This window comes from Colletes latitarsis, chromosome 12 (genome assembly GCF_051014445.1).
Source record: "Colletes latitarsis isolate SP2378_abdomen chromosome 12, iyColLati1, whole genome shotgun sequence".
In the NCBI taxonomy this organism is placed as follows: domain Eukaryota; kingdom Metazoa; phylum Arthropoda; class Insecta; order Hymenoptera; family Colletidae; genus Colletes; species Colletes latitarsis.
In genome coordinates, this window is record NC_135145.1 from 20,764,171 (window position 1) to 21,340,886 (window position 576,716).

The 576,716-nt window shown below is 36.5% G+C and overlaps 19 protein-coding genes and 1 long non-coding RNA gene across 41 annotated transcripts; 14 read left to right on the plus strand and 6 right to left on the minus strand.

The window, feature by feature from the left end:
- The first annotated feature begins 4,780 nt into the window (after positions 1 to 4,780).
- On the plus strand, positions 4,781 to 63,322 carry Oct-tyrr (Octopamine-Tyramine receptor). Of its 3 annotated transcripts, XR_013080823.1 has the most exons (4): positions 4,781 to 4,940; positions 31,287 to 31,469; positions 55,506 to 56,790; positions 56,831 to 63,322. XR_013080823.1 is itself a non-coding variant. In XM_076779415.1 (3 exons), the coding sequence occupies exon 3, from the start codon at positions 55,517 to 55,519 to the stop codon at positions 56,714 to 56,716; it is 1,200 nt and encodes a 399-aa protein (XP_076635530.1). In that variant the 5' UTR covers positions 4,781 to 4,940; positions 31,287 to 31,469; positions 55,506 to 55,516; the 3' UTR covers positions 56,717 to 63,322. The 3 variants fall into 3 exon arrangements, 2 of the variants coding, with proteins under 2 accessions (XP_076635530.1, XP_076635531.1); XM_076779415.1 differs by having other exon boundaries at positions 55,506 to 63,322; XM_076779416.1 differs by lacking the exon at positions 4,781 to 4,940 and adding an exon at positions 16,612 to 17,012 and having other exon boundaries at positions 55,506 to 63,322.
- Positions 63,323 to 81,989: 18,667 nt separating this feature from the next.
- LOC143348762 (ionotropic receptor 25a-like) lies at positions 81,990 to 85,273 on the plus strand. The gene is made up of 5 exons (XM_076779358.1): positions 81,990 to 82,271; positions 83,101 to 83,639; positions 84,072 to 84,401; positions 84,546 to 84,818; positions 84,907 to 85,273. Exons 1-5 carry the CDS (start codon positions 81,990 to 81,992, stop codon positions 84,929 to 84,931), a joined length of 1,449 nt encoding a protein of 482 aa, XP_076635473.1. The 3' UTR covers positions 84,932 to 85,273.
- Positions 85,274 to 87,136: 1,863 nt separating this feature from the next.
- LOC143349209 (ionotropic receptor 25a-like) lies at positions 87,137 to 91,252 on the plus strand. The gene is made up of 4 exons (XM_076780284.1): positions 87,137 to 88,243; positions 88,808 to 89,646; positions 90,417 to 90,746; positions 90,815 to 91,252. Exons 1-4 carry the CDS (start codon positions 87,152 to 87,154, stop codon positions 91,155 to 91,157), a joined length of 2,604 nt encoding a protein of 867 aa, XP_076636399.1. The 5' UTR covers positions 87,137 to 87,151; the 3' UTR covers positions 91,158 to 91,252.
- Positions 91,253 to 91,357: 105 nt separating this feature from the next.
- Positions 91,358 to 97,787, minus strand: LOC143349210 (uncharacterized). Of its 2 annotated transcripts, none has more exons than XM_076780286.1 (7): positions 97,636 to 97,787; positions 95,898 to 96,191; positions 95,414 to 95,816; positions 94,995 to 95,333; positions 94,509 to 94,914; positions 93,608 to 94,250; positions 91,358 to 92,912 (listed from the first exon to the last, which is right to left on the minus strand). In XM_076780286.1, exons 3-7 carry the CDS (start codon positions 95,738 to 95,740, stop codon positions 92,852 to 92,854), a joined length of 1,776 nt encoding a protein of 591 aa, XP_076636401.1. In that variant the 5' UTR covers positions 95,741 to 95,816; positions 95,898 to 96,191; positions 97,636 to 97,787; the 3' UTR covers positions 91,358 to 92,851. The 2 variants fall into 2 exon arrangements, with proteins under 2 accessions (XP_076636401.1, XP_076636402.1); XM_076780287.1 differs by lacking the exon at positions 97,636 to 97,787 and adding an exon at positions 97,071 to 97,487.
- Positions 97,788 to 102,680: 4,893 nt separating this feature from the next.
- Positions 102,681 to 106,475, plus strand: LOC143348977 (uncharacterized). Its single transcript, XM_076779781.1, has 9 exons — positions 102,681 to 103,277; positions 103,428 to 104,223; positions 104,288 to 104,536; positions 104,598 to 105,152; positions 105,220 to 105,363; positions 105,432 to 105,675; positions 105,734 to 105,876; positions 105,931 to 106,066; positions 106,143 to 106,475. The coding sequence occupies exons 2-9, from the start codon at positions 103,450 to 103,452 to the stop codon at positions 106,319 to 106,321; spliced, it is 2,424 nt and encodes an 807-aa protein (XP_076635896.1). The 5' UTR covers positions 102,681 to 103,277; positions 103,428 to 103,449; the 3' UTR covers positions 106,322 to 106,475.
- Positions 106,476 to 107,061: 586 nt separating this feature from the next.
- Eif6 (eukaryotic translation initiation factor 6) lies at positions 107,062 to 108,553 on the minus strand. 2 transcript variants are annotated; one of them, XM_076779782.1, is made up of 6 exons: positions 108,271 to 108,551; positions 108,001 to 108,086; positions 107,765 to 107,940; positions 107,519 to 107,695; positions 107,276 to 107,457; positions 107,062 to 107,199 (listed from the first exon to the last, which is right to left on the minus strand). In XM_076779782.1, exons 1-6 carry the CDS (start codon positions 108,375 to 108,377, stop codon positions 107,190 to 107,192), a joined length of 738 nt encoding a protein of 245 aa, XP_076635897.1. In that variant the 5' UTR covers positions 108,378 to 108,551; the 3' UTR covers positions 107,062 to 107,189. The 2 variants fall into 2 exon arrangements, with proteins under 2 accessions (XP_076635897.1, XP_076635898.1); XM_076779783.1 differs by lacking the exon at positions 107,062 to 107,199 and having other exon boundaries at positions 107,266 to 107,457; positions 108,271 to 108,553.
- Positions 108,554 to 109,287: 734 nt separating this feature from the next.
- LOC143348884 (kin of IRRE-like protein 3) lies at positions 109,288 to 448,882 on the minus strand. 7 transcript variants are annotated; one of them, XM_076779587.1, is made up of 13 exons: positions 448,630 to 448,881; positions 193,159 to 193,286; positions 153,342 to 153,525; positions 152,008 to 152,143; positions 150,068 to 150,276; positions 129,469 to 129,738; positions 128,804 to 128,912; positions 125,927 to 126,113; positions 122,883 to 123,021; positions 121,626 to 121,813; positions 121,211 to 121,344; positions 119,546 to 119,780; positions 109,288 to 110,226 (listed from the first exon to the last, which is right to left on the minus strand). In XM_076779587.1, exons 1-13 carry the CDS (start codon positions 448,685 to 448,687, stop codon positions 110,119 to 110,121), a joined length of 2,085 nt encoding a protein of 694 aa, XP_076635702.1. In that variant the 5' UTR covers positions 448,688 to 448,881; the 3' UTR covers positions 109,288 to 110,118. The 7 variants fall into 7 exon arrangements, with proteins under 7 accessions (XP_076635702.1, XP_076635703.1, XP_076635704.1 ...); XM_076779588.1 differs by lacking the exon at positions 448,630 to 448,881 and adding an exon at positions 226,548 to 226,593; XM_076779589.1 differs by lacking the exon at positions 448,630 to 448,881 and adding an exon at positions 226,176 to 226,181.
- On the minus strand, positions 226,590 to 227,643 carry LOC143349090 (uncharacterized). The gene is made up of 6 exons (XR_013080863.1): positions 227,638 to 227,643; positions 227,261 to 227,356; positions 227,131 to 227,173; positions 226,976 to 227,038; positions 226,726 to 226,782; positions 226,590 to 226,643 (listed from the first exon to the last, which is right to left on the minus strand). It is a non-coding gene; the product is annotated as an uncharacterized LOC143349090 (long non-coding RNA).
- Positions 448,883 to 453,178: 4,296 nt separating the features above from the next.
- Rcc1 (Regulator of chromosome condensation 1) lies at positions 453,179 to 455,611 on the plus strand. The gene is made up of 6 exons (XM_076779435.1): positions 453,179 to 453,378; positions 453,486 to 453,569; positions 453,942 to 454,315; positions 454,404 to 454,770; positions 454,838 to 455,110; positions 455,194 to 455,611. Coding segments are annotated over exons 1-6 (1,290 nt in total). The 5' UTR covers positions 453,179 to 453,377; the 3' UTR covers positions 455,385 to 455,611.
- A 16-nt stretch (positions 455,612 to 455,627) lies between these two features.
- On the minus strand, positions 455,628 to 457,289 carry Tim10 (translocase of inner membrane 10). Of its 3 annotated transcripts, none has more exons than XM_076779439.1 (2): positions 456,814 to 457,289; positions 455,628 to 456,467 (listed from the first exon to the last, which is right to left on the minus strand). In XM_076779439.1, the coding sequence occupies exon 2, from the start codon at positions 456,291 to 456,293 to the stop codon at positions 456,012 to 456,014; it is 282 nt and encodes a 93-aa protein (XP_076635554.1). In that variant the 5' UTR covers positions 456,294 to 456,467; positions 456,814 to 457,289; the 3' UTR covers positions 455,628 to 456,011. The 3 variants fall into 3 exon arrangements, with proteins under 3 accessions (XP_076635554.1, XP_076635553.1, XP_076635555.1); XM_076779438.1 differs by having other exon boundaries at positions 456,810 to 457,289; XM_076779440.1 differs by lacking the exon at positions 456,814 to 457,289 and adding an exon at positions 456,560 to 456,746.
- A 141-nt stretch (positions 457,290 to 457,430) lies between these two features.
- On the plus strand, positions 457,431 to 459,927 carry LOC143348814 (uncharacterized). Of its 3 annotated transcripts, XM_076779437.1 has the most exons (3): positions 457,431 to 458,616; positions 458,964 to 459,192; positions 459,580 to 459,927. In XM_076779437.1, the coding sequence occupies exons 1-3, from the start codon at positions 457,633 to 457,635 to the stop codon at positions 459,747 to 459,749; spliced, it is 1,383 nt and encodes a 460-aa protein (XP_076635552.1). In that variant the 5' UTR covers positions 457,431 to 457,632; the 3' UTR covers positions 459,750 to 459,927. The 3 variants fall into 3 exon arrangements, 1 of the variants encoding a protein (XP_076635552.1); XR_013080825.1 differs by lacking the exon at positions 459,580 to 459,927 and having other exon boundaries at positions 457,431 to 458,851; positions 458,964 to 459,104; XR_013080826.1 differs by lacking the exon at positions 459,580 to 459,927 and having other exon boundaries at positions 457,431 to 458,851; positions 458,952 to 459,079.
- Positions 459,918 to 461,360, minus strand: LOC143348763 (decapping and exoribonuclease protein-like). Its single transcript, XM_076779359.1, has 4 exons — positions 460,967 to 461,360; positions 460,655 to 460,878; positions 460,204 to 460,568; positions 459,918 to 460,136 (listed from the first exon to the last, which is right to left on the minus strand). The coding sequence occupies exons 1-4, from the start codon at positions 461,140 to 461,142 to the stop codon at positions 459,918 to 459,920; spliced, it is 984 nt and encodes a 327-aa protein (XP_076635474.1). The 5' UTR covers positions 461,143 to 461,360.
- Positions 461,361 to 461,439: 79 nt separating this feature from the next.
- On the plus strand, positions 461,440 to 463,795 carry Mst (misato mitochondrial distribution and morphology regulator). Of its 2 annotated transcripts, XM_076779434.1 has the most exons (6): positions 461,440 to 461,624; positions 461,844 to 461,930; positions 462,004 to 462,084; positions 462,147 to 462,590; positions 462,651 to 463,452; positions 463,531 to 463,795. In XM_076779434.1, the coding sequence occupies exons 2-6, from the start codon at positions 461,853 to 461,855 to the stop codon at positions 463,740 to 463,742; spliced, it is 1,617 nt and encodes a 538-aa protein (XP_076635549.1). In that variant the 5' UTR covers positions 461,440 to 461,624; positions 461,844 to 461,852; the 3' UTR covers positions 463,743 to 463,795. The 2 variants fall into 2 exon arrangements, with proteins under 2 accessions (XP_076635549.1, XP_076635548.1); XM_076779433.1 differs by having other exon boundaries at positions 461,443 to 461,930.
- A 199-nt stretch (positions 463,796 to 463,994) lies between these two features.
- On the plus strand, positions 463,995 to 465,245 carry LOC143349008 (calcium and integrin-binding family member 2). The gene is made up of 4 exons (XM_076779836.1): positions 463,995 to 464,080; positions 464,530 to 464,650; positions 464,705 to 464,876; positions 465,028 to 465,245. The coding sequence occupies exons 1-4, from the start codon at positions 463,995 to 463,997 to the stop codon at positions 465,243 to 465,245; spliced, it is 597 nt and encodes a 198-aa protein (XP_076635951.1).
- Positions 465,246 to 503,626: 38,381 nt separating this feature from the next.
- On the plus strand, positions 503,627 to 506,557 carry LOC143348699 (heat shock protein 83). Its single transcript, XM_076779246.1, has 2 exons — positions 503,627 to 503,725; positions 504,198 to 506,557. The coding sequence occupies exon 2, from the start codon at positions 504,198 to 504,200 to the stop codon at positions 506,343 to 506,345; it is 2,148 nt and encodes a 715-aa protein (XP_076635361.1). The 5' UTR covers positions 503,627 to 503,725; the 3' UTR covers positions 506,346 to 506,557.
- Positions 506,558 to 506,829: 272 nt separating this feature from the next.
- LOC143348888 (uncharacterized) lies at positions 506,830 to 507,702 on the plus strand. Of its 2 annotated transcripts, none has more exons than XM_076779598.1 (4): positions 506,830 to 507,007; positions 507,105 to 507,159; positions 507,241 to 507,411; positions 507,572 to 507,702. In XM_076779598.1, exons 1-4 carry the CDS (start codon positions 506,984 to 506,986, stop codon positions 507,583 to 507,585), a joined length of 264 nt encoding a protein of 87 aa, XP_076635713.1. In that variant the 5' UTR covers positions 506,830 to 506,983; the 3' UTR covers positions 507,586 to 507,702. The 2 variants fall into 2 exon arrangements, with proteins under 2 accessions (XP_076635713.1, XP_076635711.1); XM_076779596.1 differs by having other exon boundaries at positions 506,841 to 507,007; positions 507,232 to 507,411.
- Positions 507,703 to 507,966: 264 nt separating this feature from the next.
- Ric-3 (RIC3 acetylcholine receptor chaperone) lies at positions 507,967 to 515,584 on the plus strand. Of its 4 annotated transcripts, none has more exons than XM_076779636.1 (8): positions 507,972 to 508,418; positions 508,674 to 509,027; positions 509,459 to 509,721; positions 509,793 to 509,985; positions 510,929 to 510,978; positions 513,213 to 513,370; positions 513,439 to 513,625; positions 514,211 to 515,584. In XM_076779636.1, the coding sequence occupies exons 1-8, from the start codon at positions 508,274 to 508,276 to the stop codon at positions 514,631 to 514,633; spliced, it is 1,773 nt and encodes a 590-aa protein (XP_076635751.1). In that variant the 5' UTR covers positions 507,972 to 508,273; the 3' UTR covers positions 514,634 to 515,584. The 4 variants fall into 4 exon arrangements, with proteins under 4 accessions (XP_076635752.1, XP_076635751.1, XP_076635748.1 ...); XM_076779633.1 differs by lacking the exon at positions 510,929 to 510,978 and adding an exon at positions 510,448 to 510,587 and having other exon boundaries at positions 507,973 to 508,418; XM_076779634.1 differs by having other exon boundaries at positions 507,975 to 508,418; positions 510,926 to 510,978.
- A 602-nt stretch (positions 515,585 to 516,186) lies between these two features.
- Positions 516,187 to 517,140, plus strand: LOC143349011 (mitochondrial inner membrane protease subunit 2). 3 transcript variants are annotated; one of them, XM_076779840.1, is made up of 3 exons: positions 516,187 to 516,221; positions 516,454 to 516,867; positions 516,940 to 517,140. In XM_076779840.1, the coding sequence occupies exons 2-3, from the start codon at positions 516,562 to 516,564 to the stop codon at positions 517,138 to 517,140; spliced, it is 507 nt and encodes a 168-aa protein (XP_076635955.1). In that variant the 5' UTR covers positions 516,187 to 516,221; positions 516,454 to 516,561. The 3 variants fall into 3 exon arrangements, with proteins under 3 accessions (XP_076635955.1, XP_076635954.1, XP_076635956.1); XM_076779839.1 differs by having other exon boundaries at positions 516,218 to 516,299; positions 516,448 to 516,867; XM_076779841.1 differs by lacking the exon at positions 516,187 to 516,221 and adding an exon at positions 516,269 to 516,346 and having other exon boundaries at positions 516,448 to 516,867.
- A 17-nt stretch (positions 517,141 to 517,157) lies between these two features.
- LOC143349010 (KICSTOR complex protein ITFG2) lies at positions 517,158 to 519,362 on the plus strand. Its single transcript, XM_076779838.1, has 6 exons — positions 517,158 to 517,304; positions 517,380 to 517,599; positions 517,667 to 517,983; positions 518,052 to 518,764; positions 518,830 to 519,064; positions 519,127 to 519,362. The coding sequence occupies exons 1-6, from the start codon at positions 517,158 to 517,160 to the stop codon at positions 519,304 to 519,306; spliced, it is 1,812 nt and encodes a 603-aa protein (XP_076635953.1). The 3' UTR covers positions 519,307 to 519,362.
- Positions 519,363 to 521,540: 2,178 nt separating this feature from the next.
- On the plus strand, positions 521,541 to 526,732 carry LOC143348859 (sodium-coupled monocarboxylate transporter 2). Its single transcript, XM_076779533.1, has 8 exons — positions 521,541 to 521,758; positions 521,826 to 522,171; positions 522,358 to 522,512; positions 522,581 to 522,721; positions 522,782 to 522,890; positions 522,961 to 523,182; positions 525,971 to 526,473; positions 526,606 to 526,732. Exons 1-8 carry the CDS (start codon positions 521,541 to 521,543, stop codon positions 526,679 to 526,681), a joined length of 1,770 nt encoding a protein of 589 aa, XP_076635648.1. The 3' UTR covers positions 526,682 to 526,732.
- The last annotated feature ends 49,984 nt before the right edge of the window (positions 526,733 to 576,716 follow it).

Sequence of the window (576,716 nt, forward strand, 5' to 3'; positions counted from 1 at the left end):
ATACAACTGTCTAAAGATTTATTAGAACGTGTGCGTGAATATTCACGAAACAACAAAGCGACTATCGACTCGTGTGGATGGCCAACAAACGTGGATGTCTCGGTAAGGGCTTTCTCACTCGAAACAGTCGACGGGTATTTTACGCGACCTATTCACCGTTTTCCATCTTTGGAAACGAGAAACAAAAGATAAAAAATGTGCAAATGTGTCGCCTAGCACCACTCGCTGTTTCGACTCCAAAGTTTTAACTGTGAAAGCCCCACGTATCTGCAACGCGAGTCACGAGAGAACGGTTATGCGTGGAATAATATGAAATACGTCGTTGTGTGCATAAAATTCCTATTTATTCAATTAATCGACTGTCCAGTTTTAAACTAGCGTTTCAAACTAAATGTACGGAATCTCTGAATGTCGAGTAGCGAATTTTGTAAAAGGGGTTGCAGCAACGAGGGTTAAAAAAAGCGAGCGTCGAGCAACATTTCGTTGGAATAAACAGTGGCTGCGTGTTTGCGACGCGGGGTTGATCCCCCGTCGCTTCTGGCAGCGCGGATTCCGGCGAAAATTTCATTCCGGATAAAAGTTTCTCGAACTGCTCGGACGGTTGCGTTACGAATTGATTTTTTGTTGTTTCGCCATCTTTTGAATATAAATTCGAAACGGTGGAATGGTTTATCGATATTCCTCGCGCGGATTTCCGCGTGAAAATAAGTCTAGCGACGGAGACGCGATCGCGAATTCTTCGTTCGTAGTCGGGGAATTCCTTCGTGAAAAGCGTGATCCTGAAGGGTTTCGAGCGGCGATGAAGTGGAGAACCAAAGAAAACGGGGGGGTGACGTGGATGGATAATCTTGACGGTTGATATTCGAATTTTTGTTGATATTTTCTAGTCTGGTTTCATCCCCCGTTTCGCTAGAATTCTTATTCCGACGATACTCGTAGAATTATTATGCTTATTAATTCCTGTATTATTCTGTGCAGATCACCATCTGGCCGCAAGAGTCACGAGGCTTCCTAAATCATATCGACGCGCTGCATCGTTCGATTCGTGGCAAGGATACGAGAGCTATTCATTATCCCCGCTGTCAAATCCATTGTTCCTAGCGGACTACTTATTCGTCATTGTGGACAACGATTCGACTCGATTGATTGCGCGTGCATTTCGTGCCAGCCACGTCGTTGCACAAAGATTTATTAGAGTTTCGCTCGTCGGGGCATGCATAAGTAAATTTAAGGCAGTCATTCGGCAATTTGTTTCGCGTTAGATGATGGATCAGGCTTTCTGAAATTATCGGCCGCACGGCCCGCTATCAATTAGAAAATATTTCCACGCGCGACGAGTTGTCTGGCCTCGACTAGGCCAGCGAACGCTATAGCTCCTCTTGAATACGGCGCTTCCTTGCGCCCTCGCTGTTTCCAACCTTCCCCAAAATGGGAAACCGATTCGACGCGAACGAGAATCCCCCGAGGGTTCGCGTCTCGGCGAAGAGCTTCCCCGGAAATAGCGCGCGCTCGAAATACCGCGTCGATCATTGTACACGATCACGTACGAAACGTGAACGCGAAAAGCCCGGGGAAGGCTTGGAAAAATGTGAAACGAAAGGCGTACCGGAGGGGGCTCCTTTGTTCGTCGTTTAAAACACAGTAATTCCTCCGGCAACGGTGAAAAGTTTTTGAAAGCTATTTAAACTTACCGGGGCAGCTCGTTATTCCGTTCGCCCTCCGTCGGCGGATTCACTTAAAATCAAGGAAATGTTGGGCGTTGATAGGCAACGTGCGCCGCGATGCGTTTATTCCAATTGCCGGCCGGGTCTCCGGACCAAAGCGAAAGTTCACGCGAGTCCGTCGAATCTCGCGGAGATAAAGCAAAGAATGGAGGGAGGACCGATTACCACCGAGAAATCTTCCAAGTACTTGCGAATGCGCGCGAATTCTATCTCCGTTTTTGTACAGAGAGGCACCGTATTCTTCCGACGGAGCAACGCCATTTTATTTTCCACACTGTTCTCTTACCTTTAATTACTTTTACCTTTAATTAACGCAACGATAACGACGAGACGCGATATTTATCGCGTCATTCCCCGAATGAATAATGCGAACGCGAGTCCAAGCAAGAAAATCGCAATCTGCTGCGAGAAAAACATGATCGATGTAATACTCGCGCCGTTGCAGTTGGCGAATTAAGCCTCGAACGGTTCCATTCTACGCGGAGTTTCTAACAAGAATTAAACATTTATTTTGATCGTTAGTTCTTGTATCCTTCCTGGCGACGGTAGCGGGAACTACAACTTTTTACTCTATTAATACTGTCGGTGGTTTTAAGCGTCGCTGGGTTTATTTTTAGCGCGTGGTTTGTTCGCGATAAGAGAAAGACGCGTGATAAATATAAAAATACGAGTTTGGACGTCGACCGATATTCGACCTCCTACAATTGATTCAGTCTCAATTGGTTGCTCAAAGCAGAGACTCTGTTTGAGGGAAGAGCTTGTTGTTACAGATAGAGCAGACATTGGATCATACAACTATAGCACAAGACTCTTCTACGATTTTGGGAAACATCAAACATTGGAGAGTTTGTCATTCCTTTCACGACTATTCTTTTCTCAAGTAGAGTCCATCATTTGCCAAGACACAGGATTATACAACCATAGCACAAGTTAGGACTCTTCACTCTATGATTTTGGGAAACATCAAACATTGGAGAGTTTGTCATTCCTTTTGCTGACTATTCCGTCCTCTTGTAGGGTCCATCATTTGCCAAGGAACAGGGCTACAGATAAAGCAGACATTGAACTATACTGTTGGGTGATCAACACGACCATACAAACACGACTCTGTCACATCACAAACATTAGTCATGCAAACATCCTAGCCACGATTTCTAAGCCTTAATCATCCTGAACCTCGTACCCTTCCTGAGTCACACTGTTCCTTGACCATCGTTTCTACCCTATCTCCAGCAATGATATATAAAAGCTTGCAATATTGAAGAATCAGCAGAAAGAGTCCAACAATACAACTATAGCACAAGTTAAGATTCTTCACTCTTTGTAATATGATTTTGGAAACCATCGAACATTGGAGAGTTTGTCATTGCTTTTACTGACTATTCCTTTCTCTTGCAGGGTCCATCATTTGCCAAGGGAGGTTTCAAATGGCGCAGCGTGCTTCCCGGCTGAACTCTGGACGCGATCATCCACCGAGAAAATCGTCCAGCTTTTAGGGGCATCCGGAGTGCACCGAATGGCCATAATAAAAGTTACATTTCATAACCAGCAGCGCGCGCATAATTGACGAAGAAAAAGAATAGGGGTTAGCGGAGAGCCGGGTGAAACAGAAGCAGTAAAACCGTGACGAATCGTCGCGTATTCTAATCTGCGACCGCCTGCAAGCAACAAAAGCCTCCGGAAATCCCTGCCGGAGACAGAAGCGCAAGCAAACAGAAGACTCATCGAATTAAACTTGGACGACGCCGGGGCTACGAGGTCGGAGGATTTAACCACGCGTTTCAGAGATGCGCTTCGACGTCGCGTGTCACCCGGGGGACGAGAAAAAGAGCCTCACGGCCGGACGTTGGAAGCAAAAATAATCTTGGATCAGGTTCCTAAGAAATTTGGCTTTTGCTCTTTCAGTAGCATCTCTATTCCTTTATCCATGTTGTTTGTTATTCTTGTCTAATACAATAACTATTGCATCCATAGGTGTCTGTCCAAATACTGACGTTGCAAACAAAGCATATGATTGCAGAGTATTCCTGTGCGCCACTAGTTCTCAAGGAATGTGGCTTTCTCGGTAGGATCTCTCTTCCTTTATCCGTGTTCTTTATTATTGACATCTAATGCAATAACTATTGCATCCGCAGGTGTCTGTCCAAATACTGACGTTGCAAACAAAGCATATGATTGCAGAGTATTCCTGTGCGCCACCAGTTTTCAAGGAATGTGGCTTTCTCGGTAGGATCTCTCTTCCTTTATCCGTGTTCTTTATTATTGACATCTAATGCAATAACTATTGCATCCGCAGGTGTCTGTCCAAATACTGACGTTGCAAACAAAGCATATGATTGCAGAGTATTCCTGTGCGCCACCAGTTCCCAAGGAATGTGGCTTTCCCGGTAGGATCTCTCTTCCTTTATCCATGTTTTGTTTACCACTGTCTGATACAATTATTTAAATAGTAACTTTCGTGCCCGTAGCCGTCTGTCCACTGCAAACGCCCCAGCGGAAACACATGAATTGCAAATTTCAACGATGGCAGACCTTCCCGCGGGCCTGTGCAACTTCTGAAATTTATTTGTACCTTGCCCTTAAGCGTATGACCGTAGAGAGCATAAGCGAGGAGACGAAGGATACAAATAGAAGGGAGGTAAAAAAGAGTAAAGTAACCTAGGTGGGGAAGAGGGGGGGACGAAAAATGGAAACAGAAAGAGGGAACATACGTTTTCAGAAAATACCGCCCTCCGGATGGTCCCCTCTCCCTCTGGGTAGCCTCTTCCTTGTTCCTCGGCCCGTTTTTCCCAATTCTGGCAGCTACGCGAGGAGAGAGTTTTGTCGGACAGGGGGGGGGATCCCGCGCATGTGCCACGGGGGTGGCAAGCCTCGAGGACGTAACGGCGCCGGAGACAGAGGGTGGAAGCAGGAAAGAGTGCAAGGGGGATGCGGTTTTCCCGTGGGAGGAAGAAGGAAGAGCACACCGGGAACAAGGGGAGGGGGAGGTAGAGGATGGTGAGATACGTGTGAGAGTACCCTGAAGAGCGGTGTCGGTAGTACGCGGGGTGGTGGAAGGCCAAGGGGATGACGAGGGGCGAGGGGCGACCGTTCACGTCTTTTCGACGTCGACGCAACCCTGTTGGCGCAGAATAGCTGCTCAGTGCTCGTCGAACGGCGCTGTGTTGCGACGGGACCATGCCGCCGCGCCCTGCACCACCGATCAACCGATCTCAGGTACGCGAGATTCATTATCATCCACCGAGAAATTGGCTCTCCATTTACCCCAGCGTGGCTGCCGGCTACTGTTCCTGTGCACCCTCGAGCGCTGTCACCCGCGCCTCCCGACGTCGAAACAAAACGTGTCTACGGGCGGATAGATCCGCGAGATGAATCTCCGTCTCGTGGGGGGACCCCCTTTGATCGTCTATGGTTTTTGTGCGTTCTCGTGTCACCGTTGGTCCGTCGTCCCAGCCAGTGACAAGTTAAAAAAAGAAAACACATTCTTTGTAATTTGTCTTCCCGTACCACGCTCTGTTTTCACGCGGTTTACTATCAATCATCCGCGAAGTGTTTCTATCAATTTTAGCTTGTAACTGGTCTCCAATGACTGGAGGATCGTCTATCCTAAATTTGCGATAGATCGATAACGTAAAAAAAAAAAAAACTGTGCATAGATATCGAATATTTAGATAATAGAAACTAAAAGCGAAATCGAACGAGGTTGCTCGCCCTCTCTTTGTTCCGAGATCTTTGCCACGGGATGACGTGCAATCGACGACCGGTTATCGATTAATTATAAAAAAAAAAAAACGAGAAAGGAAAGAAACCGGGACTCGAGGGAGGAAGTTATTATCGTAGGAGCCAGATGCATCTTCGGTGCGTCCTCCTTTCTGTCGAAGCGGAAGCGTCGTTTTATAGGAATTCTTCGATCGCGAGTCGCCGCCGTCGGGTCTCGATCGCGCGATAAATTGCGTTCGATCTTAACGACACGTGATTCGTTAATCCATCGAAACTTGAGATTTCCGCGGTACGGTTTCGAGATGGAAATAGTGCCCACGTAAGTGACCAGAGTTATCCCCACCAATTCTTAGAAATGGCTTCGAACATCGTTAAATTCTGAGAACTAACCATGCCCACATAAGTGACCAAGGCTGGTCTCCAGCTTGGTCATCTATGTGGGCACTGCTGTACATGCCAGTTGACTCTGATAGAGTGTTTAGGACGTGTGGAGAAAAGGGTCAGAAGGGAAATAGGGTGGACGAAGCGGGGTCTTTGGGCAGTTTGAGTTCTCCGTTTACCCTCGTCTCCCGTTAGGGTCGTTTTGTGTACACATCCCGAGACTACGTGTGAAATGATTAAGGCCGTTCTGTGTGTGTTCCCGGTCTCTGTGTCGAAGATCAAAGAAGCGCGAAAGGATTGCATGCCGGATTTCCAACGGATCCAGAAAGAGACGCTTTTGATGAACGGTGCCGCGCGCGCGAGAAACGTTTCGTCTCGTTTCCCCGACAGTGGGGACCGATCTTCTTGTTTGGAGATTCGGCGGTTGCTTGTTTAAATCTCGCTTCGACGTTCCTGCGTGGTTAACCGCTGAAACGGAACCGCGTTCCCTGAATCGAGCCCGGAGAAACGAGAGAAATCGAACGGATCGAGGAGGAACTTTTGCCGATATTTGTTTCGAGTCAGCGAGAATACGTTATTGGCAGGGCAGTATTCGATTCTCTCAGATTGAAGGAACTTTGTCGTTTTAACGACCGTCGGTGTTCGAAGTTCCCGATCCGCGGAGGTAGAAAAGTTAATAGAAAACGAAGAGAAGGAAACTCGTCGAAAAGTTGAAGTATTTATAATGGTCGATGGACGGGGACAGTATTGGTTTTATTCCACTTTGATTCATGCAACTTTCTTACGTAAACGTTTTAGAAGTTTTAAGCACGCTAAAAGTAGGCAGGGTTAACGTGATTGCAAATTCGAGGGTTTTAATCAATCGAGTTTACGGGCCGCTCGAAGCTCGTTAAAGAACGCGATCCATATTCACGACGTGTATCGATGCGGTAAAAGCGTTTCTCGTTCCTCGTTTCGACGGTATAAAGTAAACAGACCGTTTCGGTGGATCGTTACAATAAAAACCAAACGTAGTGAAACATAAAAGAGCGTTATCGTCCGGCAAAAACGACGGGGGAGAATAGATAGTCAAGTAGTCGAAAACTAACCCCTAATCTCGATCTTTTCCCCGTGGTATTTAGGTTAGGGACCCGCTGATATCGATCAGAGTTCAGAGATCAGAGGAAAATCGCGGGAGAGAATAATGGAGGAAAACTAAGACAACAAACGTTTAGAAAATAACGTCTTGCTGTTCTCCTTTTTCGGTTCGTTACGCTTCGGCGGATGCGCCACGCGAGCTCTGCGAGGGTATCTCGTGGCTCGAAGAATAGATATTTCATTGTTACGGCTGGGAATATTTTTCGCCGACAGGAAATAATGCTCGTCCCGTCTTGTCTCGTTAGGAGGATTCCTGTAGCTATTCTTGTATGTCGCTCGCCCGCGGGCTTTATGCCGCGCGACCGGATTAATGGCACAGAAAAAGAAGATACTTTTCGGTTGGCCGGTCGGGGGGGAGGGTCCCCGTATTCTCCTACGGCGGCGAAACAAAGTTCAGTCGCGCGGCTGTCGCTTCGTTAGGGGCTGCGGGGCTTTGAAACGACGCGCGTTTCGCTTTCAATTTCAATATTCGCACGCTCCAAGACCTCCGCGATCGTCCATTTTCCAGAAGACGCGAGCCCCGTATCAAACGTCGGGGAACTCGGATCGCGAAAAGCCCGAAAGAAATTGTATTGTACGGGACGCGTCGCGAAACTGGGACGAGCCCTATTTCCCTTTTTAAATTGCGGATAGAAAAGAAAGGGTGGATGCGCAAATTGAACGGTTTAAAGAGGCGTAACTTCCCTTTGATACCACTTTCCTCGGCAAGTGCTGCGAAATTTCAAGCGTTTTAACCGTGCAGGGTGCTTCCAGAAATTGAGTCAAGCTACCATTGCGATCGAGACTGGTAGAAAATTCTCGAGGGGACCCCCGTTATGTTCCTTTTGTAAATTATCTTCGTTTTACGACTCCTTCGACTGTTAAACCCATTGCATAAATTTATGTATTATGATATAGTACGCAACAAAATGGCGACGTAGTCAAAGAAAAATTTGCGGAATTTTAAGTACAAACAGTGATTGTTTAGATTAGGGGACTCATCACCGATTTGGATGATTTTTAAATAACTTTTAATAACTTCTTGTTATATATGTAACCCCCGCTGGGCCTTAGTTCCCGAGATATTTGCAAAATTCTGTAGCTCAAAATAATCCAAATCTGTGGGGATTACTGTTGCACTTGGAATGTAAAATTCTGCATATTCTTTTGTTTAACACGCAGATGTGGGGTGGAATTTTGCGATCCACGATGATAAACTTCCCGTATCGTTTCTGGTCCGCCATTCGGAAATCCACGACTGGAAATTTTCTGTTTTGCGCGTCGCCGTCTCTTTCTCTAGGCACTCTCGATAAAATATTCTTCGGCCCCTCGGGTTCAACCGTTCGAGAAAAGGTTTTGCAAGTGTTCGAGGTGTCGGTTGAATTTTCGCCGTGCAGGGGAGAGCGGCATAGGTTATTGATTATCGTGAACGGCTTTATAAATAACCGATCGTGTAGGTGCCAGTCGCCGGAGACGCGTAAATATCGCTAGCCGGGGCGATTCTTTAAAAAATCGCCCCAACGATGATCCTCCAGTCCCACGTATCGCCTCGCGACCGATGAAAAATCCGGTCGTGTTTGATCGATGCCTCCGTAATTCGCCTCGAATTCTCATTTTCGTTCTATTATTCGCGGACGGTCGCGCGCGGATAGACAAATCGGACAACCGGGGTCTGGTGTGCTCGAAAAGGCTCCTATATTGCCCGTTTGCGCAACACCCTATACCCCAGAAGATCTTTTACTGGATCGTTTCTCTCCTAACCTATAAACTTGCTCTTCTCGATCGTCCAGACTCATTTTTCTTCTATATCTTTCACTCTTAATTTGCTAAACTTTCCATACGATTTAGCTAGATTTTTACTGGGGTAAAAGCATGAACCTAACCTCTATCGATCCTGTAATTTGTTATTGTTGTTTCCTAACCTATAAACTTGGTCTTCTCGATCGTCCAGACTCATTTTTCTTCTATATCTTTTACTCTTAATTTGCTAAACTTTCCATACGATTTAGCTAGATTTTTACTGGGGTAAAAACATGAACCTAACCTCTATCGATCCTGTAATTTGTTATTTACGTTGTTTCCTAACCTATAAACTTGGTCTTCTCGATCGTCCAGACTCATTTTTCTTCTATATCTTTTACTCTTAATTTGCTAAACTTTCCATACGATTTAGCTAGATTTTTACTGGGGTAAAAACATGAACCTAATCTCTATCGATCCTGTAATTTGTTATTTACGTTGTTTCCTAACCTATTAACTTGGTCTTTTCGATCGTCCAGACTCATTTTTCTTCTATATCTTTTACTCTTAATTTGCTAAACTTTCCATACGATTTAGCCAGATTTTTACTGGGGTAAAAACATGAACCTAACCTCTATCGATCCTGTAATTTGTTATTTACGTTGTTTCCTAACCTATAAACTTGGTCTTCTCGATCGTCCAGACTCATTTTTCTTCTATATCTTTTACTCTTAATTTGCTAAACTTTCCATACGATTTAGCTAGATTTTTACTGGGGTAAAAACATGAACCTAACCTCTATCGATCCTGTAATTTGTTATTTACGTTGTTTCCTAACCTATAAACTTGGTCTTCTCGATCGTCCAGACTCATTTTTCTTCTATATCTTTTACTCTTAATTTGCTAAACTTTCCATACGATTTAGCCAGATTTTTACTGGGGTAAAAACATAAACCTAACCTCTATCGATCCTGTAATTTGTTATTTACGTTGTTTCCTAACCTATAAACTTGGTCTTCTCGATCGTCCAGACTCATTTTTCTTCTATATCTTTTACTCTTATTTTGCTAAACTTTCCATACGATTTAGCTAGATTTTTACTGGGGTAAAAACATGAACCTAACCTCTATCGATCCTGTAATTTGTTATTTACGTTGTTTCCTAACCTATTAACTTGGTCTTCTCGATCGTCCAGACTCATTTTTCTTCTATATCTTTTACTCTTAATTTGCTAAACTTTCCATACGATTTAGCTAGATTTTTACTGGGGTAAAAACATGAACCTAACCTCTATCGATCCTGTAATTTGTTATTTACGTTGTTTCCTAACCTATTAACTTGGTCTTTTCGATCGTCTACTCATTTTTCTTCTATATCTTTTACTCTTAATTTGCTAAACTTTCCATACGATTTAGCTAGATTTTTACTGGGGTAAAAACATGAACCTAACCTCTATCGATCCTGTAATTTGTTATTTACGTTGTTTCCTAACCTATAAACTTAGTCTTTTCGATCGTCTACTCATTTTTCTTCTATATTTTTTACTCTTAATTTGCTAAACTTTCCATACGATTTAGCTAGATTTTTACTGGGATAAAAACATGAACCTAATCTCTATCGATCCTGTAATTCGTAAACTTGAGGATCAAGTGCAAAGATTTTTGTCAATCGAGAAACTTTTGTATTTACGTTGTTTTCTAACCTATAAACTTAGTCTTTTCGATCGTCCAGACTCATTTTTCTTTTAATATTATACTCTTAATTTGTTAAACTTTTCATACGATTTAGCTATTGTACTCAGTTAAAATCATAATCTTTATCGATCCTGTAATTTGTTATTTACGTAATTTCCTAACCTATAAACTTAGTCTTTTCGATCATCTACTCATTTTTCTTCTATATCTTTTACTCTTAATTTGTTAAACTTTCCATACGATTTAGCTAGATTTGTACTCGAAACATGAACCCAATCTTTATCGATCCTGTAATTCGTAAACTCGAGGATCGAGTGCAAAGATTTTTGTCAATCGACAAACATTTGTTATTTACGTAACGAGACGCGAGGTCTGTTAAGCGTTCCGAGAACAAGGACGTAAATAGTGGCATGTTTTGCGTGAATTAAAATAGCTTTAATAAGGCGAGTGGTAACTCAAGTGTCTCATCGACCGTTGATAGATCGTCGATTGTACTCGGGGCACGACCACTTCCGTATCATTGATTTTCATTCAGGCCGCGCAAATAGCGCTAAATAAATACGTATTATGGATGCAATTGTTAGGAACCGTTGGTCACGGATACGAGCAGCGCCAAAAGGCGAATCAGAATTAATATTTTCCTCTTGTTACGTCGCTCGGGCGGAAAGACAGCGGACGTAACTCGGTTGTAAATATTTGCTCGCCCCCCCCTCCCAGAACGAAACGTGTCTTTATTCGTCCTCTCTCCGTTACCTTTGTCTTCTTTCTGGCGAGTTTGTCCTAGCACCTGAAGCAGAATCGTACTGTCGGACCAAACAAAGACTAATTTCGTTTACCGCGAATTACTTTCGAGATCGCTTTTTCATTCCATTCAAATCGAATCAGACGATCTCCAGATTCGAGCATCGACAATCTTAAAAATCGCACGATCGATATTGCCACACGTGCCTCGAAATAACACGCGACCATTCAGATGATCGATTACTCGAGTTACCCATTCGACCCGGAGGAACTACATTCTAACCTTTCAATCTGTCGCGGTCCAAACAAACGAAACTTTGTTTACTGCGAATTACTTTCGATATCGTTTCTAAATGCCACCGTTGACGATTTTAAATAAAAGATCGTTGTTGCAAAACGTGCCTCGAAATAACACGCATTCCCATTGAGATAATCGAACAGCTCGATTATCGATTGCTCTAGTCGTCCCCCGTTCGACCCGGATAAAGTACGGTTCTATCGATCTGTCCGCGGTACTTTGCGAGTAGATTTCAAAGAGAAGGTCAATTCGTCGTTGCTCGATAGCGACTTCATTCTTCTCGATTCGTTGCTGGTGTCGGATATGCAAATGGCGGCTGACGCAGCCTTCCCTAACTCAACAAGCGGTCGCATAAATTTCACGTAACGGCAGGCAATTACAGGTTAATAGTGCGTTCGCACCTACCATCGCTGTGATCTTCCCTGTGGACAAGCCATAAAACTGAAACGCGTGGTATAAAAAGAAATTTAGTTCCCGCGTTACCTAATATTTTCCCACGGCTATTAAACTTAAGGGGCACTCAATCTTCGTTTTAACGTGTTTTTCTTTAGAAACAGTATTTCATAAATATCAACAAACGTCTAGTTTTTTTTGTTGTAAAATCCGAAAGGCCGTTTCCATGATCGAACGACTGTTTTCTTTGGGCGATAACGCGAAGTTAATTTTCAGCGAGCCGGTAACACGGCGTCGCTAAATAGCCGTCCTCTCAAAGGTTGATTAAAAGTCGCTCGACGGTTCTCGTCTCTTTTTACCCCCGGTTTCTGTCTTTTGATCGCGAGTCGGTGCACACAAACGCGAGAATTCCCGCGGTTTGCTTCGAGACGATAATCCCCGCCGCTTCTCGACTCTCGATTAAGCGTGACGAAGGTGAACGCGAAATGATTAATCAGAGATTAATGCAAAGAACAACCGCCAGCCTCGATCCTAGGTTTCTTTAATTAAAAAAAAATTTAATTAAACCTTCGTCGAGATAAGAAGCTCACCGAATTAAAATTCTTTTGCGGAACGGGCCGGAAGTAAATTAATGCAAACACCGGAAGTGCGTTCTGAATACTAACGACGGTCGATTGGCGGGAAACCGTCGTTTTTCCCGCGCTAAAAGTCCCGTTGCACCGCCATTACCGGAATATGTGCTCTCTTCGAGATAATTGTTTAGCGAACATCGTTCAGTTGGTTAGTTTGTTAATTTCGCGAAGCCCCCGCAAGAAGCAACGCTTTTAGGTTAAGTAAGGATATTCTGGCGGGAAGTTCGAACGTGCTTCGTGCGCAGGAAGTTTCTAAAACTTTATCAGCGCGTATTTGCTCGCGTACAATGAATTTTCCGTTTGGTTCGCGAACATCCAAGCATTTTCGAAGCACAGTGGGTTTTCTTTATGATCGAAAACATAATGGAGAAAGCGTATAATGCAATTTCGGGGCGTTCGTTCCTTTGCGAGCGCGAAATATGCTTCGAAACGGGGGTTACTCGATTTCCCGGGGAACTTTTCGTCGAAACGGGGATGGCGGTTACGACAATACGACGGAAAATTACCCGCGCGAAAATCGATCCCGCCGCGAAGAGACGCGGCAAACCGAAAATGTTGCGGACCCATTCCGGTTCGCCATTATCTCCGTGGAAGGGAAAATGTCAGGTTCGCCGACTGGAGATCTCATTATCGTCGAAAAAGCCGGCTCTCGATCGCAAATTCAGCTTCCTGGAGAACCCGAGTATCGCGTTCCATTCTCCCCGGAGTGCTTAATCGGTCGAAAATGAATCGGGATGCTCAATCTGCATCGATACTTTGTATATTTCCAAAGTATACTTTCAAATCAACAATGGCGGAAACTCAGAGAGATAAAAGCAATTTTATTTATTTAGTTTTTTATTTGACAGGTAAACACATCCTTCGCGAAGAAGTGAAAGAATAAAAAGGAGCACAATTGCATACAAACTTACTGTTCTGCATCCATAAGTACACAAAAGAAGATTACTCCAAAGTACACATTTATTTAAATCAACACTGGCGAAAATGCAGACAGATAGAAGTGATTTCATTCGATAGGTAAACACCTTTTACGAAGTAAAAGAATAAAAAGGAGAACAGTTACGTGCAAACTTAGACGATACATTGTTCTGCATCATAAGTACACAAAAGATCACATAGAAGTGATTTTATTTATTTATTTATTTGATATACACCCTTCGTGAAGAAGTGAAAGAATAAAAGGGAGCACAATTGCATACAAACTTACTGTTCTGCATCCATAAGTACACAAAAGAAGATTACTCCAAAGTACACATTTATTTAAATCAACACTGGCGAAAATGCAGACAGATAGAAGTGATTTCATTCGATAGGTAAACACCTTTTACGAAGTAAAAGAATAAAAAGGAGAACAGTTACATGCAAACTTAGACGATACATTGTTCTGCATCATAAGTACACAAAAGAAGATCACATAGAAGTGATTTTATTTATTTATTTATTTGATATACACCCTTCGCGAAGAAGTGAAAGAATAAAAGGGAGCACAATTGCATACAAACTTACACAAGTTATATCGTTCTGCATCCATAAGTACACAAAAGAAGATCACTCCAAAGTACACATTTATTTAAATCAACACTGGCGAAAATGCAGACAGATAGAAGTGATTTCATTCGATAGGTAAACACCTTTTACGAAGTAAAAGAATAAAAAGGGGAACAGTTACGTGCAAACTTAGACGATACATTGTTCTGCATCATAAGTACACAAAAGAAGATCACATAGAAGTGATTTTATTTATTTATTTATTTGATATACACCCTTCACGAAGAAGTGAAAGAATAAAAAGGAGCACAATTGCATACAAACTTACACAAGTTATATCGTTCTGCATCCATAAGTACACAAAAGAAGACTACAAAGTTATTCAATTTACAAAAGTATCCAATATCATTTATAGACTCTTTTATAATATCTCCCATATTTTTGTGTTTTCGATCGTCCTTGGGAGGTGGGATGTTCGCTGTATAGAGCCAGTAGCGTCAAGCTGAGAAGAGCAGCTCTTTCTGGAATATCGCCCGTAGGAAGTCGCGATGAAAAGTTCATCCCGCCGGTCGTAGGAACGCTCGCGACGCTTATCTGCCAGCCAGCAGACGCGGTTTACTTTACATGTGTAAAGGAAACATTAATTTGCCCGCAAAAGTTTGCTTTGCGTGGGCACTTCCGCATTGTATCCGAGTTGTCGGGCACGGTTAACCGCTGGTACATCGTGTTTCCCTCTGATCCGGCTCGACGTCGCGTTCCTACGCGCGAAGAGATCCCAGGACGCGATCGATTCTTACGAAATCAACGCGTGGCGGAAATTTGCCGATACAATTAGACGCCGAACTCTCCGTTAACTTAAATACCAAACTTTCCTGATAATAACTCGCCGAATTAACTTGATCGGAGCACGTGACCATGTGTACACGCGCCTTGCAGTTTAACTTGTGGCTAGCCGGGGTACGTTTGTCCGCATACCTCAATTTCATTCATTAGTTACGAAGTCACACCTGTTTAGAGGCGGCTATCCAAGGCCTGGGTCACTATTCCATCGACGTGTGCAGAAAATTAGACACAGGCTTCATGCATTAACAGTAGTGCTACCAGATGTGGTCAGAATCATTCATTGCATCACATATTTACTGTTTTAATACGCTATACTTGTTGTACCGTTAACCATGGTATTTGTATATACAATATACGCTCGGAACAAATACCGTTTAATTACAATAATTTACATTGTATATTTTATGTCCGCGCAAACAAGCGAAATATCAACCGTCGATCATCGGTGGATTACGCGGTGTAACGCGTTCAAAATATTTAATCCATTTGAATAATGCCAGTAGTTGAATCGTCGATGGAATGTTGCGTTTGTGCCGCTAATTTTGGTCCTGCACAGACCCCGGGACGCGTCTCTTTTCTCTTCCGGCTGACGGGTCAAAGTTAAATCGCGACTACCCTTCCGGCGACGGGGTGTTGGTAAATCGACGCTTTGAACTTGAGCCTCGAGATGCTCCTCGTCTCTTCGTTCTTCCTTCAATAGCCAAAGGGCCTTTATGTAATTAGAGGCTTACGAAACGGTTTGGATAATCCGCCATTGGCGTTCTTTCAACCTCCGGGGTACTTTTTTTTAACGCGAAAACTAGCTTTTTATTAGCCCATCGGGCGTTACTTTCTCCCTTCGACCCCGTCGGGTATTTTTATGTTTCTTTTTTATCGTGATTTCGTTGCGATCTTTTTTTTTCGGCGGCCATCTTGGACGATTCGCGGCGCGTTTCGCTCCATTATGAAATACTTTCCGGGCGGAGAATTATGGAATACGAAATAGCTGGCGTGCGTGTGAGATTACGAGGATACTTTGTGAAATTAATGGCACGGAAATTAATTATTCTGCTCGTCACGGCGAAACGGTGATAAACGTCGAGTTCCGTCGAGTAGTCCGCGCGAACGCGAATTTCCAAACGCTGTCGAGCTTTCCCAGCTTTTTTTTCCCTCCCCTCCCCCTCGCGTTTCATTTTCAAAGAAGCTCCGTACCAGCTGCAACCCTTCCAGCGTATTAAATTGTCTTCGAGCAATTTCGTTTGGCCCTTCGAAAGGGGGTTGCTCGCGTTAAATTACGATTCTACTCGACAAACACGACTAAGTATTTTTCGATACGATTCGAATATAGGTTAGTTTGGCTCAATCAAGATTGGAGGGAATTTTAATTAATCGATTTACATCAGAGGCAAGGTTAGGAAACGTCTGTTAAGGTCTCTGTTTACGTAGCCATTACTCTTTTGGGTTTAAAAGACGTTCGAAGCATCTATTGCATATAAATGTGCATGCACAAAGGCGAGAATAGACTAGTGCATCCTGTCTGGTGTAAAAGTGCAGAGAGAAGAGTGCACGAACAGTTTCGAGCTCCACCGTAAAAGCAATGGAGCTGAAACGCTCGTGTAACTACATAGGACTGTATCGAAACGAGAATCTCCGACCGTTTCGTTCCGATTGTTCCCGTTTTCCGAAATGGGCCACCTTCGCAGACCTATTCCAGTCGTTTTAGCGCCATTTGCGTAACCTCTTTGTAGAATTAGTCGAACGTTCCGACAAGGGTCTTCGAGTCGCGAGATTCGTGAAAATATTAACTGTTATTCGCTTCGAGGGTAGTTCGAACGAATTGGAACGGATAAGACGCATTAACAGGGCCCCGAGTCATTACTGAAATTATGATTTTAATTACCGGAGTGCATTGCTTTTTAGCGGAGGGGACCTTTGATCGCGCTCCCTCCGTTTCTTTCGATCATTTTTTTTTTTTTTCCTTTGCCTTACGATACGTTCGGTTTTTCTTTTCCACCCTTTCGCGATCGCGTAATTGACGAGCGTTTTTCCTCCCTTCGCCGCTGCCGGGAAAGTCCTCTAACGACGTTATTGTTTGAGTTATGGCGAGCAAGTTTATGGAGAAGCGTGGGAGGGCTGAGGGAATCAAACGACGCCCGAAACTTTATAATGGAAAGCATACGTCAAGTTGACAAGTAGCGACGAAGGTTCCCTTCCCTCCAGCTGTCTCTAGTCCGGGGGAAATCGTGGGCTAGATTTACGAAAGGTAAATGCATTTTTATATGCACGTTGAAATGCTGGTTCACGATCCATTTTATTTAAACTGACGTGACGGGTTTCGGTCCACGGTTCGTTTATTTTAGAACCGAAAATTAGCTTTCGCGATCGCGACTGTCGGTGTTTCAAACTTCGTGACGCTTTTTATAGGTTAGGTTCTCTGTCGATCGAAGGAAAAGCGCGGGAAAAGGCATAAATCGATATTTTCCGGAATCGGGGCTCGCTATTCATTATCAGGTGTACACTCGACGCGTATCAATAGCAATTGCGGCCTATAGAGTCCGATAAGTAGCAATTGATAACGCGTGGACTGCGTTCCAGTGGAAATGGCGTCGGTACATATTTTCTCGGGGCTTCAGATCATTATTTGTGACCGATATCTTCGTCACACGTAATAAAACACACCGTGGGTTCGATTACGCGATGATACACTCTGTAACAAAATTTTTAACGTACGACAAATGAGCATTTTTATGGATTGTATTAACGTTCAGATGTGTTGTAGGTGGTCGAACCGAGTAATTACTCGTTAGCAAGGCATATGTCGGACATTAAGTAGTCACAGTGTGGAGCAGGGATTTGTCAGGCGCAAGTAGTAATGGATCGTCAATGTCGGCCATCCCGGAGGTCGCAGCGCTGGGATTTGTCAGATGACAAACGTTAACGAGGAACACATCGTTGTCGGTTATCAACGAACGACACCTTTACGGTCACAGTTGAACATTTTTATTCCCGTTAAACGCGAACCAGTAAATTCAACGCTGTCCCCGCAGCGGCTACGACAGAAAACTTTCAAGTAATTACGAAATTTAATTACGAACTCGGAAATATAATTTCCTTAACGAAATTAACCGCGATTTAACTCCTCCACAATAATAATTACATAACTTTCGTTGCAATAACTTTGACCAGTTAAGGCTCGTTAGAATGGTAACTTTTCGATTCTAATTCGTTTCGAGGCAAAGTCCTCGTTTTATAAGACTCTTCAGAGTTTGTTTCGATCGTTGAAAAAATAATAATTTTCCCGCGATATACAGGGTGCTCGGACATACCTGGGAAAAATTTTAATAGGGGATTTTGCAGGCCAAAATAAGACGAAAATTAAGAATACCAATTTGTTGATGGAGGCTTCGTTAAAAAGTTATTAACAATTAAGTTCAAAAATTTCAAATCGTTCTGGAAAAATTATTTTTGGTTGCGGGGGTCAATTACAATCATTTTTGGTGAATAGACATACCCCCGAAATCCTACTCAGTTTCGAGAAAAAAATTCCTTACCGAAAATATAATTTCTGGCCAGAAATGTCTGTCCGAATGTTCATGCAGATCTTTAAAATGTCATAACTTCTGAACGGATTGGACGATTTTAATGTTTAAAAAAGCAAACGACGCGTATTTTGCTAGAGAATATGTAGAAATTCCAAAAATATTTGAAAAGTTGATTCTTGAACTCAAAAAATGAGAAAAACCCCATAAGAATGGTCCAATTTTCAAGCAGCCATAACTCCTACAATAGTGAATATATTTCAGTGAAACTTTTTTCTGAAGTAGAGCCCATAGGTACCTACAAAAAAGTATTAAACAACTTTTCTGTAGGATGTCAAACAAAATTACTAAAAATTAAAAACGAATTTTTAAGAAAAATCGACAGTAGGTGCCTTTCGGCGAAATTGAAAAATTTCAAATCATTCTAAAAAAATTATTTTCGGTTGCGGGGGTCAATTACAATCATTTTTGGTGAATAGACATACCCCCGAAATCTTACCCACTTTCTAGAAAAAAATTCGAGAAGGTGTGAAATTTTTCGACGAAAAAAAGATTTTTCAAATCATTCTAAAAAAATTATTTTTGGATGTGGGGGTCGATTACGATCATTTTTGGTCATTAGACATACCCCCGAAATCCTGCCCATTTTCTAGAAAAAAATTCGAAAAAGTGTGAAATATTTCGACGAAATAAAAATATTTCAAATCGTTCTGAAAAAAATATTGTTAGCTGTGGGGATCAATTACAATCATTTTTGGTGAATAGACATACCCCCGAAATCCTGCCCATTTTCTAGAAAAAAATTCGAGAAGGTGTGAAATTTTTCGACGAAATTAAAATATTTCAAATCGTTCTGAAAAAAATATTTTTACCTGTGGGGGTCAATTATAATCATTTTTGGTGAATAGACATACCCCCGAAATCTTACCCACTTTCTAGAAAAAAATTCGAGAAGGTGTGAAATTTTTCGACGAAATTAAAATATTTCAAATCGTTCTGAAAAAAATATTGTTAGCTGTGGGGGTCAATTACAATCATCTTTGATGAATAAACATACCCCCGAAATCCTGCGCATTTTCGAGAAAAAAATTCAGTACGAACGGAACTTTAAATGTTAATAATTTTTTAACAAAGCCTCCCTCAATAAATTGATATTCTTTATTTTCGTCTTATTTTGGCCTCTAGAATCTCTCATTAAAATTTTTCCCAGGGGTAGCCGAATACCCTGTATTTACTTATTTTATTATTAGAAATTTCTATCGTATTTCTATGATTCTTCGTGAACTACTTCGCGAATAAAAGCATTTGTATAGCGAGAGTAATATCGTCCATAATACGGTCAGGAAATTTGTTAGGAAAACTCCCGGAGAATCTATAAACCCGTAATATCCAACCATGAAACGCTTGTCTGACTCTTGTATGGCCCCAAGAAATATGGCGGTCGTGTTTTCTTTGCTGCACGCTCGATCGGTCGAAAAATTGTGTACCGGTTAGGCGAGAAATTGTATCGACAGCTAGGAGGCATGTCTCCGCGTTTTCCTGGAGAAATTCGATGGGGGCAAACGGAATGGAAAGGGATTTGGCGAAGAGTCAACTTGTTTGTTCCCTCGGCCATTATGGTTGGATCAAGATCCCAACGACAAGCTTGGAATACTAGAGAATGGAGAGCAACGTGTATTTCAATATTCTGAACGTGTACCATAGCGTGTCCCACGGAACTGACCTCAGTTTAAAGCTTGAAACGATGTCGATAGTAATTCTTTCCATTGTTGTACGGGATAAAAATGTTTATAGAACTTTCGTGAATGGATGCTCCTTTTTTAAGGATAATATTTACCTGGAGGAATGTGAAGTTTGGAAAGAAAATGTCGAAGGTATTAGTTTTGCAAATTAGGTTAATCGAGGTTATGGATTTCCGTAAATGTAACTGCGAGAGGCAACGAGGCACGAGCGAAAGTTAAACGAAATTATCGCTAGGGTTTTTTTAGATAAGTCGAACAAACTGCGTCCTCCACAATATTTTCCGATGAAAATATTTGACGATACGCGACGTGTCGCCTGGCGCCGTTCGCGTCTCTAGATTTTGTCCCGAAGAATTTCGGTAAAGTGCATTGGTATCCCCCGATATCTGGCGTGTGTACATTTGCGAGTAAATATGCTTGAGGAACGAGCCCCGAGAGAGTTGCGAGCCGTGCCACGCAGGAGGCGATTGCGCGCTTCGGGGACGTTACTTGAATGGCAAACAGGGGCTGAATCCGGAGTAAGAAGGATGCCGCGAATATTTCCAAATGGAAATATCTATCTTGCACGATAACCCACTCTTCTTCATCCATCGAATTTCAAGAGTCGTCCATTAAAATCATAGAAAATATTTCTATTCCACTTCTTCGAACAAAACATTAAGGTTGTCGTTTGAATTTCGCGGTTTTATCGAAGAGAATCGATGTATCGGAAACATCTTCGAGACTTATCGAGACATCGAAGAGGATCGATATATCTGAAACATCTTCGAGACTTATCGAGATACCGAAGAGGATCGATATATCTGAAACATCTTCGAGACTTATCGAGATATCGAAGAGGATCGATATATCTGAAACATCTTCGAGACTTATCGAGACATCGAAGAGGATCGATATATCGGAAACATCTTCGAGACTTATCGAGACATCGAAGAGGATCGATATATCTGAAACATTTTCGAGACTTATCGAGATACCGAAGAGGATCGATATATCGGAAATATCTTCGAGACTTATCGATTCCTCGAGATATGGATATCGAAACCGAGTCGTTGTTCACCGCGGTAAAATCGTACGTCGAGCTTTCGTTGTTTATAGAGTTTTCGACGATGTTTCGCGACGCAAACTCTTTCAACGAAATCTTGCAACCGAACTCGACGGTTCAAAAGTTTCTACCCTCCGAAAAGAGGTTAGAGGGAGGGGGGAAAAAAGGAACTCGTATCGCGGGGGAATCGTAAATGAGAAGGTCTCACGACCACCGTTTCCTACGTCGTTCCGTTTTACGGGGCGTAAATAATAAATTGCGACGTTCGTCTTATTTCCGGAACCGCTCTGTCTCTTCCGGGCTCCTTTATACCGCGTTTTCATTCGCTCCGCGACTCTTTTTCACCACGCATTATAGAATTAAAGATTCTCAACGCTCGTCGCGTTCCCAGCATAATAAATTACACTCAATATGTGGCGGTTTTAATCCTCCGTTGACCTGGAAATGTTTCATTATCGAATAGTAGGTTCTCAAGAGGCGCTGCCATAAGTAACCGGATATGTCCGCGCGGGGGTGGTCCATTATTGGCGATACGATCCATGGAAAGGCGATTCTTTAAAGGAAGAGACAGTAGTTCCATTTTCAACGGATAAAAAATATTTTAACAATATTTGTCTTCGACACTAGAACTAGCAAAACAGTCAAAATGACCCCTTCGTTATTTCTATAATAATAAAAATTATAAAATACTCCACTGGAATTCTTGAAAATTTATTGTGGTTCTCTATAAGAGAATAAATAAACATTTCCATTGCATTTGTTTCATTTGTTAACATTAGAACCACAGAAAAAATTAAAATGACCCTTTCGTAATTTCTATAATAATAAAAATTATAAAATACTCGACTGGAATTCTTGAAAATTTATTGTGGTTCTCAATAAAAGAATAAATAAAAACTTTCATTACATTTGTTCTATTCATAGCTAACATTAGAATCACAGAAAAAATTAAAATGGCCCATTAGTCATTTCTATAATAATAAAAATGATAAAATACTCGATTGGAATTCTTGAAAATTTATTGTGGTTCTCTGTAAGAGACTAAATAAACATTTCCATTACATTTGTTCCATTTGTTAACATTAGAACTACAGAAAAGATTAAAATGGCCCATTAGTAATTTCTATAATAACAAAAATTATAAAATACTCGACTGGAATTTTAGAAAATTTATTGTGGTTCTCTATAAGAGACTAAATAAACATTTCCATTGCATTTGTTCCATTTGTTAACATTAGAACCACATAAAAAATTAAAATGACCCTTTCGTAATTTCTATAATAATAAAAATTATAAAATACTCGACTGGAATTCTTGCATATTTATTGTGGTTCTCAATAAAAGAATAAATGAAAACTTCCATTGCATTTGTTCCATTTGTTAACATTAGAACTACAGAAAAGATTAAAATGGCCCATTAGTAATTTCTATAATAACAAAAATTATAAAATACTCGACTGGAATTTTAGAAAATTTATTGTGGTTCTCTATAAGAGACTAAATAAACATTTCCATTGCATTTGTCCTATTCATAGAACCACATAAAAAATTAAAATGACCCTTTCGTAATTTCTATAATAACAAAAATTATAAAATACTCGATTGGAATTCTTGAAAATTTATTGTGGTTCTCAATAAAAGAATAAATAAACATTTCCATTACATTTGTTCTATTCATAGTTAACATTAGAATCACAGAAAAAATTAAAATGGCCCATTAGTCATTTCTATAATAATACAAATGATAAAATACTCGATTGGAATTCTTGAAAATTTATTGTGGTTCTCTACAAGAGACAAAATAAACATTTCCATTCAATTTGTTCCATTTGTTAACATTAGAACAACAGAAAAAATTAAAATGGCCCATTAGTCATTTCTATAATAATAAAAATTATAAAATACTCCACTGGAATTCTTGAAAATTTATTGTGGTTCTCTATAAAAGAATAAATAAACATTTCCATTGCATTTGTTCCATTTGTTAACATTAGAACCACACAAAAAATTAAAATGGCCCATTAGTAATTTCTATAATAACAAAAATTATAAAATACTCCACTGGAATTCTTGAAAATTTATTGTGGTTCTCTACAAGAGACAAATAAACATTTCCATTCAATTTGTTCCATTTGTTAACATTAGAACAACAGAAAAAATTAAAATGGCCCATTAGTCATTTCTATAATAATAAAAATTATAAAATACTCCACTGGAATTCTTGAAAATTTATTGTGGTTCTCTATAAGAGACTAAATAAACATTTCCATTACATTTGTTCCATTTGTTAACATTAGAACTACAGAAAAGATTAAAATGGCCCATTAGTAATTTCTATAATAATAAAAATGATAAAATACTCGACTGGAATTTTAGAAAATTTATTGTGGTTCTCTATAAGAGACTAAATAAACATTTCCATTGCATTTGTCCTATTCATAGAACCACATAAAAAATTAAAATGACCCTTTCGTAATTTCTATAATAATAAAAATGATAAAATACTCGACTGAAATTTTAGAAAATTTATTGTGGTTCTCTACAAGAGACTAAATAAAAACTTCCATTGCATTGTTCCATTTGTTAACATTAGAACCACACAAAAAATTAAAATGGCCCATTAGTAATTTCTATAATAACAAAAATTATGAAATACTCGACTGGAATTTTAGAAAATTTATTGTTGTTCTCTATAAGAGACTAAATAAACATTTCCATTGCATTTGTCCTATTCATAGAACCACAGAAAAAATTAAAATGACTCTTTCGTAATTTCTATAATAATAAAAATGATAAAATACTCGACTGGAATTCTTGAAAATTTATTGTGGTTCTCTATAAGAGACTAAATAAACATTTCCATTGCATTTGTCCTATTCATAGAACCACATAAAAAATTAAAATGACCCTTTCGTAATTTCTATAATAATAAAAATGATAAAATACTCGACTGGAATTTTTGAAATTGTGGTTCTCTACAAGAGAATAAACATTCGTTTCCATCAAAATATTTTTTCGAGTGTCTATCGTTTCAATTTCGTCACAAATAAATAAACTATAATTATAGTAACTGTGTAAGCAGTGTTAAAAATATGTTAACGTAGACATCGTCGTCGGTGCTCGACTTTCTATGGACTCGTCGGCTAGATGCGTAGTATGTCGCGTCGTAAACCACCTGTTTATCCCCCCAGTGTTCTTACAACAACAAATTGCAACCATCCGCGACGCGTGCAACCGTTAATAATCGCATGTACCGGGGGTATGCAAAGTTCGCGGCGGCTGCTTTGACGATTCGGGGTCGATATCGAGGCGCGTGTCGCGAAACGAGGGTCGAGAGCGTTCTTGATCGACGGTCTTTCAGAAAGATGACAAATAGCAGCTGCGGATACCGAAACGAGGGCCGCGATTCATTTTCCGGGCTCTGTAGTTTCCATTTAGAGACAGTTCGTTCGATATTGCCGAACGTCGAGAATTTCATTTTCCGGAGGAAGTTTGCCACTGACAGCCAACCCCCCTTCTCACCAGTAATATAATATGAGGGTTGAGTAGCCTTGAAAAATTTTTATTTCAGCATTTTCCCTTGAAAAATATCGGCTTAGAATTTTTAATTATATTACGAAATTTTAAAACAATCTTTTTTTATTTCGGTAATCTCACGTGAAAAATATTAACTAAGAATTTTTAATTATATTACGAAATTTTAAAAGAATCTTTTTGAATATATTTTTTTACTTAGGTAATTTCGTGTGAAAAACATTAGCTAAGAATTTTTAATTATATTACGAAATTTTAAAAGAATCTTTTTTTATTTAGGTAATTTCGCGTGAAAAACATTAACTAAGAACTTTTAATTATATTACGAAATTTTAAAAGAATCTTTTTGAATATCTTTTTTTATTTCGGTAATTTCGTGTGAAAAATATTAGCTAAGAATGTTTTAGAGTACAAGGGGTGAATATCTTTGGTAAATCTTTTTTTATTTCGGTAATTTCGCGTGAAAGATATTAGCTTAGAATTTTTTATTGGATTAGGGAGTTTTAAAAGGCTCTTTTTGAATATAATGGGTGTCTCGTAGCAAATTTATGAAATGCTGTTAACCCTTTCGCCTCGAAATATCTCGGTTTTACGATGTCGTAGGAATAATGCCACCAGAGATATCTCGTTATTGTGATCTCGTAGGTACCGACGTAATGGACGCGATATCTCGGCTTTATTATCGATAGAAAGTGTCTTATCCAAAAATTTCGCTGGCGTAATTTATGAGACATTTTATGAGGAATGTTTTATATTTCTGAGCTACCGATAAGCTGCAGATATTTGTGGATCAAAGTGTAAAGAATATATTAAATTTATGCTTCGTAAAAATATGAAGCAAGATACGAATTATTATATTAAGTATTGCAAATTAATTTTCAAAATATACTCCCCAATTTTCACTGCAATTTTATGAATTCACCATCAGAAATCTCAGACAGTACTGTTTAAAGACTGTTTAAAATTTTGCATGTAATAGATAGAAGCTTTTAGAAGCGACACAAGGCTCCGCCATTTGTAAATTAATTTTCAATGCACAAAAATATTCATATTATTGAAACGTGCAATTTTTACACCGCGAAAAAGTGCATCAAAAGGGAAGCTCGAGGAATTCTCTTTGGGAGTCGTGGCATTGCTCTGCTCTTATTTCGAAATTCCCTTTGATAATCCCCAAACGTCAGCGACCAACAACATGGCGGCGGTCCTGCGACGCGTTTCGCCATTGGACGCAAAAAGCTTCCCGTCGAGTTTCATAATTTTTCGCCGCGTCCGGCGCGAAATTCAAATTACCGATCGTCGAAAAAGCGCGGCCGGACGCGCGCGAGACGAAAAACGACGGCGAAAACATCAAATAAAATTAACTTCCTGGCAGTCGTTGACAACTGAAACCCTTCGTAACATTCGCGTGTAAATGTAACGCTTTCATCGCCGCTGGAAACCCAGCCAGCGACACGATAAAGCTATTAAGCGAAACGATGTCAGACCTTACGTACCCTCCGCGATACGTTTTAAACACGGCCATATTCGTCGCGAGTTCTACTCGTAAAATACTAAACCATTTTCGTGTGTTTAACGTTCCCCGGCTGAGGCACGTTTCACGACTTTCTCGATGGAGGGGGGCGGATTAGAAGACGCGAGGCACGGGTTTCCCCGTAATTGCAGTCGCCTTTTCCGCGTCTAATACGCGGATATTGAATTCCAACCGAGTCAACGACGAGTGAAATCCGTTTGACAATTTCGAGCCCACTGGTTTCGCGTATGATCGAACCGCGAACACCTACGCCGCGCGGATACGTGTCTAATTCGCCGTGAAGGGGAACAATAACGTCGGTGGGGCAAAACGACCGCAAAATATTCCTTTGCTGCCCTGAAAACCCTTTGCAATCCTTGAAAAATACAAGTTTCCATCGCTATTCTTCTGCTTTAACCCTTAAGTGGACTCTCAATCTTGAATTATTTTACTTAATATCGATTTTTAGTACGTTGATAAATGCAAATCAACTTTTCTTTGAAATCTACATTGGCATGCAGGGTGTTCGACTGGAGGCCAAAATAAGACGAAAATCAAGAATAGTAATTTGTTGATGGAGGCTTTGTTAAAAAGTTATTAACGTTTGAAGTTCGTGCTGCTACTGCACGCAGGTTTCTACAGACGCAACTGTTAATAACTTTTAAAGGAAGCCCCAATCAACAAATTAGTATTCTTGATTTTCGTCTTATTTTGGTCCCCAGAATCTGCCATTAAATTTTTGCCCCATGTTCTCGAACTGTGTATTAAACAATTATTAATTTAAACTTGCTGAGTGGCCTCCTCAATAATCCACTTAATGGTTAACGCATAGTTTTATTTTACTAGTCCCTAGAAACCCTTTACGATCATTTTATTGCTACTTTCCTTCTTCAGTAGTAATTTTTATTTTGTTTATACAAAATTTCTATGGTCTCCTCTCCGCGTATCTTGGCGCCGATTTTCCAGAAGAGCATCGTTAGCCGTTAATTACATTCACAGTACTTAACGCCGTGGAGAGACGGTGTTATGGAAGCATCGATCGTTTTCTAACCCATTTCACGGAGGATGCTCGCGATCGTGTCCTAGTCGGTGGGCGTAGCGTGTTTTTCGGGCAATTAGTGTCGCCATCCTTGTTGCATTATCTGCGCGTAATAACGTAAACGTCCCCCTTTTGTACCCGTTGGGGCCGAAACTGCCAACTCCTGGAGTTCCCCGACGCTCAAACTTTGCCAAGGGAAATTACAAACAACGACGACGATATATCCCTCCCCCCCCTTCCCCCTCCCCTCCTCCTCGTCGCCAGGAACCACGGGTCCCCGAGCATATTTACGTTCGCGTAAAGGCGGTGGGTCTGGGTTTGCAAAGGCGAATTCGACATCGCTGGACCAACGATAACTCCTTGGAATCGACGCTTCACGATCTCGTCATCTTCAGGGATTCCCCGTGGTACGATTTTACACGAGAAGGGACGGCCCGCAGAAACCACAAGCGACATCCCCTAAAATCGATCGAATAGCTTCGAAGCGTTTTAGATCTTATTAGAGATGGTTTCGGAGTCGATGGAATCACGATTCTGGAATTGGGGTTAGCTGTAGCTATTATATGATAGAGACAAAAGATAACCTAAGTTATATGTTGGGAGAAAAGAGAGTATTTCGCTTTTAAAAGCTCGTATAAAATGGTACTAATACATTTTTATCAAAAAACGGTATTTCAATTGCTCGTTCCCTATAAATAAAGCTTCTTTCATACCCGGTACCAAAATGGCCGCTCGAATTCCAAAGCTAGCATTAAAAAAAATTAATTTGAGTATCTATTTATATCAGAAGACCTTATATTTTTTGAGTAGATTCGAAAAACAATATTTCACTTTCAATAGCTCCCATAAAAACTTAATATAAGTTTCTATTTACATTTGGACACCAAATATTTTTTAAATAAATTCGAAAAATAATATTTCACCTTCGAAAGCTTGCATAAAACAGTCCTACTACAAATTTCTATCAAAAAACAGTATTTCAATTGCTCGTTCCCTATAAATAAAGCTTCTTTCATACTCGGTACCAAAATGGCGGCTCGAATTCCAAAGCTAGCATCAAAAAAAAATTAATTTGAGTATCTATCTATGTCAGAAGACTTTATATTCTTTGAGTAGATCCGAAAAACAATATTTCACTTTCAATAGCTCCCATAAAAACTTAATATAAGTTTCTATTTATATTTGGACACCAAATATTTTTTAAATAAATTCGAAAAATAATATTTCACCTTCGAAAGCTCGCATAAAACAGTCCAAATATAAATTTCTATCAAAAAACAGTATTTCAATTGCTCGTTCCCTTTAAATAAAGCTTCTTTCATTCCCGGTACCAAAATGGCAGCTCGAATTCCAAAGCTAGCATTAAAAAAAAATTAATTTGAGTATCTATCTATGTCAGAAGACCTTATATTTTTTGAGTAGATTCGAAAAACAATATTTCACTTTCAATAGCTCCCATAAAAACTTAATATAAGTTTCTATTTATATTAGGACACCAAATATTTTTTATTAAATTCGAAAAATAATATTTCACCTCCGAAAGCTTGCATGAAACAGTCCTACTACAAATTTCTATCAAAAAACAGTATTTCAATTGCTCGTTCCCTATAAATAAAGCTTCTTTCATACTCGGTACCAAAATGGCGGCTCGAATTCCAAAGCTAGCATCAAAAAAAAATTAATTTGAGTATCTATCTATATTAGAAGACTTTATATTTTTTGAGTACATTCGAAAAACAATATTTCACTTTCAATAGCTCCCATAAAAACTTAATATAAGTTTCTATTTATATTAGGACACCAAATATTTTTTATTAAATTCGAAAAATAATATTTCACCTCCGAAAGCTTGCATGAAACAGTCCAAATATAAATTTCTATCAAAAAACAGTATTTCAATTGCTCGTTTCCTATAAATAAAGCTTCTTTCATACCCGGTACCAAAATGGCGGCTCGAATTCCGAACTGGCGAACGTTCCCATCGGAATTTAGAAGAGTTTCTCGACAGTATCGGTGTTCGATTTGCAACGGTGCGACGCCAGGTGATTTGGTACGTTCAGCACGCGCGTCGAATTTGGAAACAACAATCGCGTGTTTGCGCTAGCCGGAAAAATGCCCGAAAAAGCGACACGCGTCCATCGAAGTCGATATTCCCGTAACAAATTTTATTTACGGTTTCCATTTCCTCGAATATTTTTCATGCTTTTCGCTTTGATTAATCGAATACGGGGGGCGGGGAGAGGGGGGGGTGGGAATTAATGGAAAATTCTGTTCATGAACCGCGTTTTCGACGTTGAAACGAGCAAACAATATTACACGAGGTTTTCGAAACACGCCGGATACTTGATAATTTATTTAATATACGTTACGCTATCAATTTTAGCGTTGTAAATAATGCACGGGCGCTCGATAACCGGGGATACGCATTCGTACGGAATATGTTAACCCCGTTTCGAATTATATTATTACCCGAATGCGGTTTGTCGATGTTGCGAGTTCGACGTACGTGTCGCGGTAATTAACAATGCAGCTTTCGAATAAATCTGATCGGGGGAAAACATTACGACGTCTTTACGGGTCGATTTATACACTCCATTCAACGAAATCCAAACGAAAAAGTTTCGAAATTCGGTAGATTTATCGCGGCGTATCGTTAAACATTCAAAACATTCTTGCAACTTTTATAACGTGGATAAATCAAAATTAAAAACCCTTTCAGTTTCAAGATCATAAAGCTACTCTCATCGTCAAGTTTTATAAATTAAAATCACAATTTTTATATAAAATCACAAGGTATTCGTAAAAAGAATCGTTTTTCCTGAATATTCTTAGAAATCAGGGTGGTTTGATTCACAAGCAACATTCTCGACGTGACATTTTTTTTAGTCCATGCAATACATATCGCACATTTTCTTTTGAGTCAGAGACTACATTATATATTTAAAAAAGCGAATATAAAATCTCAAACCCTTGGTCATTCCTCATCCAAACTCAAATTGAGAATATTATTACAAAATGTAAACAAAATTAAATAGTATACGGTTGGAAAATAATTTGCAAGTCTCGGTTAAGGGGTTAAGGTGTGTTGTAAGAATAAATTCTAGGAACAGAAACGTCCTTTCTCGCAGTTTCTTCCCCCTGTAGAGGATCGAGACAGTTGTATCCAAGTTCTCCGTATGTTTAGTTTGTTGATACGAGCCACTTCGACGCGTCCTCGAATGGGATGCAAACCGTATCGACGGTCGTTTCGGGATCCTTCTCGGTGCGCATTCTTCCGGAACTGGGTTAAGACCCGAATTAAATTTTCCCTCGCCCCGGCCGCGGCGAAATCCTATTCGTTTCCGTCGAGGGTTGAAGGTGAAACGAAATTTCCGAGCCGCTGGCGTAGAAACGGCTTTTCGGTCGTCAGATACGAAACTTGCGTGCACCTAAACCGATGGGGAACGATAAACTTGACCGTCTCGAACCTTAGAATATATTCTCTGTTGAGCTAGCCCCTCGTTTTACCATTCATTTTCAAGCAAACATACTTATTTACATATTTTAATTGGTCAACAACACAATTATTATAAAGTAAAATTCAATTTTTATTTCCAAAGTTGGTAAATTTACAATTAAAATGTAAATTGTTTTATTTTCTGATATATTTCTTTTGGTAAATATTTTAATTCCAAACATTGGAATTTGGTCAGAGTCCATACAATTATTATAAATGAAACCAACGTAGTTCAACTTTTATTCAATTTTACAATCTCATTCCCAAATTCAATAAACATTTAATTTTAAATATTGGTCCCAGCACTGTCCACGCAATTATCAGACTGTGAATGTTCATGCATTTATGGAGAATTTAAATTTTCACAAACCTACAGAGAGCAATTAATATACAAAAATTTTAGAAACACTCAAAGCAAGGAATTATTATATTTATAAATTAACGTAGTTCAATTTTTGTAATTTTGGCCGTTGTATGTTGTTAAATTTGAGTTTTAGGGTCGTCATTTTCCCCTGAAAGGGTTGAAACAGTAATTCGTGGCTTTGTCCCAAAACTGTCCCCCCACCCACGCCCTTCGACGAGAAAGTGTCCGGACATTGATTCACTTTTTCCCCATTTCTTCATTCACACAGGCAATATAATCTCCGAGGGGAATTGATGATCCACTCCGGCTCGACCAACCGTCGAAATTGACCGGTCGAAGGCCGATTACCGGAAACAGACGACCAAAAATGTGACGCGAGGCGAACGCTCGACGCTCGGGGCTCGAACAGAGAAGACTGGACGATTATTGGAAGCGTGACATTGGACTCGCAGTGAGTAGTCGCAAATATGATTTCCCTGAAATGCGCTACGGTCTCGGTTAGACGAACATTTTTTATTTTTTTACTGCTAGTTTCACCGTGTTTTACGGCATGTCAAGGCGCGTCGTGTTTCCGCGACGAATAAAAAACGTACGTGAGTTTTTTTCGACAGTTTATTCATCGTGTGACGTCCATTTTATTCCCTGTAAAAATGCTACGCAAGGAACGTCTGTCTAACCGAGTCCTGACTGCTCTATTATCACTATTCTGCACGTTTCGCGTGCACTTCCGGTGTCTGTTTCAAGTTAATGTAAAATGGGATTATCCACCAGAGAACAGAATTTTTAACATGCAAATCTTATGTACATACATCCATCGTTAATAGTTTTCAACGCGAGAATTAAATTTTTACTGAAAGTCACCATTCCTGATCAGATTGAAATGTGGCGAGAGTATTATCAATGTATTGGCGAGATTCTCCCGATTGAAACGAGTACAAACACGACACCATTCGGACAATTTTTAATCGCACAAAATTCTGAATTTTTAAAAAATATTTTTACTGAGAGTCAGTGGTGAGAGTATCCTCAATGTATTGGCGAGATTCTCCCGATTGAAACGAGTACAAACACGACACCATTTTGACAATTTTTATTCATACAAAATTTAGAATTTTTCAAAAATATTTTGAGTTAATCAAACTTAAAAATCATCCAAACCAGGTCGTGTTTGTACTCATATTAATCGGGAGAATCCCCCCAATACATTGATGATACTCTCACGAGGATACAAGCATACAAATTTCACGGACACTATTACCAATATATTGGGAAGATTCTCCCAATTAAAACGAGTCCAAACACGACACCATTCAGACTAGTTTTAATTTTAACTTGCTCAAAATATTTTTAAAAAATTTTAAATTTTCTATAATTAAAAATTGTCTAAATGATGTCGTGTTTGTACTCGTTTTAATCGGGAGAATCTGGCCAATACATTGACAATACTCTCGCCACATTTTGATTTAAATAAAATTAATTTAATATCAAACGATAGTGATATTCTCTCGTGCAAAGTTTTAATAGACTATCCACTGTTCTGACGCAGTTTCCAATGCAGGAAATACGAGCTGGAGATGTCCTGCGAAACAGTGGCGCGAAAGATTGCATAATTTATTACTATCTCGTATCTCGAGGCCATAAAACATTATGAAAGTCTCCATAACTCTCCATCGAAGCGACTGTAGGTATCCAGGAATCGACCATACTTCCATTTCTTTGTCCAAAAAAAAAAAAGATGGTTTCAATGTCCGTTCCGGGGGACTTTGGATCGCAGTTTGGAGAAACGTCGGCCACCGATTGCTCATAAATTATTCCGCGGCAGCACGTCTCACACGGTTAAAATATTCAAGATGTTCGACCCGGATTCGCGCCATGGGACAATCGAGAATACTTTCGAATTTGAGGGAAACTTTTTACGGTTTTAACGTTTAATCTTTCTGGATAATTAATCGGTCCGTTGTTTCGTTTGGAAGAAAAAAAGAAAAATGGTTTTGTCGAGGGAAAGTCTGACCGCAAGGACGGTCATTAATCGAAACCCGGAATTGGAGGTTTAATTCGTCAGTTTGAGCGTGGATAATGGAGCCCCGGTGCATATTCGATGATTTAAATCGTGGAACGCTCGTCGCGCTAACCGGTTTATCCGGTCCATTGGGCAGCCAGTCTATTTGTGCTTCGCGTAACGCTTTTCTCCTCCGTTCGTAGAAACCTGTTGTTTTTAAAGAATTTCGAAAGACTCTTTCGACTCCAAGCACGATGAATCTCGAGTTTATCGGTTTTTAGATTATTAGGCTCGGGGAAAGTTTACGCGCTTTCTCATTTGGGCAACCGGATATACGTTTTAAAGGGCTTGACGATACTCTGGGCCAAGTAAAAACAAGTGGCTTATTGCGCAAGTTCGGTCCAAGCACTTCCGTTTCTTTGGTTACAGTTCAGCGACGGTTATTAACGCCTGCTCCTCCCACGAACGTAGAATCACTATTGTTAAATACCCTAAAAATTCTATTAAAACGTAACGAAGATTTATACATTATCGTCTTGCATTTAAAAAATTAATTCTAACGTACATTTTTCATTTCGTTTAATTTAATGGCGTCCATATTATATATCTCATGGGCAAACGAGCTTTTTTCAAAATTATCTTCCTCAAATTTAGACGCAAATTGTAAGTTAAATAACATTTAATCACTGTCGTTAAGTGTTCTAGAAATTCTATTAAAACAGAGGTCTGTGTCATCTTTATAAAATTAATTTAAACGTTCGAGATTAAATCTTTCATTTCGTTAAGAATTTAAATGCCATGATGCTCGATGGCATTCATCTTTTGGCGGGAAACGAACTTTTATTCAAAACTATCTTCGTAAAATTCACACGTAAACTTGTAAATTGAATGATGTTTACATGTTTTTTACTACAACTTAAAGTCATTTTTTGAATATACAATGAAATTTCATGTAAAACAGTAAATTATATTATAAAACTAGTACATCGTTGATTTAAAACTTTAATTTTTTATTAAAATGTAGCTCAAATGTGTTTTGAATTGTTTACCCACTAATGAGCCTGAAGATTGTTACATACTATTTATTCATACAATCTTCAAGCTTTGTCACAATATCTGCTTGCTTAAAATTTCCATAAATTCTTGACGTTAGCATAAAATTTCAGAAATCCTCTGAACTGACAAATTTTCTTTGTCTGTTACAGTTGTTTTATTTTACTAAATTTTAGTTTACTCAGTGAGTTTTTGTAAAAATCCTGGCCGTGTAGATATTTAACAAACAATATAGAAACGAAGGATACAATTGGTCCTGGTGGGGGGAAGTTTCGTTCGATTAACGAATGGCGGGTTCCTCCCCGAAATTTTTTCAATCGCCAGAGGGGAAGTTGCGGAAACCGCGCGATCGAGTTTTCCGGCGAACCGTTTTCCCCGACCTGGTCCTCGAAAACTTGGAAACTGTCGAAGCCATGACCCGGTTCATCGTCGAAGTCGATGTAACGGCGAACGTACGAATGCTCCTCTCATGTTCGAGTCAATTAAGCTCTATCGATTGCCTCGGTGACAAAGACAAACCCCGGACTGCTCGAACGGGTACCGTTCCGTGGTTGAGAAGCGGCGCTCATTGCCGCTTTATTAACGGGTCGATCGTCGAATTAAGGTATCGGTTCGCGAAAATAGCTTCGGCGGATCCTCCGTCCCGGCCAGTGCTTTGCTGCGAAGTACCTTGGATAACTGACGCAAGAGCCGGCGGAGCAACGAACACCGGGTCCCCCCAACAACGGAAGTCCGAGCTTATCATCCGAGGAGCGGGCGTTATTAATAGCGCGACAGACGAAACAATGGCGATTTGAGAAATGCTTTATCGCGAGCTCGACAAATGGAAAGCGGATTAATTAGTCCCGGGGAGGAGAGAATTCGGGTCAGCGAGCGAACACGGAGGACCCCGGAGTCTCTGTTGCAATTTTCTCAAGCAACGCGAAACAAACAAACGTTCAACCAGCGATATTCCGTTGCTTGAAATTTCCTTCTTTCCCCGTTAGTCGCTTTCACGGAGAATTAATGGCCTCTCCAACGTTTAAGGATTCTCGCGTAACAGCGTTAAAATATAAAATTTAGTCGATTTCCACTGGCGCTGATCCTATTTTAAACAATAAGTTAACTCGCACGATCAAATTGGTTTTTAAGTCTAGCGTTAATAATTTCAAAACGTGATGAGAGTATCGTCGATGGATCGGCGTGATTCTCCCGATTAAAACGAGTACAAACACGACCTGGTTCGTAATACCTTTAATTTCAACATGGTCAAATTATTTTTGAATAATTCGGAATTTTGTATAATTAAAAATCGTCCGAATGGTGTCGTGTTTGTACTCATTTTAATTGGGAGGATCTCGTCAATACATTGATGATACTCCCACGAGGATACAGGTATACATATTTCAAATCTCATTATTGGACGATATTGGATATCACCGATGATACGTATTTCATCACTTTTCTCTCGAAAAATCTAATAAATAAACATAGCTGGGAAAGAAAGACTTGGCGCAACTTAACTTTTATCCTCACGACACTATTACCAGTGTATTAGTGAGATTCTCCCGATTAAAACGAGTCCAAACACGACACCATTCAGACTAGTTTTAATTTCAACTAACTAAAAATATTTTTGAAAAATTCTAAATTTTGTATAATTAAAAATCGCCCGAATGGTGTCGTGTTTGTACTCATTTTAATTGGGAGGATCTCGTCAATATATTGATGATACTCTCACGAGGATACAGGTATACATATTTCAAATCTCATTATTGGACGATATTGGATATCACCGATGATACGTATTTCATCACTTTTCTCTCGAAAAATCTAATAAATAAACATAGCTGGGAAAGAAAGACTTGGCGCAACTTGACTTTTATCCTCACGACACTATTACCAATGTATTAGTGAGATTCTCCCGATTAAAACGAGTCCAAACACGACACCATTCAGACTAGTTTTAATTTCAACTAATTACATATATTTTTGAAAAATTCTAAACTTTGTATAATTAAAAATCGCCCGAATAGTGTCGTGTTTCTACTCGTTTTACTCGGGAGAATCTCGTCAATACATTGATGATACTCTCACGAGGATACAGGTATACATATTTCAAATCTCATTATTGGACGATATTGGATATCACCGATGATACGTATTTCATCATTTTTGTCTCGAAAAATCTAGTAAATATACATAGCTGGGAAAGAAAGACTTGGCGCAACTTGACTTTTATCCTCACTACTACTATTACCAATATATTAGTGAGATTTTCCCGATTAAAACGAGTCCAAACACGACACCATTCAGACTAGTTTTAATTTCAACTTGGTCAAATTATTTTTGAAAAATTTTAAATTTTGTATAATTAAAAATCGCCCGAATGGTGTCGTGTTTGTACTCGTTTTACTCGGGAGAATCTCGCCAACACGTTTCTAACACTCTCACCCTAAAACGATGTCTCTAAAAAATAAAGAAGGAAACTTCACCCCTCTCGATGGAAGAATAGTCCAGGAAAACAAGTTGAAATGAAGTGAAATCTATTTATTCCTCCCATTTTTCTCGGGAACAACGACATCGAAGTATAATACGAGCGGGTTGTGAGTCTTCCAGCCCGTGAGAAGCACGCTCTATGAATTTCTCTACGAAGCGACTTTCGTAAAACATTCACGTCCGTAGGATTCTCTCGGACCATAATCTTTTCTTTCCTTATTCTTCGCTGGTCCAGCTTCGCTCCTTTAGAAATTACGCGAGGGTGGAGAGGTCGGGGGCCTCGTATTCCTAGTGCTCCGTCGGCCGTAAAAATATTCAGCGTCGTTGCTCGCGAATTGTGTTTTCCCGCGACGGGGGGAAGAGCTTCCGGTAACCGTCCAAGCGAACGCAACTAACGATTCTTTACGAGACGCGAGCGAGAAAAGTGGCCACGAGGCTGCGTATTTCGAAGGGAAATCCGCCGGAAACGATCGTCCGTAAGCCGGAAAACGCGTTACACGTTCGAGGAAAGTCCCATATTTCATAACATCATCATGGGGGGCCCTATTTCCGATAAATTGCCATCTAAATTCCTTTCATGGGATACGAGACACTCCAAACGCTTCTATGCAAAAGTTTTAATATTTTTCTTTTTAATGTTCACTAAATTTTTCGATGTTTAAAAAACGTCCGAAATTTTTGCGTATACTTAAATGTATTTACACGTATTTTTGGAACACACTGAATATCGATTTTATCGAGAAATGGCGGCGAGGGGGAGTCCATTGTAGAAAAATCTCGGCCTCGGAGAGATTCGTCGCGAGCTTCTTTCGGTCGAACGACTCGACCTTATCCTAAGTACATATTTTTTCTTCAAATTCGATTTACCCCTTGCCTCTCCCGGGTTCTATTTCCGGGGCTTAATATCGCGATAAGCGGCGTTCACGGGAAGATGAAAAGTCCACGAATCAAAAATGAAAGTACGGGTATCGCGAGAATTAGAAAGCGTCCGGGGACGAAAACGGGGACAAGGCTTTAAGGGTGCGCGTGCACTCCTCCGCGGGGGTGGTACACCACCGTGAGTCTCTCTCGTCCAACGAACAGAGACGTAAAGAAAATGGACAAAGGGGAAAGAGAAGAAAAGATAAATGCGTTGACCCGCTCGAGAGTTTTTTATTGCTTTCAGCGACGAATGCTCGCGTTCAACACCGATATTTTCTTAAAACGGCTCCTCCTGCGTCGCGACGCTTGTTAAACCGTTCACGTTCTCCGGGAGCAGTCACGTCGAACCATCATAGTCTCCGCTGCGCGCCGTCTGTCCATCCCTACAGATTTGAGCATTAGAATTCACTCACTGGTCTTCGTAAACAATATGTCTGCAATAAAACTTTTACTTCCAAACTTCCATTAAAACGTGGTGAGAGTACCGTCAATGTATTGGCGAGATTCAACCGAGTAAAACGAGTACAAACACGACACTATTCTGAGAATTTTTAATCATACAAAATTCAGCATTTTTCAAAAATATTTTGAGTAAGTCAAAATTAAAAATCATCCAAACCAGGTCGTGTTTGTACTCATATTAATCAGGAGAATCCCCCCAATACATTGATGATACTCTCACGAGGATACAAGCATACAAATTTCACGACACTATTACCAATCTACTGGGAAGATTCTCCCGACTAAAACGAGTCCAAACACGACACCATTCAGACTAGCTTCAATTTTAACTTGCTCAAAATATTTTTCAAAAATTCTAAATTTTCTATAATTAAAAATTGTCTGATTAGTGTCGTGTTTGTACTCGTTTTCATCGCGAGAATCTCACCGATACATTGACAATACTTTCACCACATTTCAATCTGACCATTAACATGACTTTCAGTAAAAATTTAATTTTCTTTTTAAAGTTATTAACGCCAGATTTAGAAGTCGATTTGATGTAGTTTTTTGTTTAAAATAGTTCCTCTTTTTCGAACAGTTTAATCTTTCAAGTAAAAACTGACGCGACAATCCGTTAATTATCGGGGGAACTGTAATTTGCAAGTTGGACTGCGCGTTTCCGATAACAAAATTGATGGCGGTTTAGTCTGTGGGAGGAGCCAAACGAAGACCAACTTTGGTCCATTCCTTCCCCGTGATTTCCCGAAAACTTTTCCCCCGAACAAACGGAAGGAACGAACCTCCGGGGCTTCCTGGAAACTTCCTTAGCACGACAAACACGGAATCGAATCGCAATAACGCGAGATTGTCCGTCGTTTTTTCGAAGGATACATTTTGTTCAACGGTGGCGAAAAATTGCAGTCGGATCGAAACGATCGTCCTTGATTCTTTTTTGCCCTCCCGCGGGGACTCATTAAGCAGCTTTTACTCCGCATGCGAGTCCCCCGGATGAGATTATGCGATAATTAGCGAACAGAGAGCGCGAGTCGAGCGTAGTTTTTTTTTTTTTTTTTTTAAACACGAGCCAACAACACACGTCGTGTACCCGTTAGACGAAATTACGCTAAACCGTTCTGTTCGTCGCGAATTTTTACGAGCTCGAGTCGCGAAAGACGTGCCCCAACAGTCGTTCGAGGGATCGATTAATTTCCTCGAGTAATTGCAAATGTTCCTGAGGGGGGGTTAGGGCGGTCCTCGTGGACGTCTTAATCCATTCTGGGTCGTGTTGCTTTCTAATCGAAGCGGACGAAGTGCAATCTAGTTATTAATGGAAGAAGAGAACCTTCGCGGGGCATTTATTTTAAGGATCTCTCGCCCCGGCGTCTTCCATTTGCAAACATTAAAATTATTACGGAAGATAACTGCGAGGGAGATCGACGGTCGAAACGAGGAGTTTCACCGGGAAACGTTCGCTTTATATCCGCGGGCAATGTTATGATTCATTAAGGGCCTCGACGAAGCGTAATTAGTTTTTAATATGACTTTTACCCCGGTTGGACGCGAAAACCGTCCGTGGATTCGTAAAGTTTTGAAGCAGTCCTTGAAAATTTTCCGGTGCTGGAAGTTTTGTGTGACCCTCGGGGGGCCCCGCGGGAATCACGTTCAAAAGTGCATGAATGCAGAAACATACTTGGCCGCGTCACGCTATGCTATGCCATATCACGCCAGCCCACGTGAAATGGAATGCATCGATTATGCAGACTTATCTCACGCTTCGCGGAGCTTTCGCGAGCCCTTGCGTACCCGTTGCAACATTGTACCGAATTATAGAATAATCGAGACAATTTCTACCGACCGTAACACCACGATATCCCAGAACGGGTTGTCGATTTCGATTACTCGAGAATCGACGTCTCCAACGACGAACGATACTCGATAGTATCGATAGTCTCGATTCTCGAAAATCGACATCTCAAATGGCGAACGATACTCGATAGTATCGATAGTATCGATTCTCGAGAATCGACATCTCGAACGACGAACGAGACTCGAGAATCTCGATAGTATCGGCGGTTGATATCGAACTTTTGCGTTTCGAGGAAACAAAAGGGCCCATCGTTCGCTTGCAATTGAATTCTTATTGCAAACTCGACTGTTTTAAATATTTCTTTCGTAAGTCTCCGCCGAATCCGCTGCATTTTAGGATTGGATGCACGTACGGGGACGCGGAAAAATATTTTTCCACGACTCCTTGGAACATCTGCGCCTCGAATCGCGGCTGTCATGCACAGTTTATAATGTCCGCATAACGAAACTTTCTCGCAGCTGCCAGGGACGTGATTCATCGCACTTTTAATAAATTCTACCTCGTCCAAACTTAGCCATCTTCGCCTCGACTGGTTAAAATGAAGACTCGAAAGCTCGGAAACATGATTTGTCCACGAATGTTTCGTCGAAGTTCCATCGACGGTAAAACAATGGTCGACGGTGTCTTCGTTCAAAATTCGATCCCGTAGTTCCCTCGTTAGCCAGGACACCCATTATTGGAGTCAATTGTACTACATACGCGCATAAAGCGCTCGGTATGGTAGTTCGTGATTCGAGCGCGTTACGGCGATGCAACTTGTTAGGAACAACGTTAACTAGCGGCCCAGCGTAAACCGTTTCTGTTCCCCAGGATGTACGCCTCGAATCGAGGAATTTATTCTGACGTGAGCTCTGATTGATTCATAACGTGGCACGGGGCCATAAATCAACGTTTACGACTCCAGAATTTGTTAAAAATTTCATTTGTGGACGATCGGTGATTTATGAAATCTGAAAAGTTCTTTTCTAATAGAATGTCTGAAGAATTTTAGAATGCTACGTTAATTGAAAGAAAATTTTTTGGTTAGTTGCATTGCATATTTTGTTTATTCCCTTTGGAACAGTTAAACTTTTAGAATTGAGGGAAGAGACAAGATTTGTCCTCGTTGCGTGACTCACTCAGCCCACTCGTAAATCCGAAACGAAAGGCCGATATGTCTGCGTAATAGTTGGCCAAGTACTTCGAAAGTTAGGCGCTTTAAGTTCGGTAGACATCTGGTCTGAAAGCTGCTCTCGAACGTCGTTACATTCTTACACGAAATAGCACGTGTTTCAAGAGGCAGTTTATATCTTTACTGCAAGCCACTGGTCAGATTAAAACGTGGTGAGGGTATTATCGATCTATTCGTGAGATACTCCCGATTAAAATGAGTATAAACACGACCTGGTATGGAGAATTTTTAATTTTAACGTTGGTAATAGTGTCGTGAAATTTGTATACTTGTATCTTCTTGAGAGTATCGTCATTGTATTGGCGAGATTCTCCCCATTAAAATGAGTACAAACACGACCTGGTTCGGACTACTTTTAATTTTAATATACTCAAAATAGTTTTGAAAAATTCTGAATTTTGTATGATTAAAAATTGTTCGATTGGTGTCGTGTTTGTACTCGTTGACAATACTCTCACCACTGACTCTCACGAAATTTAATTCTCAAATTTAAAATTATTACATCGCGAGTCCTATTAGTTTCGTCGTTGCTAGAGCTTACCTTTCTAAATGAATATTAATTCAAACATGCCAGTATAAAACATAATTTTTCAGCTTGTAAACTCGACCAGCTCGACCATTACGCGAAATTATCGTCACTCGTAACGCTAAATTATTTAAAAGCGTAAGAGGGTTGGTTAAATACAAAATGGCTTTTTTTCTCGTCGATTACGCGTAATATTAAGTTTCCTCGCGGGAGGTAGCTAAAGAAAGAAACCTCGCTTTTTAATAATTTCTTGGTTGCAAAAAGGTGGCGGTGCGGCGCGTTTTGAAAGTAGGTGAAAATGGCCCCTCAAAGCGTCCCTCTCGTTCCACTTCCGATATTACTTCGCCCGTCGATATCGAGAACAAAATTTCCGTTGGAATTAAAACGCTTCGGAAGAAAGTTCCTGATAATCGAATCGCTGGGAAACGTCCTCGATCTTGGAAGCGTCCGAACGGGTCGATCGGCCCCAGGAACGCGTCGCGCGCGTGCAGCCTCGAATTAAAGGACGCCTCGCGTGCACCGAGCGCGTTACCAATCCGGGTAAACGGGATTTCGAATATGGTAATCGAGGCGTTAATAGATATCAGATTATCGCGCGCGATATCGCCCGGAAACTTTCCACGCATGTGAATGCATTTAACTCGCGATTCCACGCGGATAATTAAGCCGTATCGATAAATCGAAGTTTCGCGATTGGCGAAAATCGTCCATTTTGATTATGCATCCTCGAAGTTAGACGAAGATTCGAACCGTTGATTAGAAAGAATTTAGGACGTGTAATACTCGCGACAGCACTTTGGTCTCGTCTCCACTATATTTCGAATGATCGATGCCCTTGTTTCGGCCACAGAAAACTAGCAGACGCAACAGACCGACAAATTACAACCTAAATTTTTCTGGACTTGTTTCCTACGAATCTTTCGACCAGTAAAAAATTCAATTATAGAAATCATTATTACCGTCTTTATTATGCTAGGTACAGTGTACACGTCGGAGTAATTTGCACGGAGATATCTGCCCGGAGATTGTGAACCTAACCTCGAATGCACGACGCAAACAAACAACGAATAATTAAAGTAAACAGGAGGAAACAGATCGAATAAAAGGGGAAAGTAATTGCTGGGACGTGTGTTTGATAGCAGAGAAGGATCTGTGTTCGTGGATTTAATTATTCTTGACTTGGCGCCAAAAAATCTGGCGCGAAATTTGAACGCGTTAAGCGTCGTTTCGAAGCTTGGAAGAAACGCAGTAATTAAATCGAGACTCCTGAAGGATGGGGGGTTTAAGGATGTTAGAAATGACCCATTCGTTGTTATTGGACGTACAAAATGGTCGTCGAGGAGACAATTATTCTTCTGGAATTCCGACGGGACCGCGACGGAAGCGGCCGACCTATGTCGGTTTACGTTCACGCTGCGCGGATTGTTAATTAAGTTAACAGAGGAGGAACATCACCATCTGAAACGCTCAGAACAAACGCGGCTTGATTTGGGAACCAGACCACCCACGGGAATAAATGGGCGTAGATGCGGAGGAACCGAGTGCGCGGAAACGTCAGACTCGCGTCAAGTTTCCGACCAATTACGCCATTTTTGTTTTTCCTCGTGAGAATTCTCCCCGTTGGAAATCAACGATTCCGTGGACCGTTCTTAATTCACTTTTATCGACGCCTGATTCCTTGCAACAACGACTTTGGTTGAAATTATTCCCGTTAAACAATTTTACAAGCTTTTTTTCTTGAAATATTAGAAAAGATTTGTAATATTTTATTATACTAGATTCTTAGGGGAACCAAGAGAGACCTTTAAACTATAAAATATTTTTTTAGTCCATTTTTGATTAACTTTTATTAAATCGTAGTTGCTGGTTGGATTGAAATGTGGCGAGAGTAGTGTCAGTGTATTGGCGTGAGTCTCCCGAGTAAAACGAGTACAAACACGACACCATTCAGGCTAGTTCTAATTTTAACTTGCTCAAAATATATTTGAAAAATTCTGAATTTTGTATAATTAAAAATTGTCCGAATGGCGTCGTGTTTGTACTCGTTTTAATCGGGAGAATCTCGCCAATACGTTGACACTGATTTCACTATATTTTAATCTGACCATAAACGTGATTTTCACTAAAAATATAACTTCCTCGAAACAACGATATTTGTTTTTGTACCCTTTGGCAGAAATTACTCCTGTCAAACAATTTTACGAGCTATTTTTGCATTGAAAAGAGTTAAAGTATTTTATTATATCGGTTGCAATAATTTTTATGGAATGGTAGCGGCCAGAGTAAGGGGGGAAATTTATGTTGTTGGTTCAGCTTTTCAAAAGCTTTCGCGATTTATGCTCGGACCAATTTTATTTCTGTATGATAAAGGATCGCTAAAGCTATTTGCTAATAAATAATAACGATTTCTATTTAGAATAAAACAGTGCAATTTCGATATCGTCCTCTGCAATGGTCGAAAGGTGCAATTAATTTCACTTTCGCGTCGTTTCCATCGAATTTGTTCAACCGGGGGACGAAGATCCTGTTTCTTTAGCAAGGATTCCCGGAGGATAAGCGAAGGTACGAGACTAAATCCGTTCGGGAGCAATTCTCCATCGAGTTTTCGGTCCTGCTTGCGTGGCTCACTTTTATTTCCCCGTCTCTGGGCGCAAAAATTCGGTCCAATTTGTCCGGGACTTTTGCAGCCTCCGGGTAAATCGCCATGGACGTAACGCATAAATAATGGAAAACGAGCAGCCCGAAAAGGCAACGAAGCAAATTTGTACTCGACGAGTAAATAGCCGTGATTCATGACAGAGATCATGATCAAGAATATGGTTGGAAAACAAACCGTAAACAGTAACGATCATTCGCGAAATATAGCGGCGATTATTTCGATTAATGCACGACGAATAAAAAAGAATTCGAATAATTCACGAACACTCGTCAGAATTATTTTCGTTCGCGAACCAAATGTTATTTGTTTGCAAGGTTACACAATAAATATTTGGCGCGTAATGCCTCGCGTTCGACGTAACTAAATTTGAAAATTGGTCGATCGAATACGATTTCACTCGCTTGTCTGACCATTACTCGATGTTTCTACTTGCGTCGATGTCCAACATGTGCTTCATTGTAATTTCCCAAATTCACTCTGTAAATCGGTGCATTCTACAAACAAATTTCACTGTATATTATTTATTTCTGCGTATACAGGGTGTTCGACCTGGGAAAAATTTTAATGGCAGATTTTAGAGGCCAAAATAAGACGAAAATCAGTATTGAATTTTTTTCTCGAAAGTGGGTAGGATTTCGAGGGTATGTCTATTGACCAAAAATGATTATAATTGACCCTTGCAACCGAAAATAATTTTTCCAGAATGATTTGAAATTTTTTTTTTTCAAGGCACCTACCCCCTGTCGATTTTCCTTAAAAATTAGTTTCTGATTTTTAGTAATTTCGTTTGACATTCTACAGAAAAGTTGTCTAATACTTTTTTGTAGGTACCCATGAGCTCTACTTTAGAAAAAAGTTTCATTCAAATACATTCACTATTGTAGGAGTTATGGCCGTTTGAAAATTGGACCATTTTTATGGGGTTTTTCTCATTTTGCGGGGTCAAGGACCAACTTTTCGAATATTTTTATAATTGCTACATATTCTACATTAAAATACGCGGCGTTTGGCTTTTTGAACATTAAAATCGACCAATCCGTTCAGAAGTTATGACGTTTCAAAGATTCGCAATGAAATTTCGAAGAACCATTTCTGGCCAGAAATTATATTTTCGGTAAGGAATTTTTTTCTCGAAAGTGAGTAGGATTTCGAGGATATGTCTAATGACCAAAACTTATTGTAATTGACCCCCGCAACCAAAAATAATTTTTCCAAAACGATTTGAAATATTTTAATTTTGTCGAAAAATTTTTCGACCTACTGGAATTTTTTTCTCGAAAATGGTTAGAAATTCGAGGGTATGTCTATCGACCAAAAATGATTATAATTGATCCCTGAAACTAAACATATTTTTTCAGAACGATTCGAAATTTTTCAATTTCGCCGAAAAATATAGGCACCTGTCGATTTTTCTTGAAAATTAATTTTTTATTTTTAATAAATTTGTTTGATGTTGTACGGAAATTTTGTCTAATACTTTTTTGTAGGTACCCATGAGCTCTACTTAAAAAAATAGTTTCATTGAAATATAGTCACTATTATAGAAGTTATGGTCGTTTGAAGATTGGACCAATATTATGGGGTTTTTCTTATTTTATGGGGTTAAGGAACAACTTTTCGAATATTTTTAGAATTTCTACTTATTCTACACTAAAATACGCGGCGTTTGGCTTTTTGAACATTAAAATCGTCCAATCCGTTCAGAAGTTATAGTGTTTTAAAGATTTGCATGAAATTTCAGGGGAACGAATCAATGGTATGGTCAGGCATTGTATTTTCGGTAAAGAATTTTTTTCTCGAAACTGGGTAGGATTTCGGAGTTATATCTATTCACCAAAAATGATTATAATCGACCCTTGCAATCGAAAATAATTTTTCCAGAACGATTTGAAATTTTTTAATTTAATTGTTACTAACTTTTCAACGAAGCCTCAATCAACAAATTGGTATTCTTGATTTTCGTCGTATTTGGGCCTCCAGAATCCCCCATTAAAATTGTTCCCAGGGGTGGCCGAACACCCTGTATAGTTACCTTTAGAAAAGTTAAACAATGTGTAACCGTGCTCGTAACACAAAAATTATCATTTCTTTCAACGCCTCGATTTTATAATAATATTTCGCGGACGTAGCAGGGAAATTGCTAAATAATTCGAAACACGAGAACGCCCCTGTTAGCCGCAGAAATTAATTTCCCTCGCGCCGAAATCTGTACGCGTCTTCGGTCCCTTACGAGGTCGGAATCTAATTTCTCGCTTCGAATCCAGTTTACAAGACCAGCCCGGTAGAAACAGCTTCCAACGCGGGTAATGGGTTAGCTTTTGGACCCGACAAACGCGTCATCGTCATCGTCGTTTGCGCGAGGCCGATCGAAATTGTCGATGCATCGATCCGTTGTTCTATCTGGTTACACCGGGAACTATTTACCCCCGGAAGTATACCAAAACGGTAGTAAATTAGCGGCAGATCTGAAATCGCGGTATTGGCTGACACGGCAAACGTGAGCGCACTGTTAATGGATACGTCTGACGAAACTTTGTTGGCGTCCGCCATCGTGAATTTACGATTAGTCCACGGAACTGATTCGTTCGGGTGGCTAAAATCGCACGAGAAATGTACAGATTTCCGTGCACTGATTCACTATCCTTCTACGAAATAGTGAGACTATTTTTTTTATTGTTCTAATCGAGATCTAACATTAAATTCTAATTTAGATCTATCTCAGACTTAACAGCTTAGAAGAAACACTGTTGTTTCCCAAATAGTGTGACAAGTTTTTTATTATTCTAATCCTGACTTAGCAGCTTAGAAGAAAAAGTATTCTAACCCAGACCTAACCCAGACCTAACAGATTAGAAAAAACGCTGTTGTTTTCTAAGTAGTGTGACAAGTTTTTTATTATTCTAATCTAGACCTAACCCAGACCTAACCCAGACCTAACAGATTAGAAGAAACACTGTTGTTTCCCAAATAGTGTGACAAGTTTTTTATTATTCTAATCCTGACTTAGCAGCTTAGAAGAAAAAGTATTCTAACCCAGACCTAACCCAGATTTAACAGATTAGAAAAAACGCTGTTGTTTTCTAAGTAGTGTGACAAGTTTTTTATTATTCTAATCCAGACCTAACCCAGACCTAACCCAGACCTAACCCAGACCTAACAGATTAGAAAAAATGCTGTTGTTTTCTAAATAGTGTGACAAGTTTTTTATTATTCTAACCCAGACCTAACCCAGATTTAACAGATTAGAAAAAACGCTGTTGTTTTCCAAATAGTGTAACAAGTTTTTTATTATTCTAATCTAGACCTAACATCTTAGAAGAAAAATTATTCTAACCCAGACCTAACCCAGACCTAACCCAGATCTAACTCAGACCTAACAGATTAGAAAAAACGCTGTTGTTTTCCAAATAGTGTGACAAGTTTCTTATTATTCTAATCCAGACCTAACCCAGATTTAACAGATTAGAAAAAACGCTGTTGTTTTCCAAATAGTGTGACAAGTTTTTTATTATTCTAATCCAGACCTAACATCTTAGAAGAAAAATTATTCTAACCCAGATCTAACCCAGAACTAATGCCTTAGAAAAAACACTATTGTTCTCGAAATAGTATGACCATTTTTTTATTATTCTAATCTAGACGTAACCCAGACATAACACCTTAGAAAAAACACAGTTGTTCTCCAAATAGTATGACAATTTTTGTATTGTTCTAATCCAGACTTAATACCTTAGAAAAAACACTATTGTTCTCCAAATAGTGTGACTTTTTTTTATTATTCTAATTCAGGCCTAACTCAGACTTAACAGCTTAGAAAAAATACAGTTGTTCTCCAAATAATATGACAATTTTTGTATCATTCTAACCCAAACCTAATACTTTAGAAAAAATGCTATTGTTCTCCAAATAGCGTGACTTTTTTTTATTATTCTAATTCAGATCTGACACCTTAGAAAAACATTGTTGTACTACAAACAGTGTGACAATTTTTGCATTGTTCTAATCCAGATCTAACATCTTTGAAGAAAAACTATCGTTCTAAAATAGTGTGTGAATTTTTGTATTATTCTAATCCACTCTTAACCCAGATCTGATAGCTTAGAAGCTTAGTCACTCTGCTCGTCATGCATCAACTTTCCCCCAACGTGTACCCCGTTGTTCGATCGTTTCTTCCGCTCGTTGCAATTTTAAGCGCTTCCTCGAACATCCATTAATACGTCCGACGTTGTTTGAAGGCGTGATGTGCGCGGAAGAATACCGTAAGAAGTTCTAACATTCAATTTTACTAACCTGAGAATCCTCGGACGCGAAACTTGGAAAACTTTCCGCTGATTGCATCGAATTCGATATCAAAATTCTGGGTTACCTCCGCTCGACGGAATTATTTTAAGACCCCGAAGAAAAAAAGTAATCGAATTACCCAATTTCCAGACATCTCCATTAGTCCGAAGAGATCTAGAACCGATATAAACTTAGTGAAATTGGGGTACAAACATTATTAGATTAAATGTTAAACTTGATAAAATCAGATGCATGAAAAACGGGAGGGATATTCGGTAGTTCGACTATCTTGGTGAATCTGATTAAGTTTCCACGTTGCAGAATCCCATTTCGCGACGGCAAACAAAAATATTCCTCTGGGAAAACAGTTTTCGAACGATTTACACGTTGCTACAAGTCGATTTCAACGCCAAAGTTTCGCTCGATGGAGTTTGAGCAATGTTACGTGCGTTGTATTTGCAAACTGTTCAAACAGGATTCGTTTCGAGTAACTGTGCTCCTGGTACCACCATTTTCGATTGAAATCCATTGTGTACATTCTTATTCCAAACTCTTTTCCGTCGAATTATCTGGTGTACCTTTTAAAATGTACGATATTTTCGTCGAAAATAGGGGGTATTAAAAATTACGAAGATAATGTCTCACTTGTGGGGCATTTGGACTCCCTGTGGAGTTCGTTTCCTGAGAAACCGGAAATGGAGGTTCCTGGTGGTCCCCGGAGGACTCGAATGATTTTTTGAAAATGGTGAACGTCGAAAAACCTCAGATACGAGTCCGTAGCTACGCTAATATTCACTGCAAATGCGCGTGGATCGATCCGCCATTTTGAATTGATTGACATTTACGGCGAAACAATGTGCAAACTTGCATCGCGTTGCTCGAGCGTGACTTTGTCTCGATAATGGTATCGTTTCGCTCCTCCTCCCTCGTTTTCGAGAATACAAACGGTTTTGGATAAAACCGGCTCGTTGAATTCGAAAGTCATGTATGTTCTGCCCGTAACGCGACGCTTTCTCGGATCGTTGCTTCCCCCACCCTCGAAAAACAGAAAGCGTGTTTCCATTTTATCCGGTTTATTCCGATCTGCTAGCGTTCGCCAATTCCCACGGCTTTCCTGCGCCGAGAGGAGCCGGAATTTCTTCCCTCTTAGGTGCAAATTATAGTACATAGTGTCAAAAAACCCCTAACAGAGATTTTTATTTAAAGTTTGGTCACGTATAATAACAGAATTACTTTTCAATTTACGGGGGAGGTTTTAGTCGAGTCGATAGAGCAATTGACTACGAGGCTTTTGGTCGTGGGTTCGAATCCCCGCCAAGTTACTTTTTTTTTTGCACTATTTTATATTTTATTTAACGCGCATACGTGACGTAAATATTAAAATAAAAATCATTGAATTTTTAATGCAAAAGACAGTTGTTAGTACAGTAGTAAAGTAGCATTAAATTCTCGTTAATAGATGAATAATAATAGCAATAATAGTAATGACCGACACGAATTATTAATATAGAAAAATATATGCATGTTTTCGCGTTTGAAAATAAGAAAATAAGAAAATGGAAGGAACTTTCTTGGACATTTTAAATTTAAGTGTTGTGCAATTAATTTCTGTGAGTCTGGGGGTCAGTGAATGGTCGAACTCTCGACAGTGAATCATCGTATTACGATATTTATTTATCGCGACAGCCGTATATAGGAAGATCGTCCATTCGTGACAACTTGTGCTCGCAAATGAATTTTTCGAACGGTCGGAGGATCGGCGTATTTCATTTTCGCGCGAATATTGGCGCGAAACGTGTAACGAACGACAGATGGAATTTATCCGGGCCCCCGTATAAATATCGTCGAAAATTCCGGCTATCCGCGACGCGTATATCGAACGCCCGATGAATAAAAGTTGATGAGCCCGCGTAAACGTCTGGGGCTCCTCGGTTTTCACGTGTGTATTTTTCTCCATTACGCCCAGGAACATCCACAGCGTTCGTACCAAAGTATCGATCGACAATTCCAACCATTAACGTCTCACACAATATCATATTCTCGATTTTAAAAATTCAGTTCCAAAAATTATCGCCCAAAGGGGAGGATTTCATAATTTTATTCAGCAAGATTTGATGTAAACTCCATTTTTAAAACTGCTGAGAGGACATGCAGTCACTTAAAATTCACTGCAGAATATTAATTTATATTTAATAATTATTTTCCACAAGGGAGGATTTCGAAATTGTATTGGGTGAGATTTAATGTAAACTGTGTTTTTAAAATGGCTGAGAGAAAGTACAATTACTTAAAATTCACTGGAGAACATTAATTTATATTTTCTAAAGAAATACTTAATAATTATTTCTCAAAAGAGAGGAAAAATTGCATTGGGTGAGACTTAATATAAACTCTGATTTTTAAATTTGAATATTAATTCGTATTTCCTAAAGACATATTTAATAATTATTCCTCAAAAGAGAGGAAAAATTGCATTGGGTGAGATTCAATATAAACTTAAAATGGCTGAAAGAAAATACAGTCACTTAAAATTTACTGTAGAATATTAATTCATATTTTCTAAAGAAATTCTTGATAATTATTTCCCAAGAGGGAGGATTTTAAAATTGCATTGAATGAGATTCAATATAAACTTAAAATGGCTGAAAGAAAATACAGTCACTTAAAATTTACTGTAGAATATTAATTCATATTTTCTAAAAAAATTCTTGATAATTATTTCCCAAGAGGGAGGATTTTAAAATTGCATAGGGTGAGATTCAATATAAACTGTGTTTTTAAAATGGCTGAGAGAAAGTACAGTCACTTAAAATTCACTGGAGAACATTAATTTATATTTTCTAAAGAAATACTTAATAATTATTTCTCAAAAGAGAGGATTTCAAAATTGCATTGGGTGAGACTTAATATAAACTCTAATTTTTAAATTTGAATATTAATTCGTATTTTCTAAAGACATATTTAATAATTATTCCTCAAAAGAGAGGAAAAATTGCATTAGGTGAGATTTAATATAAACTCTGTATTTAAAATTGCTGAGAGAAAATACGAGTCACTTGTAATTTACTCTAGAATATTAATTCATATTTCCTAACGAAATATTTAATAATTATTCCTCAAAAAAGAGGAAAAATTGCATTAGGTGAGATTTAATATAAACTCTGTATTTAAAATGGCTGAGAGAAAATACGAGTCACTTGTAATTTACTCTAGAATATTAATTCATATTTCCTAACGAAATATTTAATAATTATTCCTCGAAAGAGAGGAAAAATTGCATTAGGTGAGATTTAATATAAACTCTGTATTTGAAATTGCAGAGAAAAATACAGTCACTTAAAATTTACTGTAAAATATTAATTCGTATTTTCTAAAGAAATTCTTAATAATTATTTCCTAAGAGGGAGGATTATAAAATTGCATAGGGTGAGATTCAATATAAACTGTGTTTTCAAAATGGCTGAGAGAAAGTACGAGTCACTTGTAATTTACTCTAGAATATTAATTCATATTTCCTAACGAAATATTTAATAATTATTCCTCGAAAGGGAGGAAAAATTGCATTAGGTGAGATTTAATATAAACTCTGTATTTGAAATTGCAGAGAGAAAATAGTCACTTGTAATTTACTCTATATTAATTCATATTTTGAGTGCAAGTTTATTCAGAAATGTCTGTAATTCAGCGACGTTGATTTAAATTTCTAATGACCCGTGGTCGAATATCAAAGCGGGATTGCATAACTAAGTCGAGGGGGCGTGCACGTCGCGAGAAATAGTTCGAAATGGGTGTATTGTAACGAGGGTAACTTCCGCGCTACGAACGGAAAGCGACTCGATGAGGTATTCGCGAATTTCGTGGGTGGCCCCGTGTGTGTACGTTCAGCTGCGCAAACCGCGCGTTAAAACAACCCGATCGTCTAATCCGCCCTTAAACAGCACCCCTCGCTTTCGAATCTTTTGTTTATAAAGCTGATTAACCCCTTTGGACTACGCTATGCTCTGCTGGGACAATCCTTCACCATGAAATCTTCGTTTTTCTCGTTATTTTCTTTCGTGAACGCCATTTGTAATATCTTACTTAACACTAGACCTACCGGAAGTGGTGAAAATTTCTAATAAAAATTGCTACAAATTTGCTGGATTGGATTTTTGCAAAATCGTGGGTTTCTATGAGAGAATTAATTCTTATTATTTTAATTTCTTTGATACGATTAAATAGACTATAATTGTCGATAGTGTTGAGACAAATTAAAATGTTCCTTGATCGCGAAAAATCATTGCACATACGCTCTGTGGATGGTGGACGCATAAATCCTGCGGGTCACAGGTTTCGCGGGAAGTCATCGGCGAAATCTTGATGTCACCGATCGAGGATTACCCCGTGCTCGATGGCTTTGATCCACCGCGTGTAAAATCCCTGTACAACGCGTGGGCAAAAGACCAAGTGGATGCAGATGAGAGACTTCGTGAAAGCAAAATATACTGCTGGGATTTACCTACCTGGTGCTTTGCTGTCTTTCATTATTTTCCATGTCGTTTCGCAAACTGAATCACTTTGAAACCTGGCATCGAAAGGCAAACCATTCCAAGCGGTAAAATAATTTCTTAATAATCAAGATTATTAGTTTGTACATTTTCTTTTAGGTCTATTTTCATTTTTGATAAGGTTTTGACAATTATAATTGCGGGGTTCAAGTTGAGCACCCCTGGAGGATTATTACCTCCTGTTTACCTATCAAGTCAGCTGTCTGCTGTTTATTCTCCATTTTGTACTCTTTACTTTTTACTATTTTTTACTCTAAACTGTTTAATTGCAGACGAGGTGTACAAGTACACCTTTCACGTTATAGACTTTCATGGACGAAATTAAAAAATTTCAAATCATCCTGGAAAAATTATTTTTGATTGCAGGGGTCAATTGCAATCATTTTTGGTCAATAGACATACCCCCGAATTCCTACTCAGTTTCGAGAAAAAAATTCTTTACCGAAAATACAATGTCTGACCATACCATTGATTCGTTCCCCTGAAATTTCATGCAAATCTTTAAAACACTATAACTTCTGAACGGATTGGACGATTTTAATGTTCAAAAAGCCAAACGCCGCGTATTTTAGTGTAGAATAAGTAGAAATTGTAAAAATATTCGAAAAGTTGTTCCTTAGCCCCCATAAAATAAGAAAAACCCCATAATATTGGTCCAATCTTCAAACGACCATAACTTCTATAATAGTGACTATATTTCAATGAAACTTTTTTCTGAAGTAGATCTCATAGTTACCTATAAAAAAGTATTAGACAAAATTTCCGTACATTAAATAAATTTATTAAAAATAAAAAACTAATTTTCAAGAAAAATTGACAGGTGCCTATATTTTTCGGCGAAATTGAAAAATTTCGAATCGTTCTGAAAAAATTATTTTTAGTTCCTGGGGTCAATTACAAGCATTTTTGGTCAATAGACATACCCCCGAATTCCTACTCAGTTACGAGAAAAAAATTCTTTACCGAAAATACAATGTCTGACCATACCATTGATTCGTTCCCCTGAAATTTCATGCAAATCTTTAAAACACTATAACTTCTGAACGGATTGGACGATTTTAATGTTCAAAAAGCCAAACGCCGCATATTTTAGTGTAGAATAAGTAGAAATTCTAAAAATATTCGAAAAGTTGTTCCTTAACCCCATAAAATAAGAAAAACCCCATAATATTGGTCTCATCTTCAAACGACCATAACTTCTATAATAGTGACTATATTTCAATAAAACTTTTTTCTACAGTAGAGCTTATGGGTACCTACAAAAAAGTATTAGACAAAATTTCCATACAACATCAAACAAATTTATTAAAAATAAAAAATTAATTTTCAAGAAAAATTGACAGGTGCCTATATTTTTCGGCGAAATTGAAAAATTTCGAATCGTTCTGAAAAAATTATTTTTAGTTCCTGGGGTCAATTACAAGCATTTTTGGTGAATAAACATACCCCCGAAATCCTACTCAGTTTCGAGAAAAAAATTGTTTTCCTAAAATAAGGCCATATTTAATGATTTTATATTTCCAATGGAATTAATCGTTTGATCTCAATTCTGGATCGTGCAGCTTTCATTCCGTTAAAAAACAATAAAATTTCTGTAATTTCTGCAATTTTTCTAAAGGCCTACTCGTATACCTCGTCTGTGGTTTAATCGTTACCCTTCCTTCTATGTTTTTTTTTGGAGTTTGAGTTAGGCCACCCCCCTAGGGAACTATTATCTCCCGTTTAGCTATCCAGTCAACTGTTCACTGTTTTATCCTCTGCTTTCTACTCTTTACTCCTGTCTACTTTTCGACTCTCGACTGTTTAATACCTTCAACCCTTAATTTCTATTTTCTTTAGGTCTATTTTATATTTAAGAACTGTGGCAATTGTAATCGCAAGTTAAAGTTGAGCATCCCTGGACTATTATCTCCTGTTTACTGTCAGCTGTCTACTCTGTTTATCCTCTACTTTCTACTCTTTACTTCTGCCTACACTTTCGACTCTCGACTCTCTACTGTTTAATCTTCACCCTCCTCACCGTTTAGTTTTCCGCTCTCCGGGCCATCTTTAACCGACCCTTTCGAGCGACCAACCCCCTGCCGGGGATAACGAACCAGTCCTCCTCGACCACGTTGCATTCTTAAACCATCACACACGCACACCATTCCTTCTTACGGGCTAAAATTCCCACTTAACTTTTACAGAATCTCTCCAAGGCACACTTCACTCAAAACCTCAAAACCAAACAGCCACTCCACCCCCTTTTTCGCATCACCTCAAACGATGCAAAGCAAAGAGTCCTGTGGCTAGATGAACGAGTTATAAACGAGATAGTTAAACTAATAGGATTCATCAGTATATGTAGAAACAAAAGGGTCACTCGATCGCTTGCGAGAGAGTCAAGAGCGTGGCCCTCTAGCGGCGAGCGCAAGAAGTAACGCCTCAATCAGAGTCAGGGGCTCGTTACATCCTCATAAATTGTCGTTTGTCTAATTCTTTAAATCCCCTCGCCCCCCGAGGTGATCCAGGACCCACCTAACGAGCACCTATTGTTCCCAGGAATCGACACCATGAACTCCAGCGGCGAGTCAGGCGGCACAATGACCGAGGACTACGAGGTAACAGGCTGTGGTCCACCAGAGGAGGAAACTGGCTCGAACTTGCCAGTCTGGGAAGCTGCAGCCGCCTCCCTGACCCTGGGCTTCCTCGTTCTGGCGACGGTGCTGGGCAACGCGTTGGTGATCCTGAGCGTGTTCACCTACAGACCGCTGAGGATCGTTCAGAACTTCTTCATCGTCTCTCTGGCGGTGGCTGACCTCGCTGTGGCGATCCTGGTGATGCCTTTCAACGTGGCGTACCTCCTCCTGGGCAAGTGGATCTTCGGGATACACCTGTGCAAGCTGTGGCTGACCTGCGACGTGCTCTGCTGCACCGCCAGCATCTTGAATCTCTGCGCCATAGCTCTGGATCGCTACTGGGCCATCACCGATCCCATCAACTACGCGCAGAAACGCACCCTGAAGAGAGTGTTGGCGACGATAGCAGGCGTCTGGATCCTCTCAGGTGCCATCAGCTCGCCGCCGTTGGCAGGTTGGAACGACTGGCCTGAGGAACTGGAGCCGGGAACGCCCTGTCAGCTGACCAGAAGACAGGGCTACGTGATCTACTCGTCCCTCGGTTCGTTCTTCATACCTCTGTTGCTGATGAGCCTAGTTTACTTGGAGATTTTCCTCGCGACGAGGAGGAGGCTCCGCGAGAGGGCCAGGCAGAGCAGACTGGGGGCCGTGCAGTCCACCAGGCATCGCGAGGTCGACGACGCGGAGGAGTCAGTCAGCTCTGAGACGAACCATAACGAGAGATCGACGCCGCGCGTCCACGCGAAGCCATCGCTGATAGACGACGAGCCCACGGAGGTGACCATCGGGGGCAACGCCACCACCTCCTCCAGGAGGCTGGCCAGCGGACAAGCGCCCGCCACGACGACCACCGTCTATCAGTTCATTGAAGAACGCCAGAGAATCTCTCTGTCGAAGGAGAGAAGAGCCGCGAGGACGCTGGGCGTCATCATGGGTGTCTTCGTCGTCTGTTGGCTCCCATTCTTCCTCATGTACGTCATCGTGCCCTTCTGCCCGGCCTGCTGTCCCTCCGATCGAATGGTCTACTTCATCACGTGGCTCGGTTACGTGAACAGCGCCCTGAACCCGCTCATCTACACGATCTTCAACCTCGACTACAGGAGAGCCTTCAGAAGGCTGCTGCGCATCCGCTGAAACACGACCGGTGGCCGTTTTGTTTAGAAACGACGCTGAAACACGGCTACCGGGTCACCAAGATCGTTAATTTTCTCTGCTTTGCAACGACGAGCCGCTCCGGGTCGAGAGAACAGATGGTTTGGGGGCCCCTTAACGCGGTGGAACCATCGAAATCAACGAAACAATGGTCGAAATTACTCTTGTGCGTCTGACAGATGCATAGAAATTTAGAATATTAACTGAGAAAACCGTTAGTCTTGCTTGGAATCTTAAAATTCTAATTTAAACGGGCGGTCATTTTGTTTGTTCGTGAGACTCTTGACAATCTCTAAGAAATTAATAGATACGTGGTAATTGTTGAGGAAAAGGGAGCAGAAGCTGTTTAACACGCGTTTATTTATTGTATTATTGTTACAAAGCAACTGAAACTTGTCTTCCTAACTTAATTCTTTGCCCTGCATAAGGGCGCCAAATTCAAATAAACATTAGCTCTGAGAAATACTTAAAATTGTAATTGGAAACTGGCGGCCATTTTGTGAGACTCTTGACAATCTCTTTAACACTAGAATTAACGTCATATTTATTTCTGGCAAGGAAATTAATAGATACGTGGAGAAATGTATAATGCAAATAAGTGTTTGGTTAGTAATTGTTGAGAAAAAGGGAGCAGGAGTTGTTTAACACGCGTTTATTTATTGTATTATTGTTACAAAGCAACTGAAACTTGTCTTCCTAACTTAATTCTTTGCCCTGCATAAGGGCGCCAAATTCAAATAAACATTAGCTCTGAGAAATACTTAAAATTGTAATTGGAAACTGGCGGCCATTTTATGAGACTCTTGAAAATCTTTTAACACTAGAATTAACGTCATATTTATTTGTAGCAAGGAAATTAATAGATACGTGGAGAAATGTATAATGCAAATAAGTGTTAGTAATTGTTGAGAAAAAGGAAGCAGAAATTGTTTAACACTAGTCTTCCTAAGTTAACCTTAATTCTTTGTTCTATATGAGGTCGCCTCTGTAAAGGGCGCCAAATTCAAACGACACTCGCCACATTTAACATTTTTTTATTAGAAATTATCAACAGGTAATTTTTGATTGCTTTTGGCGTTGAAAATATGTTTCGTGTATCTGTCAGACGCATCTCTTTCGGTGGGTTAGTGTATTTTTATCGACGGAATTCGTGCTGCCACTCGCGCGGGTGTTGGATGAATTTAAATGGCGCGAGTTCTCGGCGCGATAACGAGAAAACTAGGTACGAATTCGCGACTTGTTAAAGATATACGCCCGTTTCGGTCGACGGACACAGCACCGGGAAGCTTCCCTCTGCGAGTAGACGGACGCGTTATTAAATTACCGCCTCCCCCCACCCCTCCTCGATCCCGACCTGTATAAATAAAACGCAATTCTGTCTGTACGTGTCGAGGGCGGGCGGCTGGGAGCGACGAAACACGGTGGGTTTTTATAGGATTTAAAATCTAAGCTGCTGAAACCCGTTACAAATTACATTTCGAAACTTGTTCCGTACAAATTTTTTATAGAGTAGATAGTAACGTATCGATGAAAACTGACACGAAGCGCTTAAATAATTTTTCAAATTGTCAAGGTAAAATAGCTAGCAATAAATGTAAGCTTCTGTACCGTCGACTTACAAGGGGACTTTACATATGCAAGTTGTAGTACACACGTAGTATCAAAATACCCTAATAGGGTTCTTCAGAATGGGCCTTCATTTTCGTTTTCGAGATATTTTTATTTAAAAGTTTGATATGTGGTAAAAGAAATATTTATATCTGTTTCACGGATCAATTTTTAGGTTAGTTGGTAAAGAGGTTAACTGTGAATCTTTCGGTAGTGCGTTCGAATCCCCGCCATGTTACTTTTTTTTTTTTATTATCTCGAAATGTAAAAATATTTTTTAGTTATTCTGTACAGATGATATAAATTGGTAACACAAAATAGCATTATACGTCGCATATATATTTCTATATTATTCATTCGTATTAAAAATTGAAGGATTTTTTGCTTTGATATTCGTATCATACACACATAATGAATAAACTATATTTTTCATTTCAAAATAACAAGAAAAAAAAAGCAATTTGGTGGGGATTCGAACCCACTACCGAAAGATTCGTAGCTAATCGCTCTACCGACTTACCCAAAAATTATCCCATAAATTAAGATAAATAATTCTTTTACTTTGCACGTAACAAGCTTTAAAAAATATCTCGAGAACGAAGGGAATTGTGAAGAACTCTGTTAGGGTCTCTCGATATTATATACTATAACTTGCAGCTATTATCGTCCAGGACTGTTCTTAGGTCCGTACGGTGCCCGTCGACCGCAAACGGTTGATCGTTTCATTAAAGTTGTTCCATTAATCCTCCGAAGTGACCCGAGGAAACAAGCAGATAGGGCAACCTCTAGGAAATGAAGGCTGTATCGTTCTGTTTTCTCGGCTAATCTTGCGTCGGTTTCCACCCGCGACAGCGCGTTGTTTCGTTTCGATCAAGGTGGTTCGATCAAACGTCATCGGGTGAAACGAGAGTACAGAAATTCGTGCATGGAATCGAGTCGATCGTTCCATTTTCCAATGCGCCTCGTAAAATGATAATCGATTGGAAATACGCTATCGAATTTATAGCTTCCCTTCTATTGGCCGTCGGTGTTTCATTATTTCCGGAGGGGGAGGGGAGGGGGACGGTAAAGTGGATACGTTCGAAAGTTGCTCGAAGGCTGGCCCATGGAACGATCGAGCGACGTTTCGCGTAGGAAAAACACCTCTCGATACAAGCAGAGCAATTCACGTTTACGGATAGGAATTTTCTACGAAATCGACCAAGACTCCAAAGTTAAGACGTTTAGAAGTTAGACTTACGTATCCTAGATATGTGCACGTATTGTATCGTACCTTAGTTCGTGCCATAGGTGGATACACACGTTCGACATTCTCTCTCGTCTTTTAATGGCAGAAAATGAGCGAGGATTTATTCGCGGAACAATGGGAATGGTTACCCTCCTCCCGATACCCGATGATCGTTCTCTCGAGCAGCCCTTCTGAAAGGACGTTTTATTTGAAGTCGACTACTTGCCTCCACGACGTTCAACCTTCGTTCCTTCAAAGAATCATCTGGTTAAAGTGCCGCTGAAACGTCCCCATCCATGGCCACAGCCAATTGCGAATCTTACTACCCAAACGAGTCGAAGGTTTCTCCTCGAAATGAATCCGAGCGTGTACTATTTCATTTTGTGTGAATTTGTTCGCGCAAGGAATGGCAAGAGTAATAGATTTGTGCAAAAATGTGTTGGAATGGGGGGGAAATTTAATGTCAGATTCTGGAGGCTAAAATAAAACGAAAGTGAAGAATAGTAATTTGTTGATTGAGGCTTCGTTTAAAAGTTATTAACGTTTACAGTTCTCTACTCTACTCACTGACGTACCGACAGAACCATTGTTACCGACCAGTCATGCGCACGCAGCTGTACGCAGGTTGCAGCCCCACAGGCGCATTTTTAAACGTTAATAACTTCCAAACGAAGGCTCAATCAACAAATTACTATTCTTGGTTTCCGTCATATTTTGGTCCCCGGAATCTCCCATTAAATTTTTTAATCTCAAGAACGTTAATTGTCATTGATCTCGAGTAGTCGGTTTCGAAGACGCGGAGAAAAGGTTGATTTTTTTGTTGGAGGAGGTGTGACGTTCCTTTTTTCTTAGCAACGATGACGAGCGAGGTCTCGCGTATCTTAAACCCGCGGTAGACGTATCTACCCAATTCATTATCAATCGCAAGTATTATGGTTGTGAATATTAATAACAAAAGAAATCCAAAGCGCTAAAGAAAACACCTGTAAAAAGAAAAAAAATTGTCGTTCGCCGCTGACGAGGACGTTGACGCATACACACACCCACACACACACATACACACGTACACACGTACACAGAAACAGTGATTCGCACGTGTCTGTACAAAATTCTATTCGAGACGCCTCCAGTCTTCTTTCCATTGACACGTTACAGCGCACACGGAACGGGGAATACGAAAGTCCGCTTCTTCGCGCTTCGAGGTTCGACGCATCGACGTTAACGCTTTCCCAGCGATTTTTCGCGCGTTGACCCAAAACTGCCAACGCGAGAGCAATTTACGAAAAAAAAAACTCCATAGCCGCGAGCCTTCGGTTTTAAAATGAAAATCAAACAGTTTGCGTTGCAATCGCTCGTGGCCATTTGTTCTGTTCGAAAGCGTGCGCGGAAAGCTTTTAAAATCTATCAAACACGCAGAACGATCGGCAAGTCTTTCACAATTTCTAAACATTACGCTGCACCGACGATCGACTATGGATTTGCAAATGTAAATACGCCTGGGAACGCGTCTTTTCAATTCGTACGAGCTCGAAATATTTTACGGCGGAATATCGCATCGAGACTCGCTTGTTAATCGATGCGCGGCGTCGAAGCGGTCTGGAGTCGAATTAAAGCGAAACCGTTGCCGATTTAAACGAGGGAACAGGTGATACGTTTGCCGTCCCCTCGAGTGCCGCGCCAAATCGAAGTGGTAACCGAAAAAAAGAGAAGAAAAAACGTAGAAAAAAGGAAAACGAGAGGGGCATTAACGGGAGGCGTGTTTGCGAAGGCTGGTATTAAAAGAAACTCGACCTCGTCACCAGGGCACTCTATAATAAGGTTGTGATAAGGTTGTGAGAACACGTTCGTAGCCGTGCTACGGGCAACACAAGATTTTTAATTATTAGGATAGACAAATGAGCATCACTTTATTCGTGACACTGTCCAAAACCTCGGCGCGAATTTCTATCCGAGAGGGAATTAAACGCGACGCTTGAATGGTTTCAATTGGACGTTGAAGCCGACCTCCGGGGAACCGTTTCTTTCAATCCCTTGCACGAAATTTCCCTCCCCCTCTCACCCGATTGTTCCGTCGTTTCATTACGATCCTGTCTTTAAAAAACTTTGTCTGCTCCTTTTACAACGGCAAACTGTGTTAACTCGACAGCGAATATCGGAGCCCCAGACTTTACGTTCCTTCGAAGTGCTCGTAAAACGGCGCGGGGGCGTCGCCATACTCTCAGACTCGCGATTCACCTTCGTTGCGCGTTCATTTTTATTGTTACGATTCGACGATAAATGGAAACGGAGCCTTAACTGTCGTTTAAAACGACACCCGTCGCGCGGTGCGTTGACAAATTAAATACAAAATAATTAATTTTTTGTCGAATAAACTGTACTTTTTCTGAGCTTCGCTATTGCAATTTATCGCCACGAAATTTCTGTCGAATAGAATACAAAATACAGTAAAAATTAGCGAGGTTATTTATGCAATTTCCTACTTTACCGACAGAGGGGACGATTTTTCAATTTTCGTGGCCGAAACAACGCACCGCGGCGTCGTTTGCCCCCCTCCCTCTTCCCCCCACCGAGTAATGTGCCAAAAAAGGAAAAACGCGTCGCAGAATTTCCGGGGTCGACGTTCGTTTCAGCGAACCGCAACGTTTCCCGGCGACCGGTCGGTCCGATGTGAACACAGTTCGAAACGGGTTTCATTTTCACGGAGGAACGCGTTCGCCACGGGTTTCGCGAAAAAATTTACGAACGACTCGAGAAATTAGAGTAACTAACGTTGCAATTAAGGAAATTTTTCGTATCGAAATTAATTGGTCGTTCGATAATTTCTGTTTTAGTTTCGCGGATCGCTTGGAACCGAAGATCAAGCACCAAGAAAGGAAGAAGTCGCGCTTTAACGTCCAAAAACGCGCGCGATGTTGCTCGTTTACTCTGGGATAGGAAGTTCGAAAGTGCGTAGATATATTATTGTACTACGTTATATATTAAACACTCACTTATACATTCGTATCAGCAGTATCGGGTTGATTTTGCAATCGTTTCGCGGATCGAGACGCGTAGTGTTTTTATCTTTATCGTTTTCAATCGTTGTCGAAAGATATTTTTGCGATTTCTTTTTCCCACCGCGAATCGATCCGCGAACGTCGCGTCGTCGATCTCATAAATTATCGGGCCTGGTCGCCCGATCGAGAGAAACACTACGCTAGATACATACGTATAACGTATAAAATAAATAAATATATATACACATCTAGTTATTAAACTAATACTCCATTGGTTGTGATTTACAAGTACAGCAATACGGGGGCTCGATCCCCTCTCCAATGAATTTATTAACGTTAAACGCTCTTCTCTGTATGAATTTCTCGGGAACATCTTGATAATCTGGAAGAAATTGATAACAAATTCGAAAAACATCGTTGAACAATATTTCTAAGCGCTTCCGTTTGTCCATAGTTGCCCGATTACGTAACGAATTCCACGAGAAGTTGTATCCGTGGCGTCACCTCCCGTACTCGCCGCCAGAGGGCCACGCTCTTGACTCTCTCGCAAGCTCTCCGTTCCTACATACACGCTCCTCGATCTATTCGATATCGTGGCGTTCGAAACGCTACTTTACCTTTCTCGTTTCCTCTATCCAGAAGCAGCGTCACATATCGTTATTGTTTATGGTAAATAAGGGGAGACATTGCGATAAATTCACGGTCGAACAAGTGTGGTGTACATTGAATCGCCGGAATAAACATATTTTCATTGGAGTTTCTCAGTTGTTAATTAAATCTGCGGCGAGCAGAGCAAAAATCGTAAACAAAGTTGACGCGCGCGAAACTGTCGACTTTTCCGAAAATGGCGGACGCGCTTCGACGGACTTCATTGTCGCCGGAACGCGCGTCGAGAGCGGTTGATAAATACTCCCCCCCCATGGGGGTGTGTTGTGTGTTCGTTCGTCGATGTTATTCATTAATACCGTGAGAGGGGAGGGGATAAAAAGAATTTCCTTTCCCCCATCGGCGCGCGTTCCAATTATAGAAATCAATCGGTCCTCGGCCGCTCGGACGCGCTCGAGTAATCGAGAATCAGCGCGCGTTACAGCGGGAGAACCGCGTGTTCGTTAATCCCGCGGAATTTTCATACGCAAACGAGAGCTTCGTCCACTGATTTTTTTCTCGCGAAACAAAATGTCGAGTCCATGGTTTACGGTTTAGGGAGTTTACGTTCGATCGCTGGGAGGAAACGCTCGCCGCCTCGAGCGTGTAAATATATCGTAATAAATTAACGAACCGGTGAATAAAAAACCGTCGCACGGAGTCTGCGGAGCACGAATGGACGATATGCGATTGTCGTATTGTAAATTATATGTCGCGAACGTCGACGCACGAAATTTCCTACTCGCTGTTGGGAAATTTAGTTTCGAATCTAGTTTAGTTATTTCCGTATTTTTTCTCCTTTTTTTTTTTTTTTTTAGCGCGATCGTTAGAATATAAAATATTTGTATTCTGACAAGAGACTGTTTTATTAATGATAATTAAACTTGCTGGAAATAAGAGAAAAGAAATGGGGGAGAATTTCTTTATCGTTGTTGGACTGTAGATTTATATGCAAAATTATTTCTTATATATCGAGTGCATTCTGCAGTTTTTTTGTGAATGAAAATGCATAAAGATCCACAGTCTGATAATAAGATTAGTTGTAACTCTATATAACTTGTCTGAATGACGTCACGTGGTCATTTTCGAGCGGCCATATTGGATCCCAATATGGATGACGTCACGTGGTCATTTTCGGGCGGCCATCTTGGATCACAATATTCTCAATCGAAATAATCATTATTTATTCGATTCAGGTGATGCAAAATAGCGGTTCTGTCTTCGTTAATTCGCAGATAATCCCAGAATACAAACAAAAACTCGTAGTTTCGATATCGCAAGAGTAAAGAATTTGAATTAATCCACAGTCCCTGGAAGTCTCTTTTTTTTTTTTAGTGCAATCGTTAGAATATAAAATATTTGTATTCTGACAAGAGACTGTTTTATTAATGATAATTAAACTTGCTGGAAATAAGAGAAAAGAAATGGGGGAGAATTTCTTTATCGTTGTTGGACTGTAGATTTATATGCAAAATTATTTCTTATATATTGAATGCATTCTGCAGTTTTTTGGAGAATCAAAATGCATAAAGATCCACAGTCTGATAATAAGATTAGTTGTAACTCTATATAATTTGTCTAAATGACGTCACGTGGTCATTTTCGAGCGGCCATCTTGGATCACAATATTCTCAATCGAAATAATCATTATTTATTCGATTCAGGTGATGCAAAATAGCGGTTCTGTCTTCGTTAATTCGCAGATAATCCCAGAATACAAACAAAAACTCGTAGTTTCGATATCGCAAGAGTAAAGAATTTGAATTAATCCACAGTCCCTGGAAGTCTCTTTTTTTTTTTTAGTGCAATCGTTAGAATATAAAATATTTGTATTCTGACAAGAGACTGTTTTATTAATGATAATTAAACTTGCTGGAAATAAGAGAAAAGAAATGGGGGAGAATTTCTTTATCGTTGTTGGACTGTAGATTTATATGCAAAATTATTTCTTATATATCGAGTGCATTCTGCAGTTTTTTTGAGAATCAAAATGCATAAAGATCCACAGTCTGATAATAAGATTAGTTGTAACTCTATATAACTTGTCTGAATGACGTCACGTGGTCATTTTCGGGCGGCCATCTTGGATCACAATATTCTCAATCGAAATAATCATTATTTATTCGATTCAGGTGATGCAAAATAGCGGTTCTGTCTTCGTTAATTCGCAGATAATCCCAGAATACAAACAAAAACTCGTAGTTTCGATATCGCAAGAGTAAAGAATTTGAATTAATCCACAGTCCCTGGAAGTCTCTTTTTTTTTTTTAGTGCAATCGTTAGAATATAAAATATTTGTATTCTGACAAGAGACTGTTTTATTAATGATAATTAAACTTGCTGGAAATAAGAGAAAAGAAATGGGGGAGAATTTCTTTATCGTTGTTGGACTGTAGATTTATATGCAAAATTATTTCTTATATATCGAGTGCATTCTGCAGTTTTTTTGTGAATCAAAATGCATAAAGATCCACAGTCTGATAATAAGATTAGTTGTAACTCTATATAATTTGTCTAAATGACGTCACGTGGTCATTTTCGAGCGGCCACCTTGGATCATAATATTCTCAATCGAAATAATCATTATTTATTCGATTCAGGTGATGCAAAATGGCAGTTCTGTCTTTAATGATAATTAAACTTGCTGGAAATAAGGGAAAAGAAATGGGGGAGAATTTCTTTATCGTTGTTGGACTGTAGATTTATATGCAAAATTATTTCTTATATATCAAGTGCATTTTGCAGTTTTTTCGAGAATCAAAATGCATAAAGATCCACAGTCTGATAATAAGATTAGTTGTAACTCTATATAATTTGTCTAAATGACGTCACGTGGTCATTTTCGGGCGGCCATCTTGGATCACAATATTCTCAATCGAAATAATCATTATTCATTCGATTCAGGTGATGCAAAATAGCGGTTCTGTCTTCGTTAATTCGTAGATAATCCCAGAATACAAACAAAAACTCGTAGTTTCGATATCGCAAGGGTAAAGCATTTTAATTACTCCAGGGTCCCCCGGAAGTCTCGCGATTTCCATATTTCCTGGCGGATTAACAGTCCACCTGCACGGTTCTCGTCCAGCTCCGTGACCTTCGACCCCTGATCTTTGTATCGTTCGCTCGAATGGCCCTCCGTGGAACAAAACGTTAATTTATATATTTTTGGATTTCATTTGGAATTCTTAAACCCCGTAAATAACAGAAATGAAATCGTTTCCTCTGGAGTAAATTTCGAGACCGGTGGTCTGTTACAGCGAACCGTATTAGACCTCGGTTTAATCCTCTTTCTCTGCCGCTTACGTTATCCCGGCCGGATAATAACAATACTGTCAGCTTTATTCCCCGACGATCGTATCGCTGGAATACGGGAAACGGGATCCGTATTATTGTCCACGTATCGTTAAGAAACGGCGAGATAACCGGGTCGCTCGAAAAGCAAAGCGTTCCAGAGAATAAACAACGACACGCGCGTCGAGGCTCGAGGCTCGCGGAAGATAACGATACTTTTAATTACTTCGTTCCGGCGACGAATTTTAATTACACAGAGCGTAGGAGTCCTTTGGACAAACGTGGGGGATGATTCAGGGGCGATGATCCACGAAAGGAGCGTTGTTTCCTCGAGAGTCCTGTTTGGAATTTCGTGCGTCTGTGAAATGTGGAAATGAAATAAAAAGCTATACATACGTGTGTACATATATATTGTATATAAATTTATATAGATGTATATGTATATGAGCGTATGTATCGGGAAAAATGTGGAAACACTTTTTGGGGCTGTGATTAATCTGCTGAAAGCACCTCCAACCACTTTTCCCGGGCGCGTAGCGCGTATATATAGGCGAATGGCTGTTCGAAAAATGAAATTAAAGTCGCGGATATTCCCGTTGTCGAGGATTCCAGCCACGGCGATGGTGCACGTAACCGTGGGCGTATTAAAATTCGCCGGGCGATTTACGCGATACGCGACGCCTGTGCACGGGTATTTCGGGGGATAAAGGTGGGCAAACAAATTCCAAATGCATTTTAGAAATAGGTAAAATTAGTGGTTTGGATAGAGTTTGGGATTCTGGGATTCGAAATCTGATAAAAATTGATAATAACAATTTTTGGTGGTCTTTTCCTCATTTCGAGTCGTTATTTGCAATATTAATATAGAATTCTCTAATTTTTAAATTCCAAATGCATTTTAGAAATTCCTAAAATTAGTGGTACGATTAGAGTTTGGGATTCTGGGATTTGAAATCTGATAACAATTGAAAATAACAATTTTTGGTGGTCTTTTCCTCATTTCGAGTCGTTATTTGCACTATTAATTGAGAATTCTCTAATTTATAAATTCCAAATGTATTTTAGAAATACTTAAAATTAATGGTACGGATAGAGTTTGGGATTCTGGGATTCGAAATATGATAAAAATTGAAAATAACAAGTTTTGACAAATTTTGGTGGTCTTCTTCTCATTTCGAGACATTATTTACACTATTAATTGAGAATTCTCTAATTTTTAAATTCCAAATGCATTTTAGAAATACCTAAAATTAGTGGTACGAATAGAGTTGGAGTTTCTGGGATTCGAAATATAATAAATATTGAAAATAACAATTTTTGACAAATTATGGGGGTCGTTTTCTCATTTCGAATCATTATTTACACTATTAATTGAGAATTCTTTGATTTATAAATTCCAAATGCATTTTAGAAATATCTAAAATTAGTGGTACGGATAGAGTTTGGGATTCTGAGATTCGAAATCTGATAAAAACTTAAAATAACAAATTTTAGTGGTCTTTTTCTTGTTTCGAGTCGTTATTTGCACTATTAATTGAAAATTCTCTAATTTTTAAATTCCAAATGCATTTTAGAAATTCCTAAAATTAGTAGTACGATTAGAGTTTGGGATTCTGAGATTCGAAATCTGATAAAAACTTAAAATAACAATTTTTGGTGGTCTTTTTCTCATTTCGAGTCGTTATTTGCACTATTAATATAGAATTTTTTAATTTTTAAATTCCAAATGCATTTTAGAAATACCTAAAATTAGTAGTTTAAATAGAGTTTGGGATTCTGGTATTCGAAATCTGATAAAAATTGAAAATAACAATTTTTGACAAATTTTCGTGGTCTTTTTCTCATTTCGAGTCATTATTTGCACTATTAATATAGAATTCTCTAATTTGTAAATTCCAAATGCATTTTATAAATACCTAAAATTAGTGGTTTGTATAGAGTTTGGAATTCTGGGATTCGAAATCTGATAAAAATTGGAAATAACAATTTTTGTTAAATTTTGGTGGTCTTCTTCTCATTTCGAGTCATTATTTACACTATTAATTGAGAATTCTCTAATTTATAAATTCCAAATGCATTTTATAAATACCTAAAATTAGTGGTTTGGATAAAGTTTGGGATTCTGGGATTCGAAATACGATAGAAATTGAAAATAACAATTTTTGACAAATTTTCGTGGTCTTTTTCTCATTTCGAGTCATTATTTGCACTATAAATTTACAATTCTCTAATTCATAAATTCTCACTACATTTAAAGAAATCAAAACTTAACATAGAGTCAAAGATTCTATGATTCTAAATAGATAATACAAAATATAAAATAACAAATTTTTGCAATCCTTGTCGACTCGATATTTCCACGATTAATGCACGAACGATTTGTTGTTGCTATTCATGGCTGGCCTATTGTTCGATCCCGGAAACGAGGGATTTGATTATGGTCCTGTTTTAAATATTCAACCACACATAATGTCGAATTAAACAATGCCGTGGAATCCGCGATTGTTGCGAAATCCGGCTGTGAATAATCGACCCGATAATCTTGTATACGAACGCGGGCGTTCTTTGCTCGATAACCGGTTACGTTCGAACGTCGTTGCACGTTTTGTACCGGAATGATCGATATAGCCAGGACACTCCTCTCTAATCCCCCTGTGGAGAGATTTCACGCTGCAACCGGCACTTTGCCGCAATTTTATTCAAGCCTGCGAACTCGAGAGCTTCTCGCGCATCGCACGCGACGGTGAATCGCCCGGCAAATCGTCCGTCAGAATCGCGAGATCCTTCGTTTTATCACGCGCATTTACGCGACTATCGCTTTGAAGCTGGGAATAAAAGAGACTGAAACCGTTACGCGTGTTTCGAGTTTATCGTTAACACAAACCGACGTGTTTTGTTCTGTAAACAACGATAATCGGTTCCACCGTTTTCTATACCAAATTTTCACTCGCACGAATCACTTTGCAAACTTGCAGAAGCTCACATGTGCTTTTGGCAGCGACAGAAGTAACAGAGATATTGCGTTCGAGATATAAAAATTCACCCTACATTGTGAGAATGATTAGGATTAAATTTTGACTGATGATCAGATTGAAATGTGGCGAGAGTATTGTCAATGCATTGGCTAGACTCTCCCGAGTAAAACGAGTACAAACACGACACTATTCGGACAATTTTTAATCATACAAAATTCAGAATTTTTCGAAAATATTTTGAGTAAGTTAAAATGAAAAGTAGTCCGAACCAGGTCGTGTTTGTACTCATTTTAATCGGTAGAATCTTGCCAATACGTTGGTAATAGTGTCGTGAAATTTTTATACTTGTATTCTCGCGGGAGTATCATTAATATATTGGCGAGATTCTCCCGATTAAAATGAGTACAAACACGACCTGGTTCGGACTACTTTTAATTTTAACATACTCGAAATATTTTTGGAAAACTCTGAATTTTGTATGATTAAAAATCACCCGAATGGTGTCGTGTTTGTACTCATTTTAATCGGGAGAATCTTGCCAATACGTTGGTAATAGTGTCGTGAAATTTTTATACTTGTATTCTCGTGAGAGTATCATTAATATATTGGCGAGATTCTCTCGATTAAAATGAGTACAAACACGACCTGGTTCGGACTACTTTTAATTTTAACATACTCAAAATATTTTTGGAAAACTCTGAATTTTGTATGATTAAAAATCACCCGAATGGTGTCGTGTTTGTACTCATTTTAATCAGGAGAATCTCGCCAATGCATCGATAATACTCTCACCTCATTTTAATCTCACCAGCAACGTTCTGTAAAAATTTCATTTTTACCACTTTCTGCAGTTCCATTGTTAATTTCCAACCGTATACCGCGATGAGTAATCGAGTTTTAGGAGCAATCAAGTTGTTAAGGAATGTTTGAGTAATTTGTACGGTACTCTTTCTGTTACTTTCGCGCTAATTCATCGATTCGACTCGGTTCCCTCTGTTCGGGATGGAAATTCAGCGAAATTTAATTCCACTAATTTCTCTTGGTCCCGTTTGCGTTCGCGGCGGTGGCTCTTTAACGAACAAGGCTACAGCCTCCGGGGGAAAAATTTTTAACGCGAGCGCCAATATTTGTAACGTTTAAATAAGTTCGACGCGGAGTTGATTCTCCTTGTTTATTCTCTTTTTACTTGGCGTTTTTCGACCGACGGGATACCGGCAGCCGGCCTCAGAGCCGCTGGCAGCCAGTTTTATTTTTATACGCGCGTGGACGCGCAAAAAAGTAACGTTGGAAACGACTGGTAAAAAGAAAGAAGCGAAAGCGCGGAAAGTACGGGGGTCCAGGCGGCACCGAATTCAATGAAAAATACATGAGTGTCCTCGAGGGAACTTCGTTATCGAGGTAAGTTTGAAAAATCTCTGGGAATCGGAGTGCTCTTTAATGTACCCGATTACGGTTTCGTGCATCCCGACGCGGTTTGTTTCGCGAATTTCTCGCTGTTAATATACCTCACACACAAGGAAAATCACACTTTTTGACCCTGGCAAAGTGGTTAAGTAACTTTCGATGTAGACAGTTTCGTCAAGAATAATAAAAGGAAAAAAGTAAATCACGATATTCGTAGAAAATTTCGCCGTATTAACGGTAATTGGAAAAGTTGGTCGATTTGAAATTCCTGGCGTTTGTGTTCGAGCCCCGAGGTCCGGGAAACTTTTTCCCGAAAATGGCCGCGGAATGCAAATTTCGAACTTTGCAATAATTTCGAGAAAATTATGCGCGACCCGGGCAAGTGAATTTTACAGTTTCTGTATTAATAACAGAGTGGTATAAAAATTCACGTGAAAAGATTTATGGCGATATTACTGGGGGGGGGGGGGGGGGGGGGAGATTTAAGTGATTAGGCTTGGACATTGGAGCGAGTAGAAATAGTCGATATTGGTCAGACACGAGTGATACGAATTATATAAATATCTGGAAGCATTAGAGAGCTTATTTAATGTTTATTTTTATTTCTGGGGAGCGTAAAATTTAAATAATAAAGCTTGGACATTTATACAAGTAGAAATAGTTGATATTGGTCAGGCACCAAGTAATCAAGTTTAAAAATTTTTTAGGAATATATTTTTCAAGATATGAATTATATAAACATCTGGAAGCATTATAGAGCTCATTTAATGTTTATTTTTATTTCTAGGGAGCGTAAAATTTAAATAATAAAGCTTGGACATCGATGCAAGTAGAAATAGTCGATATTGGTCAAACACTCCAAGTAGATAATCGAATTTAAAAATTCTCTAGCAATATATTTTTCAAGATACGTATTATATAAACATCTGAAAGCATTATAGAGCTCATTTAACAATTATTTTTACTTCTGTGGAGCGTAAGATTGAAGTATCAAGACTTGGACATCGATGCAAGTAGAAATAGTCGATATTGGTCAAACACTCCAAGTAGATAATCGAGTTTAAAAATTCTCTAGCAATATATTTTTCAAGATACGTATCATATAAACATCTGGAAGCATTATAGAGCTCATTTAACAATTACTTTTATTTTTGGAGAGCGTAAAATTGAAATGATAAAGCTTGGAAACCCATGCAAGTAGAAATAGTCGATATTAATCGGACACTCCAAGTAAATAATCGAATTTAAAAATTCTCTAGCAATATATTTTTCAAGATACGTATTATATAAACATCTGGAAGCATTAGAGAGCTCATTTAACAATTATTTTTATTTTTGGAGAGCGTAAAATTGAAATGATAAAGCTTGGAAACCCATGCAAGTAGAAATAGTCGATATTGGTCAAACACTCCAAGTAAATAATCAAATTTAAAAATTTTCTAGCAATATATTCTTCAAGATACGAATTATATAAACATCTGGAAGCATTATAGAGCTCATTTAACAATTACTTTTATTTTTGGAGAGCGTAAAATTGAAATGATAAAGCTTGGACACCCATGCAAGTAGAAATAGTCGATATTGGTCAAACACTCCAAGTAAATAATCGAGTTTAAAAATTTTCTAGGAATATATTTTTCAAGATACGAATTATATAAACATCAGGAAGCATTATAGAGCTCATTTAACAATTATTTTTATTTCTGGAGAGCGTAAAATTGAAATGATAAAGCTTGGAAACCCATGCAAGTAGAAATAGTCGATATTGGTCAAACACTCCAAGTAAATAATCAAATTTAAAAATTTTCTAGCAATATATTCTTCAAGATACGAATTATATAAACATCTGGAAGCATTATAGAGCTCATTTAACAATTATTTTTATTTCTGTGGAGCGTAAGATTGAAGTATCAAGACTTGGAACATCGATGCAAGTAGAAATAGTCGATATTGGTCAGACGTATCAAATAAGTATTTGAAATCTATAATTTTCTGATATCTTGCTCAAGATACGAATTATGCAAACATTTGCAAGCACTATACAGCTCTTTTTTAACAAGTATTTTTAAAATTATCCTGTAATTAAAGTAGAAAATTTATTAGAATTGAAATTAAATTCAAGTTTAATTGAGCTCTTGGCAAAAAGGGTTAGGAATGGCTGTTCCACCAAGTGTTGTGGCGTGATTTAGCATAATTACAAATACTTATAATAAACCATTGGAACAAACGGGGGATCGTAGAGCGTACGAAGGCCATCGCAGTGGATATAACAGTTCTCGACTGAAACAACTCGTAACACTTCGCGTACTTCACCGTTGCACAGAATTGCTGCTTACAATTCAGAACTAATGAAAACAGTCCAAGCATGCACGAGGTAGTTAAGCGTAGGGCAAAAAAGACTCTCTCCAGAAGGTTAATCGTTCCGGTTAAGAGCTACAGTCGGGTCAGAATCAAACGTACCACGACCAAAATTCCCCCACCTCGAAAACCTCAAATACTCCCAGTTTTACGCAATATTTCCATCTCAGAGACCTCGTAGAAATTGGTACAGCGAAAATAATTCCCTCGACAGCTTCGAGCTAGTTAATTTTGTTCCAATTCTATCAGAAATCTGAACAATAGATTCACTTTGGGGGGTGCTTCTAACCATCCCTGGGCATTAATTTTCCACCCTCTTCGCTAGGAAAGTCCATTGTACCCACTGAAATTACGGTCCTTAGTTAATAAGTTCGTTCTTCCTCCAGAAAAAGTTCTGAAGCTTCTCTGATTCCTCTGAGGTCCCCGTAATTCAAATCAAAATAGGGGGTTGCATAAATAATGAGAGAATTTCTAAATTAAATTGGTGTTCAATCGTGTAGGAACAATGGAGGAAATTGTTCGTGTTGATTAAATAAATTACAGACCGTGTAGTGGGTGTCGTATCTACAGGGTGTTCAAAAAGGACCAAACTTAAATTATTGAATGCATGAAAAAAAATTCATAGAAACTTGTGTCGAACACTTTGAAACATTCTATCTTTATCATAGATAATAGCAAATGCACTTTCATCTTTTTCAATGGCTTCTAACGCCTTTTCCGTGGCACCCTTAAAAAAAAATTACTAAAATCACAAGCTCTATACATCGAAGGTATCACTGCACAGAAATTGCTGGTCTCCATAAAAAAAACACAGTCCAACGAACTAAGATTGATTCCGTTCTAATAATAGTTCTCAAAGGGTCGAAGCAAAGTACACGAGGGAAGTTTCAAAGGGGGTGAATCGGCGAAATTCACAGGTAATCGTAGAATCGTGACTGTCGCATAATTAGGTGGAACGATGCAAGGCCCGGGATCGCGAATCATTAATTCCAAGCATTAGACATCGATTCTCCCTGGCGTCACGCGAACCGGACGAACGTGCAAATCGCGATAGGGCCGTGCACTTTTCTGTTCCCGGTTTCTCGCGCTGGAAGTTCCACGTAATGAAACTTTCGAGATCCCAGATAACCGCGTGACTGCTCTTTCATTTTCGTTCGCGGCGGACGCCTTTAATGCCCATTGAAAATACGTACGTCTGCACGACCACGTGCGATTTCGTTCGACTCCCCGCCCCCTTTTTCCTCGAACGATTCGTCTCAAACTACCGTTAAAAACTCGAATCCACGCCATTCGGCGTCGGGGGGAGGTAATTCCTCCGATCGCGAACAACCGTGCACGCGTAATTAACGAAGAACGAGAGCTCCGCAGGTCACACCATACGTGGTGAACGCAAACATGCTCGTAATTTGCACGCGGATCGAATTAAAATTATTTTTATTACTTGGTTAGTTGGAAAATATGATGTATTATGAGCTGGTGCCTTTAGAAAAGAAAAAGACTGGATTAATGGACTTTGCTGGAGTCATTTATGGCTCATACTGATATTTCACTGATAAAGATATACACGGGGTGTTCAGCCAACCCTGGGAACAATTTTAGTGGGGGATTCTAGAGGCCAAAATAAGACGAAAATCAAGAAAACCAATTTAAAGTTTCGCCTGTAATGAATTTTTTTCTCGAAAATGCGCAAGATTTCGGGGGTATGTCTATTCACCACAAATGATTGTAATTGACCCCTGCAACTGAAAATAATTTTTCTAAAACGATTGGAAATTTTTTTTTTTCCGTCGAAAAATTTCACATCTTCTCGAATTTTTTTCTAGAAAGTAGATAGGATTTCGGGGGTATATGTAATAACCAAAAATGATTGTAATTGACCCCCGCATCCGAAAATATTTTTTTTAGAATGATTTGAAAAATTTTTTTTTCGTCGAAAAATTTCAGCAACTACCCCCTGTCGATTTTCCTTAAAAATTCGTTTTTCTTTTTTAGTAATATTGTTTGACGCCCTATAGAAAAGTTGTCTAATACTTTTTTGTAGGTACCCATAGGCTCTACTTTAGAAAAAAGTTTCATTGAAATATATTCACTATTGCAGGAATTATGGCTGTTTGAAAATTGGACCATTTTTATTGGGTTTTCCTCATTTTTTGGTTCAAGAATCAACTTTTCGAATATTTTTGGAATTTCTACATATTCTCTAGCAAAATACGCGTTGTTTGCTTTTTTAAACATTAAAATCCGTCAATTCGTTTAGAAGTTATGACATTTTAAAGATCTGCATGAACATTCGGACAGACATTTCTGGCCAGAAATTATGTTTTCGGTAAGGAATTTTTTTCTCGAAATTGAGTAGGAATTCGAGGGTATGTGTATTGACCAAAAATGATTATAATTGATCCCTGAAACTAAAAATAATTTTTCCAAAATGATTTGAAAGTTTTTACTTTCACCGAAAAATTTGTCCACCTACTCCCTATCGATTTTTCTTAGAAATTCGTTTTTCATGTTTAATAAATTTGGTTAGTGCTGTACAGAAAAGTTGTCTAATACTTTTTTGTAGGTACCCATAAGCTCTACTTTAGAAAAAAGTTTCATTGAAATATATTCACTATTGTAAGAATTATGGCTGTTTGAAAATTGGATCATTTTTATTGGGTTTTTCTCATTTTTCGGGTTCAAGAATCAACTTTTCAAACATTTTTATAATTGCTACATATTCTACATTAAAATACGCGGCGTTTGGCTTTTTGAACATTAAAATCGTCCAATCCGTTCAGAAGTTATGGTGTTTTAAAGATTTTCATGAAATTTCAGGGGAATGAATCAATGGTATGGTCAGACATTGTATTTTCGGTAAAGAATTTTTTTCTCGAAAGTGTGCAGAATTTCGAGTATATGTCTAATGACCAAAAATGATCATAATCGACCCCTGCATCCGAAAATAATTTTTTTAGAATGATTTGAAAAATCTTTTTTTCGTCGAAAAATTTCACATATTTTCAAATTTTTTTCTAGAAAGTGGGTAGGATTTCGGAGATACGTCTAATGACCAAAAATGATCATAATCGACCCCCACATCCAAAAATAATTTTTTCAGAATGATTTGAAAAATCTTTTTTTCGTCGAAAAATTTCACATATTCTCGAATTTTTTTCTAGAAAGTGGGTAGGATTTCGGGTATATGTCTAATGACCAAAAATGATCGTAATCGACCCCCACATCCAAAAATAATTTTTTTAGAATGATTTGAAAAATTTTTTTTTCGTCGAAAAATTTCACAATTCTCGAATTTTTTTCTAGAAAGTGGGTAGGATTTCGGGTATATGTCTAATGACCAAAAATGATCGTAATCGACCCCTGCATCCAAAAATAATTTTTTTAGAATGATTTGAAATTTTATTTAATTGTTAATTACTTTTTAACGAAGCCTCAATCAACAAATTGGTATTCTCGATTTTCGTCTTATTTTGGCTTCTAGAATCCCCCATTAAAATTTTCCCCAGGAGTGGCCAAACTCTGTATTTTCTCTTGCTTGAGACTGGACACACGTTCCCCTTCGTTAACCACTTGCAATATAAACAAATAAAGAAGACAGTATGTTTTTCGTCTCTTTTGTGTCTGTCTTGCTCGCCTGTACATCTGTAAACCTGCTAAACCTGTAATAATCTCCGATTGCGATAGAAGAAAACGAGTCAAAAGTGACTCCAGCACAGTACTGAGAAAGTTAATAAAGCGGTAAATCGATTTTACACTGTTTAAATGGAATACTAGTCCCATTAAATTTGAAACTGTGTATTGTTGATATTTTTCATTAATTTTATAGTTTGGGGGAGCGTCACGTGGAAATAAGTCAGCGATATAATGTTAAATTACAGCGCGAAAAGTGGCGATAAACGTTTATCTGGCACCCGCATGGCTACGCCACTGGCTACCAAGTGTGTAAAAATTGATAACCAACGATACCATTTTATTAAATTCTTCGATGCACGTACGCGCGTATCGTAGATGGTATCGTTTGTAAATTGATAACAGGAATTTGTTATGCCTTCAATTACCCATTTAATACAGTTTTATCGTCGCCATTTAACAGTCGCAGATAACAGCGACTAGATTATATTAAATATATAAATATTCCTAGTTTCCCAGAAACCGAATTTCCTACGAAAATGAATTGTGAAACGATGGTTATCTCGAGGAACGAGAGTTTAGTTCAACGAGGTCACGACTCCCCTAAATTACGCCGATGGACTCGTAATCGCGCGATTCTGCAATTTTAATGTCCTTCTTTGGCTGTTAAAAATGTACAGGGTGTCGCGCTCGAAACGGCCCTAAGTGCAACGAGACAGTTTATTATCCATCAGCGGTCGTTGAACATTTAAAATTCGTCGCGAAATCGCTGTGATTTGCATTTCGAAATAGTCGTAGATCATTTTCTTTTTTCGAGATTTAGTATACACGCGACCCTTTATGGCGTAATTTCCTTCTCTCAGACATTCTTCGAGGCCGATAATCAGCAAGTGGTATCGCCCTGTAACGAGCCCGGCTGCTTTAATTTTTTATTACACGGGGAAATCTTTGTGGCGGATCTTTATGCGTCGTCGACGCCATTCGAAACGGATATGCAAACGTCCCGAAATAAATTGTCGATAATAATAGTCTTTATTTCCATAATTGTTACTGGGAATAAGCATGCCACTTGATATTCGTCGCGATATTTAGCGATTCCAGCGTAGAGAATCTTGCTTCATCCGTGCATCGTGACAGAAAATAAACTGTTTTTACGCGTGTCGCAGAATATTATCAGAGTTTCGCGGGCAAGCTCGGAGAATATTCAAACGGTATTTGAATTTATTAGAGCGGACGCGGCTGGGCCGCGATGTATTTTATTAAACAGTGGCTTCAAAGCATTCCCTAAATTTCTAAAACCGTGAAAATTTAACGAAAATGGACGCCGGGGAAATTTTCCAATTTCGTTGAAAATGTTTCCGTCCGAATAAGCGGTTCTCGAAATATTATTTTCACGCGGGAAGATCGATCGTTTTGGGTGGGGATCGAATGGTCGTGAGTCTAGAATAGCAGGATGGAATATTCCTGAGAAAATCGAAGCGAACAAACGCGTATCTATGCGCGCGTCAAGGTGGCCCCAATTTGAATACGTGGAAATGGTGATTCGATGTGCATTGTGTAAGTATAGTTGGGAAAGAGATACCTTTGGAAAAAGAGGGAACTAAAGGGGGGAAAGGAAAATGCGAGGAATAAGCTTTGACAGTGGCATCCCCGCGGCAACCAATGTAGAAACATAAACGAGCAGGAGGATAAACCCACTCCAAGATTTACAGTCGAACGACTTCCTTCGAGCTATTGAAACTTTACCGCAGACGCGACAGTTTTCGACGGGAGTCCGCGAAATTCGCCGCTCGGGCACGAATTAACTGGGAATTGGATTTATGAACGCAAGGTAATTCTATAATGGACCACCGGACCTTAAAAACACGACGAAAGATCGGGAAAGATCTTTCGAACTTTCAATCGAGAGAACTTTCTGTGAGAATCTCTGCGCACTGCTGGAAATGGTCGAAATCATTCCTATATTTCCAATAAAAATTGTACGAAATTTAGTCGACTGGATTCTTAAAAATTTACCGTAGTTTTTAATGTGAGAATTAATCGATGTTTATTTCCATTGCGTTATATAGTTTTTCGAGTATCTATCGTTTCAGTTTCTTTGCAAATAAATATACCACACACTAGAACTACTGGAAGTGGTCAAAATTATTGGTAATTTCTAATAAAAATTGTATTAAATTGGATTTTTAAAACTGACCGTAGTTTTCTATACGAAAATTAGTTCCAATATTTTGTTATCGTTTCAATTTCTTTGCAAATAAATACATCATACACTAGAACTACTGGAAGTGGTCAAAATTATTGGTAATTTCTAATAAAAATTGTATTAAATTGGATTTTTAAAACTGACCGTAGTTTTCTATACGAGAATTAGTTCCAATATGTTTTTATCGTTTCAATTTCTTTGCAAATAAATACATCATACACTAGAACTACTGGAAGTGGTCAAAATTATTGGTAATTTCTAATAAAAATTGTATTAAATTGGATTTTTAAAACTGACCGTAGTTTTCTATACGAGAATTAGTTCCAATATGTTTTTATCGTTTCAATTTCTTTGCAAATAAATACATGATACACTGGAACTACCGGAAGTGGCCCAAATGATCCTTAATTTCTAATAAAAATTGTATAAAATTGGATTTTTAAAAATTGACCGTAGTTCTCTATGAGAGAATTAATAACCATTTATTTCCATTGCATTATATATTTTGTCGAGTATCTACCACACTAGAACTACTGGAAGTGGTCAAAATTATTGGTAATTTCTAACAAAAATTGTATAAAATTGGATTTTTAAAACTGACCGTAGTTTTCTATACGAGAATTATTTCCACCATAATTGTTTGTAATTCTCTATGAAGAGTGTTCAGCCACCTCTGGGAAAAATTTTAATAAAAGATTCTAGAGGCAAAAATAAAGCGAAAATAAAAAATACTAATTTGTTGACGGAGGTTTCGTTAAAAAGTTATTAACGTTTAAAGTTCCGCCCATACTGAATTTTTTTCTAGAAAACGGGTAGGATTTCGGAGGTATGTCTATTCACCAAAAATGCTTCTAATTGACCCCTGTAACTAAATATAATTTTTTTAGTATGATTTGAAATTTTTTAATTTAATTTTTTAATAACTTTTTAACGAAGCCTCAGTCAAAAAATTGATACTCTTGATATTCGTCTTATTTTCTCCAGAATCTCCCATTAAAATTTTTTCCAGGAATGGCCGAACACTGACAGAGGATTACGAACAATTATGCTGGAAATAATTCTCATACAAAAAACTACGGTCAGTTTCCAAAAATCCAAATAAATACACACTTTAAAAACGATTGTTTACCGAATTTTGAAATCAACAACCCCCTTCGTGAAGCACTTTTAAATCATAACTCACACATTCCATCAACTATACATAAACATACAATTTTTAAAACGATTGTTTACCGAATTTTAGAGTCAACAGCCCCCCTCCCCAAGGATTCTTGAGTTTCCCCCATCGTATTTCCCCGTCGCCAATTAATCTTCTCGCGATAGAATTCATAATCCAATTTCCCCCGGAGGAAGGGGGGGCAATCGCGATGGTTTTTCGAGTTATTAATCGTCGGTATCTCGGTCTCTTGGACACAGAAATATTTACGGGGGGGGGTAAAGGGAGAAAAAAGTCACCGGGGGAGAGGCTCGAGGCGAGTCCAGTCGAACGATAAATTTACGTCGTTAATTCCCCTTCGTCCCCCCTTCTCTCTTCCCACCCCCGTGCCCGTTTGGCGGAGCTGAATTGGTCCACCTTTGTCGAGCACCGGGACTGCCAACGGCAATAAATTTACGATTCCGATATCGGACCCGCTAAAAGGTTACCGACGAATTAATAACTGGTCATTCCATAAAGGAATCGGGGTCTGGGTTAGGTCGAAGCCCGATAAGACTCGTAATTATATCGCGGGCGTAACGCGAGCCCCGATCTCTTATTTCGTTAAACATTCAAAGCCACTTGATTGTCCAATTACCGGAGATATCGCCGCGACTCGATTCCAAATTGGAAATAGAATTTCGCGATCAGCTATCGATCTCGTTCGTTCCACGTAGCAAAGGCTGGCTACGTTCGCGTGTTCCCCTTTCACGGAGAAAGAACAATCTCGATACGAAAAGGTCGCGGGACTTCGAGCCGTATTTTCTGGATTTACATCGAATTCTTTCGCAGATGTATTCGATGTTGGATTAATTATTGCAGCACGAGGGGGGGCTTTGACCGTCGAAATTTATGGCCCGTTAGCGATTGTGATCGGGAGTTACATATAATTCCGTAGTTGGGAAGATTAATAATGCCTTAGCAGAGAGATTCGTCGTCCAAAGTTGCCCCGAGGCAAGTTTCCACGCTCGTAGGAGTTTCTCGAGACCCTGTCGTTTCTAGTTCCATGTCGCGAGCAACACCGTGAAAATTAGATGTAACAATCCGAATCTCTACGGAATCGCGTGGAGTTTAATAGTTTACAACCACTGCAATCGAGTCAAAATTCGATTCGGCCTTGTAAATCGAATTCAAACTTTCACACGCTTCGAACAACGCTTTTTTTGCTACCATTTTGTTTCAAATAAATATTTAATAGATACATAATTATCAGCAATATTCTTGGAAATGTTATCGCCCGTTATCCGTCGGGCCAAACGCGTGCAATTTCCCTGAAAAATCCGTTGCAAGTAGTACGAGTCAACGCCTGGTCAGACGCTGCGATTAGAAAATTCGTGCTCTCGCATTTCATTTATTTTCCTACTGTATTTGCTACGAATCTCATATAAAGATTGTTGAAAATGTTACCACCCAAAAAAATTATCACAAATTATTGCAATCCGTCGGGCCAAACGAGTGCAATTTCACTGAAAAATACGTTGCAAGTAGTACGAGTCAACGACTGGTCAGACACTGACTTATTGTCAAAAAATTCGGTTTTTCACATTTCACTTATTTCCCTACGAATCTCAAATCAACATTTATTAATCGTGAATTATATTCAAAGTGCATAAAACAAAAAGTGTTGTAAAACGTTTGTAAATCATGTAAACTTTTTTGTCGACGTTTTATTGACCGTGCAAAGGTGTTTCAACAGAAACGAACGCGTAAAAATAAGAAATGAGCAATGAAAGGGCAGTATATCGAGCGGTAACTGGAATCGTTCCGCCATATGTCATGTTCAATACCACCTCCAACACTTTTTATGGATATTGCATCGATCTATTGGACGATATTGGATCCCTGGCGGGTTTCGATTATACCATTAGAGAATCGTTCGATCGCCATTACGGATACAGAGAAGCACATAATGGCAGCTGGAATGGAATGATCTATGAACTGATGGAGAACACATCGGACATCGCTGTGGGACCAATATGGATAACGTCTGACAGAGCACAGGCAAATATATCACAAAATTACATAATTTAAAACTCACATTTTATTATATAAATATAAATTTCATAAATTATAGCTAAGTATGCTTGTGTCTAATTTAGTTACAATTTGCCATTTCGTTACTCCCCCATTCTTACACAGTTTATATGATTTTAATACTTACATCTCATTATCTAAAACTTACATTTTCATAAATTATAACCAGGTATATTGTGTCTAATTTAGTTACAATTTGCCATTTCGTTACTCCCCCATTATTATACAGTTTATATGATTTTAATACTTACATCTCATTATCTAAAACTTACATTTTCATAAATTATAGCTAAGTATGCTTGTGTCTAATTTAGTTACAATTTGCCATTTCGTTATTCCCCCATTCTTACACAGTTTATATGATTTTAATACTTACATCCCATTATCTAAAACTTTCTAACATTTTCATAAATTATAACCAGGTATATTGTGTCTAATTCAGTTACAATTTGCCATTTCGTTACTCCCCCATTCTTACACAGTTTATATAATTTTAATACTTACATCTCATTATCTAAAACTTACATTTTCATAAATTATAACCAGGTATATTGTGTCTAATTTAGTTACAATTTGTCGTTTCGTTACTCCCCCATTTTTACACAGTTTATATGATTTTAATACTTACATCTCATTATCTAAAACTTACATTTTCATAAATTATAGCTAAGTATGCTTGTGTCTAATTTAGTTACAATTTGTCGTTTCGTTACTCCCTCATTCTTACACAGTTTATATGACTTTATACTTATGTCTCCCCATTTAATATAATTAAAATTGTGTTGAAATGTTCCAGGTGGTGGACTTCACGATACCCTATCAGAGATTAAGCGGTTTCTCCATAATGATGCTGAAGAAGCAGAGGCGGATTCCCTTTCTTCGTTTCTTAACGATCCTGGAGATCGAAGTCTGGCTGTGTTTCGCGTTAGCTTTCCTCTCGACGGTGCTTCTGTTATTTTTACTGGAGAGGTACTCGCCCTTTAGCTACCGTAACAATCGGGATAAACATCGAGACGATCCAGACGACCGATTCTGCTCCCTGAAGGAGTGCTTCTGGTTCGCGTTCGCGTCCTTCACTCCGCAAGGTGGCGGGGACCTTCCAAAAAATTTATCGGGGAAAATGGCGGCCGCTACTTGGTGGCTCTTTGGTTTCGTCGTTGTCGCAGCTTACACAGCCAATCTTGCAGCTTACGAAACGCTCGAGAGGCTGGAGAGGAGCGTCGAGTCCATGGATGATCTAACAAAACAGTATAGAATTCGTTATTCCACTTTGGCCAACTCCTCTGCGTTTAGATACTTCCAGGGGATGAAAAATGCAGAGGATATGCTTTATGAGTGAGCCTTATAACTTATAACTTTGCAAACTTGGCTACGCGGGTGGTGGAAACCTGGAACATTGGAATTATTTTCATAAGCAAATGTAGAATCAAAATACACGAAGCTTATAACTTGCTTTAACTTTGTAAACTTGGCTACGTGGGTGGCAGAGACCTGGAGCATTGGAATTATTTTCGTAAACAAATGTAGAATCAAAGTACACGAAGCTTACAACTTAGTTTAACTTTGTAAACTTGGAATTATTTAGAGTTATTTGGAGTTACTGAAATTCAAGCTTCATCAAGCTTCATTTGATGCTTCGTTCTTGTCGATTGATTTTGGCAATAAATCTTCCAATCGTTAACTTTCCACCCACCTCAAATCTTCTCTAATAAAATAGAAAAATCGTAAGTCGTTTAAGCTAACAGAGGAAGTAAAATGTCCTAGCAGAGCTTGGAGACGAATGACGCTAGATGAAAGTACACCGGAATGGAACAGATCCAAGTACGCGGTCTGGGATTATCCCCTGGAAGACAAGTTCACGAAGATGTATTACGCCATGGATGAAGTAGGATTTGTTCCAAACGTGGAACAAGCCGCGAAGATGGTACGGAATGTAAACCGTACTTACGAGTTCGCTTTTATAGCGGAAGCTGTGACCATAAAATATCTGACGATGACGAGCTGCGACTTCAGACAGGTCGGCCATGAATTCAACAAGAAACCGTTCGCGTTCGCCGTGAGAAAAGACTCCAAGTTGAAGAAGAGAATCGACGACGCGTGAGTTGTAATCGTCCCCTCCCAACGTGATTGAATTTTTACTTCAAACTATAAAAAACTTTACTCTGATAGCGACTCGACCAAACTCTCTACTTTCTGTGACAAGTGTTCCGACGTGATATTGAATACTTTAATTCGTTTAAGGATCACAGATATGGCGATTGGGGGGAGATTAAACGAGCTGGAGATAAAATGGTGGACACAGAATCCTCAGAGAGCCAACTGTCCATCGGATAAAGACTTCAACGCAGGTTTTGGATTGGATAACTTAGGAGCTGTCTTCTTGCTAATCCTCGTTGGTGCATTGCTCTCGATTTTGATATTGTGCTTGAAATACTTATGGTATCGACGGAGTAGAAGAGTGCACAGAACGCAAGCATCGATGCAGCGTTTGAGATCTAAAAGAAAATCAGAGAAGTTAGCTCTATTTGTGTTTAAATTTTCTATTATTTTAAAAATTGCAATATTGTTTGTTGAGTATTTACTAACATTTTCATCCTTTCAGACCTCCAACGAGCAGATTCTATTAGACTAACGTATTGCACCGACAAAGAGATCTTCATAGAAGCACCCGGATAACTGAAACACCGTATAGTTAATTCCCGACTAACGATCTCCCATCGATAGGATAAGAGAGTGCATAGAACACAAGCATCCAGGCATCTAAGATCTAAAAAAAAAGTCGAAGAAGTTATCTTTATTTATGTTTGCATTTCCTGTTATATTAAAAATTGCAATATTGTTCGTTGAATATTTACTAACATTTTCATCCTTTTAGACCTGCAACGATTCTAGCACGATTAGACTAACGAATCCCACCGACAAAGAGGCCCTCATAGAAGCACCCGGATAACTGAAACACCGTATATTTAATTCCCGACTAACGATCTCCCATCGATAGGATAAGAGAGTGCATAGAACACAAGCATCCAGGCATCTAAGATCTAAAAAAAAAGTCGAAGAAGCTATCTCTATTTGTATTTACATTTCCTGTTATTCTAAAAATTGCAATATTGTTCGTTGAATATTTACTAACATTTTCATCCTTTTAGACCTGCAACGATTCTAGCACGATTAGACTAACGAATCCCACCGACAAAGAGGCCCTCATAGAAGCACCCGGATAACTGAAACACCGTATATTTAATTCCCGACTAACGATCTCCCATCGATAGGATAAGAGAGTGCATAGAACATAAGCATCCAGGCATCTAAGATCTAAAAAAAAGTCGAAGAAGCTATCTCTATTTGTGTTTACATTTCCTGTTATAAAATTGCAATATTGTTTGTTGAGTATTTACTAACATTTTCATCCTTTTGGACCTCCATTCTAGCACGATTACATTAGACTAACGAATCCTACGGACAAAAAGACCCTCATAGAAGCACCCGGATAACTGAAACACCGTATATTTAATTCCCTACTAATGATCTCCCATCGATGGGATAAGAGAGTGCATAGAACACAAGCATCCAGGCATCTAAGATCTAAAAAAAATCGAAGAAGCTATCTCTATTTGTGTTTGCATTTCCTGTTATATTAAAAATTGCAATATTGTTCGTTGAATATTTATTAACATTTTCATCCTTTTAAACCTGCAACGATTCTAGCACGATTAGACTAACGAATCCCACCGACAAAGAGGCCCTCATAGAAGCACCCGGATAACTGAAACACCGTATAGTTAATTCCCGACTAACGATCTCCCATCGATAGGATAAGAGAGTGCATAGAACACAAGCATCCAGGCATCTAAGATCTAAAAAAAAGGTCGATGAAGTTATCTTTATTTGTGTTTACATTTCCTGTTATTCTAAAAATTGCAATATTGTTCGTTGAATATTTACTAACATTTTCATCCTTTTAGACCTCCATTCTAGCACGATTACATTAGACTAACGAATCCTACCGACAAAGAGACCCTCATAGAAGCACCCGGATAACTGAATGGATCGACTTTTATCTTTGAAGCCACGATATAAAATTATAGATTCATCGATTCTCTGTATTTTTCTTGACGTTTGCAACGTATTCTCCTTTCGTCCGACGATTCTCGAAGAGAAGGCGGTGCTCGAGTCACGAAGGGTATCGATGGCGCGTCGAAATGAAACTTTTATCAGATAACGGGATCTGCGGGCACGCGATGCGCGACATGCAAATACGGGGCGAAGCGTCGCGTCTTCGTTTCTCGACGCTGCGTACGCGTCGAGTCGCTTTCGTCGCGACGCCCGGCCTCCTCGATCGGGAATTTTTTACGGGACACGTAAAGGGTAAAATAGGAAGAGACAAACTGCGTTTGTGCGAGCGATTGATTAGGTCATCCCCGCGGCAACCGGCGGACAAACACGAATAAAACAGACCACCCTTGGATCCGCGTCTCGAGGACTGCCCTCTCAGTTGCTTGACCGATTTCCGGCACGCGATATATTCCGCCACGTCGATCGCTTATTATCAGAAAATTATCCTCGAAGCGGGAGATCGGTTTCGCGCGTTTCACTTGGACGATTTTCAAATGGAGCTCGCGTGCTTCGCTGTTCTCGCGTGCGTCCTCTTCGAGCTTTGGAGTCAGTTTCCGGTTTCTGGGCAGGGAATCGCGGCCATTGAGTCCACGGAAACCAGGCCCGTGAACCTCTGTGAGTATCTACGAAAAGAGTAGTGATCAAAGAATAAAGTAATGTAACGATTTTTAAATTACTGACAAGTCATCATCAACGATGAGACCAACAAGGTGGCTAACAAGAGCGTAACGATGGCTCTGAAGACGATCAAGGACAAGTACTCGAACCAACTGGGAAGAGTGTGGACGGTCCAGGTGAACGAGTCCGACGTGAACGACACTTTGGATCGGATCTGCAATTCTTGGGAATCTGCACTGGATGGAAGGGGAACGGAGGTTCCAGATTTGATCATAGACACTACGACAGCGGGCATGGGGGCCAAAATATCGAATTCCTTCGCGGTTGCCCTTGGAATCCCCACGTTGTCCGCTCAGTATGGCCAAGAAGGGGATCTTCTCTACTGGAGGAACCTAAACAGTGATCAGAGAGGATATTTAATACAAGTGATGCCTCCAGCAGATCTGATACCAGAAGCCATCAGACAGCTGGCGATCCAGCTGAACATCACAAACGCAGCTATTCTCTATGATCACAATTTCGTCATGGATCACAAATACAAGAGTCTATTGTTAAACGTTCCTACACGACACGTGATCAACGAAGCTTCTCAACAGGTGACAGAGATGAGGAGGCAACTACCCCGTCTACGAGACCTGGACATCGTCAACTACTTCATCCTGGGGGATGAGAACACCATAAACGTGGCCCTCGAGGCGGCGGAGTCGCTGAACTTTACAGGAAGAAAGTATGGCTGGTTCCTTCTGACCCCAGAGAGCAACGTCTGGCCTAGATGCGAATGTAGAAACATCACGGTCCTCTTCATGAGGCCAGAATACAAGGACCAGAAGAAGCCAACAGTGGACGCTACTCTGCCCAAACCGCTCGTCTCCTCTGCATTCTATTATGATCTGGTCCAGCTGGGCGTCAGGGCGATGAAGCTGGCCCTGGACAGTGGGGAATGGCCCTTGAGACCTAAACAAATCACGTGTGACGATTACAATAACACAAACACTCCTGAAAGAAAATTAGACTTCTTTGAAAAACTGAAAACCGCTTACAGCAACATGACTCCAACTTTTGCAGAAATTCATTGGGGGGCCAAGAATGGCGAACATCAGGCAAGATTCAAGATGTCGATTAATTTGGTGAACATTGAAGAAGGGGTTGCTGCATCCATGGTGGGCAGTGGATCCTGGAACGCGAGCATCACTGCACCCTTGAAGGCAAGTTTAGCGTAAAAGACTGTCTATTATCAATCAATAAAAAAGAAATGTTTTTAGTCACGCGAGGATGATCAAGTGTCATGCATAAATTGTTGTAGAGTTTCTGTTTCATAGAGAGTAAAATTAATTTATTTTAGCCCCATTTATTCAACGTTATCGCGAGAAATTCTGTATGCAAGAACTTTGTAGCGTTCGTTTATTTAATGAGCTTCTCTTATCGGCGATACTGTAGTTCTCAACGTGCTGTTAACAAAAATTACTTTCCACTCGATATAAGGAAAGTAAATTGCAGCAAAAGCAATTCTTTCAGCCCTGAACCTTGGCTAGCGTGGACGTATCCTTGACACGCGGCTGTTACATTTATTTACACGAATTGCTGATAACCAGGCGCACCGATGAAGATAGCGCATGCAACATTATTTTGTTTACCTAATACAATACACCCGACGACCATATAAACTCTAACATTCGTGAGCTTCTGCTTATTTTTAACCGCCCAGAGGCGGACTCGCGATTCTGCAATTTCTATTTAAGCGATTGTAAGCTTGTTTAATTTGATAAAAGGTGACGAACAAGGACATCATGAACACGACCGCGGTGAAGAGTTACAGAGTGGTCACTGTGCTCCATCCGCCATTCGTGATGTACAACGAGGAGAAGAACGAGTATTATGGCTTCTGTATAGACCTCCTCAACGAGATCAAGGAGACTGTGGAGTTCCAGTACGAGATCCGTGAAACGAACGACAAGCAGTACGGCAATTTAAGCCCAAACGGCACCTGGAACGGAATGATGAACGAGTTGATTGAAAAAAGGGCGGACATTGCGTTGAGCTCGCTGTGGGTGACGGCAGAAAGGGAAAGAGTCGTGGATTTCACCGTGCCCTATTACGATCTCGTAGGTCTGTCCATCATGATGCTGAAGACTAAGACGTCCACCTCCCTCTTCAAGTTCTTGACAGTCCTGGAGAACGAGGTCTGGTTCTGCATACTGGCTGCTTACTTGTTCACCAGCGTCCTGCTGTGGATCTTCGACCGCTGGTCGCCGTACAGCTACCAGAACAATAGAGAGAAGTACAAAGACGACGACGAGAAGAGGGAATTCAACTTAAGGGAGTGTTTCTGGTTCTGCATGACCTCGCTGACTCCTCAGGGCGGCGGTGAAGCTCCCAAGAATCTCTCCGGAAGACTCGTCGCGGCTACCTGGTGGCTGTTCGGGTTCATCATCATCGCCTCCTACACGGCGAACCTAGCTGCGTTCCTGACCGTCTCCAGGCTGGAAATACCCATAGAGACCTTGGACGATCTCAGCAAACAGTACAAGATCCAGTACGCTCCTGTGAAGAATTCACCTGCTTATATTTATTTCAAGAGGATGGCCGCCATTGAGTGGAGGTTTTATGAGTGAGTCTATTTACCTTGGAAGTTAACTTTGAGGCAAAGCAATTAGCTTAAAATGACCTTGATTAGATATAGAATAATATAGTTTTCTGATGGTGCATCAATCTTTGTTGCACTCTATACTTTTTGAGTGAGTCTTGGAAGTTAACTTTGAGGCAAAGCAATTAGCTTAAAATTACCCTGATTAGATATAGAATAATGTAATGTTCTGATGGTGCATCAATCTTTGTTGCACTCTATATTTTTTGAGTGAGTTTATTTACCTTGGAAGTTAACTTTGAGGCAAAGCAATTAGCTTAAAATGACCCTGATTAGATGTAGAATAATGTAGCTTTCTGATGGTGCATCAATCTTTGTTGCACTCTATACTTTTTGAGTGAGTCTTGGAAGTTAACTTTGAGGCAAAGCAATTAGCTTAAAATTACCCTGATTAGATACAGAGTAATGTAGTTTTCTGATGGTGCATCAATCTTTGTTGCACTCTATACTTTTTGAGTGAGTCTTGGAAGTTAACTTTGAGGCAAAGCAATTAGCTTAAAATGACCCTGATTAGATATAGAATAATGTAATGTTCTTATGGTGCATCAATCTTTGTTGCACTCTATACTTTTTGAGTGAGTTTATTTACCTTGGAAGTTAACTTTGAGGCAAAGCAATTAGCTTAAAATGACCCTGATTAGATATAGAATAATGTAGTTTTCTGATGGTGCATCAATCTTTGTTGCACTCCATAGTTTTTATAGCGTTTATGATACAAATATAACTTATCACAGTATTTGGAAGGAGATGAGCCTAAACGACAGCTTGTCAGAAGTGGAGAGGGCTCATCTAGCAGTATGGGACTACCCTGTGAGCGACAAGTACACAAAAATGATGCAAGCAATGGCTGAAGCTGGGTTCCCTGAGACCACAGAAGAAGCTTTGAGGCGAGTTAGGCGCCTAGACTCGAACAACGAGTTCGCCTACATCGAGGACTCGACGACCATCAAGTACCTCACAATGATAAACTGTGATTTGGTTCAAGTGGGGGAGGATTTCTCCAGGAAGCCCTACGCCATCGCTGTTCAACAAGGATCTCCTTTGAAGGATCAGTTCAACAACGCGTGCGTTTGTCGATACCAGCTCATTTGTTGATTGAATTCTTCCTTCATACAATTCTTTTTCGTTTCAGAATTTTGATACTGCTGAACAAGAGGAAACTGGAGAAGCTGAAGGACAAATGGTGGAAGAAGAACCCCAACAGAAAGGATTGCGACGCGGAGAACAGCCAAAGCGACGGAATCAGTATCCATAACATCGGTGGTGTCTTCGTGGTCATATTCCTTGGTATCATTTTCGCCTGCTTCACGCTGGCTTTCGAGTACTGGTACTATCGACACCGTGCAAAGGTCACCAAGATCACTCGAATTAGCCCGATCAAAAGCAAATTTACCAAAGTAAAACCTCTCAGATTCAACCTGCAACCAACCCCCACGCACGATTTCCAAGCCGCTCAGTTCAGGTCGAGATTCTAAGTCGCCAAATATTTCTAATCGTTCCTAAAAAAAAAGAAAACACCGCTAATTCGTCGAAGTATAACTTAAAAAAAATAATTTTCATACGATACTCCATAAAGGTCTATACAAAGATAAAATGAACTTAATTCTATCGCCAGCAATCGGAATAAATATTTGTTTAATAGGAATGGAATGGGTGCCATAAATAATACACAACGTCAGCGTTTGCAATGCCTTTATTTGATCACTCCCTTTGCGTACATTATTTCGCGCAGAGAATACAAGTTTAGATTTCTTTTTTTGTTTCATTCCATCGTATTTTTTCTTCGCGTCGGATACGTCACGAAACAATTTCGTTCGTTGTGTCGTGAATAACCCTCTTTTCGCGTCGTTTAAACGTGTCACCTCAACCTCGATTTCTTATATAATTATCCGTTTCCTTCGTTTAAAAGGCATCCATTTCTTTAATAACATTTCTTGTACGCCTTCGCTATACCTTCGAGCCGAGGGCAGGCGTTGCATCCTCCCCCGCCGTACACGTTATATTTCATATATTTTTTTTCTTTTTCGTTTTTACATGTACGTTCTCGGTCATCCAATATATTTCCTCTGAGGGAGCACAGGAAAAGCATTGGATACCGGGGGCTTCTTTGAAACATGGGATCTGGTCGATGAGTGGTGGAATTAGGGGGCATTAATCTTCTAGGAAGATAAATTATAATTAGGGGAGATACAATTAAGATAATCCATTAATAATTACGAAAAAGAAAACAACAAGAAAATAGAACAATAATTCGACGATGATTTTCTCGATTTAATTGTCATACGGCACTTTATGATCGGATTTTTCCACTTTATTTATATAAGTACTCCTCGACATAAAACGCTTCCATTCCCCTCTTTCAATGTTCAACATATAGTTCTATCTTTCTTTTTTTTTTTTTAAATAATTTTTTTTTTGTCTATTCTTACTTTTTTCCCCGTTCCATGTCTCGCTCTTTTCTATCTTTTTTTTTCTCTCGTTGTTCGAGGCGCGTCATCCAACGAAACGCGCCCGGAAATGCCTACCACATCGGATGAGAAACAGAAAAAAGGAAAACTGCTTGCTACGATCTCTATAGAAAATCAGCGGCACTAATTTTTTTTTCTTTTGCGTTTGTTTTTTTTCCCTCCTTCGAAAGTTCGCGTAAAATTATTTAACAAGCTACAAAACGAAATCTCGTAAACTACATTTCTCAATACAATTTTTTTTTTCTTTTTCTTTTTATTATTTATCTTCTTCCTTTTTGTCGCGCGCGCGTGCACGCAAGCACATCGTTGAACGCTGCGTAACATGTACCTTTTTGTTTCACTTTGTTCCATTTCTTTTTTGTTTTATTTGTCAAAGGGGTTAATTAATAATTATCTAAATGAACATTTAATATTCCTTTCGTCCTCACACCTCGCTTCGTATCGCTTTGCATTATTTTTGTTTTACTTCTTTGTTTAACGACAACGGGGAATATTTTTTTTTTTTATTATTATTACTATTAATTATTATTATTATTAACGGCACCGTCTTGGATACATGCATAACAAATTCCACATGCCAAGAGGCTCCCCTTCTGTCGTGTTCATTAACGGTTTGCGTCTTCGTCTTGGAAAAGAAACGTATAGCTAAACCTCGGATCTCCAGTCATTCGAGCATTTCTTTATGCTCGTATTTATCCAGTTCATAAGGTCAACGGACGTAGCGTCGTCAGAGGCTGGCATCCGAAGCTGCTACTGTGCCTTCTGTCGCAAACAAAAAAAACGCATTAAACATGTAACGTTAAATATTAATTGCAACGGTGCAAGTAGTCGTGCCGTACAAATTTAATATTTTCCACGATAACGTTTCAATGTTATAATATAACGTTATTATACAATTTACGTATCGCATAGTAAAAGCGTGAATTCGTAAATTTTGCAGAGCATCAATTGACCGCTTGAAATTATCGAATCCTCCATTTTTGCGTCATTTAAAGCCGTGGCCCTCTATTTTACAAATGGCGTACGCTTAGGAGGTTTGTACGAAGCGACGTCAGATGGGGCTGACGAAATCTAATTCTAAACATGACTAGCCATTCGGTGGCCTTGAGTGGTCAATTGATTCTAATCGAAGCAACCGAATACACGTGCCAATTTTCTCAGTAAAAGGGTACACAAACTACATTAATAATACATTTACTAATAAGTGCGTATATTTACTGCAGTTTTACGCTTTTACTACACGTACGTGCATACACATGTGTCGGGAATTACATAACATAAAAAAAAAAAAAAAAACATTGCTACGAAATTTGTAATGCGAGGATTTTGAATATTTTCTCGTTCAAATTATTCTAATATAACCTGAAAACAGTGTGCAACGAGCGTGTACAAAAAGGAAAAAAAAAAATTCAAAGCACTCGACGTGTATTAATTCGCTTTAGTGGCGTGTGTATTACCTCTTCCTATCATTGTGCAGAGGTACATTAGAACGTACCCAGCCCAGTTGACCCAATGCGTAGCAATCTTTCTCAATTTTCTCCTCTTCGCGAATAACTGTATCTTCCACTCCGATCGGAGTATAATGAAAGTGATCCTGCTCGGAGAGAATTCTGCGTTTGACCGGAGATCGAATGGGCTCGGTTTGTACGCACTTGTCACATTGACGCACCCTGAATTTCAACGTTAAATTCGAAGATACCGGAGGAATCGGTGAGTCATTCTCTCGATACTCCATGTACGGACTCTCCCCGCCAGGAAGGTATAACAAGTTTCCTGACTCGGATCTACGATACGCAACCCGCTCTAAAGTATTGTTCACAGGGAACGTGGTTCCATCGGCCCACTGACCGTCATCCTTTATGGGACGAAAGTGCGTGCGAGCGGAAGTAAGTAAATCCTCGTCCGGTTCTGGAAGGCTGTTCACCTTCAGATTTGAACGAGATTCCTTGCGCGTCCCAATGGGCGTCTTACGCGGTGCGACTGGAAAGAAGCAACTCCCTGTTTGAGGGCTGTGGCTCAAAGCAGTTAAATTACTGCCAAGCCCTTTCCAGCACCAAGATCCATCCATAACTGTGTCGGACCAGTTAACGTTGTTACTCTCTGCAACGGTAAATTATTCATATTTGTTTACACTCGGTCCGCACCGCGCCAGCAACTAACTTACACAGATGGTAATAGACAAAAATAATAATAAAATACACATTTTAGCACGACACAGATACCATAGCAATCTACATCTAACTTAATGCACATTCATTTACTTACATTTCAGAACGGTCTCCTATCCGTTAGATATACTTAAGTCAATATTACTATATCGTGATACTCATAAATAGAATGTAATGTTTTAATACTGACCTGATTTATTTTTGTTACTACATTCATCCGCGTAATCTTTAATGCTGATTAAATCGATATCCCATGGAATGAGCGGCGAGTCGTCAACGATAGATTCTTGGTATGGCGTATCAGTAGCATAACCATTGTCCGAGGTGGATAAAGTAAAGATTGTCTCTGTAGTGTCTGTCGGCCAAAGGGGTCCTGAAGGAATAGAGAGAGTAGGAGCTGCCCAGATAGAAGCTGTGTCCTGTGCATTGCCTGGTCCTGAATCCCAAAGTGCTTCCAAGCTCTCGTCGAACTTCGCTTGCAATTGTGCCAATCTAAGTTGATCTAATTCCAATTCCCGTTCTTTTTCTCTTTCGCGCTCCATCGATTTAGCAAACCCAAAGCTTTCTTTATCTTCCGTTCTTCGCGAGTCAATACTCTGAAAAACAAATTCATAAATGAAGATCTCGCGCGAACAATACGAACGCTCGAATCGATCAAATATCACGGGACCCTTACAATGGACATTTTAGTCTTCTTATTGCGTGATTTATTGTTGTTTTTGTTATTATTATAGTTGACTCCGTTGATTTTGTTATTGTTATTATTATTGTTGTTGTTGTTGTTTCCAAAGTTTCGATCCTTCCTTTGAGAAAACTTTTTGATAGTCGTAGGTTGCAAAGCCGGAAACGCTGCGTAGTATCTGAGAGCCCTGTCGCGAGGTGTAAGCAATTCTAAGTTCGTTTTGTCTTTACCATCAGACTCCGCGGATTCCTCCTCTTTCTCGTTTGAGCCACCCCCTTCCAAGTCCCGCAATTTCATACATAATTCATCAACTAGCGTTTCCACCCCACATTTCTGTACAATGAAAATTATATCTAATTAATAAAACGCTACAAGTGTTCGCGGAATACGATGGACACGCAGATGACACTTACGTTGTCAGCAGCACTTGTCAGACATTGCACAACAGCACGTCTCTGTTCTCTATCTCCTTGTGTCGGTAGCTTTGCTTTAGGTCGGGCACGAATGCGACGTCCTCCGTTTCTACCTGTACCTACTGCTTCTTCTGGAGGACTGAGGGCCGAGTCGGGGCGACGCAGTAGGCTAAGCACAAATCGCGAGTACGCAACTGGGTCGATTCCCAATGCGTCCAAGCGTGCTTCCAGCCACTGGCGTAACTCCTCCTCGGCCCTTGTGCCAAACACTTCACCTCCTCCAGGGGACGCCGCTATCCCAACCAGGTGTAATGCCGGGTTCCTCATGTCCTTTTAATAAAGCTCCTCCTAGACCCAAGAACTTTTACAGACTCCGCTACCTCCAGGGTGATCATCTTCTCTCCTTAAATGATACATAAATCCTGAAATCCTGCGTACAGTCTCGTCACAGACGAAGGAAGAAAGAAGTAATAGATCTAGTTACCTATTTACAATAGAGTTACGGTATTATATTATTGTCCTTTTAATGTTTCAATTTTACTGGATCCACCACCTTGACATTTATTAGCTTGATAAATGTTCTTTTGCTTCTCTTCGTTACTTATAATTTCTTGCTTTTAGTTACGTTGCCCGCAATCGGTGGTAGTACTTCTTGCAGTTGTAGTTACGTTGATTAAAAGTTACTTAGTTCTTGTGCACAGGTGGTGGATATTTTGTGAAAATGAGGCGGCAGGTCTTAGCGAAGGATAACAAGTATAGTTTCCTTCCCATTTTGACACTGAAATATCACAAATCATCGATTATTCTTAAAAATATTTGTAGCATCCAATGACATTAATCTTAAATAAATAAATAACTGCATACCAATTTCTTTTCAATACATTCATTTATTCGTACGATCAAAAATATAATTAAGCAAATTCTGTACTATACATTGACAATTTCAATTTTCTTGTACATGTTAACTTAAATCTATAAAAAATCGTTAATATATTTCTTATATAAGCAATATTAACCATTAGTCATTTAAAACTTTCACTTCCATATTATCTAATTCTAAATGAATATTAGTGCCAATGTGCTAACAGTCTAAATACTGGTCTAAATAAAAATATATAAAAAGAAAATGCTACGTATAAAACAAGGCTAGACCAATATCTATCATTTTCCTAATTGAGTTCAATTAGTTTCTAATTTGTTTGGGGATTGTAATTATTGCTAAGTACGTATATCGCATATAACGAGAAGTACAGAGAATAATGCGTCGTAAATATTTTTGCAGAACGTTTTCGAAGCCAATAACTATCGTCGTTTTCAGATCAATTATTAAATTGTGTCACGTGTAATATTTATTTTCGTTCAATGCAACACAATGCAGCGTAACAAAGTTCGTAACGTTAGTCGTATTAAACGGTACAGAAACGAGGCTTACGTCTATGCAGAAGCAACTGTTTATTTATCGAATAAAAAAAAAAAAAAAAAAATTATATAAATTTACATTAAGGTTTGCCTGCATTACCCGGACACGCTAAATTATCGGAATATTTGCGTCGTGCTGTTCGAGAGTTTGCAACGTCAATTACCGATGCGTGTCCGTTCAGACTTCAATCGGTCGCAAATTTTTTGCACAAAACGTAAGACGTAGTTAGAGACGTACGTTTACGTTAGAGGCTGTTCGGTCACGTTGCACGAACCGTGGATCTAAAAACGCTTATTCCACGTCGTGATTTCGAAGAACGGTTACTATGTCGCATTTAGTAAATTACAATCAGCCACGGGACCAGTGGGGACCGTTCAAGACAGTCGTTACTAAACGCTGCCAAAAACGCTTATCGCTAGATTACGCGGGTTGCGAGAGAGCAAACGTAAAAGCAACAAAATTTTTAGGGTTTTGCACGCATCGTCAACCAGCCTCGTCCACTTGGTAGGTGTATCTCGAACTGGTGCACGAAAACAAACTGCACTTTCGAGCGCATAACGCTGCAACACGAGTGTCTATATGGATTGTTGGCAGAGGCATTGCTCGTGCAATGCAAATAACCTTGCCGATTGCGCTATGCGTTTCGCCTGAGTCATAGTTCTCGCGACAAGAACGACGGACTGCATGACGTTACGAAACAAAAACAAATCATTTTTCTTACGCGTTGCACTGTCAACTCGCGTCGATCACGATAGCCACTTCAATTACGACGATAAATGAAAATGTTCGAATTCTGACGTACCTGCATGCCTCGAGAGATGATTTTCACCCCGGCCTCTTCTACACACCCCACTCAGAGAAAAACATGGCGGCTACTAAAGCCTCAGTGCCCCTCCCCCTTCCAGTTACTGGCAGACGGTCAGTTCTTGCACAATATTTGCAGTGCGTTCTGAAACCAATCTTTCTCCTGCCTCCGTGTTCTTGATGTTTCAACAGTTACCGCGGACGTTCGCAATCTGACCGCCAGCGACTCTTGGTAAGAACAATCGATTTATTCGGAAGTCGATAAATTGCTAGAGGTCATTTAGGAGTCAATGAACGAATTTGTTTAGACAGATAGAACGAATAATAATTGGTAGATCATTCCTTTCGAAGTCGTATATTCATAAATCTGTTGATCGCCGATTTGTAAAAAGATTCATATCCTGTCGTGCGTGATGTTTTACTGATATTGGAATCGAATTTATCAACTCGTAATCGCATGACCTGAAATGACCTTCGATACGGAAATGTACTTGATAGAACATAACTTATTGAACAGATAGTTTAAAAACTAGCTTTGAATTTTGATGAAACGAAATGTTTAAATAGAAACGATTGGTGCTTAAAAAGGTTGAGAAGCTAATTTGAGCTTACAGAGTAAACGCTTACACTTATCGTCTTAATACAAGTTTCTTTGCGTCGCCTGCATTATTGTGTATCATTTATCTTTTAAAAAATAACATTCAGTTCAGTAATCTGTAGAGATTTTCGTAAAAAGTACAGGGAAATGATATGTAATAAAGATTGATAGTTTACACGGTTTAAATTTCTATTGAAGCACATACTGCACTGCAAAGAAACTGCACCGCCATCTACGGCAGAACGTGTATGCAACCGTGAAATATTTGGCGGTCATTTTGAATAGCATTGCATCTAGGTAATATTATTTCATAGTATTTCAACATATAAAGACTGTTACTGTCTACTGCTGGCTTCTGCTGACCAGTGTTGGCCACTACAGATATTTCTGACAATATATAACGACTACTTCTGGTTCCAGCTGGCCCCTGTCAACTTTTACTGGCCTCTGCTGACCACTGCTCACCACTCCTAATACTTCTGACAACTTATAACAATTATTACATACTACTGCTTGCCCCTGCTGGTCTCTGCTTGCCTCTGCTGACCTCTGACAGTCTCTGCTATCCTCTACTGACCAACACTGACATTTGTGGTAGGTATTACGCTTGTTACTGATCACTGTTAATATTTCTGACAACTTATAAAGATTGTTACTAACTACTGTTGGCCTATGCTAGCCTCTGCTGGCCTCTCCTGGCCTCTGTCAATCTCTGCTGGCCTCTTTCAATCTCTTCTGGCCCCTGCAGACCACTGCTGATATTTCTGGCAACGTATAACTATTACTACTGACTGCAGTTAGCCCCTGTCAGCCAATGCATACCATTCCTAATACTTCTGACAACGCATAACGATTACTCCATGCTACTGCTTGCCCCTGCTGGTCTCTGCTCTCCTCCACTGACCTCCGCTAGCATCCACCGATATCTGCTGACCTCTGCTGACTTCTGCCAGTCTCTGCTGTCCTCTGCTGACCAACGCTGACATTTTTGGTAGGTATTACGATTCTCACTGACCACTGTTCATATTTCTGACAGCGTATAACGATTGTTACTAACTACTGTTGCCTTTTGTTAACCTTTGCATCTCCGCTGGCCTTTGCTGACCGCTGCTGACCTCCCCGGATACTTCTGACAACGTACAACGATTGCTACTTCCTACTGCTTGCCCCTGCTGGTCTCTGCTTCCCTCTGCTGACCTCCGAATGTCTCTACTGACCTCCATTGGCCTCTGCTGACCAACGCTGACCACTCCGGATACTTCTAACAACGTACAACGATTACTACTTCCTCCTGCTTGCCCCTGCTGGTCTCTGCTTCCCTTTGCTAACCTCCAAATGTCTCTACTGACCTCCATTGGCCTCTGCTGACCAACGCTGACCACTCCGGATACTTCTAACAACGTACAACGATTACTACTTCCTCCTGATTGCCCCTGCTGGTCTCTGCTTCCCTCTGCTAACCTCCAAATATCTCTACCGACCTCCGTTGGACTATACTGACCATCGCTGACCAACGCTGACCACTACTGACCGTTGCTGACAACTTCTAACATGATTTATATGTATTAATCTTTGTGTAATGTAAATCTACACCAATAAATGTTATAATTTAAACAAATTCTATCTGTTCTCATCATTTTTTACCTTCTTTTCCTCTCCGAATCATTTCCTTAATTATAAGACTCCCTCAGAAGTGCTCGACCGATTCTACGTATCTTTAAAAATTTTCTAAGTTCTCCGGGAAGATTTCAAATCTCCCGCCGCCAGAAATTTCTGGGAATTCCTGGAAATGACGTCATTTCCAAGAAATCCCACGAATTCCTAGAAATGACGTCATTTCTCGGAATCCCTGAAATTTCTCGGAATCCCTGAAACAAATCGGAAAACCCTGGAACTTTACGGGAGCCCTGAAATTTCTCGGAAACCCTGAAAATTCTTGGAATCCCTGAAATTTCTCGGAATCCCTGAAATTTCTTGGAAGTTTCAGGCAGCGGCTGCGGCCTGAATTTTTCGGCAAAAATTTTAAAGAGCCCCCCCCTGAAATCTTTCCCGGGCACTTTGACATTTCTCTGGAAGAACCCATCCGGCAGCCCGGCTTTCATCTCTCTCATGCCAGCCGTGGGACTTTGAAATTTTTCCGCCAAGTGTTTGTTGTCCTTCCTGCCAGCCGTGGAACTTAGAATTTTTCTGGAAGATCGTCGCTGGCCCCCTCTCTCCGCCCTCCTGGTAGTCGCCATCCGCCATTGTTGTTGTCTCCTGCCGGCTGTGGAACTTAGAAATTTTCGGGAAGGAACATCCCGAAAATTTTGCAGCGACCCCCCCCCCCCCTCCTGGGTGGGAGACCGCCAGCCAGACCTGGCCGGACTCTCACCCCCCTCCCCTCCAGGGGAGGACCAGCTCCTGCCGGCTCCGCTGCTGCTGGAGATGTTGCTGCTAGGAAGGCATGTCATGAAATGGCCCATTTAGAGTTGGGTTAACGAGTGTATATATAGAAACGAAGGCCCGAGCGAGCGCTTGTGAGAAAGCCTAGGCGGCGGCAGATTTGAAATCTTTCCGCGGGACATCTGGCAGCTAGTACGCGGAGCTGGCGTTTACCTATCGGCCGTAGCTATGGCGCAGACGGTTTCAGATCCATTTTAGACTTGGAAATTTTTATCTCTGGCAGCTACTACGGGAGCTGACGTTTACTGAATGAATGCATAAGTATCTCTAATCGACCATAGGTCAAGCCTGAGGTTTTTGGACAATTTCAGACATTGTTATCAGGAGGGGATGGTAGGAAAAGAGGTGGCACGTATCTTATAACTAAGGGAATGATTTTGAGAGGAAAGGAAAAGTAAAAATGATGAGAACACATGGAATTCTTTGAAATTATATCATTTATTGCCATAGATTTACATTATACAAAACTTTGATACATATAAACATATTATATTATATTATATCATATCACAAGTTGTCAGCAACGATCAGCTGTGGTCAGCGATGATTAACTGACGTCGGGAGATGTTGGCAGAGCAGTAACAAGTAGTAATCCTTACACGTTGTCAGAAATATCAGGAGTGGTCAGCAGCGGTTAGCAGAGGCCAGTGGAGGGTGGCAGATGTCAGTAGCAATCGTTATACGTCGTCAGAAATATAAACGGTGGTCAGCAGAGGAGAGCAGAAGTTGGGGAGGCTGGCAGTAGCAAGTAGTAATCGTCATACATTGTCAGAAGTATCAGGAGTGGTCAGCTGCGGTCAGTAGAATCCAGTGGAGGTGCCAGAAGTCAGTAGCAATCGTTATACGTTGTCACAAATATAATCGATGGTCAGCAGAAGCCTGGAGAGGGTGGCAGTAGGCAATCGTAATCGTTATACGTTGTCTGGAGTATCAGGAGTGGTCAGCAGCGGTCAGCAAAGGCCAGCGGAGATCTGTATGAAAATTGAAAAATACATGTAGTCATATCTTGTACTTTGTAAAAGGAGGTGTATCTTGGTAAAACAATTTTATGACATTACCTGTTAATTCAAGTTAGCAATCAGTAGGGGCATGCAGAGACCAGCAGTGGTCAGTAGAATCTAGTGGAGGTGACAGAAGGCAGTAGTAATCGTTATACGTTGTCAGAAGTATCGGGAGTGGTCATCAGTGGTCAGCAGCGGCCGGCAGAGGTCAGCAGCAGCTAGCATAGAACAGCAGTAGTTAGTAACAATCGTTATACGTTGTCAGAAATATGAACAGTGGTCAGTAAGAATCGTAATACCTACCAGAAATGTCAGCGTTGGTCAGCAGAGGACAGCAGAGACTGGCAGAAGTCGGCAGAGGTCAGCAGATGTCGGCGGATGCTAGCGGAGGCCAGCAGCGGCCATCAGAGCGACCAGACGTATTCTACTAAACTGCAAAGTAATAAAATGTCCAATAATTAAGTCCAATCTATAGTAAGTGACCTATCGTGGACAATTATGGAAATGTCCAAAGTTAAATGTTTAAAGTGCATAAGGATATTTAGTCGAGCTGCATTATGAGTCATGCTTATACCGATATCGTATGAAATTTAAGAAGATACCAATTGCTGTATATATTAGGGAAGTACTTGAATGCGTACATGTTAATGAATAAAAATTTACTAGAATTGAAACTAAGAATTTCAGTGGATTTTTAATGCTCCTTGTTCATCCTTAGTCTTATGTCGAAGTATTCATTCTATTTAATTTGTTGTATCTGAACAATTCCGGATTTTCAATACTGATTTTCAATGCTTAGGAATGTATTTTGATTTGCATAAAAAGGATCTATGAGTTCCGTCAGTCAAAAGATAAGATTGCTGTACGATAGCTAAACGCTTATTCGAAACAGAAGAGGGAAGTATATTTGGTGTGTCATATTCCCCTCGAACGGAACGAATTGAGCTTTCCACTGCGACTGTATTCCCCTCAAACGGCACGAATTAATGTCTCTGGTTGCATACACACGACTCCGCACGATTGGCTGATATTTTCCACGAGCCGTGGTCTCGGATCGTTTACGTTCTATATTACGATGTTTCCCGATTTTAAATCGACTTTCTAGATAGCATTTCCTTTCAGGCAAATCGTAAATGCATTCCGTATGCAACCTGTGCGACAATAGTTTGTAAATATCGAGGGAACCTGACCTGATCTCTCGCTCATGCGAAGCGAAGTCGACAGAATTTTCTGTTAAAGTCGCTCGTGTTCGTGTTAACAATAGCGACGTGCAACATTGCTTCCTGCCGCAATGAATGACTGAATGTATATTTATTGGGGGAAAAATACGCGAAACTAACAAAGCTTCGTGTTCTCTACACTTGTTTCTAACAATCAGCTGACTTCCGGAACTAACACGGAAGAAGATGTTAGTGAGGCCTTTCGTTCATTTCGTTTGACACAACAGCATTTTCGTAGGCGAATAAAGAGTTTCCTATTTCTCATTGAACCCGACAATCGAAGATTGACACTTTCGGTTTTTTCTACCTTAGTCTCGTATAAGCATAAACTAATGTTAAACTCCGCCTAATCGTGAAACTGTTGGGAAATAATTTGGAGGTAAGAAATTTACCAATACATTTTTACGATACACAAATTTAGTCAGATGATCGTACTTGTTTACTTTGTCAATATTCTGTACCGTTTCGATCGAAACGATAACACGGAACACGGTAAAATAAATGTACAACTAATTCGTATTTTTAACAGAGAAAACTCTCTTGAAGATAATATGAATTCTCAAGAAAGTGCAAGCAATAATCAGAATAAAGCAGACACAAGAGTGGACGAAAACTTGAAAAAGAATAGCAGCCAACCGATCGAACAGTCGTCTAAGCTGTCGAAAGTCGCGCAGCTCGAAAGTAAACTATGCGGAGATCAACTGAAGTTGAATAATAAGTTGGGAGAGAACAGTGCCAAGAACATTCTATCTTCTAAAACTTTGGTTCCGCTGGCCAATGGTATAAAAGCCACGCAAGTTGCCACGTCCAGTTTTCATAATTCTATAGACCAAGATACGAACCAAGAAAGGTTAAACGCGAGCGTATCTTCCATATTTTGCATAAGCACTTTAAATTTGCCTAAGCCTCAGATACATTTAAATGTATCATCCAGTCAAACGAGCACACATTTGAACCATGCTTGTACATCTGTCTCCTATAACGACGGCGCTACGTCGAATCCTATTTTACATTTAAATAATTCAGCATCGGTTTCCTCTAAGATACAACCAAGCTTATTGGTGCTCAGACCGAACGAGGATATCGATATGAAGAATAATGTAGATTATATATCTGGAATTGAGAAATGCCCGTCCAAGGTGTCGTGCAGTTCGGACTCTAGTCCTGAAGTGGATGGCGCCTGGGCATCGATATCCTACAGATCTACGTGTGTACTGAATAATATAGGAGGTAGTATCGGCTCTACGAGTCAGGGAACTTGTTGTTTCTTAAGACCTAATATTAATGGAAACAGGGAAGTAGCAGGACCAAGCGGATTGCAGAAGGTACGTTTAGTTAAAAAACGTTTTAAATGGATAAATGTATCGTGTTTGCTTACTTTTGCTGCAGAGTATACAAAGAGAGAGCGAGAGAAGAGATTCAAGTTCCGAAAACGAGGGTGACGTGTCGGATGGAGAAGATTATTGTATTTATACATACAAGGGAAACAACGACGCGATTCACTTAGCTCAAAAGAAAGAAGCACGTCAGGGGCAGGCGGAGGAACGCGAGGAAGAGGGACAATATCACAGCGGTAGATCGAGTCCAGAGATGGACTTTTTGGAAATGGACTTCGATCCCGGGCCTTCTTGTGAGCAGGTATTGAATTATTGTAATAAAAGTACAACGTCATTTTTTATAGTGATTTGTTTCTATACAGGATACGGGAGACAGCGACGTGGCCTCAATAAACGAAGACATACAAAATATAGCGTTAGATAATGTAGATCCAGATCCAGTATTAAACGACTTAAGTAGTGGTAAAGTTGTATCACGGCAAGGAATTACAACGATGTCGCAGCATCCGAAACAAAGCGTCCAAAATGTTAATCATGCGGCACTTCAGCCGTGTTCTAGTACCCGATCTATACCGGAGCCAAGTATAAAGCCGAGTTATCCGTCGTCTTGGTTGCCAAGTACTAGCGGTGGAACTGGTGGGAAGTGGGAAACCGCGAGATTATATCGTAGCGCAGGGTGTCCTTTGCGGGAATCATACGGATATCACAACACGAGCGGAGATCTAATATCGCCTGGCGACAATAGGGATTCGGATTCAGAGTTATGGTCCGAGTCGTCGACAGCTTCCGTCTCGGAGAATTCGAGTTTAAATTCCAGAAGAGTAAATCTCAGCTCGACTCTTTACCACCGAATGATGGCTAAAAAATTGATGCTCAACAAGCAAGCTGCGTTTAACCAGAGCGGCGACTCGAATCTAGTTAGTACATTTCATTGATATAAGAGCTTGAATATTTATGGTCTGGATAAAATTTTTCTGGTTACAGGAAAACGAATTATGCAATGAACGATTAGATGGCTTTTTACCGGTTGAAAAAGTTATGTTGTGGAGCGAGCAGGAAGCTACGGAGAAACAGGTAACGCAAATTGGAACCTCCGCGTGTGGTGCTACTTCCGCGATAAACGCTTTGGTACGTGTATTGGTAGAAGGCTCTTTCGAATGTAGGGATAGTTTTATCGAACGATGATTATTTTCTAGTTGGCTTTAAACGTGTCATTTTCATTGGAAACGTTAGTAAAGGGTGTAAATACCAGGTTAAGGGAGCCGGGTACACCGTTACCGCGATATTTATTGAGTCGATCTGTGGCTGGATCGACGCACAAAGATCTGGCTCGTGGTATAGATCTGTCCACGAATGGCTCGGTTATAACGAAATTCTTCGCATTTTACCCGGAAAGAAAAGTGTCCCTGTCTCATTGGTTACATTATTGGATATCGAAAGGTATGCGTCTAACGAAACACGGATATTTCCGGCAATTGTATCGTCGAATTTTGTTCAGGTGCCGCGCCTATCGCAACGTTAAATTTGCAACATTGTGGAGAGGGGTACGATATATCGGATGCATGGCACCATCAAATGATATTTGGCGTAGGACAAGCGGGAATATATTTAACCAATCCATTAGAATGTTTATCGGAACAGGTTAGTTCTGTTTTTTTATTGTTTGAACGATGTATTAATTTTTCTTGATTTTAGTACGTTTGGCATCAACTTGTAAGCCCTAGTATTTTGCTAGTACGAAGGGGAGATGTTTTAGCTCATTGGAACGCTAACACGGATCTAACACCTCTCGCTACTATGGATAAAACGTGGCAAAAGCTCAATGTTCTCGGTACGTTCGATCTTACTTCGGCGATTGTGTATAATTGATGTTATGTTATTCTCACCTGTCGTTATTTTGTTATCAGGGCAAGTTGTAAATATGATACGCGATGCCATGACTGAGGGACGACAGCTTAGTGCCAACGCTGGTAGAACTCACATTCGTATCCCTGCGTCTTACCAAGCAGGCATTACATTAGTTATGTGTGCAGATTCCGCTGCTGCTTCCGAATTGTTACATGCTGAACAATTACCATTACTCTAGTCTTGTTAATCAAAATTAATAAAATCCAGGCTGCCCCTCTTTATTTGTAATAAATTTAATTAGCAGGCTGGTCCGCACAATGTTGTTTAAAATGATTCATTTATTATATAAGGCAGTTAGCAATCAGAATTGAAATAATTTACATTTCTAACACAAAAAGTATGTTTATATTCAAAGAGAATATTACCAATTGAAATATATTTCAATAAAATATTTCCGTTTTATATGAAGTTATATTTATAAATTCGTATATCGAAACGAAATAAACTGCATATTCTCTTTTTTCAATGACAAGTTTAATGCTCGTAGCTTATAGAAAAATATTATTTTACGTACGATATGGAAATTTTATTACTCTTAGACGTAGTGAAAGGTAAGTGTTCAATTTTGATATTTAAGTACCATTCTTTCGCGAGAAAACAGCGTGTTTACACCTCAAACTTGCTGCAGTCCGCTGATTGGCTGTCGCCGATCTTCGTCATCGTTTTCGACCAATGCCTGTGTGTCAGGAAGATCGGTGACAGCCAATCAGCGAACAGCAGCAAGCTTGAGGTGTAAACACGCTGTCTTCCCGTGAAAGGAAGATAGGTTTCCATTTTCTAAGAGCATTTCAAGTTACAAAGTACAGCAAAGATCGTTTTAATGACTTTAAATAGAACTTAACGATGCATTTCATAAAAACTTTAGTACAGAATATTTTATTAGTTTCATGTTACTTTATATTGGAATTAATCAAACGTGTTTACCGCAGTTGTGCAAAGCACTGTAATGTGCAATAGTATCGACACAAATATTGAATTTATGTACATACATGTATAATCTACCATTCGTTAAACTTTCCATGCTCTCTCGGAGAGTTCATTCTCAATTAAGACATACTGAAACAAATAAACGAACATTGGTCAACTCACGAACGATATAACGTTTATACATTAACTTTAATGTTACGCTAACCTTTCTATAAGCGACGCACGCATAGTCGATGTAATGGCAGTCGAAGTAACTTCGTTAAGTTTAAAAACACTTTCGATAACCGAAAGTTCTATCGAGGTCGTATCCATGCCGCAAAAGGATACCCAATCGTTCACGACCATTCCTGCAGCCACAACATCGCTGCCTCTGTTCACTGTTCCAGCCTGTAAAATATTTCGATGCAATAATATTTCTTTGTTCGCTGTGCTAGTAAAATTCTCTTACAGCAAGCGGCACTTGTAGCAAAGAGGACAATTCATCCTGATCTTGTATAGATGTTTTCGGATGCACTAAACCGCCGTGATTCGACAGTACGGAATACGAGCCTACAAGAACGTTGCTCGCCACAGTTTGCCTGAAAACTTCTACGCTCAGAGTATCCGCTAAAATTTCTTCGGTCTCCTATGGGGCGGACAGCACAAGTATCGCGTTAACGAAAAATCTTAAACAACATTGGAGTCGAATACTTGCCCTGTCCAGATCAGGATGCACCAGAGCCACGTAGTCGTTGCACGCGATTACATTGCCCAGAGCTGAAAGTCTCTCTTCGACTCTTTGTATTTTTACATTGTCTGGCAACGAGTTCCTTATGTGCTGCAATTCTGTATCCGTCGTTGTGTTCGGGACCAACAGACCATTTTTGTTTCCTGTTTAAACGTTTTCTGTGTTAAATGTCTGACAGGTTAGAGTTCTACTGTAACACTTACCAACGCACAATCGACCAATAATACGGCATCCTGCAACCGATGCATGAATTACAGGAATGGTTTCAGCTAATTCCGCCTCGAATACACTGCAATTAACGACAATATCCACTACGTTAAAAAGAAGCGTCGCTATTCAATGTTATGTCAACGCGCGTTATAGGTTATGAAATTCCAAGCCGCTTGTGAAATCTATTGCGATATCAGACGTAACCTCAAACAGGTTATTATTAACGCGATTAAATATAGAAGGACAATCTCATCTGTTGTTACCTGTAAAAATTCTCGGATCCGCCTATTGCTACCAGGCAATAAGAATTCGTTAGCTTGGAGAACACACCAATTTCGTTGTTATTCTCGAACTGTACGCGTACCGCCATGATTGCGACGATATCAATTTACATTAGAGTACGAAAATTTAATAGGAATTTTGAAAATCGACGCCTCGAACGGTAGTCGGTAATTAAAATACACAAACTAACCTGCGCACTGTACACGTACTTCCCGTTTATTCCCAAACACGTGGTTAGATTGCGATATATTGCTTAATCAAAACATAGAGAGATAACTGTGTGTACCGCCATTTTGCGAGGCGTACTCTGGCGAGCCAATGATCCTAGGGGAAAACACAACGGACTAATGAAAACGTTTGTTTACGCTAGGTGCATCTTTTCTTTGCATGGACAATAACCTACGTCAGTGTAACATACATTAATTTGAGGTTATATACGCTGGTATATTAACTAGGATAATGACTAGGTCTATTAAATAGGATAAGTAAACATATTTCTCGATCGTAAATTTTTCACGCGCCATCTAGGGACGAGGAAGAGGTACCATTTCCTGGACAAGCTTGGACGTTCTGCCGTAGATGGCGACACAATCTTTCGTCCTATTTCTTAGTACAATTATTAACTCGCCATCTAGTAACGAAGAAAAGGTACTATTTCCCCGACAAGCTTGGACGTTCCGCCGTAGATGGCGACACAATCTTTCGTCCTATTTCTTAGTACAATTATTAACTCGCCATCTAGCCACGAAGAAAAGGTACTATTTCCCCGACAAGCTTGGACGTTCTATCCTAGATGGCACCACAATTTTATTATTAATTAAGTTTACTGTTAATTACGGGATCTATGAACCATAGATCTATGGGGAAACTATAGTATCTAGCCACCACACGTATAAACTAGGACTGTGGGATTATAAGGCGCATGGGATCAATGAAAAGTACATTGCTCGCGACAGCGTAGCCCAACAACAATCCGTATTAATTTTATAAATCTTTAATCTCGTTTATTTACAAAAAAAAGGATACAAAGTACTTTAAAACGGATAAAGGAATCGCCTGACGGTATGCACGACGAATAAGCGCAGCAGTTAGCATACGTTCCGGGTTCGTTCTAGTCGGTAGACGCTAGATACCCATCGAGTTTCACGTATGCACGTGAAACCGGACACCGGACACCGGAAGTCGAATTCCCAAGACGTTGAAACCGCCTGGTATCTCGAGAAAGCCTCGTGATCGCAAAACGACTAGCTTCGTATCGATATCAATAAAACCCAGCTGATGTTGAAAATCACCGCTTTATTAACATTACCGTAAAGCGTTATAAATACGATTCGTATAGTTCACGTTTTGATTGGTTCTGACGTCGTACAGATCGTTTATGTTTCTTTAATCGGAACATTACTGGCAGTATTATTTTGCGCGACAAAAATGAACTCCTCACTAATGGAATCTAGACGATTAACATTTTGGCGACCTGGTCGCGTCCCTCCGGGTCACGAAGGACCCATCGACCTTCCGCCGATTCTTGTGCGTTCGAGCGACAATCTTCGTCTGTCACGCGACGAAAAAAAGGGACAAGAAGGGGGCGGGGGGGAAATATTACAAAGAAACCGCCCTCGCGACGAATCGTAACGAAGGTGGAGCGAATTACGGGGGTGGGGGGTGTCTCCTTGTTTTTTTGATTGTGTGCCACTGGTTCAGTCTCGTCGATCCTAATCGATTTACTCCTTTTTTTTCTCCCTTCACCTCTTTATCGTACTCCTTTACTCCCCTACGTCGTGTGCGAGTGTGCGTGTGTACATCGATATAAAATAGAAACAGTAAAATCTTCAGTTGTTCGAGCTCGGCTTGAACGTCGTGTACTGTGGCGGCTTCTCGATCTTGCAGTGGGGCTTCAGTGTCGCTAAACGATCTGGTTTGAGGAACAGCTGCTCCCCCTGCACAATTTTCATCTCAAGAGGGTCACACGGTTCGATCGATGCACGTCGATCCGGCAATAAATCTCTACGGACACTACGGGGCGGGGGTAAATGCGGGGGACGCGCGAACCGAGGTCGAGGCAAGCTCGTTTGGCGACTCCGCCCCCCACCATTGGCGTCCACGGTGACCTTGAACGGCCAAAAGAGCGTGGCTCGACCGTAGGTTGCGCGCTTGCGCAGTTCCATACGTGGAACGACCGATAAACAGGACCGTTTTACTTGGGGACTTTATTCCCTAGAATACATGAACCACTGGAGGCACGAAATAATTCAATATGGCGGCGTTAAACGATTTGGAACGAGAGACAAACTGAATGTAATTTTATTTTTGTGTTTCGATGCAATGTATACTTTTTGTAACTGGAAAATTTACAATTTTAAGTGTATTATTTGATTTGCAAGTTTTTGAATTTAAAAATTCAAGAGTTACACTTTAAAGTTAACCAAACCAAATATTTCTTATTTCATACGTTTACTACCACGTTACTCTACGCCATTGGAAACGGGACTATTTAGTTTTTCTACAGCATATACATCCAATATTGGTATCCTCTTTGAAAATGGAAAGTATACAATTTTAATTGCACTGTTCGATGCAAGTTTTTGAATTTAAAAATACAAGACTTCCACTTTAAAGTTGACCAAACGAAATATTTCTCATTTCATACGTTTACTACCACGTTATTCTACGCCATTGGAAACGGGACCATTCAGCTTTTCTACAGCACATACATCCAATATTACTAAATTGACAGTAAAAATTGCAATCCACTTTTAAGCGGGGAACTCGATAATTTTGATTGGACTATTCGACGTATAAAAACGAATAAAATTACGCTCAGTTTGTTTTCCCCCATCGTTCGATGCCGTTTAATTTTGCCTCCTCCCACCGCCTCGGCCTGTAAATCGAAATCGCGGACAATTTGCAGAACTTCGATTCAGTATTTTCGAAACGAAATATCCCGTTGCATATTTACAAATACTCTGCAAACACGCTCGCGCGCATTAATATTGTCGATATCGAAAATAACGTTGCGGCGAACAGCGCAAACAAACGTTTAAGCCTGGGGCACGATCGAAGGGAAACGCAACGAAGGGAATTATAGTTCGATTCAAAATTCTTTTCTATTTTTTTTTTTTAGAGGAATAATAGTCCTTTCTGCAAAACGGTCCTGGATAAGTTCTAGAAAGCTGAGTGAAACGGGGATGGCTGGGATACTGAAGCAGACTTTTGTGCCAACTTAGTGCAAGTTTCACGAAGCAGTGGTTCTCAACTCCAGTCGCGAAATAATTTTTACTCCGTCGAATTCGTTTCAGGGATTCTGTTTTATCGAATACACGTTGGAAGGTGGAAATTGTTTATTAAAATTTAAGAAGGTTTGAGAACCCCTGCTTCGGGAACGTTTCAGGGTAAATCGTGTTCGGTCACGACATGCTCGCTAACGCGACAATTTCCAGTGCACAGAGGATGTTAACGGGGTTCTGATAACAAACGGGAACGCACACGCAATCAGTATGATCATTTTTTAATGACAACATCGTACACGGAAGAGTGCTCCAAGTTCGAATTGTTTCCATACATCGTACAGCGTCGTGTCGCGCTGGTTGCTCGATCACAGGCGCCCCGGAGCTCACCGACGTCGACGACGATGGTCTCGAGCAGGGTTACCAGATTTATCAAATTTATATGGAAGCACGCGACCAATCAGAGGCCATTGTCATCGACAGAAGAGACACAAAATTTCATCCACCCTTCGTTACAGCTACTATTGTCCAGAGGATCCAGACTCACCAAATTTTAACTCTATCTGGCTCAAAAAATTTCAGAAACTCACTCAAACATAGACTAATGAACTTTCTAAATTTGAATACAAACGGTGTTAAACTTTCTTTGTAAAAAATTCCCAAAGTTAAGAATGGATATCATACTATAATGGTACGTGAAAATTTTCAAGGATCCAGGGCCATCAATTTTGACTCTATCTAGCTCAAAAAATTCCAGAATCTTACTCAAACATGTACTAATAAATCTTAAAAATTTGAATACAAACGGTGTTATAGTTTCTTTGGAAAAAATTCCCAAAGTTAAGAATAGATATCATACTATAATGGTATGTAAAAATTTTCAAGGATCCAGGGCCATCAATTTTGACTCTATCTAGCTCAAAAAATTACAAAATCTCACTCAAACATAGACTAATGAACCTTGTAAATTTGAATACAAACGGTATTATAGTATCTTTGTAAAAAATTCCCAAAGTTCAGAATGGATATCATACTATAATGGTATGTAAAAATTTTCTAAGATCCAGGGCCATCAATTTTGACTCTATCTAGCTCAAAAAATTTCAGAATCTTACTCAAACATGTACTAATAAACCTTGAAAATTTGAATACAAATGGTGTTATAGTATCTTTGTAAAAAATTCCCAAAGTTAAGAATGAATATCATACTATAATGGTATGTAAAAATTTTCAAGGATCCAGAGCCATCAATTTCGATTCTATCTAGCTCAAAAAATTACAGAATCTCATTTAAACATAGACTAATAAACCTTGAAAATTTGAATAGAAATGGTGTTATAGTTTTTTTGGAAAAAATTTCCAAATTTAGAGTAGGTGATTGTATTAAAAAATAACTGAGTGTACATATCAAAGTTACAAGTAAAAGGAACTAGACAAAATGCATTTGTATAGTTATTTCAAAATGGACCCCCACAATTTCGTACGAAACTTATTCTATCAATTTTTGAAAATTTGTACCACGTGTCGCTAATTGTCAAACGCGATTTGACATTTTGGGAAGCGTCGATGCAACAAGATTTGTATTACGAAACGCGGGTAGGAATTTTAATTAATTTTAACCCGGAAGTTGGGAGAGTTTAGCGAGTTCTGGGACGTCTGGTAACCCTGAGCCCTGGTATCGAGATGGGTACGAGCGACTAATTAATCGTTACAATAATCCAGTTAGCGGTAACAATGCTGTGTCGCGATCGGATTCAGTGCAAAAGTGACGGAGAAAGAGAGAGACAGAGAGACAGAGTGAGCGAAAGAGGAAACTACACGTATATCTCGACGGAGGACATAACTTACGCGAGCGCAAAATGTAATTTCAGCATGCACGCGATTCGTATGCGTCCCGTGAAACGAATTCGTAACGATCGTCGACCAACGATCGCTGCCGTTAAACGCAACCAACGGAAATTCCCTTGAACGATTAAATCGTTTACGGTCCGCTAACGAGCGTGCACGTTATGCCTCTCGGTGTATCGATTTAAGTAAATAGATGCATGTATGCCTTTAGGTATCGAGGATTCGGCGTACGGGCGCGTGTATGTACAGCAGGCATACTTAAAGGGTTAGTCGAGCCTCAAAACATTCCAAAAAGTCAAAAAAAAACTGCTCTTTTCCCTCGTTTTCACGAGACCCGGTTTACTGAAATGTCTCGTATTTCACTTATCCGGGTGCAGCGAATAAATATACGCTCCCGTCGCTTTCACGAGACCCGGTTTACTGAAATGTCTCGTATTTCACTTATCCGGGTGCAACGAATAAATACGCTCCCCTCGCTTTCACGAGACCCGGTTTACTGAAATGTCTCGTATTTCACTTATCCGGGTGCAACGAATAAATACGCTCCCCTCGTTTTCACGAGACCCGGTTTACTGAAATGTCTCGTGTTTCACTTATCCGGGTGCAACTGGTTTTAAAAATACTTTTTAAATAAGGATTTTTTTTTAATTTTCCACGAGTGGATTTTGTTAATAGTTGTCGATAATATTTTGTGAAATTTATTTCCCGATGATAACGAATAAAATTTTGAGTCTCGACTGGCTTCTTAAATGTTTCTATCGAACCGTTCGAACATCTTAAACAATCGAGAGCGTAAATTTCGATTAATTAGCGTTACGTAACGCGGACATCGATCCAATGGTATTCACGCAATCGGCCAGTGTCTCGATTATTGATACCAGTAAATCGGTAATCGAATACACGGTGCTCTGTGCTCGCTAATTATACCGGCAGATGCCGTACGATTATTGTAACAACGAGATCCATTTTGACAATCAATTTATTTATAATTATACTCACAACCGTATGTACAGCCGGTCGAAAAAGTCTCCGTACGGCCTCGATTCATTTATTCAACGTTGCACAATTTTAACAGGGAACCTGGTAAACTCGTTTATAAAACGTCATACTTAAACAAATAAAAGGAATTTATAAAATATTCCATATATTTTCACAACTACGTTCAACGAATAAAAATACAAAAAAAAAAAAATATTGTGTACGCAAGAACTGTAACCGTATTAAGTGGAGGGGGGATTTGCAAGTTAATTAAACTGAATAAAACGTAAATGAGATCAAAAAAGTCTCCGAGTGTATATGAATTTTATTAACCATATTACTGTAATTAATTCACCTTTTGAAATTTATTTTATCAATTTTTAATGTTCCTTTTATTAAAGTTTTAGGTTATAAATTTTATGCGTGTGGAGTTGCCAATATTATTATGTCTGTAGAAATAATGTAACCTATAAAATGAAAAGTAATTCTACGACCGATCTACTTTACGAGAAACACTTTTAAATGTACTGCATCGTCTGTTTGCAGGCGACAAACTAACTCGAATATTGGAATATTTTCCCCGGGTCTTCGTCTGCAAACATTCTGCAGAATTCATGGACCGTGCACGGAGACTTTTTTGACCGTAGTTTTGCTAAGCTTTCGGTATTCGACGTTGAATTTGCTATAAACTTCGTAGCGTACATAACCTATACACGCTTTATCGACACTTACATTATTTAAACTATTATAATAATAAATTACACGAAGACTTTTCCGACTGACTGTATACGTGTATAAACTTTGAAAGCTTCTTGGGCACCTCGATACACGATATACACTTAACAAAAAAAAAAAATATATACTTAATGCAAGTCAGTCTTTAGTTTCAAATCCCCAGCGAAGGTGTAGCGGAAACGGTCCTGTTTGGATGCTATAACGGAACCGGAAGCTGTGATAAAGATGCAGGTCGTCCAAAACGAAAATCGTGACGCAATCAGCCACTCTTCCCATAACGCGAATGTATAATAATATAATAATGTTTTCAGATTATTATACAAGCACGAAATTATGTATACATAAATATAAAAATATACTAGACACATTAAAACAATCGATAACATTTTTCTCAAAATAAAAAAACAGAAATTAAAATTTGTTTTGTTGATTCCACCATGGGGAAAAATTTCAATTAACTTCTATCATTTTGGGGGAACAATATATTTATAAAAGATCTAGAACTCAGAATTTTTAATTAGCAATGTTAGAAGATTTTTAAGGTTATAATTCAGAGCTTTCAATGTGCAACAGTGTTCCAGAATTAAAATACATTTTTCTGAACAATATAATATTTAATATATATTGATAAAAGATGTCTCCAATTTTTAAGGTTATAATTCAGAGTTCTTAATGTGCAACAACGCTCTAGAAAAAGAGAGTAGTCGAAACAGTTTTTATTGGCGATCTCGCAGCCTCGTTTTCATTTAAATGAGTTTGTTAGCGAACAAACTTCGCGTTTCTGGGGGAACTGAAAATTCAAGACGTATCCATCAGCGTGAAATGCATCCTCTTCGCTGTGCAGTCTGGCGTGGAGTTACGGCTCGACGGATAATTGCCTCTTATTTCTTTGAGGATGCCAATGAAGCAACTGCGAGCGTTAATGCAGAACGATACGGATCAATGATCAAACAATTTTTGGGCGCTATAGATCCTCCAAGGACGCGGTTAGAGCAAAATGGAGTCACGCTGCTAATTAAATTAAAATCGAGAGACTCTTTCTTACGTTTAAAATGCAAGAGACCCAATCAATATTCTGAATTTCATCCCCTTTTAATTCGAGTTACTTCATTATTATTATACGTGTTTAAATAAACCATTGCACAATGGAAACCTGGTACAATTTTCTGTGTAAATAACTGTGTACAAATACAATAAATAAAATGGAAAATAAATCAATTGTTTCAACTATGCAATTTGTGACTTTGTTGGCCCTTTTAATCCGAGTTTCTTAATTATTATTACATGTATTTAAGTAAACTATTACACGATGGAAAATAAGTCGTTTCAACCCCTATGCAATTTATAACTTTGTCGACTCTTTTAATCTGAGTTTCTTATTATTATCTGACGAGTGTCTCAATTATTAGTATACGTATTTAAATAAACCATTGCACAATGGAAACCTGGTTCAATTTTCTGTGTAAATAACTGTGTACAAATACAATAAATAAAATCGAAAATAAATCAATTCTTTCAACTATGCAATTTGTGACTTTGTTGACCCTTTTAATCCGAGTTTCTTAATTATTATTACATGTATTTAAGTAAACCATTACACGATGGAAAATAAGTAGTTTCAACCCCTGTGCAATTTATAACTTTGTCGACTCTATAATCTGAGTTTCTTATTATTATCTGACGAGTGTCTCAATTATTAGTATACGTATTTAAATAAACCATTGCACAATGGAAACCTGGTACAATTTTCTGCCCAAACAATTGTCTATAAAATAAAGTTATCGATTGTTTCAATTTGTGGCTTTGTAGAGATAGTAAAAAATTTCTAAAAAATTTTTACGCTTCTCCCCGTAATTAAGCCGCATTAATTATTGCGTAATGAAGACTTTTGCGTCGCGGATTGGGTTCCACGGGACACCGTGCAGGGGAGAGCATACGTAGCCCAATATGTTCGATCGTTTGTCGTTAATTAATGCGGAACGGTGTACGGTTCGGTTGCCCCGGAAGATCGTAATCGCGTTATGGGAGAAGCGGCTGTATCCGCTACTTACGTACACGTACCTAAATTAAATTACCTACAAGGAGATTGCGGGTAATTGGGAAAGGGACACCGACGGGGGAGTAGATGCAACCAAATGCATGCGTAATGCACCCTACCCGACCGCATAAATCATTCAAATGACTATCTCGATCGGGGGGGGCGGTGGAGGCAGCAGGTTGTGGGAGGTCAGGGATTGGAGGTGGTCAATATTTGTGCTCTCTATTGTCGTGACGTTATTACACCTAATATTGCCATAATCCAGACTTTTAACTTGAGAATAAGTTCCATAGTATGGCTCTGCGACGCGACAACTTGGCCACCATTAGGGTGAACAATTTTAACACAGTCTTTCCACGTAATTAATTGAATATAATATAAATAAAAGGAACTGATATATGGACTATCTAATTTCAAAGCAAACTAGCTCTCAAAATTGACAAGATGATTCTTTTGACCACAATATAAATATCAACGTTTGACCCTTTCATTTGATCAAACTATTAGCTACGTCTGATTTAATAATTATATAAATATTGAGACGTTCAACCCTTTGATTTGATCAAACAATTAACAGATTGATTCAACAACTAAATAAATAGTGAGCATCTGGTGAGTTGTACCAATAATCACAAAGATGGCGGACCAAGAACGTCAGGGGATTTAGTACACCGTATCTGAAAAATATGTAGGTCGTTAACTATATTATTAAAAAACTGGATATTTAAATAAGAGTGTATTACCTTTTATCTATGTAAAGTTTCTCACAAAATAGATCTGATCTTCGCCAAGCTGTCGCGTCGCGGGCTATGCTAGTATTTACAAGAAATTCTTTCTTCGTTTCAAGTTCTTAACAATAGGAAGGGGTTTGGAAAGGCGACACGATCGGATCGAAAGCATGTAGAATTAAATCATGGGGTGTCCCGACTGCTCTTATTCAGGGGGATTATCTGCGTTCAAGTCGAGCACGTGCACTTGCACCGGCTCTCTCGAATGCGCATTGAATACATACCAGAGCGATGCTTTCGTTACGAGACCACTTCTCGATAAGTGTGAATGGAGAGTTAGGGGGTTGGGAAGGAAGAGGAAGGAAGAAAACGCGAGGGGTGGCAAGTATCGAAGATCTCCCGGACCAAGGCTGGAGAATATTTATTTTTTATCTTAATTATCCAAAATAAAATTTTATTCGCTCTTTCAGATCGATCAAATATTTAATATGGTTTCCAGATTTTCCAGAATAAATTTTCCAATGTTACTCACAGGGGGTGGCCCTAAAATTTTTTCTGCATATTTGCAACAATTATAAAACTGTACATCAAAGTTAAATAGCTCCTGTCTCCAATCTACCCCCTCTAAAATTCATAGAAAACATTCCAAACAAATTTGACTAACTTTTTGAGTGGTTCCCCCACCCCTGGTCCAGATTTTTAATTTTCCAGCGATCCATGCGACTCGAGAGAGTGTACTGGAGGGGGTAAAGCGTGCCGACAAGCACGCCACACACCGATAAAATTAAAAACGTTTTTGTACAAATGCAAAAACTATACTAGACCCACAGAACTAAGGGTTGTTTCATGCCAGAAGCTTTGATTCTCTCCAGTAAATATTTATAAGGTGTAACGGATGCTAGACTCTCGGAACTGTCCCGCTACAATCAACGATAAAACGCTAAAATTCTGTCTCCTTCGAGTAGTCGCAAAAAACTTCCCTCTAAAGGGGGCATTGGTTTCGAGGGGAGGGGGGGTAGAACATGCTCCGTAAATTCTATCGAACGAGATCACATCGCGACTGTGTGTGTGGGGGGAGAGAGAGAGGGGGTAAACCGAATCAACCGGAACGAAACGGAACGCTTGCTCCAATTCAACCCTTTTGCGCGTAGTTTTTCGTTTGAACGAGAGGGGTTGGTCGCTCTCGAATGCCGTTTCCCGTGCCTCCGCCTAAAAATGTTTGCCTTGACGCGTGCCTCCGCGCGCGCTACCGAATAAAAATACACCGCGAGGCGGAAAGGGTGGCCGTAAGAGAATTTTTAACTCGCTCTGGGGGGGGACGATCGACGCGAAAATGGTCGAGAATAATTCTCGACGCGCGGAGGGGCTAATGGAGAGCCTTCCGCGTCGCAAACGGAATATTCAAAACGCTAGCGCGAGTAGAAACTGGCCATTGGACGAAAACCCTCAAGTGGACCCTCAATCTCAACTGAATTATTTTACTTAACGTTGATTAATAAATAATTATTTTATACATCCCCAATAATCCACTTAAGGGTCAAGGAAGATCGTGGGTATGAGGGATGCCCTGGATAGGGTTGGGAATAAAATAATTCTGTGGGACGTCGCTCAGCGACATCGTTCTCTACTTTTTGCGAGAATAGTTCTTTTTCTTTTTTTTTTTTTTTGTTGCTTCTTGTTTCTTTTTTTTATCAACTTATCTGACCTGAAGGGTGTATTGTGGTCCGTGAGGTTGGCCGTGGTGGTGATGATGATGCCTCTGGTAATGTGGCTGCTGGTGAGGGGGTTCGTGCTGGTAACAGTCTTGTTGGTACTGCTGCGACGGGACGGGCTTCAGTACGTGATTCGGTCGCTTTTCTGAGGCGTACTGCTGGCTGGTGCGTTCCATAGTGTCCACGGCCAAACGTGGGTCCTCGATCATCGTGTTCGACGCTTTTGTGCTGCAACAGACCATATTCAACGTCTTCACTTCAACAGATTTTGTTATTTGTATCAGTTACTTATTGTATCTTGTTATTTGTAATGTTCAACCCCTTGATGTATGATGTAATTGTTATATTTTCTCACATGTGTACTATTTAATTCAAATATGAAGAGGTTAATTGGTTTTGGTACCAATATGGCAGCCAACGAAGAAGATGGACAAAGTTAACCTGACGCTTCCCTGATTTTAATATTTTGAAGGTTTATTATTTAATTCTATGAAGATATATTAGCCCTTAAAGAGGTTAATTGGTTTTGGTACCAATATGGCAGCCAACGAAGAAGATGGACAAAGTTAACCTCACGCTTCCCTGATTTTAATATTTAATTCTATAGAGATATATTAACCCTTTAATGTATGCTTCAATTACTTTCTCAAATGTGTACTATTTAATTCAAATGTAAAGAGGTTAATTGGTTTTGATACCCATATGACTGTCAACGAGGAAGATGGACAAAGTTAACCTCAAACATCCCTGATTTTAATAATATTTTGTAGGTTTATTATTTAATCCTATACAGATCCATCAATCCCTTAATGTATGCTTCAACTACTTTTTCAAATATATACTATTTAATTCAAATACAAAGAGTTTGATTTTGTTACTGTTGGATCTGGGTGATTAGGTTAAAAGATTCAATGTAAACGCAACGAAACACATACCTTGAGGAGAAATTCACCTTACTACAATTACACAAACTGCAAATAAACAATGCCACAGAGAATAGTAACTGAAACGTGGTTAATAATATCACAAGCAAAAACACACCAGCGCAACACGCGAGGCACATACGCCATCTTGAGAACCAACATGGCTGCCAATGTGGCTTACCAATATGGCTGCCCACTAAGAAGATGGACAAAGTTCTCAAACTTTCGTACAAAACGAAATTAAATAACGCACATCTAAGAAAATAGTTAAATGTTAACCCTTTGAAATATGATAACAGTACGAAACGAAATTAAATAATGCACATCTAAGAAAATAGTTAAACGTTCTATTAACCCTTTGACTATTTTCTGAAACGTACACTATTTAATTTCGTTTCCATTTGATCCTACATGCAATGCTTACAGCATAGACTTCTTTTACGAATATCTTATGAGCATATTAGAGTGTTTAAATAATATTCCTGTATCTTCCACCCCTCCCGACAGAAAGCCCTCCGTGAAACTGTACCAAAAAATCCGGAGCTTAACTGACTCAACGCCTGTGTCGAACCTAGTTCGTAAAAGGCGCCGACCGGAGAGAAAAGAGTGCGTAGAATAATTCATTATCGCTCGTTGGACGTCCTGCGTCTCAAACGAGTCCGTGGGTTTTCCATGTAAATTACATCGACGTCCGTTCGCGTGAAATCAGCGTCGTGCGCGATATGGCGTGCTTACCAATGCACTTGCTGCAGCGCAGGCACCGTGTTCCTGACTACGCAGCATCTATCCGAACGTAGGAAACAAACGAATCCCATTACCAGGACCGAGAGCACCGTAAACCCAGCGACAGCTCCGATAACGAGTGGAATCTGTAACAAATACGGGTCGACGGAAAAAAGCTTTTTCGTTGCACGAATCGAGGGGGTGGGGGTGGGAGGAACTTCCCCGTGTGCACGCGCCCGGAATATTTATGCCTCACGGCCGTTTTAATTAAATACCGGGCAGGGTCTGTCCTCGATTATTTAATTGGGACACTGTGTGTGTTCGCCAAGAGCACCACCCTCACCCACCCCAGAGAGAGAAAGAAGGTCGCTTGTAATATTGGGAACGAATGGTCTCTCTTATCGAGACGATTTATCGATATAATTACCTGGCCCGGCTCGTCGACTCTCAGCATCAACGCCCGTCGATCGCTGCCACGATCGTTCTCCACGATCACGTGGTACAGTCTCTGGTCCTCCTTCACGGTGTTAATCAGCTCCAAAATGGCCACGTAACAATCTTCCACCGGAAGTGGCTCCAGATCCAACGCCCGGTATCGCGACTCTAGCATCTCACCTGTAAATAGACGGTCATTTGAGGATGGGTTTTTGGGAGGATTTTTTTTGGGAGGATCGTCTGGGGCCAGAGACTTCCAAAATTGGGAGGCTATCATTCCCCCTTTTGTGTAGTATTTTAATTAACAGAATTATTAGAAATCCAAGTGAAGTTTGTGAATTATATTACTGTATTACTTCCCATTTATTAGTAGTTTTTTCTTTACTTCTATCTATTAAGTAATTGTTTTTTTTTAATATTAACAAGCTAATATAATTATTTAATTATAGAATCGAAGAAAAATCCCAAATAATTGTGTGTGTGGGTTTTTTTTCCTAGGAGCGGTCACCCATCCCAAAGGTGACCCGCGCCCAATGCAGCTGAACGTCGACGATCGGATGTGGAGCCACTGCATCCAACGTGCCACGACCACCCCAAAGTTCTATTTATAATTTATATATAAACCCTCACATATCTCAATGTATGAAGAGATGAAGTTTTTTAAATTTATAGTAAATTACAATTATATTAACCTGTATATATTGTGTTGTATTTAATAAAGAAGTTTAACACTGAAAGTACATTTTTCTCTGACTCCTGCATTTCCCAAGGTCGTGTGCCTCCCAAAAATGTCAGAAGCCTCTGTCCCAGAGCAACGTCCAAGGGGATGACAGAACTGGACAAAAAAATAGAATCGAAATTAAACGTGTTTCTCGCGATGCTGGGAGGAAATGGAGTATCGAAGCTTGTCATTTCCGGTTTCTCGTGCCACAAGCTGAACCGTGAGGTCCGCGACGAAGACGTTGTGCATCGAGAGTCCTCCTGGAGGGGGGGGGGGGGGGGGGATCGAACGCGTCCTCCTCGAGGATCGAAAGGTTCTGGAGATTCGTTTGGAGGACTATGCGGGAGAAAAGGGGCGGGTAATTAATGGGGGAACTCGCGTCCAAAGGGATGCTCGAATTAATTAATCGCGAGAGCGCACCACTTTTCAGTGATAAGGAGTGCCAATTAGTGGAGAAGAGACGTACGTAAAAAAAACTGAAAGGGCAAACCAAAGACTCGAATACTTTTGGCTAGGAAGCAGTCTAACCGGCGTGGAGTCTGGTGCTGCCCCATTCCCAAGCCACGAGTCTGGGCTTCGGGTCGGAACAGAGTCGGATCTCTAATTTCGCCGGACTCCCTTCTGTAGTTGCGACGACGAACTTCTCCGTGATGCCAGGCTTCACCACCTACGACACACGGTTCAAACCAACCCCTTTCAATCGGTCATCCGTCTTCAAACGTTTCAAGACCGCGCGTGTTTCCTGTCGCTTTGCTTCCCCCTCGATAACGGTGGAACGACGTATCAATTTTTTGCAAATAAAGTACAAGGTCTTCCGCAGTCAAATTTACAGGGTTTATTTGTAGATACTTCGCCGATATGTATGAATTTTTTTAGCGAAAAAGGGTTAAAAATGGCGGCACTGCGGGGCCTCGAACGTGGTCAAACATAGTCAAACGTTAGGAAAGGGGGTTCCACTCTCTTCACGATTCTGACCATTCTGTTTGTTCGAAATAAACAAACTCGAAGGATTCTTAATTAGTATGAGTTTAAAAAAAATGACACTTTTCTTTTAACTTTGGGGGCCCCAAAAAAATATAGAAAATAACAATCGGTCGAGTAGATTTTATTTTGGAAAATATAGTTTCGAGAATAACAATGACGTTGACTATTACACGCATACGCCTTTAAACAGCCATAATTTCGTCAATTTTAGTAATTCAGTTACGCACACACATTATTTAAACTATGTTCTTTAAGACCCCCTCGACGCATTTTGTTTAAAATTAAACAGAATAATTCGAGTAACCTTTTTAACCGGAATATGCTTAATCCAATAACAAACTGACAAATTTGCCGGCCGGTGACTTTTATTTCCATCGAAACGTTCCCGGGGATTAACATTTCTGTCGGTAGGTGAAATTTTTTTGCATCAATTCCGGCGGAAATAGCCGGGGACCGCAAGTGGTGCTCGGATCGCGGGATCGCGAAACGCAGAAGCGAATGAAAACACTGTCGCTGCGATCAATCGACGGCGAGGGTGTGTCGTGAAAATGACGTTTCGCCGGTGGTTGTGTGTTTTCCCTCGTCCCCCGTACGCGTACCGGTTAAATATGAATTTTTCATTTCATATTTAAATACGCCGCAGTGCACCAACAACGACGACGCGCGCGCGATTCGCGTGTCGACAGATCGATGGACACGGAGCAAACGATAATTTTATTAATCATTCACAAATGGCGATCCCCTGTCCCGCGATTACGTTCGTTCGCCGATAAAAACGGACGATACGATCGGGGGACCCGTAAAAACACCGGATCGCGATATTCGTACCGCCCGGAACGATTAAACTTTGATTCCGGGTGTCGATCGATTTGGAATTTTACTTCTTCGCGGTTATAATTTGCATTTTTACACGTTTTTCTTTTTAGGGCTCCCCGTGTGTTAAAAAATAGATATTTTTAGTAGAAAATTTGAGTCACGCTGTACGTTCAATCCTGGATTATATTTTTATATTAGCAGTAGTTATTTGGAAATTATTTATAAAAAATTCAGGACACTGGAGTGAAAAGTTTGCTTGGGCCTGAGCAGTCTTTTATTATTTATTAAGAATCAGATGTTTGACACGCTGGAATGAGAATTTCACATGGGTCAGAATTGACCCAGAGTCTATTGAACAAACAGTATTTTATTATTTATTAAAAATCGGAAGTTTTAGAAAATTTTGCATGGGTCAGAATGGACCCAGAGTCTATTAAGTGACTTTGGAAAATTTTATAAAGGCAAATTGTGGAGTATTTTTTATTTACAACCCCTAAACCCCGTTTATGGACAATGATTTAATAAATAGATTATCGTAGAAGTGAATAACAAAGTTCTGAGAGGGTTGAACTCTAAGGGATGACCATCGATTATATTTTTAAATTATTGTGGTTGTCTTTAAATTATTTATTAAAAATTGGAAATTCAGGACACTGGAATGAGAATTTTCCATGGGTCAAAATGGACCCAGAGTCTACTGGGTGACTTTGGAAAATTTTATAAAGGCAAATTGTGGAGTATTTTGTATTTACAACCCCTAAACCCCATTTATGGACGATAATTTAGTAAATAGATTATTGTAGAAGTAAATAACTATATCATCGTAGTTGTCTTTAAATTATTTATTAAAAATTAGAAATTCAGGACACTGGAATAAGAATTTTCCATGGGTCAAAATGGACCCAGAGTCTATTGAGCAAGCAGTATTTTATTATTGATTAAAAATCAGAAGTTTTGGAAAATTTTGCATGGGTCAGAATGGACCCAGAGCCCACTGGACGAGCAGTATTTTATTATTTATTAAAAATCAGAAGTTCAACACAGTGGAATGAGAATTTTACATGGGTCAGAATGGACCCAGACTCTACTGGGTGACTTTGGAAAATTTTATAAAGACAAATGGAGTATTTTTTATTTGTAACCCCCAAACATAATTTATGGACGATAATTTAGTAAATAGATTATTGTAGAAGTAAATAACTATATCATCGTAGTTGTCTTTAAATTATTTATTAAAAATTAGAAATTCAGGACACTGGAATGAGAATTTTGCATGGGTCAAAATGGACCCAGAGTCTATTGAGCAAGTAGTATTTTATTATTTATTAAAAATTAGAAGTTCTGGAAAATTTTGCATGGGTCAGAATGGACCCAGAGCCCACTGGACGTGTAGACTTTTATTATTTATTAAAAATCAGAAGTTCAACAGACTGGAATGAGAATTTTACATGGGTCAGAATGGACCCAGAGCCTACTGAACGAGCAGTCTTATTATTTATTAAAAATCAGAAGTTCAACAGACTGGAATGAGAATTTTACATGGGTCAGAATGGACCCAGACTCTACTGGGTGACTTTGGAAAATTTTATAAAGGCAAATTGTGGAGTATTTTTTATTTTCAACCCTTGAACCCCATATGTGGACGATGATTTAATAAATAGAAGCGAATAACGAAGCTCTGAGACGGGTTGAACACTAAGGGATGTTCGCGAGAGGAAACACGCAGTGATTTAGAACCGAAAGACCGATTTTGGAGTCTGGTGAATCCTTACCATGGGCGCGCCGACCACTTGGAGAGACACAGGGTCGCTTTTAACTTCCCTGACGTTTCCATTGATCTTGTTCGAGGCGAGACATATGTACTGACCCTGTTGCTCGTACGTCACGTTCGTCAGGATCAATCGCTGCCCTGTTCCGCACTCCAATGGCATCCGGCCATCGGTGAAGATCTGGGCCCACCTGATTCGGGTGAAAAATCGTCGCGTTTCAAGTCGACAACCCTTCCCCGGGGGTTCTCTAATTTCCTACCACGTGCAAACGTTCTTCGCGAAACGGCTCTAGATACAGAAACACACATGGAAAACAGAAGGAAGCTACTCGATGCAAACTTAATTCTCAATCATAAATAAATAAATTAATTAGCATATACAATTTTAAAATCATCCTGTAGAAGATTATTCGAACTATACAATGCAGAAAATTATATACACAATTTATGGGAAATATAATTGGAATTGTACAAATTTTCTTTTTTGAAATAAATATTAAAATGTAATATTAAAATATTCACATGTATGGTGAGGGTTGATATGTCCTCCAGTAAGTTATTTATCGATTAAATACAAATTTGGAATCATTCTCTACTAAAAAAAATTATATCCACAATTTACAAAGATAATATAAAAATCTTCATTTTTTAAATAAATATTAAAACAGCTCCTGACGAAAATAAAATATTTACGTGCATGATGAAGGTTGATAAACCCTCCAGTAAATTATTTATCGATTAACGAATCATTCTCTACTAAAAAAAAATTATATCTACAATTTACAAAAACAGTATAAAAATCTTCATTTTTTAAATAAATATTAAAACAGTTCCTGACGAAAATAAAATATTTACGTGCATGATGAGGGTTGATAAACCCTCCAGTAAATTATTTATCGATTAACGAATCATTCTCTACTAAAAAAAAATTATATCCACAATTTACAAAAACAGTATAAAAATCTTCATTTTTTAAATAAATATTAAAACAGCTCCTGGTGAAAATAAAATATTTACGTGCATGATGGGGGTTGATAAACCCTCCAGTAAATTATTTATCGATTAACGAATCATTCTCTATTAAAAAAAATTATATCCACACTTTACAAAAACAGTATAAAAATCTTCATTTTTTAAATAAATATTAAAACAGCTCCTGACGAAAATAAAATATTTACGTGCATGATGAGGGTTGACAAACCCTCCAGTAAATTATTTATCGATTAAATACAATTTTGGAATCATTCTCTACTAAAAAAAAATTATATCCACAATTTACAAAGATAATATAAAAATCTTCATTTTTTAAATAAATATTAAAACAGCTCCTGACGAAAATAAAATATTTACGTGCATGATGAGGGTTGATAAACCCTCCAGTAAATTATTTATCGATTAACGAATCATTCTCTACTAAAAAAAAATTATATCCACAATTTACAAAAACAGTATAAAAATCTTCATTTTTTAAATAAATATTAAAATAGCTTCTGACGAAAATAAAATATTTACGTGCATGATGGGGGTTGATAAACCCTCCAGTAAATTATTTATCGATTAACGAATCATTCTCTACTAAAAAAAAATTATATCCACAATTTACAAAAACAGTATAAAAATCTTCATTTTTTAAATAAATATTAAAACAGCTCCTGACGAAAATAAAATATTTACGTGCATGATGAAGGTTGATAAACCCTCCAGTAAATTATTTATCGATTAACGAATCATTCTCTATTAAAAAAAAATTATATCCATAATTTACAAAAACAGTATAAAAATCTTCATTTTTTAAATAAATATTAAAACAGCTCCTGACGAAAATAAAATATTTACGTGCATGATGGGGGTTGATAAACCCTCCAGTAAATTATTTATCGATTAACGAATCATTCTCTACTAAAAAAAAATTATATCCACAATTTACAAAAATAGTATAAAAATCTTCATTTTTTAAATAAATATTAAAACAGCTCCTGACGAAAATAAAATATTTACGTGCATGATGGGGGTTGATAAACCCTCCAGTAAATTATTTATCGATTAAATACAAGTTTGGAATCATTCTCTACTAAAAAAAAATTATATCCACAATTTACAAAAACAGTATAAAAATCTTCATTTTTTAAATAAATATTAAAACAGTTCCTGACGAAAATAAAATATTTACGTGCATGATGAAGGTTGATAAACCCACCAGTAAATTATTTATCGATTAAATACAATTTTGGAATCATTCTTTACTAAAAAAAATTATATCCCCAATTTACAAAAACAGTATAAAAATCTTCATTTTTTAAATAAATATTAAAACAGCTCCTGACGAAAATAAAATATTTACGTGCATGATGAGGGTTGATAAACCCTCCAGTAAATTATTTATCGATTAACGAATCATTCTCTACTAAAAAAAAATTATATCCACTATTTACAAAAACAGTATAAAAATCTTCATTTTTTAAATAAATATTAAAACAGCTCCTGACGAAAATAAAATATTTACGTGCATGATGGGGGTTGATAAACCCTCCAGTAAATTATTTATCGATTAACGAATCATTCTCTATTAAAAAAAATTATATCCACAATTTACAAAAACAGTATAAAAATCTTAATTTTTTAAATAAATATTAAAACAGCTCCTGATGAAAATGTAATATTCACGTACATGCAGACACACAGTGCGAGGAATGGGACCACGATGAGGGTTGGTAAACGCTACCCCACCGAGGTATTTATCGATTGTATCGTTTTTCGAGTCGATGGAAACGAAGGAACGTGATGGACATGGCGTAAATGAACAATCTGCGAGTCACGGGAGCAGAATTTGCCGGCATGCAAGATATTCGCGTGACGGACAGCTTCCGGGGGTTAGGGTTACCTGTATTCAGCCGGAGGCATGGCGTCGGCGTTGCACTCGAACGATGCGCCGGAATAGAGCAACGCCGTGGTCAAACGATCGGGCCCCACCGTTCTGATCGTCGGGGGATCTGCACGAAAATGCTATTTATCGATTACGGATCGCGAACACGCCAGGGACGGACACTTCTACCTGGTCGAATCGCGACAATATCGATTTTCCTTCGTCGAAACTACCCCCAAAAACATCTGCACACACTTATTTACAGGGAACTTTTTCATCTTTAAACAGTAAACGTGGCTATTGAATTAAAAAAAAAAATCTTTAATTACAAATATTAATCTCGTTACCTCTGCAAGCAATAATAAGCTTGTATGCAACCACCATAAACAATAAACGTGATACCGACACCCCGTATAAAAGTGACGATATCGTAGGCTCGTCCATGCCTAGGAAGCATCCTGCACAATGTCCATCGACCGCGAAGGGTTAATTACCCGGGGTCTCCAGGGCGCAAGTAACGTCGAGGAAGTGCTAAAATTACACTCACCCTGCTATTTTTACCCCCCAGAACCGTCTCCCTTCCGCGAATGTCGGTCGTTTAATAAGCTTGTTCGCGTCTCGGCCGTTAAAGGGTTATTTTCGTACGGGGGGGTTGGAAACTAGACCAGGCAGGAAACACTCACAGTTAACGGACACTTGAACGGACACGGGGCTGCTTTCACCCTCGGTGTTGGCCGCCTCGCAGATATAAACTGCCGCGTGATTTCTGTAGATCGGTGAGAATAGAAGCGTTTCCCCTATACTGGCCACCTCCGACTCCCCCGGGCTCTTCGTTTTCCTCCAGAGGATCGAGGCAGAGGGATTCGCGTCCGCCAGGCATCGGATCTCCAGCTGATCACGACCTTCTTCCAGCTGGCCGGTCGGTACGCCCACCAGTCTCGTTTCGGGCGCGTCTGAAACATTTCCACCCGTTAGAAATGGGGGAAATAATATCACAACCATCAGAAAGTCGCACAGAAATGTATTCGTAACGATTTGGAAATAAACAGGCTTTTAGAATACCGAATACGGCTCTAAACATTCATTTTTAATTAAACAAAACGATCCAGTTTCGTTGCACACCGGTTATATAATCGATAGGAATTGTTGAAATATTTTTGGGTGCATGGAGTCGAAGAAAATTTTAAAATAAACGTAGAAGATGGGATAAATCATTGTTGGCGATACGTTCATTGGATAGGGGGTGAAATTCCCTTTAAAATGAGCGTTTAAACGAGTCAATCGGTTGGTTACTTCCGGAGATACGAGGCTTCAAAGGGTTTGTTTACATTTCATTGCCGCGCGGTCAGTGACCTCGTAGTAAACAGTAAACATGGCGTCACTCGGTTAGTAGGTCACTCGGTCACGTGACAGAGCGAGAGGTCCAGCGCGTTAGACGGAGAAAGAGATAATCGAATTAGAAAAACTACGTTTTACATAAATTACGATATCTCGAAAACGGAAAGTCGGATCGTCAAAAACCATAAACCATTTTTAAAGAGGAAGCTTTGCCGCTGCTAATGGCGGTTCAAAAATGGATAAAGCTCTAATAGTTTCGAAACTACGAGTGTTTAAAGTTTTAGTATTTTTAATACACGTTGCTACAGGCTTTCGTTAGGCGGAGAGTGGAATTTCAAAAATTACATTTTATATAAACTGCGATATCTCGAAAACGGACGGTCGAATTGAGATAAACCATAAGTCATTTTTAAAGAGGAAGCTTTGCCGCTGCTAGTGGCGGTTCAAAAATGGATGAAGCTCTAATAGTTTCGAAACTACGAGTGTTTAAAGTTTTACTATTTTTAACACGCGTTGCTGCAGGTTTTCGTTAGGCGGAGAGTGGAATTTCAAAAATCACGTTTTATATAAACTGCGATATCTCAAAAACGGACGGTCGAATTGAGATAAACCATAAACCATTTTTAAAGAGGAAGCTTCGCCGCTGCTAATGGCGGTTCAAAAATGGATGAAGCTCTAATAGTTTCGAAACTACGAGTGTTTAAAGTTTTACTATTTTTAATACGCGTTCACAGACTGTTCCAAGAGCGATGGAATATTTCTTTTTATGTTTTCATTCCCCCACGACCAGCGTGCAGTCCCACTAATTACTATGAACGATGCTGCGATATTATCCGTTTAACATGGATCTATTTTCCGGATCAGGATGATACCGCAATGGCTAATGTTCGACGATGATAAAACAGCAAGTAGAACCGGTGATTAATGGTCAGACGTGGACGACAAGTCCGTATTCAATCGCCACAGACCGACTGGAAAAACGGGAAACGGGATCAGAGAACATTCGACACGGTCCACGAAACTTCTGATTAATTCTCCGTTTCTACCCCTGTTTGAAAAGGATATTTAAAATATGCGCCGTATTTAACGAAATTATATCAGTCGCGTAAATGACGGCGAGTTTCCTCGAGGATAATTAATTTGTGGGAGATCCGGGGTACCGGGAGCCTCCCTGGAATTGCCATAATTTCCACGGGAGGGGGGGGAGGGGGGGGGGGTTTATCCAGTTCCGTACAGTCCCTGTTGCGTTTCCATTTCCAAAACGATCGATGGCGAATAAGCGAGATTTTAATTATTCTCCGACGATCGCGATGGACACCGACGTCGAGGGAGGGCGGGGGGGAGGAGGGGGGGGGGTGGAAATTAATTTTCCATCTTAAAAAACTTTCAGCCCAGCGTCGGTCCTTCGACAAACGAGCGGCGAGATTTAATCGGAATCGCGAACAGGGGGGGGGGAGGGGGGGGGGGGGGAGGGAATTGCTATCGCGGGGCTTTAATCATACCGAAGCGGATCCGCGGAAAACTGCGAAAAATAAACACTCGCCGCGGCGAGAGCAAACGCAGCGCCACGGCTAGCAAAGTTTTCAGATTAAATCCTTCGTTAATGAGCGCGTAATTAAAAGCGGACCCCGCGAGGGAGCTAGGAGGGGGGGGGGCAGGGGGCAGGGGGGTCGTCTGTGAAACCTCGTCGATCGACGACTCCTCGATTTTCCGCTTCGATCGGGAACAAAGACCTTTTGCGATGGTAAAAAAAAGAAAAAAAAGAGAAAAAAAGAAACGATCGCTGGGAAACCGATGACGGAACGGAAAACAATGGGGCACGCGCGAGCACGTTCGAGGGGCTCGAAATGACGAATCCGGAGGTACTGTTTCGTTGTTCCTTGTCGGGAATAATTAGTTAGCACCGAAAAAATTCGATTGCACCTGTGGGTAGTTAATCCTGCGAGGGTCCTTGGTTATATTTTTCTTCCTTTTTTCCACGAGTAATTAATCGACGAATTCAAATCGATTGATTAACCGTTCCGTGGGGAGGGTGTGGGGGGGGGGGAGAAAAGAGTTAATTGGCCCTACGCGTTGAGAGATCGCGGAACCGTGGCCTGCAACGCTCCTGGAACAATACATCATCGGAGCCTCGATGGATTCGGCCTGAATCGCTCGATTTTTCAGACCGTGTCCGACAAACGTAGCGCGACAACCCGGAAACGCTGAGTTTGATTAATGTCGCGTCGACGAATGTACATTCGCGACGGCCTTTCCGCGGGATTCCTCTTTTTTTCGATGATGTTCTAATTTATCTGGCCGATATATCACGCGACTTTTTCGAAAGATCGCGCTCTAATTGGGTCGACAGAAATTATTGTCGAACTATATTATCGGTGTTTTAAATTTGGGTACTTTTCATTTAAAATTTTGGTCGAGATTTATTTTCCCTGGGACAAATAAATATTTCTGAAATAAGTTTTTAAATTTTGCAGGTTTTAATAGCCTTCAAAGAAATAACAAAAAAAGTCAATAAAAATTGTAGTTTAACTTTATAATCAGTGTTTTAAAATTGGGTACTTTTTATTTAAAATTTTGGAGGTTTCAACAACCCTCAAAGAAATATTTTAGAACTATAAATTTACTTTGTAGACTCTTTTGAAAAAAGAAAGAACAAAAAAGGCAACAAAAATTGTAGTTGAACTCTATAATCAGTGTTTTAAAATTGGATACTGCTTTTTATTTAAAATAAATAACTCTATAAAGAGTTTTTAAAAATTGTGTACTACTTTTTATTTATAATTTGAATCGAGATTTATTTTCCACGGACAAATAAATATTTCTAAAATAAGTTTCAAAATTTTCGAGGTTTTAATAGTCTTCAAACAAATATTTTTGCACCATAAATTTAATTTGCAATCTCTCTTAAAAAAAGAAACAATAAAAAAGTCAATAAAAATTACAGTCGAACTCTATAAATAAAAAGTAGTTTTCTATTTTAAAACATACTATATTATAATCAAAATTTAATTTCCAGGACAAATAAATATTTGAAAAACAAGTTTAACAAATTCTGAAGATTCCAAAATCCATCAAAATATTTTTACACTATAAATATACTTTGCAACCCCCTTTTGAAAAAAAGAAACCCTGCAGGATCTTTAATATTCACATTTTTGGGGTGAATTCGATTCGAGTGGAGCATGGATGAAAAACAATTTATTTATTAATTTTTTTCTCGAAAGTGAGCAGGAATTCGGGGGTTTGTGTATTCACCAAAAATGATTGTAATTAGTCTCTACAACCAAAAATAATTTTTCCAGATTGATTTGAAATTTTTTAATTTTGTCGAAAAATTTCCCCACATAAACGAATTTTTTTCTCGGAAGTGCGTAAGATTTCGGGGGTATGTTTATTGACCAAAAATGCTTGTAATTGACCCCAGGAACTAAAAATAATTTTTTCAGAACGATTGGAAATTATTCAATTTCGTCCAAAAATTTAGGCACCCCCTGTCGATTTTTCTTAAAAATTCGTTTTTCGTGTTTAATAAATTTGGTTGGCGCTGTACAGGAAAGTTGTTTAATACTTTTTTGTAGGTACTCATGAGCTCTACTACAGAAAAAAGTTTCATTGAAATATATTCGCAATTGTAGGAGTTATGGCTGTTTGAAAATTGGACCACTCTTATTGTGTTTTTCTCATTTTACGGGGTCAAGGACCAACTTTTCGAATATTTTTGCGATTTGTACATATTTTCCACCAAAATACGCGTAGTTTGCTTTTTTAAACATTAAAATCCTTCAATCCGTTCAGAAGTTATGACGTTTTAAAGATTCGCATGAAATTTCAGGAGAATAGATCAACGTCTGGTCAGACATTGTATTTTCGGTAAAGAATTTTTTTCTCGAAAGTGAGCAGGAATTCGAAAGTATGTGTATTCACCAAAAATGATTGTAATTGACCCCTCCAACTAAAAATAATTTTTCCAGAACGTTTTGAAATTTTTGAATTTAATTGTTAATAACTTTTTAACGAAGCCTCCCTCGAGAGATTGGTATTCTTGATTTTCGTCTTATTTTGGCCTCTAGAATCCTCTATTAAAATTTTTCCCAGACCGAACACCCTGTATAATTAAAATCACTCGTATAAGAAAATTTTAATAAAACCTCCCCGTCGTTAATATGTTAATTACCTTCGTAATCAGCACAGTTTGTCGTATAAATATATCCCAAATCGAACTTTTAAAAATTCAACTCCATTTACAAAACATTATTTTCGTTTCTCCAAGTATTCAATTCGAATTGTACCTAATCGAGGGCGTATTACGAACGAGATATCTTCATAATAAATTAACGTAAAGCCCCCCCGGAGCGTCGGGAGTGAGTTACTCTGGTAATAGAATGAGAAATCGGCTGTCTTATTGCGAAACTACGCCGAGATTGAAATCCAAGTTTCGAGACGGTTATTATAGGCGGTGGTTCGAACGTAACTAATGATGCCTTTCGTGTTTTCGCTGACGGAATATCGATCGTTGGACGTCCGAATAAAACGGGTCCCGAACCGTTTCGAACTCGTAAGTACACGCCAAACTCGATTCGCCCCGGATATCGTTCCATCTTCCGCGCGGTAGGACATTAAGGACGATTGTTTCCTTTTTTTCATCGATCAATCTACTAAAAAGCAGGTTGCAGGGGGGAAAACACGACCAAGGATCGGGCAAAGGGAACTGGTTCACCGTTAATCCGACGACAAAAGAAATAATTAATCGTACAACAGAGTTTCACCCCCCCCCCCCTCTCAAGTTGCGTCGAGGGAAAGACGGGGGTAGCTTCCAGACAGTTTCCAGTTTACTCGACTCTCTTTGCCAGTCGCGTAATCGCATTTCCAAGTCTGAATAGGAGCTTGTTATTTTTTGGCGTCCCCCGGGAAATAGGTCGCGGCTGGGAAACTATTAATTAATACAATTTGGATCTGTGCTCCAACATTAATTAACCGTCATTTGTGACGTTTCACGGCGGCCGGGGGACTGTTTCATTGGTTTAAATCAACCGGGAGGAGCTCGATGGATGCAATTGTCTATTAATGCGATAAATTGTTTTCCACCCACGCTCCACTCGAATCGAATTCACCCCAAAAATGTGAATATTAAAGATCCTGCAGGGTTTCTTTTTTCAAATGGGCGTTGCAAAGTATAATTATAGTGCAAAAATATTTTGAGGGATTTTGGAATCTTCAGAATTTGTTAAACTTGTTTTTCAAATATTTATTTATCTCGATGGAGGCAATTGTCTATTAAATCGTCATAACTTCTGAACGGATTGGACGATTTTAATGTTTCAAACGCCAAACAACGCGTATTTTGGTGAAGAATATGTAGAAATTGTAAAAATATTCGAAAACTTGTTCCTTGACCCCGTAAAATAAGAAAAACCCCATAAAAATGGTCCAATTTTCAAACGACCATAACTTTCACAACAGTGAATATATTTCAACGAAACTTTTTTCTGAAGTACAGCTCATGGGTACCTACAAAAAAGTATTAGACAACTTTCCTGTACAGCGCCAACCAAATTTATTAAACACGAAAAACGAATTTTTAAGAAAAATCGACAGGGGGTAGGTCGGCGAAAAAAAAAATTTCAAATCGTTCTAAAAAAAATATTTTTGGTTGTAGGGGTCAATTACAATCAATTTTGGTCAATAGACATACCCCCAAAATCCTACCCACTTTCTAGAAAAAAATTCGAGAAGGTGTGAAATTTTTCGACGGAAAAAAAAATTTCAAATCGTTTTGGAAAAATTATTTTTAGTTGGAGGGGTCAATTACAATCATTTTTGGTCAATAGACATACCCCCGAATTCCTGCTCACTTTCGAGAAAAAAATTCTTAACCGAAAATACAATGTCTGACCAGACGTTGATCTATTCCCCTGAAATTCCATGTGAATCTTTAAAATGTTATAACTTCTGAACGGATTGAAGGATTGTAATGTTTAAAAAAGCAAACGACGCGTATTTTAGTGTAGAATATGTAGAAATTCTAAAACTATTCGAAAACTTGTTCCTTGATCCCGTAAAATGAGGAAAACACCATAAGAGTGGTCCAATTTTCAAACAGCCATAACTTTCACAATAGTGAATATATTTCAATGAAACTTTTTTCTGAAGTAGAGCTCATGGGTGCCTACAAAAAAAGTATTAGAAAACTTTTCTGTAGGGCATCAAATAAAATTATCAAAAATGAAAAACTAGTTTTTAAGGAAAATCGACAGGGGGTAGATGCCTATATTTTTCGGCGAAATTGAAAAATTTCGAATCGTTCAGGAAAAATTATTTTTAGTTCCTGGGTTCAATTACAAGCATTTTTGGTCAATAAACATACCCTCGAAATCCTACGCACTTTCGAGAAAAAAATTCGAGTAGTCTGACAAAATTTTCGACGAAACTAAATAATTTCAGATCATTCTAGAAAAATTATATTTGGTTATGGGGATCAATTACAATTATTTTTGGTCAATAGACATACCCTTGAAATCCTATCCACTTTCGAGAAAAAAATTCCTTACTGAAAATATAATGTCTGACCTATCGTTGATTCGTTCCCCTGAAATTTTATGCACATGTCTAAAACACCATAACTCCCGACCGGATTGGAGGAGTTTAATGTTGCAAAATTCGAGTCACTCGAGACATTCCAAAAACATCCAAAATTTGTATTTCAATTTTTTAATAAATATAACCCGACTCGAGGTGCTTAAAATAGTCGAATAAGGCGTGCCAAAAGTAAAAATGTCGGTCGAACGTGACAAGGTTCGCCAAATCGTTCGTGGAATCTCATCGCGTGGGCGGGGGATTAATTTCTTTGGATTTACAGGCGCGAAAGCGGAAAGCAGAAATCGGTAGGGAATGATGAAAAAGTCGTAGGAGGGGGGATGGGGGTATGCTCTGGAATCGAATCGTCGATTCTATGGCCGTTGCAGAGGGGTAGCTTGCGCAGCTGTTCATTTCACGTAACAATGATTTCGAAATACGCGCGAACGAACACTCGCTGACCCATTCACAATTTCAGCTACATTCTCTGTCTCCCTCCCATCTGTTTCTCCCGTTCTCTTCCTCCTTTCCCCTTTATTACCCTTTTTACCTGTCGGCGTTTTATACGAAGTAACGCGGGGGCGTCGGCGAGCTCACCGGACCGGACCGGGGTCCTATTTGTGTGGTTGCACAGCGTGTTTCTACGGGAAAGCCTCCGCAGCTGTTCCGAACGGCGCATGTAGTCGCTTTTGTTTCCGTTTTACTTGTTTCCCGAACTCTATTCCCTCGCGTTTTCCACGCGTCGACGAACACGTTAGCCCCGTGCGATTGGCATCTTCGAAACCGCGGTCCAGTCACTGTCGTTTCCCCCCCTCTCGAACTGCCCGTGATGGATATCTGTTACAAACCTACCGTCGAACTGCGAGAATATAATACGGAATACAAATCCCCGAGAAATATTCTTATTTCAATACGCAACAATAATTTATTCCATTGACATTAACGCTTTATCGATGGACAGTCGATTAATTACCCTTTGAGTGCCCGGTAGTTATCGACTGTCACCCGATTTATTGGTCGGTAAGTCTCCAACAGTTATCGACCGTCAGCCGATTTGTCGGTCGGTAAGTGACCAGCAGTTATCGACCGTCAGCCGATTTGTCGGTCGGTAAGTGACCAGTAGTTATCGACCGTCAGCCGATTTGTCGGTCGGTAAGTGACCAGCAGTTATCGACTGTCAGCCGATTTAAGGTCGGTAAGGACCGTTCGTATCGACAGAATGAATACTAAATAATATTTTAATTACAGTATTTACAAATATTCGTCGATTTCACGTTCCGTGAAACGTTGCAGAGTAAAAAGAAAGGCTGGTGGATGCTGAATAGCGACGAAGGGGACGAATAAATTGCGAAACAACGTTAATAATAATCCTGTCTGTCGCGCAGAAATGTTTGCACGGGGAATCGGATGACCGCGAGCCCGATCGTCGAAAACGGTAATAACCGGCGGCCAGGCTGGATCAATTGCTCGTAGGATATTAAATTAATACAGCTGACACGGCATGTGGACGTGTTTTGTCGCGTTTCGCCGTGATTCCACGCGAATTTGATTATCGAATGGCCCGGCCAGGCGGAACGAAACAACGAGCCTATCGATCGTTGGAGGGGGAAAAAAATTTCGTATTCAGGGTTGGATGTTTCCCCGGTACCCCGGGGCTACAACGTTATTACCCGGACGTTTTTGAAGTTTACCGAAGACTGTGGCGAAACACGGTCGCTTGTACATTCGGAAACTACGTGTGCCCGGGTGCATAAATCGCGTCAGTCTCTCTTGGACTTTTCAATAAATTCAACCCGTGGAACGGCGTTCGTTTTCGGACAATGCTTCATGAATATTCGATCAGCATCGGTGCCAGTAAATTACAGCCAAACGAGCGCAACGTTGATCGAAACAAATTCATTATCGCGCCCCGGGACGAGCGGCGATAAATTTTCCAAAGAGCCCGCGAAAAATCTTTTCAGTACTCATGGTACCACCGTGTCGCTGCGAGATTGTCTTGGATAAATCTATTTCAACAGGGAAATTCTGTTTCGTTAATTTTTAGGTGGAACACTGGGACTTCGACGCGATTAATCGTGGGAATTTTCGATTTTCGAATTGCACGAGCGTACCACTTCGATCAATTCGAATTTTACTCCGAACGAATAAAAACTCGGTTTATTAGCCCGTTCATTAGATCGAACAATTATTCAGATCAGCATTCATCCGCTCGGCGTGGAACATAATTGATTGCATAATGCGGATCGCAATTATTGTTCGACAAACAACGCATTCGCTCGTTATTTAACATTTCGCGTCTAGGAAAATAGTTACGTGTTCCGACGAGAGAATTGTGTTTTTGTTAAAGGAAGGGATAGGTATGTTTAAATTTTACGAGGTGGAAAAACTGTTTGAATATCGAGAGCTCGCGGTTTTCGAAATATTTAATCGAACAGGTGGCCCACAATTTTCAGAGCGATGGTTGATATTTCCAAGTGCTACACATTTTTAAGTGTCGATCGAGTCTCGTAAAAAGCTCGAAGCTTTCCCTCGTTAATTAAAAATGTTTGACGCGATACGAGTATCGATCCCTTTTTCTCCGTACATTTCGAATCTTCGTTACAAACGTTAATTAAAGTTAAACAGATCAATACGCGTTCTCCTTTGTCGAAAGAAAAATCGAGCAAAAGCAAACGTTGTTTCATTTCTGAATGTGTGTAGCATAGGTGCATAGGGTGGGGGAGAGGAGGGGGCAGAAAGAATGTTGACCCAGATATTATTAATAGACTGGCAGGTAATTATTCGAAGAACTTTGTCAAACGCTGGGGAGAAAAATACATGCAAATCCGTGTCAGAAATAAAAGGAACTCGATCAAAATAGTGGGGAAAAACATACGTGGAAATTCGCGTGAAAAATTAAAGGTTGCATATTCTTTCACGAGATTTAATAATGGAAACTGGAATATTGCTATTTGTGTTATTTATTGGAAGAAACAATTTAATCAAACTCGAATTTGCGATTTACTAAAATGCAATTTAGAGGAGATTGTAAATATTTAATTTATTGGTATGTTTTGACTTTATTTTTTTTATCACAAATTTTCTTATAGGATTATTTCAACCCTTAAGTGGATTATCGAGGCCTCTAAAATTTCAAATTAACAATTATTTAATAAAACACCCCTGGGAAAAATTTTAATGGGAGATTCTAGAGGCCACAATAAGACGAAAATCAAGAATACCAATTTGTTGATGGAGGTTTGGTTAAAAAGTTATTAACAATTAAGTTTAAAAATTTCAAATCGTTCTGGAAAAATTATTTTTAGTTGGAGGGGTCAATTACAATCATTTTTGGTGAATACACATACCCCCGAATTCCTGCTCACTTTCGAGAAAAAAATTGTTTACCGAAAATACAATGTCTGACCAGACGTTGATCCATTCTCCTGAAATTTCATGCAAATCTTTAAAACATCATAACTTCTGAACGGATCGAAGGATTTTAATGTTTCAAAAAGCAAACTACGCGTATTTTAGTGTAGAATATATAGAAATTCTAAAAATATTCGAAAACTTGTTCCTTGACCCCGTAAAATGAGAAAAACACCATAAGAGTGGTCCAATTTTCAAACGACCATAACTTTCACAATAGTGAATGGATTTCATTGAAATTTTTTTCTGAAGTAGAGCTCATGGGTACCTACAAAAAAGTATTAAACAAAATTTCCGTACAACGTCGAACAAATTAATTAAAAATGAAAAACTAATTTTTAAGAAAAATCGATAGGGAGTAGATGCCTATATTTTTCGGCGAAATTGAAAAATTTCGAATCGTTCTGGAAAAATTATTTTTAGTTCCTGGGGTCAATTACAAGCATTTTTGGTCAATAAACATACCCTCGAAATCCTAACCATTTTCGAGAAAAAAATTCGGGAAGGCTGACAAAATTTTCGACAAAATTAAATAATTTCAAATCATTCTGGAAAAATTATTTTCGGTTGCATGCGTCAATTACAATCATTTTTGGTGAATACACATACCACCGAATTCCTGCTCACTTTCGAGAAAAAAATTGTTTACCGAAAATACAATGCCTGACTAGACGTTGATCCATTCTCCTGAAATTTCATGCAAATCTTTAAAACGTCATAACTTCTGAACGGATCGAAGGATTTTAATGTTTCAAAAAGCAAACTACGCGTATTTTAGTGTAGAATATGTAGAAATTCTAAAAATATTTGAAAACTTGTTCCTTGACCCCGTAAAATGAGAAAAACACCATAATAGTGGTCCAATTTTCAAACAGCCATAACTCCTACAATTGTGAATATATTTCAATGAAACTTTTTTCTGAAGTAGAGCTCATGCGTATCTATCAATAAGTATTAGACAACTTTTCTGTAGAATGTCAAAAATATTACTAAAAATGAAAAAGAAATTTTTAAGAAAAATCGATAAGGAGTAGGTGCCTATATTTTTCGGCGAAATTGAAAACTTTCGAATCGTTCTGAAAAAATTATTTCTAGATTCTGGGATCAAATATAACCATTTTTGGTGAATACGCATACCCCCAAAATCCTACGCAGTTTCGAAAAAAAAATTCAGGAAGGTGAACAAATTTTTCAACAAAATTAAAAAATATCAAATCGTTCTAAAAAAATTATTTTTAGTTGCAGGGGTCAATTACAATCATTTTTTATCAATAGACATACCCTCGAAATCCTAACCATTTTCGAGAAAAAAATTCGAGAAGGCTGACAAAATTTTCGACGAAATTAAATAATTTCAGATCATTCTAGAAAAATTATGTTTGCTTCTGGGGATCAATTACAATCATTTTTGGTCAATAGACATACCCTTGAAATCCTATCCACTTTCGAGAAAAAAATTCGATTTGATGGAGAAACTTTTCGTACGAAATCAAAAAATTTCAAATCGTTCTAAAAAAATTATTTTCGGTTGCAAGGGTCAATTACAATCATTTTTGGTCATTACACATACCCCCAAAATCCTACCCACTTTCGAGAAAAAAAATCGGGTATGTGTTAAAATGCAAATATTTGAAAAAAGTAATCCTCCATCTGTTTATTATTACAGAGATTCCGAGTCCACTTGAGGGTTAAAAAATATGTGATAATTTCATGTACTCTAGCACCCTTGTATCTCGTCCTGGGGATGGTTACACCACTCACACATTCACATAAAAAATATCACAAAAAATACTCCAGTCACGATACTTAATATTTAACAAACAGAGATGAGAAATCTGTCACAGAAACAGTTCAGCCCTGTTTATAATTTGAAAACAATTCTGGGGGGGTTGGGGGAATTTCGTGGTTGTCACGATCGCCCGCGACAAAGAGCGACATTGCATAATATTAGCGTTCTCGTCAATTCGTCAACGAGAATACAACCCTGTCGTCGCATTTGAATGTTTGTCAGTGTGTCACCCCCTTTCCTTTGTGTAAATTTTTTTTTTTTTTATTTTTCCTCCGTTCCAGGAAACGCGTTCGTTTCTGCACGGCAGTACGGATAAAAGTTAATTAACGAATTCGCGCGCGATGGCTTAATTAAAGAGAACGCGCGACGCGAGGAACGACGGAGGGGAGGAGGGGAAAAAATTCCACCCCCGGAAACGTTGAAACAGAAATTCCTCTAACGCGACACAAAAGACGCAAAATGTCCGTTGCAACGCCCCTCGAAACGTGTACTTCTTCCTTCCATTATTTTTTTTTCCCCTCTTTTTCACCCCCTTTTTTTCCCTCTTTTTGTTCGATCTCCCGTCACCGCCGCCTGTAAAAACAGAGGCTTTTGAAGTTTACCCAAAGAACGACTGCCCGGGAATACGGTTCAGCGAATATCCGTCGGACTCTCGCCGTCAGCTGCCGCGTTGGAAACTGCGTCCACCGCGAATAAATTCACCCTCCTTGTCGTCTCGCCCCCGCGACGACCAAGAAAGATGTAACTTTTCAAACAACTTCGTCGCGACTGCCTTTCTACGAGTGAGATTCCCAATTTGATGGAAGCTACACGGTAGAACCCCTCCCCTCATGTAAACGAGATACTTTTGCAGTGTGATTTAGACCTAACGAGCTTAAAGAATCGCATTATAACATGATCGAACAATTTAGGGAGAGTCTGATGGGATCGAATTTATAGATCGCGCAATTTTGAGTATTTTTGGGTGAAAAAAATACTGTGTACTCTGTAAACATTGGTGAATGTGTGTACTGAATTTCAATACAGAGCAATCTATGGTTATTTTGTGAAAATTATTAGAGAGACCTGGAAATTGTCTAGATGAAACTACCCTCTTAGAGGAGCTGTCTTTGATTACTTATAGATCGCGTAATTTTTATTATTTTTGGGTGAAAAAAATACTGTGTACTCTGTAAACATTGGTGAATGTGTGTACTGAATTTCAATACAGAGTAATCTATGGTTATTTTGTAAAAATTATTAGAGAGACCTGGAAATTGTCTAGATGAAACTACCCTCTTAGAGGAGCTGTCTTTGATTATTTATAGATCGCGCAATTTTGGGTATTTTTGGGTGAAAAAAATACTGTGTACTCTGTAAACATTGGTGAACGTGTGTACTGAATTTCAATCCAGAGCAATCTATGGTTATTTTGTAAAAATTATTAGAGAGACCTGGAAATTGTCTAGATGAAACTACCCTCTTAGAGGAGCTGTCTTTGATTATTTATAGCTCGCGCAATTTTGAGTATTTTTGGGTGAAAAAAATACTGTGTACTCTGCAAACATTGGTGAATGTGTGTACTGAATTTCGATCCAGAGCAATCTATGGTTATTTTGTGAAAATTATTAGAGAGACCTGGAAATTGTCTAGATGAAACTGCCCTCTTAGAGGAGCTGTCTTTGATTATTTATAGCTCGCGCAATTTTGGGTATTTTTGGGTGAAAAAAAATACTGTGTACTCTGTAAAGATTGGTGAATGTGTGTGCTGAATTTCAATACAGAGCAATCTATGGTTATTTTGTAAAAATTATTAGAGAGACCTAGAAATTGTCTAGATGAAACTGCACTCTTAGAGGGACTGTCTTTGATTATTTATAGCTTGTGTAATTTTGAGTATTTTTGGGTGAAAAAAATACTGTATACTCTATAAACCTTAGTGAATATATGTACTAAATTGCCCTTCAGAGCAATCTACGGTTTTCTTAAAAAAAAATCACAAAGTGATCTAACACTCCTTGTCCTAAAGCAACACTCTCAGTGAGGCTTTTGTTGATAATTTATAGCTCCCCCAATTTTCATTATTTTTACTTGAAAAAAATACTGTATACCCTATAAACCTCACTGATTATATACCCCAAAACACCCTTCAGAGCAATCTACAGTTTTATCAAAAAAAAAATCACAAAGTGATCTAAGACTCCTTGTCCTAAAGCAACAACCTTAGTGAGGCTTTTTTTGATAATTCATAGCTCCCCCAATTTTCATTATTTTTATTCGAAAAAAATACAGTGTATGCTCAAAATACCACTAAACATATGCGCCAAATCTCAATCCAAAGCAATCTATGGTTATCTTCAAAAAAATTCTTAAAGAGACCCATGAATTGCATGTCGAGACTAACTACCCCCTTAGTGAGGCTTTCTTTAATAATTCATAGCTCCCCCAATTTTCATTATTTTTACTTGAAAAAAATACTGTATACTCTATAAACCTCACTGATTATATACCCGAAAACACCCTCCAGAGAAATCTACGGTTTTATCAAAAAAAAATCACAAAGTGATATAAGACTTCTTGTCCTAAAGCAACACCCTCAGTGAGGCTTTTTTTGATAATTCATAGCTCCCCCAATTTTCATTATTTTTATTCCAAAAAAATACAGTGTATGCTCAAAATACCACTAAACATATGCGCCAAATCTCAATCCAAAGCAATCTATGGTTATCTTCAAAAAAATTCTTAAAGAGACCCATGAATTGCATGTCGAGACTAACTACCCCCTTAGTGAGGCTTTCTTTAATAATTCATAGCTCCCCCAATTTTCATTATTTTTACTTGAAAAAAATACTGTATACTCTATAAACCTCACTGATTATATACCCCAAAACACCCTTCAGAGAAATCTACGGTTTCCTTAAAAAAAAAAATCGCAAAGTGACCTAAAAATTGCAAGCCTGTACCGAAGCACCCCCGAATTTCCCGAGGCGGAACAGTTTTCGCTGAAACGTTTCCTGGGGGATGCAAGGCGCAACGCAGCCCTCTTATCCCCCGTTTCGGTCCGTAAGAACAGGTCGAAGTTCGACGAAAGACCGAGTGGCCGAAACACGAGCAGACGAACGACCGCCGATCCATTCGCATCAGCTGGGTCTCTCCTGTCGAAGAGTGCATCAACGGAGTGCAAGCAGTCGTTGCGGCAAAGTAAACGTCGGCTCCCGGGGGAGCAAGGGGCGGAAAGAGGGTGGAATCAAGGATGGAGGGGGTGGGCGAAGCGAAAGGGACGATTCGAAATTCCCGCGGGCGTTTCGATCGACGCTCCGAGGCGAACTTTTCAATTTCAGTCCAAGACTCCCACCCTGGCTAATGCACCTAATCAACACACGTACACGGTGTCCCAAAAAAATGGCCTACTTTAACATCTGCACCCTCTCAAACCAGTACAAAAAATTCTTTCATACAAAATTTCGTATCTCTTTAATTTGAGGGTTGAAAATAATTATTTTAGGTTAACAATTCTAGGTTATAAAAATAGAATATTCCAGACCACGTGCCTGTAGTCTCGAAAGAAATTTAGTAAATTTATTTTTGGTGTGTTTGGTTGGAAAGTGTGGGTGTGCAGGGGTTGGGAGATTTGATTTCTTTTTTAACGGGACACCCCGTGCACCAGCAGCTGTCTTCTTGTAAATCACACGGCCAGAATTCCCGTAGGAATCGCCCGGGTCTCGAGTTCGAACGGGAGATTTCGCGCGGAAAGAATTACGCCGCGGGGGGATTGGGGGGCGGTGGGGGGTAACGATTAATAGAAGAAAAAATTTCGGTTCGTTCGACGATCCCGCCGGCGGGGGTGCAACGACGCCCCGAGATCGATTCCGGAATCTGATTACGGGGGAAACTGTTCGTCGCGGTTAAATTACTGTCTTGGGTATTGAGACCGCGGGGGTGGAAAAGAGGGGACGTCCGACTATTTACATTTCCCCTTACTCGTCGATGTATCGATCGCTCGATAGACGGAACACGAGGCAAAAGTGGCCACCTCGATTACTAATATCGTCTCCAATGGGGCAACAGGGCTGTATTTTTTTAAAATTATTTATCCCCTGTTTGGGTGATGAATTTTTTTAAAAGATTCACGAGTCAAATAAAAGTACTTGTATTTAGTTTGTTTTGTTTGATATTACTTGTGGATTGGTTGACAATTAATTTGAATAAAATTGATTGTAGGAGAATCGTTAAACAATTTATTTTAGAGAAATAAAAATTATTTTATATCAACCCTTGGAAATTTATAATATAATTTATGGGGATTGATCGAGAACTGTTCCAAGTGAAATTCTGATCTACAAAAATTAATTTTCAAGTATTGTAGAGTGGAATAAAAAATTATATTAAGCGTTTCCCCCGTTGTGGGGTGACTTTTTGCCACCCCCGCTAAGGGGGTTGCAACATATACAGGGTGTTTGGCCATCGATGGGGAAAATTTTAATGGGGGATTCTGGAGGCCAAAATAAGACGAAAATCAAGAATACCAATTTGTTGATGGAGGCTTCGTTAAAAAGTTATTAACAATTAAATTCAAAAATTTCAAATCGTTCTGGAAAAATTATTTTTAGTTGGAGGGGTCAATTACAATCATTTTTGGTCATTACACATACCTTCGAAATCCTACCCACTTTTGAGAAAAAAATTCGAGAAGGTGTAAAATTTTACGACGAAAAAAAAAAATGTCAAACCTTTCTAAAAAAATTATTTTTAACTAGGGGAGCCAATTGTACTCATTTTTGGTCAACAGATATACCTCCAAAATCTTACTCAGTTTCGAGAAAAAAATTCGAATAGGTGGATCAAATTTTCGAGAAAATTAAAAAATTTCAAATTGTTCTAAAAAAATTATTTTCCGTTGCGGGGATCATTTGCAATCATTTTAGGTGAATAGACATACCCCCGAAATCCTACACACTTCCGAGAAAAAAATTCGTTTATGTGGGGAAATTTTTCGCCGAAATTAAAAAATTTCAAATCAATCTGGAAAAATTATTTTTGGTTGTAGAGACTAATTACAATCATTTTTGGTGAATACACAAACATCCGAATTCCTGCTCACTTTCGAGAAAAAAATTCTTTACCGAAAATACAATGTCTGACCATAGCGTCGATATGTTTCACTGAAATTTCATGCGAATCTTTAAAATGTCATAACTTCTGAACGGATGGGACGATTTTAATGTTTAAAAAAGCAAACGACGCGTATTTTAGTGTAGAATATGTAGAAATTGTAAAAATATTCGAAAAGTTGATTCTTGGCACCGTAAAATGAGAAAAACACCATAAGAGTGGTCCAATTTTCAAGCGACCATAAGTCTCACAATAGTGAATATATTTCAATGAAACTTTTTTCTGAAGTAGAGCTCATGAGTACCTACAAAAAAGTATTAAACAAAATTTCCGAACAACGTCAAACAAATTAATTAAAAATGAAAAACAAACTTTTAAGAAAAATCGACAGTGCCCAAATTTTTCCGCAACAAAAAAAATTTCGAATCGTTCTAAAAAAATTATTTCTAGATTCTGTGATCAAATATAACCATTTTTGGTGAATAGGCACACTCCCGAAATCCTACGCAGTTTCGAAAAAAAAATTCAGGAAGATGAACAAATTTCTCGACAAAATTAAAAAATTTCAAATCATTCTAAAAAAATTATTTCTAGATTCTGGGATCAAATACAACCATTTTTGGTGAATACGCATACCCCCGAAATCCTACGCAGTTTCGAAAAAAAAATTCAGGAAGGTGAATAAAGTCGACAAAATTAAAAAATTTCAAATCGTTCTAAAAAAATTATTTCTAGTTGCAGGGGTCAATTACAATCATTTTGTATCAATAGACATACCCTCGAAATCCTAACCATTTTCGAGAAAAAAATTCCGGAAGGCGAACAAATTTTTCAACAAAATTAAAAAATTTCAAATCGTTCTAAAAAAATTATTTCTAGTTGCAGGGGTCAATTACAATCATTTCTTATCATTAGACATACCCTCGAAATCCTAACCATTTTCGAGAAAAAAATTCAGGAAGGTGAACAAATTTTTCAACAAAATTAAAAAATTTCAAATCGTTCTAAAAAAATTATTTCTAGTTGCAGGGGTCAATTACAATCATTTTGTATCAATAGACATACCCTCGAAATCCTAACCATTTTCGAGAAAAAAATTCAGGAAGGTGAACAAATTTTTCAACAAAATTAAAAAATTTCAAATCGTTCTAAAAAAATTATTTCTAGTTGCAGGGGTCAATTACAATCATTTTTTACCAATAGACATACCCTCGAAATCCTAACCATTTTCGAGAAAAAAATTCTTCACCAAAAATATACCGTGTGGCCTGAAATGTTTCCATAACTCTTCAACGAATCCTCAATCGACAAATTGGTATTCTTGATTTTCGTCTCATTTTGGCCTCTAGAATCCCCCATTACAATTTTTCCCATAGGTAGTCGTACACCCTGTACGTTTCCATGCAAATAGAATGTTTGCATCGTCGTTGGAGCCCTAACCGTATCGCCAGGATATTTTTCTGGCCATTCGCGTGGGTGTAGGTAGTTCCGACCGGTCGAATCGATTCTTCGTCCATCAGTCACCCGGTCGGTGTTTCGCAAAAAGCGATTCAAAATCGCCGAGGGACGACGCAGCGGAGCTCGAATTGTCGATAAGGTCGAAAAGCAGGATGTCAGGACGCGGCGTTTTGAGGGAGATTGATGAGGGCTCGCGGTTTCCGGCGTGTGTACAGAGTTAAATTGCTGCAATGGCGGGGGGTAGTTTTCGGCTCGCGGGGAGGGTTCGAGGTCTGCCCGCCTGCACACGCAGCTTTCCTGTCCCGCTGTCGTTAACACCGATTTATTTGTTGCTCGATGTTCTTCCGCGGTCTTTCCAGCTACGTCGTAAACGAAAGGGTAAATAACATCACGCGATATCACTATCGTTCGTATCAATTTCATCCCCCGCGTTAACAGTTACCGCGAGCATTCTCTGCTTTTTACCTTCGTCCTCGGAATAATAACGGATTTTTTGTTTTTATCAACAGAAGCTCGATGTAATTGTTACGTTAAAAATTATTATCGAGGGTTGATAGAAAAATTGTTTGCTTTTTTTTATTGTATCTAGTGTTTGAAAATCGGACGGGCAAAAGAAAAGCACCTTTGGCGTAGGGTTGGATGCAGCTTGTTATTTCGGGTAACGTCAATTGCTAATTAAACGTAGTCCCTGATACGGTGAAACTCGATATTATTGTAATGTACTTGCGGCGTGATCGCGAGAATTCGGTAATGCATAACGTATAATACAGAGAGAGGCTGTTACGGTTGCAATTTAAACGCGGTTTAAATCGTAACAATTATCGTCGAGAATTCTGGCTCATCGACACGTTAATAATTGCACGGTCTAAAAGGGCAATTCAGCTTAACAATTACTGGAAATAAAATACAGATTTTACGTGTCTCGGTTCCCTGTTAAAATTCTCTTTAGCAGCAAAAGTAACGATTCTAGCCTTGCAAACACCGACGTGGATCGAACACTCGGGGATATCTCGAAATTGCTCGCCCCCAGCACCCGGGTAAAATTGTTTCCCAGCACGGGAATCTCGTTAAAAAAGTTCGAGGAACGCGCTTGGCGGCGGAAAAGTTGGGCCCGTGCATGATCCGTCGAACGGATACGCGGATATCGGTGATCGTTCTTAAGTATTAATCCCCCACGCTGATCCGTATTAGCATTAAGCGGAGGATCGTTATGGAACGTTATAATAAACCTCTGCTTCGCGGTGAACATCGACTAGTTCGCCAAAATTAATTTCGATCGCGTGGGCGCAGGCACGACGCTGTTCTTGTTGTCAAAATTTATCTAACAACATCGTTTGTTCCGAATTCCATCCGAGAAGTGGTCGATTTTTTCTATAAAATTCAACACTTTACCGACTGGGACCCTGGTAATCCACTTATCGACAGCTACCGGTTGTATCGATACCCTATGTTACCGACACTGGTCGGTAAAGTGTTACCGGTAGACCGTATGTTACCGACAATGGTCGGTAAAGTGTTACCGGCCGGCGTGCACTAGCGTCGGTAAGTGGACCACCGGGCTACCGGTCGGTAAAGTGTTCAGGGAACAAAATGGAGGGATACAGAGAAACGAAAGTACTTACATCGAACGTCGAATCTCACTTCCGTGCTGGAGGACATGGTCGGGTTGGCGTAGGCGGGATGAATGGCGACGCACCTAATCGGCTGTCCGTAGCGCGACCGTTCAGCCATGATCTCGCAGACGCTGTAGGTGGCCCAAGTGCGAGGATTATCTTTCTCCGTGGAGTTTACCTGAGGCCTCAGCGTCCTCACTTCGGTTTCGCCGACGTACCTGCGCGCATTTCCCCCGAATGTTTGCATTCCCAATGGCCGTTCTGTAACAACTCTACGCGGAGTGAAATCCCACGGGCACGGACCCCTCTCGTCCGCGATCTTCTTCTTCGATTACGCGTTCTACGTCCCTTTTGCGCTCTCTGGCTCACTTTCCGACCTTCCGTCTCTCTGACCCGCTACGAAATCGAAGATTGGAGCTGGTAATCACCCGGAGAGTTTGTCATATCGTTGCGAGGAAGTTCTAGAGCACCGAATAATTTCTTTCTACGGATCAAAAATTGCAATAAATAACGAATTTAATATAAGTTTAGTCTTGCACGGATTTCAAGATGTTTTACCAAAAATTGCAACTGTTTTGGTGCTTTTGAAGGCAGCCACGCGCTCGTAGCTCGGGTCTGGCAACAATCAAATCGCTTACGCGTATCCACGCGCACGGCGATGTCAATTAGGGTAATTCTCGGTGGCTTGGAGCGTGAGAGAGACGGAGTCAGGGTTGTCTGGAATTCGCAGACTGCTACGGCACGCGTCCCCCTCGCTCAAACTTTCCGCCCAACGTCGAAGTTTCCCACCCCGGCCGATTCGAGGGCTGCTCGCCCTCGATTCGCCTATAAATTAATTAACGTTTCTCGCGTAGCTTATCGTCTTTCCCTCAGCCGTTATCCCCCGTTTCGTTACGTCGCGCGGGGCTTTCTGTTATTTCTACGTCTCCGGGGCGCAAGCAAACCCCTGTAGCTCCTTAACTTCGTCTAGATACCTAGCAGAAATGGATCATGATTATTCATGGGGCCAGCCAGAGAGCCCGCGCTACCAAGATCCACAAGGTGCATTACGGGGGCCAGGATGTTCGCGCAGGGAAAACCAACCCCGACACTTCGAACAAACGGGACGCCTGTGCATGTATTGGCGACGCTGGGCGCGGTTCCGGGCGTCCAACGTGCCAATTTTGGAATAATGCAACGACAGACACCACCCCTTCCGTCCCTGCATCGTCGTTACTCGAATCCTGAAGCCGGAATCGAGTCTACCAATTTTTAATGTTATTTGCAATGGAAAATCGACGTTGAACTTTTCTCTCCCCACTTGCAGTGGATGTGAACGATTGAAGAAATATTCCCCCAATTTATGCCGCCCGTTCGACCCGCAGTAAAGCTTCGATGGAACCATTAACTCCCAAGTAATTTCGCGAGAACATCCAGGCACGGAATTAAAAGCTAACTCGACCGACTGTTCTGCTCGAAAAAGAGATATTAAAAATAACCTGGCTGCCCGGAGATACCGTCGAAAAAGCTCGATTCCCAGGTAGCTCGAAGTAATTACAGTGGTAATCGTTCGATTACCGGGCGGGGGGAGGAGGGGTGGCCACCCTCGCGCGAAAGACAGGGCCGGGATTAAGTTGTCCGAAGTCCGCGAAACGAAATCAACTCTGGAAAGCGGGTTAATCGAATCAATCTCGGAAAGGAGTTTCAAACGATCGAGACAGAGAGCGAGAGAGAGAGCTGAAACGCGTTCGAACGATCCTTAAAAACCCTTCGAGTCTGCCCTTCCTCGTGCAAAGTCCGCCAGGTTTTCGCAGGAGAATCGCCCGTGGACCCGATGGAATTAATCGACAGGCGTTCCGTTTCGTTTTAGGACGGTCCCGGATTGCACGAGGAGGGGAAAAGGTCCGCGAGAGGGGTCGTCGGGCGAACGGTAAGTAGTAGAGAGAATCTACGGTGCAACGATTACGAACCATTTAATTAGAGGCGAAGGATTCCCATACCGCGCTGTGCAAGTGAGCGTAGCGATCTCACCTGCTCGAGCTGTCACGTTGCTGCCGGGTAGAATTAGATGACCCGCGTACTCTATCTGCGGTCGCTGAGGGCTGACTGGAACCAGAAAATTAGCGCAGTGTTAATTTGTCCGATTTTGTGGCCGGATATCTGGGCGACACCACATTTTGGTCATTGTTCCGTCCCAAACGCTGTACATTTGTAGTAAAATAAATGAATTTGTCGTCTACGGAAAACCAAAAGTGTAGAATTATTCCGTTCCCTTTAAACTAGCAACATTTGTGCACTTGAGTTTTGTTTCCTCAACACTTTACCGACAGGTAGCCTGTTAACCTACTTATCGACGCTAGTGCTTGATCGATAACACTACGTTATCGACACTGGTCGGTAACTGGTGTTACCGGCAGACCCTAGGTTGCCTATATTACCGACTGACAGGCTACCAGTCGGTAAAGTGGTGCACAATAAATGTTACCATTTGAGAGTCATAATGCGCGTTGCATAAATACACTTGCAAACCTCACGAGTGATTTAAGCAGGACGTACGCCAATATCCCACGACGATTAAGGTTAATTCGCACACGATTGGCCTTTTGTATCATGAGAAAACACATAGGGCGTAACAATTTCGAGGCACAATGGGGTCGAAAAGTGCATCGAAAACGCGGAATAAAATATTCCCCCGCGCGAGTCCGTTGCCGTGGGAATTAATTTGTGAATTTTTGCGACACACGCGTGCCATTGTGCGCCAACACGGAACCGTGTCCGTCCATTAGTCGTCCGCGCGCGTGTCGGTGACTGTAAACATCGACGGTGGCGCGATATTTGTTTCAACTAGCGCTAGATGGGAAATAATAACATAGACGGAGTACGGATAATACACAAACGTGTTTACGACCGACGCAAGTAGAAATAACGAATAATGGACGGTGGGGGTCCACCCCGTTAATCGAGCCTCGTCGGATAGCTCGAAATCGATTTCCTCGAAAATTCGTTTATCCTAGGAAAAATTGCGTTTCCCCGTCGATTTGCGAAAAGCACCGGCTAGAGAATTGTTCACGCAGAATCTCGATTATTTCGCGAGAAAAACTGAAGCTTCGAGGACTCGATTGTTTTCATTTTAGCGTAATCTCCGTACAATAGGAATAATGGCGATGAAAAGCGACGGAGCTGCTTTGACGTGCACCTGCAATTTGCCCACCGAACTAAGACAGTCCAGAATAGATCGTTTCCCGTTCAAATGCATTATCCGTATTATTCGTACGTTGAATTGTAAAAATTACGGTCGCGTTACCTCTGACGACCAGCCTCGCCGGTTCGGATGCCAACGCGTCCTGCGTCGTGAAGTCACTGGCCGTGACCTGGCACTGCCAGAGACCGTCGTCGAACTCCAGGGTGGCCGATCTCACCCACAGGGAACAGTCCCCGATGTCGGGGGAGCCCACCCACTCGTACTTCTTCAGGTGCATGCCGATGGGCTGAAATAATTCACGAAAATCAAACAGAGACACCCTCGAACCGTCTTGGAGGACTTTGAAATTTATACTTTCGTACAAGGTGGTGTTTATATTTGGGTACACAATGCATTATCGACGGCCAATGCTGTTTTTGGTAGCGATCGTTGGTTCCAATTCGAAATATGGGGAGTTTGGTAAAGAGGGGGTGTGAAAATGGTCTCTTCGACCCATTTTATCACCGTCTCAAATGGAGCCTCCGGAAAAATGCAAAGCGGAGGGCTGTAAATCGGGGGTGGGCCCAACAGATCCCGAGCAGACGATGGCCGGGGGCGTATGTCAGCGTTTTGCGCGATCGTTTAATCGACGGAAGAGACGGTCGATCGTTCCTCGTTACCGGAATCCTCTCAACCTTTCCCCAACCCCCGTCGGCTGCAGGGCGCTCGCGTTTCCTACGAAATGAATCATCGGCCTGGTGCAGCTCTTCTTTCGGCGTAGATTAATTCGCTGGCAGGAAAGTGCCGGCCTTAGCAAGTTCCCCAGTCATAATGTAGCCCGTAATTCAAGGATCGATCCTCCACGGGTGCCCATATAATCTATTCTCTCGTTCCGCCCCCGCGACGCCATCCCCCTTCCGACATTTCAGAGGCCCGTTTTCGTCCCTCTTGGGTTATCGAGGTTATAATACTCCCTTGTACATTACCCTGGCGCGCAAAACTGGATCACGTTGCTCCAAGCTTCGACCCTTTACGGTTCAACCCCCTCTACCCGGAAAAATCTCGTTCGTCATTTAACGCTATTAGCCCGGTAACGAGTCCTCCGTAATCCCTGGCCAACTGGCACCCGCCATGGAAATCCTCCCTGAGTTAGGACTCTTTTCGTTACTTCTGGTCATTGTTACTCGCCATTCTTTGGCTTTTTCAATTAATTTTGCTTCCTGGAAGGGACAAAAATACATTCTCTATTTTATTATAGAAATTTTATGCAGTTTCGAAGGACACTTTGGAGTGTCTCAGAGAAATTTTATTACACGCAAAAATTTAACAGCGGATCTAGGAAACCCAGGGAAAATCGTGTTAATAATTTTTTAGACAAGGCAAAGAAGGAATTAATATTGTTTATTGGATTCTTTAAATTTTGGTAGACTGTGAAACGTTCATTTTTCATTTTCGATCCCCCCGCTAGCTTCCATTATCGAGAGGAGAGACGCACACTAGGTAAACGCGATTTTTCGTCTACATTCGAACACACAATATTAGTAATGAACGCGACACAGTTCCAGCGCGTGCAGTTTATCATTCAACGGAGGACACAATAATACAACGGGAGTCCTCGCGATGATTATTCGCGCAGAGCGCGGGCGAGGGGGTGGCAAGCGCCCCCAGGACAAGAAGAATAATGAGTTGCCAGCGCGTTGACGTCCGCCATCGCGAGACGAAGCGTACGCGTACGCAATTATTATACAAAGACATTAGCGTCTTAACCCCTTCTGACCTGTCTTTTGATTTTTCATACTCCATTGGAGATCCAAAAACTCCTATTCGTCCAATTCAATTTAGTTTTCTTTGGATTGTACTCCATTTTGGACATCAAACACCCCCCAAATGTATCGATTCTCACACCAAATTTCTTAAATTGTTTATAAAAAGAATACTTCGCTTTCAGACAATTTGGAAACTGGCACAATTTGTTATAGAAATTATTTTTTAGGCCTCTGTTAAAATTCGAGAGTAGTGGAGGTTTATTTCTTTCAATATTTAATTTTAAAAATTAATATTCAACTCAGATATGAGTGATTTGGTATATAGGGGGTTCGACCACCCCTGGGAAAAATTTAATGGGGGATTCTAGAGGCCTAAATAAGAGGGAAATAAAGAATACCAATTTGTTGATGGAGGCTTCGTTAAAAAGTTATTAATGTTTAAAGTTTCGCTCGTTCTGAATTTTTTTCTCGAAAATGCGCAAGATTTCGAAGATATGTCTATCCACCAAAAATTATTGTAATTGACCCCCACAACCGAACATAATTTTTCCAAAACGATTTGAAATTTTTTTTTTCCGTCGAAAAATTTCACATTTTCTCGAATTTTTTTCTAGAAAGTGCGTAGGATTTCGAGGGTATGTTTATTGACCAAAAATGCTTGTAATTGACTTCAGGAACTAAAAATAATTTTTCCAGAACGATTCGAAATTTTTCTATTTCGCCGAAAAATATAGGCACCTACCCCATGTCAATTTTTCTTAAAAATTTGTTTTTCATTTTTAATTAATTTGTTTGACGTCCTACGGAAATTTTGTCTAATACTTTTTCGTAGGTACCCATGAGCTCTACTTCAGAAAAAAATTTCAATGAAATCCATTCACTATTGTGAAAGTTATGGTCGTTTGAAAATTGGATCACTCTTATGGGGTTTTTCTCATTTTACGGGATCAAGGAACAAGTTTTCTAATATTTTTACGATTTCTACATATTCTTCACCAAAATACACGTTGTTTGGCGCGTGAAACATTAAAATCCCCCAATCCGTTCAGAAGTTATTGCGATTTAAACATACGCATGAAATTTCAGTGAAACATATCGACGCTATGGTCAGACATTGTATTTTCGGTAAAGAATTTTTTTCTCGAAAGTGGGTAGGAATTCGGGGATATGTCTATTCACCAAAAATGATTGTAATTGATCACCAAAACCGAAGATAATTTTTTTAGAATGATTTGAAATTTTTTTTTTCCGTCGAAAAATTTCACACTTTCTCGAATATTTTTCTAGAAAGTGGGCAAGAATTCGGGGGTATGTCTATTCACCAAAAATGATTATAATTGATCACCAAAACCGAAAATAATTTTTCCAGAACGATTCGAAATTTTTCAATTTCGCCGAAAAATATAGGCACCTACCCCCTGTCGATTTTTCTTAAAAATTTGTTTTCCATTTTTAATTAATTTGTTTGACGTTGTACAGAAATTTTGTTTAATGCTTTTTCGTAGGTACCCATGAGCTCTACTTCAGAAAAAAATTTCAATGAAATCCATTCACTATTGTGAAAGTTATGGTCGTTTGAAAATTGGATCACTCTTATGGGGATTTTCTCATTTTACGGGATCAAGGAACAAGTTTTCTAATATTTTTACGATTTCTACATATTCTTCACCAAAATACACGTTGTTTGGCGCGTGAAACATTAAAATCCCCCAATCCGTTCAGAAGTTATGACGTTTTAAATATTCGCATGAAATTTCAGGAGAATAGATCAACGTCTGGTCAGACATTGTATTTTCGGTAAAGAATTTTTTTCTCGAAAGTGGGTAGGAATTCGGGGGTATGTCTATTCACCAAAAATGATTATAATTGATCACCAAAACCGAAAATAATTTTTTTAGAATGATTTGAAATTTTTTAATTTCGTCTAAAATTTTCCGTACCTTCTCGAATTTTTTTCTAGAAAGTGGGCAAGAATTCGGGGGTATGTCTATTGACCAAAAATGATTATAATTGATCACCAAAACCGAAAATAATTTTTTTAGAATGATTTAAAATTTTTTAATTTCGTCTAAAAATTTCAGTACCTTCACGAATTTTTTTCTCGAAAGTACGTAGGATTTCGGGGGTACGTCTATTCACCAAAAATGATTCTAATTAACCCCCACACCCGAAAATAATTTTTCCAGAACGATTTGAAATTTTTGAATTTAATTGTTAATAACTTTTCAACGAAGCCTCCATCAACAAATTAATATTCTTGATTTTCGTCTTATTTCGGCCTCTAGAATCCCCCATTAAAATATTTCCCACGAGTGGCCTAACACCCTGTATATCAAGTTCTGAAGAAGTATAATACAAACAGAATTTCCCAAACGCCCCTCTAAATAGTAAAAACCAACCCCTCAAGTGCAACTTTCAACCCCAACACAATAAACCTAGCCCTCACAATATATTTGAGCCAAAGAAAGTACACGTTCTAAAAAAGCTACAACATAAAAGCAACTTTCCAACCATCCTCTAAAAACAACAAAAACCAACCCCTCAGTTGCAACTTCCATCCCCACCGAATCCAACCCACAAAATTTAACTGCACCAATCCCCAATAAAACACACCCGAAAGGCAGATGTGTACCCAGGCGTTACAATTGAAAAATACACTTTGTTCCTGGGTTGACCTCGGCTTGCTAGATACACATTGCAGGGGGATGAGGCTGCCGGAAGTCCCGTGGCAACAACAACCCCTGAACAACTCCAACTTGTACCTAGCACGAGCCACCCCGGAAAGGGCAACGCGACAAGAAAAACAGTGTTGGTAGCGAGTTAGTCTCCTTTGGAGGGTAGACGAGAAGAGGATCAGAGTGCAAGTCACCGTCGCGGGGGCGTCATTCATTTAAAGGATTAAAATCCAGGTCTGGCCCGGCTGGGAGCGTACGTTCACTTACTTAACGGTGGAGAACGGCCCTTATTCCCTTTTCCTCTTTCCTGTCGGTTCCGCAGCCGGCCTGGCTCCGTCTTCGTTCCACGTTTCCACCTTCTCGTTCTGTGTTCTCCGTGGAGGGCCGCGACCAGCAATCAGCGTAATGCACCCGCAGACCCACCCCCTCGAGCCCCTCACCGCTCTGTCTTCCCTCTCTGTCCACACACAATCGCGCGAGCCTACCACCCGACGCGGCAGCACGCAGACAGACAGACTCCGGCGGGGTTCCGCACGTACGGAGGAGCAAACGGCCAGGGTACACACCCCCCGGGCCAAAAGGCTCTGATAACACGAGCAATGCAGACGCAATCTCTTCGAGAGCAACGAAATAGATCGCGAATTTCAGGACGGATCGATCTCACGCGGAACCTCCCAGCAACCCTCCTAACCCCCGTATTCCTTGTTCTCGGACTTCAGCCCCTTCCAGCTCGAGGGGGGGTGGCGAGGTAGGAGCTCCTTTGGCCGCGGTGAAAAAGTTGTTAACTTCGAGATTCATTGCAGACTCTTTCGACGAGCCAGCGCGAGGGGGTTTGCGGCGTAAAAGGCGCAAGCAGAGGGTGAAAAAGGGAGAGGAGAAGCCGGATAAGAGGGTGCAGACCGAGGGGCGGGTTTCTGGTAATCCGACGAAGGCGATTCCCCGTACACCTATTTCGCTAAAGTGATTTCGTGCTTACCAAGGATTCGACGTCTCCTCGCGACTTCCTGTCCGGGGGAGGGGGGCAGTGCATTCTCGTAAAGATACGATTTTTTCTAATGCAAGCACCGTTACGTACCGCCCCCCCGCCCACGAGAAATCCTTTTTTTAAAGCGTTGTAAGCTTTCTAAGATTCGAGAGAATTTTATCTACTTTCGATCTGGTTCTTCGATCTATTCTGTGGATCAGAAGAGTCGAGTGTGATGGGAAATAAACGTGAAATACTATTTTTGAGAGCTTGAAATAGAGATTGTATTAGCTGGAAGGGTTGAATAATTCGAATGAGAATTTTATCTTTTTTCGATCTATGTTTTCGATCTATTCGTACGAATCTGTGCATGATAAAAGTCGACTATGATAGTAAATAAATGTCAAATGCTATTTTTACAGCCTTGAAATAGAGATTGTATTATGTAGAAGGGTTGAAAAGTTCGGAAAAGAATTTTATTTTTTTCGAACTATGTTTTCGATCTATTCGTACAAATTTTTGCATGATAAAAGTCGACTATGATAGTAAATAAATGTCAAATGCTATTTTTACAACCTTGAAATAGAGATTGTATTATGTAGAAGGGTTGAATAATTCGAAAAAGAATTTTATCTTCGATCTATTCCTTCGATGTATTCGATCTATTCTTGGATGAGAAAAATCGAGTCCTATGATAGTAAATCAACGTAAAATGGTATTTTTACTTGCTTGAAATAGAGATTCTATTACTTAGAAGAGTTGAATAATTCGAAAAAGAATTTTATTTTTTCGAACTATTCCTTCGATGTATTCGATCTATTCTTGGATGAAAAAAATCGAGTTCTATGCTAGTAAATTAACGTAAAATGCTATTTTTACTTGCTTGAAATAGAGATTCTATTATTTAGAAGGGTAGAATAATTCGAAAAAGAATTTTATCTTCGATCTATTTCTTCGATGTATTCGATCTATTCTTGGATAAAAAAAATCGAGTTCTATGATAGTAAATCAACATAAAATGGTATTTTTACTTGCTTGAAATAGAGATTCTATTATCTAGAAGAGTTGAATAATTCGAAAAAGAATTTTATTTTTTCGAACTATTTCTTCGATCTATTCCTACGAATCTTTGCATGTTAAAAGTCGACTATGATAGTAAATAAATGTCAAACACTATTTTTACAGCCTTGAAATAGAGATTGTATTAGCTAGAAGGGTTGAATAATTCGTAAAAGAATTTTATCTTCGATCTATATCTTCGATGTATTCGATCTATTCTTGGATGACAAAAATCGAGTTCTATGATACTAAATCAACGTAAGACATTATTTTTATATGCTTGAAATAGAGATTCTATTATCTAGAAGAGTTGAATAATTCGAAAAAAAATTTTATCTCTTCGATCTATTTCTTCGATGTATTCGATCTATTCTTGGATGAAAAAATCGAGTCCTACGATAGTAAAACAACGTAAAACATTATTTTTATACGCTTGAAATAGAGATTCTATTATCTGGAAGGGTTGAATAATTCGAAAAAGAATTTCATCCATTCGATCTATTCCTTCGATGTATTCGATCTATTCTTGAATGAAAAAAATCGAGTCCTATGATAGTAAATCAACGTAAAATTATTTTTACTTGCTTGAAATAGAAATTCTATTATCGAGTGGGGTTGAATAAGTCGAAAAAGAATTTTATCTCTTCGATCTATTCCTTCGATGTATTCGATCTATTCTTGGATGAAAAAAATCGAGTCCTATGATAGTAAATCAACGTAAAACATTATTTTTATACGCTTGAAATAGAAATTCTATTATCGAGAGGGGTTGAATAAGTCGAAAAAGAATTTTATCTTCGATCTATTTCTTCGATGTAGTCGATCTATTTTTGGATGAAAAAAATCGCGTCCTATGATAGTAAATTAACGTAAAATACTATTTTTACTTGCTTGAAATAGAGATTCTATTATTTAGAAGAGTTGAATAATTCGAAAAAGAATTTTATTTTTTCGAACTATTTCTTCGATCTATTCGAACGAATCCCTGAATGAGAAAAATCGAGTTCCATGATAATAAATCAACGTAAAATGGTATTTTTACTTGCTTGAAATAGAGATTGTATTAGCTAGAAGGGTTGAATAATTCGAAAAAGAATTTTATCTCTTCGATCTATTTCTTCGATGTATTCGATCTATTCTTGGATGAAAAAAGTCGAGTCCTATGATACTAAATCAACGTAAAACATTATTTTTATAGGCTTGAAATAGAAATTCTATTATCTAGAAGGGTTAAATTATTCGAAGAAGAATTTCATCCCTTCGATGTATTCGATCTATTCTTGGATGAAAAAAATCGAGTCCTACGATACTAAATCAACGTAAAACATTACTTATACTTGCTTGAAATACAGATTCTATTATCTAGAAGGGTAGAATAATTCGAAAAAGAATTTCATCCCTTCGATCTATTCGACTGAATCCCCGAATGAGAAAAGTCGAGTCCCACGATAGTAAATCAACGTAGAATGCTAATTTTACTTGCTTGAACTATAGATTCCATTATCTGGATGGGTTGAATAATTCCAAAAATATATATTTTCGAGTCCAGAACAATGGCGTCTGTTGCGTGGGATGCGAGTGAGGAACGAGGGCGAAGAGGTTAGCGTGGAAAGACGTCCGATTCGACGGTTTGGCCCGTAAACAAGAGTAGCTCGGATCTCTGGAGAAAATTATCCCCCCTCTACCGGTCGTTATTTACATCTTTCATAAATATTCACTCCCGGAGAAACGGAGAAAGGAGGATCCTAGGCGAGTCGACGGTTCAACAGGAAGTAACGAGAGACCGCGAGGGGGCATAAATCTCGTGGCTTTTGGTGGCGATCTCGTTTCGGGATCACTCACTGCGAAAAGGGTTGCCAGCTACCCCCCCCCCCCACGAACGATAATACGATACTACCACCTAAACGCGTTCACAGCTCGCCTGGTGGTCCCTCAAGGGTCGTGTTTTCGAATAACTTGTCCAATTTTTATGGCTACTTCTTCCCTCGTTTAACCCCTCAACCCTCTATTTTTTTTTATATATTTTTATAGTTCGTTAGATTTTTTATTGACCGACAAACATTGTACATTTATAGTAAAATAAATAAATTTGTTGTCTACAGAAAACCACAAGTGTAGAATTATTCCATTCCCTTTAAACTAGCAATTTGTTCACTCGAGTTCTGTTTTCTCAACGCTTTACCGACAGGTAGCCTGTTAACTCACTTATCGACGCTAGTACTTGCCAACCGGTAACATAGGGTCAATCGATGGCACTTTACCGACCGCTACCGATTGGATCGGTACCCTATGTTACCGACACTGGTCGGTAAAGTGTTACCGGTAGACCCTAGGTTACCTATGTTACCGATTGACAGGCTACCAGTCGGTAAAGTGTTACACTTCACAGTACATTTTAAAAATTTATATAAAATTAAGATTTGTGTCAATTTTCATACAGATTTCAAAGAATAGTATAAAAGATTGCAATATAGAAATTTGTTTTATAGAAATGAAGGTTTAATGGAAGGGAATTTTAATCTTTCGAACAAAAATACCTCTCGAAAAAGATTTGTAGCCGTGAGATGATTGTTTCAATTTTTACCAGGCTGCGGTTATTTATCGGACTGTGTAGGTATTAATTAAAGGGTCGCAGAAAATAGGAGGCAACGTCGGTGCATGGTTTCGCGGTTCGAGCTTCGGACAGCTTCTGCGAAACGCGCGATTATATTTATCTCGAGTGCACGAATACCTCCACCCCCTCCCCGGTTTCGCGGCAAGAAACGTCGAAAAAAGAACGCAGAGTCGACGGGGAAGAACGACTGGCGCCGGAAATTGAAATAATTTCAACCGTTTCTTCCTTGGAATTGCATTCGTACGCGGCACGACTTCCAATGTTTCGATTCCGCGATCTCGATCGTCGAGTTATGCGTCCTGATTATCGGCAAAGAAATATTCAACCGTTATCCAGACTCGGGGGAACACTTCTAGATTAAACGTAAAAAAAAACTGGGACACTAGAATTTTATTAAAGGCAAAATAAAATAAATTCCACGTCACCTCTTTCGAAACAATCGATTTTAAAATTTATTTTCTCCTGAAACGTACGTGAAGATTTTAGATTTCTCGATCAGATCATTTGTTTATTAAATTTTATTCCGGAAAATTGAGATTTGAATTTGGACCATAAAAATCGTGCGATATTATTTTTTATTTAAACGTACATGCGTGTATAAATATTTGAGATTTTTGTGTTTGATCAGGTCATTTGTTTATTAAATTTTATTCCGGAAAATTGAAACTCTTTGATCCTGCCAAAGCTTCCAATTCTGTTGGCTATTATTTCAACAAATCTGAACCATAAAAATCGTGCAATATTATTTTTTATTGGCTTCAAATAAATTTTTACACCAAACGTGCTGCTACGTTTCTAGCATAACAGATTCCCTCTGAAGGCGGTTAATTACTGTGTGAAAGCAATCTCGTGTGAGTTTTGGATTACACGACCAGACAGACGTTCGTTTCCCTCTATTTAACATTGACATTGACTCTCCTCGGTCCCGCGAACAATTTCGAACTAGCAAATTTTCCGTCGGACCTTTGGAGTCGTCGATGCAAATATTAGGTATGTGCATAAGTTCTAGTCGATTTACCTGACACCGTGCTCGAATCGGTGGCTTAGCTACAAGTTTCGTCCGCAAGGTACACCTGTGGGACAGACGAGTCCGTCGAAATGTAAATAACTTTTCCACCCCCCATTCCTTTCTGGAGTGCAAAGTTGCGATCTTCGATCATTTGCAAACATCGACTGGTCTGTATCTCAGAGGAGAATAAAGAAAATATAAATAAAATTATGTCATCATTTAACATTGCAATGTAATAGTTTGAACAATTCTTTTTCCTCGTGAGAAGGCTTTGATCTTAGTAATGGTTTCAATGGGTCGATTAATGGCTAGCTTATGGTCACTGGTGGTCAACAGTGAGGTTGACATCAAGGTCAGTGGTCCAGTGGAGATCCAGAAATGGTCAAGAGGTGGGACCAATGGAAATAGCATTGTTCTCTAGACCTAACGGTTCTTGACTCTTCACGTTGACACTGTCTCCCCACTCTTCGACTTCCCTACTTGAAGACTACCGCTGGACAAATTCTTCAGTACCCCTGGAGCATCCAGGGGACTCGGGTCTCGCGGGCCTTCGTCAGGCCATTCGTGGAGCGCTGACCACTGGGGGGACCAGGACTGACCACGAGTGACCAGGGCTGACCACTACTGACCAGAGCTGACCACTACTGACCAGTGCTGACCAGTGGAGATCCGACGACTGACCACTACTGACCACTACTGACCAGTGCCGGACCGTGATGACCACTGGTAAGAACTATTTAAAATTGCTCTCCCCACTTCTATTTTGTCGTCTGATACCAATTCAACGTCATGGAACTGTCTAACGCTTTTGCTAAATTACGAATCGTTTCTTATGTTACAGCTGGACCGTTGGTGCTGCTTCCTTGGTAATGGTAACTAATGCTCAACAAGTAGTAAGCCCACTTTACTTATTTCTATTATTATCACAAAACTGACCAGTTTATTTTATTTGTTTGGTCAGAATTTAATGTTGTTTTACTGTCTGGTTTTATTTGATTGTTACGTTTTCCTCCTCCATTTCTACTTCTGACTTATTTTCTGAATTGGCATAATTGTGTTGGACCATGTACCATTCTTGTTTCCATATTATTTCATGAATTTCGATGTCACTAATTAGAATAAGATTTTTATTCTTGTTCTATTTCACTAAAATACTTTGTTTAATTCCTGGGTATTTTCATTCTTTGATCTCATCGTTGGATTTTCAATTCTGCGTTGGATTTTCAATCTCTGTTTCTGTTCGTCTTTGAAGTTTGTATGGTTCTTCGAACAATTTTTGTCATCATTTGCTATCTTACTTCGACTTTACACTCTCGTTACACGAGTATAGGTAGAATACTTTGTTTCTAACATGTATAAATTTTGTACATTTCCTTAGGTAGGTCTAGCATCGAGAATCTTATAGATTCTCACTTTTAGGTACATCAATTTCGTCTAGTTTGCATGGTTACTAAATTTCCTTTCGTATGTCACTAATATGTGTATCAATTTTAGTTTCAGGTTATTCGCAGGGACATCGAGGGAGCACGCCACAACCGCCGAGGGACATTTAATTCTAAGTCGATTAGATTTAAGCTTCGTCGCGAATCTTAAAATTAACGTCGAAGATTTCTTTATTGTACATATTTCCGCGTCCTACCAAGCAATTATTAAACAAGTAGCTTCCTCTCTCGTTCCCTCGTTCCTAGCTTCGGTCACCGCTGTTTCATCGATTGAAACATGTGATCGGCCGTGTATCTGGTCCGAAAGATCTAATCGCCTTCCCTTGGTAAGCTTGATTGAGAGAAAACGGCACTTCGCTGGAAGGTGTGGAGTTTCCGTATTCTGCGGAAACGCATACCTTCCAGCGGAAGTCGACTCTGTCTCAGGTACTCTCTCTTTGTCAGACAGCCTAAGTCGGGTCCTTCGGGCTCCCGGCGGGGTGCGTTGGAGAAATGGAGACCTCGATTCGGAGTTGCAGTTCTCTGTTTTCTTGTTGAGATCGAGTTAGCAAGGGCAGTAGGTTCGATCCTCGGATCAGCTACACGGTTCAGCATCGCGTCGCGTCGCGTATCCCACGATTTAGCTTCATCCCTCTTTTTAACCACATAATTGCTTGGTACAACTAAGTCAAGGAACTTTGTTTCCTTCAATCGTCCGAATTTTAGCTTCAACTTGACTTGACTCGAGCTTCGACGTTAATTTTAAGTCCCTATTGTATGCGTCTCCCGATATTGCCAAGTAATTATTTAACAAGTAGCTTCTCTCGACTCGTTCTCCCGTTTCTTGCTTCGATCACCGCTGTTTCGTCGAACGAAACATGTGATCGGCCGTCCAGTTTGTCCGAAAGATCCAGTCGCCTGCCAATGACAGATCGATTTCTAGAAATAGAAATCAATCTACCAAGGGTAGTGTCGATTCGATCCGAAGATCTGCTGCACGGTTCAGCATCGCGTCGCGTCGCGTATCCCACAATTTAGCTTCACTCCTTTTTTTAATAAAATAATTACTTGGTACAACTAAACTAGAAGATCGAAGGAGCATTGCTTCCTTCTATCTCTCTAGTTTAGTAACCTAGCTTGTAAGAATGTAAAAGGGAGATCGATGGAACTTTGATTCCATCTATCTCCCTTCGGGTCTCCACTCGCAGCAACCTCCACGTGGTGAGACCTGGTAATCGGTGTCACCCACGATAGAAAAGTTACTCTTCGTGGGTGACACCGAGCTAATGGCTGCGAATTTAGAATTGTTTCTTGATATAATAAACGAATTTAGATTTATAGTTTGGCTGGCGTTTGGTTAGCCATTATGTTACGCAGGCTATTTTTATTTGAAGACAAATTCTTTCAACTCTCTTCGTTGCTTGTACTTTCGTTCGTTTCTTCTTTGACCAACGATCGTTGGTCACAGAAGAACTTTATTAATGAAAGGTGGTTGGGAATCGGTTATCTTGGGAACCTCTACGTTTAATTAATAATCGTATCACTCTCAGCTAGGTAATGCAATTATTACTCAAAAACTAAATAATATTAGCAAATTGCATGGGTCATCATAAATACAGGGTGTTCGACCACCCCTGGGAAAAATTTTAATAGGGGATTCTAGAGGCCAAAATAAGACGAAAATCGAGAATATCAATTTGTTGATGGAGGCTTCGTTAAAAACTTATTAAAGTTTAAAGTTCCTCTTTTACTGAATTTTTTTCTCGAAGATGCGCAAGATTTCGGGGATATGTCTATCCACCAAAAATGATTGTAATTGACCCCCGCAACCGAACAAAATTTTTCCAAAATGATTTGAAATTTTTTTTTTCCGTCGATAAATTTCACAATTTCTCGAATTTTTTTCTAGAAAGTGCGTAGGATTTCGAGGGTAAGTTTATTGACCAAAAATGCTTGTAATTGACCCCAGGAACTGAAAATAATTTTTCCAGAACGATTTGAAATTTTTTAATTTCGCCGAAAAATATAAGCACCTACCCCCTGTCGATTTTTCTTAAAAATTTGTTTTTCATTTTTAATTAATTTGTTTGACGTTGTACGGAAATTTTGTTTAATACTTTTTCGTAGGTACCCATAAGCTCTACTTCAGAAAAAAATTTCAATGAAATCCATTCACTATTGTGAAAGTTATGGTCGTTTGAAAATTGGATCACTCTTATGGGGATTTTTCTCATTTTGCGGGGTCAAGGACCAACTTTTCGAATATTTTTGCGATTTCTACATATTCTCCACCAAAATACGCGTAATTTGCTTTTTTAAACATTAAAATCGCCCAATCCGTTCAGAAGTTATGACGATTTAAACATACGCATGAAATTTCAGTGAAACATATCGACGCTATGGTCAGACATTGTATTTTCGGTAAAGAATTTTTTTCTCGAAAGTGGGTAGGAATTCGGGGGTATGTCTATTCACCAAAAATGATTGTAATTGATCACCAAAACCGAAAATAATTTTTCCAGAACGATTCGAAATTTTTCTATTTCGCCGAAAAATATAGGCACCTACCCCTTGTCGATTTTTCTTAAAAATTTGTTTTTCATTTTTAATTAATTTGTTTGACGATGTACGGAAATTTTGTTTAATACTTTTTTGTAGGTACCCATAAGCTCTACTTCAGAAAAAAGTTTCAATGAAATCCATTCACTATTGTGAAAGTTATGGTCGTTTGAAAATTGGATCACTCTTATGGGGATTTTTCTCATTTTGCGGGGTCAAGGACCAACTTTTCGAATATTTTTGCGATTTCTACATATTCTCCACCAAAATACGCGTAATTTGCTTTTTTAAACATTAAAATCGCCCAATCCGTTCAGAAGTTATGACGTTTTAAAGATTCGCATGAAAATTCGGGCAGATTTCTTGCCAGAAATTATATTTTCGGCGAGGAATTTTTTTCTCGAAACTGAGTAGGATTTCGGGGGTATGTCTGTTGACCAAAAATGCTTGCAATTAGCCCCCGCAACTGAAAATAATTTTTCCAAAGCGATTTGAATTTTCTTTTTTCGTCGTAAAATTTCAAACCTTCTCGAATTTTTTCTCGAAAGTGGATAGGATTTCGATGGTATGTGCATTCACCAAAAATGATTGTAATTGACCCCATTACCATATTCGTGTCATTTGCAACGTTACCAACAGATTCAGAAATGAATTTTAATCCCTTCTACAGTCAACTCACATGTATTTATGCAACACTACAGCTATTTGTTTATACTAATTCAGCGAATAGTTTCTCAACTGACCGCCATCCATGAGAAGAGGATGCTAAAATCACCTCCAAATCTTCAGGTCGGTATGGCAGTCAAATTGGGTCCCTAAGGTGAAAGGTCTTACATACGCGTCGATAAAACAGACGTTACCGACTGCCACCTGCATGGATCGGTCGATAATGTAATCCAACACTCTTGGTACACTTTCCACACTACTTGTTGAAAATACACATAATTAAAAAAACACATTGCCTAATGAAACCTCGACAAATTCGTTCCTCGAACAAGTACAAAAATAGCAAATAAAACACTCGTGTCCTTTCAGGATTTCTTAAATAAAATATCAATTTTCTCCGGGACATGTGCACATTTGCGCGCGAAATCGCCGTAGAAAGGGTTTGCAGCTCGGACGAATAAATCCACGAGCAAACACGCGGTGCAGGTGCTCGAAAGAAACAGCGTTACCACTCGAGGACGAGCCAATATGAAGTTGCGGTGGTCGTTCGCCCGTAGATTCGGGTCTCGATCGTTTTTGGCTAATTACCCGAATTAATTATACATTCGCCAGGCATGGAAGAGCCCCGTCAGACAAACGCGGGCCGGGCTTTGTATCCAAATAACGAGGCCGCGGTAGAAAGAAGAGCGGCCTGGTGCTCGACGGTGCCTCTGGGGGCAAACAAAAAGGGGTCGCGGGCAAAGTGGACGGATAAGTGGCGGTCGAGTGGCCGCCGGTTGCTTTGGAAATTTATCATTTAATCTTTCCGCGTCGTATTCGCGGCATTGTGGTCTCGGACGGTCGCGACGCCTGCGGTTAAACGCGTTTTCGAGAGAGACTCGTCGCTTCCTACGCGCTTTGTACGTGTTTGCGTTCGCGTAACGTTCGAAACACACCCCCAGCGCCTCTATTTATTCCCGGAGCCACGGTTTACCGCCCCCCACGCACGCACACGCGCGTATCTTGCCCATAGAAAACCCGGGTGCGTGCATTAATTTGCATATTAATTCGCCGAGGATAATCCGCTTTAATGACATCTGGATTAGGGGAAACGCCGACGGGAGATACGCAACCCCGGATGTTCCCGGGGTTGTTTCAAGAATATCTCTACCCAGCCCGGTGTATAAATACGTTTTCATAATCATTTTCCGCGTTAGAGCCGGCGATCCCCCGTTAAATCGATCGATACGACCGCCTCGACGAATTCCAAACGTTAATTTAAATATTAATTCCCGCCGGTAAGCCTGGTTAATGACATCGGGATTAGGGGAAATCTCCGGGTGTAACGTGCACGCGAATTTTACGTCAGGTTGGTTCTTTCGGCGAGCAGCGGGCCGGAAAAGCGGGAGCGAAAAACAATGGAGAACCGTGGATAACGAAACCTTTGATGAATCGTGTTTATCGATTGAGAACTGATGTTTTTGTGAACGAAATTTAGTAAAATGATAGATTCAGACGAGTGAAATTCTATTTGTGATTTTGCTCTGAGTGTTGTGCCACCCCGTTTGGAAATGCATTTATTATGGACGGAGTTATGGACGTTTTGGAAAAGAATTATTTTCTTGAAAGTGGGCAGGATTTCGGGGGTATGTGTATTCACCAAAAATGATTGCAATTGACCCCAGGAACTAAAAATAATTTTTTCAGAACGATTAGAAATTTTTCAATTTCGTTGAAAAATATAAGCACCTACCCCCTGTCGATTTTCCTTAAAACTAGTTTTTCATTTTTGATAATTTTATTTGATGCCCTACAGGAAAATTGTCTAATACTTTTTTGTAGGTATTCATGAGCTCTACTTCAGAAAAAAGTTTCATTGAAATGTATCCACAATTGTAGGAGTTATGGCTGTTTGAAAATTGGAGCATTTTTTATGGGGTTTTCCTCATTTTGCGGGGTCAAGGACCAACTTTTCGAATATTTTTGGAATTTCTACATATACTCCATCAAAATACGCGTAGTTTGCTTTTTTAAACATTAAAATCGTCCAATCCGTTCAGAAGTTATGACGTTTTAAAGATTCGTATGCAAATTCGAGCAGACATTTCTGGCCAGAAACTATATTTTCGGTGAGGAATTTTTTTCTCGAAACTGAGTAGGATTTCGGGGTTATGTCTGTTGACCAAAAATGCTTGCAATTGACCCCTGCAACTAGAAATATTTTTTCCAGAACACATTTGAAATTTTTTAATTTTGTCGAAAAATTTCACACCTTCTCGAATTTTTTTCTAGGAAATGAGTAAGATTTCGGGGATATGACTCTTTACCAAAAATGATTGTAATTGACCCCCATAGCCAAAAATATTTTTTTTATAATGATTTGAAATTTTTCTTTTTCGTCGAAAAATTTAAGTACCTATCCCCTGTCGATTCTTCTTAAAAATTTGTTTTTGATTTTTAGTAATTTTGTTTGACGCCCTACAGAAAAATTGTGTAATACTTTTTTTGTAGGTACTCATGAGCTCTACTTCAGAAAAAAGTTTCATTGAAATATATTCACAATTGTAGGAGTTATGGCTGTTTGAAAATTGGAGCATTCTTTATGGGGTTTTCTCATTTTGCGGGGTCAAGGACCAACTTTTTGAATATTTTTACGATTTCTAAATATTCTTCGCCAAAATACGCGTTGTTTGGCGCGTGAAACATTAAAATCCTTCAATTCGTTCAGAAGTTATGACGTTTTAAAGATTCGCATGAAATTTCGGGGTTGCATTTCTGGCTTCACATCAAATTATCGATCAGGAATTTTTTTCTCGAAACTGAGTGGGATTTCGGTAGTATGTGTAATGATAAAAAATGATTGTAATCGACCTTCGCAACCGAAAATAATTTTTTTGGAACGATTTGAAATTTTTTAGTTTCGTCGAAAAGTTTCTCCAACTATTCGAATTTTTTTCTCGAAAGTGGATAGGATTTCAAGGGTATGTCTATTGACCAAAAATAATTGTAATTGATCCCCATAGCCAAATATAATTTTTCTAGAATGATCTGAAATTATTTAATTTCGTCGAACATTTTGTCTACCTTCTCGAATTTTTTTCTCGAAAGTGCGTAGGATTTCGAGGGTATGTTTATTGACCAAAAATGATTGCAATTTACCCCAGGAACTAAAAATAATTTTTTCAGAACGATTAGAAATTTTTCAATTTCGTCGAAAAATATAAGCACCTACCCCCTGTCGATTTTCCTTAAAAACTAGTTTTTCTTTTTTAATAATTTTATTTGACGCCGTACAGAAAAGTTGTTTAATACTTTTTTGTAGGAACCCATGAGCTCTACTTCAGAAAAAAGTTTCATTGAAATATATTCACAATTGTAGGAGTTATGGCTGTTTGAAAATTGGACAACTTTTATGGGGGTTTTTTCACTTTACGGGGTTAAAGTACAACATTTTGAATATTTTTACAATTTCTACATATTCTTCACCAAAATACGCGTTGTTTGGCGTTTGAAACATTAAAATCCCCCAATCCGTTCAGAAGTTATGACATTTTAAAGATTCCTACAAAATTTCAGTGAAACATATCAACGTAAGATCAGACATCACATTTTCGGTAAGGATTTTTTTTCTCGAAACTGCGTAGGAATTCGGGGATATGTCTATTAACCAAAAATGACTATAATTGACCCCTGCAACTGAAAATAATTTTTCCAGGAAGATTCGAAAAAATTTTTCTCACCGAAGAATTTCAGTGAAACATGTCAACATGTGGTCAGACGTTACATTTTCGGTAATGAATTTTTTTCTCGAAACCTTGTAAGAATTCGGGGATATGTCTATCAACCAAAAATGATTATAATTGACCCTTGCAACTGAAAATAATTTTTCCAGAAAGATTTGAAATTTTTTTTTTCCCTCACATTATACTTTCGTAAAAGAATTTTTTTCTCGAAAGTACCTAGGATTTCGAGGGTAGTTTGATTCACCAAAAATGATCGAAATCGACCCGCGCGACCAAGAATAATTTTTCCAGAACGATTTAAAATTCACAAAGCATGGTTCCCAAGCAATACTTCTCTAAGACTCACGGTTCATTAAGCACCCCCTTTAATTACTGAAACTAAAAAATGAGAGTACACTTTGGACGCGTTTACCATCTGAAACGAACCTTTTCAAATCGTTGGAACGACGCGAGACTAGTTACAACGCACCCCCCGGGACGATTCTTCTATCATCCCCTTGGCATTCGACTTCGCACGAATTCCTCACGCGGTTGTTCTACTTAATTACGCGCGTTTTCAGCGTTCCAACGACCCCGTTAACGAGCGAATTCCGCGGCGCCGATTGTTTCTTAGACGACCAACGTCGTACGCGTGGCTCGTTCGTCGCGGAGGGGCGACGCCAAAAGAGGCTGGCGACGCTCAAAACACGCGAGACCGAAATTGCATTAAAGCTCCCCCCGGGGGGGGGGGGGGGGGTCGGTCAAAAGATTTCTTCGCGTCTGGGGAAGTCTGGTTTCTCGACTTTCCGCGACCGCTGTCTGTCGTTTTCACCCCTATCAACCCTCCCGACGTCCCTTGTCGTCGAGTTTCTCTCGCTGAGGCCTTAAACTGCTCGCTCGAACGCGGCCGACTTTTCACCCTTGGCGAGTTTTTTCATTCGAGGCGTTGTAACGACTTCAATTTAGTGGTACAGTCACCCGCGAAAGGCATTTATTCGGAATATTTAATATTTATTTACCTTAACATGTCCCATAAATTGATTAATAGTAAATATTTGGGTGGCTAGAAGTATGTGTGTTTTAGAATTCTTCAAATTTCATGTAGGATTTTTTTAAATTAAAATTTATTTTTCAAATTTAAATTGGGAATTTTGGGATGTGTTTTTGTATAAAAAGAGTCTTCTAAATTGTTTTGTACGAGTAAAGAAGCCTCATAAGTTTCATTTATATTGATTTTCTTCTCAATTGAACCCCCAGAATCATCCCTTAAGAGGGTAGCTATTAAACTTGCAGTAATTGCATTATTGCATTTTTCTCTATGTTTAGAATTTCATTTAGGGATTTTAGGAACTATTTGTATGGCTAAAAGTATGTGTATTTTAGAATTCTTCAAATTTTATGTAGGATTTTTTAAAATTAAAATTTATTTTTGAAATTGGGAATTTTGGGATGTGTTTTTGTATACAAAGAGTCTTTTAAATTGTTTTCTACAAGTAAAGAAGCCTCAAGTTTTATTTATATTGATTTTCCTCTCGATTTTGCTCCCCAGAATCATCCCTTAAGAGGGTAGTTATTAAACATGGACAGTGATTGTATTATTGCCTTTTTTTCTGTGTTTAGAATTTCATTTAGGGATTTTAGTAAATATTTATATGGATAGAAGTATGTGTATTTTAAAATTCTTCAAATTTTATGTAGGATTTTTTAAAATTAAAATTTATTTTTGAAATTGGGAATTTTGGGATGTGTTTTTGTATACAAAGAGTCTTTTAAATTATTTTGTACAAGTAAAGAAGCCTCAAGTTTTATTTATATTGATTTTCTTCTCGATTTTGCTCCCCAGAATCATCCCTTAAGAGGGTACTTATTAAACATGGACAGTGATTGTATTATTGCCTTTTTTCCGTGTTTAGAATTTCATTTAAGGATTTTAGTAAATATTTATATGGATAGAAGTATGTGTATTTTAAAATTCTTCAAATTTTATGTAGGATTTTTTAAAATTAGAATTTATTTTTTAAATTTAAATTGAGAATTTTTAAATGTGTTTTTCTATAAATAGAGTCTTCCAAATTGTTTTCTACAAGTAAAGAAGCCTCATAAGTTTTATTTATATCGATTTTTCTTTCGATTTTGCTCCCCAGAATCATCCCTTAAGAGGGTAGTTATTAAACTTGCAGTGATTGCATTATTGGCTTTATCTCTGTGTTTAGAATTTCATTTAGGGATTTTAGTAAATATTTATATGGATAGAAGTATGTGTATTTTAAAATTCTTCAAATTTTATGTAGGATTTCTAAAAAATAAAATTTATTTTCGAAATTTAAGTTGAGAATTTTTACATCTGTTTTTCTATAAATATAGTCTTCTAACTTGTTTTCTACAAGTAAAGAAGCCTCATAAGTTTTATTTATATTGATTTTCCTCTCGATTCTGCTCCCCAGAATCATCCCTTAAGAGGGTAGTTATTAAACATGGACAGTGATTGTATTATTGCCTTTATTTCCGTGTTTAGAATTTCATTTAAGGATTTTAGTAAATATTTGTATGGCTAAAAGTATGTGTATTTTAGAATTCTTTAAATTTTATGTAGGATTTTTTAAAATAAAAATTTATTTTTCAAATTTAAATAGAGAATTTTTAAATGTGTTTTTCTATAAATAGAGTCTTCCAAATTGTTTTCTACAAGTAAAGAAGCCTCATAAGTTTTATTTATATCGATTTTTCTTTCGATTTTGCTCCCCAGAATCATCCCTTAAGAGGGTAGTTATTAAACATGGACAGTGATTGGATTATTGCCTTTTTTTCCGTGTTTAGAATTTCATTTAGGGATTTTAGTAAATATTTGTATGGCTAGAAGTATGTGTATTTTAAAATTCTTCAAATTTTATGTAGGATTTTTTAAAATTAAAATTTATTTTTCAAATTTAAATTGAGAATTTTTAAATGTGTTTTTCTATAAATAGAGTCTTCCAAATTGTTTTGTACGAGTAAAGAAGCCTCATAAGTTTCATTTATATTGATTTTCTTCTCGATTTTGCTCCCCAGAATCATCCCTTAAGAGGGTAGTTATTAAACATGGACAGTGATTGCATTATTGCCTTTTTTTCTGTGTTTAGAATTTCATTTAACGGATTTTAGTGAATATTTGTATGGACTAGAAGTATGTGTATTTTAGAATTCTCCAAATTTTATGTAGGATTTTTTAAAATTAAAATTTATTTTTGAAATTTAAATTGAGAATTTTTAAATGTGTTTCTCTATAAAAAGAATCTTCTAAATTGTTTTGTACAAGTAAAGAAGCCTCATAAGTTTCGTTTATATTGATTTTCTTCTCAATTGAACCCCCAGAATCATCCCTTAAAAGGGTAGCTATTAAACATGAACAGTGATTGCATTATTAGCTTTATCTCTGTGTTTAGAATTTTATTTAGGGATTTTAGTAAATATTTGTATGGCTAGAAGTACGTGTATTTTAGAATTCTTCAAATTTTATGTAGGATTTCTAAAAAATAAAATTTATTTTCGAAATTTAAATGGAGAATTTTTACATGTGTTTTTCTATAAACAGAGTCTTCGAAATTGTTTTCTACAAGTAAATAAGCCTCATAAGTTTCATTTATATTGATTTTCTTCTCAATTTAACCCCCAGTATCATCCCTTAAGAGGGTAGTTATTAAACTTGCAGTGATTGCGTTATTTTTCTGTGTTTAGAATTTCATTTAGCGATTTTTGCGCGGCAGACTGTACCATTTAGCGTTCGCCAGGGCCAGCCAACCCTTATTCCGGTTCCCTCAGCCACGGTCCACGGCGGTTGGAGGCGACTTTTTCGCTTCTCGGGGCTCGCGACCAACTGCTGGACGATTTCACGGAGAAGCAGGCAGAAAGAAACGAAGTCGAAGACGCTCTGGACGCGACGAAGGGAGGAAAAGACGCAAGAAAACCGACGGAAACGAGCCCTGAACGGCGCGTTTAGCTTTGCAATTGCCGTAATAAAATCGTCCGGCTTTAAATCTTCCGCGAGACGCGCGGCGTCGTTCCCCTTTTTCTCGTCGGTTTTTACCGGCGTCCTGCGGGAACTGTTAACGCGTCTGTTTGTTCCGGAATATCGTCAACGATACAAGGCGTTAGAAAACTTCCCTCCGAGACCCTACGACGCCCAACCAGCGTTCACATTTAAGGGTTGTTCGAACCATTTTTCTCTCGACACCGACTAAATTACATAGAAAATTATTTTCTCTATTATTCTAGCTTTAATGAAACTTGTTGAAGAAGGCTGTGAAATTGTTTCTATTTATTCTACAAAATTGTCCACCCCTTCTGTAATTTTTTAAAAATTCGACCAAGAAAAATAACAATTACTTTGATTTTTAATAATGGAAAGAATCCAGAAAAATCTCTGGTTCATTTTGTGTTTTATTTATTTTTACTCTGAGGGGTGGAAATTAACCCTCACATAGTCCACCCCTTATATGATTTTTTAAAAATTCGACCAAGAAAAATAACAATTACTTTGATTTTTAATAATGAAAAGAATCTAGAAAAATCTCTATTTCATTTTATGTTTTATTTACTCTGACTTTGAGTAGAAATCAACCCTTAAATGTTTAAAATAGCTACCAAACACTCGGAGAAAATATTCTGAGGAGCAAATAAAAATTTCTCGATATAAATTTGCACGTTCCAAGAGTTTGCAAGTTTTAAAAACGTCGCCTTATTTGGGGGATGATTTCTGAGGGAGTCGTCGGCGAAGCCTGGTAAAATTAATTCTATTATTTCAGCGATGAAACGTGCTCGATTGTCCGATGTGCCCCTATTCGAGTAACGAAACGGATGGGAACGAAATAAAACACGGAAGGAAAGATTAGGGACAGTTAGGTCCGTCCGAAATTTGTGGAGAATGCTGCGACGTATTTGCCTCGTGACCCGGCTTCCTGGAAAGCGTAATTTGCTGGCGCAAACGGCAGAAAAATTGCGGCTCTTGACCCAGGCCCGACAATGCGGCGAGAAAAACTGGAACTGTAGCGGATTTGTATTTTAATTCGGCGTCCCTCGTCTCTTTCCTCGCGTTCAACGATTTTACAACCTTCTCAGACGGTCAAGAAAATTTTTTCAAACCCTCAGACAGGGTTCTAAACACTTTCTAAATATTTCAAGTCACTATACAAGTCTCTAAAATTTTCTACATTGAGAAAAATATTACTTACAAACAGGTAAGTCTCCTAAAAAATTTTTTCATCTCTTCCACTGGTCAGGAAAATTTTTTAATACCCCCAGATAGGGTTCTAAACACTTTCTAAATATTTCAAGTCACTATACAAGTCTCTAAAATTTTCTACATTGAGAAAAATATTAATTACAAACAGGTAAGTCTCTTAAAAAATTTTTTCATCTCTTCCACTGGTCAGGAAAATTTTTTAATACCCCCAGATAGGGTTCTAAACACTTTCTAAAAATTTCAAGTCACTATACAAGTCTCTAAAATGTTTTAGATTGAAAAAAATATTAATTACAAACAGTTAAGTCTCTTAAAAAATATTCCAAGCTCCTACACTGGCCAGGAAAATTTTTTAATACCCCCAGACAGGGTTCTAAACACTTTCTAAATATTTCAAGTCACTATACAAGTCTCTAAAATTTTCTACATTGAGAAAAATATTAATTACAGGTAGGTAAGTATTTTAAAAAATTTTCCAAGCTTCTCCACAAATAGGAAAATTTTTTTAATACCCCCAGATAGGGTTCTAAACATATTCTAAAAATTCCAAGTCACTATACAAGTCTCTAAAATGTTTTAGATTGCGAAAAATATTAATTACAATTATATTAGTCTTTTAAAAAATATTCCAAGCTTTTCCACTGGTCAGGAAAATTTTTTAATACCCCCAGGTAGGGTTCTAAACATTTTCTAAATATTTCAAGTCACTATACAAGTCTCTAAAATGTTTTAGATTGAGAAAAATATTAATTACAAACAGTTAAGTCTCTCAAAAAATATTCCAAGTTCCTACACTGGCCAGGAAAATTTTTTAATACCCCCAGACAGGGTTCTAAACACTTTCTAAAAATTTCAAGTCACCATACAAGTCTCTAAAATGTTTTAAATTGAGAAAAATAGTAATTACAAATATATTAGTCTTTTAAAAAATATTTCAAGCTCTTCCACTGGGCAGGAAAATTTTTTAATACCCCCAGACAGGGTTCTAAACACTTTCTACAAATTTCAAGTCACTATACAAGTCTCTAAAATGTTTTAGATTGAGCAAAATATTAATTACAAATAGATTTGTCTTTTAAAAAATTTTGCAAGCTTTTTCACTGGGCAGGAAAATTTTTTAATACCCTCAGACAGGGTTCTAAACACTTTCTAAATATTTCAAGTCACCATACAAGTCTCTAAAATGTTTTAGATTGAGAAAAATATTAATTACAAATAGATTAGTCTTTTAAAAAATTTTCCAAGCTCTTCCACTGGGCAGGAAAATTTTTTAATACCCCCACATAGGGTTCTAAACACTTTCTAAATATTTCAAGTCACTATACAAGTCTCTAAAATTTTCTACGTTGAGAAAAATATTAATTACAAATAGTTAAGTTACTTAAAAAATATTCCAAACTTCTCCACCAATAGAGAACATTCTTAACACCCTCAGACAGGATTCTAAACATTTTCTAAATATTTCAAGTATCTATACAAGTTTCTAAAATGTTTTAGATTGAGTAAAATATTAATTACAAATAGATTTGTCTTTTAAAAAATTTTCCAAGCTTTTCCACTGGTCAGGAAAATTTTTTAATACCCTCAGACAGGATTCTAAACACTTTCTAAATATTTCAAGTCACTATACAAGTCTCTAAAATTTTCTACGTTGAGAAAAATATTAATTACAAACAGTTAAGACTCTTAAAAAATATTCCAAGCTCCTACACTGGCCAGGAAAATTTTTTAATACCCCCAGACAGGGTTCTAAACACTTTCTAAATATTTCAAGTCACTATACAAGTCTCTAAAATTTTCTACATTGAGAAAAATATTAATTACAGGTAGGTAAGTATTTTAAAAAATTTTACAAGCTTCTCCACAAATAGGAAAATTTTTGTAATACCCCGAGATAGGGTTCTAAACATTTTCTAAAAATTCCAAGTCACTATACAAGTCTCTAAAATGTTTTAGATTGAGAAAAATATTAATTACAATTATATTAGTCTCTTAAAAAATATTCCAAGCTTCCCCACTGACCAGGAACATTTTTTAATATTTCCAAATAGAGTTCTAAACATTTTCTAAAAATTTCAAGTCACTATACAAGTTTCTAAAATGTTTTAGATTGACAAAAATATTAATTACAAATAAATTAGTGTGTTAAAAAATAAATTCTGCCAGACTGGACTTTGTGAAAACTTGTTTTTCTTCGTAATTAAATTCAGTGATTTTTTAATGTACAGAAGCTTTGATTTTTAGGTCGAGATCGATATAATTAGTGTCTTTAACCCTTTCGTGACCGCGAAACGCAAGCTCTATTGATGCGTCGAGATCGCAAAGAGCCCCAATTGTTGCTGGGTTCTTTCATCCGTCGAAGCAGCGGCGCGGAGGACCGTGAAGAACTTAATTACAAGGAAAAGACGATTACGCGAGTGGAAAGCTGAAGCAGAGGGAAAGTAGGATAGTCGTCGAGGGGGGACGGGGGGGTAGCGTCGCGGAATAAAAAGTTCCCTCGGTATTAACGATAACGACGATAATGAAGCCGAGTGTCAGCGACGGACGATTATTGTCCGGGCGTCCGGATATCCTTGAATCTCGAGAACCTTTTCTTCGCCACGAGTTCACGAGATGTTCCTTTTTACCCTTCGATCGCCAGACGATACTCTTCTGTCCCGAGAGCGGGGCTTTGAAAAGGAAGAAAAGGATTCCTTCGATCGAAATCGGCCCCTCAGTTTTTAAATATCTCCAGAGGAATTTCCATTCCCCAGTCAGCGATTCTTTCACCCTCCGACGCCCCAAATGTCGCGCGAGGGTGGTCCGAAAAGTCTGTCAACTCCTAAACTTTGTAAAATGGCGAATAAAAATATTTTTATATGGAATATTGGGGTGAGAAAATCGTGGAATATGTTTTATTTAATTTAAATGTAATTTTTAATTTTTTAGTTTAAAATCCCCTCCCTGGATGTTGTGTAAGGGTGGTTGAGAAGTCTAGCTATTTCTAAACTTTGTAAAATGGCGAATAAAGATATTTTTATATGGAATATTGGGGTGAGAAAATCGTGGAATATGTTTTATTTAATTGACATGTAATTTTTAATTTTATTGTTTAAAATTCCCTCTCTGGATGTTGTGTAAGGGTGGTTGAGAAGTCTAGCTATTTCTAAGCTTTGTAAAATGGCGAATAAAGATATTTTTATATGGAATATTGGGGTGAGAAAATCGTGGAATATGTTTTATTTAATTGACATGTAATTTTTAATTTTATTGTTAAAAACCCCCTTTCTGGATGTTGTATAAGGGTGGACGAGAAGTCTAGCTATTTCTAAACTTTGTAAAATGGCGAATAAAGATATTTTTATATGGAATATTGGGGTGAGAAAATTGTGGAATATGTTTCATTCAATTTATATGTAATTTTTAATTTCAAAGTTTAATTTTTTTATGAAAGTTGCTATTTTAATAGGTTTCTGATTCTACATTTCATTTTAGAGAACTCATGGATATTAATTACTAGCAATTTATATTGAATTTTAGTAATATAACAATATAAATACATGTCTTGATGAAAAAGAAAAATTGTATTTCAATGTACCCATCAAAGTGACGAATTTAAATAAAAATATGTACAATTAAAGTCTGTAAATTTACTGTTAGGTTCCATATTTAATTTTAAAGAACACATACATATTATTTACTAGCAATTTATATTGAATACTAACAATATTAGTACTAATATCTAACACACAATACTATTTTACACACAATATTATTTTAGCGCCATTTAACTTCACGACTTTTCTTATAGTATACGTACAATGAATTTTGCAATATTCACTTCTAATCTTATTGTTTATTTTCTGAGAAAAATATGTAGTCTGTCTTGCCTACCACGACCGGTCATCTGACCGGTTGAACGATTTATGTTTTTTTGTAAAAAAACTGGACATTTCGTACCAAATTTTGGTTAGCTTCCGATGTAAATAGGAAATATATGTATAGTAAAGACTAAAGGAGAGAATTTACAGTTCCCACTGTCTTAGAATAGTCTGACAACGCGTATTAAAAATAGTTAAACTTTAGACGCGTTTAGTTTCGAAACTATTAGTCTTTTATTAATTATTGTGACATTGTTAGAAGCGGCAAAGCCTCCCCTTTAAAATGGCTTTTGGTTTTTGTCGATCCGACTTTCCGTTTTCGAGATATCGTAATTTATTTAAAAGGTAATTTTAAAAATTCCGCTCTCGGCCTTAGAAAAGGCTATCAACGCGCATTAAAAATACTAGAAACTTTAGACGCGTGCAGTTCCGAAACTACTAGTGTTTTATTAATAATTGAACCACTTTTAGAAGCGGCAAAGCCTCCCCTTTAAAATGGCTTTCGGTTTTTCTCGATCCGACTTTCCGTTTCGGAGGTATCGTCGTGTAAAGACAATCGTAATTTTTAAAATTCCGCTACTTCTGACTCTCCGCCTTATGAAAGCCTATTAATGCGTATTAAAAATACTAAAAACTTTAGACGCGTGCAGTTCCGAAACTATTAGTCTTTTATTAATTATTGTGACATTGTTAGAAGCGGCAAAGCCTCCCCTTTAAAATGGCTTTTGGTTTTTGTCGATCTGACTTTCCGTTTTCGAGATATCGTAATTTATTTAAAAGGTAATTTTAAAAATTCCGCTCTCGGTCTTAGAAAAGGCTATCAACGCGCATTAAAAATACTAGAAACTTTAGACGCGTGCAGTTCCGAAACTACTAGTGTTTTATTAATAATTGAACCACTTTTAGAAGCGGCAAAGCCTCCCCTTTAAAATGGCTTTTTGTTTTTGTCGATCCGACTTTCCGTTTTCGAGATATCGTAATTTATGTAAATGGTAATTTTTTCAATTCGACTATCTCTGTCTTCGTCTGACGGAGTCGGACCTCTTTGTCGCACGTGCGTGGCGCTGACCTATCCCGCGTACGTGACTGTCGTGACCTAGTTTCGAGCGTAGTATTTCCAAGAATTTACTACGCACTGTTTACTATCTACGCGCGCGGGGGATGAATGAACTCGCGAGCGCACAACGAAACGTAAACAAACCCTATCTCCGAAACTAGCCAACGCATCGACTTGAAATTAAAATCGCTATATCTCCGGAACTAACGAAGCTACCAACTCGTACAAACGCTCATTTTAAAGGGCATTTCACCCTCTACCTAATGATCATATCACTTACTACAATTCTTGCTATCTTCTATGTTTATTTTGATATTTACTTCGATGCTACATACCCAAAGAAGTTTCAGCAATTTCTACTGACCGTACGACTAGTGTACGATAAAACTAGACCATAAATTGTTTATTTAATTGAAAATGAATTGTCAATACAGGACGTTCGCGTAATTACTAGGCAGCACTTTTTCTTAAATAGGTCTTTTCTCTAGAACTAACTACGGTATCGACCTGGAACAAAATTCGTTTTCAAGGGTGTTTTATCTTCTTTCCGATGAATATTGAAAAATTTTTTCACATAAAAGAAAAGAACATCTTACGAATGAACATCAAAACACAAGTTTCTATACATATAATGTAAAAATTAGAAGTATGTTGCCTCGTAAAAGAGAAAAAGAAAGATTGGTATACATGCAGTGCCGGTAGGTTTAGTGTTAAATAAAAATATGTGTAATAAAAGTCTGTAAATCCACTGTTAGGTTCCATATTTAATATTAAAAGACCCATGAATATTATTTGCTGGCAATTTCTATTAAATTTGACTAATATAACCACACGAATACATTTGTCTTGATTAAAAAGAACCTGTATTTTAATGTATCCATCACAATAACAAAACCAAAAATAAATACAATTAATATCCATAAATCTAGTGTTAAATTTCTTTTAATTATCCCTCAATCTAACATTCTTCTTTTTCCACGTACCCAAGCATCTGTCTAACATATTCCAACAATTTTAAAATCCCGTTGGTTGCTTTCAACCCCAACCATGAATTTTCCTGCCATTCTTATGGGGTTCCCTTATTTCTGAGACAGACCAGGTGCATTTTAAGCGGTTTGAAGTACGTGGGGGGGGCCAAGAAAATCTGCGTACGGGGTCAGAGAGTACCAGACCGTAGGAAAACGTGGCCTTTCCTGGAGGGCAAAGCCCCTCGAGCCACCGTCGCTCGAAAGAGTTGTCCTCTGTACGCGAGAGCCAACGAAGAACCCTGGTGACCCTTCGGGGACGGTGATCTAGGAGTTGAACCGCGATTCTCTCGACGCTGCTTTCCCATTCAGACTCGTTGGATTCGTTTCGAGGCAACCGGGGGTGAATACTTGCGGCAACAAAACTGCCCCTCGCGGGATTTAAGCAGGTAATTGTACGCAAACGAGGCGGTCTTGGCCTCCCCCCTCCCCTGCAGAGGGGGCGGAAAAATGTAGGCGACCTGAAAGGGGTGGCTCAGGATTTAATTAAAAAAATTTTTCAAACGGATGCCCGTTACGTCGTTGAATGCCCCCGGCGTGGGTGTAGTTTCTTTAACCGCGGACACGTCCAGCAATTTACGCTCTGCGAGATCCCGAGGAATTGAGAAACGGTTACGCGCTTCAACCCCTTCGATCCAGGCACGTTTTAAAATTCCGTGTTTAAAGTGAATATTACCTGGCAGGGTGGAAAATTTGTTTTATATTAAATGGGCTCTGGAAATGATTTTTTCTTGGCAGTGTAATGTAATATTTAATGATAATTTAAATATGTAAATTGCAACTGGAGGCTGTAGTATTTGAAGAATGTCTATTGATAAAATTAAAATTTTTTTTTATTGCAGACTTGGTACATTATATATTGGAATTTTGAAAATTGAATCCAGACACCCCCATTTTGAATTTGGTTTTGAAATCTTATGTACAGAGTCGGTGAATATTATTTGGTAAAGTAGAAAATTTATTTTATATTAAATGGGCACTGGAAATGATTTTTTCTTGGGAATGTGATGTAATATTTAATGATAATTTAAATATGTAAATTGCAACTGGAGGCAGTAGTATTTGAAGAATTGATAAAATTAAAATTTTTTTTTATTGCAGACTTGGTACATTATATATTGGAATTTTGAAAATTGAATCCAGACACCCCCGATTTGGATTTGGGTTTGAAATCTCGTGTACAGAGTCAGTGAATATTATTTGGTAGAGTAGAAAATTTATTTTATATTAAATGGGCTCTGGAAATGATTTTTTCTTGGGAGTGTAATGTAATATTTAATGATAATTTAAATATGTAAATTGCAACTGGAGGCAGTAGTATTTGAAGAATTGATAAAATTAAAATTTTTTTTTATTGCAGACTTGGTACATTATATATTGGAATTTTGAAAATTGAATCCAGACACCCCCGATTTGGATTTGGGTTTGAAATCTCGTGTACAGAGTCAGTGAATATTATTTGGTAGAGTAGAAAATTTATTTTATATTAAATGGGCTCTGGAAATGATTTTTTCTTGGGAGTGTAATGTAATATTTAATGATAATTTAAATATGTAAATTGCAACTGGAGGCAGTAGTATTTGAAGAATTGATAAAATTAAAATTTTCTTTAATTGCAGACCTGGTACATTATATATTGGAATTTTGAAAATTGACTACAGACACCCCCATTTTGAATTTGGTTTTGAAATCTTATGTACAGAGTCAGTGAATATTATTTGGTAGAGTAGAAAATTTGTTTTATATTAAATGGGCTCTGGAAATGATTTTTTCTTGGGAATGTGATGTAATATTTAATGATAATTTAAATATGTAAATTGCAACTGGAGGCAGTAGTATTTGAAGAATTGATAAAATTAAAATTTTTTTTTATTGCAGACTTGGTACATTATATATTGGAATTTTGAAAATTGAATCCAGACACCCCCGATTTGGATTTGGGTTTGAAATCTCGTGTACAGAGTCAGTGAATATTATTTGGTAGAGTAGAAAATTTATTTTATATTAAATGGGCTCTGGAAATGATTTTTTCTTGGGTGTGTAATGTAATATTTAATGATAATTTAAATATGTAAATTGCAACTGGAGGCAGTAGTATTTGAAGAATTGATAAGATTAAAATTTTTTTTTATTGCAGACTTGGTACGTTATATATTGGAATTTTGAAAATTGAATCCAGACACCCCCATTTTGAATTTGGTTTTGAAATCTTATGTACAGAGTTATTGAATATTATTTGGTAGAGTAGAAAATTTGTTTTATATTAAATGGGCTCTGGAAATGATTTTTTCTTGGTAGTGTAATGTAATATTTAATGATAATTTAAATATGTAAATTGCAACTGGAGGCAGTAGTATTTGAAGAATTGATAAGATTAAAATTTTTTTTTATTGCAGACTTGGTACATTATATATTGGAATTTTGAAAATTGAATTCAGACACCCCCATTTTGAATTTGGTTTTGAAATCTTATGTACAGAGTTATTGAATATTATTTGATAGAGTAGAAAATTTGTTTTATATTAAATGATCTCTGGAAATGATGTTTAGGAATTTTTTCTTGGGAATATGCTATTTAATAATACTTTAACTATGTAAATAAATTGCAGTATGTAAATGGTTTTACAATACAATATAATTGCAATTTATTCAGCAATTTTTCTTGGGAATATAATATACAATTTAACAATAATCTAACTATGTAAATAAATTGTACTATGTAAATGGTTTTACAATATAATTTGCAATTTATTTAGCAATTTTTCTCGAGAATATAACATACCATTTAATAATAAGTTAACTATGTAAATAAATTGCACTATGTAAATGGTTTTACAATATAATTTGCAATTTATTTAGCAATTTTTCTCGAGAATATGACATATCATTTAATAATAAGTTAACTATGTAAATAAATTGCACTATGTAAATGGTTCCACAATACAATTCAATTGCAATTTATTTAGCAATTTTTCTTGGGAATATAATATACAATTTAATAATAATCTAACTATGTGAATAAATTGCAACGTTAAAAAATGACTGGAGACATAAATAGATGCACTCGAAAAATGTCTAATAATGGAATTAAAATTTTAAAAAATTACAGACATGGTACCTTATAAATTAGAATTTTTAAAATAGGATTGAAACACCCCTAATTGGTATTTAGTTTTAAAATTCTATATTTAAAGTCACTGAATATTATTTACTAGACCAAACAATTTATTTTAAATTGAATAACCTCTTCCACGATATTTACTAATTTTTCTTGGGAATATAATATACAATTTAACAATAATCAAACTATATAAATAAATTACAAAGTTAAAAATGACTGTAAATAAAAATAAACTCACCAAAGAAACGTATAAAAATAAAATTAAAATTATAAAAAATTACAGACGCTACCCTATAAGCCAAGATTTTAAAAATAGACGTGAAACACCCCTAATTTGTATGTAGTTTTAAAATTCTATATTTAAAGTCACTGAATATCATTTACTATACTAAAAAATTTATTTTAAATTAAATAACCTCTGTTAGGACATTTACTAATTTTTCTTGAGAATATAATATACAATTTAACAATAATCAAATCACATAAGTAAATTGCAACGTTAAAAAATGATTGTAAACAAAAATAGACTCACTCAAGAACCGTATAAAACCAAAATCAAAATTATAAAAAATTACAGACGCTACCCTATAAGCTAAGATTTTAAAAACAGACGTGAAACACCCCTAATTTGTATGTAGTTTTAAAATTCTATATTTAAAGTCACTGAATATCATTTACTATACTAAAAAATTTATTTTAAATTAAATAACCTCTGTTAGGACATTTACTAATTTTTCTTGAGAATATAATATACAATTTAACAATAATCAAATCACATAAATAAATTACAAAGTTAAAAATGACTGTAAACAAAAATAGACTCACCCAAGAACCGTATAAAAATACAAATAAAATTATAATAAATTACAAACACTACCCTATAAGCCAAGATTTTAAAAACAGACGTGAAACACCCCTAATTTGTATGTAGTTTTAAAATTCCATATTTTAAGTCACTGAATATTATTTACTAGACCAAAAAATTAATTTTAAATTAAATAACCTCTGTTAGGACATTTACTAATTGTTCTTGAGAATATAATATACAATTTAACAATAATCAAATCACATAAATAAATTGCAACGTTAAAAAATGACTGTAAACAAAAATAGACTCACCCAAGAACCGTATAAAAATACAAATAAAATTATAATAAATTACAAACACTACCCTATAAGCCAAGATTTTAAAAACAGACGTGAAACACCCCTAATTTGTATGTAGTTTTAAAATTCCATATTTTAAGTCACTGAATATTATTTACTAGACCAAAAAATTAATTTTAAATTAAATAACCTCTGTTAGGACATTTACTAATTGTTCTTGAGAATATAATATACAATTTAACAATAATCAAATCACATAAATAAATTGCAACGTTAAAAAATGATTGTAAACAAAAATAGACTCACCCAAGAACCGTATAAAACCAAAATCAAAATTATAAAAAATTACAGACGCTACCCTGTAATCTGAGATTTTAAAAACAGACTTCAGACACCCCCAATTTGTATGTAGTTTTAAAATTCCAAGTCACTGAATATTATTTACTAGACTAGAAAATTAATTTTAAATTAAATAAACTCTCCCACGATATTTACTAATTTTTCTTGAGAATATAATATACAATTTATCAATAATCAAACTACATGAATAAATTACAAAGTTAAAAATGACTGTAAACATAACTAGACCAAGAAACGTATAAAAATAAAATTAAAATTATAAAAAATTACAGACGCTACCCTATAAGCTGAGATTTTAAAAACAGACGTGAAACACCCCCAGAATTGGTTTTAAATTCAATAAAAATTCCGCGGCGAAAGAATGGGCGTCCCCGTGCCGGATTGAAACGTCCCCCCCAAAAAAATAGGAACAGAATCGGTGCATCGGATCTGCCTCGAAGCAATATGTAACATCGATCCGCTTTGAAATCGAGCCGCGGATTTGCGGAACCTTAAATATTAAAGTATCCAACGTATCGTATCCGTTCCCGTGTACGTGTATATACAGGGTGGCGATGCAAATTCACCGGCCTCGCCCTCGAGCCGGCAGAATTTCTGCCGACGTCGACGGGCGCTGGGAACACGGCATAATGAAAATAACATTTTCGTTTTGACTTTCAATTTTCCGTCGGGAGCTTTGGCCGCGCTGAGCCCTCGTTCAAAATGGATTTACACGACCGCCAATATGGCCGTGGCAGCGGTTTATCGAGCCCCGCTGTTCCTATCTGGCGGATTTGTTAATTTAAAAGGTAATATCCGCGCGCGCGCCGCCATGAAATACTACCCCTCCGATAATCTACGATGTATCAGCCCGCAAACCCGTTCTTCCGCCCCCACATTCTCGCTTTTTGTCAATCGTGTTTCGATAAATCCCTTTTCTGCGTTAATTAAATAAGACGTGTCAAGTTTTATGATTACAATTTCAGGGGTGTACACCCTCCTCTTTTTTGAGAATATTTACCTTTATATTAAGGGGGTGTACAAACTAGAAATTTGAGTTTTTTTTGTTTGTTAAAATTATCATTTCTTCGAGGGAGTATTTTCGTCCCCAAATTGTTTTCTTTGAATTTTGTAATTTTTGTAAAGGGGTGTTTTCACCCCCAAATTGTTTCCTTTGTCAATCGTGTTTCGATAAATCCCTTTTCTGCGTTAATTAAATAAGACGTGTCAAGTTTTACGATTACAATTTCAGGGGTGGACACCCTCCTCTTTTTTGAGAATATTTACCTTTATATTAAGGGGGTGTACAAACTAGAAATTTGAGTTTCTTTGTTTGTTAAAATTATCATTTCTTCGAGGGAGTATTTTCATCCCCAAATTGTTTTCTTTGTATTTTGTAATTTTTGTAAAGGGGTGTTTTCACCCCCAAATTGTTTTCTTTGTATTTTGTATTTCCTCTAAAAGAGTATTTTCATCCCCAAATTGTTTTCCTTGTATTTTGTAATTTTTATAAAGGGGTGTTTTCACCCCCAAATTGTTTTCTTTGTATTTTGTGATTTCTTTAAGGGAGTGTTTTCATCCCCAAATTCTTTAAAGTGTTTTTACCCCGAAATTGTTTTCTTTGTATTTTGTAATTTCCTTAAGGCAATGTTTTCATCCCCAAATTGTTTAAAGCTGTATTTTCACCCCCAAATTGTTTCCTTTGTAATTTGTAATTCCTATAAAAGAGTATTTTCATCCCCAAAATTGTTTTCTTTATTTAGAAATTTCTTTAAGGAACTATTTTCACCCTCAAATTGTTTTCTCTGTATTTTGTAATTTTTTTAAGGGAGTATTTTCACCCCCAAATTCTGTAAAGCACTGTTTTCACCCTCAAATCGTTTCCTTTGTATTTTGTAATTTCTTTAGGGAGTGTTTTCACTCCCAAATTGTTTAAAGAAGTGTTTTCACCCCCAAATTTTTTTCTTTGTAATTTGTAATTCCTATAAAAGAGTATTTTCATCCCCAAAATTGTTTTCTTTATTTAGAAATTTCTTTGAGGAACTATTTTCACCCTCAAATCGTTTTCTCTGTATTTTGTAATTTCTTTAGGGAGTGTTTTCACCCCCAAATTGTTTAAAGAAGTGTTTTCACCCCCAAATTTTTTTCTTTGTAATTTGTAATTCCTATAAAAGAGTATTTTCATCCCCAAAATTGTTTTCTTTATGTAGAAATTTCTTTGAGGAACTATTTTCACCCTCAAATCGTTTCCTCTGTATTTTGTAACTTTTTAAGGGAGTATTTTCGCTCTCAAAATCTTTAAAGCAGTGTTGTCACCCTCAAATCGTTTTCTTTGTATTTTGTATTTTCTTTAAGGGAGTATTTACACCCCCAAATTCTTTAAAGCAGTGTTTTCACCCCCAAATTGTTTCCTATGTATTTTGTAATTCCTATAAAAGAGTATTTTCATCCCCAAAATTGTTTTCTTTATGTAGAAATTTCTTTGAGGAACTATTTTCACCCTCAAATCGTTTCCTCTGTATTTTGTAACTTTTTGGGGGAGTATTTTCACCCCCAAATTCTATAAAGCACTGTTTTCACCCTCAAATCGTTTCCTTTGTATTTTGTAATTTCTTTAGGGAGTGTTTTCACCCCCAAATTGTTTAAAGAAGTGTTTCCACCCCCAAATTGTTTCCTTTGTAATTTGTAATTCCTATAAAAGAGTATTTTCATCCCCAAAATTGTTTTCTTTATTTAGAAATTTCTTTGAGGAACTATTTTCACCCTCAAATCGTTTCCTCTGTATTTTGTAACTTTTTACGGGAGTATTTTCGCCCCCAAATTCTATAAAGCAGTGTTTTCACCCTCAAATCGTTTCCTTTGTATTTTGTAATTTCCTTAAGGGAGTCTTTTCACCCCCAAATTGTTTAAAGAAGTGTTTTCACCCCCAAATCGTTTCCTTTGTAATTAGTAATTCCTATAAAAGAGTATTTTCATCCCCAAAATTGTTTTCTTTATGTAAAAATTTCTTTAAGGAACTATTATCCCCCTCAAATAATTTCTCAGTATTTTTTAATTTCGTAAGAGTTGTTTTCACCCCCTCAAAAATAATTTTAGCTAAATTTTAGTAAAATTTCCAACATTTTCGATCAAAGGACGTCCAATAGATATAATATAAAATTGCAGATGGACAATTGGAAGGCCCTTCTAGTTATCGTCGACGTCTCCTTTTGTTTAAAGTAATGGCCGCCCCGGAGGCGTGCACACGCGACACGGAACGTCGTATTTTACTTAAGTTCGAGCATTCGACGACGAACGAGTATTTATTGTCGGCGGACACGTAACGTCCACTTTCGGCCGGAGAAACTTATCTCGAGGCGAAGTTTACTGGCACCAGGCGAACGGAGAAAAGTTGCCAGGAGGTTACACACAGCCCCGGTGCAACAATGAACTGGTATCGCGATAGACGAGCCAGGAAGTCGCACGGTAGGCCCTTTTCCCTTCCACAGATAACGGGTTTCAGGGAATTTTCCAAATTTCCCTCGCGAATTTTGCCCCCAGAACACCCTCACGCAAATTCTTTCGTCCATTTTTCTGGAGGGGGAGCTCCAAATTTGATATTGTTCATTTTTCGAATACAGATTTCGTTATTTCGTGGTGCAACAGGGGGTGCAATAGGGGGTGAGGAAACTCGTCAATTTTATTGAAAAATTTGCATTAAAACAGTTACTTCTTTGTTGTACAAATGTGTTTGCTGTAATTGGTATTTGTTTTTAAATGACTGATTCGATGGACACTTTTTCAGGGTGGAAACTGCGAGAGGGTAGTTCGAGGGGTGATTTATTAATACATTGTGACCACATATGGGTGATATTTTCAGTAGGGGGCTATAGGAAAATTAATTCTCAATATTAGAAAATAAATGGGACACTTCAATTTTAATGAGGCTCTGAAAATAATTTCTGGTCATATTGGGGTAGTTTCTAAATTAAGGGGTTTTTAGTTTGGCTGAGATAATTAATTCTCAATATTAGATATTAAAGAAAATTCTAGATGAGACTTTTAAATTTTAATATGGAAATAATTTCTATGTCCTAATTGGGGTAGTTTCCAAATTATTTAAAAAACTATTCTTTTCCTGGACAGTTTAAGGGGGTTTTGTCTGGCTAAGAAAATTAATTCTCAATATTAGAAAATAAATGGGACTCTTCAATTTTAATGAGGCTTTGAAAATAATTTCTGTGCTAAATTGGGGTAGTTTCCAAATTAAGGGGTTTTTAGTTTGGCTAAGATAATTTATTCTCAATATTAAATATTAAAGAAAATTTCAGATGAGACTTTTAAATTTTAATATGGAAATAATTTCTATGTCAAATTGGGGTAGTTTCCAAATTATCTAAAAACAAACTATCCATTTTGTGAACAATTTAAGGGGTTTCTAGTTTGGCTAAGAAAATTAATTCTGAATATTAGAAAATAAATGGGATTCTTCAATTTTAATGAGGCTTTGAAAATAATTTCTCTGCCAAATTAGGGTAGTTTTCAAATTAAGGGGTTTTTAGTTTGACTAAGATAATTTATTCTCAATATTAAATATTAAAGAAAATTTCAGATGAGACTTTTAAATTTTAATATGGAAATAATTTCTATGTCAAATTGGGGTAGTTTCCAGATTATCTAAGTACAAACTACCCTTTTCGTGGCCAATTCTGAAGGTTTTTTAATCTGGCTAAGAAAATCATTTCTTAATAATAGAAAATAAATCCAGATGGGACTCTTCAATTTTAATAAGGCTCTGAATGTAATTTCCAATGCAAATTGGGGTAGTTTCCAAATTATCTAAACACAAACTACCCTTTTCGTGGCCAATTTTGAGAGGTTTTTTGATCTGGCTAGGAAAATCATTTCTTAATAATAGAAAATAAATCCAAATGGGACTCTTCAATTTTAATGAGTCTCTGAAAGTAATTTCCAATGCAAATTGGGGTAGTTTCCAAATTATCTAAAAACAAACTACCCTTTTCGTGGCCAATTTAATGAGTTTCTAGTTTGGCTAAGAAAATTAATTCTCAATATCAGAAGATAAATCCAGATGGGCCTTCAAATCTCAACAGAGGCTCCAAAAATAATTTCCAATGCAAATTGGGGTAGTTTCCAGATTATCTAAAAACAAACTACCCTTTTCGTGGCCAATTCTGAAGGTTTTTTGATCTGGCTAGGACAATCATTTCTTAATAATAGAAAATAAATCCAAATGGGACTCTTCAATTTTAATGAGACTCTGAAAGTAATTTCCAATGCAAATTGGGGTAGTTTCCAAATTATCTAAAAACAAACTACCCTTTTCGTGGCCAATTTAATGAGTTTCTAGTTTGGCTAAGAAAATTAATTCTCAATATCAGAAGATAAATCCAGATGGGTCTTCAAGTCTCAACAGAGGCTCCAAAAATAATTTCCAATGCAAATTTGGGGTAGTTTTCAAATTATCTAAAAACAAACTACCCTTTTCGTGGCCAATTTAAGGAGTTTCTAGTTTGTCTATGAAAATTAATTCTCAATATCAGAAGACAAATCCAGATGTGCCTTCAAATCTCAACAGAGGCTCCAAAAATAATTTCCAATGCAAATTGGGGTAGTTTCCAAATTATCTAAATAGAAACTACCCTTTTACTGGAGAATTCCAAGGGTTTTACGGTACTAAAATCTCATTTGAATTTGCTCGAGAGACGTGTATCGAATATAAACACACCAAGAGGGGGTTGCAAAGTACCAAAACAAGGGGAGGAAAAGATCTACTTGCTTTTTGATCCTTCTGCCAGATGCATTGACCCCTCTTTCCGAGCACGCGACAGATCAGCTTCGCGTCCTGTCCGGGATTCACCTCGGTGTACTGTGGCGTCTCTTCGAACTGCTGAATGGCACGGCACACTGAAAGCAAGGAAACTCATTAACACCGAGGGGTTGGTCGCGTATGACAGTGCTGCAGGGGGCGGCGGAAGCATCCCCCAAGCGTGGTTTATTACCCGATAAAACAGAAAATTCTCGCGTCGCGGCCACGCGAACTGGAAAGTTTTGTTTTCAAACGGGAAAGATAACAGGGGTCGGCCACGGCCATTAAAGCAGCCCGTTCCCGGTTAAAGTTGTTATTTAATTCGCAACTTCGGGGGTAAATTCGTTCAACTCGCTCTTTCGATCCGGATTCACGGCGATTCGTCTCCCAGGGCTCGTCGATAAATTCTATCAACGAGATAATCGCGTCGAAAACGACGCACCCTTAACCTCGACGCCCCCCATCGATCAGAGCAACCCCCGATTTCTTTCTCCAACCCCCGTTTAGACGCTATTCATTCTCACAACGGGGATTTATTTTTTGGTAAAATTAGGGGTTGCCAATAAAATATTGACACTCTTGGTTCGAGACAAGATTTGGGGGATGAAAAAATACACTCGAATTTTATTAAGCAAAATTATAGGGATGAGTGTATTTTAAATAATTCACAAATAAAGGTGGGCACTCCTAACTAGTTAAATAAACAAATTTAATTTTTAACAAAGTATATTAGTAAATTTCTAAACTAAAATGGCTGCATTTAATTTTAATTTAATTACTGTTTTTATATCTTTGACAACGGGGATTTATTTTTTGGCAAAATTAGGGGTTGCCAATAAAATATTGACACTCTTGGTTCAAGATTTGGGGGATGAAAAAATACACTCGAATTTTATTAAGCAAAATTATAGGGATGAGTGTATTTTAAATAATTCACAAATAAAGGTGGGTACTTCTAACTAGTTAAATAAACAAATTTAATTTTTAACAAAGTATATTAGTAAATTTCTAAATTAAAATGGCTCCATTTAATTTTGATTTAATTACTGTTTTTATATCTTTGACAACGGGGATTTATTTTTTGGCAAAATTAGCGGTTGCCAATAAAATATTGACACTCTTGGTTCAAGATTTGGGGGATGAAAAAATACACTCGAATTTTATTAAGCAAAATTATAGGGATGAGTGTATTTTAAATAATTCACAAATAAAGGTGGGCACTCCTAACTACTAAAATAAATTTAATTTCTAACAAAATATGTAAGTATATTAAATTTCTAAATTAAAATGGCTCCATTTAATTTTGATTTAATTCCTATTTTTATTTCTTTGTATACTAGAGGAGTTTTCCTGTTAATAAATAAATAAATAAATTTATGAGCTGTTCTGCTAGGCATGAGAAACCCACCCCTTTGGTACAGTTATTTTTCAGGGGAAAATTAATATAGATATTACTCTGTTTCGAAGGGATTGTAGGATACTATTGCGAGTTTGAGATAATATAAGTTTTAATTTATCGCGTATTTTAGTCAGTGGAATATTTCATCACTTAAATCCGGGCCAGACGGGTGTCCCGGAAAAAAGTACCGTGCGTCAAAAAATATCGTGCGAAACGTGTCACGGTAAACAACCGTGCGTCAGTTTTTTCACGACTGCGACGTGGGGGTGGAAGCGTTTCCAACGTGTCGCGAAAATAAAAACGAATTTCTGTTTCTACGTCTCCTTATCCTGCAGGACTTCCAAATTATTCCCTTCAAAATAGCGAGCCCTAATTAAAAAATTTACCGAAATATTAGGAACGAAACTATGAATTTGTGTTTTCCTAAAAGAAACTTTTTTTGATAAATTATAGCATGCACAATTTTCATTATTTTTGGTTGAAAAAAATACTGTATACTCTCTAAACATTAGTGAATATATGTTGCAAATCCCAATCCAAAAGAATTTACGGTTCTCTTTAAAAAAATTCCTAAAGAGACCCATGGAATTGCATGCCTAGATTAAACCACCCCCTTAGTGGGGCTTTCTTTGGTAATTTATAGCTCCCACAATTTTCATTGTTTTTACTTGAAAAAAATACTGTATACGCTGTAAACATTAGTGAATATATGTTGTAAATCTCAATCCAAAAGAGTTTACGGTTCTCTTTGAAAAAATTCCTAAAGAGACCCATAAATTGTATGGTTAGAGTAAACCAGTCCCTCAGAGGGACTATCTTTGATCATTTGTAGCGCCCCCAATTTTCATTATTTTTATTCGAAAAAAATCCTGTGTATGCTCAGAATACCACCAAACATATGTGCCACATTTGAATCAAAAGCAATCTACGGTTCTCTTTAAAAAAATTCCTAAAGAAGGCCTGCAATCTGCACATCTAGATCTCAAGCACATTTTAGTACACCGAGGGGTTGAAAATGGATTTGTGTCCACCAGGCTCGATTTAATTTTATTTCGAGGGTTGTAAAGCACACGTGGGAGGGTTGCAGGGGTTTGGGGGGTGGCGCGAACGTTCTTCACGCCGTGGCGAATTTCCCTTCGCAGCAATCCCGAAATTGAAACTTTCGTCGAACACGTTCGATGGCCAGAATCGATATCGAAAATGCTTATGGACCTGTCCATCGCAGTATGGGCCGCGCATCCCCGCGGTGCATCGTAACGGGGGTTCGATAGGTATCGCGTTGCATTTAATTCGCGAAAATGCCCCCGTCGGATCGACGAAGGAAACAAGGGTGGTTTCGCGGAAATACGAAAGTCGCGGGCGTGTCGCGTTCGAGGGGTGACAAAAAAAAAAAAAAAAAAAATACGCGTTGCAGGGGGAAGGGTCGAAGAGAATACGATATACCGGGGAGTCACCAATAACGTACTTGTGCGATTAAAAACTGTCACGGGTACCCGACGATATATTGAAACCAGTCGTTTCCCCGTTTTTTCCCTCCTTCTCCCTCTTTTCTTTCTTTTTTTTTTCTGTAATCCCACCCCCGTCGTTTCCCTCGAACGTCGCTGTTTCATTTAGCCGGAAAGAAATGTGCACTAACGTTCATTATTCAAGAGATCCCGTCCGTGCAGTTTCGGCCCCGGACCGAAAATAAATTAAACCGAAACGCCGGACCCCGGCTGTGTTTTTTAAAAACGTTCCTTGAACGAGACCGTTTGTACGCTCGAGGAAAATGTATCCGCGGCCATTGCCTCGTTCCGCGCGAATCTAATTAAACGGAAAATTAGGGATCCGCGTTGGCGTTCCCTTTCTTTGGACATCTTCTTTTTTCAACATTTTGTCGTTCTTAGGTCACTTTGTGATTTTTTTTTTAAGAAAACCGTAGATTGCTCTGAAGGGTTTTTTGGGGGCATATAATCAGTAAGGTTTAGAGAGTATACAGTATTTTTTTCAAGCAAAAATAATGAAAATTGGGGAAGCTATGAATTATCAAAGAATGCCTCAATAAGGGGGTAGTTAGTCTCGACATGCAATTCATGGGTCTCTTTAAGAATTTTTTTGAAGGTAACCATCGATTGCTTTGGATTGAGATATGGCACATATGTTTAGTGGTATTTTGAGCATACACTGTATTTTTTTCGAATAAAAATAATGAAAATTGGAGGAACTACAAATTATCAAAGATAGTCCCTCTGAGGGACTGGTTTACGCTAACCATACAATTTATGGGTCTCTTTGGTAATTTTTTTAAAGAGAACCGTAGATTGTTTTGGATTGAGATTTACAACATATATTCACTAATGTTTATAGCGTATACAGTATTTTTTTCAAGTAAAAATAATGAAAATTGGGGGAGCTATGAATTATCAAAGAAAGCCTCACTAATGGGGTAGTTAGACTCGACATGCAATTCATGGGTCTCTTTAAGAATTTTTTTAACGATAACCATAGATTGCTTTTGATTCAAATATGGCACATGCGTTTAGTGGTATTTTGAGCATACACTGTATTTTTTTCGAATAAAAATAATGAAAATTGAAGGATCTACAAATTATCAAAGTGGTCCCTCTAAGGGGGTGGTTAAACATTCTAGACGTTCCTCTAGCGTTAAAAATCAACGATTGGGGGGGTGGAAGTGTTTGGAAAAACGTTGTCATTTGGAATTATTGTCGATCGATGTAAATGTTAGCTCTGTTTATCGAAAAATTGTTGGGAAGAATGCGTGGGCGTTCATCGACGACCATACTCGCTTGAAACTCGCGTTAATAAACCCTGTCACGGTTCAGTAATTATCAGAATTCGTCCATAATCACGAAGAATCGTTCGATAAGCCGTCGAGATATTTTCTATTCTCGAAAGAAATAAATGTAAAGCACCGAACCGCTGAAATCTTCGATTCCTCTTCTTTAATTCCGTTCCTCTCGGGGAAAATTGAAAATAAATATATTCCGTATTATAACCGGAGGCGCGTCTGTAGCTGCAGCCACCCGACTTCCGGTTTCCAGGGCTCTGGGAATCAATTATTTGCGTGGGAAAATGTGTGTCGCGCGAACGTTGCTTTTCGATAAAATTGTCGGAGCTAATCACGATTTTTCAACGCGTTTGTTCGACCTGAAATATTCAAGAGAATTTGAGTAAATCTTAATGATACTGTTAAAAAAATTCGCGAGTATCAACGTCCATTTTCAGCGTTTTAAAGCCCCGTTAAATTCAGCATGTTTTTATTTCAGTGTTGCAAAACGATTCGAGGAGTTGTTTGTTTTTTCTGGGGTGGAACGCAACGAAATTTCGTCCATCGATATAAATTTATTATTCTCTACAGATCGAAGTTGTTATTCCGTTTATGCGCCATGCTGGTTTGGGGAAAGTAATTGCATTATAATTGTAAGATCGCAGGTACATACGTTGGATGCAATGACTCTCGCGTGAGGAAGATCGTTTTTTCTCAGGTGCAATTAGGGGAGTGATCTCTTTTTCTAACGCCTAACGAAACTTAGGGAATCACGAATGTTACCTAAGAATGCCCACCAAGGGACACTCGTGAAATATTCAAAGATATTTGTAAGGAGTCGTCTGAGAAGCGACGTCGTTACCGCGACAAATGCCAATAATTAATAACCACGAACAACGCCAGCGATTTTCCGAAAGTAATTTGTGGCTTGTTACCTGAGACGAGATCCGGAATATTTCAAACGTCGTCTAAATCATGTGAAAGGATTCTGGAGACGGAGCATAACGGCGTGCAATATTTATTACACTGATTTAAAATTTTATTTCGTAAACAAAGCGCGATTCCTTTTAAAATTTTTCTCGTTCATCTTTCGAGCTATTCGATGGTCTCGTTCATTTTAAATTGCTATTCAGACCATCGATAAATTTAATTTATTACAATGATTTTTAATTTTGTAAACAATACAAGCAAATTTCTTTTTGGAATATTTTTATTCGAATTTTCGAGCTATTTGTTGGTCTTGTTAATTTTAAATTGCTATTCAGACATCGATAAATTTAATTTATTAGCATGCAATATTTATTACAGTGATTTTTAATTTTGTAAACAATACAAGGAAGTTTCTTTTTGGAATATTTTTATTTGAATTTTCGAGCTATTTAGTGGTCTTGTTAATTTTAAATTGCTATTCAGACATCGATAAATTTAATTTATTACAATGATTTTTAATTTTGTAAACAATTCAAGGAAATTTCTTTTTGGAATATTTTTATTTGAATTTTCGAGCTATTTGTTGGTCTTGTTAATTTTAAATTGCTATTCAGACATCGATAAATTTAATTTATTAGCATGCAATATTTATTACAGTGATTTTTAATTTTGTAAACAATACAAGGAAGTTTCTTTTTGGAATATTTTTATTTGAATTTTCGAATTATTTGTTGATCTTGTTAATTTTAAATTGCTATTCAGACATCGATCAATTTAATTTATTTATTACAGTGAGCTTAAATTTTGTAAACAATACAAGGAAATTTCTTTTTGGAATTTTTTTATTCGAATTTTCGAGCTATTTGTTGGTCTTGTTAATTTTAAATTGCTATTCAGACATCGATAAATTTAATTTATTACAATGATTTTTAATTTTGTAAACAATACAAGCAAATTTCTTTTTGGAATTTTTTTATTTGAATTTTCGAATTATTTGTTGGGCTTGTTAATTTTAAATTGCTATTCAGACATCGATAAATTTAATTTATTACAGTGATTTTTAATTGTGTAAAAAATACAAGCAAATTTCCTTTTGGAATATTTTTATTTGAATTTTCGAGCTATTTGTTGGTCTTGTTAATTTTAAATTGCTATTCAGACATCGATAAATTTAATTTATTACAGTGATTTTTAATTGTGTAAAAAATACAAGCAAATTTCCTTTTGGAATATTTTTATTTAAATATTCGAGCTATTTGTTGGTCTTGTTAATTTTAAATTGCTATTCAGACATCGATAAATTTAATTTATTTATTACAGTGTTCAAATTTAGTAAACAATACACAAGCATACTTTGTAGAATTTTTTTAATTCGTCTTTCGAGCTGTTTGTTGGTTTCATTAATTTTAAATTGTTATCCAGAGATGGATAAATTGCAGAATTAAAATATCTGATCGGATCTATGGATTAAATTCGAGATCCGTGGATAATTACAAGAGAATCTTGTCTTTTTTAATTGAATTAGTACTTGCAATTTCCAAGGAAATTTTCTCTTTTAATCCCTTTAATCCTAAGCCGCGGTTATACGTTTCTAACTTATCTCGAAATGGAATAATTCTAGGCTAGGGTGGGTTAAAAATCCCTAGGGGTACTTTGTATAATTAACACGTTTTTATTCGTTCGACGAAGCCAAATTGTGAATCGTATTCTCGGATAATTAATTAAGCAAATACTCAAGGAACAGATATTTTTAATCCAAAATAATCCAAATAACGTTTGCTAAAAATAAATCTGAGGATTATTCAAATCTAAGAAAGTCCACTGTGATAAATAATAAAAATTTCTACTTAAATTCCAAGACTATAATTTATGAATAGACTGTGGATATTTATGCATTTATGGGTGAGATTTAAATTTGGAAAAACTACACAGGTAACTTAATTATTTAGGGGTTGAAACAACCCTCTGTAAAGCTTGTGCATTTATGGGGAATTTATATTCTCAAAAAACTATACAATATACTCTATATCTATACAAAAATATAAGTACTTCAAGTGAGATATGAAGTATTGTATTTAGGGGTTGAAACAACCCTCTACAAAGATTGTGCATTTATGGAGACTATGGAGACTCAAAAAACTGCAGAATACACTTAATATACAAAAATATTAAAAATAAGCAAGATGCGAATTATTTAGGGGTTGAAACAACCCCCCATAATGCTCCCACTTCATAAACTCTATTAACAAAAACAAAAAATACGCATCCAGAAGTCTATTTACAAATTCCACTCAAAAATTGATTTTGTTTAAGTAACCCAAAAGAATATAATAAATAATAGAGACTTGGGGGAGGTTTGATACTTAAAATATCCCAATTATTTGGGTCTTCGAGCCCCTCAAAAATTCTGATAAAAATCGTCGAATGATTCCAAAGGGGTTGGGGATGTAATAAGTAAAGATTGATCTTGTTTAAGTCACCCAAAAAATATAATAAATAATAGGGACTTGGGGGAGGTTTGATACTTAAAATATCCCAATTTTTTGGGTCTTCTAGCCTCAAAAAAAATTCTGATAAAAATCGTTCCATGTTTCCAAGGGGTTGGGGATGTAATAAGTAAAAATTAATCTTGTTTAAGTAATCCAAATAAACATAATAAATAATAGAAAGTGGGGGGAGGTTTCAAACATAAAATATTCCAATTTTTTGGGTCCTCGAACCCCCAAAAAATTCTGATAAAAATCGCTCGATGTTTCCAAGGGGTTGGGGATGTAATAAGTAAAACCACATCTTGTTTAAGTCACCCAAAAAAATTTAATAAATAATAGAAAGTGGGGGGAGGTTTCAAACATAAAATATTCCAATTTTTTGGTTCTTCGAGCCCCCAAAAAATTCTGATAAAAATCGTTCGATGTTTCCAAAGGGGTTGGAGATGTAATAAGTAAAAATAGATCTTGTTTAAGTCACTCAAAAAAATATAATAAATAATAGAGATTCGGGGGAGGTTTGATACTTAAAATATCCCTATTTTTTGGGTCTTCGAGCCCCTCAAAAATTCTGATAAAAATCGTTCGATGTTTCCAAGGGGTTGGGGATGTAATAACTAAAGATTGATCTTGTTTAAGTAACCCAAAAAAATATAATAAATAATAGAAAGTGGGGGGAGGTTTCAAACATAAAATATTCCAATTTTTTGAGTCCTCGAGCCCCCAAAAAATTCTGATAAAAATCGTTCGATGTTTCCAAAGGGTTTGGGGATGTAATAAGTGCCCGGTGATCCGTAATTTCTGGGTGACCGGTGGTCGGAAACAAATTACGAATCGTCGACGATGTCGAAAAGGTCAGCTCTTTAGCCGATCGGACACGAGAAGCGGCTGTAATTGCTTCGTAATCCGCGGGCACAATCGAAACCGAATCGTGCCATGGGAGTCGCTTGGCGTGAAATTGCTCGCATTGGCAGCGTTACGTGGTTCATTCCTAGACAGGGTTCCGGCTTTTTGCGCCCGTGGATCGATACAGTTACCCGGGGCATCGATAAGATTAACTCCGGGGGGGAAACTTTTTCCTTCGCGCCTCCAAACGCGTTGGAACAACCCCGGTAACACGATCCTTTCGCTCAATCGTCGACGGGAGCATTTATTCGACTCGATTCCCCCGTAATCCCTCGAAACCGAGCTCGAAGCACTTCCAAGGGTTGGCTATTCGAAGGCACCGCGCACCGATTAACCGTGTCGAGTGCACTACCCTCTATAAGTCACTCAAGACGCTTGTTCCGATTGAAACTAACCACCAGCACGTGTCCCGGGGCCCCCATTACCCCCTCGACGAACTAAAAAGACAGTAACTTTGCAATTCGTTGTCTCTGATATTTTTTAAATTTAATCAACCCTCGTTGAAAAGGTTGCAAACAAATTTAGAACCTGGAGAATTTATATGTGTCGCTGATAGGACGATTTAGTTGGTAAGATTTTAAAAATTTTAAGAATTAACCCTCTTGGAAGGGTTGAAAAAAATTTAGAACCTGATTTTTGATGGGAAAGATATTTTCGTGACGAAAGAATTTATATGTGATGTTGATAGGACGATTAAATTATTGAGATTTTTAAAATTAAAGAAATCAACCCTCTTGGAAGGGTTGAAAAAAATTTCGAGGCTGATTTTTGTTGGAAAAGACACTTTCATGATAAAAGAATTTATATATGATGTTGATAGGACGATTAAATTATTGAGATTTTAAAAATTAAAGAAATCAACCCTCTTGGAAGGGTTGAAGAAAATTTCGAGGTTGATTTTTATTCGAAAAGACACTTTCATAATGAAAGAATTTATATATGATATTGATAAGACGATTAAATTATTGAGATTTTTAAAATTAAAAAAATCAACCCTCTTAGAAGGGATGAGGAAAATTTCGAGGCTGATTTTTGTTGGAAAAGACACTTTCATGATGAAAGAATTTATATATGATGTTGATAAGACGATTAAATTATTGAGATTTTTAAAATTAAAAAAATCAACCCTCTTGGAAGGGTTGAAAAAAATTTCAAGGCTGATTTATGTTGAAAAAGACACTTTCATGATGAAAGAATTTATATATGATGTTAATAAGACGATTAAATTATTGAGATTTTTTAAATTAAAGAAATCAACCCTCTTGGAAGGGTTGAAAAAAATTTCGAGGCTGATTTTTGTTGGAAAAGACACTTTCATGATGAAAGAATTTATATATGATGTTGATAGGACGATTAAATTATTAATATTTAAAAAATTTTTAAAATCAACCCTCTTGGAAGGGTTGCGGAAAATTTCGAGGCTGATTTTTGTTGGAAAAGACACTTTCATGATGAAAGAATTTATATATGATGTTGATAGGACGATTAAATTATTAATATTTAAAAAATTTTTAAAATCAACCCTCTTGGAAGGGTTGCGGAAAATTTCGAGGCTGATTTTTGTTGGAAAAGACACTTTCATAATGAAAGAATTTATATATGATATTGATAAGACGATTAAATTATTGAGATTTTGAAAATTGAAAAAATCAACCCTCTTGGAAGGGTTGAGGAAAATTTCGAGGCTGATTTTTATTGGAAAAGACACTTTCATGATAAAAGAATTTATATATGATATTGATAACACGATTAAATTATTGAGATTTTTTAAATTAAAGAAATCAACCCTCTTGGAAGGGTTGAAAAAAATTTCGAGGCTGATTTTTGTTGGAAAAGACACTTTCATGATGAAAGAATTTATATATGATGTTGATAGGACGATTAAATTATTAATATTTAAAAAATTTTTAAAATCAACCCTCTTGGAAGGGTTGCGGAAAATTTCGAGGCTGATTTTTGTTGGAAAAGACACTTTCATAATGAAAGAATTTATATATGATATTGATAAGACGATTAAATTATTGAGATTTTGAAAATTGAAAAAATCAACCCTCTTGGAAGGGTTGAAAACAATTTCTAACCTGAGTTTTGTTCCATAAGATATTTTTGTAAGAAAAGAATTTATTTATATTGTTGATAGGACGATTAAATTGTTAATATTTTAAAAATTAAAGAAATTAACCCTCTTGGAAGGGATGAGGAAAATTTCGAGGCTGATTTTTGTTGAAAAGGAGACTTTCATGATAAAAGAATTTATATATGATGTTGATAGGACGATTAAATTGTTAATATTTTAAAAATTGAAAGAATCAACCCTCTTGGAAGGGTTGAAAACATATTTCAAACCCAAGTTTTGTTCCAAAAGATACTTTCGTGAGGAAAGAATTAATATGCATCGCTGAGTGGACGATTAAATTCTTAATATTTTCAAAAGTGATAGAATCAACCCTCTTGGAAGGGTTGCAAAAAAATTTCTAATCTAATTTTTAATGCAAGAGATATTTTGTAATTTATACATGTCGTTGTCAGAACGATTAAATTATTAAGATTTTACAGTTCCAAGAGAAAAGATCGTTGAATTTAATTTCGACTAATAATTAATCTACGACGCCAGAGAGACTCGAGCTTTTTAATTTCAAAAACTCGTTTTCAGCTCGTTTCTTTCAACGCTGAGCTCTTTTCTGCCGCGTTACAGTCGTCGAGCACAATTATGTTTCCTTTGTCGCGGCCATGTCAGTGACGTTATTTGCAAGATTGAATCAAAATTTCCGTTGAAGATGCAAAAAGGTCGCGATTCAAACCATATTAGAAGCGGAAAGAGCGTATTCCACCACCCGTAACGTCAGATCATCGCGTATTAAACTCCCCCATTGTTGTTTCGAGAGTCCTCCGAGGTATCTTTCGTGTAAATCGTCTGCAGTGGGATTTTCCTAAATGGAATTAATAACTTTGTACACAGTTTTCGGTCCAGCGGGGGGATTATGTTCGAAATTTCGAGAAGTTGCAACAGTCCCCGTGATATTTGCACACGTGTGCATTTACGTGTCGGGCAAACGCGATTGGACGGTCCGGAAAATTATTAATTTCACGAATTTTGGTATCAAATTTCATGCATTCATTCGCAATCAAGATTCTCTGGTTCTTTTTCGCATACAGTAATTTTTAGTATCATTTTTTGGTCAGGAAAAACATTATGTACATACATGAAACGGTAACGAATGTGTGTGTTTTAAAAATTACATGGAAAAGTCTTACTGATTTTGTGAGAAAAATTCCCGAAGTGGGCTTGAAAATGGGCCTCATGTGGGATACTTTAAGTGACTGAAATTCATTTTATTTCTTGTGAAGACTGTATTCTGTTTAAAAAATAATCCACACAAATAAAATTGTAGGAAATGTGTGCTTTAAAACTCCCAAAGTGGGCCTGAAAATGGGCCTTCTGTGGGATACTTTAAAAGTGACTGAAATTCATTTTATTTCTTATGAAGATTGTACTGTGTTTAAAAAATAATCTACACAAATAAAATTGTAGGAAATGTGTGCTTTAAAAATTCTCAAAGTGGGCCTGAAAATGGGCCTTCTGTGGGATACTTTGAAACTGACTGAAATTCATTTTATTTATACTGAAGAATTTACTCTTCCCAACAAATAATATACAGAGATAAAATTGTAACAAATCGGTGTTTTAAAAACTCCCAGAGTGGGCCTGAAAATGGGCCTTCTGTGGGATATTTTGAAAATGACTGAAATTTATTTTACTTCTAATGAATATTATACTCTGCCAACAAATAATGTGCACAGATAAAATTGAAAGAAATGTATGTTTCAAAAATTCCCAAAGAGGACTTAAAAAGGGGCCTTCTGTGGGATAGTTCCACGATCTCAATAATTAAAATCTGTTTTATTCGTAATAATATTGTGCTCTGACTAACAAATAATGCACGTTGGATAAAATTTTAACCAATTTGTGCTTCAAAAATTCCCACAGAAGACTTAGAAACGGCCCCTTTGTGGGATACTTTGTAAATGACTGAAATTCATTTTATTTCTTCCGAATATTATAGTTTGCTTAACAAATAATATACATATACAAAATTCTAACATATCTGTAATTTAAAAAATACCCACAGAGGACTTCGAAATGGGCCTTCTGTGGGATACTTTGAAATTGACAGAAATTCATTTTATTTATCAGGAATATTGCATTCTGCCTAACAAATAATATACACAGACGAAATTGTCACAAATATGAGCTTTAAAAAATCCCACAGGGGACTTAGAAATGGGCCTTCTGTGGGATACTTTGAAACTGACAGAAATTCATTTTATTTCTCATGAATATTGTACTCTGCCTAACAAATAATATACACAGACGAAATTGTCACAAATATGAGCTTCAAAAAATCCCACAGGGAACTTAGAAATGGGCCTCCTTTGGGATATTTTGAAATTAACAGAAACCCATTCTATTTCCAATCAATATTGTACTCTACCTAACAAATAATATTCATACACAAAATTCTAACATATCTGTGCTTCAAAAATTCCCACAGTGGGCTCAGAAATGGGCCTTTTGTGGAACACTTTGAAACTGACTGAAGTTCATTGTATTTATACTGAATATTCTACTCTTCCCAACAAATAATCCACACAAATAAAACTGTAACCAATCTGTACTTTAAAAATTCCCACAGTGGGCCCAGAAATGGGCCTCTTGTGGGATACTTTGAAACTGACTGAAGTTCATTGCATTTATACTGAATATTCTACTCTTTCCAACAATTAATCCACACAAATAAAAGTGTAACCAATCTGTACTTCAAAAATTCCCACAGCGGGCTCAAAAAAGGGCCCTTTGTGGGATACTTTGAAACTGACTGAAGTTCATTGTATTTATACTGAATATTCTACTCTTTCCAACAAATAATCCACACAAATAAAACTGTAACCAATCCGTGCTTCAAAAATTCCCACAGTGGGCCCAGAAATGGGCCTCTTGTGGGATACTTTGAAACTGACTGAAGTTCATTGTATTTATACTGAATATTCTACTCTTCCCAACAAATAATCCACATAAATATAGCTGTAACCAATCTGTACTTCAAAAATTCCCACAGTGTGCCCAGAAATGGGCCTTTTGTGGGATACTTTGAAACTGACTGAAGTTCATTGTATTTATACTGAATATTCTACTCTTTCCAACAAATAATCCACACAAATAAAACTGTAACCAATCTGTACTTTAAAAATTCCCACAGTGTGCCCAGAAATGGGCCTTTTGTGGGATACTTTGAAACTGACTGAAGTTCATTGTATTTATACTGAATATTCTACTCTTCCCAACAAATAATCCACACAAATATAGCTGTAACCAATCCGTGCTTCAAAAATTCCCACAGCGGGCTCAGAAATGGGCCTTTTGTGGGATACTTTGAAACTGACTGAAGTTCATTGTATTTATACTGAATATTCTACTCTTCCCAACAAATAATCCACACAAATATAGCTGTAACCAATCCGTGCTTCAAAAATTCCCACAGCGGGCTCAGAAATGGGCCTTTTGTGGGATACTTTGAAACTGACTGAAGTTCATTGTATTTATACTGAATATTCTACTCTTTCCAACAAATAATCCACACAAATAAAACTGTAACCAATCCGTGCTTCAAAAATTCCCACAATGGGCTTGTAAATGGGCCTTTTGTGGGCCATTTCGACACTTCCAATGACCGAGCTCTATTTCACTCGCCAATCAATACATTCCAGAGGTTACGTTTCGTCTTTATTTCACTTGTGGGACGCCTACGAAGTCTCGTACAAGGTGTTACAAATTGATAAGCCCCGGGTATCGCGCGCGGCCCTCAAAACTTGATTAATACGCTCGGTTCAACGATCCCTGGGACCGACGAATCGCGCCTGATCGGTTTAGTTCCCGCGGAAAATCGGATGGGAGATTAATAATTGGACGATTCAGAAGCCAATCAGCGGTGAGCAGCGAGACGGAAAACCGTAATGCGGGCACCGTGCACCGAAAGCGCGGAGATCAATGAAGAGGAGGGGGCAGGGGGGAGTTTCAAAGGGTAGAAATCGTCGGGAACGAGAAAGAAACATCGACCAGGATACTAATAACGGTATAAAGCATTTTTATTCCGCGACGGAAACGCATCGATTTACTCGTCGAGTAAGAAACCACCCCCGTAAATATTTCGAGCGTCCACGGGCAGACGTTTTCGACCATTTCACGGCTACCACTACGTTTAATTCGCTGCTTGAAACCGTTTACCATAGGCGGGAAAGAAACCGACCTTTTTCTCGTTTTATCGTTAAAAAGCGCCTTTCGAGCCACGGGACTCGCCCGAAGAACTCGAGATTATTTTCATACGCGACCCTATTTAGCGCATTGGCTGCTTCTCCGAATCTTCTCGGACGTTGGGAATGATTTTTTTTTTACCAAACGCTAATTAGACTCGATTTTCGGTGGAATTTACGAGTCGTTGGTGATTCGTGTGCTTCGATTTAATAAATAAATATCGACGTAATAAAATATTCCAAGTTCGGTGTTATTATTCGGAGGTATTTTTCAGTTTGAATTTTTCGGGGAAAAAGTGGCGGAGAGCTAGAATATGCGGCAATTTGTCTATCGTATTCTGTTACCGGGATGCAATCGACGCAAGGGGGCGCAATAGGAATTTAGTTTCAGTATTGAAGAGCCCAGTCCCGTGGATTCTAATATTCCCTTTTATTACGAAACGCGATCCGGGAAGGTTATTTTATTGTTAGCGCCTCGTTTTCTGGCTTTAATCTCTGTTCTTCTGCCTGCGAGTCGCGTTGTTTATCGGCGCTCCGGTTTCAGGGAAATTAATAATTCTACGTTCCACGAGAACTTGTTCGTCTTGTGTCTAAAATTTAACGCAAAATGATTTCAAATCATTGGCCAGGAAAATAATTTACGCTAGTCTGTAAGTGCTTTCTTTCATTTCTATTTTTTACCTGCTTAAGGGTAACAAAATTTCATTGAATATTTTTATATTCAGGAAATAATTATGATCAGATATTTCGAGAAACTCCAAGAGACGAATAATTATTAGTTATCATATTCTATATATTATAAACATTTAAATAAATTTTCTTATAAATTTCTTAATAATTTTATGCAGGGTATTTGGATGGGAAAAATTTTAATGGGAGACTCTAGAGGCCAAAATAAGACGAAAATCGAGGATACTAAATTGTTGATTGAGGCTTCGTTGAAAAGTTATGGAAACATTTCAGGCCACACAGTATATTTTTGGTATAGAATTTTTTTCTCGAAAATGGTTAGGATTTCGAGGGTATGTCTATTGATAAAAAATGATTGTAATTGACCCCTGCAAGTAAAAATAATTTTTTTAGGACGATTTGAAATTTTTTAATTTTGTCGAAAAATTTGTTCGCCTTCCGGAATTTTTTTCTAAAAAGTGGGTACGATTTCGGGGGTATGTCTATTGACCAAAAATGATTATAATTGACCCCAGAACCTAGAAATAATTTTTTTAGAACGATTCGAAATTTTTTTTTTTCACCGAAAATTTAAGTACCTATCCCCTGTCGATTTTTCTTAAAAATTCGTTTTTGATTTTTAGTAATTTTGTTTGATGCCCTACGGAAATTTTGTTTAATACTTTCTTGTAGATATCCATGAGCACTACTTCAGAAAAAAATTTCAATGAAATCCATTCACTATTGTGAAAGTTGTGGTCGTTTGAAAATTGGACCATTTTTATGGGGGTTTTTTCACTTTACGGGGTTAAAGAACGGCATTTTGAATATTTTTACAATTTCTACATATTCTTCACCAAAATACGCGTTATTTGGCGTTTGAAACATTAAAATCGTCCAATCCGTTCAGAAGTTATGACGTTTTAAAGATTCGCATGAAAATTCGGGCAGACATTTCTGGTCAGAAATTATATTTTCGGTTAGGTATTTTTTTCTCGAAACTGAGTAGGATTTCGGGGGTATGTCTGTTGGCCAAAAATGATTGTAATCGACCTCTGCAACCAAAAATAATTTTTTTAGAACGATTCGAAATTTTTTTTTTTCACCGAAAAATTTAAGTACCTATCCCCTGTCGATTCTTCTTAAAAATTTGTTTTTGATTTTTAGTAATTTTGTTTGACGCCCTACAGAAAAATTGTGTAATACTTTTTTGTAGGTACCTATGAGCTCTACTTCAGAAAAAAGTTTCATTGAAATATATTCACTATCGTAGGAGTTATGGTCATTTGAAAATTGGACCATTTTTATGGGGGTTTTTTCACTTTACGGGGTTAAAGAACAACATTTTGAATATTTTTACAATTTCTACATATTCTTCACCAAAATACGCGTTATTTGGCGTTTCAAACATTAAAATCGCCCAATCCGTTCAGAAGTTATGACATTTTAAAGATTCGCATGAAATTTCAGTGAAACATATCAACGTAAGATCAGACATCACATTTTCGGTAATGAATTTTTTTCTCGAAACCTCGTAGGAATTCGGGGATATGTCTATCGACCAAAAATGATTACAATTATCCCCTGCAACAAAAAATAATTTTCTCAGCACGATTTGAAATTTTTTAATTCAATTTTTTAATAACTTCTATTCTTAATTTTCTTCTTATTTTGGCCCCTAGAATCTCCCATTAAAATTTTTCCCAGGAATGGCCAAACACCCTGTATGACTATAACGAAATTCCTCTGAATATTTTTATACCCAGGAACTAATTAAAATTTAATATTTCAAGAAACCCCAAGGGACAAGCAATTATCAATTCTCATTATTCTACACATAATAGAATTGCAAATATTCCCAAATATATTCAACAATAATACTACCAATCGGCAAATTTGATTAATAATAACCGTTGCATCTGATTGCTGTTCGTCAATAACATTCCTTTTAACGATACAAACACGAGGTGGACCCTCGAGGGCGATCAAATTTCGCCCACTCGTCTGTCAAGTTGCAGCGGAATAACAACCGAAAGGACACCATCCGCGCGTTTTGCAAACGCAATTAATGGAATCGAGTGTTTCCTGTTCTGTACAGGACCTGTTGCCAAAGTCCTCGATCCCCGATCCGTCCAATACGTCCCACCCTCCCGTCTTCAACCCCCGTTGAACTAAGCATCTCGAAGGCCAAGGTCGGAGTTCATTTTATTCGAAATCACGTCGCGCAATTTCGCCCTAAATAATCCCCGAAGCATTCTCGATGGACAGATATTAATTCCAGGTGGTTATCGAGGACAACCAACCCCCCTGGAGCCCAGGAGATTCCTTTATCCGCGAGAGGGTCGGCGAAAATAAGTCCTCCGGAGCTCTAAGGGATGCATAATTCAGGAAGTTACATCGTAACTTCGAGCAAGGTCTTTGTCTCGGCCGTGAATCACGCCAGATAAATTATTTTCCACGAGTACGTAACCTTATCGAGCATCCCCCTCCCCCACGAAAACTTATGCTCCTTTCGCGACGAAATCGATCACTATTCGAAATGCAATTTCCACGCAAGGCTCCTCGAGGCTCGAAACTTTATAAATTTCCTTACGTTTTATTTATCATCGTGCATTCCGATCGCAGCAATATTCGGTTAGATTTATATTGGCCATTGTAGTAAATTTTGTTCGATGTCCATTGGGGTTGTAAACCAACTAACACTGTTTTCAGTTTGAAAAGATAAACGAGTTCGAATGTGTTTTGTAATTTGTATTTGGGGTGCTCTAGGTTTTGGAATGGGTGGAAATTTGTTGCAGAACAGAGGTTTGGTCATGTTTGACGAGGTTTGTTCACGTTTGACCAAGTTTCAACAATGATTTGAAAAGATAAACGAGCTTGAATATGTTTTATAATTTGTATTTGGTTAGGTCTGGGTTAAGTTTGACGAGGTTTGTTCATGTTTGACCAAATTTCCAACACTGTTTTCAATTTGAAAAGATGAACGTCTTTGAATGTGTTTTGTAATATGTATTTGGGTTGATCTAGGTTTTGGAAAGGGTGGAAATTTGTTGAAGAACAGAGGTTTGGTCATGTTTGACGAGGTTTGTTCACGTTTGACCAAGTTTCAACAATGATTTGAAAAGATAAACGAGCTTGAATATGTTTTATAATTTGTATTTGGTTAGGTCTGGGTTAAGTTTGACGAGGTTTGTTCATGTTTGACCAAATTTCCAACACTGTTTTCAATTTGAAAAGATGAACGTCTTTGAATGTGTTTTGTAATTTGTATTTGGGGTGCTCTAGGTTTTAAAAAGGGTGGAAATTTGTTGAAGAAAAGAGGTTCGTTCATATTTGACGAGGTTTCTTCATATTTGACGAGGTTTGTCCATGTTTGACTAGATTTATACACGTTTCCCCAAATTTCCAACACTGTTTTGAATTTGAAAAAATAAATTAATTTAAATATGTTTTGTAATTTGTATTGGGTTAAGTCTGGGTTAGGTTTGACGAGGTTTGTTCACGTTTGACCAAGTTTCAACAATGATAAACGAGTTTTAATATGTTTTATAATTTGTATTGAGTGATCTAGGTTTCAAAAAGGGTGGAAATTAGTTAAAGAACAGAGGTTTCTTCATATTTGACGAGGTTTGTCCATGTTTGACTAGATTTATACACGTTTCCCCAAATTTCCAACACTGTTTTGAATTTGAAAAAATAAATGAATCTAAATATGTTTTATAATTTGTATTGGGTTAAGTCTGGGTTAGGTTTGACGAGGTTTGTTCACGTTTGACCAAGTTTCAACAATGATAAACGAGTTTTAATATGTTTTATAATTTGTATTGAGTGATCTAGGTTTCAAAAAGGGTGGAAATTAGTTAAAGAACAGAGGTTTCTTCATATTTGACGAGGTTTGTCCATGTTTGACTAGATTTATACATGTTTCCCCAAATTTCCAACACTGTTTTGAATTTGAAAAAATAAATTAATTTAAATATGTTTCATAATTTGTATTGGGTTAAGTCTCGGTTAAGTTTGACGAGGTTTGTTCGCGTTTGACCAAGTTTCAACAATGATAAACGAGTTCGAGTATGTTTTATAATCTATATTGAGTGATCTAGGTTTCAAAAAGGGTGGGAATTAGTTAAAGAACAGAGGTTTGTTCACGTTTGACCAAATTTCAACATTGTTTTGAATTTGAAAAGATAAACGAGTACGAATACGTCTTATAATTCGTACTGGGTTATGTTTAACGATGTTTGCCCACGTTTGACGAAGTTTACTCGATCAAAAGTCGAGTGATCAGAGCCGAAATTTCCCCCAGTACATTTTCAATCAACTTCCCATGCCTGTCAGCTACGTTAACTCCATAAACATATAAATATTCACCGTTTTTCCAGCTTGGTACCTTTCAAAAACATCCGTGGCGCAAAAGCTGTCGAATTTCTGCCTTTCGGAAGGTGCATTTTCTAAACATCGCGCGCAACGGGACGCACTCTAACCGAACGAAAAACGAAACTGAATTGAAAAGCTTCGAAAATGGAAAGTCCTGGACCCGATCGAGTAATAGTTGCGTTTCGAAGTAACGAAACTAAATTTATAAATCGATTTCTGGTTTTTATTCCAGGCACAGAGTCCGGGGAAAAAGTTGTTTAACTGTGAAATAAGAATTCCGCTGGTATCGCGTCCGTTTCACGTTGAAACGAACGACGCGGACGGAACGAATACGGTACCGTCGGTTTGTTAATTCCGCCAAGTTATTTCCCGCGGCCCGGCGGAAAAAGCTCGCTTTATTAATCATTCCCCATCTCGGTGAAAAATTGAATTTTTAACAGCGCAATCCGACCGACGCGGACGAGGCTCGGGCGCGTAAAATTTTCAGGTCGTCAACGCTGCGAACGGAACGCGTCGAACGTATGAAAATGCATCCGGTTCCCGCGAGCGTGATCCGCTGTTTTAAATTAACAACATTCCGTCGAATTTTCTTCGTTGATTATTAAACGCGAAATCGGAACTCTACTGGCGAGAATTGATAAAATTAATAAGAAATTGGGCCATGGATCGTACTCTCAGTTGATAGAATAAGCGGGGTTTGACCATTCGAGTTTGACGTTTCTTTTTTGGATTTTATTGACCAATGATGTTTGTTAATTTTCGTTTGTGAATTATTCAATACGAAATCAGAACATAACCAAATGTGAATGTCTCATTTGTGTTCAACAATTTTGAACAAATCTTGTTTGTAAATATGTGAGAGCACCTTTTGGAAGAAATAGAACCACTATTTTAACACTGTTGATCTATGTTTAATTTATCTAATTTTTATCAACCTGTCCACAAACATCAACAAACATGAAAGTACTATTTGTATCCACGAATTCCAAATAAATCCTATTTATAAATGTTTGAGAGCATCTTTAGGAAAAAGTAAAACCACTATTGACCACTAATAACACTGTTGACTAATGTTCAATCAATCCATTTATATCAACTCGTCCACAAACACCATCAAACATGAATGTATCATTTGTATTCAAGTATTCGAAATAAATCCTCTTTGTAAATGTTTGAGAGCATCTTTAGGAAGAAATAAAACCACTACTGACCACTAATAACACTGTTGACTAATGTTCAATCAAACTATTTATATCAACCCTTCCACAATCATCATCAAACATGAATGTATCATTTGTATTCAAGAATTCGAAATAAATCCTCTTTGTAAATGTTTGAGAGCATCTTTAGGAATAACTAAAACCACTACTGACCACTAATAACACTGTTGACTAATGTTCAATCAATACATTTATATCAACCCTTCCACAAACACCATCAAACATGAATGTATCATTTGTATCCAAGAATTCGAAATAAATCTTGGTTGTAACTATTTGGGAGCACCTTTAGAAGAAATAAAATCACTATTTTAACATTGTTGATCAATGTTTAATCAATCCAATTTTTATCAACCTGTCCACAAAGATCATCAAACATGAAAGTATCATTTGTATCCAAGAATTTCGAATAAATCCTGTTTGTAAATGTTTGAGAGCATCATTAGCAAAAAATAAAACCACTATTGACCACTAATAACACTGTTGACTAATGTTTAATCAATCCATTTATATCAACCCTACCACAATCATCATCAAACATGAAAGTACTATTTGTCTGCAAAAATTTCGAACAAATGTTATTTGTAAATATTTGAATATATCTTTAGGAAGAAATAAAACCACTATTGACCACTATTAACACTGTTGACTAATGTTCAATCAACCCATTTATATCAACCCCTCCACAAACAAGAAAGTACTATTTGTATCCAAGAATTCCAAATAAATCCAGTTTGCAAATCTTTGGAAGCATCTTTAGGAGGGACTAGAACCATTATTTCAACACTGTTGATGAATCAACCTATCCACTACCATAACCACCCTCTCTGAAAGCACAATTTGTGCCCAATAATTCGCAACAAATCCACTTTGGAAACGTTTCGACCCATTTCTTAGGATCGAGTCTCGATAATAACGCGCCCCTGCAACATTCATAAACAAATGCACCATAATCGAAGCGTTTGAACTAGAACCATCATTTCAACACTGTTGATGAATCCACCTATCCACTACCATAACCACCCTCTCTGAAAGTACAATTTGTGCCCAATAATTCGCAACAAATCCACTTTGGAAACGTTTCGAACCATTTTTAAGGATCGAGTCTCGATAATAACGCGCCCCTGCAACGTTCATAAACAAATGCACCATAATCAAAGCGTTTGAACTAAAACCATCATTTCAACATTGTTGATGAATCAACCTATCCACTACCATAATCACCCTCTCTGAAAGCACAATTTGTGCCCAATAATTCGCATCAAATCCACTTTGGAAACGTTTCGACCCATTTTTTAGGATCTAGTCTCGATAATAACGCGCCCCTGCAACATTCATAAACAAATGCACCATAATCAAAGCGTTTGAACTAGAACCATCATTTCAACACTGTTGATGAATCAACCTATCCACCACCATAACCAGCCTCTCTGAAAGCACAATTTGTGCCCAATAATTCGCAACAAATCCACTTTGGAAACGTTTCGACCCATTTTTTAAGATCGAGTCTCGATAATAACGCGCCCCTGCGTTCGTAAACAGTTGCACCATAATCAAGGCGTTTGTTCTCGCGCGGAGGACTAGAGGGGACGTTTTTCCGTTTCCCCTAGCGTAGAAACTGGGGGAAAATGACGGTTCTATGCAGCGAGCGGGAATTAACGTCGCGCAACAATTTAATTACCAATACACTCGACCGTCGCGCGGATTTAAAAGAGGTCGAACGCTCTTTGCGAGCGAACGGGTAGTGTCGTTGACCCGGACCAGGTGAATTCGAAATGCTACGGCGCGGATTGTTCGAACGCCAGGGTTGGGGGTGGCTCGATACACCGGCGATTACGTTCGCGAACTATTAAATTCGCTCGCCTTTGACTTAGCCGTGAATTAATCGGGTAACGATATTAAAAACGAACAGATAAAACAATTTTCGTGTCGCGTTTTCCGAAGAGGGGGGGTGGACGGAGTGGCTGTTTCGACGATACGGTAAAAATACACGTATCGTTGGCCGTGGCGCCCGATGACCCGGGACCTGGGTCGAGCTACCGGCAGTTTCGCAATTGGGACAAATTTTAGATAACTCGATATCGCCCCAACGATCGTGTTGACATTTAATCACGATAAAGCGCCACGCGCTGCGCTACGTTTATTATAGACGCGGTCAGCTCGATATTACGACCGCTAAAATTCATCTACGAGTCTGACGAGACCCTCAGAAGAAGTTGGGAAGATCCATGCCTCTGATTTATTATTTATTATTAGAAAAAACAAAACAATCCAAGAAGCATCAAACCTCATTGAAGAGTTGCTCTATCCATGAGAATTTCCACTCGTAGGAGATAACAAACTGGGAAATGCAATGTGTTTTATTCTAATATAGTTATGCTTTAATCTACTGTAATCTGAGAGTAATTTTTAGAGTTTTGTGTTTTATGTTCGACAACCCCAAACGTAGAATTTTCCAGCTTTAAGAGAATTTATTAAGATATGAATATCTGTATATTGAAAGGAGAATTCTACTTAATAAATTAGGAAATGAATTGATTGCAATAAACACAAAATGAAGAATTACTAGACATGAAATCGTTCGCTTTCCAACTGAAAAGGCCGATTATCCGTGATGTTTATTAATATTTTCCACGTCCCCGTTGCACATAATACGACACAGAAAGGGTAAAGCAAAGGTAAAAGAGTATACAAAAGTGGATTAAACAGCAGAGAACGCGAGTGTAAATAAATTTGTGAGCGTAATGGGGGTGAAATGAATGCAGTGCCCTTTCGATGCTGCGCAATAATCGATTAATAAACATGCCACGTTTCTTTACATATCAAAGTCGAGCGAAAACGACGCTACCGGAAGCCACGGTCTCGATGGCGGTTGGGGAGGAAGTACCACGGTGGCCGTAGGTCGACTTCGGCTCGCTTTTACCGCAAATACACTCGAGAGGATCGTGGAGGCCACTCCACCGAAAAATTACCAGTTTCAAGGAGGCCTCGCGACAGGGAAAATCGTTGTTTTACCTCGCCCCGTTCTCGAGTTGGACGCGCGGAAAGCAAATTTGCAAACACTCTATCCTCCAGTCGCATGTCGCGAGCTCAGAACTGCGTAATTGCTCCGCGAAATTAACGTATCGACCCCCCCCAAAAAACGCATCCAAAAACGGTCGATTTTTCTGCAAAAATATCTGGTATCGTTGCTGGTATAATTCTTTATTTTCTCGGGTTACGAATTATTATTTTAGTTTCGTTGCAACTATTGATGGGGGATATCAAATATTTGTAATGGATTCAAAAATTAAAAATTTATCAGAATTTTGAATTGAATTAGAAGTCTATTTATGAGCCAACAATTATAATTATTTGTGAATGAAATTTGCTTTGTCAAATGTTTAAAATAAATTTAAAAATTATAATTTTATCAGAATTTAGAATTAAATTAGAAGTCTCTATTTATGAGCCAACAATTATAATTATTTGTGAATGAAATTTGCTTTATCAAATGTTTAAAATAAATTGAAAAATTAAAATTTTATCAGAATTTAGAATTAAATTAGAAGTCTCTATTTATGAGCCAACAATTATAATTCTTTTTGAACGAAATTTATTTTGTCAAATATTTACAATGAATTGAAAAATTACAATTTTATCAGAATTTAGAATTAAATTAGAAGTCTCTATTTATGAGCCAACAATTATAATTCTTTTTGAACGTAATTTGCTTTGTCAAATATTTACGATAAATTGAAAAATTACAATTTTATCAGAATTTAGAATTAAATTAGAAGTCTCTATTTATGAGCCAACAATTATAATTCTTTTTGAACGTAATTTTCTTTGTCAAATATTTACGATAAATTGAAAAATTACAATTTTATCAGAATTTAGAATTAAATTAGAACTCTCTATTTATGAGCCAACAATTATAATTATTTGTGAACGAAATTTGCTTTGTCAAATATTTACGATAAATTGAAAAATTACAATTTTATCAGAATTTAGAATTAAATTAGAAGTCTCTATTTATGAGTCAACAATTATAATTATTTGTGAATGAAATTTGCTTTGTCAAATGTTTATACTAAATTGAAAAATTAAAATTTTAATGGGGGATTCTAGAGGTCAAAACAAGACGAAAATCAAGAATACTAATTTTTTGATTGAGGCTTCGTTAAAAAGTTATTAACAATTAAATTAAATAATTTTAAATCATACTAAAAAAAATATATTTCGTTACAGTGGGTAATTACAATCATTTTTGGTGAATACACATACCCATGAAATCCTACCCACTTTCGAGAAAAAAATTCGTGTAGGTACTGAAATTTTTGGACAAAATTAAGAAATTTTAAATCATACTAAAAAAATTATATTTCGTTACAGTGGGTGATTACAATCATTTTTGGTGAATACACATACCCATGAAATCCTATCCATTTTCGAGAAAAAAATTCGAGAAGGTACTGAAATTTTTGGACAAAATTAAGAAATTTTAAATCATACTAAAAAAATTATATTTATTTACAGTGGGTGATTACAATCATTTTTGGTGAATACACATACCCCTGAAATCCTACCCACTTTCGAGAAAAAAATTCGAGAAGGTACTGAAATTTTTGGACAAAATTAAAAAATTTTAAATCATACTAAAAAAATTATATTTAGTTACAGTGGGTGATTGCAATCATTTTTGGTGAATACACATACCCCCGAATTCCTGCTCACTTTCGAGAAAAAAATTCTTTACCGAAAATACAATGTCTGACCATAACGTCGATATGTTTCACTGAAATTTCATAGGAATCTTTAAAATGTCATAACTTCTGAACGGATTGGACGATTTTAATGTTTAAAAAAGCAAACGACGCGTATTTTAGTGTAGAATATGTAGAAATTCTAAAAATATTCGAAAAGTTGTTCCTTGACCCCCTAAAATGAGAAAACCCCCATAAAAATGGTTCAATTTTCAAACAGCCATAACTCCTACGATAGTGAATATATTTCAATGAAACATTTTTCTGAAGTAGAGCTCATGAGTACCTACAAAAAAGTATTAAACAAAATTTCCGTGCAACGTCAAACAAATTAATTAAAAATGAAAAACAAACTTTTAAGAAAGATCGACAGGGGATAGGTGCCTAAATTTTTCGACAAAAAAAAAATTTCGAATCGTTCTAAAAAAATTATTTCTAGATTCTGGGATCAAATATAACCATTTTTTGTCAATAGACATACCCTCGAAATCCTAACCATTTTCGAGAAAAAAATTCTATACCAAAAATATACTGTGTGGTCTGAAATGTTTCCATAACTTTTTAACCAAGCCTCCATCAACAAATTAGTATTCTTGATTTTCGTCTTATTTTTACCTCTAAAATCTCCCATTACAATTTTTCCCAGCGAAGACCAAACACCCTGTATAAAAACTACATAATTTAAAGCTCCTAAAATTTTGTTTCAAACTTTCCCCAAATTCTATTTCCTGCAAACAACAAATCAAATAGTTTTTCTCGTGGATCCATGGCAGCTAACACTATTTTCCCCCATTTACCATAACTCCACCAAGAACCATCCATCTTGATATTTGGTCTGCCACGAGTTTGCACACCGAAAACGAACGCGTTTCGCCTCCACCTTTCCCTCGAATTATGTTTATACAGTTCTTCTCAGCTTTTTCCATTTTTCACGCACGGACTCTACAAACAACCCCCTCTCAACCCCGCTGGTCCGTCTGTAATTGAGATTTTTCTAGCGTGCTCCGATCCGTATTTATTTTTCCGCCAAGCAGGCTGGGCGTTTTTTTTCTCCCCTCCTACATTCGAGACCCCGACAAACAAATTCCGTTTTGGATGACTCTTCTGGGACAGGAGGGGGAAAAAAACACTGAAAAATATTCTCCCAGTATCGCTTTCGATGGTCTCAGTCGACCTGGAATTAATTCCCATCGAATATTTGGAAAGGAACAATTTTTCTCCCCACCCAACGACTGTGATTAATATTTAAATCACGTCGGAAAAATATTCGTCCCCTTTCGCGGGATTTTGGTCCTCCAAAATTGATCAGCTTTTTCAAATCGTATTGACGGATCGCGATGTATGAAACGATAAAAGTCGAGTTTGGTAGATTCCATGGATTATATTAAACTTCTTCGAAAAGTTTCCACCCTGTCACGAGGTGTCGCGAACTTTGATTTCAATTCGGATTACATCTATGGAAACTATCGAACGTGAGGAAACTCTGGGCAATAGATGTTGAAACGATTTTCCAAGCTAGTTGGATCAATGGTCAGTCTGGCAATAGTTTATTGCAATTTCGGAGCAAAATGTATCAATTTTTCAGTGAATAAAAAATGCAAATCTCTATCTATTTCTCTGAGTGTTTCGATCTGAAGTTTCCACCCCCTTCGAGAGAAAATCAACTTAAATAAAAAGTATGTACTTTAAAATACAAGTTTCAGGTCATGGTGGTCACCAGTGACCGTCAATTCAATGCTGGCCATCGTGGTGGTCAATAGTGACCATCAATTCAGTGTTCCTCGTCATGGTGGTCACCGGTGACCGTCACTTCAATGTTCACCGTCGTGGTGGTCAACAGTAACCATCATGGTGGTCAACAGTGACCATCACTTTAGTGTTCCTCGTCATGGTGGTCACCGGTGACCGTCACTTCAATATTCACCGTTGTGGTGGTCACCGGTGACCGTCAATTCAATGCTGGCCATCGTAGTGGTCAACAGAGACCATCATGGTGGCCAACAGTGACCATCACTTTAGTGTTCCTCGTCATGGTGGTCACCGGTGACCGTCACCATTTCATTGTTGACTGCCATGGTGGTCACCGGTGACCGTCACTTTAGACGTACAACACAAGATTCAAACATAACAAAATTAAACGTGTAAGTAAACAAACTAAGCAGTATGTGGGGAAGGAACGAAAAAATGCAATTTCGAAACATATCAATATTCCAGAGAATAAAAAATGCAGAGGATCTTTATTTATTTGTCTCAGTGTTTCGATCTGAAAATTCCACCCCCTTCGAGGGAAAATCAACTTAAAAAGTACGAATCGCTTTTTAAAGAGCAAGTTTCGGAATAGAGCCCTTAACTCTGTAATTCCCAAAGAGACCCAGAGCTTAATCGATTAAATTAATTAAACGAGTAAGTAAACGGACTAAGCATTACGCGGGGGAGGATCGAGTTACACCCGGAGAGAGGTATTTCGAAATTTTTTCCACGGAGAGAAACGTTTTAACGTTTTTTCGAGTAGCGTTCGCGAATATCCAATTAACGGATCTCCGTTTTCAGTTTTTAGATTTTTTCAACGGACGTCGAGGGGAGAAGAGGGGGGCCGGACAAAAAAAATATTTTTCGACGCAAACACACGGGGGAGTAAAAAATAAAAATAAAAATAGCGAAGTTCCCGATTCTCGACGATTCTCTAACCCTCCCCCCCGCGCGATGAAACCCGCAGTTTCGATCGATTTAATCTTGTGCATTTCCGGCCTGCGAGCGAAACGTCATCGGGACCCGACTAGTCGGTCGAATTTTTTTTTTTTTTTTTTTTTTTTACCCCTCCAAATTTTCGCCACGGCAATTTCCGTTCGACGATTTAATCCGCGCGTCCATCCCTCCCCTCTGCTTCGAGTGTTCTGTGCTCATCTTCACTGTGGAGGGGAACAGAACGCGTCAAAAAAGCGGGTCGAAGTTGAATCGCGAAGATAACCCCTGTTTTCGACGAATAAAAAAAAAATGATGCACTGTCTTCGATGATTAGGGGAGATCTATGTTTTGGGGTTAGAATTAGTATAGAAAAGGGGGATGTCTATTTGGAATTAATTGCAATTGCAATATGAGGTCAATATTTTTAAGTTAACAAGAAATTTTTGTACACATGTTGATTAAACATGGTGGTCACCGGTGACCGTCACACAATTAAATAATAAACCCTCTAGTATATAAACATATGAAGATAGTAATTGAATAAAAACAAATTAAATTACCTTCGAAAGTTTCAGAACAAAAGAAGAATGAAAGGGGTGGAGATTATTTACAATAGAGCCCTAAAATAATACTAATAAAATAATAAACAATTTTGACAAGAACAGCTTGAAAATAATACAATACAATTTTCCAAGCCTTCCATATCTACTGTCCATACAATAACACACGGTACCCGATGTATAGCCTGAACCAAAAAACATTTGCCTCCCTCGGTTTCGCAAAATTTTCAAATCAAACTCGCGGCATTATCGGGGGTGGTTTTACGTCCACAATAGGAACATAAAAAGATTGAAAGGGATGTAAAGTATTAACAATGGAACCCTAAAACAATACTAATAAAATAAAAAACTTTGACAAGAGCATCTGTAAAATCACTACCAGTAAAAGCCTTCCATATCTATTATCCATACAATAACACCTAGCACCCGATGTATAGCCTGAACCAAAAAACATTTGCCTCCCTCGGTTTCGCAAAATTTTCGAATTAAACTCGCGGCATTATCGGGGGTAGTTTTACGTCCACAATAGGAACATAAAAAGATTGAAAGGGATGTAAATTATTAACAATGGAACTCCAAAATAATACTAATAAAATAAAAAACTTTGACAAGAACATCTGTAAAATCACCACCAGTAAAAACCGTCCATATCTATTATCCATACAATAACACACGGTACCCGATGTATAGCCTGAACCAAAAAACATTTGCCTCCCTAGTTTTGGAAAATTTTCAAATCAAAGTCGTGGTGATTTCGAGGGTGGTTGTACGTCAGCAATTATAACATAAAAAGATTGAAAGAGATGGACATTATTAACAATGGAACCCTAAAATAATACTAATAAAATAAAAAACATTGACAAGAACATCTGCAAAATCACCACCAGTCTTCCACATCTATTGTCCATACAATAACACCTAGTAACCAATGTATAGCCTGAACCAAAAAACATTTGCCTCCCTAGTTTCGGAAAATTTTCAAATCAAAGTCGTGGTGTTTTCGAGGGTGGTTGTACGTCAGCAATTATAACAGAAAAAGATTGAAAAGGTTGTAAATTATTAACAATGGAACCCCAAAATAATACTAATAAAATAAAAAACTTTGACAAGAACATCTATAAAATCACCACCAGTAAAAGCCTCCCATATCTATTATCCATACAATAACACCTAGTACTCGATGTATAGCCTGAACCAAAAAACATTTGCCTCCCTAGTTTCGGAAAATTTTCAAATCAAACTCGCGGCGTTTCCGTGAGTGGTTTCACGTCCGCGAAAATTCCGGCGTCGCGATTGCTCAGACCCTGCATTACAATACGCCCCCGTCGTCGAACTTTCCGCCCCCCGAACTTTTGCGCCCCGTAATCCCGCGACGCGTGCACCGGCGCGCCCGAGAACAACGGGCCGAGCTTAATCGAAAAAGTGGCGCGCGCGCGGGCCAGATTCGAAGTTTAATCATGAATCTTGAATGAGAGCGTCGAGCCACGTCGATCTCCCGGGGGTTATTTCGATATTTCCTGCAGATGGTCGCGGCTCACGCGGGCCCGTTCTCGCGCCGGAGGTAAACGCGAGTCGAAGCACGAACGACGACCTCCCCCCCCCACCCCCCCCCCCACCCCCTCGAATGCAACGCTGTACTTTTCTTCTATTTCTTTCTGTTTTTTTCTTTCTCGCGCTACCCCACCCCCCGGCCCCCGCAACCAGGGAAATTCCATTTCGACGTGTGTGTCTGTGTGTTTGTGACCCCGATTCACGATCACCACCCCCGCCTACACGCGTCATTTAGCCTCGCGACAACCTCGACTTCGAGAGTGTTGCTCGATATTGCGAACAGACTATGAGGATCCAAACAATGTAAATGTATTCGTCATCAACCGGATTCCGAATCGATGACGTGTACGATTCTTTATTAAAAATAGCTTCTTTTTACCTTAAACTGTTTACACGAATTTTACGTTGCGTGTTCGTGGGGATTTAGTTTAAACACTTTATGGTATATTAGATGGCTGAAACACGCGATTCTTAATTTCCATTCGACGGTGTGTATTTCTTTATCGGAACAATTACTGCCAAACTATTTCATTTGAAGTACTCATTACAGACTTGATAAAGTTGCACGCGATTGTAACATACAATTACAGAACTAGGACTAAAAAAGACTATCGATTAAGTGAAGAATTATTAAAACATTCTGGCATTTAAAAAGCGGTGGTATATTGAATTTAGTGGAAATTTTATTGGCTATTTAAATAGTAAATTTGATTAAAAAGACACGGAATGAGAGAAATTTTATTTGGGGGTGGCTATTCTTTGACTGTTTTTTCATAGAAATAACAGGGGATTTTTTGAATATAGAATTTATAATATAATGTAGCTACGTATTTTTGAGAATTATTAAAACATAGAGTACAAATTTAAAAAGGGATATGTTCAGCTTAATGGAAATTTTATTGGTGGTTTAAATAGCAAATTTCATCAGAAAGACAATCAAGTGACACTAGAAATTTTACCAAGTTGTAAAAAATTTATCAATCAAATTCTTTGATATTAGAAATTTTACAAAGTTGCAAACAATTTATAAATCAAGTGACTAAAAAATTTACAAAGTTGTAAAATATTTATCAATCAAGTGACACTAAACATTTTACAAAGTTATAAAAAATTTACAAAGTTGCAAACAATTTATCAATCAAGTGACACTAAACATTTTACAAAGTTATACAAAATTTATCAATCAAATGTTTTGATATTAGAAATTTTACAAAGTTACAAACAATTTATCAATCAAGTGACACTGAAAAATTTACAAAGTTGTAAAATATATTTCAATCAAGTGCTCTGACACTAGAAATTTTAAAAAGGTGTAAAATATCTTTCAATCAAGTGCTCTGACACTAGAAATTTTACAAAATTGTAAAATATCATTCAATTAAGTGCTTCGACACTAGAAACTTTATAAAGTTGTAAAATGTTTTTTAACTGTGTTAAACTCCCTTCCAAACCCCTTTTATTCGACCATACACAGCATCGATCCGTAAACTCGCGAGCGATGTGGTGTTTTCCCCTATATTTTTCTGTTTGTCGAACGTTGATTGGGTAACGGTCGATATTTCAAATTTCATCCGTGCGCGTAAATATGCCATATTTACGTACAAATTAATCTAGTCGAATGCATCAATGGTATCACGGACGAAAAGACCTTATTTAAACAATCAAGAAAATTTAATGATTAACACCCATCCCAGAGTCTCCTTCGTGAACAATTAAATAACAAATTCATACTCCAAGTTGCTCAAATAATAACTCTGAAATGAATTAGAGAACATCTAGATTTTCCATTCTAGAATTTCCGTTGGAACAATTTTTTAATCTACGATCGACAGTTTAAATAATAAACTTTTATTCAAAGTTGTTCGAATGATATTTAACTCTAAGTTGGATTAGGGAGAATCTGAATTTTCCATTTGTATCGTTGGGACACGAGGAACACGACGCAGGAACGATTGTTATTTCGCAAATCTAGCGTCCTTCGACTAACGAGATACCTACTGGGGGAGGGGGGTGGGAGTTTCTGAGCGTTTTTAATTGCATTCCTTCGCAGGGGAATCCTGATGGCGTAAAACTGTGCGTTACAAAAGCCTCGAATTCAGAGGCGAACGGGTGGCAAGAAAATATCGCGACGCATCCGACGCGACGTCCGGATGGCACCCGGGGACGCTGTAACGACGTTTCCGCGTTTCGAATGCCGGGGCACGGAAAAAGGGATCCAGAGGGGGAGGGGGAAGGAAAAACTGTCGCGGATCTCCTCGTTAACGAGGATCGCGGGACCTTTGTACCGGTCCGGAGGAAAAAGGTGGAGAACGTAGGTGGTAAAAACGCTCGATGTGGATATAGGCGACGCCCCCCCTTTCTCCTGTCTCCGGAAGCTGCTTACTCTGAATTCTTCCCCTCCAATCCATCCATCGGTGATCCAAATGTTCAGCCAGAAATTAAAACGTGACTTTAATGTACGTTTCTATCTATCTGTGTGCTTGAAATTATTTTCTAGGTGAGTGGGTCGCTGAACTATTTGTTAGAGTTTCTATCAGTTCTGTGTCATTAGTATCGTTTCTATCTATCGGTGTACTTGAAACTATTTTCTAGGTGAGTGGGTCGCTGAACTATTTATTAGAGTTTCTATCAGTTCTGTGTCTTTAGTATCGCTTGTATCTATCGGTGTACTTGAAATTATTTTCTAGAGGAATGGGTCGCTGAATTGATTGCAATGATAATGATGGTTAAATTAAGTTTTATGGAGTCCTATTACCTTTGTATTCCATGTTGCACGTACTTTGTTACTCTTACACATCGGTTAATGCAATAATTGTATTAATTTGTTCTTCGCAAGCAAAGGTGCTTCCCCCTACGGTTAATAAATGGAACTATATAACACTGAGAAGAATAGTAATATTCAAAGTATAACATGGTCAGCGAAGAAGACTTACTGGGGGTTAATGCAATAATTGTATTAATTTGTTCTTCGCAAGCAAAGGTGCTTCCCCCTATGGTTAATAAATGAAACTATATAACACTGAGAAGAATAGTAATATTTAAAGTATACTTCAGCAAAGAAGACTTTCTTCACAAGCAAAGGTATTGTGTCGCCCTCTACGGTTAATAAATGGAACTATACAACACTGAGAAGAATAGTAATATTCGAAATAATTTCACAAATTATAATATAACACTGTTTACACTTTCACCACGAAAATCGTCGATATTCTTCGCGAAGTTGCTTCGTAGCCCACTGCAGCACGTCTAAAATGTTAATAAATAAAAATAAATAACACTGAGGTAAACAGTAATATTCGAAATAATTTCATAAAGTATAATATGCAACAAATGTTTACGCTTTTGTTCACTACCAGAGTCGCTATTTGCAAAGTTGTACCCCTAAAATGTTAATAAACAAAAATAGTAACATTCGAAGTATTTTCACAAATATCTGATCGAATAACTTGGACAGCGAAGAATACTTACTGCGTAGTAACAGGAGTATCCTTGAGGAACACTATTCACACTTTCAAAGTCATCGTTATTCTTCGCGAAGAAGTTAATAAATAAGAATAAATAACACTAAGACTACTAGTAATATTCAAAGTATGCTCACAATGTAATATCTGGTCGAATAATGCGAACAGCGAGGAAGAATTACTGCGTAGCAACAGGGGCACATAACCTTAAACAACATTATATTTACACCGACACGAACATCTTGAGAGTTACTCGAGGACTGAGGCCGCTGAGTGGAGGGGATAACCCAGACCCCTCGAGCTCCCCACTCCTACGAACTGGGCCTCGTCCCACTCTTCCCCCCACCACGAAAGCCTCGTGGCTCGCGGTGTGAGTCACGGTACCTCCATGGCGGGTAATTTCAAACGGAAAATTAACTGGGGTCGATTTTTAACATCGATACGCTGATTATTACTTGCTTTCTCGTGATGAAAAATTCAATTGGGGATACAAAATGGACCTTTAAGATGACCACAAGGAAATTGCTATAGGATTTGTTTCATAAAGTTAGTTTAAACATCGTTCTATGTAACACTAGGTTAAGGGTGTTATAGTTTAGGCCACCATTAACTACGTATTTGATGTAGCTATTATTACTTTAATAATGCTTCAATTACTGCTTAAAATAAAAAAAGGAGCATGATGTCTCACCATGAGTACTACGAACATTCTAGGCGTCTAGTAGATGGCGACACTGCATTCCTCAACAAAGGGAACTCGAGTTTCAGATTCCATGTTTGAAATTACAGTTAATTCAACGATGTAAATACCTGTATGTACATTCTAATTAAAAGAAAGACTGCATTTTAACGAACCTAGCGTTGAAAAGTAACAAGAAAGGCTTGAGGATTGACTGGAATCCCCTTAACCCTTTGACTAGTAAAAGCTCCTATATTCAGTCGACTGCGTGCGTTAAACGCCCCACGGGCGTTCAATCCGCGTGTTATTCAGGGCGCGGAAACGTTTTCCGCACAGAGCGTGCGCGGTTGCTTCGAAATCGACCGTGGTCAAAGGGTTAAGGAAACGTTAGCTTCCGATTCTAATTTAGCCAGGAATTGGAGCTATCGCTGAGCGTCGACCAAGGTTGTTTCGAGTATCCTGGGAGACTTTGGTCCTTGTTTGAAGTCCAGGACACGACCGGGGGGGGCGTCTGGGAGTCGCTTATCGTCCGTTTTCCCCGTTTAATGTTCTCAGTTCGGTCCCGATTGTCCCGGACAATGGAGTCCCGGCATTCCATCACGATACACCGAATCCGCGTAATGAAAACGGCCAGTGCAGAGGGTGCGGAGGGCGCACGGATTCCTCGCGGTACACGGAAACTAGCACGCTGGCAAAAAAGGGAGCCTTGCCAGAGAGGGGACGGGGGGTGGACGAGAGGGGGTGGATAGGAGGACTCTGGCCGGGTTTGTAGTACGCGATAATTCACTCTCGGTCGCAGAGGCGGCAGCCTCTGGAAATGGAGTCACCACCCCCTCGGAGTCACCGGTCCCCGTGGGCTGGCGAAGGGGTGGCCGGCTTAAACGGGTTTGTATCCTCGATGAGGACGAAATTAGGTTAGCGCGAAAACAGCCTATACACCGTGCTCGCCTCTCTTTCGTGACTGGTGCAACCTACACCCCCCCTCGGATGTACGTGTGCAACGCCACCCCCTTGGATCTTCTCGAGGAACCCTCTCTATACAGTTTTCCCTCGCGAGGATAGCTTCATTAAGTTTAGACGTATTAGATAGCTCCGTGATAGTCTGGCTCTATGTGCTTCCACAACCCCTCGATAAAGAGAAATTGTTTACTCACCCCCTGGAGCGGGGAATCTAATTATCACCCCCTATGGAATGTTTTTTTTTAAATTTCTTTGCGTCTATTATTTCACGTTTGTTAATTTCTCGACTCCTCAGACACAGGATGATCAAATTAGAATCGCGTGAATCCCTCTTTTCTCGCCCTTAATTATTACAAACAATCGCTGGATCGAGCCTCCGGGTGAAATTTCCAGGACGTGTATTCGAAATGGCTGCAGTTCACCCTTGCCACCGCCGATATTGGATGTCGGCCATATACTCGGTGATACGGTAGATAGTATTGAGAGGGGGTCGAAAAAAAAAAATAAAACACGCGTGCGAGAGCTCGTCGAGAGTTTTTCGCCTCGGAAACGGGGACCCGGGAAACACACATTTCGTTACGAACGAGCTTGTTTCGCGTTGAACGGGCGATGACGAGTTTTGGAAACGCCCGGGACAGCCTTCGTCGACAGAGGGAAAAGCGTCGGCCCCCCCCCCCCCCGCGTGCCGAGAATATTCCGCGTTTTGTGTTTTGATAAACGACCTCCGGAGAATTAAATTCCCTCCCACCCAGAGAGAGTCGCGGAGGGGGGCGCCCTTTCCCATTTTTACCCTTTTTCTCGTTTTCGACCGGACCCCCCCTCTCCTCCCCCCGTGCAGTCTCTTTTTCTCGGCGTTGCCCTGTAACCCAGCCACGGGGCCACGTCCAGAACGTAACACAGATTAATCTGTTTGTTGATCCTATTCCCCTGGCGCTTTTTCTCCGCCTCCAACCCCGTTTTTCCTCCCTTTCCACGTCCCCCCACCCACCCACCCCCTCGCGTCCGCGAGATTTTCTCTTTCGCCGTCGTCCAGCTGCGGCCTGGCGTTTCATCATCCCCCCAACGCGTGTGTTATTTCTCTCCACGTCCTTTCTTCGTTCCCCTCTTTTTTATTTTTTCCCCCCCGCGCCGCTGCACGGTGTCTCCGAACGCTCCACTGACACCCATTACAAACGCGGTGCCAGCGTGCTTATGTAGTAACCGAGGGGTCAGTCGATCGCTTGCGAGAGAGTCGAGAGCGTGGCCATCTGGCGGCGAGCGCGGGAACCGACGCGGTGAGAATTATATTAGCGACAGATTGTATTCGATATATCTGACACTAGTCATTTTTATTATGATCGTAAATATCCCGCGGGAACATTCGAACTGGAAGTCATAAACTTTCCATCCCCCTCCCCCCACCCCCACGCTCGTTGCACCAATAACAACACGGGCCACAAATCAAATCCACCGAATAAATTGTAACCGTCTAACGAGGGTGTCTGAATTTTCCTTCGAAATAAAACGTAGCAGACGATGAATCGAGATTTTGAAATATCAGTGGTCGATTGTTTCGAGGGTTATCTCGAAGGGGCGCGTTTTTAATCTAGGATCGATTGTTTGCTGGAAAATATTGAATTTGTCGCTATAACTCGACTGCTTAACTGCGCTAGGATCGACACGAGTTCCAATAGCGATAGCCGTGGATCAACTTGACGGATTGTGATCCGGGGAGGGAAATCCCACGTTCGAATCCCCGGCGGATTTACATTTTATTTTTATTTATTCCCATAACAAATCTCTTCGCGCTACGTATCAAATTCTATTTGGTATTATTAAAGCGTTCTGGTACCGGGGGAAGTCGACCGTGGAAATTAAAGAGTTTGGTAAATTAATTTTACCAATAGGGCTGCAAGATTATTTTGCAAATTTCGAAAATTGTATTTACAGTTTCCAAAAGAATTGAAAATTGACAGTAAATTGTCTTGAAATTACTTTATTCTTACATTATAATTATTCTATGTATTATTTTGAGTGTATAAAAACACTTGAAATTTTGTTTTTATTGCATTTAACTGTGCTTGCAAATAAGAATTTTTAATAAGCAACAAACCACATAAAACCTTGTGTTTTTAATGTTCATTAGATTTAAATATATTGGAAATGTTTATTTTATTTTTCTAGTCTAAAAAACCCCCAATAAAATAATCATTCTATTTTACTATTTATTTTGTATATATAAATTCTCACATTTCTGAAAGTAATTATAATTATTTTGTGTATATAAATACACTTGTTGAAATTTTCTTTCGATTGTACTTGCAAATAAGAATTTTCTACAAGCAAACAAGCCACATCATCCCTTGTATTTTTAATGAGTATCAAATTGAAAAATATTGGAAACGAAGCAAACTAAATCTCGATAATTTAATTTTATTTTCGCGATCTAAGAAACCCGATGAAACAAAAAGGAAGATATTCCGTAAGGGATGCATGCACCCCTTTGCCTGACGCCGTTTCTTTGTCGGAGAAACGGGGCGAAAGACGAAAAAGAGAACGGAAAGGGGTAGTAGGCGAAATTTTCGGCTCCATCGACAGAAACGCTTAATGGAGCGGCCCGTAATGAAACGCGGGGGTGGAGGGGGGTGGTTAGAGTTCGGAAGGTCCGTTTTATTTTTATTTTTTTCCTCCGAATGCCGATGACCCGTGGAACAAAGGGTGGCGAATGCACGTTTCTGAACGGGCCACGAGAAAAATTGATCGTTTTCCACCCCCTCGCGAGAGAAAGCGACGACGAGGCGCAATTAAGATCAAAAGTTCGTCTATCGACTCTACTTAATGAGCAGGCCTTCGCGAGAGACGCTTTCCAAGGATGTTTCTCAGAAGCTGCATAAAATTAGCGATGCTCCTTTCTCGGCCCGGAGCAACGGAATAATACGTTTAATCGCCCCTGGAAAAAAGTCGTTTCCATGCGGAGCAACGCCCGTTCCAAGACAACGTGCCGGAGAAACAACCTCCCTTATTCGTTTGTTTCGTTGCTCTTTTTTTACGGGACAAATTCCTCCGCGTACTTTTAGAATTATTAAAATATCCTTGCGAATTCAAAAAGGGGTGGTATATTGAATTCTAGTGACATTTTATTGCTGATTTAAATTGTAACTTTGATTAAAAAGACACCCAATAGATGAGAAAAATTTTATTCGGGGATGAATATCCTTAGATTTTAATAGAAATAACGAGGGATTTTTTAAGATCGAATTTTTAGTATTTTTGAGAATTATTTAAATATTCTGGCTAATTTAAAAAGGGGTGGTATATTGAATTCAATTGAAATTTTATTGCTGATTTAAATTGTAAATTTGGTTAAAAAGACACCCAATAAATGAGAAAAATTTTATTTGGGGATGAATATCCTTAGATTTTAATAGAAATAACGAGGGATTTTTTAAGATCGAATTTTTAGTATAATATGGCTATGTATTTTTGAGAATTATTTAAATATTCTGGCTAATTTAAAAAGGGGTGGTATATTGAATTCTAGTGACATTTTATTGCTGATTTAAATTGTAACTTTGATTAAAAAGACACCCAATAGATAAGAAATATTTTTATTTGGGGATGACTATCCTTTTCCATTTTTAGATTGATACATTAATAGTACAATTTCATGGATTTTAATTTACTCCACAATAAATAACCTCAAAGTTTTGAATTTAATAGAATTAAAAATTCAAGGAACACCCAAAAAACAGAAGAAATATTATTTAGAAATTTTCTTCCACATTTCTAGGTAGATTTTTATTTTTTATTTTCGGGGATGAATATCCTTAGATTTGAATAGAAATAACAAGGGATTTTTTAAGATCGAATTTTTAGTAAAATATGGCTATGTATTTTTGAGAATTATTTAAATATTCTGGCTAATTTAAAAAGGGGTGGTATATGGAATTCAATTGAAATTTTATTGGCGATTAAAAATAACAAATTTGATCAGAAAGACACCCAATAGATGAGAAATATTTTTATTTGGGGATGACTATCCTTCTCCATTTTTAGATTGATACATTAATAGTACAGTTTCATGGATTTTAATTTACTCTACAATAAATAACCTCAAAGTTTTGAATTTAATAGAATTAAAAATTCAAAGAACACCCAAAAAACAGAAGAAATATTATTCAGAAATTTTCTTCCACATTTCTAGATAGATTTTTATTTTTTTCCCCCCAGTTTGTACACAATACTCAACTGCACCCTGTGCATTAAATGCACCCTATCGATGCACCAAAATATCAACTTCTAATTACCCAAATACTCGATTTTTCACCCTTTTGAACTCGATTAAAAAATCCAATTAGAAAATACAATTTTCACCTAAATATGATAATATTTCCCATATTATTAAATAAAAAAAATAATTAAATAATCCCAAAAACACAAAAATACTTTGCTCGAGGCACAATGCTCCCCTAGTCGATCTTTCACCCCTCTGAACTCGATTAAAAAACACAAATTGAAAATACAATTTAGAAAAATACAATTTTCACCTAAATACGATAATATTCCCCATATTATTAAATCAAAAAAATGCTTAAATAATCCAAAAAACACAAAAATACTTTACTCAAGGCCCAATGCTCCCATAGTCGATTTTTCACCTCTCTGAACTCGATTAAAAAACACGAATCGAAAATACAATTTAAAAAATACAATTTCCACCTAAATACGACAGCACCTTATGTATTATTAAGTAAAAAAAATGATTAAATAATCCCAAAAACACAAAAATACTTTGCTCGAGGCCCAATGCTCCCCTAGTCGATCTTTCACCCCTCTGAACTCGATTAAAAAACACAAACTGAAAATACAATTAAAAAAAATACTATTTTCACCAAAATACGATAATATTCCCTATATTATTAAATAAAAAAAATGCTTAAATAATCCAAAAAACACAGAAATGCTTCACTCGAGGCCCAATGCTCCCCTAGTCGATCTTTCACCCCTCTGAACTCAATTAAAAAACACAAATTGAACATACTATTTCCACCTAAATACGACAATACTCCCCATATTATTAAACAAAAAAAATGATTAAATAGTCCCAAAAATACAAAAATACTTTACTCAAGGCCCAATGCTCCCCTAGTCGATCTTTCACCCCTCTGAACTCGATTAAAAAACACAAATTGAAAATACAATTTAGAAAAATACAATTTTCACCTAAATACGATAATATTCCCCATATTACTAAATAAAAAAAAATAATTAAACAATCCAAAAAACACAAAAATACTTTACTCGAGGCCCAATGCTCCCATAGTCGATTTTTCACCCCTCTGAACTCGATTAAAAAACACAAATTGAACATACTATTTCCACCTAAATACGACAATACTCCCCATATTATTAAACAAAAAAAATGATTAAATAGTCCCAAAAATACAAAAATACTTTACTCAAGGCCCAATGCTCCCATAGTCGATTTTTCACCCCTCTGAACTCGATTAAAAAACACAAATTGAACATACTATTTCCACCTAAATACGACAATACTCCCCATATTATTAAACAAAAAAAATGATTAAATAGTCCCAAAAATACAAAAATACTTTACTCAAGGCCCAATGCTCCCCTAGTCGATCTTTCACCCCTCTGAACTCGATTAAAAAACACAAATTGAAAATACAATTTAGAAAAATACAATTTCCACCTAAATACGACAATACTCCCCATATTATTAAACAAAAAAAATGATTAAATAGTCCCAAAAATACAAAAATACTATGCTCGAGGCACAATGCATAAGGATTACCATGGCTCAGAGGCCCCCAGAAGATGGCATTTACGATTTCCGAGAGGTATGAAAAACCTGAACCGGAAGCCGCCGCCGGAAATTCGACGCGCTGGAATGTCGCGGCGGTTTCTAACGAAGCACGAGAATCACAGAGGCGGGGAAGACCCGTGGAATTCTTTGGCGTTTTCCTGCCTCCGGAACCAGAGCCCGTACAAATGTATATCGCGCGTGGGATCAAACGGACCGCGGAGGGGGCGGTAGACGGCCATTGCACTTTGTGGTAAAGACTCGTCGATAAGTCACGCCGTCTCCTTTGACGTCTACGGGGGTCTTTGCTTTCTTCCATTCCGTCTTGAATAATTTTTTTCTCTCTTGAAAAGGAAGCTCCAACATGGGGGCGGAGGGTGGGCGACTAATGCGAGCTTTATTACCCTCGATGGAGCGACAAAAGGTTCCACTCGTCTGCAATTAATTCCACTCTCGAGAAGGACTCGTATTATGGAAATAAATATCGGAAATAATTTATACGGCGGTCTCCAGCCTACCCGTAACGATCGAAAGATCATCTTTGAGGCGATTTTTTTCTTTTCCGCCTCGGTCAACGTCGGCTCTATCGCCGATAATCTCGTCCGGTTCCTTTTTTCCACCCTTCCTTTATCGCCCAAGTTTTTTCCCCAGCCTCGATAACGACTCGATTCGCGTGAACTGTCACTATGGTCATTCATCGTCATCATCCGCGCCATCGACCCCTCGTCGACACGTTTCCACCCCTATTCCCGCGTTCGCGTCCTCGATCGATTTCCTCGTTGAAGATCCTCGCGGGAGCAACTGGTACGAAGACGTGGGCGCGATTTTCTACGACAGGGTCGACGCACTCGTTTTATGCGAGTGTAATTGATACTCGAACATACGTTTGCATAATGGATTTACAAGGTAATATTAAGTCGAATAAATAAGTAACGAGCTTGCAGTTGTCGATACGAGCACGGATTAAGGTACGATTTTCTACTGATTGGATTCAGAAGAATCTATTTTTATGTTTATAAATTTATTTATGAAAGATTTTTTTTTTGAAGTAGGTATGTTTAGAATTTTCGTAATTTTGTTTTGAAGCTGGGTTGAGCACAATTTTCTATTGATTGGATTCAGAAGAATCTAGTTTTATGTTTATACATTTATTTATGAAAGATTTTTTAATTTTTTTTTTAAGCAGGTATGTTTAGAATTTTTGTAATTTTGTTTTGAGGCTGGGTTTCTATTGATTAGATTCAGAAGAATCTATTTTTATGTTTATAAATTCATTTATGAAAGATTTTTTAATTCTTTTTTGAAGTAGGTATGTTTAGAATATTTGTAATTTTGTTTTGAGGCTGGGTTGAGAACAATTTTCTATTGATTGGATTCAGAAGAATCTGTTTTTATGTTTATAAATTTATTTATGAAAGATTTCTTAATTTTTCTTTTTGAAGAGAATATGTTTAGAATTTTTGTAATTTTTTCTTGAGAATGGGATGAGATACAATTTCTGAAGAATCTATTTCTATGTAAATAAATTTATTTATGAAAGAATTATTTAAAAATTTTTTTTTGAAGTAGGTATATTTAGAATTTTTGTAATTTTGTTTTGAGACTGGGTTGAGGTACAATTTTCTATTGATTGGATTCAGAAGAATCTGTTTTTATGTTTATAAATTTATTTATGAAAGATTTTTTAATTTTTTTTTTAAGTAGGTATGTTTATAATTTCTGTAATTTTTTCTCGAGAATGGGATGAGGTACAATTTCTGAAAAATCTATTTTTATGTATATAAATTTATTTACGAAAGAATTTTTATTTTTCAATTTTCTTTTAGTGTACCAATATTTATAATTTCTTACAATTTTTTCTTGAAGCTACTTTCATCATTCCAGAATTACAGTAAACAGTTAAAGAGTCTCAAATTTAATTAAAAATACTCAGATGTATTGAAAATACAGTCGTAGAAATTTTTATTCAGTCCACCATCATCCAAGAATTATATCCAACAATTAAAGAGTCTCGAGTGTAATTAAAAATTCTCAGATTATTGAAAATGCAGTCTCAGAAATTTTTATTTAACCTTCAATCATCCAAGAATTATATCCAAGAATTGAAAAGTCTCAAATACAATTAAAAATACTCTGATCATCGAAAATATAGTCCCAAGAATATTTATCTAATCCTCAACCATTCAAAAATCATAATCAACACTAAAAAAATCTCAATTGCAATTAAAAATACTCAGATCATTAAAAATATAATCTCAGAATTACACCCAGAATTATAGCCAAGAATTGAAAAGTCTCAAATACAATTAAAAATACTCTGATTATCGAAAATGTAGTCCCAGAATTATATCCAAGAATTGAAAAGTCTCAAATACAATTAAAAATACTCTGATCATCGAAAATATAGTCCCAAGAATATTTATCTAATCCTCAACCATTCAAGAATCATAATCAACACTAAAAAAATCTCAATTGCAATTAAAAATACTCAGATTATTAAAAATATAATCTCAGAATTACACACAGAATTATAACCAAGAATTGAAAAGTCTCAAATACAATTAAAAATACTCTGATCATCGAAAATGTAATCTCAGAATTATATCCAAGAATTGAAAAGTCTCAAATACAATTAAAAATACTCAGATTACTGAAAATTTAGTCCCAAGAATATTTATTTAATCCTCAACCATTCAAAATCATAATCAACACTAAAAAAATCTCAATTGCAATTAAAAACACTCAGATCATTAAAAATGTAGTCTCAGAATTACACACAGAATTATATCCAAGAATTGAAAAGTCTCAAGTGCAATTAAAAATACTCTAATTATCGAAAATGTAGTCCCAGAATTATATCCAAGAATTGAAAAGTCTCAAATACAATTAAAAATACTCAGATTACTGAAAATTTAGTCCCAAGAATATTCATCTAATCCTCAACCATTCAAGAATCATAACCAACACTAAAAAAATCTCAATTGCAATTAAAAATACTCAGATCATTAGAAATTTGGTCTCAGAATTACACCCAGAATTATATCCAAGAATTGAAAAGTCTCAAATACAATTAAAAATACTCTAATTATCGAAAATGTAGTCCCAGAATTATATCCAAGAATTGAAAAGTCTCAAATACAATTAAAAATACTCTGATCATCGAAAATATAGTCCCAAGAATATTTATCTAATCCTCAACCATTCAAAATCATAATCAACACTAAAAAAATCTCAATTGCAATTAAAAACACTCAGATCATTAAAAATTTAGTCTCAGAATTACACACAGAATTATAACCAAGAATTGAAAAGTCTCAAATACAATTAAAAATACTCAGATTACTGAGAATTTAGTCCCAAGAATATTTATCTAATCCTCAACCATTCAAAATCATAATCAACACTAAAAAAAAATCTCAATTACAATTAAAAATACTCAGATCATTAAAAATTTAGTCTCAGAATTACACCCAGAATTATAACCAAGAATTGAAAAGTCTCAAATACAATTAAAAATACTCTGATTATCGAAAATGTAGTCCCAGAATTATATCCAAGAATTGAAAAGTCTCAAATACAATTAAAAATACTCAGATTACTGAAAATTTAGTCCCAAGAATATTTATTTAATCCTCAACCATCCAAGAATCATAATCAACACTAAAAAAAATCTCAATTGCAATTAAAAATACTCAGATCATTAAAAATATAATCTCAGAATTACATCCACCAATTAAACACTCCCAAAGCATAATGAAAAGCACTAAAATAATTGAAAGTATACTCCCACAACAAATTTGCATCCAATCCCCCCAGCATTCAAGAATTATATCCGACAATTCTCAAAAAGATATTTAAAGATGAACAGATTCCCAGTTTGGCGATTATTTATACTCGTTTGTTTGTTTATCGCGTATCTTGTACAGGCTGCGGACAGCCTGGGATTATCTGGCCGCGACATTCAACGTTTTGTAATATTTATTCCCCGGCTCTCTCCGCGCATTCGTTCGCCACAATTTATACCCCGTTTACTCACGTTCTCCTTTTTTTTTTGTTATTCATTTTCCACCACCAAGTGGGGGCTGTGTATCGCTTTTTCATTTGCCACCCCCCACCCCTCGCGCGTGCATTTTCTAATTTATATTCCGTGACGTTTTTGGCGCATTTCGGACACGCGTTTGTTTCGAGGCGAGAGCCACGTCACGATCCGCCGATACAATATTTATCGCGACGCGTCCGTCATCAAATAATTGCGACCGTCCGACGCCTTTGTGCGGCTTGACATTGCGGAAAGCGGTTCCATTGTTGCCCGCAAATATATTCCGGACCCGATCCAACCGCCGCCATTCGAGAATCGTCGATTAAAAATCAACGATCGAACGGAATAGAAAAAAAAAATATACAGGGTGTTCGGGCAACCCCGGGAGAAATTTTAATAGGGGATTCTGGGGGCCAAAATATGACGAAAATCAAGAATATCAATTTGTCGATGGAGGCTTCGTTGAAAAGTTATTAACGTTTAAAGTTCCGACCGTATTGAATTTTTTTCTCGAAAATGCGCAGGATTTTGGGGGTACGTCTATTCACCGAAAATTATTGCAATTGATCCCCGCAATCGAAAATAATTTTTCCAAAATGATTTGAAATTTTTTCTTTTTTCCGTCGAAAATTTCACACCTTCTCGAATTTTTTTCTAGAAAGTGGGTAGGATTTCGGGGGTATGTCTATTGACATAAAATTATTGTAATTGACTTCTGCAATTGAGGATAATTTTTTTAGAACGATTTGGAATTTTTCAATTTCGCTAAAAAATTTGTCAACCTTTCTGAATTTTTTTCTAGAAAGTGGGTAGGATTTCAGGGGTATGTCTATTGACCGAAAATTATTGTAATTGACTCCTGCAATTGAGGATAATTTTTTTAGAACGATTTGGAATGTTTCAATTTCGCTGAAAAGTTTGTCCACTTAGCCCCTGTCGATTTTTCTTATGAATTCGTTTTCGATTTTTAATAAATTTGCCTGACCCTTTACAGAAAGTTTGTTTAATACTTTTTTGAAGATATCCATGAGCTCTACTTCAGAAAAAAATTTCAATGAAATTCATTCACTATTGTGAAAGTTATGGTCGTTTGAAAAATGGACCACTCTTATGGGGTTTTCCTAATTTTACGGGGTCAAGGAACAATTTTTGGAATATTTTTGAGATTTCTACATATTCTTCACTAAAATACGCGTTGTTTGGCGTTTCAAACATTAAAATCCCCCAATCCGTTCAGAAGTTATGACATTTTAAAGATTCCTATGAAATTTCAGTGAAACATATCGACGCTATGGTCAGACATCACAATTTCGGTAATGAATTTTTTTCTCGAAACTGCGTAGGATTTCGGGGGTATGCGTATTCACCAAAATTGGTTGTATTTGACCTTAGAATCTAGAAATAATTTTTTTAGAACGATTCGAAATTTTTTTTTTTTTATCGAAAAATTTCACACCTTCTCGAATTTTTTTCTAGAAAGTGGGTAGGATTTCGGGGGTACGTCTATTCACCAAAAATGGTTATATTTGATCCCAGAATCTAGAAATAATTTTTTCAGAACGATTCGAAATTTTTCAATTTCGGCGAAAAATATAGGCACCTACCCCCTGTCGATTTTTCTTAAAAATTAGTTTTTCATTTTTGATAATTTTATTTGATGCCCTACAGAAAAGTTGTCTAATACTTTTTTGTAGGTACCCATGAGCTCTACTTCAAAAAAAAGTTTCATTGAAATATATTCACTATCATAGGAGTTATGGTCGTTTGAAAATTGGATCACTTTTATGGGGTTTTTCTCATATTAGGGGGTCAAGGAACAACTTTTCGAATATTTTTAGAATTTCTACATATTCTCCACCAAAATACGCGTCGTTTGCTTTTTTAAACATTAAAATCGTCCAATCCGTTCAGAAGTTATGACGTTTTAAAGATTCGCATGCAAATTCGAGCAGACATTTCTGGCCAGAAACTATATTTTCGGTGAGGAATTTTTTTCTCGAAACTGAGTAGGATTTCGGGATTATGTCTGTTGACCAAAAATGCTTGCAATTGACCCCTGCAACTAAAAATATTTTTTCCAGAACGATTTGAAATTTTTTTTTTTTTGCCGAAAATTTCTGCTACTTGAATTTTTTTCTCGAAAATGCGTAGGATTTCGAAGAAATGTGTATCGATAAAAAATGATTCTAATTAACCCCTGCAACCAAAAATAATTTTTTCAGAACGATTTAAAATTTTCTTTCTCGCCGAAAAAGTTCGACGTCTACTCGAATTTTTTTCTCGAAATTTTCGTCTTATTTTGGCCCCCAGAATCTCCCATTAAAATTTTTTCCAAGGTTAGTCGAACACCCTGTATAATATAAACACAGATTCCAAAATTTTCAACAATTTTTTTAAAACGTGTGCTATTCAATTTTGTTTAAATTTAAAAAAAGAATAGATTCGTTATCATATGAGTCCCTTATGGGGTTGATTGCACCATATCAACCCCCAACATCTGCCAGTCTACTTACAATATTAATAAATTTATTTACACGTACACATAATCAAATATATATTTTATAATAATTTTAATACCCATAAATTAATACAATTAAAATTAAAAATATTGTTTTAAGTTGCATATAAATATAGAACGACCTAATACATTAAATTGCAACGCTATTTCGTAAAATTTAATTAAAAAAAACAGACCCAATTGCATCTGTAAAAAAATTTCAATCAAAAAATCCCCAAATAATATTTTCACAATACCAGAAAGTAGCAACAATTTGTTGACGAACAAATCATCGCATTTTCGTCCCCTGGTGGCACGGTTAAACGCAATTTTGACGTCCCGGGGCAAGTTTCCCGCGTTCAGACGCGAGATAATCCCCCTCCCGGGGGGGAAACATTTGAAATTCCGTCTATAATTTGGAATATTTTCTCAGGTCGTACATTTCAGGGTGAATGGACATTCTGGGCAGGCCAATATTTTCAGCGGCTGTCCAGCGTTGGAAAACGGAGCCACGACGCGATGAAAAATTAGACGCCGGACGTCCCGACCCCCCCTCCACCCCCCCACGCGTCAGGAAATCTCTCGGTTCCGAATGCATTCGCGTTTCGAGCCACCGATTCGTTCGTCGGGTCATTAGTAACCCTCTTTGTTTCTTTCCAGCGTACGCGTATCAGACCCCGTCACTGTCGGAAGAAGACATCAACCCCCCCCGGCGCCCCCTTGTTTTCGACTCTGCTGCATTCGCCGAATGAAATACGTTCACGCTGCCCCGAATCATCGATTTTTCCCCACCCTTTCAACCCTTTCTCTCGACTCCAAAAAATTCCAGGATATTCCTAAAAATCTGCTGAATTTTTTATACAAAATGGAAGATTTTTTTATTGTTACTCTAATCGAAATATAAATTTGAGATGTTTCGAACCTGTGCACCGAAACGATCATCGATTTTTCCCCCCTTTCAACCCTTTCTCTCCAAAAAATTCTAGGATATTCGTAAACAATCTGCTGAATTTTTTATACAAAATGGAAGATTTTTTTATTGTTACTCGAATCGAAATATAAATTTGAGATGTTTCGAACCTGTGCACCGAAACGATCATCGATTTTTTCCCCTTTCAATTCTTTCTTTCGACTCCAAAAAATTCTAGGATATTCGTAAAAAATCTGCTGAATTTTTTATACAAAATGGAAGATTTTTTTATTGTTACTCTAATCGAAATATAAATTTGAGATGTTTCGAACCTTTTCCCCCAAAACGATCATTGATTTTTCCCCTTTCAACCCTTACTTTCGACTCCAAAAAATTCTAGGATATTCGTAAACAATCTGCTGAATTTTTTATACAAAATGGAAGATTTTTTTATTGTTACTCGAATCGAAATATAAATTTGAGATGTTTCGAACCTGTGCCCCGAAACGATCATCGATTTTTTCCCTTTTCAACCCTTTCTTTCGACGATTTTTAGACTCCAAAAAATTCCAGGATATTCGTAAAAATCTGCTGAATTTTTTAAACGAAATGGAAGTTTTTTTTAAACGTGTCATTGTTACTCGAATCGAAATATTAATTTGCGACGTTTCGAACCTGTGCACCGAAACGATCATCGATTTTTTCCCCTTTCAACCCTTTCTTTTGACGATTTTTAGACTCCAAAAAATTCCAGGATATTCGTAAAAATCTGCTGAATTTTTTAAACGAAATAAAAGATTTTTTTAAACGTGATATTGTTACTCGAATTTAAATATTTTGCGAGGTTTCGAACTTGTGAAATTTGCGAAAGTTTGTGTTCGGTTTTGGTATTATGAAAAATAAATTTTGAGAATTTGTAATGCAGTTGTTAAAGTTGGAGAGAAAATATTGTAATATTAAAAATTGAAACCTCCTTGAAATATGTACACGCAGGGTTCCGTATGATGGAATTATTGAAATTGGAGGGAAATTCGGTATTGAATGTTGAAAAATATGAAACCTCGAAACATGCACATATGAGGGAAATAATAGCAGTGGCTAAACGAAAGTGGTACTCGTACCAGCGGACAATGTTTTCGATTCCAGTCCAGTGTTGTATTTTTATTGTATCGGAATTTGGAGTTGTGTATTTTTATATTGTCCATTGTTGCACGTCACGGACAACTGCGAATAAATACAGATCTGTCAATGCAAATTCCGAATCTGGTGGAATGTCTGCGCAGAGATTTTTTGATCGCTAATGGACCCAGAAACTGAATAAACTGGAGTTTGAAAAATCTTACACAAAAATAAAAATACCAGTTTCGAAATAAAAATTACGATTCCAGAGAGTGGGGGGATCAAAACATTGATAATTTTTATTTTGGATGTTTCAAGAGAAGAGAGAATCGAAAAATTCCAAGAATTCAAAAATAATGGGTCAAAATTACTTTCAAAAATTCGAATTAAATCCGCAAAGAATAAACATCTAATTATTGAGAATTTTCATTTTGGACGTTTCGAAAGAAATAAAGGGCAAATTCCAAGAAATTTGTTTACAAAAAATTGACGATACTTCGACAAAAAATAATAGTTCCCGTGCATTTATACTGTGATTCTACTTTTAAAATTAAAATTAAATCCTCGAAAAATACACATCAAATTATTGACAATTTTCATTTTGGACGTTTGAAAGGAGGCAATGGGCAAATTCCAAGAGATTTATTATAAAAAATAAATGATAATCCACTTAAAAATAGTAGCTCCTATCAAACATAAAACATACATCCATATTCTGATCATACTTTCAAAATAAAAATTAAAACCCCAAAAAATAGACATCAAAACATTGAGAATTTTCATTCTGAACGTTTACAAATAAACCATTGGCTAATTTCAAGAGATTTATGATACAAAATAAACGATAATCCACTTAAAAATAGTAGCTCCTATCAACCATAAAATATCCATTTATATCCAGTTCCTGCTTCGAAAAATAAAATTATAATTCCAAAGAATAGAAGATCAAAACATTGAGAATATTCATTTTGGACGTTTACAAATAAACCATTGGTAAATTTCAGAATATTTATTATAAAAAATAAACGATAATCCACTTAAAAATAGTAGCTCCTATCAAACATAAAACATACATCCATATTCTGATTATACTTTCAAAATTAAAATTAAAACCCCAAAAAATACACATCAAAACATTGAGAAGATTCATTTTGAACGTTTACAAAGAATCCAAGGTCAAATTTCAACACATTTATTATAAAAAAAATAAACAATACTCCACCTAAAAGAAGTAACTCAAAAAAATTAGCGTAAAAATGAAGACCTCAAAAAAAACACACATCAAAACATAGAGAATTTTCATTTTGGTCGTTTCCAAAGATTCCAAGGTCAAGTTCCAGGACATTTATTATAAAAAAAATAAACAATACTCCACCTAAAAGAAGTAACTCAAAAAAATTAGCGTAAAAATTAAGACCTCGAAAAAAACACACATCAAAAACATTGAGAATTATCATTTTGAACGTTTACAAATAAACCATTGGCAAATTTCAGAATATTTATTATAAAAAATAAACGATAATCCACCTAAAAATAGTAGCTCCTATCAACCATAAAATATACATTTATATCCAGTTTCTACTTTGAAAAATAACATTATAATTCCAAAGAATAGAAGATCAAAACATAGACAATTTTCATTTTGGACGTTTGCAAAGAATCCAAGGTCAAATTCCAACACATTTATTATAAAAAATAAACAATACTCCACCTAAAAATAATAACTCCTATCAAACATGAAACATACATTCATATTCTGATCATACTTTCAAAATTAAAATTAAAACCCCAAAAAATACACATCAAAACATTGAGAATATTCATTTTGGACGTTTGCAAATAAACCATTGGTAAATTTCAGAATATTTATTATAAAAAATAAACGATAATCCACTTAAAAATAGTAGCTCCTATCAAACATAAAACATACATCTATATTCTGATCATACTTTCAAAATTAAAATTAAAACCCCAAAAAATAGACATCAAAACATTCAGAATTTTCATTTTGAACGTCTGCAAAGAATCCAAGGTCAAATTCCAGGACATTTATTATAAAAAAAATAAACAATAATCCACTTAAAAATAGTAGCTCAAAAAAATTAGCGTAAAAATTAAGACCTCAAAAAAAACACACATCAAAACATTCAGAATTTTCATTTTGGACGTCTGCAAAGAATCCAAGGTCAAATTCCAACACATTTATTATAAAAAAAATAAACGATACTCCACCTAAAAGAAGTAACTCAAAAAAATTAGCGTAAAAATTAAGACCTCAAAAAAAACACACATCAAAACATTGAGAATTCTCATTTTGGACGTCTGCAAAGAATCCAAGGTCAAATTCCAACACATTTATTATAAAAAAAATAAACAATAATCCACTTAAAAATAGTAGCTCAAAAGAATTAGGGTAAAAATTAAGACCTCAAGAAAAACACACATCAAAACATTGAGAATTTTCATTTTGGACGTCTGCAAAGAATCCAAGGTCAAATTCCAACACATTTATTATAAAAAAAATAAACAATACTCCACCTAAAAGAAGTAACTCAAAAAAATTAGCGTAAAAATTAAGACCTCAAAAAAAACACACATCAAAACATTCAGAATTTTCATTTTGAACGTTTACAAAGAATCCAAGGGCAAATTTCAGAATATTTATTATAAAAAATAAACGATAATCCACCTAAAAATCGTAGCTCCTATCAACCATAAAATATCCATTTATATCCAGTTCCTGCTTCGAAAAATAAAATTATAATTTCAAAGAATAGAAGATCAAAACAGAGACAATTTTTATTTTGGATGTTTCAAAAGAGACAATGGGCAAATTTCAGAATATTTATTGTAAAAAATAAACGATAATCCACTTAAAAATAGTAGCTCCTATCAAACATAAAACATACATCTATATTCTGATCATACTTTCAAAATTAAAATTAAAACCCCAAAAAATAGACATCAAAACATTGAGAATTTTCATTTTGGACGTTTACAAATAAACCATTGGCAAATTTCAGAATATTTATTATAAAAAATAAACGATAATCCACTTAAAAATAGTAGCTACTATCAAACATAAAACATACATCCATATTCTGATCCTACTTTCAAAATTAAAATTAAAACCCCAAAAAATAGACATCAAAACATTGAGAATTTTCATTTTGGACGTTTACAAAGAATCCAAGGGCAAATTTCAGAATATTTATTATAAAAAAAAAACGATAATCCACTTAAAAATAGTAGCTCCTATCAACCATAAAATATACATTTATATCCAGTTTCTACTTCGAAAAATAAAATTATAATTCCAAAGAATAGAAGATCAAAACATTGAGAATATTCATTTTGGACGTTTACAAATAAACCATTGGTAAATTTCAGAATATTTATTATAAAAAATAAACGATACTCCATCTAAAAATAGTAGCTCAAAAAAATTAGCGTAAAAATTAAGACCTCAAAAAAAAACACACATCAAAACATTGAGAATTTTCATTTTGGACGTCTGCAAAGAATCCAAGGTCAAATTCCAACACATTTATTATAAAAAAAATAAACAATAATCCACTTAAAAATAGTAGCTCAAAAAAATTAGCGTAAAAATGAAGTCCTCAAAAAAAACACACATCAAAACATTGAGAATTTTCATTTTGGACGTCTGCAAAGAATCCAAGGTCAAATTCGGGAAAATTAATTACACAAAATAAACATAAATCTACATCATCGAAGCAGCCAATGATCCATGCTCTCAGTATTTCACCCCTGGCGATCGATTCCCCCCAAGTTAACTCGACCCAGGGAACAGTCCGCGAAATTCGCAGGGGGTGGGGATCGAACCCCCGCATTTAAATTCCGCGATTCCGGTCGCGTCGACTTGACCGGGGAGGCAATATCCGTTCTCAAAGAACGCGACAACGCCGTTCCGCGAGGCAAATCGAGCAACGGTTGATTCACCGTGGAGAAACGGGAGGGAATAAAGTCGGGGGCGAATCAAGGCGCCGTCGAAACGAAGGCGACACGCGCGCCATGGGGGGGAGGGTGGAGAAGTCGTCGTCGTCGACGTGGAAAAACGGCGGCAGGGGTAAAGGACGCGAACTGCCCCGGTATATATCGATTATTTCGCTCTCGGGAAGATTTTCTATTACTTCGTCCGGGGGATCTTCGCGGGGGAAAATTAAATTTTACTTGGACACGCCGTGAATTCTCCCGGGGCGATTGATTCGACACGGCAGGGGGGTGGGGCCCCGGGATACCTTTGGACGTATTTGTTTTAGCGATGATATATAATTACGCTACGTGACCGCCATGGCTACGGGGGATTTTAAATTTCGCGCCACGCGAGGCTTCCGTCGTAAGATGGGAATCGCTGCTTTTTTTGTGTAAATAAATTATATTATGGCTTTGAGAATTATTATTATTAGTGATATAATATATTTTAATGGGTGATGATCTTTTTAGAAACTTATGCTAAAAGAATTCTTGAAAATATAGTTGATGAGGGTTGCTTTGAGAATTATTATTATTAGTGAAATAATACATTTTAATGGGCAATGCTCTTTTTATAAACTTATAGAAATTTATGGAAAAAGAAATCTTGCAATTATAAGTTGATAAGGGTTGCTTTGAGAATTATTATTGTTATTAGTGAAATAATACTTTTTAATGGGCAATGTTCTTCTTATAAAGTTATAGAAATTTATGGAAAAAGAATTCTTGCAATTATAAGTTGATAAGGGCTGTTTTGAGAATTATTATTATTAGTGAAATAATATATTTTAATGGATGATGAGATTTTTAGAAACTTATGCTAAAAGAATTCTTGAAAATATAGTTGATGAGGGTTGCTTTGAGAATTATTATTATTAGTGAAATAATACTTTTTAATGGGCAATGCTCTTTTTATAAACTTATAGAAATTTATGGAAAAGGAAATCTTGCAATTATAAGTTGATAAGGGCTGTTTTGAGAATTATTATTATTATTGAAATAATACATTTTAATGGGCAATGTTCTTCTTATAAAGTTATAGAAATTTATGGAAAAGGAAATCTTGCAATTATAAGTTGATAAGGGCTGTTTTGAGAATTATTATTATTATTGAAATAATACATTTTAATGGGCTCTTTTTACAAAGTTATATAAATTCAACAAACTTATGTAAAAAGAAATCTTGCAAATATAGTTGATGAGGGATATTTTTAATTTAAAAATTATATTATGGAAACTACAGATGCCTCGAATTTGAAAATCTTGATTTTTGAGAGATTGTTTTGAAAATTTTTGCAAATATAAAAGGGATATTTTGGGATCTTGATTTTTAAGAGATTGTTTAGAGAATTTATGAAAATATAGACGACTTTTAATCTAGAAAATATTGTTGTGAGTGTATAGTCTCCGGTTGCAAAGTTGATTAGAATTAAAATATAAAGCCATCAGTGTTTTGCAAAACATAGTTTGGTAAACGCTGCTCTAGACAGCATGAATGCACGGTACTCGACTATAGACGAATTTCAATATTGAAATTTTAGAGTGGTTTCGATGAAAAGCAGCGCCTACAATAAGCACCCCCGTCGTCGTTTATAATAAACGAGATTAGAAGACGGGATCCTCGCGTTTCGAAAGGAAAAAATACGAATTTTATTTAAAAAACGAAAAATATGGGGATAAGTTCTAGTAAATGGATTTATCAATTACTCGAACTGATGGACTAAGATTAAAGATTTTTAATTAACGCAGAAATTAATCTCCGATGGAGGCCATTTTGCTTTTTCTGAATTCATCAAATTTTGTTCTTTATTAATTCATGGTCGAAAATATTATACAAACTGATATTAATAAAGGATCGAACTATAATCGTGTTATTAAAAGGGGTGTAATTTTGGGGGTGAGTATCCATTGTCTCTACTAAATTAATTATTATTATACTTGTCAGAAATTAAATTTACACTCAAATATATGTTTCTAAAAAATTTAAATTGTGATGCAAGAAGACTGGAAAATTATTATCATTAATATTAATAATAAATCGAGTTATAATTGTGTTATTTACAATCTTGAGAACCACCAAAGAAAAGTGGTGAAATTTGGGGGTGAAAAAATTAAATTTACACCCAAATATACATTGAAAAAAAATTTAAACAACGACAGAAGAAGGATGAAAAATATTGTACAAATTAATAATAATAAAGGTTCAAATCGTGAATTTAAATCGTAGAAGAAAAGGGGTGAAACTTGAGGGTGAATATCCATTGTCTCTTTTTATATTATCACTAATTATTGTCACTCAGTGCTAAAATTAAATTTACATCCAAATACAAATTTTTAAAAAATTTAAAGAACTACATAAGAGGGCTTAAAAATATAAAACAAAATTCATAAAAAAATCGAACTAGAATTAGAGAAAAGTATTAAATATCCATCGTAATTATTTCTATACTACTTCTAATTTTTCACCAGTCCAAAAATGAAATTTACCCCAAAATACACACTTCAAAAAATTCTAAACAACTGAAGAAGACTCAAAAATATAATACAACCAATATTAATAAAAAAATCGAGCTAGAACAAAGAAAGGTATTAAATAGTCATGGTCTCATCCTTCCATATTATCCCTAGTTTGTTAAAAATTAAGTTTACCCTCAAATACACACTTCAAAAAAATCTAAACAACAGAAGAAGACTCAAAAATATAATACAATTAATATTAATAAAAAAATCGAGCTAGAACAAAGAAAGGTATTAAATATTCATGGTCTCATCTTTCTATATTACCCCTAATTTTTAAAAAATGAATTTTACCCCCAAATACACCCTTCAAAAAATTCTAAACAACAGAAAAAGACTCAAAAATAGAATACAACTAATATTAATCAAAAAATCGAGCTAGACTCAAAGAAATTTATTAAATACCCATCCTCTCCTTCCATATCACCTCTAATTTTTCAAAAATGAAATTTACCCCCAAATACACACTTCAAAAAAAATCTAAACAACAGAAAAAGACTCAAAAATAGAATACAACTAATATTAATCAAAAAATCGAGCTAGACTCAAAGAAATTTATTAAATACCCAGCCTCTCCTTCCATATTACCCCTAATTCTTCAAAAATGAAATTTACCCCCAAATACACACTTCAAAAAATTCTAAACAACAGAAAAAGACTCAAAAATATAATATAACTAATATTAACAAAAAAATCGAGCCAGACCCAAAGAAACATATTAAATACCCATTCTCTCATCCTTCCATATTACCCCTAGTTTGTTAAAAATTAAGTTTACCCCCAAATACACACTTCAAAAAATTCTAAACAACAGAAAAAGACTCAAAAATAGAATACAACTAATATTAATCAAAAAATCGAACTAGACCCAAAGAAAGGTATTAAATATTCATGGTCTCATCTTTCTATGTTACCCCTAATTCTTCAAAAATGAATTTTACCCCCAAATACACACTTCAAAAAATTCTAAACAACAGAAAAAGACTCAAAAATATAATATAACTAATATTAATAAAAAAATCGAGCTTGACCCAAAGAAACATTAAATATCCACCCTCTCATCCTTCCATATTACCCCTAATTCTTCAAAAATGAAATTTACCCCCAAATACACCCTTCAAAAAATTCTAAACAACAGAAAAAGACTCAAAAATAGAATACAACTAATATTAATCAAAAAATCGAACTAGACCCAAAGAAAGGTATTAAATATTCATGGTCTCATCTTTCTATGTTACCCCTAATTCTTCAAAAATAAATTTTACCCCCAAATACACCCTTCAAAAAATTCTAAACAACTGAAGAAGACTCAAAAATATAATACAACTAATATTAATAAAAAAATCGAGCCAGACCCAAAGAAACATATTAAATACCCATCCTCTCCTTCCATATTACCCCTAATTCTTCAAAAATGAATTGTACCCCCAAATTCACCCTCCAAAAAAATCTAAACAACAGAAGAAGACTCTCAAACATTACAGAACCAATATTAACAAAAAAATCGAGCTACAACCCAAAGAACCATATTAAATACCCATTCTCTCCTTCCATATCACCCCTAATTCTTCAAAAATGAATTGTACCCCCAAATACACCCTCCAAACAAATCTAAACAACAGAAGAAGGCTTTCAAATATTGCACAACCAATATTAACAAAAAAAAATCTAGCTAGATCCAAAGAAACATATTAAATACCCATCCTCTCCTTCCATATCACCCCTAATTCTTCAAAAATGAAATTTACCCCCAAATACACCCTCCAAACAAATCTAAACAACAGAAGAAGGCTCTCAAACATTACACAACCAATATTAACAAAAAAATCGTGCTACAATCCAAAGAAACATATTAAATACCCATCCTCTCCTTCCATATCACCCCTAATTCTTCAAAAATGAATTGTACCCCTAAATGAACGTTTCAAAAGAATCCAACCATGTACGAAACAAGGTGACACGAGACGCAGCATCGACTGTGAAAGTTCGTTCGCCCAGGAGGCGGGTGGCATGGATTTCCATCAAGTAAATTACTTACGACATCGACCAACAAATTACTCGCGTCGCAGCGTAGGTAAACGTTGAACGATCACCTGCTCCTCCATTTTATTATCGTGTCGCCCGAGGTGCAGCTATTATTCTAACCGCGGAGGACGTATTCTTCTACGCAGCGGCGCGGACAGGTGCATCGAATCTTTTCAAACTCTGCCCCCCCCCCCACTCTCCACCCCCGCCCAACTCCAACCCGGTTGGTATCCGGCGTCATTTGCATTTCGCAGAAAACACACACGACAAACTAACGCGCATACGTTCCCCCGGTTGCTGCGTCGCGGAAAAAAAAATCGCGGCAATATCTGGGGCCCCTGTGTAGCTCCAGGCTCGGGGACAATGGCGAGCCGTTGGCGAATTTTCGTTGAAATAACAGTTGAAAGCACACGGGCTCTGTGAAAAATGTCGTTCCCTCGCCCTACCACTTTTTCCCGTCCCTCCTCGCCCTCTTTCCGCCCCTCGCGACTGCAAAGCAAATAAAGTAGAAAAGGGGGAGGGGGGCAGGCAGAAGCAGCCGCCTGCAGTCGCCTCCGACGTCCACCCCCCCTCACCCCACTGTGGGAACGCGTACTGGATACAATCGAACCTCCTTAAAAACGTTGGACACCCTCCGCGGAGACAACATTTTTCCTTTGGGGGTGTTTTATTAGTTCGAATTGATTTGTTTTGGTGGTGAGTTTGGAAGGGTTTTGAAGAAAATTGTAGATGGTAGTTGCAATATTAATTAGTAAAAATAAAATTGAAATCTGAAATAATAGGATTGTTTATGTTTCTAGTTGCATGAAGATTTTGTAAATTTTTGTTTGGGGGTGTTTTATTAGTTCGAATTGATTTGTTTTGGTGGTGAGTTTGGAAGGGTTTTGAAGACAATTTTAGGTGGCAGTTGCGGTATTTATTTGTGGGAATGGAATTGGAAACTGAAATAACAGGATTGTTTATGTTTTTAGTTGCATGAAAATTTTGTAAATTTTTCCATGGGGGTGTTTTATTAGTTTGAATTGATTTGTTTTGGTGGTGAGTTTGGAAGAGTGTTTTGAAGGCAATTTAGGTGGTAGTTGCGATATTTATTTGTGGGAATAGAATTGGAAACTGAAATAAAAGGATTGTTTATGTTTTTAGTTGCATGAAAATTTTTGTTTGGGGTGTTTTATTAGTTTGAATTGATTTGTTTTTGTGATGTGTTTGGAAGAGTGTTTTGAAGACAATTTTAAGTGGTAGTTGCAATATTAATTAGTGAAAATAAAATTGAAGCCTAAAATAATAGGATTGTTTATGTTTTTAGTTGCATGAAGATTTTGTAAATTTTTGTTTTGGGGGTGTTTTATTAGTTCGAATTGATTTGTTTTGGTGGTGAGTTTGGAAGGGTTTTGAAGACAATTTTAGGTGGTAGTTGCGGTATTTATTTGTGGGAATGGAATTGGAAACTGAAATAATAGGATTGTTTATGTTTTTCGTTGCATGAAAATTTTGTAAATTTTTCCATGGGGGTGTTTTATTAGTTCGAATTGATTTGTTTTGGCGGTGAGTTTGGAAGGGTTCTGAAGGCAATTTTAGGTGGTAGTTGCGGTATTTATTTGTGAGAATGAATTTGGAAACTGAAATAATAGAATTGTTTATGTTTTTAGTTGCATGAAAATTTTGTTAATTTTTTTGGGGGTGAATTATTCGTTTAGAGAGGTTTGTTTTGGTGATATTGTGTTTGGAAGGGTTTTGAAGACAATTTTAGGTGATAATTGCGATATTTATTTGTGGGAATGAATTTGGAAACTGAAATAATAGAATTGTTTATTTTTTTAGTTGCATGAAAATTTTTTTTTGGGGTGTTTTATTAGTTTGAATTGATTTGTTTTTGTGATGTGTTTGGAAGAGTGTTTTGAAGACAATTTTAAGTGGTAGTTGCAATATTGATTAATAAAAATAAAATTGGAACCTGAAATAATAGGATTGTCTATATTTTTAATTCAATGAAGATTTTAGAAATTTTTCTTTGGGTGTTTTATGCATTTAAATAATTTTGTTTTGACGACATTTCATTTGGACATATGTTAAAAGAAAATATTAAACGATAGTTCCAAAATTGATTAATAAAAATAAATTTGAAGCCTGAAATAATAGGATTGTCTATATTTGTAATTCCATGAAGATTTTACAAATTTTTCTTTGGGTGTTTTATGCGTTTAAATAATTTTGTTTTGACGACATTTCATTTGGATATATATTAAAAGAAAATATTAAACGATAGTACCAATATTGATTAATAAAAGTAAAATTGAAGCCTGAAATAATAGGATTGTCTATATTTTTAATTCAATGAAGATTTTAGAAATTTTTCTTTGGGTGTTTTATGCATTTAAATAATTTTGTTTTGACGACATTTCATTTGGATATATGTTAAAAGAAAATATTAAACGATAGTACCAATATTGCTCAATAAAAATAAAATTGAAGCCTGAAATAATAGGATTGTCTATATTTTTAATTCCATGAAGATTTTACAAATTTTTCTTTGAGTGTTTTATGCATTTAAATAATTTTATCTTGACGACATTGCATTTGGATATATGTTAAAAGAAAATATTAAACGATAGTACCAATATTGCTCAATAAAAATAAAATTGAAGCCTGAAATAATAGGATTGTTTATGTTTTTAGTTCCATGAAAATTTTGTAAATTTTTTGGGGGGTGAATTATTCGTTTAGAAAGATTTGTTTTGGTGATATTGTGTTTGGAAGGGTTTTGAAGAAAATTGTAGATGGTAGTTGCAATATTAATTAGTAAAAATAAAATTGAAACCTGAAATAATTGAATTATTCATATTTTTAGTTCCATGAAGATTTTACAAATTTTTCTTTTGATGAATCATTGATTTAAAGAAATTTATTTTAATGACATTGCATTTGGATATATGTTAAAAGAAAATATTAAACAACAGTACCAATATTAATTAATAAAAATAAATTTGAAGCTTGAAATAATAGGATTGTCTATATTTTTAATTCCATGAAGATTTTACAAATTTTTCTTTTGATGAATCATTGATTTAAAGAAATTTATTTTAATGACATTGTGTTTGCAAGTATGTTAAAAGAAGATATTAGACGATAGTTGAAATATTACTTTGTAAAAATAAAATGGAGGCTTGAAACACTAGAAGATTGTCTGTATTTGTATTCCTATTGTTTCCAATAATTTATAATTCACCATAGTCACAATAATGCTTGAGAATACGTATGAAATAACAATAAAATAATATAATATACATCCTCTTGTATAAATTTCTATACAACAATAATGCTCCACTTTCACCTTTTCATAAATGGTGTTTACCCCGTCGAATAAACAAATAAAAATTGAAATGGAAAAATCAAACATAATAAAACTGAAATGATAAAATCTAAATGACAATCGAAAATTTTGTCTGAAAGTTGCAAACTTTATTTCGATAGGTGGCGTATTGAAAAGTGATTAATTTGTAGCAAGAGTTTTAGAAGGAAATAAAAATTTGCAAATCTGGAAGCTTCCGCCGGGAACTTTCGTCCGATTGTATTTAAGCCAGCCGTCCCTTTTCCCTTTTCTCTGTTCGGCGTCGATCGTAAATAAAGCGTGGGCGTAAATCGGTAATCGTAAATCTCGATCCGGCGCGATTTAACGGGCCGCGAGTTTCCAACGGACGTCGTTCGCGGAAAAAGACGAATCGAACGTTTGGCCAGCCCCGTCGATGAGAAACGAGAGCCAGAGGAAAGAAAGAACGCGTGGAATGAAATTTACCACCCAAGACCCCCCTTTTGTCCGAAAGGAATACGGTCCCCGTTTCCATTTCACGACCCCTTTCACGCTGGAAGAAAATCCAAACGTTTCTTCTTTCAGTTTCGTATTTTAAAGAAACCTCCACAACTCGAAATAATTATTTTGCTAATCAGGATCTCAGATTACAAACGTTATAACTCAGAAATATTGTTTCTTGCATTTTATCGATGCAATATATTTTCTGATTTAAATAAGAATATTTGCAATGAATTATTCGTGGATCTATTGTTAATAAAATTGAATTATACACTCCAGGACACTTGTATTAATTATATAAAAATATTTTACGACCCCTTTTGTGGTGCAGAAAAATCGAGAATTTTCTATTTTCAATTTTGAATTTTAGAAAAAGCTTCACAACTCAGAATAATTATTCTATTAATCAGGATTCTAAATTCCAATGATTAGAGAAGTCTTAAATATTATTTCTCGACTTGTATTAATTGTATAAAAATTTTTGACGACCCCCTTTCTGGTGTAGAAAAATCTATTTTCAATTTTGAATTTTAGAAAAAGCTCCACAACTCAAAATAATTATTCTATTAATCAGGATCTCAGATTCCAATCATTAGAGAAGTCTTAAATATTATTTCTCGACAATTTATGTTGAATTTTATCGATGCAATATATTTTCTGATTAAAATAAAAATTCTAATGCAACTGACAACATAGTAGATTTCAATAAAAATATTTGCAATGAATATTCGTGGATCTACTGTTGATAAAATCGAATTATACACTCCAGGACACTTGTATTAATTGTAGAAAAATTTTTTACGACCCCTTTTGTGGTGCAGAAAAATCGAGACTTTTCTATTTTCAATTTTCAATTTGAAAAAAACTTTCACAACTCAGAATAATTATTCTATTAATCAGGATTCCAAATTCCAATGATTAGAGAAGTCTTAAATATTATTTCTCGACTAGTATTAATCGTAGAAAAATTTTTTACGACCCCTTTTGTGGTGTAGAAAAATCGAGAATTTTCTATTTTCAATTTTGAATTTTAGAAAAACTTCCACAACTCAAAATAATTATTCTATTAATCAGGATTCTAAATTCCAATGATTAGAGAAGTCTTAAATATTATTTCTCGACTTCTATTAATTGTATAAAAATTTTTGACGACCACTTTTGTGGTGTAGAAAAATCGAGAATTTTCTATTTTCAATTTTGAATTTTAGAAAAACTTCCACAACTCAAAATAATTATTTTATTAATCAGGATTCTAAATTCCAAATGTTAGAAATCATAAATATTATTTCTTGGTAATTTATATTGAATTTTATCGATGCAATATATTTTCTGATTAAAATAAAAATTCTAATGCAACTGACAAGGTAGTAGATTTAAATAAAAATATTTGCAATGAATATTCGTGGATCTATTGTTGATAAAATTGAATTATACACTCCAGGACACTTGTATTAATTGTAGAAAAATATTTTACGACCCCTTTTGTGGTGTAGAAAAATCGAGAATTTTCTATTTTCAATTTTCAATTTTAGAAAAACTTCCACAACTCAAAATAATTATTCTATTAATCAGGATCTCAGATTTCAATTATTAGAGAAGTCTCAAATATTATTTCTTGGTAATTTGTATTGAATTTTATCGATGCAATATATTTTCTGATTAAAATAAAAATTCTAATGCAACTGACAACATAGTAGATTTAAATAAAAATATTTGCAATGAATATTCATGGATCTATTGTTGATAAAATTGAATTATATACTCCAGGACACTTGTATTAATTCTATACAAATTGTTTGCAACCCCTTTTCTGGTGTAGAAAAATCGAGAATTGTCTATTTTCAATTTTGAATTTTAGAAAAAGCTTCAAAACCCAAAATAATTATTCTATTAATCAGGATCTCAGATTCCAATCATTGGAGAAGTCTTAAATATTATTTCTCGACAATTTATGTTGAATTTTATCGATGCAATATATTTTCAGATTAAAATAAAAATTCTAATGCACCTGACAACATAGTAGATTTAAATAAAAATATTTGCAATGAATATTCATGCATCTATTGTTAATAAAACTGAATTATACACTCCAGGACACTTGTATTAATTGTAAAAAAATTTTTTACGACCCCTTTCACGGTTTAATTTATACTAAATTTGATCTATGCAATATCCTGCTTAAAAGTTGAACGTGAAAAATTAAAACAAAAATACTTGCAAAGAATGTTCGCAAAAGTGTCGCCAAAAATATAATCAACCACTCCGGGACACCCACATTGACTCTACAAAAATCACCGTCGAAGGAGACGAAGAATTCGTGAATATTCATATTCCCAACATCGAATAATAAATTCTTGAAAATCTCGAAAAAAGAAGAAGGTGCACGGACTCGACGATTGTCCAATAGAGCCACTAAATTTAATATAACAATTTAAAAGGGTGAATTCCGTGTTTCCATCGCGTCCCGTCTCGAATGGCCTGTCGAGTGACCCAAAATCTCCGTCAGTAGTTGCAATTTATTCTTCCACCCTCCGTGTAAAAATAAAAAAAAAAAAGATACTACAGAACCGAACGTACCGAAAATCGGGGGCAGGCGTTACGAAGAAAAGGATACACGGGAGAGACGCTAAAAGCCGATATGGCAACGGAGGGGTGCGTTAACGTCGTACGTTTTTATTTTGCATTCCGACTGCGACCCCGCGCACGTACGCGGTGGTCGTATGCACTTCCATCTATTTCCCAGCCTGCGGAGGCCGTGGAACGCGGTTTGAATAAATATTCAACGACTCCCGCGGACCGTGCTTGAGATTTTTACCCCGTCCCTGAGAGAACAGAAATCGAGGGGAACAAAGAGACGAGGGACCGACCGAACGATCGGAGAGAACTGTCGGTTTAATGGTTTTCTAAAAGCATCCGTCGATGCTGATGATCTTTCTTCCATCGAGCCCCCCCCCCCCCCACGCCCCCTGTACGGCCCTGGGACACGTGTTCCCGAAGAGAACTCTTCTCCTCCGAGGCTGTCCCTTAATTTTTATTTCGTTAGTTAACTGGTACGAGTGGAATTTTTAGGTCAGAGAGACCTTGCAACGATGCAAAATATATCACAAGTTTGTGTGAATAAAACTTCCGAAGATAGTGTTTTATGAATAATAAAAGTATAAGGTTCGTGAAACGTGCAAATAGAATAAAAAAATCGAATAAATCTCTCCACTTTACCGACCAGTACGAGTTACCGACCGGTGAGGGTCTCTTCCGTGAGTTACCGATCGGTGAACGTTACCGACAAGGAACCGACGTCAGTCGGTAAGTGTCGATCGGTCGGTAAAGTGGTAATATCGACGAATTTAGGACAGGATTTAGAAAATTAATCGTAGATTCTGCCGTCCATTAACGATTTCTCCGATAAAAACGTTTCTGCCCGGGGCGTCGATTTATTTTTCCGCGGGGGTGTTTCTCGATAACGAAGCCAATCGAGCGGGTAAGGACGCTAGGATAAATTCCCCCGGCCCGTTCGCGGTCGAAATATCGGTCGAACGACCGCGAAACACATCGGCCCCGTTTTTCATTTCCCACGTTTTTTCCCTCCCCGGTTCGTCGTCGCCGGCTTATCCGTGCGATTTAACGGAATTAATATCCGCGCGCGTGACCAGGCCGTTAAGCCTGCCGCGTGTGTACCGACCTGTGTACACGAATAATCTATAGATCGCCCCTGGTCCGTGCACGGTCATCGGTATGACCCGTTTCGATTCGACGTTGGAACCGCAGCAAACCAATCGTATCTCTTCAAACTCCGTTCCGACCTTGTTTGCGCGTACCCGGGATTATGAACGGTACGAAGAGCATCGCGAGGAACGTCTAAATCGAACAGCGGGGGCGGTAGGAACCTTTAGGAATCCACGCCAATGGGATCGCGACGACCAATCCTGGCTCGTTGCAAATACCACGCGATTACGGGCGAGAAATTGTTTTGGAAACGACAGAGACTGCAGAAAGTAGCGATCCGAAATAATAATCTTCATTTTGGGGGGCCACAAATTTCACTTTGAGGGTTATTGAGCTGTCTGGAATTTTCATTTGGTTACTTGATACTTTTTTTAAATTATAATTGAACTGAACTTCGAATTAGCTGAAATAAAAATCGTCGAAGGTGAATGTCTCTTGGTAGGAGCTGCAGAAATATTTTGGAGTACCAAAACACTCAAGGATTGAATTTGATTCGAGCCACTTTCACTTTGAGGGTTATTGAGCTGTCTGGAATTTTCATTTGGTTACTTGATACTTTTTTTAAATTATAATTGAACTGAACTTCGAGTTAGCTGAAATAAAAATCGTCGAAGGTGAATGTCTCTTGGTAGGAGCTACAGAAATATTTTGGAGTACCAAAACACTCAAGGATTGAATTTGATTCGAGCCACTTTCACTTTGAGGGTTATTGAGCTGTATGGAATTTTCATTTGGTTACTTGATGCTTTTTTTAAATTATAATTGAACTGAACTTCGAGTTAGCTAAAATAAAAATCGTCGAAGGTGAATGTCTCTTGGTAGGAGCTACAGAAATATTTTGGAGTACCAAAACACTCAAGGATTGAATTTGATTCGAGCCACTTTCACTTTGAGGATTATTGAGTCGTCTGCGATTTTTATTTGGTTACTTGATACTTTTTTTAAATTATAATTGAACTGAATTTCGAGTTAGCTGAAATAAAAATCGTCGAAGGTGAATGTCTCTTGGTAGGAGCTACAGAAATATTTTGGAGCACCAAATACTCAAGGATTGGATTTGATTCGAGCCATTCGTCACGTCGATCGACACTGGTGCGTGGATCTGTTTTGGGATAGGAGATCCAGCAGGATACTTGGATACTTAATATTAATTACCTCTGGGATCGGGTCCGGGACGGTTCGTTCGCACCTCCCATATGGAATACGCGAACGTTCGTGATCGTACCATGCCCACGGTGACTGTATATCGCTATTAAAGCTGGTCCAGCACCGCTCTGGGACGACCGACACGCCCGAGAGTATATATGCGTGCTGTTAGGCGCGTTCTTGCGATAAATTTCACCGTACAATGATCCGACGAATACAATAATGGACTGATTAACATCCTAAAAGGGACGTGCTATCGCTTAAGTTTACTTTCTGGTATCATACGTTCGTTTATAGAGCTCGAAACAACACTAGAACTGTAGACAATGTTTATTTGTATCATAGAAATTAATAAATAATGCAATGGGAAATTTTCATTAATCAAGACTACAGAATAACTCTGGAACTATCGACAATTGTGGTTGTTTACTTGTACCATAGAAATTAGAAATTAAAACTGGGAAATGTTCAGTAATTCTCAAATAGAAACTACGGTCAATTTTCTAATATTCCTGTCGAATAAATTTCGTGCAATTTTTATTGTAAATTACGGTTCATTTTGAATAGTTTAATACCTACAGCGTTAAAGAATGTTATGTATAGAATAATAATTTATTTTTTATTAATGTATTTTATTATTTTATTTTAATTTTGTTTTAGAGAACTATGGTGAATTTTCTGACATCCCAGTCGAGTTAATATTCTATTTATTTTAAAGAATATTAAATCTTAGAAGGCCAATTTATTTTTGAGAAATGAATTTTACTAATTTATTTTGATTTTCAAATAGAAAACTAGGGGCAATTGTGAAAAATTCCAGTAGAGTAAATTTCGTACAATTTTTATTACAAATTACGACTATAAATGAATATTCCATTTACATTAAACAATATTAAATCTAGAAGGCCAATTTATTTTTGAGAAATGAATTTCACTAATTTATTTTAATTCTCACATAGAAAACTACGGTCAACTGTGAAAAATTTCGTACAATTTTTATTACAAATTACGACTCATTTTGACTAGTTTAATAGTTCTACTGGTAAACAATATTACATCTAAAAGACCAATTTATTTTTGAGAAATGAATTTCACTAATTTATTTTAATTCTCATTTAGAAAACTACGGTCAACTGTGAAAAATTCCAGGCGAGTAAATTTCGTACAATTTTTATTACAAATTACGACTCATTTTGACTACCTCGATAATTCTAGTCTTAATATTCCATTTACATTAAACAATATTAAATCTAGAACGCCAATTTATTTTTGAGAAATGAATTTCACTAATTTATTTTAATTCTCATATAGAAAACTACGGTCAACTGTGAAAAATCTCAGTCGACTAAATTTCGTACAATTTTTATTACAAATTACGACTCATTTCGACTAATTTAATAGTTCTATTCCATTTACATTAAACAGTATTAAATCTAGAACGCCAATTTATTTTCGAGAAATGAATTTCACTAATCTATTTTAATTCTCATATACAAAACTACGGTCAACTGTGAAAAATTCCAGTCGAGTTTTCGTACAATTTTTATCACAAATTACGACTCATTTTGACTAGTTTAATAGTTCTAATGATAAACAATATTGCATCTAGAAGACCAATTGATTTTAATCCCCTCATAGAAAACTACGGTCAATTGTATTAGTTTCTAAGATTCGTGTGACGAGTACGAGAGGGGTGAAAAACAGAGGTAGAAATGTTCCCTCGTCCTGATCTCGATCCCTACTCGCGTGACCGTATAAAACAGAGGCGAAACTCTTCTCAGCGAGTGAAAAATCTCGCGACATCGCGATACATTATGTACCGGAATCGTGTCGCGAGACGATGATCCTTGTTATACATATAGTCCAGGCGTTTTTTCATGCCCCGCCGTTGTCGAAGTTCCCAGATTCTCCGGGAGGATATAAACTCCCGGAGCATTACCATTCCCGTGAAACTCTGTTACGGGACAAGCATCATCCGTGACACCGTTCTTTACGCGACGAAACTTTCTTGCGCCTGTCGCTTCGGAAACTCTCGCGATATTAAAAAAGAACCATAGAACGCTACGCGAGAATTCGACGAAAAAACTTTCGACTCTCAGGTCACTTCTCATTTAAAAAAAAAATTAACGCCATCCATATTCGAAATTAATTTTCGACGAGCTAAACAAGTCAACTCTGATGCAATCTAATATCTTTTATTTTATTTTAATTCAGTTTCAATCTCCCATATTATATTATAAAAGGGGATAATATTTTTTATTTTTATTTTAATTCAGTTTCGATCTCCTATATTGTATTATACAAAGGTGAAATAAATTTTCGACAAAATTGTAAATTCAAATCTAATAGAATCTAATATTATTTAAATTTATTTCAATGTAGTTTCAATCTCCTATATTCTATCATAGAAACTACATTTGATACTACTAATATGTGAAATTAATTTTTGACAAAATTATAAACTCAACTCTGATGCAATCTAATTTTATTTTAACACAGTTTCAACCCCCTATAAACGTTTACATACAAAAGAATCGTTCAAGTGGTGGGTTCACTATGAATCAATTCATTAAATACATCTTGTATTCTACACTAAATATAACGTAGCAGCAGTATTCGAGAGATTAAAGAACAATTTCAGAGATGGACTCGTACACGTGAATAAATGACGAATGAATGGAGAGTTCCAACAATTTTCGATCCACTTGGCAGAGGCGTGGGAGGAATTTTGTATTCGCGGTACGCGAGGCAATCGTAGCAACATTCCGTTAAAATACGACTTGGGGGTCCATGAGACGTGGGAAATGGGGAATATTCGATCTTTGTCCGAGTCACAAAGGAATCCCCGCGGCCCCCGGAAGCTGGGAAGGGCCAGATACGAAACGAGGACGAGAAGAGTAGCGCCCACACGCCACCCCCGCAGGTTCGTGGTCGCGACCCCGTGATCCGAGGCCGCTGCAACGCGCCCGTACGTGACGAAGCTCGACAATGGTGGCTGTGATTCTGGCCCGCGCGTGTCCTACGGTTTGTCTCCTAAATCAGCTCTGATATACGGAAGGGGCCGTCCAGAATCCTGTACGCTGCGCGCATTTTTAGCAAAACCACCCACATACGCAGGGTTTTTATTTTACAACGTCTCGTAAACGCCTCGCGGATACCACATTTTACTTTTAATCGAACAATAATGCTCGTGATTAAAGAATAATGTCCACAAAAAGTGGATCAAATTTGGTAAAGCCTAGTAAACCGTCCAATAACGCGTACTAAAAATAGTAAAACTTTAAACACTCATAGTTTCGAAACTATTAGAGCTTCATGCAAAATCAAAGAACCATAAGCAGCGTCAAAGCTTCCTCTTCAAAAATGGTTAATGGTTTTTGACGATCGGACTTTCCGTTTTTGAGATATCGTAATTTATATGAAACGTAATTTTTGAAATTCCGCGCTCCGCCTTACGAGAGCCCATTAACGCGCATTAAAAATAGTAAAACTTTAAACACTTGTAGTTTCGAAACTATTAGAGCTTCATGCAAAATCAAAGAACCATAAGCAGCGTCAAAGCTTCCTCTTCAAAAATGGTTAATGGTTTTTGACGATCGGACTTTCCGTTCTCGAGATATCGTAATTTATATGAAACGTAATTTTTGAAATTCCGCTCTCCGTCTTACGAGAGCCCATTAACGCGTATTAAAAATAGTAAAACTTTAAACACTCATAGTTTCGAAACTATTGGAGCTTCATGCAAAATCAAAGAACCATAAGCAGCGTCAAAGCTTCCTCTTCAAAAATGGTTAATGGTTTTTGACGATCGGACTTTCCGTTTTCGAGATATCGTAATTTATATAAAACGTGATTTTTCAATTTCGCAGTGTCTCTCGCGCCCCGCTTAACGGAAGCCCAATAACGCGCATTAAAAATAGTAAAACTTTAAACACTCATAGTTTCGAAACAATTAGAGCTTCATGCAAAATTAAACGACCATAAGCAGCGTCAAAGCTTCCTCTTCAGAAATGGTTAATGGTTTTTGACGATCGGACTTTCCGTTTTCGAGATATCGCAATTTATGTGAAAGGTAATTTTTTTAATTCGATTATCGCTTTCTCCGTCTAACGCGTGGGGCCTCTCTCTCTGTCACGTGACCAGCGACCGACTGACCGAGTGACCCACTAACCGAGTGACGCCATCTTTACTATTCACTGGGAGGTCATTGACCGCGCGGCGTAGAGAGAATGAAACGTAAACAAAACCTTTGAAGCCTCGTATCTCCGGAACTAACCAACCGATTGACTCGTTTAAACGCCCATTTTAAAGGGGATTTCACCCCCTATCCAACGAGCGTATCACCAATTACTATTTATCCCATCTTCTACGTTTATTTTCCAATTTACTTCGACGCCGTGAACCAAAAAATTTTTCTGCAGTTCCTATCGACTAACAATTTGACCGAAAGTGAATAATCGTTTAATTGAAAATGAATTTTAAACTCAGCGCTAGAATCTTCCCCCTTAATAATGAAATACGATTACAATAGGAACGGATCGTGTCAGGGGGAGGTAGAATCGCTGCGATTTTTCGGTTCCATCGATTCGAATGGAAGTACAATATCGACGAGGGAAATGTTTTTTCCCCCCCCCCCGGTCCCTTTTGTTTGAAAATTCCACGGGTCTGTTATTCCCCCGTTTCCGCGGGATTCGATCGAATCAATTGTTGCCCGCTTCCAGTTCGCTGCACGAGCGACGTTTTCGATCAAGAAACTATCCGTTCAACGGGTTAATCTCGCAAAAAGCGCAGCTTGGAATTTCTCGCGAGCCCCGTCGGAATTATCCCTCCCCCCTCGACCTCGATTCGAACGAATACCGGCGGAATTTCATATCTACGCCCCGTCTCTAATTTTAGCAACCTTCCACGTCGTTAACGAGTTCGTGTTTTCGTTGGACTTTCGGTTTCGAGAAACCCGTACAATAGAATTTCGGTCCTCTTTCGAGGGAGACAAATTATAACGTCCAGGAGGGTAGGGAGCAAATTATGCCACGCAACAAGTGTACAAAACTTCTCTGTAACGCAGTCTGTGCTCGATGGAGACGTAAGAAGTTTATATCAAATCATTGAGACTGGATATTTCAAATTCTCCAGTAAGATCGCTCTTCGAATCCTGTAACAACTCTCTCGCGGGTAAGAGATTCGCGATTCTCGATCATGCTATATCTTTGGACCTTCCACACATGCACAAGACTTTTCCCATGCATTCTCAGAATTTATTCGCTCTATTCTCGCGCCATAAACACTCACTCGATCATTTCCCGGTGCACTCGTCGTTCCCACTCGTCCAATCGATCGTACGGACGCTTCTGGAGCCTACACTATGAATGCACGAAGAAACATTTCGCCGCAAATAAATTTTGTATCGAGGACGTGCACCGCGAGACATTACTATCATACAAATTCGCTTCCACGTTGGTAATTAACGCGTATAACAAACGATAAATAATTCTTTAAATTCGAAATAGCGGATTACGAAGTGGAGCAGCTGCATATTAATTTCTCGACTGCAAAGCAACGCTGGATCATACGATTATACGCGATTTCGAGCCCCGTAGTCGCTGAAATACTCGTCTGAGCTTTTCGCCGGAGGGGGGGCGAGCAGGATCGCGTCGGGACGTTCGAAATCATCGAACCGCGCGGTGAAATTTATACGTTTCTGAAGCGCCCTTCAACTATTCGACCCTTCAGGTACATTCGCGAACGTTTTCTCGACGAGTCGGGCCGAAATGGAGCGGAACGAGTACTCCCAATAAGCCGCTTTCCCATGCGCCGCGATTTTATTATCGGCTCTCCAACCCCCCCAACGAGTGCATCGCGGGGAACGATTGCCAAACGGACTAGATTTCTATCCAATTTCATTCGTAAACGCGCGTAAATGCAGCCAGGTGTTGCGGGGCCAAACAATCGCCAAATTGCACCCTCCAGTCGTATTTAACACTTGATTTCGAAAATACCTGGAGTAAAATATCTGGAACGTTAGGCTCTGCCTGGAGATTCACTTACCTGGAACATAAAAATAAAAATCGAATTAATGACAAGAAACGATACAATTAAGTCCTAAAGATACGTTTAACAGATTTGACCTGGTTCCTTCGAGAAAAGTAAATAAAATCGTCGGTTCTTTGGAAAATATTCCAGCTGGGTGAAGATATTCGAGGCTTTCGATGCAGATGGAGGCTACGATGAAACATCCAATAAATAGCGGGGGCCGCTTGCATATGCATATCGCGGGCGGTCTGACGACTGTGCAACTCGATGGGGAAAGCTCGTCGCTCGCATCCCCAGGTACGATGGATGCCCGATGGGCTCAACTCGATACACACGCGTGCAGATACCCGCGCATTAAGCTTTGAATTACGTGACTCATCACGCAGAGTGGAGCTTAATGCCTGAGCTTGTTAATTACATGCGGCCCCACGCCGATCCCTCTTCGTATCGCCGCTCTTCCGGAGACCGCCGCGTCAGCTGTCCGTTCCTCGCGCGGTCGAAAACCGACTGGACGAACCGCGACCGACGCGAAACCGGCCGAGCGTACGCGAGAAACCGTCGACGGTGCACGAGCACGCACGACGACGCACGATCCTGACGTTCGTCGGCCGAACAGGCGCGACGAAAGTGCCCGAGCGTTCACGAGAAATCGACGACGATGCACGATTCTGGGTTTACGATATTCGTCGATTTTTTAAAGAGATTTACGTTTTGAGATTAATGTTTTGTACCTAATTTGTATATAAAGTTGTTAAAAGGGGAGCTAGAGTTATTTAAAAAGGGGTAAATTGCGTTTAGAATTGTAATTAAAAGTGTGGAAGAGTGGAATTATCTGTTTAATGGTATTTTGATTTTTATTTTTAAAATGTGCATACAGGGTGTTCCACCCCTGGGAAAAATTTTAATGGAAGATTCTAGAGGCCTAAATAGGACGGAAATTAAGAATATTAATTTGTTGATGGAGGCTTTGGTAAAAAGTTATTAACGTTTAATGTTCCGCGTGTTATGAATTTTTTTCTCGAAAGTGAGTAGGATTTCGAGGGTATGTTTATTCACCGAAAATTATTGTAATTGACCCCTTTAACTAATAATAATTTTTTTAGGACGATTTGAAGATTTTCAATTTTGTTGAAAAATTTGTCTACCTTTTCGAATTTTTTTCTCGAAAATGGTTAGGATTTCAGGGGTATGTCTATTCACCGAAAATTATTGTAATTGACCCCTTTAATTAATAATAATTTTTTTAGGACGATTTGAAATTTTCAATTTTGTTGAAAAATTTGTCTACCTTTTCGAATTTTTTTCTCGAAAATGGTTAGGATTTCGAGGGTATGTCTATTCACCAAAAATGATTGTAATTGACCCCTTTAACTAATAATAATTTTTTTAAGACGATTTGAAGCTTTTCAATTTTGTTGAAAAATTTGTCTACCTTTTCGAATTTTTTTCTCGAAAATGCGTAGGATTTCGGGGGTATGTCTATTCACCGAAAATTATTGAAATTGACCCCTTTAACTAAAAATAATTTTTTTACGACGATTTGGAACTTTTCAATTTTGTTGAAAAATTTGTCTACCTTTTCGAATTTTTTTCTCGAAAATGCGTAGGATTTCGGGGGTATGTCTATTCACCGAAAATGATTGTAATTGACCCCTTTAACTAAAAATAATTTTTCCAAAAAGATTTGAAGTTTTTTTTTTTCTGTCGAAAAATTTCACACCTTTCTGAATTTTTTTCTCGAAAATGCGTAGGATTTCAGGGGTATGTCTATTGACCAAAAATTATTGTAATTAACTCCCTTAGCTAAAAATAATTTTTTTAGTACGATTTGAAATTTTTTAATTTTGTCGAGAAATTTCCCACCTACCCCCTGTCGATTTTTCCTTAAAATTCGGTTTTCATTTTTCATATATTTGGTTCGCGTCCTACGGAAATATTGTTTAATACTTTTTTGTAGGTACCAATGAGCTCTACATCAGAAAAAAAATTTCAATGTAATCCATTCACTATTGTGAAAGTTATGATCGTTTGAAAAATGGACCACTCTTATGGGGTTTTTCTCATTTTACGAAGTCAAGGACCAACTTTTCGAATATTTTTCCGATTTGTACATATTCTCCATCAAAATATGCGTAGTTTGCTTTTTTAAACATTAAAATCCCCCAATCCGTTCAGAAGTTATGACGTTTTAAAGATTCGTATGAAATTTCAGTGAAACATATCGACGCTATGGTCAGACATGAAATTTTTGGTAATGAATTTTTTTCTCGAAACTGAGTAGGATTTCGGGGGTATGCCTATTCACCGAAAATTATTGTAATTGACCACTTCAACTAAAAATAATTTTTTTAGGACGATTTGAAGCTTTTCAATTTTATTGAAAAATTTGTCTACCTTTTCGAATTTTTTTCTCGAAAATGGTTAGGATTTCGGGGGTATGTCTCTTCACCGAAAATTATTGTAATTCACCCTTTCAACTAAAACTAATTTTTTTAGAACGATTTGAAGCTTTTCAAATTTGTTGAAAAATTTATCTACCTTTTCGAATTTTTTTCTCGAAAATGGTTAGGATTTCGGGAGTATGTCTCTTCACCGAAAATTATTGAAATTGACCCCTTTAAATAAAAATAATTTTTTTAGGACGATTTGAAGCTTTTGAATTTTGTTGAAAAATTTGTCTACCTTTTCGAATTTTTTTCTCGAAAATGCGTAGGATTTCGGGGGTATGTCTATTCACCAAAAATGATTGTAATTGACCCCTTTAACTAATGATAATTTTTTTAGGACGATTTGAAATTTTCAATTTTGTTGAAAAATTTGTCTACCTTTTCGAATTTTTTTCTCGAAAATGGTTAGGATTTCGGGGGTATGTCTATTAACCAAAAATGATTGTAATTGACCCCCATAGCTAACAATATTTTTTTCAGAACGATTTGAAATATTTTAATTTTGTCGAAATATTTCACACTTTTTCGAATTTTTTTCTAGAAAGTGAGTAGGATTTCGGGGGTATGTGTATTAACCAAAAATGATTGTAATTGACCCCCATAGCTAACAATATTTTTTTCAGAACGATTTGAAATATTTTAATTTTGTCGAAATATTTCACACTTTTTCGAATTTTTTTCTAGAAAGTGAGTAGGATTTCGGGGGTATGTCTATTAACCAAAAATGATTGTAGTTAACCCCAGAACCTAGAAATAATATTTTTAAAACGATTCAAAATTTTTTTTCGCCGAAAAATTGCAATCATTTTTAGTTATTAGACATACCCTCGAAATCCTACCCACTTTCTAGAAAAAAATTCAGTAAGGGCAGAACTTTAAACGTCAATAACTTTTGAACATAGCCTCAGTCAAGAAATTGATATTCTTGTGTTTCATCTTATTTTGGCCTCTAGAATCTCCCATTAAAATTCTTCCCAAGGGTGACAAAGGGTAATAAAGTCGATAACTACACGTGTCAAAGGTTTAGTAAAACCTAAAATTCACTACAATCACGATTAATAACATCCACAGACTCAGTAGAAAAACTCAAAACATTAGGTGAAACACTTGCAATCACAATTACATCAAACACGTATATACGAGGGTTTGGAAGAGGTTTTCGTTTTCCATGGAATGTTTTTCCCCCCAGGTTCGAAGAGATCCTTTTATCAAAAACAGAAGATGCAGTGTTCGTTTCTGTCGCGAAGCTATTAAAAGATGACAAGTAATTTTAATCCACCCTTACAGGGGTCGTCAGGGTGTCTTTCCCCTCAGAAATTCTTTCCAGTTGAGTGGAGGAAAATTTCGCCTCGAGTGTTTCGTCAATCTGTGATCTAGATCCTGGGTAAAGTCGAAAAGTATTGGGAATTCCCACCATTTATTAACTGACCACAGTTAGCGAACGATATATCGATTTAGCGTACACCTCACTCGTTAAATCACTTAATAAGCCATGTAAACCACAATAAAAACCATCCTTCGGGACCATAACTGTCCTTGGGACCGCTGACACCTACCCCTGCACCACCCTCGGTGGGTGGAATTTTGAATATCCGAGGACTAGCCCCGTTTGATTGTCGATCCCAAATCTCCACCTATTTTGACATGAATTTTTAGAGGAACTGTACCGTTAGAATTAAACCAACATTGAAATTAAACTGTCAGCGCCAATGTAAACATTGTAAATAAATTCAAGCGTGTAAATAGTACCGAACTCTCTATTTACTAAATGAAACGGCTTCACGAACTTAGTGGGAGCCTACGGTATGGCTGGACGATGAAAGGTCGAAAACGCGTAGCGTAAAAATGTCCTCGACTCCGGAAAATCGAAACCAGCGCCGACGGGGGGCACCTTTTCCGCGCCATTCCCACCCTCCGCGCCCTTTCTCTCGTCCTCCGGCGAAACGTTCGGCCGATTCGGCTGGAAAAACTGGGTCGAGCCGCGATTGGCTTTTCCCCTGATTTTATTGTGCGTATTGCATCGCGCGGCGGTTTTATGAAAACGGTTTGGTCAGCAGAAAGGACTTTATTGAAAAAAAATCATCCATACGGTAGTCTCAGCGACTTTCGTAAATAAAAAAAATAATTACCGTTCGCCAAACGTCGTAATAATCGACCCACGTGGCTGGAAATAATTTTTTCAGAGTGACTTGAAATTTTTTATATTTTTAAGTCTTCGAGTTCAAGTTACGATTCTACTTTTCGTTTCGGTGGTTCGGGAGATAATATTTTACAGTTCACGCGATTTAAATAAATTCTTTGCACTGTTGTGGTGGTCCCAGAGAATCTGTATCAAATTTGGGAAATAATATTTTACAGCTCACGCGATATAAATAAATTCTTTGCACTGTTGTGGTGGTCCCAGAGAATCTGTATCAAATTTGGGAAATAGTATTTTACAGCTCACGCTCACGCAAAAATTAAAATTGCAAAATTAAATTTCCCCTAAAACTTAGATCTGTTCCCCAGGAATATTACAGAGGAAGAATCTTGTAAATAGATCTCTAGATCCTTTAAAAAATTCCTTCATAACATAAATATTTCTAACATCTACCTGTGGATTTTCCTTAAAATTTCGTTTTTGATTTTTAATAAATTTAGATGTCGCTGTACGGGAATGTTGTTTAATACTTTTTTGTAGGTATCTAAGAGCTCTACTTCAGAAAAAAGTTTCATTGAAATATATTCACTATCGTAGGAGTTATGGCTGTTTGAAAATTGGACCATTTTTATGGGTTTTTTTCTCATTTTGCGGGATCAAGGACCAACTTTTCGAATATTTTTAGAATTTCTATATATTCTACACTAAAATACGCGTCGTTTGCTTTTTTAAACATTAAAATCGTCCAATCCGTTCAGAAGTTATGACATTTTAAAGATTCGCATGAAAATTCAGTGAAACATATCGACGCAATGGTCAGACATGAAATTTTCAGTAATGAATTTTTTTCTCGAAACTGAGTAGGATTTCGGGGATATGTCTAATGACCAAAAATGATTGTAATTGACCCCTGTAGCTGAAAATAATTTTTCCAAGACGATTCGAAAATCTTTTTTTTTCACCCATAATTTTACACCTTCAAGAACTTTTTCTAGTAAGTATGTAGGATTTCAAGGGTATGTGTATTCACCAAAAATGGTTATATTTGACCCGAGAACCTAGAAATAATTTTTCTAGAGCGATTTGAAATTTTTTTTTTCATCGAAAAATTTAGGCACCTACCCCCTGTCGATTTTTCTTAAAAATTAGTTTTCCATTTTTGAGAATTTTATTTGATGCCCTACAGAAAAGTTGTTTAATACTTTTTTGAAGGTACAAATAGGCTCTACTTCAGAAAAAAGTTTCATTGAAATATAAACACTATCGTAGGAGTTATGGCTGTTTGAAAATTGGACCATTTTTATGGGGTTTTTTCTCATTTTGCGGGGTCAAGGACCAACTTTTCGAATATTTTTAGAATTTCTACATATTCTACACTAAAATACGCGTCGTTTGCTTTTTTAAACATTAAAATCGTCCAATCCGTTCAGAAGTTATGACATTTTAAAGATTCCTAAGAAATTTCAGTGAAACATATCGACGCAATAGTCAGACATTAAATTTTCAGTAATGAATTTTTTTCTCGAAACTGAGTAAGATTTCGGGGGTATGTCTGTTGACCAAAAATGCTTGCAATTGACCCCTGTAGCTGAAAATAATTTTTCCAAGACGATTCGAAAGTCTGTTTTTTCACCCAAAATTTTCACTCCTTCTAGAATTTTTTTCTAGAAACTGGGTAGGATTTCGAGGGTATGTCTAATGACCAAAAATGATTGTAATTGACCCCCGCAACTGAAAATAATTTTTCCAAAACGATTTGAAAATTTCTTTTTCCCCCGTCGAAAAATTTCACACCTTCTCGAATTTTTTTCTCGAAACTGCGTAAGAATTCGGGGATATATCTATTCACCAAAAATGATTGTAATTGCCCCCCGCAACCGAAAATAATTTTTCCAGAACGATTTGAAATTTTTGAATTCAATTGTTAATAACTTTTTGAGGAAGCCTCCATCATCAAATTAGTATTCTTGACTTTCGTCTTATTTTGGCCTCTAGAATCCCTCATTAAAATGTTTCCCAGGGTTTGTCGAACACCCTGTATATAGCAACCTAAGAATCGAGCGCTTGTGAGAATGCAATCCCTCTGGCGGCGAGCATAAGAGTTCTCGCCACGCTTGAATACTCTTTGAAAGAAACTCGATGATCCCGAATATATATCATCCCTAAAAGATTGCACCCCATATAATTATTTACCGTGAAATTCAGTCATAAGATCAATTACAACATTAATATATTTCTCCCTAACAAATATAGCAAATGAACCCTCTGGTGGCGCTCATAGGAGACTACAGACTACAATACGAAACAAAACCACATCATCTATACATATTTCTACATTAAATTCTAGGTGGCGCTTCTAAAGAAGATAAGGTAGTTATCTTCCACACCTATCACGATTACATCCCCTCAACAACGAACCAAAATTACTCAAAAATGCATTTATATCGCTCGACCATGTATTTTAACCACTCACTTATCCCACGAACCTACAACAATCTTCACAATCATAAATTGTTAGAGTGAACTTAATTCGCGCGGCCATATTTCGTTGATGCCGCTCGGGACGACATCATCTTGTGTTTCTTTAAGCTTTGATCAATGCACACGTGCTTGTTATATTGTGCTAAGAATTAATAAACATACACTACAACATAAATCCTCTGGTATAGCTTTAACATAAATAACAAACTATCCGTTGGAAATGTTATGATTTCCACGTTGGCAACGCAGGCGTTTCAGGAATATTTCTTCAACAAAAGAGACATCGTCCATCGTCGTGAGTGAAATAAAACCTTGAAATATCCTTATTTTCTCACTCTGTACGAGTGGCTGGACGCGATCTATCGCGGACGCTCGGTGTCCCCTGGTCGTGGCGTCGATCTTGGGCGAACAAAATGGAGGTCGGCCGGCAGGCTGTCGGTTTATCGCGGTACACGCCGCGGCGACCTTCTCCTTCGCAACGGCCGCGCATATTTCACGGTAACGGTAACGATAAATCGCGAAACGTGACCATCGACGAGCGTCGGCGACCGTAGCATCCACGGGACCATCGATCCGCCGCGGTGCACGCGGAATTCGCCGGATACCGGATTGGAATCCCGACTATGCGACGGAGGATGAAGTCTTTCGGCCGCCGGGGCCGCCTTCGTTCGAGTTAATGGACCGAACTGGGCAAGATCGCGCGTAAAGTCGAACCCCGGTATCGTTGCAGGCTGAGAATCTTTCAGGGATATTAAAAGGAACGAAGTCCCGGAGAAATCGAAACTGGAAACCGGGGTAGAAGTTTGCTTAAAACTTCGGAGTTCGAGAGGGGGGATACATTTGCGATATGAAACGTTCTCGTGTGTCCCCCCCCACTTTCAATGGTGGAAAATGTTTGCTCCATTTCGGCGTCAGGCCTTGGCGACCCGAATAACTCGATCGGTTTGAGCAGCCGTCCGGCAAACGAAAGGTCCGCGTTCGTATTCCGGACCAGTAAACCGCGCCATTCTGCCCTGGAAATACTTCAAGGCTCCTTGACGCAATGAAAAATATTACCAACCGCGTCCCGGGGGCATAACCAGAAGGTCGAGGGGGGTTTTTGGACGATCAACTCCGCGGTTAGGTTGTGGGAAGTAAATATTTTATATCGTTATGAATGTTATGTTTGATGTTTGGTGGATTCGGAAATTTTCTCAATTCACGGGGCAGGGGAGCAATTTTTTGAGCAATTTTTGAATTTGTGTATATTCTTCGTTAAAGTACGCGTTGTTTGCGTTTTTGAACATTGAAATCCTTCAATCCGTTCAGAAGTTATGACGTTTTGAAGATACGCATGAAATTTCAGGAGATTGAATCAATGGATGGTCAGACATTGTACTTTAAGAATTTTTTTCTCGAAAATGTGTAGGATTCAGGGATTAAATTTTAATACTTTTTTGAAGGTATCTGTGAGCTCTACTTTAGAAAAAAATTTCAATGAAATCCATTCACTACTGTAGGAGTTATGGTCGTTTGAAAATTGGACCAATATCATGGGGGTTTTCGAAATTTTAAGGGGTTAAGGACGAACTTTCTGAATATTTTTACAATTTGTGCATATTCTCCGGCAAAAGACGCGTTGTTTGCATTTTTAAACATTAAAATCCTTCAATCCGTTCAGAAGTTATGACATTTTAAAGATTCCTAAGAAATTTCAGTGAAACATATCAATGCAAGATCGGACATCACATTTTCGGTAAGGATTTATTTTCTCAAAACTGCGTAGGATTCCGGGGGTATATCTAATCACCAAAAATGCTTGTAATTAACCCCTCTAACTAAATATAATTTTTTTAGAATGATTCGAAACTGTTTAATTTCGATAAAAAATTTATCCACCTACTCGAATTTTTTTCTGGGAAATGTGTGGGATTTCGAGGGAATGTGTAATGACCAAAAATAACTGCAATTGACTCCTGTAACGGAAAATAATTTTTCCAGAATGTTTTGAAATTTTTTTTCCCCCCCGAAAAAATTGGCCACCTAGCCCCTGTCGATTTTTCGTATGAATTCGTTTTTGATTTTTAATGAATTTGTCTGACCCTCTACGGAAATTTTGTTTAATACTTTTTTGAAGGTATCTGTGAGCTCTACTTTAGAAAAAAATTTCAATGAAATCCATTCACTACTGTAGGAGTTATGGTCGTTTGAAAATTGGACCAATATCATGGGGGTTTACGAAATTTTAAGGGGTTAAGGACCAACTTTTCGAATATTTTTGCGATTTGTACATATTGCCCATCAAAATACGCGTAGTTTGTTTTTTTAAACATTAAAATCGTCCAATCCGTTCAGAAGTTATGATGTTTTAAAGATACGCATGAAATTTCAGTGAAACATATCGACGCTATGGTCAGACATGAAATTTTCAGTAATGATTTTTTTTCTCGAAACTGAGTAGGATTTCGGGGGTATGTGTATTCACCAAAAATGATTATAATTTACCCCTGCAACGGAAAATAATTTTTTCAGGAAAATTTGAAAAAATTTCCATGAAATTTCAGGGAAATGAATCAACGCCTGATCAGACAATGCATTCTCGGTAAAGAATTTTTTCCTCTAAAATGCGTACAATTTCAGGGGTTTTTGTATTCACAAAAAATAATTGCAATTTACTCCCTCAACCAAAAATAATTTTTTTCAGAATGATTTGAAACTTTTTAATTACACGTACTTAACTACGAAGATTTCTTTTCAACAGTGTATGTACACCCCCTCAAACAATCAAAAATTAACAAAGCAACGAATGATATTTTCTCGAAAGTGTGATTTCGGAGGGTTGCAGATTCCGTGACGGGTTCTCGGGGTAACCAGCGCAAAAATAAACGATAAAATATTGCGGCTCAGCGAAGGTCCCGCCGGCTCATTAACCCTCGTTTAGAGAGCAAGGGTAGTTTCCCCGATGGTGGTCTTTCTCCCGTGGAAAGGAGCTGCCTGGTGAGTGCAAGGACCCCTTCGTCCCCATTACTCGCCGCGGAGATTGGAATAAATTGATACGATTTACTTGTCGGGGGGTTGCGGCCCCCTCAGAAATTGGTTAGGTCCGCGCGTAAAATCGACGACGGGAATTCATATCGCGGGATGAACGTCAATTTCGCGGACGCTTTGATTCACCGTGGCTGGCCCGCCATTTTCACCCCGCGAACTTTGTCTTCATAGCCGCCATCAGGCGACGGGGAAACACGGATAAATCATGGCGCCAGTCCCCAGTTGCCTCCGGAATATATCTCATCGCGAGCTCCGACTGAGGATTACAGAGTTGCAATCGTAAATCCGGGAACGGTCTAATGGTCCAAGTCCCCGCGAAACAAAGCCAATAAATATGTTTGTCGATGGCGTGGCACTGGGTCCGCGATCTCTGGACCGGGGAAAGTCCGGGGACGACGATGCGAGGAATTGCAATCGATCGCGTTCTTCCACGGTATTTCGCGAGAACTGTTCCGCACGAAGTGGAGCCGTTACTGTCGAGGATTTACGGATATCCGAATCTTGAGCATCCCCGTACGCCCGTGTGCCGCGCGCTCGCAGAACTTGCCAGCCGGGGACGGAGCAAAATGGCGCAAAAGAAATTCCATATCCGCTTTCGGAGGCTCCGTTCGATCCCCATCGCCGAGCAGAATTATTCTATTCCGAGATTACGGTAAAGCCTGCTAGAGTACTCTGATGTAAAGGAATTTTTTAATGGACTACGATTTCAATTAGGTAAACGAATATTGAATATTCTAGTCAGGAATTTCGAAATTGACGATATTTAAACCGTGGGTAGAATTATTCTATTCTGATTCGAAAATAAAACTTGCTTCGGGTACTCAGATTCTGGTGTAGAGGAATTTTTTAATGGGCTACGATTTTAATTAGATAAATAAATATTGAATATTCAAATCAACTGTCTTGGAATTGACAATATTTAAACCGTGAGTAGAATTATTCTATTCTGACTTTAAAATGAAATCTGATTCAGGTACTCACTTTCTGATATAAAGGAATTTTTAAATGGCTTGTAATTTTAATTAGGTAAATAAATATGGAATATTGAAGTCAAAGATTTTGAAATTGACGATATTTAAACCATGAGTAGAATTATTAGCAAATAAAACTGGTTTCAGGTACTCACATTTTGATATAGATGAATTTTTAAGTGTCCTACAATTTTAACTAGATAAATAAATATTGAATATTCAAATCAACTGTCTTGGAATTGACAATATTTAAACCGTGAGTAGAATTATTCTATTCTGACTTTAAAATGAAATCTGATTCAGGTACTCACTTTCTGATATAAAGGAATTTTTAAATGGCTTGCAATTTCAATTAGGTAAATAAATATGGAATATTGAAGTGAAGGATTTTGAAATTAACCATATTTAAACCATGAGTAGAATTATTAGCAAATAAAACTAGTTTCAGATACTCACATTTTGATATAGATGAATTTTTAAGTGTCCTACAATTTTAACTAGATAAATAAATATTGAATGTTTAAATCAACTGTCTTGGAATTGACAATATTTAAACTATGAGTAGAATTATTTTGAAATAAAACCAGCTTCAGGTATTCACAGTAAACGAATATAAAAGTGAAGGAATTTTACATTTAAAGGAATTTATAAATGATCTAGAATTTTAACTACATAAATGAATATTAAATATTTAAACCCTAGCTGAGTAGAATTATTCTATTCTGGCTTTAAAATGAAACCTGATTCAGGTACTTACTTTCTGATATAAAGGAATTTTTAAATGGTTTGCAATTTTAATTAGGTAAATAAATATGGAATATTGAAGTCAAAGATTTTGAAATTGACGATATTTAAACCATGAGTAGAATTATTAGCAAATAAAACTAGTTTCAGTTACTCACATTTTGATATAGATAAATTTTTAAGTGGCCCACAATTTTAACTAGATAAATAAATATTGAATGTTTAAATCAACTGTCTTGGAATTGACAATATTTAAACTATGAGTAGAATTATTTTGAAATAAAACCAGCTTCAGGTATTCACAGTAAACGAATATAAAAGTGAAGGAATTTTACATTTAAAGGAATTTATAAATGATCTAGAATTTTAACTACATAAATGAATATTAAATATTGAAACCGTAGCTGAGTAGAATTATTCTATTCTGGCTTTAAAATGAAATCTGATTCAGGTACTCACTTTCTGATATAAAGGAATTTTTAAATGGTTTGCAATTTTAATTAGGTAAATAAATATGGAATATTGAAGTCAAAGATTTTGAAATTAACTATATTTAAACCATGAGTAGAATTATTAGCAAATAAAACTAGTTTCAGTTACTCACATTTTGATATAGATGAATTTTTAAGTGGCCCACAATTTTAACTAGATAAATAAATATTGAATATTCAAATCAACTGTCTTGAAATTGACAATATTTAAACCGTGAGTAGAATTATTTTGAAATAAAACCAGCTTCAGGTATTCACAGTAAACGAATATAAAAGTGAAGGAATTTTACATTTAAAGGAATTTATAAATGATCTAGAATTTTAACTACATAAATGAATATTAAATATTTAAACCCTAGCTGAGTAGAATTATTCTATTCTGACTTTAAAATGAAACCTGATTCAGGTACTTACTTTCTGATATAAAGGAATTTTTAAATGGTCTACGATTTTAATTAGATAAATAAATATTAAATATTGAAGTGAAGGATTTTGAAATTAACCATATTTAAACCATGAGTAGAATTATTAGCAAATAAAACTGGTTTCAGGTACTCACATTCTGATATAGGGGAATTTTGAAATGGCCTACAATTTTAAATAGATAAATAAATGATTATCCAAATCTAGAATCCTGAAATTAAAAATATTGAAACTATAACTGAGTAGAATTATTCTATTCTGACTTGAAAATACAACCAGCTTCAGGTACTAAGATTCTGATACAAAGGAATTTTTTAATGGCATACGATTTTAACTATATAAATAAGTAATGAATATACAAATCAACGATCCTGAAATTAAAAATATTGAAACTATAACTGAGTAGAATTATTCTATTCTGGCTTTAAAATGAAACCTCATTCAGGTACTCACTTTCTGTTATAAAGGAATTTTTGAATGGCCTACGATTTTAATTAGGTAAATAAATATTAAATATTGAAGTGGAGGATTTTGAAATTAACTATATTTAAACCATGAGCAGACTTATTAGCAAATAAAACTAGTTTCAGGTACTCAAATTTTGATATAGATGAATTTTTAATGGGCATACGATTTTAAATAGATAAATATGTAATGAATATTCAAATCAACGATCCTGAAATTAAAAATATTGAAACTATAACTGAGTAGAATTATTCTATTCTGACTTTAAAATAAAACCAGCTTCAGGTACTCAGATTCTGATACAAAGGAATTTTTAAATGGTCTACAATTTTAACTACATAAATAAATATTGAATATTCAAATCAACGATCCTGAAATTAAAAAAATTGAAACTATAACTGAGTAGAATTATTCTATTCTGACTTTAAAATAAAACCAGCTTCAGGTACTCAGATTTTGATGTAAAGGAATTTTTAAATGGCTTACAATTTTAACTAGGTAAATAAATAAAGGATTTTGAAATTAACAATATTTAAACTATGAGTAGAAGTATTTTAAAATAAAACCAGCTTCAGGTACTCACAGTCTGATACAAAGAAATTTTTAAATAGTCTACAATTTTAACTATATAAATAAATATTGAATATTCAAATCAACTGTCTTGGAATTAACAATATTTAAACCATGTGTAGAATTATTTTAAAATAAAATCAGCTTCAGGTACTCACATTCTCATACAAAGGGATTTTCGAACGACCTACAATTTTAACTAGATAAATAAATATTGAATACTCAAATCAACTATCTCCATAATAGTATATCTATTCTATTTTAAATATAAAAAGGATTGTAACCACATAAATAAATATTAAATATTAACACCAACGATTCAGATAGAATATCCAGACCTACTGTTTTGACCTACTGATTTAAGAATGTAGTCTCTGAAAAATATAGTTTATTTAACAAGATTACCCAAAGTTTCAGTATCACTTCTTGCAGTATGAGGGTTTGGGAAAATTTCAACGTTTCCTCGTGCTATAGTGAATTCTTTTCCGAGAGACAATGGTAGGGAACGAAGACGTATGGTGTATTAATCGATGGAAACGTCGTCGGTTCGCGTTTAACGAAATCCCCGTTTCGTCTGTCGCGCGATAAAAAACTAATTGCTCGTGCGTTGTTAATTGCCCGTTGGACGTCAGCGTGGAATAAGTATGATAATTGCCCGTCGCGGAGAATTATACGCGGGAAGCTAGAATAAATCACAGCTGCATTTGCATGGCCGCGTTTCGATGCACCCGTGCGCGGTACCTGAACGGACGTATCTGATCTTGAGCGAGTTGGACGCGCCGTCAGTTTACGGGAGTGGATTTACGGCAACGCGCGATCGCGTATCGTTTCCGGTCCTGTTAATTACGCGTCGATCGATCGCCCACGAAATCGATCCATCGAAGATCGAGAAACTGACGCTTGGGGGGGCCAACGTTTCAATTTAATAATTTTTTCAAGGATCTAGAGATCTATTTTCTAGGTTCCCCTCCACTTTGACAATCATTTTTGGTGATATATCTTCGAAATTCTACGCATTTTCGAGAAAAAAATTCGAGTAGGTGGACAAATTTTTCGTCGAAATTAAAAAGTTTCGAATAATTCTGAAAAAATTATTTTTGGTTACTGGGGACTATTATAATCATTTTTGGTGATTAGGTATATCTTTGAAATTCTACGCATTTTCGAGAAAAAAATTCGAGTAGGTGGACAAATTTTTCGTCGAAATTAAAAAGTTTCGAATCATTCTGAAAAAATTATTTTTGGTTACTGGGGACTATTATAATCATTTTTGGTGATTAGGTATACCTTCGAAATCTTACACATTTTCGAGAAAAAAATTCGAGTACGACAAATTTTTCGTCGAAATTAAAAAGTTTCGAATAATTCTGAAAAAATTATTTTTGGTTACTGGGGACTATTATAATCATTTTTGGTGATTAGGTATACCTTCGAAATTCTACGCATTTTCGAGAAAAAAATTCGAGTAGGTGGACAAATTTTTCGTCGAAATTAAAAAGTTTCGAATCATTCTGAAAAAATTATATTTGGTTACTGGGGACTATTATAATCATTTTTGGTGATTAGGTATATCTTTGAAATTCTACGCATTTTCGAGAAAAAAATTCGAGTAGGTGGACAAATTTTTCGTCGAAATTAAAAAGTTTCGAATAATTCTGAAAAAATTATTTTTGGTTACTGGGGACTATTATAATCATTTTTGGTGATCAGGTATACCTTCGAAATTTTACGTATTTTCGAGAAAAAAATTCGAGTAGGTGGACAAATTTTTCGTTGAAATTAAAAAGTTTCGAATAATTCTGAAAAAATTATTTTTGGTTACTGGAGACTATTATAATCATTTTTGGTGATTAGGTATAACTTTGTAATTCTACGCATTTTCGAGAAAAAAATTCGAGTAGGTGGACAAATTTTTCGTCGAAATTAAATAATTTCGAATCATCCTGGAAAAATTATTTTTGATTGCAGGGATCAATTACAATCATTTTTGGTGATTAGGTATATCTTCGAAATTCTACGCATTTTCGAGAAAAAAATTCTTTACCGAAAATACAATGTCTGACCATACCATTGATTCATTCCCCTGAAATTTCATGCCTATCTTTAAAACGTCATAACTTCTGAACGGATTGAGGGATTTTAATGTTTCAAACGGCAAATGACGCGTCGTTTGACGGAGAATATGCACAAATTTTAAAAATATTCCAAAAGTTCGTCCTTAACCCCCGGTTTAAATAACAAAGTTCGAAACCCCCCATAATATTGGTCCAGTCTTCAAACGACCATAATTCCTACAATAGTGAATGGATTTCATTGAAACTTTTTTCTGAAGTAGGGTTCATGGGTACCTACAATAAAGTATGAACCAACATTCCCGTACAGCGACATCTAAATTTATTAAAAATCAAAAACGAAATTTTAAGGAAAATCGACAGGATGTTAGAAATATTTATGTTACGAAGGAATTTTTTAAAGGATCTAGAGATCTATTTACAAGATTCTTCCTCTTTAATATTCTTGGGGAACAGATCTAAGTTTTAGGGAAAATTTAATTGGGGGGTAATTTCTACCCTTCCAATGGAGATTTTGAGATTTTGATGAAAATAGAGTCCGAGAGAGATGTTACAAATATTTGATTATCTTATAGACGTCAGGAACTTGATTGGTGAATGCACAGGTGCAAAGATAATAATCGCCCTTATCAACCCCTAACGACGTACGTAATGGACACCCCAACTATGATGCAATTTACGGTCTGAATGACTGACTAGCACATCACTAATTTGAGAATTATTTACTCCATATCAGATATTATTGATATATAATTAATAAATTAATTTCTGACATGGAAATTAATTTTGAGGCACAGTAAAATATTTGAGGAGATAAACTCAGGAATTATAATACCATTTAGGATCCAAATGACTGATTGGTTCACCACTAATTGTGCATCATTTTCTGTATGTCGGATAATACTGCTATACAATTATTAAATTAATTTCTGTGATGGAAATTAATTTTGAAGCAAAGTGAAAGAATTTAAAGAGTTAATTTAATCTGGAATTTGATATATACAATTACTAAATCAACTATCTACATTCTAACAATATCTATATTCTAACAAATCGAAGAAGTTAAATAAATTAAGAATTTAATATATACTATTACAACATAATTTTAAACGATTCTCAATTTTTGTTAGGACCACCAACGAATCAGAATTCGACCCTCATCGAATACTAATTTCGAATATTGAATTGCTTACCTTCCCTCCATTTTATAATTCACATGTAAACGAAGCTGACTATTGTTCGTAACAATTATGTTTGATTAATAAATATCGACCATTACCTCCACGAATTTAATCCAATATGTCTAGATATCATAAATTATTCTCGACCACACATATTATTTTCCACATACCAGTAACACTACTACAATTGCACACAAAATTAATTATGTTCACTCCAAAATTATTTAATACAAAATATTTCTCAAAATTTAATCGCAAAGTCGAGAGATTCTCAAGCAAACTATTTTGACCGTAGCCAATTGCTCATAGAATTAATTATGTTGACTCCAAAATTATTTAATACAAAATATTTCTCAAAATTTAATTGCAAGGTCGAGAGATTCTCAAGCAAACTATTTTGACCGTAGCCAATTGCACTCAGAATTAATTCTATCGAGTCAAAAATTATTTAATACAAAATATTACTCAAAATTTAATCGCAAGGTCGAGAGATTCTCAAGCAAACTATTTTGACCGTAGCCAATTGCACACAGAATTAATTCTATCAACTCTAAAATTATTTAATAGAAAATATTTCTCAAAAGTTAATCACAAGGTCGAGAGATTTTCAAGCAAACTATTTTGACCGTAGCCAACTGCTCATAGAATTAATTTTATCGACTTCAAAATTATTTAATATAAAATATTCCTCAAAATTTCGTCTCACAATCGACAGATTCTCAAGCAGACTACTCTGACCGTAGCCAATTGCACGCAGAATTAATTCTATCATCTCTAAAATTATTAAAATAAAATATTTCTCAAAATTTCGTCTCACAATCAAAAGATTCTCAAGCAAACTACTCTGACCATAGATAATTGCACGTAGAATTAATTCCATCGACTCCAAAATTATTTAATGCAAAATATTTCTCAAAAGTTCGTCTCACAATTGAAAGATTCTCAAGCAAACTATTCTAACCGTAGCCAATTGCTCACAGAATTAATTCTATCGACTCCAAAATCATTAAAATAAAATATTTCTCAAAATTTAATCGCAAGGTCGAAAGATTCTCAAGCAAACTACTCTGACCGTAGCCAATTGCACGTAGAATTAATTCTATCGACTCCAAAATTATTAAAATAAAATATTTCTCAAAATTTCGTCTCACAATCGAAAGATTCTCAAAGCAAACTATTTTTACCGTAGCTAATTGCACACAGAATTAATTCTATCGACTCCAAAATTATTTCATACAAAATATTTCTCAAAATTTCGTCTCACAATCGAGAGATTCTCAAGCAAACTACCCTGACCGTAGCCAAGTGCACACAGAATTAATTCTATCGACTCCAAAATTATTTAATACAAAATATTTCTCAAAATTTCGTCTCACAATCGAAAGATTCTCAAGCAAACTACTCTGACCATAGATAATTGCACGTAGAATTAATTCCATCGACTCCAAAATTATTTAATGCAAAATATTTCTCAAAATTTCGTCTCACAATCGAGAGATTCTCAAGCAGACTACTCTGACCATAGATAATTGCACGTAGAATTAATTCCATCGACTCCAAAATTATTTAACATAAAATATTCCTTAAAATTTCGTCTCACAATTGAAAGATTCTCAAGCAAACTATTCTAACCGTAGTCAATTGCTCACAGAATTAATTCTATCGATTCCAAAATTATTAAAATAAAATATTTTTCAAAATTTCGTCACTCAGTCGAGAGATTCTCAAGTGTGCCTTTCCGACCGTAGCGGAATAAAATCGTATTCGATCCCATTTTATTTAACGCAGACGGAAACTGTAACTGCATCATTTTTTTTCTCGTTTCGAGAGTTTCCCTTTGCAGATAACGCGTTTATCGAGACGTCGTTCGTACCTCGTCCCTGTCAAAGTCGTTCCGTAGATCATCCGATAGCCGACGAAACTTATTCTATCTTCTCGGACGCGACAAACTTCTTCGTCGGTCCGACGAACACGCTTACTCGGTTAAACTTCCGTCGATCCGCCCGGAAACCGTCGCGAAATTATTCGATCACGGTAAATCACGGGCATCTCGAATAATCTCGGACGCGAGATTACGTTTTCGTAAATCCCCGTCGCTGGAATAATTCCTCGACGTTCGGAGACCAACGTTACAAACATGGCCGTCAGATGGTCGCTTGGGAATCCATTTTCTCTCATTTATTCGTTCATTATTTTTCCTCTATTGTAATTCATTTTTCGAGCGAAAAAAAAAAATTAATTCAGGAACGCTGAGAGGACGACATGGCGTTGTGTGTGTGCAACTGCAATATGAAGTTTTTAAATAAATGCATCCTCTTTACCATAAATCGATCCTTACTCTGCATATAGGAATATTGATCGTCTATACTTTGATATTAAAAATTTAGATTTAGGAATATTGGGATATTTTTATGTTTCGTTGTTTTCGAAATTTTTTTTTAGTACTTGGTTTGTTAATAAGATATTTCTAAGGTTCTTGTGTGTACTTTGATATTGAAATTGTTATAAAAATTTAGGAATATTGATATATATTTTTAAGTTTCACTATTTTAAAAATTCTTTTTCGAGCACAGATATTTTTATCACGTTTTTGGGTTGTATTACAAATATTGGTTTTGTTAATAAGATATTTTTAAGGTTCTTTTGTGTACTTTGATATTTAAATTGTTATAAAAATTTAGGAATATTGGTATATTTTTATGTTTCACTATTTTAAAAATTCTTTTTCGAGCACAGATTTTTTTACCACGTTTTTGGGTTGTATTGCAAATATTGGTTTTGTTAATAAGATATTTTTAAGATTCTTGTGTGTACTTTGATATTGAAATTGTTATAAAAATTTAGGAATATTGGTATATTATTATGTTTCACTATTTTCGAAATTCTTTTTCAGTACAGATATTTTTTATGACGTTTTTGCTTTATTATAAAATATAAATGTTTCTAAATATTCATCACAGAATAGTTTCGTCATCGAATATTAAATAGATATCTTGCAATTTCCTGGTCACTGAATTCTGAATATATTGGGCCAGTGAATGCCTATTCAGTTAATTTTAATCTAGATCACGAATCAATGAATAAATTTCTATATCAACAAGCAAATCCCTCGTCGATTTGTACAACATTAAAGCAATAAATTCATTAATTTCTTTATTTACGAGAGGCTCATCCATATTTGTAGATTTATTAAAAAGTCATTAAAAAAATTCGTGCAGTCTACCAATAATTAAATTCTTGAGTTTTAAAAATTTTTATAAAACATAAATCATTCTAAATTCTGTTTCCAACGAAATGTTTTGAATAATTGTAAAATTCAGAGGGTTAATATGCCTCATGAAAATCATCCCCTAAAAAATTCCTACAATCTACGAATAAATTCTTGAATTTTAAAAATTTCCATAAAATATAAATCATTCTACATATTTTGAATAATAAATGAAAATAATCCCCCAAAAAATTCATGCAACCTACAAATAATTAAATTCTAGAATTTTTAAAATTTCCATAAAATATAAATCATCCTAAATTCTATTTCCAACGAATTGTTTTGAATAATTGTAAAATTCAGAGGGTTAATGTGCCCCATGAAAATCATCCCCCAAAAAATTCAACGAATAACTAAATTCTCGAATTTAAAAAATGTCCATAAAATATAAATCATCCTAAATTTCATTTCCAACGAATTGTTTTAAATAGTAAACTACAGAGGGTTAATATGCCCCATGAAAATCATCCCCCAAAAAATGCTACGAATAATTAAATTCTTGAAGTTAAAAAATTTCCATAAAATATAAATCATTGTAAATATTTTGAATAATACAGAGGGTTAATATGCCCCATGAAAATCATCCCCCCAAAAACTTCTACGAATAACTAAATTCTCGAATTTAAAAAATGTCCATAAAATATAAATCATCCTAAATTCTATTTCCAACGAATTGTTTTGAATAGTAAACTGGAGAGGGTTAATATGCCCCATGAAAATCATCCCCCAAAAAATGCTACGAATAATTAAATTCTTGAATTTTAAAAATTTACATAAAATATAAATCATACTAAATATTTTGAATAATACAGAGGGTTAATATGTCCCATGAAAATCATCCCCCAAAAACTTCTACGAATAATTAAATTCTCGAATTTAAAAAATGTCCATAAAATATAAATCATCCTAAATTCCATTTCCAACGAATTGTTTTGAATAGTAAACTACAGAGGGTTAATATGCCCCATGAAAATCATCCCCCAAAAAATTCTACGAATAACTAAATTATCGAATTTTTAAAATTTCCATAAAATATAAATCATTCTAAATATTTTGAGTAATTCTAAAATATAGGGGTTTAATATGCCCCATGAAAATCATCCCCCAAAAACTTCTACGAATAATTAAATTCTCGAATTTAAAAAATGTCCATAAAATATAAATCATCCTAAATTCCATTTCCAACGAATTGTTTTGAATAGTAAACTACAGAGGGTTAATATGCCCCATGAAAATCATCCCCCAAAAAATTCAACGAATAATTAAATTCTTGAATTTAAAAAATTTCCATAAAATATAAATCATTATAAATATTTTGAATAATACAGAGGGTAAATATGCCCCATGAAAATCATCCCCCAAAAACTTCTACGAATAACTAAATTCTCGAATTTAAAAAATTTCCATAAAATATAAATCATTCTAAATATTTTGAATAATACAGAGGGTAAATATGCCCCATGAAAATCATCCCCCAAAAACTTCTACGAATAACTAAATTCTCGAATTTAAAAAATGTCCATAAAATATAAATCATCCTAAATTTCATTTCCAACGAATTGTTTTAAATAGTAAACTACAGAGGGTTAATATGTCCCATGAATATCATCCCCAAAATAGCTCCAAGCGAAAATCTCGAAGAGGGTGCAGAGAACGTGCTCCATGGAAGATCCATTAAATTCTATGGTGGTGTTTCTTTTGCCTGGAGTGTTGGGGGGTTGGAATCGCCTGTGGCTTGGTAATCGATACCCCGTAACGGATTGTTTTCGTGGCGATGCTGACGCGCGGAGATCAAAGGGCAACCGTGTCGCGGGGTAAGTCTTTCATTTGAAGACACGCGAGGGTGCAACCCCCACCATCGAGATTATAAAATTACTCCTGCTCGTTCGGGTTCACCGAATTCCCCGGGAAAAAGCGGACACGCGAGAGTGTAAAGTTTCACAGGGGGTGGGGGGTGGGAAAAACTACGAGTTGTTCCCCCCCTCCCCCGGGTGTAAAAAGCGTTCAATTTGTCGAGCATTAGAGGAACGACGATTTAGTTTCAACCCCTCCCGCTGGCCGGCTAATGCGAAATAAATGAAAGACAGCGAACCACCCCCTCCGCGACGCCGAGGAAATGAAATTAGAAAGCAACTCTCGAACTGCTTGGAAATATTTTATCAACCGGGTATTAAAAAGTTCTCGAAACTGAAACTGGGCGATTGCAATTTCTTACGGGGAGGGAAAGAAAGATGTGCATTTTCAGGGGATGTTGTATTTCTTTTTATTTAAAATAAAATGCTGAATTCTGGATTTTGCTGAAGAAATGTCAAAATTTAAAGGGTGTTTGTGGATTTTAGAAATTGAGGAAGAATAATTTTATTTGGGTTACGAGAGAAGGGTAGGTTTTTGTTTATATTGGTGCATTTTCAGGGTATGTTGTACTTATTTTTATTTAAAATTGTCTGCTGAAGAAATGTCGAAATTTAAAGGGTGTTTGTGGATTTCAGAAATTGAGGAAGAGTAATTTTATTTGGGTTACGAGAGAAGGGTAGATTTTTGTTTTGATTGGTGCATTTTCAGGGGATGTGGTATTTCTTTTTATTTAAAATTATCTGCTGAAGAAATGTCAAAATTTAAAGGGTGTTTGTGGATTTCAGAAATTGAGGGAGAATAATTTTATTTGGGTTACGAGAGAAGGGTAGATTTTTGTTTAAATTGGTACATTTTCAGGGGATGTTGTATTTATTTTTATTTAAAATTGTCTGCTGAAGAAATGTCGAAATTTAAAGGGAGTTTGTGGATTTTAGAAATTGAGGGAGAGTAATTTTATTTGGGTTACGAGAGAAGGGTAGGTTTTTGTTTATATTGGTGCATTTTCAGGGGATGTTGTACTTATTTTTATTTAAAATTGTCTGCTGAAGAAATGTCGAAATTTAAAGGGTGTTTGTGGATTTTAGAAATTGAGGGAAAATAATTTTATTTGGGTTACGAGAGAAGGGTAAGTTTTAATTTAGAGTTGCAAAATTGTTTAAGTGAAATAAAAATTATAAAAATTGAAAACTGAACCACATGTTTTCCCTAAATGACTTTAGACTCACAAGGGATGGTAAAAAAATTATAGGACATTTCTTAGTGTGGTAATATCTTCTGGAGTACCTCTAGGGGTGGCAAAATAGGTGTTTCGATGGAAAATAGCAATGATACAATATAAAACACACAGGGGATGAACCAAAGTACAATTTAAAACATTTCAAATGAATTAATTTGGTCAAACAAAAATTACAAAAATTCAAAACCGAACTAAGTGACTTCAGAGTCACAGAGGGTGGTAAAAAAAATTCCAAGTCACGAAAAATAGCAATGATACAATATAAAACACACAGGGGATGAACCAAAGTACAATTTGAAACATTTCAAATGAATTAATTAAGTCAAATAAAAATTTAAAAAATTCAAAACTGACCCAAGTGACTTCAGAGTCACAGAGGGTGGTAAAAAAAATTCCAAGTCTCGAAAAATAGCAATGATACAATATAAAACACACAGGGGATGAACCAATGTACAATTTAAAACATTTCAAATGAATTAATTAAGTCAAATAAAAATTACAAAAATCCAAAAATGACCCAAATGACTTCAGACTCACAGAGGGTGGTAAAAAAAATTCCAAGTCTCGAAAAATAGCAATGATACAATATAAAACACACAGGGGATGAACCAAAGTACAATTTAAAACATTTCAAATGAATTAATTAAGTCAAATAAAAATTATAAAAATTCAAAACTGTACCAAGTGATTTCAGACTTATAAGGGGTGGTAAAAAAAATTGCAAGTCACGAAAAATAGCAATGATACAATATAAAACACACAGGGGATGAACCAAAGTACAATTTAAAATATTTCAAATGAATTAATTAAGTCAAACAAAAATTACAAAAATTCAAAACTCTACCAAATGATTTCAGACTCACAAGGGGTGGTAAAAAGAAATTGCAACAAATTTTTTAGCGTGGAGATATCATCTGGAGTACCTCTAGGGGTAGCAAAATAGTGGTTTCGATGGAAAATAGCAATGGTACAATATAAAATACTCAAAGCATGAACCAAAGTATATTTTAAAATATTTCAAATGAATTAATTAAGTCAAATAAAAATTACAAAAATCCAAAACTGACCCAAATGACTTCAGACTCACAAGGGGCGGTAAAAAAAAAATTACAGGACATTTCTTGGTGTGGTGATATCTTCTGGAACACCTCTAGGGGTGGCAAAATAGGTGTTTCGATGGAAAATAGCAATGGTACAGTAAAAAACACACAGAGGATGAACCAAAGTAAATTTTAATATATTCCAAATGAATTAATTAAGTCAATTAAAAATTAAAAACTGACCCAAATGACTTCAGACTCACAAGTGGTGGTAAAAAAAATAGCAACAAATTTCTCAGCGTGGAGATATCTTCTGGAGTACCTCTAGGGGTGGCAAAATAGGTATTTCGATGGAAAATAGCAATGGTACAATAAAAAACACACAGAGGATGAACCAAAGTAAATTTTAATATATTCCAAATGAATTAATTAAGTCAATTAAACATTCAAAACTGACCCAAATGACTTCACAGTCACAGAGGGTGGTAAAAAAAATAGCAACAAATTTCTCAGCGTGGAGATATCTTCTGGAGTACCTCTAGGGGTAGCAAAATAGGTATTTCGATGGAAAATAGCAATGGTACAATAAAAAAACACACAGAGGATGAACCAAAGTACATTGTAATATATTCCAAATGAATTAATTAAGTCAATTAAAAATTACAAAAATCCAAAACTGACCCAAATGACTTCAGACTCACAGAGGGTGGTAAAAAAAATAGCAACAAATTTCTCAGCGTGGAGATATCTTCTGTAGTAGTATTGGGGTTGGCGAAATAGGGGGTTTCGACGAAAAATGATTTGTAAACGGGGGGTGGAAACGAAGAGGCCGTCGAAACGATCGACCTATTAGGGAATTATTGTTAACGTATTCCGGCCGCGTCTATGTCGTTTGGTAAAGTTCCAATCTTCGCGTTCTATTGTCGCCGTGGCGCAGACAGTGGCAATTACCGGCCAATTAAGCCACCTCCGACCTATGGAGTCTGCATCCACCCCCACCGTTGGCCCTCTATGGCCCGGGCGCCCGCCAAACCTCCTCATCCCCCTGCTATTTCCGGCATCCGACGCCCGTCACCCCGAACACGGCAGAAACAGAGGGAAACAGAGCGAGAACAAGGGTAGACCGCCCCGAGGTGCCGCCGCGGGACGACGCTTCTGTTCTGCCGAGGGTAGCAAGGGGTGGGAAACGTTAGTCCCGGCTCTTCCTTTGGGACGCCCGATGGGTATTGTGTTTCTCCTCGATGGGAACCTGCCAGCGATTTAGCCCTGTACTGGATGTATCCCTCTCGAAACGATACCAACCCCCCACCCTCTGGGAAATGGTCAACGAATTTGTAAACAATGTTATTCATGTATTTCTCAGGATAATTACGAATAGAACGGAGGGATTTATTTGGCTTTGGTCGAGGTAAAGATGGGGGAAATTTTAATGGAAGATTCTAGAGGCCAAAATAAGACGGAAATTAAGAATAGCAATTTGTTGATGGAGGCTTCGTTTAAAAGTTATTAACGTTTAAAGTTTCACCGGTTCTGAATTTTTTTCTGGAAAGGGAGTACGATTTTGGGGGTGTGTCTATTGACCAAAAATGATTGTAATTGACCCCTTCAAATAGAAATAATTTTTTTAGGATGATTTGAAACTTTTCAAATTTGTTGGAAAATTTGTCTAGATACGAGAATTTTTTTCTCGAAAATGCGTAGGATTTCGGGGGTATGTCTGTTCACCGAAAATTATTGTAATTGACCCCCGCAACCGAAAATAATTTTTCCAAAAAGATTTGAAATTTTTTTTTCCCCCGTCGAAAAATTTCACACCTTTTCGAATTTTTTTCTCGAAAATGCGTAGGATTTCAGGGGTATGTCTATTGACCAAAAATGATTGCAATTAACTCCCTTAGCTAAAAATAATTTTTTTAGAACGATTCGAAATTTTTTAATTTTGTCGAGAAATTTCCCACCTACCCCCTGTCGATTTTTCCTTAAAATTCGTTTTTCATTTTTAATATATTTGGTTCACGTCCTACGGAAATATTATTTAATACTTTTTTGTAGGTACCCATGAGCTCTACTTCAGAAAAAAATTTCATTGTAATCCATTCACTATTGTGAAAGTTATGGTCGTTTGAAAAATGGGCCCACTCTTATGGGGTTTTTCTCATTTTACGAGGTCAAGGACCAACTTTTCGAATATTTTTGCGATTTATACATATTCTCCATCAAAATACGTGTAGTTCGCTTTTTTAAACATTAAAATCCCCCAATCCGTTCAGAAGTTATGACATTTTAAAGATTCCTATGAAATTTCAGTGAAACATATCAACGCTATGGTCAGACATGAAATTTTCGGTAATGAATTTTTTTCTCGAAGATGCGTAGGATTTCGGGGTTATGTGTAATGACCAAAAACGATTGTAATTAGCCCCCGCAACTGAAAATAATTTTTTTAGAACGATTTGAAAAATTTTTTTTTCGTCGAAAAATTTCAGCACCTACTCGATTTTTTTTCTCGAAAGTGGGTAGGATTTCGGAGGTATGTCTCTTCATCAAAAATGATTGTAACTGTCCCCTCCAAATAAAAATAATTTTTTCAGAACGATTTGAAATTTTTGAATTTAATTGTTAATAACTTTTTAATGAGGCCTCAGTCAAGAAATTGATATTCTTGATTTTCGTCTTATTTTGGCCTCTAGAATTTCCCATTAAAATTTTTCCCTGGGGTGGTCGAACACCCTGTATAAGGGTAGTTTTAAATAAAACACACCTCTTCCATGATATTAGAATTAATGAGATTATGAGGGTGAGATCATCTTCTAGAAACTGGACAACAAATTAGTAAACAATATATTTATTCTTGTATTTCTCAGGCTTAAGAATTAGGGGTAGGAAATAACAGGAATTTATTTGACTCTGGTCGAGGAAAATGTAAGGGTAGTTTTAAATAAAACACACCTCTTCCATGACATTAGTATTAATGAGATTATAGGGTGAAACCACCCCACCACAGATCATAGAAACTAATCAAGAAATTAGTAAACAATACCTTGCATTTTTCACCACTAACTCTTAGGGGTAGAAAATAACAGAAAATTAATTCTGGCTAAGAAAAATATAAGAGTTGAAAAATAAAATTCTTCCTATAACATCAGTATAATATTAATGAGAGTTTCGTAGAAATATTTTAAAATATACTTCGACTCCGCCTCTGTATATTTTATATCGTATCATTTGTTATTCCTCGCGATTTTAAATTGGGAATTTGAGCCCCTGAGCAAACAAAAGACAAACTACCCCATTTGGAGACTGCATTCGAAGTCTCTGTGCTTAATTTTAGTTTCCCACAGAGGAAGAAACTCTCTCTGAATATGCATTCATAATTATTTTCATCCCCTGTGAATCTGAAATTTTTGTAATTTTTATTCTCACCAATTATTTCTCATAAAAATATTCTAAAATACCCTTCGATTCCTCCTCGATATATTTCATATTATCAAGATTAAAAATTAAAAAAAAATTAAAATAGTAATACAAATAGAAATATTTTGTAACGAATTAGGAGTTTCGCTATTTTCTTGGCCTCCGGAGCTTCGAGGAAGCAAAATACTGCACGAGTGTAAATTAAATTCGAAAACTACCCCTCTCGTATACCTGAGACTACGCGAGGAATAACAAAAGGTCTCTGTGCTTAATTTTGGTTTGCAGTCGGACTGCAGAGGAAGAGTCTTTACTGACGGTGCACCGGAGGCCACCCTTCATCAGCTCAACAGTCTCTTCAAACACTGTCGACATTCTTTACAGGGGTAACTAGCTCCTCTTTATGAACTCACCCCGCGGATCAGAGTATCAGCGTTCTTTTCCAACGGGTTCTACGAGGAAAACTCGAACCAAATTGAATACTTCACCCCTAATTCCCTGCTTAATGTTCCTTCACGTCGCGTTCTTCGATTCCCGCGGAATTTATTGCGCTGGAAAAATCCGCGTCGCGCGTCCAAACCCGTAAATTCTCAACTTTCCACCCCGTCCGGCAAATCTACTAATAATTTTAGAATTTATCGCCATCCTAGATCTGATACTATTGGAATTTTTAATCAAATGTAGGAGTATAGTTGGAATTTTTAAACAACGGAAGCCTTTTTATTTGAATTTCAGTATTCGAAGCTTTGGAATTAATTTTCATGGGGGATGCGGGATTTTTGTTTTTAGGGGATACTAAATTGTAAATTTCGAAGATTGTTAGTTAGCTTTATTTTGTGTGTAGTGAATGTTCGAGGGTCTCATTTGGGACCAAAATAAAAATTGAAAAGTAAAAAGCTTCTATTTGGGACCTCCAAAAGAGTTTATTTTGGATGAAAAAAATAAAAAGCTTCCATTATCGTCTCAATAACAAAAATAAAAGACCACAGATGGTAGAAGATCAATAACAAAAGTTTGTAAAATTGTGAAATTGTCAAGGGTCTCATTTGGGACCAAAATAAAAATTGAAAAATAAAAAGCTTCTATTTAACACCTCTGAAACAGTCTTAATTGTTAACCAAAATATAAACAGCTTCCATTATCAGCTCAATAACAAAAATAAAAGACCACAGATGGTAGAAGATCAATAACAAAATGTTTGTAAAACTGTAAAATTCAGAAATTGTGATTTTTGTATATTTTGTGTGTAGTGAATATTCAAGGGTCTCATTTGGGACCAAAATAAAAATTAAAAAATAAAAAGCTTCTATTTAACACCTCTGAAACAGTCTTAATTGTTAACCAAAATATAAAAAGCTTCCATTATCAGCTCAATAACAAAAATAAAAGACCACAGATGGTAGAAGATCAATAACAAAATGTTTGTAAAACTGTAAAATTCAGAAATTGTGATTTTTGTATTTTTTGTGTGCAGAGAATACTCAAGGGTCTCATTTTGGACCAAAATAAAAATTGAAAAATAAAAAGCTTCTATTTAACACCTCTGAAACAGTCTCAATTGTGAACCAAAAAATAAAAAGCTTCCATTATCAGCTCAATAACAAAATTAGAAGACCACAGATGGTAGAAGATTAATAACAAAAGTTTGTAAAATTATGAAATTCAAAATATTGTTATTTTTGTATATTTTGTGTGCAGTGAATACTCAAGGGTCTCATTTGGGACCAAAATTCTAATTGAAAAATAAAAAGCTTCTACTTAACACCTCTGAAACAGTCTCAATTGTTAACCAAAATATAAAAAGCTTCCATTATTGTCTAAATAACAAAAATAAAATACCATAGATGGTAGAAAATAAAGAACAAAAGTTTGTAAAATTGTGAAATTGTCAAGGGTCTCATTTGGGACCAAAATAAAAATTGAAAAAATAAAAAGCTTCTACTTGACACCTCTGAAACAGTCCCAATTGTGAACCAAAAAATAAAAAGCTTCCATTATCGTCTCAATAACAAAAATAAAAGACCCTAAATGGTAGAAGATCAATAACAAAAGATTGTGAAATTGTGAAATTCAGAAATTGTTATTTTTGTATATTTTGTGTTTAGTGAATATTCAGAGATCTCATTTGGGATCAAAATAAAAATTGAAAAATAAAAAGCTTCTATTTAACACCTCTGAAACAGTTTCAATTGTTAACCAAAAAGTAAAAAGCTTCCATTATCACCTCAATAACAAAATTAGAAGACCATAGATAGTAGAAAACTAAAAATAAGAATTTTTAAATGGGGATTATTTGGGACTCATTTGGGACCAAAATAAAAAGCTTCTACCTCTGAAACAGTCTCGATTGTGCACCAAAAAGTAAAAAGCTTCCATTATCAGCTCAACAACAAAATTAGAAGACCATAGATAGTAGAAGACTAAAAATAACAATTTTTAAATGGGGATTATTTGGGACTCATTTGGGACCAAAATAAAAAGCTTCTACCTCTGAAACAGTCTCGATTGTGCACCAAAAAGTAAAAAGCTTCCATTATCACCTCAATAACAAAAATAAAAGACCATAGATAGTAGAAGACTAAAAATAACAATTTTTAAATGGGGATTATTTGGGACTCATTTGGGACCAAAATAAAAAGCTTCTACCTCTGAAACAGTCTCGATTGTGAACCAAAAAATAAAAAGCTTCCATTATCAGCTCAACAACAAAATTAGAAGACCATAGATAGTAGAAGACTAAAAATAAGAATTTTCAAATGGGGATTATTTTCACTGGGGAATATTTAAATTGGTAAAAATAGTGTCCACGTTTGGTGGGTTAAAAGATACCGAAAGGATCGATTCTCGAGTCAGAAACTTGCCAGAAACACGACGACAGGAGCCTTCTGGCCACGAGTACGGAAATTGCCACCGAAGCTATTACAGGAGAGTTAAGGGGCGAGCATGGTGTTTATAAACGGTTTTCGAATATAAGATGGGGGGGGTGGCGATAGCAATCGACCGTATCTCTCGAACGAGTATGTAAGTAGAAACTTGCCTCGTAACGTGTATATATCTCCCCCAAAATGGAGGAAAAGTGTTCTGGACACTGTGAATAAATTTATAGCGAGTAAATTAATCTTGTCCCCCCAGCTCGAGGGATGAAACAGAGAAATGGACCAGGGAGGAGACACCCTGCTGTTGTATTTCATATTCTGTCGCAAACGAAGACGGAATACCTAACGACTACGGATTTTAAAGGAAACAGTCGCAACGTGGCGAAGTTGCGCCAACGAAATTCATGAAACGCAGAAATTTCACTTGGGGGGTCCGTAAAAGTCGCGTAACTTTGGTTGTATCGAGGTGCAAGGGTTCTTTGAATAATGTAAACCCCCAACCAGAGTCCCCAGACATCGTCAAAAAATTTTTAAAGTAAGTCTTCCAAGCTTCAAATAAATATTATAATTTTACGTTTGGAAAAATTAATCCTGCGAGTAATAAGTATCAACTTATGGTCAGACGTGTCTGACTCTTCAACAACGATTTAAAAATCGTTAAATAAAACATTCCTTGGTATAGTATTTCGAAGAAATTGAATTAAAATCGTATTTTGTATATTTTAGTTCCCGAGAGTTGACCGTACTTTTTACACTTGAGAATCTTTCCCCTCCCTAAGAAAATAAAGCACACCATTGAATAATCGAATCGTTGAATAAATTTTTATGCAAGTGCTTGACACACCATTTCCTTTCTGTTACTATGGAATAATTAAATATGTATTATTTTCGTAACAATACAGATGTAAAGTTTGAAAATCTCTGCAAAGTCTCGCAACCCTCGAATAAATATTAAATAAACTCCAAACTATAATAAATGATATTAACTTGCAACTAGAGTCCCTAGACATCGTCAAAATATTTTTAAAGTAAGTCTTGCAACCCTTAAATAAATATTATTATAATGCAACGTTTGAAAGTGCTAAAATAATCGAGGTAAATTGAGGATTGGTGACTTTCTGGTGTCACGGGAACCAGGAAGTTCCCGCGTAGATCCGCGACTCTCCCTTCTGTTCGGGGGTGCGATATCATCAACCCCCGACCTCTCTCGTTTTCGCGCTCGATTGATTTCGGCATGTAGGTCGTACGTGATACTCCATCTGCACCGGCCATTATCGCGCCGCCCCCCCGCCTCCCTCGTTCTTCCTCGTTTTCTCCATTCTTCCTAACTGGCTTCCTTCCACCCCCTCGCGGAATTACCAGCCGTCGAACCGTGCCCGTGGATTAAAACATCACGGCCAGAAAAATCGGGAAAGTCAGGACAAGTGGAGGGTTGGGGCAGTGATTAACGACTTCGTCAGCGACAGAAATCGTTATAATTTCAAATTAAAATATCAACTGGGCCCCTGAAGGGGGATGTTTCTATAGAAACGGTCCAAGTGTACTACTAAACGATTTTAGAAATTATATAGAAAATTTGGGTAACATCTTTTCTGGCTCCACCGATTTTTGTAAAATTTTGTTTGAAGGTGTTCGAAGATGTTTGGGGGGTGTTTGAGGGTGTTTGAGAATAGTACAATGATACAAACTCCCCATAGAGAGGCTTTCTACTCTCTAAAATGACTTCCCTATTGAATTTGAAACAGTTTACTTGGTTAAATTCGGGGGTATTCAATTTTTATCGTGTTTGAAGGTGTTCGAGGATGTTTGAAGGTGTTTCAAGATGTTTGGGGGTGTTTAAGGGTGTTTGAGAATAGTACAATGATACAAACTCCCCATAGAGAGGCTTTCTACTCTCTAAAATGACTTCCCTATTGAATTTGGAACAATTTACTTGGTTAAATTCGGGGGTATTCAATTTTTATTGTGTTTGAAGGTGTTCGAGGATGTTTGAAGGTGTTCGAGAGTGTTTGGGGGTGTTTCAGGAGAATAAAATGATACAAAATCCCCATGGAGAGACTTTCTACTCCCATAAGTGACTTCTCTATTGAATTTCAAATGACTCTACTTGGTTAAATTCAAGGGTATACAATTTCTATCATGTTTGAAGGTGTTCGAAGGTGTTTGAGGGTGTTCGAGAACAGTAAAATGATACAAAATCCCTATGGAGAGACTTTCTACTCTCAAAAATGACTTCCCTATTGAATTTCATAACAGTTTACTGGGTTAAATTCAAGAGTATCCAATTTCTATCATGTTTGAATGTGTTCGAGGGTGTTCCAGGGTGTTTGAGGGTGTTCGAGAACAGTAAAATGATACAAAATCCCTATGGAGAAACTTTCTACACTCAAAAGTGGTTTCCCTATTGAATTTCAAAGCAGTTTACTGGGTTAAATTCAAGAGTATCCAATTTCTATCATGTTTGAATGTGTTCGAGGGTGTTCCAGGGTGTTTGAGGGTGTTTGAGGGTGTTTGAGGACAGTAAAATGATACAAACTCCCCTTGAAGAGACTTTCTACTCTCTAAAATGACTTCCCTATTGAATTTCAAAACAGTTTACTTGGTTAAATTCAAGAGTATCCAATTTCTATCATGTTTGAATGTGTTCGAAGGTGTTTGAGGGTGTTCCAGAACAGTAAAATGATACAAAATCCCTATGGAGAGACTTTCTACACTCAAAAGTGGTTTCCCTATTGAATTTCAAAGCAGTTTACTGGGTTAAATTCAAGAGTATCCAATTTTTATCATGTTTGAATGTGTTCGAGGGTGTTCCAGGGTGTTTGAGGGTGTTTGAGGACAGTAAAATGATATAAAATCCCTATGGAAAGACTTTTTACTCTCAAAAATGGCATCCCTATTGAATTTCAAAAGACTATACTTGGTTAAATTCAACAGTATCCAACTTTTATCATGTTTGAACGTGTTTGAAGGTGTCTGAGACTGTCTGAGTGTGTTTGAGAACAGTAAAATGATACAAACTCCCCTCGAAGAGACTTTCTACTCTTTAAAATGACTTCCCTATTGAATTTCATAACAGTTTACTTGATTAAATTCAAGAGTATCCAATTTCTATCATGTTTGAATGTGTTCGAGAGTGTTCCAGGGTGTTTGAGGGTGTTTGAGGACAGTAAAATGATATAAAATCCCTATGGAGAGACTTTCTACTCTCTAAAATAACTTCCGAATCGAATTTCATAACAGTTTACTTGGTTAAATTCAAGAGTATCCAATTTTTATCATGTTTGAACGTGTTTGAAGGTATTTGAGAGTGTCTGAGGGTGTTTGAGGTCAGTAAAATGATACAAACTCGCCATGGAGAGAGTTTCTACTCTCTAAAATGACTTCCCAATCGAATTTCATAACAGTTTACTTGGTTAAATTCAAGAGTATCCAATTTTTATCATATTTGAACGTGTTTGAAGGTGTTTGAGAGTGTCTGAGAGTGTTTGAAGTCGGTAAAATGATACAAAATCTCTATGAAGAGACTTTCTACTCTCAAAAATGACTTCCCTATTGAATTTCAAAAGACTCTACTTGATTAAATTCAACAGTATCCAATTTTTATCATATTTGAACGTGTTTGAAGGTGTTTGAGAGTGTCTGAGGGTGTTTGAAGTCGGTAAAATGATACAAAATCTCTATGAAGAGACTTTCTACTCTCAAAAATGACTTCCCTATTGAATTTTAAAAGACTCTACTTGATTAAATTCAACAGTATCCAACTTTTATCATGTTTGAACGTGTTTGAAGGTGTTTGAGGGTGTCTGAGTGTGTTTAAGAACAGTAAAATGATACAAACTCCCGTCGAAAAAACTTTCTACTCTCTAAAATGGCTTCCCTATTGAATTTCATAACAGTTTACTTGGTTAAATTCAAGAGTATCCAACTTTTATCATGTTTGAACGTGTTTGAAGGTGTTTGAGAGTGTCTGAGGGTGTTTGAAGTCGGTAAAATGATACAAACTCGCCATGGAGAGTCTTTCTACATCCAAAAACGACTTCCCTCCTGAATTTCAAAGGCAGTTTGCCTCATTAAATTCAAGAATACCCAATTTTTATCGCCAAATCCATCATTTCAATCCACCAACTTAAATCCTCTGGATTTCACCGAGACACTAGCCCACTCGATAAATAACAGAATTCAATACGAACGTGGAGACGCAAATCTGTTTTAAAAATCCATTTGAGGGGCCAACGTTGTCAACGTTTTGCCCCCCTCCCCCCACCCCAGGAGTAAATGTACGCTCTTGTAGCTCTGTTTTTTGCCCCGATCGGGCGGAATTACGCGGAAGTCGAGAATGTAAGCCGGATTAAGGGACAAGTAACGGAAAGGTAGAAAGTCGTCGTGCCTGAAAGGCGGGGGGTTGTAACGAAATAAGCCATGGCCGATCGCTGCAGTCGCGTCTCGAGCCTTAAAGCAATTAGTTGCCGCGTCGAACGGTCGCAGCTACGGGCGGAGAACGTTATAGAGGTGAACGCCGGGCGAAAGGAGAAATCAGGAACGAGACATTCCTGGGATTTATTAGCGCCGTAAGGGACGCCGCGCCCGGATAGGTCTAGAAAAATTTCCCTCCTACCCCTCTGCCGCCCGACAAAGCGCGATCGACCGCGCCGCGTCGTAGAAAGGAAGCTGTTTCGATGGAACGATAACGAAATAAGCTTTTTCCCTGTCGCAACAGCTGCCTGGCCGGGCAATTAACCTTTGAACCTGGCGAAAATTTATTATCCGGAACGGTCGATAATGTCGAAACGCCGCGGAACCGCCGGGATCCGAGGATCTATCGGGGAGAGATCCATCCTCTCTGGGAAGACGAAGCACCGAATTTCCATGAATCCCATTTTTCGTCACGGTTCCAAACTGATTGCCTGTGCTTCGAGTAACTGAGAATTTGTGCACTGGTGTTTGGACTTAGTTTTTTCAATGCGTGATATTGAGAATTAATTTTTGATGATTTCTGACGAATTTTGTCTGTTGTGTTATTGTGTTTTTTTTTGTTGCATCACTGAGACGCTGATTGGTGATATTGAACAATAAAAGTGGGAGATATTGAACTGGGAATTTTTCCATTAGTGAATTCATCGAACCATTCGTCCTGAATTTTGAATAATGAATGTAATTAATGTTACAGCTGCAATGTTTCTATTAAAGAATGTCCATTTAAAGGGAGGTTTAATTCTACCATTTATATGTATGTTATATTATTTTCGTGCATTTAATAACAGTGTTATCTGTAGGAAGCTATAGCAATTCACCAAAAAATTGATTCTCAATCTAGAATACTAAAAATAATTAATATTGCACTTGCAATGTTTCCATCGACAAATATCCATTTTGAAGATTTAATTCCCCCTCTCTGAGGATTTTCTTGCATTCTTCGAACTATAGCAGTGGAATATATCCCACAAATTCCAAGTGTTTCCAGTTTCGAATTAACCAGACATTGTTTTTTTTAAAATAAATATTAAATTATAATAAATATTATAATTTGACGTTCTGGAGATTTTGAATTAATGAAACAGGAAGGGTCTGACAAATTTTCGCTACTTCTTGCAAGAGAGTTACAGAAAAAACAGAATAAAAGTCATTTGGGGGGAAAAGAATATCCATTTTGAAGATTTAATTCCCCCTCTCTGAGGACTTTCTTGCATTCTTCGAACTATAGCAGTGGAATATATCATACAAATTCCAAGTGTTTCCAGTTTCGAATTAACCAGATTTTGTTTCTTTTTAAATAAATATTAAATTATAATAAATATTAGAATTTGACGTTCTGGAGATTTTGAATTAATGAAACAGGAAGGGTCTGACAAATTTTCGCTACTTCTTGCAAGAGAGTTACAGAAAAAACAGAATAAAAGTCATTTGGGGGGAAAAGAATATCCATTTTGAAGATTTAATTCCCCCTCTCTGAGGACTTTCTTGCATTCTTCGAACTATAGCAGTGGAATATATCATACAAATTCCAAGTGTTTCCAGTTTCGAATTAACCAGATATTTTTTTTTTAAATAAATATTAAATTATAATAAATATTATAATTTGTCGTTCTGGAGATTTTGAATTAATGAAACAGGAAGAGTCTAACAAATTTTCGCTACTTCTTGCAAGAGAGTTACAGAAAAAACAGAATAAAAGTCATTTGGGGGGAAAAGAATATCCATTTTGAAGATTTAATTCCCCCTCTCTGAGGATTTTCTTGCATTCTTCGAACTATAGCAGTGGAATATATCCCACAAATTCCAAGTGTTTCCAGTTTCGAATTAACCAGATATTGTTTTTTTAAATAAATATTAAATTATAATAAATATTATAATTTGACGTTCTGGAGATTTTGAATTAATGAAACAGGAAGGGTCTGACAAATTTTCGCTACTTCTTGCAAGAGAGTTACAGAAAAAACAGAATAAAAGTCATTTGGGGGGAAAAGAATATCCATTTTGAAGATTTAATTCTCCATCTCTGAGGATTTTCTTGCATTCTTCGAACTATAGCAATGGAATATATCCCACAAATTCCAAGTGTTTCCAGTTTCGAATTAACCAGATATTGTTTTTTTTTAAATAAATATTAAATTATAATTAATATTATAATTTGACGTTCTGGAGATTTTGAATTAATGAAACAGGAAGGGTCTGACAAATTTTCGCTACTTCTTGCAAGAGAGTTACAGAAAAAACAGAATAAAAGCCATTTGGGGGGAAAAGAATATCCATTTTGAAGATTTAATTCCCCCTCTCTGAGGATTTTCTTGCATTCTTCGAACTATAGCAGTGGAATATATCCCACAAATTCCAAGTGTTTCCAGTTTCGAATTAACCAGATATTGTTTTTTTAAATAAATATTAAATTATAATAAATATTATAATTTGACGTTCTGGAGATTTTGAATTAATGAAACAGGAAGGGTCTGACAAATTTTCGCTACTTCTTGCAAGAGAGTTACAGAAAAAACAGAATAAAAGTCATTTGGGGGGAAAAGAATATCCATTTTGAAGATTTAATTCTCCATCTCTGAGGATTTTCTTGCATTCTTCGAACTATAGCAATGGAATATATCCCACAAATTCCAAGTGTTTCCAGTTTCGAATTAACCAGATATTGTTTTTTTTTAAATAAATATTAAATTATAATTAATATTATAATTTGACGTTCTGGAGATTTTGAATTAATGAAACAGGAAGGGTCTGACAAATTTTCGCTACTTCTTGCAAGAGAGTTACAGAAAAAACAGAATAAAAGCCATTTGGGGGGAAAAGAATATCCATTTTGAAGATTTAATTCCCCCTCTCTGAGGATTTTCTTGCATTCTTCGAACTATAGCAGTGGAATATATCCCACAAATTCCAAGTGTTTCCAGTTTCGAATTAACCAGATATTTTTTTTTTAAATAAATATTAAATTATAATAAATATTATAATTTGACGTTCTGGAGATTTTGAATTAATGAAACAGGAAGGGTCTGACAAATTTTCGCTACTTCTTGCAAGAGAGTTACAGAAAAAACAGAATAAAAGTCATTTGGGGGGAAAAGAATATCCATTTTGAAGATTTAATTCCCCCTCTCTGAGGATTTTCTTGCATTCCTCGAACTATAGCAGTGGAATATATCACACAAATTCCAAGTGTTTCCAGTCTCGAATTAACCAGATATTTTTTTTTTTTAAATAAATATTATAATTTGACGTTCTGGAGATTTTGAATTAATGAAACAGGAAGGGTCTGACAAATTTTCGTTACTTCTTGCAAGAGAGTTACAGAAAAAACAGGATAAAAGTCATTTGGGGGGAAAAGAATAATCATTTAAAGATTTAATTCCCCTTTCTGAGGATTTTCTTGCATTCTTCGAACTATAGCAGTGGAATATATCCCACAAATTCCAAGTGTTTCCAGTTTCGAATTAACCAGATATTTTTTTTTTTAAATAAATAATATAATTTGACGTTCTGGAGATTTTGAATTAATGAAACAGGAAGGGTCTAACAAATTTTCGCTACTTCTTGCAAGAGAGTTACAGAAAAAACAGAATAAAAGTCATTTGGGGGGAAAAGAATATCCATTTTGAAGATTTAATTCCCCCTCTCTGAGGATTTTCTTGCATTCCTCGAACTATAGCAGTGGAATATATCGCACAAATTCCAAGTGTTTCCAGTTTCGAATTAACCAATGTTTTTTTTTAAAAATACTCCAACGACGAATGGAGCAAATATTTTTTTTGAAAAATGATCCATTAAAAGGGACCGTGTACCAGGCTGATAAGTAGCAATAACGAAGAATTAGTCGAGCCAAAAGGGAAACGGAAGTGGCCACGGCGGTTCGCGACGCCGTGGAACGAGATCGCCGCCATTTCGAGCGAGTTAATTCCCATCGGCGTCTGGCGTCGATCCCTCCCCCTCCCCCGTCGATCCGCGGGGCGCGAGAAAATTTTCATTTCTCCGTCTTGCACGCGTGTCGAACCGTAATACGGCTCGCTGAGCCGATAAAAATAATTAGATTGTGCGCGCGGAGGTTTAAATTAATTTTATCGCTTTAATGAGCTCGCTTTTCCAAGCTCGAACTACTCGCAGCTGTTCACCGGGCGTCGGCGCCCGCCCCGGGGAAACGGCTCGACTTTTTTCCAATTAATAACGGGGCAGGAAACGTCGGCCAGGTAACTAGTTTTCCGGCCCGCTCGTAATACTCTCGCCCGCAGATTCGGGCTACGTTCACACACGAGTTTTCGGGCAACGAATAATCGTCAAAATAACGCGGAATTCCACCATGAAATGGGGAAATGTTCGATTATCGAATGGGGTATTTTATTTACTTAGGAGGGGAAAGATGGTCGAATTCCACCATGAAATGGGGAAATGTTCGATTATCGAATGGGGTATTTTATTTACCTAGGAGGGGAAAGATGGTCGAATTCCACCATGAAATGGGGAAATGTTCGATTATCGAATGGGGTATTTTATTTACTTAGGAGGGGAAAGATGGTCGAATTCCACCATGAAATGGGGAAATGTTCGATTATCGAATGGGGTATTTTATTTACCTAGGAGGGGAAAGATGGTCGAATTCCACCATGAATTGGGGAAATGTTCGATTATCGAATGGGGTATTTTATTTACTTAGGAGGGGAAAGATGGTCGAATTCCACCATGAAATGGGGAAATGTTCGATTATCGAATGGGGTATTTTATTTACCTAGGAGGGGAAAGATGGTCGAATTCCACCATGAAATGGGGAAATGTTCGATTATCGAATGGGATATTTTATTTACTTAGGGGGGGAAAGATGGTCGAATTCCACCATGAAATGGGGAAATGTTCGATTATCGAATGGGGTATTTCATTTACTTAGGAGGGGAAAGATGGTCGAATTCCACCATGAAATGGGGAAATTTTCGATTATCGAATGGGGTATTTTATTTACCTAGGAGGGGAAAGATGGTCGAATTCCACCATGAAATGGGGAAATGCTCGATTATCGAATGGGGTATTTTATTTACCTAGGAGGGGAAAGATGGTCGAATTCCACCATGAAATGGGGAAATTTTCGATTATCGAATGGGGTATTTCATTTACTAAGGAGGGGAAAGATGGTCGAATTCCACCATGAATTGGGGAAATGTTCGATTATCGAATGGGGTATTTTATTTACCTAGGAGGGGAAAGATGGTCGAATTCCACCATGAAATGGGGAAATGCTCGATTATCGAATGGGGTATTTTATTTACCTAGGAGGGGAAAGATGGTCGAATTCCACCATGAAATGGGGAAATGTTCGATTATCGAATGGGGTATTTTATTTACTTAGGAGGGGGGAAAGATTCTCGAGTGTACGAAGTACGGTCAACTCTTATACAACGAGTATATGAAATATTTTTAATTCTCAAGTATAGTAAATACTATCAATTCTTGAAGATTCTCAAGTGTATAAAATACCCTTAGTTTTGAAGTATACAAAATACTCTAGAATCTCGACAATTGTCAAGTAGGCTAAATACTCTCAAATCTCAACAGCTCCAAAGTGTACAAAATATTCTTAATACTCAAAGATTCTCAAGTGAACGAAATACTTTCAACTTTCAAGTATATAAAATACTCTCAAATCTCGAGTATATTAAATACTCTCAAATTTCAACATCTCTCAAGTATACAAAATACTCTCAATTGTCAAAGACTCTCAAGTGTACGAAATACCCTCAACTCTCAAGTATATTAAATACTCTCAAATCTCAAGTATACTAAATACTCTCAAATCTCAACATCTCCCAAGTATACTAAATACTCTCAATTGTCAAAGATTCTCAAGTGTACGAACTACCGTTAAATTTCAAGTATACTAAATACTCTCAAATCTCAACAACTCCCCAGCATAGAAAATACTCTTAATTCTTATAGAGTCTCAAGTATAAAAAGTATCCTCAACTCTCAAGTATACTAAATACTCTCAAATCTCAACAACTCCCAAGTATACAAAATACACTCGAATCTCAGCAACTCCCAAGTATACAAAATACTTTCAATTCTCAAAGATTCTCAAGTGTACGAAATACTGTCAACTCTCAAGTATACTAAATACTCTCAAATTTCAACATCTCCCAAGTATACAAAATACTCTGAATTGTCAAAGACTCTCAACTGTTCAAAATACTTTCAACTTTCAAGTATACTAAATACTCTCGAATCTCAACAACTCCCAAGTATACAAATTACTCTCAAATCTCAACATCTCCCAAGTATACAAAATACTGTCAATTCTCAAGTATATAAAGTATCCTCAACTCTCAAGTATACTAAATATTCTGAAATTTCAACATCTTCCAAGTATACAAATTACTCTCAAATCTCAACATCTCCCAAGTATACAAAATACTCTCAATTCTCAAGTATATAAAGTATCCTCAACTCTCAAGTATACTAAATATTCTGAAATTTCAACATCTTCCAAGTATACAAAATACTCTCAATTCTCAAAGACTCTCAAGTGTACGAAATACTCTCAACTTTCAAGTATACTAAATACTCTCAAATATACAAAGTACTCTCAAATCTCAACATCTCCCAAGTATACTAAATACTCTCAATTCTCAAAGATTCTCAAGTATATAAAATACCCTAACTCTCAAGTGTACTAAATGCTCCAAAATCTCACCAACACCCAAGTATACAAAATACTATAAATTTTCAAAGATTCTCAAATCTACAAAATACTCTCATCTCTCAAAAACTTTTAAGTATAAAGTCAGTAATTTAAAATAAGTTAATATCACGCTCCAAATATTCAAAAGAACAAAATAAATATTTGTGACACTTTAAACAACCATAAGATCTACAATTTTTTCCCTGAAGAAATCCAACATAATTCGAAGCGCCATTCAAATCCAAATAATCTCGTCAGAAGAATTTACAACATAAGTAAATACAATAATAACAAAAATCCAAATTCAGTTTAAAAATTAAGCGTTACATTTGAAATTATTCCAAAAGAAAACAGAAAAGATTTAAGAAAATTTAAACAACCACAAAGCCCATGATTTTCACCACGAATAAAACAAGCACTCAAACAACTCCAAGGGTGAATACAACCCCCAATTGAGAACATCAAAAATAATCAGAATATAAATAAATAATTGACAACATAAGTAAATACAAGAATAACAAAAATCCAAATTCAGTAATCGAATTAAAATTAAGCGTTACATTTGAAATTATTCCAAAAGAAAACAGAAAAGATTTAAGAAAATTTAAACAACCACAAAGCCCATGATTTTCACCACGAATAAAACAAGCACTCAAACAACCCCAAGGGTGAATACAACCCCCAATTGAGAACGTCAAAAATAATCACAATATAAATAAATATGAAATTCCCCCAATATTTCTATCAAGATTATCGTCTACAATTTCAGGTTAACGTTATCTAGTATTTTACGTCGAATAACGAGTTTAAATCGCCGGTCACCGGTGACCGCGCGTGCCACCGTGAGCAGAGGGTGGCTGGGGTTGGAAAAAGAATCTTCCGCGGGCAGTTTAATGGCGCCCACGACTCGTTACGCGCCACGTCCTAAGTATATTACCAGCTTTTCCGGTAATTAAGTTGCCCGTCGTTGGCTCGGAGCATTAATTTTCGCGCGAGTTAATGCCGCTCCCACGGTCACCGGTTACGGAGGCGCCCGCGTCGCGGAAACCGCGACAGCCTCGTTCCTCCTCCGCGTGCCTCGCGTTCGAACGACCCCTGGGGATTGCTTCCGGCTCGTCGAGCACCGAACCGAACCCAGAATTGCACTCCCGGAGAGAAACGACCACCGAATTAATTAGCGTCCCTTAATGAAATTGAAATATGCGTTCCTCGATCGCCCCTAAACGATCCAATCCCGAACATCCTCCTTCGGAACTGCCCCAACCCCCTCTTCGAACATCTTACCATCGTTTCAGGGTACAAATATTACACTGGGAGCAATATTTTCGCTCTCCAAGAAGGGATAAAATTCTTGGAACCTTCTTGTGAGCCTATGATGGTTTAAATTCATCCCTTATCGCGACAAAAGTTGTCTCTTTTTTATTAGATTTGCTCGTGGACTCCATGATGTATTTTTGGGGGGTAATAAAATGGAATATAAGATTAGAAAATTTGGAGGAAGATGATTATTTTCAACCCTTGGGAGAAAAGTTTAATTGAACTTGGTAATGGAAAAATGGTATGTTTTTTTTATTAGAATTATTTGTAGATTCTATGATACATTTCCTTGAAACAATAAAAAATGGAAGCCAGAAGACTCTGGCAGAAGACAATTCTTTTCACCCCTTTGGTTGCATCAAAGCCAAGATTCAGTGTTTACAGAAATTAAAATTGACCCCTATCTACCCAAAAATAATATGTTTTTCTAAAATACCAAAATCGTAAAATTAGAAAATTCTGAAGGAAGACATCATTTTTTGTTTACTTTAGATTACTTCTAAACTCTATGACACGTTTCCTTGAAACAATAAAATGGAAGCCAGAAGACTCTGATGGAAGACAATTGTTTTCAACCCTTAAACAATCACCCCCTTTCCCAGAATAAAAATACATAAATGATTTTTATTAGAATTATTTCTAGATTCTATGATACATTTCCTTGAAACAATAAAATGAAAGCCAGAAGACTCTGATGGAAGACAATTGTTTTCAACCCCTTAAACAATCAGCCCCTTTCCCAGAATAAAAATACACAAATGATTTTTATTAGAATTATTTCTAGATTCTATGATACATTTCCTTGAAACAATAAAATGGAAGCCAGAAGACTCTGGCAGAAGACAATTCTTTTCACCCCTTTGGTTGCATCAAAGCCAAGATTCAGTGTTTACAGAAATTAAAATTGACCCCTATCTACCCAAAAATGATATGTTTTTTTAAAATACCAAAATCGTAAAATTAGAAAATTCTAAAGGAAGACATGATCATTCTTTTTTTACTTTAGATTACTTCTAAACTCTATGACACGTTTCCTTGAAACAACAAAATGGAAACCAGAAGACTCTGGTGAAAGACAATTGTTTTCAACCCTTAAACAATCACCCCCTTTCCCAGAATAAAAATACATAAATGATTTTTATTAGAATTATTTCTAGATTCTATGATACATTTCCTTGAAACAACAAAATGGAAGCCAGAAGACTCTGGCAGAAGACAATTGTTTTCACCCCTTTGATTGCATCAAAGCCAAGATTCAGTGTTTACAGAAATTAAAATTGACCCCTATCTACCCAAAAATGGTATGTTTTTCTAAAATACCAAAATCGTAAAATTAGAAAATTCTGAAGGAAGACATCATCATTTTTTTTACTTTAGATTACTTCTAAACTCTATGACACGTGTCCTTGAAACAATAAAATGGAAGCCAGAAGACTCTGATGGAAGACAATTGTTTTCAACCCCTTAAACAATCACCCCCTTTCCCAGAATAAAAATACATAAGTGATTTTTATTAGAATTATTTCCAGATTCTATGATACATTTCTTTGAAACAATAAAATGGAAGCCAGAAGACTCTGATGGAAGACAATTCTTTTCAACCCCTTAAACAATCAGCCCCTTTCCCAGAATAAAAATACACAAATGATTTTTATTAGAATTATTTCTAGATTCTATGATACATTTCTTTGAAACAATAAAATGGAAGCCAGAAGACTTTGGCAGAAGACAATTCTTTTCACCCCTTTGATTGCATCAAAGCCAAGATTCAGTGTTCACAGAAATTAAAATTGACCCCTATCTACCCAAAAATGATATGTTTTTCTAAAATACCAAAATCGTAAAATTAGAAAATTCTAAAGGAAGACATGATCATTCTTTTTTTACTTTAGATTACTTCTAAACTCTATGACACGTTTCCTTGAAACAACAAAATGGAAGCCAGAAGACTCTGATGGAAGACAATTGTTTTCAACCCCTTAAACAATCACCCCCTTTCCCAGAATAAAAATACACAAATGATTTTTATTAGAATTATTTCTAGATTCTATGATACATTTCCTTGAAACAACAAAATGGAAGCCAGAAGACTCTGATGGAAGACAATTGTTTTCAACCCTTAAACAATCACCCCCTTTCCCAGAATAAAAATACATACATAATAATGAAATACATACATAAATTATTTCTAGATTCTATGATACATTTCTTTGAAACAACAAAATGGAAGCCAGAAGACTCTGGCAGAAGACAATTGTTTTCACCCCTTAAACGATCAGCCCCTTTCCCATGTATGTAATAATTCCCAGAATAAAAATACATAAATGAGAATAAAAGTAGGTATAAAATATATCTAATTTCTGGCGTGTTTGAATGGGGTACGGCGTCGCGGCGCTTTTCTGCTGTCAGAGGGTGGGACGTCCGCCCACGCGCCCGTATCAGTAGTCTCCGATCGTCACTGAACGGACACTGATGGACCGTAATCGGACAGCGGAGAAGGATGTGTTCGAATCAGTTGGCGCTGCATCAAACTGTTGCTCCAAACGATCGCGATTGGACCTGATGCCTGTTTAGGGAGCGCGACGACGACGCTCGTTGTCGATCCATCGTAGCCCAGAGGCGCCTCCGAGTCCATCCATTCAAGCAACGACTCGTTCCACCGATAAGCGATCAACTTCCAATTAAGGACAGAAACCGAGCCCAACGCGGCGTTTCGAGCCACAATTTCACCCGGCGCGGAACGCAATCGGGGCAAAATTAATCCTCCCACCCCCCCCTCCGGTAGAAACCATCGACTTTGGAACTCCGTTTCCCGGAACGGACGAATGAAACACGAAGGGTCGGAGTTTTCGTTGCTTCTCGCGAGAGAATCACGGAAAAACGTCGGGGGCAGCGGGGGAGGAAATTGATCTTGCAAGTAGTAAGTATCGGTTTTTGGTCGGACGTGTCTGACCTCTCAACGAATCGACTACTTGATTCTTTTTTTGAGGGCATTGAAAGCATTAAGAGGAAGTGTTTGATTTCTGTTATTATAGGGAAATTGAATATTTTTTGGTTTCGTGAAAGTGATGTTTGAGAGGGTGAGAATCTGGTGTGTAGAATTTGACTTGTAACAAAATATAACCATTAAATAAATGCTGAATGAATTGGTGACTTTAATGAGTAATATAAATCTTCTAAGTCAAGTGCAAGTAGTATCAATATTCTAGGACTCGACTACTTGACGTTCTCCATTTTGTTTTTTTATAGCTATAGAAATCGTTGAATAAAACTTTCCTTGGTATAGTATTTCGTGGAAATTGGATTAAAATCGTATTTTGTATAGTTTAGAGTTTCTAAAAGTTGACCGTACTTTTTACACTTGAGAATCTTTCCACTCCCTGAGTAAATAAAATACACCATTGGATAATCGAATAATCGAATCGTTAAATAAAATTTTATGCAAGTGCTTGATACACTATTTCAAAATGGCTGCACCTTTCCTGAAGACAAAAGTGTTTACTGATTGGAAAAACAATTTTCTATTTGAATTGGAGGGCCCATAATAATTTCTAGAATTTTTCTAAATGAAAATAACTACAAAAGAGGTATTTGTATGGCCATTTCAAAATGGCTGTCCCTTTTCTGAAGAGTAAAATCTTCACTGATTAGAAAAACAATTTTTTATTTGAATTGAAGAGCCCACAATAATTTCTAGAATTTTTCTAAATGAAAATAACTACAAAAGAGGTATTTGTATGGCCATTTCAAAATGGCTGTCCCTTTTCTGAAGACTAAAACGTTCACTGATTTCAAAAACAATTTTCTATTTGAATTGCAGGACCCATAATAATTTCTAGAATTTTTCTAAATGAAAATAATTAAAAATAAGATATTTGTATGACCATTTCAAAATGGCTACCCTTTTCCTGAAGACTAAAATGTTTACTGATTGGAAAAACAATTTTCTATTTGATTTGATGGACCCACAATAATTTCTAGAATTTTTCTAAATGAAAATAACTACAAAAGAGGTATTTGTATGACCATTTCAAAATGGCTGCTCCTTTCTTGGAGACTAATATGTTCACTGATTTCAAAAACAATTTTCTATTTGAATTGAAAGGCCCACAATAATTTCTAGAATTTTTCTAAATGAAAATAACTAAAAATGAGGTATTTGTATGACCATTTCAAAATGGCTGCCCCTTTCCTTTCCAAGTAACTACTGTAACTGAAGATTAAATTCTGCTCTGACTGGGGGAAATGATTTTCCATATCCATTGGAGGACATTTCTTAATTTCTAGAATTTTCCTAAACTGTATTTGTGTATCACTTTCACAGATTTATTTACCATTTTTATGAGTGTAAAAGAAATTACGTTGCGTTTAGATTCGTCCTTCATCGGCTTATAAAATTTTAAGTAGTCGAGTCGTTGAAAAATCAGACATGTCTGACCATATATGATCACTTACTACTTATGAAATTTATTTTATTAACAAAAATCATAGAAACTATTATAATAGAAGTTCTAACACTTTACCAAACCCAGTAGCTTTGGAAAATAAAAATTTCCATTAAATAAAAATTATTTGTCTTTAATAATAGAATGTAAACAACAACCTAATCACTTTTACACTTTTATTTACCATTTTCATAGACATAAAAAAAATTGCATAGTCTCTAGGAATCATCCTCTATCAGTTTATAAAATTTTAAGTAGTCGAGTCGTTGTAAAGTCCGACATGTCCGATCCTAGATGATCACACACTACTTATAAAATTTCTTTTATTAACAAAAATCATAGAAACTATTATAATAGAAGTTTCAACATAGCAATCAACGTATTATCACTTCATCAAACCTAGTAGCCATCGAAAATAAAAAGTTTCATCAAATAAAAATTGTTTGCCTACAATAATAGAATGTAAACAATATTCCCAGCACTTTTACACTTTTATTTACTATTTCTATACATATAAAAAAAATTGCATAGCCTCTAGGGTCATTCCAAACCAGTTTATCAAATTTTAAGTAGTAAAGTCGTTGTTAAGTCTGACATGTCTACCCCTATATGATTACCTACTACTTATAAAATTTATTTCACTCACAAAAATCATAGAAATTATTATAATAGAAGTTTCAACATAGCAATCAACATATTAACACTTCACCAAACCCCAGTAGCCACGGAAAATAAAAAGTTTCATCGAATAAAAATTCTGCACTGAACATTTCATAATTTCTAGAATTTTCCTAAATTGTATTAGTACAATTACCTCAAAATGGCTGCCCCTGTCCTGCAACAGTGGAACAGAGTTCCTAAAATCGTTCAGTTATAATGCAACGAGATACTATCGCGCGATGTCATCGCGGGGGGGGTGGGTTCAGTGGGGTGGGGGGGGTCGAAAGAATTTTCCCAGCCGTTTTCAGCGTGCCTAATGAGCCTCGAACGAGCGTGGATCGCTGATAACTGGCCACGGTAGCGATCGTTTCGCCCGACGGTCTCTTTAACAACCGTCCGAGCGGAAAGCGCCATTACGAGGTATCGGTTGGCCTCGCGGCGAAAATAATTCCCCGCGCCGCTCGATTCCCGCGATCGAAAGGGACGGAATTATTCCCTCCCCCCGCGGGAACAGTCGAACCTGGGAATTTTCTTTACGTGGCAAACGCGATTGCACGACCGCGAAAACGTTTTCCGCGTTTCCTGGGCTTCCTCCCCGTCTCCTCCTCCTTTTTATCGGCTCCTTTCGTCCCCCCCCCCGCGACGAATAACGCCCCGCGAGCGGGTACGCGCGTCGTCGACAGACCTTTCCACGCGGCACTTACGATCGCCGGCTGCAAACAACGACCGCCGTTAATGGATGTGCCCAATAATTGAAACGTTCCATCGATCGGTTCCTCCTTTCGCCCTTTTATCGACGCCCTTCGCCCCAAGACGCTCCGGGGACCCGGAAATGCAACGCTGAGAGCGCGAATGAACTTCTAAATCGTCGCAAAAAGGGATGGAAATTGAATCGAAGTCGTGGAGCTTTCGAAAACAGGGAAATTGATCTGACGAAAGTAGTGAGTATCAGTTTTTGGACGGGCATGTCCGACTTTTCAACGACTCGACTACTTGACATTCTCCATTTTGTTTTTTTTGTAGGTATAGAAGCTTTCCTTGTTATAGTATTTCGGGAAAATTGGATTAAAATCGTATTTTGTATATTTTAGAGTATCCGAGAGTTGACCGTACTTTCTACACTTGAGAATCTTTCCCCTCCTTAAGTAAATAAATTTGAATTATTGAATTTGAAAGCATTGAATAATCGAATAATCGAATCGTTAAATAAAATGTTATGCAAGTGCCTGATACACTATTTCCTTTCTGTTATTATAGTTTTATTTTCATAACAATAAAGTTGAAAAGTTTAAAAATCTCTGTAAAGTCTCACAACCCTCAAATAAATATTAAATAAATTTCCGACTAAAATGAATGATATTAACCTGCAACAAACACCCTCAAAATATTTTTAAAGGAACTCTTGCAATCTTTAAAATAAATATTATTGTAATTTGTTGTTTCGAAGATATTAAATGAACGAAATACAAAGGATCAGAGAAGCTTTCATTGATTTTTGTACGAGAATTACAGAAAAAAAGCAGAGTAAAAGTTAGTGAGGGGGAAACAATTAATCTTGCAAGTAGTAAGTACCAGTTTTTGGTCGGACATGTCCGACTTTTCAACGATTCGACTACTTGATATTCTCCATTTTGTTTTTTTTGTAGGTATAGAAGCTTTCCTTGCTATAGTATTTCGAGAAAATTGGATTAAAATCGTATTTTGTATATTTTAAAGTTTCCGAGAGTTGATCGTACTTTTTACACTTGAGAATCTTTCCCCTCCTCAAGTAAATAAAACACACCATTGAATAATCGAATCGTTAAATAAAATTTTATGCAAGTGCGTGATCTGTTATTATAGAGTAATATGATTTATTTTCATAACAATAAAGTTGAAAAGTTTAAAATCTCTGTAAAGTCTCACGACCCTCAAATAAATATTAAATAAATTCCCGACTATAATGAATGATAGTAACCTGCAACCAACACCCTCAAAATATTTTTAAAGTAAGTCTTGCAATCTTTAAAATAAATATTATTGTAATTTGTTGTTTCGAAGATATTAAATGAACGAAATACAAAGGATCAGACGAGTTTTCGTTGCTTTTTGTACGAGAATTACAGAAAAAAAGCAGAGTAAAAGTTAGTGAGGGGGAAACAATTAATCTTGCAAGTAGTAAGTACCAGTTTTTGGTCAGACAGGCCTGACTCTTCAACGACTCGACTACTTGATATTCTCCACTCTTTCTCTAGCTATAAAAATTGTTGAATAGAAATAAAACTTTGTGAAAGTGCTTAGTACTGTGTTTCGAGAAAATTGGATCAAAATCCTGAAGCTTTAGAGAGGTGGTAAATTTTTAAAAATCGAATTTGAAAATAATAAGAAATTTACAAAATGTTTCCCTATTTAAAAAATGTGAGCTTCCGATTTTAAAGAATTTTGGGTGCTTCTACATCTGAACAAAAATCTGATGGACCCCTCCAGTTTAAATGTTTGTTTTTTGACTATAAATAGAAAATGGAAGTTGCAAATCCCTCATAGAACTGGAAGTGGCTTTTGTATGTATTATTTCCAGCGAAAAATAGTTACTGATCGTCGATATCGTCGAAAATTGTTTAACCCATTAACCCTCTCGCTGGCATAAGGCACGATTATAAGAAAATGCGATGGCGACGCTAACGACTCGACGCCTGGCGTGCTCGCGTGGCGTTGCGTTTCCTGTTCTAAAAACTTTGCATTCGAGTTCTGTAATTGGAACCGTGTTTTTAAATTAACGCAATTTGGTTTAATCCCCCTCCGCTGGAGCTGAGTCGATAAAATAGTTATTCGGTGCGAAACGCAGAAAATGGCCGTCGATTATTTCAAATAGTGTAGCAAACTTTCAGTAAAAATTAATTTTAACATATTTATAAATATATTATAAATGATTCAGTTATTTAAAGTTGTATGATTTTATACCACTAAAAGACCCATACTAATTCGTTTTCTTTTATTTGTAGAATCCTTATTATAAGCATAAAAATAAATTCAGTACTAGAGAGAGTTAAGGGTGAATCAGAATTTAATAATAAATTTTTCACGTCAAAGAACCTGGTGTATTTTGTTTTAAATAAATTTTGTTACAACCACGAAAAATAAATTCAGCTCAAAGAGAGTTACGGTTGAGCCAGAATTTAATAATTAATTTCTCTCGTCAAAGAAGCTGGTATATTTCAAATATCCGTTGATTCTGCATAAATTTTGTTACACCCATAGAAATAAATTCAGTATCTAGAGGATAGAGGGTGAATCAGTATTTAATAATTTATTTTTCTCGTCGAAGGACCTGGTGTATTTTGTTTTAAATAAATTCTGTAATAACCATGAGAGATGAATTCAGCTCAAAAAGGGGTAAAGGGTGGACCAGAATTAAGTAATTCCTCTCGTCAGGGAAGCTGAAATATTTTACATATCTGTTGACTCTAGGCAAATATTATTACAGCCATAAAAATAAATTCAGCTCGAAGTGGGGTCCACGATGACCCGTAATTTAATATTTGTAGTGGAATATATTTCAAATAATTGATACACGTGGGTTCGTAGGGATGATTCTTGGAATCTGGTGTTTCCAATGAGATAAGTTCCCGCCCGCGGAGACTCTGGGGTGTTTAATTTATACCGGAACAGCCCGACGATGGAACAGCAGCCAAGTTAACCGACGGTTCATGCCCGTGTACACGCGTATGTATACAAAGCAACTCGATCCGTGTTTATAGCGGTGGTTTCCGCCCGCCCGGTGGATTATCTTACGATTAGTTTGCCGTTACGAACCAGAAGTTCAAACCCGACCGAATCAATTTCGCTCCCCCCCGGTGAATACGTTCGTCACTCACGGGCTGTGGCTTGAGCTGTACGTGCCTGATTCGCGATAATGGAATAGATAATTTGATTCCTGCTGTTTTCCTGGCCCCCGGCAGACTCCGATCGCGGCCGCCGTTGATCCTGCAAATGGCGAACGTTTATCGAGCACGGGATCCCTAATAAAACATTACACAGCCCCCCCCCCCGGGAGACCAGCGACACTTTCACACGATTTTTTAGTGGAGATTTACGTAGACATTATAATAATCACTTTCAGAGATTTATTTACTATGTTTGTGAGTTTAAAAGAGAGTACGTTGCGTCTAGATTGGTCCTTTATCGGGTTTTTAAATTTTAAGTAGTCGAGTCGATGAATAATCGGGCATGTCTGACCATGTATGACCACTTACTACTTGTGAAATTTATTTTATTTGCAGGTATCATAGAAATTGTTATAATGGATGTTCTAACACTTTACCAAACTTAGTAGCTATGGAATATGAAAATTTCTGTTAAATAAAAATTGTTTGTATATAATAATAGAATGTAAACAATATTATGAGCATTTTTACACTTTTCTTTACCATTTCCATAGACATAAAAAAAATTGCATAGTTTCTGGGATCATCCTCTATCAGTTTATACAATTTTAAGTAGTCGAGTCGTTGAATAATCGGACATGTCTGACCATGTATGATCACTTACTACTTGTGAAATTTATTTTATTTGTAGGTATCAGAGAAATTGTTATAATGGATGTTCTAACACTTTACCAAACTTAGTAGCTATGGAATATGAAAATTTCTGTTAAATAAAAATTGTTTGTATATAATAATAGAATGTAAACAATATTATGAGCACTATTACACTATTATTTACCATTTCTATAGACATAAAAAAAATTGCATAGTTTCTAGGATCATCCTCTATCAGTTTATAAAATTTTACGTAGTCGAGTCGTTGTTAAGTCTGACATGTCTGACCTTATATGATCACTTACTACTTGTGAAATTTATTTCATTTGTAGAAATCATAGAAATTGTTATCATGGAAGTTTTAACACTTTATCACACCCAGTAGCTATGGAAAATAAAAATTTCTATTAAATAAAAATTGTTTGTCTATAATAAAAGAATGCAAATAATATTCTAAGCACTTTCACAGATTTATTTACCATTTCTATACATATAAAAAAAATTGCATAACCTCTAAATGCATCCACTATCAATTTATGAAATTTTAAGTAGTCGAGTCGTTGAATAGTCCGACATGTCTGACCTTATATGATCACTTACTACTTGTGAAATTTATTTTATTTGCAGGTATCAGAGAAATTGTTATAATGGATGTTCTAACACTTTACCAAACTTAGTAGCTATGGAATATGAAAATTTCTGTTAAATAAAAATTGTTTGTATATAATAATAGAATGTAAACAATATTCTGAGCACTTTTACACTATTATTTACCATTTCTATAGGCATAAAAAAAATTGCATAGTTTCTAGGATCATCCTATATCAGTTTACGAAATTTTAAGTAGTCGAGTCGTTATAAGTCTGACATGTCTGACCCTACATCATCACCTACTACTTATAAAATTTATTTTATTCATGAAAATCATAGAAACTATTATAACAGAAGTTTCAACGCAGCCAACAATATATTAACACTTTTCCCAACTCAATAGCCATGGAAAGTAAAATGTTTCATTAAATAAAAATTGTTTATCTATAATAATAGAATGCAAATAATATTCTGAGCACTTTTAGACTGTTATTTACCAATTCCACAAATATAACAAAAATTACATAAATTCTCAATGCATCCTCTATCAGTTTATAAAATTTTGAGTTGTCGAGTCGTTGAATAATCGGACATGTCTGACCATGATGATCACTTACTACTTAGAAAATTTATTTTATTTGTAGAAATCATAGAAATTGTTATCATGGAAGTTCTAACACTTTACCAAACCCAATAGCTATGGAAAATAAAAATTTCTATTAAATAAAAATTGTTTACCTACAATAAAAGAATGCAAATAATATTCTAAGCACTTTCACAGTTTCATTTACCATTTCCATAGACATAAAAAAAAATTCCATAGTCTCTAGGATCATCCTCTATCAGTTTATAAAATTTTAAGTAGTCGAGTCGTTGTTAAATCTGACATGTCTGACCCTACATGATCACATACTACTTATAAAATTTATTTTATTCACGAAAATCATAGAAACTATTATAATAGAAGTTTCAATATAGCAATCAACGTATTAACACTTCACTAAACCTAGTAGCCATGGAAAATAAAAAGTTTCATTAAATAAAAATTGTTTGTCTATAATAATAAAATGTAAACAACATCCTAAACACTTTTACACTTTTATTTACCATTTTCATAGACACAAAAAAAAATTACATAGCCTCTAGGAGTATTCCCAACCAGTTTATACAATTTTAAGTAGTAAAGTCGTTGAAAAGTCCGACATGACTGACCCTAGACAATCATTCACTACTTACAAAATATATTTTATTCATAAAAATCATAGAAACTATTATAATAGAAGTTTCAATATAGCAATCAATGTATTATCACTTCACCAAATCCAGTAGCCATGGAAAATAAAAACTTTCATTAAATAAAAATTGTTTGCCTTTAATAATAGAATGTAAACAACATTCTCAACACTTTTACACTATTATTTACGATTTCTATAGATATAAAAAAAAGAGAATGAACCTAGAGTCCTTAGATGTAGCTTCTAGAATCATCCTCCATCAGTTCATAAAATTGTAAGTAGTCTAGTCATTGAAAAGCCCGACATGTCTGACCCTACATGATCACCTACTACTTAAAAAATTCATTTCACTCTCAAAAATCATAGAAACCATTATAATAGAAGTTTCAACATAGCAATCAATGTATTATCACTTCACCAAACCTAGTAGTCATGGAAAATAAAAAGTTTCATCAAATAAAAATTGTTTGCCTACAATAATAGAATGTAAACAATATTCTAAGCACTTTCTGCACTTTCATTTACCATTTCCATAGACATAAAAAAAATTGCATAGCTTCTAGAATCATCCACAATCATTTTATAAAATTATAAGTAGTCTAGTCATTGAAAAGTCCGACATGTCTGACCCTACATGATCAATCACTACTTAAAAAATTCATTTCACTCTCAAAAATCATAGAAACATTATAATAGAAGTTTCAACATAGCAATCAATATATTAACACTTTTCCCAACTCAATAGCCACGAAAAGTAAAAAGTTTCACCAAATAAAAATTATTTGCCCACAATAATAGAATGTAAACAACATTCTAAGCACTTTAACACTTTTATTTACTATTTCCATAAATATAAAAAAACTTTCATAGCCTCTAGGGTCATTCCCAACCAGTTTATAAAATTTTAAGTAGTAAAGTCTTTGCATAGTCCGACATGTCCGACCCTATACGATCACTCACTACTTAAAAAATTCATTTCACTCTCAAAAATCATAGAAATTATTATAATAGAAGCTGAATACCTCCAGTTGACACCGAATAAATTTCTCCGTTTCTCTAACGCCCGTTTATTTTCTTCTAACATACCGTGTCGCGGGTGGAATTTGTAACCGGCGTTGTTTCAAGGTCGATTCTCTAATTGCTCGTTATCGGCGCGGATTCCGGGCGTCGCGATCGAGCGTCGAAAACCGCGGCGGTTTCAATCCGCGTCCGGAGCGGATCGGGAAAAGTCACGAACCGGAAGCCGGAGGGAAAAACGTAATTGGTATGATAGCAGGGGTTCGGTGGACCGTGGTGGGGGAGGGGGGCAGGTTGGGTAATTCGTGCGACACGCGATAGCGCGATCAATCACGACGATAATGGGAACAACGCGAGGGGGGCGGGAAATCGGTCGCGAAACGTCGAGTGTTTCGAGTCTGTCGGGGTTGTACGCAAAAGTGGCCCGGTAATTGCGTCGAAATCCACCGGATTTTACGCGTCGATCGCGCGTTTAATTAATTAAGACGCGCTCGAGAGTATCCTGCATCGAGATTCCTTTTCTAACCGTTCCCATACGCTCGAAAAATTGATCAAGCCCCGCCTCTGACGCGTCGACGATGCGTAAATTAATTTATTCCGCGACACTTTCCACTGTTCATTAATTGCATTAGTTTTTAATAACGTTGGTGTTGATTGTTCAAATATTTTTTAATTTATCCTTTGTACGCTCGATCGAGATACTCGCTTCGTAGACGCTTTGGAATGTTTGATTATTTTTTTGGAATATTAGTCGAGTTTTGGACTTGTGGACTGGGGGCTACCAAAATGGAACATGTGATTTCGAATATAGTTATGTTTACAATCGTAAAATAGATCAAACGAATGTGAAAATTTTATGTACTTATTGGTACCAAAATGGTGGAAGTATAGAGTCAGGTTTAGTTATCGTGAAATATATGAAATGAACGTGAAAATTTGATGTACTAGTTGGTACCAAAATGGCCGACGTAATTCTATATACACTTCTATTTACAATCATGAAATATATAAAATGAATCTGTTCCATTTGAAATTGAGAGATATATCAAATGAACGTGGGTCTATTCCATTTACAATCGTAGAATATATAAAATGAACATAAATATTTGATCTATTAATCGTTACCAAAATGGCTGACACAATTCAATAAACAGTTACATTTATAATTGTAAATTATATTAAATGAACGTGAGTCTGTATACAGCTTCAATTATAATCGTAAAATACATGAAATAAAAATAACAATTTCATGTACAAATCGGTACCAAAATGGCCGATGTAATTCTATATACATTTCTATTTAAAATCGTAAAATATATAAAATGAATCTGTTCCATTTGAAATTGAGGAATATATAAAATGAACGTAGGTCTATTCCATTTACAATCGTAAAATATATAAAATAAAAATGAAAATTTGATGTACAAATCGGTACCAAAATGGCTGACACAATTCTATAAACAGTTAAATTTATAATTGTAAATTATATTAAATAAACGTGAGTCTGTATACAGCTTCAATTATAATCGTAAAATATATAAAGTGAACGTGGATATTTGATGTACTAAACGGTACCAAAATGGCCGACGTAATTCTATATATACTTCTATTTAAAGTCATAAAATATATAAAATGAATCTGTTTCATTTAAAATTGAAAAATATATAAAATGAACGTAGGTCTATTCCATTTACAATCGTAAAATATATAAAATGAACGTAAATATTTGATCTATTAATGGGTACCAAAATGGCCGACACAATTCCGTATAAACAGTTACATTTATAATTGTAAATTATATTTAATGAACGTGAGTATGTATACACTTCCATTTAAAATCGTAAAATATATCGAATAAAAATGAAAATTTGATGTACAAATCGGTACCAAAATGGCCGACACAATTCCGTATAAACAGTTACATTTATAATTGTAAATTATATTAAATGAACGTGAGTATGTATACACTTCCATTTAAAATCGTAAAATATATCGAATAAAAATGAAAATTTGATGTACAAATCGGTACCAAAATGGCCGACACAATTCCGTAAAGAGAGTTACATTTAACATCGTAAAATATATTAAATGAAGTTGAGTCTGTATAAAGCTTCAATTATAATCGTAAAATATATCAAATAAAAATAAAAATTTGACGTACAAATGGGTACCAAAATGGCTGACACAATTCCCTATACACAGTTACATTTAACATCGCAAAATATATTAAATGAACGTGAGACTGTATAAAGCTTCAATTATAATCGTAAAATATATCAAATAAAAATGAAAATTTGATGTACAAATCGGTACCAAAATGGCTGACACAATTCCATATATACAGTTCTATTTAACATCGTAAAATATATTAAATGAAATTGAGTCTGTATACACTTCCATTTAAAACCATAAAATACACCAAATAAAAATAAAAATTTGATATACAAATGGGTACCAAAATGGCTGACGCAATTCTGTATAGAGAGTCACATTTAACATCGTAAAATGTATTAAATGAAGTTGAGTCTGCATAAACTTCCATTTAAAACCATAAAATATATCAAATAAAAATAAAAATTTGATGTACAAATGGGTACCAAAATGGCTGACATAATTCCATATACACAGTTACATTTAACATCGTAAAATATATTAAATGAAGTGAAGTCTGTATAAACTTCCATTTAAAACCATAAAACACACCAAATAAAAATAAAACTTTGACGTACAAATGGGTACCAAAATGGCTGACGCAATTCCCTGTACACAGTTGCATTTAACATCGTGAAATATACAAAATGGACAGTCGTACATTTAATGCACTACAGAAATTCTATTACGATGGGAATATTAAGTTTGACAATTTTCTACGACACTGATTAATCAAGGGCACATTATTCTTGTAATTTTCTTTTCCCCCTCGATCTCCAGGCAGAATTCGAGGCTCCCGGGTGCGCTCGTAAAGAGGAGCCACACTGTTGGATTGAAAGCTCCTATTATATTGTTCGCGATTTCTTAGAATTTCCATTCGGTAAATGAGAAGGCATTTTCAATTACCCCGGTTACGACCTTCTTCGATTCTTCCGCCGTCCGTCTACTTTTCTACTGAATATACGATATCTATATTCCTGTAAGAGGATCCGGCCTCCCTCGCTAATTTCTTATAAATGGTTTCCACTCGGACGGTTCGTGGCAATTAAGACGTCCTTTGTCTTACGGGGGAACCCACTCAGGGCCGTCCAGGAAGACGGAAACGTCCAACATACCTGTACAAGGTGGCCCAAAAATTCTCCAACCAGAATCAACGAACCCTCCATAAATACTCATTTTTTCAAAACTCGATCTAGCTTCGAACTCGAGAAAATTTCGTAGAAAAAGAATAGATAAAAACCGGAGGGAATGTTGCAGATGAAGCTGCTTGAAATGGGATTTTAATTGCACAGTCTTCGGCTACTCGAGTCGAAGAAATGTGAAAATTGGCGTTCCGCGAGACAAAGACGCGAAATTCACTTAGAAACGAGGCGGAGAACGATTGGACAGCGTGTTCTAAGGACTTTTCGTGTCGCCTCGAGAGACTTGCCGCGCACAGTTTTCTCGATGTACCCTGTAGAAACGTGAAAGATTCAAGTACAACAGATTATACTCGCGGGTATACCGGTGGAACATACTTCAAAGTGCGTGTCCTGTATAATTCACTCCGCTCGGGCTCGAATTACGCTTGCCGAGGCACTCCTGGAGAACAATGAGCCAGACCACCCCCACGGACAACCCGTATTACCCGATTCTACCGAAACACTTAATGGATCCCAATTTCCAAGTAGGCTCGAGCACGAGAAAGCGATCGAACACGCGCCAAAATACCCTAAACATTACTGTAATGATAATAGAAAAATCCTACACGCGTATCACACAATGAAAAGTATTAAAATCGAATTTTTTTAAAACATGGACGCCTTTCAACATTCTCGGGAAAAAGAGATACATTTCTTTTGTTAAAAATCGCCCCTCTATCACGAGCAAAATAAAATAATTTTCTAAGGGGAGATTCTAGAGACCAAAATAAGTCGAAAATCAAGGATATTAATTTGTTGATTGAGGCTTCGTTAAAAAATTATAGATACATTTCCGGTCACAGAGTATATTTTCAGTAATGAATTTTTTTCTCGAAAGTGCGTAGGATTTTGAGGGTATGTGTATTGACCAAAAATGATTGTGATCGACCCCTCCAATTGAGAATAATTTTTTTAGAACGATTCGAAATTTTTTAATTTGGGCGAAAAATTTTTACACCTATTTGATTTTTTTTCTTGAAACTGAGTAAAAATTCAGGGGTATGTCTATTGACCAAAAATGATTGTAATTAACTCCCTTAGCTAAAAATAATTTTTTTAGAACGATATGAAATTTTTTAATTTTGTCGAGAAATTTGTCCATCTACCCCCTGTCGATTTTTCTTTAAAATTCGTTTTTCATTTTTAATATATTTGGTTCACGTCCTACGGAAATATTGTTTAATACTTTTTTGTAGGTACCCATGAGCTGTAGTTTAGAAAAAAGTTTCATTGAAATATATTTACTATTGTAGAAGTTATGGCTGTTTGAAAATTGGACCATTATTATGGGGGTTTTTCTTATTTTGCGGGGTCAAGAAACCACTTTTCGAATATTTTTAGAATTTCTACATATTCTACACTAAAATACGCGTCGTTTGCTTTTTTAAACATTAAAATCGTCCAATCCGTTCAGAAGTTATGATATTTTAAAGATTCACATGAAATTTTGGGGAACCATTTTAGGCCTCAGATTATATTTTCAGTAATGTATTTTTTTCTCGAAATTGAGTAAAAATTCAGGGGTATGTCTATTGACCAAAAATGATTGTAAATGCCCCCTGCAACCAAAAATATTTTTTTTAGAACGATTCGAAATTTTTCAATTTTGCTGAAAAATTTGTCCACCTTTCTGAATTTTTTCCTCGAAAATGCGTAGGATTTCGAAGGTGTGTCTGTTCACCAAAAATAATTGCAATTAACCCCTGCAACCGAAAATAATTTTTCCAGACCAATTTGAGAATTTCTTTCTTCAGGGTAACCAGACTTATAGTCAGACATCATATTTTCAGTAATGAATTTTTTTCTCGAAAGTGAGTAGAATTTCGAAGATATGCATATTGACCAAAAATGATTGTACCCAACCCCTGCAACCAAAAATATTTTTTTTTGGAACGATTCGAAATTTTTTAGTTTCTGTGGAAAAATTTGTCCACCTTCCTGAATTTTTTTCTCGAAAATGCGTAGGATTTTGAAAGTATATGTATTGATCAAAAATGATTGTAATTAACCTCTGCAACCGAAAATAATTTTTCCAGAGCGATTTGAGAATTTCTTTCTTCAGGGTAACCAGACTGTTATAGTCAGACATCATATTTTCAGTAATGAATTTTTTTCTGGAAAGTGAGTAGAATTTCGAAGATATGCATATTGACCAAAAATGATTGTACCCAACCCCTGCAACCAAAAATATTTTTTTTAGAACGATTCGAAATTTTTTAGTTTCTGTGGAAAAATTTGTCCACCCTCCTGAATTTTCATCTCGAAAATGCGTAGAATTGTGGGGGATTCACACCACAACAATTTAACAAAGCACCCATTAGCAGTATACGAAAATTTAGTATCATTTATCGTACGAATTTCGAGGATTCTCAAAGTTGGAGTCGTCGGTCACCGGTGACCGCCACTCTTAGATTCAATTCCACGGACGCTGCGAGCGGGCAAATTGAATTTTTCCTTGCCCGTCCCTTTAATAAGGGGTTCCTCCAGGATCCCTGATCGTCGCGTGGTCGAATTACAGAACGTTGGAATTCCTCGTCGCTGAATAACAATCGCGACCATTCCCGGCCGGTAAGATTCTGCTTCGTTTAATTTGCCGGCAAAGCGTTTCGAATTTAACCAATTTCCGCGGTCCGGGGACGATCGAACGCGCTCGGGGACCGACGAGACCGCATAAATTTTCCATTCCGCGGAATTAAAATTTACAGAGCGCCCCGTAGCCGCGGCTTTTCCCCGGCTCGCGTTTCCCAGACGGATCATCTCGAAACTTGCGAACGAAGTTTCGAGATTTCGCCCCCGTGCTCGAGCAAAGTTGCTCTTTTAACCCCTTTCCGCGATACCGATCCATAAAATATGGTTTCGAGCTGCGTGCGTTTCATTATTCCGTGTGTAGAGCCGCTGGGACGGGGAAATTCAATCGCAGTTTTTATCGTTCGTTGTCGGAAAGGGATGATAGAGTTCCATTTTGTAAATTTGGAATTTATAAATTAATTCAGGATGAATTTCATTTTGGAATGTAAAAATTGCATTCTTTCAATGGTGGATCAGATTTGGATGTTATGAAAGTGGATGTGAAGCGTTGAATGTATCATATGAATTAATATTTTCTACTTAGAAAAAATCATAGAAATTATTATGGGTTCTAATAACACTGAAACACTTACACAGAGTCTTATTTAATATTTTGGGCATAAGAATAAATTGCGTGGGCCTCTAGAGTCACCAGATAACAGCTATAAAATTTTCAGTAGTAGATTCGTTGAAAAATTCGACATGTCTGACCTTATATGACCACTTACTACTTAAAAAATTTATTTTATTCACGATAATCATAGAAATCATTATAATAGAAGTTCTGGCATAGCAAACAACATATTAACACTTTAGCAAACTCACTAGCCATGGAAAATGAAAATTTCCATTACATAAAAATTATTTTATTACAATTACAGACTGCAAATAATATTCTCAACACTTTTAAAGTTTTATTTACCATTTCTATAGATACAAAAAAAATTCCATAGCCTCTAGGATCATCATCTACTAGTGTATAAAATTTTAAGTAGTAGAATCGTTGAAAAATCTGACATGTCTGACCCTACATGATCACTTACTACTTAAAAAATTTAAGTTACTCACGAATATCATAGAAACTATTACAATAGAAATTCTGACATAGTAAACAACATATTAACACTTTACCAAACCCAATACCCATTGAAAATATAAATTTCTATTAAATAAAAATTATTTTCTTACAATTACAGACTGCAAATAATATTCTAAGTACTTTTATAGTTCCATTTATCATTTCAATAGATACAAAAAAAATTGCATAGCCTCTAGGATCATCATCTACCAGTGTATAAAATTTTAAGTAGTAGAATCGTTGAATAATCTGACATGTCTGACCCTACATGATCGCTTACTACTTAAAAAATTTATTTTATTCACGAATATCATAGAAACTATTACAATAGAAGTTCTGACATAGTAAACAACATATTAACACTTCACCAAATCCAGTATCCATGGAAAATAAAAATTTCCATTAAATAAAAATTATTTTATTACAATTACAGAATGCAAATAATATTCTAAGCACTTTTACAGTTCCATTTATCATTTCTATAGATACAAAAAAAATTCCATAGCCTCTAGGATCATCATCTACTAGTGTATAAAATTTTAAGTAGTAGAATCGTTGAAAAGTCCGACATGTCTGCCCTTATATGACCACTTACTACTTAAAAAATTTATTTTATTCACGAATATCATAGAAACTATTACAATAGAAATTCTGACATAGGAAACAACATATTAACACTTTACCAAACTCACTAGCCATGGAAAATAACAATTTCCATTAATTAAAAATTTAATTTATTATAATTACAGACTGCAAATAATATTCTAAGCACTTTTATAGTTCCATTTATCATTTCTATAGATACAAAAAAAATTTCATAGCTTCTAGGATCATCATCTACCAGTCTATAAAATTTTAAGTAGTAGAATCATTGAAAAGTCCGACATGTCTGACCTTATATGATCACTTACTACTTAAAAAATTTATTTCACTCTCAAAAATCATAGAAACCATTATAATAGAAGTTTCAACATAGCAATCAAGGTATTATCACTACACCAAACCCAGTATCCATGGAAAATATAAATTTCCATTAATTAAAAATTTAATTTATTACAATTACAGACTGCAAATAATATTCTAAGCACTTTTACAGCTCCATTTACCATTTCTATACATATAAAAAAATTGCATAGCCTCTAGGATCATCATCTAGCAGTCTACACAAAGTTAAGTAATAAAATCATTGAAAAGTCCGACATGTCTGACCGTACATGATCACTTACTACTTAAAAAATTTATTTCACTCTCAAAAATCATAGAAACCATTATAATAGAAGTTTCAACATAGCAATCAAGGTATTATCATTTCACCAAACCCAGTATCCATGGAAAATAAGAACTTTCGTTGAACAAAAGTCCATAATGGCGGAATGTGGGGCTAGTAAACCTGCCAAAAATTGTCCTGACGTGAGAAAATCGAGATGCAAGTTAGGGAATGTCATAACTCTCTCTCGCGTAATGTAGGGATGATAGGAATTCGCAAAAAGTCGAGGAAAATCGGCGAAGTATCCAGAGTCGGAGGGGTGGGGGAGTCGCTGCCAGACGGAGAAGTTCCTTTCTCGCGAAAACTTTATTCTCCATGAATACATCTGGTTGTTTGGCCCCGGCGGTGAAGCACGCGAGCACCGTTCTCCATTAAAATTCAAGGAAAACCCGTTTCGCACGGTTGGACGTCTCTAATTCATAGCGTCGCGGGTCCAGAAACGAACCTAAAGGCTGGACGATTCCCTTTGAACCTGACCCCGGCTCTCCTCGGGCGATTCTGTCGGAGTCCAATTGTATCCAGTCCTGTTAGCTGCGGACAGGAATCTCGCTGCCCTTTTGGCGTTAATTACGCTCCACGCGAGACTAGACATTTCTTAGACGACGTATCGCAACATTACGATAGTCTACGACCGTGAAAAATGGTTGACACTGGCAGAAAAAATTGAGTTTTGAAGTAGTAAGTGATGGTATTGGGTCAGACGTGTCGGGCTTTGCCACTACTTGATTAATACAAGTAGAAAAATCGACGTATGAGCAGACGTGACAAATCTTCGAAATATCAAATGTCGAGTATAATTTGCGGAAGGTTTGGAAACATTACTTGACATTTCCACTAGCTTTTTGAATATCTACGAGCAGTGAATAATACACCAATATTTGAGAACACTAAATGCAAGTAGAAACATCGACGACTAGTCAGACGTGACAAATTTTCAAAGCAAATATGGAATACAATTTGCACAAAATCTTCAATCATTACTCGACATTTTCACTAGCTTTTTGAATATCTACGAGCAGTGAATAATACACCAATATTTGAGAACATCAAATGCAAGTAGAAACATCGACGACTGGTCAGACGTGGCAAATTTTCGAAACAAATATGGAATACAATTTGCACAAAATCTTCAATCATTATTCGACATTTCCACTAGCCTTTTAAATATCTGAAAGCATCGATAAAAGCAGTGAATAATACACCAATATTAGAGAACACTAAATGCAAGTAGAAACATCGACGACTGGTCAGACGTGGCAAATTTTCGAAACAAATATGGAATACAATTTATACAAAATCTTTAATCATTACTCGACATTTTCACTAGCTTTTTGAATATCTACAAGCAGTGAATAATACACCAATATTTGAGAACATCAAATGCAAGTAGAAACATCGACGACTGGTCAGACGTGACAAATTTTCGAAACAAATATCGAGTATAATTTGCACAATGTCTCCAATCATTACTCGACATTTCCACTAGCCTTTTAAATATCTGTAAGCATCGATAAAAGCAGTGAATAATACACCAATATTCGAGAACACCAAATGCAAGTAGAAACATCGACGACTGGTCAGACGTGGCAAATTTTCGAAACAAATATCGAGTATAATTTGCACAAGGTCTTCAATCATTACTGGACATTTCCATTAGCTTTTTGAATATCTACAAACAGTGAATAATACACCAATATTTGAGAACATTAAATGCAAGTAGAAACGTCGACGACTGGTCAGACGTGACAAATTTTCGAAACAAATATCGAGTATAATTTGTCCAAGGTCTCCAATCATAACTCGACATTTCCACTAGCTTTTAGAATATCTACAAGCAGTGAATAATACACCAATATTCGAGAACACCAAATGCAAGTAGAAACATCGACGACTGGTCAGACGTCACAAATTTTCGAAACAAATATGGAATACAATTTGCACAAAATCTTTAATCATTACTCGACATTTTCACTAGCTTTTTGAATATCTCCAAGCAGTGAATAATACACCAATATTTGAGAACACCAAATGCAAGTAGAAACATCGACGACTGGTCAGACGTGGCAAATTTTCGAAACAAATATCGAGTATAATTTGCACAAGGTCTTCAATCATTACTGGACATTTCCATTAGCTTTTTGAATATCTACAAACAGTGAATAATACACCAATATTTGAGAACATTAAATGCAAGTAGAAACGTCGACGACTGGTCAGACGTGGCAAATTTTCGAAACAAATATCGAGTATAATTTGCACAAGGTCTCCAATCATTACTCGACATTTCCACTAGCCTTTTAAATATCTGTAAGCATCGATAAAAGCAGTGAATAATCCACCAATATTCTAGAACACCAAATGCAAGTAGAAAAATCGACGACTAGTCAGACACATCGAATATCGTCGAACCAAATTGCATCCAACCCCTCCCACTGGACCCCCAAAAACGATCCCCCAGGATAAACGTTAAAGATACAAGCTTCAACAATTACCAATAATTATAAACAAGTAGAAAAATCGACGCCTAGTCAGACGCATCGAATATCGTCGAACCAAATTGCATCCAACCCCTCCCACTGGACCCCCAAAAACGATCCCCCAGGATAAACATTAAAAATACAAGCTTCAACAATTACCAACAATCATAAACAAGTAGAAAAATCGACGCCTAGTCAGACGCATCGAATATCGTCGAACCAAATAGCATCCAACCCCTCTCACTGGGCCCCCCAATATATCCAATAACGATCCCCCAGGATAAACGTTAAAAATATAAGCTTCAACAATTACCAATAATTATAAACAAGTAGAAAAATCGACGACTAGTCAGACCAAAGGAGGAAAATCGCGACTGGACGATAAACGGGGAACAATGATGGCGCGTTTACCGTCGTTCCGCGAGAACCGATTAACCGATATCGCCGTTCGACGAAGATACAAATCGACGCGCGGCGCCGCTAATTACGGATAAATATTGCCCGCGGCGCATGGAATAATAAGCCGTGAAATCCGCCGGACGGTTTTGCCGTGGGACGCGGCTGTTTAATAACCGAGAATCTCCGCGATTCAATATCCAATGCACGGTTCGTTTCACCCCTCTGCACAAAGGGTTCGTTAATTATACTAATTAACTTTTATTGAAACGGAGTCAAACAATTCCTGGAAAGCAAAAATCGCGTCACGAGCGTTTCGAACGGTCCGAAAAATGTGAGATTTTTAATGATAGACGAAGATTTAATTTTTAGGGGCCTGCTGTGAAAGTAGGGGGACCACTGAGTCCCCAACGGGGGGCACCACGAGGGCTCTATTTGTCAATTTTATTATCTGAATTTTTCCCAATTTTATTTCACAGTTAAAATTTTATTTGAAAATTAAAATCGAGGAATTTTGATTGATAAATGATGGAATTTTGTAAATTGCTGTCAAGGGGCCCCATTTATCGATTTTTTAATTCGACTACCACTCAGAAAAACATTCATTTTATCCTCCAAATTTTTCCTAATTTAATGTCAAATTTAAAATTCCTAATTTCGTTCCACAATTAAAATCGACAAATTTCGAATTGATAAATGATGGAATCTTGTAAATTGCTGTCAAGGGGCCCCATTTATCGATTTTTTAATTCGACTACCACTCAGAGAAGCATTCTTTTTATTCTCTGAATTTTTCCTAATTTTATTTCAGAGTTAAAATTTTATTTGAAAATTAAAATCGAGGAATTTTGATTGATAAATGATGGAATTTTGGAAATTGCTGTCAAGGGGCCCCATTTATCGATTTTTTAATTCAACTACCACTCAGAAAAGCATTCTTTTTATCCCGTAAATTTTTCCTAATTTAATTTCAAATTTAAAATTCCTAATTTCGTTCCAAAATTAAAATCGACAAATTTCGAATTGATAAATAATGAAATCTTGTAAATTGCTGTGCAGGGGCCCTATTTATCGATTTTTTAATTCGACTACCACTCAGAGATGCATTCTTTTTATTCTCTGAATTTTCCCTAATTTTATTTCAGAGTTAAAATTTTATTTGAAAATTAAAATCGAGGAATTTTGATTGATAAATGATGGAATCTTGTAAATTGCTGTGAAGGGGCCCCATTTATCGATTTTTTAATTCAACTACCACTCAGAGAAACATTCTTTTTATCCCGTAAATTTTTCCTAATTTAATTTCAAATTTAAAATTCCTAATTTCGTTCCACAATTAAAATCGACAAATTTCGGATTGATAAATGATGAAATCTTGTAAATTGCTGTCAAGGGGCCCCATTTATCGATTTTTTAATTCGACTACCACTCAGAGAAGCATTCTTTTTATTCTCTGAATTTTTCCTAATTTCATTTCAGAGTTAAAATTTTATTTGAAAATTAAAATCGAGGAATTTTGATTGATAAATGATGGAATTTTGTAAATTGCTGTCAAGGGGCCCCATTTATCGATTTTTTAATTTAACTCCCACTCAGAAAAACATTCTTTTTATCCTGTAAATTTTTCCTAATTTAATTTCAAATTTAAAATTCCTAATTTCGTTCCACAATTAAAATCGACAAATTTCGAATTGATAAATGATGGAATCTTGTAAATTGCTGTGCAGGGGCCCCATTTGTTGATTTTTTAATTCGTCTACCACTCAGAAAAGCATTCTTTTTATTCTCTGAATTTTTCCTAATTTTATTTCAGAGTTAAAATTTTATTTGAAAATTGAAATCGAGGAATTTTGATTGATAAATGATGGAATTTTGTAAATTGCTGTCAAGGGGCCCCATTTGTCGATATTTTAATTAGATTATCAGTCAGAGAAGCATTCTTTTTGTTCTCTGAATTTTTCCTAATTTAATTTCAAATTTAAAATTCCTAATTTCGTTCCACAATTAAAATCGACAAATTTCAAATTGATAAATGATGGAATCTTGTAAATTGCTGTGCAGGGGCCCTATTTATCGATTTTTTAATTCAACTACCACTCAGAGAAGCATTCTTTTTATTCTCTGAATTTTTCCTAATTTTATTTCAGAGTTAAAATTTTATTTGAAAATTAAAATCGAGGAATTTTGATTGATAAATGATGGAATCTTGTAAATTGCTGTGCAGGGGCCCCATTTGTCGATATTTTAATTAGATTATCAGTCAGAGAAGCATTCTTTTTGTTCTCTGAATTTTTCCTAATTTAATTTCAAATTTAAAATTCCTAATTTCGTTCCACAATTAAAATCGACGAAATTCTGATTGATAAATGATGAAATCTTGTAAATTGCTGTCAAGGGGCCCCATTTATCGATTTTTTAATTCGTCTACCACTCAGAGAAGCATTCTTTTTATTCTCTGAATTTTTCCTAATTTTATTTCAGAGTTAAAATTTTATTTGAAAATTAAAATCGAGGAATTTTGATTGATAAATGATGGAATCTTGTAAATTGCTGTGCAGGGGCCCCATTTGTCGATATTTTAATTAGATTATCAGTCGGAGAAGCATTCTTTTTGTTCTCTGAATTTTTCCTAATTTAATTTCAAATTTAATATTCCTAATTTCGTTCCACAATTAAAATCGACGAATTTCGGATTGATAAACGACGAAATCGTGTAAATTCCTGCGAAGGAGGATCGTATACATAATACATCGCACCGGAATATGCAGAAATTTGCAAATGGGGTCCCCCAAATTAATTCGCAAAAACTGATCGAAAATTGACCGGGAAATTTTGCAGTCATTTTGGCGGGAAATTCAATTGTCTGGGTATTCGAAAGCTTGAATTAGGTGTCTCGGGCGACCGGGGGGGTGGTCAAAATTGGTGAAAAGGACCGTGATCGTGCGGGGAGAATTATGTTATGGGAGTCGAGACGGTTCGTTTGTCGGATTACATCGTTGCACAAACGTTCGCGTGCCCGAGACGCGGCATAGTTAATAATTATTGGCACTGCGGAACGAACGCACCGGGTCGCCGGTTATCGATCAAACGGTCAGGTCGTTAATTGCGCACCAGAGCCGTCCCGTAATCCCCGGACACGTAACGGACAATTTTATCCTGGCCCGGAACTTCGATAAACAAATATTACGTAACGAGATGTAAACTCGCGGGCAAAGATCAAAAATTAACCCGTCGATACGACCAGTCAAAAAAACATACGAGCTCGTCAATTATTTCCAACATGGTCCCCAATATCCACTGCTCAAAATTATCCCAACAAATCTCAAATTTTGTTTACAATTTTACGAAATCAAAATCCCATTTTTATCGAACAAAATTAAACTTCATAAAATTACAGTTCCACTATAGAAACTTTAATTTTTATCGAATAAAATTAAATTTTACAATTTTTAAATTTAGTTTGCAATCTTATAAAATTAAATTTTAGATTCAGTTAACGATATTATAAAATCGAAATTTTAGTATAGAAAATTTAATTTCTATCGAATTAAAATAAATCATAGATTTAATTTACAATTTTATAAAATCAAAATTTAATTTCCATCAAATAAAACCGAAGTACTTTAGTTATAAAATCGAATCTCCAATGTGATTCCTATCGAATTAAATATTAAATTTAATTTGCAATTTTCTATAGTCAAAGTTCCAAGTCCAGGAAATTTAACAAATATCAGATCCACTTGGAAAGTTATTCGAAAAAAATGAAACATATTCGACAGTGAAATAACAGTCAGTTAATCGAAATAAATTACGATATTTTTTTCCAGTGGAAACTAACGCGAAAGAAAGCTGAATTCCGGGGTAAAAATGCGTTTCATTGTTGGGGGGGCGGTGGAAATATCGAGAATCGATAGATAACCGCGATTGACCGATATCGGTGATCGATACGCGCCGATTCGCCGCTAATTACCAATAAATATTTAACGTCTAGTCCACCCCCGATGCAACCCCTACAGCGAGACTTTACATTTCCCCGTGGAAAGGGGGTAGGAAAATTCCGGTTGTTTTTCGGAGTTCGTTAGGCACGCGCGACGACTCCGCTCCCCAGGTGCGCCAAACGATCGAAATTTCACCCCGTAAACGGGGGTGTATTAGGAACCGTGCGACAGTTTGCCAACCGCCGAGAAGCTTCGCGGCTCGTGCTGGGTAATTGCAGCCGTTTTCCACTTTGCGCGCGAGAATTATGCGGGCTGGGACTCGACTGTACGGATTTTTAAATCGACTCCACCGGTACGGGGGGGTGGAACGAGTAAATTATCGAACACATCTCGAGGATAAACCGTTTCGTTTAGAAAATAATTTAAGGTGCGTTTGCTATTTTTATTTGCACGAGAAAAATGATTATTGGAACTTTGGGGGACTTAAATATAGATCAGTTGGGGGATGTTGGATGAAAGGGTCTGAAATAAATTTGAACTGAAGACGAAAGGGTAAATTAAATGATAAATTGGAAGAATAAGTTAAGATAATTCTTCAAAGTTATTTTTTAAAGTTATTGATAGAATTTGTATTTTAAATGGAGCCAGTACGCCATCTTGGAAGTGGGACTCGAACTACAGAAGCGGGAGATTTGAATTGTGAGAATTACTGAGATGTAATAATATTATCAGTTGCAATTGAGAACAGTCGAAAATAGAAAGTCAAGTAATATCAATAGAATTTATATTTATTTTAAATGGAACCAGTACGACATCTGGAAAGTGGGACTCGAACTACAGAGGCGGGAGATTTGAATTGTGAGAATGATTACGACCTAATAATATTATCAGTTACAATTAAGAACAGTCGAAAATAGAAATAATCAAGTAATATCAACAGAATTTATATTTATTTCAAATGGAACCAGTACGCCATCTTGAAAGTAGGACTCCAACTGCAATGGCGGGGTGTTTGAATAGCAAAAAAGTAGAAGTTAATAGTACTATTATTTACAGTTGAGACCAGTCAAAAATAGAAACAATTCATCAATCTAGAATGAGTAAAAACATTCCTCAAGCAACACTGATAAAATGTACATTTATCTCAAATAGAACAACGCCATCTTGAAAGTAGTCGAGCCTCACAGGCGGGAGATTCGAATAGCAAAACAGGGTAACGACTTAATAATATTATCAGTTGCAATTAAGACCAGTTAATTGTATATTCATTTCAAATACAACGACATCTCTAAAGTACGATTCGAACTTCAAAGGCGGGAAATTTAAACAGTAAAAAAAGGCCATCAATTACAATTAAAACCAGTAAAAAATAGAAACAATTCACCCATCTAGAACAAGTCAAAACATTCCTTAAATAACACTGACAAAATATAAATTTATCTCAAATGGAACAACGCCATCTGGAAAGTAGGGCTCGAACCACAAAGGCGGGAAATTTAAACAGCAAAAAAAGGCAAGAACCTAATAGTGCCATCAATAACAATTAAAACCAGTAAAAAATAGAAACAATTTACCCATCTAGAACAAGGCGAAACATTCCTCAACTGACACTGACAAAATATATATTTATCTCAAATAGAACAACGCCATCTTGAAAGTAGTCGAGCCTCACAGGCGGGAAATTCGAATAGCAAAAAAGGGTAACGGCTTAATAATATTATCAGTTGCAATTAAGACCAGTTAATTGTATATTCATTTCAAATACAACGACATCTCTAAAGTAGGACTCGAACCACAGAGGCGGGAAATTTAAACAGTAAAAAAAGGCCATCAATTACAATTAAAACCAGTAAAAAATAGAAACAATTCATCCATCTGGAACAAGTCGAAACATTCCTCAACTGACACTGATAAAATATATATTCATTTCAAATACAACGACGCCATCTCTAAAGTACGATTCGAACTTCAAAGGCGGGAAATTTAAACAGCAAAAAAAGGCAAGAACCTAATAGTGTCACCAATAACAATTAAAACCAGTAAAAAATAGAAACAATTCACCCATCTAGAACAAGTCAAAACATTCCTTAAATAACACTGATAAAATATATATTCATCTCAAATAGAACGACGCCATCTGGAAAGTAGGACTCGAACCACAAAGGCGGGAAATTTAAACAGCAAAAGAAGACAAGAACCTAATAGTACCATCAATAACAATTAAAACCAGTAAAAAATAGAAACAATTCACCCATCTAGAACAAGTCGAAACACTCTTCAACTGACACTGATAAAATATATATTCATCTCAAATAGAACGACGCCATCTGGAAAGTAGGACTCGAACCACAAAGGCGGGAAATTTAAACAGCAAAAGAAGACAAGAACCTAATAGTACCATCAATAACAATTAAAACCAGTAAAAAATAGAAACAATTCATCAATCTAGAACAAGTCAAAACATTCCTTAAATAACACTGATAAAATATATATTCATCTCAAATGGAACGACGCCATCTGGAAAGTAGGGCTCGAACCACAAAGGCGGGAAATTTAAACAACAAAAGAAGACAAGAACCTAATAGTGTCATCAATAACAATTAAAACCAGTAAAAAATAGAAACAATTCACCCATCTAGAACAAGTCAAAACATTCCTCAACTGACACTGATAAAATATACATTTATTTCAAATAGAACGACGCCATCTGGAAAGTAGGACTCGAACCACAAAGGCGGGTAATTTAAACAGCAAAAGAAGACAAGAACCTAATAGTGTCATCAATAACAATTAAAACCAGTAAAAACTAGAAACAATTCATCAATCTAGAACAAGTCAAAACATTCCTTAAATAACACTGACAAAATATACATTTATCTCAAATAGAACGACGCCATCTGGAAAGTAGGACTCGAACCACAAAGGCGGGAAATTTGAATAGGGAAAAAGTCCACCGCCCCATTGGCATTACTATTGCACACAGAGGGTGCAGTTTTCCGGTCGATTCTTATCTGCGGGCGCAGTTTCGAAGGAATTCGAAATTAAGGCGGGGGGGTCGTAAAAATAATCCTGGAATCTTGGACGAGCAATTTGCCTGCGCCCCGGCCATTCCCTCGGGCGGAATATATGCACGGGGGCTCAGGTGGCGTCGAGACGTTACCCCGGCCCGTGTATCGCCACCTCTAAATTTATAATCTAATTTCTTGGCGGATCCCGGAGTCGCCTGGTCGCGTCACGTCGACCGGAAACGTTGCTCCGCGGCTCGCCTGTTTGCCGTGTGCGCGCCGATCGTCGAAATTATGTTCCGGCCGGCCAATAATCCCCGCTGTTGTTCCCTGTTTCCCTGGGAAACACCGGAGGCCAGTGCATTTTCGACCTCCGCCCGCGCGACTCGTTCCCCGCCCCTCTGGCCGTAATGTGCGGTCGCTTTATTGACAGAGACATTCCGATTATTACCGTCAGTACGTACGCGTAGGCCCGGCTGCTCGTATTCTTGCATCAACCAGCCCTGTAAATCACCCCATCCGTGCTCGATCCTCCCTTTTGTCGCGATCTAATCGATCTATTTCACCCTATCTTACGCGTCACGCGTTACGCAAAGAACCAAACATGACGGCCAGAGGTACTGTGAACGACTTTCGAGGCGAGAAATTTGCACCCCAGAATGGGTGAATGTTAGTATTTTGGGGGGAAATTTATTTTTTGGGGGATGTTTATGCAGAGTGTTTGGCTACACTTCGAAAGGATTTTGATGGGAGATTCTGGAGGCCAATATAAGACGAAAATGAAGAATACTAATTTGTTGATTGAGGCTTCGTTAAAAAGTTGTAGAAACATTTCTGGCCACGCGGTATATTCTCGGTAAAGAATTTTTTTTCTTGAAAATGCGTGGGATTTCGAGGGTATGTGTATTAATAAAAAATTATTGTAATTGACCCCTGGAACCGAAAATAATTTTTCCAAAACGATTTGAAATTTTTTTTTTCTGTCGAAAATTTCACACCTTCTCGAATTTTTTTCTCGAAAGTATATAGAATTTTAGAGGTATGTGTATTCACCAAAAATGGTTATACTTGACCCGAGAACCTAGAAATAATTTTTTCAGAACGATTCGATATTTTTTTTTTTTGTCGAAAAATTTAGGCACCTACCCCCTGTCGATTTTTCTTAATTCCTTTTTCATTTTTAGTAATTTGGTTTGACGTTCTACAGAAAAGTTGTCTAATACTTTTTTGTAGGTACCCATTAGCTCTACTCCAGGAAAAAGTTTCATTGAAATATATTCACTATTGTACAAGTTATGGCTGTTTGAAAATTGGACCATTTTTATCAGGTTTTTCTCATTTTAGGGGGTCAAGGAACAACTTTTCGAATATTTTTAGAATTTCTACATATTCTAGACTAAAATACGCGTCGTTTGCTTTTTTAAACATTAAAATTGTCCAATCCGTTCAGAAGTTATGACAATTTAAACATACGCATGAAATTTCAGTGAAACATATCGACGCTATGGTCAGACATTGTATTTTCGGTAAAGAATTTTTTTCTCGAAAGTGCGTAGGATTTCGAGGGTACGTGTATTGACCAAAAACGATTGTAATTGATCCCTGCAACTGAAAATAATTTTTTTAGAACGATTTGAAATTTTTTACTTTTGTGGAAAAATTTCACACATTCTCGAATTTTTTTCTCGAAAATGTGTAGGATTTGGAGGGTATGTCTATTCACCAAAAATGATTGTAATTGACCCCCGCAAAGGAAAATAATTTTTTTAGTACGATTTGAAAATTTTTTTTTCCGCTGAAAAATTTAGGCACCTACCCCCTGTCGATTTTTCTTAAAAATTCATTTTTATTTTTAGTAATTTTATTTCACGTCCTACAGAAAAGTTGTCTAATACCTTTTTGTAGGTACCCATGAGCTCTAGTTCAGAAAAAAGTTTCATTGAAATACACCCACTATTATAGAAGTTATGGTCATTTGAAAACTGGACCATTTTTATGGGGTTTTTCTTATTTTGTGGGGTCAAGGGACAAGTTTTCGAATATTTTTACAATTTCTATATATACTACACTAAAATACGCGTCGTTTGCTTTTTTAAACATTAAAATCGTCCAATCCGTTCAGAAGTTATGACATTTTAAAGATTCACATGAAATTTTGGGAAACCATTTTAGACCTCAGATTATATTTTCGGTAAGGAATTTTTTTCTCGAAAACACGTAGGATTTTGAAGGTATATCTCTTCACCAAAAATGATTGTAATTGATCCCTGCAACTGAAAATAATTTTTCCAGAACGATTTGAAATTTTTTAATTTTGTGGAAAAATTGACCCCCTACTCGAATTTTTTTCTCGAATATGGGTAGGATTTCGAGGGTATATATATTGACCAAAAATGATTGTAATTGACCCATGCAACCGAAAACAATTTTCTCAGAACGATTAGAAATTTTTTAATTTAATTTTTCATCGACCTCAATCTCATTGCAAACGAAAAACAAAAATCACTGAAATAGAATGAAACACAGAGAAATCCAGAGAGATTTCTCCAACTTTTCTCGTTGTTCATCAGCTGATACCGCCCCGTAACGTCGACGAGACTCAATTTGGGGAACGTAAAACGCTCGAAACAAAGAGTGGGGAAGGTTTCGACGAATCGCGAATTATCCAGGCAGATAAATCCGGTCGGAAGACAAGCATACCGCATCGGGGGAGTGTATTCCAAGTATCGGCATCGCGAGCCTCCGCGCATTCTCCGATCTCGCTTGGATTCGCGCGAATTCCCCCGGAAATTCCGCAACTCGGAAAATTAACGACGCGGTTGCATACGGCCGTTCCACTCGCCGCCTGGACAGCGTTTCGAGGGGTGAATTTTATCCACGGGGAACTTGAAAATCTCCGAATCGCGAACAAACTTCCGTGCATGTTTACAAATCGCGATCTATTAACAAACTCGACGTGACCAAATATGGCAGTAAACTGGGCCATAAATATAATTAAACTTTGCCTAAATTTATTCTCTCGCGTGATTAAATACTCATTAGCAAAGAAAGAGATGCAACTATACAGGGTGTTCGGCCACACCTGGGAAAAATTTCAATGGGGGATTCTAGAGGTCAAAATAAGACGAAAATCAAGAATACCAATTTGTTGATGGAGGCTTCGTTAAAAAGTTATTAACGTTCAAAGTTGTGGATGTAGAACTGCAATTTGCCCATCTGTTTGAATTTTTTTCTCGAAAATGGGGAGGATTTCGGGGGTATGTCTATTCACCAAAAATGATTGTACTTGACCCCTGCATCCGAAAAGAATTTTTTCAGAATGATTTGAAATTTTTGAATTTTGTTGGAAAATTTCATACCTTTTTGAATTTTTTTCTCGAAAGTGCGTAGGATTTCGGGGGTATGTGTAATGACCAAAAATGTTCGTAATAGACCCCCGCAACAGAATATAATTTTTTTTTAAGGATTTAAAATTGTTCAATTTCGCAGAAAAATTTAGCCACCTTAACCCCTGTCGATTTTCCTTAAAAATTAGTTTTTCATTTTTAATAAATTTGTTTGCCGCGCTACGGAAAAGTTGTTTAGTACTTTTTTGTAGGTACCCATGAACTCTACTTGGCCTCAAAATTTCATTGAAATATATTTACTATTGTAGGAGTTATGGTCGTTTGAAAATGAGATGACTTTTATGGGGTTTTTTTTCAGTTTACGGGGTTAAGGAACAACTTTCCGGATATTTTTAGAATTTCTACATATTCTCCACCAAAATACGCGTAGTTTGCTTTTTCAAACATTAAAATCGTCCAGTCCGTTCAGGAGTTATGACATTTTAAAGATTTGCATGAAATTTCGGGCAAACATTTCTGGCCAAAAATTATATTTTAGGTAAGGAATTTTTTTCTCGAAAATGCGTAGGATTTCGGGGGTATGTGTAATGACCAAAAATGATCGTAATAGACCCCCGCAACAGAATATAATTTTTTTTTAAGGATTCAAAATTTTTCAATTTCGCAGAAAAATTTCAGCACCTACCCGATTTTTTTTCTCGAAACTGAGTAAAAATTCAGGGGTATATCTATTCACCAAAAATGATTGCAATTAACTCCTTTAGCTAAAAATAATTTTTTTAGGACGATTTGAAATTTTTTAATTTTGTCGAGAAATTTCTCACCTACCCCCTGTCGATTTTTCCTTAAAATTCGTTTTTCATTTTTAATATATTTGGTTCACGTTCTACGGAAATATTGTTTAATACTTTTTTGTAGGTACCCATGAGCTGTAGTTTAGAAAAAAGTTTCATTGAAATATATTTACTATTGTAGAAGTTATGGCTGTTTGAAAATTGAACCATTATTATAGGGGTTTTTCTTATTTTGTGGGGTCAAGGGACAACTTTTCGAATATTTTTAGAATTTCTACATATTCTAGACTAAAATACGCGTCGTTTGCTTTTTTAAACATTAAAATCGTCCAATCCGTTCAGAAGTTATGACATTTTAAAGATTCACATGAAATTTTGGGGAACCATTTTAGACTTCAGATTGTATGTTCGATAAGGAATTTTTTTCTCGAAAATGCGTAGGATTTCGGGGGTATGTCTATTGACCAAAAATGATTGTAATTGATCCCTGCAACTGAAAATAATTTTTTCAGAACGATTTGAAATTTTTCAATTTTGCTGAAAAATTTGTCCACCTTCCCGAATTTTTTTCTCAAAAATGCGTAGGATTTCGGGGGTATGTCTACTAACCAAAAACGATTGTAATTGACTCCTGCAATCGACACTAATTTTTTCAGAACGATTAGAAATTTTTGAATTTAATTGTTAATAACTTTTTAACGAAGCCTCCATCAACAAATTCTATTCTTTATTTCCGTCTTATTTTGGCTTCTAGAATCTCTCGTTAAAATTGTTCCCAGGTGTGGCCGAAAACCCTGTAGAAGATAATTACATAACAAAAGCAGAAAAAATTAAATATTACGAAATATGAGACAAAGTATAAATAAAAATTAAAAGTTACTCATCTGGCCTCAAAAAAATACTCGACTCAAATTTTTTGCCATAGCTGGAAATCTAAGGGGATGAAAAGCTTTGCAACTTCGGAAAAAAAGATTAATCTACTCCTATTTAAGCTCACATTGGAATTAAAGATTCTAAACATGGGTAAATAAAAACTAAATAAGAGTTGCAATATTTCTCAATTCACCCATCAACTAAAAATATTCAAATATCCAAACTCTAAGGAATTCCAAAAATTTAAATCTAAACCACCCCCTTTGGGGACAATACTCGAGCACCCAAACCGCCATTTTCTATCTCCGACTCTTTCACTCGATTTCTCAGATTTCACCCACCCCTTCCAACGAGAAAGTTCTCCAGAGGGGTGGTTGCGTGGGAGTCCCTGGGAGGATCGTAGGGCTCGGAATTTCGTTCGAACGCGATGAAAGAAGGAAATCCGCGTTTCCACCCCCCCTCCCGTCGCATCAGAGCGCATTGTCCGCGCGTCGATTATTATGCAGCTAATCCCGATTGATTGTTGTCGTCGGTGTTTGCGTCGCGCTTACGTATTTGCGGAGGTAGCCTCGTGGATCATTAGGGCCGGGCTCGATTGTCAGCCGCGCCTGGGCGTTCGCTGGATTAATATTTAATAGACGTTACGTACAAAATAGCCGCCCATCGCGGCGGCGGTCCCCTGCCAAACCGCGGGCATCCCCGAGAATAATCAGCGCCGTTACGTCGATTCCGACTGACTCAATATTGACCCGCATTTAAAACCGGCCCGGCAAATTATCGCACTGCGACGCCGGGGCCCCCACAAACCCCCCATTTGCAACTTTCATCGTCCAGTGACCCGGTCTGTACGAGGGTTGCTGGATCACAGCGACTAGAAGGGTTGTAAATCTTAGTGTTCTCCAAAGTAGTGGTTCTCCGGATGGGATCGAAGATTTATTGTTATTTTAAATTTTGTTGTATTTGGAATGATTGTTGAGTAGCTTTAGGGTTCAGTCGGGTGTTAGGAATTTTTTAATTTATTTATTTTTGTATTTTCTGTTGATGTAAACAGGGGGTGCAAGTTTTACTGTTCTCCAAAGTACGGGTTCTCCGGATAGTTGGGATCGAAGATTTATTGTTATTTTAAATTTTGTTGTATTTTAAATGATTGTTAAAAAACTTTATGGTTCAGTCAGATGTCAGGCATTTTTTAATTTACTTATTTCTGTATTTTCTGTTGAAATAAATAGGTGGTGCAAGTCTTACTGTTCTCCAAAGTAGTGGTTCTCCAGATGGGATCGAAGATTTAGTGTTATTTTAAATTTTGTTGTATTTGGAATGATTGTTGAGTAGCTTTAGGGTTCAGTCGGGTGTTAGGAATTTTTTAATTTATTTATTTTTGTATTTTCTGTTGATGTAAACAGGGGGTGCAAGTTTTACTGTTCTCCAAAGTAGGGGTTCTCCGGATAGTTGGGATCGAAGATTTATTGTTATTTTAAATTTTGTTGTATTTGGAAGGATTGTTGAGTAGCTTTAGGGTTCAGTCGGGTGTTAGGAATTTTTTAATTTATTTATTTTTGTATTTTCTGTTGATGTAAACAGGGGGTGCAAGATTTACTGTTCTCCAAAGTAGTGGTTCTCCGGATGGGATCAAAGATTTATTGTTATTTTAAATTTTGTTGTATTTTAAATGATTGTTAAAAAACTTTATGGTTCAGTCAGATGTCAGGCATTTTTTAATTTACTTATTTCTGTATTTTCTGTTGAAATAAATAGGTGGTGCAAGTCTTACTGTTCTCCAAAGTAGTGGTTCTCCAGATGGGATCGAAGATTTATTGTTATTTTAAATTTTGTTGTATTTGGAATGATTGTTGAGTAGCTTTAGGGTTCAGTCGGGTGTTGGGAATTTTTTAATTTATTTAGATTTTTAGTTTCTGTTAAAATAAACAGGGGGTGCAAGTTTTACTGTTCTCCAAAGTAGTGGTTCTCCAGATGGGATCGAAGATTTATTGTTATTTTAAATTTTGTTGTATTTGGAATAATTGTTGAGTACCTTTAAGGTTCAGTCAGGTGTCAGGCATTTTTTCATTTATTTAGATTTTTAGTTTCTGTTAAAATAAACAGGGGGTGCAAGTTTTACTGTTCTCCAAAGTAGGGGTTCTCCGGATAGTTAGGATCGAAGATTTATTGTTATTTTAAATTTTGTTGTATTTGGAATGATTGTTGAGTAGCTTTAGGGTTCAGTCAGGTGTTAGCAATTTTTTAATTTATTTATTTTTGTATTTTCTGTTAATGTAAACGGGGGATGCAAGTGATACTGTTCTCCAAACTAGTAGTTTTTCAGATAGACAAGATCAAAGATTTATTGTTATTTTAAATAATTGTTGAGAAACTTTATGGTTCAGTCAGATGTCAGGCATTTTTTAATTTATTTATTTTTGTATTTTCTGTTGATGTAAACAGGGGGTGCAAGTTTTACTGTTCTCCAAAGTAGGGGTTCTCCGGATAGTTGGGATCGAAGATTTATTGTTATTTTAAATTTTGTTGTATTTTAAATGATTGTTGAGTAGCTTTAGGGTTCAGTCAGGTGTTAGCAATTTTTTAATTTATTTATTTTTGTATTTTCTGTTAATGTAAACGGGGGATGCAAGTGATACTGTTCTCCAAACTAGTAGTTTTTCAGATAGTCAAGATCAAAGATTTATTGTTATTTTAAATAATTGTTGAGAAACTTTATGGTTCAGTCAGATGTCAGGCATTTTTTAATTTATTTATTTTTGTATTTTCTGTTAATGTAAACGGGGGATGCAAGTGATACTGTTCTCCAAACTAGTAGTTTTTCAGATAGTCAAGATCAAAGATTTATTGTTATTTTAAATAATTGTTGAGAAACTTTATGGTTCAGTCAGATGTCAGGCATTTTTTAATTTATTTATATTTTTAGTTTCTGCTAAAATAAACAGGGGGTGCAAGTTTTACTGTTCCCCAAACTAGTGGTTCTCCAAATAGGTAGGATCAAAGATTTATTGTTATTTTAAATTTTGTTGCATTTCAAATGATTGTTGAGTAGCTTTATGGTTCAGTCAGGTGTCAGGCATTTTTTAATTTATTTATATTTTTAGTTTCTTTTAAAATAAACAGGGGGTGCAAGTCTTACTGTTCTCCAAACAGTAGTTCTCCAGATACTCAAGATCAAAATTGTACTATTATTTAAAATTCTGTTGTATTTTAAATAATTGTTAGGTAGCACTATGTCTCAGTCAAGTATCAGGCATTTTTTAATTAATTTATTTCAGTATTTTCTGTTGAAATAAACAGGGGGTGTAATTCCTCCTGTTCTCCAAACAGTAGTTCCCCAGATACTCAAGATCAAAATTGTATTATTATTTTAAATATTGTTGTATTTTAAATGATTATTAAGTAGCTTCATTGTTCAGTCAGGTGTTAGAAATTTTTTAATTAATTTATTTCTGTATTTTCTGTCGAAATAAACAGGGGGTGCAAGTCCTCCTGTTCTCCAAACAGTACCCCATATCAAAGCTTTATTATTATTTTCAATTTTGTCCTATTTTAAATAATTGTTAAGTAGCACTATGTCTCAGTCAGGTATCAGACATTTTTTAATTAATTTATTTCTATATTTTCTGTTGAAATAAACACGGATTGCAAGTCCTCCTGTTCTCCATAAATTCTCCGAACCACTACAGAGGCCAACAGTTACGACACTCCTGATCAAAACTTTATTTTACATATAATTCCATTTCAAACAATTGTCAATTATTTTTTACTGTATTTATATCTCTACTTTTCAGTGAAATAACTTTCTTAATTCTACGTATCCACGTTTACATTTAGAGTCTTTAACTTCGACTATCAAGATCCCTTTCACTGAAAATACTTTGCAAATTGCATCCCCTGTCGATTCCTCGATTTTTTCACCGCGAATCGACGCGGAGTAACCGATTTGAAATTTTGGCGCGAAAGGGGTGAGAATCACAGCTCGATTCCCAGGCTCCACGCGGCACGTGTGCAGATTTTACGGGCACGTAACGACAAATTTCAGTCGCTTACAGACAGAAATACGTGAGAAAGGGCGGGGAACGTAGGGGTGGAGGCGGGAAAAACGACGCGCAGCCGGCGTGCCGCAGCCGTCGACTGATTTATCGACTAACCTCAGCAAACCGACTACGCTGCCACGTAGGCTGCCGCCGCTTCGAGTGAATTCAGGGGGAGGGGGGCTAGAAAAAAAAAAAAAAGAAGAAAATCCTGCCTGTGGCCGAACCACCCCCGATTCGTTGGCCGACTTTTGACGGCGCGAGCCCGCAAAACTTCCTGCGAGCCGATTACACGGTGCGTCGATTCGATTCGGGAACAACAGATGTTACGATCTCGCACTGTTTTGGGGAAAACAAGGCCCCTTTCACGGTAAAAAAATATTTCCAACCCTTTTACAAAGGATTACGAATAATTCGTATCTTACTTCATGTGTTTTTTTATGTTCAAATGAATATTGGCCTTTGCACTGTTGGAAGCCATTTTTAGAAGCTCCGGTTTTATATTGGGTGTATAATTTGGTATTTTATGGGAGTCAAAATATTATTTTGTATGTTTTAATATGGTCAATGATTTTTATTGATGGAATTAACGAAATGGGAGCTTTGTAGAGGGTTGTTTCAACCCCCAAATAATTCGTACTTTACTTCAAGTGTGTTTTGTATTTAAATTTCGAGGATATTGACCTTTGCACTGTTGGAAGCCATTTTTAGAAGCTTCTGTTTTATATTTGGTGTATAATTATGAATTTTATGGGAGTCAAAATATTATTTTGTATGTTTTAATATAGACAATGATTTTTATTGATGGAATTAACGAAATGGGAGCTTTGTAGAGGGTTGTTTCAACCCCCAAAATAATTCCTATTTTACTTGAAGTATTTTTTGTATTTAAATTTCAAGAATATTGACCTTTGCACTGTTGGAAGCCATTTTTAGAAACTTCTGTCTTATATTTGTTGTATAATTAGAAATTTTATGGGGTTCAAAATATTATTTTGTACGTTTTAATATGGTTAATGATTTTAATTGATGGAATTAACGAAATGGGAGCTTTGTAGAGGGTAGTTTCAACCCCCAAATAATTGGTACCTTACTTCAAGTGTGTTTTGTATTTAAATTTCAAGAATAGTGACCTTTGCACTGTTGGAAGCCATTTTTAGAAACTTCTGTTTTATATTTGCTGCATAATTAGGAATTTTATGGGAGTCAAAATATTATTTTGTATGTTTTAATATGGTCAACGGTTTTTATTAATGGAATTAACGAAATGGGAGCTTTGTAGAGGGTTGTTTCAACCCCCAAATAATTGGTACCTTACTTCAAGTGTGTTTTGTATTTAAATTTCAAGAATATTGGCCTTTGCACTGTTGGAAGCCATTTTTAGAAGCTTCTGTTTTATATTTGCTGTATAATTTGGAATTTTATGCGAGTCAAAATATTATTTTGAATGTTTTAATATGGACAATGATTTTTATTGATGGAATTAACGAAATGGGAGCTCTGTGGAGGGTTGTTTCAACCCCCAAATAATTGGTACCTTACTTCAAGTATTTTTTGTATTTAAATTTGAAGAGTATTGACTTTTGCACTGTTGGAAGCCATTTTTAGAAGCTTCTGTTTTATATTTGTTGTATAATTAGAAATTTTATGGGGGTCAAAATATTATTTTGTACATTTTAATATGGACAATGATTTTTATTGATGGAATTAACGAAATGGGAGCTTTGTAGAGGGTTGTTTCAACCCCCAAATAATTCGTACCTTACTTCAAGTGTGTTTCGTATTTAAATTTCAAGAATAGTGACCTTTGCACTGTTGGAAGCCATTTTTAGAAGCTTCTGTTTTATATTTGTTGCATAATTTGGAATTTTATGGGAGTCAAAATATTATTTTGTACTTTTTAATATGGTCCACGATTTTTATTGATGGAATTAACGAAATGGGAGCTTTGTAGAGGGTTGTTTCACCCCCCAAATAATTCCTATCTCACTTCAAGAATTCCTTCCATTTTTGCACGTTGAGTGCCTTCTGTAACTTATTGAAAATTTTAATTCAAAGGGTTGTTTCAACCCCCAAATAATTTGTATCTTACCTCGAGTATTTTTTGTATTTAAATTTGAAGAATATTGACCATTGCACTGTTGGAAGCCATTTTTAGAAGCTTCTGTTTTATATTTCCTGCATAATTAGAAATTTTATCGAAGTCAAAATATTATTTTGAATGTTTTAATATGGTCAATGATTTTAATTGATGGAATTAACGAAATGGGAGCTTTGTAGAGGGTTGTTTCAACCCCCAAAATAATTCGTATCTTACTTCAAGTGTGTTTTGTATTTAAATTTCAAGAATATTGGCCTTTGCACTGTTGGAAGCCATTTTTAGAAGCTTCTGTTTTATATTTGCTGTATAATTTGGAATTTTATGCGAGTCAAAATATTATTTTGAATGTTTTAATATGGACAATGATTTTTATTGATGGAATTAACGAAATGGGAGCTCTGTGGAGGGTTGTTTCAACCCCCAAATAATTGGTACCTTACTTCAAGTATTTTTTGTATTTAAATTTGAAGAGTATTGACTTTTGCACTGTTGGAAGCCATTTTTAGAAGCTTCTGTTTTATATTTGTTGTATAATTAGAAATTTTATGGGGGTCAAAATATTATTTTGTACATTTTAATATGGACAATGATTTTTATTGATGGAATTAACGAAATGGGAGCTTTGTAGAGGGTTGTTTCAACCCCCAAAATAATTCGTACCTTACTTCAAGTGTGTTTTGTATTTAAATTTGAAGAATAGTGACCTTTGCACTGTTGGAAGCCATTTTTAGAAGCTTCTGTTTTATATTTGCTGCATAATTAAAAATTTTATCGATGTCAAAATATTATTTTGTATGTTTTAATATGGTCAATGATTTTAATTGATGGAATTAACGAAATGGGAGCTTTGTAGAGGGTTGTTTCAACCCTCAAATAATTCTAATCTTACTTCAAGTATTTTTTGTATTTAAATTTCTAGAATATTGACCTTTGCACTGTTGGAAACCATTTTTAGAAGCTTCTGTTTTACATTTCCTGCATAATTAAAAATTTTATCGAAGTCAAAATACTATTTTGTACGTTTTAATATGGCCAACGATTTTTATTAATAGAATCAATTAAATGGAAGCTCCGTAAAGGGCTGTTTCAACCCCCAAATAATTCCCATCTCACTTCAAAAATTCCTTCCATTTTTGCACATTGAGTGCCTTCCGTAGCCCGTTACAAAAATTCAAAGTGTTGTTTCAACCCCTAAATAATTCATATCCTATTTCAAGTATTTCTTATAAGCATTCTATAGTTTTTCAAGGACAAAAATGTTTCACAATCCTCACCAATCAATTTTCCACCCCCCCCCCCCCAAACCAAAATGAAGGGTGAATTTGAATTTCCCCTCCCGAAATCCGGATCCATACGATTATTAATAGTCGACAAACGAGCGGAAGAAAGTTTTCCTCTCGAAATTGGGTCGCGTCGTGGAAAAAACGAGACTATGGTTTTCTTCCCTGCAACACGCGGCGGGGTTCGGAAAGTTCGACGCGGGGTCATGAATGATTCAAACGGCCGCGCGATCGAATAAACGTAAAATACGTACAGCGTCTGCTTTTTCGCCCGTGTCTTTCAGCCCCTGTTCCCGTCTCGAGGCACGCGATTTACGATTCGACGAAACGTTACTTTACCAAAGGAAAATACCAGGCTGGCTCGTCAACCGCGGCGCGCACGTGCTCCTCCTACACACGCTTAAGTTTTCCACGGGATTTCCTTAGCCCCCGCGGATTATCGTCGGAAACGTTCTTGATTTTCGACGGAAATCACCGACAGACTCGATAAAGCGATCGAACGGTGATTTACTCCGCAAATAACACGATTTTCGGTACGAACGTCTGACTAAGCGCCGGGAAAAACTACTGAATATCGAACCCCACTGTCTCCGGGGTCCGTAAAACACGATGTGCTTCGGTCTATACGAGCGTAAAGTTATACTTACTAGCACTCCGTGGATATTTTACGATCGAGTTGACTTGGAGCAATTTCGCAGTTTCAATTTTCACGGAAATTTAGGGCCCTTCGTGCTTCGTTATCTCTGGTTTTATGGAATCCAGATCATTTTTAGTGTTCGTTTATCTGTGGATCTCGTTTGATTTTGGGAATTAGAGCCCTTTCTATTTCGTGATAATTCATAGGAAGAGTGGTAGTTAGGTATGTTGGGCAAATTGTACTGGATATTTGGTTTGAACGGTGGTTTGGTGTCTGACCAAGCGTTGATTTTTCTACTTTGGGGTTCTCAGACAGTGGTACAGTGTGTATTTATTTGATTTTAATATTTTCTAATTAGGGACAGAAGAAGGAAATTGTATTGTATTGGTATCCATGCTTGTAAATATTTAGAAAGCAAGTGGAAATATCGAGTAATAGTCAGACATATTAGATAAATTGTTTTCAATATTCTTCGAAGATTTACACATTATGTGTCTGACCAATGGTCGATATTTCTACTTGAATTTGAAGTTTCCAAACATTGCTACAGTATTTACTAACTTTACTGGATTTTCACATTTTTTAATTACAACTAGGGGAAGCAAATTATATTATATTGATATCGATGCTAGTAAATATTTAAAAAAACAAGAAATATCATACTCGATACTCATTTCAAAGATTCACACATGTGTCTGACCAATGGTCGATATTTCTACTTGAGTTTGGTATTCTCAAACAACACTGTATTATTTACTGCTTCTATTTAAAAATTTACAGTTTCTATTTGGAACTAAAGTAAATAAATTATACTCTATTGGTATCAATGCTTGTAAATATTTAGAAAGCAAGTGGAAATATCGAGTAATAGTCAGACATATTAAATAAATTGTTCTCAATATTCTTCGAAGATTTACACATTATGTGTCTGACCAATGGTCGATATTTCTACTTGAATTTGAAGTTTCCAAACATTACTACAGTATTTACTAACTTTACTGGATTTTAACATTTTTCAATTACAACTAGGGAAAGCAAATTATACTATATTGATATCGATGCTAGTAAATACTTAAAAAAACAAGAAATATCATACTCGATACTCATTTCAAAGATTCACACATGTGTCTGACCAATGGTCGACATTTCTACTTGAGTTTGGTATTCTCAAGCAACACTGTATTATTTACTACTTCTATTTAAAAATTAACATTTTCTATTTAGAACTAAAATAAATAAATTATACTCTATAAGTATCAATGCTAATAAATATTTAAACAGCAAGTAAAAGTATCGAGTAATAGTCAGACATATTAGATAAATTGTTTTCAATATTCTTCGAAGATTTACACAATACGTCTGACCAATGATCGACATTTCTACTTGAATTTGAAGTTTCCAAACATTGCTACAGTATTTACTTCCTTTACTGGATTTTAACATTTTTCAATTACAACTAGGGGAAGCAAATTATACTATATTTATATCGATGCTAGTAAATATTTAAAAAAACAAGAAATATCATACTCGATACTCATTTCAAAGATTCACACCTATATCAGACCAGTGGTCGACATTTCTACTTCGTTAATTATACAGCAAACCTAAAATGGAAGCTTTTAAAAATCTCAACAGTGCAAAGGTCAATGATTCCTGAAATTTAATTTTTCTGAGCACTCTTAAAAATAAAATAGCCCAATTTGACCACTAATCCACCCCCAAATGGAAATATAATTGATTCCCGCAAATTATCCAACACAATTGCAAACGGAAGCACGCTGTTGGGGGGTTGAAATTTTTACGAAACAATGACCCGGTCGCGTTCCCCAATATAACGAATAAATATTCCGTTAATTGCGTTAATTTTTAATCAAAATGATTGCAGCTTATTTCGCTGATTTGCCCAGGGGAGAAAATTTAATTAAGCGCGTTTGGAGTGGGGGTATTAATTTCGATAATGATTCGCCGGCGCTTAACAGTCAACATTCGGCTTAATCTACGCGATCGAAACGGGGGTACGGTTTCCCTCGACACTGGAAGCCATTAAAAGTGTCACGAATGCGAGACGTTCCGCGTGCTCGTCCAAGTTGAAATTCAGACGCGCCTGGACGGGGCCAATTCCGAGTTCGATTACCCTCTCTTTTTAATTTAAATGTTGAGGCGAGAGGGCTTATGGCCACTTAATCGTCGGAAACAAAAGGCGGCCAGGGGGCACCGGGCAACAGGAAATCGACGGAAGGTAACCCCCCCCCCCCCCCCGACCGCCTCTGGGCGCGATGGCCGGCTGGAATCGATTCTTTTTAATTACAAACTAATTTCAATCCGGACGATAGAAAGAGGCGAGACCGCCGCGTGGAATAATTCGAGCCTCCGTCTGAGGAATCCACCCTCCTTTAAAAGATACCCTTGGACGGGGGGGAAAAAATGTCCCTTGAAGACGTCGACTTCGAGGAATTATAAAATTATCAGTGGTACACGATTTTTAGGGATTTTTAGAAATATTAAGTGGGGTATGCAGATTTTATTGTAGATCTTGATTATTGTAGATTTTGGTTTGAATTAAAATTTATGTGAAATTAAATACTATTTTTATTAAAATTTCTGGGAAAAATGCGATTTTTTCAATTAAATTGTAATCTCATTTCGAGTTTTGAAAGTTACTGGATTTAGTTGTTTGTTAAATATTAACTCTGAGTAGTGTCGATTTTAAAAATTAAATTGACCCCTCATTTCGATCTTCAAAAAATAAATCCACCCTCCTTCAATAATTATAAAATTGTTGTCACACGATTATTAATACTTTGTTAAATATTAACCCTTCATAGTGTCGATTTTTAAAATTAAATTGACCCCTTATTTCGATCTTCAAAAAAATAAATCCACCCCCTTTGTACAATTATAAAATTATTGATATACGATTATTAATACTTTGTCAAATATTAACCCTTCATAGTGTCGATTTTAAAAATTAAATTGACCCCTCATTTCGATCTTCAAAAAATAAATCCACCCTCCTTGAATAATTATAAAATTGTTGTCACACGATTATTAATACTTTGTTAAATATTAACCCTTCATAGTGTCGATTTTTAAAATTAAATTGACCCCTCATTTCGATCTTCAAAAAATAAATCCACCCCCCTTGAACAATTATAAAATTGTTGCCATACAATTATCAATATGTTAAATATTAATATGTTAAATATTAATAATAGTTAAATATTAACCCTTCATAGTATCGATTTTAAAAATTAAATTGACCCCTCATTTCGATCTTCGAAAAATAAATCCACCCCTCTTGAACAATTATAAAATTGTTGCCACACGATTATTAATACTTTATTAAATATTAACCCTTCATAATGTCGATTTTAAAAATTAAATTGACCCCTCATGTCGATCCTCAAAAAATAAATCCACCCCTCTTGAACAATTATAAAATTGTTGCCACACGATTATTAATACTTTGTCAAATATTAACCCTTCATAGTGTCGATTTTAAAAATTAAATTGACCCCTCATTTCGATCTTCCAAAAATAAATCCACCCCCCTTGAACAATTATAAAATTGTTGCCATACAATTATCAATATGTTAAATATTAATATGTTAAATATTAATAATAGTTAAATATTAACCCTTCATAGTATCGATTTTAAAAATTAAATTGACCCCTCATTCTGATCTTCAAAAAAATAAATCCACCCCCTTTGAACAATTATAAAATTATTGATATACGATTATTAATACTTTGTTAAATATTAACCCTTCATAGTGTCGATTTTTAAAATTAAATTGACCCCTCATTTCGATCTTCAAAAAATAAATCCACCCTTCTTGAACAATTACAAAATTGTTGCCACACGATTATTAATACTTTGTCAAATATTAACCCTTCATAGTGTCGATTTTAAAAATTAAATTGACCCCTCATGTCGATCCTCAAAAAATAAATCCACCCCTCTTGAACAATTATAAAATTGTTGCCACACGATTATTAATACTTTGTCAAATATTAACCCTTCATAGTGTCGATTTTAAAAATTAAATTGACCCCTCATTTCGATCCTCAAAAAATAAATCCACCCTCCTTGAACAATTACAAAATTATTGCCACACAATTATCAATATGTTAAATATTAATATGTTAAATATTAATAATCGTTAAATATTAACCCTTCATGTGTCGATTTTAAAAATTAAATTGACCCCTCATTTCGATCTTCGAAAAAATAAATCCACCCTCCTTGAACAATTACAAAATTATTGATATACGATTATTAATACTTTGTTAAATATTAACCCTTCATAATGTCGATTTTAAAAATTAAATTGACCCCTCATGTCGATCCTCAAAAAATAAATCCACCTCTCTTGAACAATTATAAAATTGTTGCCACACGATTATCAATACTTTATTAAATATTAACCCTTCATAGTGTCGATTTTAAAAATTAAATTGACCTCTCATTTCGATCTTCAAAAAATAAATCCTCCCTCCTTGAAAAATTATACAATTGTTGCCACACAATTATCAATATGTTAAATATTAATATGTTAAATATTAATAATCGTTAAATATTAACCCTTCATGTGTCGATTTTAAAAATTAAATTGACCCCTCATTCTGATCTTCAAAAAAGTAAATCCACCCCCTTTGAACAATTATAAAATTATTGATATACGATTATTAATACTTTGTTAAATATTAACCCTTCATAGTGTCGATTTTTAAAATTAAATTGACCCCTCATTTCGATCTTCGAAAAAATAAATCCACCCTCCTTGAACAATTATAAAATTGTTGCCACACAATTATCAATATGTTAAATATTAATATATTAAATATTAATAATCGTTAAATATTAACCCTTCATGTGTCGATTTTAAAAATTAAATTGACCCCTCATTTCGATCTTCAAAAAATAAATCCACCCCTCTTGAACAATTATAAAATTGTTGCCACACGATTATTAATACTTTATTAAATATTAACCCTTCATAGTGTCGATATTAAAAATTAAATTGACCCCTCATTTCGATCCTCAAAAAATAAATCCACCCCCCTCTGAACAATTACAAAATTATTGCCACACGATTATTAATACTTCGTTAAATATTAACCCTTCCCAAAGTAGATATAAAAATTGAATTGTCCCCTCAGATAAAGCTGTTTATTTGCGTTTATTAGCTAGTCTTTCCTCACAGTAAATCCCCACCCGGAGACGGATTTTTCTCGGATCGTTGGGAGGGGTGGGGCTTAATGAAACGAAGGGTTGATAAATCCCCCGGTGCGTTTCCCGCAAATGTACAATTATTTGGCGGAACGTGGAACACTGTAGGTCTATATACGCGCGTCGGGACGCCAGTTCAGTCGATATCGGAGCAAAAATGTCGTTTCGTCGATACAGTGGCGCAATGTGTACCGCGTTTACGGCTTACTGGATCGTGACTTCGCCAGTCCGGAGACCCGCAGTCGCCTCCTTTCGCGAGAATTTTATCCCAGGAGCCACCCGCGGGCAATCCCGCGGGCCGAATTTATTCCACCCGGGGCGCTATTGCTCGTATCGTTTAACGATAGTTGTTTCGACGCGTATTTTTCGCGATATCAGATTTCCAACCGCTACCGAATTGATCAATTAACCCCGACCGCTGGTACGAGGCGATATTAAATCCTCCCGTTTCATTATTTTATCGATTTATCGGCCATACGAATTGTAAACATCAGTGGGCTGTAGGAATTACGAGATCGATTAGAAATATTCTTCTACCAACCCCTGGCGATCATATATTGAGTAAAGAAACTGGTTCTAGATTCGAATTATTAGTTTGCTATATCTGCGTTTATAAATTGTTATAATAATGTTACTAATATTGTATACCTTTGGTTTGTAATTTGAGTTACTTTATTTTTCGGGGGTGATTAAAATACGATAATATCAATACCAAAATTCTATTTTTTAATGATAGGAGTCGAATTTTGTTTGGGGGGAGAGGGTGATTAATATACGAGGTGGTCAAATTAGTGGAAAAATTCTAACTTTTAATAATAGGAGGGGATCGAATTCTTGGGGGTGATTAAAATGGGAGGCAGTCAAATGTTCACAGAAATTCCACTTTTTAATAGTTGGAGGGGATCGAATTTTTGGGGGTGATTAAAATACGAAGTGGTCAAATCTATACCAAAATTCTAATTCTTTATAACAGAAGAGGATCGAATTTTTGGGGGTGATAAAAATACGTGGTTGTAAAATCTACACCAAAATTCCAATTTTTAATAACATAAGAGGGTTGAATTTTTGAGGGTGATAAAAATACGAAGTAATCAAATCTATACCAAAATTTCACTTTTTGCTAACAGAAGTGGATCGAATTTTTTGGGGGTGATAAAAATACATGGTGGTCAAATGGATACAAAAATTCTAATTTTTAATAACATAAGAGGGTTGAATTTTTTGGGGTGATAAAAATACGAAGTAATCAAATCAATACCAAAATTCCAATTTTTGATCGAATATATAAAATTCCAACTTTCAATAATAGATGTGGATCGAATTTTTGGGGGTGATAAAAATACGTGATGGTAAAATCTACACCAAAATTTCAATTTTTAATATCAGAAGAGGATCGAATTTTTGGGGGGTGATAAAAATACGTGGTGGTCAAATCTACACCAAAATTTCAATTCTTAATAACACAAGAGGGTTGAATTTTTGAGGGTGATAAAAATACGAAGTAATCAAATCTATACCAAAATTCCAATTTTTGATCGAATATATAAAATTCCAACTTTCAATAATAGATGTGGATCGAATTTTTGGGGGTGATAAAAATACATGGTGGTCAAATGGATACAAAAATTCTAATTTTTAATAACATAAGAGGGTTGAATTTTTGGGGTGATAAAAATACAAAGTAATCAAATCAATAACAAAATTCCAATTTTTGATCGAATATATAAAATTCCAACTTTCAATAATAGAAGTGGATCGAATTTTTGGGGGTGATAAAAATACATGGTGGTCAAATGGATACAAAAATTCCAATTTTGAATAACAGAAGAGGATCGAATTTTTGGGGGGTGGTAAAAATATGTGGTGGTCAAATCTACACCAAAATTACAATTCTTTATAACAGAAGAGGATTGAATTTTTGGGGTTGATAAAAATACGTGGTGGTCAAATCTACACCAAAATTTCAATTTTTAATAACAGAAGAGGATCGAATTTTTGGGGGTGATAAAAATACGCGATGGTCAAATGGATACCAAAACTTCAATTCTTAATAACATAAGAGGGTTGAATTTTTGGGGGTGATAAAAATACAAAGTAATCAAATCAATACCAAAATTCCAATTTTTGATCGAATATATAAAATATCAACTTTCAATAATAGAAGTGGATCGAATTTTTGGGGGTGATAAAAATACATGGTGGTCAAATGGATACAAAAATTCCAATTTCGAATATCAGAAGATGATCGAATTTTTGAGGGTGCTTAAAATACGACGAGATAATTTCTATACCAAAATTCCAATTTTGAATAACAGAAGAGGATCGAATTTTTGGGGGTGCTTAAAATACGACGAGGTAAAATCCATACCAAAATTTCACTTTTTGCAAATAGAATGGGATCTAAAATTCCAATACTGAGAAAGCTACGCGTCCCATCAGCGCTCAGCAAACCCATTTGCAATTCCCCCCTCTCATTTCAGTCGATTCCGAACCTTTCTACATCCCCGGTAAAGAGTACCGATGATCTGATTGCTCCCGCGTATTCTTTGTTTCGGCCCCTGTCGGCTCGTTCTTCGTGGGAGACGAGCCCTCTTAAGTGGTAAATCTTGTCGCGGGGCGACGCGACGGAGATGGGCCCCGGTCGACTAAAGTTGACGGCGGTTTGCGAGAGAGCACAGCAGGGACAGAGTTTCCCAAAGTTCCAAAGGGGGGGTGAGGGAGGGGTGTCTCGATCGAATCCGAAGCCCGCCCCCGCAGCTCCGTCGGGCACATGCACGCGCGCGAACGAGCAACGTCGTCGAAGCCAGTGGGTGTCGGAGGCAAACCCGGGGATCGTCTTGGGTACCGCCAACCGGAAGTCGGTTCGCGCGGCGCGTTCGTATAGAAAACAGGAGTCTCGAGGAGCGTCCGCGCGGGGGGCGGTAGGGGGACTAGCGTGTTACGTGCAGCATGTGGCACATAAGAGCAGGACCGCGGATACATAATGCAAACAGTTTGGGCCAAGCCTCGGTCACAAGTTTAACTTAGTTTGCTACATATAGGTACGAGGGTAATTGCATTTACTCTGACGTCTGTAGGTTTCTCGCCGCGCGATTTCGCTTGCTCTTCTCCCTGTCTGTGTGTGTGTGTGTGTCTGTGTGATAGGGAGCTCTTCTCGACTTCCGGTGTCTCGTTCCTTCGTGAACTGCGTGCGGGACAATCTTGATCGCTTGAGCTTCCGGTGATTTGGTTTCCAATCTCTTTTTTTAATTTCCCCCCATTGGTATTTCATTTGAATATTATTTTTATTTATCAATTTTGGGGTTTTTTCCTTCTTTTTTTTCATATTTATGGAGTAAATAATGCCTAGTTACCGGGACCCCACGGAGAAATGCAGTTAGAAACCGTATACAAAGAATATTGCATGTTTTTTTTCGCGAGCGGTCACCCATCCCAAAGGTGACCGCGCCCTATGCAGCTGAACGTCGACGATCGGGATGGGAGCCAGCGTGTCCAACGTGCCACGACCACCCACAAGTTCTACTTTTAATTTATTCGTATACAAACCCCCACATATCTCGATGCATACAAAAATGAACATATACAGGGTGTCCCATTCGATCATTCATACTATACAAACACGAGTGAGAATAATTATAATTGTTATCCCAAATATGCCTGACCTTTCGACTGGGAATAATCTTTTCCCCCATATACGGGGTGTCTCATTTACCTGTACTGTACAATTACACAATACTTTCGGGAGTTCTGTGATACAGGTCTTCTCCAAGTATCGGTATCTAACATCAGACCTAATCTGATACCAGCCCTGATGGAACGAACTGGTCCTCGACAGGTGTTCCCGAAGGCTTTTTTCGGGGACCAATAACGCGAGCGGAGGAATGAGCTAACCAAGTACACGTCGAGCGTTGTTGCGAGCTCTCGTCCGGCGACATCGAAAGCAGAGGCCAACGACAGGGCCGCGTCCGTAATCCGGTGATATTAGAGGACGCGTGGCACGTACACGGCCGTCCGTTCTGCGGTGCCGTGTAAACTGTCCGGCCGATGACACACTGCCCCTGTCAAATTCAGAGGCACGAGAGCCAGGGGGTGGATGGGTGGGGGGGAAAAAAAAATCCTGGGAACCGTAGAAACGATGCTCGCCAATTAAAAGCCGAGAGAGATGGACGCGCCTACTGTTCGTTCGTCGCCCCCCCTCCGGAATAAGAGACTCGTTCTTTGGTTCAGCGATGGCTCGTTAGCCCGATACGCGTCATCGAGTCAAAGACGAAAGGACGCGTGCTAATTGGCCCTTGGATTTTTCATCCCTACCGCATTCAATCCGAAAAATTGTGTTCCTCGAATGATTAGTTTCCTAGCCTTTTTAACTCGAAAACGAATCCCCTTGTAATAATATACAAATATTGTAAATAATTTAATGAGAGAGTGGTAAGAGAATGCACAGAAAAGGCAGGAAGAGCAATGACGCCGATTTTTCTAATATGTCTGACCATATATTGGTGTTTCTACTTGGGTTGGTTTCTCAATTTTGTTGGGTTAATAAATTGTTAAGAAGTTTTGTGTGTTATTGTGAAAGGCTTAGTTTTTCATGTGTGAAATAAAAATTGATGGAATAGGTGGCTGAGATACTTGTAATATGATTTTTCTAACATGTCTGACCATATATTGTTATTTCTACTTGGGTTAGTTTCTGAAATTCTTGGGTTAATAAATTGTTAAGAAGTTTTGTGTGTTATTGTAAAAGGCTTAGTTTTTCGTATGTCAAATAAAAATTAATAGAATAGGTGGCTGAGTTACTTGTAGTATGATTTTTCCAACGTGTCTGACCATATATTGGTATTTCTCCACTTCTTGGGTTCATAAATTGTTAAGAAGTTTTTTGTGTTATTGTAAGAGGCTTAGTTTTTCATTTGTTAAATAAAAATTGATGGAATAGGTGGCTGAGTTACTTGTAATATGATTTTTCTAACGTGTCTGACCATATATTGGTATTTCTACTTGGGTTGGGTGATTTCTCACCTTCTTCCCTTATTAAATTGTTAAGAATTTTTGTGTCTTATTGTAAAAGGCTTAGTTTTACATGTGTCAAATAAAAATTAATGGAACAGATGGCTGAGTTACTTGTAGTATGATTTTTCTAACGTGTCTGACCATATATTGGTATTTCTCCACTTCTTGGGTTAATAAATTGTTAAGAATTTTTGTGTGTTATTGTAAAAGGCTTAGTTTTTCATGTGTCAAATAAAAATTGATGGAACAGTTAGTAGATTTACTTATAATATGATTTTTCTAACATGTCTGACCATATATTGTTATTTCTACTTGTGATGGATGATTTCTCACCTTCTTCCCTTATTAAATTGTTAAGAATTTTTGTGTATCATAACACGAGGCTTAGTTTCCCATACATCAAATAAAAATTGATAGAAAAGGTGGTTCATTTACTTCTAGTATGATTTTTCTAACACGTCTGACCATATATTGGTATTTCTCCACTTCTTGGGTTAATAAATTGTTAAGAATTTTTGTGTGTTATTGTAAAAGGCTTAGTTTCTCGTATGTCAAATAAAAATTGATGGAACAGTTAGTAGATTTACTTATAATATGATTTTTCTAACATGTCTGACCATATATCGTTATTTCTACTTGTGGTGGGTGATTTCTCACCTTCTTCCCTTATTAAATTGTTAAGAATTTTTGTGTATCATAACACGAGGCTTAGTTTCCCATACATCAAATAAAAATTGATGGAACAGGTGGCTGAGTTACTTGTAATATGATTTTTCCAACGTGTCTGACCATATATTGGTATTTCTCCACTTCCTGGTTTAATAAATTGTTAAGAATGTTTGTGTGTTATTGTAAAAGTCTCAGTTTTTCGTATGTCAAATAAAAATTGATGGAACAGTTAGCAGATTTACTTATAATATGATTTTTCTGACGTGTCTGACCATATATTGGTATTTCTACTTGGGCTGGTTTCTCCACTTTTTGGGTTAATAAATTGTTAAGAATTTTTGTGTGTTATTATAAAAGACTTAGTTTTTCATGTGTCAAATAAAAATTGATGGAACAGTTAGTAGATTTACTTATAATATGATTTTTCTAACATGTCTGACAATATATAGTTATTTCTACTTGTGATGGATGATTTCTCACCTTCTTCCCTTATTAAATTGTTAAGAATTTTTGTGTATCATAACACGAGGCTTAGTTTCCCATACGTCAAATAAAAATTGATGGAACAGGTGGCTGAGTTACTTGTAATATGATTTTTCTAACGTGTCTGACCATATATTGGTATTTCTCCACTTCTTGGGTTAATAAATTGTTAAGAATTTTTGTGTGTTATTGTAAAAGGCTTAGTTTTTCATGTGTCAAATAAAAATTGATGGAACAGGTGGCTGAGTTACTTGTAGTATGATTTTTCTAACACGTCTGACCATATATCATCATTTCTACTTCTATTGGGTATATTCTCACCTTCTGCTCTTATTTAGTTGTTAACAATGTTTCTGTATTATTATACAAGGCTTAGTTTCTCACACATCAAATAAAAATTGATGTGACAGGTGGTTCATTTACTTCAAATATGATTTTTGTAACACGTCTGACCATATACCACTACTTCTACTTGCATTAGGATATCTGAGCATCAATATTGATGCACAATAACATTTTCCAGCTGATTCTATCCACTTAAAATACTGCAGGATCACCGAAAAATAGACAGAATTATACTACAAATTAAAAACCCCCAACTTAAGTAGAAATATCAACAACAAGTCAGACACCCTGACTTTTAGAAATTAATTTTCTCGAGAAGGAAGCTCCCTATGAAAAAATGTTATTGCACACTTTTGATATACTTTCCCCACTACAGTGACCACGTGCAAAATAAACAGCCCTAATAAACCACCCCCCTCTAATAAATTTTGTTAATATATCGAATTCAACGTAAAGTTATATGTTCTTCAATGACTATTTTTTTAGCGATGTTTGCGGAAAATCAAGTCGATTTCCGGACCGGAAGGAGACCCAGGATAGTCGTTTACCCTGGATTCCTCGTGCACGAGCACCTTTCGAATAAACAAACTCCAATGCGTCTGGCAAAATGTCAGCGAAATATGGAACGGGAGTCGCGAAATTTCTAAAATTTTCTGATATTTTCTGCCGAACCGGGAAAACTCGGGCGTGAAACTGAACTGTGTGAACCCCCCACCCAGATCGGAACAGAAAAAACTGGCAGCGTTGTTGCGAAACTTTTATTAGGTTCGAAAGTATCAAATTTTATCGCTTTTAATCGGAAACGAATTTAAAAGAATTTTATTTGGGGCACTGGTGGGGTATTTTATTTTTAGGGAACACCTTTCATTGTTTTAGTAAAATTAGAACAATTTTTACAATTGTGAAACAAGAAATTGTATTTAAAAAAAGAAAGGAATCAATAAGTGCAGTGAGTACGGTGAATTTTATGCAAGTGTTGCATTGGGTTGATCAGAATGCTACTGTTATTGAAGATTTACTTGTTGATGACAGTATTTGTAGAACAAAAGATTGTATAGAAAAAAATAATCAACAGTAAAAGTTGAGTACTTGTGAAACAAAAGAGTGTATACACAAAAATAATCAACAGTAAATGTTGAGTATTTATGGAACAAAAAAATGTATACAAAAAAATAATCAACAGTAAATGTTGAGTACAGTGAATCTTCTGTAAGTACTGTTCAGTCCAAATTAGGCCACAACACTTACAGAAGATTCACCGTATACCTCAATAGGAATACTTGTAAAACAAAAGATTCTATACAAAAAAGTAATCAACAGTAAATGTTGAGTACAGTGAATCTTCTGTAAATGTTGATCAGAATGCAACAGTTATTGAAGATTCACTTGTTGATGACAGTACTTACAAAACAAAAGATTCTACACAAAAAAATAATCAACAGTAAATGTTGAGTACAGTGAATCTTCTGTAAGTACTGTTCAGTCCAAACTAAACCACAACACTTAGAGAAGATTCACTGTATACCTCAATAAGAATACTTGTAAAACAAAAGATTGTATACAAAATAGTAATCAACAGTAAATGTTGAGTACAGTGAATCTTCTTTTTAAGTGTTGATCAGAATGCAACAGTTATTGAAGATTCACTTGTTGATGACAGTACTTATGAAACAAAAGAGTGTATACAAAAAAATAATCAACAGTAAATGTTGAATACAATGAATCTTATGTAAGTGTTCCACAGTGTTCATCAGAATGCAACAGTTATTGGAGATTCACTGTATACCTCAATAGAAATACTTGTAAAACAAAAGATTGTATACAAAAAAGTAATCAACAGTAAATGTTGAGTACAGTGAATCTTCTGTAAGCGTTGATCAGAATGCAACAGTTATTGAAGATTCACTTGTTGATGACAGTACTTACAAAACAAAAGATTGTACACAAAAAAATAATCAACAGTAAATGTTGAATACAGTGAATCTTATGTAAGTGTTCCACAGTGTTCATCAGAATGCAACAGTTATTGGAGATTCACTTGTTGATGACAGTACTTACAAAACAAAAGATTGTACACAAAAAAATAATCAACAGTAAAAGTTGAGTACAGTGAATCCTCTGTAAATATTCCACAATGTTGATCAGAATTTAACAGTTGTTGAAGATTCACTTGTTGATGACAGTACTTATGAAACAAAAGAGTGTATACAAAAAAATAATGAACAGTAAATGTTGAATACAGTGAATCTTATGTAAATATTGTTCAGTCCAAACTAGGCCACAACACTTACAGAAGATTCACCGTATACCTCAATAGAAACACTTGTAAAACAAAAGATTGAATACAAAAAAGTAATCAACAGTAAAAGTTGAATACAGTGAATCCTCTGTAAGTATTCCACAGTGTTGATCAGAATGCAACAGTTGTTGATGATTCACTTGTTGATGACAGTACTTACAAAACAAAAGATTGTACACAAAAAAATAATCAACAGTAAAAGTTGAGTACAGTGAATCTTCCGTAAGTGTTGCACAGTCCAAACTAGACCACGACACTTAGAAGGGAGAGGAGGAGAAATTCGAGCGAGACTCCCTGGAGTTTATATTACAGGAAAAAGTTTCGAACCGAGAAGGAGAAGAGGAAACAAACGACACAAAACTTTCGCCTTTTGTCGCCTGTTTTAACGCCAGCTGGTCCAAGTAGTACAGACTATGCTACAGATATGGAACCAGATGTCCACGACACTTATGCACGATTCACTAAACATACTCTCAACTATACATACTTTATTTACAAATTCGCATACTCTCCTAACCCTCTTTATCCCCAGTTTCTTCCAGAGTGCCCCAATTCCACTTAAGGGGGTGAGACATGTAAAATGGTAAAAAGAGAAGGTACATTCGACAATTTTTCTACAGCGTAATGCTTTCATGAAACTTTTCCACCACTTTTCACGTTTATTCTTCAACATTTTGAGATAGAAATACTTTTTTTCTGGTACGTTTTATCGACTTTGGATGTGAAATAATAAATGTTATTCCCTATGTACAGTCTAGCACTTTTCTCCTTCGATCTGGAATATAAAATGGAATGAAATAACATCCTCCATAATAACAATAATTTAAACTATGTTTACTGCATAATTAAACTAGAAATTCATTGCAGGAATCATCTTTTTATCTTCGACAATTCAGCTCGTACGATATTATTATAAACCTCGATTCTTTTATTCTAAATCAAAGGAACAAATGCTAGACTGCGATCGACATAAAGAATAACATTTATTATTTCATATTCAAAGTCAAAGAGAAAGATATTTTGAAAAGTCACAAAGAATATCTCATTTCACACGAGTCTCACCCCCTCAGATATTTAAAACCAGCCCCCCGAAATGCGTGACACATCGAAAATATCGAGTTCAAAGGGAAATAAAAATTTTTAAGGAAACTCGGTTATTTTCTCGCGGTTTCCGTCGGTCGTTCCAGACGACGTGGCAACCAACAACAGAACAGAGGGTTAAAGTTCACGGAATTCTATTCCAACGACAGTTCCCCGGTAGACTACGAGTAGCTAAATGGTCGTTACTCCAAGACCGTGTCCGCGATTCGGAAAGTCGCGCGACGTCGTTTTCCACGGTACGTCGAACTGCAAAGTGCTCTCGAGAAGTTAAAAACGCGCGAAGTTAAAGGCATCCCCTATCTACTCGCGACCCATCCGCGGGTGCTTTTCGACGCGATACACCCCCACTTTCATCGAACGCCCCGCGTCTAAAGGGAACTTGGCGAGTTACGGTCGCCACCGCCAATAAAAACGGTTCCCGTTTTCCACAGGGGGTGAGATTTTCAACCCCCTACGGGTCCATTGTAATTATCACGTCCACGTTAAGATTTCTCCACGCCATCGAGAGACGAGGGGAAGTTTATATTCCTGAGATACGACTTGGCGAGGGAAGTTGTAATTGATTCGGGAATCCGGAATTCCGGGTATCGATAAAATTGATTCGAGGGAAAGTTTTTAACATCCTCCGGGTGAAATTTAAAACAAAGTAATCTGCTTTTCGGTACCGTGTGTTTGTGTTTAATTAAATCGTGTTTGGCGAGCTTAAACCGGCTGGCGATCGTTGAATAATGTCGAGGAAAATAATGTTGCAAAATGAAAATTTGTATGGAGAGTTTGACGAATTTTTTTAATTTGATTCTATTATACGGGGGTGTTCGACCCTTGGAAAAATTTTAATGGGAGATTCTAGAGGCCAAAATGGGACGAAAGTATAATAATTTGTTGGTGGAGGCTTCGTTAACAAGTTATTGATGTTTAAAGTTCCGCTTGCATTGAATTTTTTTCTCGAAAGTGGGTAGGATTTCGGGGGTAGGTCTAATGACCAAAAGTGATTGTAATTGACCCCTGCAACCAGAAATAATTTTTTTAGAATCATTTGAAATTTTTTGATTTTGGCGAAAAATTTTTACACCTATTCGATTTTTTTTCTCGAAACTGAGTAAAAATTCAGGGGTATGTCTATTCACCAAAAGTGATTGTAATTAACTCCCTTAGTTAAAAATAATTTTTTTAGAACGATTTGAAATTTTTCAATTTTGGCAAAAAATTTTTCCACCTTCCTGAATTTTTTTCTCGAAACTGAGTAAAAATTCAGGGGTACGTCTATTCACCAAAAATGATTGTAATTAACTCCCTTAGTTAAAAATAATTTTTTTAGAACGATTTGAAATTTTGTAATTTTGTCGAATTTCCCCCTGTCGATTTTTCCTTAAAACTCGTTTTTGTTTTTTAATAATTTTATTTGACATCCTACAGAAAAATTATCTAATACTTCTTCGTAGGTACCCATGAGCTCTCCTCTAGAAAAAAGTTTCATTGAAATATATTTACTATTGTAAGAGTTATGGCTGTTTGAAAATTGGACCATTTTTATGGTGTTTTTCTCATTTTACGGGGTCAAGGAACAACTTTTCGAATATTTTTGGAATTTCTACATATTCTACACTAAAATACGCGTCGTTTGCTTTTTTAAACATTAAAATCGTCCAATCCGTTCGGAAGTTATGACATTTTAAAGATTCCTATGAAATTTCAGTGAAACATATCGACGCTATGGTCAGACATTAAATTTTCGGTAATGAATTTTTTTCTCGAAAATGCGTAGGATTTCGGGGGTATGTCTATCGACCAAAAATGATTGTAATTAACTCCCTTAGTTAAAAGTAATTTTTTTAGAACGATTTGAAATTTTTTAATTTCGCCGAAAAATTTTGACACCTATTCGATTTTTTTTCTCGAAACTGAGTAAAAATTCAGGGGTATGTCTATTCACCAAGAATGATTGTAATTAACTCCCTCAGTTAAAAATAATTTTTTTAGAACGATTTTAAATTTTTTAATATTGTCAAGAAATTTCCCACTTACCCCCAGTTGATATTTCCTTAAAATTCGTTTTTCATTTTTAATATATTTGGTTCACGTTCTACGGAAATATTGTTTAATACTTTTTTGTAGGTACCCATGAGCTCTAGTTTACAAAAAAGTTTCATTCAAATATATTTACTATTGTAGGAGTTATGACTATTTGAAAATTGGACCACTTTTTGGAGGTTTTTCTAATTTTACAGGGTCAAGATCTAACTTTTTCAATATTTTTAGAATTTCTACATATTTTCCATCAAAATACGCGTAATTTGCTTTTTTAAACATTAAAATCGTCCAATCCGTTCAGAAGTTATGACATTTTAAAGATTCACATGAAATTTTGGGGTACCATTTTTAGGCCTCAGATTATATTTTCGATAAAGGAATTTTTTTCTCGAAAATGCGTAGAATTTCGGGGGTATACCTATTCACCAAAAATGATTATAATTGGCCCCTGCAATCGAAAATAATTTTTTTAGAACGATTGGGAATTTTTCAATTTCGTTGAAAAATTTGTCCATCTTCCTGAATTTTTTTCTCAAAAATGCGTAGGATTTCAGGGGTATGTCTATTGACCAAAAATGATTGTAATTAACTCCTGCAGTCGAGAATAATTTTTTCAGAACGATTTGAAATTTTCCTTTTTCGATGAAAAATTTAGCCACCTATCCCCTATCGATTTTTCTTAAAAATTCATTTTTATTTTTAGTTACTTTGTTTGACGTCCTACAGAAAAGTTGTCTAATACTATTTCGTAGGTACCCATGAGCTCTCCTCTAGAAAAAAGTTTCATTGAAATATATTCACTATTACCGAAGTTATGTCAGTTTGAAAATTGCACCCTTTTCATAATCCTTTTCTTACTTTTCAGGTCCAAGAAACAACTTTCCGAATATTTTTAGAATTTCTACATATTCTACATTAAAATACGCGTCGTTTGCTTTTTTAAACATTAAAATCGTCCAATCCGTTCAGAAGTTATGACATTTTAAAGATTCACATGAAATTTTGGGGTACCATTTTTAGGCCTCAGATTATATTTTCGATAAAGGAATTTTTTTCTCGAAAATGCGTAGGATTTCGGGGGTATACCTATTCATCAAAAATGATTGTAATTGGCCCCTGCAATCGAAAATAATTTTTTTAGAACAATTTGAAATTTTCCTTTTTCGATAAAAAATTTAACCACCTATCCCCTATCGATTTTCCTTAAAAATTCATTTTTGATTTTTAATAATTTTACTTGAAATCCTACAGAAAAATTATCTAATACTTTCTCATAGCTACCCATGAGCTCCACTCCAGAAAAAAGTTTCACTCAAATATATTCACTATTACCAAAGTTATGTCAGTTTGAAAATCTCACCCTTTTCATAATCCCTTTCTCACTTTTCAGGCCCAAGGAACAATTTCTCAAACGTTTAAAAAATTTCTAAACATACACAACGAAAGGGAGAAGAATAATTCCACTCCAAAAAACTTCTGCACGCTCCTAATTGTTTATGAGACCAGTTTGTCGAGTGACGATGTTTATGTCGAAGATTTAGGGGTAGGTAGGAGAACCCAATTAGGTGGGAATCGCGTGAAATCGAGGCTGAATGGAGCCGGGAAGAACAACGCCTCGACATCGCGACGCTCCAGGGGCGGACAAAGGCGGGAGGAGGGCCCCGGGAAAAGAACGAGGCCTTAATCGGGCCACTCCTTTCAATTACTGGCGGCTCCACGGTTCCGTGGTTCCCCGTATTCTCCCGGTTTTCGAGGACGCTGCACGCGACGAGCAACGGAGACGCCAGGGGGGCCGGGGGGGGACACAGAGAAAGCTTATTCCGCGGACGTTAACTCGATGCGTCGCATTTGTACGTGTATTGAACGCGCCGCGCTCGGAAGACTGCGAACTAAAGCGAATTCCGCGTTTATTAACGACAATGCGACTCCGCGGACGACAACCAGCGAAGATCGCGAGAGCGAATTAGCTTCTCGAGGCTACCCCGACCGCGACGGGGGAAAATAAAACGCGGCCACAATCGACCGACCGTCGATGCGCGAATTAAGCGACGAGACCCCGGCGAGTGAACTATATTCCGTGAAACGCCACTTTCGAACGAGATTTTTGCTCGAACGATGGGGTTAAATTATTTGTAATCTTTTATCTTGTGAGGGTCTCGTTGTATTAGTAATATTTTCTATTCTGGTTTGGGGATATAAGTCTGCAGAAAAAGGGAATTGATAACAAATGATAGTGATAATAATGAATAATGGTTCCTTGCTTTGGAGTGAAATAATTCGAGTGGTTGATATTTTTCTGATTTTTAATAGGGAAAATAAAACGCGGCCACCATCGACCGACCGTCGATGCGCGAATTAAGCGACGAGACTCCGCGAGCGAACTATATTCCGTGAAACGCCACTTTCGAACGAGATTTTTGCTCGAACGATGGGGTTAAATTATTTGTAATCTTTTATCTTGTGAGGGTCTCGTTGTATTAGTAATATTTTCTATTCTGGTTTGGGGATATAAGTCTGCAGAAAAAGGGAATTGATAATAAATGATAGTGATAATAATGAATAATGGTTCCTTGCTTTGGAGTGAAATAATTCGAGTGGTTGATATTTTTCTGATTTTCAATAGGGAAAATAAAACGCGGCCACAATCGACCGACCGTCGATGCGCGAATTAAGCGACGAGACCCCGGCGAGTGAACTATATTCCGTGAAACGCCACTTTCGAACGAGATTTTTGCTCGAACGACGGGGTTAAATTATTTGTAATCTTTTATCTTGTGAGGGTCTCGTTGTATTAGTAATATTTTCTATTCTGGTTTGGGGATATAAGTCTGCAAAAAAAGGGAATTGATAATAAATGATAGTGATAATAATAATGAATAATGGTTCCTTGCTTTGGAGTGAAATAATTCGAGTGGTTGATATTTTTCTGATTTTTAATGGGGGTTATTGAATGTGCTGTAGCAGAGTTGGTTTAGTGGTAACTTTTGGGGTTGATTTTGGAATATATTCTGGGAACTTTTTATTGTGTATGTTCAATTTTGTTTGGATGTATGAATCTGGAGATTCGATGAAATAGAGTAGCTTTGCTTATTATATTTCTGAAGATACTGTATGAAACGGAAGTTTGGAAATAGTTTTTCTGAGGTGGCTGACCATACATCACTCATTCTACTTGTATTGAGTGTTTTCTGAATTCTTTGCCTTGATAAATTGTTAAGAATTTTTGTGGGTTATTATATGAAGCTCAGGTTACTAAATATTAAATAAAAATCGATGGAACAGGTGGCTGAGTTGTTTGGAATATCATTTTTCTAAGGTGGCTGACCATATATCACTGATTCTACTTGAATTGAGTGTTTTCTGAATTCTTTGCCTTGATAAATTCTTAAGAATTTTTGTGTGTTATTGTAAAGGCCTCAGATTTATAAATATCAAATACAAATTGATGGAATAGGTGGCTGAGTTGTTTAGAATATCATTTTTCTAAGATGGTTGACCATATATCACTGATTCTCTACTTGTATTGAGTGTTTTCTCGATTATTTGCCTTAATAAATTGTTAAGAATTTTTGTGTGTTATTGTACGAGGCTTAGTTTTTCAAATATCAAATAAAAATTGATGGAACAAGTGGCTGAGTTGTTTAGAATATGATTTCTCTAAAGTGGCTGACCATACATCACTAATTCTACTTGTCTTGAGTGTTTTCTGAAGTTCTCACCTTGTTAAATTGATACTAATTAAGTCTGTTATTATACAAAAGGCTCTGATTTTCAAATGTGAAATAAAAATTGATGGAACAAATGGCTGAGTTACTTAAAATATTGTTTTTTCAAAGGTGACTGACCATACATCACTAATTCTACTTGTATTGAGTGTTTTTTGCAGTTCTCACCTTATTAAATTGTTAAAAATTTTTGTGTATTACTATACGAGGCTTAGTTTTCCAAATATCAAATAAAAATTGATGAAACAAGTGGCTGAGTTACTTATAATATGATTTTTCTAAGGTACCTGACCATAGATCACTAGTTCTACTTGTCTTGAGTGTTTTCTGAAGTTCTCACCTTATTAAATTGATATTAATTGTGTCTGTTAGTATACAAAAGGCTCAGATTTTCAAGTGTGAAATAAAAATTGATGGAACAAGTGGCTGAGTTACTTAAAATATTGTTTTTTCTAAGTTGGCTGACCATACATCACTAATTCTACTTGTATTGAGTGTTTTTTGCAGTTCTCACCTTATTAAATTGTTAAAAATTTTTGTGTATTACTATACGAGGCTTAATTTTCCACATACCAAATAAAAATTGATGGAACAAGTGGCTGAGTTACTTAAAATATAGTTTTTTCTAAGGTGGCTGACCATACATCACTAATTCTACTTGTATTGAGTGTTTTCTGAAGTTCTCACCTTATTAAATTGATATTAATTGTGTCTGTTATTATACAAAAGACTCAGATTTTCAAATATCAAATAAAAATCGATGAGACAAGTGGCTGAGTTACTTATAACATGATTTCTTTAAGGTGGCTGACCATACATCACTAGTTCTACTTCTAAGGTCTTATAAAACATGCTGTAACATCGTCGTTTCGACCTTAAAATTTAAGATTGATTTAGGAATATATTCTAGAAATATTCTACTGCATATACTCAATTTTGTCTATTTTTTATGAACATGGAGACTCAATAAAACAAAGCAGCTTTACTCATTACATTTTCAAAAACACCACATAAAAAATCCATGCTAAAATACTCTTCGTAAATATATTTTCGGCAAAAAAAGAATCTTCCGAGCCATTACACACTCTTACTATCTCTAAATTATCCCGGATCGACCCACATTTCCCCCGAAAGACGCCACGAACAGCCTCCCCCATTCCACAAGCTAATTATTCAGCCCTCTAAGGAACGAATAAACATCAAATTAACCCTTAAATGGATTACAGAAACCACTGCAGCCCCCCACAAGTTCAATACACGTAATCCTCCATTAGGTCATTATTATCTAAACACATTAAAGGAAAGGTTTCAAAATTAAGCGAAACAATTCAGTCGAGATCGAGAGTCCCCACTGAAGGGTGAAAGATCTCTACGTAAGACGATCGATCGATGGAATTACGGAGCTAGGGGGCATCCGGTGTGGATCCCGTTCGTTGCGTGGGCGGCTTTGCCCCGGGAACAAACGTTCTTAATTAACTATCAATTCTCTTGGATTCGACTGCGACCCAGATCCGCGGCTGAATGCGGCGTAACGAACGCGAACGGTCCAGAAAAAAAATACATATTGAGCCCCGTGGGGAATTGGACGCGAAAAAGTTATTTCGCGTCGAATGGAGATTACTCTATCGCATTAGGGGCCGCGGTACCGATTGTTTGCGAGCCTCGAACCACGGCCGCGACACGCTCGGCGTACGAAAATATTCCGGCGGGGCGCGATCGTTGGGAATCTGGGTCGAATCGAGACGTAGATTCGAGGATATCTCGGGGAATTGGCGCGTGTGAGCGTTGTACCAACCGGCGACTGACCTCCTTAGATCGACTGGTGCCCGGATAGATGGATACGATTTTACCATTAAGCCATTAGACCATCCACCGAAACGTGCACGAGAGATCGACGTTATAAACCATCCGCTACGCGTCCATTATCCCCGGCAATATCCACCACCCCCTCGAGAAACTTTCCACGTGAAATTGTGCGCGGCTTTATCGGTTCCCGGGTAACGAAACTTGTTAAGAGCATCGGGGACACCTTTTCGAAACGATCGAGTGTAAACAGAAGGTCTTTGGGAGATCGTTCCGTTTTGTTTTTCTAAATAGTGGGATTATTGAATTGGTGGGAATTTATGTGTGTCGTTATGGGAGGAGTTTTTAGGATAGCAGATGAGAATTGGTGGATATTGTGTCTCTTAAGGGGACTTTTCTGACATGTCTGACCATAGATCACTGTTTCTACTTGTGTTGGTTGTTTTCGTAACTTCTCGACTGAATAAATAATTGTGAATTGTTGTGTGTTATTGCACGGGGTTTAGTATAGTGAATATCAAATAAAAATTCATGGAACACATGACTGATTACTTGGTAGTATGATTTTTCTAAGGGTGGCTGACCATGTATCACTGATTCTACTTGTGTTTGGGTGTTACCTCAATTTTTTGATTTGTTAAATTATTAGGAATTTTTGAGTGTTGATATAGAGGGCTCAGGTTTCTAAATATCAACTAAAACTTCATGGAACACATGACTGATTTACTGGTAGTATGATTTTTCCAAGGTGGCTGACCATATATCACTGATTCTACTTGTGTTTGGGTGTTACCTCAATTTTTTGCTTTATTAAATTGTTAGGATTTTTTGTGTGTTGATATAGAAGGCTCAGGTTTCTAAATATCAACTAACTACTTCATGGAACACATGACTGATTTACTGGTAGTATGATTTTTCTAACATGTCTGACCATAGATCACTGTTTCTACTTGTGTTGGTTGTTTTCGTAACTTCTCGACTGAATAAATAATTGTGAATTGTTGTGTGTTATTGCACGGGGTTTAGTATACTGAATACCAAATAAAAATTCATGGAACACATGACTGATTTACTGGTAGTATGATTTTTCCAAGGTGGCTGACCATATATCACTGATTCTACTTGTGTTTGGGTGTTACCTCAATTTTTTGATTTGTTAAATTATTAGGAATTTTTGTGTGTTGATATAGAGGACTCAGGTTTCTAAATATCAACTAAAACTTTATGGAACACACGACTGATTTACTGGTAATATGATTTTTCTAACATGTCTGACCATAGATCACTGTTTCTACTTGTGTTGGTTGTTTTCGTAACTTCTCGACTGAATAAATAATTGTGAATTGTTGTGTGTTATTGCACGGGGTTTAGTATAGTGAATATCAAATAAAAATTCATGGAACACATGATTGATTACTTGGTAGTATGATTTTTCTAAGGGTGGCTCACCATGTATCACTGATTCTACTTGTGTTTGGGTGTTACCTCAATTTTTTGCTTTATTAAATTATTAGGAATTTTTGTGTGTTGCTATACGGAGCTCAGGTTTCTAAATATCAACTAAAACTTCATGGAACACATGACTGATTTACTGGTAGTATGATTTTTCTAAGGTGGCTGATCATGTATCACTGATTCTACTTGTGTTTGGGTGTTACCTCAATTTTTTGATTTGTTAAATTATTAGGAATTTTTGTGTGTTGATATAGAGGGCTCAGGTTTCTAAATATCAACTAAAACTTCATGGAACACATGATTGGTTTACTGGTAGTATGAGTTTTCCAAAGTGGCTGACCATATATCACTGATTTTACTTGTGTTTGGGTGTTTTCTCAATTTGTTGCTTTATTAAATTGTTAGGATTTTTTGTGTGTTATTATATGAGGCTCAAGTATTTAAATATCAAATAAAAATTCATGGAACACATGACTGATTTACTGGTAGTATGATTTTTCCAAGATGACTGATCATGTATCACTGATTCTACTTGTGTTGGGTGTTTTCTTAACTTCTAGCCTTAACCCTGAAGTAAACTGTCAATCTCAACTGAATTATTTTACATAACGTTGATTTTTACCAAATTACATAAGTAGAAATCAACTAATATAAGATTGCCATAAATTTTCAAATAATTACATTAAGATATGTTCAACAATCGTTACTTTAAGGGTTAATAAATAATTGAGAATTCTTATATGATATTACAGGAGGCTTAGTTTATTAAATATCAAATAAAAATTGATGGAATATGTAGCTAACTTATTTGTAGTAAGACTTTTCTAACATGTCTGACCATATATCAAGTAGTTCTACTTGCACTGAGATTTCAGACCCTCAATACTGATGCATTATAATTTTTTCCAGCTGAGTCTACCTATTTAAAAGCCTGTAGGATCAACGAAAAACAGATAAAACAGATTCCACCGTACTACAAATTCAAAAACCACAACTCAAGTAGAAATATCAACTACTAGTCAGCCCCCAAAACTTGAAAATCAATTTTCTCTAAAATAGAGCACCCAATCAAAAAACACTATCCCACACTTTTAATTAAATCCACTTTCCTCCATACAATAACCACATACAAAATAAACATTCCTACAAACCTACCCCCTTGAATAAATCCCCAAATAAAATCTCTTCCCCCTGCAAAAATTAATAAAATCTCCCAAAGAAATACTTTGGCCCAATAAGGCCTCTTTTAAGGCTCTGGTTGCTAAAATCAAGAATCCAAAATGCTTCATTCGCAGACGTAACCTAACTTAAGTAGAAACATCAACTACTAGTCAGACTCCAAGACTTAAAAATCAATTTTCTCCAAAACAGAGCTTCCTATCAAAAAACACTATCCCACACTTTGAATTAAATCCACTTTCCCCCATACAATAATCACATACAAAATAAACATTCCTACAAACCTACCCCCTTGAATAAATCCCCAAATAAAATCTCTCCCCCCTGCAAAAATTAATAAAATCTCCCAAAGAAATACTTTGGCCCAATAAGGCCTCTTTTAAGGCTCTGGTTGCTATGATCAAGGGTCCAAAATGCTTCATCCCCAGACGTAACCCAACTTAAGTAGAAATATCAACTACTAGTCAGACACTCAGACTTTTACAAATCAATTTGCTCCAAAACAGAGCTTCCTATCAAAAAACACTATCCCACACTTTTAATTAAATCCACTTTCCTCCATACAATAACCACATACAAAATAAACATTCCTACAAACCTACCCCCTTGAATAAATCCCCAAATAAAATCTCTCCCCCCCTGTAAAAATGAATAAAATCTCCCAAAAAAATACTGTGGCCCAATAAGGCCTCTTCCAGGACTCTGATTGCTAAAATCAAGAATCTAAAATGCTTCATCCCTAGACGTAACCCAACTTAAGTAGAAACATCAATTATTAGTCAGCCCTCAAAACTTAAAAATCAATTTTCTCTAAAACAGAGGTTCCTATCAAAAAACACTATCCCACACTTTTGATTCACTTTCCCCTATACAATAACCAGAAACAAAATAAACATCCCTACAAACTCACCCCTTCGAATAAATCCCCAAATAAAATCTCTACCCCCTGCAAAAATTAATAAAATCTCCCAAAGAAATACTTTGGTCCAATAAGTCTTCTTCCAGGGCTCTGGTTGCTACAATTAAGAGTCAAAAATACTTCATCCCCAGACGTAACCCAATTTAAGTAGAAACATCAACTACTAGTCAGACACTCAGACTTTTACAAATCAATTTGCTCCAAAACAGAGCATTCTATCAAAAAACACTATCCAACTCATTTAGTTAAATCCACTTTCCTCCATACAATAACCACATACAAAACAAACATCCCCACAAACTCACCCCCTTGAATAAACCCCAAATAAAATCTCTCCCCCCCTGTAAAAATGAATAAAATCTCCCAAATACTTCGGCCCAATAAGGCCTCTTTCAGGGCTCTGGTTACTAAAATCAAGGGTCCAAAATGCTTAATTTCCAGACGTAATCCAACTTAAGTAGAAATATCAACTACTAGTCAGACCCCAAGACTTAAAAATCAATTATCTCCAAAACAGAGCATCCTATCAAAAAACACTATCCCACACTTTCGATTCACTTTCCCCCATACAATAACCACATACAAAACAAACATCCCTACAAACTCACCCCTTCGAATAAACCCCAAATAAAATCTCTGCCCCCCTGTAAAAATGAATAAAATCACCCAAATACTTTGGCCCAATAAGGCCTCTTCCAGAGCTCCGGTTACTAAAATTGGGAATCCAAAATGCTTCATTCCCAGATGTAACCCAACTTAAGTAGAAAAATCAATTATTAGTCAGCCCTCAAAACTTAAAAATCAATTTTCTTTAAAACAGAGCTTCCTATCAAAAAACACTATCCCACACTTTTGATTCACTTTCCCCCATACAATAATCACATACAAAACAAACATCCCTAAAAACTCACCCCATCAAATAAATCCCCAATTAAAGTCTCTACCCCCCCTGTAAAAATGAATAAAATCACCCAAATACTTTGGTCCAATAAGGCCTCTTCCAGAGCTCCGGTTACTAAAATTGGGAATCCAAAAACGCTTCGTCCCCCGTTTCGTGGGGGTGGATACGGACGCATTACTCGTCGAAACGTCGGATAACGAGTGGGAGTCGACTGACTGATATGTTTCTGTTGTCCGTCAAATGAGCAACAAATAACAGCGTATTGTCGGGCGGCGTGGCGGGGGTGGGCGCAAACGAGAGCTTGTGCTCGACAATGGGTCGGTGGTCCGGGACAGAACTTTTCAGGGCCGGGTAACAATGCCAAGAGACGGGCGACAGCCGGTTTAATTAAACGCATCGTCAGCTCTGTATGGCCGACACACGAGTGTACCGCGCGCGGGACCAACGCGTGTCTACGGCCACAGGGACAAACGAGCCGTGCGTGGGCGCACACCAGCCAGATTTCATGCAAGGGGACCGCGGACGCGTACGGGGAATTGAAAGGGTGCGGGGAGGACGCGAGATAAGTCGAAACGAACGAAACCAGACCGACGACGCGTCGTTTCGCGACAGGGGACCGCTCTGAAAGAGCGCGGGGATAAATGGAGGACGGTGCCTTTGGCGAACGACAATCGAGACTTGGCCGTTTCCGGTGCCGTTCGATATTGATATTCCGAACGGACACGGTCTGCCTTGGAACAATTCGGTGAACGTCCGAGCGATACGGTGCATTAAACTCGATATCGTCCGCGGCTGTGATTTCGAGGCGTTTTCCTTCAAATTGTGCGAATCCGGTCGCACCGACGACGCCTTCGTCCATGGAAACGGAGCGTAGAAAGTACGAGGTATAGGGGATGCTATCGTCGATGGTGATAAGAATGCTGGGAGTGAGGATTTTTGTTTTTTTGGGGGGTGCTCGAAATGGTATTTATTTTGATAATGAATTGAATTAAAGACACCTAGTATAGTATGGTTCTTGGTATTGAATGACTAAATTAGTAATCGAAATAAATATTCTCAAAATAAATAATACTCTGAGAAATTTTTTGGGGCTTCAAAACTTTCTTATTTCGATACTAAATTGCATAAAAAACACTGCTAAAATGCAGTTCTTAGTCACCAATGATGAAATTAATAATCGAAATAAATATCGGTTTTATAAATATTCTCAAAATAAATAATACTGTGAGAAATTTTTTGGAGCTTCAAAACTTATTTATTTCGATACTAAATTCCATAAAAATCACTGCTAAAATGTAGTTCTTAGTCACGAATGATGAAATTAATAATCGAAATAAATATCGTTTTTATGAATTTTCTCAAAATAAATAATATTCTGAGAAATTTTTTGAGGCTCCAGAATTTAATTATTTCGATCTTAAATTTGATAAAAGACACCTAGTATAGTATGGTTATTGGTATTGAATGGCTTAATTAGCAATAGAAATAAATATTGATTTTATAAATATTCTCAAAATAAATAATATTTCTGAGAAATATTTTGAGGCTCCAGAATTTAATTATTTCGATCTTAAATTTGATAAAAGACACCTAGTATAGTATGGTTATTGGTATTGAATGACTAAATTAGCAATAGAAATAAATATTGATTTTATAAATATTCTCAAAATAAATAATACTCTGAGAAATTTTTTGGAGCTTCAAAACTTACTTATTTCGATACTAAATTGCATAAAAAACACTACTAAAATGCAGTTCTTAATCACGAATGATGAAATTAATAATCGAAATAAATATCGTTTTTATGAATTTTCTCAAAATAAATAATATTCTGAGAAATTTTTTGAGGCTCTAGAATATACTATTTCGATATTAAATTAAATAAAAGTCAATAGCTCAGTACAAAAATTTTTAATAGCTCTGTGTTAAGTTCTAAAATTTCTAACTTAGAAATCCCTCTCAATTTTTCTTCTAATCACTGCAAAAATATTAGAAAAAATTAAACTAAAATTTTCTTTTCGTTCTACCCAAGCTATACGTCCTCGTCTAATAGGGAAACTCTAAAATTTCCAACTTAGAAATCCCTCTCAATTTTCCCTCTAATCACTGCAAAAATATTAGAAAAAATTAAACTAAAATTTCCTCTTTATTCTACCCAAGCTACATGTCCCCGTCTAATAGAGAATCTCTGAAATTTCCACTAAGAAATCCCCCTCAATTTTTCTTCTAATCACTCCAAAAATATTAGAAAAAATTAAACTAAAGTTTCCTTTATATTCTACCCAAGCTACATGTCCTCGTCTAATAACAAATCTCTGAAATTTCCACTAAGAAATCCCCCTCAATTTTTCTTCTAATCATTGCAAAAATATTAGAAAAAATTAAAATAAAATTTCCTTTATATTCCACCCAAGCTACATGTCCTCGTCTAATAACAAATCTCTGAAATTTCCACTAAGAAATCCCCCTCAATTTTTCTTCTAATCATTGCAAAAATATTAGAAAAAATTAAAATAAAATTTCCTTTATATTCTACCCAAGCTACATGTCCTCGTCTAATAGGGAATCTCTAAAATTTCTAACTTAGAATTCCCTCTCAATTTTTCTTCTAATTACTCCCAAAATATTAGAAAAAATTAAACTAAGATTTACAACTCAGAACCCCCACTCAATTTTTCTCTAAATAACTCCAAAAATATTAGAAAAAATTAAACTAAAATTTCCTTTTTATTCTACCCAAGCTACCCAATCTTCTAATAACGAATCTCTAAAATTTCCAATTAAGAAATCCCTCTCAGTTTTCCCTCTAATCGCTGCAAAAATATTAGAAAAAATTAAACTAAAATTTCCTTTTTATTCTACCCAAGCTACCCAATCTTCTAATAACGAATCTCTAAAATTTCCAATTAAGAAATCCCTCTCAATTTTTCTTCTAATCACTCCAAAAATATTAGAAAAAATTGAACTAAAATTTCCTTTTTATTCTACCCAAGCTACATGTCCTCGTCTAATAACGAATCTCTGAAATTTCCACTAAGAAATCCCCCTCAATTTTTCTTCTAATCACTGCAAAAATATTAGAAAAAATTAAACAAAAATTTCCTCTTTATTCCATCCAAGTTACCCAACCATCTAATAACGAATCTCTAAAATTTCCAACTCAGAACCCCCTCCCAATTTTTCTCCAAACCATTCCAAAAATACTAGAAAAAATTAAACTAAAATTTCCAACTCAGAACCCCCTCCCAATGTTTCTCCAAATAACTCCAAGAATATTAAAAAAAATTAAACAAAAATTTCCTCTCTATTCCACCCCAAGCTCTCGTGTAAGTAGAATGGGTCCACGTATGGTCAGACTTGGCGCTACCTTTTCACGGGCGCTCTTCGGGGGTGGGGGGGAAGATTTACGCGCGAATTGGTATATTCGCGTAACGAGGGGTAACGCACGAATGCTCGTCGCGTACAGGTGAAATTGAACGGCTTAATCCGCGCGATCCCAAATTATTGGCCACGCGGCCTGGATTTGGTCACCGGTCGAAATTGACGCTGACGAGTTCCCCTGGCCTTCGACGAATTTACAGTCTCCCATCCCGGGACGCGAAATCGATGTTTGATCCTCCATCGCTGCGTGCCCGTTGCTTTTACGATGGCGGATCGACGTCGTAGAAACTGATCTATCTACGGTACGCCGGATCCTTTCGATCAATTTCTTTTACTGCGCCTTCCGTCTGGGTCAGCGATTTCACCGCTATAGCAAATACCAATTCATTTGTACGATGCTTGAAAATTATTGGTGCACAGGCCATTTTTTAAACGTTTGATCTTTCTTGGTAGATATCGTAAATTCTAGTAGAATTTATTTTCATTTTAAATGTAATCTCTGTAAGTCTAATTGAAAAATTCTATGGGGGATCTGGATCACTTTTTCGACAGCTTTTCATTTCTATTTTATTTTTATTTCACGCTGACGGGAAACTAAAATAGAAAAATGGGCACCTGAGATCACTGATTTTCAACAGCTTTTTATTTCTCTTGTATTTTTATTTTATTGGCTGTGTGAAATAAAAATGGAAAAGAAGGGGTTGAAAATCAGTGATTTAGGTATCATTTTTGGAATATTTTTTATGTATTACTGGGGGAGATAGGGAAATTACTATTTTTACAAATTGAACTAACGTTGATATTGTCTAGTAAATAACTAGGAATTTAATTGCCATATGATATGTTGTGTAATACGTAATCCATCGTTAATTGAAACTACGTTATACTAATATAATACATTAACGTGTTTCATGCTATGTGCCTCATTATTGCGGATTGCACAATAATAGCAGATGAAAACAATTGCAGTGGTACGAGTAAAACGCAAAAAAACGCGAAACTATGCGAAAAGAAGGGACTAATTTAGACTGCTGAAGTATCTAATTACTCATACGAACGCATCTCGAAAACGAAGTGGAATATTAAAAATACAAGGTGGATTTCCCAGTGTAAAATATCACGAAACCAAGTTGGAAATTTTAGAACTTAAAACAGAGGAGTTAAAAAAATTCTCATACTGTAATATTGAGGAAACTAAATTTATCTAATTTCTAATTACACGAGAAAATTTTTCATGACGTCTGTGAATAAATATATATATATAATAATGATAATAATAATGCAATAAAATAATAAATACTTCGTAGATAGAAAGAATATCGAATTTTGATTTTTCTTTGGGGATTCCAGAGTGACTTTTCTTTTATAAATAATCTCCATAGAAGGCTGTCGGTCTGCGCGATAAAAAATGCTAATGAAATTCTCGACCCTCGAGTTGGAAATTTTCTTTTAATTTTTTCAGTGATTTGGAGAAACATCAGGAAGGGATTTCTAAGTTGGAAATTTTCTTTTAATTTTGTTTAATACTTTTACCATGATTTGGAACAAAATTGAGGGGGATTCTAAGTTGAAAGTTTGATTTTTATTTTTTCTAATATTTTTGCAGTGATTAGGAGAAAATTTGGGGGAGATACTAAGTTGAAAATTTTATTTTTATCTTTTCTAATGTTTTTACAGTGATTTGGAGAAAAATTGGGGGGAATTCTAAGTCAGAAATTTTCTTTTAATTGTTTCGTATACTTTTTGAAGTGATTTAGAACAAAATTGAGGGAAATTCTAAGTCAGAAATTTTCTTTTAATTTTTTCTAATATTTTTGAAGTGATTTGGAACAAAATTGAGGGGGATTCTAAGTCAGAAATTTTCTTTTAATTGTTTCTAATATTTTTGCAGTGATTTAAAACAAAATTGAAGGGGATTCTAAGTCAGAAATTTTCTTTTAATTTTTTCTAATACTTTTGCAGTGATTTGGAACAAAATTGAGGGGGATTCTAAGTTGAAAACTTGATTTTTATTTTTTCTAATATCTTTGCAGTGATTTAGAACAAAATTGAGGGAAATTCTAAGTCAGAAATTTTCTTTTAATTTTTATTAATATTTTTGCAGTGATTTGGAGAAAATTTGGGGGAGATACTAAGTTGACAATTTTATTTTTATCTTTTCTAATGTTTTTGCAGTGATTTGGAATAAAATTGAGGGGGATTCTAAGTCAGAAATTTTCTTTTAATTTTTTCTAATATTTTTGTAGTGATTTGGAGAAAAATTGGGGGGAATTTTAAGTCAGAAATTTTCTTTTAATTGTTTCGAATACTTTTGAAGTGATTTAGAACAAAATTGGGGGGGATTCTAAGTTGGAAATTTTCTTTTAATTGCTTCGAATACTTTTGAAGTGATTTGGAACAAAATTGAGGGGGATTCTAAGTCAGAAATTTTCTTTTAATTGTTTCTAATATTTTTGCAGTGATTTAAAACAAAATTGAAGGGGATTCTAAGTCAGAAATTTTCTTTTAATTTTTTCTAATACTGTTGCAATGATTTAGAACGAAATTGAGGAGGCTTGTAAGTCAGAAATTTTCTTCTAATTGTTTCGAATACTGTTGCAATGATTTAGAACGAAATTGAGGAGGCTTCTAAGTCAGAAATTTTCTTCTAATTGTTTCGAATACTTTTGCAATGATTTAGAACAAAATTGCGTGGGATTCTAAGTCAGAAAGTTTCTTTTAATTTTGTCTAATACTTTTGCAATGATTTGGAGTAAAATTGAGGGGTATTCTAAGTCAGAAACTTTCTTTCAATTTTTTCTAATATATTTGCAATGATTTGAAGAAAACTGTTGGTTGTTTCCAACTTGAAAACTGTAAAACTTATCACAGAGGAGTTAAAAAAATTCTCATACTGTAACATTGAAGAACCCTAATTTATCTAATTTCTAATTACACAAATAAATTTTGCATCACGTCTGTGAATGACGTTCAGTCCAATAGACCAATATAAACAGTTATTCGAGCCCAATACTGAATTACCACCGAGAATATAATAATGCAATAAAATAATAAATACTCCATAGTTAAAGAGAATTTCGAAACACTAATTTTGATTTTTCTTTGGAGATTCCAGAGTGACTTTTCTTTTATAAATATTCTCGATAGAAGGCTGTCGGTCAGCGCGATACAAAATGTTGAAATCCTCGGCCCTCGAGCCGACCCGGCGAGAATTACGAGGCGAGTTAATTGCAAGCATCGCGTTCCGTTGTGCCCGCGGAGTTAACCCAGTTCGTTTTTGCCCGAACGGGTAAAGAAAAATTCGCGAGAAAGGGAACCGCGGCGTGTATAGAGCCGTCGATTCGAGATCGCGAACCGCAGGGAAAGGGCGAGCAAAAAAAAGGCGGGAATACGCCGCCGGGCAACAGGGAAACCGTAGAAAAGTGAACTTTCTCTGACGAAACTCCGATGCCTGTTTTCTGGCAGTCGGATTTAAGTCGACGCGGCCGGCCGAGCGTGGAAAAATACAACTTCTCCGCGGCCATAAAAGCCATTGGCCGAAGATAAGCAGACGAAAAGTTCGACCTGGGGAGAAAGGTTCGAAAAAGCTTCCGAAAAGGGTCCGTGAAAATTACTGTTTCGATACAAATTATTGTTTTAATTGTGTTGGTTGTTTCCTCAACTTCTTTCCTTTGTAAATTGTTAAGAATTTTTGTGTGTTATTGTAGAGGCCTCAGGTTTATAAATGTCAAATAAAAATCGATGGAACAGGTGGCTGAGTTGTTTGGAATATCATTTTTCTAGGGTCGCTGACCATATATCACTGATTCTACTTGTGGTGGGTGTTTTATCAAGTTTTTGCCTTAATAAATTGTTAAGAATTTTTGTATGTTATTGCTCGAGGTTTTGTTCATTAAATATCGAATAAAAATTCATGAAATAGGTGACTGAGTTGTTTAGAATATTATTCTTCTAAGGTGGCTGACCATATATCACTGAGACTACTTGAATTGAGTTTTTTCTGAATTCTTTGCCTTGATAAATTGTTAAGAATTTTTGTGTGTTATTGTAAAGGCCTCAGGTTTATAAATATCAAATAAAAATTAATGGAATAGGTGGCTGAGTTGTTTGGAATATCATTTTTCTAAGGTGGCTGACCATATATCACTGATTCTACTTGTATTGAATGTTTTCCCAATTATTTGCCTTAATAAATTGTTAAGAATTTTTGTACACTATTATACAAGGTTTAGTTTATTAAATATCAAATAAAAATCGATGGAACAGGTGGCTGAGTTGTTTGGAATATCATTTTTCTAAGGTGGCTGACCATATATCACTGAGACTACTTGTATTGAGTGTTTTCACAATTATTTGCCTTTGTAAATTGTTAAGAATTTTTGTGTGTTATTATATGAAGCTCAGGTTACTAAATATTAAATAAAAATCGATGGAACAGGTGGCTGAGTTGTTTAGAATATCATTTTTCTAAGGTGGCTGACAATATATCACTGAAACTACTTGTATTGAGTGTTTTTTCAATTATTTGCCTTAATAAATTGTTAAGAATTTTTGTACACTATTATACAAGGTTTAGTTTATTGAATATCAAATAAAAATCGATGGAACAGGTGGCTGAGTTGTTTGGAATATCATTTTTCTAAGGTGGCTGACAATATATCACTGAAACTACTTGTATTGAGTGTTTTCTCAATTATTTGCCTTAATAAATTGTTAAGAATTTTTGTACATTATTATACAACGCTTAGTTTATTAAATATCAAATAAAAATCGATGGAACAGGTGGCTGAGTTGTTTGGAATATCATTTTTCTAAGGTGGCTGACCATATATCACTGATACTCTACTTGTACTGAGTGTTTTCACAATTATTTGCCTTAATATATTGTTAAGAATTTTTGTGTGTTATTATACAAGGCTTAATTTATTAAATATCAAATAAAAATTCATGGAATACATGGCTGATTTAATTGTAGTATGATTTTTCTAACATGTCTGGCCATATACCACTAGTTCTACTTATGTTTGGGTGTTTTCTCAACTTATTGCTTTATAAAATTGTTAAGAATTGTTGTGCATTATTATACAGACCTCAGATTTGTAAATATCAAATAAAAATCGATGAAATAGGTGGCTAAGTTGATTAGAATATCATTTTTCTAAGGTGGCTGACCATATATATCACTAAGACTACTTCTATTGAATGTTTTCTCAATTATTTGCCTTGATAAATTGTTAAGAGTTTTTGCATATTACTATAGGAGGCTTAGTTTTCCAAATATCAAATAAAAATTCATGGAATACATGGCTGATTTACTTATAGTATGATTTTTCCAACATGTCTGACCATATATCACTAGTTCTACTTGCATTACGGTTTCTGAGCATCAATACTGACACACTATAATTATTTTCAGTTAATCCAACCTAGCTAAAATACTATAAAATCGACGAGAAACAGATTGCACCATACTACAAATTAAAAAATAGCAACTTAAGTAGAAATATCAACTAATAATCAGTCTGAATTTTAGAAATTAAATTACTCGAGGACAGAGCATCCTATCAAAAAATGTTACCCTACACTTTTGATTTACTTTTCCATGTAGATTCACCATACTGCCTCTTGGTATCATCAATCTACCAGTCTCTACTTCGGAAAAGTCTCAATTTCCATCCACTTGATAATATTCCAAAAACAATGCCTTCTATAATAACACACAAAAATTCCAAACAACTTAACAACACAAAGAGTTCCAAAAACACCCCAGAACAATGAAAAAGAGCAATGACACAAATCTTTCTAAAATGTCTGACCATACATCACTATTTCCACTTGTATTTCATATTTCCTCAACTTGCCTCATGAAACACAAAATTAAAACCTTCAATATTTTCATTTCCAATCATGTGTCGTGGCACTATACATTCTCGACAAAAGAAACCCTCCTAATTTATTTTTCTGCACCCCCTTTAACACGTTCCAACGATTACTCTTCAATCGAAACAAAAACGAAATTTCTACAACCATCTTTGTCCAAAATCGAAAAATTTCGATGCAAGAGATTCTTTCGATAAAAAAATCCACGCACAGGACGTAGGTACGTATTTTTCCGCGACATCGTGCGCACGCGCGCGCTTTGGGACTCGGCGGAAATTTATTCGTCTGCACAGCCCCTTAAATCACACCCCCTCGCGTGGCCCCCGTGCTCCTAACACTTCCGACCGCTCTGTGCAGCCACCCCCCGGCGCATCCACGTGCTCCGGAGCCGCCACGTCCGCGAACCAACCCCCTCGGAACTACCCCCGGAGTCTCGGGGCCGTCCTGCGGGTAACAGCGGCGCATATTTTATTTTCCTAGCCGGCTGCATTGACAATTTGCAGCGGCGTTATGTAAATGCAGCGTCACGTACGCGCTACCCCCGGTTTCTACCAGAGCAGAAGGGTGGCAGAGATACTGGGGGGGTGGGCACGTCCAAAGATTCGGTCCGATAATAACGCGTTTCGCTCCACTCGAGCGATCGCTGTATCCCTAATTCTCGTGAACAACTGTTTTCTTCGAATTTTTTAACTTCACCCTTCCTCCCTCGGTTAACACGATTCAGATGTAATAATTAATTCGTGTTGCCCTCAATTCTTGGGGCTAATCAATTACCGTGTTCTACTACTTCGTATACTAGGGCTTCCTGTCTATTGAATAAATAATTGAACTTTCAGAAATGCAAAACTACTGAGTTGGTAAAATATTACCAATTATTCCGTCGACGAGGTAGGGTGAACTGTCGATAAAGTATTACCAATGTCGGTGAGGTAGAGTAAACTGTCGGTAAAGTATTACCAACGTCGGTGAGGTAGAGTAAACTGTCGGTAAAGAATTACTGACGTCGGTGAGGTAGAGTAAACTGTCGGTAAAGTATTACTGACGTCGGTGAAGTAGGGTAAACTGTCGGTAAAGTATTACCAACGTCGGTGAGGTAGAGTAAACTGTCGGTAAAGTATTACTGACGTCGGTGAGGTAGAGTAAACTGTCGGTAAAGAATTACTGACGTCGGTGAGGTAGAGTAAACTGTCGATAAAGTATTACTGACGTCGGTGAAGTAGGGTAAACTGTCGGTAAAGTATTACTGACGTCGGTGAGGTAGAGTAAACTGTCGGTAAAGTATTACTGACGTCGGTGAGGTAGAGTAAACTGTCGGTAAAGTATGACTAACGTCGGTGAGGTAGAGTAAACTGTCGATAAAGTATTACCAACGTCGGTAAGATAGAGTAAACTGTCGGCAAGGCAGTACAAATTACTCTGCTGTTAAAGTAAGGAGCTGGGCCGGTAAAACAGACGTACTTCAAGATGTTAACGACTGAAATTGAAAGAGGTTTTCCCATAAAGTTCCATGATAGTTTCGAGATGTTGCTACAGCTCGAACACGTGGGACGACCAGGAGTCTGAGGCGACAGAAGTGGCCAGGGAAAAGAGCGTGAAAAATCGCGATAATTCCTGGGATCTTCGATGGCTGATCTCGAGCATCGACGAAAGGAGAAGCCTCGTCTTTTTTTCTCGCGCGACGGGCGAATCTTTCGAGAGGATCGTCGCGCGCGGAGAGGGTCGCCCGACTTCGATTACATCTCGTTATTTGCAGACTGTCGAGCGGCACACTTTGTTGGTTCCACTTTGTCGGCCGTATCGACGACGACGGATCGGACGAGCCGGGAAGTCACGTACGCGGGGGCGTAAATCACGCGACAAAGGGACGCGTTCGGTAGCGTCGTTTAGCATCCCGGTCCCGGAGAATTACGTACGCGACCGGCTCGTGCATATTTATGGCCACGTATCTGGCGCATGCAGCCTCCTTTCTGCTTTTTCAACGGTACCGTAATAAGTTCGAAACTATCCGGAAGACTCCGTTGTTTCCGGGATTCAAACGGCAAAGCTATGAATATATATCTGTCCGCGTAAGCTTTGACGAATTCATGCAAATCTTCCCCCGTCCGTGAAAATTCGCGAGAACCTTCGAGACTCTTACTTTAAAAACGACTTTGCAAAGATTATTCTGCCTCTTTTCCCTTGCGATGAAATATCCTCGAAAAAAATCAGTTTTTCGGGGCACCTACCGCCGGCAACTTTTAACGAAAAACTACCCCGTCGACCGGGCGAATTTAATTAAACGGTGAGAGTTTCCCCTCGGATGGATTTCGATCTATTTGTCCGGGATTATCGAGGAGAAACAGTGGAACGATTTCATTTTAATTTCGAGGACGGAAACGTCTCCGGGGCGGGGGGTGGCTCGTGTAACCGTGGCTGGATGAGGGGGGGGACAGCGAAGAAGTCAAATGAAAGGGAATTAAAAAACCCCAGGAGCCCAAAGGGGAGGGAAGTTTTAATGGGCACCGAAAAAAGGAGGAAACCACCTCTGGGAAGAAGTTCTCGAGAGCGAAAACAAAATTTAATTAAAGCCTGCGCTCCGTCGGCTTAAAGAGCAACGTCGGACAGTGGCTGGTGTATAATTCGGCGGGAATCGCGGACGAGCATTCGAAAACGTTATCGGGAGAGGACACACCGTACGGGCGATGTCGATGCTTTCACGGAACCCTCGATCCACTCTCGATTCCAAACACCCCCGCGGTGAAACATTGTTTCGAACTTCCCGTACTTGCGACGTAGCTGGTCAGAGAGGGTGGCGCGACGAAAGTGATGACGAAGAGGAGGAACGGTACAAAAGGGGGATGAAAACGCCGTCGGTGAGCTAGGCACGGAGGGGGTTAGGGGCACTCCGAGCAGAAAAAAGAAAAAACAAAGGGATGATATTTTCCAACGCGCCAGGACGTCGATACTTTCAGCGATCCTTGAGGGACTCCTGCGTGCGTGATCACGCACAGGCTTGAAAAGGACGTAGAAACTTGGAGGGGAGTTTCAATTTTTTTGTTTTAATACGTTGATAAGTGGGTGGTCGGTTACAAAATTGATGGGGGTGATATAAATGTTTGCGAAGCCATCGACTTTTTTGATTTTTATATTTTTATGGTTTGGAGTGTAAATGAATAATTTGTGAAACGTCCAACAGGTGATGCTCGAGTATGAAACTGATGGGGGTAATGTAAATATTGGTTTCTAGGTGGGGAAAACTGATGGTCCGCCATTTTGTGGGGCCCATCGACTTCTTCGTGGTCTCTGTTCCCATTTTTTATCTCGTAAATAAATAATTAGAGCCAAAGTAGAAGCAATAAAATCCAAACAAAGTAATATTAATATACTGGGTGTTTGGAACTGATGGTCAGCCATTTTGTGAGTCCATCGACTTCTTCGATGTCTCTTATCGCATTTTTAACCTCATAAATAAATATTTAGAGCCAAAATAGAACAAAAATAGAAACAATAAAATCCAAACAAAGTAATATCAATATACTGGGTGTTTGGAACTAATGGTCAGCCATTTTGTAGGGCCCATCGACTTCTTCGTGGTCTCTGTTCCCATTTTTTATCTCGTAAATAAATAATTAGAGCCAAAATAGAAGCAATAAAATCCAAACAAAGTAATATTAATATACTGGGTGTTTGGAACTAATGGTCAGCCATTTTGTAAGTCCCATTGACTTCTTCGTCGTCTCTGTTTCCATTTTTAACCTCATAAATAAATATTTAGAGCCAAAATAGGACCAAAATAGAAGCAATAACATCCAAACAAAGAAATATCAATATACTGGGTGTTTAGAACTGATGGTCAGCCATTTTGTGAGGCCCATTTACTTCTTCGTCGTCTCTGTTCCCATTTTTTATCTCGTAAATAAATAATTAGAGCCAAAATAGAAGCAATAAAATCCAAACAAAGTAATATCAATATACTGGGTGTTTGGAACTAATGGTCAGCCATTTTGTAAGGCCCATCGACTTCTTCGATGTCTCTGTTCCCATTCTTTATCTCGTAAATAAATACTTAGAGCCAAAATAGAAACAATAAAATCCAAACAAAGTAATATGAATATACTGGGTGTTTGGAACTAATGGTCAGCCATTTTGTGAGTCCATCGACTTCCTCTACGTCTCTCTCCCGATTACTAACCCCCTAAATAAATAATTCACAAACTGTCCAACAGGTAATGCTCCATTACAAAACAAATAATGATAATATAAATATTATACTGATTTCAAAATGGAAAAAAACTAGTGATCCGCCATTTTGGAAAGCCACCAACTTCTTCGATGTCTCTTATCCCATATTTAACTCCATAAATAAATAAATAGAACCAAAGTAGAACAAAAATAGAAGCAATAAAATCCAAACAAAGAAATATCAATATACTGGGTGTTTAGAACTAATGGTCAGCCATTTTGTAAGTCCATCAACTTCTTCGTCGTCTCTCTCCCGATTACTAACCCCCTAAATAAATAATTCACAAACTGTCCAACAGGTAATGCTCCATTACAAAACAAATAATGATAATATAAATATTATACTGATTTCGAAATGGAAAAAAACTAGTGATCCGCCATTTTGGAAAGCCATCAACTTCTTCGATGTCTCTTATCCCATATTTAACTCCATAAATAAATAATTAGAACCAAAGTAGAACAAAAATAGAAACAATAAAATCCAAACAAAGAAATATCAATATACTGGGTGTTCAGAACAAATGGTCAGCCATTTTGTGAGTCCATCGACTTCTTCCACATCTCTTTTCCCATATTTAACCCCCTAAATAAATAATTAGAACCAAAATAGGACTAACAAAATCCAAATAAAGAAATATGAATACACCGGGTGTCCAAATCGAAAGCAAGTTGGGAGAACGTAACGGGAGGCCCCCATAAAAATATTTTAAAATCGAGTTGAGGTCCCTCGATTATCTCCGCGCGATAATTAAACGGATCCCCCGATCGATACGTCAAATTAGTAATTACTGGAATGTCGCTAATTATTCGTCGTTATCGTTCGCGGATAGGCGGATCCGGGTCGGTCGTTTCGCGTAAATTCGACGCGGTAGCCGGCGGCCAGGGTCTCGAAACCGGGGAGGAGGAAAAATTCCGCGCAAGAAGCGTTCCCAGGCAGCCCTTTTTCCAACGGAAATCTGCTGAAAGAAAATGTCGGGCGACGCAATGCGCGCTGACTCCGCGCTAGTCATTTCCATATGTATAGCGCCCCGGTCTCGAGATTAACATATTCTCCCGCTCGTTACAAGTTCCTCCCTCCCCCCTCCCCCCTCCCCCCAACCTGCTTCTTTTTTACCAACGTTTATTTCGCTCTTTCGCGTTGGGTCCCTTCCTGGCTTCCCCCCACCGTCCATTTTATTTTACATATTTATTCATAATGCATGCCAGCGATCCACCCGACGCTACGTACCATCGAAATTACGTTACGATTCCCCGACAAATTTACCAGCCGAAAATTTAGGGTGCAAGTGTTTCGACCCTTGGTACAGCTTCTGGACGATCGAATAGGCAATTTTTAGGGGATGATATCTTTAATTCCTGGGCTGTTTTAAGTGTTAAATAAGTATTGATGGAACAGGTGGCTGAGCTACTCGTAATGTGAATTTTTCAAGGTGGCTGACCATATATCGATGATTCTACTTGAGGTGGGTGTTTTATCAAGTTTTTGGCTTAATAAATTGTTAAGAATTTTTGTATGTTATTGTGAGAGGCTTTGTTTTTCATGTGTCAAATAAAAATTCACGAAATAAGTGGCTGAGTTACTTATAATATGACTTTTCTAACAGGTCTGACCATATATCAATGATTCTACTTGTGGTGGGTGTTTTATCAAGTTTTTGGCTTAATAAATTGTTAAGAATTTTTGTATGTTATTGTAAGAGGCTTAATTTTTCATGTGTTAAATGAAAATTGATGGAACAGGTCGCTGAGCTACTCGTAATATGAATTTTTCAAGGTGGCTGACCATATATCGATGATTCTACTTGTGGTGGGTGTTTTATCAAGTTTTTGGCTTAATAAATTGTTAAGAATTTTTGTATGTTATTGTGAAAGGCTTTGTTTTTCATGTGTCAAATAAAAATTCACGAAATAAGTGGCTGAGTTACTTATAATATGACTTTTCTAACAGGTCTGACTATATATCAATGATTCTACTTGTGGTGGGTGTTTTATCAAGTTTTTGGCTTAATAAATTGTTAAGAATTTTTGTATGTTATTGTAAGAGCCGTAGTTTTTCATGTGTTAAATGAAAATTGATGGAACAGGTCGCTGAGCTACTCGTAATATGAATTTTTCAAGGTGGCTGACCATATATCAATGATTCTACTTGTGGTGGGTGTTTTATCAAGTTTTTGCCTTAATAAATTGTTGAGAATTTTTGTATGTTATTGTGAGAGGCTTTGTTTTTCATGTGTCAAATAAAAATTCACGAAATAAGTGGCTGAGTTACTTATAATATGACTTTTCTAACAGGTCTGACCATATATCAATGATTCTACTTGTGGTGGGTGTTTTATCAAGTTTTTGCCTTAATAAATTGCTAAGAATTTTTGTATGTTATTGTAAGAGCCGTAGTTTTTCATGTGTTAAATGAAAATTGATGGAACAGGTCGCTGAGCTACTCGTAATATGAATTTTTCAAGGTGGCTGACCATATATCAATGATTCTACTTGTGGTGGGTGTTTTATCAAGTTTTTGCCTTAATAAATTGTTGAGAATTTTTGTATGTTATTGTGAGAGGCTTTGTTTTTCATGTGTCAAATAAAAATTCACGAAATAAGTGGCTGAGTTACTTATAATATGACTTTTCTAACAGGTCTGACCATATATCAATGATTCTACTTGTGGTGGGTGTTTTATCAAGTTTTTGCCTTAATAAATTGTTAAGAATTTTTGTATGTTATTGTAAGAGGCGTAGTTTTTCATGTGTTAAATGAAAATTGATGGAACGGGTGGCTGAGCAACTCGTAATATGAATTTTTCAAGGTGGCTGACCATATATCACTGATTCTACTTGTGGTGGGTGTTTTATCAAGTTTTTGGCTTAATTAATTGTTAAGAATTTTTGTGTGTTATTGTAAGAGGCTTTGTTTTTCATGTGTCAAATAAAAATTCACGAAATAAGTGGCTGAGTTACTTATAATATCACTTTTCTAACAGGACTGACCATATATCGATGATTCTACTTGTGGTGGGTGTTTTATCAAGTTTTTGCCTTAATAAATTGTTAAGAATTTTTGTATGTTATTGTAAGAGGCTCAGTTTTTCATGTGTTAAATGAAAATTGATGGAACAGGTCGCTGAGCTACTCGTAATATGAATTTTTCAAGGTGGCTGACTATATATCACTGATTCTACTTGTGGTGGGTGTTTTCTCAACTTCTTGCCTTAATAAATTGTTAAGAATTTTTGTATGTTATTGTAAGAGACTTAGTTTTTCATGTGTTAAATGAAAATTGATGGAACAGGTGGCTGAGCTACTCGTAATATGAATTTTTTAAGGTGGCTGACCATATATTACTAGTTCTACTTGTGTTGACTGTTTTCTTAACTTCTTGCCTTTGTAAATTGTTAAGAATTTTTGTGTGTTATTATAGAGACCTCAAATTTATAAATATCAAATAAAAATCGATGGAACAGGTGGCTGAGTTGTTTAGAATATCATTTTTCTAAGATGGCTGACCATATATCACTAAGACTACTTTTATTGAGTGTTTTTTCAATTATTTGCCTTAATAAATTGTTAAGAATTTTTGTGCCTCATTATACAAGGCTTAGTTTATTAAATATCAAATAAAAATTGAAGGAACAGGTGGCTGATTTACTTCTAATATGATTTTTCTAACATGTCTGACCATATACCACTATTTCTACTTATATTGGTCGTTTTCGTAACTTTTTGACTTAATAAATAATTGTGAATTCTTGTACGTTATTACACTAGGTTTACTTTATTAAATATCAAATAAAAATTGATGGAACTATGGATTTCTAATATGTCTGACCATAGACCACTATTTCTACTTATGTTAGTCGTTTTCTCAACTTGTTGCCTTGATAAATTGTTAAGGTTTTTAAATATCAAATATTTCCAACATCGCAGTCACGGATGGGGGAGTTTAAAGCACGTTGTTGTAAGCAAAGAATGATTGCGTACGATGCTTGCGAGTAATCCCATTTTCGACTAAGTGGATTATTCACCCTTAACTGGCCGGAGATATTTTAAGTCCACTAGCTTTCTCGTACTGAATATTTTTGTACGGAGTATGGAATAAAAGAAATTTATTTTTTAGTGAAATTTCATTCGTGTATTGAGAATAATAATTTATAATAATTCGATCTAATAAAAGTAAAATTGTAATGCTACGTATACGGAGCATTGGACAGTTAAGGGTTGGAAATTATATATGTTTTCTTCGTCCCCACACTCTTCCATTTTGTTTTTAAAATTATATACGTGGTATTTAAAATTTAAACGTGGAGTCGGTGAAATTATTCCGATGTAAAAGAATTTAAACGCGACTTCATTTGCACAATTTTTAATCTCACGTAGTCGAGGTCTTTGTAAAAAATAATTCAGTGGAAATATCTTTTAAGATATTCTTCTTTTTCAGTGAAAATTCATCGATATATATTGAGAGTAATAATTCATAATAATTCGATCTAATAAAAGTAAATGTAATAAATGTCTTTTTGGTCCCCACAATCTTCCAGTTTATTTTTCAAAATTCCACATCCTATTACAGACTCCAATCATAAAATCTACTATTTAATCCAACTTCGAGCATTTTTAAAAAAATAATTCAGTGGAAATATTCATTGATATATTCTCAGAAAAATGAGACAATAAATTTACAGCAATGGACACTCGATCTAATAAAAATAAAATTGCAATGCCACGTATACGGAGCATTGGACAGTTAAGGGTTGGAAACCATAAATGTCTTTTTGGTCCCCACAATCTTCCAATTTATTTTTCAAAATTCTACATCCTATTACAGACTCCAATCATAAAATCTACCTTTTGATCTAACTTTGAGCATTTTTAAAAAAATAATTCAGTGGAAATATTCATTAACATATTCTCAGAAAAATGAGACAATAAATTTACTGCAATGGACACTCGATCTAATAAAAATAAAATTGTAATGCCACGTATACGAAGCATTAGACAGTTAAGGGTTGGAAATTATAAATGTTGTTTTGATCCCCACAATCTTCCAGTTTATTTTTCAAAATTCCACATCCTATTACAGACTCCAATCATAAAAATCTACTATTTAATCCAACTTTGAGCATTTTTAAAAAAATAATTCAGTGGAAATATTCATTGACATATTCTCAGAAAAATGAGACAATAAATTTACAGCAATGGACACTCGATCTAATAAAAATAAAATTGTAATGCCACGTATACGGAGCTTTGAACAGTTAAGGGTTGGAAACCATAAAGTTTTCTTGGTTCCCACACTTCTCCAGTTTATTTTTCAAAATTCCACATCCTATTACAAACTCCAATCATAAAAATCTACTATTTAATCCAACTTTGAGCATTTTTAAAAAAATAATTCAGTGGAAATATTCATTGATATATTCTCAGAAAAATGAGACAATAAATTTACAGCAATGGACACTCGATCTAATAAAAATAAAATTGTAATGCCACGTATACGGAGCATTGGACAGTTAAGGGTTGGAAACCATAAATGTCTTTTTGGTCCCCACAATCTTCCAATTTATTTTTCAAAATTCCACATCCTATTACAGACTCCAATTATAAAATCTACCTTTTGATCTAACTTTGAGCATTTTTAAAAAAATAATTCAGTGGAAATATTCATTGATATATTCTCAGAAAAATGAGACAATAAATTTACAGCAATGGACACTCGATCTAATAAAAATAAAATTGTAATGCCACGTATACGAAGCATTAGACAGTTAAGGGTTGGAAACCATAAAGTTTTCTTGGTTCCCACACTCCCCCAATTTATTTTCCAAAATTCTATATCCTATTACAAATTCCAATCATAAAATCTACTATTTAATCCAACTTTTAGCATATTTAAAAAAAAATTCCCTACAAATACTCACTATTGGAAAGCTCTACGTCCAAACATCCCAGAAAAAGAGGACGTGGCCATCGAACGCGTACGCAAAGGTAGCTTAATCCGCCATAGTGGCGTCAGGAATCCTGGACACCGTGTATATATCCGTGTACCGGTTCCCTGGACGTTGCACCATAAATTTGTTGCCCCCCCAGCCCCGTTGAACGTAGCACCGTGAATCACAACAGTGTTTTCGCGAGCTTCCATCGCAAGATTGCTCAAGTTCGTTGCCCTCTCGAGGCACCGCGTTTTTTCGTTATTCGACCCGGCCAGCGCCCGGTCAGGGGTTGAAAGTCGACCGTGGGGCCGGGAAAAAGAGGGTGGAAAAAGACTCGAGTGGGGGGTGGGGGGCGGTCTCTCAAAGGCTCGAACCACAGTCGGTTCTCCACTTTGTCTTGCATCGCGGCCCCCGGGATTCGAGCGAACGAGAGACGCAATTATAACGAATAAGGTGAAGACAAAAGGTTCGCATTCCGATGGCCTCGAAACGGCGACGGTGCCGGGTAGATAAGACGCCAATTATAAATTGGCTACGAAACTGGACCGTTCATCCAGCGAGACGGGTAATTAGCCGCGATGAGAAAACGTAAATCCACGTCTGGTAGCCGTGTCTTCATTCCCCTCATCTAATTAAGCGAATTTCGCGCGGCTTTCGGATCGTTTCCTAAGCGGAACCGGAAGCTAATTCGACCAATTAGCGGCGCGCCGAAATTGAATTCCACCGGCTGAGAATCGACGGGACGATATTCACGATCGATTCATTGAAATTTAAATCAATTTTGCTTTCGATCGAATTTGATTTTCGATAGAGAAAAGAGGGAGATTTGGTTCGCCAAAATGGCGAGTTTTTGGGGCAAAACGAGACCTAGAATAATATTAGCAATTTTAAAATGTATGAATTTTAATTGGTAATTATTGTCGAATATTATTTTAGTTTTATTGTATTATTTCGTTTTTATATTATATTATTATACATTTGGTTCTCCAAAATGGCGAGTTTTTGGGGCAAAACGAGACCTACGAAAATATTAGCAATTTTAAAATGTATGAATTTTAATTGGTAATAATTGTCGATTATTTTAGTTTTATTGTATTATTTCGTTTTTATATTATATTATTATACATTTGGTTCTCCAAAATGGCGAGTTTTTGGGGCAAAACAAGACCTACGAAAATATTAGCAATTTTAAAATGTATGAATTTTAATTGGTAATAATTCTCGATTATTTTAGTTTTATTGTATTATTTCGTTTTTATATTATATTATTATACATTTGGTTCACCAAAATGGCGAGTCTTTGGGACAAAACAAGACCTACGAAAATATTAGCAATTTTAAAATGTATGAATTTTAATTGGTAATAATTGTCGATTATTTTAGTTTTATTGTATTATTTCGTTTTTATATTATATTATTATACATTTGGTTCTCCAAAATGGCGAGTTTTTAGGACAAAACAAGACCTACGAAAATATTAGCAATTTTAAAATGTATGAATTTTAATTGGTAATAATTCTCGATTATTTTAGTTTTATTGTATTATTTCGTTTTTATATTATATTATTATACATTTGGTTCACCAAAATGGCGAGTTTTTGGGGCAAAACAAGACCTACGAAAATATTAGCAATTTTAAAATGTATGAATTTTAATTGGTAATAATTCTCGATTATTTTAGTTTTATTGTATTATTTCGTTTTTATATTATATTATTATACATTTGGTTCACCAAAATGGCGAGTTTTTGGGGCAAAACAGGACCTAGAAATATATTAGCAATTTTAAAATGTATAAATTTTAATTGGTAATAATTCTCGATTATTTTAGTTTTATTGTATTATTTCGTTTTTATATTATATTATTATACATTTGGTTCGCCAAAATGGCGGATCTGCAAACCTGGGACCAAAGCAGGCCTTCTACAAATCTATAATTAGTGAATTTTAATTATTAAACATTGTAAATATTAGTGATGAACCTTATATTTTATAGGAAATTATTTCTTCGATATTGGGTGTAATTTTATTTAATAAATTGTTAGTTTAAGATAGTGTCTAATGTATGTGTGAATTTGGTTCACCAAAATGGCGAATCTTTCGAGCAAAACAAGACCTAGAAATATATTAGCAATTTTAAAATGTATGAATTTTAATTGGTAATAACTGTCGAATATTATTTTAGTTTTATTATATTATTATACATTTGGTTCACCAAAATGGCGGATCTGCAAACCTGGAACCAAAGAAGGCCTTCTACAAATCTATAATTAGTGAATTTTAATTATTAAACATTGTAAATATTAGTGATGAACCTTATATTTTATAGGAAATTATTTCTTCGATATTGGGTGTAATTTTATTTAATAAATTTTTAGTTTAAGGTAGTGTCTAATGTGTGTGTGAATTTGGTTCACCAAAATGGCGGATCTACAGACCTGGGACTGAAGAATACCTATAAAAACCTTAGCGATTCTAAACTATCTCAGCTTTAATTACCAATAATTATGAATATTAGTATAGAACTTTGCTTTTTAACGACCCTTTGCTGTTTATGGTTTAATGACCTTCCATTTAAGAGTTTAGCCACTTACTTAATACCGAAGTTTTGTAGAACTCTGTATTCCCAATTTAAATACCAGCTCCCAGAGAGCCTCTGTCCTGTCCATTCCCTCGAATAAAAAATTCTCAACAAAGAATTTTCTGTTAAAGTGCAAATTGCACTTAGCAGGGGAATATAAATTGTCTGTTCTACCGAATCTGCAAGCGAAATGTTTCTTCGGACCCCCGTCTGTGTTTATTAGTAGCAAAGTAATTCTGCACTCGGAGTTTCCTGCGTCTAACTTGCACTGGAACAGATGTTAACCCCTAACCTGATTATCCCAATAAATTTGGAGGCCAAAATATATCCATAATATTCAATAACATAAATTTATCTCCATTTTAAATGACTCTAAGAATTCAAATAATAGTGTTAATATTTCCAATAATTGCAACATTGAATTTTAACCCTTGAAAAAATATATTTTCTTTTTTTCACACTAATCTGATTATAGCAATAAATTTGGAGGAACAAAACTCTCAATAATATTTAATAACATCGCTTTATTTCCATTTTAAATGACTCTAATAATTCTCATAATTAATATCAATATTTCCAAATCTTGCAAAATTGAATTTTAACCCTCAAAAAAATATATTTTCTATTTTTCGTCATAACCTGATTATTCCAATAAATTTGGAGGCCAAAAACACTGAATAATATTTAATAACATAGCTTTATCTTCATTTGAAATGACTCTAATAATTCCCATAATTAATATCAATATCTCCAAAAATGCAAAATTGAATTTTAACCCTCAAAAAAATATATTTTCTATTTTATGATTATCCCAATAAATTTGGAGGCCAAAAACACTGAATAATATTTAATAACATCGCTCTATCTCCATTTTAAATGACTCTAATAATTCCCATAATTAATATCAATATCTCCAAAACTTGCAAAATTGAATTTTACCCCTCAAAAAAATATGTTTTCTATTTTTCGTCATAACCTGATTATTCCAATAAATTTGGAGGCCAAAAACACTGAATAATATTTAATAACATCGCTCGATCTCCATTTTAAATGACTCTAATAATTCCCATAATTAATATCAATATCTCCAAAAATGCAAAATTGAATTTTAACCCTCAAAAAAATATATTTTCTATTTTATGATTATCCCAATAAATTTGGAGGCCAAAAACACTGAATAATATTTAATAACATCGCTCTATCTCCATTTTAAATGACTCTAATAATTCCCATAATTAATATCAATATCTCCAAAAATGCAAAATTGAATTTTAACCCTCAAAAAAATATATTTTCTATTTTATGATTATCCCAATAAATTTGGAGGCCAAAAACACTGAATAATATTTAATAACATCGCTCTATCTCCATTTTAAATGACTCTAATAATTCCCATAATTAATATCAATATTTCCAAATCTTGCAAAATTGAATTTTAACCCTCAAAAAAATATATTTTCTATTTTTCGCCCTAACCTGATTATCCCAGTAAATTTGGAGGCCAAAAACACTGAATAATATTTAATAACATCTCTTTATTTTCAATTTAAATGGCTCCAATAATTCTCATAATTAATATCAATATTTCCAAAACTTGCAAAATTGAATTTTAACCCTCAAAAAAATATATTTTCTATTTTATGATTATCCCAATAAATTTGGAGGCCAAAAACACTAAATAATATTTAATAACATCGCTCTATCTCCATTTTAAATGACTCTAATAATTCCCATAATTAATATCAATATCTCCAAAAATGCAAAATTGAATTTTAACCCTCAAAAAAATATATTTTCTATTTTATGATTATCCCAATAAATTTGGAAGCCAAAAACACTGAATAATATTTAATAACATAGCTTTATCTTCATTTGAAATAACTCTAATAATTCCCATAATTAATATCAATATCTCCAAAAATGCAAAATTGAATTTTAACCCTCAAAAAAATATATTTTCTATTTTATGATTATCCCAATAAATTTGGAGGCCAAAAACACTGAATAATATTTAATAACATCGCTCTATCTCCATTTGAAATAACTCTAATAATTCCCATAATTAATATCAATATTTCCAAAAATTGCAACATCGAAATTTGACCCTTGAAAAGCTACGTTTTCTATTTTTCCTGCTGTATTAATTACGTTGTACCGAAGGTAACCCCTCGGAGTTAATAAAGCGTTATTATTATAATAAAAAGAATAGTAACAGAACGAACGCGAAACGCAACGGCGGAGAAAAACAACGTGAAATTTTCCCAACCGCCCCGACGATACCGAAACGCTGAAACAGCCGTGCAAATACCGGCGTGGTCGAGTAATCTGAACAATTTACGAGTGGCGAAAAAACCGCGGAAGTACGGAGTATAACGGATCCGGTTTGTCGTGGCTCCCCACCCCCGCCCTCGGTCTCGATGGAATAAATACGAACCGTCTGGAACGGTCCTCGTCTCTGGATTGCCTCTTTATACAGAGCACGATCTTGTTTTCCAAAGAGGATGCGGCGAATACAACCGCCGGAGTGCCAACAGTTTTCATTTTTCGTATATTATTCATTAAGGTACGCTCTTCAAGTCGAACGACACAATCCATCCGCGAGAAACTGCGAACACGTCGTAAACTTCACGAACGAAGCTCAAACGGTTCTATAGATTTCCTCTACGTGTGAACATAAGTCCACCATTCCTTTGTTTTGGGTGATTCTTTACGAAACGAGACTCCATTAAAATGACAGAGAAATTTACTTAATTTGCGATAGAAATTTGGGTGTTTTTTTTTCTATTGTAAACTGTTAATAATAATGTTCTATTTTATTATAAATTCTTGGTTTAATTGATCGGTATCTTAAATTGATTTATCGTTATTTGATGTATGCTTTTTTTGTTAATATTTGGAGTAATATTTCAATGACGAGATATTAATATGACTCCATAAAAATATTAGGAAAATTTACTAAATTTGCAATTCGAATTTGGATGCTTTTAAATTGTAAACTGTTAATCAGGGGGCGAAAATAATGTTCTATTTTATTGTAAATTTTACCTCCCCAATATGGGAACTTTGTTAGGTTTAATAAACTAACTGGAATGTTAAATCGTAATATTTCAATGACGATTATTATTCCGGGGAATAATTTCTTGTAAAAGATAGTGTTCACCAGTAATATTTTCAATGTTTAATAATTAAAATTCACTAATTATAGAATTGTAGAAGGCCTTCCTTGGTCCCAGGTCTGTAGACCCGCCATTTTGGTGAATCATATACACATAGACGTTTAAAATTTGCTACAGGAGAACCCACAATACTAATATTCAAAATTATTGTTAATTAAAATTGAGATATTTTAAAATTTCTAATGTTTTCGTGGATCTTGTTTGGTCCCAGCTTTGCAGATCCGCCATTTTGGTGAACCAAATGTATAATAATATAATAAAACTAAAATAATATTCAAAATTATTGCCAATTAAAATTTATATATTTTAAAATTGCTAATATTTTTGTAAATCTTCTTTGGCTCCAAAGATCCGCCATTTTGGTGAACCAAGTGTACACATGCACTCAATCTCAATAAAATAATTTCCCATATAACATATTATTCAACTCTAATATTCACAATCATTAATAATTAAAATCGACTAATTTTAAAATTGTTAAGATTACCACAATTGTCTTTATCAGGTCCCAAGACTGTAGATCCGCCATTTTGGTGAACCAAATTCCCATATTCATTTGATTACACCCAAATTGCAAACACAACAAATTATAATAGTGCATTCTGATTATACAGAAGCCACTTCTGAATGTTAAGAGTCTATTGTTTACCCCTGTCAAGGGCTCATCGAATTTAAAGCACCCTTAAACACCTTAACACCCTTAAACACCCTTAAACATCTCCCCAACATTGGATCCTCAACAAATAAAAATTCTGCTAAACATTATCCAAAATAAAATTTCAATCAGCAAGTTTCAACCCCTGTCCAAGAAACCAGTTCTACCCCATAAACATCCCTGGTTTAAATTCTATTTGGTAAATTCTTGAGGGACTTTGGAACTATCGCGGTGTCGTCAGGGGGGAGACAACGGGTTTTCTCGACAGACAGCTCGGGGAATCCGCGAAACACACCGTTAGAGAAGAACAATCGAAACTTGGCCGCGAAGTAATCTCCGCGACTCCGGTCTCCTCCCTTAAACGGTTCATTTCCCGCGGGGGAGTAAATCAGCATTGTTGGGGGGGCATCCCCCCAGTCGGGAAGTTTGACGATTACGAGTAGAATACATCTACGGATATTAATTAACCATGGGAGTTTAAAAAATATTTTTACTCATCTTCACCCCTCGTGGCCCCCCTAGAGTTTCTTCTTCCAAATATTCTAAACATTTTGTCGAATTAGATGGCTTTTGTATTCCTTACTATTATTAATATTGAGCCCTTTAGTACAAAAGATGTAATAGGAATTATAAATATCGATTTTACATAGTTAATTATTATAAAATTTTAACGAAATAAATTAATATACGTTGATAATTTTTAGATGAAATTTTACACTATCACTGGAACTAGTTTTATCTAAATTTCCATGGACGAAGGTGTACATTCAATCTGTTCGATTTTTATTCTCCACCCCCAAAAAGACGAAGTTTGGGGATTATATATAAACCCCGACTTGTCCCCTTAATTTCTAGACGTCGATGCCTCGAGATTAACGACAGTATCGTTTAGTGATAAGCGGATCCCGTGGCTTCCCCAGCCAGCGTCGAAAAACTGGGGTGATCCTAGGGGAACAGAAACCACCGTGGGGGGAATCAATCGCGGCGAGCCCCGGGCTTCCCCGTGGCCCGGTTTTTTACTCTCGATTCCGCTGACGGGAAAATTGCTTCCGCGATGCTGCGCTCGAGTTACAGGAGAAGCAATACGAAAGGAATCCGCGTCCCTCCCCCCAGGGGGATGCAAAACGCGATAGCGCGACCTCGCGAGCAAGAAGAAATCTCGACTCGTTTTCAATTGAATTAAAAAGATTAACCCCCGGAAAACTCCCATCGATCGGTGCAATAAATTCCAATCATCCTAACAATATTTACAACACCTACAACCACCATTTAACTGGAAACTAACACATTTACTTCATCTTTTCAACGCCCCCAAATATAATCTGCAAACTTAATGGAACCACTGCTATATTACATTTTTTAGCCTTGAAATCTTTGTTCAAAAGATACATACAATAAATTCTAATAATCCTAATAATATTTAGGACATATAAAACCATTATTTAACTAGAAACTAACTCATTTACTTCATCTTTTCAACGCCCCCAAATATAACTCTGCAAACTTAATGGAACCACTGCTTTATTACATTTTTTAGCCTTGAAATCTTTGTTCAAAAGATACATACAATAAATTCCAATAATCCTAACAATACTTACAACATATGAAACCATTATTTAATTAGAAACTAACTCATTTACTTCATCTTTTCAACGCCCCCAAAAATGAGTCTGCGAACTCAATGGAACCATTGCTGTATTACATTTTTTAGCCTTGAAATCTTTGTTCAGAAGATACATACAATAAATTCTAATAATCCTAATAATATTTAGGACATATAAAACCATCATTTAACTAGAAACTAACTCATTTACTTCATCTTTTCAACGCCCCCAAAAATGAGTCTGCAAATCCAGTTCAATCATTGCTCTATTAAAATTTTTAGCCTTGAAATCTTTGTTTAAAAGATACATACAATAAATTTCAATAATCCTAACAATACTTACAACATATAAAACTATTATTTAACTAGAAACTAACACATTTACTTCATCTTTTCAACGCCCCCAAATATAACTCTGCAAACTTAATGAAACCACTGCTATATTACATTTTTTAGCCTTGAAATCTTTGTTCAAAAGATACATACAATAAATTCTAATAATCCTGATAATATTTACAACATATAAAACCATCATTTAACTAGAAACTAACACATTTACTTCATCTTTTCAACGCCCCCAAAAATGAGTCTGCAAATCCAGTTCAATCATTGCTCTATTAAAATTTTTAGCCTTGAAATCTTTGTTTAAAAGATACATACAATAAATTTCAATAATCCTAACAATACTTACAACATATAAAACCATTATTTAACTAGAAACTAACACATTTACTTCTTCTTTTCAACGCCCCCAAATATAACTCTGCAAACTTAATGGAACCACTGCTTTATTACATTTTTTAGCCTTGAAATCTTTGTTCAAAAGATACATACAATAAATTTCAATAATGCTAACAATACTTACAACATATGAAACCATTATTTAATTAGAAACTAACTCATTTACTTCATCTTTTCAACGCCCCCAAAAATGAGTCTGCAAACTCAATGGAACCACTGCTATATTACATTTTTTACTCTTGAAATCTTTGTTCAAAAGATACATACAATAAATTCTAATAATCCTGATAATATTTACAACATATAAAACCATTATTTAACTGGAAACTAACACATTTACTTCTTCTTTTCAACGCCCCCAAATATAACTCTGCAAACTTAATGGAACCACTGCTTTATTTCATTTTTTAGCCTTGAAATCTTTGTTCAAAAGATACATACAATAAATTTCAATAATGCTAACAATACTTACAACATATGAAACCATTATTTAATTAGAAACTAACTCATTTACTTCATCTTTTCAACGCCCCCAAAAATGAGTGCAAACTCAATGGAACCACTGCTATATTACATTTTTTAGCCTTGAAATCTTTGTTCAAAAGATACATACAATAAATTCTAATAATCCTGATAATATTTACAACATATAAAACCATTATTTAACTAGAAACTAACTCATTTACTTCATCTTTTCAACGCCCCCAAAAATGAGTCTGCAAATCCAGTTCAATCATTGCTCTATTAAAACTTTTAGCCTTGAAATCTTTGTTTAAAAGATACATACAATAAATTTCAATAATCCTAACAATACTTACAACATATAAAACTATTATTTAACTAGAAACTAACACATTTACTTCATCTTTTCAACGCCCCCAAAAATGAGTCTGCAAATCCAGTTCAATCATTGCTCTATTAAAACTTTTAGCCTTGAAATCTTTGTTTAAAAGATACATACAATAAATTTCAATAATCCTAACAATACTTACAACATATAAAACTATTATTTAACTAGAAACTAACACATTTACTTCATCTTTTCAACGCCCCCAAAAATGAGTCTGCAAATCCAGTTGAATCATTGCTCTATTAAACTTTTTAGCCTTGAAATCTTTGTTCAAAAAATACATACAATAAATTCTAATAATCCTAATAATATTTACAACATATACAACCATCAATTAATCATAAACTAACACATTTACTTTATCTTTTCAACGCCCCCAAATAGAAGTCTGCAAACCCAATGGAACCACTGCTATATTAAACTTTTTAGCTTTGAAATCTTTTCTCAAAAATTACATACACTAAATTCTAATAATCCTGCCAATATTTGCAACATATAAAACCATCATTTAACTAGAAACTAACACATTTACTTCTTCTTTTCAACGCCCCCAAATTTTAAACAATTTTCCAGACTCCCTAAATCTGCTCTTTAATCTCGATGCCATAAAAAAATATTTATGCGGCCATCAGATTTTATGGGAACAGCGTTTTGTCAGTAAAACATTTTATCAAGTCACGTGCTAACACTGGGGCTTCTGAAAATTTGAATATAGAGAGTTTGAAATGTTCTGACTCTTTTGGAATATCAATTTTATTTTTTCTCAAATGTTATCTCCTCTGTTAAGACGATGTCTATAAAACTGCATTTTTTATTTTAAATTTTGTTTAAATTTTACAATCTCATTCCCAAATATAGTATTTAAACATTGGAGAACTGCATTTTTGGAATTTTTTCCTCACGAAAATACAGAATAATTTCAAAGATACAATCTGACAAATTGAAGAACTAAAAAATAGACAAAATGGCCAATTCGAGCCTTAAAAAATAACACGATTTTATCATAGGCTTTCTATAAATTCCATAATAGTTTGCACATCGCAGAATTAAGAGAGAAAAGTGCTTTAGAAGGTATCTAAAATTCCAAAAACGTCCCGTTTCGAGCTGAGGAACGGAAATAAAACGAAAGAGGGTAGTTTGAGGAGGACTTTGCGACGAAGGTCGATCGTTTGCAAGGTAAAGACCGTCTCCCGTCGAAACTAAGCCTCGATTTCGTCGTTGGTCGATCCGGTAACGGTTGCGAGCTCACGTACGCGGGGAACACGAGTCCCACAGAGTGGATCAAGACCCGTGGCAAGCAAGTTTATGCAGTGGCGTAGCCGCGGGATTTAAAGTTCTCCGGCTGGAGGTTGCGGAACATTCTGTCATAGTTTATGTCCCTATATGCGCCCTGTTCCCGTTCCGGGAGCTGCAACAGCTGCAACGACCCGCGGCCTGTCGCTGGGAATTACGACGATTTTGAAAAACTGTATTTGCATGTTTACGCGACCACCCCCCTGAGAGTTTCAGATCTGCGCCATATTCGATGCAAATCGCGAACTGAGTCCTCCTACCATGGGATTTTCAATTTGCAACTCTTTTGTGCAAGTAACAATCTTCAATTGTATGGTGGATATTTTAAAAAAAATTATTTTCTTTATGGAATATATTAATAACGATATGAGAGAATTTATGGAGTTTGTATCGTGGCTAGGATATTCTTGGAAAGTTTGGAATATTTTTCTCTGAGTATCAAGACTGGGAAAATGTAAGTAGTTTTCTTTGGGTGTCAAGTCTAAGAAAATCTAAGAAAATTTGCAATATTTTCCTTTGAGTATCAAGTCTAGGAAAATCTAAGAAAATCTAGAATATTTTTCTTTCTGTTTCAAGTAGGAAAATCTAAGACAATCTACAATATTTCTCTTTTTGTCGAAAATCTAAGAAAATTTGCAATATTTTCCTTTGCGTATCAAATCTAGGAAAATCTAAGAAAATCTAAAATACTTTCCTTTGAGTATCAAGTCTAGGAAAATCTAAGAAAATCTAGAATATTTTTCTTTCTGTTTCAAGTAGGAAAATCTAAGACAATCTACAATATTTTTCTTTTTGTCAGACGTCTAAAAAAATCTACGAAAATCCACGATATTTTCCTTTGCGTATCAAATCTAGGAAAATCTAAGAAAATCTAAAATACTTTCCTTTGAGTATCAAGTCTAAGAAAATCTAAGAAAATCTAGAATATTTTTCTTTCTGTTTCAAGTAGGAAAATCTAAGACAACCTACAATATTTTTCTTGTTGTCAGAAGTCAAAGAAAATCTACGAAAATCCACGATATTTTTCGTTGTGTTTCAAGTCTATGAAAATCTAAGAAAGTTAACAACATTTTCCTTTGAGTATCAAGTCTAAGAAAATCTAAGAAAATTTGCAATATTTTCCTTTGAGTATCAAATCTTGGAAAATTTAAGAAAATCTAAAATACCTTCCTTTGAGTATCAAGTCTAGGAAAATCTAAGAAAATTTACAATCTTTTCCTTTGAGTATCAAGTCTAGGAAAATCTAAGAAAATCTAAAATAATTTTCTTTGGGTATCACGTCTTTGAAAATCTAAACAAATCTAGAATTTCTTTCTTTGATTATCAAGTCTAGGAAAATCTGAGAAAGTTTAGAATATTTTCCTTTGACTATCAAGTCAAGAAAAATCTAAGAAAATCTAAAATAGCTTCCTTTGGGTATCAAGTCTAAGACAATCTAAACAAATCTAGAATTGTTTTCTTTGAGTATCAAATCTGGGAAAATCTGAGAAAGATTAGAATATTTTCCTTTGACTATCAAGTCTAGGAACATCTGAGAAAGTTTACAATATTTTCCCCACGACTATCAAGTCAAGAAAAATCTAAGAAAATCTAAAGTAGCTTCCTTTGGGTATCAAGTCTAGGAAAATCTAAGAAAATTTGCAATATTTTCCTTTGAGTATCAATTCTTGGAAAATCTAAGAAAATCTAGAATATTTTTCCTTGAGTATCAAGTTCAGGAAAACCTAAGAAAGTTTACAACATTTTTCTTTGAGTAGCAAGTCTAGGAAAGTCTAAACAAATCTAGAATATTTTTCTTTGAGTATCAAGTCTAGAAAAACCTAAGAAAATTTACATTTTCCTTTGAGTATCAAGTCTAGGAAAATCTAAAAAAATCTAAAACACTTTCCTTTGAGTATCAAGTCAAGGAAAATCTAAGAAAATCTAAAACACTTTCCTTTAGCCATCAAATCTAAGAAAATCTAAACAAATCTAAACTATTTTCCTTTGATTATCAAGTCTAAGAAAATCTAAACAAATCTAGAATATTTTCCTTTGAGTATCAAGTGAATTCCTCCAGTATTCCCGAGTTTTCATCGTAGTTTTGGGGTCTTCATCCACCCGGAGATCCGAAAAGTTTATTATTACTGTTAGCGGACGTCTATTTCGCTGACTGTACGCGAGAAAACTTTGTTGGAACGGACGCGTGGGAGGGGTTGGACGCCAGGGCGTCGCGACGTCGGTGAACTTCGGTTATTTCGGCGAGAACTCGCGTGAGCACGTGTTCCTTACAGTCCCGATGAAAGCGAGCGCGAGAAAAGGGAAGCAGGATATTCGGGCGTGGGTGTGTTATTCCCGCACGTTCCTCGACCGACTCGGAGGAGGACGCGAGCGAGACTCGATTCCCGCGTCGAACTTTTCGCATTAATAATTCCATCGCGCGTTCGGAATTATAAATCACCGTGCTCCCCTATTGGAAATGTTTGAAATTCCGAAGGGTTTCGTGAGGATGGACAGGGGGGGTGGTACGATTGCACAGAAGCTCGTTCGATTCTTTATTCCCGCGCGTTTCCAACCACGCGTCCAGGATTCGCCACTTCCGGCTTCTAGACTTTCGATCAGCGGACTCATCGTCCTATTCCGAATGCACAGATTGAATCATTTTTAGCTTCTTTTATTTTGTTTTTTATTTAAGTAGATTGGGAATATAGGAAATGGGTGAGTGTATGCAGAGATTGGAACATTTTTAATGGAGCTAGTGTTGTTTTGTTTTTTATTTAAGTAAATTGGGAATATAAGACAGAAATTTTATTTTTCTTTGAAGTATTTTAGTAAAATTTAGTTGGAAAGTGGGGAAATATTTTTTTAATTTGATAGACAGTCGATTCAATAGAGATCCACAAGAATAATCTATTTTTTTATTTATTGTACTGAAGCTTGTAAGACGAATACAACGATCATGGTTGATAGTCAAAGTAAAATATTTCAATAGAATGCATTTAAAAATTGCAAACAAATTTTATAATTTTACATAAATAGTAAAGTACTATTTTTTTATTTATTGTATTGTCTATTAGAGGCAAAATATTTAAGTAGAATCCATTCCAAACATACTTTTTAATTTCGTGTAATTTTTAAAAAGTATTCCTTTTCAAATTTGATTCAGTTCGTGAGGTGAGTGCTGTGAGTATGGTTGAAGGTCATCGAAGGTCCCCAGAGGGTAGTTATAGTCGAGGAGTGTTTCAGTTGCATTTCGAGGGGGTTTGAGAGTACCGAGTCCAGGAAAATCTAAAATATTTTGTTAGGAAAAGTATCAAGTCTAGGAAAGTCTAAACTATTTCTCTTTGCGTGTCAAATCTAGGAAAATCTAAACTATTTTTCTTTGAGTGGAAAGTCTAGGAAAATCTAAGGAAATCTAACATGTTTTTCTTTTAGTATCAAGGCTTGGAAAATCTAAGAAAGTGTAGAATATTTTCCTTTGAGTATAAAGTACTTTGCATTGAGTAACAAGCCTAGGAAAATCTAAACTAGGTTTCTTTGAATACCGAGTCAAGGAAAATCTGAAATATTTCTTTAAGAAAATTTAGAATATTTTTGTTTGTGTATCAAGTTTAGGAAAATCTAGACTATTTCTCTTTGAGTGTGAAGTCTAGGAAAATCTAAGAAAATCTAAAATATATTCCTCTGTGCATCAAGTCTAGGAAAATCTAAGAAAATCTAAAAAATAGCTTCCTTTGGGTATCAAGTCTAAGAAAATTTGCAATATTTTCCTTTGAATATCAAGTGTCGGAAAATCTACGAAAATCAAGAATATTTTTCCTTGAGTATCAAGTCTAGGAAAATCTAAGAAAGTTTGCAATATTTTCCTTTAAGTATCAAGACCAAGAAAATCTAAACTGTTTTTCATTGAGTAACAATCATAGGAAAATCTAAACTAGGTTTCTTTGAATACCCAGTCCAGGAAAATCTAAGATATTTTTTTAGGAAAATTGAGAATATTCTTGTTTGAGTATCAAGTCGAGGAAAATCTAAACTATTTTCCTTTGTGCATCAATCTAGGAAAATCTAAAATAGATTCCTTTGGGTAACAAGTCTAGGAAAATCTAAACTATTTTCCTTTGAGTATCGAGTCTAGAAAAATCTAAAATATGTACCATTTGCGTATCAAGTCTAAGAATATCTAAACTATTTTTCTTCGAGCATCAAGTCTAGGAAAATCTAAACTATTTTCCTTTGAGTATCAAGTCAAAGAAAATCTAAACTCTATTTCTTTTGCTATCATCGTCCTATTCGGAATGCACAGATTGAATCATTTTTAGCTTCTTTTATTTTGTTTTTTATTTAAGTAGATTGGGAATATAGGAAATGGGTGAGTGTATGCACAGATTGGAACATTTTTAATGGAGCTAGTGTTGTTTTGATTTTTATTTAAGTAAATTGGGAATATAAGAAATGAGTGAGTGTATTAGAAGACGACAGAAATTTTATTTTTCTTTGAAGTATTTTAGTAAAATTTAGTTGGAAAGTGGGGAAATATTTTTCTAATTTGATACACAGTCGATTCAATAGAGATCCACAAGAATAATCTATTTTTTTATTTATTGTACTGAAGCTTGTAAGTCGAATACAATGATCACGGTTGATGATGGTCAAAGTAAAATATTTCAATAGAATGCATTTAAAAATTGCAAACAAAGTTTTTAATTTTACATAAATAGTAAAGTACTATTTTTTTACTTATTGTATTGTCTATTAGAGGCAAAATATTTAAGTAGAATCCATTCCAAACATACTTTTTAATTTCGTGTAATTTGCAAAAAGTATTCCTTTTCAAATTTGATCCAGTTCGTGAGGTGAATGCTGTGAGTATGGTTGAAGGTCATCGAAGGTCCCCAGAGGGTAGTTATAGCTGAGGAGTGTTTCAGTTGCATTTCGAGGGGGTTTGAGAGAGAAAAAGAAGTTTGTAAGGACATGGAGGACCCATATTGTGTATCGCTGAAATATTCTTCTCTGTCTTTGGAGACAAACGAGCTATCCGGGTGACCTGTTTTAAACGCCCCCACCCTGTGTATTCTCACGGTTGGGTGGCGCGCGTGCCAACTCCACATACGCAAATTTACGTAACGAGACCCAATTTCATCCCAGCCCGTATGGCCGGCGTTAATTGGCGTTAGCTGATCAAAAAAATGAAGTGCGGTCCTCGGTCGACACCTAAGCAACGTATGCTTTCATACAGGTATCGCACTTTTTTTTTATTTAATACCAACAGCCATCCATAGTGCATATTTACTACCCCAATATTAAATCATAGATAAAAGGACTTATCCTAACAAAGTTTAGCTAATAATAAATATTGGCCTCAAAAATAAAATTTTATTTTTCAGGTTATTGGGGAGCACAAATTTATTTTTACTATCTTGTTAAAATTTAAGAATTCTAGATTTATTTTTATTGACATCTTGAGAATTTTTTTTTTATAATAATATAATAAGACGAAAACCAGGAATGTAAATTTCTTGACTGAGGCTACGTTAAAAAGTTATTAACAATTGAATTGAAAAATTTCGAATCGTTCTGGAGAAATTATTTTCAGTTGCGGGGGTCAATTACAATCATTTTTGATCATTGGACATATTTTCTTAGGTTATTTCTTGACCCCGTAAAGTTAGGAAAACCCCATAAAAATGACCCAATTTTCGAACGACCATAACTCCTACAATAGTGAATATATTTCATTGAAATTTTGGGGGGAAATAGAGTTCATGGATACCTACAAAAAAGTATTACACAATTTTTCTATAGAGCGTCAAACTAAATTATTAAAAATGAAAAACTAATTTTTAAGAAAAATCGACAGGGGGTAGGTGCCTAAATTTTTCAGCGAAAAAAAAAATTTTAAATCTTTGTAAAAAAATTATTTTTAGCTAGGGGAGTCAATTACACTCATCTTTGGTCAGCAGACATACCCTCAAAATCCTACTCAGTTTCGAGAAAAAAATTCGAGAAGCTGTGAAATTTTTCAAAAAAATTAAAAAATTTCAAATCGTTCTAAAAAAATTATTTTCAGTTGCAGGGGTCAATTACACTCATCTTTGGTCAACAGACATACCCTCAAAATCCTACTCAGTTTCGAGAAAAAAATTCGAGAAGGGGACAAATTTTTCGAAAAAATCAAAAAATTTCAAATGATTCTAAAAAAATTATTTTTGGTTGCAGGGGTCAATTATAATCACTTTTGGTCATTACACATAACCCCGAAATGCTAATCATTTTCGAGAAAAAAATTTGAGGCCAAAAATGGTTCCCCGAAATTTCATGCAAATCTTTAAAAAGTCATAACTCATGAACGGATTGAACGATTTTAATGTTTAAAAAAGCAAATTACGCGTATTTTGGTGGAGAATATGTACAAATTGCAAAAATATCCGGAAAGTTGATTCTTGACCACGCAAAATGAGAAAAACCCCATAAAAATGGTCCAATTTCCAAACGACCATAACTCCTACAATAGTGAATATATTTCAATGAAACTTTTTTCTAAAGTAAAGCTAATGGGTACCTACAAAAAAATATTAGACAACTATTCTGTAGGATGTCAAACAAAGTTACTAAAAATAAAAATGAATTTCCAAGGAAAATCGACAGGGGGTAGGTGCCTAAATTTTTCAGCGAAAAAAAAAATTTTAAATCTCTGTAAAAAAATTATTTTTAGCTAGGGGAGTCAATTACACTCATCTTTGGTCAACAGACATACCCTCAAAATCCTACTCAGTTTCGAGAAAAAAATTCGAGAAGCTGTGAAATTTTTCAAAAAAATAAAAAAATTTTAAATGATTCTAAAAAAATTATATTTAGTTCAGGGGCCAATTACAATCATTTTTCGTGAATAGACGTACCCTCGAAATCCTAACCATTTTCGAGAAAAAAATTCGAGAAGGGGACAAATTTTTCGAAAAAATCAAAAAATTTCAAATGATTCTAAAAAAATTATATTTAGTTCAGGGGCCAATTACAATCATTTTTCGTGAATAGACGTACCCTCGAAATCTTAACCATTTTCGAGAAAAAAATTCGAGAAGGTGTGAAATTTTTCGAAAAAATCAAAAAATTTCAAATGATTCCAAAAAAATTATTTTCGGTTGCAGGGGTGAATTAGAATCATTTCTTGTCAATAGATATAACTCCGAAATCCTACCCACATTCGAGAAAAAAATTAAAAGGACTAACTTTAACAAAGTTTGCTTAATAATAAATATTACTTTGTATAATATTTATTAATACCAGAGCCCACAAATTGTCCACAAAAACGACTCTATTTTTAGATAATTGGGGCCTAGAATTTATTTTTACAGTCTCATTAAAATTCAAGAATTCTTTTACAGGTTTTAAATTTACAGAATAGAATTTAGATTTATTTTCACTGCTATCTCGAAAATTAATTTCTTTTTATCTCCCCACTATTAAAATAAAATTTTATGAAAGTAAACAGAGCCATTTAAATCCTCCTTTCACCATTTTCTCATACAACTAATACTATATTCCAAAAATCATTCTTTTAAAATACACAATACACAATTGAAGTTAGTTGAATTATTATTAAATTTCACAATCAATTCCCAAATATGGTGTTTAAATAAACTCCAAACATTAATTACAGCACTGTCCCCAATAATCATTACAAACGAAACCAGCACAGTAAAATTTCAATTAAATTTCCCAAATATTTGTAATATTTTCACCAGCGTACCCTTTTGTCAGTGGTCCTTTTCACTCGAAAAATAAAATCAGACGAAGGAATGGAAATTTTCAAGTGTCCATAAAAAGTTTCCAAGTATATTGACATCAATGACCAAGTAAACAAAGTTCGAGCACAAAAGGAACGACGTGGAACGTAATGAAAGAAGACGATGCGTTTTATTATCTGGATCGACGAGGGAAACGCGAGATCGCGAAGAGAATTCCGAGGGGGGGCGCGTTAATTAACGCGGTAATAAAGTTTTTCGCTATTCGGAGGCCCCGGCGATCCGTGGCTAGCCGAGAGTTGCTTCTAAGCAAACCTTCAGCCTCCGGGGCCTCCGGGAGCGGAAAGTTCCGCGACGTCTCGGAAATTCCATTCCAGACGTAATTTTTCCAGACAATACGGTGATTAATTTCCTTCTAATTGGGTCGTAGCCTTGCGCGAAAACGGCCGACGGGCGACAGTCGCGGTGCACCGGGTAGGAACTTTTTATCTTAACGTCCGTGAACCGTAACGTTCGCACAAAAGGGGCAAAATTGCGATCGGAGGGTCTTTTTCCTCTGCCCTACGCTCGTTCGACCCCCACTCCCCCACCCGGTTCCCCCTCCGCGAGGACGAACGTCACATAATGATTATTCATGCAGAAATAAATATTTAACGATCCTTCCAAAGAGTGAAATTATACACCAGGTATATTATTTTTTGAGGGACGATTTACTCTCAATGAAGTTTTATTTTATTTTATTTTTTTTTGGATATCGAGTCTTGGAAAATCTAGAATTGTTTTCTTTGGGTATCAAGTTTGGGAAAATCTAAGCTGTTTTTCTTTGAGTGGAACGTCTAGGAAAATCTGAGAAAATCTAAACTATTTTCCTTTGAATATCGAGTCCAGGAAAATCTAAAATATTTTTTTAGGAAAATTTAGAATATTCTTGTTTGGGTATCAAGTCTAGGGAAATCTAAACTATTTCTCTTTGAGTGTCATGTCTAGCAAAATCTATGAAAATCTAAACTATTTTCCTTTGGGTAACAAGTCTAAGAAAATCTAAAATATTTTGCTTTGGGTAACAAGTCTAGGAAAATCTAAACTATTTTTCTTTGAGTATCGAGTCTAGGAAAATCTAAAATATTTACCTTTTGCGTATCAAGTCTAAGAATATTTAAATTATTTTTCTTTGAGTGTCAAGTCTAAGAAAATCTAAGGAAATCTAACGTATTTTTCTTTTAGTATCAAGTCTTGGAAAATCTAAGAAAGTGTAGAATATTTTCCTTTGAGTATCAAGGCCAAGGAAATCTAAAGTACTTTGCATTGAGTAACAAGCCTAGGAAAATCTAAACTAGGTTTCTTTGAATACCGAGTCCAGGAAAATCTAAAATATTTTTTAAGACAATTTAGAATATTCTTCTTTGAGTATCAAGTCTAGGAAAATCTAAGAAAATCTAAAATGTATTCCTCTGTGCATCAAGTCAAGGAAAATCTAAGAAAATTTGCAATATTTTCCTTTGAGTATCAAGTCTAAGAAAATCCACGAAAATCTAGAATGTTTTCCTGTGAGTATCAAATCTAGGAAAATCTGAGAAAGTTTAGAATATTTTCCATTGAGTATCAAGTCAAGGAAAATCTAAGAAAATCTAAAATATATTCTTCTGTGCATCAAGTCTAGAAAAATCTAAGACAATTTGCAATATTTTCCTTTGAGTATCAAGTCTAAGAATATCCACGAAAATCTAGAATGTTTTCCTTTGAGTATCAAATCTAGGAAAATCTGTGAAAGTTTAGAATATTTTCCATTGAGTATCAAGTCAAGGAAAATCGAAGAAAATTTAAAAAATAGCTTCCTTTGAGTATCAAGTCTAAGGAAATCTAAACAAATCTAGAATGTTTTTCTTTGAGTATCAAATCTAGGAAAATCTGAGAAAGTTTGCAACATTTTCCTTTGAGTATCAAGTCTAGGAAAATCTAAGAAAATCTAAAAAATGGCTTCCTTTGGGTATCAAGTCTAAGAAAATCTAAGAAAATTTGCAATATTTTCCTTTGAATATCAAGTGTCGGAAAATCTACGAAAATCAAGAATATTTTTCCTTGAGTATCAAGTCTAGGAAAATCTAAGAAAGTTTGCAATATTTTCCTTTAAGTATGAAGACCAAGAAAATCTAAACTGTTTTTCATTGAGTAACAATCATAGGAAAATCTAAACTAGGTTTCTTTGAATACCCAGTCCAGGAAAATCTAAGATATTTTTTTAGGAAAATTGAGAATATTCTTGTTTGAGTATCAAGTCTAGGAAAATCTAAGAAAACTTAAACTGTTTTTCATTGAGTAACAAGCCTAGGAAAATCTAAACTAGGTTTCTTTGAATACCGAGTCCAGGAAAATCTAAGATATTTTTTTAGGAAAATTGAGAATATTTTTGTTTGGGTATCAAGTCTAGGAAAATCTAAACTATTTCTCTTTGAGTGTCATGCCTAGGAAAATCTAAGAAAATCTAAACTATTTTCCTTTGTGCATCAATCTAGGAAAATCTAAAATAGATTCCATTGAGTAACAAGCCTAGGAAAATCTAAACTATTTTTCTTTGAATACCGAGTCCAGGAAAATCTAAGAAAATCTAAACTATTTTCCTTTGAGTATCAAGTCAAAGAAAATCTAAACTCTATTTCTTTGGCTATCAAGTCCAAGAAAATCTATTTTCCCCCTACTTTCCAAACACCTCGAGTTACCACTTTTGCAATACTTATTACATCTCTTACATAATATTTACGTACATAAAATTGTATACTTCTAACCGGTGGAATCTTCCCACTCAAATGAAACCAAGTAAGCAAACAAACAAACCTAAACAAACGTGTTAGATTCATCAACTTTGAGTCATTTCAGCCCTCACAAATGCTTCACCCAACTTCCACTAAATTTTCCAAAGAAATAAAACCGACATTTAAATCGAATCCGCGACCCTGGAGTGTACAAGAACACTCTCGACTAAATTCTGAAGCTCTTCTCGCGAAACTTGATTCATCCAGGACCGAGTTTTAATGTCCGCCATTGCGTGGCCTTTCCTCCAGTTGGCGTTTCGCTTCGCCGGTTCTCTTGGGAAGTCGATAACCCGACGGACCGTGAAATCGTCGCAAATTTTCGATCGTCCCTCCTCCTCGGCGATTTCTAGATTCCGATGGAAGACGAGCGAACCGACGCGGAAGAACGAGACTCGTCCTTTTCTCGGCGAACCGGAAATCAATCGCACGCGTAACGAAGTTACCGTCGTCGCAACGGGACGCGAGAAAATCGGCCAGAGACGCGAAATCGCTCGTAGGAGTTCGTTTAATTGAATCCTTTCTGGCCGCCGTGGGCGATGGAAATTCGTGTGGGTCTCGACGTGTTTGCCCAGCTCTGTAAATCGACCGACTGCTACGACGACGAACGGAACGTTTTATCGCCGGTGACGATCGCGCCTTGGACGTCCTCGCGGGACCGTCGTTTGTTTGCCGTGCCGTTTACCGCGGCCCCGATCTTTGTATTCCCAGCAATTTCATTTTACTCGAACCAACTCGATCGCCACGGACGATCGAATAAAATAATCCCACCAGGTTCCCATCGTACTCGAGAATTTTCTGCTTTCCTTGGAACAAAGGATTTTAATCGTATTCCATTCAGACAATTTCAATTCCTTTCTTTATTTCACAATTATTTTTTATTTACTGGGAAAACTCTGTCAAAGATCACGAAGATCGCTAGTCGATTTATCGACCCTCGAGAATCCAACTATTATCGACCGCGCGATTTATCGACCCTCCAGAGTCCAACTATTATCGACCGCGCGATTTATCGACCTTTGAGTGTCCAACAATTACCGATCGTTCGATTTATCGACCTTTGAGTGTCCTACAATTATCGACCGCGCGATTTATCGACCTATGAGTGTCCAACAATTACCGATCGTTCGATTTATCGACCTATGAGTGTCCAACAATTATCAACCGTGCGATTTATCGACCCTCGAGAGTCCAACTATTATCGACGGCGCGATTTATCGACCTATGAGTGTACAACGATTACCGATCGTTCGATTTATCGATCCTCAAGAGTCCAACTATTATCGACCGCGCGATTTATCGACCCTCAAGAGTCCAACTATTACCGACCGTGCGATTTATCGACCCTCAAGAGTCCAACGATTATCGACCGCGCGATTTATCGACCTATGAGTGTCCAACAATTATCGACCGCGCGATTTATCGACCTATGAGTGTCCAAGAATTACCGATCGTTCGATTTATCGACCTTTGAGTGTCCAACAATTATCGACCGCGCGATTTATCGACCCTCGAGAATCCAACTATTATCGACCGCGCGATTTATCGACCTATAAGTGTCCAACTATTATCGACCGCGCGATTTATCGACCTATGAGTGTCCAACGATTACCGATCGTTCGATTTATCGACCTATGAGTGTCCAACTATTATCGATCATTCGATTTATCGATCCTCAAGAGTCCAACTATTACCGACTGCGCGATTTATCGACCCTCAAGAGTCCAACGATTATCGTCCGCGCGATTTATCGACCTATGAGTGTCCAACAATTATCGACCGCGCGATTTATGGACCTATGAATGTCCAACTATTATCGATCGTTCGATTTATCGACCCTCAAGAGTCCAACTATTACCGATCGCGCGATTTATCGACCTATGAGTGTCCAACTATTATCAACCGCGCGATTTATCGACCTATGAGTGTCCAATGATTATCGACCGCGCGATTTATCGACCTATGAGTGTCCAACAATTATCGACCGCGCGATTTATCGACCCTCGAGAGTCCAACAATTATCGATCGTTCGATTTATCGAACCTCAAGAGTCCAAATATTACCGACCGTGCGATTTATCGACCCTCAAGAGTCCAAGGATTATCGACCGCGCGATTTATCGACCTATGAGTGTCCAACTATTATCGACCGCGCGATTTATCAACCTATGAGTGTCCAACAATTATCGACCGCGCGATTTATCTATCTTTGAGTGTCCAACCATGAAGCATCGAACGATTATCGTCAAGCTGGTCGAACCAAACAAAATGGCGCCTCTATACGAGACTCCAGACGACCGTACATCGCAAAACGAACCGTGGAACTAGTTTTATCATTCGCGATCTGTTCATTCCCGTCTGCTGAGGAAAGTTTCCAACTCGATTTACAGTTTGCAGCAATTTCGAAGCGACAGTAGAAAAAACTGATGAGAAATAGGTATATTTAATTGGTCGAGAGACGAAGGGTGGGCGTTCATTGACCGACCGCGATCAATCCACCGACAATATCGCCGCCCGATAGCGCGAGAACGCGAGCCATCGTGTTCCCTCGATTATCGGAACGTCTGTTTTCCGAGCGAACGATTATCCGAGGCAAACGACGCGTTCGGAACACGTGTCCGCGATCGCGCCTACCACGCGTGCATGCACAGGAACAGGGCCATTGTGCGCCATTCACTGCCTCCCACGACCGGGATAAACTGACTGGCTAATGATCGCCGCCCGAGCCAGATTCAATTCGACCGACTTTCTCGCGCGATATGGGTCGGGACGCGTATCTCGCGCCACGGCTATAAATTCTACGGGTAACTTCCGTGCTCGAAGCCACTCGATTCCACGGAAGGAAAATATGTGTCCTCCACTCTGGTCAGCTAATTTTTTACCGGGCAGAATCTGCTCGCGAAAGCTCCTAAGTGGAGGGTCGATAAATTCTATATTTTGGGCCCGATTTTAGCTTCGAAAATCTACTAATATTGCAGTAATATTCCTCTGAAGCTAGTATTTTAACTAATCTTGATTTTAGGATTCCAATATTGGGGGGTGATTCACCCTCATACATGGGGTACACCTAACATTTGCACCTCAAATATCTGAAATGTCTCGAGGACAAATTGAACGCTACAATGGGGCTCACACGATCCCAAAAATATTTTTATTTCTATGTTTTTTTAAATAGAACGATAGTCCCTTTCATTGGAAATTCAGTGACTATAATTATTCAAAATCAAAAATAATAGAGTTTCTCAGAAGCTTCAATTAATCTTGGTTTTAAGATTCTAATATTTGGGGCCTGATTTCTCTTTGTACACACATATTGGGACCCAATCAATTTAAAAAATAACCACGTTTTTACAACCATTGCAATCGAATTTTCTCATTAATTTCTAGATTCGATTTCAAATTAATCTAGATTTGGAGCTTTTATTATTCCGTGGGGGAAATAAAAATCCTAGGAATTTCAAGTTGCTTTTCAGGGTCACGACTTCGTACGATCGAAGGAAGCGTCCCGAAACGACGCCAGTTTATCTCGCGGACTTAAACTCGCATCAGGGATGACGCGGGGCGCCGAGTAACTTCTCGGTTATATTCGCGCCATTAGCGACACACGGAAAACACGTTCCCAGAATACGGATACGTCGGCCGGGTATTTGCTCGACCGTCCAGGCCCGAAAACACGTGGCGCGAGTTCAGAACTGCAGTTACAGTTTCCGCGGACACCGTAAACTCGCGTACCCGGATCCAGGATCCGGGATTCCTTGCGAGGGACGCGTCTTCTCGCCGAGGATTACACTGCAACGACGAGGAACGGGGATTCATCTTGTCTATATTTACAATGGAACTTTAAAACGAAATTTCTCGGCAACAAACACTTTGACGAACAGTATGGGGAACTTATCGAACTATGCATGCAGTAAACATACTACCAAGTTTAGGAAAATCTAAGAAAATCTAGAATATTTTCCTTTGCGTTTCAAGTCTAGGAAAATCTAAGATAATCTACAATATTTTTCTTTGGGTTTCAAGTTTAGGAAAATCTAAGAAAATCCTCGATATTTTTCTTTATGTTTCAAGTCTTAGAAAATCTAAGAAAATCTAGAATATTTTTCTTTGAGTATCAAGTCTAAGAAAATCTAAATTATTTTTCTTTGGGTATCAAGTCTAGGAAAATCTAGAATATTTTCCTTCGAGTACCAAGTCTAGGAAAGTCTAAGAAAATCCACAATATTTTTCCTTTTGTTACAAATCTAAGAAAATCTAAGAAAATCCACAATATTTTTCTTTTTGTTACAAGTCTAGGAAAATCTAAGAAAATCCACGATATTTTTCTTTGTGTTTCAAGTCTAGGAAAATCTAAGATAATCTACAATATTCTTCTTTGGGTTTCAAGTCTAGGAAAATCTAAGAAAATCTAAGAAAATCTAGAATATTTTTCTTTGAGTATCAAGTCTAAGAAAATCTAAATTATTTTTCTTTGGGTATCAAATCGACGAAAATCTAGAATATTTTCCTTCGAGTACTAAGTCTAGAAAAATCTAAGAAAATCCACAATATTTTTCTTTTTGTTACAAATCTAAGAAAATCTAAGAAAATCCACAATATTTTTCTTTTTGTTACAAGTCTAGGAAAATCTAAGAAAATTCACAATATTTTTCTTTGCATTTCATGTATAGGAAAATCTATGAAAATCCACGATATTTTTCTTTGTGTTTCAAGTCTAGGAAAATCTAAGAAAATCTAGAATATTTTTCTTTGGGTATCAAGTCTAAAAAAATCTAGAATATATTCCTTCGAGTACCAAGTTTAGGAAAATCTAAGAAAATCCACAATATTTTTCTTTTTATTACAAATCTAAGAAAATCTAAGAAAATCCACAATATTTTTCTTTTTGTTACAAGTCTAAGAAAATCTAAGAAAATCCACGATATTTTTTATTGTGTTTCAAGTCTAAGAAAATCTAAGAAAATCTAGAATATTTTTCTTTGGGTATCAAGTCTAAGAAAGTCTAAACTATTTTTCTTCGAGTACCAAGTTTAGGAAAATCTAAGAATATCTAAACTAGTTTTCGAACTTTTATAGAATGTCTATGTATTGTTCGCTAAAATACGCGTCGTTAACATTTTAAAATATTAAAATCATCCAATCCGTTCAGGAGTTATGATTTCGTAAATGTAAACAAAAAATTTCAGGAGAATAAATCAACGTGTTGTCAGACATTGTATTTTTGGTAAAGAATTTATTTCTCAAAAGTGAGTAGGATTACGGGGGTATGTCTATTCACGAAAAATGATCGTAACCGATCCCTGTAACCAAAAATAATTTTTTCAAAATGATTTGAAAATTTTTAATTTCGCCAAAAAAATTGTCCACCTATTCGAATTTTTTTCTCAAAACTGAAGAAGATTTCGAGGGTACATCTATCGACCAAAAACGATTATAATTAACCCCCTTAGCTAACTATAATTTTTTTAGAACGATTGGAAATTTTTTAATTTTGTCGAAAAATTTTACACCTATTCGAATTTTTTTCTCGAAACTGAGTAAGATTTCGAGGGTACATCTATTGACCAAAACTGATTGTAATTAACCCCCTTAGCTAACTATAATTTTTTTAGAACGATTCGAAATTTTTTAATTTTGTTGAAAAATTCAACCCCTATTCTAATTTTTTTCTCGAAACTGAGTAGGATTTCGAGGGTATACCTATTGACCAAAAATAATTGTAATTAACCCCCTTAGCTAACTATAATTTTTTTAGAACGATTGGAAATTTTTTAATTTTGTCGAAAAATTTCACACCTTCTCGAATTTTTTTCTAGGAAATGAGTAGGTTTTCGGGGATATGGCTCTTCACCAAAAATGATTATAATTGACCCCTGCAGCCAAAAATATTTTTTTTAGAACGATTTGTAAAAATTTCCGAAAAATTTCAGGGAAACATATCAATGGTATGGTCAGACATGACATTTTCAGTAAGGAATTTTTTTCTCGAAACTGAGTAGGATTTCGGGGGTATGTGTATTCACCAAAAATGCTTGTAATTAACCCCCTAACCTAAAAATAATTTTTCCAGAACGATTTGAAATTTTATAATTTCGCACCTACCCCCTTTTGATTTTTCTTAAAAATTCGTTTTTGATGTTTGATAAATTTTCAATAAATCTAGTATATAATACTATGTAAATAAATCGTAGGATTAAGCTTCGAATGTATCGAAAACACACAAATTTTCTCTTCTTAGCGAAGAAAATGGAAAACCAAGCACGCGATCGAAACGTTTGGTCCGCGAGGAGGCGTCGGGACGCAACCGGAACAGGAAACCAGAAGTTACGATTCACGTCGTATTCTGATTCGCCCGCGCGTCGTTACGAGTCGCTCAGCGTCGAGAGCCGCGTCGTTTTTCGCCATAAAACCCGACCGTAAAAAAAAAGAAGAGAAAGAGCAGGACGGAAAACTATTTTACGAGGCATCCATTTGAATTTATTCACTGTAAAGACATTCATCGTTGGTGTATCGCACCCCCACGAGTTACCTGGAAACTATTTTCACACTACCCTCAATTTACAGATTATTAGCTCCATTCGCCTACGTTCAAACGAATTTAAATAAGTTAGTTTGCAAAATTTCTTCGAGAATCAATCGAAACTTTTGCATTATTTTTTGGGGGGTGGTTCACAACAGATCACAAAATAGGAAATGCACAGATTATTAAATATGTCCTTTATGTGCAAATTTAATTTTTAATGAAAAGTTACTTAGGAATTCATCTTAAGAAAATCTAAAGTCTTCGTGAGAAAATCTAAAATAGTTTTCTTTGAGTATCTAGTGTAAGAAAATCTAAGAAAATTTGGAATATTTTCCTTTGGGTATCCAAGTTTGAGAAAATCTAAATTAGTTTTCATTGAGTATCAAGCCTAGGAAAATCTGAGAAAATCTAAACTATTTTTCTTTGCGTGTCAAGTCTTGGAAAATCTAAGAAAATCTAAACTACTTTTCTTTGAGCATCAAGACAAGGAAAGTCTAAGAAAATCTGAACTATTACTCTTTGTGTACCAAAACTAAGAAAATCTAAACTATTTTTCTTTGAGTAACAAGCGTAGGAAAATCTGAACTGTTTTTCTTTGAGTCTCAAACCTAGGAAAATCTAAGAAAATCTAAACTATTTTTTTTTGTGTATCAAGCTTAGGAAAATCTAGACAATTTTCTTTCAGTAACAAGCCTAGGAAAATCTGAACTGTTTTTCTTTGAGTCTCAAGCCTAGGAAAATCTAAGAAAATCTACACTAATTTTCTTTCAGCATCAAGACTAGGAAAATTAAGAAAATCTAAACTATTTCTCTTTGTGTACCAAAACTAAGAAAATCTAAACTATTTCTCTTTGTGTACCAAAACTAAGAAAATCTAAACTATTTTTCTTTGAGTAACAAGCCTAGAAAAATCTGAACTGTTTTTCTTTGAGTCTCAAGCCTAGGAAAATCTAAGAAAATCTAAACTAATTTTCTTTGAGCATCAAGACTAGGAAAATCTAAACAATTTTCTTTGAGTAACAAGCCTAGGAAAATCTGAACTATTTTCCTTTGAGTCTCAAGCCTAGGAAAACCTAAGAAAATCTACACTAATATTCTTTGAGCATCAAGACAAGAAAAATCTAAACTATTTCTCTTTGTGTTGTCAAAACTAGGAAAATCTAAACAATTTTCTTTGAGTAACAAGCTTAGGAAAATCTAACCCATTTTCCTTTGAGTCTCAGGCCTAGGAAAATCTAAGAAAATCTAAACTAATTTTCTTTGAGCATCAAGACAGGGAAAGTCTAAGAAAATCTAAACTATTTCTCTTTGTGTACCAAAACTAAGAAAATCTAAACTATTTTTCTTTGAGTAACAAGCCTAGGAAAATCTGAACTGTTTTTCTTTGAGTCTCAAGCCTAGGAAAATCTAAGAAAATCTAAACTAATTTTCTTTGAGCATCAAGCTTAGGAAAATCTAAACAATTTTCTTTGAGTAACAAGCTTAGGAAAATCAAAACGCTTTTCCTTCGAGTCTCAAGCCTAGAAAAATCATACAAATTCTTAGATCCCCGTCTAACGAGGAAAGAAATTAATTTATAATGAAAAATACTTGTGAATGCATCGAAACTTTTTCACAGAGTGTTTCGTATTCGAAACAAGGGGGAGTGGTGACTGGTAATTATTGATTCGACGTCGTTGGAACAACACTGTTCCCGTTTAGATGGAACAGTCGAGGAAAACTATCCTGTTCGACTAGAAATACGAGCTCGCGGAAATCGATGCACCAGGCTCGATGGAAGCCGCGAGAATAATGCTCGCTGCGCGTAAGCCGAGCAAGCCGTTTAAAGCCGCGACTCGATTAACACGGAAGCCCGCGGATTCGTCAGTATTTTCTGGCATCCGAACGCTCGCCGCGAGCGTGATTCCATCCCCCCCGAGAACTAAATCGCGGATTACAGCGAGCCTCGTTAAAGGGGGATGCGTATTTTGCTATTACACCGACGCTCGGTCCACCTGAATTTCTATATTGACCAACCGATTATTACTAATTCCATTCCAGGAAATTTCTATCAATCGGTACATTTAAATTGCCCCTCAAACAAATCCGAGCATCGTCAAGGAAAAATTGTGTAATTCTATTCGACAAAATTTCAGTAATTAATATTTAAATTATGCTCTGAACAAATTTGAGCATCGTTAAAGAAAAATTGTGGTGGATGATAATATCTAAATAATTAAAAACTAAATAAATCTAATTCTATTCGACAAAATTTCTATTATTATTCGTCGATATATCAATATACAGGGTGTTTGGCCTGGGGAAAATTTTAATGGGAGATTCTAGAGGCCAAAATAAGACGAAAATCAGGAATATCAATTTCTTGACTGAGGCTTCGTTAAAAAGTTATTAAAAAATTTCGAATTCTTCTGGAAAAATTACTATCGGATGCAGGGGTCGATTACAATCACTTTTGGTCATTACACATAACCCCAAAATCCTACGCAGTTTCGAGAAAAAAATTCCTTACCGAAAATCTCATGTCTGACCATAGTGTTGATATGTTTCACTGGAATTTCATGCATATGTTTAAATCGTCATAACTTCTGAACGGATTGGACGATTTTAATGTTTAAAAAAGCAAACTACGCATATTTTGGTGGAGAATATGTACAAATTGCAAAAATATCCGAAAAGTTGATTCTTGACCCCGCAAAACGAGAAAAACCTCATAAAAATGGTCCAAATTTTCAAACAGCCATAACTTCTACAATAGTGAATATATTTCAATGAAACTTTTTTCTGAAGTAGAGCTCATGGGTACCTACAAAAAAGTATTAGACAACTTTTCTGTAGGATGTCAAACAAAGTTACTAATAATAAAAATGTATTTTTAAGAAAAATCGACAGGAGGTAGGTGCCGAAAAAAAAAAATTTTGAATCGTTGTAAAAAAATTATTTCCAGGTTTTGGGGTTAATTACAATCATTTTTGGTTAATAGACATACCCTCGAAATCCTAACCATTTTCGAGAAAAAAATTCAGTACGAGCGGAACTTTAAAAGTTAATAACTTTTTAACGAAGCCTCCATCAACAAATTGGTATTCTTGATTTACGTCGTATTTTGGCCTCTAGAATCTCCCATTACAATTTTCCCCAGGGGTGGCCGAGCATCCTGTATATAATTATATTGACGATATATTAATCGTCTAATTCAATTAGAAAAATTGTCGTGGATTATAATATATAATTACATCGACGATATATTAATCGTCTATTTCAATTAGAAGAATTGTAATGAATAATATCTAATTCTATTCGATGAAATTACCATTATTAATCATCGAAATATCAATATATAATTATATCGACGATATATTAATCGTCTAATTAAATTAGAAGAATTGTGATGAATAATATCTAATTCTATTCGACGAATTTCTATTATTAATCGTCTATATATCAATATATATAGTTATATCAACGATATATATATTAATCGTCTAATTCAATTAAAAAAATTGTCGTGGATTATAATATATAATTACATCGACGATATATTAATCGTCTATTTCAATTAGAAGAATTGTAATGAATAATATCTAACTCTATTCGATGAAGTTACCATTATTAATCATCGAAATATCAATATATAATTATAACAACGATATATTAATCATCTAATTCAATTAGAAAAATTGTAATAAATAATATCTAATTCTATTCGATGAAGTTACCATTATTAATCATCGAAATATCAATATATATAATTAAATCAACGATATATTAATCGTCTAATTAAATTAGAAGAATTGTGATGAATAATATCTAATTCTAATCAACAAACTTCTATTATTAATCCTCAATACATCAATATATATAATTATATCAACAATATATTAATCATCTAATTCAGTTAGAAAAATTGTGATGAATAATATCTAATTCTAATCAACAAACTCCAAAAATTACCCAACGACGAGGTCTCGTTATATTTAAATTATTCTCCAAACGAATATATTCTCTCTCATCGCCACCATAAACAAAAACTCGACGAGTGGTGAATATAAAAAATGTTACATGATTTTTCCTGCTTGTCCCCCTTTCTCATTCGTCGATTTCACCCTCATTTGTCCCCTTTGAGGTTCGATTCGAACGCCGGAAGCTCGGCGGAGATCAAATATGTTCGTCCTATTTACGCTGGCGATGCATTAGATAATTCATCCTGACCGTAGTCGGTGAACCAGCGATAAGTTTTGAATAATTAACACGCGGTTCTCGACTCGTTTACTAAATATTGACCGAATCGCTCCCGGTGGAAAAAAAATCCATTTAAACCGTAGTATCGAGTATCTCTGGGAACGCTGTTTGAGAGGGAACCGTCAGAAAAGATCGAATTAACTGGAAGGCTGATTCGCGGGGCGCGTTTCTAGAATTTCGCGTAATCGAATACGGGATCCCGCGTTCTAGGAACTCGAACGAGTAGGCGAGAACAACGAGCCAAGGAGACGAACGTAGCAATTACTTAAAAGCTTCCAATTGTTTACGAGCAGAAAGGCTGCCCGGGAGTTTATGGGATTCGCGACCCAACAGGTGGCGGTGCAAAACACACGCCAGGCCGCGACCCCTTTCAGAAAAATCATTCTAGTTCGCATTAGACTTTCAAATGGCCGGACACGCCGGATAACGCCCGTACTCCCGTATAATTCACGCGTTACGAGCGTTCGAGGCCATGTAATTGTTTCGAGTGCTCTCTCTCTCTGGGTCGGTGAAATATTTCCATTGCTTCCCGGGGACTCGAGATATTCGTCTTTGACCTAAGAAACGCCTTTTTATTGCTCTCACTGGATGGTCTAAACTCGTAGAATTGATCAGCTCCGTTTTTATCGGGGTCCACAAGTTTTATTATGTTGGTAGTGGTTAGGTTCGAGGAGCTTGTCTGCTTTGAATTATTATGGGAAGGGGCTAATTATATTCTAAATTCTATTTTATTGTATTCTGGTTCTAATTCAATTTAGAATATAAAGAATTATATTTAGGTTCATTCGAAATTATTCTGAATGATAATTATTATTATTGTATTCTAAATTCTGTTCTGTTCTGTGCTATTCCATTCTATTCTATTATATTATATTTTAATTATTATGGAAAGGTGCTAATTATATTCTAAATTCTATTTCATTCCATTTTATTATATTCTATTATATTATATTCTAGTTCTAATTCAATTTAGAATATAAAGAATTATATTTAATTTAATTCGAAATAATTCTGAATAATAATTATTATTATATCATACATTCTGTTCTGTTCTGTTCTATTCCATTCTATTCTATTCTATTGTATTATATTATATTATATTATATTATATTATATTATATTATGTTATATTATATTTTAATTATTATGGAAAGGAGCTAATTATATTCTAAATTCTATTTCATGCTATTTTATTATATTCTATTATATTATATTCTAGTTCTAATTCAATTTAGAATATAAAGAATTATATTTGGTTTAATTCGAAATGATTCTGAATAATAATTATTATTATTATATTATAAAATCTATTCTGTCCTGTTTTATTCCATTCTATTCTATTCTATTATATTATATTATATTTTAATTATTATGGGAAGGAGCTAATTATATTCTAAATTCTATTTCATTCTATTTTATTATATTCTGTTATATTATATTCTAGTTCTAATTCAATTTAGAATATAAAGAATTATATTTAGTTTAATTCGAAATGATTCTGAATAATAATTATTATTATTATATTATAAAATCTATTCTGTTCTGTTTTATTCCATTCTATTCTATTATATTATATTATATTATATTTTAATTATTATGGGAAGGTGCTAATTATATTCTAAATTCTATTTCATTCTATTTTATTATATTCTATTATATTATATTCTCATTATAATTGGATTTAGAATATAAAGAATTATATTTAGAATACAATTCTAAATTTTGGATGATTCTAAATAATAATTATTGTTATATTCTAAATTTCTATTCTATCATTCTATTATATTATATTCTATGTTCTCTTCTATTGTATTATATTATATTATATTCTCATTACAATTGGATTTAGAATATTATTTAGAACTATTTACAATATAATTCTAAATTTGAAATGACTCTAAACAGTTATTATTATTATATTTTAAATTCTATTCTGTTTTATTTATTTTATATCACTCTATTATATTATATTCTACATTCTCTTCTATCGTATTATAATATATTATAACTCTAACTGTATTTAGAATATAAATAATTATATTTGGAATATAATTCTATTTTTGAAATGACTCTAAATTATTATTATCATTATATTCTAAATTCTATTCCATTCTATTATATCATATTCCCATTCTAATTGGATTTAGAACATAAATAATTATATTTGGAATATAATTCTAAATTTTAAATGATTCTAAACAGTTATTATTATTATATTCTGAATTCTATTCTGTTTTATTTATTTTATATCATTCTATTATATTATATTATAACTCTAACTGTATTTAGAATATGAATAATTATATTGAGAGTATAATTCTAACTTTAAAATGACTCTAAATTATTATTATCATTATATTCCAAATTCTATTCTGTTCCATTATATTATATTCTAATTCTAATTGAATTTAGAATATAAATAATTGAATTCTAAATGAATACTATAGAAAACACTGAACATGGGTAGTTTCCTTTGAGTCTTCTTCTTCCCTCAGTCGAGTCTATGATTTAAAACACTCAAGAAAAACGACATTCCCACAAAAATTGCCATTTCTACTTTAAAATTCCCCTTTTTTAATGCTTTCATAAATTCTGAAGCAACTCTAAACTACTACCTCGATCCACCAATATAATAATAAATAAAAAAATCATTTTTAAAACTCAAACTCGTGCTCCACATCATAAACACTAAAAATCCAAGAAAACTATACCGGGTGAAAAATAAATAATAAAAAACCTCACCATCATTGTGTAAAGAGAAGAAATAAAATTTAGAAGAATTGCTAATCTATTAAACGCGACAGTTTTCGGTGCAGCGAATGGTATACAAATTCGATCGTACTCAAAACTATACCGGGTGAAAAATAAATAATAAAAAACCTCACTATCATTGTCTAAAGAGAAGAAATAAAATTTAGAAGAATTGCTGATCTATTAAACGCGACAGTTTTCGGTGCAGCGAATGGTAAACAAATTCGATCGTACTCAAAACTATACCGGGTGAAAAATAAATAATAAAAAATCTCACCATCATTGTGTAAAGAAAAGAAATAAAATTTAGAAGAATTGCTGATCTATTAAACGCGACAGTTTTCGGTGCAGCGAATGGTACACAAATTTGATCGTACTCAAAACTATACCGGGTGAAAAATAAATAATAAAAAATCTCACCATCATCGTGTAAAGAGAAGAAATGAAATTTAGAAGAATTGCTGATCTATTAAACGCGACAGTTTTCGGTGCAGCGAATGGTATACAAATTTGATCGTATTCAAAACTATACCGGGTGAAAAATAAATAATAAAACTCACTATCATTGTCTAAAGAGAAGAAATAAAATTTAGAAGAATTGCTGATCTATTAAACGCGACAGTTTTCGGTGCAGCGAATGGTACACAAATTCGATCGTACTCAAAACTATACCGGGTGAAAAATAAATAATAAAAAATCTCACCATCATTGTCTAAAGAGAAGAAATAAAATTTAGAAGAATTGCTGATCTATTAAACGCGACAGTTTTCGGTGCAGCGAATGGTATACAAATTTGATCGTACTCAAAACTATACCGGGTGAAAAATAAATAATAAAAAAACTCACCCTCATTGTGTAAAGAGAAGAAATAAAATTTAGAAGAATTGCTGATCTATTAAACGCGACAGTTTTCGGTGCAGCGAATGGTACACAAATTTGATCGTACTCAAAACTATACCGGGTGAAAAATAAATAATAAAAAACCTCACTATCATTGTCTAAAGAGAAGAAATAAAATTTAGAAGAATTGCTGATCTATTAAACGCGACAGTTTTCGGTGCAGCGAATGGTATACAAATTTGATCGTATTCAGGGCTTGGGAAATAGCATATTTTTCCGATTTTCCTGACGGGTGATCCCCCGGAAAGCCTCGTTCTTAGTCTTTCCCAGGGTTATCGCGAAATCTCCGACGCGAAACGGTGAACGTCTGGAATACGGAGCGAATGCAGTCGGAGAAACGATTTCCCAGAGGTGAGAACGGGGCAGCGGCGTTTAGAGAGGGTGAAACGCAGCGGTGAGAATGTCTCGGAAAAATCTAGAAAATTGGTTTCACGGACCGTTGTCCGGGCGAGTGGGAGAAAAAAAGAAAAAATTGAAACCAAGTCGACCGGGGAATTTCCCGGTACAAACGCGGATGCTCTAACGAGCCACGTGCGCGTGGGAACGTTTAATCGGGATAATCGCTTTCCCGCGTGTTTCCCCCAGGGCCGGCACTAGGGTCACCAAACCCCCGACCATTTCGACAATTCATTTAAATCGAAACTTTTGGCAAAATTAAAACGTGGGACTGTTTTGCGTTCTTTTTTTGCTTTTCAATTTTATAATTTTGTAAATAATATGATAATGGGGATATAATATGGTGGAAATTAGTTGCAACTTGATCATTTTATTATATTCTAATTCTAATTGAATTTAGAATAGAAGTAATTATATTTAGAATATCATTTAGAACTATTTACAATATAATTTTAAATAGTAATTGGAATTATTATATTCTAAATTCTATTTGAGTCTATTGCATTCTATTATATTACATTGTCATTATAATTGGATTTAGAATACAAATAATTATATTTAGAATATCATTTAGAACTATTTGCAATGTAATTTTAAATAATAATTGTTATTATTATATTCTAAATTCTATTCGAGTCTATTGCATTCTATTATATTATACTCTCATTATAATTGGATTTAGAATAGAAATAATTATATTTAGAATATCATTTAGAACTATTTACATTATATAATTCTAAATAATAATTGGAATTATTATATTCTAAATTCTATTCGAGTCTACTGCATTCTATTATATTATATTCTCATTATAATTGGATTTAGAATAGAAATAATTATATTTAGAATATCATTTAGAACTATTTACATTATATAATTCTAAATAATAATTGGAATTATTATATTCTAAATTCTATTCGAGTCTACTGCATTCTATTATATTATATTCTCATTATAATTGGATTTAGAATAGAAATAATTATATTTAGAATATCATTTAGAACTATTTACCATGTAATTTTAAATAATAATTGTTATTATTATATTCCAAATTCTATTCGAGTCTATTGCATTCTATTATATTATATTCTCATTATAATTGAATTTAGAATATAAATAATTATATTTAGAATACAATTCTAAATTTTAAATGATTCTAAATAATTATTGTTATTATATTCTAAATTTCTATTCTATCATTCTATTATATTAAATTCTATATTCTCTTCTATTGTATTATATTATATTATATTCTCATTATAATTGGATTTAGAATATTATTTAGAAGTATTTACAATATAATTTCAAATTTTAAATGATTCTAAATAATAATTATCATTATATTCTAAATTCTATTCGAGTCTATTGCATTCTATTATATTATATTCTCATTATAATTGGATTTAGAATACAAATAATTATATTTAGAATACAATTCTAAATTTTAAATGATTCTAAATAATTATTGTTATTATATTCTAAATTCTATTCGAGTCTATTGCATTCTATTATATTATATTCTCATTATAATTGGATTTAGAATACAAATAATTATATTCAGAATACAATTCTAAATTTTAAATGATTCTAAATAATTATTGTTATTATATTCTAAATTTCTATTCTATTCTATTTATTTTATACCATTCTATTATATTAAATTCTATATTCTCTTCTATTGTATTATATTAGATTATATTCTCGTTATAATTGGATTTAGAATATTATTTAGAACTATTTGCAATATAATTCTAAATTTTAAATGATTCTAAATAATAATTATCATTATATTCTAAATTCTATTCGACTTGATCAACCCCTGACTCTTAGAAATATAATTAAAATATAGTTTTTAAATTCTTTGTTATTTTTGTGAGTTTCAATTATTTTATGGGAAGAATAATGAGGAAATATGATAGAAGCTAGTTGCAACTTGATATTTCCTCCTCTGTTATTTTATTTTAACCTAATCCTCGACTCTTTGGTCGAATTATTTAAATAGAAACTCCTAGAAAAATAATGAAAATATACTTTTTAAATTCTTTGTTATTTTCGTGAGATTCAATTTAAAATTGGTTGCAAGCGGATGTTTCCTCTTCGATTATTTAGTTTTAAGCTTTAGAATGAGTAACCAGCACCTGAAACAAGTGAAAGAGTAAAACGAAGGGACGCTGGGAGTAATAATAATCACTGCTTGGATTCAAAGACACGAAGTTATATGGAAACTGGACTTGGGGCGGATTAAAGCTAGTTCAAAACCGAGCCTAACTCCGCTTTGCGGTTCCTCCCCCCTGGCCCGTGCCGTTTCACCACTTTGTGGCTAACTTCTGACCCACATTTCGTCCTGCGAGAGTTAATGCTCGTTAATAGCAGGATTCGCGCACAAAGGTGACTTTGACTTTCCACGCACGCTCGGATGGTCCCACCCTTACGACCATCTGTCCCGCGGATTCTCACGAATTTACCCGCGATTTCCACGGAACAACTCCGTTCGATAAACCTGGACCGTGTATCGTCGAAAACTGAAAACACGAACGACAAATTTTTGGATTTTTTGGAGAATCTATACAGGGTGTTCGGTTACCCTTGGGAAAAATTATAACGTGGGATTCTAGAGGTCAAAATAAGACGAAAATCAAGAATATCAATTTGTTGATGGAGGCTTCGTTAAAAAGTTATTAACTTTTAAAGTTCCGCTCGTACTGAATTTTTTTCTCGAAAATGGTTAGGATTTCGGGGGTATGTGTAATGACCAAAAATGATTGTAATTAACCCCCACACCCGAAAATAATTTTTCCAGAACGATTTGAAATTTTTTAATTTTGTCGAAAGATATAGGTACCTACCCCTTGTCAATTTTTCTTGAAAATTTGTTTTCGATTTTTAATTAATTTGTTTGACGTTGTACGGAAATTTTGTTTAATACTTTTTCGTAGGTGCCTATGAGCTCTACTTCAGAAAAAAATATCAATGAAATCCATTCGCTATTGTTGGAGTTATGGTCGTTTGAAAATTGGACCTCTCTTATGGGGTTTTTCTCATTTTACGGGATCAAGGAACAAGTTTTCGAATATTTTTAGAATTCCTACATATTCTACACTAAAATACGCGTCGTTTGCTTTTTGAAATTTTAAAATCTTTCAATCCGTTCAGAAGTTATGACATTTTAAAGATTTGCATCAAATTTCAGGAGAATGGTCAGACATTTTCGATAAAGAATTTTTTTCTCGAAAGTGGGTAGGATTTCGGGGGTATGTCTATTGACCAGAAATGCTTGTAATTGACCCCCACACCCGAAAATAATTTTTCCAGAAAAATTTGAAATTTTTTAATTTTGTCGAAAGATATAGGCACCTACCCCTTATCAATTTTTCTTGAAAATTTGTTTTTGATTTTTAATTAATTTGTTTGACGTTGTACGGAAATTTTGTTTAATACTTTTTCGTAGGAACCCATGAGCTCTACTTCATAAAAAAGTTTCAATGAAATCCATTCGCTATTGTGAAAGTTATGGTCGTTTGAAAATTGAACCACTCTTATGGGGGTTTTCTCATTTTACGGGATCAAGGAACGAGTTTTCGAATATTTTTAGAATTCCTACATATTCTACACTAAAATACGCGTCGTTTGCTTTTTGAAATTTTAAAATCTTTCAATCCGTTCAGAAGTTATGACATTTTAAAGATTCGCATAAAATTTCAGGAGAATGGATCAACGCTTGGTCAGACATTTTCGGTAAAGAATTTTTTTCTCGAGAATGCTCAGCATTTTCAGCAATTTTTTTCTCGAAAACGTGTAAGATTTCGGGGGTATGTGTTATGACCAAAAATGATTGTAATTAACCCCCATGACCGAAAATAATTTTTCCAGAAGAATTTGAAATTTTTTAATTTAATTTTTTAATAACTTTTTAACGAAGCCTTCATCAAAAAATTGATATTCTTGACTTTCGTCTTATTTTGATCTCTAGTATATAACATTAAAATTTTTCCCAGGAGTGGCTGAACATCCTGTATAATTTTTAATTTCACGCCACGAAACGATCGATAAAATTTTCCGAGGATATATTTCAAAGTTCATTTACAGGATCGAGGTTGGAAAAACGGGTGAATCGTGTCGGGGAAAGGTATGTTTACAAAGTGCTCGAATTCGAGGGAACTCGCGTTCCAGAAACAGCTAGAACGACGAAAACAATTCCTAGTATTTGCTTCGTACCAATGTGCACAGCGAAAGAAGTATTTGCTCAATTTTCTTGCGATAACATTCCCTTTTTTAACAAACTACGCATTAAGATAAATTGTTTATCAAAAGGACCACAGTTTTTGGGTCACTTACCAATTTATATTGGATTTTATTAATCGTCGTTATCGAGCTTTGTATATTAAAATCAACACATTTTTAGATTCACGAAATATTCATAAAACAAATCTTTTTTCTTGATCATTTCTTCCATGGGCAAATTTGGACAAAAATAGAAAAATTATTTGAAATTAAATCAATGATACCAGTGTACAGGGTGTTCGTCCACCCCTGGGAAAAATTTTAATGAGAGATTCTGGAAGCTTCGTTAAGAAGTTATTAACAAAATTATTCTTAAAAGTTATTAAAAAAATTTGTCCAGCTACACGAATTTTTTTCTCGAAAATGGTTAGGATTTCGAGGGTATGTCTATTAACCAAAAATGATTGTAATTAACCCCAAAACCTAGAAATAATTTTTTTACAACGATTCAAAATTTTTTTTTTTCGACACCTACCCCCAGTCGATTTTTCTTAAAAATTCATTTTTATTCTTAGTAATTTTGTTTGACATCCTACAGAAAAGTTGTCTAATACTTTTTTGTAGGTACCCATTAGCTCTACTTCAGAAAAAAGTTTCATTTAAATATATTCACTATTGTTGGAGTTATGGTCGTTTGAAAATTGAACCATGTTTTGGGGGTTTTTCTTATTTTGCGGGGTCAAGAATCAACTTTTCGAATATTTTTGCGATTTCTACATATCCTCCACTAAAATACGCGTTGTTTGCCTTTTTGAAAATTAAAATCGTCCAATCCGTTCGGAAGTTATGACATTTTAAAGATACACATGAAATTTCAGTGAAACATATCAACGCTATGGTCAGACATGAGATTTTCGGTAAGGAATTTTTTTTCTCGAAAATGCGTAGGATTTCGGGGGTATGACTCTTCACAAAAAATTATTGTAATTGACCCCCGCAATGAAAAATAATTTTTTCAGAACGATTTGAAATTTTTTAATTTTGTCGAAAAATTTCTGCACTTACTGAATTTTTTTCTCGAAAACGTGTAAGATTTCGAAGATATGTGTATTCACAAAAAATGATTGTAATTGACCCCTGTAATCAAAAATAATTTTTTCAGAATTTTTTGAAACTTCTAAATTTTCTGGTCTGTTTGGAACTTTAAACGTTAATAACTTTATAACGAAGCCTCAATCAACAAATTGGTATCCTTTATTTTCGTCTTATTTTGGCTTCTAGAATTGCCCAATACAATTTTTGTTTTATTATTACTTACAAATATAGTTATAATTTATTAAGTGTTAACTATCACCATGGGGCGTGGTGGTAAAGTAAGGGACTCCTACCCATTTGGCTCGAGTTCGATTCCCCGAATAACTACACAGGTTTTTTCTCTTAATAAAGACAAAAAATAACGAAATTCATACATAAAAATGCCAATTAACTTTGAAATAAAGTCTCTTTGTACTTATTAAAATGTATAACGTATAATATAAAAATTTGCTATTAATAATCGCTCCCCAGGATGGTAAATTCACGCCAAATAAATTAGAATTATATTCACAGATAATAATTGAAACTTTCAATGATAAATATCTCAAAAATGATCAAGTATTTCCCCCTACGTTGAATATTTCACATTTTAATTTAAAAAAAAATGCATTTCAATCCAACCACGGATGCATACATAAAAATATAAAAATCTGCTATTAATAATCGCTCCCCAGGATGGTAAATTCACGCCAAATAAATTAGAATTATATTCACAGATAATAATTGAAACTTCCAATCAGAAATGATCAAGTATCTCCCCCTATGTTGAATATTTCACATTTTAATTTAAAAAAACATGCAATCCAACCAGGGATACACATATAAAAATATAAAAATTTGCTATTAATAATCGCTCCCCATGACGGTAAATTCACACTAAATAAATTAGAATTATATTCACAGATAATAATTGAAACTTCCAATCATAAATATCTCAGAAATGATCAAGTATCTTCCCCTACGATGAATATTTCACATTTTAATTTAAAAAAACAAATGCATTTCAATCCAACCAGGGATACACATATAAAAATATAAAAATTTGCTGTTGATAATCGCTCCTAAAGTTGGTAAATTCACACTAAATAAATTAGAATTATATTCACAGATAATAATTGAAATTTCCAATCATAAATATCTCAGAAATGATCAAGTATCTCCCCCCACGTTGAATATTTCACATTTTAATTTAAAAAGAAAATGCATTTCAATCCAACCACGAACACATTCATAAAAATATAAAAATTTGCTATTAATAATCGCTCCCCATGACGGTAAATTCACACTAAATAAATTAGAATTATATTCACAGATAATAATTGAAACTTCCAATCATAAATATCTCAAAAATGATCAAATCTCCCCCTACGTTGAATATTTCACATTTTAATTTAAAAAAAAAATGCATTTCAATCCAACCACGAATACATACAAAAAAATATAAAAATTTGCTTTTAATAATCGCTCCCCATGATGGTAAATTCACACTAAATAAATTAGAATTATATTCACAGATAATAATTGAAACTTCCAATCAGAAATGAGTATCTCCCCCTACGTTGAATATTCCACATTTTAATTTAAAAAAAAAAAATGCATTTCAATCCAACCACGAATACATACATAAAAATATAAAAATCTGCTATTAATAATCGCTCCCAAAGTTGGTAAATTCACACTAAATAAATTAGAATTATATTCACAGATAATAATTGAAACTTCCAATCATAAATATCTCAGAAATGATCAAGTATCTCCCCCTACGATGAATATTTCACATTTTAATTTAAAAAAAAAATGCATTTCAATCCAACCACGAATGCATTCATAAAAATATAAAAATTTGCTGTTGATAATCGCTCCCCATGACGGTAAATTCACACTAAATAAATTAGAATTATATTCACAGATAATAATTGAAACTTCCAATCAGAAATGATCAAGTATCTCCCCCTATGTTGAATATTTCACATTTTAATTTAAAAAAACATGCAATCCAACCAGGGATACACATATAAAAATATAAAAATTTGCTATTAATAATCGCTCCTCATGACAATAAATTCACACTAAATAAATTAGAATTATATTCACAGATAATTGAAACTTCCAATCAGAAATGAGTATCTCCCCCTACGTTGCACATCCACATTTTAATTAAAAAAAAAAACAGATTCCAATACAAATAAAACTACAAACAATGCCCCGTAAATCTCCGTGAAAGCTTCAGATTCCAAATTACCAATTACAAACTTCAGGGACCCCTGCACAGATTTGCCAAAGTTCCACCAAACAATAACCGCGGGAAAATCGAGAAATATTCCTTTTCCAGTTTCTCGAATCGTCGAAGATCCTCGGTCGAGTTATGGACCGTTCGTTAAGAGCCCGGCGCGTAAAAACAACTCGGTTTCGATCGAACGTTCGACACGTAGACACACACACACACGCCGGATGGATGTTTTCTGAGACCACATCGCGGAGTCACGGAGTGCTCTTTTCGTCGTGGCGCTTTCTCGACAAAAAGAACCCGGGGATCCCCTCCCCCGTGAAAATACGAGGAGAGGTATCGATGGAAGAACGCGAAGAAAATGTTTGTCGAGCCAACGGAACGTGTTTTCGCGGCGCGAGCGGTTTCTGCCCGTCGATGAAAGACATTAAAACTCCCCCGAGGAAGCTTCCTGGTTAATGTTTAAACGAGGACTCCCCGTTGTTGCCTTTGAATCACGGACGTGCAATTTTTCGCGACAATCAACCGTCGATGGAAATAACGAAACGAGGAACAGTGGCTGTCGACCGTTTCCTGTCGATGGCGGAAGGGACACGCGAGTTTATCGACTCGAGACGGAATTTGCATGGCGAACGCGCTCTGATTAGAGCCAAGTTCTCCGCGAGGTGAAAGAAGGGAGAAAAGGGAAAGATTTGCCTCGGCTAATTGCATAAGATATGCGATTGTTTCATGCATATTCAGCCGGTCCTCGAGGTGGGAATGGCTGATCGCTGTTCCTTCGCGTTTCCTTCTTTCCGTGTCTCCCGACGCCGCGAAAGATCCCAAAGCCGCCAAGTACGTCCTCGATATTAATCGGGACCCGCGTTCCGCGCACCTGCGACTCGAGCTCCTCGACGTTACGTGTTTCGCAGAGCAAATACCCGTCGAAAGGTAAACGTAAATATTATCTATGGATCGCAGGGAAACGATAACGAGACGTTTTAACGTGATTGGACGACGTTGAAACTGATTTATCGTTAACTGGGGATTTTTCGAACGAGTGGATCGTGACAAGACTGAGCACTGTACGATCGAAATTAGAATTCTTGCGTAACGAAAATTATTGTTGGGATTTATTTAATTGGAAATAATTGTCACTGTGGGGAGTGATTATCAATAGATTTTTAGGTGTTCAAAAACAGTGGGGGAAATTTCAACGGGGGATTTTGGAGACAAAAATATGACGAAAATCGAGAATACCAATTTGTTGATGGAGGCTTCGTTAAAAAATTAACAATTAAATTTGGAAATTTCAAATCGTTCTGGAAAAATTATTTTCGGTTCCAGGGATAAATTACAATCATTTTTGGTCATTACACATACCCTCGAAATTCTAACCACTTTCTAGAAAAAAATTCGAAAAGTGTGAAATTTTTCGACGGGGAAAAAATATTTCGAATCGTTCTAGAAAAATTATTTTCGATTCCGGGGGTCAATTACATTCATTTTTGGTGAATACACATACCCTTGAAATTTTATCCATTTTCTAGAAAAAAATTTGAGAAGTGTGAAATTTTTCGATGGAAAAAAATTATTTCAAATCGTTCTGGAAAAATTATTTTCGGTTCCAGGGATAAATTACAACCATTTTTGGTCATTACACATACCCCCGAAATTCTACCCATTTTCTAGAAAAAAATTCGAGAAGTGTGAAATTTTTCGACGAAAAAAAAATATTTCGAATCGTTCTGGAAAAATTATTTTCGGTTGCAGGGGTCAATTGCAATCATTTTTGGTGATTACACATACCCTCGAAATTCTACCCATTTTCTAGAAAAAAATTCGAGAAGTGTGAAATTTTTCGGCGAAATTAAAAAATTTCGAATCATTCTGAAAAAATTATTTTTGATTACGGGAGTCTATTCCAATCATTTTTGGTGAAGAGGCATACCCCCGAAATCCTACGCATTTTCGAGAAAAAAATTCCTTACTGAAAATGTCATGTCTGACCATAGCGTTGATATGTTTCACTGAAATTTCATGTGTATCTTTAAAATGTCATAACTTTTGAACGGATTGGACGATTTTAATTTTCAAAAAGGCAAACAACGCGTATTTTAGTGGAGGATATGTAGAAATCGCAAAAATATTCGAAAAGTTGATTCTTGACCCCGGAAAATAAGAAAAACCCCCAAAACATGGTTCAATTTTCAAACGACCATAACTCCAACAATAGTGAATATATTTCAATGAAACTTTTTTCTGAAGTAGAGCTCATGGGTACCTACAAAAAAGTATTAGACAACTTTGCTGTAGGATGTCAAACAAAGTTACTAAGAATAAAAATGTATTTTTAAAAAAAATCGACAGGGGGTAGGTGGACAAATTTTTCGGTGAAATCGAAGAATTTTAAATCGTTCTAAAAAAATTATATTTAGCTAAGGGAGTTAATTACAATCATTTTTGGTCAATAGACATACCCCCGAAATCCTACGCATTTTCGAGAAAAAAATTCAGGAAAGTGAACAAATTTTTCGACAAAATTGAAAAATTCCAAATCGTTCTAAAAAAATTATTTTTGATTACGGGGGTCTATTCCAATCATTTTTTGTCAAAACATGAATCCCCGAAATCCTACCCACTTTCGAGAAAAAAATTCAGTACGGGCGGAACTTCAAACATTAATAACTTTTTAACGAAGCCTCCATCAACAAATTGATATTCTTCATTTTCGTCTTATTTTAGCCTCTAGAATCCCCCATTAAAATTTTTCCCATGGTTGGCCTAACACCCTGTATAAAGTGTTTTATATTTTTGTCCACTATAGTTTCTGCAATCCATAAATAAACACTACCAAATAGAATATACAAAACTATATTTTTTTCGTCCTCAAATATAAAAAATATAGCAACATACAAAGTATTCTATATTTTCATCCAGTACGGTTTCTACAATTCATAAATTAATTCCATAAACACTGTGCAATATACAAAATGATATTTTCCTTTTCCCCTCAAATATAGAAAATACACCAACCTATTTCGCAAATTATTTCACATTTTCGTCCCAGTACAGTTTCTGCAATCTACGAATTAATTCCATAAACAACCCTGTGAAATATACAAAACTGTATCCTCTTTTTTCTCAAATTCAACAAATACGACATACAAAGTACAATTTCTACAATTCATAAATTAATCCCATAAACACTGTGTAATATACAAAATTACATTTTCCTTTTCCCCCAAATACAATAAAGTGTTTTCACAAATAAACACTACCAAATAGAATATACAAAACTATAGTTTTTTCCTCCCCAAATATAGAAAATATAGCAACATACAAAGTATTCTATATTTTCATCCAGTACAGTTTCTACAATTCATAAATTAATTCCATAAACACTGTGCAATATACAAAATGATATTTTCCTTTTCCCCTCAAATATAGAAAATACACCAACCTATTTCGCAAATTATTTCACATTTTCGTCCCAGTACAGTTTCTGCAATCTACGAATTAATTCCATAAACACTACCATGTAGAATGTACAAAACTATATTTTTTTCCTCCTCAAATATAGAAAATATAGCAACATACAAAGTATTCTATATTTTCATCCAGTACAGTTTCTACAAATCATAAATTAATTCCATAAACACTGTGTAATATACAAAATTACATTTTCCTTTTCCCCCAAATACAATAAAGTGTTTTATTTTTGTCCACTATAGCTTCTGCAATCCACAAATAAACACTACCAAATAGAATATACAAAACTATATTTTTTTCCTCCCCAAATATAGAAAATATAGCAACATACAAAGTATTCTATATTTTCATCCAGTACAGTTTCTACAATTCATAAATTAATTCCATAAACACTGTGCAATATAAAAAATGATATTTTCCTTTTCCCCTCAAATATAGAAAATACATCAACCTATTTCGCAAATTATTTCACATTTTCGTCCCAGTACAGTTTCTGCAATCTACGAATTAATTCCATAAACAACCCTGTGAAATATACAAAACTGTTTCTTTTTCCCCCAGATATAGAGAATGCACCGACGCACATTTCACATATTCGTCCAGTTTCCACGGTAGATCAGCGTTGCGGGGACAAATTGCAAAGAACTCTGCCTGTTCGACCATCCCCGGGAGCATCGAATCACCGGAAGAGCCGCGTCGCGGCAAAGAGGATCGAGCCCCCAGCATCGATTCGCGTGTTCAAAGACTTTTCGTCGGTATGCAAACGCATATGCGCGGCCATCGCGGCTAATTGATAAACAGAGACCGGTGTTTCCGGGGCCTGCGCCTACCAGCCCGAAATTCAGCCGCTTTGTCGAAAATCAGAGCGACGGACACCGACTAATTAAACACTGTTTCCGAATCGCGCGACGAGAAAACCTCGCCGTCCATTTCCACGTCGAAACAAATAAAAAAAAACAATAATCTCGCGAGTTTTCTATCGTCGAAACGCAATTCCGCGGAGCTTCCGCGATTATCGGTTTCCAGGACTGCGGATTTTCCTTCGAAATATCGGCAGGATGATTGATCACGAGAAAACTGGGTTGCCGGATTTATTTATCGTTTTTTCCCCCCTTTGTTTCCCCCCTCCTATGCCCGAGTTCGTCGTATATTTTCCAGATTCCGCGATTTCTCAACTTATTTCGATTCTCGAGCTTTTCGCTACAACGCGTTAAAAAAAAAAAGGGATTTTTGTAACTAATTCCACGGAATTCTATCAGCACGAATGGATCCCCTCGAAACACCCGATGATCGATAGCAAACGGTTTTGTCTCTTCGTTTTTCAAAGGGAAACACAGCCACGCGTATTTACGCTGAACGAAACGCTCGAATGAAAGAAAGGAAAACATTTCAAGAACGCTGGTCTCGGGTTTCGACGATAGTATCGTGTTCCTCGGGAGCACGTGCAAGGTCCGCCGCTCGGCGAGAGGCCTCGAATTCAACAAGTCTCGAGAAAACTGTCGATTTACCAAACGAATAGATTTGTTAACAGATCTTTTGACACTCACCGTCCAGCAGGATGTACACGAGGAGCGGGAGGAATCGGTATCGGCGCGCTCTCGTCATGATTCCTGGGTTCTACATGAACTGCTGTTCCGTGGGATTTTCCTGGGTCCCCAGAGTCCTCTCCTCTCGTGGGTCCTTAAAGTAAGAAACACAAACCCGCGTGTAACGAAAGTGTCTTTTGTTTCGAGCGTACGAAATTGCACGAGGAACGAACGCGATAGATCGACGCGGATCCAACGCGTACGGCGGGACAGAGGCGAGCGGAAACGTTGCGCGGACGAAGTCTCGGCTTCGACTGGCGCGCACGGACGCGGCGCGTCTCTGTTAACCGTCCAGACCCCTCTGGCTCGACCACCCCCCCATCTCGCGGACTCTCTCGCGTGCGTATAGTCGTCCAACCCGACGAGGGACCGCTGCAGCCACCCACGGCGATCCTTACGCGTGCTAATTTCCGATTTAGCGTGAATCGCGGCCACGCGCCGCCTCGACAAAAGGCCAATGAATTTATGGCGGCGAACAGACGACTGAACACGTGTCCTTTGCCCGAACTGCCACCGAAAGTTGTTTACGAGTCGTTGGGATTCTCTGAGATCACACTCGATTCGCGAGAAGAAGATGGATATAGTACAACTGCCAAAGTTATTAACATTTAAAGTTCAGACAGTTCTGAATTTTTTTCTAGAAAGTGGGTAGGATTTCGAGGGTATGTGTGATGACCAAAAATGATTGTAATTGACCCCTGTAATTAAATATAATTTTTTTAGAATGATTTGAAAATTTTTTTTTCCGTCGAAAAATTTCACACATTCTCGAATTTTTTTCTAGAAAATGGGTAGGATTTTGGGGGTACGTGTGATGACCAAAAATGATTGTAATTGACCCCTGTAATTAAATATAATTTTTTTAGAATGATTTGAAAATTTTTTTTTTCCGTCGAAAAATTTCACGTCTCGAATTTTTTTCTAGAAAGTGGGTAGGATTTCGGGGGTACGTGTGAGGACCAAAAATGATTGTAATTGACCCCTGTAATTAAATATAATTTTTTTAGAATGATTTGAAAATTTTTTTTTTCCGTCGAAAAATTTCACGTCTTGAATTTTTTTCTAGAAAGTGGGTAGGATTTCGGGGGTACGTGTAATGACCAAAAATGATTGTAATTGACCCCTGCAACCGAAAATAATTTTTCCAGAATGATTCGAAATTTTTCAATTTCGTCGAATTTAGGCGCTTCCTGAATTTTTTTTTCTCGAAAACGTGTAAGATTTCGGATATATGTGTAATGACCAAAAATGATTGTAATTGACCCCTGCAACCGAAAATAATTTTTCCAGAATGATTCGAAATTTTTCAATTTCGTCGAATTTAGGCACTTCCGGAATTTTTTTCTCGAAAACGTGTAAGATTTCGGATATATGTGTATTCACAGAAAATGATTGTAATTGACCCCCGGAACCGAAAATAATTTTTCCAGAATGATTCGAAATTTTTCAATTTCGTCGAATTTAGGCACTTCCTGAATTTTTTTCTCGAAAACGTGTAAGATTTCGGATATATGTGTGATGACCAAAAATGATTGTAATTACCCCTGCAACCGAAAATAATTTTTCCAGAATGATTCGAAATTTTTCAATTTCGTCGAATTTAGGCACTTCCGGAATTTTTTTCTCGAAAACGTGTAAGATTTCGGATATATGTGTGATGACCAAAAATGATTGTAATTACCCCTGCAACCGAAAATAATTTTTCCAGAATGATTCGAAATTTTTCAATTTCGTCGAATTTAGGCACTTCCGGAATTTTTTTCTCGAAAACGTGTAAGATTTCGGATATATGTGTATTCACAGAAAATGATTGTAATTGACCCCCGGAACCGAAAATAATTTTTCCAGAACGGTTTGAAATTTTTGAATTTAATTGTTAATTACTTTTTAACGAAGCCTCCATGAACAAATTGATATTCTTGATTTTCGTCTTATTTTGGCCTCTAGAATCTCCCATTTAAATTTTTCCCAGGGGTGGTTGATTATCTTGTAGGTTGTAAGACGTAGATTTTTTTTTTTTGGTTTCCAGGTACGGACGTGCTGTGGGGCGATAAGGGGGACTTTGGTCGAGTTCGAGGGGCACAGAGTTTAACACTAGATTTACGGAAGCCGTCAATATAAATTGCAGAACGTGTAAATATTATTTTTTAACAGCTTGAATTTGTTTGATGCAATGGTATGAATACATATTTTAATTAAAAGAAAAATCGTATTTTAATATAATCGTCGACATGAAAGGTATCAATAAATATACATACGTGTGATCAATGCCCGTAAATCTGGTGTAAACATTGCACGAATTGTAGTTTAATTTGAAAATACTTTGGAAGTGGGTTAATATTCTTGAGGGAAATAACATTTATTTATGAGAGTATAATATTTTTGATATATTGTACGAGTGGGTTCTGAGAACGACTAAATATTGTATCCTATCTAGGAGATAATTTGCAAAATATTTATTGTTCTAAAATTCTTAAAATAGATCCACAGCAAATGTCTAAATATTCTAAGAATAACTAAAAATTGCACCCTATCTATGAAATCCAAAATCAATTCCTCGAAAAGAAACTATTAATTTACAAAATACATATTGCCCTAAAATTCTTAAAATAGATCCACAGCAAACGTCTAAATATTCTACGAATAACTAAAAATTGCACCCCATCTATGAAATCCAAAATCAATTCCTCGAAAAGAAACTATTAATTTACAAAATATATATTGCCCTAAAATTCTTAAAATAGATCCTTAGCAAATGTCTAAATATTCTAAGAATAACGAAAAATTGCACCCTATCTATGAGATCAGAAATCAATTCCTAAAAGAAAAACTATTGATTTACATCCTAATGAAAAACAATAGCACACAATAGCTGTGATTAGGCTATCTGGGACACTGAAGACAATTTTCCCCGATTCGAAAAATTGTGAATTATTATCCCCCGATAGTGGATCTCGCGCAATAAATGATTTACTCGTCGAAACGCGCGGATATTAAACCGCAACGTCTGAAGTTTCTCAGCAACATCCCATCGTTTCTCTCTTATTCATGTATTATGCGGAACAAAGTGTACTTCGCGTTATTAAAATTTATCAAACTAATCGCGAACTTCGATTCGGCGCAGTTCGAAAGAAAAAGTTTCTTATTAACCACCTCGGTTACGATCGACGGTCGAAAATGTATTATTATACGATTATTATTACGATGTATTATTATTGTACGATTAAAAAAAAGTCATATCTGAAGTATGCGAATTAGAGACAGTAATCACGTGTGTGTAACTTTAAGTTACATTCAGAGATATAAGAGTACAAATTATACACAAAGCACCTGATCTAAATAATTACAAAATTATTTGTTTTCCAACGTCGAAGGATCAGGTAAATTAAATTACAGATACAAGGTGTTCAATCACCCATGGGAAAAATTTTAATGGGAGATTCTAGAGCCCAAAATAAGAAGAAAATCAAGAATATCAATTTGTTGATGGAGGCTTCGTTAAAAAGTTATTAACTTTTAAAGTTCCGCTCGTACTGAATTTTTTTCTCGTAAATGGTTAGGATTTCGGGGGTATATCTAATGACCAAAAATGATTGTAATTGACCCCTGCAACCGATTATAATTTTTCCGAAACGATTTGAAATTTTTTTTTCCCGTCGAAAAATTTCACACCTCGAATTTTTTTCTCGAAAATGGTTAGGATTTCGAGGGTACATCTAATGACCAAAAATGATTGTAATTGACCCCAGAATCTAGAAATAATTTTTTTACAACGATTCAAAATTTTTTTTTCCCGTCGAAAAATTTCACACCTTCTCGAATTTTTTTCTCGAAAATGGTTAGAATTTCGAGGGTACATCTAATGACCAAAAATGATTGTAATTGACCCCAGAACCTAGAAATAATTTTTCCAGAACGATTCGAAATCTGTACGCAGATTGCCTATCTACAGGCGCAACTGTTAATAACTTTTTAACGAAGCCTCAATCAAGAAATCGATACTCTTGATTTTCGTCTTATTTTGGCCTCTAGAATCTCCCATTAAAATTTTTCCCACGATTAGTTGTACACCCTGTATAATATTACAAATACACATTATTGATCGTTGAAAACAAGATATTACTAAAACTAAAAGGGAATTATACCGAATGTGAACCTCTATAAAACTCGTTAAGGCATTTAAACGATATTAAAGAGTATTACAGATATCTGAATGTTTGGATGAACCACCTGTAGCGTAGCTTTCGTCCAAGGCAACGATCTATACTGCGCCTACTTCTCGAAACTCGATTCTCATTTTTATCGTCGATTCAAGGTCAGTACGTAATAACGGTTGCAATAAAAATTTCTTGAAACTACGTCGATGCAACAGTATTTTAAACACTCTGACTCGCCCATGTACGTATCGTTCGTTGTACCTTGGCGTTTAATTGCATTTGGAAGCACGCGAAGTACGAAGAGGAAGTGAATCGGATTTCCGTTACAAGGATCGCGTTTCGTACGTCGAAAACGCGGGTCTATATAATTGAGAACAAGCCAAAGATATTAACGTGACGAGGATCCTCCGTGTAAACCGGACGTTAGCGCCTCTGGCGAGTTGCGCAACAGTCGCGAGGGCTTTAGCAGCGTTGCAACTTTTTGGCGCCAACTGACATTCTGTGTACAAGACGTTTTCTAATCCGGTTCTGTGACAATTACGTTGAGAAATCAGTACGTAGGCGAACGACGATATCAAAAACGATCGTTCGTTCGTACGTTACAGTCATAAAAACGGTTTAACACGGGCATTTCTAAACATAACCTCGGTATGGTTTCAGTGCCGCCAAGGAAAGCAACAAAACGGTCTGCTGAAAGTTCTACGAAAGGCCCAAAGGAGCCGAAGCAGATTAAGAGAAAGCAAAGTGAGTAATTATATTCAGTACGTTAAACGGATCGTTCGTTGAATTTTTTAATACATTTTGGCGCGTAAACGTTACCGAAACTCGCTATTGCAGGTAAGTTTTATCGAAAGCGCAACCCACCACGATGCCTGGGACGCATCCATATGCCTTACGGGCTCCACGATCGATACGATTATTGTTTCCCTTTGACCGATAACTGAAACTGTATCGTCCGTAGATTTTCCTGTAACTCTAAGAAACCGACGGGACGAATTTTCTATCGTATCGTTGGAAATATTACGTGTGCCACGACCTTTCACGAGTCGCACGACACCGTGAACCAACCACGGTAATGGCTAGACGTTTTCATGCAATTTTTCGTTTCACCTTTAGTTATAAAACCAAGTTTACGGCGGTCCTCGACTGGTGGAGTGTTATTGGTGTTTGGACAAGGCGATGTGGGACAGCTTGGTTTGGGAGACGAGGTGGTAGAAAAAATACGACCAGCAGCTATTCCTGGATACCAGGATATCGTGGCCATAGCAGCCGGTGGCATGCATAACGTGTGCCTGAGGGAAACAGGAGAGATATTAACGTTTGGCTGCAACGACGAAGGAGCATTAGGACGCGATACATCTGTAGATGGTTCGGAAACTAAACCAGATACCGTCAATCTGCCTGGTAAAGTCGTTCAGGTAACGGCTGGAGACTCTCATAGTGCCGCTCTGTTAGAGGATGGAAGAGTTTTTGCATGGGGCTCCTTCAGGGTATCGCATTTACTGATCTAATATCTCATCGATTCTACATTTTCATCTAAAAAAGAAAATTCATATAAAGTTTAAACGTGTTTTTAAGGATTCCCACGGTACTATGGGTTTAACGTTGAAGGGAAACGAACGGTTCCCGATAGAAATACTGCCTAATGTAAAGATAATTAAAATAGCGTCCGGTGCCGATCACTTAGTTTTACTTAACGAAAATGGACACGTGTACACGTGTGGATGCGGGGAACAAGGTCAATTAGGACGTGTAGCGGCCAGAGCCGCTAATAGAAATACCCGTCACGGTATGGGTCCGTTATTATCCCCGGGTCTAGTTGAATTCAAAATTACAAAGAAATTAGAATTTGGTGATATCTGGGCTGGAACCTATTGTACATTTGCTAAAGAATATCACACAGGGGATATATATGTATTCGGTTTAAATAATTATTATCAAATTGGTTAGTATCTGGAGAATATTAAGAGAGTACTGATAATAGCGAAATATTCTATACGAGGTAATTTCAGGTTTAAAGGACCCCGTGACTCATTTTCATCCGCGAATATCAAAAACCTTTAGCGGAAAAATTTGGAGACACATCAGTAGCGGACAGCATCATACTATCGCCTTGGACGATTCTGGCAAAGTATTTGTTATGGGTCGTAAAGAATACGGCCGTCTCGGGCTTGGATCTAATTGCTTGGATGCAAAAGAATTAACAGCAGTTCCGGCCTTGAGTTCCTTTAAATGCGTTGACGTTGCGGCCGGAAGTGCTCAATCTTTCGCTGTTACCGAATCGGGTATCTTTCTTATACTGTTACTGTTACTGTTACTGTTACGCGGTTTATTTCGCGAAAAATCTAAATTATTTTCCATTGCACAGGAAGTCTATATTCGTGGGGCATGGGATCGAGTGGGCAGCTAGGTACAGGAGAAGAAGAAGACGTCGAAGAACCTGTGTTAGTCAAAGGAAAACAACTGGAAGGAAAGACAATAATACGGGTGGCGGGTGGAGGACAACATACGTTAGCACTAGCGACAACCCATCCATCGAAAGAAGAAACTGCTGGTTAATGAAACGATTCGCTAAAATTAAAGTGTCTCTATGTGATAGAAATTTGGACAACGAAAGAAATCAATTCGACCTTAATTCTCCTTGCACAAAACTCACATCAAAGGAGAGAGTGTAATTAAAGATATTTTTCATGATGTACTGTAATTTTGAGATTCATACAAGATAATTAAATCTGTACATAATTTGTTGTGCAACCAAAAACGACACCATTGTGCTTGTAATGATTAATATATTAATAAACATTTTTCTACATGTGAATTATATTTTCTACAAAAATCTTTTAGTTACTTTCTAACGTTCTAACGTTCTACAATTTATAATTTTTGCTTAAATTTTGAATACCAACCGAAAACTCTCCTTACGAATATCAGTTTTAAATAAATCATTAATAATACTTAATAACGTTTTATTTGCAGCTTTATAGCTAAATACAGAACAATTTTTATTATGGTTTGGTCTACTTGGTACAAACTACAGAAATAATTTATGACTTTGAAAATATGACATTATCGTTTAATCGTCGATATTTTCTATCATAATTACGAATCGCCTAGAGAAAAAAAAATTATTAAATGCACCAAAATAAAATTTATACTAACTTTTTTTTATGAAAACGATACTTTATTTTATTTTTGTTCTGCAACTTTATCTTTCATAAAGTTATCTGATTGCATAGAAATCTGAGTGAACTTCTTCCCGATACGTTCATGAACATCCAGATATTTAGCAATACAACGATCAAGACATATCGACTCCCCCTTGGTTAATTCCGATTCGAGATACTTTGGTGGTATACATTTTCTATGACACGCAGACGTCATACGAGTATACATATCAGACATCATCTCTATTTCTAGTTCTTGTACCACTTTTAATTGATCTTCGTTGAGCTGAGGTAATGCAGCCATTTTTAATCAAATCGCTTAATATTTTACAATATTTAAATCCTTAAACAAATCCTTTAATCCACGATATTTGCATTACGAATACGCTCTCTTGCTTTCATATTGTCATATCTTTTCGCAATTACGTTTCTCTTGGAAAGTACAAAACAATATACGCCTGCAATAGCAGTTATAGTCCTGCGAAAAGAATTGTTATTCATGAGTAATAACTAATATTGTTCATGAATAACAAATACAAATGATAAATTCACTCGCTGATTAGCTTTTACCCGTGACCTCGCTTGTCTGAATATCGATGGAAAAAATCCGTCCATGGATTTTAATTTACGAATGAATTTAATACTTGTATTCATTAAACACGAATAGAGTTTGCCGAAATCCAATGACGAATAAAGAAACTTAGATACTGTTTACTATTATACAAAAATTACTTGTACAAATATCCCTATACGAAAAGTTAACCTTAAAGAAAAACGTAACGTGAAACATTGTAACCATAAATGGTTTATTACTACATACCTACCATCCAATTCCTATCTTTGTCACAGTTTGAAAACTCATTCTTTTTTAACTTTAATTAAAAGCTATTTTGTACAATATACTAAAATATTTCTATCTTATAAACTAAAAAATGTTGTGTATCGGATAAACTATGCGACCGTACGACCATGTGATCTCAAGAGCTCGTAACATAACCTCTCTACCCTACAATCGAGTCACCATACCGATGAAAAGAGATCGAAAATCAGAGTGGGGAAGAGACAGCGAAAAAACGATCGACCAGAGCGACGCTCAAGTTGGAGAAGCGAACTAAAATTTAAAGTAGTACTAACTTGATCAAAATTAAAACTAGATCAAAACAATCTTCTAAACCATTTTTGTAAGAAATAACAATATTAACGGAACTGCGGAATTCTAAAACAATGCACTACAGTCATATAATATATACAACGCACATTTGAATCACACTTGTACATACATTACGTATTTGTTTTATTTAAAAAAATCTAGCGAGTTTTGTTTTATACGTTTTACGATCAGTCGCATTCAACGTGAATCACGTTACCGTGATACGTATTTTGGTCGTAACACGAATAAGACTGGCACGATAAAACAGCAATTGTCGCAAAGGTAATTGTTGTATTGCGTTAAAAGACAGTAATACTTTGTTTAATAATATATTAATGTACTATATAAAAGCTTAAGATGATAAGGGGAGAAAACATTAAAATCTTAAAACAAATGGTCCTCCTAGTTAGTTGACGGTCCGTAAATGCGTATACACTACATAAAGTATAATTTCATATAAGTAAAAATTTGTACGTAAAATAGAAGCGAGAACATGTTAAAACAAAGCAATTTTTTCACGCGCAATATCGATATGACATGGAAAACGTTCGTTCGAGAATCTTGCGACGTTCCAGACATATCATCGGAAACGAAAGAATATCGATTAGGATTTCGAGAAAATGAAGCGAAAGAGGCTTACGAAGAAATTATAAATGAAGAAAGCAACGCGAATTTGCAATTGGAAAGACAGAAGCATTGTAGAACGAAAACACCGGCTACTGAAAATAATATAACAACGAAACCAGTTGGAAAAATTGAAGAGAAAGTCACAGTAAATTCCATACTGAAAGCGGTGGAGCAAAAAGATTTAAAGTTCTTGTTGAAACACGTAACGCAGGAAAATGTTAATTTAACGGATGATTTTGGTTGGACACCTCTGATGTCGGCTGCGTATTGTGGCCATTTAGATATTATAAAATTTTTATTAAGCCTCGGAGCTAACAAAAAGGCTAGAGAGAAATCTGGGCTTACAGCTGCGCAACTAGCTTTAAAAAAAAATTATTTAAACATAGTTGCTTTGCTCAAAAAGAAAACAGAATCTAAAGCTAATAAAATTTCATCCGAAATAAGTATAGATAAGTCGAGAATAAATAACGATACTATACTGCATACAAGATCTGAGTTAATAGAACCTTTGAAAAATTACAGTGGAACAATGTATAAAAATATCGATAATAAAGAACAGATAACGGAAGTTACAGGGTTTTACTGTAAAATTTGCAAAGTTAACTTTTATCAAACATCTTGGAAGAAGCATGAAACATCCACGCTTCATATTTTTAACACAAAGCCAAAACTATCGAATGCTATGTATGGAATAACAAAACAAAATAAAGGTTATCAAATGCTTTTAAGTACTGGATGGGACGAGCAAGGTGGTCTGGGCCCCTCGGGGAAAGGAATAAAATATCCTATAAAAACGTGCTTAAAAATTGATAGAAAAGGAATAGGCCAGCCGAGCGAAAACGAATATAGAGTAACTCACTTTAAACCCGGAGATATTACAGCCGTTAACGATCCGAAAATACCTAAACAAAAATGCCTTAAAAAAAAAGATAGGGAAAAATTATTAAATAGGGAACATAGAAAAGAAAGAACATTACGCGCTGCTTTATCTTAAAATGGTGTTCAACATTTTTATAAATAATATCAGAGTTTCCTGTAGAGATTTAATGCAATATAATTTTACATTCGTTATCTATCTTAAATGTGTAAGTTGTCTATTTGTTTTTGCACTTTACATTGCTATATTTATGTAAAAAAAAAAAAAACATTTTACTACTAAAGCAATTGTTGAACTATTGATCATAGTTATTGTTACAGATGAAGTTTGATCAGCAGATGGCATTAAAACATATACAACAGGTAGAAGAAAAGGCAGGGGAGATTCTCATGGACCATCAAGAAATAGTTGCTTTGGACAAAAGAAGAAACAATGATAGAGTTGGAATGAGAGCACTGCAAAAAGAAAAATACAAGAATGCTTGGATAGCTGTTGGACCACTTTTGCTTAAGATGCCGTCCAAAACTGCAGAAGAATTGCTTGTAAAAGGTTGTATGCAAATGTTTTATTTTTATAGAGGGTGTTCGGCCACCCCTGGGAAAAATTTTAATGGGAGATTCTAGAGGGCAAAATAAGACGAAAATCAAGAATACCAATTTGTTGATCGAGGTTTCGTTAAAAAGTTATTAACAGTTGCACTTGTAGATAGGCAATCTGCGTACAGCTGCGCGCGCACGACAGTGGTTCTCACTCAGCCGTTCTACACGCGGAACTTTAAACGTTAATAACTTTTTAACGAAGCCTCCATCAACAAATTGGTATTCTTCATTTTCGTGTTATTTTGGTCTCCAGAGTCTCCCATTAAAATTTTTCCCAGGGGTGGCCGAACGTTCTGTATACACTCTACTAGATACTAAATTTTTCATTATATTGCAGATCAAAGAGAATGTCACATTGAAATCAACAAGTTGAGAAGTGATTTAAAAATTAAAGTGAATGAATTACGAGACTTGGAACTTAATCCACCTGTTCCAGGTTTAATGTTGCAACCTATGTCTCATAAAGAAATGTCTGTAATAAACCATGCATTGGGTAAAAGTTCTTAAATGTACATAAACACTATATAACGTGATAAAATTTATTTTCAAGTGAATGTCTATGGAGATTAGAAAATTTACACTCTGCCTACAAGCAATAAGTAAATTATAATTATACCAATCACTCGATTTGGAACCCGTGTAAATACATATGTATATAAAATAAAATTACAAAAATTACTCAAAATATTCTTTTGCTTTGTTAATATACGATGAATTTAAAAATGTATATTCTGACTTAGGGTCAGGTTTCTCTTCATTTACTTCAATAATCTTCCTGTGTGGTTGATATGTAAATTTGTAAAAGCATTTATCATAATCTTCAACAACAATATTTTTTACATGGTTCAAAAATCCGTTCAAAAAACCTAAACACCTTTTATGATTCCATGGATTCTATAATGAAAAACAAAGTAAATTAACTTTAAAAACTTACATAAATTGTACTTTAAATATTAATTACCATTGAATTATTTGTTAATTTTCCCACTTCAATTTCTTTTATTTTAGTAACAATACCAGAAACATTTCTTAAACCAACTACAATTGTGTCTATGCCTGATAAATAGCTCTGACACCACCAAAATATTCCTTTTTTTCCATAAGGTAGATTATCATGGGTTATACTTTTAAAATACGAAGTTTTTAATTCTATGAGTTTCACTTCTTTTTCTGCTAATGTGTCTTGTATTTGCTGCTGAGAAGAGATTCCATCTATTTGACCACCATAAAGTAATTTTTTTTCTCCCAATTTAGATTTGAATATGCAACAAAATTCTTCATTTTCATTGAAAGGTATGGATAAATTTGGCTGTGTATTTGGGTTATCTGATGAAAAGGACAATTCAATCTATTTATTTAAAAAAAAACATCGTTTAAATCGTATTCAATAATAAATTATAAATTTATTACACCTGAAAGCATATACTGCTCAAATTTGTGCCCCCATTGAGTACATTTCTCTAAATCAGGAGGTAAATTTATCGACTTGCTTAACTTAATAGGTGTATCAAAGGCACATAAATATATTGTCCCTTTAAATTTTGAAGCGCATATGATGAATCCATCTGACGTATCGTATGGTGTAGAGAGTAAAGTTTTAAACGTGCCCCTATAGGTAACGAAATCTGCTTCCAACCTGACACGTGGAAGTTACATTATAAAAAGTTATGGATTTAACATCATAAAATAAAGGCTCGACCCCTAAAAGTGTTTTTGTAACGTACCATCGATCTTTTCTTTTTTCAGGATCGTGTACTTTAAGACGATCGAAATTTTCTGACACCCACCTTAGCATAAAATCTAGTTTTCGATTTTCATATACTTTAAATATCGTGTTTTTATTGTCGTTAAGATTAAACCTAACTTTTTCGGAATTTTTAGGTTTTTTATAATATTTCATTTGTGACAAATCATCATGCTAACATACGTAACCGTCGATACTATAATTACCAACAATCTTTGGTTTGCTAAGTTCTCCTACAAAGTCGTGTATATCTTGAACCAATAGAGCCATTGGAAATTTTACAGATATAATTAGAGAACAAAAATTATTAACAGTATTTTATTGTATCGAGGACGATAATTGGCCACACTGCGACGATATCATGTACTAGGAAGTTCCTTGTCGCGGTGACAAAAATACTGGATGCAAATAAGCGACTTTTCCCGTTGCAGAGTCGCGAACTTGCAGAGAATTTGCGTCTTTTTTTGTTTTGCAATTAAAACAATGAAGACTGTCGAAGACAGACAATGAAAACTGTTTTTCACAACGGAAAAAGTCGCTCGTCTGAACACAGCCGTAACGATAAAGAGAAGGCAATCGTGATTCGCGAGCCTTTCCAAATAAATAAGAATGCATGTAAACAATTTGAAGATACAAACGTTAGTAAACGTTAGTTAGGTTACTCTTCCTCATTACTAATCCAGTATCGATCCTCTGGTTCTATTACTTGTAATCTTTAATTTTTGTAACTTAAATGCTTATTCGCTGATTGCAATGTTTTAAAAATTATTGATGAAACGAATGAATTTGTGCAACACAGTTTGTAATTTAACTTGAAACTAAGAACAGTTATTTCATGTTGGTTTATGCGTAATCAGTAAAACAGGATGACGACACGAGAAATATTAACTATACAGTTCGGTCATTATTCCAATTACATTGGTACCCACTGGTGGAATTTACAGGTATTTAATAAATTTACGTATGAAAAATTGTGGAATTACATTACGTTAATTTGTACGTTTCTCATGTTTTTAGGAATCTAATTTCTCTTACGATCCCCATAATCCATCCGAGATAAATCATGATGTATTTTACAGAGAAGGAGAAAACTTAAAGGTATAATTATAACGTAACATTTACGATTTGTTAAGACATACATTTGAATTATGCTTTTCTAGAAACAAATCACTTACACTCCTAGACTTCTACTCGTTGATTTAAAAGGAGTATCTGGATATTTGAAAGAAGTAGGTACTTTGTACGATATTTCGCAACACGTAAAAACAGAGCCCCTGTGGGACGATAAAAAAGTAGAAGTTACGGAGGAAGAAGCAGCTGTTGCAAGTCCGTTTATTAAAAGTTTAGACGAGACCTCTAAAACTTCAGAATCTACATCTTTTAATTTAGAAGATGATGTTAATTCGTGGGTGGATTACCTTTTGCCCAGATTTCATCCCAAGACAGTGAACATAATTAAACAGTATAAACACGATTGCGAGACAAATGCATTTGACATTTTTGCTTACGGACAGAGCCTATGGAATACTAAACAATTTTCCGAAAATTTTTCTGAAAGAATAAGAAGCTACGTCGAAGAGTGTGATTCTATGCAAGGTTTTCAGGTATGTGTTCCATCGCATATCGTATTCTTTTCTAATAATGATAGTATTTAAAAATTTTAGGTACTTCTAGACTCTGTGGACGGTTTTGCTGGACTCGGTACATCCTGTATACAATATTTGCAAGACGAATATAAAAAAAGCATAATATCGTTCCCGTGTATGGACAGTAAGAAGACCGAACCCTCTACATCTGATTTGACTAAAGCTCTCAACATGGCTCTATGTTGGCAACACATAGGAGAACATTCTTCGTTGTATAGTCCACTTTCTTGTAGTCAAACAGTTTCGTCAGCAGTCGGGGATCCACGAGCATTCGATCATTTAACATATAATTCTGAATTAAAGTATCACAGCAGCGCGCTTCTAGCAACTGCTTTGGATACGCTGACCATAAGATACAGACGCAAAGAGTATCCAAACGTCGTTTTATCCGACTTGTGCGCGGATCTAAATAAACTAGGCCGAAAGGCAGCGGCTACGAGTTTATCCTTACCGTTCCCGATGATCGAGAAAAAGGATTTGATCGACGTGCTGGACGACTTTACTGGAACATTGTGGACAAGTTTGACGCCAAGTTGTGATATATCAATGGATAAAAACATGCAAAGTATAGCGTTACGAGGCGTTCCCGAGGAAAGATTAAAACGACCCCTTTCCCAAGCAATGAAACAAATGGCAATGCCGGCGTACAGATGCTCCACCGTACACGAAATGATGATGCTTTATTTAGCTTGTACTTGCCATGCATCGGCGACCTACTTGTCGACCATTTCGTCACCACTGAAGATAAAGGATCCGTACCCAAAAATTTTCAACAACGACGTTACTGAAACTGGAGACATTGGATGGCCTCTAGGAACAGGTGCGTCAATGATACTCTTGATACTCTGTTAACCGTACAATTTCCTCCAAATTCCATTCTATCGATATCTATTTACAGGCGTCAAGTCTGTCCCTGTTATGGCTGGCTTACACACCGGAAGCAGCATTTCGAGAATGTACGAATCCTTGCACGACCAAGTGACCAGAATAAGGAGTATAAAGAAGTTTCACGCGTTCACGGACTCTGGTTTCGAAGAGGACGAGTTCAAGGAATGCCTGAACCATCTGCTCGACTGCAAAGAAAATTACGAAGATCGTTTTTACGTCTGAACGATGTTATTTGAATACTCGACGAGTTTAACGCGTATTTTTGTACAATACATTCTGTTTTATTGAAAATACGTGTTATTTCGATTCCTTGTTGCTTCCTATTTTAAAGATTAGTTTTATCGTGAATCCCTGACCCTGGGGCGTTCCTAAAACTGGGAGCGGTCCGACACACCCTGGTTATTAGATCTCGTATCGAGCATTGGGGGTGCGAAAGCTCAGTTGCAAGGTTCGAGTGGCAAACGAAACATCGAAATGGGAAACAAGATAGCCACGTTCACGGAGGAACAGCTGGAGGATTATCAAGATTGTACCTTTTTCACGCGTAAAGAAATCTTGAGGTATTTACGCGGATTCTTCGACAATTTCGCGTGGTGTAAAAAAATTTTGATGAGGGATTCTAGAGGCCATGTTGAAGGATTTCTATTATACATCATCAAAACATAGAAAAGTTTTACTATTTATAACGCCTGAAAATTTCAGTAAAAAATTTTAATGAGAGATTCTAGAAAGCAAAATAAGACGAAAATCAAGAATACCAATTTCTTAATCGAAGCTTCGTTAAAAAGTTATTAACAGTTGCGCCTGTAGATAGGCAGTCTGCGCACAGCTGCGTGCGCACGACAGTGGTTCTCACTCAGCCGTTCTACACGCGGAACTTCAAACGTTAATAACTTTTTAACGAAGCCTCCATCAACAAATTGGCATTCTTCATTTTCGTCTTATTTTGGTCTCCAGAATCCCCCATTAAAATTTTTCCCACGGTTGGCCGAACACTGTATATTTACAGAATATTTAAACGTTTCCGTGAAATGGGAGATCCAGGGGTGGTTCCCCGGTCCATGACGTCTCAGCAAGCGTCGTCTCTCCGCCTGCCATTGTCGTGTCTGACGCGTATACCGGAACTGAAGGTTCGCCAGTTGATCTCAACGTAATTCCCGACATTGTAAGCGCCTGTTTTTCAGGAGAATCCGTTCAGACAACGGATGTCGGAGGTGTTCGCGAGACGCGCGAATTCGGGGCAGTCGATGGCTGAGAACGAAGGGATCTGCTTCGAGGAGTTCCTCGAGATGATGTCGGTTTTTTCGGAGCAGGCGCCGCGGGACTTGAAGGTCTTTTACGCCTTTAAGATTTACGGTACGGACCACCACGTGAACCAGACAGGCGGATCGTGTGAGAGAGCTTCGAGGTCGAGATACGTTGCACGTGAAAATATTTCTGCCAGGGACCATCGATTCTATATCGCTTACAGTCGATCGATTACATTTGTATCACTTTCTGTGAATAGACTTCGACGAGGATGGGGTGCTGGGGCTGAGCGATTTGGAACGCACCTGTCGACAGCTAGTTCAAGACGGCCTGAACGCCGACGAGGTGACCACCGTCTGCCAGAAGGTCTTGGAGGAGAACGACATCGACGGGGACGGTGTGCTGTCGTATCTGGAGTTCGAGCACGTCATCACCAGGGCCTCGGATTTCTTGGCTACTTTTCACATAAGAATTTAATCCCCACTGAGTAAATAAACTGCCAGTAAAACGTGTAGTCGGGCTCGCTTCGTACGAAAATTCTTACTTGGACGATCGCTGTTAACGCTTACGAAAACCGAAAGTTAACGTCGAACGCCGTTTCCGGCTTCGCGTGAAAGGTAACAAGAGTCGTCCAACCTTACGACAGCTTCTTGACCTACGAATTCGAAAGCGTTCGTTCGGAAAGAATGGCTCGTGCATCGTCGATGGCTCACGGTACGAGTACCGCGGACGAGAAGTTTCGCAAACTCACGATGGATAATTATTAGCTCCGCGGATCTGTACGCGCTTAGTGAAGCGCTACCATATAGTTTTCTGCGAGTCACAGATATACTTTCTTGCACGGCCCCGTAAGTTGCCCCTGTTGAGCAATAACGAAGCAATGCCGGGCTAAATAACCAGGCCATTCGTTTTCGCTGCGGACGGTGGAACCTCGTAGGAATCCTCGACGAGATTTCGTGGCTTTTGCCAGCGCGCGTGAATCAATTTACGTAAAACCGACGGGAACGAGGAGGAAAAAGCGCGGGCAAAGAGGGATCTTCGACGAGGTGGACCTTGTAAAACGCATAATTGGGCATCGTTCGATTTCGTTCCTGGAATCGAAGCCGGAAAAAAGCGACAAATTATCGTATAGTTGCGTCTTAAAATGAATTTGTGACGGTTGTAACGTCGTTGATACGATCTGTGAGAAATTACTGGCGATGGTAGCACAATTTTAGGTTGAGAAATTTTTCGATAAAATTAAAAAATATCAAATCGTTTTGAAAAAATTGTTTTTAGGTGGAGGGGTCGATTACAATCATTTTTGGTGATTAGATATTTCCTCGAAATCCTACGCATTTTTGAGAAAAAAATTCGAGTAGGTGGACTAATTTTTCGATAAAATTAAAAAATATCAAATCGTTTTGAAAAAATTGTTTTTAGGTGGAGGGCTCGATTACAATCGTTTTTGGTGATTAGATATTTCCTCGAAATCCTACGCACTTTTGAGAAAAAAATTCGAGTAGATGGACTAATTTTTCGATAAAATTAAAAAATATGAAATCGTTTTGAAAAAATTGTTTTTAGGTAGAGGGGTTGATTACAATCGTTTTTGGTGAATAGATATTTCCTCGAAATCCTATGCACTTTTGAGAAAAAAATTCGAGTAGGTGGACTAATTTTTCGATAAAATTAAAAAATATCAAATCGTTTTGAAAAAATTGTTTTTAGGTGGAGGGGTTGATTACAATCGTTTTTGGTGATTAGAACATACCCCCAATTCTTACGCATTTTCGAGAAAAAAATTCGAGTAGGTGGACTAATTTTTTTGGCAAAATTAAAAAATATCAAATCGTTTTGAAAAAATTATTTTTGGGCGGAGTGGTTGATTACAATCGTTTTTGGTGATTAGACATACCCCCGAATTCTTACGCATTTTCGAGAAAAAAATTCGAGTAGGTGGACTAATTTTTCGATAAAATTAAAAAATATCAAATCGTTTTGAAAAAATTGTTTTTAGGTGGAGGGGTTGATTACAATCGTTTTTGGTGATTAAACATACCCCCGAATTCTTACGCATTTTCGAGAAAAAAATTCAAGTAGGTGAACTAATTTTTTTGGTAAAATTAAAAAATATCAAATCGTTTTGAAAAAATTATTTTTGGGTGGAGTGGTTGATTACAATCGTTTTAGGTGATTAGACATTTCTTCGAAATCCTATGCACTTTTGAGAAAAAAATTCTTTACCGAAAATATAATGTGTGATGAGAAATGGTCCTTCAAAATTTCATGCATACGTTTAAATAATCATAACTTCTGAACGGATTGGACAATTTTAATGTTTAAAAAAGCAAACTATGCGTATTTTCATGGAGTATATGTAGAAATTCCAAAAATATTGAAAAAGTTGTTCCTTGACCCCGTAAAGTTAGGAAAACCCCATAAAAATGACCTAATTTTCAAACGACCATAACTCCTACAATGGTGAGTATATTTCAATGAAACTTTTTTCTGGAGTAGAGCTCGTGGGTACCTACAAAAAAGTATTAGACAACTTTTCTATAAGATGTCAAACTAAATTACTAAAAAAGAAAAACGAATTTTTAAGGAAAATCGACAGGGGGTAGGGTGCCTAAATTTTTCGATGAAAAAAAAAATTGTCAAATCGTTCTGGAAAAATTATTTTCGATTGCAGGGGTCAATTACAAGTATTTTCGGTGAATAGACCTACCCCTGAAATCCTACGCATTTTCGAGAAAAAAATTCAGAAAGGTGCGTAAATTTTTCGATGAAAAAAAAAAATTTCAAATCTTTGTAAAAAAATTATTTTTAGCTAGGGGAGTCAATTACACTCATCTTTGGTCAACAGACATACCCTCAAAATCCTACTCAGTTTCGTGAAAAAAATTCTTTAACGAAAATATAATATATAAATAATCGAAATTTTACTGTATATAGTCTTGAGTTACTTTTAACTGATAATTTCAATTGTTCAATGTGTTGTTGTTTTTAACTACACATAATTTGTTTCTTTTGTATAGTCTGCAAACAGAGAAAAATTCCCTCACGCATTGGCGTAGACTTCACTTGCGGTTTTCTCGATCTTCTTGAGATTCAAATGATTTCTAGAAGCTGTTCGTAGATTCGTGCCACTTTTAGAGGCTAATTTCAGTCGCTGAACGTGTTTCTCAACTATATCTTCTTCTTTCTATAGCCTGGAAACAGAGAAAAGTTCCCTCACGCATCAGCGTAGACTTCACTTGCGGTTTTCTCGATCTTCTTGAGATTCAAATATTTTCTAGAAGCTGTTCGTACATAGTTTCTTTCCTCTGGTAATTTATAAGAAGAAGATGAGCAAAACAGCAATTGAAGTACACGTCATATGTAGTTTCGTGCCACTTTTAGAGGCTAATTTCAGTCGTTGAACGTGTTTCTCAACTATATCTTCTTCTTTCTATAGCCTGGAAACAGAGTAAAATTCCCTCACGCATTAGCGTAGACTTCACTTGCGGTTTTCTCGATCTTCTTGAGATTCAAATGATTTCTAGAAGCTGTTCGTAGATTCGTGCCACTTTTAGAGGCTAATTTCAGTCGCTGAACGTGTTTCTCAACTATATCTTCTTCTTTCTATAGCCTGGAAACAGAGTAAAATTCCCTCACGCATTAGCGTAGACTTCACTTGCGGTTTTCTCGATCTTCTTGAGATTCAAATGATTTCTAGAGGCTGCTCGTACATAGTTTCTCTCCTCTGGTAATTTATAAGAAGAAGATGAACAAAACAGCAATTGAAGTACACGTCATATGTAGTTTCGTGCCACTTTTAGAGGCTAATTTCAGTCGTTGAACGTGTTTCTCAACTATATCTTCCTTTTTCTATAGCCTGGAAACAGAGAAAAGTTCCCTCACGCATCAGCGTAGACTTCACTTGCGGTTTTCTCGATCTTCTTGAGATTCAAATGATTTCTAGAGGCTGCTCGTACATAGTTTCTCTCCTCTGGTAATTTATAAGAAGAAGATGAGCAAAACAGCAATTGAAGTACACGTCATATGTAGTTTCGTGCCACTTTTAGAGGCTAATTTCAGTCGTTGAACGTGTTTCTCAACTATATCTTCTTCTTTCTACAGCCTGGAAACACAGAAAAGTTCCCTCACGCATTAGCGTAGACTTCACTTGCGGTTTTCTCGATCTTCTTGAGATTCAAATATTTTCTAGAAGCTGTTCGTACATAGTTTCTCCTCTCTGGTAATTTATAAGAAGAAGATGAACAAAACAGCAATTGAAGTACACGTCATATGTAGTTTCGTGCCACTTTTAGAGGCTAATTTCAGTCGTTGAACGTGTTTCTCAACTATATCTTCTTCTTTCTATAGCCTGGAAACACAGAAAAGTTCCCTCATGCATTGGCATAGTTTTCACTAGTTATTTCATCAATTTTCATCATCTAGCAATTAATTTCGACTGGAAACATGATCAACCATATTTGATCTTCGTCCCAAAGCATCGAAGAACCTTTTCCATCGAAAGAAACCGTGGAAAAACTGTAAGAGCGACCTAGGAACAGTCAGTTTCTCGGTGGGGCTCGTCAGTTGGGTCGGTGAACGAGCTTTTCGAAATGTACGGTCGCAGTGCCGGAGAGTTCGGGGTCAAACGGAGCGTCGTTGGACGCGTTGCCCGTGGCCATCGTGGTTTTGGAAGTTATATAGTCCTTCTCGACCGTTCCGAGGTATGGTAGCGCGGTGTCGTGGGTCCGGTGGTCTTAAAAAGCGGTCGAAATCGGAGATACACCGCCCTGTGTTACGGAGCTCGACCAGTTATAGTCGGCCTGGCGGTAACTAACCGAGTCTTGGGACCAAGGCCATCCGGTCACTTCTCATCCCTCTCTCTTCCCTCCTCTGGCCGGTCCCCGGGGCCCTCGGGGTCCGAGGAAGCCCCCTTGCCTCCTGGGTCCGCCGTCGACACCCTCTGCGCCCCCTCCCCCGCACAGGATCACCGCTCTCGAGAGTCTCCCCCTCGGCGATCTCGGCTAACCAACCGACCAACCACCGCGGTATCCCGTGCATTCTTGGGCCCCGTCGGGACACCGTCGCGTCGAAGGGACGAAGGGACCTGCAGGGCGGGACGGGGGACGGCAGTGATCGCGGGTGGCGGCGGCCAGAACAGGAGGAGGAAGATGAAGAAGACGAAGGAGAAGTTAAGGAGTCGCGCAAGTGGGGGAGGCTGCTCGAGGAGGATAATAGCGGAGGCGGAGGGCAGATTCGAACCTAACTTTTACTGCACCCTACGTGGGCGAGCTCTCTCGAACCTTCCTCAGGCCCTCGACCCCGACTATTCGCCTCCGATATTCCCCGCGATCTTACGTTACGTTTCGGTCGTATCATTGGGTAAACAATGGGGGAAGACAGTGGGCCCTCTTGTTCCCTGTGCGGAGCGGAGTCCCGATCGGCGTAGGAATAAAATTCAACGAGAAGCGAACGCCCGCTCGATAGGAGGATCTCCGACAAGGTTCCAGCGCCTAGTCGAAATAATATTGGCGGTCTCGGCGGGCACATATCGCAGTGGTTCATAAGGAGGCGAGAGCTTGTATATAGAGAGTCTGCCAAAGAGGGGGAGGAAGGGTTCGTTCCAAGGAGCCGGTTGGCCAACGGAATGTGGCTTGACCGGCCGACCATCCCCCGCCTCCTCTACCATGAATCCATCGAGAGAGAGAGGACTGGCCCAACTACCTCTGGATCCTAATGGGGCCCCCATTGGGGTGCTCGAATATTCTTTCGCTATCTACCGGGCATCTTGGAGATTCGTAATCCGGGAGAGGTCCGTTTTTCTGACGATTCTACCTGTTTCCACCCGGGATTTTCGAGAAGTCAATATCGCCCGGGGGCCCGGGAAACGGGCCGCGCAGAACGGAGGCGATTTATGCGCTCGAAGCCGCGATTAGGCGGCCAGATAGGGGACCCGCGTATTATTGCGAGTCTATCTTGATCTGTCGCAACCCGTCGAAGGTAATTGCGAGCTCCGCCGGCACGATTATCGCCGCGTATGGGCAACGAGGCAATAAAAGCGGCCGCGAACTATGCGGCTGTCCATTGACGGTGCCCCGGAGACGCGTACGAAGGATCTGCCCCGTGCATCGGCGGTCCCGCCGTGTCGCAAGCGCGATCGTGTTCGTCTAGTATTCGAGAAATTGCGTTTTATTTAAAGGTTCGAGAACCGGTACCGGCCTGAATAAAACTCGCGACGATGCTCAAAGAAGTTTCGCAACTGGTCGTTCGGGGCCGGTAGATCAGCTTTCCGCTCGAGTACCACCTAAATTTATTCCACGAACGTTCCCTGCATTCGAGAATACACCGTATCGTCCCTGGAATATCACGCGATTTCCACGTTTTCGGCAAACGGGTCGCGACTCTCGAACGAAAATATAGATATCTGCCGGATACGACTCGTTAACCCCGTACAAGTTCTCGATGCTAGGCTTTACGATCGCGAAGCTGCTGCCATCGAGTCCTATACAGGGTGTCTTATACCTGGGAAGAATTTTAATGGAAGATTCTGGAGCCGAAGTAAGACGGAAATCAAGAATATCAATTTCTTGACTGAGGCTTCGTTAAAAAGTTATTAAAATATTTCAAATCATTCTGGAAAAATTAGTTTTACCTAGGGGAGCCAATTGCACTGATTTTTAGTCAACAGACATACCCCCGAAATCCTGCTCACTTTCGAAAAAAAAATTCGAGAAGGGGGCAAATTTTTCGTAAAAATTATAAAATTTCGAATCGTTCTAAAAAAAATATTTTCGATTGCAGGGGTTAATTATAATCACTTTTAGTCATTACACATACCTCCGAAATTCTACCCAGATTCGAGAAAAAAATTCGAGAAGGGAGCAAATTTTTCGACGAAATTAAAAAATTTCAAATCGTTCTAAAAAAAATATTTTCGATTGCAGGAGTTAATTATAATCATTTTTGGTCATTACACATACCTCCGAAATCCTACTCAGATTCGAGAAAAAAATTTGAGAAGGGGGCAAATTTTTCGTCAAAATTAAAAAATTTCGAATCGTTCCAAAAAAAATATTTTCGATTGCAGGGGTTAATTATAATCATTTTTGGTCATTATACATAGCCTCGAAATCCTACGCATTTTCGAGAAAAAAATTCGAGAAGGGGGCAAATTTTTCGACGAAATTAAAAAATTTCAAATCGTTCTAAAAAAAATATTTTCGATTGCAGGGGTTAATTATAATCATTTTTGGTCATTATACATACCCCCGAAATCCTACTCACTTTCGAGAAAAAAATTCGAGAAGGTATGAAATTTTTCGACAAAATTAAAAAATTTCGAATCGTTCCAAAAAAAATATTTTCGATTGCAGGGGTTAATTATAATCATTTTTGGTCATTATACATACCCTCGAAATCCTACGCATTTTCGAGAAAAAAATTCGAGAAGGGGGCAAATTTTTCGACAAAATTAAAAAATTTCAAATCGTTCCAAAAAAAATATTTTCGATTGCAGGGGTTAATTATAATCATTTTTGGTCATTATACATACCCTCGAAATCCTACGCATTTTCGAGATAAAAATTCCTGAGCGAAAATAATGTGAGGCCATAAAATGCTTCCCTGAAACTTCATGCAAATCTTTAAAATATCATAACTCCAGAATGGATTGAACGATTTTAATGTTTAAAAAAGCAAACTACGCGTATTTTGATGGAGTATATGTAGAAATTCCAAAAATATTGAAAAAGTTGTTCCTTGACTCCGTAAAATGAGGGAAACCCCATAAAAATGGTTCAATTTTCAAACGACCATAACTTCTCCAATAGTGAATATATTTCATTGAAATTTTGGGGGGAAGTAGAGTTCATGGATACCTACAAAAAAGTATTACACAATTTTTCTGTAGAGTGTCAAACTAAATTACTAAAAATGAAAAACGAATTTCCAAGGAAAATCGACAAAGGTAGGTGTACCTAAATTTTTCAGCAAAAATAAAAAATTTCAAATCTTTGTAAAAAAATTATTTTTAGCTAGGGGAGTCAATTACATTCATTTTTGGTCAACAGACACACCCTCAAAATCCTACTCAGTTTCGAGAAAAAAATTCAAGAAGGTATGAAATTTTTCGACAAAATTAAAAAATTTCAAATCGTTTTGGAAAAATTATTTTCGATTGCAGGGGTCAATTATAATCACTTTTGGTCATTATACATACCCCCGAAATCCTACTCAAATTCGAGAAAAAAATTCGAATAAGGTGAAAATTTTTCGACGAAATTAAAAAATTTCAAATGTTCCTAAAAAAATTATTTTCGATTGCAGGGGTGAATTACAATCACTTTTGGTCATTACACATACCTCCGAAATTCTACCCAGATTCGAGAAAAAAATTCGAGAAGAGGACAAAGTCGAAAAAATCAAAAAATTTCAAATGATTCTAAAAAAATTATCTTCGATTGCAGGGGTGAATTACAATCATTTCTTGTCAATAAATATACCCCCAAAATCCTACCCAGATCCGAGAAAAAAATTCAGAACTTGCGGAACTTTAAACGTTAATATCTTTTTAACAAAGCCTCCATCAACAAATTGGTATTCTTTATATTCCTCTTATCTTGGCCTCTAGAATCTCCCATTAAAATTTTTCCTAGATGAACACCCTGTATATTAAAATCAACACATTCGCGAGATATTCGTAAAACAAATCTATCCTTTCTCGATGACCACTCCTTGTTCGAATTTGAACAAAATTAAATAATACAGGTTCGAAAAGTTGCATTGAATCGTAGTTTAAGGGGTTGATTATGGAGGCCGTGTTTCATTGTTGCAAATATTCGAATATCGAGGGTTCGTTTGGCGAGCAAGCGTGACGAGCGTAGACAGCCCCGCGCCAATTATTTGCACAATAACTCACGTTCCACGGTATCAACAAACAAACTGGAAACACGCGAGGCATCGATCGTTTAGCTCCTTCGCCACGGACCTTTTTTTCTCGGTTCTTTTCGTCGACCTTCCCCCCTCGGTTTCTCGATCCTCCGTGACTATCGTTGATAAATCGAACCGCGGCGATTACGATTCCCTCGCAATTTGTATCGCGACAGCCACGCACGCTGGAAAGTTCCCCGATCGCCGGGGAACAGCCTCTGGGGGATATTGTTACCGATGTAAATGCTCGATCGTTCGCTCTCCGCGGTTACGAAACGACCGGTTAACGCTCGTTGTCGCGATAATCCGCGGGGCCCGACTTTTCCAACGAAACGAAAGCCATGAATCGTCTGGGTAACTACTCTGGCGAATAATTGCAGCGATATTATGACCCGTACCGTGGTCCATGATCGATGATCGATCGTTAGCAGCGTTGAAAAGCTTTTTCAATTTTTCTTTTGTGGGGGAATTAATAGTTCTATTGTATTAGATTTTTAGGGCCTCGAAGAGTGATAGAAAATATTTTTGTTGTTCATTTTTTATTATCTGTAGCGTTAATAATGTAAAATCTGGGAATAAAATTTTTCCGGATTAATTTATCAGAATGAAATCTGCCCAGATTAAAATGAGAGTATTGCCAATGTATTGGGGAGATTCTCCCGAGTAAAACGAGTACAAACACGGCACCATTCGGACAACTTCTAATTTCGACTCACTCAAAATATTTTGAAAAATTCTGAATTTTGTGTAATTATTAATTGCCCGAATGGTGTCGTGTTTGTACTCGTTTTACTCGGGAGGATCTCGCCAATATTTTGCAAGAGATTCTCAGAAGATAGACTACTACAATAGAATTTTAATTTCAACTCACTGAAAATATTTTTGAAAAATTCTGAATTTTGTGTAATTAAAAATTGTCCGAATGGTGTCGTGTTTGTACTCGTTTTACTCGGGAGGATCTCGTCAATATTTTGCAAGAGATTCTCAGAAGATAGACTACTACAATAGAATTTTAATTTCAATTCATTCAAAATTATTTGAAAAATTCTGAATTTTGTGTAATTAAAAATTGTCCGAATGGTGTCGTGTTTGTACTCGTTTTCATCGGGAGGATCTCGCCAGTATTTTGCAAGAGATTCTCAGAAGATAGACTACTACAATAGAATTTTAATTTCAACTCACTGAAAATAATTTGAAAAATTCTGAATTTTGTGTAATTAAAAATTGTCCGAATGGTGTCGTGTTTGTACTCGTTTTCATCGGGAGGATCTCGCCAGTATTTTGCACGAGATTCTTAGAAGATAGATTACTGTAATAGAATGTTAAATTCTTCAGGAAATAATTAAATAAAGAAAACTTAAAAATTTTAAGTGTGTTAAAGGAGAATTCTTAGAGCAGTACGACTTCCAATTTTGTTGATGCATGTTCGAACGTACGTAGGTTGGTTTTGATATAGTAGAGACCTCGTGTCCGTGAATTTAGAAAGGTCGCTGACCTTCTAACGCGAGACACCGGTCAATCTGGTGCCGGGCGCCACGGAATGGAAAATCCCCCGGAGTCGCCATTATGCGATCGCGGTTTTTCGGGCCGCGTAAACGGAGCAGCGTACGTTTTTTTTAATTGTCCCGTCCAATTACTGATGCACCCGGTGAATAACTGAAAACTACCGCGGAGGCAAGAAGAATGGGACAGTCGTGCCGATTTAACGAGGCATCGCGAACAGTCTCGGGTGACGGTAGATGGCGGCGATTTAATCGCGGCTCTTTCGACCGCGAAGCCGACTCGCTCGCGATCAACGGAGGTATTGTGTTCCCCGAAAAGGATCTGTCGCGCCTCGAGATAGCGCCAGCCGAAATAATCCACTATTTTTTATTTACTTACTCGAGAAAATCCCATTACAGTGGGGCTACGAAGCCAAAACTAAAACAATTTTTATAGTGATTACGTAGGAATTTAAAATCGCAAGTGCTTTGGTATCAAAATGGCCTCGAGATATCGCCAGGCGAAACAGCTGACCCCCTGTACAGTACTTTTTATTTATTTACTCGAAAAAGTTATTTTTAGTTGGGGGACGAAATTAAAAAATTTCGAATCGTTCTGGAAAAATTATTTTTGGTTGCAGGAGTCAATTACAGTAATTTTTGGTGAATAGACATACCTTCGAATTCTTACGCACTTTCGAGAAAAAAATTCTTTATCGAAATTATAATTTCTGGGCAGACATGTTTCTCCAAAATTTCATGCAAAAGTTTAAAAAATCATAACTTTTAAACGGATTGGAGGATTTTAAAGTTTCAAACGGCAAACAACGCGTATTTTGGTAAAGATTATGTAGAAATTCTAAAAACATTCGAAAAGTTGTTCCGTGACCCCGTAAAGTTAGGAAAACCTCATAAAAATGGTCCAATTTTCAAACGACCATAACTCCTACAATAGTGAATGGATTTCATTGAAATTTTGGAAGGAAGTAGAGTTCATAGATACCTAGAAAAAAGTATTACACAACTTTTCTGTAAACTGTCAAACTAAATTACTAAAAATGGAAAGCGAATTTTCAAGAAAAATCGACAAGGGGGTAGGTGGACAAATTTTTCAACGAAATTAATAAATTTCAAATCATTCCGTAAAAATTATTTTTAGCTCCAGGGATCAATTGCAATTATTTTTTGTGACAACACATACCCTGAAAATCCTACACACTTTCAAGAAAAAAATTCTTTTCACAATGGACCCGAAATAGTGCCAGGCGAAATTGCTGTCCCCCTATTTACTATAATTTATTTATTTACACGAAAAAATCTTCGTTACAGTTGGTCTGACTCCAAAAATAAAATAATTAATACAATGATTACGAAAGAATTTAAAATTGCAAGTGTTTGGGTACCAAAATGGCATCAGGGAAAATATCTGCCCCTCTATCCACTATTTTTTGTTTATTTACTTGATAAAAAATCCCATTACAGTTGGTCTGACTTAAAAAATAAAATAATTTCAATAGTAATTGCGGTAGAATTTAGAATTGCAAGTGTCTTGGTACCAAAATGGCTTCAGGGAAAATATCTGACTCTCTATTCACTATAGTTTATTTATTTACTCGAAGAAATCCCCATTACAGTTGGTCTGACTTAAAAAATAAAATAATTTCTATAATAATTGCGGAAGAATTTAGAATTGCAAGTGTTTGGGTACCAAAATGGCGTCAGGGCAAATATCTGCCCCCTATCCACTATCTTTCATTCATTTACTCGATAACAAATCCCATTACAGTTGTGTTTCGAGGCCAAAAATGAAATAATTAGTACAATGATTACGAAAGAATTTAAAATTGCAAGTGTTTTGGTACCAAAATGGCGTCAGGCATAATATCTGCCCCCCTATCCACTATTTCTTGTTTATTTACTTGATAAAAAATTCTACTACAATTGGACTGAGTCCAAGAATAAAATAATTTCTATAGTAATTGCGGAAGAATTTAAAATTGCAAGTGTTTTGGTACCAAAATGGCGTCAGGGCAAATATCTGCCCCCCCATCCACTATTTTTTGTTTATTTACTTCATAAAAAATCCGATTACAGTGGGACTGAGACCAAAAATAAAATAATTTCTACAGTAATTGCGGAAGAATTTAGAATTGCAAGTGTTTGGGTACCAAAATGGCGTCAGGGGAAATATCTACCCCCCCTATCCACTATCTTTTACTTATTTACTCGATAAAAAATCCCATTATAGTTGGACTGAGACCAAAAATAAAATAATTTCTATAATAATTGCGGTAGAATTTAGAATTGCAAGTGTTTTGGTACCAAAATGGCGTCAGGGGAAATATCTGCCCCCCTATCCACTATCTTTTACTTATTTACTCGAAAAAATCCCCATTACAGTTGGTCTGAATCCAAAAATAAAATAATTTCTACAGTAATTGCGGAAGAATTTAGAATTGCAAGTGTTTTGGTACCAAAATGGCGTCAGTCAAAATATCTGTCCCCCTACCCACTATCTTTTACTTATTTACTCGATAAAAAATCCCATTATAGTTGGACTGAGACCAAAAATAAAATAATTTCTATAATAATTGCGGTAGAATTTAGAATTGCAAGTGTTTTGGTACCAAAATGGCGTCAAGCATAATAGCTGCCCCTCTATCCACTATTTTTTATTTATTTACTCGGTAAAAAATCCCATTACAGTTGGTCTGAGTCCAAAAATAAAATAATTTCTATAGTAATTGTGGAAGAATTTAGAATTGCAAGTGTTCTGGTACCAAAATGGCGTCAGGGGAAATATCTGCCCCCTATCCACTATCTTTCATTCATTTACTCGATAAAAAATCCCATTACAGTTGGTCTGAGTCCAAAGATAAAGTAATTTCTACAGTAATTGCGAAAGAATTTAGAATTGCAAGTGTTTTGGTACCAAAATGGCGTCAGGCAAAATATCTATCCCCCTATTCACTATCTTTTACTTATTTACTCGAAAAAATCCCCATTACAGTTGGTCTGACTTAAAAAATAAAATAACTCCTATAGTAATTGCGGTAGAATTTAGAATTGCAAGTGTTTGGGTACCAAAATGGCGTCAGGCAAAATATCTGCCCTTCTATCAACTATTTTTCATTTATTTACTCGATAAAAAATCCCCATTACAGTTGTTCTTCGAGTCCAAATATGAAATAATTAGTACAATGATTACGAAAGAATTTAAAATTGCAAGTGTTTTGGTACCAAAATGGCGTCAGGGGAAATATCTGTCCCCTACCCACTATCTTTTACTTATTTACTCGATAAAAAATCCCATTACAGTTAGTCTGAGTCGAAAAATAAAGTAATTTCTACAGTAATTGCGGAAGAATTTCGAATTGCAAGTGTTTGGGTACCAAAATGGAGTCGAAAGTCGTTGAAGATGGCGCGGAGAACTCTGCAAGAGTAGAATAAAAATCGAGGAAATCGTATTTCCTAGTGAAATATCGATTCCACGAATTATGTCAGCCCCGGTGGATCGTCGATCGATCGCGGCACCCTTTATTCCGAACCGCGGAGCGGTTCTGCCGGGCCGGTCCGGACGGAATACCAGTTCGCACGGAAAAAATCCGTCTGCAAATAGCTTCGAGAAAGCCGCGCGCGATCGGCTGTGATCGCGGAGCGTACCTTAACCGTTCTAACGGCCGCGGAGATGGTTCGCGAAGGGCGGTCAGAAAAATCGACGGGAAGAGAGACGAGCGTAGGCACATCCGGATGAGCTGTGCGTAAAACTAAAGCGACGCCGGTTACCGTAGAGCTCGTGTGGAGCGTACGGGCAAAGAACGAGAGGAGGATCGGAAGGCGAAGAAGAGGAAAAGGAGGACGAGGAGGTGGCTCTCTGTCGGTAGGGTTTGCAGAGGAGGTCCAGACCGGGCTGCCCATCTGCATAACCGGTATTATACCCGGCAATGTAGACTGTTCGCGATGGTAGAGTCGAGCATGTTCCCCGGCACGTTATATCGTCCGCCTCGTCCTCGAAGCGCAGAGGGGCCCCGGTGGAGGGAAGAGAAACGAGAAACGAGAAACGAGCGAGCGCGGAGAGGAGGGCACCGCGAAGGCGCTTCCACCGCGAGAGTCGCCCCACCGACTCCGTCGAAGGGGGGAGGGGGGGAAACTGGTAAGAGAGAAAAGCGTAGGCGCGAGCGCCTCGACGACCGATGACATCATCGAGGCGTTCTGCCTCGGAGTCACGCTCCCCAGAAGCGTACGCTCGCTCTCGAAACTCTTTGGGGAACGCTTAGGGACCGATTTTTCGCGCTGGGGCTTCCGTTTCGCGGGGCCCCCGGAATATAAGCGCGATACGCGTCCTCCTTCCGCCTCTGGCCGCCCTTGACTCGTCGCGATCGCCGACGCCGCGGATCGTAAAACCCGTTGAAACTTTCGTTTCCGCGATGGTGAACCCGGCTACGGGCGCTCGTTGCTCGTCTAGTCGGAACGGAGACTTCGACGCCGCGACAGCCGCAACCGCAATGTCGGTTTCCCCGTCGACTGTCTATTTTCATCTAACGGAGGAGCCATTGGAGGAACGCGACGATTTCTTATTATATTTATTTAAGACTTTAATTGTAGAGGAATAGTATTTGAATGCCTAGTGTCTTGATCCGTGTATTTAATATTATTGTTATTTATTCACGAGGAAAGTATTGATATGGATATGGATATATTTTTATGCTATTTATTATACTGTTTTCTATTCTCTGAATGGAAGGAAAGGTATTATTTGACTCGAGTGTCAATGGATTGCTTCGTTGCATGGGAGAATACTTCTTTCCAGGGGCATATTTGATATTATTATTATTTGTTTACGAGCAGAGATTTGATAGAAATGATTCTGATTGAAAATTTGAGGAAAATCAAAGGAATAGTTGCCCTTATATGCTTCATCTTTACTAATGTTCATAGAGTTAAATGGAACTTTCTGAAGATTTTATGCAAGTCTATTTCTCTAAAAATCGCGCTATACATATTTTAATGTAAGACAAAATTCGACTTTTTATCATTTTATATTTTCGTTATGGGTCTTTTCAAACACGAAACAATATTTTCCAAAGATATAAGCAAAACTCTATTTGTGAATATTTGTAGAATCAAATGCAATTTTCTGAAGATTCTATGCAAGTCTATTTCTCTAAAAATCGCGCTATACATCTTTTAATGTCAGACAAAATTCGACTTTTTATCATTTTATATTTTCGTTATGGATCTTTTCAAACACGAAACAATATTTTCCAAAGATATAAGCAAAACTCTATTTGTGAATATTTGTAGAATCAAATGCAATTTTCTGAAGATTCTATGCAAGTCTATTTCTCTAAAAATCGTACTATACATTTTTTAATGTGAAAGAAACATCGACTTTCATATCAATATCGACGCTTTACTTCCTTGCATTCCAGAATACCTCTTTTCAGAGACATATTTAATATTATTGTTATTTATTCACGAGGAAAGTATCGATATGGATATGGATATATTTTTATGCTATTTATTATACTGTTTTCTATTCTCTGAATGGAAGGAAAGGTAGTATTTGACTCGAGTGTCAATGGGTTGCTTCGTTGCATGGGAGAGTACTTCTTTCCAGGGGCATATTTGATATTATTATTATTTGTTTACGAGCAGAGATTTGATAGAAATGATTCTGATTGAAAATTTGAGAAAAATCGAAGGAATACTTGCTCTTATATGCTTCATCTTTACTAATGTTCATAGAATTAAATGGAACTTTCTGAAGATTCTATGCAAGTCTATTTCTCTAAAAATCGTGCTATATATTTCTTAATGTGAAACAAACATACACTTTTTTATCATTTTATATTTTCGTTATGGATCTTTTCAAATACGAAACAATATTTTCCAAAGATATAAGCAAAACTCTATTTGTGAATATTTGTAGAATCAAATGCAATTTTCTGAAGATTCTATGCAAATCTATTTCTCTAAAAATCGCGCTATACATTTTTTAATTTCAGACAAAATTCGACTTTTTATCATTTTATATTTTCGTTATGGATCTTTTCAAACGCGAAACAATATTTTCCAAAGATATAAGCGAAACTCTATTTGTGAATATTTGTAGAATCAAATGCAATTTTCTGAAGATTCTATGCAAGTCTATTTCTCTAAAAATCGTGCTATACATTTTGTAATGTGAAACAAACATCGACTTTCATATGAATATCGACGCTTTACTTCCTTGCATTCGAGAATACCTCTTTTCAGAGACATATTTAATATTATTGTTATTTATTCACGAGGAAAGTATCGATATGGATATGGATATATTTTTATGCTATTTATTATACTGTTTTCTATTCTCTGAATGGAAGAAAAGGTATTATTTGACTCGAGTGTCAATGGGTTGCTTCGTTGCATTCGAGAATACCTCTCTTCAGAGGCATATTTAATATTATTATTATTTGTTTACGAGTAGAGATTTGATAGAAATGATTCTGATTGAAAATTTGAGGAAAATCGAAGGAATAGTTGCTCTTATATGCTTCATCTTTACTAATGTTCATAGAATTAAATGGAACTTTCTGAAGATTCTATGCAAGTTTATTTCTCTAAAAATCGCGCTATACATTTTTTAATGTCAGATAAAATTCGACTTTTCTATCATTTTATATTTTCGTTTCAAACACGAAACAATATTTTCCAAAAAATATAAGCAAAACTCTATTTATGAATATTTGTAGAATCAAATGCAATTTTCTGAAGTCTATTTCTTTAAAAATCGCGCTCTACATTTCTTAATGTGAACCAAACATCAACTTTCTTATCTTTTCAGGGGCATATTTAATATTATTGCTATTTATTTACAAGTAAAGCTCAGATAACAAATGATCGCGATTGAAAATTTAAGGAAATTTTCAATGTTCATATTTTTATTCTTCTGTTTACTATTTTTTTTAATTTTCTCAATGTAAAGAAAGCTATTATTTAACTCAAATATCTATGTTCTGCTTCGTTGCATTGGAGAATATTGATTCTCAAATGATTCTAATTGAAAATTCTCTACTTTTATATTCGTATCCTCCTATTTACTACTTTATTTCATTTTCTGAGTATAAAGAAAGCTATCATTTGACACGAATATCGATTGTCTGCTTCGAGAGTATCGTGTAGATCGAATTCGATCGAGAGGATCGGCAAAGTTCACCGAAATGAAGCTGTTAACCCGTCGGATCGGCCTTTCAGATTCCTAATCGTATGGAAATGTGAAACGGTATCGCTCGGAAAACGTTAGAACGAATTCTCTCGTGAAAGCATCGACGCAGGCACGGATCAAAGGGGCAGGAGGCTGCAACATTCTCAAACGCCCAACAAAACATTCTCCAACCTCAAAACGTTCTCAAACCTCAAATTCTTCTCGAGACCATAAAATGAAAAATTTTCCAAAAATTCAAAACAATTGAAACGAACATTTCCCAGATAGCTTTCGAGTATATTTCTCTCGAGATCTTAAAGTGGAACGATTTTTAAAACTCTGAATAATCAAAACAAATATTTTATATTTCTTAGCTTTCCAAGGGGTCTCGAAAGGCTTGCTACGGCCCTGAACGGACAGGACTCGTCCGCGAAAAATTCCTCGCGCGACGAATAATGTTTCGTTTCATTGCCCCTGCGTGGTTCGACGATGCAATTCGAGAGAAATACGTTTCCACCGCGGCGAACCAGTGTCAAAGGCCCCGTACAGGAAACGTTAACTGTGGAAAACCGTGGGGGGAGGGGGGGGGGGCTCGAAGAATCGAAGGGTCTCTAAAAATTTTACCTGAGACGCGCAATCGGTGGAAGGATTCTAGAAAAATAGACGGGGCCTAATGGTACAGCCGTTGGGAAAATATCCGCCATTGTATCTCGCTGGGGGCACCAATCTTCACTGTGAACCACAATAGCATTCGAAATCAACGTTTCGTTAACCATACTGCCTGTATTTATACACTATTTAATACCGGAGTAATTGTATTCGTTTCGATCAAAGAAATTAAAATAGGAAATATTGATGGAGAACCACTGGTATGTTTGTTCAAATCGAATAAATTGTTTGGAATTTTTATTAGAAGCTGGGAATGAGTTTGGTTTCTTTTCTTGTCTGAGGTATCATAAAGGAATATTAAAATTGTAGTAGTTTGGCCAAATCGAGCTTCAAACTTGAGAACCACTGCATGTTTGAATAGATGTAATCAAATAAATTGTTTGGAATTTTTATTAGAAGCTAGGAATGAAGCAGTTTGATTTCTTTTCTTGTCTGAGGTATCATAAAGAAGTATTAAAATTGTAGTAGTTTGGCCAAATCGAGCTTCAAACTTGAGAACCACTGCATGTTTGTACAAATTAAATCAAATAAATTATTTGCAATTTTTAGTAGAAGCTAAGAATGATCCAATTTGATTCCTGTTTTTGGCTAAGGTATTATAAAGAAGTATTAAAATTGTAGTAGTTTGGCCAGATTGAGCTTCAAACTTGAGAACCACTGTATGTTTGAATAGATGTAATCAAATAAATTGTTTGGAATTTTTATTAGAAACTAGGAACGAGGCAGTTTGATTCATTTTCTTGTTTGAGGTATCATAAAGGAATATTAAAATTATAATAGTTTGGCCAAATCGAGCTTCAAAGTAGAGAACCACTGTAAGTTTGTACAAACCAAATCAAATACATTGTTTGCCTTTATTAGAAGCTAGGAATCATCAAGTTTGACTTGTTTTCTTGGCTAAGGTATCGTAAAGAAGTATTAAAATTGTAGTAGTTTGTGCAAACCTTCATTCAAAGTAGAGAACCACTGTAAGTTTGTACAAACCAAATCAAATAATTGTTTACTTTCATTAGAAACTAGGAATCATCAAGTTTGACTTCTTTTCTTGGCTAAGGTATCATAAAAAAGTATTAAAATGGCAGTAGTTTGTGCAAACCTTCCTTCAAACTCGAGAACCACTGTAAAGTTTGTACAAACCCAAATCAAACTTTGTATCAATCTTATTAGAAACTATGAACGAGTTTGATATCCAATCTGGCCCAAAGTGTGCATCATAAATAAATATTAAAATTGCAATAGTTTGTGCAAACCTTCCTTCAAACTCGAGAACCACTGCAAGTTTGTACAAACCCAAATCAAACTTTGTACCAATCTTCTTAGAAACTATGAATGATATCCAATCTGGCCCAAAGTGTGCATCATAAATAAATATTAAAATTGCAGTAGTTTGTGCAAACCTTCCATCTTCAAACTAGAAACACAAGTTTGCACAAACTCGATCAAACAAATTTGTTACAATCCTTATTAAAAACTACAAATGAGTTTGATTTCCTGTCTTCTCCAAACCACATATCGTAAATATTAAAGTTGCAGTAGTTTGTGCAAACCTTCCTTCAAACTCGAGAACCACTGCAAGTTTGCACAAACCCAAATCAAACTTTGTATCAATCTTATTAGAAACTATGGACGAGTTTGATATCCAATCTGGCCCAAAGTGTGCATCATAAATAAATATTAAAATTGCAGTAGTTTGTGCAAACCTTCAAACATTAGACAATTTTTTCCCAAAAGAACACTGAAATATCGAGGGAAATAACGATTTCTGAGCCCCATCGGACTGTAGCAATCGCGAAACAAAGAATCTCGAACTCGTTGCAAGTGTTCGTTGTGAAATGTTTGCGCAAACCTGTTTCAATGTCTTTTGGGAGTTTCGAGCGCGTCTTGTCGGATATTTCGAGCGACGACAAAGTCCGTGGCGGTTGTTTACGACGTAGGCGAAGCGAAATAGTCGCGTTGATGAGCGTTTGCGAGAGGAATGCGCGATGGGCGAGCGTAAGAAAACGCGGGAGCGTCGGGGAGCCTCTTCTAAACTCGAAACCTGTGCCGGGGCCGTCACGAATAAGGGGCGAGACATCCATAAACTTACTTTGGACCTCGGGGCTCACGGGGGTTCTGGGTAGGTTTTTCTTTTTACCGGGCCAGGCAGGTGCGAACCGATTTCTATAGTCTTCGCTCGGTAACGGCCGTCCTTCGTGGCAACCGTCCAGCCGCTTCTGCCGAACGAATCTTCTCGATGGATCGAATTAGGAGAAAACCTTCTACAACCTCGAATTCCCCGCAACACCGACCAAACCCTATCCAATACTGATTCAACCAATCGATTAAAGAAAACGGGGGGAAATTATTAAATTGTGCCACCCATTTTTATCAAATCATGCACAACCTTCCTGTTATGTATTTTGGAAAATATTTTCATGTTCATGTAACAGAATTTTTTAATTTTTGTATTTTAATTTTGGGGGAAAATAATTAATTTGTAAGTCTCATTTTTCTCAAATAATGCACAACCTTTCAGTTATGTATTTTGGAAAATATATTTATCTTTATGTGACAGAATTTTTAAATTCTTGTATTTTAATTTTGGAGGGAAAATAATTAATTTGTACGTCTCATTTTTCTCGAATAATGCACAACTTTTCAGTTATGTATTTTGGAAAATATTTTCGTGTTTATGTAACAGAATTTTTTAATTCTTGTATTTTAATTTTTGGGGGGAAAATAATTAAATTGTACGACTTATTTTTCTCAAACAATGCACAATTTTTCAGTTATGTATTTTGGAAAATATTTTCGTGTTTACGTAACGGAATTTTTTAATTTTTGTATTTTAATTTTGGGGGAAAATAATTACTTTGTACGTCTCATTTTTCTCAAATAATACGCAACATTTCAGTTATGTATTTTGGAAAATATGCTCGTGTTCATGTAACAGAATTTTTTAATTTTTGTATTTTAATTTTGGGGGAAAATAATTAATTTGTACGACTTGTTTTTCTCAAACAATGCACAACCTTTCAGTTATGTATTTTGGAAAATATGTTCGTGTTTATGTAACAGAATTTTGTAATTCTTGTATTTTAATTTTGAGGGGGAAAAATAATTAAATTGTACGACTTATTTTTCTCAAACAATTCACAATTTTTCAGTTATGTATTTTGGAAAATATGTTCTTGTTTATGTAACAGAATTTTTTAATTTTTGTATTTTAATTTTGGGGGAAAATAATTAATTTGTACGACTTGTTTTTCTCAAATAATGCACAACCTTTCAGTTATGTATTTTGGAAAATATTTTCGTGTTTATGTAACAGAATTTTTTAATTCTTGTATTTTAATTTTGGGGGGAAAATAATTAATTTGTACGACTTATTTTTCTCAAATAATGCACAACCTTTCAGTTATGTATTTTGGAAAATATACTCGTGTTTATATAACAGAATTTTTTAATTTTTGTATTTTAATTTTTGGGGGGAAAATAATTAAATTGTACGTCTCATTTTTCTCAAACAATGCACAACCTTTCAGTTATGTATTTTGGAAAATATGTTCGTGTTCATGTAACAGAATTTTTTAATTCTTGTACTTTAATTTTGGGGGGAAAATAATTAATTTGTACGTCTCATTTTTATCAAACAATGCACAACCTTTCAGTTATGTATTTTGGAAAATATACTCGTGTTTATGTAACAGAATTTTTAAATTCTTGTATTTTAATTTTGGGGGGAAAAATAATTAATTTGTACGACTTATTTTTCTCGAATAATGCACAATCTTTTAAATAAACCCTGTGTTCAAATTTCAATAACAGAATTTTTTGATTTACTGAATGTTAATTTTGGATATTAAAGAAATGAGGGAAAAATAATTAATTTTTCTCGAATAATGCACAATCTTTTAAATAAACCTTGTATTCAAATTTCAATAACAGGATTTTTTTAATTTACTGAATTTTAATTTTCGATATTAAAGAAATGGGGAAAAATAATTTTTATCGAACAATGCACAATTTGTTCAGTTATGTATTTTGGAAAATATACTCGTGTTTATGTAACAGAATTTATAGATTTACGCCTGTATTTTAATTTTGGATATTCGATAATAAAGACACGCAGAAAATATGTATTTTAAATTTCGACACGGTATGTTGTAAAGTAAGAATAGGTCGATGATATTTGTCATGTTTTTGCACTTAGTGTTTACTGTTTGAAATCGAAGGTGATCCATCTGATAAATTGCGTACATCGCCTTCAACGGTGTCGAGAAATAAACATACGAATACGTCGTAGAAACATCGACTCATTCGCACGTTGTAACGTATTGAAAAGAAATTTCTTATTTTATATTTTCGTTGTAGTATTCTTTTAACATAATTCTACGTTTATTATTTTATAATCAACAAGATTCATTTTATATTCCAAGGCAAACACGAAACAATATTCTTCTAAGATATAAACAGAAATCTACTTACTAATATTCATAGAATTAAATGCAATTTTCTGAATATTCTATGCAAGTCTATTTCTCTAGAAATCGTGCTATACATTTTTTAATGCGAGACAAACTTCATATTTTCATTATTCTTTTAATTAAATCCACGTTCACTATTTCATAAACAACAGAGTTCATTGTATAAATATTTTCAAGGTAAATAATAAACAATATTTTTCAATATACATATAAGAGAGAAAATTAAAATACTTTATCTTTACTAATATTCATAGAATTAAATGCAACTTTCTGAAGATTCTATGCAAGTCTATTTTTCTAAAAATCGTGCTATACATTTCTTAATCTGAAACAAATATCGATTCATTCGTACGACACATCGACATTTCTATCATTTCACATTTTCGTTAGACTTTTAACAAATTCCAGTTATTGTGAAAATATTTTTAAGGCAAACATGAATCAATATTCTTCAAAAATATAAGCAAAGATCTATTTACGAATATTTGTAGAATTAAATGCAACTTTCAGAAGATTCTATGCAAGTCTATTTCTCTAAAAATCGTGCTATACATTTTTCAATTTTAGACAAAATTCGACTTTTTTATCATTTTATATTTTCATTATGGTATCTCTTCAAACACGAAACAATATTCTTCAAAGATATAAGCAAAACTATTTATGAATATTTGTAGAATTAAATGCAACTTTCTGGAGATTCTATGCAAGTCTATTTCTCTAAAAATCGCGCTATACATTTCTTAATCTGACACAAACATCGACTCATTCATATGATACTTCTTTATTTCATATTTTCGTTACAGTATGCTTTTAACAAATTCTACGTTTACTATTATATATATATATATAATCAACAAGCCTTTTTGTATAAATATTTCCAAGGCAAATACTAAACAATATTCTTCAATACATAAGCAAAAAATTAAAATACTTTATCTTTACTAATATCCATAGAATTAAATGCAACTTTCTGAAGATTCTATGCAAGTCTATTTCTCTAAAAATCGCGCTATACATTTTTCAATTTTAGACAAAATTCGACTTTTTTATCATTTTATATTTTCATTATGGTATCTCTTCAAACACGAAACAATATTCTTCAAAGATATAAGCAAAACTATTTACGAATATTTGTAGAATTAAATGCAACTTTTTGGAGATTCTATGCAAGTCTATTTCTCTAAAAATCGCACTATACATTTTATAATCTGAGACAAACATCGACTCATTTATACGATACATCGACTTATTTCATATTTTCGTATGCTTTTAACAAATTCTACGTTTGCTATCACATATATAATCAACAAGGCTTTTTGTATAAATATTTCCAAGGCAAATACTAAACAATATTCTTCAATACATAAGCAAAAAATTAAAATACTTTATCTTTACTAATATTCATAGAATTAAATGCAACTTTCTGAAGATTCTATGCAAGTCTATTTCTCTAAAAATCGCGCTATACATTTTTTAATCTGAGACAAACATCTACTCATTCGACTTTCTTATTTCATATTTTCGTATGCTTTTAACAAATTCTACGTTTACTATCACATATATAATCAACCAGGCTTTTTGTATAAATATTTCCAAGGCAAATACTAAACAATATTCTTCAATACATAAGCAAAAGTAAAAATACTTTATCTTTACTAATATCCATAGAATAAAATGCAAGTTTCTGAAGATTCTATGCAAGTCTATTTCTCTAAAAATCGTGCTATACATTTTTTAATCTGACACAAACATCGACTCATTCATATGATACATCGACTTATTTCATATTTTCTTATGCTTTTAACAAATTCTACGTTTACTATCATATATAATGAATAAGGCTTTTTGTATAAATATTTCCAAGGCAAATACTAAACAATATTCTTCAATACATGATCAAAAATTTAAAAATACTTTATCTTTACTAATATCCATAGAATTAAATGCAACTTTCTGAAGATTCTATGCAAGTCTGTTTTTCTAAAAACCGCGCTATACATTTTCCAACGCGACACTTTCCACAGCCGTAATTTACCCAGAATTTTTCTAGCTCTCTAACGTGAATGAGAACCTCGATTTTCGGTGCGTCTTTGTTTTCGAAATGCGTTTCATCGGCAAGGAGTTTGCACACGCGGCTCCTCGATACCTGGTGAGGTCTATAGGACGGCGAAACTTTTGTTCCCCGTCAACGGAAGCTATTTTCCCCCGTTTGAATCCGGGCACTTTTGACACCGTGTTCGAAGGACGGATCGAAAGAAGGCCGCACGAAATAATAAAAAGTCAGGTGTACGCGATGAAAACGGGAGAAACGGCGAAGCAAGGACGACGCACGTCCGCCGGAAGTCGAAGGGCGTCGGCTCGTGACGCCAACGCTAGCAGGGTTGAATTAGCTTTGTACCTGAGCCCAGTCGAGTTATATGCCAGAGAGCCAGGATATAACAGTACACGATCCTTCCTGAAGGATCCTGGGAACAATAAAAATCGTCCTTGACCGACCCTACCGTCGCCCAGTTACGTTCCTCGGGGTAAATTCCATTCTGAAAATCCTCTTAGCCGGAATTACCGATCCCCCCTGGCGTCCCGTTAATACGTTTCCGGGTTTTCGGGGACGAAACGAGGTTTTCGAAATACTCTGGACGGAGCTCTGGCCCGGTGGAACGGAGAGGCACGTATTCTCACGAGCGAATTTCTCGCGTGAGTCACAAAACCGATGTCGACGACGACCTTCGAGGACCTGGTGCTCAGGGCAAGCCGATACGCATGCGAAATTTCATTCACGTAAGCGTCACGTACGTCTCAACGTTGCAATAACATTCCAAGAATAAGGCCCCCCGAAAGCTTCTTTGTTTCTCGACGAACGAAATAATCGAGGAAAGTGGTTCTCGGTAGTTTTTTAGCTTTAACGGAAGGCTGGGGAATGGTGGGGGGTTTCGGAGAATATTTCAGTGGGATTTATCCGCCGGTGGAAATTATGCTAGCGCATTATCCGGCGCCGCATACCTTCCGTCACGGCGCTGCCTTTCCCACAAACTGAAAATGGATGACACGTCTAGCCAAGGAACTTCCCAGGGCTCACTTTCAGACAGCGGAACCGTCTCTACGCCGCTCAGGGAGGCGTATCTTTTGGGGTGCATTAATGTTCCACGACCCAACCATCGAAAAAACGGCCCTTCGATCGTCCTTCCACCTCCACAGTACCCATTTTCATCGATACATGCAACACAAAAGTGGAAACGAAGAATTCTTGGTTGGTTCAAAAATATGATTGGAGTTTGCAGACTTTTAAGAAAATTTTCCTCCATTTTGTTCCAGTTTTCCACCTCTAGATCATCAATTTTTATTTAAATATGCAATTTATTCGAAAATAGAAGCAAAGTGTTGCTAGTTGTTTCAAAAATTAGAATTTGCAGATTTTTAGGAAATCCTCCATTTTGTTCCAGTCTTCCACCTCTACAGTACCCATTTTCATCGATACATGCAACACAAAAGTGGAAACGAAGAATTCTTGGTTGGTTCAAAGATATGATTGGGAGTTTGCAGACTTTTTAAAAACCTTCCGCCATTTTTTTTTAGTCTTCCACCTCACAGTACCAATTTTCATCGATACATGCAACACAAAAGTGGAAACGAAGAATTCTTGGTTGGTTTAAAAATATAATTGGGAGTTTGCAGACTTTTTAAAAACCTTCCGCCATTTTTTCCCAGTCTTCCACCTCTACAGTATCCATTTTCATCGATACATGCAACACAAAAGTGGAGACGAAGAATTCTTGGTTGGTTTAAAAATATGATTGGGAGTTTGCAGACTTTTTAAAAAGCTTCCGCCATTTTTTTACAGTTTTCCACCTCTAGATCATCAATTTTTATTTAAATATGCAATTTATTCGAAAATAGAAGCAAAGTGTTGCTAGTTGTTCCAAAAATTAGAATTTGCAGATTTTTAGGAAATCCTCCATTTTGTTCCAGTCTTACAGTGTGCATTAAATTTCGAAGATTGTAATAAAATTACAGTGTACATTAAATATACAAAAGTAGAAGCAAAGTCTTCCTAATTCCTCGTTTTTATTTTGTGAGATTAAAGTTAAACGACTTAAAAATTCGTTAAAAATAGTCTGAAATTATGTAATCGACCCAGGAGGTCCGCCATCTTGAATATTTTGGAGATTCGATAAAGTTAATGGGATTGTTTCAAGTAATTTTATAACCCACTAATCCACTCGTTTATATTTAATAAATTATATTATATTTTACTATATTCGATTGTGTATCGTTTTTATTTTTACGCGATTGAAGTTAAACGACTTAAAAATTCGTTGAAAATAGTCTGAAATTATGTAATCGACCCAGGAGGCCCACCATCTTGAATATTTTGGATATTCGATAAAGTTAATGAGATTGTTTTAAGTAATTAATTATTTTAAGTAATTTTATGCTTACTAATTTTGGCAAATTTTGTGGAAAGGTGCAATATAGATTATTGGAGACAAAGCAGGTATGAAATTGAAGGAATATTATTGGGGTAATTCAGGGAAAATAAAGAAAACTCACTCTGTTAGGCTGAAAACAAAATGGAGGAAAGTTTTCCTAAAAATCTTGCATTTTTTCTAAAAATTTTCTTAAAACTACTTCTACTTTCGAATAGATTGTATATTTGAATAAAAATTGATAATCTAAAGATGGAAAACTGGAACAAAATGGAGGATTTCCTAAAAATGTGCAAACTCTGATTTTTGAAAGAACTAATAACACTTTGCTTCTACTTTTTAATAGACTGTATATTTGAATGAAAATTGATAATTTAGAGGTGGAAAACTGGAACAAAATGGAGGATTTCCTAAAAATGTGCAAACTCTGATTTTTGAAAGAACTAATAACACTTTACTTCTACTTTTTAATAGACTGTATATTTGAATGAAAATTGATAATTTAGAGGTGGAAAACTGGAACAAAATGGAGGATTTCCTAAAAATGTGCAAACTCTAATTTTTGAAAGAACTAATAACACTTTGCTTCTACTTTTTAATAGACTGTATATTTGAATGAAAATTGATAATTTAGAGGTGGAAAACTGGAACAAAATGGAGGATTTCCTAAAAATTTGCAAACTCTGATTTTTGAAAGAACTGAGAAGATTTGGCTTCTGCTTTTTAATAACCTGTATATTTGAATAAAAATTGATAATTTAGAGGTGAAAGTACGGAACAAAATGGAGGATTTCCTAAAAGTTTGCAAACTCTGATTTTTGAAAGAACTGAGAAGATTTGGCTTCTGCTTTTTAATAAACTGTATATTTAAATGAAAATTGATAATTTAGAGGTGGAAAACTGGAACAAAATGGAGGATTTCCTAAAAATTTGCAAACTCTGATTTTTGAAAAAACTGAGAAGATTTGGCTTCTGCTTTTTAATAAACTGTATATTTAAATGAAAATTGATAATTTAGAGGTGAAAGTACGGAACAAAATGGAGGATTTCCTAAAAATGTGCAAACTCTGATTTCTGAAAGAACTGGGAAGATTTGGCTTCTGCTTTTTAATAGACTGTATATTTGAATGAAAATTGATAATCTAAAGCTGGAAAACTGGAACAAAATGGAGGATTTCCTAAAAATGTGCAAACTCTGATTTCTGAAAGAACTGAGAAGATTTGGCTTCTGCTTTTTAATAGACTGTATATTTAAATGAAAATTGACAATCTAAAGATGGAAAACTGGAACAAAATGGAGGAAGGTTTTTTTTAAAAGTCTGCAAACTCCAATCATATTTTTTTAAATCAACCAAAAAGACTTTTCTTTCGACTAGGCTGTATATTTGAATATAATCGTTTTAATTTCGCGCCAAAAAAATGGGTTTTGCATTCCTCGCCGCGTATCGCCAATTAGCAGAGCGTAGGCATGCGGATGGCGAGTAGTTGCGTGTCGCAATTTTTCCGCGGCGAAAGAACGACGCGTCCGGGTCAAAGTATCCGCGAGTCTTGATCGCATAACGCCGCCGCGAACAAGTTCAAACCCCGGGGGAAACGAAATATTATGTCACGAGGCGGAGTTTTTCCCCGGTTGGAGGCGATAAAACCGAATGCAAAGTACGCGAGACGTCGTTGCGCGGTGATTATTGCCACTGCAAACAGAGACTTTGGCTCCACATTCCCGGAGACCATCGGAAATCTGCCTTTCTGCGTTTAATTGCTACGAGGAAATGCAAAGTACAACAAGAAAAGGAAATTTAACAGTTTATAGACACTAGATCGTTTACGGAATTTTTATTTAATTTATTTTTATAATAACAAGGTTAATAATGGGAAGTAGATTGTAAAAATACAGATACAATTTACTGTTGATGATGAAGGAAATGCAAAATACAAAAAAAAAAGGAAATTTAAGAGTTTATACACTCTAGATTATTTACAGAATTTTTATTTAATTTATTTTAATAATAACAAGGTTAATAATGGGAAGCAGACTATAAAAATATAGATACGATTTATTGTTGATGTTAAAGGAAATGCAAAATACAAAAAAAAAAGAAAATTCATGACCTTACAGACTCTAGATTATTTACAGAATTTTTATTTAATTTATTTTGACAATAACAAAGTTAATAATGGGAAGCAGACTATAAAAATATAGATACGATTTATTGTTGATGTTAAAGGAAATGCAAAATACAAAAAAAAAAAGAAAATTGATGACCTTACAGACTCTAGATTATTTCAAGAATTTTTATTTAATTTATTTTGATAATAACAAGGTTAATAATGGGAAGCAGACTATAAAAATATAGATACGATTTATTGTTGATGTTAAAGGAAATGCAAAATACAAAAAAAAAAAGAAAATTGATGACCTTACAGACTTTAGATTATTTCAAGAATTTTTATTTAATTTATTTTGATAATAACAAGGTTAATAATGGGAAGCAGACTATAAAAATATAGATACGATTTATTGTTGATGTTAAAGGAAATGCAAAATACAAAAAAAAAGGAAATTTAAGAGTTTATAGACTCTAGATTGTTTAGGGAATTTTTATTCAATTTATTTTGGGGGGCAGACTATAAAAATGCGAAAGAAAAAGAAAATTGATGAGTTTATAGACTCTAGATTGTTTATGGAATTTTTATTTAATTCATTTTGATAATAACAGGTTTAATAATGGGGAGCAGTCTATTAAAATGCAGATACAATTTACTGCTGATGTTGGAGGAAATGCAAAATACAAACGAAAAAAAAATTCAGTAATTAATGGACTCTAGATCGTTTACAGAATTTTTATTTAATTTATTTTGATAATAACAGGATTAATAATGGGGGCAAACTATAAAAATATAGATACAATTTACTGTTGATGTTGAAGAATATGCAAAATATGGAAAGAAATGAAAATTGGAGAGTTTACAAACCCCAAATAATTTAAAGAATTAAAGTTCACGAATTATTTTGTATAGTAAAAAGAAGATTAATGATAAAAGGCAGACTATGCTATTTAGCACATTTTTTGCTATATGTAGGTACTCCAATAAAAAGATTTTTAAATTTACTTTTATTTATTTGTTTGATAGGTAAACATCCTTTATGAAAACGTGAAATAATAAAAAAGATACATTATTCTACCTTTTGAATGAACGACTATGGAACGTATGATAAAAATATCCTCGAATATTTAAATATAGTTGCAAGTTACTTGAAGTAAAAATTGAGGGACCGCTAATTCCAGGTCGAAGAGAGTTGATCTTTGAACTTTGGGCTTCGTGAAAAGGAATCATATAAAGTATACCTTTCCTCGTTTCAAAAGACAAAATCTTTCTATAATAAAAAAAAATAATTTCACATCAAATATTGTCAAAAAAGAAAATTCCCTTTCAATAAAAAATCGATCGATCTATCAATGCACGAAATATCTCTATAATAAATAAAATACTGTGAAGCAAATTAAAAATTTTTCTAAAACTGTCAAACAAAGAAAATTCCTACTAAATACACGATCTATCGATCTATCAATACACGAAGTATTTCTTTAAAAAATATTCTTCAAAGTGTACTATATTAATAAAAAGAAAATTCAAGTGTCACGACCCTTTAAAATTTATTAAAGAAGCAAATTAAAAATTTTCTAAAATTGCCAAACAAAGAAAATTCCTACTAAATACACGATCTATCGATCTATCAATACACGAAGTATTTCTATAAAAAATATTCTTCAAAGTTTACTATATTAATAAAAATAAAATTCAAGTGTCACGACCCTTTGAAATTTATTAAAGAAGCAAATTGAAAATTTTCTAAAATTGCCAAACAAAGAAAATTCCTACCAAATACACGATCTATCGATCTATCAATACACGAAGTATTTCTATAAAAAATATTCTTCAAAGTTTACTATATTAATAAAAAGGAAACTCAAGTGTCACGACCCTTTAAAATTTATTAAAGAAGCAAATTGAAAATTTTCTAAAATTGCCAAACAAAGAAAATTCCTACTAAATACACGATCTATCGATCTATCAATACACGAAGTATTTCTATAAAAAATATTCCTCAAAGTTTACTATATTAATAAAAAGAAAATTCAAGTGTCAAGACCCTTTGAAATTGATTAAAGAAGCAAATTGAAAATTTTCTAAAATTCCCTTTCAATAAAGAGTCGATCAATTTATCAATGCACGAAGTATCTCTAAAAAAACATTCATCAAAGTTTGTTCTAATAATAAAAGAAGAAATTCGAGTATCAGGGACCCTTTAAATCAATTCGTCGTTACAGTATTTAATATTGAGCGCGTAGAACGCGTTACGAAATTGTAGGAGAAACCGAAGCAAAATCGCCGCGGCACGCACGAGATTCCCACGCAAGGTGTACCGGATCTTCCCCACGAATTCTCGTATTCCGTTGCTAATAGATTCGAGAAGGGTCGACGAACAGTTTCGAGCCAGGGGGGGACCCTTGGTCGTTTCCTCCGAAGGAAAATCGCCGCCAAGGAAATCGCCACGTTCCCTGTGCACCTATCTTCCAATACCCGTGGACATCAAAGCGGTTGCAAAACAGGATCCTTCGTAAACTACCCGTCCCTTATGAGAAGCCCTTCGAGAAGGGACGTTCGAGAAATAGCCAAATATTTTACAATATTTACTGGAAGCTAGGAATTAGTTTGATTTTTTGTACGAGGTAAGAAGCATTAAAATTGTAGTTTGTGCAACCCTTCTTTCAAACTTGAGAGCCACTGGTATGTTTGTACAAACTAAATCAAATAAATTATTTGCAATTTTTAGTAGAAGCTAAGAATGATCCAGTTTGATTCCTATTCTTGGCTAAGGTGTTATAAAGAAGTACTAAAATTGTAGTAGTTTGGGTAAATCGAGCTTCAAAGTGGAGAACCACTGCATGTTTGAACAGATCAAATCAAATAAATTATTTGCAATTTTTAGTAGAAGCTAAGAATGATCCAGTTTGATTCCTGTTCTTGGCTAAGGTATTACAAAGAAGTATTAAAATTGTAGTAGTTTGTGCAAACCTTCCTTCAGAAACATGAGAACCACTGTAAGTTTGTGTAAACTAAATCGAATAAATTGTTTGCAATTTTTAGTAGAAGCTAAGAATGATCCAGTTTGATTCCTGTTCTTGGCTAAGATATGAAGAAGTATTAAAATTGTAATAGTTTGGTTAAATCGAGCTTCAAAGTGGAGAACCACTGTAAGTTTGTGCAAACTAAATCGAATAAATTGTTTGCAATTTTTAGTGGAAGCTAAGAATGATCCAGTTTGATTCCTGTACTTGGCTGAGGTATTATAAAGAAGTATTAAAATTGTAGTAGTTTGTGCAAACCTTCCTTCAGAAACATGAGAACCACTGTAAGTTTGTGCAAACTAAATCGAATAAATTGTTTGCAATTTTTAGTACCAGCTAAGAATGATCTAGTTTGATTCCTGTTCTTGGCTAAGATATAAAGTATTAAAATTGTAATAGTTTGGTTAAATCGAGCTTCAAAGTGGAGAACCACTGTATGTTTGTGCACACCAAATCAAATAATTTGCAATATTTATTGGAAGGTAGGAATTAGTTTGATTTCCGTTCTTGGCTAAGGTATTCTAAAAAAATATTAAAATTGCAGTAGTTTGTGCAAACCTTCCTTCAGAAACATGAGAACCACTGTAAGTTTGTACAATTCCTATTAGAAGCTACGAATGAAATCGATATCCTTTGTAATCCAAAGTGTGCATCATAAAGAAATATTAAAACTGCAATAGTTTGTGCAAACCTTCCTTCAGAAACTTGAGAACCACTGCAAGTTTGTACAAACCAAATGAAACTAGTACGATCCTCATTAGAAACCGCGAGTTTCATTTCCCTTCTTCTCCAAAACTCGTACCACAAATATTAAAATTGCAGTGGTTTGTACAAACCTTCAAGCTGCAAACTAGAAAACCACTTTAAGTTTGTACAAACCCAATCAAAAGTACGATGCCTGTTCGAAACTACGATCGACTTTGATATCCAATTTTTCTACAAAGCGTGCAACCCCAGCTTGTGGAAACCACCAAACCGTCGACAACAATTATTCTGTTGAATTCGACAGGGGCCCGGGCACGTTCGAGAAATCGTTCGTTCCGGCGCTGGTCGTCGCGACGTCCGTGGATTTTCTTCGAAAAACGAGAGAGGACGTAGCTCGGGCTACGAGGCCGAGCCTTCACCTCGATCGGCGCTGCACACGTACGCCGCTCACAGAAACGAGAAACGACCAGCGGGAAGAAGAGAGAGGCGAAACGAGACACGTGGAGAATCGTGCAAAACGCAGGAGAGAGCACCCGTGAGGAGGGGAAACGAAGAGGGGAGGGGCGGTGGGGACGAGTGCAACGACGGGGGGGAGGGGCGGGAGGAGAGATCGGTAGAGGGGTCATTGGTTGTTCGTTGCTCGACGTATGGGAATCGTTATGGACCGACTATAGTCGTTGGAATGCGTCCTTTTTTCCTTTTTGTGTCTCCCCGGTATACCTGGCGGGCTGGTCTCGGCTCCGTGGCGGACAATCCTGTCCGGCGACTGGATGGAAAAGGGTACGTGCCGCCTTCGAGCGCGCTCCGGGGGCCCCCGGGAGTCAGAACGCGCGAGATCGCGGGTGCCAGAGGACGCGTTCGGTTACGGGAAAACGAGAGACCGGCCGATTTTCCCCGGAAAATCGGAAAATCCGAGACAAAGAATCTGGGGGGGGGGGGGTGAAAGAAGAAAGAGACCGTCGCGATGAAGAAACGAAGAGAGCATCGAGCGAGGATCGGGGACGAGGAGGGGCGAGGGGACGACACCGGAGAAGACGTAGGTAGGATTGGAGAGAGGGGAAGAGAGTGGAGGGGAAGGGGGAGGGGGCACGAAGAGAAGAGACTCGTTCCTCTCGTACGTACGCGGACGGTTCGGTCCCGGTGACGTCAGAACGTCGATTTGAACGGGCCAATGGGCTCGTCGTGCGAGGCCTCACCGGCCAGGGGAGGGGCTGGAGGGGGCCCCGAGGGGGGCAGACTCGAAAGGTGCGTGCGGCCCAGGACGTGGGGCGCGGGGCCAGTTGATCAGTGAGTGCGGTTGTGATCTCATCTCGTACCGCGCCAGGTGTGACTCCTTCTATCTTTCCTCCTCTTTCGGGCTCCCCCGAGTCCTTATGTGCCCTTGGGACGACGCGGAGAAGCTGTACCGGGACTTAAAATTCACGAATAGAGTCGTGCGCCCCGAATCCGACAGGTATGAGACCGCGTCCGGGCGAGATTCCGAAACTGGAGCTTCGGTACGATCCGCCGTTCACGCGTTCTTTTCTAATCTGCTCGCGGTTATCGTTCCACAGACGTTGACTTTTTACGCGGGACCCGCGGACGGGGAATGGATTCACGGGGATAGTGTTTCGCCTCGTTCCTCGCGCCGCGAGCGTCTGCTCGATTCGCACCGTTTCGCGTGCGAATTTCTGCGGCCCTCTTAGCAACAGGTTGCACTCCAGGACGCTTTTGTTCCTCGTGCTCCCTCGGTTAATTAATTCTCCGTTAAAGCCACCTAAACTCTTCGATTCGAAAACGCAGACGATTTTCCGACGATTCGTGCCAAGTGAGAGGGGCCCTTATTAACCGATAATATATTAATTAACGTGCTTCGAAGTTTCCGCGATTTCACCAAACGAAATTGCTTTTGATTGCCGCGGATTTGTTGAATCTTTTTCTTTTCTTTTTTTTTTTTTGTTAGAAACACGGAGCAAGAATCGTCTCAGCTGCGTCTCGCCTTCGAACGACGGGCGTTATAGCATTGCGGAAGCCTGTATCGCGAACGATCTTCAACGTGCCGGCGAATGCATTCGAGATTTGCACGGTAGAGCGACCGAGAAATAAAACGCAGATATGCGTACGGGTCGTACACGGCACCGTGACACTCGGATTTTCGGGAAACATCGAGTAAATGTCGAGAGTAACCACGTAACGTGCTGTAAATATTCACGCGAACGGGGAATTCTGTTTTTTCTTTATGTTTGGCTACCGACTTGTCCTCCAGACTCGAACGTTTATAATCGACTGATTAACGGCCGCGTTTAAGCATTCAAATTCATGCACGGATCATTGTTTGTTTCCTCTACAGACTAGCAATAGATTTACGCTATTCAAACTTACTAGACATTCCAAGTTAATTTATTTTCTTAAAATTTCATGCGCGACTTTGACCATGATTTAGTACCATTGTATCAAAGGGTTTATTATCGTTGATAAACGAATAATAATAATAATAAGTTCATTCTCGTTGGTAAATGAACGATAAATCGATCTCGAAGCAGTTTAACGCGTAAACGATCGGATTTGGGCTCGTTAGGAGCCCGAATTTACCGCGAGCGATCGCTCCGGAGGGTAAGTTCGCGATTGGGCCTGGTAGTCGTCGATAAAATGCACGGTCAATAAGGCGTATCGTGCAAAGACCCTGGTAATGGCTCGACTCGGGACACGGGACTGTTAATTAAATCGTAAACTGTTAATTAGATCGTTAAATCGAGCGGGTTCGAATGGTTCCCAGCGATCGACGACTTTTCAGCGTTTTCGGGGCGGTGCGCGCGCAGCGTCGATCTCGATCCTCGATTCTCGCGAAATTCTCGCCGCTGTCGCTGGTCTCGCGTGGGAAGGTGAGATAATCGCGACTCGGCCGCGGCGATCGGTCGAAAGAGACGCATGAAAACGAATCGAAGGCCGGCTTATCGTGAAAGATAGGTACTCCCGTGTATTTGCTGTACGCCTCAGGTACGCGACGACGTATTTCGCGTGTATTTCGCTCGGATACGCTCGCCTCTATCGCCTCGCTCTGTACCAGTCCGCGCCCGCGCGCGTGTAAAAAATAAAGAAAATTGAGTTTTAGAAAGTCCACGCGATTATCATTGAATCGAGGCCTTCGAATCTGGTCTTGGTCTTCCTGCAACGCCCCGACGCGCGATAGCCAGAAATAAACCCGACGAGATATCGCAGGTGAGATACTTCTTTCTTTTTTTTTTTTTATTTATTTATCTATTTCAACGGGATCCGTACTTTCACTCTTGGCGACGAAACGCTCGTGGAACACGTGTGCCCGTCCGAGTTTAAATAATTACTACGCCGTTAGGCCTTCTCGATCGCGGAACAGGCCTAGAGGTCGTGTCGCAATCTTCGAAATTATCTATTACGAAACTCGATAACGACGCGGTTTCTCTTGATAACGGCAAAATGTTCTATGAATACGATATTGCACGCTCGAAAAATCACGGAAACTCGCGCGAGGGGAGGGGAGACGGGAGTTTGATAATAAAGTCGAACGTAGAGATCATAACTTTCTCCGAATGGAAGCTCTTACGAAACAGCGACCGGTCTGCGAGCCCAACGAACGAAACGCTGTAACAATAAAATCTTCTAAACCGGACGAAATGACAATTCCGAGTGCGATCACGACGGCTTTGATTAAGCTGAATCTACTGTTATTTCAGTTAACCGGGCACGCGCGCGCGCGCGCGACCGTTCAGTTAACCGGGTCGTCTCGTCGCTTTCTCCCGGTGTGCTTCCCGTGCCGTGTGCTTTCAGAAGGAATGACTTTGGCCTGAAAACGCCCGAAGAATTTCCAGGTATACGCTCCTCGTAGCCGGCGGCGATCCGGCGAACGCTCGGACTTTCACTCCGAAATGTCAACGGTTGGTGGTTCACTTTTCAAAGCGGCGCGCGTATCAATCAATTCGTGGCTACAAAGGGGCGATTGTTGCGAGGCGATTTACGATTTCTCCTTCTTTCTGTTGCAGAGCCCCCCAGTCGACGCACGTGCGGACCAAGCCAGCGACTTTATTTTAATTTTTCCTATTATTAAATTACGATGTAAATCGACATCGACGGATACGAAAATTCTGGCTTTTGTCTCTCCGTGAAAATAAAACTGGATATCGTCGAGAGCCCCCCCACAGGCACGGAGCAGGTTTTCGATCGACCGGAGCCCGACGATCTTCCCGTGGAAGAATTTCAGCGCCTCCGGCTACTACCGGGGATCTTGGCGCGGACATTTTCTTTGGTTATCTAGCTGTATGAGTTTTATTCGACATCATAAAGCTAGGTTACCGGAGTTAAGCTCCTCGCCATATCAACTTCGCCGATCTCAAAAACCGTATCTGTACCATTATCGAAATAAAGCACTGAGATTATGTACGATTTGAATAAATGTAAATATTCTGACGAAACGGCGTTGATTACCCAATTTCTAATAAATATTCATCGAGCGTGTCGACGGAAGAAAGTTTTGTTTTTCTTTTTCTCGGGGAGGGGGGGATTCGTAGTCGAGGCGACGAATAGAAAAAGAAGAAAATACGTTTAACGTGTCTTCGAAAGGTTTCCGTATTCCTTTCGCGCGTGATCCTACGGGCTGGGCATTTGTAATTACTAGTAGTGTCATTGCCACGTGACTCGATTACATATTGGCAACTTTTGTTTAAAACTACCGATATTTCTATATTTAAGATATTCGATAAAACTCCCGTCGCGCGTACCCACAGACGAATGTAACAATCGTATTAACAAATTTCTATTTTTAACGTGCTGGAAAGCCTCTCCGAGGTATCAAAAGTCAGGAAAGTTTCGATCACGCGACCCCTAACGGGAAACACGCAAGATTTATTTGTAATAATTCCAGGGGGCGCCACTTCCCCATAGACTGCACAGGGATCGATACCGACGGAACTTTGGCGGGCTCGTTTGAATTTCCTCCCGCTGCACCGAGCATCGAACAACAATTCTAACAATTTCCCTAAATATTTCTGTCCCCTGTTCCCCACACGGTACGATACAACCAACAGAGCATCTAATAAAACACTTAAATTCGAATTCTTCCACGCTATCACAAATTCTCTAATCTCCATCGATTATGAAATTTTTCAGTATGCAAATATTCGCGAAATATTCGTTCCACGCGTGTTTCTATTAATAAGTCGCACGCGATATAAGTGTTCCTTCAACTGCAATCGGAAAGAATGAGTCAATCGTCGCATACACCTACACAGGGACTACAGAGAATCTTCCAGAACATCGACTTCCTATGACTTCGTTTTAAGTTGCAAACAATGACGTAAATGCGTCGAGAATGGACTCGTTTTAAAGGGAACGACAAATAAATAATCTACGCTCCTATAACATTATCGAATATTCCGTAATTTCATTTTTTTTCACGATAAACAAAACGTACGTATCGTCGATGCGTTCGAGAACAATCCATCCAGACGAAAGTACGAAACTATTGTTTATCGATTGTTGTAAATTAAATTACGACTGTTATTAATTAAAGATCGACTCTTGATTCAGCAGGAGACCTTTCGATAATTAATGTCTGATTTATGTGTCCAAAAATGTCTGATTATGTTCGATTCATTCAGCCGAACAAATGCCGGAAGTACAACGTTAAGGAAAGAACGAGTCGACGCAATTTTTATCGTTGGAATCGACAGAGTTCGCCACCGATTAATAGAAAATCGTGAAATCGTATTTTTTTTAAACGAACAACGTCGTTTCAACGAACGAAAAATCTCGAACGTCGGAACGTTGCTGAAACGGATCGAAATTCTACCGGATATTGGGCGTTCTGGGAGGTAAAAATCTTCTAGAACGTTCTAGAACGTTCTAGAATTTTACTGGGTATATAAAGCGGAACCTATCGACGCGCCACTTCATTCAATAAAGTGCTAGGTGCCCGATCCTGCGTTCGTGCATTACTGACAAGAGTATTTTAACGTCGCTTTATATTGGACATCAAGGTATAATTGCATTAAATTAAACGTTAAAAAATATTCAGTGCGTTCTAGTGTATTTAGAGAAATATTAATCCCGTATCTCGGGTCGTGAAAATGATGAGTGTCGTTTTAATAAAATTTCGGTGTCGCATTTTGTCGGGCACGTTTTCGTAAATAAAATGATTCGCGTAAATTCGGTATTTCGTCAGGAATTTTCACGCGAAAATTAATCGTCACGTTAACATTTTCGCATATTTGCCCGCGACAGGCCTACTTTAATTTATAAACCACGTGTTTTATTCGCGAAAATGTGCCTCTCCTTTCACAGATTTGTAACGCAACGCGGATTTAAAGAGATTTAAAAGAAAATTCGGTATTTCACGTGTGTAACTGTAATATCGAACATTCTAGAGAAAAACGCAATTACGAGAAACGATTTCCTCCCACTTCCATGTACGAATGCGACAATTTTAACGTTTTTATTACCTCATTCTAGATGTCTACGCAAATGGAAACCGAGGGAGATGTGGAAACCTTTGCCTTCCAGGCAGAGATTGCCCAGCTTATGTCCTTGATCATCAACACCTTCTATTCGAACAAGGAGATCTTCCTCAGAGAATTGATTTCAAATTCGAGCGATGCTCTTGATAAAATACGCTACGAGTCCTTGACCGATCCTTCCAAGCTGGACAGCGGTAAAGAGCTGTACATTAAAATCATTCCCAACAAGAACGATGGCACTCTGACCATCATTGATACCGGTATCGGTATGACCAAGGCTGACTTGGTCAACAATCTTGGTACGATTGCCAAGTCCGGTACCAAAGCATTTATGGAAGCTCTTCAGGCTGGCGCAGACATTTCCATGATTGGTCAATTTGGTGTTGGATTCTACTCTGCTTACCTCATAGCGGATAAAGTTACTGTTGTTTCCAAGAACAACGACGACGAACAGTATTTATGGGAATCCAGCGCTGGTGGCTCGTTCACTGTCAGACACGACAACGGGGAACCATTGGGACGTGGAACGAAAATTGTTTTACATGTAAAGGAAGATCAGAGCGAATATCTGGAGGAGAACAAAATTAAGGATATCGTTAAGAAACATTCCCAATTCATTGGCTACCCGATTAAATTGGCTGTGCAGAAGGAACGCGAGAAGGAACTGAGCGAGGATGAAGCCGAAGAGGCTGAAGAAGCTAAGGAGGAGGAGGAGAAACTAGCCATTGAGGAAATAGGAGAAGATAAAGCTGCAGATGAGAAGGACGACGGCAAGAAGAAGAAGAAGACTATCAAGGAGAAGTATACAGAAGACGAAGAATTGAACAAAACGAAACCTATCTGGACCAGAAATCCCGATGAGATCACCCAGGAGGAATATGGTGAATTCTACAAATCTCTGACCAACGATTGGGAAGACCATTTGGCCGTCAAGCATTTCTCCGTCGAAGGCCAACTGGAATTCAGAGCTTTGCTTTTCGTTCCTCGTCGCATGCCGTTCGACCTCTTCGAGAACAAGAAGAGGAAAAATAATATTAAGCTGTACGTAAGGAGAGTATTTATTATGGATAATTGCGAAGAGCTGATTCCAGAGTATTTGAACTTCATGAAGGGAGTCGTCGACAGCGAGGACCTTCCTCTGAACATCTCCCGTGAGATGCTCCAACAGAACAAAATCTTGAAAGTAATTCGTAAGAACCTTGTCAAGAAATGCCTGGAACTGTTCGAAGAGCTCGCAGAGGACAAGAACAACTACAAGAAGTTCTATGCACAATTCAGTAAAAATATTAAATTGGGCATTCACGAGGACAGCGCCAATCGCAGTAAATTATCCGACCTTCTGAGGTACAACACTTCGGCTTCTGGGGACGAAGCTTGCTCTCTGAAGGACTACGTAGGCAGAATGAAGGAAAACCAGAAGCACATTTACTTCATCACTGGGGAGAACAAGGAACAAGTTGCGAACAGTTCCTTCGTAGAACGCGTCAAGAAACGTGGCTTCGAAGTCGTCTACATGACTGAACCCATTGATGAATACGTGGTGCAACAACTGAAGGAATTCGACGGAAAACAGCTGGTATCTGTAACCAAAGAAGGACTGGAGCTTCCCGAGGACGAGGAAGAGAAGAAGAAGAGGGAGGAGGACAAGGCTAAATTCGAGAACTTGTGCAAAGTAATGAAGAACATTCTGGACAACAAGGTCGAGAAGGTTGTGGTGTCCAACCGTTTGGTCGATTCTCCTTGCTGTATCGTTACATCGCAGTATGGTTGGACAGCTAACATGGAGAGAATTATGAAGGCTCAAGCTCTCAGAGACACGTCTACCATGGGATACATGGCTGCGAAAAAGCACCTCGAGATCAATCCAGATCATGCCATTGTCGAGACTCTCCGAGAGAAGGCAGATGCTGACAAGAACGACAAGGCAGTGAAGGATTTAGTAATTTTATTGTTCGAGACCGCGCTTCTTTCTTCAGGTTTTACATTGGACGAGCCACAAGTGCACGCTGCTAGAATTTACAGAATGGTCAAGCTGGGTCTTGGTATCGACGAGGATGAACCTACACCCGAGGAACAGAAAACAGAAGACATACCCGCTGTTGAAGTAGCAGACGATGCATCTCGAATGGAAGAAGTAGATTAGATGTAAGATTTAGGACATAAGGAACTAATGTCATTTATTATAGTCATCGAAAGACTGTTAAAATAGCCACGTTTTATGTGGTGTATTAATAACCATTCTCATTTTCATTTTCTGTATCATATGTCTTACTTAATTTATCATACCAAATTTTGTTTAAATACCAAAAATCCTTGGATTAAGTTAAACTTACAATAAAATAAACTTTATTATTATATATGTATCTTTATTGTAACCTGTTCGAGAATCCTTAAATATATTAGAATGTACTCTGATATAGAAATAAATAATTGCAAAAATGAATAAATTCCATGGCTACGATAATCTCTACAAGATATCTAGTTTTTGTTTCAAATTTAGTTCTTTGATTTAATACGGAAATTTTCTGCACGGTTGTACCGTTTCATTCGCGTATTCTTGATATTTTAATTTGAAAAGATTGCACATTGTGATTATTTTTGCATTGCACGAGAACGGCCGTCTGAATTTCGTACCCGTAAAGGCATTCTGCGATTATTTTGTACTCGCTAAAGTATGTCAAAAAACGCCATCTACCTAAAGGTACAAAGTGAACAGATAGGAGTCTGTTGCAGACGAAATCTAGCCTCAGCATCAGCCGGATATCATTTCAAACAAAAATTATGATGGCAAGTAAAGGTTGGAAGGTCAGTGTATCGGTATAATTGTAATAAGGATGTGCCCTATGTTAATGGAAACGTTCGATGGACAGGATTGTAATCTCTGTAAACTGAATTCTCGTAGGTAGTACAACCTCATGTACCGATGATTAAATTTCGTAAGGGCGGAATTGGTAGAGGTAACGCTAGTTTAATAGTTATCGAATGCTTTCGTTGAGAAAGCCGACTGAAATCATGCTGTTATTGGTTAGCAACTGCAGGTGCAACCACCACATCGCCTGCGCAATCAGGGGCGGCTTCGTTTCAACAAAATGCAGCTCGTTCAACGGGCCCAAACGTGACCGTTTTGCCAACCATAGAGGACATTTATCTGCCACCAAGATTTCAAAGGCGACCCATAGACGAGAAAGAAATTGCATATATTAATGCAAGTATACCGTTATTCTACACATGTGCAACAAATTACTCCTAATTATAACACAGTGCAGAAGGCATAAAAACACGTTAATAGTCTTCAAATACGTGCAATACACTTTTCAGGCTACATTAATTGCAAGAGATACGTTAAATGACTTTTTCTTTTGCAGAGAGGTGGTCCAGAATAAATACCTTAAGTAACCGGTGGAGCATCATTGGCACTAGAGCTTTCTAAGTTATTTCCTTCATACATCTTTCTGTACAATATGTTCTATAATAAATAAAAGCAAGACAACTAGCTACAAGTTGTACATATTTCTGTCTTCTACCTATCGGGCAAGGTCTCTCTGTTTGCCTGTGTGACATTGCCAGAACCTGCTATTTCTGGCCAGCTTTTTGGCTCATTCTTGTAACAGGCAAAGCGTGTTAACACTAGGTGAAGAGTGGTAGTATTTTGATCAAATTATTAATTTCGGTTTAATAATCTATACGTTATTATTACAGAATTATTATTGGCAATTGGTCAACATTTAAATATATTTACCAAGTTCTAGATAAACCATCTACCTTGATTCCTTTGATCTCTCATAATTTACATGGAACTTATTAAATTGCAAAAGTTTCCAATTTTGAATATCTTTTTTTAAAAGTTTTAGAGCAAGGATATGTTAGAATTTTCTCAAGTGTATGTTAAAAAAAAAGCATTTTAGGAGCAAAATCTGATAGAGACAGCCCTGTCCCGCGACAAAAATAGCAGACGACAGAGCGCTGTGTCTTCCAACCGCTCGCGATCCCTGAACGTGAAAGCGGGAGACCCGTAATCATTTTACCTTTTATCGAAATTGCGAAAGTTATACGAACGACGAATTTACGAATATGGCTGAGATAACGGATTTCGGTCCACGAAAGACGATATTTATTTTGGCCATTGTGACTGGGTGTTTCGCGGTATTATGGCCGAAAATTTTCTATCCTATGCTTACAGCATCTGTCACTCCGCATCAGACATCCGATAGTTCTGGTAAGATTTTATTTCCTCTATAAATATTAAAGATACGTCTATGGAAACATTTTCTAATTTTTAAATTCGCTCAATTCTTTATTATTATTGCCATTGAACTTTCGAGAATTTAACTATTTAAATAAAATAACTGCATCAAGTACTATCTCTTTCTGTAACGTTCAGTTAGCCACACTTTGAACTATGGAATGTAATTCTGTGTTTTGGTATAATTTTCTTTATCATCGACAAATTATGTTCATAAATATTTATTAGCATGCTGCGACGTAATATTTGAAAGCGACGTCAATGCTGCGGATATTATGTATGAAATATGTCAGAACATATTGAAGCATCATCAAGTCGATCCACGAGTAAGGGATGTTCTGAAAACTGTAAAACTGACACCGCAAAGCGCAAGCTTATGTAGAGAAGAAATTTTAGCCAGATGTGGCATAGATTTGTCTACATTTCTCGCGGAAAGAGAACGCTTGGGAAAATCTTCTAAACAAGTTTTGGAAGAGATCAGATCATTTAATGGTTCCCTCTGCCTTAAGATGCATTTTGGTATACCCCTTTCTCAGTTAGGAACTCCACATCTCATCAGATATCATATTTTAATGCCGCACAGTAAGAATTAAAAAAGGTTCTATTCAAAATTTTTGATAGTAGTTATTAATAAGGTATAGCATGTATAACTTTGTTTGACTTTTAACATAAGATTATTGAAAGTGTATTAATACTACTAACCCGATAATTTTTTTTTTAATTAAAAATATGATTTTTACGCTAATAATTTACTAATTATATGTGGAAAACAGATTTAAGTTATCCCTTCTACCTTGGCAAGTTTCCAAAAGTGCAAGTATAACTATCTATGTGTAGATGGGGATAAGTTTGGCCTATAGTCATAGTTTCAAATACATCTATGTAATGATCCCTTCCACTATGTATAAAGATTACAAACACTATTTCCATGAAATTTCATAATCATACATGTACCGAAGCTTTAAGGTTTATTTCACGAATAATATTTTATAAATTAATATTTATTTTTTTAGTTACAATACGACAAGAACGACGCACGCCCCCTCATGCGGGTGGTTTACATCCTGCATTGAGAGAACGTGGCAGAGCCATACCTTCCTCTCATATTGTTCCAAAGGTGGTAGATAGACCCGATCATGTTGTGCCAAAAATGAGGCCACCCTTGGGAGGTGCAGGGCACGTTGTTCCTGCACCAAAAGGAAGTGGTATAATGGGAATCATTATGCCACTATATACATTAGGCATTGTACTGTTTTTCCTCTATACAATCGTCAAGGTGAACGACCCCTTGTTGCTACTGTATGGTATTCACGATAGGCGAATGAATCAACTGATCTCTTCCTTCAGGTGTTGAAGAAAAATTCAGATGGCGAAATAATCTCAGAATATCCAGGAGCCGCGGCAGAAAAAGAATTTCGAAAAATGGTATTTAGTCCCGAAGTCTTTGCCAGTGCAATGACCAGTGGCGCGATGCACCACCAAAAAGAAAGATCGGTATCCCCTCACAGACCTGCGCCAACCATAGAAGAATTAAACGATCGTAAGTTCTTTCTATAAGTTCAAAAATTATTAATGACACTCGATTTATATCATCGCTTTGACTGTACAACCGTGGATCGAAATGGAGCAAAATTTGAATTTGAGTCTTACTCGTGAGACAAAAATTTCTGACAAAAATGTTAGAAGATTCCAATTGGTTTAAAGAAATATAAATTAACGTTATACAGTCGAAGTATCGTCATTAATGCAGTGTTTTCCTCGAAAGCTATTTCCTTTAAAGAAATATTGAAAAATGAGGTACATGTTTTTTTGAGTATCTAATCAGATTTTTAAATGGTGTTGCATGATGCAAGGTTTGCACAATTAGAACACACACGTACTTATGTCGTGAATATAACAAAAGAGAAAGAAAAAAGATGTTAGACTAAAATTACAAATATTGTAAGTACTTGTGTACAGTCTCTGAACACATTTGGTAATGTTATACATGCTGGAACACAAGAAGCGGCAGGAGACATAGAGATAGATCAACTGAGACGACGTTTGGTCGAGACGGAAGCAGCCATGGAAAGAATTGTTGTCCAGATGGGCAACATATCACGTTCGGTTATGCATAGTCCAAGCTCGCAACAAGAACTCAAGGTTTACTAGACAAATTTTGAAGCAATTTACATTTTCAGTTTCTTTAGCCCTTAGAAATGTGCACGTTGTTGTGTTCTGATTGCGTTTCAAGCTTTATCTATCCTGTTGTACGTTATACACGATCGTTTCTTTCGTACAAAATCTTCAAAATTTTTTGCTTCTACATTTCCGTGCTTCTGGGTAACCGTTTCTAAATTATTTATCATTAATGTTGTAAATATTCGTCTTTATGAAAAGTGCATACTCATATTTTAGCGTGAAATACTCGTTAAAAGCATTTAAGTAAACAAACGTATTAAGTAATAGAATTCATAGTTCTTATTTTTATATTTAAATAGTAGATGGGCCTCCAAAGTCCAAAGATCTGGCAGGGGTCGATCGCTTATCTAAGGTATATTCTTTGCCTTAAAAAGTTTTTTTAACAAGAGTAACCAAAAGTAATACATTTATTGTGTTTAAGGCTTACGTATTGAGATAGTAGGGATTCAACCCTAAAGTAACAATATTTAATACATTTAAAAATTTATTTAAATAATGTATGACAATACTTATAACACGTACACTAAAACATACGATGGACAATATTTATTGCAAGTTTTTGATGTCTTTTTTTTTTAAATAACACCGTATTTTTTTCTAGACAAAACAGCATGGACTTTTTATACAGGGTGTTCGGCCATCCCTGGGAAAAATTTTAATGGGGGATTCTAGAGGCCAAAATAAGACGAAAATCAAGAATACCAATTTGTTGATCGAGGCTTCGTTAAAAAGTTATTAACTTTTAAAGTTCCGCTCGTACTGAATTTTTTTCTAGAAAATGGTTAGGATTTCGGGGGTATATGTAATGACCAAAAATGATTATAATTGACCCCTGCAACCGAAAATATTTTTTTTAGAACGATTTGAAATTTTTTTTTTCCGTCGAAAAATTTCACACCTTCTCGAATTTTTTTCTAGAAAATGGTTAGGAATTCGGGGGTATGTGTAATGACCAAAAATGATTATAATTGATCCCTGCAACCGAAAATAATTTTTTTAGAACGATTTGAAATTTTTTTTTTCCGTCGAAAAATTTCACACCTTCTCGAATTTTTTTCTAGAAAATGGTTAGGATTTCGGGGGTATGTGTAATGACCAAAAATGATTATAATTGACCCCTGCAACCGAAAATAATTTTTTTAGAACGATTTGAAATTTTTTTTTTCCGTCGAAAAATTTCACACCTTCTCGAATTTTTTTCTAGAAAATGGTTAGGATTTCGGGGGTATGTCTATTCACCAAAAATGATTGTAATTGACCCCAAAACCTAGAAATAATTTTTTTAGAACGATTTGAAATTTTTTTTTTCCGTCGAAAAATTTCACACCTTCTCGAATTTTTTTCTAGAAAATGGTTAGGATTTCGGGGGTATGTCTATTCACCAAAAATGATTGTAATTGACCCCAAAACCTAGAAATAATTTTTTTAGAACGATTTGAAATTTTTTTTTTCCGTCGAAAAATTTCACACCTTCTCGAATTTTTTTCTAGAAAATGGTTAGGATTTCGGGGGTATGTCTATCCACCAAAAATGATTGTAATTGACCCCAAAACCTAGAAATAATTTTTTTAGAACGATTCAAAATTTTTTTTTTCGCCGAAAAATTTAGGCACCTACCCCCTGTCGATTTTTCTTAAAATTTCGTTTTTCATTTTTAATTAATTTAATTGATGTTGTATGGAAATTTTGTTTAATACTTTTTTGTAAGTACCCATGAGCTCTACTCCAGAGAAAAGGTTCATTGAAATATATTCACAATTGTAGGAGTTATGGCTGTTTGAAAATTGGACCACTTTTATGGGGTTTTTCTCATTTTAGGGGGTCAAGAAACAACTTTTTGAATATTTTTAGAATTTCTACATATTCTACACTAAAATACGCGGCGTTTGGCTTTTTGAACATTAAAATCGTCCAATCCGTTCAGAAGTTATAATGTTTTAAAGATACGCATGAAATTTCAGTGAAACATATCAACGCTATGGTCAGACATGAAATTTTTGGTAATGAATTTTTTTCTCGAAAATGGTTAGGATTTCAAGGGTATATGTATTGACCAAAAATGATTGTAATTGCCCCCTGTAACTAAATATAATTTTTTTAGTATGATTTGAAATTTTTTAATTTTCTCGAAAAATTTGCCCACCTACTCGGATTTGTTTTTCGAAAATAGTTAGATATTAACGTTTAATAACTAACTGTTAAGTTAGTAATAATAAATAAACAATGTTAAGTTATTAACGTTTAAAATTCCGCCTGTAATAACTTTTTAACGAAGCCTTAATCAACAAATAGCTATCCTTAATTTTCGTCTTATTTTGGTCCCCAGAATCCCCCATTAAAATTTCTCCCAAGTATAGCCAAATATCCTGTATATTTTTCTAGGTGTGTGATTTTTATGTGAATAGTATATTACGACCGCAAAGGAGATTAAATAGTAACATTTACTTTGTTATTTTGATTTATGAGTATTAATCTTCATAGTGTAGCATTCATTAAATACAGCATACATTCATATCTATTTCACGGTACAATAACGTGTAATTATGTTTTATATGCGATTACTCATTCTGATAATTTAATTTTCAGGACGATACCGATGTCCAGGTTGATCGTAGTACAACAGACAAAGAAGTAGAAAATATAGAAAATTCACCAACTGTTAAAGTTATGGGTATGGAAATGACAGCTAGTTGCGAGGGTAAGGGTAGTAGACCTACTACTCCTATAATACCTATTTCACCCAGGTAAACATAACTCGAATACTACATATACTAAGTCGAGACTTCCAATGACAAAAGCTTAATTATTTTAGCCATGTTGAGAGGGAGAAAACACCGCCTAAGCCAATATATTTAGAAGGTGCACTTCCACCGCAATGTGAATTACTTGTAACAGATTCAAAAACACAGGCTCAAAAAGCGGAAGAGGATGCAGAAGCACCTGTCGTACTCTCAGGCAAAATGACCCTCTCCCTTATCAGTCTCGACCAAAATGCAGCTGTAAGAAAACATTAGAATTATCAACAGAATCGAATAAATCTGTGGAGCCTTGTTTTATTTATACTGGTGATTCTTTCATTCATTTAATTGTTTGCTTGTACATAGATTACTTAATATGAAAACGACAAATCACAGGAGCTATATGAAATTTAAAAAAAAATTGTTTAGTAACGACTTACATAAATCCAACGCTAATGTTGCCATTGCGCAGTAATAATTACTTACAGTCTGTGATTTGTTTTAGATATTAATATCTAATTTGTATTACGTATTGGGTCTGTTGTTTATCTATTAATTCTAGTTTAAGCTGCACACATTAAACATTTCACCACAATTAACACGCGCTTATAATTTTAGGAATTAATAATTCATACCTGTTTTATGATTTCGTTCACGAAACTGCGAAACAACACTCGATTAATCAAACTAACTAAATGCATTTAACATTTCTTACAGGAGTTCCACAGAGCTTATAATTAGTACACAATTTAAACATCGAAATTAGATACTTTACTACAATTTAGATCGTACGTATATTGCGTGATAACGAAATTAAAAGTGTTTAATATTATTTCGCTCAACTAGGAATTTGGGGAAGAAAATCAGGAAGTAGATGGCACGGAAGAAGAGGCACAAGAAACTGAAGATGTAAATAAAGACAAGGAAGACAAGAAACAAGTGGAAATAGGCGAATACGAAGAGAAAGTCGAAGCAGAGATAGATGAGAGCAAAGACGATGAAGAAATAAGTGTAGAAATAGATGATAGCGAAAATTATGAAGCTGAAATAGAAGTAGGTGTCGAAGATGAAGAGTCAGAGGTAGAAGTAAGCGATAACGAAGACGAAGAGTCAGAGGTAGAAGTAAGCGATAACGAAGACGAAGAGTCAGAGGTAGAAGAAAGCGATAACGAAGACGAAGACGAAGAGGTAGAAGTAAGCGATAACGAAGCTGAAGAGTCAGAGGTAGAAGTAAGCTATAGTGAAGACGAAGATGAAGTAAATAATTAATTAAATCAATCAGACAATGAAGAAACGAAATGATTGATAAAAGTAACGACAGACGCTATAAATGTTGGTCGAGCACTGTCAGACACCTAATTTCACAAGACTCTAATTTACTACATGCTTACATTATTGCCTGTTGTATTCTATACTTAATAAAATCAGAAATTCATTAATCGGAGGGGCCAAGTAAGAGGCAGTGCTTCGTGTACATGTCCAATAGTGTCATTGTGCAATAATGATCACAGAATCGTAATACAGTCAATAGACACTATAGTGATCGATATTGTCACGATACTTATTATCAATTGGGTATGGTGATTGGCAAGCACTGATCTGTATGCTTGTGCACGTGCCAGTCGTTTCTGTTTAATATGCTATTTAACATTTTTTTTTATTGCGCTGAAAAATTTCATTTTACTTTTATTCGTTCTGTTTTTTTTTTTATTAATGTTAACGAATCAATTTTATATGGCATCCTACATGTAGTATTTGAGTTACGTTTAAATGGACATTTTTTAATAATGTAGTTTACAAAGTCGTTTAGTACGTAGTATTGTCATTTTCATACCTATGCTTAATCATGCAATTATTGTATATTAGATGCAAATACAAAGTATAATATTTATTATTCATATGTATGATTGCGTGTTGTTTATCATGTAAAAATGCAAAAAAATTATAACGCGAAGTTCAATGTAATATTCCGCGAAAGATAGGAAATTTGTTTCATTGCACGACGTTTCACGATTATGTTGACAATGTATCCTAATGTATATACATACGTGTACCGTTAATTTTTTCTGTAATTATTACAAGATGAAGCTGTTAGTATTGTTATATAATATCTGTACAAATAGATAGAATTAATCGTCAAATCATAATAAGCAAAAAATGCGGAAAATTGTTAAGTTTACAAATTGTATAGAAAATATACGTACATTGAAAATAAAATAATTTTTTAATTTATTCTCTATATTATCGTATTTCATGATGTATTAAAAAGAGTTACGGTTTATTAAAATGTTATAATCCTCAATTGAAAATAAATATAAATCCGAATGTTTCCAAGATGCAACCGCATTTTTTGTAACATTATTAATAAGCAAGCTCTCGAAATATATTAACATTTATTATCCGCGATATTAAATGATTCCTAGTCTTAAAAGTGTTCAAAATATCTTGTACTTTACACACAATGTTTTTAATGTAGATATGTTTTTTTAAAGATCAATTAATTTTAAATTTAATTAGATTGTTATTGAAACAGACACATTTGTAGTAATTTTTTAAAACATTAAATCATTTAAGCTTACATGTTTCAGTGTAATTGTCATTTTCAATATCGTTACTAAAAAAATAAATAATATTATATTAAACTTTGTGTTCCTTCTGGGTCCATTAAATTTTTAAACAATACATAACATTTTGAAATAAAATATTTCAATTTCTAAATCTAATTGGAATTTCATTTACGATAAATATTTTATATAAAGCTTAAAATGATCGACGAAAATTTGTTTCTAATTTGACTGATACCATATCGTGTATGGTTATATAATTTCTCAAGAAACTCCATCTATGTAAGTTCTTTGTTTAAATTATTGTCGTAATCTATACCTAAATCGGATTTGCAATTTACGGGATTCTTCGTTTCGAAATAAATTCTACGGTATTGAAAGAATTTTTAGTAAATTGATTTTCTTTCAATTCGACTTTGTAAATATGTTTACTTAACCTGTTAAATTATTTACAATCAAAGAGTCCCCGACAGATTTTATTTACGTGTTTACATTTGTGTTTATTGTTCTTTTTTACAGATAGAGTTATCTATTATTAAAAAATTTAATGAACGTGATTAAATCGTGAACATGCATCATAGAGCCTGTTCGATTTGAAAATATTTTAACGTTCTTAATACGTAAGTACGATAGATGGGAATACGACGATTTTTAGGAAGCGTTGTTGTGGGTGTCCCTCTTGGGCTTGTCTTTTTGGACACAGTTGGTTCCATATCCAAGGTAGATGGAATCTCAATGTGGCCAACTTTAAACCCGAATAAAGACAATTCTGATTATGTTATTTTGAACCGCTGGGCAATTCGTACTCAAGATATTAAGCGTGGCGAAATAGTAGCCCTTACATCACCGAAACATCCAGAGCAAACATTGATTAAACGTGTCGTAGGAATTGCCGGTGATATTATACATACGCATGGATATAAGTTAGAAATCTTGCAGGTATTTGACTAATTTTACTATGAATTCTTGACTATATTATTCAAATGGTTAACGAAAACTTCTTTGTATTAGGTACCAGAAGGTCATTGTTGGGTAGAAGGAGATAATATCAACCGCTCTACGGATTCTAATATTTTTGGGCCAGTTTCTATTGGTTTAATAACTGCTAAAGCTACTCATGTAATATGGCCACTTAATAGGTTGCAATGCCTTCATCCTTCTATGTTAAATCATAGATTCCCGTTAAATGTATCGAGAGCACCGGCTGGATAAAATTTAGTTTAGTAACAATGAGGGCCGTCAGTTTTGTTAAAAGACTGCAATGGGATCTACCTGGCACAGTGTGCAGACATGGATTAACGATAGGGGATGTTGACAATGACGGTGATAATGAATTAGTCGTTGGTACTGCAGAGGGAGAGCTTTATATTTTCAAAGTAAGTTATTTATTAATAACTTCATAGAATTTATAACGAGTCAGACTCGTCATTGTGTTCATTGATGTTCAACAGGGATCAGAGCTATGGCAAAAAATACCTGGTCTAGGCCTCGTTACTAGCGTTGCTATAGGAGATATTTTTAATTATGGCCGGAACGCGTTGGTCGTAATTTGCGGGGATGGCTGGGCACATATCTTCTACGGTCCAAGATCTGTGAATCCTAGTACTATCAACGCGACATCTGCTCAACAATCAGCTAAGGAAACAACCGATCAAGATAACATTAAGACCAGTGAGCTAAAAGCTATATTATGTGTCGATCGAGGGAAATGATAATCTGCAAGTTATAAAAATTACAGGTCATCCAGGTGTGGATACAGCGACAGGCGTTAACATGACAAATTCTCAGAGTTCGGATCAAACGGACGGTAATAGCGAAGCAAACGAGTTATCTGGTAAAATGGAATGTGTCCACGTACAAAGAATCCCGACGAACACAAAAGTAGTGCTAGTAGCTGACGTTGACAAAGATGGTGCAAACGAGATGATATTAGGCTTGACCGATCGCGTAGTTAGATCATACAGATGGTCAAGCAACTTAGAACTAGGAAGAGGAAAGTTAGTCGGATTAAATAAGTGGGAGTGTACCAATCAAATAGGAACAGTCACGCTGCAGGTATGGCCACTCTGGGATTAATTGAAAAGAAATTTTACAGTAGTAACGATTGTTTGATTACTGTTTAGCACATGGCGGATGGAACGCCAACGTTATTGGTTGCTCAACCCGGAGGAACGTTTATGCGAATAAAATGCAACCCCAAGGATTGCCACTTGGAAGACGAAGCTCACAAAACGGACGACGAGTCAGCAGCGAGCTGCGTGGATTACCAAACATTGGGAATATCGCGTATGCGCAATCAGAATATTTCAACAGAAATTATAGGAGATCTGGAGTCCACGCTAGAGAATAAAATGGCCGACGAGTGCAAAGACTTTAAACAGAATGTTTCCAGCTCGATCAAGCAGGACATAACTTTGAAATCAGACTCGCAGGAATTTACAGGGAACACTCCACAATTTGAAGCGAAGAGAGAGAATTTTGATACAGCGGAGGAACGCGAAAAAGAGAAAACTTCTAGAATAGAAAGTTACAAAGTAGAGAGGGTTCCAGATAAAGCTGATTGTTCCAATATAGACGAAGTCGATGGCAATTTGTTGGGTGGGAATTTAATTCTTGGCGAGTACGATACGAAAACGGAAAAGGACTCGTTGTTGCCCACGTACAAAGATTTCTGTTGTTCGGATAGCAGCAACAATAATAATATTGAACGTGTACAAGAGAAAGATAAAATTGAAGCTAACGCGACCATAAAGAGCAGTTCGTCTCAAGGAAAGCCTTACGCTCTTGCAACTTTAGACGGGACAATAATGTTAGTCAAGGACGAAGTTATTTTATGGTAAGATTAAACGAATTCACGTCATTTAACGATGGTTATTTATAGTTTACACGTTTATTTTTTAGGTCCATGCAGGTAGATCGTATGATATTTGCTCTGTGCAGATTAGACGTAACCGGAGACGGTTCTGATGAAATAGTTGCTTGCGCGTGGGATGGACAGACTTATATTTTAGATCAACAACGAAACAGCGTACGTTTTCAGTTCGAAGAGCCAGTCAGAGCATTTTGTACAGGCAACTACAACGTTTCTCCAGGAATTTCAACGCCCTGTCTCGTGTACAATACATTCAACAACAAGGTAATGACCTTTCAAACGATTTTTTTTAAAGAGAAGTTGAAAATATCAAAGAGTACTTACAGATCTTCCTCTATCACGACGTTACGCTTCCAAGTATGGTCATCAGGCCTCTCATCCCTCTGGAGGAGCTCGAACCTGAAGAAAAGAAGACTTTAGACGATCTCTTACAAAATTGCAGCGATATGGAAAGACAACAAAGAATGCAACAATTGACAGAATGGTTATTATATGGAGTATCTTAAAAAAAAAAATACACGTATTCTTGCTTTGTTGTATTCGAATAAACTGGAATCGTTTGAGACAACAACGGTGTTCATATTTTATTTATATCGCAGTTTGTAGTTAATATTTCTCGAATTCTCTGTCTAGTCACGGAGAATTATACAATTAACAAAAATTATAATATTTTTTTGGCGAACAAGGTCGCCACGATAACGGTTGCAGAATAATTTAGGGCCTAGTTAGACATTGATTTAAGGATGCCTACCCGTTTGCGGAATACCGAGAAAAACATCTTTATCTGTTCGTCGTAAATTAGGTTGATGTACCGTGTAATATCAGTTAAACATATAGCATCGGTTTTAGCATCATCGTTGTCAGTAGTAATGTAGACTTCGTCGGATACTTTTCTAAGCAACAAACGAAATCATTGTATCTTTCCGATAAGATTAAATGTATGTGGACAATTTAAAAATCCTTCGAACCAATAGTTGACAAACGCGAATGAAACTGCGGTCGGGTAGCTCGAGAGAAACAGGAAACTGAGACGTGAGTGCTGCAAATATATCTATTTTTATAAATAATATCCACAGATTAGGGCCCGAGTGAACATCAAGTTTAGTCATTTTTTATTCGCGTTGATAGAAGTTCGAATTTTCGATTTTTTAATTAAAAAACTTTACCAGCTACTCGAATTTTTTTCTCGAAAGCGTGTAGGATTTCCGGTGTATGTATTTTGACAAAAAATAATTGCAATTGATCTCTGCACCAGAAAATAATTTTTTCAGAATGATAGGAAATTTTTTAAGTTCGTCGAAAAATTTAGACATCTATTCGAATTTTTTTCTCGAAACTGAGTAGGATTTTGAGGGTATGTTTATTGATAAAAAATGATTGTAATTAACCCCCTTAGCCAAAAATAATTTTTTTAGAATGATTTGAAATTTTTTAATTTCGTCGAAAATTTGGTCCACCTAATCGAATTTTTTTCTCGAAACTGAGTAGGATTTTGGGGGTATGTATATTCATAAAAAATGATTGTAATTAACCCCCCTAGATAAAAATAATTTTTTTAGAATGATTTGAAATTTTTTAATTTCGTCGGAAAATTTGTCCATCTGTTTGAATTTTTTTCTCGAAAATGGTTAGGATTTCGAGGGTACGTCTATTCACCAAAAATGATTGTAATTGACCCTAGAACCTAGAAATAATTTTTTTAGAACGATTTGAAATTTTTCAATTTTGTCGAAAATTTGGTCCACCTATTCGAATTTTTTTCTCGAAAGTCAGTAGGATTTCGAGGGTATATCTAATGACCAAAAATGATTGTAATTGACCCCAGAACCTAGAAATAATTTTTTTAGAACGATTCAAAATTTTTTTTTTTCGCCGAAAAATTTAGGCACCTACCCCCTTTGTCGATTTTCCTTAAAATTTCGTTTTTCATTTTTAATTAATTTAATTGATGTTGTATGGAAATTTTGTTTAATACTTTTTTGTAGGTATCTATGAGCTCTGCTTCAAGAAAAAATTTCATTGAAATATATTCACTATTGTGGAAGTTATGGCTTTTTGAAAATTGGACCGTTTTTATGGGGTTTTTCTCATTTTGGGGGGTCAAGAAACAACTTTTCGAATATTTTTAGAATTTCTACATATTCTACATTAAAATACGCGTCGTTTGCTTTTGTAAACATTAAAATCGTGCAATCCGTTCAGAAGTTATGTCGTTTTAAAGATTCGCATACAATTTTGGGGAACCATTTCTGGCCTCACATTAGATTTTCAGTAATGAATTTTTTTCTTGAAAATGCATAGGATTTCGAGGGTATGTCTGTTGACCAAAAATGATTGTAATTAACCCTCTTAGCTAAAAATAATTTTTTCAGAACGATTTGAAATTTTTTAATTTTCTCGAAAAATTTCACACCTTCTCGAATTTTTTTCTCGAAACTGAGTAGGAATTCGGGGGTACGTCTATTCACCAAAAATGATAGTAACTAACCCCCTTAGCTAAAAACAATTTTTTCAGAATGATTTGAAACTTTTCAATTTCACCGAAAAAAGGCCCCCCCTGATTGATATTTCTTAAAAATTAGTTTTTGATTTTTAATAACTTAGTTTGACGCCCTATAGAAAAATTATCCAATACTTTTTTGTAGATATCTATGAGCTCTATTACACTAATAAATCTCATTACAATCCATTCACTATTGTAGAACTGATGATCGTTTGAAGATTGTTAATAAATTTTAGAATGGCGAACGAGACGAGATCAGTGCTACCTGGGCTCGAGTTGAAGCAATTCACGTTCGGATGGACCGATTACGTTCTCTTTAGCAGTCTCTTAGGCGTCAGCGTCGCGATAGGGATTTATTTCGGCTGTTTTGGCAAGAAACAGGACAACACCACCGAATACTTGCTCGGTGGTAAAACGATGTCCTGTTTCCCCGTTAGCATGAGTCTGATCGCCAGGTAATCAAGGATCCCTCGCTCGTAAAAAATATTCGATCGTAAAAGTTAATTTGCGTTCAATTTCCAGTCACATATCGGCGATTTCTCTGCTGGCTGTGCCCGTCGAAGTCTATCAGTACGGCACGCAGTACGCAGCCTGCGTTTTCACGTCCATCATATCGTGCAGCCTGATCTCCCTTATCTACTTGCCAGTATTTTACCAACTACAATTGAAGAGCACCTTCGAATACTTGGAGCTGAGGTTCACGAGGTCCGTCAGAGTCCTGGCCTCGTTCCTCTACACTCTATCCCTGCTCCTCTACGTTCCCCTGGTCATCTACCTACCAGCACTGGCATTCTCGCAGGCGACGTCGATCAATCTCTACTGGATCACACCGGTGATCTGCATCGTGTGTATATTTTACACGACCATAGTGAGTCCGCATTCTAAAATTAACGCAGCCGACATAGGTGTTTACAAACATGGTTGCGAAACATTCGTAACTCTATCAGCGATTTAAGATCCGCAGTTTGCCTTTGGCAAACACGCGCGCGAAACCGGTAGCGTTCGGTAACGCTACGCGATAAGAATTGATAAATCTCTGTCTCGAAACGCTCAGGGCGGCCTGAAAGCCGTGGTATGGGCGGACACTATCCAGATGACCATAACACTGGGCAGCCTATTCGCAGTGTTCTCGTTGGGCATTCTAGCCGTGGGTGGATTGCAGGAGATTTGGAGGATAGCTGAAGAGGGCCACAGGATCGTCTTCTGGAAGTACGACTTTCCTGAATTGGTATATTCGTTTTTCTTTGGAGATCTGATTTGCTTGCTTTCGTTTTTAGTATGGATCCCAGCCCGTACGTGAGGAACTCTTTCTGGATGATGTCTGTGGGTTTGACTGCGAACTGGCTGTCCGGTCTGGGGATCAATCAGATGTCCATGCAGAGATTCCTGGCCGTTCCAAATGCCAGAGAAGCTCACAAGTGGGTGTAAGAACGTTTTTAATATCGTAAGAGTTATATCAAGATATTGCTTTCTTCCAGGGCTGTTGGGTTCATGGGCTTCTGTTTCATAATTATAAAGTGGGTGTCTGTCTTCACTGGGCTGATAATGTACGCCAGGTACCACAAGTGCGATCCCATAAGTTCTCACGTAAGTTCCTTTGGAGATTCTGTTCTTTTTGGAGGAGGGGGGGAATAATAACGGGTCAATTGGTTTCCAGGTAATCGTGAGGAGCGACCAATTACTACCGTATTATGTGTTGGACGTTGCGGAGGATATTCCGGGACTTTCGGGTCTCTTTCTCGCTGGTCTCGTCAGCGCAGGGCTCTCCACAATGAGCGCTAATTTGAACACAGTCGCTGGCACAATTTACGAGGATTTCATCGATCCCTGGCTGCCCAACAGCAACGATAAAGAGGCCAGAGCCGCGAATATCATGAAAGTACGAAAAAACTACTTTTGATCAAATTCTAACGTTTCAAAAAAAGTGTGTTTTCGTAATTGCAAAAACACTTGTCATATTTTTAGAATAGACAGAGTGCTCTAGAAGTAAGAATAAGACTAAAGTGTTATATAACAGAATATTCATAAATGCTTTGTTAGGAAGTTATGACAAAAATATGAAATGTTTTTTTATTTACTAAATAAGTAAATGTATTAACATTTTGTTTTATGATAGTAACTGCTAGCTGAGGGGCATGAATAAATATTTTTTAAGGTTGAATTATGTGGGTAATTTCATTTCTGTAATAATTTCTTTATCAGAGTTTAGTTTCTATCATTTATCATATCAAGTATTCTTTATTTGATGATGATTTTTTGTTGTGATAAAATTTTGAAGTATTCTTCAAGTTTATGGTCAATAAACTGCAAAGAAACTCACGATATCGAAATTTTTTTCTTATTTTAATGTCCTGAATCTCAACCGAGTTTCACGGGTCATATTTTTGTTATAATTTCTTAACAAAGCATTTATGAATTTCTTGTTATACAAGGTGTTCGACCAATCATGGGAAAAGATTCAATGGGAGATTCTAGAGGCAAAAATAAGACGAAAATCAAGAATATTAATTTCTAGATAGAGGCTCCGTTAAAAAATTAAAATAAAAAATTTCGAATCGGTTTGAAAAAATTATTTTTAGATAAGAGGGTTAATTACAATCATTTTTGGTCAATAGACGTACCCTCGAAATCCTAAGCATTTTCGAGAAAAAAATTCGAGTTGGTGGACCAAATTTTCGACAAAATTGAAAAATTTCGAATCGTTCTGAAAAAATTATTTTCGATTGCAGGGGTCAATTGTAGTCATTTTTGGTTAATAGACATACCCTCGAAATCCTAACCATTTTCGAGAAAAAAATTCGAGTAGGTGGACCAAATTTTCGAGAAAATTGAAAAATTTCGAATCGTTCTGAAAAAATTATTTTCGATTGCAGGGGTCAATTACAATCATTTTTGGTCATTATATATACCCTCGAAATCCTATGCATTTTCGAGAAAAAAATTCATTACTGAAAATCTAATGTGAGGTTCCCCAAAATTTCATGTGAATCTTTAAAATGTCATAAATTCTGAACGGATTGGTCGATTTTAATGTTTAAATAAGCAAACTACGCGTATTTTGGTGGAGAATATGTAGAAATCGCAAAAATGTTCGAAAAATTGGTCCTTGTGCCCCGCAAAATGAGAAAAACCCCATAAAAGTGGTCCAATTTTCAAACAGCCATAACTCCCATAATTGTGAATATATTTCAATGAAACTTTTTTCTGGAGTAGAGCTCATGGGTACTTACAAAAAAGTATTAAACAAAATTTCCATACAACATCAATTAAATTAATTAAACATGAAAAACTAAATTTTAAGAAAAATCGACAGGGGGTAGGTGCCTAAATTTTTCGACGAAAAAAAAAAGTTTTGAATCGTCCTAAAAAAATTATCTTTAGGTAAGGGGGTTAATTACAATCATTTTTTGTCAAAATACATACCCCCGAAATCCTACCCACTTTCGAGAAAAAAATTCAAGAAGGGGGCAAATTTTTCAACAAAATTAAAAAATTTCGAATCGTCCTAAAAAAATTATTTTTAGGTAAGGGGGTCAATTTCAATCATTTTTGGTGAATACACATACCCTTGAAATCTCACACACTTCCGAGAAAAAAATTCGAACAGGCGGACAAATTTCAATAAAATTAAAAATGTTTAAAAAATCGTAACTCCTGAACGGATTGGGGGATTTTAATGCCTCAAAATGCAAACGCCGCGTATTTTAGTGTAGAATATGTAGCAATTATAAAAATATTCGAAAAGTTGTTTCTTGACCCCCTAAAATGAGAATAACCCCATAAAAATGGTCCAATTTTCAAACAGCCATAACTCCCATAAATGTGAATATATTTCAATGAAACTTTTTTCTGGAGTAGAGCTCATGGGTACTTACAAAAAAGTAATAAACAAAATTTCCATACAACATCAATTAAATGAATTAAAAATGAAAAACGAAATTTTAAGAAAAATCGACAGGGGGTAGTTGCCTAAATTTTTCGACGAAAAAAAAAAGTTTTGAATCGTCCTAAAAAATTATCTTTAGGTAAGCGGGTTAATTACAATCATTTTTTGTCAAAATACATACCCCCGAAATCCTACCCACTTTCGAGAAAAAAATTCAAGAAGGGGGCAAATTTTTCAACAAAATTAAAAAATTTCGAATCATCCTAAAAAAATTATTTTTAGGTAAGGGGGTCAATTTCAATCATTTTTGGTGAATACACATATCCCCGAAATCCTACCCACTTTCGAGAAAAAAATTCGAGTAGGGGGCAAATTCTTCAACAAAATTAAAAAATTTCGAATCATCCTAAAAAAATTATTTTTAGGTAAGGGGATCAATTTCAATCATTTTTGGTGAATACACATACCCTTGAAATCTCACACACTTCCGAGAAAAAAATTCGAATAGGCAGACAAATTTCAATAAAATTAAAAATGTTTAAAAAATCGTAACTTTTGAACGGATTGGGGGATTTTAATGTCTCGAAATGCAAACAACGCGTATTTTGTCGAAGAATATTCCGAAATTCCAAGAATATTGGTAAAATTTAACAAAATACATCGAATGTCTACTTGAAACGCGAATAACTTTCTAACGAAGCCTCGATCACCAAATTGTTATTCTCGATTTTCCGTATACCAAAAAAAAAAAACATGTTACACGTATCATAAAAATTTCCAGGGTACAGTGGTGGTGGCTGGCACGGTGTGCATGGTGCTGGTGTTCATCGTGGAGCGTTTGAGCGACATTTTCCAACTTTCCGTGACCTTGCACGGGGTCACAGGCGGAGCCATGCTGGGGATCTTCACCCTGGGGATGTTGGTACCGTGGGCCACGACGAAGGGCGCCATAACCGGCGGCCTGCTCTCCATGTTCTTCATGGTTTGGGTGATAGTGGGGGCGCAAGTGAACGTGGCGCAGAAACGATTGTTTTACCCGCCCCTCCCCACCTCCACGGAGAATTGCACCAACGTGGAAAGCCTATTCAACGCGACGATCGCTCAGATTCCCGCGCTGCAGAGCCCGGACGACAAACCATTCGTTCTTTACACCTTATCGTTCATGTATTACACTCTGGTCGGGTTTCTGATAGTGATGGTGGTGGGCACGCTGGTCAGCTTCATGTTCGGAGTGAACGATCTGAAGGACGTCGACAGGAACCATTTCCCACCCATCGTGCAAAGGTACGGTACCGTCCATCCGCGAGAAGAAGGCACAGCTTGTTTACATCCCCACTCTTCCCACTGTGAGTCAGGAGTGGGGATGTAAACACTCGTGGAAGAATGGTGCACAAGTTCATCCCCGTATAATTTCAGATTCTTGCCACCGAAAGAGTACAACGAAGTGCCCATGTACGCGATCCCGACGGAGAAAGAGAAGATCAACACGTGAATTTTTCTATGTTTCGCGAGGACGATTAAAGACCGATTTGTTAACAGTTGACCCCTCCGAGTTCGCTAGATCGTCTACTCCCACGCGTCTAGGCGCAAGCCCAGACATCCGGGACCGTCGAAGAGTCGTTACTGCACGTGTTCCCATTCACCGGGGCGGAGAAAAATTTTATCGGGCCCCGTTGGCGCGATACAGCTCGAAAATTGACTCTCGATCACAAAGGGGAGGACGTGTGTATATCAGAGGCACAATGGACGCCATTGGGCACGGTCCGACGATCGAGATGCGTGCTTTCTAAAGTACTCGCGGGCATTATGAAGTGTTAACATTCCTGTAACAACGTTTCCCGTTCGATTATGCCGGGCCTCGAGAGCCAGTTCCACGAAACGGTCCCCGTAATTTCGAAAGATAGAGCCGAGATCGCGCGTCAGGATCCAGCGGAGGAGTCGACTAACCCTTATCACCGGGTCCTGGAGATGTTATCCACGGCGTTGGAGAGGACTGGACGACCGAGGAGGCTCGTGGAGAGGGCCGGGGACATTACGCGTCCGGCGTGGAAACCGGAGGACCACATTCCACCGAACCATTTTATTTTATTGGACTGAAAGGTGTCAAATATAGGTGGCAAGGGCCCACCTACTTGCATTCCTGCCGCCTTTCGTCCTTTTCCCTCCACGCGCGTCCCCCCGCGTTGGTAAAATCGCCCCGAGAAGGGGACCATTGTGGCACGGTGACAGATTTCTGACGGATTCTGTCCGATTTGGTGTCGAGTGACCGGGGACTCGAGTGGGCCTGATCTCCGATATGCATTCCCGCGGTTAACTAGTCGTACCATTCTCCAAATTTTTCGACTCTGACGATCCTTTTTCGAGTTTTTCACGTAGAAGTATATTACTAGATTAATCTCGCTGATCTCACGATGGAGGCTGCACGAAACTTATGAAAATATTTTACGAGGTGGACTTTCTTGATTTAATTTTTAATCATTACAGTTTTTGAGTCGATTAATTTTGTTATAATTCGAATTTTTTAAATTAAGGTTACTATTACAGTAAAATTCTAAATACACTTGTGAAGTGATAAAAGCGAGAAATTGGACCACCATTTTTTCTAACTTTACAGGGTCAAGGAACAGTTTTTGAAATATTCTTAGAATTGATAAATATTCTTCGCTAAAATACGCGTTGTTTGAGTTTTGAAACATTAAAATCCTCCAATCCGTTCGGGAGTTATGATTTTTTAAACATTTTTCATTTCATCAGAAAATTTGTCCACCTATTCGAATTTTTTTCTCGGAAGTGCGTAAGATTTCGGGGATATGTGTATTCACAAAAAATGATTGAAATTGACCCCCTTACCTAAAAATAATTTTTTTAGGACGATTCGAAATTTTTTAATTTTGTCGAAAAATTTGCCCCCTACTCGAATTTTTTTCTCGAAACTGAGTAGGATTTCTGGGGTATGTATTTTGACAAAAAATGATTGTAATTAACCCCTTTACCTAAAAATAATTTTTTTAGGACGATTCGAAATTTTTTAATTTTGTCGAAAATTTACCCCCTACTTGAATTTTTTTCTCGAAACTGAGTAGGATTTCTGGGGTATGTATTTTGACAAAAAGTAATTGTAATTAACTCCTGCAACCAAAAATAATTTTTTTAGAACGATTCGAAATTTTTTAATTTTGTCGAAAAATTTGCCCCCAACTCGAATTTTTTTCTCGAAAATGGGTAGGATTTCGGGGATATGTGTATTCACCAAAAATGATTGAAATTGACCCCCTTACCTAAAAATAATTTTTTTAGAACGATTCGAAATTTTTTAATTTTATCGAAAAATTTGCCCCCTTCTTGAATTTTTTTCTCGAAAGTGGGTAGGATTTCGGGGATATGTGTATTCACCAAAAATGATTGAAATTGACCCCCTTACCTAAAAATAATTTTTTTAGAACGATTCGAAATTTTTTAATTTTGTTGAAAAATTTGCCCCCTACTCGAATTTTTTTCTCGAAACTGAGTAGAATTTTTGGGGTATGTATCTTGACAAAAAATAATTGTAATTGACTCCTGCAACCAAAAATAATTTTTTTAGAACGATTCGAAATTTTTTAATTTTGTCGAAAAATTTGCCCCCTGCTCGAATTTTTTTCTCAAAACTGAGTAGGATTTCGGGGGTATGTCTATTCACCAAAAATGATTGTAATTATCCATGGTAACCAAAAATAATTTTTTCAAATTGATTTAAAATTTTTGGACTTTCCTCACTTTATTTTTACATTAATATTAATAATTATTAATGAATTTAAAATTGTATTGTTACAATAGGAAAATATTTACAATTTAGTGTATTCGTACACTATAATTTCAATGTAGTATAAATATAGAAAAATTTTAATACCAGTTTTCCCATTTTCTATAGAAAGTATTATAGTTAAGGAAAAACTTCGATACCAGTGTTTCCCATTTTCTGTATAAAGTACTATAGTTAAGGAAAACCTTTGACACCAGTGTTTTCCATTTTCCATGCAAGGTATTATAGTTAAGGAAAAACTTTGACACTAGTATTTCCCATTTTCTATACAAACTACTATAGTTAAAGAAAAACTTCGATACCAGTGTTTCCCATTTTCTATACAAGGTACTATAGTTAAGGAAAACTTTTGACACCAGTATTTTCCATTTTCTATACAAACTACTATAATTAAGGAAAAGTTTTGATACCAATTTTCCCATTTTCAATACAAACAACTATAATTAAGGAAAAGCTTCGATACCAGTTTTCCCATTTTCGATACAAGGTATTATAGTTAAGGAAAAACTAACACCAGTATTTCCCATTTTCCATGCAAGGTACTATGTATAGTTAAGGAAAAACTTTGATACCAGTATTTCCCGTTTTCCTTACAAAGTACTATAGTTAAGGAAAAACTTTAACACCAGTATTTCCCATTTTCCATGCAAGGTACTATGTATAGTTAAGGAAAAACTTTGATACCAGTATTTCCCATTTTCCATGCAAGGTATTATAGTCAACGAAAAACTTTGACACTAGTATTTCCCATTTTCTATATAAACTACTATAATTAAGGAAAAGCTTCGATACCAGTGTTTCCCATTTTCCATACAAGTTACTATAGTTAAGGAAAACTTTTGACACCAGTATTTCCCATTTTCTATACAAACTACTATAATTAAGGAAAACTTTTGTCACCAGTGTTTCCCATTTTCAATACAAACAACTATAATTAAGGAAAAGCTTCGATACCAGTTTCCCCATTTCCTATACAAACTACTACTCACTATTTACTTTTAATTTTACACTCCCAGATACATCTTCAGCAAATAAAATTCACTCTTCCTCAAGAGCTCGTCAGAGAAGCAAATTACTGTAGAAACGTTTGGACCTTTTGGATATTTTTAATGACCCCAAAGACGATGGTGCGTTTACACCCCAAAGATTAACATACCACGAGTATCGGAAGAGCGAAATGAGTACTGGTACAGTAGTAACAAGGATAAAAAATTACCGAGAGAAGATCCATGGTAGAAGAGTACGAAGCTACCGACGGAGGTGTCCGGGTATCCTAATCTCTCCGTCTTTCTCGTACGAAGTGCAACCATACCGCGGGGTTCCCCGGTTTTTGTGTGGCCTGGGTATACGTGCAAAAGCGCATAAAAGCCGAGGGGGCCGTACGGTGTGGGATACGGCTTATTTCAGCGACAATGCTTAGGGCCAGGCGCGAGCATAAAGGAGCATAATGCACCCTGCTAACGTGAAAATTATTCTGTCAAACATTCGGACGTCGGATTACGGCGGCGACCTCGTCTCCTGGCGGGGACACGCTTTTTCAGAAAAGGCGCAGCCAAATACGAGCCTCCGCGAGCAGATGCCGAAAGGATTTCTCGGTCAACGAGAGACGATCGTTTGATTTACAACGTCAATTCCGAAGAGGCAAATTTGGGAGGGCCAGGTCCTGAAATTTATCGAACCATAAAGTCCTAATGTTACCGAGATTTACGCGAGTCACGGGATATTATTGTTTTCGACGATCTCGAGACCACGAGCCTTGCACCTTTATTCCCATTCGCGTGTTGTGCGGCTATTTGTATCCGTAGCCATCCCCTTTTCTGCCCATCCAACGCGTAAACAGACTATGAAAATGAACGCTGGGTAGATCCGCGTCGGATAGAGGGAGATGGAGGATGCAATAGAAACCAGCCAGGGCTGCAGACACGCGGAATATTGTGACATTTCTTTCTTGGCTGACATTCAATTTTCGAGGCTGGCTACGTCGTGCCCCCAACCGCACACACGATACGTTCTATAGAATAGAACACGATACACCCATCTACCTCTCTGGCCCCCTTTTGCCTCCGATGCAACGGGCGCAATACGTACAAACAAACAAACAAACAACGTCTGCTCGCGAGACACCCGCTCGGGGGAAGGAACGTCGTTGTTGGATAGGAAATACTGATCCCTGAACCGCGAAAAAACGCATATATAAAATTACAGGGGCAACCGAGAGGTTAACAACCTTGGAAAATTGCTTGGAAATCGCGAGCTTACGCGGGGAGCTTCCTAAGAACGAGACAAATTACTGCGATATTCCTGCGTGAAAATGTGTAACGAAGGTTTTAACACTGGAGCTGGAAGGGACAATTAGCGTGCTTATTTGTACAAAAGAAATTGAATAGAAATTTTTTTTAATTCGAGGCAAGGTTTTAGGAATTTTTAATTGCGAAATGGGGCACTTTGAGTGATTTAGTTAGGAATTGACTATGTGTGTTTATTCATTTTCTTGTGGAAATTTTCAAAGATAAATTGGGTAGATTTGTGACAATTTTTATTATGGAAATTACGAATGAGTTATTTTAATTATTCATTTTCTTATGGGGAACTAAATTTTCAGAAATCGTTGGTAAAATTTTTAGTATGGAAATTATAAATGTGTAATTTTAACTGCTTCACTAGTTAAAAATCGAAATAAGGGTTTAGTCATTCTCTTATAGAAGACTAGATTTTCAAAAACACAGTTGAGTATGTTTATAATAATTTTTTTACTAGTTGAAAATCAAAATAAGTGATCATTTATTCTCTTATGGAAAAGTAAATTTTCAAAGATCAAATCGAGTAGATTTTTAACAATTTTTATTAGAAAATCATTGAATTTATTAAAAATCATTTATTTCAGAAATTATGAATCGGTTATTTTGATTGTTTTAGTTAAAAATCGTAATAACTGTTTATTCATTCTCTTGTATAAAAAACGAAATTTTCAAAAATCCAGTCGTATAGATTTATAAAACTTTTTATTACGGAAATTACGAATGATTCTCAGAGGAAAAAACTCTGATACCAGTATTTCTTCTATACAAAGTACTATAGTCGAGGAAAAGCTTTGATATCAGTGTTTCCCATTTCCCATACAAAGGACTATAGTTGAAGAAAAACTTTGACATCAGTATTTCCCATTTTCCATGCAAGGTACTATAGTTAAAGAAAAACTTTGATACTAGTATGCTTTCTATACAAAGTACTATAGTTAAGGAAAAACTTCGATACCAGTGTTTCCCATTTTCCATACAAAGTTCTATAGTTAAGGAAAAACTTAGACACCAGAATTTCCCATTTTCTATACAAACTATTATAATTAAGGTAAAACTTTGACACCAGTATTTTTTCTATAAAAAGCACTGTACTCGAAGAAAAACTTTGACATCACTATTTCCATACAAACTACTATAGTTGAGGAAAAACTTTGACATCACTATTTCCATACAAACTACTATAGTTGAAGAAAAACTTTGACACCAGTATTTCCCATTTTCCATACAAAGTACTATAGTTAAGGAAAAACTTTGATACCAATTTTCCCATTTTCTATACAAAGTACTATAGTTAAAGAAAAACTTTGACATCAGTATTTTTTCTATACAAAGTACTATACTCGAAGAAAAATTTTGATATCACTATTTCCATACAAACTACTATAGTTGAGGAAAAACTTTGACACTAGCATTTCCCATTTTCCATACAAGGTACTATAGTTAAGGAAAAACTTTGATATCAGTTTTCCCATTTTCTATACAAAGTACTATAGTTAAAGAAAATCTTTGACCCCAGTATTTTTTCTATATAAAGCACTATACTTGAAAAAAAACTTTGATATCACTATTTCCATACAAACTACTATAGTTGAGGAAAAACTTTGACATCAGAATTTCCCATTTTCCATACAAACTACTATAATTAAGGAAAAACTTTGACACAAGTATTTCCCATTTTCCATACAAACTACTATAGTTAAGGAAAAACTTTGAAATCGGTTATTTTGATTGCTTTAGTTAAAAATCGAAATAACAGTTCATTCATTCTCTCATATAAAAAACTAAATTTTGAAAAATGCAGCCGTGAAATTACGAATGATTTCGATTTCTTTGCTAGTTAAAAATCGAAACAAGCGTTTATTCATTCTCTCATAGAAAACTAAATTGTCAAAAACTCAAACAATTTTTATTAAAAATTACCAATCATTTAGACCATTTCGAATAGTCCCAACACCAATCCAAATTATCACGCGCTCCAAGTGTATATTATTTTCCTATTCCGTAATTTCGTAGAAACAGTACAGAGTTGTCTAACGTCAGAAAAAATCGAAGAACGTGTCGCGTTGCCTCCAATTAGCATCTCTCTTAATGACGATCACCGGAGTTGCACGTTCACGGTTACTCCCGTGCATGCACTCTCTCCACGCTACATTACTCGCGACACATACGCGAGCACACGCTCTCGGAGAGAGAGAGAGAGAGAGGAAGGGATCCATAAAAAAGTCCTTTCCCCTGCTCGACGCCCCTTCGAAAACGTAACGCGTAACGAATGCAACGTGCACCCTGCGCGTACGCTCTCCCTTCCCCTCCCTTCCGCGCCGTATTTCTCATCGATCCCCCACCACTCGCGTCCCCCACCCCAACCGGCGGAGAGATCTTTATTTTGATCGGCGACGAGCGGCCGCGAGGTACGCGGCGCGCGCTCGCCACGCCCCTGCTGTCCCCGTCCCGCCAATCGGTCCTCGCGCGACCGGCCATTTTGGTCCATGCGGAGGCTGCGCGTTCGCTTCCCCTCTCCGTCTCCCGACCTTCGAGTGTGTGCGTGTGGGCGGAGGTGGGGCGCGAAACGAGGCGAACAACCGCGAAAGTGCACTCCCGGGTTTAGTGTTTCCCGAAATTTTTGGGAATTTGGGGTACATCCAGGCGGCTCCACAACAGCACGGCCTCGATACCCGCTCGCGTCGTGGAACAGGAGTGCATCACGCCAGTACGAAATTCGGGATCCCATCGAGAATCTTTCAACGAGCATCTTTCGAGGGTGCGTCTCGCGAGTGTCGGAAGGAGGAGGCCTCCAGGGAATTTTTCTCGCCGTGTTCTTCGTGTGTGTCCCCCGTTCGGGGGGGGAAGTACAGCGAGGGGGCGAGAAGAGTCGAAGAGCACGCGAGGAGTGCGCGAGCGCGGTCTCTCCCCTCGGCCGTCCGCGTTTCCCCTCTCGCGCGTGGAGGGGGCAGAGGGAGGACGAGTCCGGGAGAGGACGAAGGCAGCGCTATCGAGTGGCGGTACCAGGAAGCAGCGGCGTCGTCCGCCGCCGCCACCGGCGTGTATCGTCGCCGCCGAGAGAGAGAGAAGTCCGCCAGAGAGTATCCGAGATATCGCCGCTCTCGCGCGAGACACACCGGCCCCGGGAAGTGAGTTTCACGATTTCTCGCCGCATACACGCTCCAGTTTTACCAACCCTCGTTGCCGCGCACGTACGCGGGGCCCGAAAAACGAATTATCGCCCGCGACCAGGATATACACCGTGTGCAACGTGACCCAGGAGAGACGTGGGATTCTATGTATCGCGAGTTCGCGAGTGACCGTCAGGCCCAGGAACCAGGATCCCCGGAAGCTGACAACGGGTGCTAGTCGGATATCCGGCCCCGGGGACCCAGACTCGGAAAGGTAAGGGAAATTGGGGATGTTCTTTTTTCTTGGGACGCCGCGATGATCAGTTAAACGGGCCAAGTGGATATCGTTCACTGCTTTCGTATTGTACGAAATTTTGCGGAGCAGAGATCTTTGAATCTATTGACGGGGGAATGTGGAATGTTAGGAGGAGTTTAGAAACATTTTTTTGACAAGAATTTTGCAGAGCATTAGAGAATATTGAAATAGAATCGTAGATAGTGGATATCGTTGACTGTCTTCGTATTGTACGAAACAAATTTGCGTCGATTTTGGAATCTCTTGAAAAAGAACGTGGAATGTTAGCTAGAGTTTAGAAACATTTTTTCGAGAAGAATTTGCAGAGCATTAGAGAATATTGAAATAGAATCGTAGATAGTGGATATCGTTGACTGCTTTCGTATTGTACGAAACAAATTTGCGTCGATTTTGGAATCTATTGACGGGGGAATGTGGAATGTTAGGAGGAGTTTAGAAACATTTTTTTGATAAGAATTTTGCAGAGCATTAGAGAATATTGAAATAGAATCGTAGATAGTGGATATCGTTGACTGTTTTCGTATTGTACGAGACAAATTTGCGAAGCAGAGGAGATTTTAGAATCTCTTGGAGAAGAACGTGGAACGTTAGCTAGAGTTTAGAAACATTTTTTTGACAAGAATTTTGCAGAGCATTAGAGAATATTGAAATAGAATCGTAGATAGTGGATATCGTTGAATGCTTTCGTATTGTACGAAACAAATTTGCGTCAATTTTGGAATTTATTGAGGGAGAATATGGAATATTAGTAAGAGTTTAGAAATATTTGTTCGAGAAGAATTTGCAGAGCATTAGAGAATTTCTATCGAAATAGAATCGTAAATAGTGGATATCGTTGACTGCTTTCGTATTGTACGAGACAAATTTGCGAAGCAGAGGAGATTTTAGAATCTCTTGGAGAAGAACGTGGAACGTTAGCTAGAGTTTAGAAATATTTTTTCGAGAAGAATTTGCAGAGCATTGGAGAATTTCTATCGAAATAGAATCGTAAATAGTGGATATCGTTGACTGTTTTCGTATTGTACGAGACAAATTTTTCGATTTTGGAATCTCTTGAAAAAGAACGTGGAACGTTAGCTAGAGTTTAGAAATATTTTTTCGAGAAGAATTTGCAGAGCATTAGAGAATTTCTATCGAAATAGAATCGTAAATAGTGGATGTCGTTGACTGTTTTCGTATTGTACGAAACAAATTTGCGTCGATTTTGGAATCTCTTGAAAAAGAACGTGGAATGTTAGCTAGAGTTTAGAAACATTTTGTCGAGAAGAATTTGCAGAGCATTGAAGAATCTTTATTGAAATAGAATCGTAAATAGTGGATATCGTTGACTGTTTTCGTATTGTACGAGACAAATTTGCAGAGCAGAGTTGATTGTAGAATCTCTTGAAAAAGAACGTGGAACGTTAGCTAGAGTTTAGAAACATTTTTTCGAGAAGAATTTGCAGAGCATTAGAGAATTTCTATCGAAATAGAACGTGGAACATTAGCAAGAATTTATTGGAGAAAAATTTGTAGAGCCAATATAAGAGAATCTCTATTAAAACAGAACATGAAATATTAGTAAGAGTTTCGAAATATTTGTTCGAGAAGAATTTGCAGAGCATTAGAGAATCTCCATTGAAATAGAACGCGGAATATTAGGAAGAGTTTATTAGAGAAAAATTTGCAAAGATAGTATAAGAGAATCTCATGGAATATTATCAAGAGTTTGTTGGAATATGCAGAGTATTAACAAATACTTTTAGATGTTAGAGTATAAAAAAATTTCTGTTAAAATAGAACGTGTAAGATTATTAAGAGTTTATTAACACTTTGAATTTTTCAAATGTATACTATTTAATTTTAAGTTTAAATTTGTTAAAAGAATAGATTTGCTTTACGAATACCTCGTGAATGTAAATCTGTGTTAATGTTAATATGTAAAAGACTAGTCGTTCTATAGCAAAGGGTTAAGTTAGACAATTTAGAATTGTCCAAAATCAAAACTTTGTCCACTTAAACAATTTTAGAATTTTCGACTGGCAGTCAACTTGCAAAGACAGTATAAAAGAGTATTAAAATAAACTGTGGAACATTAGCAAGAGTTTGTTAAAATGTGCAAACAATTAAAAAATCTCTGTTAAAACGTGGACCACAAATAAACGAAACTTTCTAGGAATTTTTAATATATTAAAATATCGCTGCATCTCTTTCACGAATCCAAATAAATAATGATATAAAGAGAAATGAAGGAAAGTTAGTGATTGTTTTTACAGTATTAAATTTTCCAATAATCGAGTAAATAATCTTTGGGATACTGGGATCGTTAACAAGGAAAATCAAGGGCCCAGTATCGGTATTTAAATGTTTGGGAAATCTCGAGTGTGTTCGACGGGGCGCGTTGAAATGTTCGAGTAAATATTTGTGACGCGCAGAGGATCCAGGACGAGCAGTGTTTTGGTAACATTCCCTCTGCCATTGTAAGTTCTCGGAAATACGCACGGCTCGTAGAATTCATTATTGTGTTTATAGTAATACGACGCCTTGGGCTCGCCTCGAGGATTCATTTAGAATCGGTGTAAACGTTGTGAGAATGGTCGTGCATTCAAACTCTTGCCATTTCGAAGATCGAGATTTTCGTACTGTTTCACGAGACATTTAAAATATCCGAAATTCCCCGCCCTACGAATAAAATATTGCCCCTAGAAGGCGTTCTAAAAAACTATTAACTATTGACTCTGCAATTTTCTGCGTTTTTGTGAGACTTATAGTTGATGACTTGTGTGTTCGACTCGATTAAAAACTATTGACTATTGAGTCTGCAATTTTGTGAGATTTATAGTTGATGACTTGTGTGTTTGATTCGATAGAAACTATTAACTATTGATTCTGCAATTTTCTACGTTTTTCTGAGACTTATATGCAAAGACTTCTGTGTTGAATGTTTATAGTGATCTTCGATAGAAATTATCGACTATTGATTCTCTAATTTTCTACATTTTTGTGAGATTTATAGTTGATGACTTTTGTGTTCGAAACAATAAAAACTATTAACTTTTGAGTCTGCAATTTTCTATGCTTCTGTGAGATTTATAGTTGATGACTTTTGTGTTCGACTCGATCAAAAACTATTGACTATTGGTTCTGGAATTTTCTACGATTTTGTGAGATTTATAGTTGATGACTTGTGTGTTTGATTCGATAGAAACTATTAACTATTGATTCTGCAATTTTCTACGTTTTTCTGAGACTTATATTCAAAGACTTCTGTGTTGAAATTTACGTTGATCCTCGATAGAAATTATCGACTATTGATTCTCTAATTATCTACGTTTTTGTGAGATTTATAGTTGAAGACTTTTGTGTTCGAAACAATAAACACTACTAACTATTGAGTCTGCAATTTTCTACGTTTCTGTGAGATTTATAGTTAATGACTTGTGTTTGACTCGATAAAAACTATTGACTATTGATTCTGGAATTTTCTACGTTTTTGTGAGATTTATAGTTGATGACTTGTGTGTTTGACTCGATAAAAATTATCAATTACTGATCCTCCAATTGTCTACGTTTTTGTAAGACTTATATTCAAAGACTTCTGTGTTGAAATTTACGTTGATCCTCGATAGAAATTATCGACTATTGTTTCTGTAATTTTCTATGTTTTTGTGAGACTTATAGTCGAAGACTTCTGTGTTTGACTCGATAAAAACTATGACCTATTATTGATTCTGGAATTTTCTACGTTCTTGTGAGATTTATAGTTGATGACTTGTGTGTATGACTCGATAAAAACTATGACCTATTATTGATTCTGCAATTTTCTACGTTTTTGTGAGACTTATAGTTGATGACTTTTGTGTTCGATTCGATTAAAACTATTAACTATTGACTCTGCAATTTTCTACACTTTTATGAGATTTATAATTGATGACTTGTGTGTTTGACTCGATAAAAATTATCAACTATTGATCCTCCAATTTTGTATGTTTTTGTGAGATTTATAGTCGAAGACTTCTGTGTTTGACTCGATAAAAACTATTACCTATTATAGATTCTGCAATTTTCTACGTTTTTGTGAAACTTGTAGTAGAAAACATCTGTGTTCGACTCGATAAAAATTATCAACTATTGATCCTCCAATTTTTTATGTTTTTGTGAGATTTATAGTCGAAGACTTGTGTGTTTAACTCGATAAAAACTATGACCTATTATTGATTCTGCAATTTTCTACGTTTTTGTGAGACTTATAGTTGATGACTTTTGTGTTCGATTCGATTAAAACTATGACCTATTATTGATTCTGCAATTTTCTACGTTTTTGTGAGACTTATATTCAAAGACTTCTGTGTTCGATTCGATTAAAATTATCAACTATTGATTCTGCAATTTTCAACATTTTCGTGAGATTTATAGTCGAAGATTGTGTTCGAGGTTTACCTGATCTTCGATAGAAACTATTAACTATTGATTGCCGCAATTTTCAACATTTTTGTGAGATTTATAGTCGAAGGCCTCTCTGTTCGAGGTTTACGTTGATCCTCGTGAAAAAGATCGCACAATCCCCGCCTAAATGACTCGCGGAAGCGAATGGTAGCCCCGTTCTTGTTAATTGCAGCCAATTAACGAAGCCACCCCTCTCCCGTTCCCGTCGCGTTTGATCATCTTTCGGGCCTATTCACGATCTCGGGTTCCTTTCGGTAGATTCTGAAGCAGCGGTAAACCATCGTATTTGTTCGAATAATGCAACGTCATCCCCGCTAATCGTCACGAAAAGTACGCTCGTATGCGCCTTTTCGATAAAGTAAAGCTACGTGGAAACGAACAGACCCGTATGCAAAAGACATTAATCTTTGTAATTAGTTTTCGTATACCAGTCGCGCCAAACTCCGCGGCTAATCTCCGTTTAGTTGGCTGTCGACGTTTTACCAACCCTCTGCTCTCTGGCAATAACGTCAACAGATTGTTAGGAAAGTGTTATTATCGAAACTATTACGCTTCGATCGGGAAATATTAGAAAATCATGCCCCTCTGCTCTTCGAATAATTCGATTTTAGATTCAATAAAATAGTCTAGCTCGAGATTAATTCCAGTGGACTTGGAGCTGCTTCAAAGTGGCCAAGTTCCTCGAGTTCCTAACGAGCTTATTGACTAATTGGTCTCGCGGAACCGTCGCGTTTGGCGGCGTGGAGGTACCGATTATTTTCTCGTGGGTTTCTGGTGCATTTTACGGGACACTTGGCCCGGGGTTTTCGTGGCGAGAAGTGGCGGACGACGGGGGGTTGGCGATATGAGTCCCGGGCGTCCAGCCACGGAACGGACTGACGGACAAACGGACAATGAGAACGAAGAATGCCCCGCAGAGCCAGACATGAAGACGTCACTCAGAAACGGTAACGGCCACGACGGGGTCAGGTTCGACCTGACCGTTCCGAGCTGGCCCAGCTGCGTTCTCGAGCGAGTTGAGAACGAGTGAGTCAGCGACGAGCCTGGCAGCCCGTCGGACGTCGTCCGCGGAGACTCGACAGATTCCAACGGAATCCTTTCTCGAAGTTTACCATCGAAATCCACTGTGGAGAAACACCGTGGTGTCTCCTTTGTTACCCAATTCGGTTAAAAGTATCGATTCGTACGTTTACTTGGAGCATTTCACACATTTACATTGGTGACATGATTTTGCAGTGAGGACTTAACCCAGACCTAAATCTAGACTCTTGAATTTTAACGAGTTTGTAAAAATAAATTATGGGTTTGTTCGATGTTTCTAACAGAAATCCATTGTGGAGAAACAGTGGAGTCTCCTTTGTTAATCAATTTGGTTTTAAAATTATCAATTCGTAGGTTTATTTGGAGTATTTCACACATTTACATTGGTGACATGATTTTTGGAGCTAACCTAGACCTAAATCTAGACTCTTGAATTTTAACGAGTTTGTAAAAATAAATCATGGGGTTGTTCGAAGTTTCCAAAAGAAATTCATTGTGGAGTCTCCTTTGTTAATCAATTTGGTTTTAAAATGATCGATTCGTAGGTTTATTTGGAGCATTTCACACATTTACATTGGTGACATGATTTTTGGAGCTAACCTAGACCTAAATCTAGACTCTTGAATTTTAACGAGTTTGTAAAAATTAATTATGGGGTTGTTCGAAGTTCCCAAAAGAAATCCATTGTGGAGAAACAGTGGAGTTTCCTTTGTTAATCAATTTGGTTTTAAAATTATCAATTCGTAGGTTTATTTGGAGCATTTAACACACTTACATTGGTGACATGATTTTGCAGTGAGGACCTAACCCAGACATAAATCTAGACTTTTGAATTTCAATAACTTTGTAAAAATAAATGATGGATTTGTTCGATGTTTCTAAAAGAAATCCATTGTGGAGAAACAGTGGTGTCCCCTTTGTTAATCAATTTGGTTTTAAAATGATCAATTCGTAGGTTTATTTGGAGCATTTAACACACTTACATTGGTGACATGATTTTGCAGTGAGGACCTAACCCAGACCTAAATCTAGACTCTTGAATTTTAACGAGTTTGTAAAAATAAATTATGGGGTTGTTCGAAATTTTCAAAAGAAATCCATTGTGGAGAAACAGTGGAGTTTCCTTTGTTAATCAATTTGGTTTTAAAATGATCAATTCGTTTTTTATTTGGAGTATTTAACACATTTACCATACATCGATGACATGATTTTTCAGTGAGGAGTTTAAATAATTCTTGAGATTAGGTGGTAATTTGAATTTTAACGAGTTTGTAAAAATAAATTCAATAACAATTGATGGGTGAGATTTATAGTTGAAGACTTGTGTGTTCGACTCGATAGAAACTATTAATTATTGGTTCTGGAATATTCTACGTTTTTGTGAGACTTATAGTCGAAGCTTCTGTGTTCGATTAAAATTATTAACTATTGATTCTCCAATTTTCTACATTTTTGTGAGACTTATGGTTGAAGACTTTTGTGTTCGATTCGATAGAAAGTATTAACTATTGATTTTCCAATTTTCTACGTTTTTGTGAGATTTATAGTCGAAGCTTCTGTGTTCGATTGAAACTATTAACTGTTGACTCTGCAATTTTCTACACTTTTGTGAATTTATAGTCGAAGCTTCTGTGTTCGATTAAAACTATTAACTATTGATTCTCCAATTTTCTACGTTTTTGTGAGACTTATGGTTGAAGACTTTTGTGTTTGATTCGATAGAAAGTATTAACTATTGATTTTCCAATTTTCTACGTTTTTGTGAGACTTACAGTCGAAGATTCTGTGTTCCATTAAAACTATTAACTATTGACTCTGCAATTTTCTACACTTTTGTGAGATTTATAGTTGATGACTTCTGTGTTTGACTCGATAGAAACTATCAACTATTGATTCTGCAATTTTCTACGTTTTTGTGAGTCTTATAGTCGAAGACATCTGTGATAGAAACTATTAACTATTGATTCTGATATGATGAGTATGCTCGAAATTTCCCAAATATGGATGACATGATTTTTCAGTGAGGAGCTAAAATAATTAATTCTTGAGATTGAGAAACATTTTGAAAAAATTGAAGAATTTACTAGGATAAAGGGGGTAGTTTCACCCTTAAGATACAAAAGTAGAATCAAGTGAATTGTTCACTTCCTTAAGTATCTTCATTTATTTATCTATTTAAACAATTCGAAGACCTTCTTTATAATGATCTATAGATCTATATGTACTGAAATTGTAATTTACTAAAAACAATTATAAAACAATCAGGGCATTAAGGGTTACTTTTAAAAAATCGAAGAATCTACTTCTACGAAAGGGGTGGTTTCACCCTTAACAGAAATCTGTTACAATGATCTATAGATCCATCAACTGAGATTCTAATCTCCACAAAATAATGAACCAAAATTAAGAATTACTCAGCCAAATTTGAAAAACCCACCCCTACGAAGGGGATGATTTCCCTCTTAAAATACAAAACTATCTTCATCCCCTAATTTACAGAACTATTTAAACAATTAGAAGCCCCCTGTTATAGTAAACCATATCCATATATTACTTTTAAAAAATCGAAGAATCTACTTCTACGAAAGGGGTGGTTTCACCCTTAACACAAATCTGTTACAATGATCTATAGATCCACCAACTGAGACTCTAATCTACACAAAATAATGAACCAACTCCAAAATTAAGAATTACTCAGTCGAACTTGAGGAATCCACCCCTACGAAAGGGGTGGTTTCACCCTTAACAAAAATCTGTTACAATGATCTATAGATCCACCAACTGAGATTCTAATCTACACAAAATAATGAACCAACTCCAAAATTAAGAATTACTCAGTCGAACTTGAGGAATCCACCCTTACGAAGGGGATGATTTCCCCCTTAAAATACAAAACTACACCCAACTAAGTCTTTTTTCTCTCCATTTTTGTCAATTTCTCGATAAAGTGTCCCCTCTGACGCGATCGAACGATTCTTTTAGGGTTGCTTTCCACCCACAACGCGGTTTCCTGATTTCCAGTGGAATCGCCACCGGAAAGGCGAGCCGCCATTTCAACGCATCGTCGCGGTTGTGTAATGCGGTCATAAATTAAACAGCCAGGCGATCGTAGCACGACGCTAACGCGTGATTTACAAGCGATGACATCGCGACCAGTCGAGTATAGTCCTCCCATCAGAAACGTATTACGCCTCCTGTTTATTTCCGCGATGTAATCGCGTTGCCAATACACAAAGAACGCCATAAAGCCTTCAAAATTCATCCCCGAAACGCTGGAAACTTTTCTTTTGTTGTCGGGCACAGTGGGTGTCTCGTGTCACAATCATAACTTATTAAGTCCTCAAACATTGGAAGAAAAATCACAAATACTATGTAAATCGATTGTTTCCTTCGTATATAGATATTCAAGAAATCTTCTATTTTATTCTGAAAGTTATCTCGAGATAAAACAGAGATCTCAAGGAAGAATCTCAGAATTATGCAAATAGAATTTTCTATACGCTTGATTTAATCGAACAATGATTAGAACCTAAAATTATCCTTGCAACGTATTATAAATTAATTTAATTTATCTCGTTAAATTTTACAGATCCGTAGTTCCTCAGATGTTACATCTTCTTTACTCGTTTTGATAAATTCGACTAATTATGATCTGATCTTTCGAAATCTACTCGATAAAACGAACCAAGGATCTTTGGAACCAGTTAAGTAGATCCTCCTCGAGGCACCTGTACTCCGGGAGACCCATTCCGAAAGGTACACAAATCCAGGGTTGTTTTTCATTGCGGTTGACGATGAAAGGACAACAACGACCGTGTCTTTCGGGTATATACAGGGTGTGCAACCGAACAACACCGCGGGTCCGTAGCCACAACAAGAGACCCCCCGGTTTGGCTAATAATCAACCTCATTGTCGTCGCCAAAAACAGCCCACGGACCCAACTCCACCCCCTCCAAGCTCCCAACTGTCCTCTACGGGGCTCTCACCGTTCTCATCCCTACTTTCGTCCCTCTAGACCAATTAGTGGTTTCGTTGGAGCTCGACAGGGGTTCTGGTTATCCTGCAAAAGGTGCCAGGAGGACCCTGTTGCTCTGGGAAACACCTGGACGTGAAAATGATTTCCTCTTCGCTAAAAATGGGCGTTAATGGCTCGAATAAGATTCGATCTCTATCTGACGATCTAACAATAAAAACTCGATTTTGTAAGTGTTTCAAACGCTCGTTCCTCACTCAGTTTTCAACCAATTCCAGACTCAAAAGTTTGACTACAGTCACGGAACGAGAGCTAAATTTTGCACGGATATAAGGTCGAGTCCCTCCGAGCAACGAATTTATTCACAGTGAACGTATTCGCGTTAATTACTTTCGATCGAACGGGACCGGGAATGATTTTGATTCATTCGGAATCGCAGTCGTCGCGGACCGCAGGTCAGTTCAAAGCTGCTTAATAAAGATCCAGCTCTCGCGCGATATTTCAAACGAAACGAACAACACCGTTCGCGCACAATGCGAGTCGTTAATAATGATTTGTGCTGGTCGCGTTCTGATCCAGAGTGCCGCGCCATTAAAACTCCCCTATTTCTCTCTCACTTTTTATCCTCTCTGTGTATTTTAATATTCCCAATTTCCACGAATTCCGAATATCGTTTGGGTGGGACATTTCCAAGATTCTATTTTCATTCCTTGATTCCTTATAGAGCTCTAGGTTTGAGATTCAAATTTATTTTAGTCAATAATTGATTCGATTTAGTGTGACTCGATTTGATCCAGTGTGACTCGTTTTGATTCAGTGTGACTCGGTTTGAGTATATGTGAAACCACTAATGAGACATTTCCAAGATTGTATTTTCATTCCTTGATCCTTCTTAGAGCTCTAGTTTTAAAATTGAAACTTATTTGAGTCAATAATTGATTCGATTCAGTATGACTCAGTTTGATCCAGTGTGACTCAGTTTGAGTACATTTGAAACCACTAATGAGACATTTCCAAGCTCTAGTTTTGAGATTGAAACTTATTTCAGTCAATAATTGATTCGATTCAGTATGACTCGGTTTGATCCAGTGTGACTCGTTTTGATTCAGTGTGACTCGGTTTGAGTACATTGGAAACCACTAATGAGACATTTCCAAGATTGTATTTGCATTCTTTGATTCCTTATAGAGCTCTAGTTTTGAGATTGAAATTTATTTGAGTCAATAATTGATTCGATTCAGTATGACTCAGTTTGATCCAGTGTGACTCGGTTTGAGTATATTTGAAATCACTAATGAGACATTTCTAAGATTGTATTTTTATTCCTTGATCCCTCTTAGAGCTCTAGTTTTGAGATTGAAACTTATTTGAGTCAATAATTGATTCGATTCAGTATGACTCGGTTTGATCCTGTGTGACTCGTTTTGATTCAGTGTGACTCGGTTTGAGTACATTTGAAACCACTAATGAGACATTTCCAAGATTGTATTTTCATTCCTTGATCCTTCTTAGAGCTCTAGTTTTAAAATTGAAACTTATTTGAGTCAATAATTGTTTCGACTCAGTATGACTCGGTTTGATCCAGTGTGACTCGGTTTATCGTGTGTTTGAGAACGTTCTCAAGTACAAATGGGACATTTCCAAGATTGAATTTTCACTCCTTGATCCCCCATAGAGCTCCAGTTTTAAGATTGAAATATATTTGATTCTACTATTGATTGGATTCAGTATGACTCAGTTTGATCCATTGTGACTCGATTTGATTCAGTGTGACTCATTTTGACGAGTGTTTGGGTACATTTGAAACCACAAATGGTACATTTCCAAGATTGCATTTTCATTCCTTGATTCCTCACAGAGCTCCAGTTTTAAAATTGAAATATACGTGAGTCTACTATTAATTTGATTTAGTATGACTCGGTTTGATCCATTGTGACTCGTTTTGATGAGTGTTTGAGTACACTTGAAAGCACAAATAGGACACTTCCAAGATTGCATTTGCACTCCTTGATCCCTCTTAGAGCTCTAGTTTTAAAATTGAAACTTATTTGAGTCAATAATTGATTGGATTCAATATGACTCGGTTTGATCCAGTGTGACTCGATTTGATCCATTATGACTCGTTTCAACGAGTGTTTGAGTACATTTGAAACCTCAAAAGGAACATTTCCAAGATTGCATTTTTACTGCTTCATTCCTCATAGGGCTCTCGTTTTAAGATTTAAATATATTTGAGTCTACTATTAATTTGACTCAGTATGACTCGGTTTGATCCATTGTGACTCGTTCTGACGAGTGTTTGAGTACACTTGAAACCAAAAATGGGACATTTCCAAGATTGCATTTTCACTCCTTGATCCCTCATAGATCTCCAGTTTTAAGATTGAAATATACTTGAGTCTACTATTAATTTGACTCAGTATGACTCGGTTTGATCCATTGTGACTCGTTCTGACGATTATTTGAGTATACTTGAAACTAAAAATGGGACATTTCCAAGATTGCATTTGCATTCCTTGATTCCTCATAGATCTCCAGTTTTAAGATTGAAATATACTTGAGTCTACTATTAATTTGACTCAGTATGACTCGGTTTGATCCAGTGTGTCTCGTTTCGAGTACATTTGAAACCACAAATGGGACATTTCCAAGATTGCATTTTCACTCCTTGATTCCTCACAAGGCTCTCGGTTTTAAGATTGAAATTTCTCAAAGTCTATTATTAGTTTGATCCAGTTTGACTCGTTTCGATGCCACTGGAAAGTACAAAGATCGATGGCGGATCGGCTCCGCGAGAAGCGTAGGCGACTCCCAGGACGTATCTCGCGAGGTTTGTAGAAAAGGGGCTCGTCGATTCGGTGGATCGTTCCGTGGGTCCGGCGTGTCGTTTTCGGTCGGTTCGTTTTATAATAAGGCGCTATATGGAGCCGCGTGCAGGTGTAAGGAGGTGTCCGGCACCTTAAGGCTTCCAGTAGGGTCGAACGGAGCGGCATATTTCATCCATTGTCGCCCCTCAACTCCGGCGGCGGCACTTTTCAACTTTTTATAGAGATTTTTATACCGCTATATCTATACCGCTCTACGCTGTCGAGACGTGGGCCTCGGAACGGACAGAGACGAAGGGAGACGGAGAAAGAGACGAGCACAGGGAAAAGGAGACCCGAGTAGGCGGAGGCGGAGGGAAGGTTTGCCCCATCGCGGCTCTGAATATGAATATAATAATGAGAACGGGTTTCGTCGTCGTTCCGCTTCTCCGCTCTTCGTCCTTCGAGTCTCTCACGACTAGTCGGTCTCCTCGTCCGCGCGTAACCCGTCCTCCTCTTTTTCCGCTTGCTTTCGACCTTATATATACGCGCATAGGCGCGAGACGCACCGGCAGCAACAGCAACAACAAAACGAGACGTGTCACTGTACCTGTTAAATTGCCTCCTCGCACCGAACTCAACCCTAAGCTCGCTCTTCTCCGTCGCGCGCGTTCCCTCTGATGCCAGCCGATCCGTCGGGGCCCCTGACTCGTTCCTGATTATCAACGCGTACCCGTGTAACCGCGACACCGTCCGCTACCAACGCCGTCTAAACAATATATCTCGACGGAATTTTCACCCCCCTTCGAGACCAATTTATTTTCATTCGTTACTTGTTACGAGTTGAGAGGTTTTAGAACAGCGATTGGACTTTGCGTCTTTGTAAAAATTTGTATTCTTGTTAGTAGAGTTGGTGGAAATGGGAGTTTAGTGGGGGTTTCAACCCTCTGAATATGAGTTTGAAATTTTCTATGACTCTCTATCGTTGGTTGCATTCTTTCAGACGAGTGTAGTTTGTTTTTGAGTGAGATTTATAGATGGATGGATCGTTGTGCAAATTTGTGTTTTTATTGATAGAATTGGTGGAAATGGGGGTTTCAACCCTCTGAATATGAGTTTGAAATTTTCTACGACTCTCTATCGTTGGTTGTATTCCTTTAGATGAGTGTAGAGAGTTTGTTTTTGAGTGAGATTTGTAGATGGATGGATCTTTGTGTAAATTTGTGTTTTTGTTGATAGAATTGGTGGAAAGGGGGGTTTCAACCCTCTGAATATGAGTTTGAATTTTTCTACGACTCTCTATCGTTGGTTGTATTCCGTTAGATGAGTGTAGAGAGTTTGTTTTTGAGTGAGATTTATAGATGGATAGATCTTTGTGCAAATTTGTGTTTTTATTGATAGATTTGGTGGAAATGGGGGTTTTGTAGGGGTTTCAGCCCTCTGAATATGAGTTTGAAATTTTCTATGACTTTCTATCGTTGGTTGCATTCTTTCAGACGAGTGTAGTTTGTTTTTGAGTGAGATTTATAGATGGATGGATCGTTGTGCAAATTTGTGTTTTTATTGATAGAATTGGGGGTTTCAACCCTCTGAATATGAGTTTGAAATTTTCTACGACTCTCTATCGTTGGTTGTATTCCTTTAGATGAGTGTAGAGAGTTTGTTTTTGAGTGAGATTTGTAGATAGATGGATCTTTGTGCAAATTTGTGTTTTTATTGATAGAATTGGTGGAAATGGGGGTTTCAACCCTCTGAATATGAGTTTGAAATTTTCTATGACTCTCTATCGTTGGTTGCATTCTTTTAGATGAGTGTAGAGAGTTTGTTTTTGAGTGAGATTTGTAGATGAATGGATCTTTGTGCAAATTTGGGTTTTTATTGATAGAATTGGGGGTTTCAACCCTCTGAATATGAGTTTGAAATTTTCTACGACTCTCTATCGTTGGTTGTATTCCTTTAGATGAGTGTAGAGAGTTTGTTTTTGAGTGAGATTTATAGATGGATGGATCTTTGTGCAAATTTGTGTTTTTGTTGATAGAATTGGTGGAAAGGGGGGTTCCAACCCTCTGAATATGAGTTTGAATTTTTCTACGACTCTCTATCGTTGGTTGTATTCCGTTAGATGAGTGTAGAGAGTTTGTTTTTGAGTGAGATTTATAGATGGATGGATCTTTGTGCAAATTTGTGTTTTTATTGATAGATTTGGTGGAAATGGGGGTTTTGTAGGGGTTTCAGCCCTCTGAATATGAGTTTGAAATTTTCTACGACTCTCTATAGTTGGTTGCATTCTTTCAGACGAGTGTAAATAGTTTGTTTTTGAGTGAGATTTATAGATGGATGGATCGTTGTGCAAATTTGTGTTTTTATTGATAGAATTGGGGGTTTCAACCCTCTGAATATGAGTTTGAAATTTTCTACGACTCTCTATCGTTGGTTGTATTCCTTTAGATGAGTGTAGAGAGTTTGTTTTTGAGTGAGATTTATAGATGGATGGATCGTTGTGCAAATTTGTGTTTTTATTGATAGAATTGGGGGTTTCAACCCTCTGAATATGAGTTTGAATTTTTCTACGACTCTCTATAGTTGGTTGCATTCTTTTAGACGAGTGTAAATAGTTTGTTTTCGAGTGAGATTTATAGATGGATGGATCTTTGTGCAAATTTTTGTTTTTATTGATAGAATTGGTGGAAATGGGGGTTTCAACCCTCCGAATATGAGTTTAAAATTTTCTATGCCTCTCTATCGTTCGTTGTATTTTTCCAGACGAGTGTAGAGAGTTTGTTTTTGAGTGAGATTTATAGATGGATGGATCTTTGTGCAAATTTGTGTTTTTGTTGATAGATTTAGTGGAAATGGGGGTTTCAACCCTCTGAATATGAGTTTGAAATTTTCTATGACTCTCTATAGTTGGTTGCATTCTTTCAGACGAGTGTAGATTGTCTGTTTTTGAGTGAGATTTATAGATAGATGGATCTTTGTGCAAATTTGTGTTTTTATTGATAGAATTGGTGGAAATGGGGGTTTCAACCCTCCGAATATGAGTTTGAATTTTTCTACGACTCTCTATCGTTGGTTGTATTCCTTTAGATGAGTGTAGAGAGTTTGTTTTCGAGTGAGATTTATAGATGGATGGATCTTTCTGCAAATTTGTGTTTTTAGTGATAGAATTGGGGGTTTCAACCCTCTGAATATGAGTTTGAAATTTTCTATGACTTTCTATCGTTGGTTGCTTTCTTTCAGACGAGTGTAGTTTGTTTTTGAGTGAGATTTATAGATGGATGGATCGTTGTGCAAATTTGTGTTTTTATTGATAGAATTGGGGGTTTCAACCCTCTGAATATGAGTTTGAAATTTTCTACGACTCTCTATCGTTGGTTGTATTCCTTTAGACGAGTGTAAATAGTTTGTTTTCGAGTGAGATTTATAGATAGATGGATCTTTGTGCAAATTTGTGTTTTTATTGATAGATTTGGTGGAAATGGGGGTTTTGTAAGGGTTTCAGCCCTCTGAATATGAATTTAAAATTTTCTATGACTCTCTATCGTTCGTTGTATTTTTCCAGACGAGTGTAGAGAGTTTGTTTTTGAGTGAGATTTATAGATGGATGGATCTTTGTACAACTTTGTGTTTTTATTGATGGAATTGGTGGAAATGGGGGTTTCAACCCTCTGAATATAAGTTTGGAACCTCCCACGACTCTCTATCGTCCATTGTATTTTTTTAGATAACTGAACAGAGTGAAATTTGTGTTTCTACTAATAGAATTGATGAAATTGGAGAGTGTTAATTTCTAGAGGTCCCCAAATATAATAATTCGTATCTTCGAGTATTTTTCTTATATCTTTCGTATGTTAAGTGCATTCTGTAGTTTCTTGAGAATTAAAATTTCCCATAAATGCATAAACATAGTCTAATTATGAAGCTACTCGTTATCGAGTTTTATATAATAATATCAACACACTTTTGCATCGAGATATCTATAAATTTGTTCTTCATTGCGGTCTCTTACGAACAGATTTAAACGGAATTAAATAGCGTACGTTTGAAAAATTATTTGCAATTAAATTATGCATGAAGGGGTCGAAGGGAATTATAATAGAAGCGTTTGATACTCTTAGAGGTTGGATCTATTCATTATGGGAACCAAAAAAGATCGATTCTTTTTTACTCAGGTGCAAAGTTACAGCCTGGGGATAAGTTAAGAAGTAATTTAATGAATCTCGCGAGATTACGATCGTGTTTCATCGGCCTTGGGAGTGGCTACTGTATTTGCTATTAGGAAAAGATACTTCTTCTGGAAGGACAGCCTTCAGATTCGAGGATGCATATCAGACTCATTATGAGTTAGACGGGGCTTGGAAATTCATTTAAATTAAATTTCTTGTACTTCTAATGCTACAAATTTATAGATTGGAGTGTTAAAAGGGGTAAAAAGTAAATAGAAGACAGTGTCTACCCCTGAGGATGCAATTAAAAAATTCTTGAATCATAAGATTATTTACCTATATTTTCCTAATAAATATTGTTTTTTATTTAGTCCAAAGTGTGCTTTTTCCAATTTGCATTCGAGTAGAGTTTGTTACTAGTATAATATATTTATTTAGTATATGAAGTATTCCTATTTGAGCGCATATTTATATATTATATAATTATTATTAATATATATATGCAGGGTGTTCGGTCACCCCTGGGAAAAATTATAATGGAGGATTCTAGAGGCCAAAATAAGGCGAAAATCAAGAATACCAATTTGTTGATGGAGGCTTCGTTAAAAAGTTATTAACGTTCGAAGTTGCGGCTGTAGAACGGCAATTTGTCCATCTATTTGAATTTTTTTCTCGAAAGTGGGTAGGATTTCGGGGGTATGTCTATTCACCAAAAATGATTGCAATTAACCCCCTTAGCTAAAAATAATTTTTTCAGAAGGATTTGAAATTTTTTAATTTTGTCGAAAAATTTCACACCTTCTCGAATTTTTTTCTAGAAAGTGGGTAGGATTTCGAGGGTACGTCTATTCACCAAAAATGATTGTAATTGGCCCCTGTAACTAAATATAATTTTTTCAGTATGATTTGAAATTTTTTAATTTCGTCTAAAAATTTCAGTATAAATTCAAATTTTTTTCTCAAAAGTGGCTAGGATTTCGAGGGTATGTCTATTCACCGAAAATGATTCTAATTAACTCCCTTAGCTAAAAATAATTTTTTTAGAACGATTTGAAATTTTTTCATTTTGTCGAAAAATTTCACACCTTCTCGAATTTTTTTCTAGAAAGTGGGTAGGATTTCGAGGGTACGTCTATTCACCAAAAATGATTGTAATTGGCCCCTGTAACTAAAAATAATTTTTTTAGTATGATTTGAAATTTTTTAATTTCGTCTAAAAATTTCAGTACATATTCAAATTTTTTTCTCAAAAGTGGCTAGGATTTCGAGGGTATATCTAATGACCAAAAATGATTGTAATTGACCCCAGAACCTAGAAATAATTTTTCCAGAACGATTTGAAATTTTTAAATTTAATTGTTAATAACTTTTTAACGAAGTCTCCATCAACAAATTGGTATTCTTCATTTTCGTCTTATTTTGGCCTCTGGAATCCCCCATTAAAATTTTTCCCATCGTTGTCGAATACCCTCTATTATACCAAATTGGTAAATGGAAATCAACTTTCCTTTAAAACATTTAAAAAACAATAAACTAATGACAATATTGGTGTAGCCACAAGCTCAGATTATTAAGGGAGGATTCTCGTGTAAAATTAAAAATTCTATTATACTACCTACTGTTTTAATCACCAGAAATTGGTAAATCATTCTTCTCGTTATATTTTATTGAATAGTACGCTTGGAAATAAATATTATAACAAGGGTGCAAGATAAATTCAAATTTCAACATAAAGCGTTGAAAGCTTTTCTTTTAGCTGTGTGCTATATTATTCCATTCAAACGAAGTATGGAAAACAAAAGAAAAGACATTTAGATCGACGAATTATTTTGACGAAATTTATTAGGAGATAAATTTTTCACAGATTTATTCTTGCTAAAAAGATATTTTATTAACCAGCAGCATTGCACAGGGTTGTTTACTCGATTCATCCGTTTAAAAAATTACACTCTACGCAGAATGGAACATTCTTTTTCATATTTTTGATAGATTTCCTTCGGTAAAAATGAAAAAAATCATGCATTTAAGGATCCCCCCGTCTATTTTGCATAGTAGCTGGTGAACGTTGCTCCTTTGTGAGCGTCGTATCGTCGAGTTCGGGCGCGATAACGCGACTTTCGAAGATTAAGGTCGTGGGTTTCGTCGAGTCGGGGTCGCGGTCGGGTCAAGGTCATTAGCGCGGTCGCCTCCGTAGGACCGAATAAGAGACATATTCGCGAAAAGGGACGGCAAATCGGTGGCACAATCCTTAATTAAGGGATGAGGCACCCGGTGGCCCGAGTCACAAACCCCGTGGTCGTAAATTCTTCGGCAAACGCATACAAAAAGTAAAAGTCCCCCGGGGTTCGGTGGAAGAAGAGCGATCGAAATAAAAAGGAGAGCGAAGGTGCCGCTGCCGGCGATGATTCCAACAAACGTACAGTCCTCGTAGGAAATCCGTTCCCCGAAAATCAACTCTCGTAAATCACTCGACGAATTCCTGGCCGTCGGAGGAATGCCCGAAACGTCCCAGAAAATTACCGACGATCCATTTCGAATTAATCGAGCCGCAGAGTTAATTTGCGAAGCCGCGGTTTTCGTGGTGGGGGAAAAAAAGTTTTCGTTTCCGAGTGGTGGTGTTTGTGGTCCGCGTACGGTTGTCCGGGGAGCGATCTGGCCACGTTTCGCTCTTTGGCTGGGCGTACGGCGTGGCTGTACCCCGTCTATATATAGATGTGGGACAAACGCGCACACCCATAAAGGATACCCAACGTGGAACGAGCCTCGAGCATATCATGGTAGGAATATGGGATGGCATGGGAGATGACACATGGTCCGGGTCCCGTATCGCCCGTCGGAGAGAGATAAAAGCCACGGTGTGCCCTAAGTTTGGACAAGGAGGCTCCTATATGGGAGCACGGAGGCAAGAGGAGATATCGCGGAGAAAAGGAGAGAGGCCGGTTAGGCTCTCTGCCGCGAGCCGCCGGCGCGAGAGCACAGTAGCGGCAAATACCCATAAATATAAAATATGTCCCTCCTTTTCACCCTTTTGCACGCACACGGGGCCACGGCCGCGTAATATATCGATAGCCAGGGTACACGCACCCACCGACGCGAAAGGTTTCCACCTCCTGCGGGACGCGTACGCGCGGGTATCCACCTCAACACCTTTGTGTACAACATTCCGAGGGACTCTTCTTTCGAACCGTCGCACGGGGACCACGGTTTCTCGGCTACTTCTGCCCCGTTCCACCTTCCGTTCCGTGCTCTCTTCTCTGGCTTTTCTATCGCGAGTACACGCAATCCCCCGCGTGCAGGGGGAACCGTGGAAGAAAGGATTCCCCGCGGTTTTTACAATCCGACTGCCTCGACCATTACGAGAACTCGCCCCCCGGATGGGGGTTTCGGTAGCGCGGCGCGTCCCATCCGGGAGCCAATTGGCGACAGTGTTTTTTAATCGCCAGAAATTGGTACCTGGGTTGTCCCTTTTGGTGGAGTTCATTTTAGTGGAACTGAATGTTGTAAGAATTTGCAAGGTGAATATCTTCGTTGCTTTCTGAGATAAATCTGCATGATGTAAATACGGGGGGCTCTGCTCGAATAGGTATATTCTAAGTACTGTTTTGATCGTTGGAAATTGGTACCTGAGTAGTTCCATTTTATTCTTTTTGTTGGAGTCTATTTTATTGAGTTAGAAATAAATATTGTAATAGAGTGGAAGATGAATATTTTTCGTGATTTCTGATCTTTACAATGTAAACACGTACTTAAATGGGTATATTCCAACTATTGTTTTAATCGCTAGAAATTGGTCCCTGAGTAGGTCCATTTTATTCTTCTTGTTGGAGTCTGTTTTATTGAGCAGTGGACTTGGAAATAAATGTTCTAATAGGTTGCAAATGGGTGTATGGAATATACTGTTTTGATCGTTAGAAATTGGTCTCTGAGTAGTTCAATCTTATTCTGTTTGTTGGAGTCTGTTTCATTAAGCAATGACCTTGGAAATAAATACATATTGCATTAGATTGCAAAGTTCCCTTTTGGTGGAGTTTATTTTAGTGGAACTGAATATTGCAAGAGGTTGCAAGGTGAATATGTTTGTTGCTTTCTGAGATGAATCTGCACGATGTAAATACGGGGGGCTCTGCTCGAATAGGTATATTCTAAGTACTGTTTTGATCGCTGGAAATTGGTACCTGAGTAGTTCAATCTTATTCTTTTTTTGATTCTATTTTATTGAGTTAGAAATAAATATTGTGGTAGAGTGGAAGATGAGTATATTCCTTGTTTTCTGAGATAGATCTGCACAATGTAAATACACACTGAAATGGATATATTCTAAGTACTGTTTTAATCGCTAGAAATTGGTCCCTGAAGAGATCATTCTTATTTTCTTTGTTGGTGTCTATTTTATTGAGTTAGAAATAAATATTGTAATAGAGTGGAAGATGAATATTTTTCGTGATTTCTGATCTTTACAATGTAAACACGTACTTAAATGGGTATATTCCAACTATTGTTTTAATCGCTAGAAAATGGTCTCTAAGTAGTTCCATTTTATTCTTCTTGTTGGAGTCTATTTTATTGAGTTAGAAATAAATATTGTAATAGAGTGGAAGATGAATATTTTTCGTGATTTCTGATCTTTACAATGTGAACACATACTTAAATGGGTATATTCCAACTATTGTTTTAATCGCTAGAAATTGGTCCCTGAGTAGGTCCATTTTATTCTTCTTGTTGGAGTCTGTTTTATTGAGCAGTGGACTTGGAAATAAATGTTGTAATAGGTTGCAAATAGATGTATGGAATATACTGTTTTGATCGTTTGAAATTGGTCTCTGAATAGCTCAATCTTATTCTGTTTATTGGAGTCTATTTTATTGAGCAGTGGACTTGGAAATAAATACATATTGCATTAGATTGCAAGGTTCCCTTTTGGTGGAGTTTATTTTAGTGGAATTGAATATTGCAAGAGATTGCAAGGTAAATATATTCGTTGTTTTCTAAGATAAATCTGCACGATGTAAATATGGGGGGTTCTGCTCGAATAGGTATATTCTAAGTACTGTTTTGATCACTAGAAATTGGTCCCTGAGTAGTTCCAACTTATTCCTTTTCTTGGAGTCTATTTTATGGAGCAGTGGACTGGGAAATAAATGTTGTAATAGGTTGCAAATAGGTGTATGGAATATACTGTTTTAATCACTAGAAATTGGTCCCTGAATAGTTCAATCTTATTCTGTTTGTTGGAGTCTATTTTATTGAGCAGTGGACTTGGAAATAAATACATATTGCATTAGATTGCAAGGTTCACTTTTGGTGGAGTTTATTTTAGTGGAACTGAATGTTGCAAGAGATTGCAAGGTAAATATATTCGTTGTTTTCTGAGATAAATCTGCACGATGTAAATATGGGGGGTTCTGCTCGAATAGGTATATTCTAAGTACTGTTTTGATCACTAGAAATTGGTCCCTGAGTAGTTCCAACTTATTCCTTTTCTTGGAGTTTATTTTATTGAGCAGTGGACTTGGAAATAAATACATATTGCAATAGAGTGTAAGATTAGTATATTCCGTGTTATTTGAGATAGATTTGCACAGTGTAAACACGTACTCAAATAGGTATATTGAATATACTGTCTTAATCACTAGAAATTGGTCCCTAAGTAGTTCAATCTTTTTGTTGCAATCTATGTTATTGAGTCTATTTTATTGGACTTGCAAATAAATACATATTGCAATAGAGTGCAAGATGAATATATGCCTTGTTTTCTGAGATAGATCTTTACAATATAAACACGTGCAAGATGAGTATATGCCTTGTTTTCTGAGATAGATTTTCACAATATAAACACGTACTCAAATGGTAAATTCAGTATAGTGTTTTAATCATTAGAAACTAGTCCCTGAGGAGATCATTCTTATTCTTTTTGTTGGAGTCCATTTTATTGAGCAGTGGATTTGGAAATAAATGTTGCAATAGTTTGCAAATAGGTGTATTCGTTGATAAATCTGTGCAATGTAAATACGTACTTAAATGGTAAATTCAATATACTGTTTTAATCACTAGAAACTAGTCCCTGAGTAGATCATTCTTATTCTTTCTGTTGGAGTCTATTTTATGGAGCAGTGGACTTGGAAATAAATGTTGTAATAGGTTGCAAATAGGTGTAAGGAATATACTGTTTTAATCACTAGAAATTGGTTCCTGAGTAGTTCAATCTTAGTCTTTTTGTTAGAGTCTATTTTATGGAGCAGTGGACTTGGAAATAAATGTTGTGATAGATTGCAAGATAAATATATTCGTTGATAAATCTGTGCAATGTAAATACGTACTGTACACTAGAAACTGATTCTAGAGTAGATCATTCTTATTTTTTTTGTTGGAGTCCATTTTATCGAGTGGATTCAGAAATTAATATTGTAATAGAGTGCAAGATGAGTATATTCCTTGTTTTCTAAGATAGATCTGCACAATGTAAACACATACTCAAATGGGTATATTTCAACTATTGTTTTAATCACTAGAAATTGGTCCCTGAGTAGTTCAATCTTATTCCTTTTGTTTTTAGTCTGTTTCATTAAGCAATGAACTTGGAAATAAATACATATTGCAATAGAATGCAAGATTAGTATATTCCTTGTTTTCTAAGATAGATCTTCACAATGTAATTACATACTCAAATGGGTATATTCCAACTATTGTTTTAATCACTAGAAATTGGTCCCTGAGTAGATCATTCTTATTCTTTCTGTTGGAGTCTATTTTATTGAGTTAGAAATAAATATTGTAATAGAGTGCAAGTTGAATATTTTTCGTGTTTTCTGAGATAAATCTGCACAATGTAAACACGTACTTAAATGGGTATATCCCAACTATTGTCTTAATCACTAAAAATTGGTGCCTGTGTAGATCATTCTTTTTGTTGCAGTCCATATTATTGAGTCTATTTTATTGAGCTTGCAAATAAATACATATTGCAATAGAGTGCAAGATGAGTATATTCCTTGTTTTTGTTTTGAAATAAATCTGCATAATGTAACACGTACTCAAACCGTAAATTCAATATAGTGTTTCAATCACCAGAAACTGTTCCCTGAGTAGATCACTCTAATTCTCTTTGTTGGAGTCTATTTTAACGAGCTAAAAATAAATACTGCAATAGAGTGCAATATGACTATATTCCTTATTATCTAAAATAAATCTTCACAATGTAAACACGTACTCAAACGTCAAATTCAATATAGTGTCTCAATCACCAGAAACTGTTCCCTGAGTAGATCATTCTAATTCTCTTTGTTGGAGTCTATTTTATCGATTTAAAAATAAATACTGCAATAGAGTGCAATATGACTATATTCCTTATTATCTAAGATAAATCTGCACAATGTAAACACGAACTCAAACAAGTAAATTCAATATAGAGTCTCAATCACCAGAAACTGTTCCCTGAGTAGATCATTCTAATTCTCTTTGTTGGAGCCTATTTTAACGAGCTAAAAATAAATACTGCAATAGAGTACAATATGACTATATTCCTTATTATCTAAAATAAATCTTCACAATGTAAACACGTACTCAAACAGTAAATTCAATATAGTGTCTCAATCACCAGAAACTGTTCCCTGAATAGATCATTCTCATTCCTCCCGTTTGACTGAAACCACAATCATGATCCTCTCAATAACAACACCATGATCAATCCCTCCATGACTCGTACCTACGATCGAATAAACAACATTTTTCCCTTGGAAAAAGGGAGTACCCCTCTTGGAGGACCACTGTGATGGTTCGGGGCGTTGTGTTTTGCATCCCTTAACCCCTCCAGAGCAAGATGGGGAAAAGTGTCCTCCTTGGACACACTTCGACAAATTACCGGTACAATACGGATTCTCAGGGGGGTTTCTCGACCCTCTCCTATCTTTGCTCCACTCTTTTCTCGCAATCTCCGGGGCGCTGCTAATGCTCCTCGTATTTCCTCTCGTCCGAGCCTCCGCCTCCGTCTCCGCCTCCGCCTCAACCTCGTTCCGAGCTCTCGTCGGGGTTTCGGAGGATGCTTTTAGAAGGCATTAGACGGGGTGCTCACGGTTCGTCGCCCGTAGTCGCTTTGCATTAAGGATCCACGCAATGTGCTCGACGCGATCTCTCCGGGTCCTCCGGTTTCCCTGGTCTTCTTTGCGAAGGCGTTGCGTACCGCGTTATAATTCGACGACTCGATCGGGGACATTTTTACTCGCGAGAACACCTCCCCACCCTCCGCGTACGAAGGATTAAGTCGGTGGTTTTTCCGCGAACAGCTCGTTTCCCACTCCCCCCCCTCCCTGGAAAACAGAGACTGTGCTTTGGCCCGTTCGACGAAGGATTAGCGAGCGTTACACGACGATTTTGATGAAACTCGACGCACACTGGGTAGATACAACGCTACTAGCGATTATAATGTATTTATTTGCATCGAAGAAATTGGGTACTCGATCAGATTGTAGATTCACATAACGCGCCTCTTTGATACTGGAATTATCGCATTCTATTGATTTACTCGAATTTTTTGTGAATTTTATTTTCTATGAGAGAATGGATCTATTATTATTATTTGTATTTTTTTGATTTATTCGAATTTTTGGAGATTTTATTTTCTATGAGAGAATGGATCTATTATTATTATTTGTATTTTTTTGATTTATTCGAATTTTTGGAGATTTTATTTTCTATGAGAGAATGAATCTATTATTATTATTTGTATTTTTTTGATTTATTCGAATTTTTGGAGATTTAATTTTCTATGAGAGAATAGACTCATTCTCTAGAATTACCCATTTGTGTTTTTTTAATTTATTCGAATTTTTGGAGATTTAATTTTCTATGAGAGAATAGATTCATTCCCTAGAATTACCCATTTCCACTTTTTTAATTTATCCGAATTTTTGGAGATTTAATTTTCTATGAGAGAATAGACTCATTCTCTAGAATTAGCCATTTCTACTTTTTTAATTTATCCGAATTTTCAACAATTTAATTTTCTATGAGAGAATAGATTCAATCTCTAGAATTACCCATTTGTACTTTTTTAAATTATTCGAATTCTTCGACAATCTAATTTTTTAAAATTTAAGCCCCATATTATGATAAAATATTTAAAATCGTCCATTTTTCATCGCGTCAATCATAGATACCAAAATCACAGATATAATTAGCCTCATATTATGATAAAATATTTTAGAATTGTCTAAATAGCCCCATATTTTAATAAAATATTTTAAAATCGAATAAATAGTCTCATATTTTAATAGAATATTTTAGAACCGTCTAACTAGCCCCATATTATATTTTAACAAGCCTCATATTATGATAAAATATTTAAAAATTGTCTAATTAGCCTTATATTTTAATAAAATATTTTAAAATCGTCTAAATAGCTCCATATTTTAATAAAATATTTTTAAATCGTCTAAATGGCCTCATATTATGATAAAATATTTTAGAATCGTCTAACTAGCCCCATATATTTTTGTAAAATATTTTAGAATCGTCTAACTAGCCTCATATTTTAATAAAATATCTTAAAATCGTCTAAATAGCTCTGTATTTTAATAAAATATTTTAGAATCGTCTAACTAGCCCCATATTATATTTTAACAAGTCTCATATTATGATAAAATATTTAAAAATCGTCTAACTAGCCTCATATATTTTGGTAAAATATTTTAGAATCGTCTAAATAGTCTCATATTTTAATAAAATATTTTAAAACCGTCTAACTAGCTCCATATTATATTTTGGTAAAATATTTTAAAATCCTCTGATTTTCATCACACCAATCATAGACACAACAAGCCTCATATTATGATAAAATATTTAAAAATCGTCTAACTAGCCTCATATTTTAATAAAATATTTTAAAATCGTCTAAATAGCTCCGTATTTTAATAAAATATTTTTAAATCGTCTAAATAGCCTCATATTATGATAAACTATTTAAAAATCGTTTAACTAGCCCCATATATTTTTATAAAATATTTTAGAATCGTCTAAATAGCCTCATATTTTAATAAAATATCTTAAAAAATCGTCTAACTAGCCTCATATTTTAATAAAATATTTTAAAATCGACTAAATAACCTCATATTTTAATAAAATATTTTTAAATCGTCTAAATAGCCCCATATTTTAATAAAATATTTTAGAATCGTCTAAATAGCCTCATATTTCGATAAAATATTTTAAAATCGTCTAACTAGCTCCATATTATATTTTGGTAAAATATTTTAAAATCCTCTGATTTTCATCACACCAATCATAGACACAAGCCTCATATTATAATAAAATATTTAAAAATCGTCTAACTAGCCTCATATTTTAATAAAATATTTTTAAATCGTCTAACTAGCCCCATATTTTAATAAAATATTTCAGAATCGTCTAAATAGCCTCATATTTCGATAAAATATTTAAAAATCGTCTAACTAGCTCCATATTATATTTTGGTAAAATATCTAAAAATCCTCTGCTTTTCATCACACCAATCATAAACACAACAAGCCTCATATTATAATAAAATATTTTAGAATCGTCCAACTAGCCTCATATATTATAACAAAACATTTCACAATTGTCTAAACCCATATTACGATAAAATATTTCAAATCGTCCAAACCCATATTACGATAAAATATTTCGAATCGTCCAATTTTCATCGCGCCACTTAAATACCAAAATCACAGACACAATTACCCTCAATTTAGCCAAAAGATTCCAGAATCGTTCGATTTTCATCGCGTAAATCACAGGACAATTCGTAAACACTCCCAGGCCCCAAATTTTGACGAGACATTCCAGAATACTCAAATTTCGAGCAGACGGAAAAGAGAGAAACGAAGTGAAACGGTTTCGAACGAACCCGCCGGATCGATAGGACGAGCTAATAAAGGAGTCACGGGCGTTTATCGCCGCGCGTTTAATTAAACGACCGGGTAATGCTCCAGTGGCGTAAATCAAGATCTTTACGACCACGGGCGTTCGGTAAAACGGTGCCCGCGTTAAAATATCGTGCACCGTGTGACGAGCCGTAATTACGAAACGCGTCCGTTACCGATTTTTTTTTTCTCGATTCGAGGTCCGTTGACGAGCGTTTATCAACCCCGGACCGGTGGATTTGAAACGCGAGAAACCTTCCTCGAGCGAGAACAGGGACGATCGAAAAAGGAACGAGGCGATCGCGAACGGAGGCGGATCGTGATTGCGATCGCGATCCCGATCGTCCCGTGGGACATCTGTCAACCGCGGGATGGAATTCCAAACAGTTTTCTACGCGAAACGAACGCGAGGGCGGCCGGTTCGAGGCGTTCAATTATCGGTGGCTGAATCGAGCGGACCGATTACCATAACGATCGCTCGATCGCGCGGAAAGGTTCGTCGCGGCTTAGATTTACGCGCGGAATAATTAAAGGACTGTCTTTCGCAGTGTGACGAGGTTCGGGATCGAACAGGTTTCGAAATTAGATATAGGTGATAACGATATCAACGATTTTATTAAATTTTTATTTATCTTCAGTAGTAAAATGGTACTTTTTAATATTGAGAAGTTTTGTGATTTTCTGGGTTAGGTCTGGGTTAGATATCAATGATTTTATTAAATTTTTCTTTATTTTCCGGTGGTGAAAGGGTACTTTTTAATATTGAGAAGCTTTGTGATTTTCTGGGTTAGGTCTGGGTTATTTTTATTTGTTTTTTGGTGGTAAAAGGATACTTTTTAATATTGAGAAGCTTTGTGATTTTCTGGGTTAGGTCTAGGATAGGTCTGATTAGATTTAGGTTAGGTCTGGGTTAGATATCAACGATTTTATTAAATTTTTATTTATATTCAGTGGTAAAAAGGTATTTTTAATATTGAGAAGCTTTGTGATTTTCTGGGTTAGGTCTAGGATAGGTCTGATTAGATTTAGGTTAGGTCTGGGTTAGATATCAACGATTTTATTAAATTTTTATTTATTTTCAGTAGTAAAATGGTACTTTTTAATATTGAGAAGTTTTGTGATTTTCTGGGTTAGGTCTGGGTTAGATATCAATGATTTTATTAAATTTTTGTTTATTTTCCGGTGGTTAAAGGATACTTTTTGATATTGAGAAGCTTTGTGATTTTCTGGGTTAGGTCTGGGTTATTTTTATTTGTTTATCGGTGGTAAAAGGGTATTTTTAATATTGGGAAGCTTCATCATTTTCTGGGTTAGGTCTAGGATAGGTCTGATTAGATCTAGGTTAGGTCTGGGTTAGATATCAACGATTCTACTAAATTTTGATTTATCTTCAGTAGTAAAATGGTACTTTTTAATATTGAGAAGCTTTGTGATTTTCTGGGTTAGGTCCAGGATAGGTCTGATTAGATCTAAGTTAGGTCTGGGTTAGATATCAACGATTCTACTAAATTTTGATTTATTTTCAGTAGTAAAATGGTACTTTTTAATATTGAGAAGCTTCATGATTTTCTGGGTTAGGTCTAGAATAGGTCTGATTAGATCTAAGTTAGGTCTGGGTTAGATATCAACGATTCTACTAAATTTTGATTTATTTTCAGTTGTAAAATGGTACTTTTTAATATTGAGAAGCGTCATGATTTTCTGAGTATTTAATATTGATCGTGCCAAGAAACAATACGGCGGTCATAGGCTATGAGAAAATTGAGATGCGTTTATTTTAAGGTACGCAGAATTTCTATTATTTTTGAATTATTCATTTCTTTCAAACTACGGTCACGCAAACTATTCTATAACTTTATCATTCGCGTTACAAAATTTCATTTAATAAGGTACCTCAAGGGCCGCAAAGATGGTCGAGGATGTCTCGAGCAACGAGATCATGTCCTTGGAGATCATTGATTCGAGAGATCCTCGAAGCAACCGCGTACCTGCAAGATGGGGGGTACGATCCTTGCGGTCGTTTTTAGCCGCGTTTTCGGGAAAGCGCTACACGTGAAAACGCCCGACGAAGCGTTAAGTGATGCAAAGTACAAAAAGGTACATTCGTCCCATCTGCGAGGAAAAAGGGGACAAGGTGTCCTTCGAGGACAACGGGGGGAGGAAGGGGGGCTAAGTAGAAGGCTCGCACCGCAGGCGTCGGTCGTCAAGGGACGCGAGGTCCTTCAGATTGGATCTACCTTCGAGTTTACATCGTTTTCCCACTAAAGGAACCGCAGAAACCTCCCCTGTAATCTTGACTGGTCCGTCCCCAAGAATTCCGCGCGAAAGAACACCCCAATATTCGCAATAAATTCAGGAAACCTCGTCTCGAACCACAATTGTACGATCCACGATGCTCAAACGCATTTATATTAAATTGTTACATACGAAAAGTTCGATTTAAAAGGGTATATCTGATCAAAATAATTACCATTACATTCTATTTACTTAATTTTATTGGGATATTAAATTCCAATGGGTTTTAAGTTTTTTAATTTCATTGTAAAGATTTGGATTTATTAATTCCTGAACACAAACTTCACAAACTCTTGATTGAAAAATTTTAGGGAAGATAAAAGGTAAAGTTTTCCTATTTTAACGTGGAAAGCTTCTATATTATTGGATATAGGCTTAGATGCTCCAATTAAATTAAAAATTTTTAAAGGAAGACGAGATCTACAAACATAAAAACATTTCATATGTAACAATGTAATATTCTTACCAATAATAGAAATGAATAATGAAATTTAAATCTATAGGCTATTTTTGCACCCCAAAATGGTTGTAATTTTATAGTTGAATGCACAGGAGGGAATTTACCACTATTTTTCTTTCTTTTTTGTTAAAATAACTGGACATGGAAACTGAGCTTAGATTGAAACAAAAATTATAGAATAGTTTCTCTGACCGTAGTTTTAAGAAAGAGTGAATTGAGAGTTGAAAGAGCAATATACCTTCTTTCTAAAATAATTTCACTATCGATAGGCCATTTTTGCACCCCAAAATAGTTGCAATTTTATATTTCAAATTCCTCCAATGCACCAGAGATAATTTACCACTATTTTTCTTTTTTTTCATGGAATAAACAGAACATAGCTAAGTTTAGATTGAAACAAAATTTATAGAATAGTTTCTCTGACCGTAGTTTTAAGAAAGAGTGAATTGAGAGTTGAAAGAGCAATATACCTTCTTTCTAAACTAATTTCACTATCGATAGGCCATTTTTGCACTCCAAAATGATTGCAATTTTATATTTCAAATTCCTCCAATGCACAAGAGATAATTTACCACTATTTTTCTTTCTTTTTTATAAAATAAACTGAACATAGCTAAGTTCAGATTGAAACTTTATAGAATAGTTTCTCTGACCGTAGTTTTGAGAAAGAATTGGGGATTGTACTTTCCTTCTAAAATAAGAGGCCTGAATTATTTTATTTTAGAAGTTATTTTCGAGAAGGTTGAAAGGAAAGGTGAAATTCTCGAGATCGATTAAGATTTCTAAAGCTCCTCGTAGCCGCGAATGAACGATCGCAGATAAGCGCGGGCCTAGAATGACGTAGGTTCGACTCGACAATCTGAATAATATCACGGTTTTTCGAGTAGATTTCTCCGGAGAGGTCGTAGTCACCTGATCGAGGGTCAACTTGCCACCTTAAGCAGGAAATATAAATTAATTCGACGCCCTCTTTCGGGGGGTAAAAAGTCGCGTCGGAGGGTGGGCCATCCGTTCGGTTTCCATTCATCGTTCCGGCAGGACTATAAATCCTACGCCCTCGGGTTCATTGTCCACTTCGACCTTAGCTCGTGAGAACCAGACGCGTGGTTCTTCTTCCACCTATATATCAATCCTTCGTGCACTTGTTACGATTATTTTAATCGGGGTATCCGTATAAAAATTAATTCCTCTCGGGGGGTTGGAAATTATCCCATTTACACTGATAAAATCACGGTATTCTATTAGTAGCTGGGGGATGTGGACTCTTTCACATTCTAAAAGGAATCTATTCTTTCTCGGTGAAAATTAAATAGTATTTGAGAAATTATTTGGAACTATTCTAAATGGGTAAATAACGTTTTCTAAAATTTGACACACCGTTTTCAGACACACCTGGCCAATTGCAAAAGGTTCCCCGTCCAAACTACCCCAAGCTACATTGAACTGCTCCTTCTTAAAGCCTCTGTACCAACATAGTAAACAGTATAATACATTCTAAAGTTGGAGAAAAATAGAATCGTGCTTGGCGAGCGGATAGGAATTCCCAGTAAGGTCCGAAGTGACTTTTCTTGTACCCCTATCGTATTACCTTGGCTCCCATCGCCGTCGAACGGGACTAAAAAGTGACTCTCGAGAAAATAGAGGACCCCAAGGTTGACGCGTCGGTGACACTCCATCGAAGATCCATTGGTCCCCGAGAGATCCACCTGTCCAAGGCTGGGGGGGGGGGGCAAGTTTTCGTGGAGGCAACGTTCTTTTTTCACGATAGTTTTATAAGGACGACGGAAGTCGCGGCGGCTCGAGGCCAGTCCTCTACCAATCGTGTTCCCCTGGCGAGGCGTGTCTCGAGTCTTTTAACCATTTGACACCGGGGCGACACGTAGAATACATTCTGCGGGCGTCCCTCGTAGGCGCAGATTCCATCTCACGCGTCAACCTGTCCCGATCTCAGGCGTCTCGTTTCTCGAAAGCTGTCGGGGACCGTGGACGCGCGTTCGAGCGTTCAACGAAGGATTCCTCGCTTTCTAATCTTATCCCGAACTTGGTGCAACATAATAAGTACACCAGGAGTTACGTAATCCGCGTCGAACGAGTTTCGTAGGGCCCAAACGGATCGACAAATTAACGGGAGAGGAAGACTGGGGTAGAGGAATACGAATACGAATCCGAGGGTTGACATTGCGGCCTATTTTCACGGTCGGTGGCAGCGTAACCATTGTACCATAGAGATCGTTTATGGGGTATTTGCGGGGGGGTTTTGCTGCGCGCAAAGATTAGCACTCCCAATGGGATTAAACGGCCCTTTTCTCTATATATTCGCGCCACGTGTGCGCATCGCGACGAAAACGCCGACTGGAAACGGTCCTCCACGGACGGGCTGCTCAAAGCCTTTATGGGGGGGCTTCTCCCGGCCCCTTGGGGATCTCTCCTATCTCTCTTCGTAGTTAATCACTAGCAAACGACTCGTTTATTGGCACGGGAGTTACCTAATACCCCGACCGCTAATAGAATACTGTGATTTTATCAGTGGAAATGGGAATCTGATCATTTCCAACCCCCCACGGAAGAATTCATTTTTATTTCGGTCGATACTTGAATTCAAATACGCGATTCATGATTATTCAACGCGGTTTTTGGATTTAACTTAACGTGTGATTTTATCAGTGGAGATAGGGATCTTAATTTCCAACCCCTGCAGAGGACTTCATTTTTATTAGAATCGATACTTAGATTAAAATATGTCATTCATAATTATTTAAGAAGGTTTTTGGGTCTAACTAATACACTAAATGATTCATATAAAAAATCTGGGAGTTACTACCCCCCAATCACTAATAGAATGCTGTGATTCTATCAGTGAAAAGAGGAATTTTAATTTCCAACCCCCAAAAGAAGAATTCACTTTTATTTGGACTGACCTTTCGATTAAAGTATGCGATTAATAATTATTTAACGTGGTTTTTGGGTGTAACAAGTGCAGGAATTTCTCCTGTTAATAGAATACTGTGATTTTATCAGTGGAAATAGGAATCTGATCATTTCCAACCCCCCACGGAAGAATTCATTTTTATTTCGGTCGATACTTCGATTCAAATATACGGTTCATGATTATTCAACGCGGTTTTTGGATTTAACTTAACGTGTGATTTTATCAGTGGAGATAGGGATCTTAATTTCCAACCCCCGGAGAGGACTTCATTTTTATTAGAATCAATACTTAAAATATGTCATTCATAATTATTTAAGAAGGTTTTTGGGTCTAACTAATACACTAAATGATTCATATATAAAATCTGGGAGTTACTACCCCCTAATTACTAATAGAATGCTGTGATTCTATCAGTGGAAAGAGGAATCTGATCATTTCCAACACCCAGAGAAGAATTCCCTTTTATTTGGATTGACCTTTCGATTAAAATATGCGATTAATAATTATTTAACGTGGTTTTTGGGTGTAACATGTGCAGAAATTTCTCCTGTTAATAGAATACTGTGATTTTATCAGTGGAAATAGGAATCTGATCATTTCCAACCCCCACAGAAGAATAAATTTTTATTTAAATTGACGTTTCGATTAAAATATGGGATTAATAATTATTTAACGCGATTTTTGGGTCTAACTAATACACTAAATGATTCATATATAAAATCTGAGAGTTACAAACCCCCAATCACTAATAGAATGCTGTGATTTTATCAGTGGAAAGAGGAATCTTAATTTCCAACCCCCAAAAGAAGAATTCACTTTTATTTGGACTGACCTTTCGATTAAAATATGCGATTAATAATTATTTAACGTAGTTTTTGGGTGTAACAAGTGCAGGAATTTCTCCTGTTAATAGAATACTGTGATTTTATCAGTGGAAATAGGAATCTGATCATTTCCAACCACCAGAGAAAAATTAATTTTTATTTACATGGATGTTTCGATTAAAATATGGGATTAATAATTATTTAACGTGGTTTTTGGGTCTAACTAATACACTAAATGATTCATATATAAAATCTTAGAGTTACAAACCCCCAATCACTAATAGAATGCTGTAATTCTATCAGTGGAAAGAGGAATCTTAATTTCCAACCCCAAAAGAAGAATTCACTTTTATTTGGATTGACCTTTCGATTAAAATATGCGATTAATAATTATTTAACGTGGTTATTGGGTGTAACAAGTGCAGGAATTTCTCCTGTTAATAGAATACTGTGATTTTATCAGTGGAAATAGGAATATGATCATTTCCAACCACCAGAGAAAAATTAATTTTTATTTACATGGATGTTTCGATTAAAATATGGAATTAATAATTATTTAACGTGGTTTTTGGGTCTAACTAATACACTAAATGATTCATATATAAAATCTGGAAGTTACAACCCCCCAATCACTAATAGAATGCTGTGATTTTATCAGTGGAAAGAGGAATCTTAATTTCCAACCCCCAAAAGAAGAATTCCCTTTTATTTGGATTGACCTTTCGATTAAAATATGCGATTAATAATTATTTAACGTGGTTTTTGGGTGTAACAAGTGCAGGAATTTCTCCTGTTAATAGAATACTGTGATTTTATCAGTGGAAATAGGAATCTGATCATTTCCAACCCCCACAGAAGAATAAATTTTTATTTAGATTGACGTTTCGATTAAAATATGGGATTAATAATTATTTAACGCGGTTTTTGGATGTAACAAATACACTAAATGATTCATATATAAAATCTGGAAGTTACTACCCCCCAATCACTAATAGAATGCTATGATTCTATCAGTGGAAAGAGGAATCTTAATTTTCAACCCTCAAAGAAGAATTAATTTTTATTTACATGGATCTTTCGATTAAAATATGGGATTAATAATTATTTAACGTGGTTTTTGTGTCTAACTAATACACTAAATGATTCATATATAAAATCTGGGAGTTACTACCCCCCAATCACTATGCTGTGATTTTATCAATAGAAATAGGAATCTGATCATTTCCAACCCCCAGAGAAGAATTCATTTTTATTTTCATGGATCTTTCGATTAAAATATGGGATTAATAATTATTTAACGTGATTTTTTGGGTGTAACAAGTACACTGAAGTATTGATATACAGGGTGTTCAGCCACCCCTGGTAAAAATTTTAATGGGAGATTCTAGAGGCCAAAATAAGACGAAAATGAAGAATACCAATTTGTTGATGGAGGCTTCGTTAAAAAGTTATTAACGTTTAAAGTTCCGCGTTGTAGAACCACTGCTGTTCTACACGTGGAACTTCAAACGTTAATAACTTTTAAACGAAGCCTCAATCAACAAATTGGTATTCTTGATTTTCGTCTTATTTTGGCCTCCAGAATCTCCCATTAAAATTTTTCCCTATGTTACCGAACGCACTGTATGAAACCTGATAACGAGTCACGATTATCAAAGTGTTAAATAACGTTTTTAACGTTTTTAACAATAAAAAAATAATCTGGATAGTGCAAAACGAACGGAAACGTGAACCTAGGACCCCTATCCTTAAAGTTTTACAGCCCCATAGTTTAGAGGCGCGAGAATCGACAATGTTTTACGTCCCAATTCGTTGTAAATTAGAATCGTGTGGTGTAAAGGAAGATCGTTGTCGAAATCGAGCTAGCGCAGAGGACGGAGAAAACGTCGAATCTCTCAGATATCGAGCTGTAATCCGAAAAACCGAAGCGTAATCTCTGCGAGCCTCCCCCCTGCCCCTTAACGAGGGTGGTTTCCGCGTAGCTTCTGAGCCAATAGGAGGATCGGAATCGACGGTATTCGACAAACGGCTAATCCTTCCTCTACCACCAGGAGACCCCATTAGGGCGTCAATGACTTGCGGTAATTGGCATTCTCTGCGCTCTGCTACGAATCGCCCTCGTTGCTGCACCAGAGTCACGACGCCCCGACTAATTTATGACTTTCCCGAGTTTCCTTTGTCCTCTGGAATTTTCCGCGTAACCAGTTCGCATGAACGCCCCCCCCCCCCCCTCCCCCCCCGGGACAATATAAACGTCCTGCATCGAGTATCAACCCTCGTCAAACGGCGTACAACGCGATTTGTTGCATTCAAAATCGTGCACGAGAATACGCGATTTATTGGATACCAAGACAACAGGTAGATTACCATAATTATAAAATTTCCGCGAACCAACTATTCTTCAAGCATGCCCCTACGTTAGCGAACCACGGGACAGTCCCATTAAATGGCAACTTTTCCAGGGGATATTAGTGCCATTGTTAATGAAATTAACGATCTTTTAATAAGGCTTCAATCTAGGTATTGTTTCTCGAGAACTATACATCTGGGTTATTATTTCTATTAAGGTCCTTTGCTATTGTTTTCCTCGAGGATATTGTTAAGAAGATGGAAGAATCTGCTTCCTACTTGCTGGGCGATCGAAAGGCGTTGGAAATAATTTTGGAATCATATTTCTAATCTACAGTCTGATATTTAATTCGTGTTTGTTAAAAATATCGAAATGTACAACGCAAATTTATAATTGGACTGTGAATCTTTGTGCAAGTTCCTGGTTTTATTAATAGGATTGTTAAACTAGAATAATTCGTATATGCAATTTATTTTATACGCGTAATTTTGTTTTTATATAACAAATTTATTCTTTCTCGCGATGGTTCCTTGTACGAACTTGAAGAAAATTAAATAATTGGTAAAATCAAGAGGTTAAAGCAATGGCACCAGTGTACATTTTAATTTAAAAAAAAGAAATTGCTTTTTTTTTATTTAATTGCAAGGTTACGATTCTTGAATATTTATTCAATATACAGGGTGTTCGGTCATCCATGGGAAAAATTTTAATGGGAGATTCTGGAGGCCAAAATAAGACGAAAATCAAGGATATCAATTTGTTGATGGAGGCTTCGTTAAAAAGTTTTTAACAATTAAATTGAAAAATTTAAAATCATTCACGAAAAAAATTATTTTCGGTTGAGGGGGTCTATTACAATTATTTTTGGTCATTAGACATACCCCCGAAATCCTACTCAGTTTCGAGAAAAAAATTCAAGTAGGTGCACAATTTCTCAACGAAAAAAAAATTACGAATCATTCTAAAAAAATTATTTTTAGCTAAGAGAGTTAATTACAATCATTTTTGATCATTAGACATACCCCCGAAATCCTACTCAGTTTCGAGAAAAAAATTCGAGTAAGTTTACAAATTTTTCAACAAAATTAAAAAATTTCGAATCGTCCTAAAAAAATTATTTTTAGGTAAGGGGGTCAATTATAATCATTTTTGGTCATTAGAGATATGCTCGAATTCCTACGCACTTTCGAGAAAAAAATTCTTTACCGAAAATATAATTTCTGGCTTCCTCGAAATTCCATGCAAATGTTTAAAATATCATAACTCCTGAACGGATTGGCCGATTTTAATGTTTAAAAAAGCAAACGACGCGTATTTTAGTGTAGAATATGTACAAATCGCAAAAATATTCGAAAAGTTGATACTTGACACCGCAAAATTAAAAAAACCCCATAAAAATGGTCCATTTTTTCAAACGACCATAACTTCTATAATAGTGGGTGTATTTCATTGAAATTTATTTGTGAACTAGAGCTCATGGGTACCTACAAAAAAGTATTAAACAACTTTTCCATAGGGTGTCAAACAAAATTACTAAAAATGAAAAACGAATTTTTAAGAAAAATCAACAGGGGAAATAGTTGGGAAATTTTTCGAGAAAATTAAAAAATTTCAAATGATTCTAAAAAAATTATTTTTAGCTAGGGGAGTCAATTACACTCATTTTTGGTCAACAGACATACCCTCAAAATCCTACCCATATTCGAGAAAAAAATTCGAGTAGGGGGCAAATTTTTCCAGAAAATCAAAAAATTTCAAACGATTCTAAAAAAATTATTTTCGATTGCAGGGGTCAATTATAATCACTTTTGATCATTAGACATATCCCCGAAATCCTACTCAGTTTCGAGAAAAAAATTCGAGTAGGTTTACAAATTTTTCAACAAAATTAAAAAATTTCAAATCGTTCTGAAAAAATTACCTTCCATTGCAGGGATCAATTTCAATTAATTTTTGTCGAAATACACACCCCCGAAATCCTACGTACTTTCGAGAAAAAAATTCTTCACCGAAAATATACCATCTGGCCGGAAATGTTTCCATAACTTTTAAACGAAGCCCCAATCAACAAATTAGTATCCTCGATTTTCGTCTTATTTTGGCCTCCAGAATCTCCCATTAAAATATTTCCCTCGGTCGTCGAACACCCTCTATACCCAAACTTATTCGTTCGAAACAAGCTATATTTTACAGAAAAACAACACTGAAATATATTCTAATATCTGTGTACTTTTGGTACAAAAATCTCCGTATAAAATCCTGTCGAGAAATCAGCGGATAAGGCGGAAGTGATCGTTTGGAGGATCCATTCGGGGTTTCTCGGTTCGATCGAAATTTAGCGTGAGATCGCGCAGCGGGTGCCGACGCGACTTGTCTCCCGGCACCTGAGCTCACAGAAAAGGTCGAGAAAAGGAAAAGAAAGCGTTTTTGGCCTCTGGTGGAGGCCCCCGGAAACGAAATTCGCCTAGTGCATGCCCACATCGTACTCCGTTATAGGTGCACGCGGGTAGAATGGGGAGGGTCCCCCGGAACACGGTCGCGTTTTCAACGCTCGGGACGCAACAATGGAGACTTCGATCCTCGGATCGAGGCCGGCACAATGCGTCGCTGACGTGTTTATATAGCTGCAGAGAGCGAGAGAGGCTGGGAGAGACCGTACACGGGCGACCGTGTAATTTAGTTATAGATCAGTTTGTTACAATTTGGCGTTCCGTTTGTACGGGGCCCTGTAAACTGTGTTTACCCAGGCCACGATGATCGACGAGTAAACGCAGTTTGTTTAGGAACGCGTATGCGCCTCCCCTGACACGGGTTGCCCTTTTCCACCCTGACGCCATTATTTGAAGCCTCTATTCTTTTTGGGTTTCGTATGCAACGTCGGATGAATCGATGGAAAAATGTGCTACTTTGGAGACAAATCGAACAGAGAATCGTTTCGACTCTGGGTCAATTTTTGTTTAGGAAAGTGAACTGATAAAGAATTTTATTTTACGGAAACCAGTTGTGAGCACAGGTAAACGCCAAATATTAACTCTGGATCAATTTTTAGTTACTGAAGTTGACTCAAAACGGATTCTATATTACAAAAAGCGGTTGCAAGTAACTCCAAGTACATTGAAACACCTAATTTCAACTCTAGATCAATTTTTATTTAATTAAGTAGACTCAAACATACTTTTGTATTATAAAAAGCACTGCAAATACACTTCAAGTACATGTAAACACCTAATTTCAACTCTAGATCAATTTTTATTTAATAAAGTAGACTCAAACACAATTTTGTATTATAAAAAGCAGTGCAAATACACTCCAAATACATGTAAACACCTAATTTCAACTCTACATCAATTTTTATTTAATTAAGCAGACCCAAACATACTTTTGTATTATAAAAAGCAGTGCAAATAGACTCCAAATACATGTAAACACCTAATTTCAACTCTAGATCAATTTTTATTTAATAAAGTAGACTCAGAAAATATTTTATATTATAAAAAACAGTTGCAAGTGCATGTAAACAGCGAATCTCAAGTCTGGATCAACTTTCATTTGCAAAAGTAGACTCAAACACAATTTTGTATTATAAAAAGCAGTGCAAATACACTCCAAATACATGTAAACACCTAATTTCAGCTCTAGATCAATTTTTATTTAATTAAGTAGACTCAAACACAATTTTGTATTATAAAAAGCAGTGCAAATAGACTCCAAATACATGTAAACACCTAATTTCAACTCTAGATCAATTTTTATTTAATAAAGTAGACTCAGAAAATATTTTATATTATAAAAAACAGTTGCAAGTGCATGTAAACAGCGAATCTCAAGTCTGGATCAACTTTCACTTGCAAAAGTAGACTCAAAAACAATTTTGTATTATAAAAAGCAGTTGCAAATACACTCCAAGTACATGTAAACACCTAATTTCAACTCTAGATCAATTTTTATTTAATAAAGTAGACTCAAACACAATTTTGTATTATAAAAAGCAGTGCAAATAGACTCCAAATACATGTAAACACTTAATTTCAGCTCTAGATCAATTTTTATTTACTCAAGTAGACTCAAAACGAATTCTATATTATAACAAATAGTTGCAAGTGCATGTAAACAGCGAGTCTCAAGTTTGGACCAATTTTTATTTGCAAAAGTAGACTCAGAAAATATTTTATATTATAAAAAGCACTTGCAAATGCATGTAATAAGCTAATTCCAACTCCAGATGAATTTTTATTTATTAAAATAGACTCAGAAAACATTTTATATTATAAAAAACAGATGCAAGTACACTTAAACACCTGATCTTAACTCTAGATTAATTTTTAATTACTAAAGTAGACTCAAACACAATTTTTTATTATAAAAAGCAGTTGCAAATACACTCCAAATACATGTAAACACCTAATCTCACCTCTGGACCAATTTTTGTTTGCAAAAGTAGACTCAGAAAATATTTTATATTATAAAAAGCACTTGCAAGTGCATTTAAACATCTACTCTCAATTCACGATCAATTTTTACTTGGAAAAGTGGATTCAGAAACAATTTCATATTATAAAAGAGTTGCAAGTGCATGTAATAAGCTGATCCCAACTTTGGATTAACTATTATTTGCAAAAGTAGACTCAGAAAATATTTTATATTATAAAAAAGAATTGCAAATGCATCTAAACAGCTAGTCTCAACTCTAGATCAATTTTTATTTAGTAAACTAGACTTATAAAATTTTGATTTTATATAAAACAGTTGCAAGTGCATGTAAACAGCTAATCTCAACTCCGGATGAATTTTTATTTATTAAAATAGACTCAGAAAAAATTTTATATCATAAAAAACAGATGCAAGTACACTCAAACACCTGATCTCAACTCTGGATCAAGTTTTATTTATCAAAGTGGACTCAAAAAAGATTTTATATTATGAAAAGCAGTTCTAAGTAAACATAAACACCAAACCCCAACTATAGATCAATTTTTCTTTACTAAAGTAGACTAAAAACAAATTTTATATTATAAAAAACAATTGCAAATGCATCTAAACACCTAATTTCAACTCCAGATCAATTTTTATTTAATAAAGTAGACTCAAAAAAATATTGTACTATAAAAAGCAGTTGTAAGTACATTGCAAGTACATCTAAATACCTAATCTCGACTATCGATCAATCTTTATTCACAATTAAAAGATCTTGGTATCACTTTGCCCATACAAAACCTCATCTGGGAAACTGAATTACACACCCAGGATTAGCTGCGCCCCTACACTAATAAAATGCATGAAAACTGCAGTATTCAGAATTTTTGAAACGCGGAAAAATTCCAGTTGCTCCCAAGAATTCGAGAAATAGAATATTTGTAGAGTTAACGAAATGACTAACACTTTTTATCGTTACTGCTCGATGAAAATTGGTTACTGAGAAGCAATCGAAATCGATTTGCAATTTAACATCCTCCATCGGGGGCGAGGAATGCCTAACTCGCTTCAAAGGAATCGCGGGAAGAATGTTCACGCCTTTGACGGTTTCGAACCACTGTGACCGTAGTTTAATAAGTCCTGAATAAAACGCTCGCGTTAGATGGACGAACACAACGGCGGAGCGTCTTGATAAACAGGGATAATATTCAGATATTAATAGCCCGGAGTGAGACGTGGAAATATGGAAGAAAATAATAGGTAAGGATAGAAGGTGAACGTAATTTATGCGAGAGAAATTATGGACCATGAAAGGCGTTTAATCGAGGAATGTGATGAGATGGAAAGATTAGTCCGCCGTATAGAGACAATTTTAGGCCCGTAAACGCGATAGAATAATCAAATTCACGAGAGTGATAGGTAACAA

Bases quoted from the DNA above. Each gene is read 5' to 3' on its own strand.
- LOC143348814 (XM_076779437.1), top strand. From the start codon at position 457,633: ATGTTAAAACAAAGCAATTTTTTCACGCGCAATATCGATATGACATGG. The intron at 458,617-458,963 runs GTAACTCACTTT...TTATTGTTACAG, and splicing joins CGAGCGAAAACGAATATAGA to ATGAAGTTTGATCAGCAGAT. The intron at 459,193-459,579 runs GTTGTATGCAAA...ATTATATTGCAG, and splicing joins AGAAGAATTGCTTGTAAAAG to ATCAAAGAGAATGTCACATT.
- LOC143349210 (XM_076780286.1), bottom strand. From the start codon at position 95,740: ATGAGGAACCCGGCATTACACCTGGTTGGGATAGCGGCGTCCCCTGGA. The intron at 94,915-94,994 runs GTAAGGGTCCCG...TTTGTTTTTCAG, and splicing joins AGAAGACTAAAATGTCCATT to AGTATTGACTCGCGAAGAAC. The intron at 92,913-93,607 runs GTAATACACACG...TGTTTGCGACAG, and splicing joins CTGCACAATGATAGGAAGAG to AAGGCACAGTAGCAGCTTCG.
- LOC143348762 (XM_076779358.1), top strand. From the start codon at position 81,990: ATGAGCAATGAAAGGGCAGTATATCGAGCGGTAACTGGAATCGTTCCG. The intron at 83,640-84,071 runs GTGAGCCTTATA...ATGTCCTAGCAG, and splicing joins GCAGAGGATATGCTTTATGA to AGCTTGGAGACGAATGACGC. The intron at 84,819-84,906 runs GTTAGCTCTATT...TCATCCTTTCAG, and splicing joins TCTAAAAGAAAATCAGAGAA to ACCTCCAACGAGCAGATTCT.
- Mst (XM_076779434.1), top strand. From the start codon at position 461,853: ATGACGACACGAGAAATATTAACTATACAGTTCGGTCATTATTCCAAT. The intron at 461,931-462,003 runs GTATTTAATAAA...TCATGTTTTTAG, and splicing joins CCCACTGGTGGAATTTACAG to GAATCTAATTTCTCTTACGA. The intron at 462,085-462,146 runs GTATAATTATAA...ATGCTTTTCTAG, and splicing joins GAGAAGGAGAAAACTTAAAG to AAACAAATCACTTACACTCC.
- Oct-tyrr (XM_076779415.1), top strand. From the start codon at position 55,517: ATGAACTCCAGCGGCGAGTCAGGCGGCACAATGACCGAGGACTACGAG.
- LOC143348888 (XM_076779596.1), top strand. From the start codon at position 506,984: ATGATGGCAAGTAAAGGTTGGAAG. The intron at 507,008-507,104 runs GTCAGTGTATCG...GAATTCTCGTAG, and splicing joins TGGCAAGTAAAGGTTGGAAG to GTAGTACAACCTCATGTACC. The intron at 507,160-507,231 runs GTAACGCTAGTT...GTTATTGGTTAG, and splicing joins TAAGGGCGGAATTGGTAGAG to CAACTGCAGGTGCAACCACC.
- Ric-3 (XM_076779633.1), top strand. From the start codon at position 508,274: ATGGCTGAGATAACGGATTTCGGTCCACGAAAGACGATATTTATTTTG. The intron at 508,419-508,673 runs GTAAGATTTTAT...AATATTTATTAG, and splicing joins TCAGACATCCGATAGTTCTG to CATGCTGCGACGTAATATTT. The intron at 509,722-509,792 runs GTGAACGACCCC...CTCTTCCTTCAG, and splicing joins TCCTCTATACAATCGTCAAG to GTGTTGAAGAAAAATTCAGA.
- Rcc1 (XM_076779435.1), top strand. The intron at 453,570-453,941 runs GTGAGTAATTAT...TTTCACCTTTAG, and splicing joins GCAGATTAAGAGAAAGCAAA to TTATAAAACCAAGTTTACGG. The intron at 455,111-455,193 runs GTATCTTTCTTA...TCCATTGCACAG, and splicing joins TTTCGCTGTTACCGAATCGG to GAAGTCTATATTCGTGGGGC.
- Eif6 (XM_076779782.1), bottom strand. From the start codon at position 108,377: ATGGCGGTACGCGTACAGTTCGAGAATAACAACGAAATTGGTGTGTTC. The intron at 107,941-108,000 runs GTAAGTGTTACA...ACGTTTAAACAG, and splicing joins TATTGGTCGATTGTGCGTTG to GAAACAAAAATGGTCTGTTG. The intron at 107,458-107,518 runs GTAAGAGAATTT...AATATTTTACAG, and splicing joins TGCTACAAGTGCCGCTTGCT to GCTGGAACAGTGAACAGAGG.
- LOC143349209 (XM_076780284.1), top strand. From the start codon at position 87,152: ATGGCTCTGAAGACGATCAAGGACAAGTACTCGAACCAACTGGGAAGA. The intron at 89,647-90,416 runs GTGAGTCTATTT...AACTTATCACAG, and splicing joins ATTGAGTGGAGGTTTTATGA to TATTTGGAAGGAGATGAGCC. The intron at 90,747-90,814 runs GTGCGTTTGTCG...TTTTCGTTTCAG, and splicing joins AAGGATCAGTTCAACAACGC to AATTTTGATACTGCTGAACA.
- LOC143348859 (XM_076779533.1), top strand. From the start codon at position 521,541: ATGGCGAACGAGACGAGATCAGTGCTACCTGGGCTCGAGTTGAAGCAA. The intron at 522,722-522,781 runs GTGGGTGTAAGA...GCTTTCTTCCAG, and splicing joins AATGCCAGAGAAGCTCACAA to GGCTGTTGGGTTCATGGGCT. The intron at 522,891-522,960 runs GTAAGTTCCTTT...ATTGGTTTCCAG, and splicing joins GCGATCCCATAAGTTCTCAC to GTAATCGTGAGGAGCGACCA.
- Tim10 (XM_076779439.1), bottom strand. From the start codon at position 456,293: ATGGCTGCATTACCTCAGCTCAACGAAGATCAATTAAAAGTGGTACAA.
- LOC143349011 (XM_076779840.1), top strand. From the start codon at position 516,562: ATGGGAATACGACGATTTTTAGGAAGCGTTGTTGTGGGTGTCCCTCTT. The intron at 516,868-516,939 runs GTATTTGACTAA...TCTTTGTATTAG, and splicing joins ATAAGTTAGAAATCTTGCAG to GTACCAGAAGGTCATTGTTG.
- LOC143348977 (XM_076779781.1), top strand. From the start codon at position 103,450: ATGAATTCTCAAGAAAGTGCAAGCAATAATCAGAATAAAGCAGACACA. The intron at 105,153-105,219 runs GTTAGTACATTT...TTCTGGTTACAG, and splicing joins AGAGCGGCGACTCGAATCTA to GAAAACGAATTATGCAATGA. The intron at 105,676-105,733 runs GTATGCGTCTAA...AATTTTGTTCAG, and splicing joins ACATTATTGGATATCGAAAG to GTGCCGCGCCTATCGCAACG.
- LOC143349008 (XM_076779836.1), top strand. From the start codon at position 463,995: ATGGGAAACAAGATAGCCACGTTCACGGAGGAACAGCTGGAGGATTAT. The intron at 464,651-464,704 runs GTTCGCCAGTTG...CCTGTTTTTCAG, and splicing joins CGCGTATACCGGAACTGAAG to GAGAATCCGTTCAGACAACG. The intron at 464,877-465,027 runs GTACGGACCACC...TTCTGTGAATAG, and splicing joins TTACGCCTTTAAGATTTACG to ACTTCGACGAGGATGGGGTG.
- LOC143349010 (XM_076779838.1), top strand. From the start codon at position 517,158: ATGAGGGCCGTCAGTTTTGTTAAAAGACTGCAATGGGATCTACCTGGC. The intron at 517,305-517,379 runs GTAAGTTATTTA...GATGTTCAACAG, and splicing joins GAGAGCTTTATATTTTCAAA to GGATCAGAGCTATGGCAAAA. The intron at 517,984-518,051 runs GTATGGCCACTC...ATTACTGTTTAG, and splicing joins TAGGAACAGTCACGCTGCAG to CACATGGCGGATGGAACGCC.
- LOC143348699 (XM_076779246.1), top strand. From the start codon at position 504,198: ATGTCTACGCAAATGGAAACCGAGGGAGATGTGGAAACCTTTGCCTTC.
- LOC143348763 (XM_076779359.1), bottom strand. From the start codon at position 461,142: ATGAAATATTATAAAAAACCTAAAAATTCCGAAAAAGTTAGGTTTAAT. The intron at 460,879-460,966 runs GTACGTTACAAA...TCCACGTGTCAG, and splicing joins GAAAAAAGAAAAGATCGATG to GTTGGAAGCAGATTTCGTTA. The intron at 460,569-460,654 runs GTGTAATAAATT...CCTTTTCATCAG, and splicing joins TGAGCAGTATATGCTTTCAG to ATAACCCAAATACACAGCCA.
- LOC143348884 (XM_076779587.1), bottom strand. From the start codon at position 448,687: ATGACGAGAGCGCGCCGATACCGATTCCTCCCGCTCCTCGTGTACATC. The intron at 193,287-448,629 runs GTGAGTGTCAAA...CCTTGCTTTCAG, and splicing joins CGTGTACATCCTGCTGGACG to TGTGCCGTGCCATTCAGCAG. The intron at 126,114-128,803 runs GTAACCCTAACC...CACCCGAATCAG, and splicing joins ATGCCTCCGGCTGAATACAG to GTGGGCCCAGATCTTCACCG.